We start from the raw sequence: 571,470 nt of genomic DNA, 5'->3' as shown, positions 1-571,470 counted from the left end.
TGCAACAACTCACACCACAGCCAAAACTCTCTTTTGTGAGGGATGGATCACAATTCGGTGTGCCAATACTTGTAACAACACATCTAAATTGGCAATTCTAGTTTCATCAGGTGACGGTACTAGGAACACTTAAGGAAATAACAGATTTTGGGCTTTGCCAACGATCTTTCAGCAAATAGACTAGTAGAGCACTTATATTTTCCGCTGAGGCCATCTCTCAGGTGCCGTGTATCTAAAATCTGTACAAAGACCGTACCAATTATCCTGCTTTCCATGCTGACCACCTTCAAAGACAATCAGAATGCAACAAACACAGAGTCTGTCTATGAACAAATGTCGAGTCTATCAGGAGAAGTTCTTAATATCATTCCCAGTATTGAAGAATCTGACTTTGTACAATGGTTAAATACACAAATCCACAGGTTTCAACCTTTAGGACCCAAGGAACAGGGTGCCAACTTGCCCACTTTTAGCTTATTTTCCAAGACTTGGAATCAAGTGAAGGTGTCACGATGTGATACAGAAATTATTACAGCCACAATATGCTTGCCTCTTTAAAGTCTTGCCTATCACAATCTCAATCAGCAGGTTAAAATCACTCTTCCCAATCACCAGTGGCTTCTCTGTTTTACCTAACACTGTGTCCACATAGCAGTATTGTGAGTCTTTCCTTGGGCATTGTCCCACCAGTGCACTTTTCTCCATGCTAGAGATTTTGTAGGCAGTGTGTGATAAAACAGTCCCATTTCATTGACTTTGAACACTTGTTTTGGGTCATGATTCCCAATTAGATTGCTAAACTTTCCTGCACATCCTTCACTTCCCCACACACTTCATTCCATACATTGTTGTGTCTACTTGTAAACTGTCCAGCCATCTTGTGAATGCCTTAAAACTCCAAATTTCCAAGCCCTTTAGCGGCTTTGAGTCTCACAGTGCAACATGGATTCAGACAAAGATAAGTCTTTTGCCCTCGCACTTATGAACCATTCCCCACTACGTAGTTAATGTCTTCATTTGTAATCTTCCTCGCCTTATCCCCTTATCTTATCCTTGTTTCTTAAAGTTTCTTAAATTTGTGCTTTACCATATTTGAAATGCAACGTTACTTAAAGCGCAGAGTGTTTGTCTTTCTCACGTGGCCTGTGGCGTGAGTGCCCTTTGTCCTGGCTGTACAGCTTATTAAAATTTACAGATGCACAGCCTCATTGCAGGCATGTTAGCATATTATTTTTGACCTAAAAATGACACATGCTCCATAAACTTAAAATTATGCAATAATGTGAATAAAAGTCTGATTTCAATAACCAACGTTAGTCTTTAAGAGGAGGATAAACCACAATATGTAGCTGAATAACTAAAAAAAGATGGCTTAACAAATTGTGGAGTAAATCTCTTAGCAAACTAAAAACAGAACAAAAAAATAAAAAATATATATATATAGCAAGAGGTAGACTCACATTAGGGAGAAGTAGGGCTCAAATCTCTCATAGATACACTGATTTATGATCTCCCTGAGTCATTTCAAATGATTGTTTCTCCAACAAGGTTGAGTTGATTTTCCTACTCTGCCCTGTCCAGTTAGGCTAAAACACTGTGTCTGATATTACACTCAATTCTACTCCATCTCCCATCTGCGCCAGTGTGGGCTCATGGCAGAAATGCAACAGACATTAACAATCTGCAAACAACCTGTGGAAAAGGACAGAACTGCCAGAGTATAGCAGAAGTACCTGTAGATGCTTTTCAGCTTTTAAGAGACTTAATATCAGGCTGGACTATGAAGTGTCCATGGGGAAATTATGTGTAAACTCATCTGTGGTGCACAAGGAAAGGGGCAGCAGCACACATTCACAGGGCTCAAGGAAAGATGCAACACCTCATGCTAACGTGTATACAGCAGTAAAGTAAACTTTAATATGAAGTTTGTTTCAAGGGCTAATCACTTCACATGATGTATATATGTCACTATCATGACACAATAAAAATACAAGAGTGTTTTGCTATACATACATTAGTTTATCATGACACAATAAAAATACAAGAGTATTTTGCTAAACATACATTAGTTGTCATATTTTGTATGTGTTGGTATAAAATTTTAATTGCCCTGGTCATAGAGTGGTGGAGAGGCACAGTCACAGTCCAAAATAAAATTAAGTTTGTTTCCTGCACAACATCAGAGTCCCCAATATGGCACTAAAATTTGAGTTTAAAGGAACAAAACACTGAGGATTTATGGATCATTGTCAAGGTAAGCAAGTACAACCTTATCCTCAGACGAGTCTATTGCTGAAAGCTCAACTTTGCATACAGCGTCACCTGGTGGCAGAATCATTGCAACATCACAAGCTCCTTTACCTCCCACAAGCTGTCCAGATCATTGTTGAATCATGTAACATGGTTATACATATTCTACAGAATTACAAATATATATTTTTGTCTAATTGAGTTTGCATTCCATGCATGTGTATCACTAATCCTGTGGGGCAGCTCAAATGTTGTGTATAATATCAGCTCACATACCTGCTTTTGTAATTTATCATAGGTTTTCTGCTGGGTAGATTACTTTTTTCTGTGGGAACATTTGGTAGAGTGACTTTGTCGTCTTCAGGTTGTTGTTGTTGTTGTTGTTGGTTGCTGTTGAATGATGCCAAAAGACAATGGCAGGCACTAGACTTGACTTGTGTAGAACCCCAAGGGATAATTGTGAACTACATCACTGACAGCTACCAGTAAGTTCTGAAATGATATTGTCAAACAAGCGTTTGAGTATCTCCACCAGTTTTTGGCTTTCACATAGCTGATTTTCTAAAGTGAAAAAAGAGAAAGTGTGAGAAGTGCATATGAAACAGTTGAATGAAGAGGTGACATAACAGTTTTCAACCTTATATCCGCTTTCAATATGTTCATTATGATGGTGGTCAGTTTACCATCCATAATATGCATCAACTAATTACACCCTCCTTTGAAAGATACAGCTGTAAAACATAACAACTGCAAAATGTTATTGTTATTAGATCTTACATCATCAACTATTAAGTGTTCTGTGAGATAAACAGAAATCCAGTGATATTCTTTGTTCTAAACCTAAGTTGTTTCAACTTTACAACAAAAACTTTCATTTATTGTAATATACATACAGATCATTATACTCATCTCCATATGAACATGGTGGAATGAGACACTTTAGTCTTAAGACTTCAGGTAACAGGTTGTCTGGTACACTAGGTGTACTTGTGTAGTTATCCAACCGAAACTTTAAGTTAGTATCAAATTATCAACCTTAATTCTCTTTAATATATTTGTTCAATAATCTCCATTCTTTCTTTTGAAGTTACTGTCCATCAATTTCACCAATGAGGGGTGTTCAAAAGAAAAGATATGAAACAACACTAGGTATAATTGAGTTATTTTTTCAAAAGTAATCACCAGAAACCTGAACACAACTATCCCACTGTTTCACAAGCTGAAGGACTCCCTGTTCTCCCAGAATTCCTGTGGTTGTGACAGGAGCCAGTCCTCCGCTGTGTCCAATTCATCATCAGAGTTAAAGCACTTACCTTTGAGACAAACAGTGGAAATACCAGGATGGAATGTAACAATATTCTGAGAAGGAATGTTGCTACTCACCATATAGTGGAGATGCCGAGTCACAGATAGGCACAACAAAAAGATTTTCACACTTAAAATGTGTGTGTGTGTGTGTGTGTGTGTATGTATGTGTGTGTGTGTGTGTGTGTGTGTGTGTGTTTGTGTGTGTGTTTGTTTGTGTGTGTGTGTGTGTGTGTGTGTGTGTGTGTGTGTGTGTGTGTGTGTGTGTGTGTGTTTATTGTTGACAAAGGCCATTGGCCGAAAGCTTTAAATGTGAAAACCTCTTTGTTGTGCCTATCTGCGACTCAGCATCTCTGCTATATGGGAGTAGCAGCTTTCCTTCTCAGAAGACAGTTTTTTAGTGGACCAAATACATGGAAGTTGCGGGGCAAGATGTCCAGGCTGTAGGGTGGATGCTCATATTACTTCCACTTGAACTTCGTCATTACAGTTTGCGTGGCCTTGGAGGCGTGGACGCACTTGATTATGAAGCAGAATCACTCCTTCAGTGATGGACTTTCATAGGCTATGGAGTGTTCCACAGTACACATCATTGTTAATGGTTTGTCTGTGCTTGAAGAATTTAATGTGTATCTTACCTCAGACGTCGAAAAAGACGGTGAGCATGTAGGGGGGTGACAATGCTACATTCACATCCCTGAATGTCTCATTATGTTATCTCAAGATGGCATATGCAAATTTCATCTGGTCTGGTTGTTATGATGTTTCACAGCTTTCCATTTGAACACTCCTTATTATGATACACTGACAAACTTGAGGATGTCTCTTAATAGGTCCATTTTATTTCTAAGGAACGTACTTACCTGCACCTTGATCAGGCTAACAGAGTGGTTGACAGATGAGCATGGACGAGGGAAACATTGTCAGTCCACAGTTTCCTGCATGCACAGAATGGTTGTGGCAGTGACAACAATGCTGTTCTTTTGTGAAAATGTTCATGTTTTCTGTTAGCATACAGTATTAAGTTCACTTTACAGTAGCATTGTCCTGCATAATTTCACTGCTAGAATGAACTATATTTTTGTATAAAATATACTCACTGCATACAGACGAAGCAACAAAAACTAAGAACATTACTGACCACAAGTGTTTACTGTGGTAATCAGCACATGATGTATTAGAGTGAGACCAAAATGGTGTACAAAATATAAGATGCAATCTAGCCCTTTCTGCGATTGAGTGTTGCTATGGTAGCTGGCTGGTAAACTGCTAGTTGTCAATCCCGTTCTTATTCTGATGCTGATATAAACTGTTTCCTCACAGGTTTCATCCTCTTTCAACTGTAGCAGTGATGAAGGTTGCAGATGTACACAATCCTTTCTACATTTGCAGTGAATAACTGCTTTCTCTGGTGTAGTTCACCTAATGGTAGCAGTCAAAATGATCACTGAAATATCATGGCACAGGAGTATCTAGTCGGCAGTGTTTCCATAAAGAATCTAAGTCATTAAACATTCTAGAAAATATCTGAAATCATTATATAAATTTGTGAGGATGTAAGAGTAATTACTATATTGAACTTTATTAAAAACTGTAGAGAAAGGAAGCCATTTTATTTGAGGATTTACAGAGATGTAAGAATCTTAAATTTTTTGCCTTATTTTCTTAATTTTTGCCTTTTATTGATGCTAAAATTGCCAAGAATGAGTTGCTTTCTGGTTTTCCTTTCATTAGAACGTATCTCCACTGCGTACCAGTATGAGACTTTTTGTTAAGACTCACTCACTGCATTGAACAGTGGATAGGCACATTTGGAAATAGGCTGTAGGGTATTGCCTGGCTGTTGCACAAAGGCATTCATCACATGGAGAAACACACATCAGATGGAGAAACACACACACAACTCTCTGACACTGTCACTGTTGTTTCCAGGCACTGTGGCTCTATTGTTGCGCCTGTCTGCTGCTCAGTGCCTCATGTATGTGGTGAGTGACTACCTTGGCTTAATTCATATTGCTGTTATTGCATCCCAGGTTTTCCATTATTTCATTTCAATTATCAGATCACGGACACTCAAGAGTTTTGTTTAGATGTTGATAACATGTCATTTAGATGGTGATAACAGCTGTTTCCAGTTCAGGCATATTGGTATAGTGATTTTCACTATCGTGATGTTTAATCATTGTGCATGTACCTTTATACCCTTCATATTACCATCCTAGGGGTGTTCTCACAACATCTGGTTTGCTCTCTTCCGACATTTTATCATGTAAGAGCCAATTAGCATAGTGATACACTGGACTCTACGTCAACCTTTGCAAGATCTTTGCTGCCAGGTCAGTGAAAACATATGTCTGAGATAACAAGAGAATTTTCTGTGTCTCTGCTTCTACCTTCTCTCTAGTGTTTCCAGTTGGCCTTCATAAACCTGAATCTCCTGCTGAAATGCACTTTGCCAGATCTCACAATAACATAGACAAAGCACATGGATCAGGCTTGAGAAACAGGTTTCCTCATCATCTCACATTTCAGTGCCATCTTAGAATCAGCAAAACTGATGTTGGAGTTATACTCATTACTATCTGATGCTGTCGAAGAAAGCCATGAATTAGCCTCAAATAAAGAGTATTGGCATGTGCCCCCAACACCATCATCCTCATATCTGATAGCTTGATGTGCTGCTATTACACTTGAAATCACTCACAACACCATATGCACACAATGGCTTACATTTGTAGGTTACTTGCTATAGTACTGTGATTCTTACGGTCTACAGCCTGATGTAACACAACAATCAAGGGGCTGAACAAGTTGAGCTCTTGCAGCATAAGATGGACCTTGTTCGTTCAACAAGTCTTATCTCTTTCTTTTGGAGATGTATCTACTTCAGTTGAGAGTGTTGTTATTGCTACCCTGTCCTATCTACAAATCATATTGTAGTCTCCAAGTGTAGGTGTAGGTAGAATGATTCCTCACGTGTGATTATGTATAATATCAAATTTTCATTCAAAAGACCTCTGTTAGCTTACAGCCTTACCTGATACTTCCAGTTGTGTCCAGTTCTTGTACCTCTTATGTAGATATGAATATAATCCTGAAGTCTTTAAAGAAGGACCCTGTGATAATCCCATATCACTAATAAACTGGTAAGCCTTTGAACAATGCTGCAACAGACAGAATCCCACTTTCAAAACATCAAATACATATGTTTGATGAATATTATGAGAAATGGGAAATGATTTTTTAAATTCTGCTTGTTGCTTTGTAAACAAATCTTCTGACAAACTGAGTGGAAAACTTTCTCACACCCAGAAATGAATGATTCAACCCCTCCAGTCATTGGGGAAAGTGTTCATTCATCTTCCTCTATTCTGTATGGTTTGTTCAGTTCATAAGGATGAGGCTACTTTTAGTAAGTAATACTGTTGCTCTGGCTCACACTTTAGCCTAATATATAATGAGGAGAAGTATGAACCCCACATTTTCAGTTTGATTTGCATATCTTCAATCTCTACATCCTAACCCTCACTTTTTTCTTCAGTTTTATCTAATGCAAGGCATTATGTATAACACGTTGTAATCATTTTGTGACTGTAGCTGTACAGGTTGCATGTCAGAAAATTTTCTGCCTGTCATGATATGTAGAGACTTGTTTGTAATGGCTACTGTAACATAAAACATTAAATTGCTGTTGCCCTGCTTTACTAGCTTAAAGCTGTATACAAAAACATTTATTATTAAAAGTGTAGGGAACACAAACTATATAGCAATAATACTGTCGAATACTTGACTCTAGTCTAGTCACCTTTCCTATCTATAATGCAGAAACTGCCTGTTTCTTTTTCTGAAACTGTCTTGCTGTTGGTTAAGTCTGGGAGTATTCAGTTGATCTAGCTCAGAATCATAAAGATAAAATTAGTCACAGGCAAAGGAAAAAAAGTAGTCTTTTCTTCACATACTCCATTCATTTAATTGGGGGGAGGGGAGCGAACAGTTCATCTGTGTTGTCTACAGCACAGTTACTTTCAGCAAAAGTTAAAAATAGATGTATATATTTACTGTGTCACACTGGAACTTGAATCCAGAACCTTGCCATTGCAGGCAAGCTCTCACTGACTGAGTTACTCGGGTAGGACCTGTGACTCATCTTTGCAGCTTCAGTTATGCCACGTTTTGAACTTCACCGAAGTGCTCTTTGATAAACTGCTAGAAGATAGGTGGCGACACATTAGTCCATTCAACAAAGGAACACTTGTTGAAGAAATTTGTGTAGTAGCAACTTTTTGTACAGTGGTAGGAGGGAGTGCCATGAACAACATACCAAAAATCCTGATTGGTGGGAGGGGGGTTAAAGGATATTTTTTATGTTTTTCTTGAACAACTCAAAAATCACAGTTTCTAGTGAAAATGTTTCTCAGCACAAAATTAAACTACATTATATTTCTTACAAAAGAGGTCCTATTCATTTTTTTCTCTAGAACTAATAGTTTCCACATTGAAGGGGGTGGAAAAATTGCAGATCCTGTCTTGAATGTGTACATTCCAAAAAGCAACGTTTGTATCATCTTGCATGTAAAGTAATGATGCGCCATTCATACGCACGCCATGCCATGTGCCGCAAAACCATGGAACATGAAATACCAGCTTTTTGGTATCCACATCATCCCCCACACCCAGCAGAACATAGACAAAAGATGTTGTTCAGTGTAACTTCAGGGGTTACTGGAGTTCTGGGCGTACCGAGTCAAGTGATCTATGATCCCCTTCGTTCCATTTCCGTTTGGCCGGTGGTAGGGGGTTCTTGAGCCATTGTTGTTCCCATAAATAACTCAACACCTGCAAGTTAAAAGAAATGGTGTTGTGAAAAGCATTATACATAAAAAGAGAAATAATATACATGTGAATGAACTCTAAAAAAAGGCTTTGATGTGCAGCTCACTGGAGGGAGTGAGGTAAGAAGCGGTTTACGCTTTTAAGAATGAAGAATACCTGGCTCTGTGGAGACCTTGGTGACATTCAGTCTCTTGGTACATTTCTAGACACCTTGTCACCAGCCTGTGCAACATTATCCGCTGGTGTGGAGAGGTTAGTGAAGATGTTGGATAATGTCCTCATTCTTGCTGAACAGCTTAACCACCTCCTCTGCTTTTGTTGTAAAAGGCAGGTGTCATGTCACACCTGCTAGAGATATGGCGGAGGAGGAGAAGGAGGAGGATTGTTTCAGCAAAGTGAAGTTGGTGGAGTTTTATTGTTGAAAGCAATTTGGATTCAACCTTTCCTTTACCAGGCTTCATGAAGTATATATTAATACCTAGTCATGCAAAAGCAATGACGAAAATAATCAGTGCTGCCTGTAGTAATCACTGTTTCTAATCCTCTTGCTGTCATTTTGCCCTGGAAGCTTCTTAAAAGCATGGTTTTATTCTTGTCGTTTGCAAGAAAATGCTCCTGTTGAATGGTGATAGCCTCACTTTCATTAAAATTAGTGTCATCAGAGCTTTTGTGACGATCAGAAGCTTTTTTGAGGGTCCTTGTCTTCTGCTCTACTCATTTTGTTGAAGTAACTGTAACCATTGAAAACAACAGTACAATGTTGACCATAATGTTTGAGTACATAGGCTGTGTATTGATTGCAAGGTACGGAAATTTTTGTGCCCACATTCCATTTTACGTGGTGGGGGAGGAAGCCTGCAGCTACTACACTGATGCTAACTCACAGATCACGAGTTGTATAGTGGTCCTTTGGAAAAATATCATAGAGAGAAGATTCCGTGTAGTGTTAATACATTTTGTGGAAAATGAACGTTTTCCGGGCACCTTTATGCACTGCATCACCAGTGATTCATAAGGCGCACTGTGGAATGGTCGATATAACCATGACTCACTCTGTAGTTGCTTTTTGTGACATAGCTCCTCAATTTATAGCCACATTTATGAAGGAAGGGACTGAACACATTCAAGCGACCTGTATTCCCTCACTCTTCTACCCTCCAACACTACCTCACACTGACAGCTGCCACATTGCCAGAACACAATTTATCTTTAAATACAGCTTTACTGTACTTAGATATGTTACAGAGATTTAATATTTGGTTATAATCCACTTTATTTAACAATAAACATTACATTATTTTTACACCATCAAAACACTATTTTTAAATAATCTGCCTTTCTCCATCCTGTGTGATGCAGAAACTATTATAATGTAGTTTAATTTTCTGCGGTTTTTGATACATTCAAGAAAAACAAACCAGAAGTGACCAAATGCACAATGCCTAATCAGTCAGGATTTTTAGTATGTTGTTCATGGCACTCCCTCCTACCACAGTACAAATATATGTAACTACACAAAATTGTCATTCATTCAACTATTTTTGACCTGTGTTGACAGAGCTACAGTGGGTGACTAAAGAATGATGTGTGGTTCAGGTGGATTACTAGAAAATTTCGATTTTCTTACAACCAATGTCGGTGGTTCATGAACAGTAAAATTGTAATCTGTATACTAAACTTGAGATCTCTGTTGTGATTTAGGTTTCTTCAGCTGTAATAATTGTAACTGAGCCATTCTGTATGCAGTGTATATAAACATATTGTGATGATAAATGAAAGTTTCCAGTGTCATTTGTCTTTTCATCCGGTGGAATCGTAGAGCTCACTTAACTCTTTAATCCATAGTGTAGCTGATCGATTACAGACTTCATTTCTTCAATGTACCTCGCACTGATCAACATTTTCTTACAAATTCGTTTTTTAGCTACTTGTGTTGCATCCACTAGTAGTACTTTCAGGCAGACATAGATGGCAGCATGCTACTGAAGCAGTTTGACCTTGATCTGGTGGGGACTTACTGCCACATGTATGTTTCCGCATCAGTTTATTCATTTGGAAATAACTTTTAATTTTAAAAATGTAAGCAGACAAGATCTGAACATTTAATTTGGGGTCCTTACCGTGTTTGTAGTTTATCACAGCATTTTGCATTTAGTACATTTCGATACTAACCTAAAAATGTCTCAAAAGATTCAAGGAGGACAGGTTATGAAGTGGTTAGAGATTCCACTAAGCAGTGAAGCTGATCTTGAGTGTTCCTCTAGTGACTCCATGCAAGATGAGACCTACATTGTTCCTGTAGGGTATTGCCAAGAAATATAAACTACAAATTGTACTATCACAATTGCTATACATCAGTGCCACAGCTTGTTTGTTTGCATAAACAAGGAATTTTTCTCTTAGGAATGTGAGAAGGAACAGAGTGCCAGACTGCAAGCTTCCTTTTGAGACTTACAAGTTAGCTGAATAAACCTGCACGAGCTGCATCAGTAGTGTTTCGCAACCACGGACGGTGTTGACATAACAAATGTGGTGTGTAAGAACAACAAAAGTGTGATGCTACCAATAACAGCTGCAAAGCAGAAGTATTCTAGTCTTTCCAGTGCTACAAGCAGTTCTACAGAGGTACTGATTTGCTGGACCTCTGCTTAAAGAAGATAATTAACAGGGACCAAGTTACATTAGAGGTAAATTAATAGATGATACATCGGGTGACAGATCAAATGTGAGTGTTGTGACTCAGCCACAAACACATAAGAAGAGATAGGGGAAAAAAGCCACTTCACAGGGCCGAGTGACAGATCAAATGTTGTGACTCAGCCACAAACATATAAGAAGAGAGCGGGGAAAAAACCACTTCACAGAGCAACTCAAATCTGCCAAGAGGCTGTGCAGTGGTACTCTCCTGCTTGAGGCCTTGAAGGCTCCCCAAGTAAACAAGCTGTTGACACCAAGCTACATGGAGAATTTCCCATTAATTGTGAGCTGCACATTGGGTTAAGTAATGTTACAGGAGTTGTTACATGTCAGGACATTATGGATATGGATACAAATGAATTGCAACAGCAACGGGAAAGTGCACAGGTGATTGAAGTCCAAATTGAAAAGAGTTACAGGTGAGCTTCAGAAGTCGGTGTTTTTATTGGATATTCAATCTGCTGAAGTTGCCTGAGTAAATTGCAGCAGGCTTTCTCTGACTTAGTGTTAGACCTTAAGACCCAAATCCAATGCACTGCTTCAGGTGTCAACGCTTCGGTCACACCACTCTGGGTTGTAATGGAGATGCTGCAGCTGAAGAACTGGGTCTTCAATGCACTACCCCAGCCATGTGTATTACTGGCTCCTAGGCCTATCCAGTTTGGAGCAGGGACTGTTCTGTATTGGCAAAAGAAAGGAAGATTCAGGACATCAAAGTCACCCAATGTGTCTCAAGCTCTGAGACGAATAGGAAGTTTAAGGCCACTCAGCCACCAAGTTTTGTGAAGTTTTTTGCCTCAGTATTGAAGCAACCTGTCCAGAAGATTAGTGTTAGCACTTTTAGTATGACAGTTTAGCTGGGTACATCTACCTGCACCTATAAATGCAGCTGCCAGCCTGCACTGTTGGTCCCACAGCCCAGCCCTCCTTTCTCTGAAACATTAATAGTTGCCAAACATAATGTCGACCATGATAGCAGACCCTCATGGCAGACATTGGAAGAGATCCAGCAGAATGTTTCTGTTATATTGGCCGTGCGATCATCCTCAAAATCCAAGCAGGGGAAGAAGACAAACAGGGCAAATTGATTCACTCTGAAGCCATCATACCATACGACCTTGGACCTGTCCGATGGATTTGATGATGACCATACCATTGAAGGTATGGACGTCAACGTTGACCTAAGAGAACAAGCAAGCCCCTTAAGTCACCCTCCTGCCCCCCCCCCCCCCCCCACCCTCTCCTCCATCGCATACTTCTCCCAATGGCAGAACAACAGGGGGAAGACGAGAAAACCTCACCATTAACATGACATATACATTTCAGTGAAACTTGCAGGGGTTCAGGTCACGTGTAGAACAACCATGTCTACTGGTTCAGGGTTGACCACTCATTATATGTCTTCAGGAGACTAATTCCAAATCGTCTGACATATCTGTGCTACATAGTGTGTTCTGCACAGAAAGAATGACCTTAGTGGGGAGAGAGAGCTAAAGGAAGAATGGCTATTTTCAGCAACAACACTTACTACTCCTTGCCTCTCTCCTTCACGACCAGCCTATATACAGTTGTGTCCATTACTGGTTGACAGTATGTTACCTCTACTGCCCCCACATTATGCATTTAAGGAAGTGGCTCTCCATGGCCTTCCCACCCCATCACTCTCTGTAGTGATTTGTGCTTTGCAACCACCTGCCCTCAGTGTAGAGCAATTGAAGGCTTCTCTTGTCTTCATGTGTGTAGTATTTACCAAATACGGGACTTCTGCACTGCAACAGAGTCATTCTGTGGTATCGATTTCTCCATTTGTGTTCATTCCTTTGCCACTCTGTTCAATGTGAAGTGATCAATGACTTACATGGCAGTGATCACTTCCCGATATGGATTCACCTGTGAGGTGGAGTGGTGCCCGGCAGAAAACCACCACAATGGGTGCTCTGTAGAGCAGGCTGGACACTTTACAGCCACCTTGCAGAGTCTGAAATCCATGGCAGCTTTAGGAATGGACGGATTATATGACCCAAATGATCCGCCTCACTACTGAAGTATCCCATCCCTTGGTGAAGCTACAACTGCCACTCTGCAATCAGGACCAGGCAGGTGGCTCTGCTTAGGTTCAAGTGCTGCTCAACTGCACAGAACCTCACTGTATTTCGGGTGGCAAGGACTAAATGTCACAGGATTATTTGAGAGAGCAAGAAGAGACTGCGACAACAGTTCCTGACCACCATTAACCATTCCACGAAGAGTACCATTGTATGGCAGACCATCAGAAGATTTCTGGGAGAGGACAGAGGTGCCCAGCGGCTGCTGTACTGGGGAATGGTACTCTACAAACCAGCCTGGAAGACATTGTCCTGACTATTGTGACCTACTTTGTCAGTCAGTTACAATTGAGTTTTCTGGCGCCACAGAGTGACTGCTGAGAGGGGCAGTTGAGACTTTCAGTCCACCACTGATGAAGAGTACAATTGTCTCTTTTCCATGTGGGAGCTGGATTCTGTGTTGTCTGCAACCTGTGACACATCTCTGGTCATTATCCTTTTTAATGTTATTTTGGCATGAGGTCACTTTTCCAGCTCATGGTGAGAGGCAATTTTAATTCTTCCTTTAAAACATGGGAAAGACTGCACGTGTCTGAGTAGTTATTATAGTGTTGTCATTACTAGCTGTGTGGGGAAGACCCTGTAGTGGATGGTCAACTGCCGCCTTGTCTGTTCTTAGGATTCAGGCAGCTCATTAGTCACTTCCATTGTGGGTTCAGGAGATATTGCTCATCCCTGATAACCTGGCCTTCCTGGAGGTAGCAATACAACAGGCTTTCCTACACTGGCATCACCTTCTGAGTATATTTTTTGACATTGATAAGGCCTAAGGTACTACTTGGAGACATCTCATCCTTAGGCAACTCCACGAATGGGGTTTTGTTGATGTCTTCCAATTTTTTTATTTGATCCTTCCTCTCACAGTGTTATTCTCCATATCAAGTCAGTGATTTCTCATACTTTGAGCAGGAGAAAAGTGTCCCTCGAAGGTAGTGTTTTAAGCATGACTGCCTTTGCCATAGCTATTAATAGTACTACATTAGTAATTAAATGTCCTGTCCAATGTTCCTTGTTTGTGGATTTTGTTGCCTTTTGTTCCTCTTCAAGCCTTGCAATGACAACTCATCAGTTGCAACTAACTCTTCAATGGTTGAATGAGTGGACGAAGAAGAGGGTTTTAAGTTTTCAACTGAGAATATTTGTGCATCCTTTTCAACTGTTCCTGTTCTGTTTTAAACTTTCCTGAGTTAAGGATTAGAGACACTGTTCTTAATTTTAAAGTCACAGTAAGGTTTCTGGGCCTTATATTTAATTCAAAACTTATATGGTTGCCAAACCTTAAGGACTGGAAGACAGTCCTTCAAAGTACTGGGTATTTTAAAATGTCTTAGACACAATTCATATGGGGCAGATAGGACTCGTCTGCTCCAGTTTTACAGAGCGTTTGTGTGATCTCAATTTTATTTTTTGTGCGCAGTGTATGTGTCTGCAAGACCATCTTATTTAAAGATGTCAGATGTGGTGCATCACGAAGGGATTTGGCTGGACACTAGGGCATTCTGAATGAGCCTCATACCAATCCACCATGGTAAGGCTACTTAGCTGCCACTTCACATCAGGCGATGGTTGCTCGGTGTCCAGTGGAAAGACTTTTTCATAATTGGCAATGAGCGACAAAGCGCTGTGGGATTCATACAATGGATTGCCTTTTAGAGATGTGTGTGACTGGTTATAATGTTTTATTTTAGGGTTGGTGGAAATTTCTATCTTGGATTCTCCAGAGGCCCAGACGTATTTTAGACTTGTCAAATTTTAAGAAAGATTGCCCCAGATTTTACATTTCAGTCTTTGTATTTTATCATTTTAGATAAGCATCACTTTTTTACTGTGGTATACACTAATGGCTTCAAACAAGGGGGTTTCCTTGGGTGTTATGTAGTGTTCCTCGACCATGTCTTCAGGATTCACTTTCTCCATACTTATACTAGTTTCTCAGCAGAACTCCACACAATCCTGAAGGCACTGAGCAGATGCGGTGTGTTGAAGGCCCACAGTTTCTCATCTGCTCCAATTCCCTTAGTGTGCTACAATTGTTGCAGAAGTTGCTTGCCACCAAGACCAAAGCAGGACTGCCAAGTGCATAGCAGCATCAGAGTGATGCTGACTCCTTTCTTTGACTCCCACACAGGGTCCAACAATCACCAAAGAGTACTACAGAGATGTCCTCCGTTGCCTACAGATGCTATGTGGCACAAGAGACCAGACATGTGGTCTACAGGAAATTGATGCCTTCATCACGTCAATGATACAGCACATTCCTTGTACTTGATTGTGTTGGGAGAAAAAAAAAAAATTCTGTGCTTCAACAGGCTCCTGATATTACCCTCTGTGACTTCTGGCTATTCCCCAAACTCAAGAGGCCAAATTGAAAGGAACGTGATTTAAAACAAGAGAGGATAGTATGGCAGCAACAACAGCCGTGCTAAACTCCATTCTAAAGAAGCTTTTTCGGCACGCTTCCAGCAACTTTTTCGGCATGCTTCCAACAATGGCAGCACCACTAGGAGAATTGTATAAAAACCCACAAAATTGCTAGTGCTCCTAATTTTGTCACTGAATAAGAATGCTTGGACTCAGCAGGTGATCTGCTTGCAAAACTAATCACTTTTACTTCATACTTCCCCTGTTAAATTTTGAAACAAACATTAGCCCAAACCTGTGTACAAGCCATCTGTAGTGACACAAAAATCTTGGCTCATGTCAGGATGACATAAGGTATTCGCATTAACTAATGCTTGTTTGACTCCATTAAACCCATTGGTGCAGATTTGTGTGGAAAGTCATAAAGAGTTGTTCTTCAGTAAACCTTGCTACTTAATAATTGGTCTGGAAAGAAATGTTGGAAGAAAGAGCAGAACCAAAAAATGGTTTTAAATGCTTCTTGGTGTTTGGATATGGAAAATTCTTGATTGCACTAATTTTACCAGATCTGGTCGTGTTCCTTATGAGGATATTATATGGTCTACAAGTTTGATCTCTTCTCTTGCAAACTTAGAATTTTGTAAATTTGCCATTACTCCTGCTTGTGAAAACATCTTTAGTGTTCTTTTTACAATGTGTAAGTGTTCTTCTCAAGTATTTGTTGTTATGAGGATGTTGTCAAATACTGTGTTACACATTCTAGCAATTCTGGACCTAGTAGTGTACCAAAAGGTGTGAAACATAGGAACAAAACTGATAACTCCTACCACCAAAAATAAAGGCTGTATGTTTTATAGATTCTAGTGTTGGTTTTACCTGCCAATATGAGACATTTAAATAAATACTTGTAAGGTATTTGCCACCATGGAATTTTTGTAATTGCTCATCAAGGTTTTTAGGTCTTCTACTTATAGCGGCAGTTATTTTATTTGTGGCTCATGCATCCAACACTAGACAAATACTTCCATTAGGTTTGGTTATCACTAGCAATGGACTAGAGTATAGTGATACAGATTGTTTAAGTATGTTGCATTCTAGCATTGTTGGCTCTCATCTTGCGTTGCTTTTTGCTTTGACCAGGGGATCATATTCGGGGACGAACTTCCTTATTGTAAATATAGGTTTTTTAATAAAATCTGTCACTCTGAACAGGGTATCATGTATGGGGGCAAACTTCCATATTGTAAATATAGGTTTTACTAAATCTGGTTTTCATTTAAATACTTGTAAATAGTGTTGTAATAAATCATATAACTTATCTTGTTATTCCTTCACACTTGTAAATTCAATCACTTTGTCACCTATGAGTTCCTTTAAGTCTGATATTTTTCTTTTGTTATGGGGTGGCTAACATTATGGCTGTCATCATTGCCTAAGAACTGTATACAATAGCACTGACAATATTTGCCATGTTTTGACTGTTGTCCCATCTACATCTACATTGACATACATTCTCCACAAGCCATCACATTGTGTGTGGGAGAGGGTATCCTGTACCACAACTAGTCATTTACCTTCCTGTTCCATTCTCAAATAGAGTGAAGGAAAAACGACAGCTACACATTTCTGTATGAGCCCTAATTAATCTAATCGTATCTTCATGGTCCTTACGTGAAATGTATGTTGGCAACAATCGAATTGTTCTGCAGTCAGCCTCAAATGACGGTTCTCTAAATTTTCTCTTTAGTGCTCCTTGGAGAGAACATTGCCTTCCTTCAGATGATTCCCATTTTAGTTCCCAAAGCATATCAGTTATACTTGCATGCTGTTCAAATCTATCAGTAACAAATTCAGCTGCCTGCCTGGATTGTGTTGATGTCTTCCTTTAATCTGATCTGGTGCGGATCCCAAACATGCAAACAGTACTCAACAATGGGTTGCACTAGTGTTCTAAGTGTGGTCTCCTTTACAGATGAATCACACTTGTCTAAAATTATATGCAAATTGAACGTGGAGAGGTGAAGAAAGGAAATGAAGAGTATCATAGTTGTCAGCTGCATTGGGACACACAATTTCCTAAAACTGTCCCAATAATCTGAAGTCGACAATTCGCTTTCCCTACTACAATCCTTAAATGCACATTGCATTTCATATGGCTTTCCAATTTTACGCCTAGATATTTAATCGCTGTGACTGTGATGCAGCACACTGCTAATGCTGTACTCGAACATTACGAGTCTTTTTCCTATTCATTTGGATTAACTAACATTTTTCTACATTTATTCATTGGGCTAACTAGAAATTTTGTTTAAGTGATCTTGCGTCCTCCTACAGTCACTCAATATTGACACCTTCCAATACACCACAGCTCATTAACTAACAAATGCAGATTGCTGTCTATGTCCATTTATGTATATAGAGGACAATATTGGCCCTATCACATTTCCCTGGGTCACTCTTGATGATATTCTTGTGTTTGATGAATACTCACCATTGAGGACAACGTACTGGTTTCTGTTATTTAAGAAGTCCTCAAGCCATTCACTTAACTGGGTACCTATTCAGTATATTTGTACCTTCGTTAAGAGTCAGGAGTGTGGTATCATGTAGGATGCTCTATGGAAATCTAGGAATATGAAATCCGCATGTTGACCTTCATCCATGGTTTCCACGACCTCATGTAAGAAAAAGGCAAGCTGAGTTTCGCAAGAGTGAAGCTTTCTAAAACAACCATGCTGATTTGTGAACACAAGCTCTTATTTCTCAAGGAAATATATTCGAATTGAGTACATTTTCAAGTTTTCTACGGCAAAAGATATTGATCTGTAATTTTGTGGGTCTGTTCCTTTACCCTTTTCAAAACAAGCGTCACCTGTGCTTTCTTCCAGTCACTTGGGACTTTACACTGGTCGAGAGATTTGCAATTAATGCAAGCTACGTAAAGGACCAAGTGGGGAGCCGGACTTGGGTATCATGGGGATGTCAACCTCGTCCCGTCTGTCCCCAGATTGGTCTGCCGCTGTGGTTGCCCCGATTGCTGCCCGCAGTGAGGCTGAGCCCACACCTGTGGTTGATTGGGAGGTCGTTCCAAGGCGTGGCAGGCAGCGAAAGATGTCCCCGGAGGCTGATCAGAAAGCCTCCCCAGTGCGTCTGACAAACAGGTTTCAGGTACTGTCTCTGGCTGAGCCAGATGCAGCTGCCTGCCCTGTTTCAGAGGATGATTCTCAGCCTTCAACGTCCTGGCAATTGCAGAGGGTGGGCTTATTGGTAATTGGGAGCTCCAATGTTAGGCACGTAATGGGGCCCCTTAGGGATATGGCGGCTAAGGAGGGGAAGAAATCCAGTATGCATTCCAGGTGGAGTCATTCCTGATGTGGACAGGGTCCTTCCGGATGCCATGAAGAGCACAGGGTGCAGCCAGCTGCAGGTGGTGGCACACGTCGGCACTAATGACGTGTGTTGCATTGGATCTGAGGAAATTCTCTCTGGATTCCAGCGGCTATCTGATTTGGGTCTTGCTTACGAGATGAAGGCAGAGCTCACCATCTGCAGCAACATTGACAGAACTGACTGCGGACCTTTGGTGCAGAGCCAGGTGGAGGGTCTGAATCAGAGGCTCAGACGGTTTTGCGACCATGTTGGCTGCAGATTCCTTGACTTGCGCCATAGGGTGGTGGGGTTTTGGGTTCTGCTGAATAGGTCAGGAGTTCACTACACTCAACTGTCAGCTACACAGGTAGCGGAGGCTGTGTGGCGTGTACTGGGCAGTTTTTTAGGTTAGAAGGCCTCGGGAAAGTGCGGGCGGTGGGCTGCAATCTCAAAGGGTGCATGGCAAATACAGGACGTGCTTGGATCAAGGAACAGTCGGAATTGTAGTTGTGCTGGGAAAGTCCCTGAGCTTCAAGCGATAATAGAAAGCACAGAAGCTGAAATCGTTATAGGTACAGAAAGCTGGATAAAGCCTGAAATAAGTTCTGCAGAAATTTTTACGAGGTCTCAGACGGTGCTCAGGAAAGGTAGATTAGGCATAATTGGTGGTGGAGTGTTTGTGTCTGTCAGTAGTGGTTTATCTTGTAGTGAAGTCGAAGTAGATACTCCATGCGAATTGGTATGGATGGAGGTTATACTTAACAGCCGAACTAAGTTAATAATTGGCTCCTTCTACCAACCCCCAGACTCCAATGATATAGTTGCTGAACAGTTCAGAGAAAATTTGAGTCTCGTAACAAATAAATACCCCACTCATACAATTATAGTTGGTGGGGACTTCAACCTTCCCTCGATATGTTGGCAAAAATACTTGTTCAAAACCAGTGCTAGGCAGAAAACATCTTCCGAGATTGTCCTAAATGCTTTCTCCGAAAATTATTTCGAGCAGTTAGTCCACGAACCCATGCGAATTGTAAATGGTTGCGAAAACACACTTGACCTCTTAGCCACAAACAATCCAGAGCTAATAGAGAGCATCATGACTGATACAGGGATTAGTGATCACAAGGTCGTTGTAGCTAGGCTCAATACCGTTACTTCAAAATCCACCAGGAACAAATACAAAATAATTTTATTTAAAAAAGCGGATAAAGTGTCACTAGAAGCCTTCCTAAGAGAGAATCTCCATTCCTTCCGAACTGACTATGCAAATGTAGACGAGATGTGGCTCAAATTCAAAGATATAGTAGCAACAGCAGTTGAGATGTTCATACCTCATAAATTGGTAAGAGATGGAACTTATCCCCCCATGGTACACAAAACAGGTCCGAACGCTGTTGCAGAGGCAACGGAAAAAGCATGTGAAGTTCAGAAGAACGCGAAATCCCAAAGATTGGCTAAAATTTGCAGACGCGCGAAATTTGGCACGGACTTCAATGCGAGATGCCTTTAATAGGTTCCACAACGAAACATGTCTCGAAATTTGGTAGAAAATCCGAAGAAATTTTGGTCGTATGTAAAGTACACAAGCGGCAAGGCGCAGTCAACACCTTCGCTGCGCAGTGCCGGTGGTACTGTTGCCGACGACTGTGCCGCTAAAGCGGAGTTATTGAACGCAGTTTTCCGAAATTCCTTCACCAGGGAAGACGAATGGAATATTCCAGAATTTGAAGCACGAACAGCTGCTAGCATGAGTTTCTTAGAAGTATATAACTTAGAGGTTGCGAAGCAACTCAAATCACGTGATACATGCAAGTCTTCAGGTCCAGATTCTATACCGGTTAGGTTCCTTTCAGATTTACAATAGCTCCCTACTTAGCAATCATATACAACCGCTTGCTCACCGATAGATCTGTACCTACAGATTGGAAAATTGCGCAGATCGCACCAGTGTTTAAGAAGGGTAGTAGGAGTAATCCATCGAACTGCAGACCTATATCATTGACGTCGGTTTGCAGTAGGATTTTGGAGCATATACTGTATTCAAACATTATGAATCACCTCGAAGGGAATGATCTATTGATACGTTATGAGCACGGTTTCAGAAAACATCGTTCTTGTGCAACGCAGCCAGCTCTTTATTCACACGAAGTAATGGCCGCTATCGACAGGGGATCTCAAGTTGATTCCGTATTTCTAGATTTTCAGAAAACTTTTGACACCGTTCCTCACAAGTGACCCCCCTCAGATTTAGTTATAATTTGCCACAGTGGATAGGCCTTGAAAAACGGAACACAGATCACTCGAGAAAACAGGAAGAAGTTGTTTGGAACTATGAAAAAATATACAAACTGAGTAGTCCATGGGCAACATAGGTAACATCAAGGATAATTTGCGCACATGAGCGATGTGGTACCGTGGTTAGCGTGAGCAGCTGCGGAGCGAGAGGTCGTTGGTTCAAGTCTACCCTCGAGCGAAAAGTTTACTTACTTCGTTTTTGCGAAGTTATGATCTGTCCGTTTGTTCATTGACGTCTCTGTTCACTGTAATAAGTTTATGTGTTTTGCGACCTCACCGCAAATGCGATTAGTAGACGAAAGGACGTGCAACTCCAATGGGAACGGAAAACATTTGATCCAGGAAAACACGTCTGATATATTCTATACGACACTGGTGACGACATGTGTGTCACATGACAGGAATATGTTGTCGACCCACCTAACTTGCACACTTGGCGAATGGGTAAAAAGATTCTTCTACCTTGCCCGATTTAGGTTTTCTTGTGGGTGTGATAATCACTCCCAAAAAAGGGTCGAAGACCTATGAGTTTGTCACATAAACTGCAACAAATGAATGCAACAGTCGCACAGTTTTCCAATTTCTCCGTGTGTAGACCGTCAAATCCTACATATGTCCAAGCAAATTTGAACATTTCCTGGAATTTTGAAGAGCGAAATTGATTATGGGTGAGTGCCTGAACTCTGATAATTGTCCGAAAATAAAAGTTATACTTTTTACTGGAGGGAGGACTTGAACCAAGGACCTCTTGTTCCACAGCTGCTCACGGTAACCACGGGTCCACGGCGTTCCTGTGCCCATATCATCCTTAATATCGCCTATGTTGCCCATGGACTACTCAGTTTGTATATTTTGCTTATTTTTTCATAGTTCCACATAACTTCTTCCTGTTTTCTCGATTGATCTGTGTTCAGTTTTTCAAGGCCTATCCACTGTGCCAAATTATAACTAAATCTTAGGGGGGAGCGATGGGTAGGTTCCCTTGTCAGTTGTGCAACTGGATTCGTGATTTCCTGTCAGGAAGGTCGCAGTTCGTAGTAATAGACGGCAAATCATCGAGTAAAACTGAAGTGATATCAGGTATTCCCCAGGGAAACGTCCTGGGACCTCTGCTGTTCCTGATCTATATAAATGACCTGGGTGACAATCTGAGCAGTTCTCTTAGGTTGTTCGCAGATGATGCTGTAATTTACTGTCTAGTAAGGTCATCCGAAGACCAGTATCAGTTGCAAAGCGATTTAGAAAAGATTGCTGTATGATGTGGCAGGTGGCAGTTGACGCTAAATAACAAAAAGTGTGAGGTGATCCACATGAGTTCCAAAAGAAATCCGTTGGAATTCGATTACTCGATAAATAGTACAATTCTCAAGGCTGTCAATTCAACTAAGTACCTGGGTGTTAAAATTACGAACAACTTCAGTTGGAAAGACCACATAGATAATATTGTGGGGAAGGCGAGCCAAAGGTTGTGTTTCATTGGCAGGACACTTAGAAGATGCAACAAGTCCACATAAGAGACAGCTTACACTACACTCGTTCGTCCTCTGTTAGAATATTGCTGCGCGGTGTGGGATCCTTACCTGGTGGGATTGACGGAGGACATCGAAAGGGTGCAAAAAAGGCAGCTCGTTTTGTATTATCACGTAATAGGGGAGAGAGTGTGGCAGATATGATACGCAATTTGGGATGGAAGTCATTAAAGCAAAGACGTTTTCGTCGCGGCGAGATCTATTTCCGAAATTTCAGTCACCAACTTTCTCCTACGAATGAGAAAATATTTTGTTGAGCCCAACCTACATAGGTAGGAATGATCATCAAAATAAAATAAGAGAAATCAGAGCTCGAAGAGAAAGGTTTAGGTGTTCGTTTTTCCCGCGCGTTGTTCGGGAGTGGAATGGTAGAGAGATAGTATGATTGTGGTTCGATGAACCCTCTGCCAAGCACTTAAATGTGAATTGCAGAGTAATCATGTAGATGTAGACTCTTCTTTAACACCACATTGCTCAAATATACAAGATCTCCGCCTCGATACTGTGGCACTGCCGCTTGGCGATCGTGTTGTCTTGGCTGCTGAAGAAAGGTTTGATGATTTCGCTGTTCCACTCCCCTCCATACTTCCTTGAGCTTGCGTGCTAGATCCCTTACGTGTTCATTGTTGATTCCAGCAGTCTATCGTGCAAAGTCGATGGATGAATGCATTCTTCTTCGTAGTGAGTGCAGTTGGTGTTAAGTCAGTTGGGGAGACAAGCTGGGAAACAGAATGATCGAATGCTGTTCCTAGTAACTGATCATTTAATTACTGGAAGACTCATACATGTGGATTTTCTGAGAGAGCAAGATGCAATAATTGATTTCTCCTTAGGAAAATATCCCTTGACCAACAATGGCGAAAAGATTGAAGTAGTTCTTGCAAGGATCTTACGGCCGTCTCGTACACACCTAGAAAGCATCAAGTTACACATTTAGCTGCTTCAACCTAGGAACTGACGGGTTACAAAGCCTCTTTCAGCACAGCAGTACCATGCCCACTATGGTCATCAGTCAAGACTGCAATGTGTCTGCAAGAGACACGGACGCCTGAAAAAGAGTTCACTTTCTGGGCAATAAGTTTATATCAATTCACTTACTGGCGTTTTACCATGTACAAAGAGGATTCAAAGTGTCCATGGATGTGAGCAGCAATCGAGAGCTGGTGCTTCAATCGTCATATAGACAAATTGTTTCCCATATTCTTCAAGAGGAGCACAGACAATGTATTTTAAATACTTAGCTGAAGCATGTGAGTGAGGAGGCGGAAAATGCAAAGTGAATGAATAAATAAAAAGATGTTTAAAGAAGCAGTTTATTTAACGGTAAACTAATCAGTAATAGTTGTAAATTTTGTGAAGCGTTCATAAGCTCATGTTGTCCACATCTCTTCTTTAGCTGCCTGAGGGCAGGATATCCTTGTGTTTCCAGATTCTAAATAGAGGCATTTTTATAAATTTCTTGAAACCAGAATATCTTCTTAAGATCTTTGATGTAAACATCCTGCCTCTATGAACATAACTTTGGGCTGACGACACTGCATCTTCATATGCATCTCCATCATCGTACCAGCATTGTGCATGGTAAAATTATGTCAACCACACCGCTGTTTTTCGAGTTTTAACACACTGCACTGAGCTGAATGGTTTGGATAAAACGATGATCGGGAATATCTCATTAATACTTCACTGACGTCAGAGAATATGATGAACACAACAGCTTTAAGCACACCTTGTCCAAACTCATAATAAAACCCATGTGTGTCTGCAATGATGTAGACACCTTCAGGCATCATTGTAAAATACTCCACATGTTTCATAATACCTCTTCGTTTATTCTACATGTTATACAATTCCTGTTAGTGGTGAGTAATTTACTAGATGGTCATATAGTAATGAAAAGTACGATGTGCTGCTTGCAGGGAAGTTTTGTGATGATTCGAATTCAATTTGTACTTCCAAAATTCCAGTCTTCACCACCTCAAGTTGCTTCGAACAATCTGTAACCACAGTGGGTGATGATTACTTAACTTCTGTTGGCTGAGTGTGCACCCAAAACTTTCATAATATGACGTTTAAAATCTTGACTACCTGTCATAAAATAGTCCACATAAGTTTTTGTCCCAGTCAGGCTACAAGTAATCATTAAAAAAAACTGGGAGTTTGATTAAACTCTGGCATTGGTTGGTTTACAGGTATCAAATATTCTCGAATCTTTTTTTCAGATTACACTTCCTACCTGTCTGGAGTGCTAGAATGATAAATTGAGGCATTTCTAGCTGAACAGAAACCTTAATCTTCCACACTTGCCGATATGGCTGCAGAAGGACTGACTAATCAGACAGCTCCTATAAACGGAAAGTTAATGGCAGCTGAACTCCAGAATTCAGTACACACAAAAATTACAGATTTTCTTCGTCTGACAAAGATATTTGCAGTACTTTCTTATCAATTTATCCAGCACAGTTTTATATACTTCTGTCCTCTAGAATGTATGAGTTATTATTAGTAGCACTTCGAATTTGAATCAGCTCCTGTTTAGTGTTCATAATAAAACGTTTATTGATTTCAAAGAAGCCTATTAACATTTTGAACAGGATATACAAAGCTAGAGGATTTATCTATCGATTTATCTATGAACTATCCAGCGTTTTGTAGCACTTTCAGATCTCACGGTGATGCAGAGACATATGTCTTGAGAGTGAATGTGATTCCAACATTTCTTGTGTTAATGAAACAACAAGATTATAGTTAACAGTCATCGTTTATTTATACTCATAATGCGTTGCAAAAGTTTAAACCTCCATCACCAGGCGGATTTGTATGTGTTAAAGCAAATGTGAGTTTTGTGTTATGACGTTGCAGTAACCTGTGTCACTGTGTCCAGTGGTCATAGGTTCCTTCTTCTGTTGTAACATACCACATATAAACTGTCACAGTGACAGTTTACATATGACATATTACAACAGAGAAAGGAGCTGATGAACACTGGAGACCAAGCCACAGGTTACCCCAAAGTCGTTACACAACACACAACGGTCGTTTTAACACATACAAATCTACCTGATGATGGGGGTTGAAATTTTGAAACAAATTGTGGATATAAATAAGTGATGACTAGTAACAGTAACCTTGTTGCTTCATTCGATATCAATAACAGTCATAGTAAATCCTAACCTAAAATGAGCACATTTAAATTACTTGTGCAGTGGAATTCAACAACATAACATTGTACCTTATTTCTTGAAACAGAAAGGCATGTGCATTACGCTTTATATGTGATGTTACTGTTGCTGCTGGAGTCTTCTTAGGTGTAAATAATTCTTCCAAAATACACAAAGTTTTTGCTTGGAATTGTTAAACTATCTTTGATGTTGAATTATAATTCATATCTCATCATTATTATTAAACGCTGCTGAACCAAAAAGTTTGCGAAAAAATATTCCTTTGCAATGACATGCTTCTGATGTTGAACTGGACTTTTTATATCGAGTGTCGTCATCGTGCCGTATCAGCAGTTGGTGACCCCTCTTCTGGGGTCGTCCACATTGCCACCTGCACTTACCCTGCCAGTCAGCCCACAGCTATTCGTTCGTTTCTTTCGTCAGTCGACTCGGTTGAATCGAGTTATCGAGTAGTTGTACTTCCCTATGTAGCACGCGCGTCCGCGTCATCGTATTTTATATGTTTCTGTCTGGCACATAGATAGCTAACACATTCATATGAGAAAAGTCGCGATTCTAGTGATCTCAGTACATTATTCTGTTCGGCATTTGTTCGAGAAAAGTCGCGAATATTCTACTGTTTTGTGATTTTAAAAAAACTAATGAGAGAGATTCTGCAATACAAGCAAACGAGCATAAACCCCCTTCAGGATCGTGATTCTGTTATGCAAGTGTTGTCCTTTGTCCTAGATCTGACTATCGTACTTTGCACACGCTGTACAAAATATCTGCTTGTCTACCTGCATCTATTGCTACAGTAAAAAGAAGTTTTTCAACATAGCGGCGCACAAAGACATGGCTGAGATCGACAATGAATGACTTAGCTCTCTTGAACAGTCACCCTTACATTGATTGTCCTATTCAAGATGTAATTAACCAATTTTCCAGGAAGAATAGGCGGATAGAAATCATCGTTTAAGGAAGAGAACTGCACTGTAACTTTTTAATATCATAAGATGGCATTGTCTCTTATATGTATATAATCAGTTTAAATAAAACTTTCTTAAACTTTGCATGTGACTTGATCATTTTTTATTACAGTAAGTAAAGGTATCTCAAGATATCCTTAGTGCCCCCTACTTGAGGTTTTTCCTTATCCGCCACCGGGTATCAGTCTTAGGTGGATTTAAAAATCTCATAATTCTCGCATGTTATTGTATTCTGCTTCCGCCGCAAAGTGGACTTCTGAAGGTTGTGTGACCTGTATTTAAATTTATACCCATAATGCTCATTCAAAAGAAGATTTACTCACCTCTGAAATCGACTATATTCGTGTTCAGCTCTATGATTTTCAGCTCAAGAAGTCCTAATGCCTGAACAGTCTCTGGGAGGTATACTAAATTGCTGGGATCATTCACAGTTTTATCATTGGATTCACTGTGGGGAAAAATCCATATAGAGTACTGATTAATCTGTCATTAATGTACGAATTCGTTGCGATATTACACTCAACATGCATCGTTCTGTTTACCATTATATCCACTTGCTGATTCAGTCCATAGATTTTCTCAGAATTATGCTCCAGCACTTGACCCCTTGAGAAAGCTACTAGTGATCCTAACAAAGCTTAGTGCCTAAATTCCACTGTCTCCTCTGTTGTCTTTATATCTGTTTTAAGCATATTAATGCTTGCACATAATTGAAACCGTTTTACACATCGTTTTCTATACACATTTAAATTATCAATGAAACAGAAGGCAGGAGGTATTACCAAAACTTCTCCACTTCCAAGGTATAGTTTATTGTTTACCTCAGTGACATTAATAGCTCATGTACACTACTGTATGTTTCCATACTGGTCAGTGCACTACTCCACTCCCCCTCGCTTCGATATGATATGAGGAAAGTAGTTCGCTTTTAATGTAGACCACCACCACCACCACCACCACATCTAGTACTCATGTGATGCAGTAAAATGAATACTGCTTGTTCTTTCTGTGATCATCAGGTGAAATATTAGACATATATAATCTCAGAGGTATGAAATGATGTCTTGACAACGTTAAAAATTGTAAAATATCTGGTTATTATCAGTGAAGTAATGAAACAATTATTCTGGTGGTCTCAAATCGCTCAATGAAACAAAGTAGTAGATGGTATTCAGTTTTTTTATCTTACACACAACTCGATGAGTCCCATATCCCCACCACAACATCTAAATTGACAATTTCACATTCTCTGGATTTCCACATCATCTTTGGCAATGTATCTGGCATAAACATCTCGCAAACTCTTGGGAATTTGATTATTCTGATGAGTTAAAGCAGATCTACATTTGTAAGCAGTCTGCCTGGTACTAACTGTATGAGCTTTTTCTATGAACAGCCCAAGCCCTTTGCTGTGTGGTTTTAAACATAGTCCTTTAGCGATATCAATGGCCTCCATTGCCATATTATGCCTTTTAGCGTATGCTTCTCTGCATTTCATGCATTCTTTATTTTTTTAGTGAAGCCAGTGAAATCGACTTCTAATGAAACAGTGACCAACTGCTCAGCAAATGCAGGGACTAGAAACAGGATTATTCCACAAGATGTCTTTGATGGTGGCGGAACGCTAGGCATTTTAACACGTCTTTTTCTTTCTCCTTCCTGTCTCAAGCCACCTTTCACCTCTGCCACTGCTGATTGGACGCTATTTTCTGAAACATCCTTTAAGCTTTTCTTCTTCTTTAGTACGCAATGAGCTGAGTTCGTAATTTGTGTGAAAGTTATTCCAGCACTCAATTTAAGTTTGGCACACATTGCCTAAACAACCACTAATGCTGCAGTATATTGCCGTATAGCAATATCCTTTCCTTGATGTAGATTTATCAGCTAATATTTGGCTCACAATGCCATAATCTTTATTTGTGCCATAAACGAAATTGTACTCCTTACATGCATTGTCTAATATATAAATTCCCTCACCACCACGACCTAGGCGCTTTTTCAATATTGTTTCAGGTCTACAGAAATTGCATCCAGGAATACGAAGTTCAACTGCTAGGTTACCAAGGATACCACATCCACGTCTACTGATGGATTTCCTAGCACTCATTTCCTGCTATTGTGCGGTGAGGATTGATGTCCTATCATACAGCAAAATAAGAGTGTTCGCCCAGTTGTTGTGTTTTGATGGGAAACTGAGCCATTTAAATAATACTTTGCTCCCTGTTCCTTGTAGAATGGGTCATAAGATATTGATATCTTATGACCCACTCTACAAGGAACATGTACGGTTCAGAGCTTTTCTATTATTCCTCTGTGTGAAAACTCCCTGCAATGGCTTCACCAACACAGTCGCGTTAGATGTAAGTTCCCAGATTTGTGTGCTGCACTTTGGAAACTGTAAATGTCTCCATTGGCCAGTTAAGTAGATAGGACTTATCAAACACAGTTTCATATTTCGAAATGAGTACCAAATCACCTGTGTTGAATTTTTGCTTGTTTGGATCCACCATCTTAATACAATTGCATACTGCATTTAGAAGCCCATTATCATAGATATCGATAGGTCTAATCTCAATTGTATGATGAATACCTAGTCCAACTATACTCATCAATGATTTATGGTAGAATGTCTCCATCCAAATCCGGTTTTCGATCATCCTGTTCAACCATTCAACAATACTAACTTTAAAATGAGGAACATTGAATAGCGGTATATTTCATAGCATTTCATTATTGTTTTTAAATGCCTATTGTAAAATTTATCTCCATGATCTATTTGTAGGTTGTCAGGACATCGATTCATTCCAGTCTGCACCTTCGCTACCTCTTTCCCTGATTTTACCTTCACAGGTAGAGTCTATGCTAATTTGGGATATATATCTATGACCATCGGAATATACTTGAAACCTTTATTCGATCATGAATATTCATGTATATCTATGAGAACAGTGTGCCATAAACCATCCTATTCCCATTTTATCACATGTCTGTAAGGGAATGCTGGCCTGTGGAGCTCATGAAAAACTGTCTCCATAATTGCTCAAGCATATGTCTTTCTCGAAGCTCTGTAAAGACTGATATCATTTTATTCGTGTGATCTGTATTCCTTGTGGTAGCTGGTACTGTAAGTAGTCGCAATTGTTCTACGATTTCATTTGGGACATAATAACATTTCTACTCCAGAGGTAGATTCTTCAGTCTTTCATGCTGAACTTCAACCATTTCGATTGCTCTATAGCTGCTAACGCCCTAATTATGTTTTTGATTTTGTCACTCTTTGAGGCAATCATTCATCCTTTTGCAAAGTTGCCCTTCCTATGCACTTTAGTCATAGGTAATGTTTCATCATAATCTTATCTCTTTGAGGAAATACTGTTTGACACCCAGAGCTTCTAAGTATATTGGCTTTAATAAACCAGGAGTTCTTTCAGATTCCTGGTTCCCAACTTGCATTGCATTCCCAGTTAAATGTATTGGGTAATTCTCTATGTGGTTTATTCCAGCCCATATTCTCTGTCTAACTCGCATTATTATGACAGTTAATGAAATCAGTAACAGAACATACTCCCTCTTCTATTCCTTTCTCTTTTCTTCTTCTTTTCAGCGTTCATTCATAATTTGTGACATAATTTTCAGACCTTCAGTTACTGGTTTAAATTTTTTCAAGAGAGATTGATCTCATTGAAACTTTAACAACCATAATTTCCATCGAAGAGCTTTCTTACTTCAGAAACTATACTTTGTTGACGACATGCTGAGGTATGCTAAACCATTTTTGATATCGCATACAACGTACATATACTCTGAGACTAATAGTGATGATGACAGTCAAGTGCTTCAGCTATCATCTTGATATACCTATGTATATTCATTAGTTTTGTGTTAACTTTTTCAATTTTCTCATTGACATGTAGTTCAGATTGCTGTTTTCTAGCATTCGACTGCTCCAACACCTCATCACATCTAGCAACTGCCTTGGTAAGGCTTTCCAGTAATTTAGTACTGATTGCCTCGATTTTGCTATCAACGTATAGGTGTATCTGCTTTGCACCATCTGCATGAATATGCAATACACATGACAACTTGTCAATAACACAGACAAGGCAATATCGTATTTATCTGCTGATACCAGGGACGACATGTGGAGTTTGGGTCTGGCTGTAAGTTGTGCATAGCTAGCTAAATGGTAAGACGACTGCTCGCGATAATCGGGAAATCCGGGTTTGAGTCCTGGTCTGGCACAGATTTTCACTGTCATCATTCCGTTCTACAGCTGATGGTAATACACATCATTTGATGTGTTTCGTAAATATCGTAAACTGTCCCTAGTGTACAGCATACTGATACAGTTACATTTTGGTATACTGCCTTTTATGCAAAATTTCATTGAAGTTTCACCTATACTGGCCCTTGTTGAGTTTTCTAGTTTTATCGATAACCAGAAAGCCAGCCATGGCGTGAGTTATCACAGTAACGTCCGCCCCCAGTAGTCAGACGACGGAACGTCAATCCTAAGGGCCTGGGCTCGATTCCCGGCTGAGTCGGACGCCAAAGTGGCGTCAAATCGACAGACTTGCACCCGGCGAACAGTCTACTTGACGGGAGGCTCTAATCACGCGACATTTACCATTCCATCCCAGTACTCCCCACCTGCAGTAATGAATTCATGGAATGACACGTCAGTTCCTACAGGTGCTTGGTTAATATGCCCGAAATTGAGATTGTCCTATTTGAAAGCGATAATAAGTTTCACATTACCCAGAACCAATTGTTTTTGAATAGTGTCTGGTTCAGATAAAATATATTGACTTGTATATGGCGACCAAAGCAAGAATATTTCTGGATCTCATTCTGGATTTCCACTGTGACGTCATCAAATATGAAAACGCTATTTTCCTTCACTTTTTCAGGTGGTGAAATATCATTGCTTTTGCTGAATTTCTGGAATGCTACTCCCTCAATGCCATGCAAAATCTCCTGCCATAGCTGACATTTTGGCTGGAAGGGGTTTTGAAAACATATTTACTTGTTCTAAGAGGACTTCCTCAGTAATTGTTAACAGTATGAGAACAAAATTAGTCTTCCCACAATCTGAAGATCCAATAATTAAAGCACTTATGTTATTGGGAAATAATGATCCATTCTTCTTCCTCTTCTTCCGGTTCCCAGCACCATAACTGCAGGACCAATAGCTTTCTACAAGACCCTTGTTATGAGATGGTTTCAACCACTCACTAGGTGGTTTGTGTGCGCTGTAGACACTGCTGCAGCTGTGATGACGTAAGTTGAGTACTGAACATCACGCTGTTCATTTACATTATAATGCAAGGGATTTTATACATCAACAGGCAAGACACGTACCACTCTTAAAATTTTATTTTAATTATAAATAATTACAATTACCTAGGTATATAAACAAAGATTAATAAGATAATAGTTTTGTGCCTGCATCTGACAAAGTTGAGTCTCTATCGATGCACAGCATGCATCATAGAGCTGTACTATGATTTTTTTCTGGTGGGTGGGGCGAGCTAATTTCTATGGATTACTCCACAATATCTCATAGAATCGGTGGACATATGGCTGCCACCTTAGTTAACACTCTTAGCTTATGGAATGCTGCATAGGTGGTACTTACTAAACTCTTAAAAGCCTGATACTGTAGATGTATGCGGTCTATGTTGTTAAATATTTTAACTGTTCAAGAGCAGACCTCTAAAGAGATGTATGATCGTTCAGTGTCACTGGGGAATAAGGCTGAAATCTGTATTGATATTGCATATCAATGCCATTTATCTATGGATAATATTACTTTGATGTCACTAAAGGGAGGATCTTCAAATACTGCCACCAGGTGCCTCTCCAATTCGATATCATACTGACACTGACACAGCCACTGGTGTTCAAACAGTATGTCTGAACAGCATTATTCCCACATCAGTTGGCTGTTGCTGCACTTCACCTACAAGGAAACGGAATTATTAGTTATGCTTTTTTTCGGCTACATTTCTCCTCATTACCGTTGGCGTTAATATTTCCACTGCCTCACACTAGGGAGTGTTGGTATGTGAGTGTTGGTACATGTCTCAAAGTCTTTACCCTTTGGTGGTTCTCTCACCGGCTGGTCCCGGCGGAGGTTCGAGTCCTACCTCGGGCATGGGTGTATGTGTTTGTCCTTACGATAATTTAGGTTAAGTAGTGTGTAAGCTTAGGGACTGATGACCTTAGCAGTTAAGTCCCATAAGATTTCACACACATTTGAGCATTTTTTGGTTCTCTCACAAGTGGATGAACTATTTCACTATCACTGTAAATGTATGTACTATTTACGATTGCTACTGCAAGTTCATCAAGGTTATTATTACCTTTGATATCAAATTCAGACCGATTGTGCTCCTTTTCAAATTATAAATCTTTGAAGACAGTTATCCACGTACATGCATGAGTGGTTGAAATATTTAGGAAAGTATACTAGGTCGTCTGTGCGCACTGTAGACATTGCTGCAGCTGTGATGACGTAAGTTGAGTACTGAACATCACGCTGTCTGGCTGAAAAGCGCCTCATAGTCAGAGACGATGCATTAACACAATGTGCCATACCTGGTGTTGTACATTTAGAGTCATAGTTACACTTTCACATGCATGGTCTATCAGTGAACACACTCTATATTAACGTTTTCCTTATCAAGGCTCTTTATAATCTGCAAGTGTATGTGACTGATTCGATTGATAAAAAATTAGGAGATGTTCATTTACATACCAATATTTTTTATAATATTCCTCCAGATTACGGAGCATCTTTGCTGTTGTGAGCACTCTCATTTCTTAGTCCAGTAGTAGCTCTGCTAGCGCTGTGATAGTAACAAAAATAACCGAAGCTTAATGTTATACAAATATAGTATTAATAATTATAGTTGGTTGAATACTTACTCCAATTGCTGGCGTGTTTTTCTTGGCGGGAAACTGAATAGGCATTTTAAGAAGTGTAAACAAATACAACATTTGCACCCCGTTGCATTGGTGGACTCAATCAGGTAAAGTGTCATCTTGCCATTGTAATTATTTGTTGAATAATATTTCTCCTATCTACAGTCACATGCTCCTCTATTATCATGCTTTCCCCTTCTTGATGCAGGAAGCAGTGAGTACTTTTCTCTGATAGATGTTTACATGAAATAGATTTTATAAATTCTTCTTTGCACATTGCAAGCGTACTGTCAATTGAACACATGAGATCTAGATATACATACAGATAGTGAAGAAATGATGTCACTTACGATGCCTTCACACATTTTACGTATTAAGCCATTCTTGTGATGACACAATTGCAGGCTTCACCAGATCACTGCTTCTCTACAATACAGCAGCAGGAAAACTGCACAGCATGCAAATTAAAACTGCTCAGCTGAACTTACATGTAACTGGCTGAGTGGTGGGACAGGGGGAGGAGGGGGGAGTGTGCTGCATAGGGGGGGGGGCTGCATGGGGGAAGGCAGGATGTCCATTGTATGGGTGGCCTCAATGATAAGAAAGTGATGTTATGATTCTCAGAATAGCCTTGGTGTACGTGACCAGATCCAATAGTAAAAAAGTGCTTGCACTTGCTCAGTCATCATTTTTGCCCAAAATTGCTAGTGAGAAACTACTCCTGGATTATCATGTGTGGCATCCTGTACGCTGTCCATGTTATTTCACACTGTGTAATCCACACTCAGGTTTTGCCACAATGTGCAATAACGCTGTTAATGTTTTTCACAAATATAATATTTACTTGATTTACAATTAGAGGCTCTATAGTCACTCTTCAGGCAATTTAAACACAAGATTTTGCGTATTACAAGATTCTTGCTCTCACTCACTGGAGCTTCTTTTATTCTGTATGTCTGCTTACAGTGTGTGATCGGCAGCACACAATAGGAACTGGTTTCTTAGCTGTGTAACTTTGTCAAGACTGCACAGATTACTTTCAGATGATTTGTCCTTGTTTTCAAGAAATGTGAAAGTTTCCTCAAAGCTTGGAAAACTGTTAGAATTTAAGCTTGACTCAAATTCTCTCCTTAGGAGTGTTCGAATTTCTCAAGAACAACCAATGACACAAGGTTGAATTTCTCAAGAACCTGTGAAATAACGATACCTTTCTTAGAAACATTTAGATGTGAGGTATGATGCCTATTCACATTAACTGCAACCTCACTGACAGCCTGTGCAGTCTGCTTCATCAAATGTGCATAAGCAATCAGCCAACGGTGATTATATGTGCTGCAGACAATTTTATATGCTATTACAAAAGTACTGTTAGTCACCAGATTATGAGGAATTGGCCTGGCGCTTTTTTCAATCAAAGGGCTGACCAAATGATTGATTCTTTGTAATTTCATCTAGTGCCTCTTTGTTTTCAACCAAACTTACAAATGTGTCATGAAAGAGCCTGAACTGCGCCGCATTACTGTTGGTGGATAGTAACTGCATGATCCATAGCATTTCCAGTTTTTGCTATACTTGATACAGATTAAGCCTATCCACGTGAATTGTGTTTCAAATTAACTGCTTGCATTTTTTTGCAGCTTTAAAGAACGTAACTTCAAAAGTAGCTCTGGCTTCAAACAATTCCAGCTGTTCCTTTGACCCATCAAATTTGTCAACGATTTTTGTCAATTGTCATAGCCTAGCAGCAATAGTCAATTTCTTTGTACTGCATGTGGCATCGCTCTCATTCACAAAATTTTATGGACGTCAAGCTAGCTTTCGTTACAGCAGACATAGAGAATTTTTTTTATCAAATCAAGGTCCATTTTGCAATATGAGCAATAGCAGACTACAACAGAAGCGGTAGTTTGAACACATGGGACCAACGAAAACGGGATATCCAGACAAGGTACAAAGTATGCTGAAACCTTCTGGCAGATTAAAAGTGTGTGTTGGACTGGAACTCAAACCTAGGGGCCTTTGCCTTTTGTGAGCATGTGCTCTACCAAGTGAACTATCCAAGCAAAACTCACAACTTGCTTCACACCTTTACTTTTATCAGTCCCAGGTTTGGGCTCTAGTCCAGCACAGACTTTTAATCTGCCTTGAACTTTCAAATCAGGGCACACTCTATTGCAGGGTGGAAATCCGCAGTGAGTACCTAGCCTGCTGTTGGTGCACTGTCCAACTCTGCTGCATTCTGCTCTATGCATATCTGTCAAGTTCCAGTGCTGTAGTTCTGCCCAAGGATTGCTTTCAATCCATGCTGCTTTGCTGAATCCATTACAATACGGCCCAGAAGGGCCAAAATTTTCTCATTGTAGACCAAAGTGGTAATGTTCACATGTTGCTAGCGAATCAGGAATTTAGATGGACTCACTGTTGGATGGATCCATTAAGACTGCAATAAATGATGAAACTTGTCGCTAAAATACTTAGTTTCCCAGATATGTTGTACATCACATACAATGCAGTTCTTCAGCCACAAGATAAAGTCTTTAGCCATAAGGTAACGTATGGATCACAGGCTTATGACAAAGTGACTAGCTGTAACAGTGTTCAACACGTTCTCGAAAGTATGTGAGAGTACTATTAAGTGTCCTTGTGTGGAATTACGTGCTTGTCATTGTCCATCAGGTACGCTTAAGTCCAGAGAGCCCAGCACTCTTTCGTGACTCCTCTTTTAAGAATATCTACAAAATATGTATTTAGGTCATCAGCAACATTGCCCTACAACATCACTGGTAGTTTATTTATGGATGCCATGCATTTTTACAACACAAGTACTGAGACTTCACCACATTTACATAATCTATATTCTGAGATTAGTTTCATTGTTGCAGTACAATCTATAAATGCAGAATTCTGTTTCTCGTTATGGATATAAGATTACAGTCATTGAATCAGGAAGTCACTCATCTTTAATTTGTCCTATCAGAATTTTGCGACCAGCTCAATGAAACAGAAACTGGGAGGATGACAAGGAAAACAAACATGAGGGGACACCACCACAAATAGGATCGCTGACCAACATCTCAAGTGGAAGAGCGGAACATCTGTGAGTGTCAGAGGCAGTTCACTCTAGAACATGTTACGAAGTGTTCGCTTTATATTCTGTAGTATATCCATATATCACATCCGTTGTCCTAATGGTACATTTCCCTTTCCAATAGAAGGGAAACTACCTCCACTGGTAGTCCTGACTAACGTGAATGCCGCGATAACCAGTGAGTGTGACACAATGAACATCAATGTATCCAGAATGAGATTTTCACTCTGCAGCGGATTGTGCGCTGATATGAAACTTCCTGGCAGATTAAAACTGTGTGCCCGACCGAGACTCGAACTCAGGACCTTTGCCTTTCACGGGCAAGTGCTCTACCATCTGAGCTACCGAAGCACGACTCACGCCCGGTACTCACAGCTTTACATCTGCCATCAATGTAGCTATTGTTAGTGATCTTGCACACTGAGCCTACTCTGGAAAGTTGCAGTGATACTCCACCTTCGGTATTCCTGCGGACAGATATTGTGCCAATAGCTTCTTCCATGCTGGGTCGCTCGCAGCCCGGAGCAACAGGTGTGCCAAGTGATAACTTGGTGGGGCTCTGCTTCCTAACTGTAGCACCGACTACATTACTTGGTTGACCCGACACTGATCCAGAACCCTACTCTCTGGATGCAATGGATCGTCAAACTTCTGCCTCAGGTACAACCAGGCATGATTGCACATGAGGTAGACCCACTGGGCAAGAAACTCCCCTTAACAGAGAGGTTGTTTACGTTTATAAAGCACAGGCAGCACATCGATATGGTTGAGCCTGCCCTCACAACCAAATCACCAGCACACACCCCAAACAAACCTAAGCTGTCCAACTCTGCGCGAAGTGCCATCATTGATCCCCTCCCAAGCACTGGACCACAGAATGCATATAGGACTACATCGCCAGCAGTCAATGCTGCACCAACTGATTCTGCTGCCTTGCAGCAGTTGGGCTCCACTGCTCACAACTCCTGACAATCCTGTTCTTTCACAGATGACAAAAATGGGCTACAGAAGGCGCACCAGCTTGTGGTGAAACATCAAGTTGCCTCTCTTCCACAACGTCGACAACCACTGAAGGATGTCCAAATATTCATGATGAATCTACAGTCATGTCATGTCATTGACACAGGTGCAGATGTTTGCATGGTTCTCTGCCAGATGTTTGAAATGTTTGAACCACACTCCGAAGCACTTGGGTTGCAGCTCCACGCAGCTAACGATGCTAGCATCCATGTGTACAACACTGCAGATCATACAACTCAGGGACAAGTTGTACTGCCTTTGGAGTCTGTACATCACTGAAGTTGTTGAATCTGTGCAAGCTTTCTCAGCAGTCCGCCATGGGCTGCAAAACCAAAGCTTGTGCCTGCCAGCGACTTATGTCCCTGCCAACACCAACCGTTCTTCAGTTCTTCATAAATGTGTTGTGACATTGGAAGTTGTCATCACAGTCCAAGACCTCATGACCTGTGATGACTCACGGTTGCTATGCTCCACCAACGACAATCTGTGTCAAAAGATACAAGAAAAATGTATGTGAGCAAGTCCGACACCTATCACTTACAGCAGTTACTCAGACAATGGGACCATGCTGTTGACATCTGAGCAAGCTCCCTCGCTGCAGCCTGATTAAGCTGCCCTGTAGGACCCACCACGATAACAAACACCACAGACCAGTACTACACTTTCCACTTCATCCCTCCCAGTTCAGCAAACGCATTCCAGTCTCCCACATGATATAATGTGGGTTACGCTCTGTCATTGCACTATTAGAAATGGTTCAACACCCTACATCAATATGACTCTGGGCATATCCATTCATCGCAAAGCACGGCGTCTCGTACCTGCTCTCCTACATGCAGCTAAGGCAGCAATGGATGAACTGTTGCACTGCATATTGATCGTCCTTCTGACAGCTGTGAGTGATTTGGCCATCAGGGTGGTCCTCCAGCAAGAAGTGGCAGGTGACACACAACCTCTCCATTTCTTCTCCAAGAAACTATCGGTCTCTCAAAGGAAATGGTCTGCATTAGATTACAAGTTGCTCGCCATACAGAAGGCTGTGTGCTGCTTTTGGGAAGATATCTAAAATCACCATGTCGTCTATACTGACCTCAAACCAATGGCGGCCGCCATACAACTGTCAACTCATGACAATTTCACCAGCTCGATCTCATTTCCCAGTACACCAATTACGTCTCATGTGAGCACATGATCTTCCTCTATCTCATTTGCAGCAGACAGGTTGAGGAACAAGAATGGGACCCAAAAATTTCTGCCTTACTTCACAACAATTCCTCCAATCGCAAAATTAGACACCGATCAATTCCTGCATTGGATGCTAGTATCCTCGGTGATGTGTCCCAGCATAGGCTTTGACAGCTCTTCACCACATCGACACAGGGACAGTCATCTGTTGTTTCCACAACTGCGCTGATTCAGGAGTTTGCCTAACAATCTTGCTTGTCAATGAGCACATCATTTGGCCAGGTCAGACACAAGCGCTGTACATGGATATGGGCATGCCTCAAGTGCCAGTGTAGTAGGATGGACCGCAATGCACAAACACTCCCTGGCAGCTTCAACATACAGTGTGAACTCTTCTGTCATGTCTACTTGGACCTCACTCGACTCTTGCCAGAGTTGGAGGACTATAGATATCTACCTTCCATGACTCATCACGTTTTGTGCTGGATGGGAGTTATGCCAGACACAGACATTATGGTGGCGTCCACAGCCCAGGTCTTTATGGCAGTTTGGATATCCTATTTCAGTTGTCTGGGTACCATCACCAATGACAAGTTTTGTCAGTTCGAGATTACGCTGTTCAGCGCCATCTGTACCACATGCAGGGCAATGGTCTCATGGAACGATGACACCACACTGTGAAGACAGTACTCATGTGCCAACAGGAATGCACGAAGCTAACCCCTTCTGTGGGTGTTTGTTGGTGCTCAGAGACCACATACACGCCTCACTCATACAAATTCTCTACAGCGAGACACTCATGCTGCTGGTGGAACCTTTCCTACTGACTCCTATATTCAACTTGAAAGAACTCCTTGTTTTGGTGCATTATGTCAAAAATCCTGTGTGTAATATACTAGTGCCTCCCTCATCTGCACACGTGGCCCTGACACCATTCATCCACAACAAGCCTGCAGTGATGACACCATATGGCTGTTCTTACAATCACCCTATACTGAGTCATTCTGGGTGTTGAATTGGGATAGTCACACCTTTGACACTGATACAAATGGTTCTACTATGATGGTCTTTATCAACAGACTGAAACCTGCATGGTGCTTCCATACTTTGGATGAACTAAGTGCTCTTCGGGATAACAGTGCTTGTGATGACTCAAACCACCAGGCTCATGAATCACTTAACCAGTGACTATTATAATTGACATCCCTGACTTTCAACGGACTGAAGTGCGGTCAAACTGGCCGACATGGAACTTTGATTGAAGCTAGTCATGTGGCTTTGGATTTCCGATCCACACCAGTTACCACCTGACTCACCCATACCTTCCACTTAACATCAACTATGGAATTTGCTGCTGTATCCTCCCGACATTCTCTAGCAGGTGAGCTCACCATCATCCTGCCAGCTAACTCTCCATGTGTGTTGCCACCCATAGCTACACCACACTTACTGTTACCGACCACACATGGTCCACTACCATCGATGGTAGGTGCGGAATCACCTCCAGCGCCCGCTACTTCATGCTACAGCCTGCCCTACATCCTCCCACCACAGCTCGTGCTGCACCATCTGTACTCGATACTCAGGTGACAGCCATCAACAAGTACCAGCGACATTCAGCACTCAATGATGTCGACTTCACATCACACTATCCACTGCTCCACACTCAGGGGGAAGGGGGCTCTGTGGGGACACCACCACAAATAGGATCGCTGACTACCATTCTTGCAGTGAAGATGGAATGTCTGTGGCTGTAAAAAGCATTACTTTCTAGATCATGTTACGAGGAGCACACATTGTATTGAGTCACGTGTGAATAAAATCTTTAGATACATACATTCTGTCTGGTTTACTAGTGGTATGTTCCCCTAACCTATTGGAGGAAACCACCTACAAACCTGACAATGCTTTTGTTTAACTTTATCATAGTTTTGTTTGCGACAGCAAATATTTTTTCAAGTATTGATTTTATTATAGAACACCAAATTAAAATAAACTGGTAATTGTGATTTTTCCATCTCATAACAGACATATGCAATCCATTTGGTTTGTGTGCATTCAATATGTCAGAAATTTACATTACAGTTGCAACAATTTTTATGCCAATAAAGAACAACGTAACATTAAAAATGACATTTCTGTGTACATCTATATTTACGTAACATGTTTATCCACTTCTGTATAAATTCATCCACTGTGTAATAGCATATTTCTACCAGTGCCTGGTATAGCTTTTTTCCCTGTGAACATAACATTGTCTACATTAACTAGTTCCCTTTGTTCATTACAAACATTTATTCCCATATTTTGAGTAGCCTGGGATGCAATTTGTCAATGTGTAAAGAGCATAAAGTTTTTCATTTTTTCTGGTGCTGTATGAACGAGTAAGATTATTTTCCCCAAATGACTGCTCTCTGGTGTACAATAAAAAAGATAATAAATTCATAAACACAAGAGCATGACAGAAAGTAATGCCCCTGAATTTCTTATTTTATTTTTAAAATTGGTTGAAATATTACATGTAATACATATTAATCAGTCGACTTTACTACTTCACTGACATAAGTTGCAACCATATGCTGCCAGAGAGGTCTTAATCCTAGCATGCAGCATGGTGGTTTGTGATGTAACTATGATACTGTGTGAGAAACAGCTATGCAAAAAAACTGCAAGCATGAATTCGTAGACTTCATATACACATGGAGCACTCTCACCTTCAGCATGACAGCGCCAAACCATAGATGAGCACTGTGATATCTGCAACTATCTGATGCCTTGGGTTCAATGTCATTGATCATCCTCCATATAGCCTCAATTTGGCCCTTTGTGGTTTTCATCTGTTTCCAAAACTTAAAGAACACTTTTGAGAACTTCACTTTGATGGAGATGAAATGTAGTAGCAGGCAGAGGTGAGGCTGTTGATCTGTCAACAAAGTTAAAAATTCTACAGTAAAGGTATCAACAAACTGGTCTCTCACTGTGATAAATAGCTTCATATGTTGAGAAATAAATATGTAGAAATGAAGACTAAAGGTGTAGAATGTTAATGAAGCTTGTTTTATTGAGAAAGTTTCAGGAGTTTTCACATAAAAAATTCGGAGGCTTTACTTTCCAGTACCCTTTTATTTAGGGATGGGAGAGTTAATAGTTTTAGATTTCTAAGCAATGGGCTACATGTTTCTTATGACATACCCTGCACATATTCCGAATGATTTTGTTCTGTATATTTACTTTTCACATGTGTTTCTTCAAAAACAATGTCATAGCTTATAACAGATTTGAATTAACTTCTATGTGCTATTTTCTTTGTGTTAATGTAAGCTGCAAATTGATTCGAAATGCGAATGCAAAGCTGCTTAATTCGTTTACTAAGTGCATTGTGTGTATGTGGCACCTCTAATTTTTGTGAGTCCAAAGCTACATAATTTGTATGCTAAGTGTTCTGCATGTATGTGCCAGCTCAAATTTTTGTTTAATTCCCTACTAAGAAATTGACAGAATGAAATTTTTATATATCTTGGTTGTGAATAATCTTAATTTGATCGCATTTTTACTAGTTGCTTCGGAGCTGCATCTTGTGACATTTTGACATATTTGGATTCAACTAATATTTCTGAAATCAAGTTTCTAAATTATTGAAAATACGAATCACTGATTCAGGAATTTCTTCTGTTCCCTGTTTCTCAGCTAATGGAGAAATATTATGGGAAACGAAACTGATGGAAAGCTGATATTTCTGGTACATCATTCACATAGAACTAAAAAGGACTGGGTTTAGTATGGAGCCTTGAGAGACACACTGAGATATATTATTGTCAGACCACAATTTTCTCTGTTTAAAGTAGTGATTACTTTTTTCTGTTCTTTAAGTTGGATTTAGGTCATGTTAAGCATAGTCCCTAATACCTTATCTATCAAGTCTGTAAATAAGCAAGGCATGGTTTTTACAGAAGATTCCTGTAACTGTAATGCTCACCTCCAGTAATGTGCTTATGATGCCCATAAAGCTATTTACCACATCTAATGTGCTTTCTCTCTGCTGAAAATAAAATCGCTTGCTCAAGACGATATCATGTTTTACAATGAAATGTAGATTTGGGTAACAGCAACTTCATGGCTCAGAGGACTGAGACAAGATAATATCTGGCGACCTCTCTCGGTTCTTTTATGAAAAGTGGTTTCACTTGAGCACCTCTGGGAAAAGCCCTCCTCTAAACATTTGTTACTTTCCTGAGCTAATGGGTTTGCAATTCACTATGAAGTGCTATGAAACAGAATTTTATAATGTTAAATTAATAAACAATTTATGGCAATTATTTGTTTATTGAAGTGTACTAGCTGCACATGTAACATTGTATTAATGTAGATATTTGTAGTCCGCAGCATTGTATTGATCTTATTATATATATATATATATATATATATATATCTGTGTGTGTGTGTGTGTGTGTGTAATTTTTAACTTTCTGTATAATTTATTGACCTGTCCTATATTTGTACAAGATGTAACAGGACCAAAACTAAATAAATAAATAAATGTTTTACCCCAACACAGAGAATTTTTATTTTTTAATGCTATGATTGCGTGTTTTACCTTCTTCACTGAAACTTCAGAATATTTTATAAGCCACTTAGAATTCTAGAATTCTCTTCAAGGCAAAAAAGATTTATACTTTAGATTTTGTTACATTTATAAAGAATTCATTGACACATTCAAGTGTTTGAGTTGGACTTACAATAATCTTTACTTCAAAATTAATTTTTTTCTTCATTATAGGCTTGCAATACAACGGCCAAACTCCCCCCGCATGGGGTTTCCCAGCCAACAATGCCATTGATCATTTCCATTTTTTTAACACACAATTCAGATTTAAGTCCGCTGTGCTAAATTTCTTTTTATATCTAATTTGCCTCATTTTAGTGTGTTAATAAATAAAACAGAATAATCTGAGGTACTTAAATACACACCCAATTTATACACATCTTCATACACATTCTTTTCTTTGCCTGACTACAAATACATGGTTGTAAATGAATTCTCCAGTCGGACAATATCAGTTGTTGATGATCTTAAAACACTACATGAAATACAATACCTGATCGTGAAGCACTCATGGGTTGAGAGGGTATTTGATGTTATTTCAGTGATTACAATATCGAGTTAAATTCACAAAGAACTTGGCAGTATGAGCCCACTCATAAGGCGTTGTACCTCTCCTGGCCAGGAACATGCACTGATTCATTTGGGAAGGGTATTGTATCCTCTTCTGAGGCCACCTGGCCCACAACTGTTGTAACTCGTTCTTAATATTATGGGTAGTGATACTGGTACTGTGCCAGAGTTGTCTTAATCGATTCCATACTCGTTTTGTTGGGGACAAACTGAGGATATTTTTGGCCACAGGAGTAACTCAAAATCACAAAGAGTTCATAGAGACATTTCCCACGTGGGGACGAGTATTATTCTGTCGAAAAATAACACCACTATACTGTTGTATGAGAGGTAACACATGAGGGTGCAAGATGACCATGTGCTGTCAAAACTCCCTTAACCATTGTGAGCCATGACCTGAAATTATACTCAATGGCTTCCCATACCATGACACTAGAGGTAACACCTCTGTGCCTCTCCAGAACATCTGAAGAATGAGATCTCTCCTGTGGTCGTCACCATACTCACCAATGGTGGTCATCCAAGGTAGTGCAGAACCATGGTTAATCACGGAACACTATGTGACACTATGCACCAGTAACCCATGCTTCCTGGTCAAAGCACAACCTTTAAATGAAACAGTTTCTGTTGTGGTGTTAATGGCAGTCTAAGCATGGGGTGGTAATTCCCTAGTGTGCTTGGTGCTAGATTCTGACTAATGGTGCAGGACCACACAGAATGTTGCAAGGAGCTCATTATTTATTCTTAGATGGCAGGTGCAAATTTAAAGAGGTAGCGATGTCTTTTGTGCACAATATGGCGAACCTTCCTTTTAGTGGTCATACATGGTCTACTAGAACCTTGGCAATGCATATGCCTCCCTCATGTACCCACGCCATCCAACTTTGGGCCACTGTCATATACAAATTCTCCATAAATCTGGATATTGCATGACTCAAACCTTGGCAATGAGAATTCCTGCCGTCACATTCCGATGCATTCTAACAGTTTACTACTGTCACGCACAAATACCCCAAATATTTGGATATTGCACTATTTGAACCTTGACAACTAGTATGCCTGCCCTCTCTTTCCCATTCAGCCCAACTTTGGGCTACTGTCACATGCAATTGCCCAACAAATCCGGATATTGCACCATTCAGTCTGTCTGCCAAATGAAGACCCTCAATGAGGTCCGTTTCAAACTCTGACAGGTGATGTCAATGCTGTCTCACAAGAGCGTGTAGTGCTTCAATTTCCTCCACTGTGATCTGATGCTATTTACATCCTTGTTTACCTTACCAGACCTGTCAACAACACTGAATACAAACAATACAAATACACTCTGGTGGTCGTTCTACTTGTGACAGAGAATAGTAACTCTATAATTTACTTAACTGCTGGTGGTCTGTGTGTACAAAATTGAATTGACATTTGACCATGTTTCACTTTTTTTCTCAAGCAGTATGTTTGCAACCTTACAGACACAGGTGCTGAGTGTGTCTATCCTATGGTAGGTTTAGAGAAACCATGTGTTTTTATGTGTAACATTGAATTGCAAAGCATAATTATTTTTACTTTTGTCTTCAATGACTTAGGCAGCAGATATTCTGACTTTTTCGTTATTTGGCGTCTAGCACTTACTGAAACTTGGGGAGTGTTGTGTTGTTGACCTGAATATCGAAATTACTAGAACATTTACTGTTAAGTCCATTAATGCAATGTAGCAGCCATCAAAAACACAGTATTTGTATAAATTCACTGATGGAAGGAAACTCACAACACCAAAAAATATTTAATTTAGAATAATGAAATTTTGGGAATACGTTTGTCTAGGTAACGTATTCAAGTGATTAACATTGCAAAGCACGGCTTAATGTAAGTGTGAGATAAGCCATTGCAAATGTGAAATGTTGTTACATTAATAATGAGTGTAATTACCAGAATATTGAATGCAGGCGTGGAAAAATGCTTGCATTGCGTTGTGTAGGCACCAGATGTCAGTTTGTGGGCTGAAGTTCCATTCGTATTGCTCTTGGTCAGTCAGTGTTTGTTATGGATGATGCAGTAGTTGTTGTTTGATGATGTCCCATATGTGCTCAATTAGAGACACATCTGGTGATCGAGCAGGCCAAGACAACATGTCGAAACTCTGTAGAGTATGTTGGGTTACAACAGCGGTATGTGGGCGAGACACATTAGTTGCAAGCCCTTAACTGACGTCCTTCTAACCAACATGTGGCCATCACTGGCACTGGGCAGGAACAGCTTTCATCAGAAAACACAACAGATCCTTACCCTACCCTCGAATGAGGTCTCGCTTGACACCACTGAAGTTGCAAACTGCAGCTGGTTTGGGGTCAGTGGAATGCGCACCACATAGCATCTGGGTCAGAGCTGTCCTTGAAATAACTAATTCGTACCAGTTCTTTGTGTCACTGTGGTGTGAACTGCTGCTCAAATTTCTGCTGTGGATGCAGTACGATGTACCAGAGCCATACTCCAAATATGATTGTCTTCTCTCTCAGTAGTTCTACATGGCAACCCTGAGCCCGGTCTTCTTGTGACTGTAAATTCTCGTGACCACTGCTGCCAGCCATCATGTACAATGACTGTATTCCTCCCAGATCTTTCTTCAATATCGCAGTAGGAACATTCTGCTCCTCATAGCCCTATTACATGTTTTTGTACAAACTCAGTGAGGTGTTGATAATGGCGTCTTTGTCGCCTTAAAGGGATTCGTGCCTAACATCAACCCCATCCTATCTCAAAGGTAACTAATGCTAACGACTATTACAGTGTTTATTTAAAGCAAACATGACTTACATCCTCATAGTAGCACTACAAGTGCAGACATCATCTTTAAGATGTAGAAATAAGCCTACCAACTTTCATTTATGTTGCGCAACTCATTCTTCGTGGTACAGAAGTTATGATCTATTCTTATTTAATAATTTGTACCACTATGGAGAAGTATTCATTAATATCTACAGTGACCTGCTTCCTTGATATTTTCAGATTTATGCAGAATTCTGAATCTTCAGTGAACCAGTGTTCAGTTTGGTTAATAACTCTAATATTTGACATTTTGAAAGAGTGATTTTGCAATTTGTCAATTTCATAACTTCCATTGTTTGAAGCACGAGTTTTAGATTGTTTACATTACAATGAATAATGTATTCACTCATACTTCTACTTATGGGCTTAAAGGTGTTTATTTCCATGTATGGTTCAGTCTTGCCTTTTTATTGCTACACACTTATTATCATCTCCCTGATTACTACTTATCCTTTTCGCTTGTTGTTTATATCTTGGCAAGTAGTTTTGGATATCTTACTAATGATTTTTGAGTTAACCTATTTAAATATCTTCTATCAGACACTTTGCACTTAAAATTTCTTGGAATCTATGAATACTACTCCAAGTTTATTGATTTTAGATTTATAGTATCTTAGACCAGGCACTTTAGACTTAATAATTTGTTGGAATCAATATCTATGAATTTGACTCCGAGTTTAGCACTGTTCCTTGTCACTGCCGTTTATTCTCTGTACATAGCTTTCACTCAAAGGTCTCATGCGTAGTAAGTTAAGCAGGCATAAACCATATCAGTTTTATACGTAATAAAATCAGTAGTTCACCAAATATAATTAGCAAGCTATCAAAAGTTGTTTTTGATGAGATATTAAAAACAACTTATTATGGGACAATTTTCGCACAAATTAGACTAATTGTGGGATAGAGATGTTGTTATGTGTTACTAAATTCAATAATGTGATAAACTAAAGATGAAATTTTAAAATCCCAATGCCGGCCATGGTTTGAATAAAAGATTAGTACAACTGAAGCGGATCTTTCTAAATTAATTTAAAACAACAGTCAGTCCGTTATGGTATAACAAGCTGCCAATCACTATAACGTGTCGGAATTGGAAGCAGTGGCAAGCATGTCAGTGGTGGAAAACGGCATACTATGCTCAGTACTTTAAAAGGTGTGTCAAAATAACGGTGTGGATTTCACTGGAGATTATGTTCTTTTTTTTTCTTTTTTTTCATATTTAGATTTTTCTGGAATATGGCTCACTCTGTTGACTGCAGGTGCATTTTGGAAAATATGTGCGTATACTGATTTATAAGCTGTCGTTTCGTTTCCTTAAATATATTTTTTATGCCAGCGCCATAAAGTAGAAACATATTTTAATGTCCAGAGCCAGCGATGACATAACAAAAGCAATAATGTGCGATCAATAAATGTACTGCACCAGAGATCTTCCTTCCAAGATTGCTGTAGTCACCATTAAAGCGACGTTGGGACTGTCATTGTCATACGACTTTGAGGTGTGGCGTAGCTGGTTGAAATTTTGACGGTAGTTCGCATTTGACAGTCGTTCTCTGTTTGTGGTAAGTAAACGGTGTAGTTGTTAGTGTTTTAATATGCTAGAATATAAAAGACGAAGAGTAGATGTAATAATTCCTGTGTGACGCAGTTCACTAGATTAAGAAATTCATTTTATTGCATCAGGTGAAGTTTGGCGGGATATGTTTCGTACATTTTGTTGTGGAAGTAAAACTTGTGGGTGGTTTAAAGGCGTTAAAAATATTGGCTTAGTAATGTGTAAGCCTAGAGACCAATGCCTTCAAAAATTGGATCCCATAGGAAGTTTACTACAAATTCGATGCGTCTCGGGGTTTCCTTGATCCATATGAATTGGTGACATGTCTACCGCTATTGCTTTACTTATCTGTTAACTTGCAAGCTTCGAATGTGAGGCGAAGTATATTCCTATTTAAGAACAGAAAACAGGAAACAACAATTTAGCAGTTGGTCTCATAATTTTTAAGCAAGTGTGCCTATTCACACATTTTACGTAAATTCTACACTTCACAGCGATAGTGTGGTTTCAGCTTAAGGTGTTGGACTTGCAAGTAGTTGTATAGGGCATTTGAGGAGTTTCTGAAGGTACATTTTTAAATCTTTGGTAATTAATATGAGAGGGTAAAATGGTATTCATTAATATGGTTCGGCCGTTATTATAGTTGTAGTTACAACATTGTAATTTATTTTTGCCAGTTGGGGTGTCTTTGTACCACTTTAATTTCAAATGGGTGCTGCTCCACCTAATTACATTAATTTGTAGTAGAAGTGAGTTTTCTTACCACTTAGATTTCTACAGGATATTTCAGTTGCCTTTGCAACTTCGTAAAGCTCTGTAAGCTTGTGGTTATTCTTTAATTGCTTGGGCATTGAAGAGTTTCTGATGACAATGATAGAAGTGGAACAATGCCAGGTTACTTAAAATATCTTGATATTTCCTAGTAAAACTGCAGTATTGAACTAAAACTATTTCTTATTACTGATAACACCGGACACAATCCAAATGTACTCAGAGGTTTTTTTTTTTTTCCCAGGGTGGGGGGGGGGGGGGGGTCGGGCGGGCTTTGGGTCTGTAGTTATACTGAACAAAAATGTAACTTTGTAGCCCAACTAGCATTAAAATTGAAAATTTACTCTAATAGGCACATTTTCTCTTATGTAGGTACTCTGTTACTGTAGATGTAAAATGTTGTCTGTTGCCATGTATAATTTAATTTTGGTCTAGTATTAAAAAAAATAGTGGTACAAAATTAACCCAGTTGACTGTAATGCGTTACAGCGTTCATGGAGGCTAGTTAATTTGAGTATAGGCCTAATGTTCAGCTACAGTAGTGAACAATGTAAATAATTAGAGAATTGTCCAAAACAGTCCAATTGGGTCTTTTGTGATTGTTAGTGTATGGTATGTTTTCTAAGTAGCTAAAGTATATCAGGTTTAGGCTACTGCTGCATTGTTTTGTGTTGCTGTTAATATTCTGCATTAATATTTGTGATGTGTGTGAAACTAAATGTATTTACAAAAAAAAAAAAAAAAAAAAAAAAAAAAAAAAAAAAAAAAAAAAAAGATGGAAACATCCGCTCTTTGTGCAGTTGGCACAAAATGGCATTACAGGCAGTGAAGGCAGTTACCAGTGCAAAGACAGATAAAAAAATTTGTTATATTTGTCACTGAGCCTGCATCGGACTTACTATGTATGATTTAGGATCGTGTAACTTTGAGTTTTACAAAGAGACTTTGTACTGCACAAATATTGTGGAGAAGATTATAGTCGGAACTATTGTCGGTGGCTTACAACTGGCTGAGAGATGAGTCATCCAACAATGACACAGTGACTTGTCATTGTAATAGGCATAGACTGTATAAGAATATTTTAGGAAAGGACAGGTTGTGGACTGTGGTATGGTTGAAAGAACCATCCTGGTATCTTCCTGCAGTGACTTAAGGAAAGAAAATATGAACTGGAATGTCTGGATAGAGCAAACTGAGGAATTGAGGTTACCTGTTGGTTTATAGATAAAATTTCAAATGTCATTTGTCCTTGACGAAACTACATGTGATGCTCTTTCATTCAGTGCCATAATTTGTTTAAAAAAATGTATTTTGTAGATTAGTCAGTGAAGGTGAAGGGACACAACTGCAAGCTTGTGTAGTAGTAGGTTGAGCTTCAAATGTGTGGAGCTGGTACAAAGATTTTTCATCAGCTTTGATGTTGAGAAAATGTAAGCTTACTTGCTTAGTAATATGGAAACTGTATCACATTAAATTTTGAGGGGCTGACTGGTATAATTATTTCAGGATCAAGAGAGATGCTTGTTTGAACCTTCCATTACTTAAAAGTTAAGTTGGATGCAGTCATGAGCGGAAGCTATTAAACCCCACTAAAAACTGACAGCAATATTGAGATTTCTTTGGTGCTGTAGGTGCTATGAAAACAAATACATGTTCATACAATGTTGTTGACTTTGCCAGTACTTTCTCTCTTCCTGCCTTAGAAATATATATTATTTCATAGAGGAGCATATACAATCTGGAGTGCTTGGACAAGCTTGTATTACTGAAAACCTAAGCTCTTTGGTCAGTTAGGCTGCATTTGCAACAGTATTTCTGGCTTCCATAATATTCTCATAACTTCACAATTATGAGCCATATGCTTCTAAACTTGTAAAATGCATTGCCAAAAATGCAGTATAATAAATTGAAGTGGACTCTTAAGGATCATGTTCTATTATCTTATTAATTGTATGATGTGATGACTTTGTCATGAAAGCATTTAGGTAACTCAGTTTTGGGTTGTGTTGGTGTTAGTCATCAAGCACAATAGGCATTGTAACCTTTTAAAATTGATCAGGATTTGGAGTTTCATGCAAACAGGTTTGTCCTGAAAGTTGTTCACTTGCCAACTTAAATCAATAACAAATTTCTATCAATGTCTTTCTTTAAACACTGCTACTAAAGTACGCAGAGGAGTTGGAAAATAACTTTCCCCTCCCTGTCGACTGTGGTCAGTTGAGTGTGAAAGGAAAAAAAGAGAATGAGACGTTAAAGATAAGATGTTTATTTTTCTGCATAATTTCAAAGTACAGTGACATTTGTCATATCACTTTATAAGCTTCAAAAAGCCTTCCAGGAAAAATCAGGGTGTTGCATACGGAAGAAGCATTGAACGGCTTGTTTGACGTCAGCATTCCTGCCAAAGTGCCTTCTGTCGAGTGTCTCTTTCAAAACAGGAAACAGGTGGAAGTCACTTGGTGCAAGATCCGGACTGTAGGGCACTTCCAACCAAGAGGTGCAGTATGGTTTTGCGTTGCCGTCACCATGTGTGGTCTTGCATTGTCATCCAATAGCAGAACACCAGATCAGAAGGCTAGGCCGCTTTTTCTGAATCACCTCTTTCAATTTTGACAGTGTGGCACAGTACCGCACAAACATTGATGGTTGCATCCTCCAGAAAGTCCAGCAGCAAAACTCCTTTGTCATCCCAGAAAACAGTGAGTAGCACTTTACCTGCAGACGGAGTGCTTTAGAACAGGTGATGGCTAATGTTTCCACTGTATGGACCTTTGATTCAGGTGTGTGATGGTGGAACCATGTTTCATCCCCCATCACAATCAGAAACAGAAGGTCATTGCCAGATTCAGGGTAACGCACGAGCTTTTCCAGGCTGAATGCCATGCATTGTTCCATGTGTGTCGGGGTCAGTTAGTGGTGCACCCATCGTGCTGACACCTTCCTGTATCAAAGAATGTCGTGGATGATCTTGTGAGCTTGCTCATGTCCGATTCCAAGTTCTGCCGCTACTCCATCGATGGTGATACACTGGTTTGCTTTAATCATGTCATCCAGCTTACTGACATTTGCATCTGTAGTGGCCGTGCACATCTGTCTAGGTCTCGGTATGTCCTGCACGTGCTGACGTCCATCACTGAATTGCTGACACCATCTCTCCACCATTTGCCTTGACATCACACCTGACCTCTAAACCTCAGCAAGGTGGTTATGAATTTCTGTGCCCATTCATAGTGGATAATGGCTCTCACTTCCACCTTTAACCACAACCCCAAAACGTACCTTCTCTCCATAGCTCTGGGAAAAGACTGAGTGGCTGGCCTCTGCTTTGCGCAGGTACTGGCAACATTGCCATCCGCTTGATCGCGGTCAACCTCTACCCACTGGTGTATCGGTATCTTGCAAATGCGCGTCACCTGCCGTGTGTGTGTGTGTGTGTGTGTGTGTGTGTGTGTGTGTGTGTGTGTGTGTGTTTCATCTTTTGCCCATATCACACAACTGTGCCCACAGTTGGCAGGGGAAACATATTTTCCAACTCCTCCTCATATAAATGTAATGTGGAGACAGTGGTTGAAACCATATAAACTATACAGGTCAGTACTTCCTTTTTGGGGAGTGCTCTCTCTCTCTCTCTCTCTCTCTCTCTCTCTCTCTCTCTCTCTCTCTCTCTCTCTCTCTCTCAAATGAATCAATTAAGGTGCCAAGAGTAAGAGTACAGATATCGAGTCATAAATAGAGCAAGTGGGTCTTCTTCACTTTAGTGTGTTGTACTCTATTGATACCTAAAGATTTCAATGACACTTTGTAACAAAACTCTTGATAAACTGTTCAGGATGTAATCTAAGACGTAATCTCCATGTCAACATTTGCTATTGTGAAAGTAATTTACTGCTGCGTGTGAGCTTGACAGTCAAATCGGCAAAGTTAAGGCATTATACTCCTATTAGGGAAGTTTCTTTATCCTGCCTTGTACTGGTTCCTTAATGATGGAAGTCTATGTGGAATGTAGAACACAGAACAGGATAACATTGCTATTGATGTAAGGGGAAGGGCTATAAATCATCAGTCACCAGTAGGTGTGTTGGAATAATTGTTTTTAAATCTAATTGAAAATAAGAGGACACGTGGTCAGAAACAAAAATAGTTACGTTGAAAAAGAAATTTAAATAATACTGTTATAAGTATTTCTAACTTTATTTAATATATAAACTCCATCAAAAGTGAGAGCTCATCTGTATTTGTATGGTCTTTCCAACAGAATACAAGAAAGTCTTTTTCATGAGTGTTGTCTTTTCTGAAGTACACAATGCATGACTAAGGGCTCCCTCCCTCCACAGAGATTGGAATTTCTTCTCTGTAAGAAAGGTGCTTGAGAGATCAACTACTGATCCATTTCACTATTGATGTTTTCCAAAATTTTTGAGAAAGTTGTGCATTCTAGAATTGTATCTGTCATAGCAACAGGTTATATTAAGGTACCCTTGTAAATGGTCAGAATGTAGCCATGGTTATATTCATGTAAGACGACTTGTTCCACATAATTGCAATCACACAAATAATCCATGGAAAATGATACTAACAAATGTCTACATGTGCTGGAAAGTTTATGCCAGATTTTTACCACTCCCCCCCCCCCCCCCCCCCCCCCCCTTTTGCTTTGATGTCAGCAATACCACAGTGCAGTCTCGTGTCTTGAATGAATGAGTGGCACTAAAATTTGTCATCGAAGAGGTATAGCATATGGGTTTTGAGGTCATAATATTGGTAGAAAACTTTTGCTAACATGAATATTTCAGGAATTTGTGTAATGTTTAGTGCATTTTCTATTTATTTTGAAAAGAAAGTGCTATTAAAATGGCAGTCTGATAATGAAATGTAATCATACCTGTAGTGTTTAATCTATTTTATTTTCAGATCCCACAAAGCAGATATGCAGATCTTTGTAAAGACATTAACAGGGAAGACAATAACACTTGAAGTTGAACCTTCAGATACAATAGAAAATGTTAAAGCAAAGATTCAAGACAAAGAAGGAATTCCACCTGATCAGCAACGTTTGATATTTGCTGGTAAACAGCTGGAAGATGGCCGCACTTTGTCAGATTACAACATACAAAAAGGTAATGTGCATGTTCATGTCCATTTGACATTGTTGCCACAAAATAGACATGTCTCCTATTTGTTGCATTTTGCAGCTTTTCTGATTTTAGTATACTACAATCCAGTTGACTGTTTTTCTGTTCAAACAGTCCTACAATATTTCCATTTTGTTTCTAGAATCAACACTTCACTTGGTTCTCCGTCTCAGGGGTGGGATGCAAATATTTGTCAAAACTTTGACTGGCAAAACAATAACATTGGAAGTTGAGCCTTCAGACACAATAGAAAATGTGAAGGCAAAAATTCAGGATAAAGAAGGCATTCCACCAGACCAGCAGAGGCTAATTTTTGCAGGAAAACAGTTGGAAGATGGACGAACACTGTCAGATTACAATATTCAAAAAGGTAAGTTTATATTCAAAAGTACGTGGTGAATACTCATAGTACATACTTTTTGTGCATGATCTCATAACTAGTCTGAAAAAGTATAAAATGTCATTATGGAAGCCAAATAGCACACATTTTGTCAGGTACTATTAAGATTCATCAAGTGCAAAGCTGCATGAAAACTAATAATGCTACTAACAATGGAGGAAACAAGAAATTTCTCCCAAAAATTGACTTAAAATCAATTGAAGTAGGAAGTGCTGCTACCAAACCTGCCAAGTTCATCAGAGTACATTTTAAGAGATCTTTGTAGATCAACCAATAGGATGCTTACTTGCTTTTGTCCTGAAGTTGACGTGGGCCATTAAAATTACATATTACAATAGTGCAACATTATGTCCAGATGAATTGCAACCACATGTACAAAACTACCGACCATTGTTGCTTGGTAATAAATTTCCAGGGCACGTTTCCATGAGGCCATAAAATTGGTGAATGTAAGCTAGTAAGAGTGCAGCTAGCAAGGAATGAAATGAGAAGAAATTGGGCTTCATGGATATATTTTTTAAGTTTGCAGAATGCTTATTGCTGCTGGATAAATAGGTTTTCCAGAATTTTACCAGAATGTTGAAATAAGATTTCAAATGCCTCTTAAGTGATTGTCCAAGAATTGCAAATGAATGTATACCAATTGAAACTAGTGATTACATTTTGGTTTTGTCACTGGTGATCCTTACAGAAGTTTAATACATATCTTTAAAGTTCACTATTCATCAACAAGCCTCTTGGTACTAGAAGTATGTAATCCATTCGTGGGAAATATTTTAATTTAGGTTTGAAATTATAGTTTTCATTTAAATTTTGTTGACTGGCACACTATTTAGCAATGAATTCCTGCTTCAGACATGTCCCAATATTATGAAGTACCTGGTATGAAATTTAAACTTCTTGGATGAAGAGCCACTTGCATGTAAACTCCTCCTATGCACTTTTCTTGCTTCGTATTTGGAATACATTCTAAGCTTTAGGAATTTTTAGGGTACGTAATTTTGCCAGTTGTCCTTTCAGATAGTGATCTTTTTATGCATTACTACTGTCTTGTAGATCTGGTCATGAATGAATCAAATTTATGAAATAGTTTTCTCATTTGTCCCCTTCCTTCTTGCTCTCCACATTAGCAACAAAAATCTAAACTAAGTGGTTATTTTACATGCAAAAATTTTTGAATAAGTGAATGTCATGTATTGCAACCCACTGTAAAAGTGATATAGTATTGTGTACCCCTTAAAGCAATATATAAAAAATTGTATATTTGATCTTTTGATTCATCTTGCACCTTTTAGGCTTAATCAAGAAAAGAGCACTTAATAGTTTTTAGATGACACACATATCACCAATGCAATTGCAAATAGTGTAAATGCAGTTAAAGGAAATTACAGGTAGGAATATCAGCAATGTAGGAAAAGAATCACTTTTAATACTAGAAGGTATGTCATGTATAAAGTTGCATTCTGGCCCAAGATGCTGGAGTTGGTCATGTGTGCATGAGGTGTGCTTGCTTGTGGTTTCTCTGCTGGTGAAGACTGACCAAAAGCGTTATGTAATTGTTTTAATTGTTCCTGTCTGCAACTAAAGTGTCTTCTTTACAGTAAGTAGCAATGTCTCCTTCATACATTGATATTTCTACCTGGATTTTCCATTGTTGGCTGTAAGATTAAGGAAGATAAAAAATTACCAGGTGGATGTTGATTATGCCGTTATCTATATTCTAATATTATCACATACAGGCCATTAAGTAATCTTCGTAAACTATATGTAGGTAAATAATTCAGTGATAGGGCACATTAAAGGTGATACTATTCTCCTTAGAATTATCACTGGGAAGAAAAAAGCCTATGTAATATTCATGCCCCCTCTTTTTGTTAATTATAATGGTGCTGACATGAGACATCAATAATAAACCTGTACTGTAAATGAATCTGAGCGGTACGGTCACCTGATTGTAAAAGAATGTGATTTTAAAGAAAATGGAAATGATGCTAAAATTGAATATATTGTCTAGATACAAAAAGTAAATAAAGTTTCAGTGATGCTGCAGAGGTTTTTGAGTAATTGGAAATACAATGTATTGTTATCAAGTAGACTGTTGCAAAGGAGCTTTCTTGATGGTAAGATTTGACTAAGCATTTGCAGTTGCAAGTGTGATTGTAAATAAGAATTTGGTAACTAACCATTATTGGTAGACAGAAAACTATGTTTAGGTGGTTAAGATTTAAAACCTTTAACGTGGTGTCAGTGAAGTGTGTGCAGTTGCAAATATGGACATTATTTGTTGTATAATAGAACGATGACACTGAAAATTTGGGCAGGACTAGGATTTGTCACAAGCTGTGGCCTTTGGCTGTCAGTACATGCTTAATGGCTAGGCTCAAACTTCAATGCATTGTCACCAAAGTGTTTACAACCTGCACTTGTACATTCTTTATGTATGTTCTGTACAGGGGAGACATTTGAGTCACTACTTCTGGACAAATAAAGTAAAAGGTTATTACAAATGACTGAAGCGATTTCACAGCTCTACAATAACTTTATTATTTGAGATATTTTCACAATTCTTTGCACACACATACAAAAACTCAGTTTTTTTAGGCATTCACAAATGTTCGATATGTGCCCCTTTAGTGATTCGGCAGACATCAAGCCGTTAATCAAGTTCCTTCCACACTCGACGCAGCATGTCCCCATCAATGAGTTCGAAAGCATCGTTGATGCGAGCTCGCAGTTCTGGCATGTTTCTTGGTAGAGGAGTTTTAAACACTGAATCTTTCACATAACCCCACAGAAAGAAATCGCATGGGGTTAAGTCGGGAGAGTGTGGAGGCCATAATATAAATTGCTGATCATGATCTCCACCACGACCAATCCATCGGTTTTCCAATCTCCTGTTTAAGAAATGCCGAACATCATGATGGAAGTGCGGTGGAGCACCATCCTGTTGAAAGATGAAGTCGGCGCTGTCGGTCTCCAGTTGTGGCATGAGCCAATTTTCCGCGGGCTACACGTGAAACTTGCCCGCACGCGTTCAACCGTTTCTTCGCTCACTGCAGGCCGACCCGTTGATTCCCACTTACAGAGGCATCCAGAAGCTTTAAACTGTGCATACCATCGCCGAATGGAGTTAGCAGTTGGTGGATATTTGTTAAACTTCGTCCTGAAGTGTCGTTGCACTGTTATGACTGACTGATGTGAGTGCATTTCGAGCACGACATACGCTTTCTCGGCTCCTGTCGCCATTTTGTCTCACTGTGCTCTAGAGCGCTCTGGCGGCAGAAACCTGGAGTGCGGCTTCAGCCGAACAAAACTTTGAGTTTTTCTACGTATCTGTAGTGTGTTGTGACCATATGTCAATGAATGGAGCTACAGTGAATTTATGAAATCGCTTCAATCATTTGTAATAGCCCTGTATTGCAGTGCATGCACGTCTGAAGTAATGGGCACTGCAGTGACTACAGCTTTTGTGATACGTGTGAAATGTTTTTTCAGCTGTAGTGGTCACCTTGCCAGTTTTGAGCACGTGTGCACTGCAATATGCTGATTGTACATAACACTTAAATTGCTTAGAATGATGTGCAACCAGACAACTATTTAGTGTTCTTAACTGTGCTGGTCATTCCCTGTCATTATATTAAATCAAGGAAAATCAAAATATTGATATACAGTAGTGTTGGCACAAATATGAATCTTTTTGAAAGTGAGCATGGTTATTTCAAATGTAGCAAGAAATTGTTACCTGTGGTTCAAAGGGAAAAAGGGTAATGTACCTGAAGGTTGATATTGTTTCTGGCTTCTCAACCCATTGCTGTTCTTCAAAATTTTAACTGATGAATGTCTTTCTACTTCAGAATCTACATTGCATCTAGTGTTACGTCTTAGAGGAGGCATGCAGATTTTTGTAAAAACTCTAACTGGGAAAACAATAACATTGGAAGTTGAACCATCAGACACAATTGAAAACGTAAAAGCAAAAATCCAAGACAAAGAAGGGATTCCACCAGACCAACAGAGATTGATCTTTGCTGGGAAACAGCTTGAAGATGGAAGAACTCTCTCAGATTACAACATACAAAAAGGTGAGGGCAGGGCTGCAGAAATAACAGGAAGTTTTGATTTCCTGAGTAATGTTTTGTTTTGGTAATGATAGCTTGTGATCATGACTTGTGTTGTGTGTGGGATTTAGTAGTTGCAGCAAATAGTGTGTTAAGTATTCTTCTGCACTGTAATCTAAAACAAAAATTTGTTGGAAAAAGTTGTCTAGGTATTAAAGAACAGTGAATCAAAAATTTGCTAAAGTGAAGTTGTTATACTCTTCATTAATTGGTTTGTAATAATGCAATACAATAAACTGAACAGGTGTCTCACTAGGAGAATTAAAATTGTAACTGATGTTGTGCAGAATTTGTCCATTACTAGAAAAGCGTCTAATACTAAGGTGTTAGTCTGTAGAGCTATATTAAAGTTTGAAGGTAGAAGCCAGATGCAGGAAGTCAAGAAATTTTATTAACTATGTTGTGAAGGTTTTTAGAGTATGTAAAAGTATAATTTAATGTGCATTGTGTTCTCATACAGATTGTTGAAAAGAATCTTTCTTGTTCTTGTTGTTGAAAGATTTCACTGAGCATGTGCAGTGAAAATGAAAGGTCATTGTTAATAAATAAAAATGATTTATGTAACTATACACGATTCAGAAAGAAAGAACAATTTTTAAATTGTTCGTTACACACACACACACACACACACACACACACACACACACACACACACACACACACACACACACACACAGAGTAAGAGGTAAAAAAATTGCATGTGTTACAGCATAAAGGATTAAGTTTTGACACAGCTGGACTGTTCGTAGCAACATAGTAACCACAAGAGGAAATATTTTTGTTTGAATTTGTGCAAAGTCGGTCCAGTGTTAAAGTGCATTCTACTGTTGATTCAGCAAGAAGCTGCTTTTGCACAACCAGATTTATAACTGGCTTGCAGAATTCATGTAAGTTGGCTGCATGTGAAAAGGAAAGAGCACTGCTCAGCCATACATGTCTGTCAATGTGGGGGGTGGGGGGGGGGGGTGTTATTAAAGATGCATTCACATGGATCCATTGGGAATCTCCAATACAAGCAGATGAACTTAAAATTCCTCAAACAATGCTGTGGCATGTCCTGAAACAGATGCCTGCATATGAAGCAGTAAGTTACTGCAGCAATTGATTCCCACTGACCATACCAGTAGACAGTAGGTACAAATTTTCGTTTCAGTTCTCCAGGTGTGGCAGAACACTTTTCAGAAAACTCATCTTTTCAGTCAAATCTAAATTCCATTGGTTGGGTAAAGTAAACCATCGTAATGTAAGATTTGTGAGGGGTCATAAAATCCTGATCTCGGAAACAGAATGTTCACAAAGTTTGTTTACCTTTCCTTCCTTGTGGAGGAAATGGACACGGATGCCGTACCTTGACATGTTGCAGAATGTTTTTAAACTTCATGACAATCCCAGTGATTAAATTTCTGTGCATGGTGGCACACAGGCTCACTTCCACATTCAGGTATGGCATTCTTACCAGTGCCCCGGAACACTGGATTGGAAGAGGTGTAAAAGGTCATGTTCATTGCTTTTGGCCTTCCAGATAACCAGATGTGATGCCCTGTGATTATTTTCTGAGGGAGTACATAAAATAAATCTTGCTTACCTCTGGCAGCTACTCTTAAAGAGCTGAGAAATCGAACTGTTGATGTTTATTTAATAAATGTGGACCTATTGATTTTTCATGCGAGATCAGACTAATCAGACATCTCGTGAGCAAGGCATGATATAGTGACAGTGTGAACATAAAACACTGAACCTTCCTCTGTCCATTGAGAGCACTGTATTTATATCTTGCATATTCTCTGTGACAGCCAATTGAAATATGGTCTGGGAAGTCTAGAACAGGGCCAGTGGCATACTACGGTGTTTCGTGCAAGAATGTTGTCAGCACTTGCTGTGAGGTATGATGGAACAAAAGTAAGGGGTCAGCTGTTTATCTTAAACACCCAATGAGGTAAATGAAGATCATAAATTTGATTGTTCCATAAGGAGATTTTCATTCTGCAGCGGAGCGTGTGCTGATATGAAACTTCCTGGCAGATTGAGACTGGTAGAGCACTTGCCCGTGAAAGGCAAAGGTCCTGAGTTTGTCTGTCTGGCACAGTTTTAATCTGCTAGGAAGTTTGATTGTTCAGTGTTTGTCACAGCTGTTTAAACTGTGTTGGTATCTGCAAACAAGGGACAGGGTCTCAGCCCACAATATATTTGAAAATAAAAAACAGTGAAATACTTCTCTGCTCTTTGTTGCCATGCAATCGATCTGTGTGACCACACTAAGTGGATCAATCTTCAATAATTAAATCAAGGGAGGAGGTATGTGGATCAATCTTTATTAATATATTAAACATGTGACCCATGAGTAAACAATGATCCACCTGCCTTCTTCCATGACTTAGGAAAAAAAAAACATTGATCCACTTACTCAGTGTGCTTGTGCAGATCAATTGTGTATTCACTTAATCATTGCACTTGATAAATTTTTGTGCCTCTGCAATTAATCAGTGAGATGCACACTAACATCAGTCCACTTTATAACACCAGCTGCCATAATCACAAAATATTTCTCTCGGAACTCACTACCAGACTAGAAAACAGCAAACAAGACGATGGTTTCAATTTTGGCACAAGAAATAAATTGGCTACTTAAAACTGACATGTTGACGGCCTCTGAGGAATAGGTAATCACAGCTGTGACTGCCACTGGCCCTGCTCTAGACTTCAACCATCTGTTCTTTTTGAATCACCCTGTACTATGGATGGGCAGGAAGCTGCATTTGCAGAGTGAAGATTCAAAACCTTTTATGCTGATTGCACACAATTACATTTAAGTTGAATGGAATGTGATGGTGTCCAAAGAGGAAACTATTAGTTATATTCTTAACTGTGATTGTCATTTTGACATTTCATTAAATTAATGAAAATGAAATAAAAATATTGATAGTGCTGGCACAAATATGAATCTTCCTAAAAGCAATCATGGTTATTTAAAATCTAAAAAGAAATTAAGGTTCCCAGTGGTAAAAGCTGCATTGGCTACTGTTGAGGTAAAGTTCTTCAAAGGGGAAAAGGGCAATGTGCCTGAATGTTATGTTGTTTCTGGCTTCTTAACCCATTGCAGTTCTTCAAAATTTTAACTAGTGAATCACTTGATTTCAGAATCTACATTGCATTTAGTGTTGCGTCTTAGAGGAGGCATGCAGATTTTTGTAAAAACTCTGACTGGGAAAACAATAACATTGGAAGTGGAGCCATCAGACACAATTGAAAATGTAAAAGCAAAAATTCAAGACAAGGAAGGGATTCCACCAGACCAACAGAGATTGATCTTTGCTGGGAAACAGCTTGAAGATGGAAGAACTCTCTCAGATTACAACATACAAAAAGGTGAGGGCGGAGCTGCAGAAATAAGTTTTAATTGTGTGTTTCTTTTGGTAATGATGGCTTGTGGCAGTGACTCATTCTTTGTTGAATGCACAGCATGTATTAGCTGCAGCAGATGGTATGTGTTGAATGTTCTTCTGCTGTGTATCTAATCTAAAACAAAAAATTATTGGATTGAGTTTGCTTAGTATTAAATATCAGTGAGTCAAGAAGCCTTGAAATAAAATTATTATACTGTTTATTAATTGGTTTGTAATAATGAAATATAGGAAACTGAATAGGTGTCTCAGTGGGCTAATTGTAATTGAAGTAGCACAGTTTGTCGTTCTAATAAGACCACCAAGAGAATTGATCTGTGAATCAAAGCGAAGTTAAAATAGTAGTGACATTTTTGTTTATTGGAGATTATGGGGGATAAACTGACAGTGTGCCTAAATGAGTACTTCCTCGCTCCTCATTAGTTTTCCCGATCCCAGGTATGAATTTGTAACTGTCAGATCTCTGCTCACTCGGAAATGGGCTATTGCCCCATCAGATAAACCCCGTGCAATCAAGCTAGCTACTGCAGTGTTGATATCTTCTTTCCACTTCTCCCAGAATGAATCCAGTCCTACGTCATCTCCACATCAGTAGTACCAGGTTAACCCATAGTTGGGTGTACTGAACCAACTCTACATTATGGTTATGGAACCTTACAGACAGCTCGTATCTTGGTGGAATGCTCCCTCCTTTTGGCCCTCAAACATTGTTGGACGATTCACGGATGGTTTACGTGGTTGTCAGTGTTCTCTGTAAAACTGGTTTTTATTTGCAATAATGTTTTATCTCAGGAGCAGGAGTAAGGTGGTTGGGGATGGGGCACCTGTCATTGTTGTAGGGGCTCCCCAACCTTATCACTTTCACTAGGCTACTCTCTCATCCCTTTTTTATTCTGTTTTAATTGCTTTTAGATTCAGTTTGTGTCCTTTCTGCCACACCCAGTTTTCTGTCCTAGATGTTGCATTCTGTTGAATAGTGTGCACTCAGATATATTTACAATATTAAATATTCCTGATATTAATATTGTGCTACACCAGGGTATTTGAACCCACACCTTTCTCTGTGCACACACATCAGATTGATAAATGTAAAACTATTTAATGGGTGAACTCAACTTCAACCTGTTGCTATTCACTATTGGCATAATAGATAATGGAAGGGCAGCACTAGTGACAGATCACAAGTCAGGAAGCACATGAGCTCAGCCAGTCTTAGAGTATGACCTACAAAAGGCAAGAGGTAGACTTTGGGTCAGTATGAAATCTATAATTTTGGTATAGTAAAATGGGTAATTAGACTGTCAAATAGCAATGTAAGTGTATTATGACTTACCAACCAATAGCATTATTGTGCTAAATATACTGATAAGGGTCACTTTGGGGATATGGTGTTGGTTTCATAATAGTATGAGCATGGTGAGACTATTTAATCACTGTAGTGTTAATTAGTAGGTGCAATAAAACAAATAAGATGATTAGACTAGCAAGTGTTTTCATAGTACGTAAATATTTCAAAAGAAGTCCCCAGGCAGTGCACAACCCAATGTTGCCAGTTGTTAGGAGAAAAAGTTTGAATGTGGGGTGGTATTGACATCTGATGTTGAAAAAATTCTCTGTAGGGAGCAGCCATACCACTATACTTCACTTCTTTCAATACCTTACAGAAATATTTGTGACAGTCTTCAAATGACACTGTGTGATGTGCAGAGAATTGTGTGTAAAGACAACTAAGTGTTAAAACAGATTTGAGTGGAACTTAGATATTACGAAAAGAGCATTCACAAAGCACTTTCTTTTTCTAGTTTGCCAATAATAACCTAAGGTTTCAGTCTGCGCCCAATGTTTACAAAATTTTTGAAGACTTTGACTGCATACACGGAGCATCCATTTTTAATTTTACCAAAAAATTCAATTTTTCTCATTTAATAAACCTTATGAAAGGTTACTGCTGTACATTGATTTGTGTGGGGTTAATACAATCTGCATATTTTTCACTTCAGAATCAACTTTACATCTGGTGTTGCGTCTGCGTGGTGGTATGCAAATTTTTGTAAAAACTCTTACTGGCAAAACAATAACTCTAGAAGTGGAGCCATCAGATACCATTGAAAATGTAAAGGCAAAAATTCAGGATAAAGAAGGGATCCCGCCAGATCAGCAAAGACTCATCTTCGCAGGGAAACAACTAGAAGATGGTCGTACCCTCTCAGATTACAACATCCAGAAAGGTGAGTAAAGAACCGTTTGTCATCCAGTGACCTCATTATACATGGCTGTTGGATATGTGACTTTTTACACCCTGGTAAATTATTTTCCAGAATCAACATTGCACTTGGTGCTCAGATTGCGTGGTGGTATGCAAATTTTTGTCAAGACATTAACAGGTAAGACAATAACATTGGAAGTGGAGCCATCAGATACTATTGAAAACGTGAAGGCCAAGATCCAAGACAAAGAAGGTATTCCACCAGACCAACAGAGGCTTATTTTTGCTGGTAAACAATTAGAAGATGGGCGTACTTTATCTGATTACAATATTCAGAAAGAGTCCACTCTACATTTGGTTCTGAGGCTTCGCGGTGGTTGCAGTGTCTGAATTTTATGGGCTTCAGATATGAGTGACATTTTTGTTCCGCTGTGAAATGTATAAAATGAGCATAATGAGTATTTTGTGAAAATTACTAGTCACTGTGATAGTTATTAGTTATTTAAGTTTGACATAATATAAAGCTTTGAATTGAAGTCTAGTCTGTGAAAAAACTCAATTGTTAGCTGTAAAAGTGTTAATTGTTCTGAATAAATGGTATATAAGTTTTAAGTGAGTGTTTTTGAAAATTGAAACACTGCTCTTTCCTTTGATGAAGACTTTCCATTATTTCTCGTAGTGTGTAAAGACAAATGTTTAATTTCTGAAACTGACTGCATGTTAGCCTCGCTGCAAATTGAATTTGGTGATGCAAAATTGTGTGGGGTCATTAATCAGTTTAGTGTAATTCTATTGTGATAGAGGCTATGTAGAACATAGAGAACTTTGAAGAGCATAGCACTCAACTTCAAAATAATTTTCTGTTAACATGACATAGGGCTACGAAGCCAAAAGACTGGCTTCTACCACAGCCTTAGACCATAAAATACATTCATGTCACTTAGTTCATTATTATTGTAATTACTGGCATAAAATTCAATCCAGAAATTATTGCAAACTAAAGCAGACTATTAATTTTTAAAACGTTTACTGAATTTTTGGCGAGACACTCATCATTTCTTATTCACTTGACATGTCACTAAAGTCTTCAACAATATTTAAAACATGTTCATGGACTATGCTCAGAAAATGAGGCAGAACAATGTAGAACATAACAAGTGATCCAAATAAAATGGAGCCTCAAGAAAATAGCTTTGACAAAAAAAGTGATACGGCAATAACTAGCCACAAAATTCAGTTATTTCCTCAGTGACATTGATCCCAGTAATAAACACAGATGCATTAGATGTACGTATACAGACTGCATGTTTCACCAACAATGTTAAATGAAAACTCTTACGTGGATTACGCAAGTCATCAGGTCACTACACAGTAATAATTCTTTTGGTTATGTTGCTTAGAATATCAATTTTGGGCTGGTTTTGTAGTATTCCCTTCAGATGTAATTTTAATCATTGGTCAAGGCATATTTCCTGGTTGACGTAAGTATGCTGTGCTAACAGATACATATAAAACTGGAGAGAAGCAAACCACCTCATATTACACATTTCACTCTTTCCAGTTACTGGGAAAATGGGCTGTGACACTAATAAATAAAAAAAATTGACTAATAGATCTTCCTTTATTAAATTTATCTGCCATAAGCATGAACAGGGACTGTTAAGCAGTATAATGCAATAAAATGTGCTGTTTGTCAATCCAGTGTTCACTGAAAGCTAAAACACGGGAGTAACAGTCTGCATTGCATAAGGCAGTGATTTAGGGAGTGTCTGACCTGTAAACACTAGGCACTTCAGTTACTGAACAGCTGTTGTGGGGATTTAAATGTCAGCCACAGCTGATTACTAGTTAAGGAGATGGACTGAGACTTGGGCACTTACTCTGAAGATAGAAGGAAAGGACATGCATTCCAAAACATCACATACTTACTGCATATGGACACAGCAAGAAACCAGAGGAAACATTTATTGCATTTACACACTGAGCTTTAATTTTCATAAGCAGTATTGTGCTAGTTTGTCGTTAATAAAATATTCTTTTCCTGGTATCCCTGAAGGTATTCTATGTTGAAGTGTTCAGATAACAATGTATGTCAGTTTGGTTTTTTAAAACTCTTTGAAAAGCCTAAGTTTTACCTCTGACAATAAAAAAGGCTATAGATCTTCACAATGTCTATATTTGTATGTGAGCAAGGCAGTTGGCGTTAAGAAAATTCACTTAAAAACTTCCACCCTGTTAACTTTGTACACACACTGCGGACTACCACTATCCACAGCCTCTACGACCAAATCCAAACCTCCCCCTTGTCCCCTCATAGCTGATAAATCCTTTGTTGTAGACCTGCTATATTTAACCCACTCTCAAAATCTCCCTCCCACCAAACAGAATCCTGAACCTAAACAGATCCGAAACAGTCGTGAACCTTTCCTCCAAAAGCCTTAGCCCAGCAGAAATCTCATTTCCTAAGGCCTCACCTTCTGCTTCTCTCAAATTCAGTCATGCAGGACTTAGTAAAGATCTTCTCTTCCTCTCCCGGTGGCTACAATGGAAACAGGTTTTTGCCACCAACCTTACCAATTGGACTCGGACCAACATTGAACCCTGCCTGTCTCAGGTCACTCTTTCATCCAAGTGTGATCCATCTCCACTGCCCCCAAATCACTCCCTGTTAACTTGCCAGAATGTCTTAACCTCGAACCTTTCCTCACCATTCCCCAAATCCCTCAGCATGCAAACTAACCTTACATCTGGAGAAAGAACTGCACCATCTAAAAACTGATTCAGACCTCGAGACCCTACATGGTGACAAAGGCTCCACCACTGTTTTGAACCACAAAGATTACTTGGCAGGACGACTCCTCCAGTTGTCAGATTCATCCACCAACAAACCCTGCCACAGTGGCCCTATTCCAGAAATCCAGCCTCTAGTCTCTCGAAGTCCTTCGGTCATCCCATAACTTCTCTCCGGAGTCCATCTCTCTCCTCACCCCTGCCACTCCCTGCACTCCTACATTGGACATGATTTTATGAAACCCAACCACCTAGGATGCTTCATTGTGCCCAGTTACTCTGCCCATAGTGAAAGAATCTTGACCATGACAAACTACTTCAGCCTGTTACACACAACGTGCCGTCCTGTATTACAGATACCATTTCCTGCACAGTTCCTGTTGCTTTACACAGTGCCCTGCTCGTCACTAATGCCATTTCCCTTTACACTAACATCCCTAATGCCCATGGCCTTACCTCTATTGGACATGTAAATTTCTCAATGCCCAATGGACTCCAAACCAAAAATCTCCTACCTAGTTGCCATAACAACCATAATCTCATCAGCAGTTACTTCTCCTTTGAAGGCATGATCTAAAAACAAATATGGGGTATAGCTATGGGCACCCTCACAGCACCATCCCATGTCAACCCATTTGTGGGCCAATTAGAGGAATCATTCCTAAACTCCCAGAAACCCAAACCTCTCAGCTGGTTCAGATTCTTTGACATCTTTATGAACTTGATCAAATGTGAAGACACACTTTCCTCCAGAGCCTCAACAAATTCTCCATCTGCTTCACTTAGTCCTACTCAAGCCAACTTCTTTGATGTTTACCTCCACCTCAGAGATGGCTACATCAGTACCTCTGTCCATATCAAACCTACCAACCACCAGCAGTACCTCCACTTAGACAGCTGCCACCTGTTCCATATCAAGAAGTCCATCCCATACAGCCTGGCCATCTGTGGCCATCACATCTGTAGTCATCACATCTGTAGTGATAAGCAGTTTCTCTGGAAATGAGGGTCTCACTGAGGCCTTCGCAGACTATAATTACTGTCCCAACCCTGTACAGAAATGGATCCCCTGTGCCTTATCTTCCATGTTTGCAAACTTTGTCAGCAAGGAAGTTGATGGCAACAGTGGTTTGGGATAGGCAAGGTGTGCTGCTTATTGATTTTCTCGAATGTGGAGCAACCATAAATTCTGGCAGTTAGTGTCAAACTTTGCAGAGCCTTTTCAAAACAAATGCCGAGGAAAGCTGACATCCAAAATTTTGATTTTGCATGACAATGCCTGACCTCACACAGCAAACTGCACTAAAGAAATCCTTAATTCATTCAAATGGAAAATTTTCTCTCATCTGCCCTACAGCCCCAATCTTACACCAAGGGACTTCCACTTGTTTCCCAAGGTGAAGAACTGTCTTGCAACGCAGCACTTTGTTGATGACACGGGACTCCAGGCAGGTGTGACTCACTGGCTGAAGTCTCAGGTGGGAGAATTTTACGACCAAGGTATTTCAAACCTTGTCCACCACTGTGATAAGTGCCTCAGTTTGTCTGGTGACTGTGGAAAAGTAGTATGTCAGTCACTCTTTCAGATGTGTATAATAAAATGTATTTCTTGTACTTAGTTTTTTTAATGCCAAAATGTTCCCTAGTTTCTGAACAGCCCTCGTATGTGTACAGGTTGTTAGAAGTCACAAAGTTCTCACAGTCTCAAATACTGGATGAATATAAGAGGGCAGATCAAATATCAACAGGAATTTATTTTTTTATTTAAATTCATTTGTTGAAAAATTCGAGGCAAGTATAATTTATTTTTCCAGTCTCCTGCTTTGGAAATGAATTTGTCCCAGCATTTGGGTAGCTTTTTGATGCACCCATCATAAAAAGAACTGGGTTGTCACCAGCCAGTTGCACATGAAGTTATCCTCAAATCATCGCTCTCTTAGAGCTTCTTTAAGCGATCCAAATAAATGGAAATTACAGGGCGATAAGTCCAGGCTGTAAGGAGGGTGATCAAGTGTAGTTCAGTGCATGTCCTGTAGCTTGGAGACAGAGCTGCAGTATGGGGTCGCGCGTTGTTGAGGACGACGATGACCTGTTGAATCGATTGGTCTCGTCTTTTGTGGCAATATGCAACTCTCGCCTTGTTCAACAGTTCACAGTAGTAAGCAGCATTGATTGTGTGTCACTCATGCAAAAAATTAATCAGCAAAATGCCTCGCTGATCGAAAAGAATTGTTCAAGGAACTCTGTCAGCTGGCAGTCGAGTCTTAGCTTTCAACGGTGCTGCCTCCACTTTCCTCTGCCACTCCTTACTGGCTTGTTTGGATTCTGGAGTGTAGTGATGAACCCATGTTTCATTGCAGGTGACAATCCAACTAAAAATGCATCACTTTCTTCCACAAACCTCGCTCTAAGCCTCTGATAGACTTCCAAACGTCTCACCTTCAGATTTTGGTCAAAAGTTTCGGGACCCATCTGGAACACACTTTACAGAACTGTAGGTTGTTTGTGATGATTGCTTGACAGCTCCCATAACTGAGTCCAACTTTTTTGCAATTTCTGATATTCTCGCCTGTTGATAGTCGTCATTAATGTCATTAACTGCATGAATGTTTTTGTGTGTAATGCTGGTCCGAGGACGGCAATCGTGCTGATTTTCCACTCATTCTTGTCCTTCCTTGAACTTTTTATGGCAGGCAAACACATACGTCCTTGGTAATGTTTTATCACCGAGTTGTGCAGTCAATCTTCGGCAAATTCGCGCCGGTGTAGCTCCTTTGTGAGCAAGAAATTTGATAATTATGCATTGCGCAATGGAAGGGTGCACTTGTTACTTCAGACATCTTGAGCGCTACTGACAAAATGGTGGGAAATATATAACAGCACACTCTCCTCGCTTCTAACGGTCCCGCCTAACCATAGCAGAAGCACAGGGCCAGTCCTACCAACTGTTGATGTTCAGGAACAAAAATCCCATTTATATTTGATCCCCCCTCGTAGTGTGGGTAATATGAGGTATACTGCCTCAAGGCACATACATTTCCTAACTGTAACACTTGGCTTACTGTGCTAAACCTTTAGTATAAGATTATATCACGAGTTGATTATGATGGCATTTTAAGTTCGGTCAGTTATGACAGTAAATACTTCTAATTGCAGTTTTTATTGGCGCTGGAAGCTATTTGGCAGGTAACCTATGAGGAGCATTAAATAAGTAATGCAATTTTTTTTCTCTGCCATTTTCAGCTGAAAAAATGTGGAATTTCTTGTGAGACATCATGAAATATTCCTGCTTCAGTCCCTATAGCTTCAAGAAGTTCCAATAGGTGTGGGCGCTATACCTAGCCTTCAAAATGATGTCTGTAATGGAGTTGCCATTACAAATAGAACAGACACTGAATTTCTTTTGGTGAAAAACAGTGCACTGCACACATCCGTATGTGCTTGCAGAACATCTATGAAGACCTGACAGTGAACAAAAGCACAGTGAGTCATTGGATAAGGTGTCTGTCATCATCGTAACAAGGTCATGCATATCTGTCCAGTCTCCCATGTGTCGACTGGCTGCACCCAGCTGTGATTCTTGCAATGTTGGAACATGTAGACATTCTCATCAAGGTAATCAACATATCACAATCAAACAACTCACTGCACAACTGGATGTCTGTTGGTAGCACCACAGTCTAATGCATAAAGTCGTGCCACACTCTGGTATGAAAGTTGTTACCTTTTGCAGCTGGAGTGACACTAGTGCTCCAAGCAATGAGGTGGTAGTCAGTCACATGTGTTGTAAGGATGATGTTCATTTTTAGTTCTTTTTTACTTAATTTATGAAATAGTTGTTATGTTTATGCATCTATCATTGGTAAATTCTTGAGAGATAGGAATTAACGTGGAATACATTAAAAAACAGCCAAGTCACACTGATTCAGTGACATAAGCTACATCTTATTCGTGAATAAATTCTTTCAAATATATGTATATTTGCAGCTTCTTTCGCTGACACAAATATGTATTTCATGCATGAGAAACATATATTTCTGTTGTTGGCTGTTATCATGGACACTTTCCTTGAGACTTAAAATTTTTATATACTGGGTGTTACAAAAAGGTACGCCCAAACTTTCAGGAAACATTCCTCGCACACAAATAAAGAAAAGATGTTATGTGGACATGTGTCCGGAAACGCTTAATTTCCATGTTAGAGCTCATTTTAGTTTCGTCAATATGTACTGTACTTCCTCGATTCACCACCAGTTGGTCCAATTGAAGGAAGGTAATGTTGATTTCGGTGCTTGTGTTGACATGCGACTCATTGCTCTGCAGTACTAGCATCAAGCACATCAGTACGTAGCATCAACAGGTTAGTGTTCATCACAAATTTGGTTTTGCAGTCAGTGCAATGTTTACAAATGCGGAGTTGGCAGATGCCCATTTGATGTATGGATTAGCACGGGGCAATAGCCGTGGCGCGGTACGTTTGTATCGAGACAGATTTCCAGAACGAAGGTGTCCCGACAGGTGTATGGTGTATTGGAACCCGGCGTGAAATCAACCTTCGTTGAGAAAAAAAAAAGTTTCGTATTATATACTGAATGCCCTCATGTGCAACTATGACCAGGTGACTGTGTGCCAGGGTAGCCATTTAGTAAGAGAGATATTTTTGGAAGGTGAGTAATAATAATAAAGTTCAAGATGTTGAACAAGATATTGTACTTATTTCTTATACACCGGTGTTGGCTCAATCAAGAAATTCAAATTAGCGCACTTCTTCACTATATGTTGTACTAAACAGAGTGGATCCGGTGGCCGCTGACATGCACACGGTATCAGGCGTGAAACCCTGCTGTGTCTGCTGGCAGCCCTGGGGCTATCAGTGTGTTAAATATTTAGGGTAATTTTACGAGAAACAAGATGAGATGTTACAAAGACACAAAATCAGTTGTAGGTGAGGCAGATGGAAGAATGCAAGAATTTCACTGCTTCTGTTGTGTGTCTCCTGACAAGATTGTGAGAATATGACAACTAAGGACTAAGTTGTATGTGTAGTGATGCATATCAACACTTATCTTTCACTTGCTCAGTATGCAAATGGGGTATGACAGATAATCATCAATACTGTGCAGGAAGTACCCGCTACTATATACAGTACAGTGGTTTGTGGAGTACACATGTGCAAATGTAGATAGGTTTTCCAAACCTCCTGACTTGTCTTAAGTGGAAAGTTTGCATATGAAAACTAATCCATGAATCTAGGAATAGGCCTAATGGTGACTGTAGTGGGTGTGGGCAAGGCGTGTAGCCAGCCAATTTTAGATGAACTTATTAAGTTCATTGCTGGATTCCAAGTGATAACGAAGGGATGAGAGAACAGCCTAATTCTGAGATTACAAAAATAATTGAAGGTGGGTATATATTATAAAACAAGCAGGAGCAAAATGGACATATATAGCTGATGGCTGTAATGCATGAAGTAGTCAGGAGGAAGCCTTTATTTAGCATAGTATATCAAATGGTTAAGGATGATTTAAAAATCTAAGTCAGAAGTTTGTACCATTGTGTTCACAAATAAATCATTTGAAATGATGTCACACCAAGGTAATAGAATGACAAGTATAGGATAAGCAGAATCTAAATACATCACGCAATTTGAGTTAAATCTAACATTTGCCATGATACATGTCTGTGAAAATACGTGGTTGAGAGCAAAACAATCCTGCCCATATATACATTTTGTGCAAAGGCATACTAGTTCATTACGGCCAATAGGAGATGTTCTGATTCCAGTCTTGTGATTGTCATTCCTGTTATGGAAAAACAACCCTCCTCAGAGCAGCTGTTAGCATCAGTTTGTGCTGCTGTGCTCCCTTGTAATAATATTGTATAGTACAACTATTAATAATTATTATTACAAGGACACATTTACTTGTCTGCTTACTGCATTTTTGGTAGAGGAGAGAAACTTGTACAAAAAAGGCCAACATTTGTAACAAAAGAGGAATATAATGTCTACCAGTCAGGGGGTGAAATAAGAAACTGGAGAGCGGTAGACGTGAAATCCCTATGTAAGGCCTACAAAATTTAGTGACATGAAACAGATTTTCATATACAGGTGCATAGAACACTATGGGAAATGGTCCTACTGATATGGGGATAACTGAATGCTAGAGGTCCAAGCAGGATCTACAAGAGCAGAAATCTCTTTAGAAAGTCATGTGAACCATTACAAAACTCTTTCCATAACTATGAGCTGAAGTGCTTCTCAGCCATCCGATTTCAGGCAAGATGAAGAAAGATGGTGGTTTACAGTAAACTATTTTCAGCGAAGACAGGCAAAATCCAGAGGAGTTGATTTGGTATACATCCATCATTTATGATATACCTATGTCGTTTTACACAAATGTGAATTGCTTGTGATTGTTTAGAAGATGCTTCTGGTTGATATGTGGCAATGCCATTGTTACATCATTGTTCTCTGATTTGAAATACTTGAAATAATTCTGAAGCAACAATAAAATCAGAAGTTATATAAAACACTGAATATGAATATTACAGTTGACAATTTATAATTTTTTCCCAATATCATACACTAAACTGTTAGAAATACCCAATATGATATAGTATAGCAAGAATTATACAAAAATATATAATTTATTTTCAAAAAAACAAGATATTTGCTTTTGAAAATCGTTCAAAGCCAAACATGTCCATATTTAAATGTACTTTTGAAATGACTATTTTCATTGTAAATTTGATTTGCATATATGAACTGCCTTTGCATTGCAATTTATTATTTTCACCCATATGTATATCTGCAGTAAATTTTGTGTTGATTGTGAAAAACTGCATGTAGTGGACATATCAGTCTTTGCATGTCACCACCTCATTTGTTTATGATACTGTTTATATCTGTTGTTAACAATTATTTATGATTTATTTTCCAATGCCTTTGGAAGAATCGGACCAGTTTGGATGCCTTACAAGGCACCTTATTTGATCTGTGAGAAAGTGATTAGTTTGGGGATAAAACCAAATAATAATGATAGCTTGCTGATCTTCTGGCAGTCAATGTGTAAGATATTTAGGGGTATCTGCCAGTCACACCAGTATCTCACATGAGCGGTCACATGTTGAACAAAGTACAACACATTGTTTTGCTTGAATTATTGGTCCTATTTTCAGTTAAACGTATTAAAAAACGTATTTTATGTTGAAAACAGAATGCGTTTTTGGGTATATAATTGTACTAAATTTTTTTTATGACAAAAAATTTAAAAGAAACTTTTATTGTTCTTCTTATTAAAACTGAATCTAATTATTATCATAATGATAAATTGCTGTTATTGACAATTATTTCAAACAATTTTTTTAAAGAGTGAGTTGCATGTACAAAGCGAGCACATATACTACGTCATTGTTGCAGAGCTGTTTTTTTATCTCCCGTAGCGCAATGCATAATCTACAGTACAACAGTTCAGACTTTCTGGTATCTAAATATTGAAGAACCTAACAGGTCTTGTCTTATTAGGCAAAGATTCTGGAGGAATTATGTCTTTGCTTTTTCTCATAGTTCCTAAAAGTGTAATACATTTTGATATAAGATATATTGCCAGAGACACAGGAATTATTGGCAATTAAATTTCTGTATTTGGTGACTATGTCCTCAACAAGACACTTTACAACTTCTTCTGGTGCATATGATACAGATATGGGCCTTGTAGTTGTTCATAAATATGTACCTCCAAATTTCCACAATAAAATATCTTTGCATCCTCCACTGCATACATTTTGATGCCACATTTGATAGGTTGTGATGGCATATAATGAAACCATGAACATTGTGCACCAAATAGATGCTGTAAGTTTTTTTTTGAACAAACCTGTGAAAAATATATCTTCTGGTAGTAAGTTTATCAAGCTTTCTTCATTCCTGACATGTTGTAATATCATCAGATCAAAGGCTCCTCAGAAATAGTAGAAACCTGCGAGAACTCGTGGTCACTCTCAGAAGTGTAATTCCCATCTCACCCTATGCTCACAGCTCTTCCACATTGACCATTCAACTTTTTGAAGCTCATTTGAATAATGATACTGATAGTGGCCAATGATTCTTCTCTGGTTAGATCAGTACAATATATGGGCTGTGCATACATTGAGCATAAATTTTCTATTTTTGAATGGAAAGTTTACATGTGAAAACATATGGGTCAGGGAATAGATCTAATGATGATAGTAGTGGAGGTGGACGGGGCACATAGCCAGCCAATTTAGATGGATCCATTTAGTTCTATGCTGTATTTTAAGCGATAAGGAAGGTGCAAGACACCAACCTAATTGAAGATGGGTACATCACATTAAAAAACAAACGAGCAACATGAATGTGTATAACAGAAGCCCATGTTAAATGGTTAATGATGATTTACAATGTATAGGCTAAGTTAGTTTTTTTGTATCTGTTATCACTGTGTCCATGAATAAATCATTTGTGTATGAAACTGTTAAGATCCGAGTTACTACCAACTGTTTAAGACTTATGTGTCCAATCTTTTGGAAAAACTAGACCAGTTGGTTGCCTTACAAGCCATCTTATTTGATGGATAGTCATATTATTTTACCTGTTACCTGTTCTTCCCCAGAGAGAGGGGGGGGGGAGAGGGAGAGAGAAGGAGAGAGGTAGAGGGGGGGGGGAGGGGGAGAGGGAGAGAGAGAGAGAGAGAGAGAGGTAGAGGGAGGGGGGGGAGAGGGAGGGGGGGGGGGAGAGGGAGAGAGAGAGAGAGAGAGAGAGAGAGAGAGAAATTGTAATAGCATTACTTAGGGATGATGGTTATTGCTGGAACAACTGGTTTTCAGTTAAACTGGTTCTTATCATCTCCAGTTTAACCTGACTGTTAAAACCACCCTGAGTAAGTGGTTTGTGAAGTAACAGATTTTCAACTTTTTACTGCCATTACCTCCAGCAATAAACAGAGACTTCGAACAAATGGTTCAAATGGCTCTGAGCACTATGGGACTTAACAGCTGTGGTCATCAGTCCCCTAGAACTTAGAACTACTTAAACCTAACTAACCTAAGGACATCACACACATATCCCCGAGGCAGGATTCGAACCTGCGACCGTAGTAGTTGCGCGGTTCCGAACTGCGCGCGTAGAACCGCGAGACCACCGCGGCCGGCTTTCGAACGAATATTGAAAAATTCTAATGATGCTGAATGAGTAGGAGATCATAACTGACATGGGATTGAAGTTGCAAATTGGTCTCATTGTCTCCAGCAAAGACAATGAACATGAAAGAGACAGGCTTGGTGACAGCAAGAGTGAAAGGTCACAAATCGATGGCTTCTCAATATTGTCACTTCTAGATGGTGTCAATGTATTACACTGAAGCAACTACAAAATTGAGGCTTTAATTATTATCCCAAGTTTATAGCACATCAATAAAATTGTGGGTATATCAATAAAATATACCTTCTCTTCCATAGAACATTGTGGGTATTTCTCCTTCTATGACATCGCAAATTTATTGTGACTTCTCCCGTTTTCAGTCTTTTACACCAAATGGAGCATAGTACTTCGTTGATACTGCACATCATAAAATACTTTCAAACTAGGGATGGTACCATTCTGCAATGCAACCGATGTCCAAGGACAACAGCAAGACACTACCCTGTAGCCCAGGAGGAAACAAATCTTGCATGTTGCATGCAGTCGCATACCATCTACGAGGGCAGTTCAATAAGTAATGCAACACATTTTTTTTCTCGGCCAATTTTGGTTGAAAAAACCGGAAATTTGTTGTGGAATATTTTCAAACATTCCCGCTTCGTCTCGTATAGTTTCATTGACTTCCGACAGGTGGGAGCGCTGTACGGAGCTGTTAAAATGCCGTCTGTAACGGACGTGCGTTACAAACAACGGGCAGTGATCGAGTTTCTTTTGGCGGAAAACCAGGGCATTTCAGTTATTCATGGCGCTTGCAGAATGTCTACAGTGATCTGGCAGTGGACAAAAGCAAGGTGAGTCGTTGGGCAAAGCGTGTGTCATCATCGCCGCAAGGTCAAGCAAGACTATCTGATCTCCTGCGTGCGGGCCGGCCGTGCACAGCTGTGACTCCTGCAATGGCGGAGCGTGCGAACACACTCGTTCGAGATGATCGACGGATCACCATCAAACAACTCGGTGCTCAACTTGACATCTCTGTTGGTAGTGCTGTCACAATTGTTCACCAGTTGGGATATTCAAAGGTTTGTTCCCGCTGGGTCCCTCGTTGTCTAACCAAACACCATAAAGAGCAAAGGAGAACCATCTGTGCGGAATTGCTTGCTCGTCATGTGGCTAAGGGTGACAATTTCTTGTCAAAGATTGTTACAGGCGATGAAATATGGGTTCATCACTTCGAACCTGAAACAAAACGGCAATCAATGGAGTGGCGCCACACCCACTCCCCTACCAAGAAAAAGTTTAAAGCCATTCCCTCAGCCGGTAAAGTCATGGTTACAGTCTTCTGGGACGCTGAAGGGGTTATTCTGTTCGATGTCCTTCCCCATGGTCAAACGATCAACTCTGAAGTGTATTGTGCTACTCTTCAGAAATTGAAGAAACGACTTCAGCGTGTTCGTAGGCACAAAAATCTGAACGAACTTCTCCTTCTTCATGACAACGCAAGACCTCACACAAGTCTTCGCACCCGAGAGGAGCTCACAAAACTTCAGTGGACTGTTCTTCCTCATGCACCCTACAGCCCCGATCTCGCACTGTCGGATTTCCATATGTTTGGCCCAATGAAGGACGCAATCCGTGGGAGGCACTATGCGGATGATGAAGAAGTTATTGATGCAGTATGACGTTGGCTCCGACATCGAGCAGTGGAATGGTACCGTGCAGGCATACAGGCCCTCATTTCAAGGTGGCGTAAGGCCGTAGCATTGAATGGAGATTACGTTGAAAAATAGTGTTGTGTAGCTGAAAGATTGGGGAATAACCTGGTGTATTTCAATGCAGAATAAAACAACCCCTGTTTCAGAAAAAAAATGTGTTGCATTACTTATTGAACTGCCCTCGTAATATACCATATTATGTGGAAAAACATAAATTCTTTGTCTCTTTAGTGATGTACCAATTCTTATTCCATGTTTCTTTCCAGTTTCTAAATGTAGGTGGTGGTTGGTTGGTTGGTTGTTTGGGGGAAGAGACCAAACCGCGAGGTCATCAGTCTCATTGGATTAGGGAAGGATGGGGAAGGAAGTCGGCCGTGCCCTTTCAAAGGAACCATCCCGGCATTTGCCTGGTGCGATTTAGGGAAATCACAGAAAACCTAAATCAGGATGGCCGGACGCGTGATTGAACCGTTGTCCTCCCGAACACGAGTCCAGTGTGCTAACCACTGCGCCACCTCGCTCGGTGTGTAGGTGGTGGTATTAACATCACCTTTCCCAATTTCTATAACAATCCAATATTTCAAAGTGTTGGAGATATTATAAATAAATGTCACTCATTTTTTAAAAAAAGTTTTGCTTTAAGAGCAAAAATTTTATCATTGTTACTATGGCAAATTGAGGTGCTGGTTTGTTTTTTTACCCAGTCATTTGTGAAAAAAATGAAAAACACCTGTTATAACCGAGATCAAACAAATACCGAAAAATACGAATTATTCAGAACTAAAATACCACTATCACTTGTAGCCATTAATCTTGTCCATCCCTAGCTAGACTTAAATTGAAGCTAACAGATGCTGTCAAAGTAACACAATAGAACCCAGTGGAAAGAAAATAATTATATTCTTAATGATTACTTTAGGGATAAAAATCAATATTTGTTCAGACAGTAGTGACTACTATTTTCCTGAGTTTTGTGTAAGATTTAAACTGAAGTGAAACCCCTATTTTACATTTTCATGTGGTCCAGGCTTAAAAAATACAAAACTGAGGAAAATGCAGAAGCGAGGGAAACATTAAAACCCTAAAATACAATAAAATACTTGTATGATTAAAAATCATAATCCTCTCCAATGCAATATATAAAATCTGTATAAATGAAGGAAATTAAATTTACGATACAATGTTAATACAGTAATTTGTGTAATGAATTTCATCAGTTCCTAAAAAAATCACGGGTGTGGAACAGCAGTTAAAAACACTTCAAAAAACTGAAATTGGTGTCTGGGTACTAGGGAATCGAGCTATTTTACAACATGCTATGACCACAAATTATTTGTCAAAACATGTATTTTTGAGAGATCTTTTGTTTGTGCTCACCCAGAAAAAAGCAAAAATTGATGAACGTGGTGAATTTAATGGAAAACTGTGAAGTACAGTGATAGGCATCGAAATCTAACATGTGGGAATGTGTGTTTTCCTTCTGTAGCCAATGGAAGTGCAGCATATGCTGATGATGCAAGAGCAGTGGCCTCTAATGTATTGCTTGTAATTTTTTCCTTGTTCACTGTGCTGAGGGGAAAGCTTGTTAGCACCTAAATGAGCTAAGGAAGTCACATCAAAATGGTGTAAGTGAGCGTTCACGGTGTATTTCGATACACTGATCGTCGAATACAAATTGAGTTGACATGAAAGTAGCAACAGCTTTCGACCTGGAACAGATCCTGCCCATTCACCCCCCCCCCCCCCCCCTAAAGCAACCGAGTGCTCATTCTTCCATCAAAAGGGTAACCAGTGCAATCCAGAGTATCGCGCATGTAAATTCTGTGGGCTATGCCGTACAGTCAACAGTGCATACATAGTCTTTGGGCCATACTTATCACTGTATAGTGCATGTGTTTTACCTAGTTTGCTTGTTTGTACTAGCAGTGTTTTGCAATTTAGAATAAAACTGAATGCTTCTAAATGTGAAGTTTACGGGTACGAGTACAGTAGTCACAAGACTCTAAGGCAGTGTATTTCCAAAGTCCATCCATAGCAGCTGAACGAAATCATACCTGTTATTAGAAATTGTGCACCACAATGTGCAATATCTTCAAAATTAAAATATTAGAGCACACCCTGCAAACAATACGCCTTGATTAGGTTGGAAGGTTATAATTTGGTGGACTCCATTTAAATAAAAGAATTGCTGGAAATGTGATGTGAAGAGGCAGACTTTGGTGAAATGGAATTGGTCCAGAGACAGAAATTTTAAGCAGCAACAAGCTAAAGTGTCTTCGTCAGTTTTGTAAAGTATATTAGGAGATACAGTATTTTTATTTTATGCGCTGTATATGATTGTAAAACAGGAAAGATGGAAAAATATAAAATATCACAGCAGCTAACTGGTTAAACCATAAGTATAAATGCAGGTATCTGCATAATGAGAAACTTTGTCACCATTGCTGTTATTGTTTAATGCATTTCTTACGAGCTGCACTTCATATGCTCACTGCACTTCATAAGCTTCACCATGTTGAAATGTTATTTTAGGCTTCATGAGAGAAACAGAGACACGAAAAAATGACTGTTTCCCCAACTGACGTTATAAGCTTATTAGAAGTTGGCTCAGTGAATTTCTGTACACTTTGTTAAATGTAAACTCAAAAGAAATCACAGGCACTATAGTTTTATGCCTTCTATCACGGCTGCCAATCCTTTTCAATTTACAGTGTGTCGTCCAAAGTAGGTACATGAGTAGTTTATGTAGTTGTTCAACTATATCATGTCAGATCTGAACATGGAAGTCTTTAAAATGTGCTATCGCAAAACCCTTGTTCTATTTTTGTATGAGATCTCTGCCATAGCACATGATCTGCACAAAAAGTATATTTTCAGTACTTAAAAAAACTTTCACCCCTGCCCACATTCCTGCCGTTGAAGGGCCGCTCTCCTTCTCCACACATCCGGCAGGCGAGCTCATTTTGTGTGTGTTATCGTGGTGTGGTGTCTGCACCAGCTTTCGGGTGACTTAACAAGTCACCAGCCATTAAGAGCTCATTAGCCAGAAATAGCCGATGTTTCATTGATTCTGTTTGAGAATATTCTTCAAGATTCAGCGTTTTAATTTAAAAGGTTGATAATCGATACTATTGCTGAATACAGTACATCAGAAATATGTGCAGAAAGATGAGACTGAGTTATAAATGGCACAATAAAACGTGGCAGCTAGACCCCTTTGTTGTGTATTGGCTCAGTCAGGAAATTTCTCATCGACTGTCCTGTTTTCGCATTGCTGCCACAACCCAGCAACAGTTGTAAGTTAACTGTGCGGTGAAGTTAAACACTACAAGCTGTATTGGCAATGCCAGTCATGGATTACATCAGGATTTCCTCTCTCACGTCTCCCAACTCCACAACAGCCTAAAATATTCCCTTAACACCACCATCGCCCACCATGCAAACCATCTCTCTTTTGTGCCACTTATAACTTGTTGTGTCACATCAAATGTCAATAGGAAGTAAACAGGAAAAAGTCAAGCAAGACGTCGAATAAGAATGTAGAATCAAGTTATACCTAACTAGAAAGAAACATAAAATTGAGGAATTCTTAGCATTGATTTTATGGGTTTTTCATAGGGCTATGAATTTATACAATAGAATCATGAAAAATGTAAAATCAGAGAATGTAAAATCGAAGCACCACTCTAATAATGTACACAATAACTATGTATCAATTATGTATGAAATGTGAGATAACAAAACATCTGAGGACAGTGCTCTACAGCCATTAAAAACAGGAATAATGACATGGAAATCCCCAAGTGGCTGTTTGCTACTTTTTCATAGAGTAGCTTATGGTGTTTCTATAATGTCATTCTTCGCATTAAATCTATCTAATTGTATACAAAGAAGCATGTAAATTCCCAGTTAAATAAATTCTTTCTTTTAAATATGAGTTTTAGTGGCAAAATAATCTGTGGGTGTACTTCCAGCGACTAGTGTCCAAATGGCATGATAACAACTGATTTGAACTAAGTTAGGAGAGTACAGAGTACAAAAAGCTTGAAGTGTGCATTTCATTGAGAGTTCTTTTAGTAGATACAAGAATGTCATGTCAGTGGGGGATGGTGGAAAAAAATGGGGGGGGGGAGGGAGGGAGGGAGGGGGAGAGAGTATTATGTATGATAAAGTGTCTTAGTAGTGGAGTACAAATGTAGATGGTGATGGTGGTGTAGTAGTAGTGAGGTATGATGCAGCTCTCCATGCTAGTCTATACTGTACAAGTCTCTTCATATCTGCGTGACTACTGCCAGCTATATCCCTATGAACCTGTTTGCTGTAGTTAGGCCTCCCACATTTTTTAGACAAAGCCTGAATCTCAAATCATCATGTTTTAATTTATTACATCTTTACTACTAACACTATTTGCATCAAATTTTGCAGAGAGTATCCAAATACACTACTGAATGTCCCTGCACAATCATATCATTGCACAAAACATAGCTCAGGAGATATGATGTCTATGGACCGTCACAAAAGTGTTAACTATCCTGTGATGTCTCAGGAATTGTATCTCTATAGTGCATCACTATTCTGCTGTCACGGCTCCTGTACCCCATTCCCACAGTGGTGACCTCGAATAACCATGTTGCGTAATAATTTTGCTGTTAAGTCGAAAATCTGCAGCTCTGGTTACACCACTGAGAATGCTGTCATTATAAATGGTACAACCTCACTATTTTTAAAGCAAAATCGACTACACCTCTCAACAAATGCTTGTGAATTCCACAAACGTTCCATGAGCCAAATTGTTAAATATCTGCCAAGCCTTGGAAAATATTACAAGCCAAACAACATAGCGACAATGCCTTCATTGTTCACCACATCTTCAGATCAACCTCCAATCACTGCCGATGTCAAGCAGTGAAATGTGCCTTGATGAGTGCCAAATTTACTGAGTGATTTCATGGTAATCATTCCTGATTTGACACCAAGTAAATCTATTCCTGGTACTTCAAAGAAAAGTGCTGCATCAAATCACAATAAACAATGGCCACCCACCTCTGTAACACACATTACTCTAAGTGCCTTTGAGCATCACACAGGACAAAACATCGCGTGCTCCAGTGCTGGTAATTATGAGCTTTATGACACTAGGTTTAATGAGCTGAACCATATGGATGCCGTCTCAAATGCCATTATGGTTGAACAACAATAGCCTGAGTCATGGCACTCCATCACTCTATGTCGTCACCCACCTGCAAGCAGACCATGGGATGACAGTTTACATCAGCTTTCAGTACCTGTGCATTCCAATTTTCCAAATCCATTTCTGACCATTGCGACTAAATGTGAGTTCCGCAAGATGAACTATGATGTTACTCATATCCCAGCCGTGCCAGGCATCTCAGCTGACTCGCTTCTGGTCCAGCACTGTGCTTTGCATGAGCATCACTCACACCCCACACCGAAACCAACCATGGACTCCGAGAATATGTTTTTTATATCCTCACTTTGGCAAGGTCAGATTCCGCTGCCTCCCACCTCAAGTCACACGACACCCATGCCGTGCCAGGCATCTCAGCTGACTCGCTTCTGGTCCAGCACTGTGCTTTGCATGAGCATCACTCACACCCCACACCGAAACCAACCATGGACTCCGAGAATATGTTTTTTATATCCTCACTTTGGCAAGGTCAGATTCCGCTGCCTCCCACCTCAAGTCACACGACACCCATGCCGTGCCAGGCATCTCAGCTGACTCGCTTCTGGTCCAGCACTGTGCTTTGCATGAGCATCACTCACACCCCACACCGAAACCAACCATGGACTCCGAGAATATGTTTTTTATATCCTCACTTTGGCAAGGTCAGATTCCGCTGCCTCCCACCTCAAGTCACACGACACCCATGTTGCGAATGACTGCACATCTGCATAAACTCCACAAAACACTGCCTCTGCTGCTGGATGATAAATGGATCATGCCCTCCTTATTTGCTGTGCCATGATCTCATGCACACTCTCACATATGTTTTCTGCGGTCTCATACATTTGACATTGGGAAAGTCGTACCTACTGCATCGGCCCCAGAACTTCACTCACACGTGTGGCTCTCCAGAATTTCACTCAGCCGTGGGGCTGTTCTTTGATCAGCCACCTAAGTTCTACACATACTGCCACATGACACTGATGTCACCCGTGCTGAACATGAATCAACTCACCACATGCCTCCATATGTTGAGCCACATTTCCTGCCCATCTTGGGCATCGACTGTCCTGTGCCTCCTGCACTGTGTCACGCCCACCTTGTGATGGTGCCTTACAATCAAACCAATGATGGTCATCATACCATCCACCATCATCTGAAACTATCGTTGTTCCGTGCGGATTCTCCCATGATGTGATTTGACCTCGGGAACTGTTTGAGCCAGTGGAATCTTTGGGAACTACGAGAAGTTTGCCACTTTTCTTAACCACCTTGCTGACAGTGTGGACCATATTAGGGACTTGCGTATGTGCATTCTGGCTTCTCACGAACACAAAACTTCCAAGACACTACTGCTACAATGACTAACGTGCACGTCTGAACGGCAGCTACCTCTCCTCGTCAATGGGACTACTTTGGGCAACGGCACACTGTCTTTGCTGTGGTGCCACCTACGAGCTCTAATTGATCCAATGCTTCTACCTGATAGTGCTATGGACACTTTGACTCCTAAAACTGCCAGGGAACATCCAGACAGTGATGCTAGCACCTTTGGAGTTTAAACTTTGCCTTGTTGACACAATGCAAGCACTATCACAACACCAAATTGTAATCAATAATCAACAGTGTTACACTGCAGTTGATGTCCAGTATGCCTGCACCAAAACCAATTTTGCACAATGCTGGGTGAGCTGCTCTAACATTCCATGCAGCCATGGACTGCCCAAAGACAGCTGAACCAGGCTGTGCCACCCTCTCTACTACCCCAAGCACCTTTCAAAGGTCCAGTGTACAACCGTCACCAACTGCTAGAGACAAGGTTGTTGCCCCCCCCCCCCCCCTCCAGCTGGCCACCATCCTGATTCTGTGTATAAACAAAAGCCGCACCAACCAAGTGCATCATCTGCCTCCGTGCCCAACATACAGCAATGCTACTGCTGATTTCACACCAGATTTTGGGTGGATGCACAGCGCTGCAGATAACCCTGTGCCTACCCAAACTAGAATGGTGACCTGATGTAGGTGCACCAGGCCGCTCTTCATTAACAAGATGCCTCTGCACACCATCATAAAACAGCACTGACACAGTGTTTTGATGGGCAGATGGTTGCCGACTATCTTTCCATGACAAGGGCCTGCACACATATTTCCTTGTTGATACTGGGGCTGATGTGAGCACTCTGCAGCCTGCCCTCTAACTTGCTTCACTGTTGCCACTGCTGCTGCAATTGTGTGTGGCCAATAACATTTTAATCACAGAAGCTCGAACTGCACACATCACACTTGATCTCATAACAGATATGCACATGCGGTGGACATTCTTAGTGGTGGAGACAGTTGAACCAGTCTTGAGAGATGACTTGCTCCAGCACTACCAACTATTGCTGGATTTAAATCATGCCCTCCTATTATGACGGGATGCTCAGCAGCCTGTTTGTGGTGTGGTCAGTGATACACTACCTGCCGGCCCAGTAACACCCATGGTTACGCTGCTGCAGCTTGACATGCCACTCAATCTGAAGCTACAAAGTGAAGCAGCTATGCTTAAAGGCAGCTGAGTACTCATCATTACATCATGACAATGAGGTCATGCAAATCAACAACAAACAACTACAGAGACGAATCGTGGATGCCACCACAGCACTACATGCAGCTCAAGAGTAACTTGATGACCTTCGTCACGTTGACACTGATCACTACCTTGGCACTGCTACTACAAACATTTCCCACATCCCTGGAGTGTCATAATCCCCATTCAAGTGCACTCTCAAGACAATCCTGTGTGATGTAACAGTGATGGCAAATCACATTGCATCCCATCTCCAGGACAACAAAATCAAGCTCCCTGTCATCTAGCCCCCCACAAACTTAGAGAGGCTAAAGCTGTGGTGGACGAACTTCAACAAGCTGGCATAGTCAGGCCATCAACCAGAGCCTCGGCCTCTCCACTTAAAACTAGAGCCTAAAAAGAACGGTACTTGTCATCTATGCAGTGACTACCACTACCTCAGTACCTGTACAGTCACTGACAGCTAACCTGTTCCAAAACTTGTACGATTTTTCCCACAACTTGGCTGGGGCAAAAATTTTCAGCGTTGTTGATTGCCAAACAGCATACCTGCAAATTCTGATGGCAGCTGAAGACGTACCAAAAACTGTAATAATCATTCCATTTGGTCTCTCTGAGTTCGCCTACATATTGTACGGACTAAACAAAGCAGCAGAGACACAGCAAAGATTTATTGACAGCATACTGTTCAATTTGTCTTTTTGTTATGCCTATTTAGATAATCTTTTTGCAAAATGAGTGAGACCTTGATGACCATCTGTGTATTGTCCTTGATAAGCTGGCCTCTCATGGGCTCATGACAAATGATGACAAGTGCCAACTTCGGCAATTCCATGTGACCTTTCTCGGACACCATGTCGAAGCATCTGGGGTGCATCCTACTCCTGAGAAAACTGAACAGATACACCTCCTCCCACCCTCCAACAACTACCAAGAGCTGCTTACGTTTTTGGGGCTCATAAATTTCTATGACCCAATTGCAACATGCAGCTGAGACTTTACTATCACTCACACAAGCATTGACCAGCAAGAACACATCTGATAGAGAACGCCTCGGCTGTACATTGCAATGTGGATTTTTTTTTTTTTATTTATTTATTTTTATTTTACAAGTCTAGTTCCGGAGGATCAAGTTGAGGAGCAAATCTCCAAGGTCATGGAACATGTCAGTACATGAAATTACAACATAAAAGTGATAACAGATAAAATGTTTATGAAGTTTATGAACCCAAAAAAGACAAGCCGTAAGTTTATGTAGACACAGTCAACAATGTAACACAAGGATCAGCTTAAATTTTCAATGAACTCCTCAGTAGAACAGAAGGAGTGACCCATGAGGAAATTCTTCAGTTTCAATTTGAAAGCACTTGGATTACTACTAAGATTTTTGAATTCTTGTGGTAGCCTATTGAAAATGGATGCAGTAGTATACTGCATGCCTTTCTCCACAAGAATCAAGGTAGTGCGATCCAAAAGCACAGTGGATTTCTGCCTAGTTTTAACTGAGTGAAAGCTGCTAATTCTTGGGCATAAGCTGATATTGTTAACAAGAAATGACAGTAAATAATATATATGTTGAGAGGCCAATGTCAGAATACCCAGATTAATGAACAAAGGTTGACAAGAGGTTCATGAACTTACACCAATTATTGCCCGAACCATCCACTTCTGAGCCAAAAATATCATTTGAGAATGGGGAAGGGTTACCCCAAAATATAATACTGTACCATATGTCATAAGCAAATGAAAATAAGCAAGGTAGACTACTTTTCATGTCAAGCTATAATTTACTTCAGGTACCATTCAAATAGTAAAAATGGCAGCATTAAGTCTTTGAACAAGATCCTGGATGTGGGCTTTCCACAACAGTTTACTATCTATCTGAACACCTAGAAATTTGAACTGTTCAGTTTCACTAATCCCATCCCATTCTGTTGAATTAAGATATCAGATTGTGTGGAATTGTGCCTTAGAAACTGTAAAAACTGAGTCTTACTATGATTTAGCATTAGTTTATTTTCTACAAGGCATGAACTTAAGTCTTTAACTGCGCTGTTTGAAACAGTGCCAATGTTGCACACAACATCCTTTACTACCAAGGTAGTGTCTTCAGCAAACAGAAATATCTTAGTCACCTGTAATATTAGAAGGCATATCATTTACATAAATAATGAATAGGAGTGGCTCCAGCACTGATCCCTTGGGCACCTCCTGTTTAACCATTCCCCACTCACACTCTACAACATAGCCATTCTCAACACTGTGGAGAATGACCTTTTGCCATCTGTTATTAAAATAAGAGGTGAACCAATTGTGATCTACTACATGTATTCCAAATGGTCCAACTTCTGGAGCAATACTTTGTGATTAACGCAATCAAACGTGTTAGTTAAATCAAAAAAAGATGCCTTTTGATTAATCCATCCAGAATCTCACAGAGAAACGAGAATATAGGATTTTCAGTTGTTAAACCACTTCTAAAACTGAACTGTATATTTGACGCCAAATTACGTGAAAGAAAATGATCAGTTATCCTTAATACTTTTCAATAACTTTAGCAAACACTGATGGCATAGCAATGGATCTAAAATTGTCTAAATTATCCCTCTCTCCCTTTTTATAAAGTGTCTTTTCTACTGAGTACTTTAACCATTCAGGAAACTGACCATTCTTAAAGGAAAAATTACAAATATGGCTAAGTACAGGGCTAACATGTGCAGCACAGTACTTTAATATTCTGCTAGCACTCCATTATCTCCATTAGAGTCCTTAGTCATCAGTGATTTAGTTATTGACTCAGTCTCCCATTTGTCAGTATCACAGAGGGGTACTTCAGACCTCAGTGTCAGAATGACATTTTCCCAGAGAGTTATATGATTCCCTGTAGAAATTACATTTATATTAAATTCACCAGCAATGCTCAGAAAGTGATTGTTAAATACTGTGTGTGTTATCAGTAACAGAAACATTTTTACTACAAACTGACTTTATATCGTCAACCTAGTGCCTCTGACCAGACGCTTCCTTTGTGACTGAACACATGGTTTTAATTTTATTCTGTGAATTAGTTATTCTATTTGCGACTGAAGACATGGTTTTAATTTTATTCTGTGAATTAGCTATTCTATTTGCAATTTGCGTACCACTTACTGTTTGCCTTCCTAATAAAATTTTTAAGCACTTTGCAGTACTGTTGTAATGGGCTGCTGTAGCTCAACTGTGACTACTTCTATCATTTTGATAAAATTCCCACTTTGTTCAACATGATATCCTTATCCCACTACACAGCCACCCAGGCTGCCTTTTACTGCTATTACCCTGTTTAGAACATTTTAATGGAAAGCGGCTTTCAAAGAGCATGAGAAATGTGTTAAGGAAAGCGTTATATTTGTCATATATGTTATCGACACTATAAATATCCCGCCACTCTTGTTCCTTGACGAGCTTAAAAAATTCACTATTGCTGTTGGATTAGCTTTTCTATATGGACTGTAATTACATATACCATTTGCACATTCTGCATTAGATCATATGAATTCAGGAGGTCTTCCAACATCTTTTTCTTGCACAGTCACCTACAAAATTAATATTCAAGGCACCTCATATAACTAATTTTTGATACTTCCTATAAAGTTTACCAAGAACCCTCTCTAGTTGAGCATAAATGCTCTGAAGTCAGAGTTAGGGAACCTATAAATAACAACAATTAGAAGTTTAGTTTACTAAATTCAACTGCCCCTGCACAACATTCAAATACTTGTTCAATGCTGTGCCCTGATACATCTATGGACTCAAACAGAATACTGTTTTTTTACAAACGTGGCCACTCCCCCATTCCACAAGGAACTACTGGAAAAACAGCTTGCTAATCTGTATCCTGGTAAAGGAAGCCTCTGAATTGAATTGTCAAGTTATTTAAGTGGTGCTCTGATATATCAATAATGTCAGAATCAACATCTATAACCAGTTATCTGACTTTATCTCTAATGCCTCTTATATTTTGATTAAATATGCTAAGTCCTTCACTACCTGGACACCTAACCTCCTTTGAAGGCGATTTCTTTGTTAGAGGGACTTCCTTTAAGTAGGGATACCTATCAGCTGAATAAAAGGTGCAGCTCTAACGCCAACTACTACAGGAACTTACCCATAAGTGATCCTATCACTGCCCACTACACTGTCACCTATAAGCTTTGCCAGTTTCCCCTTCCCATACCTATTGAGATGCAGCCATGCCTAGTGAAACCCAGCCAAATTGATAGACTCAACTGGCACCACTGCAATGTGAGCCAGGTCCTCTGCCATCAGTGCCTTCTCCAGCGCCATGTTAACACGCCTAACAGTAGCATTGAGATGAGGCCAGTCATGACGCTGAAACTGTTGCATGAAGTGCATATTAATGCCGCCGGTTTGAGTAGCTATCTTCACTAGGTCACCACTTACATCATACTCCCTGTCCCTATCAAGACTATTTCCAGCTCCACACACAATCACTACTTGATCCTCTTTTTGTAAAATTCCTACATAACACAGTCACCTGAGCCAGCCATGCACTGGGCTTCACAATACTTGTGACCTGGTACTCACTTCCCAACACTTCCTGCAACTGCCCACACCTCTACCACTAACTGCCCAGCAGCAGGACCTTCTTCTTTCTGTAAGAATTTGCGGCTGACTTAGGCTCCCTGACTGCTGATGACTGACTGCTGATGACTGCTGTATGCTTCCTACACCTACAGATACAAGACACTCCTCTCCACTAAACTCTGACAGTTGGTCAAATCTATTGGTAATACACAAAGTACAACTGTCTGAATATCTCCTCCTCTGAGCTGCCTTCTCACCAACTGCCAATTTCCATTCCCCATCACCCGGTCACCCTCCTCATCCTACTAGTTACTTCTTTGCATTTAGTAACTGTAGCTGAAGGGCACAGATCTTACACTCCTGCTCCTATATCAAATTATTTCTGCTACAAATCCTGCATTTCCAGGAGACGATCTCTTTAGAATGTCCACTGGCTTTCCCATTGCATTCCCCCAGATTAAAATACTTTGAACAAATCTCACACTGTAACCCATTACTCACAAAGCTACAACAAGCTCACACTTCTCACTCATGGTAAAATGTTAACAGTTATGGAAAAAACAAATATATATGTTACCTAAGTTCAGTTACTACAGTACACTATTTAAAGAACTAACAATAGTGATCTCAAATTTGGCTCTCTACTAAGAAAGCAACTACTTTTATTAATACTACTAAACCACAACTAATACCAATACCAAAAAAACTTCACACATAATTTCTTATCTAAAACCAAAAATTCAAGCGACCACTGGAACACCCAATGAAATTAAACATGATGCATGAAATATTTCACTACAAACAATAAGAAATGTCAGCTGAAGGTTACTGTACTAAATTTAATAAATGAATACAATGCACAAACAACTCTATAAAATACAATTGGTGAAAGTTTCCGAAAGTTCATTTAACTGTTATTTCACCAGAAACAGCATGAGACACTGTTGAAAATTACTAAATTTAATAGCAGAGTAACAGTGCACAAACACTTTGTCAGAACTTAAGAACTGCTACAGCTGCAACTGTACTCTGCGAAATGTAAACACACTGCTAATATTTAGATGAACGACTGAAAACTACTAAATTTAATATTCGAATACAGAGCAGAAAAAACTTTGTCAGTACCTGATACTAACAAACTACTGCAGAAAAAAGCATGTCATGTGGTGGGGTCTCAATCTACATTAAAAGCTATCTTGATTTACATTAATTAATCACAGACCTTATCAGAATATGCCTTGAAGGCGTATTTGAAGTAGCTGGTATGGTAACACAGACACAAAAAATTGTAATTGTCTCAGTTTATCGGACACCGGGCACTGATTAAATAGTATTTATAGAGAAAAATTAATACTTTAATATGGCAATTATCCAAATATAAACAGCATAAAATAATAATTGTAGGTGATATTAACATAGATATAAGGACAAAGAGAAGAAATGTAATTCATATGGTTAATTTCCTGAAGTCATTGGACTATTACTGTCTCAGTGAAAAGCCCACCAGGTTGAATTCACGTCTTGATAACATAATTAGTACTGTACATAGACACACTCAGAATATCAGATCATGCAGGGTTATGGATTCAATTTGAAAATTTAGCTCTTAATACTGGAGGAAGAGAAGTCACATATAGACTACTAGGAGAAGCCAAGGTAAACAAAATTATAGACCAGTTAAAGGAAATGGACTGGTTTCATATAATGGATAATAATAAAACTGTCGACAAATGCTTTTCCAGTTTCATGAGCACATAGTAGAAAAGACCCCACTGTAACCAAAAGATACTGTTTGGGCATCACACATAAGCAGCATCCTACAAACAAGTGGTATACTCCACAACTTAACAAACTCAGGATCCTACTATTAATTCTAAAATACAACTCTGAAAGAAGTGATTGGGACAAGAAAAATTACATAAACATGAGAAAACTCTTCAGATCCAAAATAAAAGATGCCAAGTGCAGTGCAAATGATGAGTATATTTTAAATTCCAAAAATAACAGTACAGCAGTGTGGAATGTTATCAAAAGGGAAATCAATAATATAAGTAAAGAAAACGGAATCCCTATTGCCTGTGATAAACTCTATGAACATTTTGTAAATGTTGCCAGCACTACCACTCTACTCAATAATTATACATTATCGGTAGAAGTCCTATAATTCATGCAAAACAAACACATGAGAAGTTTATGTAGACCCTAATCACTTGAAATGACATTCATAAATCGATCCACAAACTATACAGTTCCAAAACAGATGACTATTCTGAACTTTGTAAGTCCATCATAAAGTGTATAGCAAAGGCAATCAAAATGCCACTTCTTTCACTGTCTAACAGAGTACTTGATGAAGGAATTTTCCCAGAATTTCTTAAACTTACACTTACATTACTTATAAGCTCACAGTTACATCACCTATGTGAAAAAGTGGTGATAAAAACTTCCCAAATAACTACAGATCCATTTCAATAGTACCTATCACAATGAAGATAATAGACAATTGTATGCATAAGCAGAAATACAGCTACTTTGAAAGCAACAAAATTTTAAATGAGCAACACTTCGGATTCAGCAGTTGAAGCTTTGGTGAACAGTATTTATGAAGGGTATGAAAAAAGCCTTTCTATGTCTGGAACACTTATTGGTTTAAGCAAAGCATTTGACTCAGTGCCACATGACTTAATTCCCAAACGTTAGAATATTGTGGCATAGAAAGTAATCACACAGTTTATTCAAATATTGTTTAGGTAGTAGGTTACATCTTATGTATGTATATAAGCAGAGATCGGCACTGTATCCAATAAAAAGAGGAATACCCTAAGGCTCTGTTATTGGGCTTTTCCTGTTTACTGTCTACATTAATGCCTTTTCAAATTATATACCATGAAAGGATAGACAATATGCTGATGACATAACATTAAAAACCACAGACAAGAATTCACAAAGGTAGAAGCTAACAACAGAGAAATGATGCAAATGACTGATCATTGCTGTCATGCCAATCAGCTGTGCATAAACTAAACAAAAACAGAAGAAATAATTTCTAATCTAAAGGTAATTAAAAATGAAGACAAAACAGTAAAACAATTTGGACTGTTCATAGGCCAAAATCTCTCTTGGGAAGAACACACAAATTATCTGTGTAGCAAACTAGATCATGTACCTTTTTATTGTATAAACTAGCTGGGGTACCTGGCTTCGCTCAGGGACTTGATATGAGATTGAGTGGTAGCTGGAATAAAATGATAAACTTTAACGAATAAGACGTAATTTTTTAAATTGAAAACATGTTCGAACTATTTACAATACCTGTTTATAAACAATATTTTTCATTTTATTATCCGGGGTATATGCCTACAAATTTTTCGAATTTCCTACTCAAGATCAAGTTACATACAGTTGACTGTGAGAGCAGCAAGAGTCTTTGAGGTTGATGCTGCAATATTTTAAAGTTTGTCCTTGAGCTTTGTTAATTGTAAAACTGTAAGCTAATTTGATTGGAAACTGCAGTCTTTTAAATTGGAATGGCAGTTCAGTAGAGATCAGAGGTATTCTTGGGATAAATATTGTGTGTCCTTTGTACTTTCCTGTCGTAAGTTCGGCTTCGATGATGTTATTCGATGGCTGTTTGACTATCATCCTTGTTCCATTACATAGTTTTGGTGAATTGAAATTTCTGAGTAGTATGATTGGAGGTCCAATTCTAAGATGGAGGCAGTGTAATGGCATTCCTGGTATTGGCAAAATGGCTCTAAGCACTATGGGACTTAACATTTGAGGTAATCAGTCCCCTAGACTTAGAACTACTTTAACCTAACTAACTTAAGGACATCACACAAATCCATTGCCGAGGCAGGATTCGAACCTGTGACCGTAGCAGAAACGTGGTTCTGGACTGAAGTGCCTAGAACCGCTCGGCCACAGCAGCCGGTCTGGTACTGGAAAAGAGTTTAGAAATTCTGTAGGGAAGCTCATATTTTCTTCAATGTTTACCATTGTGTCGATCAATTTATATATTCTCTCTTCAATGGGAATTTTATTTTTAATATTAAAGTTGATATCGTTGAAAATATTGTTTTTAGTTGCCAAGATTGTCTTTTCAAGTAGCCAATCCAGATTGGTATAGTTGTCAACAATGTTTGGATAAATGTGGTTGATGAATACGTTTTCAGCAGTTGCTGTGTTGCAGAAGTCACTGTTGAGTTTAATGAGGTTGGTTGTCTGGTCAGTAGGATATGTGCCTTTACCTATTTGTAAAAGTTGTTGAGCAAAATGTGCTACTATTTCATGTTTCAATAGTTCAACTCTCTTTTTTTTTGTGATTTTCTTTTCAAGGATGAGTTGATCTTGTCTGCTGGTGTTGACTTGGGGATAACTGGAAGCGTTTGAGGAAAATCCCGTGAGAATATTAGTTGAGCTCCTCTCACCACTTCAGAATTTCCTTTCAAGTCTTGTAATGATATATCCATGGCTTCGAGTGACTTTTTTGTGAAATTGTGCATTCTACATCTACATTTACATTTATACTCCACAAGCCACCCAACGGTGTGTGGCGGAGGGCACTTTACGTGCCACTGTCATTACCTCCCTTTTCTGTTCCAGTCGCGTATGGTTCGTGGGAAGAACGACTGCCTGAAAGCCTCCGTGCGTGCTCGAATCTCTCTAATTTTACATTCGTGATCTCCTCGGGAGGTATAAGTAGGGGGAAGCAATATATTTGATACCTCATCCAAAAACGCACCCTCTCGAAACCTGGCGAGCAAGCTACATGGCGATGCAGAGCGCCTCTCTTGCAGAGTCTGCCACGTGAGTTTGTTAAACATCTCCGTAACGCTATCACGTTTACCAAATAACCCTGTGATGAAACCCGCCGCTCTTCTTTGGATCTTCTCTATCTCTTCTGTCAACCCGATCTGGTACGGATCCCACACTGATGAGCAGTACTCAAGTATAGGTCGAACGAGTGTTTTGTAAGCCACCTCCTTTGTTGATGGACTACATTTTCTAAGGACTCTTCCCAATGAATCTCAACTTGGTACCCGCCTTACCAACAATTAATTTTATATGATCATTCCTCTTCAAATCGTTCCGCACGCATACTCCCAGATATTTTACAGAAGTCACTGCTACCAGTGTTTGTTCTGCTATCATGTAATCATACAATAAAAGGATCCTTCTTTCTATGTATTCGCAATACATTACATTTGTCTATGTTAAGGGTCAGTTGCCACTCCCTGCACCAAGTGCCTATCCGCTGCAGATCTTCCTGCATTTCGCTACAATTTTCTAATGCTGCAACTTCTCTGTATACTACAGCATCATCCGCGAAAAGCCACATGGAACTTCCAACACTATCTACTAGGTCATTTATATATATTGTGAAAAGTAATTGTCCCATAACACTCCCCTGTGGCACGCCAGGTTACTTTAACGTCTATAGACGTCTCTCCATTGATAACAACATGCTGTGTTCTGTTTGCTAAAAATTCTTCAATCCAGCCACACAGCTGGTCTGACATTCCGTAGGCTCTTACTTTGTTTGTCAGGTGACAGTGCGGAACTGTATCGGACGCCTTCCGGAAGTCAAGGAAAATAGCATCTACCTGGGAGCCTGTATCTAATATTTTCTGGGTCTCATGAACAAATAAAGCGAGTTGGGTCTCACACGATCGCTGTTTCCGGAATCCATGTTGATTCCTACAGAGTAGATTCTGGGTTTCCAAAAACGACATGATACTTGAGCAAAAAACATGTTCTAAAATTCTACAACAGATCGACGTCAAGGATATAGGTCTATAGTTTTGCGCATCTGCTCGACAACCCTTCTTGAAGACTGGGACTACCTGTGCTCTTTTCCAATCATTTGGAACCTTCCATTCCTCTAGAGACTTGCAGTACACGGCTGTTAGAAGGGGGCAAGTTCTTTCGCGTACTCCGTGTAGAATCGAATTGGTATCCCGTCAGGTCTAGTGGACTTCCTTCTGTTGAGTGATTCCAGTTGCGTTTCTATTCCTTGAACACTTATTTCGATGTCAGCCATTTTTTCGTTTGTGCGAGGATTTAGAGAAGGAACTGCAGTGCGGTCTTCCTCTGTGAAACAGCTTTGGAAAAAGGTGTTTAGTATTTCAGCTTTACGCGTGTCATACTCTGTTTCATTGCCATCATCATCCCAGAGTGTCTGGGTATGCTGTTTCAAGCCACTTACTGATTTAACGTAAGACCAGAACTTCCTAGGATTTTCTGTCAAGTCGGTATATAGAATTTTACTTCCGAATTCACTGAACGCTTCATGCATAGGCCTCCGTATGCTAACTTTGACATCGTTTAGCTTCTGTTTGTCTGAGAGGTTTTGGCTGCGTTTAAACTTGCAGTGAAGCTCTCTTTGCTTTCACAGTAGTTTCCTAACTTTGTTGTTGAACCACGGTGGGTTCTTCCCGTCCCTCACAGTTTTACTCAGCACGTACCTGTCTAAAACGCATTTTACGATTGCCTTGAACTTTTTCCATAAACACTCAACATTGTCAGTGTCCGAACAGAAATTTTCGTTTTGATCTGTTAGGTAGTCTGAAATCTGCTTTCTATTACTCTTGCTAAACAGATAAACCTTCCTCCCTTTTTTTATATTCCTACTAACTTCCATATTCAGAGAAGCTGCAACGGCCTTATGATCACTGATTCCCTGTTCTGCACTTACAGAGTCGAAAAGTTCGGGTCTGTTTGTTATCAGTAGGTCCAAGATGTTATCTCCAAGAGTCGGTTCTCTGTTTAGTTGCTCGAGGTAATTTTCGGATAGTGCACTCAGTATAATGTCACTCGATACTCTGTCCCTACCACCCGTCCTAAAATATCTGATTGTCCCAGTCTATATCTGGTAAATTGAAATCTCCGCCTAAGACTATAACATGCTGAGAAAATTTGTGTGAAATGTATTCCAAATTTTCTCTCAGGTGTTCTGCCACTAATGCTGCTGAGTCGGGAGGTCAGTAAAAGGAGCCAATTATTAACCTAGCTCGGTTGTTGAGTGTAACCTCCACCCATAATAATGTTTATGGCTCTGAGCACTATGGGACTCAACTGCTGAGGGCATTAGTCCCCTAGAACTTAGAACTAGTTAAACCTAACTAACCTAAGGACATCACAAACATCCATGCCCGAGGCAGGATTCGAACCTGCGACCGTAGCGGTCTTGCGGTTCCAGACTGCAGCGCCTTTAACCGCTCGGCCACTTTGGCCGGCACCCATAATAATTCACAGGAACTATCCACTTCTACTTCACTACAGGATAAACTACTACTAACAGCAACAAACACGCCACCACCGGTCGCATGCAGTCTATCCTTTCTAAACACCGCCTGTGCCTTTGTAAAAATTTCGGCAGAATTTATCTCTGGCTTCAGCCAGCTTTCTGTACCTATAACGATTTCAGCTTCGGTGCTTTCTATCAGCGCTTGAAGTTCCAGTATTTTACCAATGCAGCTCCGACAGTTTAAAATTACAATACCGATTGCTGCTTGGTCCCCGCATATCCTGACTTCGCCCCGCACCCTTTGAGGCTGTTGCCCTTTCTGTACTTGCCCGAGGCCATCTAACCTAAAAAACCGCCCAGTCCATGCCACACAACCCCTGCTACCCGTGTAGCTGCTTGCTGCGTGTAGTGGACTCCTGACCTATCCAGCGGAACCCGAAACCCCACCAACCTATGGCGCAAGTCGAGGAATCTGCAGCCCACACGGTCGCAGAACCGTCTCAGTCTCTGATTCAGACCCTCCACTTGGCTCTGTACCAAAGGTCCGCAGTCAGTCCTGTCGAAGATGCTGCAGATGGTGAGCTCTGCTTTCATCCCGCTAGTGAGACTGGCAGTCTTCACCAAATCAGATAGCCGCCGGAAGCCAGAAAGGATTTCCTCCGATCCATAGCGACACACATCATTGGTGCCGACATGAGCGACCACCTGCAGATGGGTGCACCCTGTACCCTTCATGGTGTCTGGAAGGACCCTTTCCACATCTGGAATGACTCCCCCCGGTATGCACACGGAGATGATAATTTTAGCTTGCTTTAGAAGTTCACTCCACCCAGATGATTTTGAGAATTTGCTTACCAGAAATTGTTCTTCGGATATATTCAACAGTAGTTGGGCAGTTCCTCCTCCCTCACCGAGCGAGGTGGCGCAGTGGTTAGACACTGGACTCGCATTCGGGAGGACGACGGTTCAATCCCGCGTCCGGCCATCCAGATTTAGGTTTTCCGTGATTTCCCTAAATCACTCCAGGCAAATGCCGGGATGGTTCCTCTGAAAGGGCACGGCCGACTTCCTTCCCCATCCTTCCCAAATCCGATGAGACCGATGACCACTCTGTCTGGTCTCCTTCCCCAAACCAACCAACCAACCTCCTCCCTCCATAAGAGTGGCTGCAAGGCCAGATGATGCCAGTGCAGTGGGTTGTTTAGCACCACCAGCAATAGATTTACTAGAAATATTTTCCTGGTGCCAACTTGTGTGACCAAGCAAATAATTCCACCATTGTTGCTGTCGATCCGGTCCGTGATGATATTGAAAATTTTCTTTTGATTGTCACTGAGGAGTGGTTTATTGTTAGTAATGTACTGGAGCAGTTTGGTGATGATGTAGTTTTTTGTCTTTGCAATTTCAAAGTTTGGTACACTAATCACATTTTTTCATGGTATTTGCATCCCAAATTGTACTAAGGTCTAGTAGTTTATTGCTAAACCATTATCTTCTGACAGAATGAGTGTTTTGTTGAAGATGTAGTCACTGAGTTCAATAGTCAGTTCAGGATGAGCTTGTCAGATTTGGTACAGTATGTCATCATTCATACTCTCTTTGAAGGAGTCCCTTAGCAGTTTTGGATTCAATGGGTTACATGTTGTTATCATTATGGCAAATATGTCTCTCTTATGTTCAACTGAGGTTGTGAGTGAGGCTTCTTGTAGTGTTAGTTGCTTGTGGCTGTTGTTTTCTGGTAGTCCTAAGCATTGGCATGCTTCTCTGTACGTCTGGCATAGGTAGCCAACAGTCTTGAGATCTGTGAAAGTTGTTGGTCCCTGTATTCAGTGTAGCAACATCTAGAGATAGAAACATTCGGTGTTGTTCAGATATACAGTGTATACTCAGCCTAGTGCGCCAGTTTTCATGATTCCTGGATGACCTTCACTGGAATTCCTTGTTTTCATTGTGGGAAAATTTTTCTTGTTGTGTTCCACATATAATAGGTAGGAACATCAACACACAGTACTGTTTTTGCGAATGGATTCATTTGGCACAGTTGGTAAAAAGCTGTTAATATTGTGTTCTGAGGTGATTCACTTCCAGTTTTTCTGATGGTGTCTTTTGGGAAGTGAATTCTCCGTCCATCTCCAAATGTACTGCTAGATATTGCACAGCAGGTTTGCAATCATGTATGGGAAATTCAAAAATCCACCACACTGTTGATTTATCTCCCCATTTGGTACATGAGAATCTCGTCGTTTCTGTTTTGTTGTTCTCTGTTTTTGGCTACTTGAGATACTGTCATGTTACTGCCTTTGTTCACATACTTGCAGAAATATTTGATGGATTTCACCAAATCACAGTATTCTATGGTTATAAGTGCTTGGAACATTTTGGAAAGTAGTGTGTTATATGGTACTAACCACTGATTATCTATTTCCAGTTGCTGCCTCGTAGTCGTATTTTGCTGCGAAGTCACCAATTTTGGGTGATTGTCTTCTGTATTTGGGATAGTCATCAAACAGGGCTCTGGCTACTTCTTTTTTTTTTTTTTTTTTTTTTTTTACATTGCTCATGTGTGGCGAATTATGGTTTAAAAGCTCACATGGTCCATGAATCAGGTTTGTCACTACTGTGTTGTACAGTTCTTGATCTTCTTGCGGCTTGGGAAATACAGTTTGCATGATTTTGTCGATATCCATGGGATGAATTCTATCATGTAGACATATGAGAGTGTTTGAGTGAGGCAGTCCTCATTTTTGCCATTCAGTTGTGTACACACAGCATCTAATGGTTCCAAAGATGTGGTATTTTGTGATGACTTCAACAAATATCACTTGTTTTTGTTGGAAAATACAGGATATTATGTCATGTTGAAGCACAAGGGCTTGTCAGTATCTTAGTTGTCCTTCGATTTCTGGCCACAATGAGTTGCATGTGCAGGTTATGGAGATGCAGATCATCCATATTTTCTTATGTATATCATGCCATCTTGAGTGTATTCACGCATTTGTCTCTGACTTCCTACGTAAGATGAGGGTAAGATTATCATTGTTGCAATGTCGTTGATGTTTCCATCATTTATGATTGCAACTCGAAGGTGGATGTATTCCGTTGCGCGCAGTTTATTATGATTCAGTCTTATGTGAGGCACCCATTCTGCTTCTATTTTTTGCATGCATATCTACCAGGAATTGCTGGAATAAATGGCGAGTGTTGAGAATGTGATTGTATCTTTCATTGTCTCTGATCATTAAGTGGTAAGCATGAAAGTCCTGGGAAGTGACTTTTTTTTGTTTCTATGCCTATTTCAGGTTGGATTTGTTTCAGATTACAATGATATCCATCCTCTCTGTGCAGAAATATTAATGGATATTGGAGGGCATCATATGAAAGGGGTGTCTCTGCAATTCACTGTAGTTCTTCTCTTCTCTGTTGTACAATTAGGTCACAGCTTGTGTTTTCATTGTCCACAATTGCAATGGTGACTTTGTCTATTTGAGATGCATTAAATTGAGGTTTGTGTTCTCCACATGGTCTTTTGGTGGCTCAAATTACAACTTTATAGTCATCACGAGTCATTTGGTCTAGCGCTGTTTTGAATACATGATCAGTTGATTTTATTTGTGTAAGATCCTCTGTATATCTCATACTATTTCTCATCTCAATCAACTGACATTGGTGCATTGTTGATCAATTTCTGTTTCTTTATTTCCGATGAGGTATACTTGCAGATATTTATGGTCTTGAATGGGTATAAGTAGTAATGATTCCACGTGTGATAGATTTGTCCTTGGATGGAAAAAAACATAATCAATATCAACTCTGTTATTGTTGATTGAAGTGACACTGAAGAAAGTCATTTCGAAGCAGGCATTGTACGCTTTTATATTTTGAAGAAAGTGTTTTGATTCTGGAGTTTTCCCAGTCAAGCAATGTAAAAATTCCGGCAGAGGTGCTTCCAGTGGTGACAATCAAATTTTTCCATTCATGCAACAGAAACTGGTGTTCCTCTACTGAAATTTTTCTCATTGCAAAATTGGCAGATGGTATCCATTTTTCCGATTACAGTGTGTTTGTGTTTGTTATATTCTTTCGTCAGGTTGTAGTGAAATGCTTCATTTGTTTAGTTGTTCTGTTTACTTGTCCTTGTCCGCACTTCTCGTAGGGTGATATCTTCAGGGCTAGCTTGAGTTTGCAGTTTTTAATTAGAAGAACGTGTCACAATTCTTGCAACAGAAACCTGATGTTCCTCTACCAAAATTTTTCACATTGAAAAATTGGCAGATGGTATCCATTTTTCCGATTACAGCGTGTTTGTGTTTGTTATATTCTTTTGTCAGGTTGTAGTGAAATGCTTCATTTGTTAGGTTGTTCTGTTTACTTGTACTCATTCGCACTTCTCATAGGGTGATACCTTCAGGGCTGGCTTCAGTTTGCAGTTTTTTATTATAAGATTTTTCAGTCTGTTCATTTCGAAGTTCTTCAGTTTCTCTGCCCATCACGGAGCTCATCCTAATTTTTTGGGAGCTTAAACATGCTTCGCACTCTTTGTCTGTTTCATTTCTTTGCTGATCTTTTTGTTTTCCCCATTTTGCTTCAGAACTGGCAAGATCTCCTTCTCTTTCAGGTTTGAGCATTGTCTAAAATATAAATAAAATGTACTCTTTATTAACTTTACATACTTTATTTTTGATTTATATTCAGTCACTGTATTACTTTGACTACTCAAACTTCGCTGTTTGTTTTTATTCATTCACTGCACTAATTTTTCGATTCCTTCCTTTGTCACTGACAAAAAAATTGACATTCAAACCCACAACAGGTCTTGATTTATATATCTATACCAATGGGTAGCCCCACCAGTGCCGAAGTCCAGAATATACCAGAAAGGATTTGAATGGTCCATAATCTTCCAGAACATTCCACAACATTTGAGAGTGTTCTGGAATGTTTCACAATGATACACTAAGTTCTGGTATGTTCCCAAACATTCTGGAATCTTTCTGAATTTTCCAGACTATTGCCAAACATCCCGGATCATTGTGGGACTTACTGAAATGTTGTGCAACGCTCTCAAATGTTCTAGAAATTTCTAGAGGGTGAAACTTCCTAACCCTTATACATTCAAAAGCACACTCTTCAGGTAAAAATGGGAATCTTCTGCATGGATGGGAGACAGAAGTCTACCACACCATGTAACTCCTTTGATCATACTGGGACTCATCTCCGAGTTTTAGCGGCACACACACTATACACATACTTTTATAATGTATATTGATTAAGGAACAGTGTGAACAAACAGTTGTTGCTCCAGGTATATTTTGGTTTCTTCCATTCTTATTGGCAGTATAGAGTATTGCTCTGGGGCAATTCCTCAGGAGCTAAATGTATTTTCAGATGGCATAAGATGATATCAGATGTTAAGTATGATTACCACCCAGAGAGTCCTGCAGAAACCAGTTTAAATATCACAACATAATGACATTATCTCACCTGTGTGTGTGTGTGTGTGTGTGTGTGTGTGTGTGTGTGTGTGTGTGTGTGTGTTTTGAGGGCAGTCTATGGCAACTGAAGCCACACTGTGAGCAGCAGCACCAGTGCAGGATGGGAGTGATAACTGGATGGGGGTGAGGAGGACGCTGGGGTGGGGAGGGGGAGGGATAGGAGGATAGGGGTGGCGGACAGTTAAGTGCTGCAGGTTAGACAGAGGGCAGGGAAGAGGTGGGGAAGGGGCAGGGGTTAGCAGAAAAGGAGAGAAGTAAAAAAGACTGGGTGCAATGGTGGAATGAGGGCTGTGTAGTGCTGCAATGGGAACAGGGAAGGGGCTGGATGCGTGAGGACAATGACTAACGAAGGTTGAGGCCAGGAGGGTTAGGGGAACATAGGATACATTGCAGTGAAAGTTCCCACCTGCGTAATTCAGAAAAGCTCGTGTTGGTGGGAAGGATCCATTATGGCACAGGCTGTGAAGCAGTCATTGAAATGAAGGATGTCATGTTGGGCAGCATGCTCAGCAACAGGATGGTCCACTTGTTTCTTGGTCACAGACAGACAGCTTGCTGGTTGTCATGCCCACATAGAATGCAGCATGGTGGTTGCAGCTGCGCTTGTAAATCACTTGACTGGTTTCACAGGTAGACCTGCCTTTGATGGGATAGGTGATGTTTGTGACTGGACTGGAGTAGGTGGTGATGGGAGGATGTATCGGACAGGTCTTGTATCTAGGTTTATTACAGGGATATGAGCCATGAGGTAAGGGGTTGGGATGGACTAGTATATTGTGTAGGTTTGGTGGACAGAGAGATACCACTGTGGGAGGGGTGGGAAGGATAGTGGGCAGGAAATTTCTCATTTTAGAGCATGATGAGAAGTAGTCAAAACCCTGGCACAGAATGTAATTCGGTTGCTCCAGTCCAAGGTGGTACTGAGTTACAAGGGTAATGCTCCTCTATGAACATACAGTGAGACTTTGTAAGTTGGTGGGAGACTGGAAACATAAGGCACGGGAGATCTGTTTTCGTACAAGGTTGGGAGGATAATTATGGTCTGTGAAGGATTCAGTGAGATCATCAGTATATTTCGAGAGGTCACTGCAGATGTGACGACCATGGGTGGCTAGGCTGTATGGAAGGGACTTCTTGACATGGAACGAGTGGCAGCTGTGGAAGTGGAGGTATTGCTGGTGGTTAGTAAGTTTGATATGTAACCATCTTTGAGGTGAAGGTCAACATCTAGGAAGTGGTTTGTTGGGTTGGCTAGGACCAGGTGAAGGAAATGGGGGAAAAGCGTTGAGGCTCTGGAAGAATGTGGATAGGGTGTCCTCACCCTCAATCCAGATTGCAAAGATGTCATCAATGGATCTGAACCTGGTGAGGTTTTTAGGATTCTTGGTGTCCGGGAAGGATTTCTCTAGATGGACCATGATTAGGTCGGCATAGGATGGTGCCATGTGGGTGCCCATAGCTGTGATCCAGATTTATTTGTAGGTAATGCCTTCAAAGGAAAAGTAATTGTGAGTGAGGATATAACTGGTCATGATGACAAGGAAGGAGGTTTTTGGTTTGGAATCCATCGGCTGTTCGGAAAAGCAGTATTCAACAGTGGTAAGGACATGGGCATTAGGGATGTTAGTGTAAAGAGAAATTGCATCAGTGACGAGCAGGGCACCATGTGGTAAAGGGACAGGAACTGTGGAAAGTCGGTGGAGGAAATGGGTGATATCTTTTGAGGGGGGGTAGGACGTCAAACGGGCTGACTTGGAGCAGGAGAGTCACCACACGACATTTTAATTTCTACTGTCTATACTTTTACAAAAAAAATTCATAAAACTTTGTCACCATGACCAGGAAGGATTGAGGTCTCACACTCATCGCAGTGGAAGTTCAAAAACGTAGCAAAATACCTTTTTTTTACATGTGAAATTTCATCATTTTTTCATTTATTACTGGCTGCATTTGTTGCTATAGGTACACTTTTCTTTCTAAGTAAGAGAGATTCTTCGATGAATTTTTCATAGCATACAAACAGTAGTTACAGGTGTATGAAACTCTGGAATTTTCCAAATCTATTAAAAAACTATGGAAAAAAATTGAGATAATTAACTATAAAACTTGAATTATTTCTAAAGATGAAGTTTAAAATGTAACAGTTCATTCATTTGGTCATAAATCAAATAACTTCTAGAGTTTCATACACTTATAACTATGGTTTGTATGCTGTGCAAAAGTCATCGAAGAATCTCTCTTACTTAGGAAGAAAAGTGTACCTATACCAACAAATGCAGCCAATAGTAAGTGCAAAAATGATGAGATTTCACATGTAAAAAAAAATGTGTTTTGTTAAGTTTTTGAGCGTCCACTGCTATGAGTATGAATCCTGAATCCTTCCTGGTCATGCTGTTAAAGTTTTATGAATTTATTTGTAAAAGTATAGACAGTGTAAATTAAAATGTCCTGTGGTGCCTCTCCTGCTCCAAGTTGGCCCATTTGATGTCCTACCCCCCTTAAGACGGTAGGTTCCATGTAATAGGTTGAAGGTATTGGTCTACAAGAGCAGAGATTCTCTCAGTGGGGGCACAGTAACTGGCCACAATAGGGTGTCCTGGGTGGTCGGGTTTATGGACTTCAGCATGCATGTAGAAGATAGGAGTGTGGGGAGTGGTAGGGGTGAGCAGAGAGATGGACTCTGGGGAGAGTTTCTGGGATGGGCCTAAGGATATGAGGAGTGACTGGAGATCCAGCTGGATCTCTAGAGGGGTCACTGTGGCAAGGTTTGTAAGTGGATGTATCTGACAGCTGGTGAAGTACTACTGCCAGGTAATCCTTGTGGTTCAAAACAACAGTGGTTGAGGCTTTGTCTGCAGGTATGATAATAAGGTCGGGATCACTTTTTAGATGGTGGACATTTGTTCTTTTTGCAGATGTAAGGTTAGTCTGCATGTTGCGGGATTTGGGGAATGATGGTGACGCAAGGTTCAAGGTTAAGAAATTCTGGATAGCTAACAGGGGCTGATTTGGGGGCAGTGGAGGTGGATCACGGTTGGATGAAGGAGTGAACTGATTTAGTCTGGGTTCACCACTGGTCTTTGGTTGAGTCTGACTGGTACAGTTGGTGGCAAAAAAGTGTTTCCTCTTTAGGGACCAGGAGACGGATAGAAGGTCTTTAACAAGTCCTGCATGATTGAGTTTGGGAGCGGGGCAAAAAGTGAGATTTTTGGCAAGGACTGATATTTCTGTGGGGCTAAGGCTTCTGGAGGAAAGGTTCATGACTGTGTCTTGAGTTTGTTTTGGTTCTGGATTCTGTGTGGTGGTGGGAGTGAGTTTTGGGAGGTGGGGTAAATGTAGTAAGTCTGTGAGACAGGGTTTGTCAGCTGTGAGGGGATGTGGGGGAGGTTTGGAGGTTGTTTTAGAGGTGGTGGACACTGGTAATCCAATGCAGGAGCAGGAAGTGAGAAGGATGGAGAGCTTTCTGAGGTGGCGTTGTGCATGTTGCTCTAGTTCCTGGAAAGCAAGAGTTTCAGTGTGTGTTATGGGATTCACGAACTTGGGATTGCATAGCAGGAGAATTTTACGGATGAAGAGTAGGTAATGCAAGGAGGTTTGGGTTTGGTTGATATAGTTTTGCAGGACTACATTGATAAGGGCTAAGGATTGGCAGAATCTGAACAGATGGAAGTCATTGCGAAAGGAACGGTGGCACCCGGAGACGAGTAATTTGATAGTAAGACCATTTGGGGGGATTCCATGAGCCAAGCAACAACACAGAAACTGTACGTGGTACTGGGTTCTGGCTAGGGCTAAGGAAAATTTTCTGTACTGACGCAGATGGAAAGAGCAAGGATCCATGGTGGTGGAAAAAACACGAAAAATTACCTAAATAATGAAGAAAAATTCGCAAAAATACCACAAAAAAATCACAAGAAAGATGAAATGGATGCAAAAAGGGGAAACATGATGAAATCTGAGGGAGTTGACAATAGCAAAAGGCGAAAACTCACTAAAATTAGTGCGAAGTCACAATGAATCAAAGAAAAAATTATATAGGTAGCAGATCTGAGGGTGGACAAGCGCGAAGAAGGAGATATCAAATATAACTGGAAGAGGTGGAATTATTGGGTGCAAACTGGGATAGTACGGAGAAAGAGTGGGGGGTGGGGAGGGTTTTTTAGAATGAGATACAAGATCATGTAGTACCAGAAAGGTGCGGGAAATAACACATGAAAATATGGGACAGTGATGCAGGGGGACTTATCAGTTTGATGGTATAGGATTAAAGATATCCACAGATGGCTAGGCTGTATGGAAGGGACTTCTTGGATGGCAGCTGTCGAAGTGGAGGTATTGCTGGTGGTTAGTAGCTTTGATATGGACAGAGGTTGGTTGGTTTGTGGGGGTTGAAAGGACCAGACTACAAAGGCCATCAGTCCCTTTTTCCACGACCAAAAACACCCTTGAAGAAGAAAAAGAACAAGCAACACAGATGACAAGGGATGACACAGAACAAGAAGGACATAGACAAAGACCAGAAAAGGAGTTAAAAACACACACAGAGTGTTACAGTGGTTGGTCAACCATGGGAACAAAAAAAGGAAAAGCCAACCACCAAGAGACACACTAAAAACCCCAATCTAAAACTGTAGGCAAAAGGCCAGACTCAACAAAAAAAGGACACAAACCCTCAGATCAAGCACTAAAATCCCCTTTCGCGAATAAAACTCAAAACTAAGCTTGCCATGGCAGCGTCATACGTTAAAAGTGCAGGGAGTGTATCAGGCAGCGCAAACTGCTGCCTGAGCGCAGTTAAAAGTGGACAGTCCAACAAAATGTGGACCACTGTCAACACTGATCCACAGCAGCACAGAGACGGGTCCTCGCGGCGCAATAAATGCCCGTGTGTCAGCCAGGTATGGCCAATGTGTTGTTGGCAGAGAACAACTGAGTCCTTGCGAGAGGCTCGCATGGAGGAGCACCACACACCTGTAGTTTCCTTGATAACCCGAAGTTTGTTTGGTGAAAGCAGCATGCACCATTCATCACTCCAGGCACCAAGGACCTTGTGCTGCAAACTGACTGGAGATCACACTCCGAAAGGCCGATCTCCAGGGCCAGTGCATTAACAGCCTGTTTGGCCAGTGTGTCAACCCGTTCATTACTCGGGATGCCGACATGACCCGGGGTCCACACAAAGACCACGGAGCGGCAGCAACAGACAAGAGTATGGAGGGACTCCTTGATATTCATCAACAGATGAGAGCGAGAAAAACACAAGTTGATAGCTCATAAACCGCTGAGGCAGTCACTACAGATAATGAAGGACTCACCTGAACAGGAGCACGTATACTCTAGGGTACGAGAGATGGCGAGAGCTCTGCAGTGAAAACACTGCAGCCATCCAGCAATGAGTGTTGTTCAGATTGTTCCCCAAGAAGAAGAGCATACCCAACTTGACCAGCAAACATTGAACTGTTGGTGTAGACTATGGCAGAACCTTGAAACACGGCAAGGATGGAAAGAAAGCATCACCAGAGGGCCTCGGCTGGGACTGAGTCTTTTGGGCCTTGTGCCAAATTCAGCTAAAGGCATGGGTGGGGCACATACCACAGTGGTAGATGTAGATGGGCCCGGAAAAGAGGGGGGGGGAGGGGAAAACTCAAGCCCAGACAGAAGAGCCCGGATGCGAACCGCGATCATACACCCTGACCAGGGCCGCCATTCTAGAAGATGGGCGACCGAGTTAGGGAACAGGAGACAGTAATTTGGATGCCTGGGCAAACTACAAACATGTGCAGCATAAGCGGCCAGTAGTCGCTGGCACTGGATCCGCAATGGAGGGACACCAGCCTCCACAAGGATGCTGTTTACAGGGCTTTTGCAGAAAGTGCCAATTGCAACACGGATCCCGCAGTGAAGTATGGGGTCAAGCAACCGCAACGCGGAAGGTGATGCCGAACCGTAAGCCAGGCTCCCATAATCGAGATGGGACTGAATCAATGCCTGATAAAGTTGTAGAAGGGTAGACCGATCCGCACCCCAGTTGGTGTGATTCAAGCAACATACAGAGTGTTAATATGGCACCAGTATGTTTGTTTAAGCTGCCGAATATGAGGGAGCCAAGTCAACCGGCCATCAAAAAGCAATCCCAAATACCGATGCGTCTCCACCACAGCAAGAGGTTCACCGTAAAGATAAATCCGTGGCTCAGAGTGAACAGTGTGATGCCTGCAGAAATGCATGATGCAAGTCTTGACGGCCGAAAACTGGAAGCCACGCAATATAGCCCAAGACTGCACCTTGCGGATAGCGCCCTGCACCTACTGTTCAGCATCCACAATGGCAAAAGTCATCAGCATACAAAGAAACCGATACGGACATGCAGCAAGCCCATTGATAGCAACTAAAAAGAGGCAGACACTAAAGACAGAGCCTTGTGGAACCCCATTCTCCTGGACCCCCACCCATGAAGTGTGGTGAGGATGTGATGTCGCCATGTTGTATCATATGCCTTCCACATGTCAAAAAAGATGGCAACCAGATGCTGTCGGCAAATCTACATCTACATCTACATCAATACTCCGCAAGCCACCTGACAGTATGTGTCAGAGGGTACCTTGAGTATCTCTATCGGTTCTCCCTTCTATTCCAGTCTCGTATTGTTTGTGGAAAGAAGGATTGTTGGTATGCCTCTGTGTGGGCTCTAGTCTCTCTGATTTTATCCTCATAGTCTCTTCGCGAGATATACGTAGGAGGGAGCTATATACTGCTTGACTCCTTGGTGAAGGTATGTTCTCAAAACTTCAACAAAAGCCCGTACCGAGCATCTCTCCTGCAGAGTCTTCCACCGGAGTTTATCTATCATCTCTGTAACGCTTTCGCGATTACTAAATGATCATGTAACGAAGCGCGCAGCTCTCCGTTGGATCTTCTCTATCTCTTCTATCAATTCTGTCTGGTACGGATCCCACACTGCTGAGCAGTATTCAAGCAGTGGGCGAACAAGCGTACTGTAACTTACTTCCTTTGTTTTCGGATTGCATTTGCTTAGGATTCTTCCAATGAATCTCAGTCTGGCATCTGCTTTACTGACGATCAACTTTATATGATCATTCCATTTTAAATCACTCCTATTGCGTACTCCCAGATAATTTATGGAATTAACTGCTTCCAGTTGCTGACCAGCTATATTGTAGCTAAATGATAAGGGATCTTTCTTTCTATGTATTTGCAGCACATTACACTTGTCTACATTGAGATTCTATTGCAATTCCCTGCACCATGCGTCAACTCACTGCAGATCCTCCTGCATTCCAGTACAATTTTCCATTGTTACAACCTCTCGATATACCACAGCATCATCCGCAAAAAGCCTCAGTGAACTTCTGATGTCATCCACAAGGTCATTTATGTATATTGTGAATAGCAACGGTCCTATGACACTCCCCTGCGGCACACCTGAAATCACTCTTACTTTGGAAGACTTCTCTCCATTGAGAATGACATGCTGTGTTCTGTTATCTAGGAACTCTTCAATCCAATCACACAATTGGTCTGATAGTCCATATGCTCTTACTTTGTTCATTAAACGACTGCGGGGAACTGTATCGAACGCCTTGCGGAAGTCAAGAAACACAGCATCTACCTGGGAACCCGTGTCTATGACCCTCTGAGTCTCATGGACGAATAGCGTGAGCTGGGTGCCGTACGAATGGCAGACTGCATGCAGACCAAATTATCGGTGGCAGAGCAGCCCTTACGGAACCCACCCTGGGACAGAGCCAGAAGGCCCTGATACTCAAGTAGCCTACTCAACCTCCGGCTCACCATGCGTTCGAGCAACTTGCACGGAATATTGATGAGGCTAATAGGGCAGTAGCTCTCTACCTCCAGTGGGTTCTTGACAGGTTTCAACATGGGGATGATGATGCTTTCCCGTCATTGAGACGGGAACTCACCCTCAACCCAGATACGCTGGCAGTTCACCGAGAGGTGTTTGAGCATCTGATAGTGGATGCGGTCCGGCCCAGGAGCCATATCAGTGCAAGTGGCTAGGGCACTTTGGAATTTGTACTCACCGAATGGAGCATTGTACGATTCAGGGTGGCGCGTATGGAATGAAAGGCTCTGATGCTCCAACCACTCTTTCAGGGAGCGGAAGGCCAGCAGATAATTTGTAGAAGCAGAACTCTGAGCATAATGCTCTGCTAAGAGTTCTGCAATCATGTCGGAGTCAGTACAGACTGGTCCATTCAGGGAAAGCCCAGGTATGCCTACGACGGTCTGATAGCCATAGAGTTGCCTAATCTTGACCCAAACCTGCGATGGAGAGGTACAGATACCAAAGGTGGAGACATACCTTTCCCAGCACTCCTGCTTCCGTTGGCAAATAAGGCGTCGGGCTCGGCCAGGGAGCCACTCAAATTCAATTACGCGGTCCAGTGACGGGTGCTGTTTATGACGTTGGAGGGTCCACCTGTGATCGCAAATCGCCTCAACGATCTCTGGTGACCACCAAGGCACAGTCCTCTGCCGAGGGGACCCAGAAGAACAGGGAATTGCAGATTCCGCTGCAGAAACAATGGTGGTGGTGACCGTGTGAACCACCACATCAATGGTGTCATTAGAAAGAGGCTGAATAGTGGCTATGGAGGTGAACGAGTCCCAGTCACCCTTATTCAAAGCCCATCTGGGGAGGCGCCCAGGTGAGTGACACTGGGGCAGTGACAGAAAGATCAGAAAGTAGTCACTAGCACACAAGTTGTCATGCACACTCCTTAGGATAAATGGTAGAAGGGCAGGACTGCATACTGGAAGGTCAATGGCTGAGTACGTGCCATTTGCCACACTGAAAAGTGTGGAGGCACCATCATTTAACAGAGAAAGGTCGAGCTGTGCCAACACTTGCTCAATGACAGTGCCTCGGCCTGTTGCCACCAATCCACCCAACAAAGGGTTATGGACGTTGAAGTCGCCCAGTAACAGAAAAGGTGGTGGCAGTTGGGCTATCAGCGCAGTCAATACATGGTGTGAGACATCACCATCCGGTGGCAGATAGATACTGCAGACAGTAACAGCCTGTGGCGTCCACACCCTAACAGCGACAGCCTCTAAAGGTGTTTGAAGAGGGACGCACTTGCGGCAAAGAGAGTTAAGGATATAGACGCAGACTCCAACAGATACCCTCTCATAAGCTGCCCGGTTCTTATAATAATCCCGATAGCCGCAGAGGGCGGGGGTTCGCAACACCGGAAACCAAGTTTCCTGGAGAGCAATGCAAAAGAAAGGGTGAAGGCTGAGAAGTTGTCAGAACTCAGCAAGGTGCTGGAAAAAACCATTGCAATTCCACTGGAGAATGACATTGTCCTCGGTCGAAAAAGGCATTAAGGGACTGTGGAGGCAGGTTACACTGCTGGGTCATCTACCGCCAACGAAGGAGAGCCTGAATCGAGGACCATCATGTCTGAGGAAGAGGTGAGATTGAGGTCATCGGGGGATGCCAAAACCTGCAAATCATCCTTGTCCTTCTTCTTCTTCTTCTTCTCCCTCTCCTCCTCCCGCTGCTCCTTAGGAGCAATCTGGGAGGGAGTTTCAGAAGGAGGGCCAGGGACAGACAAAGAGCAGGAAGCTCTGCGATCTGCTGCTCCAAGCGCCTTGAGCCACTGACTGAGGTAAGCTGTCACGCTGGAGGATGCCATAGCGTGAGAGAAGCCGAAGGGGGGGGGGGGCAGGGTCTGTTATCCCTGACAGTTTGGGGGTTGGAGCACCAGAAGAAGCAGTTTCCCCCATCACAGACATGAGGGGAGAGCCAGGGCAGCCCTGAGGGCCCACTGGTGGCTTAACAAACGCAGGGACAGCCGTCGCCACCGGGGGCAACGAAGTTGCAGTCGCAGCATACAAGGCAGTCATCTGCACAGGATGAAGCTGTTCATATTTCCTCTTCGCATCCTGATAGGTGAGCCTGTCCAGGGTTTTTATTTCCATGATTCGTCGCTCGTTATGGAGAACAGGGCAGTCAGGTGAGCAGGGGGAGTGGTGCTTCCCACAGTTGATGCACGTGGGAGGAGGCACACATGGAGCACCCGGGTGCAGAGGATGACTGCAATCCCTGCATGTGGTGCTGGAGGTAAAGTGAGATGACATGTGGCCAAACCTCCAGCACTTGAAGCACCACATGGGAGGAAGGACATATGGTTTCACGTCACAAGAGTAAACCATCACCTTGACCTTTTCAGGCAACAAGTCACCCTCAAAAGCCAAGATGAAGGCATTGGTAGCTACCCTGTTTTCTTTGGGTCCCCTATGCACATGCCGGACAAAGTGGACACCCTGTCGCTCTAAGTTGGCGTGTAGCTCCTCATTTGACTGCGAAAGGAGGTCTCGATGAAAAATAATACCCTGGACCATGTTAAGGCTTTTATGGCACGTAATCGAGACAGGGATGTCACCCTTCTTGTCTCATGCGAGCAATGCCCACGACTGGGCTGGGGAGGCCACCTGGATCAAAATCACCCCGCTGCACATTTTAGACAATGCTGCCACTTCCCCAAACCTATCTTCAATGTGGTCTGTGAAAAACTAGGGCTTCGTTGCCTGAAAGGTCTCTGCATCAGTCCTGCAGCAAACTAGGTACCGAGGTGAATATGGCTCTTGAGACTGAGTCACCCTAAGGCCCTCCCAAGGCGTAGCCAGGTAGGGGAACGATCGGGAATCATAGGTCGCAGCATCGAATTAATTTCGTACAAGCTTAGAGTCTGCTGGGGCCGAGCAACCACAAGCTTGATTTGATTTAACCCATCTCATTGTGGGTCATCTGCCCAGATACCACCCACTCTGACCAGGGACTCTCCCCACAAGTGCCACCCAGCCTCAGCAAGAACCATCTGGCAGGATGGTCACTGCCAGGAGTCCTGGTGCCCCAGAAGGATGAGCACCTACTCCCTGGCATACGCGGGGAGGTCTCAGCTCTGGCGTCAGCAGTGTGATCCCTGTGTTGTCAGGGGGTTACCAGCAAGAGGGTACATGACAACCCCACCATGATGGACTGATTGCCAAAATGGTCCAGAATTGTCGTGGGCGCAAAGGATGGTATGACACAGGAGATAAGAAGAAGGCAACCCATAAGACATTGGGTGCAAAGCCCGCTACACAACAAGTAGCATGCAAGATCTTGGTGCATGATGGACAAACAAAAAACACCATGTAAGGCATCCTTCCCCAAATGACATGCACTAGCAACAGAAATTTGGAAAGGATAGAGGTCACACCCAAGAGCGGACCAACACATAAAGGCTGAAACGTATGGGACTCCTTTTAGTCGCCTCTTATGACAGGCAGGAATACTGCAGGCCTATTCTAACCCTCGGGGGTGGACAGAGGTACTGATGCAGCCACCGTTGAGGTGGAGGTCAATATCTAGTAGGACCAGGTGAAGCAAATGGGGGAGAAGCTGTTGAGGTTCTGGAGAAATGTGGATAGGGTCTCCTCACCCTTGATCCAGCTCGCAAAGACATCATCAGTGAATCTGAACCCAGTGATTAGTTTAGGATTCTGGGTGTTTAGGAAGGGTTCCTCTAGATGGCCCAAGAATAGGTTGGCATAGGATGGTGCCATGTGATTACCCACAGCCATACCCCAGATTTATTTGTACATAATGCCTTTAAAGGAGAAGTAATTGTGGGTGAGGATATGGTTGGTAATGATGACTAGGAAGGAGGTTGTTGGTTTGGAATCCGCCGGGTGTTGGGGGAAGGTAGTGTTCAATAGTGGGAAGGCCACGGGCATTAGGGATGTTAGTGTAAAGGGAGGTGGCATCAATAGTGATGAGCATGGCACTGTGTGGTAAAGGGACAGTAACTGCAGAGAGTCAGTCGAGGAAATGGTTGGTATCTTTTATATAGGAGGGTAGATTCTGGATAATAGGTTGAAGGTATTGGTCTATGAGAGCAGAGATTCTCTCAGTCGGGGCACAGTAACCAGCCACAATGGGGCATCCTGGGTGGTTGGGTTTATGGACTTAATGCAGCATGTAGAAGGTAGAAATGTGGGGAGTGGTAGGGATGAGAAGAGAGATGGACTCTGATGAGAGGTTCTTGGATGGGCCTAAGGATTTGAGGAGTGACTGCAAATCCTGCAAGATTTCTGGAATGGGGTCATTGTGGCAAGGTTTGTAAGTGGGTATATCTGATGGCTGGCTGAGTCCTTCTGTCAGGTAATCCTTGCGGTTCAGAACAGTGGTGGAGCCTTTGTCCATATGTAGGATTATAAGGTCAGGATCACTTTTTAGGTGGTGGACTGCGGTTCTTTCTAAGGATGTAATGTTAGTTTGCATGTTGAGGGATTTGGGGAACGATGGCAAAAATAGTCACTAACTGGAGTTGCCTTCCTCAAGACTTGCTATAATCCATAACAATTATAAATAACTGAATATAAAATTTTTCAGTAAGCTACGATACTCAGCTCGTACAGTACTGCTAAATAAATATAAGAGCATATTAGAAACTTGGCTAAAATACAGTTTCAACTGAAGAATATCTAGAAATGTATGTTTTTTCTCAGCCATAAAAAAAATTTTGAATCTTAAATAAGCTGTTTACTGTATAATTTGTTTTATTTATAATTAATTTTAGTCGATTATTGTATTAAACTTGACACCACTGTAAACTTTCATGAAGCCCACTGTATGAAAATACTGAAAGAGGAATAAAAATATTCTATTCTAAGTACAACCCTAACATTCCCCTCCCCCACCCATTGGTATTGCTGCAGTTAATGTAATCCCTAAAATCTCAATGAATGTACATGCTTTGTGGACATTGTCAAATATTACTCAATGGGAAACTACACGAAGAGTTTTCAGAACAAGCTGCCTATGAAGGACAAACAGATACCATAGTAAAAGAATACTGTAAACTTTACAATGAAAACCTTTATAGCAAGCACACTCTTCAAACAACACTTGTACTTCCTCCCATGTATCAGGTTCAGAAGGAGCAATGGATAAAGTTGATGAGTCGTTATTAGCAGGAGCAGCCACTTATTTCAGAAGGTGTCGGAAAACCTAAACAGTAGCCCCAACCAAGCAGGTACCTATTCTAATGTGAAAAGCAAATGAGATTGCTTATCAGCTATTATTAAATGGCAAAGCAGTTTCTTTGAACATCTAAGATAAGAAAAAGATAATCAGACACCTAAAGGCAGAAAAACACGTTTTTAAAAAACCTTTCACATTAAATAAATTGGGACTGACTATGGACAAATAGGTGGAGGAAACACATAAAGTGACATGTCATGGAAGTGCGTTAGTGCCATCTTTGACATCCTTATGAACAATCAACTCTTTCACAAGGCAAGAAATGTGAGACAATAGTGAAGCAACGGTTGACAGCCCTAGACACCATCTCTACATATTATGAAAGGAACTAATTCACTGAAAACTCAACTACGTCCTTCTCATCTGAGGATCAGAGAGCCACAAAGTAGTTTAAAGATCTCCCGGGGAAGAAAACAAGGGAAACATTGTGGAACTCCAAAATAGCTAGGGTTTAGACTGAACTGCACCTCATCTTTTAAGAAGCATTGTCTGAACAACAAGCTGAAAGTGGCTGCCAGAAATAATGATGTGCACGAACTGATACTGACAACTTGATGAGCCAACCAGCAGATGTGATGATATCTACACTAGTTTTGTGCAACTCTACAGCTGCATGTGTGTTGTGGCACTGGGTGCAAATATCAGAAGAATATATTGCTTTGATTTGCTCAGAATATAAACTTAGGGAACTCACCTTCTCTGCTAATTTAGAGCACAATATCTTTCTCCAATTATATTTGCAACTGAATAAGTTTTTTAGCAAATGACTTGATAGATTGCTTTTACAATAAAAAAGATTCTTCCATTAATGTATATTAAAAATGTCAGAATACTTTATCTGTCATCACCACAGTACTAAAGATTCTCCCTCACTCTGTTTTAGTTACTTATCAACTTTTTCAAAGACACTTTCAAATTTCATTATTTTTTTTAAACTAAATTTAGTGTCTGTATATATTCCTTTAATGCTTTAGGTATGTATTTTCCTCAATAAACAAATTTAAATTGTCAAATAAAAAGCAAATCCACTTACAGGTAAATATTCTCAACATTGTTTATTAATTTCCAATGTATAGAAAAATACATATTGCATGTAACAAATTCGTACATCTGTTCTTGACAAAGGCTTTCTAGAAAGTAAACAACATCACAATGACATACAGCATGGTACATATTACTCACTCAGTTTCCACTAGAGTGACAGCACATACACTCATTGCTATGCGATGGTGCTCATTGTTTGCCAGACACTCTAGATAAATTATCAGAAGATCACTTGAGCAATAATGATGCTGACAGTGAAGGCCAAGAATTTTATGGTGACGTAAGCAGTGACAGGAAAAGGAAGTCTAAACCACATCCTGAAGATTGGAAGAAAAATGCCAATAAAATTCTGAGAATGCGTGGACAGGCGTATATTGGATACAAAAGATGTCGAATTGGTAAAAACACTCATGATACTCCAAGAGAGGCACAAAAATTAGGTCCAACATGTACTTCGAAGATGTGCCAAAAATCCGTTCAAAGAAAGTGTCATCAGTTTTCTGCTGATGATAAGCAGGCAGTATTTAACACATTTTGGGAAATGATGTCATGGGATCAGAGGAAGGTTTGCGTTATCAACCTTGTGGACGTAATTCCAACCAAACATCCAGGGAAGAACACTGGCGAATCCAGGAAAAAAGGGATGCTCATTTATCATTTGAAATATGAGCTGGGGAACATAAAGTATGCAAAAAGATGTTTCTCAATACTCTTGGGATTAAAGAATGGACTGTCCAATAATGGCTGGGTAATTTCACACATAGGGTAAGTCCTGATACAGAATCGTCACGACCTCGAATCAAACAGATGAAGAAGAAAGATGAGAGAACCTTCATGAAAGAATTCCTGGACTCTCTTCCGAAACTTCCATCACATTACTGCAGGAAATCCTCCTCGAAGTTGTACCTTGAGCCTATTCTACAATCCAAACAATAGCTGTATGGACTCTATGTGGAAAAATGTCATGTGGAGAAGGTTTCACCATTAAGTCGGGCTACCTTTAACTTGATTTTAGAAGATGGTAATATTAGCTTATTTTCTCCCAAGAAAGACCAGTTGTGTTGTAGTTACAGGCTTGGTAACTTGAGTGAAGACGTGTGGAAGCAACACACAGAACGGAAAGAGCAGGCAAGGACGCAAAAAAATGCTGACAAGAAAGAAGCCCAGCAGAAGCTCTGCTCAGTGCACACCATGGACTTACAGGCCGTGAAAGAAGCTCCATTTTTAAGTGCAAGTGCAGTTTGTTATTAAATAAAGTTGGCTGTTCATAACTTTACAATGTATAATTTAGAAAGTCATGATGCAGTATTTACTGGTTCGATGAAACGCAAGGTGACGTGGTTGCATCGTGTTTTGCCTCGTGCATCGTGGACACCCTATCCAGAACGATTAAGGAAAATCCCGTTCAAGTCATTCTGTATTCTGACAGCTGCACATATCAGAACAGAAATGTGATATTATCTAATGCTCTTTTAAGATTAGTATTTGATGCTGGAGTATTGATTACACAAAAGTTTTTGGAGAAAGGCCATACTCAGATGGAATGTGCTTCAATTCACAGTTCCACTGAGTGCAAGCTTAAAGGACGCGAAGTTACACTTCCTAGCCAATACGCTATGATATCTAAAGAAGCAAGAAAAAAGCCACAGCCATATGAAGTCCATTACCTACATTATTCCTTCTTTATCAGAGAAAAGTTTGTGGCGGTACGACTCAATTAGGCCTGGAAGAGCCGTAAAAAATGAGCCTACAGTTACCGATCTGAGGGCACTACTGTACCGCCCAAATAGTATTATTTACTACAAGTTCTCTTTCAATGAGGTATGGCAAGAATTACCGAGGCATCCGAGGAAAATTCTTGGAGATGTTTGCTTCCCGAAACAATACAAGGAAAGACTGAAAATCAAGAAATCCAAATGGGATCATTTACAACAACTTAAATCTGTTCTTCCTAAAGATTGTCGTAGTTATTATGACAACATTCCTTATGAATGAAAATTATCGCTGAGATAACTGTATGACTAGTATCAGTGCAGTGTAATTCTCGGTTGCTGCTTTGAGTGACAAGGATTTTTCTTGAAGAAAAGTGCATACATTATCGGAACTATGTAAACAGTATATTTATTTCAAATGTTTCTATGAAGTCTTTCAATAAAAAAATGATTAATGCTCCAAAACGTGTTCCTACTAGCTTTCTCAGCACCAAATACCAACATAAATGTGTCAAGTCGTGCCGGGAAACTGACAAACAAATAACGCGTAAGTAACAGATCATGGCATAAATACCGAGACAATTCCGCGTATGTGCCATAATTAAGCTTTCTAAAGCGTATTTTTTTTGTTTCACATTTTTATTTGATCCAATATTTCCTTGTAGTCCTATGTCGCAAATTTAGCGCCGCTGTGAAATGTATTATGCAGTTTAGACAATTTTTTGTCTCTCGTGTAAAATTCTTATTTTGCTACTTATGCTGTATTGTTTCTTCGCCAACAATACGTAAAATTATGTTTGAAATATGGATATTCATGGTATACGTCCATGATTTGTTTTCTCTGTAATACATTCCTGTTCTCAAGATTCATCTATGGCTTTAGAATGCACCATATGTGGTAACTTGGAATTTCATTTTCCAAAGTTAACAGGTTGTATGCCGTTCTTCAGTATTCCCACACAGAATAATGTACTATCTAGAAGTCATTCAACTAACTGGTGTCACAAGAAGGAAAACTAATATCTAAAGGTGGGACCATTGTGTAGAATCTATATTCCGTGAATGTGGGGCAGAGCAGACCTTAGCCCAGTTCTTTTAATTTAATATACTTCCAGTCTAGTGCACCATAGACTCAGCTATGATCAATGGACTTGTTGGTTGTCAAGTTTTCATCTGCAATTGGTAATGGAAAGTTCTTGGTGGACACCAATGTACACCTCTGCCCCAAGACTGTAACTCCGCTTATACTACAATCACACTCTCCTTTCCACAGGCTCCCCCTCTCAATCCACTGCCCCACATCAGTGTAAGCTGTGCACAGCTACCCCTGTCTGTGGCCAGAATGCTCACTGGTGCCACATTCTATCTCCTGCACCTCTGTCAGCCACCATTCTCCCATCCTTTCCCTACTTCCTTGTCCACTTCACCTGGCACAACCTCTCAGCATAGTAAGGCTGCAGTGCTGGCGCAATGCATAGTCAGGGCAATGTAGCTATGTAGGGTATGTGTACTAAATAACTCTGAAGAAGGATTTGTTTGAAAGCTACCAAAGTTCTCAGTCTTGCTTATAAGCCAAACACCAGCTCACTACCTCAAATATTTGATGACTTGCTACTTTTACTCCTTCCATCATTTGTTGTTTAATGTTTGTAATGTTTATAGTTTTTTCTAGTTTGAGTTAGGTATGCAGGTTGTATGTGGATGCTTTTGACACAGAAAGTAAATGTGGTTCTTTTTGCTGTCTAGCTTACTGTGACTCTTGCACAATATTAATTTTTGTTTTATTTACTTCCTTTAACAGTTGATTTGATTTGGCCACAACTAACTTGTCCAGTTGATACCCCCACCCTCCCTTCCCTATTAATAAGTGAATAGTGTTTTATTCATCCCATAACATACAATTTCTAATCATATGATTAGTGTCCAGGAGACATGTCAAAACAATGGATAACATAACTTAGGCCTAATTGGTACACAGAATTTTAACATTAATATAAACTTTTATTTTTCTTTCCTCCCTTTTGTGAAGGACAGCTACATTTACACACAAGACTATATGTAAATTCATCCTGCTCAAATGTTCAGTTCATCCTTCATGAACTCCTCAACAGTGTAGTAGCAGTGTTTGACAAGTTCACACTATTTCATCTGGAAGATGTTCATCTCCAAAACTTAAAAGATCAGGGTCCGACTCATGAAATGAACACAAAATTCTTGCAATAAGCTTTTACTGTGTCTCATTTATTGAACTAATTTTATTTCACTATTTGTCATATCACATTTTGATTTAATATTCTGCATAAGGTACGGAATTTTCTCATAGTCAGGAATATCTGACCACAAAGACAAAGAGACAGGTACAACAGCATATCCCATCGCTTCAAGTCCTTTGCACATCATGTCAAAATGACCTCGCAGACGTTTGCAGTTTAGTGTATAACAACCTCGATGAAAAGCCAGTACAAGGATCCTGAAATAAATAACCATTATAATTGTTTCTGGTAGTTAAAATTTGACAGAAGTAGGTTTACTACATGAACACTGTAACTACATCATTGCACACACTTACACTTTGCTGTCAGGTGGTATAATTAGGTCTTCAATAAGTTGCTTCATGGGTTCCTGGTCTTTAGAATGATTCACAGCTACTGGGTAACCACCTTTCCTCATTACAATAACATGATCTAGAAATGTATGAGAATTATGTTAATTATAACAATTATACAAAAACAGAGCTTGGACAAGCTATGTTGTAGTCAGTACCTAAGGGAGAATGGATAAGTTTAAGAAAATATGCCCTTACAAAATTCACTCATATCTCTGCACAAGAATGTAATGCACTGCAAGTCTTTCAGTCTTTTTCCTTCAAGCACTATCTATGTCTCCTCTTCTAAATGATACTCTCGAATTTTTCTCCTGCCTCAACTTGCAGAATAAAATAAAGAATTAAAATTAAATTGTACATTTGAAGATTGATCACAACTCAGCAAACAAAAGACATAATAATCAGCTAACGAGCAAGCAGAAAGGATGATATAATGCTAAACTTTTGAAGAAGTAGTTGTGCAGATCTAACACATAGCAAAGCTGGTATATTACGATGTTATGAAAAACACATTGCAATGTGACACAGAAAATCTTTTTCCCTATTTCATAATTAATACTCAAACAACAACATGAAGTGAAAAATTTATTTCAATGTGGTACCTTGTTACAGTATAACTGTATTCTTTAAAAAATTAGTTCCTTTGAAGTTCACAACTCTATCAAGAGTAATCCACTTTCGTGGAAATGTCTGTCATCACTTAATTGCAAACCTTGTAACTTATCATTTCTGGGCTGATCCCGTCAACCAGTACTGGTTGCTCCTGTGAATGTCCACGACAGTTTTCTGGTTCCCATGAGACAGTAGCTATTCTCCAGCCTGGAGGTAAAGGGGAGGGTTTCACTAATCCAGTGAAAGTGAGATGGTCTGCCCTGACCTGGCTGTTTTGAAAGGTGAATGGCTTCCACCAGGTGGCTGGTGTTTCTTAATACCCTTCGGGTACAAACTACTGAAAGTCTTGGTAAACAGCAACACTTTGCAGTAGTACCATGAGCATTAACAGGAAACGACCAATAAAAGTGCCTACTTTCTGCAGTGGAGGCCGATTGTGACTGCATGTGAAAGTAATTCTGTGGAGCTGTGAGGAGCTCATGAAGCCAAGGAAGTGGGAGGCAGCACTATTGGTACGCAGTAGTAGTTTTGAGCCCTCTGGGGCAGAGGTAGGGTGCAGGTGTTCAGAAGTCTGTAGTCAGGGAACAGTCAAGTTATAATCTCTGTATGAGAAATGTTCAATATTTCTGGAGGTAGGTTACTGTGTGCGGGAGGGGGGAGTCTTGATTTGCTGCCTGTTTTCAAGATGGGTATTGCTGTTTAGCAAGTGTATATGGACTGTTTGGTAAGAGGCCACCTAACACAGTGTGGAGCTGCCGGCTAGTTGGAGGTGACGTGGGAGATCCTTAGTATGTTCTTATCCTGTTTCACTTAAGACTGTGGTCCTGTGTTGTTTACAGAGGAGATGGTAGAAAGCGAATGGTGACAGTGCAGTGACTGACTGCAGTGTTTGTTGTCCAATCCAATGGTCAGACTTGGGAGCTTCTGGAAAAGTAGCTACAGGGCAATGATTACTGGGATAGAGGAAATTCCTCTACGTTCATAGGTCAAAGTGAGGCTGATGACCCCTATTTAGTCTGATGGCATATATGTAACAGGGTACATGCCAATAAATTTTGGAGAAAGTCTAAGAACAAGATGTCGCAGGATATGTCTTGTGGTGGCCGCAAGTGAGACTCAGCCGAAGCTATGAGATGACAGACAAGAAGCACTTAGTGACCCTGTCTGGACTGAAACCACATGGAATTTCATCTTCATCAACCAGAAAAATTGACCATCAGCTGTACACAATGAAGAAAGCCAAGTCGGGTAAACCCTATGACCCAGCAAGGTGCTGTTTTTAGCAATCATTGGATACAGTTGTTTGCTTTTGTGGTTGTGCCGGCTGTTTCTATTTAGTGCTGTGGACCGCTGTAATTTGTTGTAAATGTGTACCATTTAAATCACAAATGTGTGAATAACTCTTTAGGAATATCTATTTGGATTCAGTTTGGAGAGAGTGAAATGAAGACTGAAGCTGAAAGTATTTAGTGCAGACAAAATGGATCTAATAGCAAAATTGTTGGCATGTATGGAGGCAGATAGGAAAGAGCAGGAGACAAAATGAAAAGAAAAAAATCTAGAAATGGTGTAACACAATATTCCTCACAACTGGAGGAAAGATGTTCATGTGAAAACAATTGTCCGATAGTTAGCATTTAGAGAAGTATCCACAGTGTGCCCACTGGCTTGATCTATGTACAGAGTCAGAGAGAGATGCACGAGCCCAGAACATTACAAAGGTGTAATGTAATTGGGCATCTCCACCTGCTGTGAAGGAATCGCTTATAATTTTGTGTCACAGCTTGATAGTGTTTTGGAAGGTAGAGAACAAAAGGCGCTGCTTACAATTACAAGATCCACAAACATTTGAAACAGGCTGAAAAGAAATGCCATTCTCTTCTGTTATGTTTTGTTTTGAGATTTGGTTTGGAGATGCTGTTCTAATGAATAAGAGATTTGTTACCTAATGCTGTAATTGTTACATTAGAGCAAAAAAATACAGAAAAGTTCTTTAAAAAGAATTTATGTCATTTCATAGCTTGAATACTACAATGCTCTCTTCCAGCCTTCGATTCTCTGCAGTTGGAGAAGAAGTCACAGGGCAAGAGTTGGTGGCACTGCATAGCAGGTCAACTGCGCCAATAAAATTCTGGAAAGGCGATTGTACAAGAAAATAGTTAAGGTGCAAGTATGATAGATAGCATCAAGGTGACAGATCGTTTGGGAAGTAACATGTAACACATCTTCTGGGCTCAGGCAGCCATAGAATGGCACCATTAAATGCCATTTTGGTGCCCTATGCGCACAACATGAAGAGAAGAGAGCTTTACCACAAATAAGAAGAATTTTCAAGAAATAACCAAAGAAAATATGATGCTGCCTAGAGCAACCGAAGTAAACAGCAAAGACGATACAGATGAGCTCACGATGTAATGTCACCAAATGTTATTACAGTTTTTAGAAAGAAGTAATTTTATGATTCAGTAAAAACCAAATAAGTTTGAATTACAGCAACAGAAGGGATAAACAAGATTAGCTAACTACAGCAACCAGGTCAAAAATGAAATGTTTTAGTGCTGAAATAACTGTTGACATGTGAGTCATAAATATTATGTTTACAAAATGCAAGATTTTGGCATGATGGTTCTGAGGCTACATGTGCAGCAGTGATCTCCGAGAGTGACTCTGCAGCAGCTTCACTACACTTTGCAGTGCAGCATCTGGTCAGCTAACTATGTGATTATTACACAGTGGCTGATGGCAACATCATTTCATCCATACACAATGCAGAGGCAGTATGCGGTATGCCTGACCCCCCCCCCCCCCTTTTTTTTTTTTTTTTTTTGCGGTGATCTGCTCATGAAGTGTTGTCAATGTACGTTCTACTGATTCTTGGTGTTGATAGTAAAACAGAATCCAAGGGTTTCAGGGTTCCTGAGTATATTATATATTGCTATAATTACAGTACACCACCTACCACCTGCAACATGTAAAGCAGTTTAGCTGAAATATGAGAAAAACTAAAAACATTCGACAAACTGTCAAAAAATGTTAAAGCCCTTCAAACACAAGGAGAGGAATTAATAGATAGTATGAAATCCACTAAAGATGAATTATCTGATAATATGAACCACTAAATAAGAGTTACCTAATAACATTAATTCCCATGGACAAGGATTAGAGGAGGTATCTACAAAAGTAGATAAGATTTCTTATACTGAAGCTACCTTAGTAAAGTTTCCCAAGGAGTTACAGATTGAAATAGAACAGCTACTTGATTTGTTCAGGATGGAAATTCTAGAACAGTTTTAAGAGGTAAATGGTCAGATGAAAAATATAGAGGAAATATCCACCTAGGAATTTGAAGACATAATCAAATCTCATAGACAGCAAAATGAGTATAAGTTTTAGAGCAGAGTAGAGATTTTGGTGAAGTAATTGGTGTCCCAAATACTTTGACTAGTTTGGATGAATGTTTACGGGAGATAGTTGAACAAAAGGTACAAGAGAAAGCTGAATCCACAAGTGCTACAATTAATTCTTTGTTCAATATTGTAGTACACCAAATGGAATTTCTGAAGTTCAAACCACATGTTTCTGAACTTCCAATTGCCTTTTTGAAGCAATCTAAAGAAATGTTACCCAAGGGTTGGGCTGATACCACTAAAATTAACTTTACTGTTAAACAATTACAACGGGAAGCAGTAAATTGGAGTTCCAAATGCAGAAATAAGTTTAAGACTTTGAGTCAATTTGAAGTGGCATTTAAATGAGAATGTGCATGTCCTAATGAGTAGACTAAAGTTTATGTTGTTCCTAAGCCTAATTTTGAAAAATATTCAATCTCAAATGAATATGATGTTGAATATTTGAGCTGTGTAAGCACCCTAAAGTATATGGACACCTGGCTGAAAATGATTTACAAGTTCGTGGCACCCTCCATTGGTAACGCTGGAATTCAATATGGTGTTGACCCACCCTTAGCCTTGATGACAGCTTCCACTCTCACAGGCATACGTCCAATCAGGTGCTGGAAGGTTTCAAGGAGTGCTGCACTGAGGAGAGGTAGCGATGTCGGTCAGTGAGGCCTGGCACGAAGGCAGCGTTCCCAAACACCCCAAAGGTATTCAATAGGATTCATGTCATGACTCTGCGCAGACCAGTCCATTACAGGGATGTTGTTATCATGTAATCACTCCACCATAGGCCGTGCATTATGAACACAAGCTCAATTGTGTTGAAAGATGCAATCACCATCCCCAAATTGCTCTTCAACAGTGGGAAGGAAGAAGGTGCTTAAAACATCAATGTAGGCCTGTGCTGTGATAGTGCCACGCAAAACAACAAGGGATGCAAGCTCCCTCCATGGAAAGCATGACCGCATTATAACACCACCACCTCCAAATTTTACTGTTGGCAATACACGCACTGGCAGATGAGTTCAGCGGGCATTCACTATACCCACAATCTGCCATCGGATTGCCATATCGTGTACTGTGATTCGTTACTCCACACATTGTTTTTCCACTGTTCAATCGTCCAATGTTTATGCTCCTTACAACAAGCGAGGCATTGTTTGGCATTTACTGGCATGATGCGTGGCTTATGAGCAACTGCTCGACCATGAAATCTAAGATTTCTCACCTCCCACTTAACTGTCATAGTAATTGCAGTGGATCCTGATGCAGTTTGAAATTCCTGTGTGATGGTCTGGATAGATACGTGCCTATTACACATTACGACGCTCTTCAACTGTCGGCGGTCTCTGTCTGTCAACAGACGAGCTCGGCCTGTACACTTTCGTGCTGTACATGTCCCTTCATGTCTCCACATCACTATCACTACGGAAACAATGGACCTAGGGATGTTTAAGAGTGTGGAAATCTCGTGTACAGACATATGACACAAATGACACAAATGACACCCAATCACCTGACCACATTTGAAGTCCATGAGTTCCGCAGAGTGCCCCATTCTGCTCTCTCACGATGTCTAATGATTACTGAGGTCGCTGATATGGAGTACCTGGCAGTAGGTGGCAGCGCAATGCACCTAATATGAAAGACATATGTTTTTGGGGGTGTCCGGATACTATTGATCACATAGTGTATGTGGAGGCAGTACTTATAGTGACATTAATGTGTGTCTGTATTTTAAGGTTTATGGCAGTAAGTATGTGTGCCTTATGGATTATCTGAGAGACATTTTACATCATAATTACATAGTATGTAAGCAGTGAAGTCTATGATGCATCAGACATCCTACTTACAGGAAGAAGTGTAATAATAAATAGAGACTTAGGTGGGAAAGATTTATGATGCATTTTCTCTCATGATCCAGGAGGAGTTTATAATAAGATAATCTAGAGGATGTTATGAATCTATGAATGTTGTATGCCTCATGTTACCAGTCAAAAATCTGAAAAAAGTATCTTTATTTATTTTAGTTACACAGTTATATTTAGCTTAATTACTTACTTGAGGCAAAGCTAGTGTTTATTGCTCACTGATTTGTAAATAAAACTGGATTTAATCAAAAAAGTTTACACATTTACATAATATAAAGAATGTTATTATATGTTCATCTGTTTTCATCCGCTGGGGCGAGAAAGTCTAGTGTTAAATATAATCACTGGTTCAGGAGCAGTGCATAAGTTTAAAGTTGAAGAGAATAATCAAAAGCACTAAAATGCTGCTTTGTAAAGAATCTGAAATTCAGTTTAGTGATAGAAATACATTTAGTTATACTTGTTACTTTATTGTACTATTAATTTGATTTTGTTATTACCTACCCGAGGCTCTATAGCCACATTACCTTTTATTTAATGTTTGGCTAAAGCTAAAGAAAATGTTTTACATTATGTTACAAGCCTAGGGAATCATGTGTTTAACTTTTACAAATCAGCTGTCAGAATAAGCGACTTAAACATTAGTGCTGGATCAGTTGCAGTAACACCGTAGTATTACTTAACCTGTAGTACATAAAGGAATAAAAGTTTTATTGGTGAACCACTGTTACTTGTTTAAGTGGCTGCCTACAATACCCATTAAACACAAAGAACAACATAATATAGTGAAGGAGAACTTGCAAGAATAAGCAGAAAGCTGATTAAGGAAATACGTTGCAAAAGCAATTACACTTGCATTCCAGGTTGATAACTTGGTATTAGTCCAGGAATTCCTCCCTAGTTCTAACCTAAAGTGAGGAACAAGTAATTTTTTTCAAAGACACACAGAACCTTTCAAGGTGCTGGATATACCGTATCCAAAGACAGTATTAGCAGACCCAGAGACTGCTCAGAAAAAGGGCTTGTACAACACTGCTGCATTAAAGAAATTCAAATCCCCAGGAGGATTTGCACCCTCTGCAAATTCAGTGGATTGTTAACAGTCTCAGTTAATTGCTTCATTGCTTCATATGTAGTTTTCCACAGAGCAATTTTTTCCTCTTCAACTATCCTACTGTCTATAATTTACATCCCGTTCTTACTATTCTATCTTGCAGCATGAAAATAACAGGAGAAGCCTGTTATCTGGGTGCAAAAAACATACATTACTACGGATTGTAAGCACTGTTTGAGTACAAGAAAGGTAATTTTGTATGTTTTGTACATGGGATTTTCTACCTTTCCTTTCCTCTTATGAGTAAAGTATGTGTTTCGAGTTTCTTTTATAGGGGACTTTGGGTAACATAGGATATTAAATAGGTACTGTAAACTGTTAAGTATGGAGATACTTATGTTTCACAGTGATGAAATACCATGAGAGACCACTGACTTACTGACAGATGATCAAAAGGCTAATTACTACTGATGACTGTCTTATTGTTACCCAATCTCTACTGGCTAGCCATAGGAGTGAAGTCAGAATCATTTTTGGGGTCTTTTTGGGTGAAACCAAGACCAGTCCATACTGTACGGCACGGCACATTGGCCAAACTTCGTTCTCCTGTGTCTCAGTGAAGAACCCATTATGCAGGGTATCTTGAGATGAGGGTTGGGATGGGAAGTTGTCTTTGGGGATCTGTATTCTTCATTTCTTCAGTACTAACACACTTATTCTTAATTTTTTTTTTTTCATTCTTCTCCAGCAGGAGTACTGGTTCTGTCTTCCCCCTGTCAAGATTCACATGTTTCTATTGCTGAAACCCTTCTCTTATCCATGACACATTATGGTAATTACAACTTGTTTACACAGGTAAAGCCAAGAGACAATTCAAGTAACCTAGGGTAACATACATATGACGTACTGGCATAGACAGTATCTTTTTGACACTGTGGTAAGTTACAAGACCACTGGTATTATGATCTTAAGTATATGATAGTAACGTGAAATAAATGGAGGGTTTAGGGGTAATGGAAGGAAGCTAATATCTGTCCTTAAACGAGACTGTGACATATCAGTGAAAAGAAAATAGTGGAACAAGAAAGACCTTGGGCTGTGATAAATTCATATGTTTGTTAATGATTGCAGCAGAGAGCTAATCACTTGTTTAACAAATGAGGAGCAAAACTAGTCTAAATGATTAATGTTATCTCCAATAAAGTTGCTTTAGTACATTAAAGGATACGAAAAATATGATATATATTAACATATATCTTTTTACATGAAGTCAAACAACTGATGTGTATTAGGCAGAGGTGTCTTGTCTTATAATTATGGAGAAGAGTACCTACAACTTAAGGACAAACTTAGAATCATTCTGAATAGAACTTGAGTGATTTACCTTTGAAAAAGATAACATGCATACAGGCTCTGTATTGCACAATTTGAAAGAATGTAAACAGAATTTTGATGCAGTCACTAGTGAGCTAGGGTGTGAATTGGACATTTAAAGAAGCTATGATCCCCCTTGAAAATGTTCTATGCTGAGGGGGCCGAAATGTTGGGTTTAAAAGTGAAATCCATTCGACCAAAACATACCAGCCCTGGAGATTTTCTTAAGTGTGGCATTTCCAGCTATGACAGTTATAAAACGAGTTAGGGAACGTATGTTTGAAACAGTGAGGTAAGGTCGTCAGGATACTGAGAAACTTTGTCACTGGAAGTTACAAGGGTAAGGCTTGTAAGCTGTGGATAAAATTTCAAATTGCTAAGAAGAGGTTGATCCAGTTTTATGCAGACATGGGAAAGAAGAAGGATAGATGAACTCACAGAAGGGATGGTCTAATCCTTGGTCAGATGAAACAATGGAAGGAATGGCCTGTACCATTTCTTTTGTGTAGAGGGGAAGGAGAGGGACATCTGCGTCACAAAGACGATATAGTATAAACACAGTATACATCTGAAGGAAAAGGTGTAAGCACAGTTCTTACAAAGGTAGGAAACTGTATTGCAATCATTTGTAACACAAATTAAGTATTCTCCAAAATAGTTGAAATCAAATAGACTTACCTGGGCAATGATCGGTTCTTTGAATATTTGTCTCTGTACATGTTGGCTTATCACAAATCTGGACTCTAAAATTGTGGGAAGATGTGTAGAGGAAAATGTCTCCTTGTATGGTAATTAAAGACATAAACCTTTCCAATCTCAATTAATTTGAGAACCTTGTAATATTGCAAACAATGATTTACGAACAGTGAGATGCAAATTACCTTTGAGTGAAATACTGAAAGAATGATTGAGCCTGGTCAAATAGGGCAAATCTCTTATGGGTTTTCTCCATGTACGAAAATCTAGCAATGTAATTAGAAAATGGCTGGATGACAATCGTAGTTTAAGAAAGTGAGAGAGGATAGACGTAACCACAATGGAAATGCAATTGCCGTTGAACCTAGTAATCGCAAATCGAAAAGACTGAACAAAGAAATATGCACACACAAATTTCGTATTGTGAAAGAACAAAACTGAATTTGAATTTGATTTTAATAAACTTTAAGTTTAATCACAACGATAAGTTAAAAAAGATGAAAGTTATAAATTGACTGTAATTAGTTAAATAAGTAGTTTTACATGACATATTTCATCTTAGTGCGAGGGGGGGGGGGAGGGGGGGGGATATGTGATGTAACATGATATTCTACCACTTCCTCACACTGAGATGAAAGATGTTCATGTGAAAACATTGCTTAGGTTAGTTAGCATGTAGATAACTTTCCATTGTGCATGCACTGGTTTGATGAACACACACAGCTGGAGTGAGACGTGTGAGCAAAAAACGATACCAAGGTATGATGGCAATTGAACATCTCCACCTGCTGTGAAGGGGTCTCTTACGCTTTGGCGTCATGGCTCGGTGGCATTTTGGAAGGCAGAGAACAGGAGGTGCTGCCTACAATGATAGCGCCCAGAAACAGCTGACAGATGATGGAGAGAAATGTCATTCTCTTCTGTTCTGTTGTAATTTGGCTTGAGATCTGTTCACCCAATGTTGTAACTGTTACAATAGAGAAAGAAAATATAGATGGGTTCTTTAAAAAGTAGTTAAGTCATTTCATAGCTTGAATACTACAAAGCTCTCTTTTGGTCATCAATCCTCCACAGATGGAGAAGAAATCACATGGCTAGAGATCGTGGCACTGCATAGCAGGTCCACTGTATTAAGAGAATTCTGTAAAGGCAGTTGTACAAGAAAATAGTTAAGGTTAAAGTATCATCAATAGTATCCACGTGACCACATTGTTTGGACAGTAATAGGCAACATGTCTTCTGGGCTCAGTACAGCTACAAAACGGCACTGTTACACACCAGAGGGCACAGGAGGAGGTCAAAAAGGAAAGAGATGAGAAGAGGGCCAAGAAAGAGCATAAGATTAAGGAATGGGAGGAAGAAAGAAACAAATGGCTTGAAGGTATGTCCGCACAGTTCAGATTAGTGCTGCAAGCATGTAAAAATGAACTAAAGGAACAAAGTGGGCATGAAACATAGAAGTTGAAAGACAGAAATTCTAGATTACTAGGTGAGAAGGTTTCTCGTTATTGTAACTCAAAAGGTTATGATCTTTCACAAAATAATCAGGAGAAGTATAATGTTTTATCCATGCAAGAAGTGGTTCGAGCCATGTCCTTTGCCTCTCATAGCAAAGCATTAGCAACTGGGGAAAAGAAAGATTCACACGAATTAGCAGATGTATATGAAGAGATGAACTCGCGTTTTAAAGTGTTGGGACATGGTCAGGTATTACTGAGGAGTTGGCAGTGATTATTAATAATGGTCTCTCAGAAATAATCTCTCTACAGAAGCTGGAATTGGAAGATGAATTACACATCTGGGGTGAAAAAACTGTTAAGTATTTATCAAATGTGGAAGGGTTTTACAGAAATATTCCACAGTGAAAGAGCAGGAAGAAGAAAAAAGATGGATGGACATCAAGAATTTTTTGGTAACTAATGTAGAGGCCAGAGGAAAGGGAAACTAAACTAAGTAATCAGTACACTGGCGTAACGCTACTGAGAGTGGCTGACAGCAAAGTCAGCAAAGTGCACAAGTGGGCACCATTGCGACTTGCTCAGTCTTTGGCATATCTACAAGGTAGACGACATACAGAACAGATATCACAGGTGAAGTCAGGGGCAGAGTGGTGACGAACATGGAGGAAGACCAGATTACCACTGGGGCATCATTAATCAATGAAATCAAAAGTGAAGAATCATACCATCCCTAATGGTTTTTGTGACTTCCTCTACGTCAAATGCTGCATCCTCCCAAAGAATCAGTGACTCCATGCACTGGTCTAAATATGCAATGAGTTTGCAATGATTATATCAGCTCACTCCAAACACAGAGGCACTTCATATTCAAAGTGTTAAGTGGAATTGCAGTTATATTGCCAATATCATGGGTGTTCAGGTAGCCTATGGCACCTATGTTTTTGAATCTTCTTGATACGTGGTTTCCAGTAATGAGCCTTTTTTCCTTTCTTTGTGGTACCAAAATGCTTAGATGTCACTAAATGGGTTGACAGCAACAGTATCCATTCTTGAATGGATATGAAGCCTTCACTTTAATGTAATTATTTGATACAATATTTTATTTGTATTTTAATCTGCTGATTTCATATGCATTTTGACTGCAGTAATGTGGTGACATGCAAACACCAAAATTATATGCTCTACTTATTCACTGTTTCTTTACAATGCTTCCATCTTGATAGTTTACTTTACAGTGATGCAAACTGAACCCATTATAGCTAACAATTTGAAAATGTAGTACAACTTCCTTTTGATTCTTTAGTTTGGTGACATTTGTTTAGTTCATTATTATGTTGTATTGATGGATACCAAGTTATTATGTCTGAAGTCATACTTTATATTCTTGTTATCTCAATAAATTATTTCTTGTGTCTTGGGAGAATTATACGCACTCTGTTTTTTATGTTTTTTTATTTTTCGTCTTTTTTGTTGAAATGGTATTTTTGGTGAAGAGCTGCAATGTTATATTCATGCCCTGTTAGTTGGAACTTTTTTTCCTTATTTGCTAATTTTATTTAGTCTACGAGTAATGACTGCATTTTTGAAGCAATTCATAGTAGACAGCAATTACACTGTGTTGATTTGCTGTTTTGTTTGTTACTTTTTCAACCCATGTTCCTTCACATTATGTTAATTTTTCAGCTACCAGTTCAATGTCCTAATTAGGACACTAAAAAAGGGGGGGGGGGGGCAGGACTATGTAACATATAACTTACAGGCTGCACTTGTCGGCTAGTGCTGGTTTCTCTTATAAATGGCCACACTGGCTTCCCAGTTTCTGTTGGGCTGTGGCGGAATTCCCCTAATCTGGCTGAAGTAAGTTAGTCTCAAAGTTAAGTGGTTTCCACAGGATGGCTGGTGTGTCTGAATACCCTTTGGGAAGTAACTACTGACAGTGGTGGCAGGCATCAGAAGTTTTCAGCAGTACTAATTATGTAAAGTTGTGAGCAACTCATGAAGTCGAGGACTCAGCCAGCAGCCCTGGTTGATGCAGGAGTTTTGAGCCCTCATGGAGGTGTATTTTGTAAGTCTGGAGTCAGGATTCAATAACATTGTTATCTATGTGTGTAAAGGATAGAAAGTTTCCAGCATTCTCATGAGCAGGTGTGGGTAATGTCTTAGTATGTTCTCCGTCCCCAAGGTGGTGTTGCTGTCTAACAAATGTACATAGGTGTTTAGGAACAGGCTGCCTAACCATGCATGGAGCAGCTGGCTAGCTGGAGGCATTCTCTAATGAATGAAGCTTATTCCACAAGGAATATTAGAGGATTATAAACAGTGTTTTTCTCCAATACAAATTTGAAGTGAGGAGTTCTTGTATACATATTTCTACTGTTTGACTTTCTAGTCCTGTGTTGATTGCAGAGGAGATGGTAGGAAGCAGCTGGTGACACTGTAGTGACTCAGTTATTAAAATCTTTAGATCTATTATGCTGTGGTCAAATGGATTTCACATTTAAACCCAACGTTTCATCTTCATCTGCAGAGGACATTTTCAACAGAGGTCATAGCTTCTTTGAGTGTCTGATTCACACCCTAGCTCATTACTGACTGCAGCAAAATTCTGTTTACACATGTTTCTGCTCACTGGCATGACATCACAAAGTTTGAGTGCCTGAGCACAAATGGTCGTTGTTGACCACGATTGTCCACTGTTGCTATCACCCCATGGTGGAAGACTGGTACACATCTTTTTCAGCACTTTGGATCTAAATGTAATTCAATTTCATGCACTTCTCCTTCCTATTGGAATTTCTGGAGTGTTTTACAATCTCTACGGCCTCTCTGTATAAATTTTCATGGTATCTCCTAGTGACTGCCAGGGCTAAAGTACCGGCAGCCAGTACTTTAGCCCTGGCAGTCACTAGGAGATACCATGAAAATCTATACAGAAAGGCCGTAGAGATTGTAAAACACTCCAGAAATTCCAATAGGAAGGAGAAGTGCATGAAATTGAATTACATTTGGATCCCAGTGCTGAAAAAGGAAAAAGAAGTGTACCAGTCTTCCACCATGGGGTGATAGCAACAGTTGACAATGGTGGTCGACAAAGGCTGATTGTGCCCAGTTTTCAAACCATGTGGTATCATGCCGGTGTGCAGGAGCATGTGTAAGCAGAATTTTTCTGCAGTCAGTAGTGACCAAGGGTATGAATTGGATGCTCAAAGAAGCTCTGATCCCCTTTGCAAATGTTCTCTGCAGAGGTGAACAAAACATTGTGTTTAAATGTGAAACCCATTCTACCACGGCATAATAGCCTACAAGATTTTATTAATTGTGACATTTCTGGCAGTGAAATATTTGGCTGTGTAGCTACTGACTGCAATGTTTGTTATCCAATCTAGTGGTTGGACTTGGGAACTTTTGAAAAGTAGTCAGATGGCTACAGGGCACTGAGAAATGGGATACGGGAAGTGGCTATTTTAAGCCTGCTGCAAAAGTCACAAGGCTGGTGACCCTTTTTTAGCTTGATAGCTTATGTGTAGCAGGGCATAGAAATTATCCATGTCCACCAGTAAACATACTGGAGGAAGTCTACAGAGCCACAAATTGTGTGATTTCTCTCATGTGCTTCAAGGCACTAAGAGCACGTGGACTCTGGCCACAGGCACTACTGGTTCACAACAGAAGCTCTGAAACAACAGATGAGTTGGAAAGTTTCAACCTGAATAGAGACTGTACCTTCATGAACAAAATGAGCCTGGCTTCTTCCATCTTCCGGCCTAATAGCAACCCACTTATTGTATTACAGCCATTCCTTCTTAGTAGAACAAAATATCTCTCTGCATAATTTGAACCAACAATCTCCTGATACACATAAACTTGTATTATTGTGGACATATCTTCACAAATATAAAGTAGTCCATTGTACTTTCACATTTGTGAGTTAACTGAACCCATTGAAAACCTGTTGGGGCAAGGGAAACAAAGAAATAAAGTTCTGGCTCTTTTTTTTGTTAATATTGTCATTTTCTTAGTAGAGTTGTAAACTGTCACCTCACTTCATGATATAAAATACAAGCTCTATAAACACATTAATAGGCTGCATGAACTGATTAACACAGCACTGTAAGCATCCAATTGGTTGGCTGCCAGTGATCTATATGATAGCATTTTGCAACTGAAGGCTGCAACATACTGTCAATAAATATGAAAAACTATACACAATTTGTGACAAATGTAAGGTTCTGTTGCTATACAGTGTAAACTTATTACAGGCATACATACAATTTATCACAAAAAAAAATGAAAAAGTTCCGTTTGCTGTAGTAAATGCAAGATGCCTTAAATAATTTAAAAGAAAATTCAAGGTTTTTCATTCTCTAGAGAAAGGATAATCATAAAACTGGAACCTCTGTTCAGTAATACGTCACTGAATGGAGCAGATAATTTACATCAGTGCAATGATAATGCAACAAAAATTCAGTAATTTTCCTTAAGTTATTTATTACAATTGTAAGTTTTGCACTACAGTTGCTATAAGCTACGTTGGGGGAGGGGCAGAGGTGGACAGAGGGAGGGAGGGAAGGAGAGAGGGAGGGAAGGAGAGAGGGAGGGATGGGGGAAAGGAAAGGGGGGAGAGAGGGAGGGGGGAGAGGGAAGGAGAGGGAGATGGAGGCAGAATAAATGAATATGCACATACAATGCATTAAAAAACACTGATGCTGACAAATGGTTGTGAAAAGGGTGTGTCATTTTCTTTCACCTGTCAAATTCATTTTAAAGGAATATTGATTTAGTCATAATCTAATAGCTCCAATTAATTGGAAATTTTGCAGTGATTTGGCAATTTTAGTTGTACCTGAATAAGAACAAACATACAACTGATCAAGGTGTTGGCATGGAGAATTTATAAAGGAAGCTACTTTCTGAATCAAGCTAGCAATTAAGCTGGGCATAGTGGTTGAGAGGATATAGAAACAGTTCACAATTATGAGAAAGCAATCTTCAATAAAGAATTTCAACAGGAATAGTTATAAATTACTGCAGAAGGTAGTTATAAGGCAACACACAGCTCGAAAAGGCTGAAAGAGCTGCACACTCCATGTAAGCAAATACGGAAGTAAACTAAAATGTTTTAAACACCAATGTTGGATTACAAATTTTTGGTATACATACAAAAGAAGTAGCTTAAGATAGTGTTGAATAATAGTTAATACTGCATGTCAGTGTAATACATTTCAGTGTAATACATTTCACTCAGGCCCAAGGAGACCATGTAGATCTACAAGGGTCTTCGACCACTGTATTTTATTTCTTTGTCTCATTCTGTATGTCAGTCTGCAGCGCACTTTTGCAAAATCCATCTCTCTATTTTTATTTTTGTCATCAGCATGTCGTGGCCTGGAGGACTAGACTTTTGACTTTTTGGTGTCACTTGCTCTGGAGGAGTTGTTTTCACTTCAGTTGCAAAATATGTTATGTGAAATATGGTATTAGAAAATCCTGGATAGAATATAAGCAATGGAATGAATAAAGACATCCACTTACAATGCAGAAGTGGCACTAGGCTATGAATTAAGACATGAACAAGAGGTTGAAAACTGCAGTCACATAAATAAAAAGCACTTACTTACAATTCTATGAAAATTTAGCAGTTGAAATGCAGCTGAAAGTAACAGTTACGTGTACTAGTGTAGATTATATGACTGTCATCACAGTAAAATGCACTTACAGTGTTGACAGTTTTTATGTGACATGCAACTGTTGCTAACGGTGCGATAAATCACAGGATATCCAGATGACCAATTGTGAATTAGATGTTGGTAGCCAATGAGAAAGCTGCTTTTCATTTGTTTCACTTTGTAAATAAAGTTAGCTGACATTTTCTTTCTCTCGTAGGGAGTTGATTTTTGATGTTATTAGCATGCATTTTATGAATAACCTCGTAAATTGTGACATTTGAAAATTACAGATAAATGTTTCTGAAAACAAACATTATAAATATTAGTGCAGATCATTTGTAGGTGCACTTTAGCACAATTCTAGTGTTGTGAAAGTGCTGCATTTCATAAAAGTACACTTTCAGTGTTGGCATATTTGCAGCATGCTCATGTTCAATAAGCAGCAGTCATATTTACAGCCATGCTAATCAAAAATACTTTGCTGTGTTTTATGAAAATGTCACAATTTTCAAATGTGTGGTTAGGCAGGAACCTAAGAAACAGCTTACGAGTAGCAATAGTTATGTAAAAGTGCACTTATGATGTCATACATCATGCGTCATGAAAAAGCTGGTCACATTCCGAGTGTTCTTTCACAATTGTCAAAAAATGAATCTTCATACATCAAATTAATTTGTTGGCTTTCACAAACCAATATTACCAAAACTTAAATTTTTATGGAGAAAGACAATATCAACTAATTTTACTTACGAAGCAAAATAAATGAAGAACAAGATCCTCATTGGCAATCAATTCTTACTCACGAAAGGTTGTTTTGATTTTGTGAGATTCATTATGCCGTTACAACAGCTGCATGTCATGTAAAAATTGCCAGCACTGTAAGTACACTTTATTGATATTACAAATAGCACTATGAAACCTGGAAAAAACCACCTCTTCTTTCTATATATAAATTGAAGTCGCCTGCTCTCTGTGCTGATCTCAGGAACTACGATATGTTTTTTGATCAGTTTTTAATTAATAGACACACTGATTCACAAGAAAGGTTTGTGTATATAATTTATTTGTTTCAATTACAGTGAAATGAAGTCGTCCACTGCTGTGGAAATGAGGTCATTGACATCTAGTGTTACACCTTCCACAACTTGAGAGAATAGCAAACCTTGACCAAATTCTGTATTGCGCCTAGTGATGTAGCAGTGAAGTGCATGCCTGAAAAGTGAAAGGTTGCAGGACTGAATCCTGGCTGGACCATTGTTTTTTCACACTAACCCAGAATTCACCTCTGAGTAATGTGGAGTTTTACCAGAAATGAAATGTGGTTTGGATTCCACGTTACAATATAGGTCCCCTCTCCCTGGTTGGATAACTTGTCAGAGACATGCAAATCATTTAAATGACATCCAACTGATTATTTTAGAACATTTGCATAGTGAAAAAAAAAGAAAAGCTATTCTAAAATCTGTGGTATTTAATTTTTTATATGCATAATGTAAAGCATTTCTGAAAAACTACTTCAACATAGGATGCACCTTTGCTTCGAATACATAAAGAAAGTTTTTCAGCAGCACAGCACATGACTCAACTTTCAGCTTTCTGCTTTCCTTGAATTAAATATACATGCAACTTGATTCTTTTGTGAGGTAGGGGACAAAGTCTGCAAGAAAGGTCTGTGACAAAGAACTGTGACAATGAGTCTCAACAATGGATCAAGATATACTAAGCTTTGCAAAGGCAGTGTTGTTACAGGATGCATACCTACATCAAGTGTTTGTTTTTCTTTTTTTTCTTTCTTTTTCATGTTTTTTTTCTTTACGGTATTCACACTTGATCCACTCAACCAACCTCCAATACATAATATGCTGCAAATTAAAGTATATATTGTGGTGTAACATGTTGTCCCACCCCTTTCTCCCGATCAGGGGAAAGATTCTCATGTAAAAATGTTGTTTAGGTAATTAGCCTGTGGAGAATTTTCCACTGTGTGCACTGGTTTGCTAAGTGTACAGAGATTGAGCAACACTGATTGAGTGTCTCCATCTGCTGTATTTTGGCATTGAGGCTTGGTCGTTGCTTTGAACGACAGAAAAGAAGAGGTGCTGCCTACAATGACAATGATCAGAAACAGCTGAAAGAAGCTGAAGACAAATGTCACTACATTCTCTTCTGCTCTGTTCTGAGATTCACTCTGGATATGTTTTTCTGATTAAAATGAGATAGTGTAATTCTTACATAGAACAACCACATACAGAAGAGTTCTTTAAAAAGTTTTCATATCATTTAGTAGCATAAATACCACAAACCTCTCTTCCAATCCTCGACCTTCTGCAAACAAAAACAGAAGTCACTTGGCAGGAGTTTGTGGTACTGCATAGCAGGTCACAGCACCAAGAAAATTCAAGAACCATGATGGTGTAAGAAGATAATCAATGTAAAAGTTATCAACAAGAGTACTAGGGTGACAAGATCGATGGTAAAGTAGTTGGTTCAGTTCCTTTAAGTGGAGCCTTTTTAACCCTTTTGCTACCACAGATGTACTCTTTGCATTCTGTGCTGAGGCGGCTTTTATTATGGCTGCACTGCTTACAAAATCCTGGTGCCTGTGCTGAAAGATGGCATTCTGGCAGATATGAAATAGTTATCATTAAATTTTTCAAAAACTATAAGTTGAAAAAAATTTATTTTTGCACGTCTTACAGTCTGATGCCTTCAAAACGGAAAATCCTGGATGGAATGTAACAATATTAGAGACTCAGCATTTCTGCTATATAATAGTCTGATATATTCACTTGATAAAGAACTGATTTTCTTTTTGTTATCTGTCATACTTACTGTGTTGCACCAAATTAAGTAAAACATTGCATGGAATTTTAAAGAGTTCACAGAGGTAGCAATGCATTGCGTTAACTTTGCGTATGGTTGATTTTCGCTTATATATCGCACTGAATAAAATGTAGGTAAGAAGTCAACATTTTATTTAGAATTGACAACAGATGGACATCTCATTTCATTGTTGAGCTAGAGTGTTTTATATCTGAAAGACAGTTGTGCGGGATTTGCCTGTTCACATCCTTGTGATTATGACTCACATCTCATAAATGGTTCAAGATATCTACATGAGGTTATTTGCAAAGGATAGTGTGCAGTGAGGGGCATACATTATATGATAAATACTCCACACTTTTCTATTCACCAAGATATGGAAGTAACCCACCCACAGCAGTGAGAGGTCAGCAGCACAGGATGCATTCAGACACCCATAGCATTGTAGGAAAACCAAAGCAATGAATGTATACAAATCCGCAACACTTGGGGAATGGCGTAGCAAGATGAGAATGTGCGTGCGTGATTCACATAGTATATTTACACTGGCAGTGAAACGATTAATTACATAATGATGTGCTCCCATAATTGCCATGAAATGTCACTCCAGATGCCATTTAAATACACAGGTAGGGCAAATAACATTCATGCCCCTTGAGAACATCCTTGGTATGTACTGCTTAAAATGATTTAAGTTACGTAAAATTGATGATGTTTAGTTACCTAATGTTGATCTCTGAATATTGTGCATAGCTCTACGTAGCATCCCGCAAACAAAATAACTGCCATGCCAGACAAGTCATCTGGCCATAGATACTTTGTGCTACTAATGCAAAACTGGGGTGGGTTGATAGTTACCTATAAAATGTCCCAGTTTTGTGGTAAATCTTGTCTGCAAATATGAAGCTCCACCAAGACCATGTTCCAGGGCACCTTTCAGTGGGAACTCATTAACATTGTCACCGTTTAGTCTTGATGCTTTTTGAATGATGTCATCTGGTGGTAGAGGCCCGCTGTATGAAGGAAATAATGTAATCACTGCTTGGAACAACATCAGTAACTGCAGATGGTCTAACAGATTATAATCTGAAAAACAGTAGACATGCACGTCTCAGTCATTATAATAGATATTTATATACTGTTACTGTGTAGTTGGTAGATTTAAGTAAGTGAACATACAGTGAATATATATAATTATACCTCTAGCAAGGAATTTTCTCAGGAATTGTTCCTCAAAAATACGCTGCAACAGTGGAGGGTGGAAACATCCCAGTGAAGCCACTTCAAGTGTGAATTTTATCCATGGAAGTTCAATTTTATCCTGAACATTGAAAATGATTTTATAATGACTATGTAGCAGGAAATTTGAATGTTGCACAGTGGACAAAATAAGATCATAGTCTGATTAAAACAAATTTAATTTTTATCTGGCACATTATAAAGGGATCTTTTGATGTCATTAGACCTACCTCTTCCATAATCTTATTTTTTAGAATGCTCTTCTCAATGACATTCCAATATTTGGTTCCGTAATTGGCACTTGACATTCCACTGGTAAGTGCAAAAATTGTGTTTGGCTCAGCTGACTCAAGAACATTTGGATCATTTGCAACTATGTTTGCAATATAATCCAAAAGCTTGATGCTAGAGTGACCCTACAGGAAGAAATGAGTTTGTATGAACTACTTTCCTACGAACAGTCACAACACATGTACTGCACAATGCAACAGGTATAAGGGGCAGTTAAATGAAAATGAGACAGACAATGAAGTAAGTAAACTTTATTATTTTAAATATGGTCACCATAAATTTTAATACGTTTATCCCACTGTGAGAAAAGAAAGTCAATTGCCTTCATGGAAAAATGTTTTGGGCTGCCTATGGAACAATGACTGTACCCAGACTTGCATCTCTTCATCCAAAGAGAAATGACAGCCACAAATGTTTTCCTTCAGAACTCCAAAACTAAAGAAATCACAAGGGAGAAGATGAGGACTGTATGTAGGATGCGTAAAGGCTTCCAAATGAAACTTCTGAAGAGTAGTCAAAACAACAGGCACGCCAGCTCCAGGAAAGTCATGACGACTTTCTCATTGACTTTCAGGAATATAGCACCAAAATTAATGCGCAACAGTATGTGACCACTTCACAAAACATGAAGCGTGCCATCAAGTCAAAACACACAGGAATGTTGATGGAGAGCATTATTCTGTTGCAGGATAATGTCCCCCCACAAGTTGCCGAGGTTATTTTGACTATGTTGCAGAAGTTTCACTGGGAGGCCCTTACACATCCTCCATACAGTCCTGATCTCTCTTCATGTGATTTTCATATTTTTGGAGCCCTGAAGAAGGACATTTGTAGCCGTCCATTTGCTTTGGACGAAGTCATACACACCTAGGTACAGTCGTGTTTCCATAGGCAACTGGGATTGACTGTCTTTGTCTCACAGTGGAATGAATGTATTAACAATTATGAAGCTACTTCAGAAATAATAAACAGTTTACTTGTCGTTTTTCCATCTGCCTTGTTTTTATGTGATTGACCCTTATATTCTTCACTAGTATCAGGTTTTTCCAAACAGTAAGATAAGATTTAATGACTACACAAATTTTCAAAAATGATCTCGAGGACAGAACTCATAATAATAATAATAATAAATAACATTAGTAATGAGAAATTCTGTGCTAAGTGACAATGAATAGTACAGATTTGGATAAAAGAAATTTAAGGGAACAATGAGCACATCCTACATTCTATGTAAAAATGGTCATCATTACAATAAAGCAAATGATGGCTCTCTAGCCTCCAGAATATGTGCCATCTTCAGGAAAATTCTCAAGACACAGAAGAATTGCAAGGATAATAGAGGTAAGATTAGTAAAATATAAGCATTTAGATTTTTGTAGCCCTTACATATTGTAAGGTAGAGATTGTGGCATGTGAACCAGAGCTGTCACTTATTTTGTTGGTTGACTATTTGTGGGAATAATCCATAATCACAAGCCATGTACATATACTATTGTGTAATTGTGTTGTCACATTGCAACTGGAGCAAGGATTTGGATTATTCTGCATTATATTATTTGACCCACTTGACAGATAAAATAGAACTAGAATCTCCACCATAATGTATTACATACTGACGAGCTAAAACATTGTGACAACCTGCTTAACAACTTGTTGTTCCATCTCTGGAATGCAATACAGCAGCAATTCTGTGTTGCATGGATATGCCAAGTCCTTGGTAGGTTTCTGGGTGTATAGGGCACCAGATGCCCATGCCGGTCACACAGTTCCTGTAAAATATAAACTGGTGGTTTGTGAGTGTGGAGCTGGTGCCCAATGGCATCTTAGATATCTTCTATCAGGTTCAGATAAGGCGAAACCAGTGGCCATGACATCAATATTAGTTCACCATCATGCTCTTCAAACCATTGTAGCACAATTCTAGCCTTGTGGCATGGGCAGTTATCCAGCTAGAAGATGCCATTGCTACTGGGAAAGGCATCAACCATGAAGGGATGCAGATGGTCTGCAACAGTGTTCACATAGTTAACAGTTGTCATGGTGCCTTTGATTACTATCACAGGTCCATGGACTCTGCTGTGTCCACTGTCACATACAGTACACTACTATGTACATAGAGGGCACCATACAGTAGGACCAGTCTCCACTGTTGTGCCATATAGTTATGATTGGTCACCGCAGAGGGTGTACCCAGCCAGGACCACAGTATGCTTCTCCATAAATCACATAGAAAGCCTCATACATCAGCCATTGTTATGCTCCGACACCATACAGGGTGCTGATAACAAGCACTAAATCCTGCTTTTGCCTGATGCCAGACAAATACTTTACAAATGAACAGTCATCCACAAATGAACAGTCATCCATGAACTGCAGATTTAAGCAGATGCACAGCTTCACTTGGTCAGCTTCATCAGTAGCCAGTGGTTATTGCAACATCATATGATGTTGCATTATATGCCAAGTGTCACAGTGTATGTTATTAACAGTCAAGAGACAGCAGAACCAGATAGGTACTACTTGTAGATTAGTGAGTCATCATTCACTGTGTTAGGATTATACACGTATTAGCGAACATGGCAATGGTTGCTAAATATGTATAGGAATTGGTTATACATCATAAACTCCAAACTCCCTCTTTCTGTGCATCTCCTCCCCCCCCCCCCCCCCCCCCCCTCTCTCTCTCTCTCTCTCTTTGTATCACCTCCTCCACCCCGTCTTTGTCCATCTCCTCTTCCCTCACCTTTCTGTCCATCTCCTCTTCCCTCACCTTTCTGTCCATCACCTCGTTCCCCTCTTTATGTCCATTCCGCCCCCTGCCTCTGTCCATCTTTTTTCCTCTCATCTCTCTGACCATGAGCCTCTTTTATTGTTCTTGCAAATGAAATCTTGTCTGGAAACTGAATTCACTTAAAATGAATAGGTAAATCGGTTAGGATGATTGGTAAATGGGATATGAGAGAGAATTTCCCAGTTGCTGGAATGTGAGGGTAGTAGCTTCATTGAAAGTATTTTGCATAGCTTTAATTTGCAAATGGGTAGGACTACAAATTTCTGGGCAATGCAGATTCTCTACCAATGTTCTCATCTTAAGCAGGTAAACCATAAATACAACTTTTCTGTTTTCTCTAAAACTGACAGCAAGGATAGAAACAGAACAGCACATTATTGTGCATACAATTTTTGTTTAAAATTATGTGTAAGGATGAAACAATTTGTCTAATGGCATATAAGACCTGGTATTGTAATTAAAACTGACTGCAACAAAAGGAAACAGAACTGCACATTTTCACAGCACAGCATTTTCTTTCTCAGTCAATTTTAACAGAAGACCTCCACATTGCCATTTTAAAAAAAAATTAGCCTATGTCTCTCTGAATGAATATTACAGTATCACATAAAAATCTGAACTAAATTGGTAAAGAACTTTTCAAGATTTTTGCTAACAATGTTTCATTCTTTATGTATTGTATATAGATTTATATATCATATATATGTTAAAAAATTTGAAGTAACTGGTCAAAACTTCAAGATTTTTGCTAACAATGTTCCCTTTATTATATTTGCATATTATATATGTGAGGTCTGTTAGAAAAGTATCCTACCTCTTTTTTTTTTTTTTTTTTTTTTTTTTTGCGAACAGCTGATGAATTAGAATCTAACATGCTGCATGACCTGACCTTGAACCTTCGTGCATATGTGTAAATTTTTTTCCGCCTGTCAACAGCATCAGTTGTTGGCAAGCAGCATTTGAATGAGGTAGTGGGTAGTGCTCGTGTTGTTGTTTCATTGCAAGGGAAATGACAGAACAACTGGAGCAGCACTACATCATCACATTTTGCAGAAACTTGGCAACTGTCAGGAGGAAACCGTTAGGAAGATTGAGATGGCTTTCGGTAATGATGCTATGGCCATCACTCAGATTAAGGCAGCTGCACACCAGGGAGAGTGAGCCATGCTCCAGTTGGCTATCAACATGCCAAAATAACCAAGTCATTGCCGAAGTGAACGCTGTGATGTGGGACCATTGTGTGCCTACCAGAGAAATTGCGGAAGAAGTGTAGGTGTTACCGGAAAGCAATCCCAGTTGCCACAGTGGAAGTGTTCCTTGTCACCAAGATCAAAGAAGGCCTGCCATGTGAGCAGCAATGTTAAAATGATGCTGACTGCTTTCTTTGAGTCCTGCAGTGTGGTACACCATGAGTATGCACCACTGAGTTAAACAATCACCAAAGAGTTCTACAGAGACGTCCTCCACTGACTATGTGATGCTGCGTAGGGCACGAGACTGGTCTTGCGTTCAACAGGAAATGGGCGCCTCCATCACAACAATACTCCAGTACATGCCTCGCACTTGATTCAGACTTTTTTGGTAAAAAAAAACGGTTTCCTGGGCTTCAACAGGCTCCTTACTCTCCTGATATGGCCCTCTTCAGCTTCTGGCTGTATCCAAAACTCAACAGACCATTGAAAGGAGTGCCATTTCAACAAGACAGGACATTATGTCAGCAATGACAGCCGAGCTAAACTCCCTTCAGAAAGCGGCTTTTTCGGCAGGCTTCCAACAATGGTGGCACCGCTGGGAGAAGTGTGTGTAGTCCCCAGGAAACTACTTTGATGGTGATGAGGTGTCCAACACTCCAGGTAAGCCAATTCCTCTCTCCCCCCCCCCCCCCCCCCCCCAGCCAAAGGTCAGATACTTTTCTAATAGACCCCTTATTTCAAAATATATAATCTATGTCTGCTGAAACATTTGTTAGAGTAGCATTTAAAAATTTGAAGTAAATTGCTCAAGTACTTTTCACGATTTTTGGCAACAATGTTAAACAATTACTTGTCTTTATATACTAGAATAGAAGCATAGGTTTAGAACTTTAAACTCAGTGCCACATCTACACAGCAGCACCAAACTAAAGCTGAATATTTGTATTAAGTTTTAAAAAAATGAAATGACAGTTAATTGTTATTCATTGTATTGTCAACATTATTTTGCTGTAGACTAATTTGCCCCATGAAAAGCCATTTGCTACATGTGAGCATGCCACCTTGATACATCAATTACTTTCTGTGGAAGGGATTATCTCCCTGCTACCTTTACATTAGGCACTGATGAAGATTAATGGGAATAAATTGGTGACGAGAATTAATGTCAGTACGTACACGGGCTAAGGAGACTTACCTGGAACAAAACATTTGCAGCGCAACATCAACTGCTGACAAAAACAAAAGCCAATATAACTGGCGAGTGCAAGTGAACATTTTTGTAGCAACACATTAGTTCGATGCATGGCATGCATATATTTTGGCTATGCTACAATTTTTTTTTCATATTATGGCTGCCATCCCTGTTTCCTTTTCAGGAAGACTACTGAGAATTTGTATTCTGTTCATACTTTCATTCTTCATACATCAAACTGAATTGCACCAACCGATGATAGTATTGCAGCAGCTATTCACCAGTCAGAATTACTTGAGGCATGTCTGGCCAAACCAGAAGCACAGAGCAACATGGCCATGAAAATTTTAAGATGCTAACACAACCTTGTTGCCTTTTGATCATAAAATAGAAGCCTGGATCAACATTTCATCATGAACAAACTATTGGTGATGTTGAGTACAAACCTTTTCTTCTTGCTAATGCTGGCACCAAATACTAGCATTCTTAATTTGACAAATCTGTCATTGCAAGACTGTCTAATTTTCATCTGGGCACAATAACAGATGCTAGTATCAGCTGACAGCTTCATTACAAAGATGCTAGTGTGTTTACAATGCGTCTAACACAACCCACAAGGCCAAGTCCCAAGTGCAATTGTCTATGACATAACAGGGCATGAAAACAACATAGAACCAGCAGATCATAAACAAATTGACTAGAGAAAAGTTATCTTCATGTGAACACTTTGGCATTAACCACAAAAGCGAAAACTGTTTCTTCTGAAACACGAAATGCACGTGTGGCAAAAAGACATGTCACAAATCTGAAGTACACAACATGAAGCAAATCAGGCAAAAAATAAAGTGAATGCTACCTTTTCAGTAAATAGCAAGGTTTCATCTGTGAAACTCAGATTAAATAAAGTCTCTATGAAATCTTAAACTGGATCTTCAGTTTCTTTAATTAATTAGCAAGCATACAAGCAATTAGGATCACCAAATTAAATTAATTTCAGAGTTTACCATTTAGCTACAGTGGGCAACAAAACACCAATCAAAGGCCAATTCATAATGGATGTTACATACAAGCAGTTTACTAAACAGGCCAGATGTATAGTAGTAAATTCAGACAAAGCAACAAATTTACTGGGCGTTGATTTATTCAATACCCTAGGCTTCACAATTCATGAAGGAGCAATTCCAGTCCATACTGGTGTTCCTAAGAGCAGCAAAAAGCTATTGCAAAAATGTGATACACTTTCTGATGTAACAAGCAGCATTAAAGACTACATGGTCTACATCATATTGAAGCCGAATACTGCATCACAATTATGTAACGCACGCTATTCCAATTGCATTAAAGGATAAAGTGAAACAGGAACTAGATTGCCTAGAACAGAATGGCATTGTTGAATCCACTAACAATCGCCAATGGACGATGCTAATTGTTGTACTATCAAAACGGAATGGCAGAATGAGGATGTGCGCTCACTTCAAAGCAACAGTTGATGCACAAGGCATAATACACTAATGGCCATTAAAATAGCTACACCAAGAAGAAATGCAGATGATAAACGGGTATTGATTGGACAAATATATTATACTAGAACTGACATGTGATTACATTTTCATGCAATTTGGGTGCATAGATCCTGAGAAATCAGCAACCAGAACAATCACTTCTGGCCGTAATAACGGCCTTGATACGCCTGGGCATTGAGTCAGACAGAGCCTGGATGGCGCGTACAGGTACAGCTGCCCATGCAGCCTCAACACGATACCACAGTTCATCAAGAGTAGTGACTGGTGTATTGTGACGAGCCAGTTGCTCGGCCACCATTGACCACACGTTTTCAATTGTTGAGAGATCTGGAGAATGTGCTGGCCAGGGCAGCAGCTGAACATTTTCTGTATCCAGAAAGGCCCATACAGGATCTGCAACATGCGGTCGTGCATTATCCTGCTGAAATGTAGGGTTTCACAGGGATCGAATGAAGGGTAGAGCCACGGGTCGTAACACATCTGAAATGTAATGTCCACTGATCAAAGTGCCGTCAATGCAAACAAGAGGTGACTGAGACGTGTAACCAATGGCACCCCATACCATCACGCCGGGTGATAGACCAGTATGGCGATGAGGAATACATGCTTCCATTGTGCATTCACCGCAATGTCGCCAAACATGGATGTGACCATCATGATGCTGTAAACAGAACCTGGATTCATCTGAAAAAATGACATTTTGCCATTCGTGCACCCAGGTTCATTGTTGAGTACACCATCACAGGCACTCCTGTCTGTGATGCAGTGTCAAGGGTAACTGCAGCCATGGTCTCCGAGCTGACAGTCCATGCTGCTGCAAACGTCGTCGAACTGTTTGTGCAGATGGTTGTTGTCTTGCAAACGTCCCCATCTGCTGACTCAGGGATTGAGACGTGGCTGCATGATCCATTACAGCCATGCGGATAAGATGCCTGTCATCTCGACTGCTAGTGATACGAGACAGTTGGGATCCAGCACGGCGATCCGTATTACCCTCCTGGATCCACTGATTCCATATTCTGCTAATAGTAATTGTATCTCGACCAACACGAGCAGCAATGTCGCTATATGACACAGCGCAATCGTGACAGGCTACAATCCGACCTTTATCAAAGTCGGTAATGTGATGGTACGCATTTCTCCTCCTTCTCGGTTGGAAACTTTCCTCATGTCAGCACATTGTAGGTGTTGCCACCGGCGCTAACCTTGTGTGAATGCTCTGAAAAGCTGATTTGCATATCACAGCACCTTCTTCCTGTCGGTTAAATTTCGCGTCTGTAGCACGTCATCTTCATGGTATAGCAATTTTAATGGCCAGTAGTGTAGTTTCCTATCCAATTCAAAAACTAGAAGTGCTGTAATAACGAATTTAGTGTAGGCACCACTTCATAGTTCACACATGATGTCCTCGATGCGTCCACTAGGGGCCACCCAGCCTGCTAATACGACGGCAGTTGCATGCACAGCCTGCTGGCTGTTAGAGCTAATGATTATATAGGCCAGAGTAAAAGGTTCCGCTGGCCACTTGTTTGCTGCTAATTGTGTTGTACCTTGCCTTCCATGTATGGATGTACCGTTCGAGCAATAAATTAAAGTGTTCTCGGGTTACAAAAATTTTTTTGGCAGTGAGTATGATATTCGACTCCACATGTTCCACTTCAGTCATTGGTCCTTTAGGTTTAATTTCCAGAGAGGCAGTGCTCTTCTTGAGCAACAGCAGGCACTGACTTTGCTATTTCCAGTTTGAAAACTACATTGGCACAACCTGCAGACCCACCAACAACATATCTGCCATTGTTCCCTGCATATGATGATGCAGTGGAAGACTAGAACATCTATGAAAAATGCCTGCAGCAACATTCCCAGACATTTGGGGTAACAGACAAACACTTGTGCAAGGCCCTTTTTTGGTCATGGATTTCACCATGCGTGTATCAGTTGTTGCGTTACCTGGACCCCTTGCAGAACCTTGAAGTCTTTCTTTTGGACAGATGTGTGACTTCCTTCTTACCTATCACTGTAAATGAACTCGAATTATCACTGCTCATGTGGAGTTTTACCACTGCCGAAAGCAGCCACACAGGGCATGGGCAGAAGAACTACGTGGACCTAGCCACATCATAATTTTGACAAATATTCATAAGGAACCCTATGCAGATCAAATGATTCATGATGCAATCATAGTTTTGCTTCTGATAGGGAAGACCAAAAGTGAGCTCTACACTGTGAAAATCCTATCCTTAATCAAGTACTGAAAATTTGAAGTTTCGCAGGCTGCAGGAAGTCATATAGAATCCTGGTCAGAAGTCTCAGAAATAAGTTTCTCTCTCCCCTTCCAGACTTCAGTCAGTTCACACAGGAACATGAATGCTATTGCAGCAGTAGAGCAGATGTCTCCACATTGTATAGATAATTGCCGTTCACGACACCAGTCCGCATCACAACAGCAACAGCCTTGTGCTCCACTGTCTTCATGCCTACACTGTCTTCATGCCTACACTGTTTCATTCAACATGAATGGACCGTGTATCCCAAGCACTGGGTAACGTGTAATAGGTGCCATAAGAAAGGATAAACTGCTTCTGTATGTAACTCCTTTCCGAATCTGAGTGAGGATGAAGTGAACATGGATGTGAACAATGTGTCAGCAGTGATGGTGCCTCAAAGCAGGTTATATACTGAAGTGCATGTGTTTGCAAACTATTGAGAATGCAGGTGGACATGGGTGCAGCAGCAGCGTTGGTGAATTCTCAGACTATACGATTTGGATTCTTCCCCTCTGACTCCAGTGTCACGGCAGCTGATGAGTAGTAACAAACAACAGATTCCCCTACTTGGACAGTTTTCTGCATCTATGACTTACAAGGCCAACACCTCCACAACTGCCGCCTTCATCACAGCCGCTGCTTTCTATTCCGCCACAGCCTCCTCCCTTGGGGCTGGACACATTTGTTTGCAAAAGAAGAGAAATGCTGCAACTACCAATTTAGTGTGTGTGCTGCTTCATAGTTCATGCAAGAAGTTTTTGCTTGATATGGCCATTAGAGGCCATCCGGCCTGCTAAAACAGCAGCAGTTGGGTGTGCAGCTTGCCAGTTGTGCCCCTGTTGGGACTAATGGTTATATAGGTCAGCACACAAGGCTCTGCCGGTCACTTGTGTGTTGTTAATTGCATTATATCTTGCCTTCCATGTGTGTATACTGTTCGAGCAAGATATTACAGTAGTCTTGGGTTACAACAAGAATAACTAATGTCTAAATTAAATGGCCGTATAAATATTGTGAAACTTGATTTGAGGGAGGCCTATTTACAAATACCTCAGGCTAAAGAAACATGTCACACACGGATCCCAAATGGCATTTTGGCTTATGGATGATTGGGCACTCCAGAAGTGGACAAGCAACAGTATGGTATGCAGGTGAAATTGGAGCTGCGAGGAACTTACATGCCTGCTGCACCATGAGGGTCTGCCACCAGATGATGAGCACCCATGGCCAGCCAAATCCCCTATGTTGGACAGCATCAATGATCTTCAAAAAAGAAGGCCTCACTGATCCATACCCATAGTCCAGCCATGAACACACAAAAGCCCTATAAAACTGGAGCAAACGTGTCCCGTCTGCTCCCCAAGGTTTGTGGCTAAGATAATTTAAGATATTCAGTGCCATCAGGGTTCAGGCTTTCAGCTACCTCAGGTATGGCAACAACAATTTGGAGTGAAAAATGAGGCCCAGAAACATCACTGTGTCTCAAAAATGTAGGATGATGTCCCTTATATGCAAGTCAGGTAAATTAAAAATATGATGAGAACAATTAAAATGAACACACACACACACACACACACACACACACACACACACACACGGCAGAAAACTGAAAACCTGTCTTTATGGTCCACTTCTCTAACCTCTGCACTGTAAGGAGCAACTGACAGCTAGCAGTTGCAACACTGGAAGAGGAACAGGAAACAGTATAATCGTCTACAGATAAGAAGCACTGTACAGGATTCCTTACTGTTGACATGATACTATTTATGGCTCTGGCAAAGAGGGTAACACTTAAAACACTGTCCTGAGGGACACCATTCTCCTGCTCAGAATGATCTGACAGCAAGTCACTAACTCGGGTCCTGTGGAAGTGGCAGTAGTTTTTGCAAAATGCTTTACCAGTGTCTGAGTGATACCTCCAGGTATTGTTTGGAGACACCTCTGTTTCAGTACTGCTTCTGTTGGTAAGCAACTATGTTTACCGAATATCCTCTGTGTGGTTTCTCATACTTTTGTAGAACAAGTGGAATCATTTATAGAGTTCAGGAATGCTTGCCATGACCTTTTCTTGCTCCCCTTAATTGTGTATCGAGCCTTGGTGTGACTCTCAAGGCTATGAGGTCTGTTGTAGGGCGACATCTAAATCATTAAAGAGCTGCATGCCTGTCCCAGATTACTGAAAGGGCACTCACCTTTCCACGAACGTTCAGGCTGCCTCCTAAGATAAACTGAGGACCTTGGGCAGCGGCATTACAGATCACTCATGTGATGGGGTCTACCTGTTCCTGGATGCTATCGGAATGTTCAAACACATCCAGCTGGCTGCACAGTGTCCAGTTATCCCTGCTGACTTTCCATTCTCATGCCTTCTGTTGGAGCAATTCTCCATCCACTTAGTGAATGTGGATTGGGAAGTGGTCACTGGAACAAAGGTCGTCAATGACCTCTCAGTAAACAGAGTCAGCGAAGGCTGGAGACCAGAGAGATAGGTCGATGGTCACAAATGACTCAGTAGCAGCACAGAAATGTGGGGGAGTACCAGTGTTTATGATGCACAGCTCATGAGACCTCATGAGTCTCTCCAAAACCCAACTCCACGGGCAAGTAGAGGTCAAGCCCTACAAGAAATGATGTGCATTGAAGTCTCCCAGGAGAAGAAATGGTTGGGGGAGTTGTTCACACTAGCAGCGGTACATGCAGCAAGCGAACTGTAACCCTCCAACATGCAGGAATTTCAAATGCAACTGCTTGCAGGTCAACAGTCGAGGGAGAGCATAATTGACAAACACAGCAATCCCTCTCTTGGTCCTTTCTCCAGCAAGTCATCCTTGCGATAGAATGTATAGCCCCATAGCAGACGGTTTAAAATGTGTTTCCTGCAAAGACACACACAGGGGGTGTTCTTGTGCCAGAAGCTTCAGTTCCTCCATGTGTGTCCTGAACCCATTAATGTTCCATTGGAGGATAGGAGCTAACTATCATGGGGGTGCACTTTCATCCTGACTTTCTGCCATGGAAGGCAACCCACAATGAGTGGAGGCTCAGTCTCGGGGCGAGACGATTGCCCTAGTCTGACAAGTTCCATCGCCTCCAAAGAAGAATCAAGAGAGGTTAATATTGACATCGTTGGGCTGTCTATTGCCCACTTACATCTGTGGTGGACGTTTTGCCTTTGTTTTTCCCCACTGTGTAGACTTTTCTGCCACAGCAGCATTGGATGAAATACCAGATGGAGCCTTTGGAAGGGCAGGGCGCTCCCTAATGTTGGCAACCATGGCTTTTTCTGAAGCTCTGGGGGGAGGGACAGACTTTGAAATGATTGCAGCACAAGTCCATGAACGAACCCAGGTAACAGTGCTGACACTAGCAACCTCCATTTGTGTAGCAGCACTGGCTATTTGCACTGGCTGTTTAACAACTGAAGAGAAGGTAGTAGCAAATGTTGGGGGAGCAGCATGGCTTTATATATGTTTTTGGCTTCATTATAAGGGATGTGCTCCATAATTTTAAGCTCTTGTATCTTTTGTTCTTCTAGATACATGTTGCAGTCCCGACTCCAAAGAGGGTGAGCTCCCGAGCAATCCACACACTTAAATGGAGACAAACATGGGACACCTTCCTGGGTGGCCTTACTGCACTTACCACAAGTAACTTCCCTGTGACACCCAAGAGTAATATTCCCAAAGTGCTGGCATTTGGAACGCCATATTAGGATGGGTACATAAGGCCACACACTTATGCAAAGGAAACATGCCTTAGCACACTCAGGAAGGTATTAAATGTCACGATAAAGGAGTGGGAATTCACAAGATCCCCAACTACCCTCTTCATGATATTTAACACCTCAACAATTCCTTCTGGAGGCCACTCATCTTTCAGTTCCTCCTTGGGAATGTTCATCAGACCCCTGCACATCACAACACCTTTGTTGTAATTCAAGGTGGTGTGCAGTTCAGTTTCGATGGCATATTCCCCAAGGCATTGCACATTCAGTATGTTCTTAACTTGTTGGGACCTTGCGGTTTCCACCAACAGTGTCCTGTTACGCAATCACTCAACAGGTTTTAAACTTCCAGCAATGTCTTCTAACCCTTTTTGAATATAGAAAGGTAAAACTTCCTTGAAGCTGGCTTCTTTCTTTTTCTCGGTTACAATTACATTCTGACTGCTAGCATGTGTTCAACTACTAGACCCAAAACTCTTAGATTTCACCCCTCAGGAGGATTGGCTACACGAGCCCTCTTATTACTTTGGGTGTTGGTACCTACCAGCGGCCCACTCTTTCTGCTGGAAGGAGGAAAAGAAAATTTAGAAGGATCCATTTCATTTCCACGAGCAGCTAGGGAAATAAGGGTCCACTCAGGCACAGCCCCGCCTGCCTGGTAAGCCTTACGCAAACGAGGTGTGGCAAGTTTCCCAGAGCTTGGCCACTAACAACTCTTCCACCTCAACAGTCATACATCTCACCACTGCGCAGCACACTTTGAGAGTGAGGGGTGTTTTACAGAGGTTTATGCCATCCTCGCGATACGGGCAGTCAAGCCAAGATCCCAGTTCCCTGAGACTCTCAACATTCCACAGCCACGCCACGTGATGGTTGCGGAAGCAGGCCCAGAGCTTACGGTGACAGAGGACTGGAAGCGCTTACCAGCCACCAGCTCAGGACCCCCAGTGTCGCCAAGTCCGTACTTAGCAAACAAATGCTGAGCACCTGAGGGCATACGAGGCCTGTCTAAAAAGTATCCGACCTTTGTTTTTCCTGCGCTAAAGAGAGATGATAGCATGGCGCCCCTGTACACAGTAAAGGAAGAGACCTTTATGTGCATGTGTGAATTTTGTCCCTGCTTTCCAGCACGTCAGTCGCTGCCTGTCGGTCGCTGAGTGAGGTGCTACACAATGTGTTTGTCGGATTACCGATTCTCTCAAGATGACTGAACGTTTTGAGCAAAGAAACTGCATCAAATTTTGTTAAAAGCTTGGTGATTCTAAAAGTGAAACAATTCGTATGATTCAGCAGGTGTTTGGAGAAGATGCAGTGGGTGTAACACAAATTAAGGAGTGGTTCAACCGATTCAAAAATGGCCGCACATCAGCGGAGAGCGACCAGCGTTCTGGCAGGACCCAAACTGCTCAGAGTGCAGCTGTCTTTGTGAGGATGCAAAATTTGGTGATAGCAGATCCTCGTTTGACCATGCAGGAGATTGCCCAAGAGGTCAGAGTGAGTACAAATTCTGTACATGCGCGATGATTTGAACATGCATGGAGTGGCTGTGAAATTCATGCCCAAGTTGTTGTCGGCGAAACAACAAGACCTCCATTTTGACATTGCACCGTTCTGGACACCACCAACACTGATCCTGGGTTTCTGGACACCTTGATAACTGGAGATGAGTCATGGGTGTATGGGTACAATCCAGAAACAAAAAGACAGTCGTCGCAATGGAAGCATCCCGAGCCTCCAAGACCGAAGAAAGTGTGGCAGGTGTGGAGCAAAATCAAGATGATGCTGACTGTTTTCTTTGATGTCCGTGGAATTGTGCACCACGAATACACACCGGAAGGACAAACAGTGACAAAGGAGTACTAAACAGCAACTCTGTGACGCAGTTCGGCGCAAAAGACAGACATGGACAGCGAAAAACTGGGAACTGCATTATGTCAACGCCCCCACACATTCATCCCACTTGATCCAAAATTTCTTGGCCAAACATGGAATTACAGTCTTTCGCCAACCTCCCTACTCTCCAGACATGGCTCCTTGCGACTTCTGGTTGTTTTCAAAATTGAAGACTCTCCTGAAAGAATTGCGTTTTGAGAGTAGAGAGGAGATAATGCAGAAGATGATGATGAAGCTGGTCATCATTCCAAAAGAAGACTTGCAGAGGTGTTTCTGGCAGTGGAAGGATTGGTGGGCTAAATGTGTGCAAGCACAAGGGGCTTACTTTGAAGGGGATTAGGGTCACAACCCCATCACGTACTCGAAATATTTTTTCTGGCCAAAGGTTGGATACTTTTTAGACAGGCCTCATACGCCTGGCTGAATTTTTATTTCAATTAATTCAATCACAAAGTCATTTAACTCTCCAAACATTGTGTAATATGCTATCCCATGAGTGACATACCTTTCCCACGGCTATATCAAGTACAAAAACTGAATAGTAGCTCAAAATTAAAATTTTCATCAGCGAATGGTGCCGCAGTCTCAAATACAGCTGGGCACCATCTCCCCTTCAGAAGTGCACAATATCTTCGTGCCTCACATCAAATACTCGGGAGCTATCTCACTTCTGATTGGCTACTGGAAACTAAACCAATCAACTTCTCTTACTTCTTGCACTTTAGCTTGCCTACCAATTAACAGATATCATTACTTTATATCAAAACTGAGAGAGCTGAAATCTGGAATCTTCTCAGAATGATATCTTACAAAAACTTAGAAAAATGGAAAACCAAAAGGCTCTTCCCCCAACTAGAATATACTAGCTGAATACAGAAATCAGACATCCTCTTTGTAAGTGACACACACACACACACACACACACACACACACACACACACACATTGTACAAGCAACCTAACCCCCCACCCCCACACACACACTAATTCATCATCACAGTTCCACATATTCTGATTCCACATTCATAGCCCTCTCGCATCTGTCATTCTTACAGTTTATGGAAAATAAATGAAACTGACTGCACTGTGATATATAGTATACAAAAAGGTAAATAATAACTCTTGTGAAATAAAATTTATACCAAAAATTATGTATCTGTGAGAAGTAACTTTCAGTAGTTTGTTTAAACTGATATACACTCAGCAAACTATTGATTGTTCTGTCAGTGAAAAGTTCAGAATAATTTCAAGTTCATAATTTAGAGTTTAAGGCAATTTTTTGTAACTCTGGAATGAAATTGGTTACAGAACTGAAATTCACACAAATTAAATAAATTATTAATACATGAGTTTGTACATAGTTTCATTTGGACAGGTCTGAAACCAGAACAGATATTAATTTGTGTAGTTCATAGTTATATTTTTTCCACTGCAAGTGTGCTTAACAAGGCTGGAAGCTAGGCTCTAATGATTCACACACATCACATTGTGGCTAAAAGAAATGACTCGCCATCCAGTGATACTTTCCTACATACTCCTTTGCGGCTGGACAGTGGGTATGTGGGGGATGGTAGACGACTGGGAAAGGAAGGCACAGGAGATCTGTTTTTGGCATATTTGCAGATGGACTTCTCACCACTATACCTGTGATGACCACAGGTGGTTAGGCTGTATAGTAAGCACTTCTCAGTGTCTTGGTGTGCCATGGGTGGTAGCTGGTAGTATGTAGGTTTGATATGGATGGAGCTGCTGATGTAGACATCCTTGAGGTGGAGGGTGACATTGAGGAAGGTGGCATGTTGGGCTCAGGAGAACCAGGTGAAGTGAATGGGGTAGAAAGTGTTGATGCTCTGGAGGAATGTGGACAGGGTGTCCTCAACTTCAGTCCAGATCATGAAGATGTTATTTATGAATCTGAATTATCCGAGTGGTTTGTGATTATGAGTGGTTACCAAGAATTCGTCTAGATGGTCCATGAACAGTTCAGCAGAGGATGGTGCCATGTGGGTGCATATTGCTATGCCACAGATTTGTTTGTAGATGATGCCTTCAAAGCAGAAGCAGTTGCAGGTGAGGATATAGTTGGCTATGGTGACCAGGGAGGAGGTTGGTACGTTTGGAGTCAATCAGGTGCCAGGACAGATAGTGGCCAGTAGCGTCAAGGGATTGCGGAAGTTGGTGGGTGGGGGGGAGAGCATTGAAAATGATGTGCTGTGGGTAGGCGGTAAAAGAACAGAAGCTGTGGAGAGTCAGTGGAGGAAATGGCTGGTGACTTTTGTACAGGACGGTGGGTTATGGGTAATAGGCTGAAGGCTTTGGTCCTCAAGGACATAGATTCTCTCTGTGGGGACACAGCAACCGGCACCAATAGGGGTCGTGGGTTGTTAGGGTTATGTACTTAAAGAAATGTGTAGAAGGTAGGAGTGCAGAGAGTGGTGAGGGTGAGGAGGGAGAGAGAAATTCAGGAAGTGGTTCTGGGATGAACATACGGATCTGAGGGAGGATTGGGGATATTGTCAGATTTCTGGAGAGGACTTGCATGTGGACATATCTGACAGCTGGCGCAGACAGTGGTGGAGCCTTTGCCGGCAGTTGGATTGAGTCTGATTGGTAGTGTTGATGCTGAAAAAGTGTTTCAATTGTAGGGACCAGGACAAGGACAGAAGGCCTTTAACAAGTCCAACATTATTGACTTTGGGAGTGGGGCAAAGATTGGAAAGAACTAATACTTTTGTGGGACTCAGGCTTTTGGAGGATAAGTTCATGACTGTGCCATTGCAGCAAGGCAGGGTTTGGTGGCTATGAAAGGTTGTGTCAGAAATTTGATGGAGGCACTTGTAGTCTTGGTGGGTAATGGTAGTCCAAGGCAAAGTGTGAGGAGAACAAATGGGACAGTTTCCTTTTGGAGTGGTGTTATGCACACTACCCTAGTTCCTGGAGGGCAAGGGTTTCAATCTGGGAGATGGGATGCAGGAATTTGGGATTGTAGAGCAGGAAAATTTTATGGATGGAAAGTAGGTAATGCAAGGGTGATTTGCAGGACTAGGTTGATGAGATCTATGGACTGATGGAACTTGAACAGGTAGAGGGCATTGTAGAAGGTGTTATAGCCAGAGGTGAGTTACATGCCTGCACAGATTGTACATTGCAACACTTCATGTCCCACATTCTACCTCCTGATATATTATCATTCATGGACCTTAAAATTGGTCCCACTACCTCCCTTCACCCTCGTGCATTTTCCTGCACCATTCCCACTTTGTTGTACCCACACCTAAACCCCCTCCCTTTCGTCTTATTCAATCATACAATTTTGTGACCTCATGTAATACAATTATGTCTGCTGCCCCCTTTCTTCACACATCTCCATCCACCTACCTGCACCCCACTCACTTCATTTTCACACCGTTATCAATTTTCACTGTAAGATCTACTTACTCATGTTACATCTTCACCCATTTCATACTTTTTGCTACCCCCCCCCCCCCCCCCCCCGCACCCACACACACATTTTTGTGTGTTTTTTTTATCCTCCACTATAGATTCTTGCATATCCATGTGTGCCAATGAAGAAATGTTTGGTCATCTTTGGCCAGAGCCCAATCTCATGTACTGCACCTGCATTCTTGCCAAGCTCATGGAATCCGTCCAAATGGCCTGATCACCAAATTAACCATCTCTGGCTGCAGCCCCTTGTTCCACAGTGATCTCTATCTGTACAAATTGTCAGTCCAATAGGCTTCAGGACACAGTCTTACAAACCCTCCTGTACTACCTTCTCTCCATCCACAAACTCTCCTGCTCTGCAATCCAAGTTCCTGCATCTCATATCCAAGATTGAAACTCTTGCCCTCCTGGTATTAGAGCAGCACCTAATATGTTACCTCAAAAAACTGTTCAATCTGTTCACCTCATACTTATGCCCTGGACTATTACTATCCACTGTGCTTACAAGTGCCTCCATGAAACTTCTCCCACCCTCACAGCTGCCAAACCCTGCTTTGCTGACATACCAAATCTACCGCACCTCTGAAACTTCTTCCCACTATGCTACATAACTCAGATCCTACACCAACCCATAGCACATTCATGAATCTGTCCTCCAAAAGCCTCAGCCCAACAGAAGTATAAGTCCTTCCCATAGGTCCAGCCTTTTGCCCCACTTCCAAATTCAATTATGCTGGGCTTATTAAAAAGACCTCCTCTCCTTCTCATGGTCCCTAAAGTTGAAGCGTGTTTTCACTACTAACACTACAAATCAGATTCCATTCAGAATTTACTCCTCCATCTAATCATAATCCACCCCCCTTGCCACAAATCATTCCCTGTTAACTTTCCAGAATTTCTTAACATCAAATCGTACCTCATCATCATTCCCCAGATCCCTCAAAATGGAAACCAACATCAAATCTGCAAGAAGAAACACAATTCACACCTAAAAACTGATCCTGACCTTATAATACTACCAGCTGACAAAGGCTCCACCACTGTGGTTATGAACTACAGGGATTACCTGATGAAGTATCACCACCAGCTGTCAAAAAAATGGTTCAAATGGCTCTGAGCACTATGGGACTTAACATCTTAGGTCATCAGTCTCCTAGAACTTAGAACTACTTAAACCTAACTAACCTAAGGACATCACACACATCCATACCCGAGGCACGATTCGAACCTGCGACCGTAGCAGTCCCGCGGTTCCGGACAGCAGCGCCTAGAACCACACGGCCACTGCGGCCGACCCACCAGCTGTCAGATATGTCCACATACAAGCCCTGTCACAGTGGTTCCATTCCTGAAATCCAGCAGATTCTCCAGTCCCTCCTCAAATCTTTACTCTCTCTGCTCGATCCCACCTCTCCTACCATCTGCATGTTTCCTGAAGCACATAAATCCAGCCACCCAGGACACTCACTGAAGCCCCCAGACAGAATCTCTGCCCTTATGGACCAACACCTTTAGCCCATAACCATAATCACTTCTCTTTTGAGGGCATCACCCACAAACAAATCTATCCTATGCTAACCTGTTCCTGGGCCATCTAGAGGAACCCCACCATCCCAAACCTCTCACCTCATTCAGATTCACTGATAACATCTACACAATCTGCACTGAGGGTGATGACACCCTATCCACATTTCTCCAGAATATCAACACCTTCTCCCACATTCGCTTCACCTGGTTTCTCCGCAGTCCAACAAGCCATCTTCCTCAATGTCAGTTTCCACCTCAAGGATGGCTATACCAGCAACTCCATCTATAACACGCCTACCAATCACCAACAATACTCCCACTATGACAGATTCTATTCATCCCACACTAGGAAGTGCCCTCCCAAAGCCTAGCCATATATGGTCACCACATCTGTAGTGGTCAGCCATTCCTCTGCAAATATGCAAAGGGTCTAAGTGAGAGACCTTCACAGACCAAAATTACTCTCCCAACACTGTTCAGAAACAGATCTCCCATACTGTATTTCCCTAGTCATTTACCATTCCTCACAAAGCCAATAGCCAGCTGGAGCACTCCTCTTGTGTCTCAGTACCACCTGGTACTGTAATAAACGAATAAAATTCCCTGCCAGTGTTTTGAATACCTCTCCTTATGCACTGAAATGAATAATATTCACCCCATCCCTCTCACAATGGTCTTCTTGCCCATCACTCAACCTATCCAATATCCTTGTCCGTCCCTCCTCCAATCCCAATCAAAACCATTTGCCTCATGGATCATACTCCTGCAATAGACCTGCATGCAGGACTTGTCCCACGCATCCTCCCACTGTCATTGACTCCTCATATATCCCCCCCCCCCCCCCCCCCCGTCCCCATCCCCCTTTCCATACTCCCACATTCCCACACATACCTCCTAAGCTAGACTGCTGACTGCTGCTTACCTCAGATGCCGCCGCAGTCCTAGGTTAGTGCCCAGAAACATGACAGTGGCAGTGTGTGTGTGTGTGTGTGTGTGTGTGTGTGTGTGTGTGTGTGTGTGTGTAAAGTCATTAATGTCAGTGGATTTCCCCATTTTTTCTGGTATTGTCATTACAATGATTCCCCATTCGTATGTGCTTTACTTATATATTTTTCCTTTCCTGTGCTGCATGCTCATAATTACACCAGCTAGCATTCCGTCTCATGCTGGGCAGTGGTTATAATGTTTTGGCACATCAGTGTATATACTAGCCAAATAAATAAAATGATATAATGCTGGATAATCAGGATTTTACCCTACATAAATATGGTGATTAACATAATTTGTGAAATTGGGTTACATTTGGAACTAGTCAGCCAACAAAATACATGGTGTCTCACAAAGCGGTTTATGCTTTTTGAACTTTAATAACAAAGCGGAATTAATGATGACCTCAATCCAATTGTAACCCTGTAGTGCACTCATGACTAGCGTGTGTAGTCACTTATTTGTTTTTTATTGTTTATTTCAAGTTGCTACTGACTATAAATAAATAACAAGATTGCTGGAGACTTGTCCATGGGGCAAAGAAAGTGGATTTTACAGTGTTACTGAAAATACGAAATCATGAAAGAAGTGCAGAGACAATGGCAGGCAGAGTATGACACTGCATCACCATCACGTGTAACAATAATGTAATTATGCGACAAATCTAAGAGGGAAGTTATCTGAAGAAGGGACAGTGTGTCAGGAACAAATCTGTGATGGACGAAAGAGGAGTACACACAGTGGTACAAGCTTTCACAACATCCAGAAAAGAAATCCAATATAACAAGCCGCACATGAATCAGGTGTCAGCAAATCAAGTATTCAACAAATTTTATAGCAAGCAAAGTGGAACCTTACATTCCCAGGTTTCTCCCCGCGACAAGTAAGGATGATGAATAAGTGCCTCGAATTTTGTCAATGCATTTGTGAAAATGAACAATTGACTGACACCATTGTTTGATCTGATGACATGACATTTGAAACTGAACGGAACCATCAATTGTGCGGGTCTAGGCGCTACAGTCTGGAACCGGGCGACCGCTACGCTCGCAGGTTCGAATCCTGCCTCGGGCATGGATGTGTGTGATGTCCTTAGGTTAGTTAGGTTTAATTAGTTCTAAGTTCTAGGTGACTGATGACCTCAGAAGTTAAGTCGCATAGTGCTCAGAGCCATTTTTGAACCATCAACTGCCATAACAGTATGTACTAGGCAAGAGTTTATTCCCTTGTTACAGAAAAATATGAGCTGTTAATCTTCCTGGATTACCAGTCTGGCATGGTATGCCTGTCAGAGGACTTGTGGGGCCATTCTTTTTTGAAGGAACAGGGTCAGCTCTGAAGTATCTTACCATATTGCATGAACAAATTGCACTAGCTGTTCACCAACTATACTGGGATGAAGATTGTTTTTTTCCAACAAGGCAGTGCACCATCACATTACAACAATGGTGTGCAGCAATTCTTGGATGAAACATTTTTTGAGAGGTGGAAACGCCAACAAGGAAGTGTTAAGTTTCCACCCAGGTCTCCCGATCTAATGCTGTTAAGACTTCTTTCTGTGATGAAATATAGAGGATACCACACATGCCACAAAGTTGCATCCACTGGATGACATGAGAGAGGTGATTATGATTGTCTCTGAATCCATTAAAATGGCAACCATAACATACATTTAATTATCCATTCTGCAGTGTTGCAGAGACTGTACTGCTGCTGATGATGGACATTTTGAACACATTCAACAGTAAATAACCATCAATAAAATCATACCACTATATATGATTAAAAAGTATGTAAGTTTTGTTTAAGTTATTAAAGTTCAATCAGTATAAACCCCTTTGTGTGGCACAATGTAAATAGCAGGTTTGGATCTCATATGAAAAATGTTTTCCTTCAAGATTAGTTCCTCCATCCAGAAAGAAGAGAGACAGCACTGATGATGAATACGAACATAAATGTTGTTAAATACAGGACTATTACAAATGATTGAAGCGATTTCATAAATTCACTGTAGCTCCATTCATTGACATATGGTCACGACACACTACAGATACGTAGAAAAACTCAAAGTTTTGTTTGGCTGAAGCCGCACTTCAGGTTTCTGCCGCCAGAGCGCTCGAGAGCACAGTGAGACAAAATGGCGACAGGAGTCGAGAAGCATATGTCGTGCTTGAAATGCACTCACATCAGTCAGTCATAACAGTGCAACGACACTTCAGGACGAAGTTCAACAAAGATCCACCAACTGCTAACTCCATTCGGCGATGGTATGCACAGTTTAAAGCTTCTGGATGCCTCTGTAAGGGGAAATCAACGGGTCGGCCTGCAGTGAGCGAAGAAACGGTTGAACGCGTGCGGGCAAGTTTCACGCGTAGCCCGCGGAAGTCGATGAATAAAGCAAGCAGGGAGCTAAACGTACCACAGCCGACGGTTTGGAAAATCTTACGGAAAAGGCTAAAGCAGAAGCCTTACCGTTTACAATGTTCGGCATTTCTCAAACAGGAGATTGGAAAACTGATGGTCATGGTGGAGATCATGATCAGCAATTCATGTCATGGCCTCCATGCTCTCCCGACTTAACCCCATGCGATTTCTTTCTGTGGGGTTATGTGAAAGATTCAGTGTTTAAACCTCCTCTACCAAGAAACGTGCCAGAACTACGAGCTCGCATCAACGATGATGGGGACATGCTGCGCCGAGTGTGGGAGGAACTTGATTAACGGCTTGATGTCTGCCGAATCACTAAAGGGGCACATATCGAACATTTGTGAATGCCTAAAAAAACTTTTTGAGTTTTTGTATGTGTGTGCAAAGCATTGTGAAAATATCTCAAATAATAAAGTTATTGTAGAGCTGTGAAATCGCTTCAATCATTTGTAATAACCCTGTACTGAGGATTAAGTCAATAAATGGGGGAGAAGCCAGTGAGATCCAAGCAGTACAGGCACAACTGATTGATATCACTGTAAGACAGGATGTATTATGAGTAAGGGGAAAGAAGGAGAAGCAGACCAATATCTTAACGAATAAATAAGAAAAATTCAAGTTACAAATTATATGGAAAATGGTGTAGGTTTTTGCAAGGACAGGGGTGCCACTTTGCAAATGCAAGCAGAACTGAAGCTGGAAACAACTGAACAAGGAAACCAATAAAATGCAGATGACATGGAATGGAACATGAGGAACAATAGGAAAAGATCTGGTAATGTAAAGACAATAACACAGACTATAAAGAAAAGTAGCACCTGAGTACAGGACAATATAATGACATCAGAAGAGCTGGATGATGTAATGGTTGTGGTAATAGGAAACAAAAGTTGAGAACATCTCACTGATGAGTAGAAAAACTGAGGATAGAAAATGGAAAGAACTAATAAGGAGCTGCTGCCTGGAAGGTGGCAGAAATGTAGCACATAATGGAGATCGTTCATATTTTGTAAAAGGATGACACTGGTTACTGTCTTTCAGCCATAGCTTATTTGTACTTTTGTGCTTCATGTTCTCTCTTTTACCATTTAGAATTCTTTTCTTCTTTCATTGTCTAATTGTAAGACCTTTTTGGATATCATCTGCTGCTAGTGTTAATCTCTATACTTTCCCATCTTTTTTCTCCAACTTAACCCCCTCATTCGGTTGACTGAACTTACGGTTTAACCAGTTTAATCCCTTAAAAATTTCTGCATCCCCACAAAAAAATCCGTTTTTTCCTAACTAAGGGACCACTGGTTCTGAGAGCGTTTGAATCCTTAAGATCATTTGATATTCTGCTGTTTAGTAATTAGATTTTCCTTCTTATCTGTATTTGGTTATTAATTGACACACTATCTGAATAACTGATTCACACTTGTACAGTGCAAAAGCTATTTTCTTACACATATCACAGCAAAAATAAAGAATGAAATATAAAAGAGCATATTATATTTAAACTTACTAGCCTTGTTAATTTCTTGAGGATCCAGCAAGTTTTCTCCAAGGTACACCGCTTTTCAATCACATATGACGCACAACTGTCCAAAAATTCTTCATGATAAAAATTACCACTTGTCTTCCGATACTTCTTCACAACTTTACTCACAAGTGCATGCACTTCATCAAATGAAAGACTGTTAATATTTTCTGAAACAATGTTCAATGTCTGACGTAAAAGAAATGGAATAGAAAGTACAGGTCGATCCACATCAAGCAAAACCCATGTAATATTCTCTGCTGTTTTTTTGTCCATTTTGTGACATGTTCCTGTAAGGCGGTCAATCAGCAATGAAACTATTGAGTCAGACAAACTGTTCCTCACAGCATACTGCAGCATTTCTGCCATATGTGATGGATTTTCTCTATCTAATTTGATGGGAAGCTGTATTTCAAAAACAATTGGTAGAGCAATATTCAGTGCATCTACTAAGGGGCAACTATCAAATTTCTTTAAGATGAACTCAAGGAATACAATATGTTGTAAACTCAATTCATTGACATTGTACCTGACTAGCTGTAAAAGGACTTGAATCAAAGGACTCGAACTTGGAAGACCTAAAAATGAAACAATTTTCAGTGCTTCAATAGTCTCATTTATTTCAAGTGATCTTGACTGTAACTTCAGTGTGTGGCACAGCTTGTGAAACTCAGCACTCTGTATGACAAACTGCTTAGCTTGATGTGAACTGCAAAAAAAAAAGCAAAACAATTTCTTATAAAATGAAGCACAATAAAAAAGTAAACTGCTTTTGACCAAACAAATACATATTACTGTAATAACTACAGTCAGTGCAGAGCATACACTGGCACTTCTTAACTTGTGGAGAACAGAAAAGGATTAGGGAAATTTAATTGAGTGTAGTCACCTAATACAGGAATACAGAGCAGAGAGAAAAGCAATGACCACTTCGTAGCCACTAATATGACAGGTCTGGAGATATGGGATAAAATAGTGACATGGGAGTGTAACAAAGTTGCAAGGTAGACTTTTCATTCATTCATTCATTATATTCTGTAGATCCCATCTGAAGGAAAACCTGCAGGGACATGGGATGAGTAAAGATATTCATTAATAAGACAAATCACAAAAACTTAGTTTTACACTGTGTATTGCTTAATGCTATTCACGCTATTTCAGCTAAATATAAAATAAAGAAATTCAGAAGAAAGAGCTGTTTTACTGAATAGCTGCTGTTTTAGCTTAATATTTACTTTATTACATTGGGCTTTAAAAAAGAAAATTGTTACCTATATTCAGAAACACTGAGTCCTGTTTATGATGTATTATTGCTTGTCATGCTTTACAGTGAAAACAGCTATTTGTCCTGAAGCTAACACAACTCTGTAATTCTCGAATCTAAACACTCAGATACTTTGCAGAAGAGTGTGCAATGAGTTACGTTTTTAATTTTCTTTTGGATCACATGGGATTCCCAATTCCTTGCTCAATGGTGGATGGGAGCATGTGAATACCCTTGTGCAATTAGATCCAATCTGAACCATAGACAAGGAGCCAAAGTAACACAAAAAATATTCTCGTGTCTTGTATTGTAATTGTGTAGCTCTCAGTTCAACCGAAACTGATTTTTATTATTGGAGGAAAAAAAAAAGTCATTCTGGAATAAATGTACTGCGAAGTGAATGTGACCGCATAAAAACCTCTATGAAATGTGTGGTTATACACTTAGTACAATATTCTTACTCACACTTCTGCTGAATAAACAGTATTTATTTTAGGTGAAATGCCCCAGATAATCCCATTAGATAACAAGGAGTGAAATTATACAATATAACTGGACACTCTTACCTTTAGGGAAACACAATGAGAGAGACTTCCAGAGGCAAAACAGCTGAGCAGAATTTCTCGAGTATAGCTTGAGCCCATGTGACTTTACACACAGTGTATGACTATTCCTATCTACTTCTGGTGCTAGCAGGTCACTTTGCTCATTTGGAACCATATAACACAAGTCTCGGCGATATTAAGATTGAAACTGTTTGTAGCAGACATGTTCAGCTGTCATCTGAGCTGTGTCTGTTAAGACAACCTGCCCCCTCTCTCTCACCCCACCATTCTGAGTGCAGTTTCACATCTGTAACACAGACTGTCAGTGACACCCCTCTGCTTCCCCTTACAAGGATGAGATTCCATTAATGCAAGAGGGATGCCATTAGCACCACATTTTACTTTGAAAAGTACAATTTTGTAAGCACACAAAGACCTTGACAATACCAACACAATAGTTCTTCTTGTTTATTACTGCCAGGACTTTATTTGTAACACCTTGTATTGCTTTCTCTGTGAAGAGTCCTATCTGAATTTGAAACTAAGATGCAGTTAACAAGTTCTTCTTGGTCAAATGTGATAGTGTTCTGTCATAGGCCATTTTCTCAAACATTTCTGAAAAGACTGGAAAGAGTGAAATAGATCAGTAATTAGAGGTGGTTTGCCTACCTCCAGTGGTATAAATAGCTGCTACAACATCATACTTTAGTGTTAGGAAATGTGCAGTGATTCACTGATTGCAAAGACAGCTGGAAGGTAGTCCTACCAAGTCTGCAACAGATGTTAATATTCTGCTGGGTACACTATAACCAAAAGATTTACTATTTTTTGTGATCTGACAAATTCTGTAATCTCCTTAGGAATTTCATTTTTAAAAATAATGTCTAATGGCAGTGAATGAAGTGACTGGAGAAGTAAGTGTAATGCACCCACGTCTAATTCTTTATTAGTAGGTGCGATGTTTGCACCCACTGTGAAAAAGTAATAACTGGATTTGGAGGTCAATGATTTCAATGCATCACCATTTTTGCTGGAGCTATTTTCTAGGAGCTAAATTGAATTTGGATCACTATTTTTGTTTATTTCTTGTAAATAATGTTCAAATTGTTTTTGCTTTGTTCTTTGAGTGTTTTATTTCTTGAATATATTGCTTGTTTTACACTTTCTCAAAAACTGTCTCAAGGATTTACTATACTGGCAGTAATGGAGTTTTTCCTTGGAATTAAGCACAGCTCTCATCCAAGCACAAGGTGCTTTAATCCCAGATGTTTATAAAGGACGGGAAGAAGAAGAAGAAGAAGAAGAAGAAGAAGAATATACCCAAACCACATAATTATAAGACTGATTCAAAAAATTAAGTTTCAATATGTGGTAAAAAATATAATATTAAGAACAATATACGTGGAACGCACAACTATTGGGCATGTCTTGATGAAAATTTAAAAAATCATATGATATTATTCGCTTGGGATGCCCTTAAGGATAGGTACAGCTGCAAAATAGGAAAAAGTTTTATTTGTTTGGCACAATGGTAACAAGTTTTCAAGATGGGGATGAGTAAAGAGTTAAATGAAATTGAACATCCAGTTTTTGTGAATTCTCATACGTATCAGGCATCAAAGGTAAAAAGAAATACAGCAGTAGTGCTCTGCAAAGTTCCAAGTCTTGTGCTACGTAAACTATGGTGAGAAACCATCCAGTACAAAGTGTGTAATGTGTGATGTGCACCCTGACAAATCCAAAGTCGCTGAAACTATTAACTAACAGCAAGAAATAGTGTGCAGATCAATTGAAGAGAACAGAGTGTTAACTGACAGGCTGAGAAATACTGAAAGTGAACATAATAAACTAAAGACTGGAAATCAGGCCAAAAGCGGGTGTAATAAAGAAGTAGTTTACACAACGGCCGAAGATAATGTTAATAATGCCATTACTCCAATGCATGCTGCTGGCTGCACAGATCATAGCGTACAAATTCTCATGTGCTGCATCAAAGTAATTTATCAGAAAAACCATCAAATCATAAGCCAAGAGAAAAAGGTTGCAAAAATTAAACAACCTGTGCTTCCCCTCCAGCCAAAATTGGCACTTGAAAATAAAAACAATATTTTTCTAATGCTAGAGAAGCTGGAAAATTTAACTAACACAACAAATGCCACTGGAAGAAAAGTGTTTTTACTGGATGATAGTCATCTTAGAGGTGTTTCCCATGAAATAAAAAATTCGAACAAGGAGGTAAGTGCCATAGGTTATATCAAAGCAGGTGCTCGCATTGACCAAGTACTATCAACAGTAACAGATACTTCTCAAAAGATAACCAAGTAAGACTACATTGTGATCTATGGTGAATCAAATGATGTTGCACACAAAGAAGGTTTGCATGCCACTAATGAGTTAAGAACAGCTCTAAACCTCCTGAAGCATTCTAATGTAATTGTGTTTGACATTCGACACAGGCATGACTTAATACAATCCTTGTGTGTAAACAAGGCAGTAATAGCTCCAAATATACATTATGCAGAAATCTGCAGCAGTTCTGTGAATATTCATAGGATTGAAGCTCACAAATTTGGTTGAGAACTTTACACCACTCATGGCCTTCACCTCAACTGGTATGGGAAAAACCATTTCGCCACTATAAGCTATGACATTATTGCAAATGCAAGGAACAATGTGAACCCAGGACACACTGCTTGAATGAAGAGTGTACCACTACACAAGATAATTGTAGGACTCGGTATAGGCACGCTACAGAGGACAACTGCCAGGTGAATAAACAAGGTAAAAGTGCTTCTTCTCAATCAATCAGTGTGTGGAAACAGACCAAACTGGAGAAATCGGTAGTCAAAAATACCATGTCCAGACCTTCAACTGAAACTACTACTTAATCAATATCCATGAGCCACGAGGTATAGATTATGCCGATGTTCTGTGCTTTAGTGAGCACCATACTGATTCTGGTACAGAAAAACTTGTGACAAATAATTATTACTTAGCTACATCATTTTGTAGAAAGTGTAAAGAAAGAGGTGGTACTGCCATTTATGATAAAAACAGTGTCACATGAAGAACAATTGATGTGGAGAATTATTGTTTAGAACATTTTGAAGCATGTGCCATAGAATTGTCTTTGAATAACTCTCATATATCGGTAGTTACAGTGTACAGAACACCTTCAGGGAAATTTAATCTCTTTTTGAACAATTTAGATGCTCTCGTAATATACTTATTCAAACACAAGAGAGATGCGATAGTGCTTGGGGAAATTTAAACTTTCTAACAAATTGCAGAGACAGACTAAACCTAGAAAATCTGATGACTACATATAATCTTGCTTCTGCAGTTAGCTTCCCTACTAGAATAACTTCATGTACAAGCACAATGATCGATAATATATATATAGACCAGACTAAAATAGATGAGACAACAACCAGGCAAGTCTTGAATGGTCTCTCTGACCACAATAGCCGAAGACTCACTATCAATAGTGCAAGTATCTGTGAGAATGACAGTGGCACCAATTAGAAAATAGCTAGGACAATTAATGTAGAAAATATCCAGACTTTTACATCACATATCCAAGCCAAAGACTGGAGACCTGTGACAATTTAGAAAATGCCAATTCCAAGTATAATCTTTTCAGTAATGAAGTGGCACTGATATTTAGTAGTAGTAGTAGTAGTAGTAGTAGTAGTAGTAGCAGCAGCAGCAGCTTTATTCATCCGTAGATATCTTTTTACAAGGGTATAGAACATGTCAAACTACTTAGAAGTTTAGACCAATTTAAAATAAGCTAATTCGTATACACGTATATTTACAGACTTCTAGTTAGAGACAATCATTAGATTCTACTCCCGGTATACAATACTATTTTTTACAAATAACTTATTAAATAATGTAATGCCACACTGTTCACCCATATCTCACTATCAGTCAATGCACACACTATACACACATCGTTTCATAATACTTCACTCACTTCAACCACTACACACACACACACACGCACACACACACACACACACACACACACACACACACACACTGGTGATCTCTGGACCATTTTCTGTACTGCAACTTCCCATTTGCTATACTGAAAAACTGAGTCAGCAACCCTCCAAAATGAGTGAGATGTTGAGCTCAGAAAGAGGAAGAGGTGTTAGTACTGTGCTATGCACAGCTTGAGAGGAGAGTGTTTCTAGAAAGGAAAAAAGAAGGAAAAAAACAAAGTGAAGGTGTTATGTGGAATGTTGGATGTTTTATAATCATTATTATTATTATTTATTTCTATAACATTTTTTTATCAAGCCCCTACTCTGTTTTATCTAAGTAATCCTTCAATGTATAAAACATATTGCATAACAGGTACTTTTTAGCTGCCTTTTTAAATAAGTGTATTTTTGCAATTTCTTTAATCTCTTTTGGTAATTTATTGTACAGTTTTATTCATTGGTAGAAAATGCTGTTTCGAGTTTTATGTTTATTTTTTTATTGGTAAACGTAAGTTGGGTCTATCTCTTGTTGCATGGTCATGGACAGAGCTGTTTGTGGAGAAATTACCAACGTTATTTTTGATGTGTACAACTGACTGGTAAATGTATTCACTGGACTAATATTTTTGGCTATTATTCTTATGGCTCTTTTCTGGAGTTTGAAAACTGTGTTCATATTTTGTGCATTTGATCCCCAAAAAAGAATGCCATAGCTAAGAATTGAGCGTACATATGAATAATATGTAACTAAAATACACTGCATATTACACACTGATGATAGGATTCTAGGGGCATAACATGCTGATGACATTCTGTTTGCAAGTACCTTTGTGTGTTCACACCACTTCAACTGAGAATCAATATTCATTCCTAGAAATTCTGCACTTGTTACACAATCTATAGAGGTGCCATCTACATTTAATTTAACATTGTCATTTTTCCTCTTCAAACTGAAATTCATGGCATTAGTTTTCTTTATATTCAATGTCACTTTATTGCTTACTGACCAATCATAAACTTCCTTCAGAGTTTCATTTGCTTTCTCAGCAAGAAGTTATCTTGTTTCCTCAGTGACTATAATATTGCTGTCAGCAGCAAAGAGAATTTTTTCACCATGAGTAACACCACTGGGAAAGTCATTGATGTATATCAGGAATAGTATTGGTCCTAACACGCTACCTTTCGGAACCCCTATATTAATTTATTTTGGTTCTGATAAGTGTTTTATTAAGTGTTTAGATCTACTTGAAGTATGCGTTCTCTCTACTCTTTCTACCCCATCTGCTAGGTATGATCGAAACCAGTCATTGGCTACCCCTCTTATTCCTAACACTTCTAATTTATATAATAGAATCTTGTGGTCGGTTGTATAAAATGCCATAGAAAGATCCAAAAATATGTCTCTGACACACTTATCTTTATCAAGAGCATCAAGTACAACTTTTGTGAATTCTACTATGGCTGACTCCATATTTTTGCCACTTCGAAAACCAAACTGTGATTCGCTTAAAAGATTGTATTTATTCACATAATTCATTAAACAGTCTTTCATAATTGCTTCTATTATTTTTGAGAATGCTGACAGCAGGGAAATGGGCCGGTAATTTTCTATGTCTTCTGCACTACCTTTCTTAAGCAAAGGTATAACTCTTGCCTGTTTCAGCTGCTCTGGAAAAGCCCCTGATGTGAAGGATTTATTTATTCTATTTGTTAAGGGGCCTTGTATAATCCCTATGCATTGTTTCAGTACACACAGTGGTACTTCATCTAAGCCTACTGACTTTTAATTTTTTAGTTTTTGAACAGTTTTATTGACTTCATTCTCTGTGGTTGGAAGTAACATCATTGTATTTAGTGCAACATTATTTACAGGTGTTATATTTGTTTTGGGGAATTTTTGCTGTAACTTCTCTGCAATACTTGAAAAATGCTCATTTACATAGTCTGCTAAGTGCTGTGGATCATTTATTACCTTATCCCTCTCCCTTAGCAGTATGTTATTCTGTGTTTGTTTGCCTCTCCCGGTTTCCTTTTTTATAACATCCCAGACTGTTTTGCTTCTATTCTCTGTATTATATATTATTTTGTCATTAAATGACTTTTTTGCAGCAGTCAGCACCTTCCTGTAGATCTTTTTGTATCTATGATAGAAATTTAAGAATTCTGGAGCATTGTGAATCTTTTTCATGGAACTGAGTTGTTTTAGTGTTTGGGAGGACTTCTTAATACCTGCTGTTATCCATCTGTGTTTGTGAGATGTTGAAACAGACATGCATAATTTTGGAAATGCCTTTTCCAAGTTCAGTTTAAACAACAGGGAGAAATTAGAAAATTTCATATTCGCATTGGTTTCCTTATACCTTCATCCCAGCTTTGTTTTTCTAGTTTTTTTGAAAAATCTTTTATTTTGATTTCTGATCGATGTCGTTTTTAGGCTTGTAGTTTAGGGAATGATTCAATGTCTGATTTTACTGTTGTTATTTGACAGAGATGGTCTGATAGTCCGAGATCTTTTACAGCTACATCACATTTTTCCCTGTCCATATTTGTGGCCACATGGTCAATTACTGATGCAGTCATTGTAGTAAACCTTGCTGCACTATTGATCAATAGGGACATGCCAAAACTTTGAAGGATGTTTATGAAGGTGATATTAGTGTTGATGTTAATGTCCCCACACAGAATTATGTTGACCTCTGTACTGGAGTCTTTATCTAGAACTTCTGTTAATTTATTGAAAAAAGTGTCCACACTACCACTGGGAGATCAATACACACACAAAATGATTAATTTCTTGGTGATATCAAGCCCTGTTAATTTAACAGCTGATATTTCAAAGTGTTTGTCTTCACTTACTGTACTGAGGTCATGTCTTGATTTGAACTGTGTTCCTTTTCTGATATAAATGCATGATCCTCTACCCTTTGCAGTGGAGTAGTTCTGCAGTAAAAGTTTGCGCTTTCATACAATGATAATACTACATGTTAGATTTCTGTGTCTCTACACCAATGCTCAGTAATACAAACTACTGAGCAGTTCAAATATTGGAGCTCAACTTCTAATAGTTGTATTTTATTTTTTATTGATTGCATGTTTTGATGGAGGATAGTTAAGTCTGAGAAATGCCCCATGTTTCTCTTTCCAATGTTTTTTTATTTCTTTGTGACATCTGGTATCTGTGATATTTGAAGTGTTAAAATCTATCTTGTGAGTGATTGTTTCAGTATTTTTTAAACTGCTGGAGATACTCTTTAGGCAGGGGAACCTGTTGGCTGGATTTATCCTAAAAAAGACCTACTTTTCCTACCTATGACAACAGGTATTTGACCATGTGTGGCCTGAGATCCACCCCCTATATTTTTATGAATCAGCTGTACCAATCTTCCCTTCCCAGTCCTGTATAGGTGTAGGCCACGCCTAGTGAAACCTCATCGGTTGATAGTCCCGACGGGCACCAGAGAAACATGAGCAAAGTTGGTTGTCCTCAGAGCCATCCCTAACACCACATTGATTCGCCTCGCAGCTCCATCAAGGTGTGGTCAATCATGATGCTGGAACAGTTCAACAAAGTGTATGTTGGTGCAATGAGTCAGGGAAGCTATCTTGTACAGGTCACCACCTATGTCATATGCCCCATCCCTGTCCAAACTGTTTCCTGCCTCACTCGCTATCACTACATGGTCCTCTTTTGTAAAGTCCTTACATAAAGACCCTAGATCCTCTATCGCATGACTCAGCCCTGCATTTGGCTTGAAGATACTAGTGGCCTGGTACGCTGCCCCTAAACTTTCCTGTAACTGAGGGCCTACACCTCATCCATGGCTACTACCTAACAGCAGCACTTTCTTCTTCCCAACACTTTGTACATTCCTAGGCTTCTTGGCCTTGGTTGAAGTGTGCTGCACATTCCATGCTCCTCGTTCTACCTGAGGCTCTCCTCCACTTAACTCTGGCAGTGGTAGATTCAGATCACGTTCTCTTTCTTCCTATCCTCCTACCAGCTGCCAGTTCCCAATCACCCTCCTCCCCCCTACCTCCCATGATCCTTATCAGTTCCTTCCTTGCTTCCTCCAACTGTGCCTGACATGCACAGATTTTTCTTTCCTGTTCCCTAATCAAAATGTTCCTACTGCATATTCTGCAGTTCCAGGAGAGAGCCTTTTCTGTTCTCCCAACGTTCCCCCACTGCATGCCGCCCCCCCCCAGTGAAAGTATTTCCTAGAAGATTGGCAACAAATCACTCTACTCAATATCCTATAACAGCTCCTACATTTCTCACTCATGGTCAGTTTCGAAAGACTAGTTAAGTTTAAAGAATGTTTTAAATTTGTCAAGGACACGAGATTGGCTGTGTGTAAGCAAAAAACGACACAAAGGTCTTATGTTTGGTGGTGGTTGTTTTTGTACTGAGACAAAGAATTTACGTTATAAGGCGTGTTTGGTCAGGTTTTTAAACGTTTATAGCTTGGAAAATTTAGGCCTAGATCATGCCTATCTAACTAGTAAACAGTACAAAATGTGTTAGTTAAATAAGGGTTAGAAACATTTAATTACACTTTTATTGTGACAATAGACACTGACGAAACTTGTAGCTGTCTTTTTGAATGAATTTTGCCCTATCAAGAAAAAGTGAATAGAATTTTTCATGTTTATGCCACGCAAAATTTTATTATCGGGACTTCAGCTGAAGAACAAGTTTTTTCAAGAACAATCTCCGCTGGGACACTAATATTCAGTTGTGTGACAAGAGCAGACACTACAGCAAGTGAACAACACAAAGAAAATTTAAACTTGACACAATTTCCTCTTAAAAAAGTTCTTTTGTAACACACTCAAAACAGTATGGGAAGTGATAAGAAGCGACAATGGTGCAAATTTCGCCAGTAGGTCCAAAAATATTGTTCTCAGTAATGAAGGTAGCAAGTACAAAATCAAGAGATTGTGACAAAAATGTATAATGAGAACTTTTTAAGTGTCCTTGAGAAAACAGGACACAATGACTCCTTTGAAGAGGCCTTAAAAATACTGAAAGGTCATTTTCTAGAGCAGATAGGTATAGCTCTTATAACAGTACAGGAAGTAAGAAAAACCACTATTTCTTTAAAAAGCAAAAATCCAACTGGTGTTGACAACATCTACAAGGTATCTTCCCTGACAGGATGAAATATGCTATTGTAAACCCCCAATACAAAAACACTGATGCCTCAGATGTTGCAAATCATTATCCTCTCTCTCTTTTGACTATATTTTCTACAGTCCTCAAAAAATTAATATATGCCAGGATAGTCAGTCATCTAAAAATCTTTGCAATAATTATTAAAAACCAGTTTGGATTTAGAGAAGGTATCTCCGCAGTCGAAAGCTATATTTTCATTTATCGGTAATGTTCTGGAATGCCTTGACAAGAAGATATTGCCTTTGGATATATTTTGCAATTTGTCTAAGACCTTTGACTGTGTCAATCGTAGAACACTTTTACAAAAGCACACCACTATGGAATCCGAGGACAAATGGGCAACTAGCTCAAATCCTATCTACAGGGCAGACAACTGAAAATAGTGTTGGATGGTAACAATACACTGGTAGGATGGGTAGAGTCCAACTGGGAAACAGTAAAGTATGGGGTTCCACAAGGGACAAGTATTGTGAGGCAGTAAGACATCCTCTATGTGGAATTAAATGCCAACCAATTACCTGAGGATGTTCTGAATTAGTTCACAGTAAATTCTCTATCAAAAACTCCAGCAAAATCAATTACATTCATTTCCGTTCTGGTCACAAAAGCCCACACGAGATAAACACTGCACATGGGAGCCAGCAGATGGAGAGAGTAGATTGTTTGAAATTCTTGGGCATACATACAGATAACCCTGAAAAGGCTTAGTTCAGCAACATTTGCCATCTACATAATTGCCAAAACTGGAAACATCAATGTCCTAAAATCTGCTTACTTTGGCTATTTTCATTCACTTATGTGTTATGGAATAATCTTCTGGGGCAATTCACCACTGTTGAAAAAGTTTTGACGAGTCAGAAAAAGGTTGTCCGAATTTTATGTGGAGTACCTCCAAGAATCTCATGTCACAACCTTTTTAAGCAAATAATAATACTAGCCATTACTTCACAATACCTGTTTCAATCATGACATTCATGCTTCACAATCCTCCTCAATATGAAACAAATGGCACATACCATCTTCATAACAAAAGAAGGAAATGTGATATACACTGTGACCTGAAAAATTTGTCTCCAGTGCAAAAAGGTGCAAAATACACAGGCACAAAAATCTTCAATCCACTCCCAAGTAATATTAAACATCTAAGAGGTAGTAATGTAATATTTAAAAGTAAATTAAAGGAGTTCTTGCTTGAAAAAAGTTTCTTTCTCTAGAAGAATCCTATAGCAGAGAGAGATAAGATTATTTCCCATGTATTGTTGTGTATTTCTGATTCAATATATCTTCTGCTTTAATTAGATTAATCGGTGATCTGTAAGTCAAGACGATGGTCACTTTTACTCTGTAAAAAACTTTTCAGATAAGATCTGAAAATTGTATCTTAATCTCTGTTTGAGAGTGTAATTAGAACTCACTGACTGTGTTACTTTATTATTATTTTCAATTTGTATTCATAATCTTTGTTTATTGTCCTGATGGAAACAAATGTAATAATGAAATAAATGTTTTGCCTCATTCCACATCCATTCGTTACAACACAAAAATGGATTTATGGAACACATATTGCAATAAACAAATTTTCTATGTGAAGTATGAGTGTCGTCTTATATGTGCACATGTTAAATAATAATTATTGTTGTCCACTATTAAAACAAATAACAGGAGGAAGGAAAAAGAAAAATGAGAAGAAGATATGACCAAAATCACAGAAAATCATAGGTCTGATAAGAAATGTAGTAAGCTTCTTAGAATCTATTTGTAAATAGAGTTTGCAAAATATTTCTCGTTTGTGTGACAAAACTGTCTCAGCTGAGACAAAAAGATAAAGCACACACCAAGTATCAGGAATGTATAAGAAGCTTCAACAGTAATTGTTGATTGGGGGTTAAGGGATTAAACAGTATGGTCTTGAAAGTCTCTTCGGGTTTGTTACTGGATCCTAAAATCAACTTGACTCGATATTTCGGCGATCCAATTGTTCGCCATCTTCAGGAAATGCTGCTTCTGCTGATGAGTCCCACTGAGAACAGTTCTCAGCGGGACTCATCAGCAGAAGCAGGATTTCCTGAAGGTGGCGAACAGTTGGATCGCCGAAATATCGAGTCAAGTTGATTTTAGGATCCGGCAGCAAACCCGAAGAGACTTCCAAGACTTATTACGCCGGGAAAGCCTACGTAGTCACAAACAGTATGGTCCTCAGCTCTTTGGTCAAGAGGGATATGGAGTTAGAAATTTGATCGGATTCTGAAAATATGTAGGAGTGATAAGACTGGGATATTAAATGTCATATCCATGCCAGAGCTGAGAAATAATGTAAGGATGTGTAAAATATATGGGTGAGATCAGTACATAGGGCAGAGCAGATGAGGGGACTCTTAGGTCTTATCTGTGGTGAGATCAATCACACCTACATCCAACTCACCACCAACCCAATTCAAGGCAAAGACAGTCATAAAGTAAAGAATCCCTTCTACACAGAAGATTTGTAAGAATAAAAGCAAGAAGGCTAAAAATGTAATAGCTATCAGCTGGACCAGCAATAATATAATAAGATGAGAGAAATAATCAGGCGAGTGTCCCCGTGTGATGGGGCCACCCCTCCCACAGTTGTCCCACCCCTGTCATATTTCAGTTATATTCAAATCATTAATGAGAGAAGACACCCATAATTTATTGAAGTGTTACCCCTAAACTGGAAAAAGGAGAGGGGGGGCACTAGTTCCATCTAAAAGCAATTAAAATACAGTAAAAGACAGACGACTAAGTTTCTGGCAAAGGAGGTAGGGTTGAGGGTCCCCCAGACCCAGACCCAGACCCAGACCAGCATACAACAGGAGGCACTGTATCCCACCAGATGTTCCATCTCCATGTGAGGAGAGATCTGCACCTGCAAATCTGCATCTAGCATCACCAAACAGTCAGCCAGCTCATTCCCTGAGATACCCCCATGACTTGGAACCCAATGAATGACAACTTAGCAAGCTATATGACTAAGATCAGAGAGAAAGTCATGAATAGCAGATATCTCAGAATGACAAGAGTACCATCAATCAACAGCCTGGAAACTGCTCACTTAGTCACTACAAATTAAAACATGGCTGAGGGAGGTCTGATACATAAAATGTACAATTCTGTCGATGGCTATCGGCTCTATTGTAAAAACACTGCACGTTCCCAACAACAAATGTTATTCCTGTCCTATCCATGGTTTTATAACCATTGGTGAAAATGATGGTAGCACCGATCGTGGGGGTGCCTGGAACTTTGGGTCCTTGAAATAGATTGGTCTCTATTCTTGATCTGCTTAGGTGTGGAAAAAACATGGGGAGTAATTCTAAGAAGGAGGTCACAGAAGAGGGCTTCAAGGTACATTCCAACTGATAATCTCACCTGAGAGCAAGGGTCAGGGGGTCACTGCACCTTGTGTACGAAAATAATTTGAGAAGTTGGACTGGTAAATTGTCATGTGGTGACTGCATAAGTGTGCATGAGTTTTTATCAAAGGGGAGCCCCAAAAAACCAGGACTTTGTAACAACATCCAAGTACTGGTTATGTATACAAGTAGTGTTCTGGGACAGGATGGACTGGGATACGACAACATAATTGCATGACTCATTTTTGAAGCCATGGGAAAAAGTCGAAGAGGAGGGTACCTTCGGATGGTACCAATAACTGGCATTCAGCCAAGGCTCCAGATTTGGAGCTATATCAAATGCAGAAGTTCTTGACATAAGGCATAGGGCTGGAACACAATCTGATGGAGATAATTAGCCTACTGATGGCAATGGGAAAAAGTGTAACACACAGAATGGAGACCTGAGAGAAGCCACTCTCTTGGAACCATGAGGAGCTGAACAATGTGCCTCCTCAAACCTGAAACAACCGCTGGGATAAAAACTGATGATTAAAAATCAGTAGGGAGTCTTGACAGTCCCTGTCATGGAAGATAAGTAAAATGTGACAGTGCCAAATGATGTTTTATGTAAGTCAAAACGAGTGTAATGAAATGTTGATGTTTAGAAAAAGTCTGTTGGATTGCTGCTTCCCAAATTGTCGCTTGTGGGTCGTCCCTCCCAGAAATTTCACTGGTGGGAAGGAAAGAAAAACCCAATGATTCAAGAACTCAGCATAATCAAAATGCTACCATCCTTTCACGCAGTTTGTAGAGGACATTGGAGAGACTAATTGGTCAGTAGCTGTCAATGGATGTTCTGGCTAAAGGACTGGGATGATGATACTATCTTGGCATTGTGAGGACAAAACACCTTCTAGCCTAATATGGTTGAAAACTCTGAGTAGATAGTGATTTTGAGGAACATTCAGATGTTGGATCATCTGATTATGAACTGACTCAGGGCCTGGGGCCATATCGTGTGACGAGTCAAGAGCCTCAAGCAGTTCCAATCAAAGGCTCATTGTAGTTTGGCATGGCACAGAGAGGGGGAGGGAGGTGTTAAGGGTAGGGAGATGTCTTGAATTGATCACTTATGTGTTCTGAAGGTAGCTGGAAAAGATGATGATGCCAGCACTGTCGCAAAGTGGATTTCATGGTACTCAGCAAAAATCAATTGTTGGTACAAATACAACCTGAAGGAAGAGATCCAGAACAGTTGCTTAATTTTAGCAGCCCAGAAGATTATGGAGTTTGGCCCACGCCTAGCATGAGGCAGCAAATGTTCGTAAGGAGGAAATGTAATACACCAGGAGCCCTCCTTACTTCATTTAAATAAATATGAGACCTCAAGTACAAAGCCACTTAAAAGTAAGGAGAGTAGTTTGTGAAAGGTGTTCTTGAGATGTTACGGGGTCCATCCACAATTCTAAACAGTTGCTGCAATGTCTCTGGTCCTCCACAGCAGCAAATGGTGTCCATGAAAAGGAAAATAGCAGTTCCAACTGAGTGGGTTGCCATGTTGGAGACATCTCCCAAAACCTCCTCGATGCAATCTGAAGAGGGGGAGTGACAATGGCAACAGAGGTATACAACTGTGAGTTGGCTCTTCAAAGAGCCCAAAGTGCTAATTGGTCCATTGGGTGGAGGTAAGAAAGTGGATCAGCAGAAAGTGGCCACTGTTACAAAGATCGTCATGTGGCGATCACTGTAGCGAAGCCACATTATTAAGAAACGAGGTCGTAAGGTTGATAGCCAAAAAATTGCCATGGGAGGCATTGAAGTGGGTGGGAGTATTGTCAAGGAGGTGGCAAGATTAGGAAGATGGATTACAAGGAAACTTGCCAATCAGAAGGCCGCTATCAGGCAAAGTATTACTTCTGCACAGCTGTTGGTGCACATTAAAGCCCTGAAGTACGAGAAGAGGTGGGGGGGGGGGGGGGGGGGCATGGGAGAGGTTATATTATGGTGGCCATCTCAAAGTAAGTACATGGCTTGCCTGGAGGTATATAAATGTTACAAATGGTGATAGCTGGGGTTGTTTGTGTTTCAGGGTGTATACATGGACAAGTAAAAAAAATTCCCGGATTTTTTATGGATATCTCGTTTAAAAAGTATACATTTTCCCGGCGAAAATACACTTTTCCGTGCTAAGTGACAGTAGTTTTCCATAGATTTTTCCTTTGGAACTGTAAAACTTATCACTCCTTTGAATGGTTAACATTTTATACACTAGCGTAGAACTTCCCGGAAAAAAATGGGGAAGAGAAGTTTTGGAAAGACCTTTGATGTGCAGCTACATATATGCTGCATATTTTTGTATTACGAAAGTATAAACTAGAACTGCACCAAACACAGCACGTTAGTTTCCGGAGCGTTGAAATTGAGATTGCGACATCCTTTCGTAAGCCAGTCATATCTCATGCAACGTGATCTCACCAGCCAATGACAGCAGATATTCAGAGCATAGGACACTTGCTATAGTCAGCCAATAGCAAGATCACTGTTACGTAGCACGAGCACACAAAGAGGAAAAGTTAATGGTTTACATTAATATACATAGTATAGCTACAAGAAAAGCTAAGCTTTCACATATAATATTGCACACAAATGTGCCAGTAAATTTAAAATAATGATATAAATGTCTGGTCTTCTGGGCTCGAAATTCTTGTAAGTGGCTGGTCCTCAAAGTGTTCAGTTTTAAATGCTCTTGATTCAAGAAATTAATCCCACTTTCTCACACGTAACATAATTCATCTTGAGTAAAAAGAAATTTACTTTGAAAGTAACGCTTTTTGAACCACCGTTCGCAATATAACCCCGAGACTGCTAGAAACAGATTTGATTTAGCAGTTGACAGAGAGTGCCAGAAAACAGGCATTATTGAGTGTGCGCAGCTGCAGTGGTGTAGGAAGCCTGCATGTTCTTATGTATAAAGCACTTAGAGAGGTTACATTATGACATAAAAGAAACAGGACATCAGAGGATACTCCAAAAGCATCAGAATTTCGTAAACCATACTAAAATGCATAATTCGGCTTGAAGTGCACATTGCTTTTTTCCAGTCCCATCTAATATTAAGCTTTTCAGTGTGGTTTTTGGGATGTAAATTTTCTTGGAGTACTAGTACTGTACTATCTCATAATTAGTTCTTTATTATGGCATAATGCCATACATGGCAGAAGATGAAAACGTGCACTTTAAATTCAGCGAACAATTGTAACTAGCAAATACTGTGGAACGAAACACTTCGTTTCAAATTAATTGATTGCCTCAGTGGAAAGATTAACAAAGCCAAATATCTTTAGCAAACTGACAAAAATAATTTCATTGTTCTGCAAGGTGATTAATGTTTGACTGCTAAAAATTTGGAAATAAAATAAAATCAGAAAAATGAAACTAATAATATATTTTTGGCCTCTGCAAAGATGTGGGAGCTGGCTGTAAACGAAGAGGAAACAGCGAAATCACTTACCGCAAACAGGGGTCAGGTGGAGACTAACACCCTTCCCACTACAACTCAAGAGAACTCTGCGCATGCACGAATCTGGAAGCTAGGGCGTGTGAGAAAAAATTTTCTCGTTAGCATTTGGCTGCTTGCTGCCTATACAACTAACAGCCACACTTCCAGGTAGCAGGAAGCAGGAGAAGGTACTGCTCATACGCGAGTCAACTACAGATGCACATGAGCCCGCTGGCAACTGGTCAAATGAACCTAATGTAAATAGTTGTGACATCACGCTCATAGAAAACAGTGTATTGTTACTAAGTATTACACAGTCTCTGCCCTAAGGCCTGTGACATATTTTTGCTGTTTGCAGACACTTGTGTGTGCACGGTGTTTTGTTGTTGTAAATGGTGCATGTCCTTTGGCACTAAAGTTTTAATTGTTTTTCCTCTCGTTTACATTTTATTGCTGGATTATCATTCTCCAGTAGCAGGATACAGTAACATTCTTTGCTAGAGAATAAATTCTTACCAGTCAAAATTACAAAAATTTAACTGAAAGATAAAACAAAGATAAATTCCCGAAATTCCGAAAAATTCCCAGGTTTTTCCCGGTTTTCTCCCGGATGAAAAAATTCCTGGGTTTTTCCCGGATTGTATACACGCTGTGTTTGTATTGCTACTGGTTCCAATATCATTCGGAGGGGAATCCACTCACAGCTGACATCTGTGTGAAGCAATGTACAGACTTCTCCAGATAATCTCTACGGGTCAGTACGGTTCAGACATAAAGCATGGTAAGCTTGAAGAGTTGGGGAATGATCGTAAGTGAAGTGTGTTTCTTGGAGAGCAACATAAATTGCAAAATGAGATGAAATTAGCTGTTGTAGTTCTGGTAGTTTCATTGTACCATCATGTTCAGAGTGTTCAAATCAGTATGCAGGAGCCAGGAAGACACTTCGCATCTCGGGATCGACTGTCTTATCACTGGCAGTGGTGGAAAAACATCAGTAAACAATGTGAAATCTGACGGCACAGCAGAATATGGCATTTCCATGGCCACTGGAGTAACGCTCTCCAGAGATTTCTTCTTTTTTTTTCTTCACTTTCACAACTTTTGGCACTGAAAATTCTGACCTATCCACTGTGGGTGTTGGAGTAGATGAAGAGCACATAGTCTGGCCATCAACAGTCTGCAGCTCCTGCGGCTCCTGGCTTGTGTAACATCTCTTATCTGTGGATTACCTGGAAAAGGGTTCCTGAGAGAGGGCCCTGTAACTGGTAGAAGCCAGAGGAAGAAGCTGCTTCTCCAGATGGGCGTGAAGTTAGTGTCATTACTGCATGTAACAAAGAACTGTGATAGCTCTGTGCATTCATAATTCCTTAAATGATGTATTATTTGATGTTCCAATTGTACTCTTGCTATTTCACGATTATTCTCTTGAAGATATACTAATCTACACCTTAGATAAATTGGGATAATGCTGACAAGAACAAATTTTGTTTTGGTATAACAATAGTTACTGCTGGTTTGAAGGTAATTTTCATAAATGAAAATCAACACTATTAACACATTTATGGAGGTTATTTTAAAAGAGGCACCAAAAGTTTATGGACTGAGTAAAAAAAAAAGGGGGGGGGGGGGGGACATACAAAATTTAACTGGTATCAGTGAGTTTAAATATAAACTCAGTGAAACTAGAGGATCAATTGTGAAGCTGTTATTTTTCAGTTGTGATCCACTTTTTTCCTTCTGGAAATATTAATAAGTGCATTCTTTTTGCAATGAATTTATCTTAAACAGACAATGATAATTTGTCCAGTACTATGCTATTGAAAATCTGTGCAACATGAGTCATTACACCTGACTGTCTGTTATATAATGAGGGTAATTTGGTTCCTGCAACCAAGCACATTTCCCTGAACTGTGAAGATGAGAATTTACTCTTGAATATATCCCCTTATCCCAACACCCTTCTACACTGAAGCAATGTTGGTCTTGCCAGTCACATTCCTTCCTCCATTTGAATTTTATCTTTTTATTTATTTATTCTTCTCATCTATAAATGCCTCTGCTCTCCATTGTGTTTGCCATTTCTTCTACTTCTTCTTCTTCTTCCTCCTCCTTCTCTAAAACAATTTTTCTTCTTCTTCTTCTTCTTCTTCCTCCTCCTCCTCCTCTATAACCATTTTACATCTCACTTTATCCCTTACATCTTTGTTTCTGAACTGAAGATATCAGAGTGATAATTAATGTGCTGAGCTCCTATTAGTCTGAAGTTTTATATCACATATTTCACTATATTTCTCTTCAAGCAAGATAGGTCTCTATCAGGCTAGGTTCTAACTACTCTCCCATCTCCCCCATCCAATATCTCTTACCTCTCTGAAAAAGGAACCACTGGTTCCAAAACCTTGGAGTGCTGTTATTTAATTTTACATTTTTCTACTGGATACTGGGTGTTTCACTTTTGAATGTTCCTGGCTAACCATCTGTTAATTTGTTTACTTCAAATAGATCAGTTTCAATGTGTGTGTGTGTGTGTGTGTGTGTGTGTGTGTGTGTAAAAGAAAGCTGCATCTGCATTCCCTCCAACCAGTTAGTCCTTTTCATACCAGTTTCTGTGGAAATGGTACAATTCCTTTTAGAATACAGACTGCCTATGCATGTTTGTTATTGCATGTTCAAATTCTATTAGGTAGGAAATCTAGTGCAAACCAAAGTTTGCTGCTGGGGGAAACTAGAATTCTGTATCTCAGCTGGTGATAGGACAAACAGTGATGAGAAATCTCCATGTGTATGTCAATCTTTGTATGCCATAAAACGGTGTACTGAAAATGTGAAAATGTATATAAAAAATGTAGCTTTTGATAAACCAAAACAATAAAAACAAACCTTTCAGATTTTGACAGTTCAAACAGTGACCTCAGAGCCTGCATGACGTGCTTATTGTTCATAATTGAATGATGCACTTTCACAACTTCCATCAGAGATTTGGGATCAGTAGTGCATTTCAGGTTCTGCATCAGCAAGTCTCTGGAAGTTTGCACACCATGGGAAGAAACATCTGAAACATAAAACGTGCTATTCCTTAAATTAAAAATAAATAAATAAATAAATAAATAAATAAAATAAAGAGAGAGAGAGAGAGAGAAGTGTTTTATGTGGAAGTGAGCCCAAGCTTAAGCCAGAGTGGAACATTACTCAAAAATGGCTCACTTATATTTCCTTTTTCATTAAAGAAAATGAAAGTAAAAGAGATTTAAGGAGAATTGTTTAGTGCATCCATATTTCTTTGCTAATTTCAGAGGGGAGCGCACAGAGCAAGGAAGCAAAATCCACTCAGCAATCAAACGGTGACAGGGAATGTAGCAGTGCAGTGCAGTGCAGGGGAGCAGCCCCCCCCCTTTCCCTTGCTTCCTTACTGAGGCTACACGGTCTGTGCCATTTGTGCATCAAGTGTCTAAAGAAGTAGGTCTCACTCAATGTATTGAGCCTTAAGTACTAAGAATGACTGAAACTGCTCCATCACTCATTATGCCATAATATTCGACAACGGCTACTAAACACACTGATATTTCATTGTTGTATGAAGCACCCATAATGGACTAAAACTGCTCCATCACCCATTAAGCCACAATATTCAACAATGGCTACTAAACACACTGATTGGACAGGAAACACTGGAATCCACCAACTTCCCTTGATTCAGAGTTAGGGAGCATAAAAGAGGAGTATGTGCTGGCAGTAATGGATGGAGAAGACTGGCTGGGATCAACTTCCTCTACAGCACAGTTTTAATCCATCATAAACTTTTATTCACAACTCAGTTTCTTGCCAAGTAAAACAATTAATCCACAATGCTAATTTACAGCCAATCATGAAATTGGTTTACAAATACAATAACACTACTAAAGGATTTAGAATAAAATGAAGTATTGGGTTAAACAGTTTGAAGTATACAAAATCATTGTACCAATTCAGAAACAAATTAAATCTAAATTTTAATACTATTCAAATCGCAAAAGATTATGCAGTAACTAGTTTAATGAATGAAATGTCCCACTTAATGCTCTGACACAAGAAAATTATTTCAAATATGAAACATTTGAATATAATACTCATTACCCAGATATTTTGTTAGGAGCTTGTCAAATTATGTGAATACATTACAGTAAGCTGGAACTGCTAATATTCACAGAATTAATACAATACATTCAAGATAAATTTTCAGAAAGAACAGGATGAATGAAATCCTTATCAACATAAGGTGCATAAGTTCTCCTGAACAAAGCCTATACCAGATTGGATAATTGGAGGGCTGCAGGGGAGGAGGGGTGGGGGGTGGGGGCAGGCTACAGACTCTAGAATAATTAAGTAATGAAGGTAAACAATACAAGTAAGATGCTAACAAAGAGAGAGGATTTAGCACACAGTACACAAGAAGTAAGGAGAAACAGAAGTGGGAAATGATGGGTCTGATGCGGGCGGGGTGGGGGGTGGGGGGGTTGCAGGGAAAGGGGGGGGGGAGGGAAGGGGCGGACACATAACAGGATGGAGAAAAGTTGGGCAACAATAGAAAACAGATGGTGTGCCTAGAAGTTTTTAATTTTTCCCACAAAATGGCATTCCTAAATCAGCCAAGAGTATCAAGTTTTCCAACGATGGACTTTTGTAATTGTTTTGCAAGTGATGTGTTTTTCTACATCTTGTCAAGATAAGTTACATACCTGAAATAGCAAATTCTAAATTGATGTAGGAAAAGCATGACCAAGGGTAAATTCTGTTTTTTTTTTTCTGAACCCAGTCTAGTCTAATAATTATTTTGTGCTGAGACTGGTCCATCTCGTTGCGTTTCAGAATTTGGCATTTTCAAAGTCAATATTTCAAACATCTTGTTACTGGTTTCTATACTTCAATATTGTGTTTTGGTACTATGGCATTATTACTTTATTTTTGTAAGTAACTTTTTATGCATAAATCTGATGCTTCTCAAAGTTCAATCTTTAACTAGGAAATCCCATAGACTACAAAGGAAGGAAGGAAGAAATGAAGAAAGGAGGGAAAGACAGGAAAATTAGGGTTTTGTACCTTGTCAATGATTAGGTTATTAGGGGTGGAGCAAATGCTCAGATAGGGCGATGGTAGGAAAGGGAATTTTCCATAGCCTTTTAAAAGGAATAATCTAGGCATTTTCATTGAGTGATTTATGGAAATCACATAAAACCCAAATCTGGATGACTGGATTGTGATTTGAATCTCTGTCCTCTCGAATGTCCAGCATGTTACCAACTTGCTCAGTTCAAAGAATAAAAATACTTTTATATTGGGGGCTTCAAGTTATTCCATTCCATTGTGAGACATCAAAGTATGACGGTCAAAGTCAGCACTTGGTGGATGGAGCTTCTGTTAAGTACAGGTCACTTGAGATTACGAGAAACTGTGGAGAAGCTTGTTGATAATGAGCACTGCAATAATATGACTACATTTTATCTTCTTACAAAAACTTGAAAATAGACACTGGAGTGAAAAGTCATACTTTTAAGTAAGGTAAGTAACAAATTTAATGTCTTGACAGTAGTGTTGTCATTATTAGATGAGATTAGATGTATGTTCCATAGAGCCAAAAATGAGATGATTCTCGTAGGTGTGGAACAAGTCCGAAAGTATAACATAAAACATTTGAATATAATACTCACTACCCATATCATTTGTTAGGAGATTGTCAAATTATGTGAATACATTACAGTAAGCTGGAACTGTTAATATTCACAGAATGTCAGAACAAAACATAGTTATGCACTTTTAATAACGTTATTACACACAAAATGCCTAATCTCGCCTGTTGTTACCAAATGCTGTCGAAACTGAAATCTAACAGACATTCTTACTTAAGCTGGTCTAACAGACCCTGTTAAGATATTCACCTATAGAGTAGAAGGAGTTGCCTATCAAAAAGTCTTTAAACCTCTGTTTGAACTGTGCTTTATCTAAAACCAAGTTTTTAATGGTTGCTGGCAATTTATTGAAAATGTGTATTCCTGAATATTGGACGTCTTTTGGGACCAATATAAGTGATTTTAGGTCTTCATATACATTCTTCCCCCCCACGAACCATGGACCTTGCCGTTGGTGGGGAGGCTTGCGTGCCTCAGCGATACAGATGGCCGTACCATAGGTGCAACCACAACGGAGGGGTATCTGTTGAGAGGCCAGACAAACATGTGGTTCCTGAAGAGGGGCAGCAGCCTTTTCAGTAGTTGCAGGGGCAACAGTCTGGATGATTGACTGATCTGGCCTTGTAACATTAACCAAAACGGCCTTGCTGTGCTGGTACTGCGAACGGCTGAAAGCAAGGGGAAACTACAGCCGTAATTTTTCCCGAGGACATGCAGCTTTACTGTATGATTAAATGATGATGGCGTCCTCTTGGGTAAAATATTCCGGAGGTAAAATAGTCCCTCATTCGGATCTCTGGGCGGGGACTACTCAAGAGGACGTCGTTATCAGGAGAAAGAAAACTGGCGTTCTACGGATCGGAGCGTGGAATGTCAGATCCCTTAATCAGGCAGGTAGGTTAGAAAATTTAAAAAGGGAAATGGATAAGTTAAAGTTAGATATAGTGGGAATTAGTGAAGTTTGGTGGCAGGAGGAACAAGACTTTTGGTCAGGTGATTACAGGGTTATAAATACAAAATCAAATAGGGGTAATGCAGGAGTAGGTTTAATAATGAATAAAAAAATAGGAGTGCGGGTTAGCTACTACAAACAGCATAGTGAACGCATTATTGTGGCCAAGATAGACACAAAGCCCATGCCTACTACAGTAGTACAAGTTTATATGCCAACTAACTCTGCAGATGATGAAGAAATAGATGAAATGTATGACGAGATAAAAGAAATTATTCAGGTAGTGAAGGGAGACGAAAATTTAATAGTCATGGGTGACTGGAATTCGTCAGTAGGAAAAGGGAGAGAAGGAAACATAGTAGGTGAATATTGGTTGGGGCGAAGAAATGAAAGAGGAAGACGCCTTGTAGAATTTTGCACAGAGCGTAACTTAATCATAGCTAACACTTGGTTCAAGAATCATAAAAGAAGGTTGTATACCTGGAAGAATCCTGGAGATACTAAAAGGTATCAGATAGATTATATAATGGTAAGACAGAGACTTAGGAACCAGGTTTTAAATTGTAAGACATTTCCAGGGGCAGATGTGGATTCTGACCACAATCTATTGGTTATGAACTGCAGATTGAAACTGAAGAAACTGCAAAAAGGTGGGAATCTAAGGAGATGGGACCTGGATAAACTGAAAGAACCAGAGGTTGTAGAGAGTTTCAGGGAGAGCATAAGAGAACAATTGACTGGAATGGGGGAAAGAAATACAGTAGAAGAAGAATGGGTAGCTCTGAGAGATGAAGTAGTGAAGGCAGCAGATGATCAAGTAGGTAAAAAGGCGAGGGCTAATAGAAATCCTTGGGTAACAGAAGAAATATTGAATTTAATTGATGAAAGGTGAAAATATAAAAATGCAGTAAATGAAGCAGGCAAAAAGGAATACAAACGTCTCAAAAATGAGATCAACAGGAAGTGCAAAATGGCTAAGCAGGGATGGCTAGAGGACAAATGTAAGGATGTAGAGGCTTGTCTCACTAGGGGTAAGATAGATACTGCCTACAGGAAAATTAAAGAGACCTTTGGAGTGAAGAAAACCACTTGTATGAATATCAAGAGCTCAGATGGCAACCCAGTTCTAAGCAAAGAAGGGAAGGCCGAAAGGTGGAAGGAGTATATAGAGGGTTTATACAAAGGCGATGTACTTGAGGACAATATTATGGAAATGGAAGAGGATGTAGATGAAGACGAAATGGGAGATAAGATACTGCGTGAAGAGTTTGACAGAGCACTGAAAGACCTGAGTCGAAACAAGGCCCCGGGAGTAGACAACATTCCATTAGAACTACTGATGGCCTTGGGAGAGCCAGTCATGACAGAACTCTACCATCTGGTGAGCAAGATGTATGAGACAGGCGAAATACCCTCAGACTTCAAGAAGAATATAATAATTCCAATCCCAAAGAAAGCAGGTGTTGACAGATGTGAAAATTACCGAACTATCAGTTTAATAAGTCACAGCTGCAAAATACTAACGCGAATTCCTTACAGACGAATGGAAAAACTGGTAGAAGCGGACCTCGGGGAAGATCAGTTTGGATTCCGTAGATATGTTGGAACACGTGAGGCAATACTAACCTTACGACTTATCTTAGAAGAAAGATTAAGAAAAGGCAAACCTACATTTCTAGCAGTTGTAGACTTAGAGAAAGCTTTTGACAATGTTAACTGGAATACTCTCTTTCAAATTCTGAAGGTGGCAGGTATAAAATACAGGGAGCAAAAGGCTATTTACAATTTGTACAGAAATCAGACGGCAGTTATAAGAGTCGAGGGGCATGAAAGGGAAGCAGTGGTTGGGAAAGGAGTGAGACAGGGTTGTAACCTCTCCCCGATGTTATTCAATCTGTATATTGAGCAAGCAGTAAAGGAAACAAAAGAAAAATTCGGAGTAGGTATTAAAATTCATGGAGAAGAAGTAAAAACTTTGAGGTTCGTCGATGACATTGTAATTCTGTCAGAGACAGCAAAGGACTTGGAAGAGCAGTTGAACGGAATGGACAGTGTCTTTAAGGGAGGATATAAGATGAACATCAACAAAAGCAAAACGAGGATAATGGAATGTAGTCAAATTAAATCGGGTGATGCTGAGGGAGTTAGATTAGGAAATGAGACACTTAAAGTAGTAAAGGAGTTTTGCTATTTAGGGAGTATTTAGGGAGTAAAATAACTGATGATGGTCGAAGTAGAGAGGATATAAAATGTAGACTGGCAATGCCAAGGAAATCGTTTCTGAAGAAGAGAAATTTGTTAACATCGAGTATAGATTTAAGTGTCAGGAAGTCGTTTCTGAAAGTATTTGTTGAGTGTAGCCATGTATGGAAGTGAAACATGGACGATAACTAGTTTGGACAAGAAGAGAATAGAAGCTTTCGAAATGTGGTGCTACAGAAGAATGCTGAAGATAAGGTGGGTAGATCACGTAACTAATGAGGAGGTATTGAATAGGATTGGGGAGAAGAGAAGTTTGTGGCACAACTTGACTAGAAGAAGGGATCGGTTGGTAGGACATGTTCTGAGGCATCAAGGGATCACCAATTTAGTATTGGAGGGCAGCGTGGAGGGTAAAAATCATAGAGGGAGACCGAGAGATGAATACACTAAACAGATTCAGAAGGATGTAGGTTGCAGTAGGTACTGGGAGATGAAGAAGCTTGCACAGGATAGAGTAGCATGGAGAGCTGCATCAAACCAGTCTCAGGACTGAAGACCACAGCAACAACAACATATACATTCTTCTTATTCCCAGTATTGAAACTATGTATTGAGATATTGGTTGGAAACAGAGACATATTAATTGAAAGGTTGTTTCACAAGGTTAGTGTCACAAGATTCGTGAAGGAAACTGCCTGTGACCTTTGTGAAGAAACTATTCCAGCATTCATCTGAAATGACTGAGGAAAAACTGAAATGAAACAAAATATGAAAGGTTGGGGATTTGAACACTATTCCTCCTAAATATGAGTGCATTGTCTTAATCACTGCACCATCGCAATGCTGTCAGCCTTCAGTTGGAAACCCCACAAACGACAGCCCAAACAATGCACTAAACTATCTCATGTTGCACATTTGTCCAAACAGCATGCTGCAGCCAACAAGCTAATAAAAGTTGCCACTGCTATTGTCAAAATGACAGCAACTCATTCCTACATATCATCATTTTGTCTTCTGTAGAGCATGAGAAGGTAACTGCTACAGTAGAAGGCCATAAATACTACAATACTAATAAATGTCATAAGAGCACACAAAATCTTACTATTTTTGGTAATATTTGTAAACAAAGACTACAACAAGAAGTTGTATCATATTAAATTTGTTACTGCATTTGATATCAGCATGAAAAAACTGTGTGTTGAATATAGCACCCCAAGATATTTCAATAGCCAAGTGACCAACCACTATGAAACTACAGTGTTTTATTGAAAAGACCAAACAATGAAAAATCCAGGATGGAATAACAACAATATTATAAAAAGAAAAGATTGCTGCTCACCATATAGAGGAGACAACAAATAGACTGCCATACATGTTGAGTTTTAGCTGAAAGGCCTTTTTCTAAAGTAAACCATTCTCTCAAAGAGTCATGCAAGCTCAACTCTCAAACACATGACCATTGTCTCTGGACAAACAGATATCTTGTGCCTTATCTCTCCAGTTGCCTACCACCTCTGTGAGTCCCAATGTCCGACCACAAAGGAGCATTCCCTCTTGACTCATTACCACCCACGGCTGGAGAAACTGAATCTCAGGATTTCGACTACCTATCATCTTACCCTGAAATGAGGAACTTCATACCCACTATCCTTCCCACGCTTCTCACTGTGGTATTCCACTGACCACCAAACCTACACAATATCCTTGTCCACCCCTACTCCAACCCTGCTTCCAACTCCTTGCCTCATGGCTCACTTCCCTACAACAGGCCCAGAGGCCGGACCTGCACCATACAAACTTCCAACCATGTGCTGCATTCTATGTGGGCATGACCACAAACAATATGTTTGTCCGCATGAGTGGCCTCTGGCAAACTCTGGCCAAGAGACAGCTGGACCACTCAGTTGCTGAGATTGCTGCCCAACACAGCATTATTCAGTCTGGTGACTGCTTCACTGCCTGTGTCATCTGGATCCTTCCTACCAACATCAGATTTTCTTAATAGCAGATGTGGGTACTTCCCCTGCAATATATCCTATGTTTCTGTAACTACCCTGGCCTATCCTTCACCCACCATCCTACTCCCTTCACCCACTCTAGCACTACACAGCTTTTTATTCCACCAGTGCACACACAATCTTTCTTCCCCTCCTCTACTTCTCTCCTTTTCTGCTCCTCTCCCTCCCCCCATCCCCCTCCGAGTCTCCTTCCCGACTGCACCCAGCTGCCCTACCCTGTCCACACGACATCCTTTCATGCTCTCAGAAGCAGCACTTTACCTTCCCCCATCCCTACCCTTCTATCCCTCCCCCAACCCACCCCAGCCTCCTCTTCACCCCCACCACCCAGACTGCTTCTCACATTAGGTGTGGTTGCTTGCAGTGTAGCCTCAGTGGTCAGAAAAAGTAGTCATGTGTGCATGTGTGAGTTGTTAGAAAAAGGCCTTTTAGCTGAACTCAACATGTATGGCAGCCCTTTTGTTGTGTCTGTCTGTGACTCAACATCTCCTCTATATAGTGAGTAGCAATCTTTCCTTTCCATTATACTGTTTTATGGCCACTTATTTATGAAGTATGAATGGTTTGGCCTTGAAGTGAGAAGGCTAATGTAGCATCCCTGCCAGCATGAATTATTTATGCTTCATAAACAGGTCATAACACTTTAGCTCCACTGGATTCCACTAAAGTCAACAGCTTCATTAACATGCTATTCAAGATGCTTATTTGCTAAAGAAATTGTAAGATGGATTAAAACACAACTGATTTCTGAACCATCCAAATTTTTGTTTGACCTTTGGAATGACAACTAATTCATACGTGTGTCACAGGTTTACTATTAGCCTGCTTGGGGTGCTTACTGTAGCCCAACTAATAAGAATGTATGAGAAGTTATTTATGTCAGTTCAGGTTTTAGATACGTACTATTTACACCAACACTCAAAGGAATTCTTGGTGGGGAACAAATGCACAAAATATAAACAAAGTCCTCAAGCCACAGAAACGGGCCTACAAATTATACGAGCTAAGAATGATAATCAAAAACAGTAACTGAGCTCACTGAAAAGATCTGCTCAAAACATTGGGGTTTCATCTACACCAGTCAGATATGTACATGAAAGTAGCCTTAATAATTACTATAACAAACCGCTCTGGCCTTGATCACGATCATCATCATCTATATTGAATTTACCATGAAAGAATAAACATAAAAATCAAAACATCATTTCTATCAAAGGATAAAATTTTACAACAAATAACTAAAGAGATTATTAAAAGAGACTTACTTAAAGACAGAATTAAAAAGTACCTGTAAAGCAATAGGTTATTTACAGTGAAGGATGACAACACAACACCCAGTCCCTGAGTGGAGAAAATTCCCTGACTCAGCCGGGAATCGAACCTGAGCCCAAGGGATTGACAATCCATCATGCTGACCATTCAGCTACTGGGGGTAGACAGTGAAGGATTAATTGGTCAACACAGATTGCGAGTTTGATATAAATGTAACTCAAGTAAATAATAACAAAACACATCTATCATTTTACAACACATAGTCAACTTCTTGTCCCATCGTTGTCATACTGAACCTGTAAATATGTACATACCAGTGTATACGAATTATATTTATGTAGGAAAGTTCTGGCAGAAAGAAAATATTTAAAAGTAAAGGAGGCTACTCACTGAATAGCAGAGGGGCTGAATGATCAAGAGACACATGCAGAAGAGAATGAAAACTTTGCTAGTTTATGAAAGAAATCCTTTGACACCCCCCCCCCCCCCCCCCCGCCCCCCACACACACACAAAATTCAAATTTTATTAGTCTTAAAATGTAGTACCACGAGTCCAATATCCTTGTAAAAGTTATCCACAGATGATAAATGTTTTCTTCTTATCGTACTACTACTACTACTATCAGTACATGAAGACATATTTCAAAAGGGAATTAATTAATGTAAGAGGACATGAAGTATGACTTATAAGACTCTAACAGGATTTACTACTTCCTTTATACCATAGCAAAATAACACAACAGGGAGAGGGGGAATGGGGTGGGAGGGAGGTTCCCACCCCATGTCCTCTCTCCCTTTTTGCTGCATTTAAGACATGAGGGTCGATCCTCTCAACACACACTGTCTAAATTTCTTGTGACACAGTAAAATTATGCACCAAACTGATTCAGTCTGGTTCAGGTTCATTGATTATATCTTCATGATCTGGATTCACGGCCAAGACACATCGTTTTTGTTCCCTCACAACATCAACACCACCTCTCTCATCTACTTCGCATGGTCCTCCTCAACCCAGCGTGCCACCTTTCTAGATGTTGACCTCCTCCTCACTGATGGCCATATTCACACCTCTGTCCACCAACCGTACCTGTATTTTGACAGCTGACACCCCTTCCACACCAAAAAATCCCTCCCATACAGCCTGGCCACCCAGGGACGATATTTCTGCAGTGACAAAAACTTCCTTGCTCAGTATGCAGAGGGTCTCACCACGGCCTTCAAAGACAGGCACTATCTCCCAGACCTACACCACAAGCAGATCTCCCCTGCCATTTCCCCTCACACCACCAATCCTCCCACCTCCCCCAAGACCCAGACAGACAGGTTTATGCCAGTCATCACCCTGTACCACCCTGGACTGGAACAACTCAACCACATCCTTCGACAGGACTTCGATTACCTATTGTCATGCCCTGAAGTAAGGGACATCCTACCCAAGATACTTCCCACCCCTCCTAAAGTGTTGTTCTGTTGCCCACTCAACCTTCACAACATCCTAGTCCACCCCTCTGCCACTCCCAATCCCAACCCCCTACCACAAGGATCATACTCCTATGGAGGACTCAGGTGCAAAACCAGGCCAATCTGCCCACCCAGCTCTTCCTACTCCAGTCCTGTCACAGGTTTATCCTACCCCACCAGGGGCTGGGCCACCTGTGAAACCAGTCATGTCATTTATCAGCTCTGCTGTAGTCATTGTACAGTTTTTCATGTTGATATGAATATCAAACTTCTGTTCAACAGGATTGGTTTTGTTTTGCCTTAGGGCACAAAAAACAACTGGGGTCATACACTCCTAAGTCAAAACTATATTACACAAAGACAGAGAGGAGTTAAAAAACGACTACACATCAGTCCCAAATAACATAATAGAAGACAGCTAAACACAGGCAAGTGGAAAAATGGCTAAAAAAAGACAGCATACAGAAACAGAGGTCCAAAACTAAAAATTAAATGGCCTTTGCCATATTGCTTTGGTGGATAAAAATTAAAACACAGTCGACAGCCCGCACATCATTTGCTAAACAAGCCGATAACTCAGACGGCAAACCCAAGCGGGAATGTAAGCAGTTAAAAAAATGGACAGTCCGTCAGGAAGTAGCGGACAGTTAAAACTTGGGGCGCAATGTGTACAAAGTGGTGAACTGGCGCCACTTATCAAATGACAATGGCTAAAAAGGCACTGCCCAATATGCGGCCTACTTAAAATAACCTCCTCCCGGCGGGAGGACTGGGAGGAGGTCGTTCAAGCAACTGAGAGAGGCTTAATAAGACTGAGCTTATTCCCGTGAAGCGAGGACCATTGGCGATGCCAAAGGGACACCACCTCCTGAAAGACGGCAACACAGAGATCATCGGAGGGAATATAGGAACTCGCGGGCTGAGGTACGAGGACCGCAGCCTTGGCAACACCGTCAGCAGCCTCGTTTCCTGGCAGACCGACATGACCAGGAACCCACAGAAACATCACACTGGCTCCACCAAGAGTGAGCAGTTGACAGTTTTCCCGCACATGCTACACTAAGGGATGGGCGGTGTACAGCGCACACAGACTTTGAAGGGCACTGAGTAAGTCTGAGCAGAGGACAGAATCGAAAAGGCTGTGTCGCTGGATGTAGTCCGTGGCCTGATACAGGCTGAAGAGCCTGGCTGTAAATACTGAGCAGTGTGCTGGAAGTTGATATCAAACGACACGGGTGCCAATGGCGAAGGCACACCCGACCCCACTATCAGTCTGAGAGCCATCAGTGTATACAAAGGTACTATCGCGAAGTTCCATGCAAAGGTCATGAAGCTGAAGGCGATTGACTGAGGCTGGAGTAGTTTCCTTAGGAAGTGAATGAAAGGCCAAGGTTAATATGGGCCGCTACAGAAAGCCAAGTTGGTGAAGAGTTCACGCCCACCGGGAAAGGTGCAGGTAGTGGACTCCAGGAGGTAACAGAGAAGAGGGATGTGCCTCATACTGGTGATCAAAGGAATCATCAAAGAAGAAGGCATAGGATGGGTGGTCACGCATGGAAGACAAATGGCATGCATACCTGCTGAGAAGAAAGTCAGGGCGGTAGGACAGTGGTAGTTCAGCAGCTTCAGCATACCGACTCTCAACTGGGCTAGTGTAAAAAGATGCCCGTGGCCAAATGGATGCCATGATTGTTGATAGTACTGAGACGGTGTAAGATTGATGGATGTGCAGGTGCATAAACAAAGCACCCATAGTCAAGTTTTGAACGGACTAGGGACTGGTACAAAAGGAGGAGGGTGGCTCGATTGCCACCCCAGGAAGTACCATTGAGGACACATGGGACACAGAGGAACCACGTACAGCGGGCTGCCAGGTAAGACACATGGGAGGGTCAAGAGTATTTCCTATCGAGCATGAGGCCCAGGAATTTTGTAGTTACAACGAACGGAAGGGCAACAGGCCCAAGATGTAAAGATGGTAGGAGAAACCAACTGCATTGCCAGAAATTTATACACATGGTTTTGTCCGTGGAAAAGCGAAAGCTATTGTCAATGCTCCAGTAATAAAGATAACCATGACATTGCTGAAGACACCGCTCAGTGAGACAGTCCATGGAGAACTGCAATAGAGGGCAAAATCGTCAATAAAAAAGGAGCCAGAGATGTCCGGTGGGAGACAGGCCATTATAGCGTTTATTGCAATAGCAAAGAGGACGACACTCAGGATGGAACACTGAGGCACACCATTTTCCTGGATAAAGGTGTCTGACGAGGCAGAACCCACACGCACCTTGAAAACTCGATTTTTTATAAATGCCTGGAGGAAACAGGGCAGGTGGTCACAGAAGCCCCACATGTAAAGAGTATGGAGAATACCAGTTCTCCAGCAGGTGTCGTAGACCTTCTCCAAATCGAAAAACACGGCCACAGTCTGGGATTTCCGCAGAAAACCATTCATGAATACGGTGGACAAAGTAACGAGATGGTGAACTGCAGAATGCCAACTGGAAATCCACACTGTGCATTTGTCAGTAAATTGCTAGACTTGAGCCACCATACCAGCCGGGCATGAATCATAAGTTCCATCACCTTGCAAATGCAGCTGGTAAGAGAGATGGGGCAGTAGCTAGAAGGAAGGTTTTTGTCCTTATCGGGCTTAGGTACGGGTATGACTGTGGCTTCACGCCAGCGTCCGGGAAATGGGCCCCCTGCCCAGATGCATTTGTATGTGTTAAGCAGAAAGTGCCTGCATGCAAGAGAAAGGTGCTGCAACATCTGAATGTGGATGGCGCCTGGCCCTGGGGCGGAGGTTCTGGATGAACTAGCTTCCTCATAGTAAAGGTGGCACTGTAGCACTCACGATTAGGAGAAGAGAAGGGTATTGCCTGAGTCTCCTCCGCTCGTTTCCGATGGATGAAGGCAGAGTGATAGTGGGAAGAGCTCGAAACTTCTGCAAAATGGCAGCCCCAGGTGTTGGAGATAGCAATAGGGTCCATGAGGACATCATCTACTATTGTCAGGCTGGAAATTGGGGAATGGATCTTGGTCCCAGAGAGCCGTCGGAGGTTGGCCCACACGACAGAGGACGGAGTGGAAGTGTTAAGAGAACCAGTGAATGAAATCCAGCTAGCTTTTTTGCTGTCCTGAAGAACGCGATGACTCTTTGCACTCATCTGTTTACAATGAATGCAGTTTGCCACCATAGGATCACAGTTAAAAATGCAGAGAGCATATCTCCGTGCGCAAATTGTGTCACAGCATGTTTCAATCCACCAAGGGACTGGGACACAATGTGGTAAAGAGGAAGTACGAGGAATGGAACGTTCTGCAGCAGGAAGGGTAACATTTGTGAGACATTCCACCTGGTCATCACAGCTGGGGAAATCACGTTCTTCGAAAGTCGCCAAGGAGGAGTAAAGCTGCTAGTCAGCCTTAGTAAGCTGTTTTTTTGGTGTGCACGTGGATGGGGTAGGAGTCAGCAAATGGATAGCACATGGGAAATGGCCGCTCAAGTAGGTGTCAGAAAGAACGGACCACTCAAGACGATGGGCAAGCTGGGCAGTGAAAAAGGATAGGTCCAAACGGGAATACGTGTTGAAGGAGTCGGAAAGGAAAGTGGGTGCTCCAGTGTTAAGGCAGAAGAGGTTAAGTTCGTTCAGAAGGTCAGACAAGAGGGCATTTCTCTGACAGGTCTTGGGAGAACGCCAAAGGGGATGATGTGCGTTAAAGTCACCAAGTAGCAAAAATGGGGGAGGTAGCTGCCCAATAAGCTGAAGGAAGTCTGCCCTGGTGACATCGAATGATGGAGGGACATAAATGGTACAGAGGGAAAAAGTCAGGTGGGGAAGAAAAAGGCGAACTACAACAACTTGAAGATGGGTAGTCAGGAAGATGGGTTGATTACGAATGTCTTCCCATATGAGCAGCATGACACCACCATGAGATGGAATGCCGACCTCAGGGGGAAGCTCAAAACGAATTGGTAGGAGAGCTCAAAGTGGTCGTGAGAGCGCAATTTCATTTCCTAAAGGCAGAGTACAAGGGGACGCTGGGATGCTAAAAGTAGCCGTAAATCCTCTTTGTGGGACCAAAGGCCATGATTGTTCCATTGGAGGAGAGTCATGATGAGGAAGAGTTGTAGGGGTGTAACCTCAGTGGCTGCCACTGAAGAGTCACTACTACAGGGCACAGAGGCAGGAGGATCCTGCTCCATGGGGCCCACAGAAGCATCGGCTTGCTTGTGCAGTCCAATGCTGAAAGACAGTTGGTGGTGTGCACCGGCAACATGGAGGCTAGCCGGGCTAGGTATCATGTGACATCACCGTCGAAGACGATCTTCGAGTTGGTGAAGAAGGAGACCGTTTGCCTTTGGTGGACTTCTTCGAGCCTTTCCGGTTAGAGGAAGACTGGGGTGTTGTTTGGCTGGAGGGACAAAGGAAGTCTTCACAGAAGTACTCCTCCCATCCTTTCTGGCCTACCAGTTGTGTATCTGGTGGCTTCGCCCCTTGAGCCAAGAGTCTGATGGCTTGTTGCCCACAATGGCGATGCTACCTTGACACTGGGCGATTTCACAACCTCAGAGCTGAATTTGAGGTTGCATGCCTGCGTGTCACTTTTTCTTTACCCGGATCTCTTGGACAGGACGCTCAGCAAGATACACAGGACAATCCTGAGATGAGGTGGCATGGTCTCCATTGCAGTTGATACAGCACAGAGAAGGAGGCGGACAACCGCCCTCGTGCGCATCCCTACCGCAGGTGACAATTGGCTGGGTTTTGACAAGACATTATAGTGTGGTTGAAACAAGGACACTGGTAGCAGCGCATCAGGTTTGGAATATATGGATGGATTGTGATGATTTCATAGGCTGCTTTGACTTTGGACAGGACGGAAGCACCAATCTATCAAAGATGAGAAGAAAAGTGCACTTGGGTACTAGGGAGGAATCTACCTTTTTCGTTACATGATGGATCGCAATGACGCTCTCATCAGAGAAATAAGATTGGATGTTGGTCTCAGTTAGATCGTTGAGAAGCCTGGTGTAAATTACACCATGGGTAAAGGGTAGCCACGGAGAAGCGAGGCAGCAAGCAGTTGTCGTGCTTGAGAATCAGAAGCAGTCTCCAAAAGCAAAGTGCCATTTGTAAACGAGAGAAGGATTTCATATGGCCGACAATTGCATCAATACCTTTCTGAATAATAAATGGATTTACCGTAGCATAGGACTGACCATCTTCAGTACGTGAGACCACGGGGAACTGTGGTGCACTGGGAAGGGTCTTTGAACCAGTAGCCTCATGATGTTGATTGTGAAGATGATTGACTCACTGCGAGGCAACCCCCGTGATTGCCAGCATATCTGACGACGCACTCCTTCCAACTGGGGGTCCCCTTCACAAGGGGGCACACCCGCCTTAGGTGATTTTTCACACCTCCTGAATACCTGATAGAGGGATCAATCGGCAATTCGGGAAGGTTGCAGTTCAGGGAATCACCCCTCCCTGGGCCTGGCCTATACCAGAGGGTATGTGAGAAACCTACCGGTCGACCCGGAGCTGGGAATTATGCGTTACCCAGTTACCTGTTATGCATCAGATGCGTGGATCGTCCTTCAGGAGCGCACAAGGAGGAAGAAGGAAAAAAGGAACCTCAAATGCCGAAGTGAAGGAACGAGAGGTGAAGGGAAACAAAGGAAGGAAATGGGAGTGAAAAACAAAGGTGAGACTGTTCTTGTTTCAGTGGCAGACAATGCAGAACATTCCCAATAACATCCCAAACATGTTCCTCGAGTGAGGGGAGAAAGAATAGCAAGAGGATAGACACACAGAACAGAAGGGATTAAATGCTGCAAAGGCTGGGGCCCTGTGGTAGCCAATAAAGAACCTGCCAAAGAGTGGTGAGCCCCCGGGGGTGGGGGGTGGGGCAAGGGGTAGGGCGGTGTCCACCAGGATAAATGGTCGCCGCCAAACTGAGGTGAAGAGCGCAGTAGACCACCTTGACGAACAACATGCAACTGAACGTAACACACCTGATTTAAATGTCTGCTTCACAACCCAAGCCATCTGAATCCTTCTCTCCACCACCAGCTTTCCTGAAACGCGCAGATGGGAGTTACCCTTGCAACATGTTCTTCGTTCCCGTAATTATCCTGGCCTCAAACTATGGTAACATACTGTTCCCACACCCTCCACCCAACAGTTTTGACATGTCTATCCTATCATCTTCTCCCCATTCTCATCTCCCACCCTGTTTATTTGCAGCCCTCTACCAACGCATCTGCCCATCTTACCCCACTCCTCTCCTTTATGCTACTTTTCTCATCACCTCCATTTCCCACAACCTCCTGATGCTGTACTTGTTGGTAGTCTAATCCCTTCACACTCCACCAGACAGTGTTCATCTCTCTCCCCACACGTACACTAATATGCTTCCCCCTCCCCAACCCCTCCAGATTGCTGCTTGCATCCCACATGATAGCTGCATTCCGGCCCAAAAATGTTGGCAGTCGTGTGCGCATGAGGTGTGTGTGTGTGTGTGTGTGTGTGTGTGTGTGTGTGTGCGTGTGCCTCCCTTTTACTGATGAAGGCTGTTGCCTACAGCTTTATGTAAGTATTTATTAATGGGGCCTGTCTGTTGCTTGACATGTCTTCTTTACAGTAAGTAGCAATGTGTCTTTTCCTACACTGTTCAAAAAAGAAGGAAAATGCATAAAAGAATTTCGGCAGCTGTCATCCTTTCCACACCAAAAAACTATCCCCCATACAGCTTGGCCAGCTGTGGATAGCTTATCTGCAATGATGACAACTCCCTTGTTCAATATGTTGAAGTACTCATGAGGGCTTTCGCTGAAACACACTACTCCCCAAACCCAGTCTGCAAACGGATTTCAATGCAATATCCTCACACACCCCTTATGCAGAAAAAGAGCAAGCAAGTCACAAAGGAGTGCCCTCGTCATCTCCAAATATCGCCCTGGATTGGAAAAACTGAATCATATCTTTTGCCAAGGCTTTAACTGTCATCTATCATCATGCCCTAAAATGAGGGAAATCCTACCTGAGATCCTTCCCACTCCTCCTAAAGTGGCATTTTGCCACCAATACAACCTACACAACGTCTTAGTCATCTCTGTGCCACTCTCACTCCCAAGGCTCAGGTGCAAGACCTGCCCAATCCACCCACCCACCACTTCCTACTCCAGTCCTGTCACATTCTTATCCTATCTCATCGGAAACAGGAAAAGCAGCCATTTCATACAACAACACTGCTGCAATAACTGCATGACTTCTTATGTCAGCATGACAACCAACTACCTGTCCATCAGAATGAATGCCCATTGCCAAACTGTGGCCAAGAACAAAGCTGACCACGCAAATGGCACAACATGCTCAGTTTCAACGGCTGTTTCACTAACAGGGCCATGTGGATCCTTTCCTCCATCACCAGCTTTTCTGAACTAAGCAGACAGAAGTTGTCCTTGCAACACACCCTTCGCACCCATAGTCCTCCTGGCCTCAGTCTCCATTAACCTACTACCTCCACACTTCTACCCATTAGTTTCCCCTTCCTCTGCCCCAAGCCGCTAGCTATCCCTCCCCAATCCCTGTAGGCCTAGCTGGTTCCTGCCTCTCTCCCCCTCTACCCACCCACAACTCCCATCCCACCTACTGAACTGCAATACTACCACTGTGTGTCCATCTGGCATCATGTAGGGGCACAGTGTGTTTATGCAGGTATGTTTGTGTGTGTATCTAACTCAAGGAAGGTTTCATTCTAAAAGCTAGGTCAACTACTCTGCTTTTTTCTGAGTAGTTCCCTTTACTCCTATTATAGTTTATATAGTTTTATAACGGCTGATTGTAAACATTCTTAGAGTACACTTTAAACAAGCAACATGCAGTTTTTAGTCTATTTTTCTTTAAGAGTACAAATAACAATACCAAATATAACAAACTACTTATCTCAACCTCTTACAAGCAAACTTCATGAATTGGCCCTCTTCGATTTTCTTCATATTTACAGGACTCGAATGTCAATGTAAAGACATCAGTTTCTCACAGCAGTATTATGTAGTTCTCAAAAAAATCCTAGAAGTAGTGTTTGAAAATATGAAAATTTTGAGCGCTGTTAAGTGTAAAGTTTTCAACAAACTGAGTTCTGTGGCTGAGTGGACAGCAGTTTGGACTCATAACCACGGGGTCACTGGTTTGTCTTTCTTTAAAACTTGAATTCATATTTAGAATGAAACTGAAATATTAACTTACAAATACTGACATGAACCATAATAAACCTTGATTCACAATAAATTAAATATATTTAGTAATACAATATTTGTGTTTTTTGTTACATTCATTAACCAGGCAGGAAGGTCAGAGAATTTAAAAAGGGAAACTGATAGGCTAAAGTTAGATATAGAGAGAATTAGTGAAGTGTGCTGGCAGGAAGAACATCATTTCTGGTAAGGTGTGTACATGATTATAAACCTAAAATCAAATATCGGTAATGCAGGTGTAGGCCCAACGATAGATAGGAAAATAGGAACATGGGTAAGCTACTACATACAGCATAGTGAATGTATTACTGTAGCTGTGATAGACATGAACCCAATACTCCCCACAGTAATATAAGTTTGTATGTCAACTAGCTCTGAAGACAATGAAGAGATTGAAAGAATGTACAATGAAATAAAAGAAATTATTCATAAAGTTAATGCAGAGGAAAATTTAATTCTGTTGTGGAATTGGAATTTGATGATAAGAAAAGGAAGAGAAGTAAAAATGGTAGGAGAATATGGACTGGTTAAAAGGAATGAAAGAGGAACCCACATGGTAGAATTTTGCACAGAGCATAAGTTAATAATTGCTGACACTTAGTTTGAGAATTGTGTAAAAATGTTGTATAGATGGAAGAGACCTGAAGACACTGGGAGGTATCAAACTGATTATATAAGGGTAAGGGGGTGGATTTAAAAAGCAGATTTTAAGCTGTAAGACATTTCCAGGTGTAGATGTGGACTGTGATCATAATTTACTGGTTACAAATTGCAAGTTAAAACTTGCAAAATTGCAAGAAGGTAGGATATCAAAGAAACAATTTTGGAGGAAGCATTAGGCAATAAGTGCCTGCACTGGAGAAAAAAAAATATAATGGATGGTGAATGGGTATCTTTGAAAGATGAAAAAGTGACAGCAGCAGAGGATCAGTAGGCAAAAAAACACGGCTTAGTAGAAATCTTTGGATAACACGAGACAGACTGAATAAGATGAATGGAGAAAATACAGAAATGAGGCAAATTCAGCAATGAAAGGAAATACAGACACCAAGAAACTGATACTGGCAGGAAGTGCAAAATGGCTAGAGGACAAATACAAGGTTGCAGAAGCATCTATCTATAAACAGAGGAAAATGCTCGACCACCAGATCTGTCTCCAATCAAGCAGATATGGGACATTACCGGATGACAACTCCAGTGTCATCCACAATCAGCATTAACCGTCTCTGTATTAACCAACCAAGTGCAACACGCATGGAACTCCATCCCACAAACTGACATCTGGCACCTGTACAACATAATGCAGGCAGGTATGCACATTTGCATTCAACATTCTGGCAGTTACACCACTTATCAATGGCCAACATTTCACATTTGCAATGGCTTACCTTGCACTTACATTAACTTGTTATCTTGCAATGTTTATCACTTAAATATATTGCCTAGGCAAGTATATTCCCTAAATATCATTGCTCTATGTTAATTATTTTTTGATGCTGTGTTTTTTTTCTGTTAATGTTGATACTGGCTATAGGAAGAGTAAACAGACCCTCAGAGAAAAGAGAAGTGACAGTATGTATATCAAGAGCTCAAATGGCAAGTGCCTACAGTACGCCATGAAGGAAAAGCTAAAAGGTGGAATGAATATACAGAGCAGATCTACAAGGGAAATAAACTTGAAGACAATATTATCGAAAGAGAAGAGAAATTAGATGAAGATGGAATAGAAGATACAATACTGTGAGAAATTATGACTTAGCACTGAAAGATTTCAGTTGTAACAAAAACCCTTAAGAAGATAATATTCTCTTGGAATTATTAAGTTCATTGTCAAGCTAGGAATGACAACGCTGTCCTTCCTTGTGTGCAAGATTTATGGAACAGGAGAAAGAGCTTCAGACTTTAAGACGATTGTAATAATTCAGTTCCAAAGAATGCAGGTGCCAACACGTGTGATAATTACCAAACTATCAGGTTAATAAGTCACGGTTGCAAAACAGTGACACAAATTATTTACAGGAGAATGGGAAAGCTGGTAGAAGCTGACCTTGGAGAAGATCAGTTTGGGTTTCAGAGAAATGTAGAAATACATGAAGCAATACTGACTATATGACTTAGCTTAGATAAAGGCAAATTTACATTTGTAGCATTTGTAGGCTTAGAGAAAGATCTTGACAATGATGACTGGAATGCAGTCTTTGAAATTTTGAAGCTAACAGTGATAAAATACAGTGAGTGAAATGCTATATACAGCTTGTACAAAAACCAGAAAGCAGTTACACATAAGAGTCAAAGGACATGAAAGCGAAGCAGCAGTTGAGAAGAAAATGAGGATATTGAAGCCTATTGCTGATGTTATTCAGTCTGTACATTGAGCAAGTAGTAAATGTAACCAAAGAAACAATTGGAGAAAGAACTGAAGTTCACTAAGAAGAAATGAAAACTGTGACACTGTAATTCTGTTTGAGACAGCAAATGACTTGGAAGAACACTTGAACAGAATATAGTGTCTCGGAAAGATGTTACCCTTATAATGTCAACAGAAGTAAAATAAGGATAACGGGATGCAGTCAAATTAAATAATGTGATGCTGAGGGAATTACACTAAGAAATGAGACGCTAAAAGTAATAGATGAGTTTTGCTATTTTGACAGTAAAATAAATGATGGTACAAGTAAAGGGATATAAAATAAACTGGCTGTAGCAAGGAAAGCATTCCTGACAAAGAGGCATCTGTTAGCACACAAGAAAGAAAAAAAATTGTAAATGTCAGGAACTATTTTCTGGCTGTATTTATCTGAAGTGTAACCTTGTCAGGAATTGAGAAGGTGGATGATAAGCACTTAAGACAAAAAGAAGAAGAATGCTGAACATTGGATGGGTTGATTGCGTAACTAATGAGGAAGTATTTAAATCAAACTGCGGTGAAAACAAATTTGTGGCAAAACTTGACTAAAAGAAGGGGTCAGCCATCAGGACACATTATAAGGCATCAAGGAATTATCAGTTTGGTGCTGGAGTGAAATGTGGGAGGTAAAAATCGCAGAAAGACACCAAGGGATGACTACAGTGAGCAGGTTCAAACTGATGTAGGATGCAGTAATTATTTGGGGGTGAAGAGGCCAGCACGGAACAGGCAAAGGTGGACAGCTGCACCAAATGAATCTTTGGACTGAAAATTACAATAATATTAATTAAATCAGAAAATGTCATTTTCATTAAAATTATGAATCCAATCAACATTTGTTAATTAACATTTCAGTTTATTAATGAATATTGAATTCAAATAAAAGCTTTAAAAATCAGCACCAAACCACTGACCTCACGGATATGAGACTAGAGGAGGATGAGGAGGAGGAGGAGATTATTATTTAACATCTCATAGACAACGAGCACATTAGAGATGGGGCACAAGCTCGGATTAGGGAAGAATTGAGAACGAAAGCAGCTGTGCCCTTTGAAGGAACCATCCTGGCATTTGCCTTAAGCAATTTAGAGAAATCACGGAAAATCTAATCAGGATGGCTGGACACGGGTTTGAACCGGTGTCCTCCTGAAGGCGAGTCTAGTGTGTCAACCACAGTGCTACTCTTCTCAGTATGAGACTAGACTGCCACACTCTAAGCTATGGGCAATATCAGTACTTCAGTTGAAATGTCTTGCATTTATTAGCACTTGGAAAAAATTGATGTCTGTGCACTGACGTTAAATTCTTACAAGTATGAAGAAGATCGAAGAGGGCCAGTCCATTAAGGTCCCCTTGTTAGTTCATTTATTTGCATGACAGTGGTTGCACTTATTCTCTGCAAGCATTGTGAGCCAATTTTATACAACAAATGTAATTTTCTCCAACTTACTTTGTTGCTCATTTAGGAACTTGAACTGAATTATAAAAAAATGTTTCTTACCTTGCGAAGAAAACATTCGCCTGTTACTACCAATGATGGCAGTATTTCCATGAAAAGAATAGTATTCTATTAAAGGAGATCCTGCGCAGTAAGATGAATGAGTCCGTTTTCGAAAATGAGCATTTGCTATTTTGCAGCTCAGACGGAAAAGCTCACTGTGAGCAGTCATTTGTACAAATCTGAAAAAATAAATAATTTCAAAAATCGTTTTTGTTTGCACCCAAAAGGAAATAAGCAAAATATGATGATAAAGAAAAGGACATGAGGTCGTGAAGTACTAAATAATACTTGGGGCAGAAGATATGGAAGTAGACAACTAGAGGCACAAACATTAACAGAAGTCACATCAAACTGAAAGATGCTGTAGATTTGACTTCCCACATGTTTCTAAAATGCATGTATTGGAAGCAAGGTTTGAGATGGTACATACAATGTAATCCAGTTTCTGTTAAGCAGAGATACCTCGCAGAAGATAATGTGTGTTATCAATACAGGACAACTATCTGCATCTACTGATTCTCACCATGGTTTTATTATCATTATGTTGAGAAGGAATAGTGAGCAGTATTTGCATATATACTAATGCAATACATATGCTACCAGTGGCTCACTGTGTCAATCACAGAACTGTTTGAAGCACAATAGTCTGGAGCAGGATGGATTCTATGATGACCTCAGACAGTTCTTAAGAGTTATATTGGCTGGAGAACTGTATGTACTCTAAATTAGCCAAACACAACATAAAGTACATGAAACAACTACTCATACAGTGGAGTACAGGTGATGGGCAAATGTGTGTGGTAAGCCCTAGAGAAACTAATTAAGCAGAAAATAAACATCCCAACAAATCAGGGTGGGGGGAATATGACTTTGGTATTAGTTTGGCAGACTTACTACATAAGCAGTAACTACTTACACAAGTCAAGCTGTATTGTTGGGAGGGAGAGGAGAGAGAGAGAGAAAGAGAGAAAGAGAGAGAGAGAGAGAGAGAGAGAGAGAGGAGGGGGAGGGGGGGGGGGGGGCAGGGAATCACTGACAATACATTATGAAGTACTTGTGGACTCAGAATGAGTGAGATAGTAAAAAGAGAGTACTGGCATTTTTTTTTTTTCCTCTTCCAATATCCTAATATCCTGGAGTTTTTGGTAAGGGCTAAGCAGATAGGCACTATGATACAGATTCAGTCCACATAAAATTCTCCAGCACCATTCCCTCTCACATTCTGTACATTCCACACAATACATCAATCATCCACCAAATATACTCACCCAGGCCACTATTCCAGTGTAACTATCTACAAATTAAATAATACTGCATACCCACTGAATAACTCAACAAGTACAAAGAGAAAATAGGAGTTCACTGTACCCGGTTACAACTGTGACTGAATACAGCAAAGTTGTAGTTTCCATTGGTAATCATAACAGTCAGAGTACAAAAAACATTTAAAATTTCACCACAATTGTTCTTACCCTCCCAAAATGGATTTCCAACACCTACTCTCCCCACAAAATTTCTTGTCTACTGCTGTACCACTCCAATGTCAAAATATCTTGCTCTGTGAATCATGTTCCCCTGCCACACCCCAGCTGAAAACCAGTTGCACTACCTCCTGCTCTAACCATCCAAGTAGAGGTTATTGTTGTTGTGGTCTTCAGTTCTGAGACTGGTTTGCTGCAGCTCTCCATGCTACTCTATCCTGTGCAAGCTTCTTCATCTCCCAGTACCTACTGCAGTATACATCCTTCTGAATCTGCTTAGTGTATTCATCTCTTGGTCTCCCTCTACGATTTTTACCCTCTGCACTGCCCTCCAATACTAAATTGGTGTACCCTCGATGTCTCAGAACATGTCCTACCAACCGATCCCTTCAGGTCAAGTTGTGCCACAAGCTCCTCTTCTCCCCAATTCTATTCAATACCTCCTCATTAGTTATGTGATCTACCCATCTAATCTTCAGCACTCTTCTGTAGCACCACATTTCGAAAGCTTCTATTCTCTTCTTGTCTAAACTATTTATCATCCACGTTTCACTTCCATACATGGTTACACTCCATACAAATACTTTCAGAAACGACTTCCTGACATTTAAATCTATACTCAATGTTAACAAATTTCTCCTCTTTAGAAATGCTTTCCTTGACATTGTCAGTCTACATTTTATATCCTCTCTACTTCGACCATTGTCAGTTATTTTGTTCCCCAAATAGCAAAATTCCTTTACTACTTTAAGTGTCTCATTTCCTAATCTGATTCCCTCGGCATCACCCGACTTAATCTGACGACATTCTATTATCCTCGTTTTGCTTTTGTTGATGTTCATCTTATACCCTTCTTTCAAGACACTGTCCATTCCGTTCAGCTGCTCTTCCAAGTCCTTTGCTGTCTCTGACAGAATTACAATGTCATCGCCGAACCTCAAAGTTTTTATTTCTTCTCCATGGATTTTAATACCTACTACAAACTTTTCTTTTGATTCCTTTATTACTTGATCAATATACAGATTGAATAACATCGGGGAGAGGCTACAACCCTGTCTCACTCCCTTCCCAACCACTGCTTCCCTTTCATACCCCTCGACTTTTATAACTGCCATCTGCTTTCTGTACAAATTGTAAATAGCCTTTCGCTCCCTGTATTTTACACCTGCCACCTTCAGAATTTGAAAGAGAGTATTCCAATCAACATTGTCAAAAGCTTTCTCTAAGTTTACAAATGCTAGAAACGTAGGTTTGCCTTTCCTTATTCTATTTTCTAAGATAAGTCGTAGGGTCAGTATTGCCTCACATGTTCCATCATTTCTACAGAATCCAAACTGATCTTCCCCGAGGTCGGTTTCTATCAGTTTTTCCATTCGTCTGTAAAGAATTCGCGTTAGTATTTTGCAGCTGTGACTTATTAAACTGATAGTTCGGTAATTTTCACATCTGCCAACACCTGCTTTCTAGAGTTTTGTCATGACTGGCTCTCCCAAGGCCATCAGTAGTTCTAATGGAATGTTGTCTACTCCCGGAGCTTTGTTGTGACTCAGGTCTTTCAGTGCTCTGTGAAACTCTTCACGCAGTATCATATCTCCGATTTCATCTTCATCTACATCCTCTTCCATTTCCATAATATTGTCCTCAAGAACATCGCCCTTGTATAGACCATCTATATACTCCTTCCACCTTTCTGCTTTCGCTTCTTTGCTTAGAACTGGGTTTCCATCAAAGCCCTTGATGTTCATGCAAGTGGTTCTCTTATCTCCAAAGGTCTCTTTAACTTTCCTGTAGGCAGTATCTATCTTACCCCTCGTGAGATAAGCCTCTACATCCTTACATTTGTCCTCTAGCCATGCCTGCTTAGCTGTTTTGCATTTCCCGTTGATCTCATTTTTGAGACGTTTGTATTCCTTTTTGCCTGCTTCATTTACTGCATTTTTATATATTCTCCTTTCATCAATTAAATTCAATATTTCTTCTGTTACCCAAGGGTTTCTACTAGCCCTCGTCTTTTTACCTACTTGATCCTCTGCTGCCTTCACTACTTCATCCCTCAGAGCTACCCACTCTTCTTCTACTGTATTTCTTTCCCCCATTCCTGTCAATTGTTCCCTTATGCTCTCCCTGAAACTCTGTACAACCTCTGATTTAGTCAGTTTATCCAGGTCCCATCTCCTTAAATTCCCACCTTTTTGCAGTTTCTTGTTTTAATCTACAGTTCATAACCAATAGATTGTGGCCAGAGTCCACATCTGCCCCTGACAATGTCTTCCAATTTAAAACCTGGTTCCTAAATCTCTGTCTTACCACTATATAATCTATCTGATACCTTTTAGTATCTCCAGGGTTCTTCCATGTATACAGCCTTCTTTCATGATTCTTGAACCAAGTGTTAGCTATGGTTAAGTTCTGCTCTGCACAAAATTCTACCAGGCGGCTTCCTCTTTCATTTCTTCCCCCCAATCCATATTCACCTACTATGTTTCCTTCTCCTACTATGTTTCCTTTTCCTACTCTCGAATTCCAGTCACCCATGACTATTAAATTTATGTCTCCCTTCACTACCTGAATAATTTCTTTCATCTCATTATACATTTCATCAATTTCTTCGTCATCTGCAGAGCTAGTTGCCATATAAACTTATACTACTGTAGTAGGCGTGGGCTTCGTGTCTATCTTGGCCACAATAATGCGTTCACTATGCTGTTTGTAGTAGCTTACCCGCACTCCTATTTTTTTATTCATTATTAAACCTACTCCTGCATTACCCCTATTTGATTTTGTATTTATAACCCTGTATTCACTTGACCAAAAGTCTTGTTCCTCCTGCCACCGAACTTCACTAATTCCCACTATATCTAACTTTAACCTAACCATTTCCCTTTTTAAATTTTCTAACCTACCTGACCGATTAAGGGATCTGACATTCCACGCTCCGATCCATAGAACGCCAGTTTCCTTTCTTCTGATAATGACATCCTCTTGAGTATGTCCCCGCCCGGAGATCCGAATGGGGGACTATTTTACATCCGGAATATTTTACCCAAGAGGACGCCATCATCACTTAATCATAGAGGTAGAATCACTTAAAAACAGCTATGCCATATACTACTTCACTCTGTGGTTTTGTGCATGGATAAGGTTGTGAAAATCTGTATATAGACATACACAAGAAAAATCACTTATGAAGCTCTGGATTAGTACAAGCTTAATCTCATTGTTGCACCCTTTGCAACTCACACTCTCTGGAAACTCGACATAACACTACTTTCTCTAAATTCCAAGTGAAACCAGTTCCTAAATAACATACTTTTAGACATGTAAAACACTTCTGATAGCGATCACAAAATTATTTTTACAGGGATTGAATGATGGATGGCTGATTAATGGATGGTTTTGATCAGTGCTTCATGCACGACCATAAGAACAGCAGACTCTGCTTTCTTTGTGTGTCCATAAGATTTGATTTAATTTCTTGCTGTAAGCTGTTGGACAAATATAGACTGATCATATTAGAAATGGTCTAGCAGAATGAGGTCTGGGTTGCAGCATTTTATGTATGAATTTACTAACTTTGGCAGACATTTGTAGTGAAGACAAATTCTCTCCAACTACGAAACTGTAGCTGGTTCAATCAGAGGAAGCTGATGACGATGATTTTGATTTCAAATTCATTGAATGCTTCTGTTATAAAATATCTTTATACACGTTTTGTGAATCTCCAGAATAATGAAGCCTCTGGCAAATATTTTAGTAACTCGTGTCGATCATAACTTGGCTCCTTTGTATGGATTTAGCATTACTGTTGATGTCATACATGCAACATAAATTATTCCCATTGCTGTACTTAACACTTATACTACAATACGATAAACAATGCTTACATTTATTGAACTGATGAATTTTATATCAAAACAGCATTGCTCGACAGCGCAACGTAACACAGAAGAGTGATATACTAAGTGCTAATACAAGACAAACATTCCTTGCCAAATTATTGACTAAAGTGCAGCACCTAACCTATAAAAACAAAATGACTCAAAGAATTTCAAATAGCTGTACAAGAACAAACTATTCACATTATCTGCGAGAGAAAAGATTAAGCTTTCTCTTGTGTTGACATAATATAAACAATACTGAAGCTGCACTTCACCCACTATCATCCGCACCCGAGCAGGCGAGCACCTGCTAAACACTCATGCGCGTCCACGACCTACCCTGTTACCCTTCGGCGATGGACATACAACCTGTAATGTTGGTGACAGTGTTGACAAACGAAAGTGTACTCGTGGACAAATGATATCCAATAATACAAAAGGAAAGATGGCTGCCAATGGATGACTGTTGGAATTGAGGAAGAAATAGCAAGTTGTGTGAACTGATGAAATGGAAGAGTACCGTTAGTCATTAGATGGAATACGCAAGACATTAAGTCGGGTGCAGCCACTGTGAAGAGGTAGTCAATCATGGATGGACCACAGGGAAGTATAGACACTGATGTTTGTTGTGAAGAAAGTGGATTCAAACCTCAAAAAGAAATAGTTTTCAACAAACTATTACCGTTTGCAAAGGAGCTAGAAGAAGATGCAACACGACTGCTATCAGATATTAAAGCGAACATTGGAAAATCAGTGTTGTTACGTGAACTGCGACCAGGTTGTGGAATTTGGACAGCAAGACTTTCCAAGTAAGTTTAGTAACTTAAATGTTAACCAGTGTTATATATGTACCCCTTTTTTCAAATCTCTAGGCTATGGTGAGCGACAAGTTTGTTCATTATGTAAACATACAACGTCATTGTCATCGCAGAGGTGAATAATATTGGCATATTTGCTTTCCGCTAAAGAAATTCGTATACATTACAATCAGATTGCTGTTACCTTTGTACGGAACAGCAATACATACAAAATTTGCCATTACAGAATCGCTCAGCTGTAAAATGACACACTTAAACACCAATTTTTATGGCTTTCGACTTAGAAATGTTGCATGATGTTACAGCATCTGTAAAGAGAATTGGAAAAAGAACATGTTTTTATCGATCTTACGTTTCTAATTGTTGGAAGTTATACGGTTTATTCACAAATTACTTTTTACATGAAGTTGACCTCCAGAAACTTAAGCTTTTACCTCTCAACTTTATAATGCACATTATGGTGGATAACAGTTCATTTTACACCAGTGGTTTGGTAATAATAAATACCATATAATATTGTAATGATATACTTGTGTATGCTACTTAAGAGAAGGTGTATACCAGTATCAAAGGATATGCATTCATTGTGAGTTTTGACATTACCCCCCCCCCCCCCCCCCCCGCCTCTCTCTCTCTCTCTCTCTCTCTCTCTCTCTCTCTCTCTCTCTCTCTCTCTCTCTCCAAGAGACTTTAGTTTATCTATTCCATTTAATTTTTTGCCGTGTTTCACAATTATTGAAAACAATAGAAAAGTAGAGATAACAACTCACCATGCAGAGTTTGTGGCGGTTGGTCATGGCATAAACAAATGAGAACTGAGAGTACACAGTGATAGAGGAGTGGGATGGGGGAACAAGCCCTCTTACAGTGCTGGCAGCCTGTGTCAGTGTTGTATGCTCCTGCAAAAACAAAACTGACGTAATGGTTATAGGGATTATCAGTTCCTTTTGGTGCTTTGGGGGTCATACTTGGTTGCTCTCTTGGTCTGGAATTAGTCTCTTCACTCAATTCAAAATACAAAACAAAAGCGAAGCACAATACAAAGCAGAGTACACAAAGCATTCGATAACTGCTACAGTGCAGTTGTTTACGGAGGTTAGCAGTGTTGTAAATGTGGTTGTTCAGGTCCAACCTCTATCAGTATCTTAAGATACTATAGATACAGGCCCAGTTAAAAAGTATTTTTCCACGTACATGACATCACTTGCGGTGTCCCTCCCCCTTCCATTCCCCTTGTACACTTGTCGCCCATGTCGGTTTTCGCTACTAATTGTGATAAGCAGTGTATGCAAATCTTCCACTTGGGGACACCTGTCACCCCTCTCGGCGTGGCACCCCAAGTGGCATCTGCAAACGACCTAAGATGGCTGCTCAGATTGTCTCCTAAATCGTTTTTATAGATAAGGAACAGCAAAAGGCCTATAACACTAACTTGGTGAATGTGAGAAATCACTTCTGTTTTACTCAGTTACTTTTTTGTCAATTACTATGAACTGTGACATCTCTGGCAGGAAATCATGAATCCAGTCACACAATTGAGGTGATATTCCATAAGCAATTTCACTACAAGTTACTTATGTGGTACCTTGTCAAAAGCCTTCTGGAAAATTAGATATACAGAATCAATTTGAAATCCCTTCTCAAAAACAATCAACACTTCGTATGAGTAAAGAGCTGCTTGTGTTTCACAAGAACGATGTTATTTCCATGTTGACTGTTTGTCAAAAGGCCATTCCCTTCAAGGTAATTCATAATGTTCAAACTCCACGTATGTTCCAAAATACTGCTGCATGTTGACGTTAATGACAAAGGCCTGTAATTTTGTGGATTACTCCAGCTACCTTCCTCAAATATTGGTGTGGCCTGTGCAACTTTTACAGTCTTTGGGTACGGATCTTTCGTCCAGTGAACGATTGTATACGATTGTTAAGTATGGAGCTATTGCATCAGCGTTCTCTGAAAGAAACCTAGCTGGTATACAATTTGGACTTGTGCACTTGCTTTTATTGAGTGATTTAAGTTGGTACACTATGAGGACATCTACTTATAAGTTACTCATATTGGCAACAGTTCTTGATTTAAATTCTGGAATATTTACTTCATCTTCTTTGGTGAAGGAATTTTGGAAGTCTGTGTTAATAAACTCTGCTATGGGAGCATGGTCATAGATAGTATTTCCATTTCTAAAGTGCAAAGAAGCCATGAGCGCCCATCTCAGCTCTGCGCCCCGATCGGTGACTTGTTTTGCTTGGGCCTTAAACAGCCCTGCAGGGTCATGGCCACAAAATCTCTGAGAGAGACAATGCATTACTGGTTTTGCACATTGATTAGAACAACAGGGAATAGAGAATAGTACTAGATTTCAGTATGAGGTCCTGGATTCGAGTTTTAGTTCGGCACACAGTTTTAATCTGCTGGAAGTTTTAATGCTCATAGATGTCTGCAAACATTCCATAAGGAGACAACAATTGAGGTAGATTCCTTCAACAGGCCACACAGATGAATAACACCAATGTTTTTTAATATTCTATGATATTGAAATCACTGCTTAAATTGTTTAATGAATGCAGTTTCATGTACTTGCTATGCATAGATATATTTATGTAACAGAATTGCATTTTATTTAGACATGTGGATTGTGTGACATTCAACTGACTAATTGTTTTGTTCAAACAAATTTTGGGCTTGCATTCAGACATTGTTAACTTCATCTCATAATATTTCGGCTGGGTGTCTGCCAGCCATCTTCAGGTGAGCCATTGAAGACTGATGAAGACTTGCACCATTCCACAATATATAGCACACTGCAAGTGTTCTGTGCAAGCATCTACATAAGGTCACACTTCTTTGTGTGGGCAACAGTTTGTTTAAAAGCTATCTAAGGTTGCAGGCCTTTTGGGATCAGTGAAAGACGTCTTGCTATTGCGGAAGACCGAAATTTACAAAGTACCTTGTCATTGTGGTGTAGCTCACGTAGGGCAGACCACACACACTTTCAAAGAACACTGCACTCAACATCAATATTACGAAACCAAGCAAGTCTGCTATTGCTGAACACTGCATTTCCAGTAGATATTGGCTCTGAGCACTATGGGACTTAACTTCTGTGGTCATCAGTCCCCTAGAACTTAGAACTACTTAAACCTAACTAACCTAAGAACATCACACACATCCATGCCCGAGGCAGGATTCGAACCTGCGACCGTAGCAGTCGCGCGGTTCCGGACTGAGCGCCTTAACCGCGAGACCACCGCGGCCGGCAGTAGATATTCAATGCAGTATGACAGAACTATGATTCTGACCACAGCAACATCTTTTTGGGACTTCATTATTAAAGAGTCCATGGGAATATGCCTGGTGGAAAAGTTAGTGAACTGTGATAATGGCTACCAGTTGAACAGTGCATGGAACCCCATTATCTCCTTGACTTGTTCTGATCAAAGACAACAGAGTGCGCCAACACCCATGGTGAGCACCATTGCAGAGGGTAGCAGAGTTCTGTGTTTCCACAAGCAAGAGCACTGCCACCAGGAAGTGTGGTACATCTGCCAATGTGATTTTAAAGCATGTGTGGAATACTTGCAGTGGACTATATTTTATGCAATGGAGCAAGTCTTCATCAGTATTTGATGGCTCACCTGAAGATGGCTGGCAGCTGCACAGTCGAAATATCATGGAATTAATTAGACAACGACCGACTGCAGGCCCAAGATTTGTTTGAACATTCAATTCGCCGGGAAAATTTTAAAATTCATAGTTGTTGCTTTTTCACATTTGAGAGTATACTTTCACTTCGCTGACGAGAGCAATGGGAGGAAGGAGTGTATTCCCAAAATAACTACTAAAGCCTTTTTATACCTTCAAAACTAACAGAAAATGCACTGTCTTGGGGTAAATGTACTGCAGTCCGTAAGGAGCAGATTCATGTGTGTCTAGAGTCTGGGTTGTATTACATAGGAAATTCAAGCTGCCATTTCAGGAATTTGGTTTGTTTAGTGTGTGAGACTAACTGGGAGGCCCTGTCAGGAAATATGTCTGTGGACCAGGCTGAGAATCACGAATATATTCCTAATAACTCTTAAATTTTTGAGTTTTCTAGATCCAGTGTGAGAAAATTGGTATTGAGGATATTGCTTTATTATTTACACAGGTGCAGTGTTTGATCTGAGGCAAGACTCATGGGTAAGACCAACATTTCTAATGGAACTGCATCCTTTCTTTTTGTGGCATTTGAAAGGATTTTTTAAGAGAATTTCAACCACATAATGTATGGGACTTGATCAAATAGCATCAAGATAACAGAAACACAAACCACTGCCCCACAGTCAGGAGAAGAGGTTGCACAAACATCTGTCCTTTTATACCAAATTAGTGAAGAAACATAACTTGGGTATGGTTCTTGTGTTATCTATGCACTCGGAGCCCATCAGTTTGTGTTCTGCTGTTGTAGCAGTCACGTAACTTACTTTTAAAGCTATCAAGGCATTCACAATGTAAAAGACAACTGAAAACGTTAATAATGTTTATGGTGAATGTCACAAAACTATTAGCGCAGTGGTGGAGTTGTATGCTGAAGAGTGCCAAACATCTTTGCAAACATTATAAAAAAAAGTTCTGGAAACTGGAAGTAAGGAGAATAAAATACAAGGAAAAAGAAGAGCAATTAGAGAAGAAAATGAAACTAACACTTTAGCAGCAGTTACACAATGCAAATGTCACTAAGTGGCATGTCAGAAGTGCTAGATGGATCAACCAAACTAGTGTTCTGTGACTACTACATTCCATCTGTGAATACTACATTCCATTGCATTTCGTAGTCTTCATATTTCGTTGCATCTACAGCTTTATGACAGTGGCTTTGGGAATTGGTTGCAGTTCACCGAATGTTATCTATGAAAAGTGCTTAGTGGTGTGGCATCTCTCTGCAAAAATTTTTTTTAAAGAAGAAGCATTGTTTATGAACCATGGGCAAGACAATCTTCAATGTGCACTAATCGTCAGTTGAAAATCGACACATGAAGATGTGGACCAAAACAATGCTCTGGGTCTGTCAGTGTTTAATGCATGTTTTGCAAGACCTGCATCATTGGTCCTTGTTTTATTGATGGGTATCTAAGTACACTCAAGTATCTCAAGCTCCTACAATGTGCTGTTGCCCTACTTATTGGAAGACATCCCACTGGACATAAGGCAGTCAGTGTGGTACTAACATAATGGATATCCCTCCTATTCAGCACTGCAGTGGCAGACCATCTTAAGAGAACATTTGGAAAGCACTGAAACGGTTGTTCAGGAAACACAAAATGGTCTGCACACTCACCAACCTTAAAAATACTATAGTTTTGTCTGTTGCAAAAATTAAACAGGAGACCTTTTGTGAAACACCGATGACTCACAAAAACGTGAAATGCCGTATAACACAAACGCGTGTTGCTGTTAACTCCAGAGGAAAATTATCATGCAGAAATGTTTCTCCAGAATCATTTTATAGTGTGTGGCAATGCTCAAGGTCAACATTTTGCGCACTTTGTATGGCAGCAGTGATAATGAACACACGAACCTTACCTGAGTTATGTGTTTAACTACATTTGATATAATATTGCAAACATTTGCGGAACCTCTTCTCCTGACAGCATGACGGTGGTTTATGGTGCTGTTATCCTGATACTACTGATGCAGTCCCATACATGTATGTCATTGAAATTCTCTGAGAAGCTTTTTTCAAATGCTACAGGAAAAAATGTATAGTTGTGTACAACAAAAGTATGTTGTTTAACTGTTAGACCACATTAAAGATCTGTACAAAAACACCATTTTTAGTGCACTTTGTCTTGCTAAAGGGTTAGGAAAAGTGACATTGATGGCTGGACGTAAACACTGTAGTTTTGGATTTTATAAAGAAAAGTATGACTATGCCATTCATGGGGATGTTGGAAGCACTCGCTGTCTGAAACCTGTTCCACATATTCAGAGTAACTGACATATTTCATCTTTTTGGAATGTGGTCCACTGTTACTTACACTTTCGAAAATAGTGTCTCAGTTTTTATGATGGTGTTCTTCATAGACATCGGTAACACCTAAACTCTGCGAGAACAACATTTTTCATTACGAACTTCAACTCTTTTGAGAATTTTTACTTGTTTTTTTCATCTAACAGTTTTTCCTCTCTCTTTTTGCACTGTTTTCCATCGGACAACTGTGACAGAAAACTGTAAGGTTCTACTTGAAAGAAAGTGAACAACATTACACGACACACAAAGTTAATCACTTGCACAGTGATTGATGAAAGAAGCCGTGTCGATTGATATTGAGTCACCTCAGTCTACAGCGACAACTTTGCTGGCACTGCCAATGCAGTCAGCATTAGCTAGTGGATGATACTGTGTTCAGTGCGCTTACAAACCATGAGCGAAATCATGTTTCTTGTCACATCGTGTCAGCGGTTGTGTCTGTTAACCATTTGAATGAGTGCTCAAAACATGCACTGTACTGTGGGTGCAGGCCAGTGGGGACAGCGTAATGCTATGGGGCATATTGATGTTCATTCCCATGGGACCTGTGTTGGTAAACGAAGGCACCATGACAACTGTGTAAACATTATTGTGGATCACCTGCATCCCTTCATGCTTGGACTCTTCCCTGACAGCGATGGGATCTTCCAAATGGATTATTGTACACGTAATAAGGCCAGAAACATGCCACTGTGGTTGGAGGGAATTGATAGTGAACTCATGTTGGTGTCTTAGCCACCAGATTTGCCTGATCTGAACTCGATGGAACACGTCTGTGACAATATCGTGTGCCAGTTCCACACACACAAACCACAGACCTGTAATTCATGGGAATTACATGATCAGTGTGTAGACATTGGTGCCACATACTGCCGGAAACCTACTAAGGACTGTTAGAACCCATGTTGTGCAGAATTACTGCTGTATTGCATTCCAAACCTAAGCCAACATGCAATTAAGCAGATGGTCATAGTGGTTTGACTCATTAATGTATATCAGAGTTCTGAATTTACTTACCACAGGTGCAACCTGCAATATAGCCAATAAGTAAACACAAAAGTAAAGAAAGAAAGCATTCATAGCTTTTTGGTATGGATGAAAGTAATGGTTACGCTCTTTTGGTTTCAAACATTTTTCTGTTGCATGCACTTAATTCTTATTGCTCACATTGACTGACTAGTAGTTGCACAGCACACACCGTTTGAAAATGAACTGTAACACTCCATGCATACAGTTTCTGATCACAATGTAAAATCAGCATCTCTCTCTCTCCCATGTGTGAGTTTGAAAAGTGTAATTTTTGGTAAGAGATGTACAGCATGATTTTTGGTTTTGGTAATATGAAAATTCTTTTTTTAATCACTGAATACCATATTTTCAGTAACTAGTTGTAAAATATTAACTTTAGTTGCAACAATCATGTTTAATGAATTACTTGTCTTTCTTCCCAGACGTACAGGATGAGGCATAATAAAGAGCAATTTTTAAAAGACCGTTAAGTAAAAACAATTCGTTAAATTTTTTATGTCATAATCTTAAAATACACGAAAAAGCATTTTCTGCAGTAGTAAAACGTAGGTTATTTTTTGAAGATATCTCCTGTACGATGGTGTCCATTTAGACGCACACATTCCTCCAACCGGACCTTGAAGTTATTCATCACATTGCGCAGCATTGCCAGTGGGATTTGAACAACTTCCTGTTGGGTCCACTCCTTCAGGGCTTCAATTATTTGAGGGGGGTTATTTTGGTAAAATTTACTTTTCAAATAGCCCCACAACAAAAAGTCACATGTTGTGAGGTCCAGTGAACAGAGGGCCATGCAATTCCCCACTTCGGGAGATCACATGATTTGGAAACAAATGATTGACAATGTTCATGTTTACTCGAGCAATGTGGAAGGTTGCCCTGTCCTGCTGGAAAAATTCGTATTGTTCACTTTGTAGTGTGCAAGTTGTGGCATAAAAAAGTTTTCCAACATGTCTGCGTATCTCTGTGAAATCACTGTTAAAGCATTGCCAAGACCACCTTCAGAAAAGTATGGCCCTGTGATCCCTAATGAAGACATGGCGCACCACACAGTAACTTTTGCACAGTGCAGTGGTTGCTGATGCAGTTCTCTTTCGTTAATGTCACTCCAGAACCGAAAGTTCTGGTTTTTCATGTAACTGGAGAGATGGAAGTGAGCTTAATCACTGATCCATAAATGGTTTACAATGTCCTTGTCTTGATTAATCATGTCCAAAAATTCTTAGCAGAACCAGCTTCGGCTCACATAATCTGTTTCCTTAAGGGGCTGAACCATTCGGATTTTGTAGGGGTGAAAGTGCAAATCTTGGTGTAAAATTCTTCTTACCGTTCTGTTCGGTGTGTTCCCAAGTGTAGTGCTGTGCCAGTGAGCTGAGTGACAAGAGCTTCTCTCAAAGGAAACTCTTACATGTTCGATTTTTTCAGGTGTGCACACCATTTTTGGTCTCCCAGGTTTTGTTTTTGTCATTGACACTGTCTCCTTGAAGTTCTCAACCCACTTTTTAATCACACAGGCAGACGGCACTAGCTGATTTCAATTAATGTTGAAATGCTTGCGGAATGCACAGCTTGCTAGCTGGTATGAACTATCGTTTTGATAAAATGCTTTGACAGCATACATATGATGCTGTGGAGTCCAGCACTCCATTATAACTAAATGTTATTTCTTGCCAAATGTAACTGACGCTATCCTATCTACCTCTCTCCGATGCAGCTTGAATCACGTGCTTTTTAAAATTGCTTGATATTATGCCTCACCCTGTATATGGACCCTCCACCACACACCGTCAGGTGGCTTGCGGAGTATGGCTGTAGATGTAGAAGGGTTGAAAACAGCTCACAATGTATTTTCATATGTGTAAATTTATGATTTCTTATACAGTGTATCTCCTTTCCAGATACATAAAAGTATATGGACTGAAATTTTCAAAAGAAGATCACATAGCATTCATTCATTTGATGTATGAACTAACGACCATTCCTAGCCTGGAACCATGGCTCGTCAGCAAGTTTGCAAATGTATCGATATGCCTCTTGAAGTAAGATTGTGTTAAATTTGTGGTAAATCTGTACAGTTATTTTAATTAACAAATCCATTATCTTCGTCTCCCTCATCCTCACAATCAATGGGTCTCTCTTAAACTTTGGTGCGAGGAATTCTGGACTCCCTTACAACTTTCTCAGTTGTACCCTTATTTCCTCCCTTAGGAATCTAGGATAGTTTTCTTTTCTAATTTTATATGCCTCTATTGGTAGTTATAAAATTTTGTGTTCTGAAGGTAAGTACTGGCAGCCATTCTGTCTACTATAGTTTTACAGTTATTTTAATCCCATAACCAAGGATTATTTCAATAATCCATCTGTGAAAACTGTTGTTCATGAAAACCCTATGCATTTAATAGGTATATTTAATTGATATAATATAGACAAGGATGGTAAATAAAGGGATTTCTGTAACTTCAAGGGCAAATCAAAAAGTAGCAGTAAACTGTCAGTATTAATGCAATTAACATGTCAGGCATTTGAAATGCCTTGGAAGTGAAAATGCATGCTATGAGAAAGTTTCGGTGTACACCGGCAGATATATTATGTTAGAAAGTAATAACTTAAGTCTGGAAATACATCGCAAGTAATGGGTTAGCCGTTCTTTCTGGCATCTGAGTCCAGCAAGCTATGCAGGAGAGCCTCTGTGGAGCTTGGTAAATACTGTGAGCTACTGGTAGAATTTAAACTCTGAAGGTGGGTCCCAAGTCATACATGGATAGCTTAGTTGATAAAAGCATTGCCTGTGAAAGGCAAATTTGAGGGTCTGAGTCACAGTTTAGCACATAGCTTTAATTTATCAGGGGGTTTCAAAGCAGCACGCTGTCCTCAAAAGGGTGACGGATTCATTTGGAAGGACAGTGTCAGCTTCATTACTTATTAATGTTTGAGTAAACTGAAAAATCTTTCCTTTATTTATATGTTATAAATTTACTGATTAGCTGGAGACAACAAGTATGGGAATTTATGGAGATTAAGTGACATTTGTGAGCGAAATTCATCTTTTCTGTGAACTGTAATCACAGAAGATAAGATCTGCTGCTACCAGTTTTATTTGGAGGCATGAGATTTACCAGTACCCACATCTCAAGAAGTGTAGTCTGTAAACATTTAATACCAAGGCACCCCTGTTGACTGCATTTTTGACAGAATTTCACTGAGATTTACAACCAAAGATAAAGTTGCCGGTGTTTAATTATAAAAAGCAATTCTGTAAAATTACCAGTGTGTTTGACCTGAGTTGTAAAAGCTTGTAAAGTGAGAGTCTGCTGCTTGACATTGCTTTTTTGCCAACTTTTTTGGACATCCACGCTCTTATCATATCCTGCGCTCGAAGATTCTTTTTCGTCTTCTGTCCCTAGGGAATTCTGAAAGACGAGTTTTTTGCAGATATCAAAGAGTGCTTCCACGTAACTTCTGTTATGTGATTGGTGTGTGTGTATGTGTTTAAATTTTGAATGTCACTTTCTTAAGCAAGACTAGTAGACGTCAAAGGATGAAAAGCACACAAGGCATCATTAGCCCAAAAAATAAAGAAGTTATTACATACTACAGTCAAGTTAGCAATGACATCTGTTTTGGAAAAAATAGCACCTTTCTGCCTCAACTGAATTTTTGTTTTAGATAATTTCTGTTTGGCCTTAAATGAACCATTATTATTCAATAGATACTGAGAGGAGAAAGCGAAAAGTACTGCAGTCTTGCAAGTGTAATGTTTAAACTTTGACCTGTATGAATTCTGTGTATTTCTGTTTTAAGTTGTGGAATACACTCGTTTCATTGTCTACAGTTTATTCAAAAATTGTGTGTAGGAAGAAGGAATTGCTGTCACCAGATGAATTACAGTTGCCATGGAAACCACTATTTGAGCTCTGCGAGAGGATAATGAACACAAGTCTCACTGCAATTGGAATGTATAGATACTTCTCGTAAGTATTTTTAGGTGTTAATGTATGGCAGTTTTATCTAATGTGTAAATATCTAATTCTCAGTTTCACTTTCCAGTTCACTAGAGAATACCTTGAAGAATTTAGTTCATGCTGCGCGTTTGTAAGTAGTCAAAAATATTATATTTCTTTGCTTTCTGCAAGGGAAAGAAAAAAATAAATAAATGTTTGTCTTTTTGATTAGCTACTTTCCTCCTGAGGCAACACAAGAAATGCTTGATGCCTGGCGACCACGCCTATGCCCTTTTGACGGAGTTAATATAGAAAATAACATCGAATTTCTAGAGTGGTTTCTTCCTATTGCACTCCCGCCTGAGAAAAGCCATCTAGGATACAAACTTTGGTTTGAAGAGCTAATGAACCTTTGGAAGGTTTGCCACAATGCTCCTATGTGGGAAAATGTGAGTATAACACTTAACATTCCTTTGTTTATTCAGTTGTAGCTGTTTAGGAGCAGCAGTATTAGTTGTATTTTATCATAATATTTATGCATTGTAAATAGCCATTTGCTAATTCACACTGTTCTCTAAAAGTTGCTGGAATACAGTACACCATTTGTTAAGTAGTGATCCCCCAGCACTTTGTGCTCATTGTCCTCAACATTTGACAGTTTGCCATTTTGTGAGGGAATGCCCTTCTTTTTTTTAAACACTTATGTTCTAATTTATGTTTGCTGTCTGAGTTATCGACTGTTTTAGTGAACGACGCTCGGGCTGTTGACTGTGTTTTACTTTTTATCCATTGTAGCAATAAGGTGAAGGACATTTAATTTTTATTTCAGGACCTTTGTTGTCTCTATGGCATATTTTATGAACCTTTCTTCAAGTCCCTGTTTTTAGCTGTCTTTCCTTCCGATTGGGCTTATTGTGTAGTCGCTTTTAACCCCTTTTTCGGCTTTGTGTTCTATGGTTCTAACATGGACATGTATGACCCTAGTTGTTTTTGTGCCCTAAACCAAAATGAACAGATCTACTACCAACTTGAAATACTGGCACGGGTCATCTACTTTGAAAGTTCTCAAGTCCAGGTTTCAAGATTTTTAGCATTATAACTGAGAGAATAGTTATTTTAATTAAATTATTATTTATACTTTTTTGCACCGTGTGTTGCAAAATAATTTTATCAGATTGGAGCAGTAAATAAATGAAAGATTATTGCTTTTATATTCACCACATATTTCTTAATATTCTCGTCATATGAAACAGTAAGATGTTAATGGATTATTCAATGATACTGTGATTCAGGGTGTAAAATTATTTTTCTTAAATCTAATCATGACCTTCATGTAAAGCTTGGTTTGCATGAGAGCGAACACAAGTGAATGAACATTGTTTCTAGTGTAAATGCGAGTGTATGGTTCACATTCATAGGTGCTCGCTTGTATACCTCTGGTTGTCGGTCTTTCAGTGAATGATCAAAGGAAGTTCACGTTCTCTTTGCTTTAGCAATTTGCATATTGTGAGCAGCATAGAGGGCATTTGTCATCTCAGTCTGCTTATTTTTCATGTACAAACTACTTCTGTTATTAAATGCGAGTTGTGTAAGCAATGGAGTGGATAGAAGGAAATTAATGCTGCTAATAGAGGGGAGAGAGCAAGAGAGAGAGAGAGAGAGAGAGAGAGAGAGAGAGAGATGTGTGTAGTTATCCAGATCTGTGATAATTACTTCAAATCCAGAATTTATATTTAATCTATGCCACACTTTTTATAAATAACTTTACCTACTATTCATTAATTAACCAGTTATTCAGGGTGTCCAAGGAGGAATGGTTGGTATTCAGAAATATTATAGGAACAATCATATGACACAATAAAGCCTAGTAAACATGGGCTCTAAAGTGCAAACCTTAGGAACTATGAGCACTTGTTCAGTAGAAGAGATGTGCTTCACAGTAGCGAAGTGTTCATAGCTCTTAAGGTATGCATTTTAGAGCCCATGTTTACTAGACTTTTTTGCTTCAAATGATCATTCCTGTCATGTTTTTGAATATTGACCAGTCCTCCATGGGAGTTAGAGGAAAAAACTGCTTTATTTTATGGACAAATTCGATGTTATTTTTTGCCAATTTTGATTTCACGTTTTGTCAATTTTTGTTTCACATTTTGCCAATTTTGGTGTCATGTCTTGCCAATTTTGGTGTCACGTCTTGCCAATTTTGGTGTCACGTCTTGCCAATTTTGGTGTCACGTCTTGCCAATTTTGGTGTCACGTCTTGCCAATTTTGGTGTCACGTCTTGCCAATTTTGGTGTCACGTCTTGCCAATTTTGGTGTCACGTCTTGCCAATTTTGGTGTCACGTCTTGCCAATTTTGGTGTCACGTCTTGCCAATTTTGGTGTCACGTCTTGCCAATTTTGGTGTCACGTCTTGCCAATTTTGGTGTCACGTCTTGCCAATTTTGGTGTCATTTTTAGTCAGTATAGGTGCTAATTGTTGCCAAATTCGGTCCTATTTTTTGAATACTGCTTTATTTTTTGTCAGATTTGGTGTAATTTTTTTTGCCAAATTTGTTTATTTTACCAGTTTTGGTGCGTTTCTTGCTAGGTTTGATGTTATTGCTTGCCAGATTCAATATTGCTTGCCCTTTGGCAATCAGCATTTAATTGCTAGGTAGGAGCATGGCGATTTCAGGTATCCTGGGAGCTGGTGACTGGCAAGGGCTCTTTTCTTCATAAGCTCTGCTGGATACGCTTCAGTGAGCACCGTGCGGCACGGCAGTGGAACATTGTGTGTCGTAGGGACTGGGTACGTGGGCTTAACGCTCAGATCGCGAGGATGGTGAAAACATGTATAAAAATCCGCTCAGTCTCAAAGCGTGTTGCGCCCTGATGAGATGCATGCATGTTGAGGAGGAACAGTTGCTAGCGGGCAGCTTCTGGAGAACCTGTCCCACTTCAGTTGTATATGGCTTACCCAGGCAGGTGGGGTTCTGTCTAGTTGGATGTCCTTCCCTAGCTGTTCATGAGAACTCCAGTAGATGTAGATCTAACAAACGAACTGCAACAGAAATGGGAAAGTGCACTGCTGACAGAAGTCCAGAATCTTATGGAAAGGGATGTTGGTGAGCTTCAGAAGTTGGCACCTTTTATCGTGACATACAATCTGCCGACGTTGCTGGAGTGTATTGCAGCAGGTTTTTCTGCTACAAGATTAGACGTTACGTCCCAAATCCGATGTTCTGCTTAAAGTGTCAGTGCTTTGATTGCAAAACTATGAGTTGTAACCGTCCTGCTACTTGTGGAAAATGTGACACTGTGGCTCACGAAATAGGTTTTCTGTGCACTGACCCACCAATGTGTCTTAGTTGCCCCAGGCTCATCTGGTTTGGAGCAGGGGCTGTCCTGTCTTCACTGAAGAAAAGAAGATTCAGAAGATAAATCACACAATGTGTCTCATGCTCTTGCTACAAAGAAGAAATTTAAGGCCACTCAGCCACCAAGTTTTGTGAAGTCTTTTGCCTTTCTGTTGAAGCAGCATGTCCAGAAGATCATTGTTAGCACTCGGACTATGTCGGTTGAGCAGGGCGCATCTGCTTACAACTGCAAATGCAGCTGTCATCCTGCCCCAATGGTTCTGCAGCTCAGCCTTTCTATTGATGAAACATTAATAGTTTCTAAACACAGTGTTGGCCAAGGTAAAGACAGACAGAGGAAGAGATCTGGCAAAGTGTTTGTTACATTGACCTTGCCACAAACCAAGCTGGGGACAAAGACCAACAGGCCAAAGCAATCCACTGTGAAGCCCTCAGACTATGCAACCTTGTCCTGTCCATTGCATCCGACAGTGACCACACAATTGATGGTATGGACATTGTTTGCCTGAGGTCACTGGTGAATCCTTCAAGTGACCACCCCCCCCCCCCCCCCCCCCCCCCAAAAAAAAAATCCTTCCTCCGCTGCTGCAGTCTCTCCACCATGGCGGAACGATAGGGGGTAAGACAGGGGCAGACCTACAACTGTTAAGAAGGCTTCCATACTTCAGTGGAACTTGTAGGGGTTCAGGTTGCACATGGAGGAACTATGTCCAAGTGTCGATCATTGTGTATTTGTCTTCAGGAGACTCGTTTCAAATCATCTGACGCCCCTGCACTACGTGGATATGTTCCCCACAAACAGGACAACCTCAGTGGAGACAGAGCTGAAGGAGGAGTGGCTATTTTTGTCAATTTATAGAAAAGCATCTTTATTTGGCATTAGATGTATATATTGCAGTTATTTGTGAATGGTTTTGGTTGTTTCAACCATCATTCAACTGGAAGAAAAGTTATAACATGGGTTGGTTTAAAAAGGCATGTTTGAACTGTCAGGAGCATATTTATAACTTACCTGAGTTTTTCAGTGTATTTTCAAAATTGGGTTATGCTGCATTCCACGTTTTGCCCTTGTTACATGTGGTATATGAAAGTGTCCTCTTTAAGAAATATGTATTTTTATATCATTTTGTTCCTGTTGATGATGGTTGAAATAACTGAAACTGGTCAAAAATAAATGATATATATACAGCTAATGACAAATAAAAGTGCTTTTCTGTAAGTATCTCATGGCTGTAGCTAGTTACCTACACAAATTTTTAATTTTATTTTTCACAACAGCACGTACCACTCCTTGCCTGTCTTCCTCATGACCAACCTACCAGCACTACAGTGTCCGTGCATGTTCGTCATTGGTTGACCATATGTTACCTCTACCTGCAACCACATGTCGTGCTTGATGAAGTGGATCTCTATAACCTTCTTACTTGACCCCCAACCTCTTCATCCTCTCTGGTGATTTTAATGCACAAAATATGCTTTGGGGCTCTGCAACTACCTGCTCCATGGGTAGAGCAACGGAAAGGTTTCTCATGTCTTCATTTGTGTATTTGGTAAATATGGGCTCAAGCACACACTTTTGCACTGCAACAGGGTTGTTTTCTGCTATTGCACTGCAACAGGGCTGTTTTCTGCTATCTATTTGCCACTTTGCTGTCCAGCCCTTGCCTACATTGCTCAATAGAAAGCGTCCACTGACTTAAATGGCAGTGATTACTTCTTGATCTGGATTCACCTGCCAGACAGAGTGATGCCTAACAGAAAACCCCTGTGATGGGTGCGCAGTAGAGACACTTTACAGCTACCATGCTGAGTATAAACATTGTATCAGCATCCAAGAATGGTTGGACCAATTGTGTAAATTATCCACCATGTCGCTGAAGTGTTACCTCTGCAGTTTTCTGGGCAACTGAAAAGGCTGTCTGTCCCTTGAGGAGTGACGGCTGCTGCTCTGCAATCAGGACCAGGTTGGCAGCTCTGCATTGGTTCAAGTGCTGGCCAATTGCAGAGAACCTCACTGTTTTTCTGTCGGCAAGGGCTAAATGTCGCTGGTTTATTCGACAGAGCAAGAAGAGATCGTGGCAACAATTCCTGATGACCATTAACTGCTCCATGAACAGTACAAGAGTACTGTTGTATGGGAGACCAACAGGAGGATTTCTGAGAGAGAAGGAAGGTGCCCAGTGGTCCAGTGGCTTCTCTGCTGGACATGGTGCACCATGAAGGGATTCAGCTGGCCACTGGGGCATTCTGTGCAAGCCTCTGTGCTGAGGCTGCAGAACCACTGATTCACACCAGACAATCGCTTCTCATGGTTCGTCAGGCATATAAAATGCTATCCACATCATACACGCATGCGCACTATACCATTGTTTACCCTCCAATGGCAAGGCTTTTTTGTAATTGGCAATAACCAACCAAGCCCTTTGGGATTTGTATGAAGGATTGCCTTTTAGAAGGTTGTGGGTAGTTTTAATGTTCCACATCAGGGTTGCCTTAGAGTATCACCTTGACTCCTCCAAAGGCCCAGACTTATTTTAGACTTTACAAATTTCGAGAGAGATTACACGAGACATTACATTTCACTCTCTGTTTTTTTACCATTGTAGATATGCGTCACTCTACTGTTAGTAGTGTTCCCAAGCCTTGCCATCAGGATCGCCTTCCCCATGCCTAGACCAGTTTTTTGGCAGAGCTCCATGTTATCCAGAGAGTGCTGGAGCAGGTGTGGCATGTTTGGGGCACATCAATTCGCTTAGTGCACTAAGATCATTGCACAACGTGTACCTAGCTAAGAAGTTGGCACAGCTGATACATGACCAACTGTACTTCCTCCAGCAGCAGGGGAACTATATCATTCTGCAGTGTGCCAGGGCCTGCAGGGAGTCAGGAAAATGAACGTGCTGGTCGGTCTGCCAAGGAGGCCTGCAGCAGACATGGTGTGACTCATTGCATGATTCCCTACAGGCTGTTATTTCTGTGTTCTGTCAGAGGTCCGTGCAGTTGTGGGAGGGGGAGTATGTGATTGGCAGAAACTAACAGTAAGTTGCATTTGATGCAGTCAAGTATCCAGCTGTGGCATTTCTCCTGCCGGTTGCTCAAGTGGCATGAAGTTATCCTTACATGCCTCTGTATCGGAGACAGTCCCCTAACATGTGGTTTTTTATTCCAGTGAGAGGATCACCCATCTTCCCTTCTGTGATGTCTGTGGTGTGCAGATCACTGTATTCGACATTATAACTGAGTATGGTTTCTATCATTATGAGAGGGCATAAGTGAATCTTGTTGTAGATCAGCCCTCTATTTTTGGCTTATAACGAGGCGAGTGTAGTGAAAGTTTTAAGGTTGCATGATGTTGCCGGACTCTGGCCTCAGCTTTTGGTGTGTAGGTTTTAGTGCGTTGTATTATAGGGATATGCATTGCTCCTCTGGAGTGATACATAACACCACACTCTGTCGACTTTTCTGTATAGAATATGTGTAATTTACGATGGTACAATTATGATCAACTGAAAGATGGTGTGGTCTGAAGTGTAACAGCTGATTTAAACCGTATCCAAAGTCACATATAGAATATTCATTTACTAAATACTGATGTCCAGATCTGAAATATGAATTTTCTAGCAAATACATGTAACTGTGGATGTAAACAATACCAAAAGACAATAATATGAAACTGCCAAACATGAATAAAAGTCACCTTAGGGAAATATTGTGGAAATAATAACTATGTGATAATATCCTATGTATTGAAATGTACTGCTGACACTGGTAGCAATGAATAAGATTATCTGACTGTTTCGTAATTTTCAGGAATATAATTACAAGCAATGTGTGATGCAGTGTAATTTATCAAGCATTACTACCATCATATTTCAGTGTAATATTAACAAAAATGTATTTCTCTTAAATGTTCTTATCACTTAGGCGCCCACGCCTGTAAAAATAAGGGCATGCGCGGCCTGCCCGGAAGTCCGGCGCCCGTAATTTTACGGGCGCATGTTCTCGTTCTTCCCCTTCCTTCCTTTGTGTGTTCTTACAGCTCCCGCTTGTCTGGGAGGCGCTGCATGGACTGTAATTCGAGTATTGGTCTCTAGATGGTGCGGGCATACTGTGGAAGGGTAGTTTCCTTTTTTATTTGTCGGGTTTTGTGAGCGGCGATTTTTTTCCCGCGCGGTCTCAGTAGCGTCGACATGATCACACAAAGTGCAGAATTGCATCCTAAAATAGTTACAGGAGGTTACTGTAGATAAGACATACTGTATCCATCATAATTACAATTTTTGTGTAAAATAAAAAAAAAAATTCCTTGTAGAAAATAAAGTGAATATACATTTGACCAATTTTTCCTTTTTTCAAAAACAATGTTATAATAATAACGCTTGTCAAATGTATGTATTAATTCAAGAGAAAGGTATTATATATGGTTTTAAACAAGAAAGTCTTAAGTTTTCAATAAGAGTACTTTTATTGCTATAACTGAAACCTTTCATGAGTTATAGTAGTTTAAAATATGTTAAAATCAGCCAGTCTTTATGGCAGACACTCGTGCACAATGTCTCAGGACCCAAAGTGTTAAACTTTTCATATGTTCAAAGTTATAGAAACAAGTAAATATGTTAAAACTGTACAATTCATGATGAGGACATTATTAGCAAATGCAAACAAATCTAACTTCCTGATAACCAAGTCAAATACATAAGTTTTGCCTATATCATGAAATTCTATATTTAATTTCATCTCTCAGTATATGGTAGGAACTATTTTTATTAACTAGTTTGGCCATAAGTAAAGAAATGAGTAACTGAATTGTTAAATTGAATATTTCGTATGTCACTACGAAAACATACTGATTACTGCGACCTTTGTATTTAAAAACATTAACTTGTAAATTAGAAGTATTGTACCATCTGAATTGTCAATTCAGTATAAAACTTTTAATTGTGACTCACTTAAAGTCTGTTTATAATAATTAATCTATTACGTGTTTGCTATAAATAATGGCAGAATTTTGAAGCCAGCAGGTCAGTTTTCCATCAGATTTTTACATGGAATTTATGTTTGTTGTTTGCCATGACAGTGTGATGAACAGTATTATTTAAAGTGGTGCCTGTGTAAATTTGATTATTACACAAATCACATGTAAAGTTTGCATATCGGAAGAATTCTAGATTATTTTCAGGAATCAGCTGTTGCAACAAAGAAGAAAATTATTTGTACTCCACTGAATTTATGCCCCTGTCTGATGAACTATTCACAATATTAGCTGTTGTCATGAACATGGACAAATTCTTTTACATTTCAGCAGATTTTGAACCAGCATAACATTACAGGCCAGCGCCTCACGCTTCTCGCTGTAGTTATATATGTTCCACCAATATACATCTCTACAGAAAATGGACATCTTGGTGAAGCCCAGTTCTAGATGACCCTCCCATTAAAATTACCTTTGAGTATCTTCTCCGTTAACTTCTCATGCAGATGGAAAAATACTGAGATACCATATGAAACTATTATAAATATTGTGTACAAATAGTGAGATGAATAAAGAGGGAGTCTTATTAAATACTAGATGTGAATGTTGTTAGAGTTAAGCTTGACACCCAATCTGGTGTTCTGTTTCAGAGTGTGTTACTCTTCCCTGACACTAACTATTATTTGGAATAAAGTTTTTTTGCAAAAATTTATTTCACTTCATACTGTTCTATATAATACCATATCTAAGTACATCTTACAGAGTTGCTTGTGGACTGTGGTCTATTGCAAGTAATGGTGAGGTTATTGCATAATTTAACTTATACTCTCATGTTTTGCAGGAAATCATGTGGTTGATGGCTCGTCTTGCCCATCACAATATTGGATATATTGATTGGGAACCATATATACCACTTATGTTCACAAGGTTCTTGCAGAGTCTTTATCTGCCAGTTTCTTATAAACAAGTCCAACAAACTAGGCTTCACAAAATAGAGGCTGCTCCAATGGCACTTTGGATTGTTGCTGTACTGGTAAGCAAATCTATTTCTGTTTTGCACTGCTCTCAGTATGTATATGAAAATGTTGTAGAGCTGTACAGTCTTTCAGTGTCTGAGCTGTACAGTCCCTCTCTCTTCGTCCCTCCCCCTCCCTCTCCTCCCTCCCCCCTCCCCCCTCCCCCTCTGGAAGTGCATTTTTGTCTGGAATTAAATTTTGTCAGCAGTTGTACGATAAAGAACAAAAAGGTGAACATTGAGGGCACATCGGAAGAATAAGTGCTTAAGGGATGACTTTCTGGAATAGCTTTGTTTGTGAAATCAGAGGTGTGCTTTATCACATAGTAACAATATTTATTACAGTCTTGTTGGTCACTTTCTTACTTTGTGCCTGTAAGGAGTCTCAGTAGTAACAGTCACCCCTTTGATTTCTTGCCTATTAAATGCAAGTGTTCCACAAAAGGTTAAATGGTCATAGTTCATCACATATTTCAGTCATCAAGACTTCTTGAATGTGGAAAACCATCCACAACAGAACGACCTTTCTTGAAACGAGAAAACCTTTTCCAATACAATTGGTCAAATAGCACTCTCCTCACATGACACAAATGTTTAAACCTGCCTCCATCCCTGTATTAAACCCAAAGGATACCAAATACAACAAATATTCAATATACTCCACTTGTGACAAAAATGGTTCAGATGGCTCTGAGCACTATGGGACTTAACATCTGAGGTCATCAGTCCCGTAGACTTAGAACTACTTAAACCTAAGGACATCACACACATCCATGCCAGAGGCAGGATTCGAACCTGCAACCGTAGAAGTCGCACGCTTCCGGACTGAAGCACCTACAACCGCCCGGCCACAGCGGCCAGCCTCCTTGCGACACTGTTTTGTAACACTTAAACAATGTATGTAATATTCCAGTAAGCAAAATTCAGTTTGTAACTTCAGGATAGATAGTAGAACTTTAAATAAGAAAATGATAGTTGATAAATACACTCTAGTAACTTAAGCATGTTCTGTAACTGCACGATGTTCACTCAGTTTATCAGAGTTATTTTGTCCAGAAAATCAGACTACAATAAGAAATAATTTTATGCTTAACAATGTGAGTGCAGAAACGTTCCCAAGATGCATTGTGCTGCATTCGCAGGGTCGGACGACGGCCGGTGGCCATCAGTGGATGGCCAATTACTGGTGGCCGCTGTAGTGTGAGGAAACTCTCGAGCATAAATGGTTTGTATCTTCAAGCAGCCATGAGCTTTCCCGTGAAAGGTTTTTCTATTGCTGGTGAATTATAAAGTGAAGAAGTTACCTTTGAGGTTCCATTAGACTGGTAACTTTAGCAGATGGCTCAAATGCAGTTAAAAAAAGAAAAATAAAGGAATGAATGGACTCAGAATTCTTGACTCTGCAGCTATATTATTTAATGTTTACCACTAAACCATGAGCGAATGCAGCAGTATAATAACTCAAACTGAAGACACTTCCTCCAGACACTTGCGCATCCTGCAGTGTTCCCACATCTTGCAGACGGCTAAACTTAAAATTCTTAGGGCAACCAGTTTTTGTGCTGCCTAGTGTACAGAAAACATATTGAATCTTTAATGTGACAGACTATTCTTATTTTTGTAAATTTTTAGACCCAGTTATGAAAAAAAAAAAAAAAAAAAAAAAAAAAAACACTTGCATACAGACAATTAGTTGCAAATAAAGTAGTTTCAATTTGTGTATTTCTGAGTGCCAGAGGTAACAGTAATACTGTCTCATTCATGTAGTAGGTATAATTCAGATGCTTTCTAGAAAAATGTTGTTGTAGTATTGTGCTACACTCAAGACTGTTGTCATATGGTGTATAATGAAGGGTGCTGGGTGATTGGTGGGTCCAGAGTCCCCTGTGGAAACACTGGTGACAATTCAGAATGACTTTTGTTGACTTCAGTACATGACGTGAGGTGATGACACCTTGTTGTCCATTGCTGGTGCTGACATATGGGCAGTGGCTCCTGTACTAGCTACTGAGCCGGTGCCCTGCTGTGCTGACAGCAAGCCCGTGGAAAGCCAGCAACCTTTGGAGTCCATGGTCATAGCTGTCAGTGGCGCACTACTTCCCTCAGCATCGTGGAGGCTGAGTGGTCCCTTGCCATGATGGCATGTGAAAATGATTGTGTGTTGGGTCAAACTCGCTGCTCTCTGGCAGGAGTTGGACAGCACCTGGCACTGTGGTGCTAAGTCTCACTAGTACCTAGTGTTGGCGGCAGCAAGCATGGATGGCAGTTCAGTGGAGCTGTGACACCAAGTCCCATTGTGGCACCAAGTCCTGTGAAGGGCATAGTGCTGACGGCAGTTGCAGCACAGTCTCGAACCCACGGGGGCTGCTGCTGGCGGTGCCCAGTCATCTTCCTGTCCAGCATAGTCCAGGGGCTGCTGGTTTCTGGAGATAAGTGATCCTTGCCTCAAAATCCAGAATTATTCATATGCCTCTGGCACACATTCATTTCATTGGAACTGTGCACGTAATCATGTTGCCCATAACAGGAGCCTGACATGGTGTGGTGACATCACCCCATTGGCTACACAGTTACCGATCTGTGATAGAGTTCACTGTTGTGCTCTGGTATCCTGGCTTTGCAATCCCCTTGCGTCTGTTATTGTGACCCACATGTCTCCACATTAATTGCCATAGGCTCGTGGCTGTTAATGCAACTATCCACAGTGGCATCCACACTGCTTCTCATTATTTTAGATAAAGACTAATAATTTTAATCAAAGATGGCTCCTCAGGTCTTGCCTAGCTCAGTTCTCTGTTTTAAATTGCTTCTACCGCTTAATCTGTAAAGCAAATATATAATACTAAATCAGTCACTCTTAACTACTACAAAAGTTACTATACTGATCTCATACTCCGTAAATCTGTCTTTTATCTCTTGCTACAGTCTACGGGAACTTGAATTACTCTTGGATTAGGTACTTATACTGGTTGTTGTTTCAGATACATAAGAGCTAGGGAGAGCAAAATCAGTCTCCATGGCAGTTGGATTTGCGGCACTCGAGATCAGTTAGGCTACCTGATTCTTGTTTCTCAGTACTGTTCCACAATTGCACTGCAGTAATCTGTACCAGCTGTGCAGCTACCCTCCAACTTAATGAATGGTCCAGGCTCAGTTCCTGGTTTGTCGGGCCAATACAGCTATGGCTACGTTACATTCAGCAGTGTAACTCCCCTCATAGAAAATGGTAAATGAAACATGGGTCCCATAATTTCACAGTCCCATTGGTTAATAGGCCACTACCTCACAGTTCTAAATACCTTGCCCTCATGAGTTTCACTTGCTGATAGCAACTAGCAGCCATCACTGCATTGTTGTAGACTCAGTATATCCATTTTACATCTGCTCTCTGAAAGTATGGTTCCTGTTCGACCAGCTTCTTCTGGCAAGGTCACTCCTCTGTTTTATCCTTGAATAGTTGTGTGATGGATGCACTCCAACTCATTGCTATCTTGTGAGTTGGGCATATGGTGACTAACCCACTCTGACATTGCTGGAGCTCACCCTTGGTCATCACCACGTGTCAGCCGCTGTCTTCTGTTAATTGTAGCACCTGTATGTCTCTCACTTGCACAAATCTTCCAACTGTTTACAACTTCACAGGATAAGTGTGCACTGTGCACCTAAAGACTGCTTGCTTGTCAGCCACCGATATCTTCACCAATACATTACAGCCACCATAACAACTTGATAGTAGGATGGCAAGTTCTGGCTGCTCAGCTCCACTGTTAGCTGTAATTTTGGTCTGCTCGGCTCCAATATTAGCTGTAATTCTAGTGGTAATTCTTCTTGCACCTTGCTCAGTCTTTTCAGGTAGTGCTAAAACGAGAAGAAGATGGGACTTAACTGTTCCTGCAGCGCTTGATGGACAACTTCATGCAAATTTGTTAATTCCATCCACGTGTCCCAGATAACATCCCCAATGACTGCAATACCCTCTTCATAGTTAAGTCTTGCATCTAGTACTTGCATCTGTGTTTGTATGACGTCCAGATCTTGGTTCAGATTGCTATCTGAGGGTAATCCACGATTTCCTTTGTCAGCTGTTGCAGCGGGCATGTGGTGTTTAACACACTACTCTCGGAAGTTCACATTCTGTGCGGAAAGCCACTCTACAGTTTGCCCCTGCTAACCCCCTTGTGGCTTCTGCCATTCTGTTCAGTTGGGTCACATCGGTTGTGTGTGCTATTCCGAATGTGGTTTTGAATAGTTTACTGCCAAAGCCTATCTTCATTCTCCAGGATTTGTGCAGCACCACTGTGCTCACCACCTGCATCTGCACCTTCAGGCACGCATACGCTCACGCAATTTCCTGTGCTCCTTTGAGACCTCTCTGAGCATTCCATAAGTATTTGCTAATTGCCGTAACCCTGAAATATATGCTCCAGTATCTTAATTTTATTGCACATTACCCATACATTAAATGCTAAACCTAACAACCGTCTGTGAGTGGATGGCACCACGTCTCGTTACCTGGACAATAAAACTTCTCTGGCCAGATGATGATCTTGGAGTGCCCTTGCTCCTGCCCCGTCGATGAGATACAGCACTGTCAAAACTAGCCTTCTTCTTTTCCGGCCTTTTGTTCCGTATGGCAAACTGAGGGCAGGAATCAATATCACCTCCCCTCTCTTTAGAAGCCTTCTGTCCCAGTACAGCATTAACACGTAAACAAGAAAACTTACCCTGAAACAAAAATCCCTCCCTCCATCCCCCGTCCATCGCCCGTCCCCCTCTGTCCCCCTCCCTCCCCCTCTGTCGCCCTCCTTCCTCCCTCGCTCCCTCCCTCCCCCCCCCCCCCCCCCCCCCCAGGGGGTCCACAACTCTTTCGTGGATACGTGCGTGGCGAGCACGGGGCCCCGAGCCATTGCAGCCTTCTTTCTCTCCCGGGCTGCATTTCCTTTCCCTTCCCCTCCTTTCCCCTCCATACCCCTTTCCCCTCGCCCTCTCCTCTCCCTCTATTGGTGTCCTTGCTTATGTTGGCCCCCGCTATCCTCCTGGTTCTGTTGGTTTTACACTCTGGCTTTGTTGCGTAATCATCTCCTCCTTTTGGCATTCCTTGGTCCCCCTCTGGGGTTTGACCTCCATTCCAAAATTTCTCTTCCGTAGTGTGAGCCATTTGGGGAAGAGCACCTTACCTAGTGTCTCCGACGTGTGCCCTCCTAGTATATTCCACCTTTTCCTCTACGTCGTTGTCTGATGCTAGGGTGCATAGCCAGCACGGTAGCCAGCCCGTGTGGTGGGGTCGCTATGTACCCTTTTGGTTGAGCCCCCTGAACACACAGGGATCACACTTCTGATACCTGAGCTGTGACCTCCTCATGCATGCCTTGGAGTGGTTGCTCGTCATCCTGGAGCATCGGAACTCCCGGCAATGGCCGCCGTGCCAGACGGCCCTTGCTGTGGCTGGGTGGCGCCCGTGAGGAGAGCCCCTGATCGGAGTGGGTGGTATCAGGGCGGACGCTATGCAGATGAAACGCATAAGGGTCCAAACCTCTGGCCGCTCTTCTGCGGCCGTCTCTCTGCGTGGTACTGATTCCTCAAGTGCTGCTTCTCTTGCCCCTTCGGCCTTCCCTTCCGTGGCTACCCCCTGGGAGGAGGGTCAGGCCCGTCGTCTAGGGGCAAAACCTTTCCCCCGTTATCTAGTTTGCACCAGGACTGATGGAGATACTTTCACCAGTGTCAAACCTTTATTCTTTGTGGAACACATTGAAGACAAGTTCGGCGAAGTGGACTCCCTGAGCAAGATGCGGTCGGGTTCATTACTGATAAAAACTGTTTCGGCTGCCCAATCTGCGGCCCTTCGTGCCTGTACCCATCTTGGCACAATTCCCGTGCCCATTACCCCTCACCAGTCTCTAAATATGGTACAAGGTGTGATTTTTCACAGAGACCTCATCCTTCAAACTGATGAGGAACTTCGGGACAATCTCGGACGGCGGGGTGTTCACTTTGTTCGGCGTGTTCAGAAGGGTCCTAAAGATAATCATATTGATACTGGTGCCTTTATCCTGGCCTTTGAAGGGGATACCCTTCCTGAGAAAGTTAAGATTATGGTCTATCGCTGTGATGTGAAGCCGTACATCCCACCTCCTATGCGGTGTTTTAAGTGCTTGCGTTTTGGCCACATGTCTTCTCGCTGTACCCAGGACCCTCTCTGTGGTGACTGTGGACGTCCACTCCATGAGGGGAGTCCCTGTGTTCCCCCTCCTGTATGTGTAAATTGTCATGGTAGTCATTCTCCACGTTCAGCAGATTGCCCAGTCTATAAGAAAGAAAAAAAGATACAGGAGTATAAGTCTCTTGATCGTTTAAGCTACACAGAGGCCCGTAAGAAATATGCACGATTGCACCCTGTGTCCATGACATCTAGTTACGCCTTGGTTACATCTTCATCCCTTCCTCCCCCTTCCTTACCCCCGTCCCGGACCCCTCTCCTTCCCCCCTCCCCTGCGGCTCCCACACCTTCTCCTCTGGGCGCCGCTCCCCCTCCCCAGCCGGAGAAGTATCCCACTCCTTCGGCGTCTGCCGGTCAAGGGCGCCTCTCCCGGGATGCCCCTTCCCGGCACCTTCCAGGTCAAAGGTCTGCTGCAGCGCGGCGACCGCGAGAGCCGCGGTCTATCGGCCCCCAGGTCGCCCGGTCTCTTTCTGTTCCTGATCTTGCTGCAGCTGGCTCCATTATGCCACACAGCCCTCCTCGATCTCAGCCTGAAAAGAAGAAGAAACATAAGTCCCGGGACAAAGAGCCTCTGGTGTCACCGGAGGTCCCTTCCCCGGCTTCACAACCGGATTCTGACCTGTCGTTTATGGATGTCGCCCCGTCCTTGTCGGTGACGGGTGGGGACCCGGCGGTATGACTGGATTTAGCGTGTTCAGCCCTCATTTAAACCATCGTTCTGTGGTTCTCCAATGGAATTGTAATGGCTACTATCGTCACCTTCCGGAATTGAAATCCCTTCTTTCGTCCTACTCAGCAGCTTGTGTGGTTCTCCAGGAATCTCATTTTACTGATGCTCACTCACCGACCCTCCGTGGGTTCCGTGTTTTCTGTCGAAATCGGGTCGGACCCTTGCGGGCTTCTGGTGGCGTTTGTACGTTGGTCCGTACAGACATTGCTAGCACGTGGATTCCTCTCCAAACTACATTGGAAGCAGTTGCTGTTAGGGTCCACTTAGACTCTGCAGTCACAGTATGCAATCTTTATCTCCCTCCTGACAGGACTCTTACACCTGCTGCCTTAACCACCCTTCTTCAGCAACTTCCTCCTCCCTTCCTCCTCCTTGGGGATTTTAATGCTCATCATCCTTTGTGGGGCAGTGCCTTTCCATCTAGACGAGGTCTTCTTATCGACCAATTTATTGCAGACCACGACCTGTGCCTTCTTAATGATGGCTCCCCTACTCATTTCAGTGCTGGTCATGGTACCTTTTCTGCCATTGATCTTTCTCTTTCTTCTCCCTCTCTCCTCCCTTCATTACACTGGTCGCCACACGACGACCTTTGTGATAGTGACCATTTCCCGTTGATTATCACGCTCCCTTCCCGCTCCCCGATGGAGAGGTTACCTCGTTGGTCTTTCCACCGTGCCGATTGGCCTCTATATACTGCACAGGTCGAGTTTTCTCCCTCTTTGTCGGGTTGTATTGATGACGTCCTACGTGACGTGTCTGACGCGATTGTTCGCGCTGCTAACCTTGCTGTCCCGCGCTCATCTGGACAATTTCGTCGTCGGCAAGTCCCGTGGTGGAGTACGGCCATTGCCATTGCCATCCGTGATCGCCGTCGAGCTTTGCAACACTTTAAGAGGCACCCATCTGTAGCCAGCCTTTCTACCTTTAAGCGCCTTCGCGCTAAAGCCCGTTATTTAATCAAACAGAGCAAGCGGATATGTTGGGAACGATTCGTTTCTTCCCTTGGTTCCACTGTCCCTCTGTCACGGGTATGGGCTACACTTCGCTCTCTCCAAGGTTGCCATCGGCAGTCCCCCCTCCCAGGCCTTCACCTCCCAGATGGCATTTGTACGGACCCATTAGTTCTCGCAGAACATCTTGCGACCCATTTTGCAGTGGCATCAGCGTCGGCCTCCTATCCAGCTGCTTTCCTTCATCAAAAACAGCAGGCTGAAGCTGTCACCTTATGTTTCACCACTTGTGAGTCAGAATCTTACAACGAACCTTTCACTGAATGGGAATTTCTTTCTGCTCTATCTGCTTCTCATGATACGGCTCCTGGCCCAGATACCATTCATAACCAGCTGCTTCAACATCTCAGTGCTCCACAACGGCACCATCTTCTTCGGGTGTTTAACCGTATCTGGCTCCAGGGTGACTTCCCTTCTCAGTGGAGGGATAGCATTGTGGTTCCTGTCCTTAAGCCTGGTCAGAACCCCCTATCTGTTGACAGCTATCGGCCAATTAGTTTGACCAATGTTGGTTGTAAGTTACTTGAACGGCTGGTAGCCCGTCGGCTCACTTGGGTCCTCGAATCTCGGGATCTATTGTCCCCTTACCAGTGTGGCTTTCGAGAGGGACGATCTCCAATCGATCATTTGCTTCGCTTGGAATCCGCAGTTCGGCAGGCTTTTTCCCAGCGCCGCCATTTGGTTGCAGTGTTTTTTGACCTTCGCAAGGCCTATGACACGGCCTGGCGCCATCACATCTTACTAACCCTTCATCAGTGGGGTCTTCGGGGCCCCCTCCCGATTTTTATCCGCCAGTTCCTGATCCATCGGTCATTCAGAGTTCGAGTTGGTACTGCTTTTAGTTCTCCACGGACCCAGGAGACGGGCATCCCACAGGGTTCTGTCTTGAGTGTCCTTCTTTTCCTCATTGCTATCGATGGACTTGTGGCCTCTGTCGGTCCCTTGGTCGCCCCTGCCCTGTATGTGGATGATTTCTGCATTTGGGTTAGTTCCTCCTCGATGCCATCTGCAGAACGGCAGCTCCAGGTGGCTATACGGCATGCCTCTGCATGGACCCTCTCCCACGGGTTTCAATTCTCTCCTTTAAAATCGCGGGTGGTCCACTTCTGTCGCCGTACTACGGTCCACCCTGATCCAGAGCTCTATCTCGCTGCACAAAGATTGCCTGTGGTTCCACAGTTTCGTTTCCTAGGTCTTCTTTTCGACAACAAGCTCACTTGGCTGCCCCATATCAGACTCCTGAAGGTAGGATGTTTCCGTAAACTCAATGTCCTTCGCTTCCTTGCCCACTCCTCCTGGGGTGCGGACCGTTCCCTCCTCCTCCGTCTTTATCGTGCTCTAGTTCTGTCACGTTTGGACTATGGTTGTCAAGTTTATGGTTCAGCTGCTCCTTCCACGCTGCACGTGCTGGATCCAGTCCACCATCGTGGTATCCGTTTGGCCACCGGTGCCTTCCCTACTAGCCCTGTTGATAGTCTCCTGGTTGAAGCTGGGATCCCCCCCCTTTCTGTTCGGCGGTCCCAGCTTCTGGTGTCTTATGCCCTTACTATCCGTTCTTCTCCCGCTCATCCTTCCTATTCTATCCTATTCCCAGACCATGGACGTCGCCCGCCTGACTCCCGCCCTCGGGCGGGTTTACCGGTTGGGCTGCGCCTTGCGTCTCTTACCCGTGATTTTCGGCTTCCTTCTTTGTCCTGTCTTCCTCGCTCCCTCCCTTCCACCCCTCCTTGGTTAGTTCCTCGGCCTCGAATTCGGATGGATCTCCGCCGTGGTCCGAAAGATTCCATCCCCCCGGTGGTGTTCCGTTCCTTTTTCCGCCAAATTTTATGGGAGTTTCGGGATGCTGTTGTTTTTTACACTGATGGCTCTAAATCTGCTGATCATGTTGGGTATGCCTTCACGTCCTTTGTTGGAACGGAAAATCATCTACTGCCACCCTCATGTGGGGTGTTTACTGCGGAATTGATGGCAATTTCCCGGGCCCTTACCTTTATTAAACAATCCCAACACAACCGCGTTTTGTTATGTACGGACTCGATGAGTGGCCTTCTTGCTATTGACCGGTGTTTTTCGCGCCATCCCTTGGTCTCTGCCATCCATGACCATCTCGCTGATCTTCACCGTGCTGCTTGTTCCATTGACTTCCTATGGGTCCCGGGCCATGTGGGTATCCCGGGTAATGAGCTCGCTGATCGTTTGGCTGGGGGAGCAGTTACTTACCCCCCGTTTTCTGTAACCCCTCCTGCAGCGGATTTACGGCTTCACATCAAATCCCACTTTGCACAGTCATGGGCCAATTCTTGGGAGGCTACTCCACTGTCTAATAAACTTCGTGCCATTAAGGTGAATACAGGCCCATGGCGTTCTTCCTTTAGCCTCTCCCGCAAGGACTCGACCACGCTGTGTCGTCTCCGCATTGGCCATACCAGGCTGACCCATGGTTTCCTTTTGCGTGATGAGCCACCCCCGCTATGTGGTTGTGGAGCCTTCCAGTCAGTGGCCCACATTTTGGTTGAATGCCCCCTTCTTTTGGCTCTGCGTGCTAAGTACAGACTCCCCCACACTTTACCTTTGATGTTGGCTGACGATTCCCGGATGGTCTCTCTGGTTCTAGGTTTCCTCCGGGAGAGTGGTTTTTATTCTCAGTTTTAAAGTTTTTAATCTCCCTCTGGTGTTGGGGCAGGGCGGTGAGTGTTTGGGTGTCTCCCACTGTAGGCAGTGTTCAGAGATTCCCGATTCACCTCCCTGACCGGAATCCTCTTTTCTTTCCCTTTTACTCTGTTTTTACCCCTTCTTTTTAAGGCTTGGTTAGTTTTTCTATTCCCATACGTACTTTCTGCATTATAGCAGTTGTACCTTTTAAGTCACAGGTGGTCTTGCCTATGCTGTTTCAGCATAGTGTTGGGTTCGTTCTCTTGCCAACTTCCCTCATTTGTTTTTACTAATGACAACGTGACTGCCCTTTTACGTTTCCCCTTTATCCGTTTTATTTTTCTGACTATACTGAGATGTCCCGTTAGCAGAATGGAGTCTATTTGAAACAAGGGACTGATGACCTTGCTGTTTGGTCCCTTTAACCTCAAACAACCAACCACCCAACCAACCCTCCCTCCCCCCTTGCCACCCTCCCCCCTTGCCACCCTCCCCCCTTGCCTCCCTCCCCCCTTGCCACCCTCCCCCCTTGCCTCCCTCCCCCCTTGCCTCCCTCCCCCCTTGCCTCCCTCCCCCCTTGCCTCCCTCCCCCTTGCCTCCCTCCCCCTTGCCTCCCTCCCCCTTGCCTCCCTCCCCCCTTGCCTCCCTCCCCCCTTGCCTCCCTCCCCCCTTGCCTCCCTCCCCCCTTGCCTCCCTCCCCCCTTGCCACCCTCCCCCCTTGCCACCCTCCCCCCTTGCCACCCTCCCCCCTTGCCACCCTCCCCCCTTGCCACCCTCCCCCCTTGCCACCCTCCCCCCTTGCCACCCTCCCCCCTTGCCACCCTCCCCCCTTGCCACCCTCCCCCCTTGCCACCCTCCCCCCTTGCCTCCCTCCCCCCTTGCCTCCCTCCCCCCTTGCCTCCCTCCCCCCTTGCCTCCCTCCCCCCTTGCCTCCCTCCCCCCTTGCCTCCCTCCCCCCTTGCCTCCCTCCCCCCTTGCCTCCCTCCCTCCCTCCCCTTCCTTCCCTCCCTCCCTCCTGTTGCTCATCCTTCTGCTTCATCCTTTCACCTCTTTCTTCACCTTCACTAATACCTCTCATGAAATTGCCTCCAGTGCACCCTTGAGTTGTAGCAGGTGCCCAATATCTCTCCCTCCTACCCTCCCTCCCTCTCCCTCCTTCCCTCCCTGCCTCCCTTCCTGTCCCCTCCCTCCCCCCTCCCTCCCTCCCTTCCTCCCTCCCTTCATGTCCCCTCCCTCCCTCCCTCCCTCCCTTCCTTCCTCCCTCCCTTCATGTCCCCTCCCTCCCTCCCTCCCTTCCTCCCTCCCTTCATGTCCCCTCCCTCCCTCCCTCCCTCCCTTCCTCCCTCCCTTCATGTCCCCTCCCTCCCTCCCTCCCTTCCTCCCTCCCTTCATGTCCCCTCCCTCCCTCCCTCCCTTCCTCCCTCCCTTCATGTCCCCTCCCTTCCTCCCTCCCTTCCACTGCTCATCCTTCTGCTTCATCCTTTCACCTTTTTCTTCACCTTCACTAATACCTCTCATGAAATTGCCTCCAGTGCACCCTTGAGTTGTAGTAGGTTCCCAATATGCACAGTTGTTGTCCTTGTTGGCAGCAGCATCTTCACATTTACTGTTGACGTAGTTTCAATTACTTGGTATGGGACCTCGTACCATGTTACAAGCTTCTTTCCCCTCAGAGTAAATGGGCTTGATAAAATTACCCACTGTCCTATTCTATACTGAGGTAATGTTCCTAACTGCTGCACTGCCTCCTACTTCTTCATTGCCTTTGTATTTGCTTGCTTGACGCTTCTCCACACTCACCTAACCATTCTTGCAAACTCTTGGACCGGCCCTCATTTCCATGTTGAATGGCAATTGCATCTTTTTTTCTGACCACCACCTCAAATGCTTATAACTCTGTGCTGGTGTGTACTTTGGGTTTGTAGGCACTCAGTATGAAGGATAGATACGTGTACTAATCCAAATGGTGTGAATTCACATAATAACTAAACATCTTTCTTATTGTCTGATGATCTCATTCCATCCTTCCATTAACTTTGGATTAAGTGGTCTGGTTTTCAAGACACACACATCTTTCTTCAGGTCTGACACGAATTTCGTCCCTTGGTCTGAAATTATTGGTACCCCAAACTTCATTAACCAGCTATTAACGGAGGCCTGCACGACTGTGATGGCCTGCTGATCGAGCATTGGCACCATCTCTGTGTAACAAGAAAAATGATCTTTTATGGTCAGCACAAAATATTACCTGCTGGTGTTCAGTTAAAAGGGCCCAGCCTGTCCACTCCAATGAAACTGGACAATTCTGTTGCTGCTGGCAATCCACCCACTGTGCACAATCCACACAACTTCTGACATATTGATCTAGATCATTATTCCTTTCCTTCCAACCAATACATTTTTGTCACTCCCTGATTCTTTGCCCAGCAATCCCCTTCCCCCATGACCCGATAACATATGTCTGTGCATTTCACGCAATACACCTAGTTTCAACATGGCACCATCACTTGAAGTCCTAATTTTACTCCTGTACATAATAATCAGTCATGCATGCTAAACTGCTGTTGCTTGCCATACTATCGACTCTCTTCATCTGTGCTCTGTGCCATTTCCCAATGTCCTGCCCTAGTGCTTGTGCTTCCTGTCCAACCCCTCTGCTTTTCCATCTTTCTTCCAAGGTTTCTGGATTACTTCATATTCAAATTCACCTAGTTTCAATGTCCATCTCATCAGTCTATTGGGTGGTTCCTTCAAACCTAGTAACCATTTCAAAGTGACATGGTCTATCACTACCCTGAATTTTCTACCATACAGGTGTCACCGGCAGTGTTTTACTCCATACGCCAAGCTAAGCATACATTGATCAGCCACAACATTGTGACCATGGTGCATTATCTTATTGAAAAATGCCACTGCCGTCGGGAAACATGATTGTCATGAAGGGGTGTAAGTGCTCTCCAACCAGTGTACGATACTCCACGGTTGTCATGGTGCCTTGAACGAGCTCCATTGGACGCATGGATGCCCACATGAATGTTCCCGAGACCATAATAGAGCCACAGCCAGCTTGTCTCTGTCTCGTGATTCAGATGTTGAGGAGCTGTTCCCATTGGCAAGCTTAAGAAGGTACCGGTATTCATCAGACCGTGCAGTGCTCTGACAATGCACCATTGTCAGTGCCAATGGCACTTGCCTATTTCATTCGTGATGTTAACATTGGCACATGCATTGGTCAACAGCTGCAGAGGCCCATTGTTAGGAGTGTTCGGTACACTTTGTGTTCAGACTCACTTTTACTCTGCCCATCATTAGTTCCTCCACAGTTCATTGTCTGTCCTGTTCTACCAGCTGCTCTATTTCTAAACTGAATCTTCATGAAGTTTTCTTTACTATGAAGCCATCCATTATCTAACTTAAAATTCAGAGCACTGAAATAATTAATGAAATACTTCATAAATAAAATATTTGTTCCTCATAACTAACAATATTATAATCAAAAGTAAAAGCTTCTCCTTCTATTATTTGCAAATCTCCAGATTCTGTTTTTCTGTCCTTTTAATTATGATGACAACTCTTAACACTGTCAGATATTTGATTGGAGTCACTAATCTGAAAGCATATGCTGGAGCACATCCTGTTACAACTGCTGATGTTTTTGACAACCCGAGGGTGTTTACCACAATAGTTTCCTACTGAATTTCAATTTTGAATGGCAATTAGTTCACATATTTAGGCTAAGTGCATCATGCCAAGAGCAAAAATGTGGCATTATTCCACATTCTGTACTGGATGATAATTATTCTTCCATTTGGTTGTCTCCTTGCCACTTGGCCTATTTACTTTATCAAAAGAGATGATGTGGCAAGAAAGATGTGTACAGAAAATTTCCGTAGGAAATAGTTTGTTGAATGAATGAATGAGTGAATGAATGAATAGCAAATGAATTGACCTACTTGAGACAGAGGAAATGTAGAAGCAGGAAAAACTGCATACTCTGTTTCTTGAAAGGGAAGATAAAAGAAAGAGGAAAATAATTCAGATTTATAGCTGTGTTGATGTCATGTTGAATTATTAAGAAATAGTCATATGATTACGACAGTTGTAGTTATTATTCACTTTTGGAGTAATATCCAAGTTGCTGCTGTTGTGGAATAAGTAGTATAAATGGAGCTTGTGTTGAAGCAGGACAGAGAGCTCTACTATAACAGACAGCCCATTTAATGAGAAATCCAATTTGAATTTGAAAATGTGTGCTTTGTTTCTTAGTTACTCATAATTAACAGTTGACTTAGTTCTTGTGCTCTTGTAGAAATTTCCTTTTTGTTGCTTGGGGTGGTTGTCTTTTGGATGAAACAAAGATTCCATCCACACACAATGTTTTCTGTTAAGTTTGGGTACACAAGGTGAGAAATTGATTTCAGAAAGTTATTTGTGAGGAAGAGAGAGAATCTGCAATAATGTCAAAAGATTTAGATAATTCTCTTTCTCTCAATGATAGTATGAAGAAAATTTTAATTCCTGCATTATACAGAGTGGCGCACGTAAAACAGGCTCCTGTGTTGAAAGGAATATGAATGAAGAAAATCAACATACATTATTGCTTTCTTACATTTTTATTGTACTGTTTCATTATGAACTATATAATTAACAGTTTAAGTAACATATTTACTTTTATTAGTTTAACAAGCATATTTTAGAAAGGAATTTAAAGTCTTGTGTTCAAAATGTTCTCCGCCAACATCCAAGCAAAGTTGTGCACGTCGAAGCATTGAGGAATGTTCAAAATTTCTTCACATATATTGTTTTTTAATGTGTCAAGTGTTCTGGGATTGTTGCGGTAGACTCTAGCCTTTACAAATCCCCAGAGGTAAAAGTCACATGGTGACAAGTCGGGAGAGCGGGGTGGCTACGAGCCCTCACTAATGGTCCTCTCTTCTGTAAAATCAGCATGTATACGAGCTAAGGACAAATCCGACGGATGAGAAGTTGCCCCATCTTGCTGGAAATATGCACAACATTTTTCATTTGGAGTTAAAAGAGCCAAAAATCCATTGTAGACTTGCAAGTAAACATGTGTGTTGACAGTTTCGATGAAAAACAGTGGCCCAATAATTCTGTTACCAGATAGAACACACCATACACCAATTTTTAAATCGTGTAATGGCTTTTGCAGTATGCCATGGGGATTCTCTATAGCCCAGTGTCTTGTGTTTTGTGAATTAATGTAACCCGAACGATGAAATCAAGCTTCATCTGTCAACAAAAAAGGAGGAACGGATCAAGATGTCCCACAGTGACATTTTCCAACAACCAATTACAGTAATGTGTACACTTACCCTTGTCCGCTTCTTTTATTTGCAGAACACCACTCACGTGGTAAGGTTTCATTTTTAAGCCGTGAAGGATGCATTGACATGGCCTGCGAGATATTGCACATTGCTGTGATAATCATCGTGTTGACTTGTAGGGACTTCTTTCAATGTGTGCCGTCATGTTTGCCACAACTTCATGTGTACGTACAGTCGGTGCCTTATTTCTCTTTGAATTAACAACACTGCCTGTTGAATGCCACTTTCTCACTGGATCCTGAATTGTTGATGTTGCAGGAATAATATTTTCATGAAACTTTTCTTGAAAAAGTGTCACGAACAACTTTAATGGATTCAGACTGCACATATTCTTCAACAATGAACACATGTTCTTCAATGGAGTAAGGCATGATAATGAAGTACATAGTTTATAACGACTACTTTCCGTATGAACTACTCACACGCTACTGTTGTTGGAAGGTGGCAAAGACTCTGACAAGCTAGTAATGCTTCACATGCGTGTTCGCTGTGCGGTTCTGGCCGGTTTTATGTGCACCACTCCGTATTAAGCAGATTTACCGTGCAGGAGTGAAGACATTTCTTTGATTATCCCCCCCTCTCCCCCCTCTCCCCCCTCTCCCCCCTCTCCCCCCTCTCCCCCCTCTCCCCCCTCTCCCCCCTCTCCCCCCTCTCCCCCCTCTCCCCCCTCTCCCCCCTCTCCCCCCTCTCCCCCCTCTCCCCCCTCTCCCCCCTCTCCCCCCTCTCCCCCCTCTCCCCCCCTCTCCCCCCTCTTCCCCCTCTTCCCCCCTCTTCCCCCCTCTCCCCCCTCTCCCCCCTCTCCCCCCTCTTCCCCCCTCTCCCCCTCTCTCCCCCACTCTCCCCCTCTTCCCCCTCTTCCCCCCTCTCACCCCTCTCACCGCTCTCCCCCTCCTCCCCCTCCCTCTGCCACCCTCTCCCCCTCCCTCTGCCCCTCCCCACCCCTCTCTGTTTCCCCTCCCTCTGTCCCACCTCCCCTCAAAAAGTAGTATCAGTAGCAATAACTTTTAATTTACGTATGAGAAATATTGTGAAATGGCTGTAGAGGGACGTAGTGCACTGTGTTTGTATGAACTTGTGTGTTAAATAGTATTATAATTGTTGAAATTGTGTATGTTTTAGGGAAGACACAGCAGCGCACAGAAACATTTAGATAGATTGATGAAGACATTGGAATCTTATTTCCATCCAGCAAATTTTGGAAGATGGTTCATAAAGCTGAAAGATTTCTTAAAGAAGCTTCCAATGTATTTTATACAACGGTTGCATTTGTAAGTAATTTAGTGACAGTTTATTTTGTGTCCATTAATAACACAGTGGTTATTTGCAAAGCAAGCAGAGGCATAGAAACTTGGGATTTTACTATCTATGATGCCTTTTGTGTCATCTTTGCTTCTTTCCTTCCACATACAAAGAGAGTCCTTGTTAGCCTAGGTTCTGAGTTACCTTGATCCCTCCTCCCCTCCTCCAAACCCAACATGCTCCAACCAATTCTCCCTTACTTCCTGACCAAGGAATTAGAGTTTCAGAAGCTGGGAGAGTTGTTATCTACATTTGTATGCTTCTTTTATTTGTACTGGGAGTAGCACTTCTAAAGGTGAGTGCTATCCAGTCCATATGTCAGTCTGTAAATTTCATAACATTTTGTATTGAACTTTCAATTTATAGAAAACAAAATGAATAGTTTTTAAGTGAATAATATAACTTGCATTTGCTGATAGAAAATCAGTAAAAACTGTAAAATGATGAAACATCTTTGATCCAGCCACTTGAATTTTTATGAGAAAGTGGTCATCTGGAGGAGTGGTCTTCCTAAAGGGTGATCAAGGTAAAATGTGGGGGCCAAACATCATCATTTAAACACAATGACGATAACTGCTAAAGTGAAAAACCAGCTCTTACAACATACTGATAACAGTAATAATTAATAAATACATACATACCTAATTGTTAATGTAATGAAATACATGGAAATTAGCATCTGCACACACTTTTTCATACATTTGTTTACAGTCACATTCTTGTATTCCTTTTCCACCTCAGATAGTAAGTACATCAGTTTCTAGTTGTAAAGCTCAGAAGCAAAGAACTTGTAATTAAGTAATACTATGTAAGGCAATTCCTAATAGGAATTCTCATTTTCACTATCAGTGTTTTAGTTGTCATTACACTGAGTATCTTGGTTCATGTCTGCAGTTACATCTTCCCAATTATCACCATCCGATTTCTTCATTCACTGTAGAAATATCCCATTCAGTATTGGCAGCATTGCACAGTCGACTGATTCATTGCCACCTTCTTCTCCAATGTCCACATTTTATGAAGATTGAGAACCAGAATTAATGTAGCATTTTCGAATTGTTTCATTTTTCACTTCATTCCACACACTTTTAATCCAGCTGCCAGCATCACCTATGGTCACAGCCCTAGCTAACTCGTACAAGGATGTGGTATTGTCCATTTTTGCAACTTGGTAACTTGGAAGCTTCTTTTGGTAATTAAATTTGAAAGACCGGATCACTCCTTCATCAAAAGGCTGAACACACAGTATCATGTTGGCAAGGAAAAAAAAAATTATTTCTATATTTGATAACTTTTTTGTTGCAATGACATGGTGCATTATCTACGACAAGCAGGATATTATGTTTCTGAATGCTCATTTTTTAATTCACATATCATCCACACACGTTTATTTGCAAACCAAGAGACAACAAGCAAGGAAATGTCATTGTTTTTGAAGCACCTTGGACACTTTGCTTTATGTATCACTACTGGTCTTTCTTTTTCACTGCAGAGGTTAGCATAGAGACCGATCAGTAATCTGTGTTTCGCCGTTTTGCCACCTTTGCACTGATCACTCTTCACAGTTAGTGTTTTGTCTGGAACAGGTTTAAAAATAGACTAGTTTCATCCATGTTGTAAATGTCACTATCACAACAGCCACTTGCAATTACACTGAGTCTCAACTTCAAGCTGTATACAACATCTTGAGTAATGTCCGCACTTTCTCCACAGACTGCTTGGAAAACAGTACGATGTTGAACACAAAATCGGTTCTGTCACCTGTTGCTTGCAATGAAATTAGGAATTCTGAGATCAGAGGCAAATTTAAGATTTTTTTCTTGTAGCATTGGTCCATTAATAATCAATCTTTGGCACATGCTCTATTAAACCACTCTAAAACAGCATTATTAATGTCTTTGAAAGGCTGCCACCATCTTTTCTTTGAATTTTTGTTGGTGTTTTCTTACCATTCCTTAACCTACCTGCCACATTTTGCAATTGGATTCTGCATTTGACTTTTTTCAAAATTAAACTCAATCGCTAACTGACACTGAGATTTTCCTTTCTCTCTCTCTCTCTCTCTCTCTCTCTCTCTCTAATTACAGAAATTTGATGTTCTAGTGAAAGAACAAGAAGTTTTCTTTTATTTGAAGCAGCCATAACTGTTCACTACAGAGGAAAAATCAGAACTGTTTGCTATTTGACAATGAAATTTTAGAGATTGTTGTATCACATTGTCAACGAGAAACCTTACAGTAATATGGTATTGTATCTCTCTCTTCTATGATTGGTTGTGGTCATCTTAAGGGGAGGACATAATTAGTTAAAGTGTGGTGGCTGTTTGGGTAAGGGGTGGTCGTCTTAAAGGAATAAAGATGCATTGATCTTATGGAAGTTTTTTTCCTGTTCCGTAAAAATATGGTTCTCGAGAAAAGGGATCAACCTCGAGGGCTGGTCGTCTTGAGAGGTTTCGTTATAGGTGTATCTTCCTCCATGCATTTAAGCACTTTGTCTCCAAATTTCCACAATGCCTCATGGGTTCAGGTGCAGGTATCTTTTACATTGAGCACAGTTCCCTAAGCATCAGTTATATCTGTACTGTGCAAGCCACCTTCTGGGGTTTGATAGAGGGTACTTCTAGTATCAATATCATTCGCCCACTATCCTGTTCCACTTGTACATTACGCATAGGAAAATGACTATCAGTAGGCTTCTACAGGAGCTCTAATTTGTCATATTTCCATTTCATATTTATATTTGTGAGATGTCTGTGAAAGGAAGTTCTTCAAACATCTGCTCTTGAATTTTAAGAGTAATTCTCTCCATGATGTACAACACCTCTCTGGTAGCATCTGTCAGTGGAGTTTGGTGAAAATCTCTGTCTAGCTTATTTTTAAAAAAAAGTCCTTGATGAAATGTGGCTCTTCTTTGAATGTTCTGTGTCTCCTAAAGTAATTGTACTTGGTAAGGATTCCAGACTGAAAGCAAAATTCTATACTAAGTTGGACGAGTAATTTTTAAGCCACATCTTTCATTGATAAGCTATATTTTCGTAGCAGTCTTTCAATGAATTTCAGCATGACACCTGCTTCTCCTATAGATAGTTTAAGTAATTGTTTCGCTTGAATTCAACCTGAATGGATACTTTGAGGCATTTTATGGTTCTTACTGTTTCCACATTTTTATCAACAATAACATAATTACTGTAATGAGTCTTCCTAGCTAGGTATGTGCAGTATGTTTGATTTATTTATTTTTATTTATTTTAAGGGTAAACCAACAAGCCTTGCTTTAAGTGTTAATCCTGACACACACACACACACACTACCAGCAAACTTGACAATGCTTCACAATTGCTAAATATATATGGAAATTGAATATATATTCTAACCTGTGGTACACATGGAAATCGTATTAGGTGCAAACTTCATCTCCTAATTGCAGTTTCACCCACTTTGGAGGTATACAGTTGACCATCGGAAAAACACTGATTATAAGTAAATTCCAATATATTTGAATTTCTGACCTTATGCTTTTTTCATTGTTACTGCAAGTGAAACCTTTACATTGAACCTGTAAATTGGTTGGGATCATTGGTATAAGAGGCGTGAGGGAGATCTCCCCAACTGATGGATCTGTGAGGATCGTGCCTTCAGTGACATTATTTTGCTTGGTTTTAATCTGTGAAAGGATAGCATTACAATGTTTTGAACTATTTACATTGTGTAGTAGTATTCTGATACAAGCCGGTAAAGCCATAAAGACAACTTCTGTAATTTACAGTTTTTCTGTTAAAACTAAACTGCACATTCTTGTGTCTACAACTTTTGGAAAGAAAGTGAAACCACACATTTTCACAGCTCAGCATACCATATTCTATCTTGCAGTTGGTTTTAACGGAAAACCTGTTTTGAACGTTTGTTAGAATATCGTGTAAAAATTTGAAGTAAATAGATAAAGAACTTTTCGACATTTTTGCTAACCACAGTTCCCCTCTATATATCAGTATAGATAAGTATAATTTCATCTTCTTATTTTCTTTGTCTAATACTCATTCAGAACAATAAAAAAAGAGGTGCTGCAATGGTTAAACACCGGGCTCTTATTGGAGAAGATGGTGTTTCAAATCCTAATCCGGCCATCCAGATTTAGATATTCTGCTGTTTCCCTAAACTTCTTAAGGCAAATGCTTTGATTGTTCCTCTGAAAATGACGTGACTAATTTCATTTCCCAACCTTCTTGAACCTGATCTTGTTCTCTGCAATGATATCATCGTCAGTGGGATGTTAACTACATTACTGCCTTTTTTCTGTTGGTAACAACACTAGCCCAACACTATAGTGCACATGTACTTATTGGTTTCCTATGATACAGATGCATATCTTAGTCAGTGAAATATAGAAAACAGAGAAAGGCAAAGGTAGATCACCTACTCTAGTCAGGCCTTGCCGAGAAAGCAGCACACGATTCCCCTTCCCAACAGTATTATAAATTGATTATTTTTACAGCTTTTGATTTTCTCAAATTGTTTTCATTTTCAGTGAAAGACACAAGCACTTGACATGGGAGACTCCAGTACCTGACAGTCATAAATTAACAGAAGATGACATTACAAACTTTGTAGAGAGTGTGAAACCTGTTGCACTTCAGGCAATGTTTTCCAAATTGGGACTTACAGAAATCAACCAAGCTATGCAACATTTGGCAACTTTGCGTCCTAATATAGTAATACCTCTTGTTGTTGATCGGTAAGTTGCATTAAATATTTTTATGTAAGGAAAGGAATGTTATCGTACTTACAACCTCATAATGTCATCCAAGTTGAAATGCTTTTTCATCATCATTACTACTACTACTTCTTTGTGAATTTTACTCAGGAAACTTCATTTTTCTGAAACAAAAAAAGCTAACCATTGTATTTGTATACATGCTCTCTTGGACACACATATTGGGAGGTACATTAGTTTTGTGTGAAGTTTGCAGAAGCCATGTAATTATTTTACTATTTAGCATTTCATTACTTTTACATACAATGTAATACTTCTTATTTTTTGTTAAAGTAGTGCCTGATTTTCTTTTTTTTTTCTTTTTGTTTCAGCATGTATGCAAATTTAGAGACAGTGACAGAACCTCATAAGCTCACTGCTGCAATGCAGTGTATGGTGGCAGTTGCGAGACCAATGGTCCAGGGTGCTCGGTTGGGTTACAAAGAAGGCCCTACACATGTCATCCCACTGCTGATGTCAGTACTTCCTGGAATTGATCCAAATGATGTCAGAAAATGTTTCGTGACATTTCAGTTTATTGCAACATTCTCAACATTGATTCCAATTGTGGACTCCTCACAAGCGTCAAATTACTGGAGTGATCTCACAGAGGTAATGTTGATTAATTAAAAGTGCCAAGAGAGTAACTGTAGCCTGATTACTTTAAAAAGTGGAAATTGTCAATTATAAATCTTTTTGTCCTAAAGCAAAATTGGTTGAAATGTTGTTTGTTAATTCATTCAGATTTATACTTCATACAACTCACTAACGTTTCCATCAACCAGCTGCTTACAGTCTGAAGGTAATACTGCTATTTTTGATAGTCGTTTACTGTGCTGACAATGAGACTGTTACTTTTGGAATACTAGCTACTGATGTACTCCACAGATGGTAATATAACAACCACAGATTCCTTCTACATGCCTCATAGTGTAATAATGCCACCACTGGCCTCCGTTTGCCATACAAATTTGAAGTAAGTGTTAGCTTGAGAATGGATTGTTGTGGCCCACCTTTGTAATTAATTGATTTTGATTGATTGATTCTATTGCTCATCAAGTTCTGTAAATCTCACTATGAAGGAGAGCATTCAGGGGTATGAAAAGAGACATATTATGCACTAACAGGCAGAAGCAATCACTGCAGGCTACTTCTGTAATGACATATTACAATAATCTACTCAAATTGGTAATTAGCTAATGAATAGGGAACTTTCATTTGTCACACCTAGTGACTCATTTTTATTGTTCTGTGAGGCTCTCATGATGTTAACACAGTAACCATGGGTAATGATATAATATGAACAGTAGCACACATGAATCTGCTGCATGAACTTCCAACTACAGCAATATGCAATGAACTGTGTGCTGTGAAACATATGCGCCTACCCAATATTGCCCTACACTGTCATTCATGCCATTGGTTGCTGTCTGTTCTGTTACACAAAGTGGACAAATCTTCAAGTCTTCAGTGTTCGTATTTGTAGATGAGGCATTGACATTGCAAAGTTCAATTGTGGCTTAAGGGGAGTTGGAATGCCCTATCCCAACAATGTTAAAATTTAGTGATTTGGCTTCCCTGTATTTCAGGAACCACTGTAGCCATTGACATGAAACTTCTACGGGACATTAAACTGTATGTTCTGAGTCTACTGAACTACAATAATTGCATTTCAGCCGCTGCTTTTGTAAATACAATTTTTTAATTATACGGTTAAAATTTTGTGTACATTTTTGTACATTGTTCTAAATAATTTTAATTATACATAACATTATGTTCTTCTTTTAGGTCACTAGACTCGGGATATGTATGTTATTACTCCCTGAAAATTTGAATACTCTACTCGAAGTGGTTTCTGAGATTTAGGGAAAAATGCAACAAAAAAATGTTAATTTTCAGGAACAACTTCTAAAGTTTCAAAAGACTGTAACTCACTCAATATATGCTTATTTTTTATTTTTAGTCACTCAAAAGCACCCTGCACCATACTATATATCATCCTCTTGATCTTTTTCCAAGTTTTTTTCTTCTTTTCTTCTTTCTGGACTCCTTAGTGGCCAACTGTAGTGCATACTTTGCTCTATCAATGTGAACCTTGTCCATCTGTTAAAGTCCTCTGATGCTGCTTGCTCCAGGATTAATTCCCATATGCTGTAGCACCTTCACCCTACCAATGTTGCCATCATTAAAAGCAATAACAGCATCACTGCCCCCCCCCCCCCCCCCACTTTAATGTCTTCATTCCAACAAAAACAGTTTTTGGTAAGTGAGTCCACGTAATATTATTGAATGAGACATTGGGATTTTGAATCTGACCATGCAGCCACTTCTTCTGTAATTCAGGATTTGCCAGGTCTCTGTAAATAGGTTTTATGATATCCATGACTGCTGCTGGGATGGAATGTTTATGGCTGTATGAACTGTTTGAGTACTGCACCATGAATCAGGTCCAGGAGGGCAAAGGTGGTGTACTGGTTTTTCATCAGTTGACAGCCTGTGAAAGAAGGTAGCTCATACTGCCTGCTTCACTTCCAACAAATCCTCAGTATTATTTCTAATGGCCATCCCATGATACTGCTGTAGTTCATCAGTCATTTTGTCTGTGAGCCTGCCTCTTATGGTTTTACCACCAGAGAGTTTCTTGTCTCTCAAACTTTGTTTCAGCTTCCTCAACCTGGTGCCCATCCTCTTCTGGACATGACCAACACTGTTAATCTTTATAATACAGCAATCCACAGCCTTCTATATAAAAAATTAACGATTTTATTAGATCTTGACGTAATGCACATAATAATTTTAACATTTTCAACCAGTGTAGACTATATTAAAAAAAATTTTTTCCCATGTGTGCTTATAAGTGTCTGTGTATGTGCGGATGGATGTGTGTGTGTGTGTGTGTGTGTGTGTGTGTGTGTGTGTGTGTGTGTGTGTGCGCGTGCGTGCGCGTGCGCGCATGAGTGTATACCCGTCCTTTTTTCCCCCGAAGGTAAGTCTTTCCGCTCCCGGGATTGGGATGACTCCTTCCCCTCTCCCTTAAAACCCACATCCTTTCGTCTTTCCCTCTCCTTCCCTCTTTCCTGACGAAGCAACCGTTGGTTGCGAAAGCTAGAATTTTGTGTGTATGTTTGTGTTTGTTTGTGTGTCTATCGACCTGCCAGCGCTTTCTTTTGGTAAGTCACATCATCTTTGTTTTTAGATATATTTTTCCCACGTGGAATGTTTCCCTCTATTATATATCATTTTATTTGGAGAATTACAAATTTTATAATGAGATAAAGATCCGAAAATGTGATTTTTTTTTTTTTCTGTTCTTATTCCCCTTAATTTACTAGTTCTGATAACTCATCATGTGTTGCAAGATGTCATTTGTGTTTTGTAATGAGAGATAAACTTTCAGAGTACAGTGTCTCTTCTACTGACTCATGTTGTGTGACAAACATCTTACACTTGTAACTTCAGCTATGTTAGTACTGTTACTTCCATCACTACTCTTACCTTCTCCCTCTCCGTCCTCCGGTCTCCCCCTATATATAGTAGAACTGCATACTTTTTAAATGTCAAAACAGTATGTTTCATACAAGAAAGTTGAGTGTGACTGGTGATTCACTAAACACTTCAGTTCACTGTGTAAAAAGTTGAGTTATGATAAAAAAAGTCACCATTGTTTTAATAATGTTCTGTGACAAACACACCGCTTAAAGAATTTCCCAACCTAGGCAGGCTACCTCACTGAGATAGATGTCACTTGCAGTGTGCGTTTACTTTTTATGAGTTCTTTTTTTATTTTTTTGAAAGAATTGTAGTATATGTTAACTCTTTGACTGCTGAGGAAGAGTTAATTGTCATGCTGCACTGCTCCACAGGTGCTGAGGTTGCATTTAAATGCAGCTGCAGGGTTTTTCTTTGAGTACTGTTTATGTGTATACATATTGAACAGTGATTTTGGGGGGGGGGGGGGGGGGGGATAAAAGCTGCTTAAATAATTAAAAAAATAAATTTTGTAAGAGTAATTGGAAAAAAGGAGGTAAATATATCCTGGGTGAACTTTAACTGGCATTAATATCAGCAGACCCTCAATATTCAATACATATATTCAACATTTAAATTTACGTACTTCTTTTTCTTGTTGCCGCCATTGTGCATAGAGCTTGGTATGACAATACTGGTTCCGGATCGCCCCCTTCTGCTCACGCAAATTATTCTTGTCTGCTTTGATCCTCTTGATGCAGGATTCTCGGCACGTTGCAGAATGATAAACAGACGGGTATGGTCATCGTGAATGTACGAATAAATTTTGCTATTGTGATAACTTTCTATAACACCTTTTAATGTACAAGAGGAACACACACATTTTAACAATATTAACTCAGCGGAACTTGTCATACGTCCACCTGCTACCACTTATAGTGACAAATGGATGAATATAAAGAAATTAAAAAATTGAAGAGCATATCTCTACATGTTTTGTTTGTGACCCAATAGTATCGCTGATACAAAATAAAATGATACCATACAATATCCTTTTCTGCTGATGTCTAACTGCTGCGGTCGTATTACTTCCATATCTTGGTGAATAAAAAAGTTTCATGTATTTATCATAAAACGAAATTGCCTCTTTGCTTGCTGTCATTTACAAAGAAACTCGTTTTCATCATGTCTTAAACCGCTTATGAATTATGATGATTGTTAAGACCACATGATTCCTGATGCACAGGGATGGAAATCGGCAAGTTGCGCATGATCGTTCTCTGGGTATAAAAAGCAATAACTCAGTGCTCTCAATTGTAAACAAAATTTTGATATCTTGTCTGCATTTCATACTTGGCAGTCATGAGCGGAAGTAAACCATACACAAAGTTTATGCAATGTAGTTTTACCTCTGCAAACTCTTTAAAATTTCTTGCAGTTTATCGCTTAAGATGATGCTTCACAATAACTGTGATGAAAAGAAATTCAGTCCTTTATTGAGTTAAGATATCAGACTGTAAGATGTGCAAAAATCAAATCTTCTTCACTGAAGTTTTCTTAAAATCAGATGATAAGTATTTCATAGTGGTCTGAATGCTATCTCTCTATACACATCACAGTATTTGGTGAACATTCCAGTAACAACAAAGCTGGTTCAGCACGGAATGCAGAGAGCACATGTGTAGGAGCAAAAGGGTTAATTCTCCATGATTCATTTTGTAGGTTTTCATTTGAGAAATGGTGTCAGAGATCACCTAAACTCTTATATTATCAATTATTGGCTCTTGCTTGTCCCAGTACCTTTTTGTCTCAAAAAGCTCTAAATTTTTGAATTATTTCTTTTCCTCATTGAGATGCCAGATTTAGCTATGTACATGACTATAGAACAAATCACAGTTTGAAGATGTCATGATTTTGCATTGGTTGGGATGTTTCTCTGATAACTAATGTGTAGTTTTTATTCCAACTTCCTCTTCTTTGTCATCCACCATACAGCATGTTGTGTATTTATTCCTCAACATATTTCTGCTTTCCAATTGTTTTCCTCTTTCACATTCATCAATGAAGGGGGTTGTTCCAATTCCCATTATAAACTGGTTTTAATGTGAGACTTGAAAACTTGTTTTACTAATCTCTATTTTGAGCTGAATAAGTTCCTCACACAACTTTTTCAATGATTCTGATAGGCGAAAATATTATCTGTAAAACCAAAACTATATTTCATGTAATTTTTGTTGCCATTCTCTGACATAGTCACAAAATACAGAGAGCAAGAGTTTCTTCCTGTTGTGTTCTTTTAAGGCTGTGATCTTCTAACTTTCAGTTCCAAGACTGATTGATGCTGATGGTTTACCATGTGCAAGGCTTTTCGTCTCGGCATAGCTACTGCAACCTACATCCATGAACCTGTTACTGTGTTCAAGCCTTGGTTTCCCTCTGGAAGTTTTTCCCCCCGTACCCTTCCCTCCATTACCAAATTGGCCATTCCTTGATGCTCCAGGATGTGTCTTTTCAACCTGTTCCTTCCTTTAGTATAATAGTTCCATACATACATTTCTGCACCCGTAACTTTTATTCAGTATCTCTTCATTAATTATGACATCTGCCCAGCTAATCCTCAGCACCGCATTTCAGAGGATTATATTCACTGCTTTTCTGTACTGTTTATTATCTGCATATCAGATGACAACTGAACCATGTTCTTCGTCATCAGTTTCTTTGATGTTCTATCATCTCCTGCTTAAATGAGGGACATCCAGCCTAAGACTCCTCCTAGCCCTCCTAAAGTGGCGTGCAGTCATCCACCCAACCTCCACAACAACATAGTCCATCCCTACATCTACATCTACATCCATACTCCGCAAGCCACCTTACGGTGTGTGGCGGAGGGTACTTTGAGAACCTCTATCGGTTCTCCCTTTTATTCCAGTCTTGTGTTGTTCATGGAAAGAAAGATTGTCGATATGCCTCTGTGTGGGCTCTAATCTCTTTGATTTTATCCCCATGGTCTCTTCGCGAGATATACGTAGGAGGGAGCAATATACTGCTTGACTCCTCGGACAAAAGCCCGTACCGAGCTACTGAGTGTCTCGCTAGCAGAGTCTTCCACTGGAGTTTATCTATCATCTCTGTAACGCTTTCACAATTACTAAATGATCCTGTAACGAAGCGCGCTGTTCTCTGTTGGATCTTCTCTATCACTTCTATCAACCCTATCTGGTATGGATCCCACACCGGTGAGCAGTACTGAAGCAGTGGGCGAAAAAGTGTAATGTAACCCACTTCCTTTGTTTTCGGATTGCATTTCCTTAGGATTCTTCCAATGAATCTGTCTGGCATCTGCTTTACCGACGATTAATTTTATATAGTCGTTCCATTTTGAATCACTCCTAATACCTGCTCCCAGATAATTTATGGAATTAACTGCTTCCAGTTGCTGACCTGCTATATTGTAGCTAAATGATAAAGGATCTTTCTTTCTATGTATTCGCAGCATATTACACTTGTCTACATTGAGATTCAATTGCCATTCCCTGCATCATGCGTCAATTCGTTGCAAATCCTTCTGCATTTCAGTACAATTTTCCATTGTTACAACCTCTCGATATACTACAGCATCATCTGCGAAAAGCCTCAGTGAACTTCTGATGTTATCCACAAGGTCATTTATGTATATTGTAAATAGCAACGGTCCTACGACACTCCCTGTGGCACACCTGAAATCACTCTTACTTCGGAAGGCTTATCTCCAGTGAGAATGACATGCTGCGTCCTATCATCTAGGAACTCTTCAATCCAATCACACAATTGGTCTGATAGTCCTTATGCTCTTACTATGTTCATTAAACGACTGTGGGGAACTGTATCAAACGTCTTGTGGAGTCAAGAAACATGGCATCTATCTGGGAACCTGTGTCTATGGCCCTTGTGGACGAATAGCGCGAGCTAGGTTTCACACGATTGTCTTTTTTGAAACCGATGCTGATTCCTACAGAGTAGATTTCTAGTCTCCAGAAAAGTCATTATACTCAAACATAATACGTGTCCCAAAATTCTACAACCGATCGACGTTAGAGATATAGGTCTATAGTTCTGCACATCTGTTCGACATCCCTTCTTGAAAATGGGGATGACCTGTGCCCTTTTCCAATCCTTTGGAACACTATGCTCTTCTAGAGACCTACGGTACAGCGCTGCAAGAAGGGGGGTAAGTTCCTTCGTGTACTCTGTTTAAAATCGAACTGGTATCCCATCAGGTCCAGCGGCCTTTTCTCTTTTGAGCAATTTTAATTGTTTTTCTATCCCACTGTCATCTATTTCGTTATCTACCATTTTGCCATCTGTGCGACAATCTAGAGAAGAAACTAAAGTGCAGTCTTCCTATGCCTGTGGCAGTCCCAAACCCTTGCTACCACCATTTCCTATTCCTACCACATCAGAGGACGGAGGCCAGGCCACCTGTGAAAGCAGTCATCATATACCAGCTCTGCTACAATCATTGTACAGCTTTTTATATTGACTACCAGCCAGCTGACTACCAGGATTAATGGCCACCACCAAACTGTGGCCGAGATCAAAGTGGACCACCGTGTGGCACAGTATGCAGCTGAAAATAACATGCTTGATTTCAATTGCTGCTTCACAACTGGGCCATCGGATTCTTCCCTCCAGCACCAGCTTTTCTGAACTACAAAATTAGGAGTTATCCATACAAAACATTCTCCACTTCTGAAATCATCCCAGTCTCAGCCTACAGTAACATACTGTCACCCCCCTCCCCACTTGACAGTTTCTGCCCCCTCTGTCCTGTTACCTCCCAATTCATGTCCCCTAACTCTCAATGTGCACCGCTCTCTGCCAACACACACACATTGGCCTTTTCCCATTCTCTGCTCGTCTCCTTTTCTGTCGCCCCTCCTTCATCCCCCGTAGCCTCTCGCTGCTGTGCCTGGCAGCCTTGTCCTGTCATCTGGTCTGTGTATGCTCTGCCAGACAGTGCTGATTCCTGTCCCTTCACCCGTATCTTGTGAACTGGGCTTGCTCGAAGGCAACAGTTTTTCAGTACCATCGGGCTCTTCACTCTTGATCTCTGTATATTTATTGAGAGTCTGAGTTTCAAGTATGAGGTATGTAGCTCCATCTGGTTTCCTTAACTAACATTGGATTATTGTACATACTTACGGTACACTCTATAATCCTATTTTCAACCATCTTTTGCACTTCCCTGTGCACCACTGATCATAAACTCATAGGAACAGGGTAAGGCTTACAAAAGAATGGTGTGGCATCCAGCATCTTAAATTTTGATATATACTCTCCTATAATTCCTGGTTTACTGGAAAATACTCCTTTGTATCTAAGTAAAATATAGGGTTATTTTTGTTTGGTTGTTTATTAGACCCTCATGTCTTCAAATTCATTTGTTTCATAAGATCATTGACCCCTCCTGTTGCATTATTGGCGGTCACTACCTTAGCTATAGTTAGTAAATAAGCAGAGTTGATTTCCAAATTGTGCTTGACTATTACTGAGTTAATTTTAAATGGTACTTCATATGTGCAGTCTTCATTTTTCCAGTTACTTCCTTGGTTCAAAAATCTAGCAGTACCGTATGAGCTTGTAATCAATCTGAAGCAAGCAGTACATCTAAGTTTATATTAGGTGCTACCAATAAAACCTGCATTAATGTAAAATTATTTATTATTATAGGTTACCCAGTTTCTTTCTTTAGAAGTTGCCTTTTCATATTTATTTTTTTTTAGATATTATTGAAATTTCACTACCTGAGTTGATGTGAACATCTTCTGTACCAAAGATCTTCCTGACTACCTTTGGTTTAATTTATTCTTCTAATAACCACTCACTTCTTGGAATGGTAAAGGCAATTATCTTTTCAACATACAGGTCTATAAATGCATTGTAATGTCCTGGATCCTGGCCCTTAGATGTAAATATTGGAGAGGGGTTATTCGATTGACTACTGCCAACCTTATTTAACTGACTATAATTCCGTTTGTTTCATAATATTTACTTTCATTTCTTCTCTGGAACTTGGATGAGTAACAGTTTCCATAATAATTTTCCACCTGTCAGTTTTTGCCCAATGTATAATCTTTGCAGTATTTATTTAACATATCCAAACCCTCCATAAACATTAACAGATTATTAATTGTTGCCTGTCCCTGGTGCCAAACCTCTTTTCTCACATGATGTGGTAATCTTCGTGCTAATACTGTAGCATAGTGAGGGTCATCTAAGCAATTAGATGATTACTTAGAGATTTCACCCGATACCATTCCTTATACTGCTGTTATAAAATTTGCGGTTAAGTAACTTGAAATCATCCAGGGATTTAAATTCTTCAGAATGTGCTATTCTCTACTTGGCTGCAGCCCCCTTCAAGGTAACTGTGTGCAAAATCTATTTTCTTTGAATCCTTTAGATAATGGTCTAGAAAATACTCTCAAAAAATATGTCACATGTAGCTCTACCTCTGGTTTAAATTTTGGTGACTGCTGAGACAAATTTTCCTAATTGCAGCTCTTTGATTAACTCTCTTGACAGTTTGATGTTTTCACCAAACTGCTTTTTTTGTTAATTCTTCTTTAGTTCTTTTTTAATCCTTCCCATAGTATTTGAAATACCTCTTTATTTTTAACAAAATCAACTGCAGAATTAGGTGTACTCAAGGTTGAGTCAGTTCTCTCTTGCGCCTTCTGCTCAAGTAGGTCATTTATTTCTTCCTACCCTCAGGGGCTCAGCATTCATTTGCTGAATACGGGCTTGGCGACCCCAGGGTTCTTGAGCTGGGGACTGGTAAGCGCCACCAGTCCTCTGTCACCGTAAGTTCAGGTCATACTTCAGCGACCACTGTGTGGCACAGCGGTGGCTGTTGTGTATTTCGGAGAATGGTGTTCTAGGCATCACCGCCTGGACTGCAAGGAAGGTAGCCTCTATAAAAAGAAACCTCTACCTCAAGGTGTGCTATGTGCTGAGGAGGTGAATAGCTGTTGAGGTAAAAACAATCTTTAGCGGGCAACCTCTGGGGCACCTGCTGCCCTCCAGTTGTATAAGGCTTGCTCAGGCATGCAGGGCTCTGCCTGGGTCGACAGTTGTTTCCCTAGCATCTCATGGGATCCCTTTGGAACTGTCTCATGAAACTACTACTCCTGATGGGACGGGTGTACCGCCAGGAAGCACCTACACCCACTCCTCAAAGAGAGCTTGGTTGGCGAGTCCTCCCGAAAAGAAATCTCAAGAGTAATAGTAACAGGGCATTAGTTTGCCATAACACTTTCATTGTAATCAATTGAAACGGGGGAAGCTTTGAGAAGATATTCCCTTTCTTTATTCACAAGGCATTGGAAGCTATTGCTGGGTCTGAAAAGTGTCAAACGACTTCGTAATGGAACGCTTTCAGTTGAAACCTGCTTATTCCAACCAAATATCTAAGCTTCTGGCATGTAAGGCCTTAGGTGACTACCCAGTCGAGGCTGAGTTGCATGACACCCTTAACTTTAGTAAGGGCATGATTACCTGCTCCGATATAATGGAGGTGGACCCCTCGGAGTTACGTGAAGAGTGGAAGAATGTGGGTCTCGCGGAGGTGCAGAATTATATGAAGACAGTCAATGGCAAATTGGAAAAATCAGCAATATTTATTCTAGAGTTTAGTACTACAGAATTACAGGAACATATCCTTGCAGACTATATCCACTTTAAGGTTCGCCCTTTTGTTCCTAACCCCATGCGATGCTGTAAATGTCAAAGATTTGGCCATACCAGTATGGGATGTAATGGGAAGGCTACATGTGGCAATTGTGGAGGCTCTGCTCGCAAGTCAGGAACTTCTTGTACACTTCCTCCAAAATGTGTAAACTGTTCTGGGGATCACCCATTGCGGAGCAGAAAGTGTGGGGTTTACGATGAGGAAAAGAAAATTCAAGAGTTAAAGCAATTATACACATACCTTATGGTGAAGCTAAAAAGGCTTTCAAAGCCATGCAACCGCCAGTTTTTGCTACTTCTTTTGCATCAGCCCTTAAGGCACCATTCGCTAAGTGTGATGCCTCCACACAAACTCAGACCACAGAGTCAAGTACGAGCACATGCACTTGTCGATGTATGTGTGGGAGAAACGCTCCACTTGCAACTGAGGTCATTCGGAAGCCGTCAGCAGTAGGCTTACCACTCTCCAACATCAGAAGGCAACTAAGTCATCCCCGCAACCCAAACAACTACCTCCTTCTGTCAGTAAAGAAAAATGTCCTTTGAAAAAGTAGTTCCAAGTCCAAGAAGGCAGCAGGTAAACCTTCGGATTGATGAGCTCTCTTTCTGATGGAGATTATGCTCTTGAGGTTAAGGACTTCCAATCGGAAGAACCAGAGAGCACAGAACCGGCTAATGTTCCCCCTGACCTCCCCGGTAAAACACCGCCTCCGAGGGAGAAAGAAAATAACCACCATCGCTAACCAATGGCTTCCACAGTGCCTCTGTGATGCAGTGAAATTTGAATGGATATCGCTTACATTAGGAAGAATTGCAGCTGCTGGTCCAGGATAAACCTATCTGCATCTGCTTTCTAGAAACTCATCTTAAAGTCACACACACGCACTTGCATTACGGGGCTACCACACATACAGGAAGGACGATAGTTCTGGAGACAGGGTTAAAGGTGGAGTGGCTATTTTCCTTGATGACAGATGCCACGCCTATCCTGTCTCTCTTAACCACAACCATGCAAGCAATTGCTGTGAAAGTTCTTTTTACCCTTTACTATCACAGTGTTCTTTGTGCCTGCCCCCCCAATGATGCTTTGGATGCAGACGCGCTGGCAGACCACCTCCAGGCACTCCCACGCCCATTCCTCCTTGTGGGGGACTTCAGTACCCACAGTGTGCTGTTGGGTTTGGCTACTACTTGCTCCAGGAGTCGGATGATCGGGTGACTTGTCCATTCTGAGAATATCTGCCTTCTGAATGCGGGTCAGATGACTCACTTTTCCACAGCTACAGTGTCTTTTTCAGCTAGTGACCTTATTTTTGTTCTCCAGCCATTGCAGACTCGGTTCAGTGGGAAGTGGCTCCAGATTTACGTTCTAGTGACCATTTCCCAGTGTGGATCTGTCTGCGGAGTAGGATGGTGGCCAGCAGGATACCACGCAGGTGGATGATACGATGGCAGGGTGTCTACAACCTGGGACAACCGGGAGATCCGGGAAAAACCTGGGAATTTTTTCATCCTGGAGAAAACTGGGAAAAACCCGGAAATTTTTTTGAATTCTGGGAATTTTTGATTGTTTTTGTTCTCATTTAAATTTTATAATTTTGACTGGTAAGAATCAGTACTCTAACAAAGGATATTACTGTATACTGCTACTGCAGAATAATACTGCAGCAATAAAACATGAATGAGAGAAAAAAACTGAAATAAAACTTAAATTGCAAAGGAAATGCGCCATATACAGCAACTAAACACAGTGCTCATACAAGCGTCTGCCAACAGCAAAATGTGTCAAAGGTTTTAGGAAGACTATTCAATGCTTTGTAACAACAAATTGCCTCCGATGAGTATGACGTCACAACTGTTAACATTAGATTTGTTTTAGCAGTTACGAGTGGGATCATGCGCATGCACAGTACCTTCTTCCGCATGTGGCTGTTGGCTGTGTAAGCAGTTACAGCAAAAAAAAAAAAAAAAAAAAAAAGTGGGAGTGCGGGGCAGCTAGGTGCTACCGGGAAAAATTTTACTGGCGCGCCCAAGCTGCCAGATTGCGCAGCAGCCCTGGATCTAGGAGTGTGTGTGTGAGTGTAGGGGGGGATTGATTCATATTCCTGAGGAGAAAACCTTGTTTCACAAAGCACCTAGCATCCAGTGCACGTTGGTCTATCAGGTATTCGTATGACTTTGAAATGTGTCCCTGTTGGCTTTTGAACATTCTTGAACACATTTTAAGTTGATTTCTGAATGAATCATAAGTTGATTTGTGAATGCGTGTGCATAGTGTACGTGATGTCTCTATCAGTGGAATACTCGTCGCATCTAGAAATAAAAAAGGGGCTATACGAGCTGAGCAGAGTATAGCCGAACGAAAGAAAGCCAACCACTGTCTGATTATGTGGTTGATTGGGTTTGCGAATGATGAGATTTGTTATGATTACCAGCGAAATCCATAGATTCAGACTACCAGAGTGCGAGTAAATGACTAACAGGAAGAACAGGTAAGAAAGATTATGTGTTATCTTCTCGGTGTGTCCAAGAAAATGAAATTTTGACAGAAAATTTTTGGCCAGATCAATTTACTAGCAAGGGCCAGTTGTACAGTCTCCGGCTAGCAGCCGCTTTAAGGTCTATTCTGGAAGTAGCGCGGAAAACGCGTTGTACGAACACGTGATAACGCCTAACCCGAGAATAATCGCAGGATAACTAAACTGCTGATTCTGGCAGAGTTGGTCACGTTAACCGGCAAATAAGCTTTGACACTGGCGGGAATAGATACAGAATTAGTGATGACAACATTGTTTGTTAGAACGAGGAAGGAGAAGAAACGGTGAAATCACTTAAATTATGGAAGAATGTGACGAATCCAAATTTATATAAATATTTCGCACTGCTACTTTTCGATCTCATGCTTGAGAAACTGGAGCGTATGAATGAAGTGTAAAACTATTTCCTAACGTAAAGCCTTTTGCATGTAGTAAACTTAATAGGCATTTGATATTGGTACTTTGTGAATTATATTCTGGCGTGCTATAAAAATGACCATTTCTGCCAAAACAGTCTCGTTTATTTGGCGTGTGTTACAATTGCTGCAGTATTATAAAGGCCTATTTTGTTTTATCTCGCAGATAGTGACAAAATACAGGTTAATCAGCTCGAGAAACCATACCAGTCTTGGGCCTATTTGTAATTACAGCTTTTTCAGTACTAGACAGCAACATTTCGATTTTTCATGTAGCAAAACGTTTGACGAACTTTGATGAGATAACAGATCCTTTCGCAGAAAGGAAAGCACGCCATGTAAAGCTGTAGCAAGATTAGAGAGAGAAAATTCTAGGAGCTAAGGATTGAAGAAATGTGTACGGTCTTGCTTGTCTCTTTTTCTTTACTGGGTTTATGTATCCTATAATTAATTTTATGTCACACAAAGCAGCAAATTGTTAGCTAATAACTGAAGAGTTATTTATTTATTTTTTTTTTTTTTTTTAAATAACAAAAGGGGGTGGGGGGGGGGGGGGGGCAGGATGTCAAACCGGCCCACTGGAAGCAGGAGAGGCATCATAGGACATTTTAAGTTCCACTGTCTTGAATATAGTTTGATGGCATCCAGAACAAAATATACACGTTTCAATTCCACAGACCGAAATACAGTGACGTGCGATAGAAGAATTCTGTGTGAAGAGGAGTGGCGCTGCACTTTGGCACACTTAAGATCAAATAACATATCTTACAATTCCTTTGACACGTATCTTTTATATATCTGACTCTTCAGAAAGATGTGCACTACAAAATGAACATATTTTTGAAAATTCGATTTTATATATATATATATATATATATATATATATATATATATATATATATATATATATATATATATATATATATATACACAAAGATGATGTGACTTACCATACGAAAGTGCTGGCAGGTCGATAGAAACACAAACAGACACATACATACACACAAAATTCAAGCTTTCGCAACAAACTTTTGCCTCATCAGGAAAGAGGGAAGGAGAGGGAGAGACAAAAGGAAGTGGGTCTTAAGGGGGAGGGTAAGGAGTCATTCCAATCCCGGGAGCGGAAAGACTTACCTTAGGGGGAAAAAAGGACGGGTATACACTCGCGTGCACACACACACACACACACACACACACACACACACACACACATATATCCATCCACACATATACAGACACAAGCAGACATATTTAAAGACAAAGAGTTTGGGCAGAGATGTCAGTCGAGGCGGAAGTGCAGAGGCAAAGATGATGTTGAATGACAGGTGGGGTATGAGTGTATATTACTATTTCTACTTGTACTCGGGTCTGCTTCTACTGTCACCTCCACATCAGTGATATTAGCATCACTTGAATTATGTGATTGCTGTCCTACATTTATTACGTTTGGGACTCTTTCACCAAAATTTTGCTCACTCAAAGTATGCGATTGCTGGTCCATAATTGGTTCCGTAGTTACCTCCTCATGAGGATTATATCCACTTTCACTTGCCTCATCTGTCACTTCCAAACTCTGGGTTGCATTGTTTCGCACTCTCCTCGTTCGGGTGTATATTTTTCACAATTAAAATATCAATATCAACACAACACACAACTATTTTCTTTTTACAACATATATGAACAACTGCGCTCTGTTCAAAGATGATTGTTTGTGATAAAATCAAAATATACTTTTACCAACCATAGAATTGTTCTTTTATACTATGTCTATCCTACTCATACCTGTGAGTATCTCATGATAGCTGTGAGTACTTATCCTTTCCAATGGGTCGATGTTCATGCCTTGGGCCTAAAGTTGTTAGTATATCCTTTTCATGCCCCAGTTTGCGGTGCAAAGTGTATATACTGATGCCTCTTCTTTAGTCTCCTCCTTGTTTCTTGTTTATCTCTGTTTCTTGAGATCTCTTGTGAAGAGACACGATACAACATGTTCAGTAGTGGCATGTGTCAATCAATGAAGTTACACAACAGTTAGCAATTTAACTTTTGAAACTGCAGGTTTATTGGCATTTCTGGAAATAAAATCACTTCTCATACTTTCATGCGGTCAGCAAATTTAGTGTAACAGTTTGTATGTGTAATGGGACTTAATATGTTGCAAATCGTTCTAATGAATTGATTAATCTGCATTACAGTGTTACTAAGCTACGTTATCAACTACGTGATATGTGTCTCAATCAGAACCTCAATATTTTGAATGAACTTTCAGTTCATTTTTGTCAAAATCAGCACTTGTCTCAAAATTAATTTCCAACTTCGTGCATTACGTCTAAGTGCGTTTGCAACTATTGTACACGATTCACTGGACAGCTTTATCTCTAAGTGATAACTCACCTCAGAGTAAAAGCCACACATAAATTCACACTTTTTCATGCACACAAAATTCAAAACACCTTTATATTAAACAGGTAAATTATCGCATGCAATTGCTAATTAACATTTTCCATTCTGAATAAACGTCAAGAACTTGTATTTCATAATAAATAAAATTTCATAACCTGAAAGAAACTATTAGTTTGCTAAAACGGATTCAGAATACAGCCTAGACGATGACGTCACGAATTGATACCTGCTTGGAATGAATGAAATACCTGTACTGAAAAATACTGTCCGTTGAGTAATTTACTGACTTTTATAACAAATTTGGTACCCCTGGCATCGCTATAGGAGAAAGTAACATATCACTTTTTTGAAATAATTTCTTTCATCTCAATGTGTACATGAGTGAAGTCACAGAGAAAAGGCTATATGTAAGGTATGAATGTAAGGCTCTCCTCCCAAATCCCAGGATCAATTGCATCCAAATTTTAAACAAAAACAACAAATTTCACAAGTATCAGCATTGTGGTGTTTATAATCTCCTGATTACAAGAAGAGCAGAGATATGGACACAAACTTTTTTTTAGCCCCTGCCATATAGGCTGCCCTGCATGCCTAAGATGTTGTGATAGTATTGGCCTGCTTTATCAACCTGCTTTGTTGTCCAGTCTACACAGCAGGGGGATAAAACAGTTTTGAAGTCCCTGACATGTAAGCTGTCATGGATGAGAGCTGTTATCAGCCTGCTTTATCAACCTGTTTTGCAGGGGCCATGTGTGTGGATGGGCAGGGCTGGGGGAAGGTTGAGATGGATAGAGTAGGAACTGGACAGAGAGTGGAGAGCAGGGAAAGGGGGGAAGAGCCTGAACTGCCTTAGTTGGCAGACTTGTGTGCATGAGGTTTGCTTGCTTTTGTGAGGAATGGTGTGTGTGTCTGTCTTTCTGATAAAGGCTGTGGCCAAACGCTTATGTGTAGATGTCTTTTAATTGTGCCTGTATGCAACTTAGTGTGTCGTCTTTATGATAAATAGCAATCTGTCTTTTCCTGCATTGTTAATATTCAAACCTTGAGTTTCCAGTGTTTGACAAATGTCATTGACTATTCCAGCATTACTTGATACATACACTTACAATCTCTTCTGGAAGCACAATGTTCAACATTTACAAAAGTATGTTGCTGTATGAGACTTGAGTAAATCTTCAATACTACTCGATGATGTTAACCTCTTCAGCTGTCAGGAACTGGGGCAGAGCTCTTCTATACTAGGCTCTAGATAGACCTCCTTTCTATGCAGCTGCTGTGTCGAGAGAGAGAGAGAGAGAGAGAGAGAGAGAGAGAGAGAGAGAGAGAGAGAGAGTAGGGGAGGGGGAGGGGGGGGGGGCATGTCCTCTTCAGAATTTCCCATTTGTCTTTACGAATTGCAGCAAGTCATCCTTAATGTCTGTGATTCAATGCACATTGCCGACTGTGATGTGGCACTGCAATTTTCGGGCAATACCACATACTCACCTTGACAATGGACAATGATTGGAAGATTTCCAGAAGAAAATTGAATATATCTCGACTACATGCCGAAAGAAGCCATTGTTATAATATGTAAATAACTATGTACATACGCATTTGTAGATGCATCTGATCAAAGAACACAGAAAGATGTAGAAATAATTCCATTGTTTGCATAATTTTTTTTTTTAACATGTTAACTAGAATGTCTCACTTAATGGTGATTGTAGTGTGTTGTTTATTTTTTATTATTTTCCACAGGAAGAAGAAACAGTTTGCTTAGCTACTGCAGACTTTGAAGACTTTGTGCTTCAGTTTCTGGATCGATGTTTCACGTTAATAGATAGCAGCTCTCTAGAGGTAACACGGTTAGAGAGAGAGAATGACAGACGGAGCAAACTTGAGAACATGGCAGAATGTGCTCTTGGATCAACAGTCACAGCTTTGCTGATGCAAACATCTCCCAGTATTTTTAAAGTACGATTGTTTTTCCTGAAATTTTGTTGTTTCATTTGTTTGTGATAATGTGTGAAACTCTTTCTACTAAAAGACACTTTTTGCAGTCGGCATTGCGGAAATTACATGCACTTGTCATTGGGAGGATAATGGAGACAAAAGTTGCTGGACAGTTTGTTGCTGCCATTGTTCGATCATTTTCTAAGGTCTGTATAGAAATGGTACATTCTTAAATTACAAAATGTGGAAAGGATAGATTGCTGGTGAGCACATAGAGGAGGCATTTAGTTGCAGACAGGCACATTGAAAAACACGGTATAATATTTTAAGCTTTTGGACAAAGTAATTCTTCCGAAGCAGAAAACACACATGGCAATGGGTGTGCAAGACATCCATGTGTGAATGTGTGTGTTTCCTATTTCAGAAAAAGGACTTTGTATTAAAGCTTAAAAATCTTAAGTGTCTTTTTCATCGTGCCTCTCTGAGACTACATGGCTCTTCTATGTGGTAAGTAGCAATCTATCCTTTCCATATTGTTATTACTCCGTCCTGGACTTTCCATTGTTTAGAGAGAGAGAGAGAGAGAGAGAGAGAGAGAGAGAGAGAGAGAGAGAATGGAAGTGGGAGAGGAGATAAGTTTTTTTTAGAAAATGTGTTACATAAGAGTAAGGATACATTTTACTTACCATATGAATAAATACTGTCAGAGCTGACAATAGCCTTTTTTCAATGGTTTTTCTGCTTGCTAACTACATAACAGGACTCAGAATAAAGACAGGTGTTATAGACATTGTGCTAGTAAGAGTGAAGAGCACAGAAAACAAGGAAAGAGTGGGAATTATAAGTATGTGTTTAGATAATCAAGGGAAGGGCCTGAAGTGCATAAGAGTCCTTGTTTGCATCTACATGAAAATATCTGTGTTTACGCTAGAGTGAGATGTGCTTCAGTTTTGTGTGTGGTGGGATATTAAGCATATTTCAGCAAAGATTATACATTAAATTTGGAGGTGTAAATTGTCACAGTAACTATTTAGACAAATCTGCATGTGACATTGTGTGTGTGATTGTGTAGATGTCATTTTTTATTTTTTTTATTTTTTATTTTATTTTTTATTTTATTTTTTTTAAAGATAGGATTTAAAGACTTTATGAAGTATATCAGAAATACATATGAAAAATCAATTTAGCCATAGATATTAATTGCAATTGTTTTTTTGAATATGATTGTTTCATTTGTTATGTTTACGTTACTGACTTCAGATTCAAAATAGTGAATGTGCATTTAATCTAAGCCGTTGGTGTTTTGCCATTGAAATGAATTGATGTTTTCTGTTTATCATGGCTGCTGATAACTTGCTGTTTACAGCATTTAAAAACTTGTATTACATAGATTTTATGTAAAATGTACTTTTTCAAATTGCAGGTGAATGCAGAAGAGACTCTGAAATCATTAGTACCTCAGTTTTGCAGCAGAATTCTTATCTTAACAGAGAATGATGAAATATTGAAGGATGAAACACTAGATGATGAACTGTTGTACAACTTATTGATACTTTCAGAGGTGTGTATGGTTGCTAGTGGAATATAAATAATGGAAACATTGAAGGTGACAACTCACCATATAGCTGAGGCATTGAATTGTTGATAGGTACATAAACACACACACACACACACACACACACACACACACACACAAATTTGCATGCATGCAGTGTTTCCTTGTAGCTGTGAAGAAAGTATAGTATGTTTCCTCAGTTATGTTATTGTGACTGACTCAACTACACAATGAGTTGTTACTTTTATTTCTTCCATTATTTGTCAAATAATCTCAGTTTGAAGCTCAGTCAGTTAATGTAAGTTACAGTGAAGTTCATATGAAGACACTGCTTAACCGATAAGCTTCTGGAACCTTAAATTCCTCGTTTTAAAGGAGGTTGTGATTGAATGACCTCTGTTCTTTATTTTTCTCAGACGCAAGGCATTTTAGTTAATTGTCTTGATCTTATCTGTGAAAAACATGAAAAAACTTACGTAATTTTCTTGTATCTTTCAGATCCCAATAATCTAGCACTTCTCCCTTAACCCTTACTGAGGATTTCTTGGTTTTGACCTGCGGCTACCATATTTTTACATTACTGTTGATTTATTATTACATGTTTTTTGAGCAAGTCTATCCACTTATTCTTTCATAGTGTTTTTTACTTCAATTGTAACATTTTTTAATTATGCCATAGTAATTAACACCGGTTTCTCTTTTCCAGATTGTTGACTGTGATGGGAAATGTCTTATTCCATACATCCCTTCAATACTAGAAGTTCTTGACCGTACATTACATTTAACTTGCCGCGATGGTTATGTTTTCTCCAGCAAAATTTTACGAAATGTTCTGTACAGCCTAAGTTTTATCATGCCATTGGAGTATAGAAGTTCAACAGAATCATATGACAGTCATGTGAAAGATTACTTGCCAATAAGAGTGAGTATGCTGGTTTTTTGCTTGCCAATAATAGGTAGCTGTGAAAAATATCATTGATAATAGAAACTTCAGGTAGGAATATCAACAGTACAGGAAAAGACAGATTACTACTTACCGTAAAGAAGACACATTAAGTTGCAGACAGGCACAATTAAAAGACACTTACATAAAGCTTTTGGCCACAGCCTTCAGCAAAAGAGAAACACACAGCATTCATACACACAAGGAAGCATACCTCACACACACATGACCACCAAGTCCAACAGGGGCCAGAATGCCTTCTGGGAGAAATGTCTTTTAATTGTGCCTCTCTGCAACTTAACATGTCTTCTTTATGGTAAGTAGTAATCTGTCTTTTCATACATTGTTTATTGATGATAGAGGTAGAGCATTTTAGTTTTGTCTTCCTTGTTAGTACAGTGTAACTATTATGCAGGCTCAGTGACCAAGCAGGAACAAAAAGTACAGTATTTTTTAGTAATAAGTTATTCGTGCCACAGTTAGGAGAGAATTAATGTGGCATTTATCAGAGGTAAAATTAAGATAATTATGTTAAAAGTGTGTTTTGTCAAGTAATGTTGGCAGATTTTCCCATTGAGATGTCGTCAAGGCTCTGTAAGTTGACAACTTGTCACTAGATTTTGAGTAGTTATTAAGAGAAGAATGTGTAGGCAATTTGTTTATATAGAAAAGTTCCACAAGGTTTCATAATTGTGCAATTTCTGTTATTCACATAACTGAATGACTTTAAACAGATGTTCAAAAACTGTAATGTTTTTGAATTACCCAAGAATACTATTCACGAGTCCAAGTGAAAGACAAAGCCCAGATGATTGCCAAACATGCTTACAAGTGGTTGACAGCAAACTGGTTAAATCTTAATGTCACAGTGAGATTATACAGGGTTTATATGCCCTGAGACAACCAAGAAATCTGGGAAAAACCTGGGAATTTTTTCATCTGAGGAAAAAACTGGGAAGGACCTGAGAGTTTTTTAGAACCCCATGAATTTTTCATTGTTAAGTTTTGAGTTAAATTTTTGTAATTTTGACTGGTAAGAACTGATATTCTAACAAAGACTTTTACCTTAGCCCACTACTGCAAAATAAAACTGCAGCAATAAAACATTAACGAGAGAAAACCGCCAATATAAAACTTATGTTGAAAATAAGATGTGCCATTTACAACAATAAAACTCAGTGTTCACACAAATGCCCGCCACCAGCAAAATGTGTCAAAGGCTTTAGGAAGAAGACTATGCAATACTTTTTAGCAGCGGACTGCTTTCGATGAGTATGGTGTCACAACAGTTTAAATTAGATTTGTTTGAGCAGTTGTTTTAAATTAGATTCATTTGAGTAGTTGCCATTTGGCTCAAATGCATGCGCAGAGCTGAAGTTGTCTATAAGCAGAATCTTTTCCTGCTTCTCACTATTTGAATTGTGGATGTGAGATGTATTAAGCAGTAGCTGCAAGCTGGCAGATTCATGCCTGCACAGAGCAGTTGGAGTTGTAGTGGGGAGGAGTCTCCATGTGACCTGCATTTACGTTTTGTGATTTAGTTGTTCTCTATTCGTTTACAACTCTCACGTCAAATGAAAACAAAATGGATGGATGTGCCTGGGAGGTATCAAATGAATTAAAATACATTTGCACCATTTCAGAGAAGTGAAATATGATATTAGTTTCAGTTTTCTGATATTATTTTATTTCCACACTATTGGCAATAAGGCACTAATCACTTTGCAGTTGTCGGTGTGCTAAAGAAATATGACTTTCATTAATATTTTCCACAGAGGCAGTCCGTTCATTTGAAATAAAGTGTTTAATTCCACACTATTATCTAGTTTCAACTGTTGCTGTATTTCAGCTTCTGGCATGTATGACATTATGCCATAATAAAGAAGCAAACATGAGATGATACAGTAACGGTATTCCAAGAAAACTGGATCTAAAAAAAACATCTTGAAAAGCTTTAGCAGAATTTTACATATCTGCCTATTGTGAAACACAGTGTTTTTCTATCACAAGACATGTTTCAACACTTGTCTGTAGCCTCCTTTAAACTGGATGTTATTTCTTAATTTGTGTTGTTTACAGAAAGCCGTTCTTCACCAAATTATAAACTGGCAGCCCACCATTTTGTATCATTGTAACTCCCCACAAGACTTTATATTTACTCCTGGAGTAGAATGTAAACTGCCAGTTATACATTTTCTTGCCTTCACAAGTAATTTTGTTAATTTTTATACAGTTTGAAAAATTTATGAAAAGCTTATTGTCATTAGTTCTGATACATATGAACAACTGTTTTTTATTATAATTTTTTATTTTTGCAGGAAATTTGTATTTCTTATTACCAGCATTTTGCAGTGCTGTGTGGATGTAAACTGTGCTGGAAATACTACATAACATTAGTGCAGAGTAAAAAATAAATAAAATAAAATCTATGTTGTTGTCACATCATCACAAAACATTAGTGTATTTTGAGTTGTAGAGTCTAGTTTTGAAATGAGTATTGTGCCAAAGACTGCTCTCTAATTTTGCCTTCCTTATCTAGATAGGATATGAGAAAATAATTGCCCTAAGTACAATAACTTTGTGTGTCCCCTCCGCACAACATGCTGCCCTGCTGTACATGGTCATGTGATGCCCCATTGCACATGAAATTCCAACCAGAAATAAAGACGAAAGGCGTATGAGCTGAGCAAACACTAAGCACTGGCTTCCTACGTCATTAAGGTTGCACATGTGCAGTAGTGCCTGTCTTCTGCCACTCTCTGGCAACTGCTCAAATGAACCTGTTTCTAATAGGTCGCAGGAAAATCTTGCGAATGGTGGTTTGAGAATAGTTACTTTGAAAGTAAATTTCTTTCTACACAGGATGGACTATCTTAGCTGTGAGAATGTGTGATGAATTTCTTAATTCAATGTTTGACTCTCATCCAGAACTTATTACTTTGAAGACCAGCCACATAGAAAAATTTCTGGCCCAGAAGGCCAGACATTTAAAGCTTAGATTTTCTTGCAACTATAGTATATGTATATTAATTTAAATTACGAACTTTTCCTGTTTGTGTGTTTGTGCAAAATGTGCTACGCTCTGAATATCTGCTGTTATTTGATGGTGACATAACATGGCGTTAGCTATGATTGGCAGACAAAAGTACATCACAATCTCAATTTCAGAGCTTCAGAAAATAATGAGCTGTGTTTAGTGGAATTCGTATTCATAATTTCATAAGACAAAAATATGCAGTGTACATGTTGCTGCACATCAAAAATCTTTCCAAAATGCATTATCTTTTTGTAGAGTTCAGTTTCCTAAAGTGCCGGGAAGTTCTACACCAGTGTGTGTAAAATCTTTACCATTCAAAGGATGATAAGCTTCATTGTTCAGAGGGAAAGTTCACTGTCGTCTAATGCAGAGAAAGTGTATTTTCAATTGGGAAAATGTGTGTTTTCACTTGGAAAAATCTGGGAATTTTTTTCTTTGTCTTATACTGTTTCAGACAAACGATAGTGACTTGATGACATAGGAAATATTCATTGAGGGAACATTATTTAATGTTACTAATGTACTGCTTCCAGGGTTCGACAAGGAACTATCTATTTTATTCTGTGAGTTAGAATACTTAATTTCTATTTTTCACATATGCCATGAATAAAGATCAAATCATCATTACATTTTGTGCAGCAGTCTGTGACTGTGCATGACATTCAAATGTCACATAGTGTCGACTTAGAATGAAAACATCATATCTCGAAAATAAAACAAAAGTGTTTTTATTTCTTGATTAGTTAGAAAACGTATCTCAGTCATTAGTAAGCCAGTGAGAAGTAATGACCTATGTGCTGCACTCATGTGAGAGAAAAAAGAAACCACATATACTTTTAGGCACCCATATCAAGTGAGAAAACCACGCATAGCTTTTCTGAGGTATGAGGATTTCATTATCAATGACAGCTCAGAATTTGATTCATTTAGAGTTTTTGAAAAAGAGTCCAAACTAATAGATAGATACAATTGGAAATAAAGAAACAACTTGGGGACAAGAGAGAGAAAAATAGAAGACCTGATCTGTGTCTACCCAGCACAGAGGAGAAACTTAACGTAGTCATTATATCCCTCAAAAACAGGAAAGCTGCTGGACTGGATGGATTTCTCACTTTCATTAAACACTAGCAGGGAAAGTGCGACAATACCTATTATAATTTCGCAATGAAATACTGGGCAGAGGAAAAACCTATCGGCAATTTATAATTGGAAAAACTGTTGCTATACTCAAATCAAGAAAACCTTAAGACAACCCAGCAAATTATTGTCCAGTTGTGCTACTAAGCCTCTGTTAACCCTCAAGCAGGCGTGTCTATGCATAAAGTGCACCAACCAAAAATAAAGCATACCCATTCCTACATTATTGGTTCGGGTGACACAGCGATAAATTGTATTGTCATATGTCCAAGTGAGCAATAGTAATATAAAATACAAAGTGAGCTAGGTGAGAAAAAAAGTACAATCCGTGAAAAAAAAATTATCCAATTACGAACTAGCAACATAATCTCACATTGAGGCAGTTGTCTACAAGTTAATTAGTGATCGAATAAGTAGCTGGCTGGGATCTGATGCAACTGCACTGCTTAATGCGTTGAGTGGGTTATTACTGTCTCTGTAACATTTGGCCTTGACAACAGAGTATTATAGTGAAAATTTATTTTCTTGTTGTTTAATAAAACAGTGGTTAAACTCATATTATGTAAGTTTATTTTCTTGTTGTTTAAATAAACTAAGAATAAATGTGATTTTGATCGTACATGACTTACCTTGATAATATAAAGAAAGCTGTTCTACACATGTGTACAAAGTGCGCTGCATGCCTACTCGTGTTATGAAAAACGGTGCACCCACTGGAGGGTTGAAAGTTGCTGGAAAGACTTCGGTACAGTAGAGTATATCCAATAATTGGTGCCATAACCACTGTACACCGAGCGGGATTTCATGCAAATTGTAGCTGCTGTGAGAAAGTTCTCACCCCATCATGATTTATAGAAGCAGTCTTCCAAAGGAAAGCTTGTGCCATTTATTGACCTCACAGCAGTGTACGACGCCACGTGGCTGGGTGGATTTATGGGTAAGCTAAATTAAACCGTTCCATACTCAAAAGATTATGATGCAAAAGATGCTCAAAAAGTGCTCCTTTAAAGTCAATGTTGGGGCAACTACAAGTAAGTGCCATACCATAAAGAACAGCCTCCCACAGGGCTCTGTTTTAGACCCACTTTCATTTCACTTGTACACCAGCTACATGGTGCGGTGCCCCGTTGTATCTTCTCTAAAACTTAGAGCTGCGCTCCTTGGACTATCAGTGTGAACTTACTTTAATGCCGGATACAGGCTCAGCTTCCCCGTAGCTCCGGCATCTCCTGCTTGCATCAAACTCTTCTCTGAGGATTCTATATTTTGAAGAAAGTGAAAATTCATCTACTATTCCAAAATCCTATTATCTAGTCCAAATAAAGACACTCTCAAAATTCAGTTACATTCAAAATTCAATACACCATTTCACTGTCACATTAAACAGTAAGCTCACACTTTCTTAGGGCATTTGCACACGACTGAATTCAACCAAATTAAATAACATTTTTTCTCAATGTTACAATTCTAATACACATGTCCGTCTACTTCAGACCAAGTCACTATTAATAATAATAATTTTTTTATCCGTTGTCTCTCCACAACACACAACAATCACCAGTGTTTTTCGTGCATGAAATCCGTCCACAGAATTCTGGGCCGGAAGTTTTTCTTTTCTCTTTGCTGCAACTGAGCGCGTCACTTTTTGGTCCGGTTTTGCTCTTCTTTCTCGGTTAGCCTGCACAAATAACATTCTGCGGCAGTGTGTATCTGTTTATGCTACAACCCACTACAAAATAACGTGTGTTCGAAGCAGCTGGAACGCAAGTGACTCCAGACTTTTGTAAAATTCTGGGGGCACTACAATAGTCAGCACTGATTCTGTACAGTTGAGCTATGCTGACGACCTAGTGATAGCACCTCTTTCAAATAAGGTGAATTATCACTTACTAAAAATTAAGAAAAGGTTGACCATTATTACACAAAGTGATGACTTTGCCTGATCCCCAATGAAACAGAAGTCAGCTCATTCCACCTAACCAACTGACTGGCAAACAAAGAATTGAATGTAATCTTTCACAAAAATATTACAATACATTTGACAACTCAGATATTTGGATGTTACTTTTGATAGACTCCTGGCGTTTAGGAATAACGAATAACGTAGAACTAGTAGGACAAAAGCTAAAAATCTGTAAATTATATGTTAATGAAACTGCTGCTGCTAAATGGGGATCTAATACAAACACCTTGAGAACTACAGTGCACCCACTTTGGTATCCTGTCATTGAATATTATTCTCCTTTTTATGGTAGAAGTAACCATGAGTTAACAAAATACATATCCATCTCAATGACAATGACATGTTCTCTTAGGTCGACACTAATACCATTTCTGACAGTACTCGCCAATATTGCTGCCCCAAGTCTCTGACAACAATAAGCAGTGACACATGAATGGACTAAACTCAAAAGATCTTGAGACTTACCATACAATTGTCTAAAATCTAGAGAACCAGTATAGGTAAACATTAGCCAGCTCTTCCCAGAAAGCTGTGATCTAAGTGAAGAATAGAGAAATCAGTGGTCATCCTTCCATACTCAAGAGAAGATAGATAAAACAGATCCAGTCATCCAACCCCCATGGGTGAACCAACCAAATAAAATATTGAGCTCCTCCAGCTGTGTCAGAACTGGCCTTGCCATGAGAAAACCAACACTACTATTTAAATGGGGAATGACCAACAGACTGTGGAACATTGGAACAAGTATTGGACCACATTTTCCATGACTGTCCAAAAACAAAATTCTTGGGTACCTGCACAGACTTTGCAGATGCAACTTCTGGCTGGAGTCTTTGTATATCCAACTTTGATCAGAAATGGCTGTCTCAATCTTTGTTAGCTACTGCCAGTTCTCCAGCTTTATAGATATGCTTTTACTGTTCCATATTATCATGTTTTGTCATGTATTAAACTAAATTAAGTATGTGTAAATCATAGATCTGTGAGCCACACACGAAATAAACTAATCAGTTGCACTGTGTAATGTGTAATAAAAAATGTAGGGCCAGTTTCATAATGCATAAACATTTGAGTACTTTGTTAATACAATTACCAATACTTCAAAGTCAGTTGCAGTTATTCGCCAAGTTTTTCGTGCCATTTAGCCACATCATAAAAGTTGGAATAAGAGAATATAACTACCACGTGTAAAGTTCTTTTGGGTCATGCTGGACAACCAGCTAAATTGGAGTGAATTCATAGATAAACATAATTTTGTGTGAAGTATATCACCACATATCTTACATATGTGTTTTCAAGTATCCTGAAATGCTTACACTCAGTTATTGCTGCACGTACCTCTTAATGATATTTGCTGTAAAATAATAATCAACTTAAGATGAACTGTTAACGTGACAATAATATGAGACGCACAAATTTTGCATATATATATTTTATCTCCTTGTCAGATTGCTGAAGGTCTTAAGGAAGTTCCCCTCACGTAAAACAAGCTCCCCTCACATATATGAAATTAAGAATAGTTATAAATTCAAAAGAAAATTACAAAAAATATTGAATAGGCTACCCCCTACAAATTATCTGATCTGATTATGTAGATGACTGAATTTAGCTGGGAGAAGCAAGGCACATTACAGATATATATAAGCCTTATCTTGTCATTTACCCATTGCTGCTGTTCTTTTAGGACTGGGGAAGACCAGGCAATGTCCATAATCTCCAAATGAAGTGGCATGTTCCAGATGAGGAGGAAATAAAACATGTTCAGCATATTGTCAACCGATATTTACCAGTGGAACTAGAACGTATCAGCAGTTACATCAATGACAAATCACAAATGACAAGGTATGTAGGAAGTACGTTTATGATACTAATTAATGCTTGTATTATCATTGCAAAAATGGAGTTTTTTTATAGGTTGTAACAGCCGAAGATAAATTGCGTCCATGAGATTATGATGTTGAGTTCTCTCACATTGATGTAATTTTTTTACAGTCATGTTTGTCAAATTAGTCAAAATTTCCATTGAAATTGTAAATATGTTATTTCTTAGGGAAGAACTCCAGTGCTCATTACACATCATAAATGGAATACTTGGATGCAGACCTCTTCTTCCACAATGGGATGAACCACCAGTTAAACTGTAAGTTAACAGGGATTGGTATTTTGGAATTAAAATAATATTTATAAAGTTACCAAGTTGTGCCCCACAATTTGCTTCCTAATTTCTCACCATGTGTTTTTTCAGTCTCTTCACCTTGTGCAGAGCAGGTAGGCATAGGTAATTGTATTACTGAGATAGGCTGTGGTTTTGTATCGATCTTGACTATTATAATCCCTTCCCTATGCTATTCATAGTAGCTCACCTGCATTCTTATTTTCTTGTTCATTATTAGACCTACTGCAGGATACTTCTGTCTCATTTTCTGTTCATAACCCTGTACTCAGGTGCCACTGCATTTCACTGTTTTTCATTCTCAACCTTTCCATTATTCTTTTCAATTTCTCTAACCTACCTACATGATTAAGGAGCTGAGCGAGATGGTGCAGTTGTTAGCACAATGTACTCACATTTGGGAGGACTAGTGCTTCCCTGAAACACTCCAGGCAAATGCCAGGATGGTACCTTTCGAAAGGGTATATCCAATTTCTTTCCGCATCCACTTGTAATCTGAGCATGTTCTCTGTCTCTGATGACCCCACTGTCAATTGGATGTTAAACTCTGGCTTCCTTTTGATTACAGTACCGTAATATTCTATTCCCTGACCCATAAAATACCAGTTAAAAAAACTTTCAGTAGCGTATATCTGTATATACAAATGGGGCCCATTTTCCCTCAGGAGTATTAAATGATATAGTAAATCTGGAGGTCAGTAGAAAATATGTCCTTGGTATCCCCGTGCACTGACATGCCACACTGTTTCCGCAGATACCACCTGATGTGGTCACACTTGAGTTCATTTGTCTGTATTGTGGTTTTGAATTGCAATGCTTTAAAATACTGAAGTTGGCTAGTATGAAAAAACAAACTTCATCTTTACCCACAAATACTTTTCCTTCAACGGCAACAAATCAGATGGGTAGCTTTGGAAACTGTAATGGACCTGTGTCAACCTTTTCATGGGCTGCATGGAAGAAAAGTTCTGACCAGTTGACATCACAGCAACTGAGAAGAGTGCTCCACCTAACATTTTCGAAGGATGCCATGGGTGTGATGATGGTCATGTTATATGACCGAAACCGGTCACCTATGTTCTTGTAGCATACATGGTGCGATCAAGACTAAATTTTAAAAAGAAAAATTTCACAGAATTATATTTTACAAGTGCATAAAATTAAGTTGACCCCATCATAGCTGGTTACCCAAAAGCTCAGTCCAGCCAGTGAATTGCTGCAGGGGGTGAATCTATGAAGTCTTTCTAGGTACTAATGAATTCTATTTTTAGGCAGTTGTGGAAAATGTGTGCCATTTTGTTGCAATGTCCTACAGTCACATAGGTCATCATTGGTAATTCCCTGCTCAGTAGCTTTGCTTTGGTCACAGCACGGCTAGTCCTGATACCATTGAGGGAGCTCCGTATTTTTCATGGTTGGTTAGTACCTGAGAGTTAGATGGTTGGATCTACATTATGTAACTTCTTATGACCATGGAGGGATGTCCACTAATTTTTCCAGTCATGTCTTAGATTATAGCTTGGTGGGGCAAGTTGGCCAGTGAATTACTGAACGATCCTCATAGTATCACTGAACCCCATAGATGGTAAATTGCTCTCCACCACTCTCCTTCATTTAAGCTGCATTAACAACTCTCCCCTCCCCCCATTTCTGTTTCACCCCTGTTCCTTTCTTCTGTTTTCATAATTTCATTGTTCATTCCATTTTTCATTTCTTCTCCAGTACTAATTTCTCTTTATTACTTTGGGCTTTATATTATCGCTGAACTAATGGTGACAGAGTGGTTATTTCATTCCGTGGAGATAAGTACTGGCCAACCATTCTGTCTTTTTTTATTAACAATAGTAGTACTTTCCTTACATAAGATTATTATGGTGAAACAACAATAAAATTTTCATACATGTGTCCATGAATTTTCCAGATTTGATAGCTGCTTGAAAACTTCACCTTTTAAACTGGCAGCAGAATGTAATAAAGGTTATGTTACAATGCCAGATGGAACCAATGTACGAAAAGTTCTTGCTGAAACCATGGTTCGATTACAACAGAAGATCCTTGCCTGCACCGAAGATGACACTAAATCACTGTTCTGTCTTATTACTGTAAGTATCCATACTAGTTTCTCATTGTAATCTTAGGACCATCCTGGTTAATTACAGTATTGTTAATGTCTTCCTTTATTGTGATTTTCATGTCATTGCACTACAATGACAGTCCTTATTTATACATATCAAAAAACGTTTTGCATCACCCCGGTTCCCAGAACTCCTGAAGATAGATGTTGACTGTGGATATTGTATCTCAGACACAGTCCCTTTGACTGTTTAGAGATGTCACTAAACCCGCCCAAAGATGTAAACAACCGTGCATGAGCAGCGCCTTTTAGATGGAGGGGGTTTGACAGCCGATCAGTTCTAGTCATTCCACCAGGAAGGACGTACATGGCTTGTGTTGTCTGTAGTTCAGCCATGCTTAAATGGTCAATATCATGGTTCGATCACATCCACATTCTTACTTTGTGCCAGGAAGGGCTCTCAGCAACGGAAGTGTCCAGGCATCTTGGAGTGAACCAAAGCGAAGCTGTCCGGACATGGAGAAGAGAACAGATAGACAGGAGCTGTCGATGACCTGCCTCGCTCAGGCCGCCCAAGGCCTACCACTGCAGTGGATGACTACTATCTATGGATTATGGTTCAGAGGAACCCTGACAGCAAAGCCACCATGTTGAACAATGCTTTTCGTGCGGCCACAGGACATTGTGTTAAGACTCAAACTGTGTGCAATAGGCTGCATGATGTGCAACTTCACTCCCGATGTCCATGGTGAGGTCCATCTCTGCAACCACAACATGCCAAATGGACCATGCTGGATTGGCATCACATTCTCTTCATCGATGAGTGTTGCATTTGCCTTCAACCAGACAATCGTTGGAGACATGTTTGGAGGCAATCTGGTCAGGCTGAACACCTTAGACACACTGTCCAGCGAGTGCAGCAAGGTGGAGTTTCCATACTGTTTTGGAGTGGCATTATGTGGGGTCGATGTACGCTGCTGGTGGTCATGGAATGCGCCATAACGGCTGTATGATACATGAATGCCATCCTCCGACTGATAGTGCAACCATATCAGTGATGCATTTGTCTTCATGGACAATTCGGACCCCTCTTGTGCAAATCTTGTGAATGACCTCCTTCAGGGTAACAAAATTGCTGGACTAGAGCGGCCAGCATGTTCTCCAGACGTGGACCCTTTTAAATATGCCTGTGATGGAGTGAAAAGGGCTGTTTATAGACGACATGACCCACCAACCAGTCTGAGGGAGCTACACCAAATCGCTGTTGAGGAGTGGGACAGTCTGGACCAACAGTGCCTTGATGAGCTTGTGGATAGTATGCCACCACGAACACAGGCATGCATCAATGCAAGAGGACGTGCTACTGGGTGTTACAGGTATCAGTGTGTACTGCAATCTGGACCATCACCTCCGAACGTCTCTCTGTATGGTGGTACAACAGGCAATGTGTGGTTTTCATGAGCAGTAAAAAGGGCGGAAATGCTTTTTATGTTGATCTTTATTCCAATTTTCTGTACAGGTTCCAGAACTCTCAGAACCAAGGTGATGCAAAGCTTCTTTTGATATGTGTATTATTTGTGTTTGTAGTAGCTAGGAGTTATTAACTTACGTGGCTTCCTTCTCTTAAAATAAGCCTGGGATAGTAGTATATCCACCAAGAGGTATTTTGTCGAACATAAACTGAAGATAATATGACACAATAGTTGTCTGTGAAGGCTTTCAAGGCATGTCAATGCAATAAAATCTTCATGGTTTTCTTGCCACTTGATGTCACATGTTTGCCATACTAATTGCCAGAAGATGGAAAGATAGCCTTTCCAAAATGTTGCACTCTTACTGTGACATAATGCAGCAAGAAATGTGAATGTATGGGTAAAAAAATCGACTCACCAAGTGGTGACAGGAGAACACATACATAAAAGTACTGAAATTTGCAAGGTTTTGGAGCCAGAGGCTCCTTCTGGCAAAAGAATTGAAGGGGATGGACGAGGTTTAAAGGAAAAAGATCGTGGAGGTTTAGGGAATGGGAGGGTTCAGAAAAGTCACCCCGAACATGGGTCAGGGGACACTTATCCGAGGGAATGAGAAGGAGAGACTTGATTGTTGGGGACTGCACCAAGCGAGATTTGAAAACCTCGGGAGCTTAAAGGTGGAACACAGGCTAATACAAATGACACTGATTACTGTCAGTAATCACAAGTTTCACCAGATTAATTTTTGTTTCACATAATTTCTGTTATCATACTTTTCAACATAAAGAATAAGAGGGATGTTTTTCCTGTTTCGTGATTTAAAACTGAAAGAACATATATGAAAATATATTTATTTCATTTTGAGACACTTAGCTGGTGTCAACAAATGATCTAAAAATGTTCATTCTTTTAAACAAATTATCACTGGAGATGGTTCATGGTGTGGGTTCCTGTAGTCATGTCCTAGTTCATGAATCACGGGCAACGTATGAGTGGCCAAGTAAGTGGTCCCGACAGTCGGGATACCAGCTACTTTGGAATAAGGCTGGGCATCTCGGACCTATTCTGAGTCGTGGTCACCTTTGTGCTCTTACGGCAAAGACTACCAAATCCACTGGTTAGTCCCTCAACCGTTAGGGGTAAAACTCAATGGGACTCGGGGCAAGCAAGGCTAGCAACCTGCTTCCCAGGTACTTTAAATATGATGCTGGCAACAATCAGAGCAAAATGCCTCGGACCTTTGGAGGTGACGGAGTCCCACCTCTAACTGACAAACCAGGGACTCCTAAGATACGACTTGGCAAACAAATGGTAATGAGATGGGGAGCCATTAATATCAATGGGAAGAAGGTAGAGCTGGCAGAGGCTGCAAGTAAGATGGGGCTGGACGTTTTAGCTGTTAGTGACATTCGGGTAAGGGGTGAGAAAGAAGAGGAAGTGGGAGAATACAAGGTCTACCTGTCAGGAGTCAAAGCAGGAATAGCACAATGGGGTGTAGGGCTTTACAGCAGGAAAGAAATGGAACCCAGCGTAGTTGCAATAAGGTATGTAAACGAACGACTGATGAGGATAGATTTGACAGTGTCTAGCAAGAAAATTAGGATTGTGTCAGTATATTCGCATTGTGAAGGGACAGATCAAGATAAGATGGATAGTTTTTTTAAGAGGCACTCAGTGATGTAGTTGTTAGAGTAAAGGACAAGGACAGTGTTCTGCTCATGGGTGATTTTAACGCCAGGATTGGAAATCGAACAGAAGGTTATGGGTTATGGGTAAATTTGGAGGGGATATGGAGGCCAACAGGAACGGGAAACAACTCTTGGATTTCTGTGCCAGTATGGGCTTAGTAATCACAAACTCCTTTTTTAAACATAAGAACATTCACCAGTATACTTGGGAAGGCAGGGGAACCAGATCTGTCATTGACTATATAATAACAGATCAGGAATTCAGGAAGGCTGTGAGGGACACACGTGTATTCAGGGGATTCTTCGATGACACTGATCATTATTTAATCTGCAGTGAAATTGGGATTGTGAGGCCAAAAGTGCAGGAGGTCAGGTCTATATGTAGGAGGATAAGAGTGGAGAAACTTCAGGATAAGGAAATCAGGCACAAGTACATAACAGCGATCTCAGAAAGGTACCAGTTAGTTGAATGTAGTCAATTACAGTCATTGGAAAAGGCATGGACAAAATACAGGGACACAGTACTAGAAGTGGCTAAAGAATGTCTTGGAACAGTAGTGTGTAAAAGTAGGATGAAGCAAACAGCTTGGTGGAATGATATAGTCAAGGCAGCCTGTAAAAGGAAAAAGAAGGCGTATCAAAAATGGCTACATACCAGAACCCAGGTAGACAGAGAAAGTTATGTTGAAGAAAGAAACCAAGCCAAACAGATAATTGCAGCATCCAAGAAGAAATCGTGGGAAGACTTTGGAAACAGGTTGGAGACTATGGGTCAAGCTGCTGGAAAACCATTCTGGAGTGTAATTAGCAGTCTTCGAAAGGGAGGTAAGAAGGAAATGACAAGTATTTTGGACAGGCCAGGAAAACTGCTGGTGAATCCTGTGGATGCCTTGGGCAGATGGAGGGAATATTTTGAAGAGTTGCTCAATGTAGGTGAAAATGCGATCAGTAATGTCTCAGATTTCGAGGTAGAATGGGATAGGAATGATGATGGAAATAGGATCACATTTGAGGAAGTGGAAAAAATGGTCAATAGATTGCAGTGCAATAAAGCGGCTGGGGTGGATGAAATGAAGTCGGAACTCATCAAATACAGTGGAATGTCGTGTCTTAAATGGCTACACAGGATAATTGAAATGGCCTGGGAGTTGGGACAGGTTCCATCAGACTGGACAAAAACAGTAATCACACCAATCTTTAAACATGGAAACAGAAAAGATTGTAACAGCTACAGAGGTATCTCTTTAATTAGCGTTGTGGGTGAAATCTTCTCAGGTATTGTTGAAAGGAAAGTGCGAGTATTAGTTGAGGACCAATTGGATGAAAATCAGTGTGGGTTTAGGCCTCTTAGAGGTTGTCAGGACCAGATCTTTAGCTTACGACAAATAATGGAGAAGTGTCATGAGTGGAACAGGGAATTGTATCTATGCTTTATAGATCTAGAAAAGGCATATGACCGGGTTCGTAGGAGGAAGTTATTGTCTGTTCTACAAGATTATGGAATAGGAGGCAAACTTTTGCAAGCAATTAAAGGTCTTTACATGGATAGTCAGGCAGCAGTTAGTTGACGGTAAATTGAGTTCATGGTTCAGAGTAGTTTCAGGGATAAGACAAGGCTGCAACCTGTCTCCACTGTTGTTCATATTATTTATGGATCATATGTTGAAAACAATAGACTGGCTGGGTGAGATCAAGATATGTGAACACAAAATAAGCAGTCTTGCATATGCGAATGACTTAGTTGTGATGGCAGATTCGATTGAAAGTTTGCAATGTAATATTTCAGAGCTAGATCAGAAATGTAAGGGCTATGGTATGAGGATTAGCATCTCCAAAACGAAAGTAATGTCAGTGGGAAAGAAATATAAACAGATTGAGTGCCAAATAGGAGGAACAAAGTTAGAACAGGTGGACGGTTTCAAGCACTTAGGATGCATATTCTCACAGGATGGCAACTTAGTGAAAGAACTGGAAGCGAGGTGTAGCAAAGCTAATGCAGTGAGCGCTCAGCTACGATCTACTCTCTTCTGCAAGAAGGAAGTCAGTACCAAGACTAAGTTATCTGTGCATCATTCAATCTTCCGACCAACTTTGTTGTATGGGAGCGAATGCTGGGTGGATTCAGGTTACCTTATCAACAAGGTTGAGGTTACGGATATGAAAGTAGCTAGGATGATTGCAGGTACTAGTAGATGGGAACAATGGCAGGAGGGTGTCCACAATGAGGAAATCAAAGAAAAACTGGGAATGAACTCTATAAATGTAGCAGTCAGGGTGAACAGGCTTAGATGGTGGGGTCATGTTACACGCATGGGAGAAGCAAGGTTACCCAAGAGACTCATGGGTTCAGAAGAAGAGGGTAGGAGGAGTTGGGGCAGACCAAGGAGAAGGTACCTGGATTCGGTTAAGAATGATTTTGAAGTAATAGGTTTAACATTAGATGAGGCACCAATGTTAGCACTGAATAGGGGATCATGGAGGAATTTTATAAGGGGGCTATGCTCCAGACTGAACACTGAAAGGCATAATCAGTCTTAGATGATGATGATGATGATCACTGGAGAATATTGTGTGATTCAAAAGTATATAAGTGACCTGTGTGTGTGAGAAGATGAGGCAGAGACATTTTAATGTTTTATAAGGGATCCAGCAAACAGCAACATGAAGTGAAGTGCCACGAATAAACTGAAGAACAACTCTTAGTTTCATGAATTCGACATTTGCCTCTCTAATCTTCACTGGTCTCAAGAAGTTTTCCAGACAAACATTTCTTCATTAATGGTGACAAAGGCTATGTCTTGAAACCCAAAATGAACTTATATGAATTTTGTAGATGATGAAACGCTCTTTTATCAGCAATGTGCTTTTATTCATTGATTTGAAAAAAATGATTGACTTTTATGCCAGGAATGGAAGAACCAGTCTCGTATCATTTTTGTAACTTATTTGTCAATTTTCTTGTCCTCTGGTAACATTTAGTTTGCATTTCTGGAACTTGTGTTGTGGCAAAAGTAAACAGTTCTTTTGGACTTAAAATGTGATTGTCACTTGGATGCTGTAAACATACTCTTTTTACTATACGTTTAATAGTACCGCTAATGCCATCACATGCATTTTTGTCATGACTCGCATGGAAAAAAATTCCATTCTGCAGTCACCCTTTGATCTTCTGCGATGGCAGAAATTTAAGAAGTTCTTAAAGTTTTTATATTGTGCAGGGCTGCCATCACTGAAGTAAACAATATCAGGGTGTATACACCCTAGGAAATCCAGGAAAAACCCAGGAACTTTTTCATCGGGGAGAAAACTGTGAAAAACCTGGTATTCTTTTTAGAATTCTGGGAATTTTTCTTTTTTTCCATCTAAATTTTTGTAATTCTGACTTGTAAGAACTGTTACCCTATCATAGAACTGTACTGTAACCTGCTACTAAAAAATAACACTTCAGCAATAAAATATAAATAAGAGGAAAAAAAATTAAACGGCAAAGGAACATTTACAACAACAAAACGCAGTGCGCACATAAGTGTGTGCCATCAGCAAAATGTATCAAACGCTTTAGGACAAAGATTATATAGCACTTCACAACAACGAACTGCTTATTATGAGCATGACATTACAACTGTTTACATGGTCCATTCGAGCAGTTGCAAGCAGGCTCATGCGCATGCTCAGTTGAGTCGCATGTGAGCAGTACCTTATTGGCTTCTGGCTACTTGAAGTGTAGTAGCAACAAGCAGCCAGATGCTACCTGGAAAAATTTTTCTGGTGCGCCCAAGCTGCCAGATTTGTGCCATTTCAGAGCAGTCTGAGTTCTAGTGGGGAGGGGAGGTAGTCTCCACATGACCCGTGTTTTCATTTATAGCTCTCACATCAAATGAAAACAAAGCTTATTTCTGTGCCTGGAAGCTATCAAGTGAATTAAAATACATTGACATAATTATGGAAGGCTAAAATATGTTATTAGTTTCAATTTTCTGATTTTATTTTATTCCACATATTTGGCAGTCAAGCATTAATCGCCTTGCAGAACAATGAAGTTATTTTTGACGATTTTCTAAAGAAATTTGGCTTTTATTAATCTTTTCCACAGAGGCAGTAAATTTATTTGTAACAAAGTGTTTCATTCCAGGCTATTGGCTAGTTTCAACTGTTTGCTGAATTTCAAGCGCACAGTTTCATCATCTGACATGTATGGCTTTATGCCATGATAAAGAATGAAACACGAGCTACTACAGTACGGGTACTCGAAGAAAATTTGGATCCCGAAAATTGCACTGAAAAGCTTAATACCATGTTGGGGCATACTACTTTGTGAATCTTGACGTACAAATGTGCACCTTAAGCCAAATTGTGCATTTTAGTATGGTTTACGAAATTCTGTTGCTCTTGGAGTATACTCTGGTATCCTGTTTTGTTTATGATATATTGTAAGATCTTTTAATGCTATATAATTACGAACATACGGGCTTCCTACGTCATCTTAGATGTGCACGTGCAGTAATGTTGTTCTCTGACCACTGTTGAAACAAATTCTAACAGGCCGTGGGAAAATATTGTGAACCATGGTTTCAGCAGCATTACTTAAAAAGTAAATTTCATTTTACGCAAGATGAATTATGTTAACGTGTGACAACGGCTCTTGAGTTTCTGAAATCAGAGAACGTTTGACTCTCATTTAAAGCTTAACACTTTGAGGGCTAGCCACTTAGAAGAATTTCAAGCCTAGAATGACAGAAATTTGTGTCATTATTTAAAATTTTACTGGTACTTTTGTGTGATGTATCTTAAAGTGAAACACATTCAAAAAAGACCAATATTGTATGTGAAAGCATAGCTTTTCTTGTAGCTACGCTATGTACATTAATTTAAACTATTAACTTTTTCTATTAGTGTGTTCACAGTAGTTAACAAGCAAACATTTATTGTTTCTTGCAAAATCAACTTTGAGAAAGCATGAAGTATCAGGGAGTGTTTTCTTGCTTGATTTTAGTAGTGACTCTGAGAAATTGAAATTTAGCAATGCTGTGCCAAGTTTCAAAGTTTTTGCACAAGATACTTAACAAAGTCTTCAATTGCCTTCATTAATATGTCCAATGTAGGTCAATAAGTTAGTATCCATTGCTTGAAAATAACATTTTCAGAGTATTGTAAGAATTCCTGCTCCAGTAAAAAATTATGCAGTTCATATCCTTCAGGACACTCAGAACAGCATGCACTCCTCATTTTCCAGATTGCAAACAAGTTTCTGTAAAATTTCAGTGTATGGTTCTTTACCCCGTGCAACATCTACAGTTTTACATTTTTGTCATGAATGCATACACATATGTTATGCAGTCCATGACTTTACAGTAACACATCTTTTGGGCAAAGTTTATAGAACTTCATAAAACCAGTTTTATCAGAAGGATATATGTCTATTTCTTTCAGATTATGCAAAATGAGACTTTTGAACTTACAGGACACACAGTCTCCTTTTATTAGCATATATAAGACTTAAATATCATCACAGTAAAAAGTCTGGACATGTGTTTCCACATCCTTACCTATTTGCCAATTTATAGCTTCCTTTTGACAAAATATGATCTTCTTTTAGTAATACCCCAGATTTCTTTACCATATATTCTGTAGTGTACAGAAACATTTTGCAGTTTTTCTGTTGCAGAACTTCTATTAAATTTCGCTTGAAAGTTGTCAATTTCAACTGTTACAATCTTTGCACTCAGAACTGCTGTGTTCTTCAGACAAACAATGGAAAGACCTGGTTGGAATATTAACAATTATGGAAAGGACAGATTGCTACCCACTGCAAAGGTGGCATGTTGAGTTCCATACAGACACAATGAGAAGACTGTTCACATTAAGCTTTTGTCCAAAGTCCTCATCAGAAAAGAGAAACACACATGCGGGCACTGATGACTATGCAGTTGAGTGCCCCACAAACCAATCATCGTCATAATTGCAGCACATACTTCTTTTTGGGTTTTTGAAGTCTTATCCGTATGGAATCGCATTGACAATATTGTTTAAGGTTTAAGGATCGCTTCGATATATTGAAGATGTGATTAACAATTTCTGTCAGTAAAATTGAAGATTTGCAGCCTGCTTGTATGGGTTAGGCCCTAAAGAATCGTTTTGTGATGTTTTTGTGCAGTTTTACAGTTATTCCACTACACATTGATGATTCTTTGTCTGCTAACAAACTGAAGCAATTAAATGTAGTGATACACGTGACTGCACCACCAGACCCAAACGCAACCGCTTTAGACACACAACAAAGTTAAAACTTACAGGTTTAAACCTAAACTTTAATGGGCTAATATAGTATGCTAAGTTGTGAGAATCTCTGAATACAGTCAACCAGAAATCATTCAGATTAAATAAAATAATTAATTAATTAAACACCAGATGTTTTGAGTTTGCTTATGTGCAACATAATGAACATGGATGCTGGACATACGATGTTTCATATATGTTTATAACTGAAAAACACATTTATAAAAATTAGAATTGATTAGAAGCTGTTCATCTATGAGATATTTTGTAACAATCATTTACGAATTATTAATGCTTGTAACTATCAACAGTTACACTTGTGTGAAACATGTGCAAAAGTTGTCATATTGATGACTGCACAAAAATTTTAAACAAGTAAGTAAAATAAGGTTTCATACATATCACAGTCTTAATGTGCCCTTCAATGGCCAAGTACGTGTACAAAGTGGATAGTCACAATATAATATCATCAAAATACACAGAGAGAAACTGAGAATATAGCAAATACATTTCTCGGAGATGCGGCATTGTCAGTGCTGTGAGTTGTGAGTTGCAGCAGTAACAAGAGCATCTACCACTGCCTGAAGATGTCAAAACAGTTGTATCGATGAAATATTGTGGGATTTGCACAACATTATGGGACATGAAACCCGAGAAGTGTGTTTGCACCAGATCCATCGGAAAAGACTGAAAAGTCACTTTCAGTTTGTGTTAGTAACTAAATATCATAATCTGTTCATTCTTGAACTTCACATGGATCATAAATTACTTCTTTAATAAATGTATAAATGTTTGAGTTTGACTTAGTATTTAAAATTTTATTGTGTTTCCAGTGTTTGTACTCCTTTTGGCTCTTTTTATTTTCAGATTTGGGATTCCATTATACGTGTTAGTAATACACGCAGCAATTTTGATGCACACTGGAAAAATTTTCATGTAGTGAAGAAACTTCTTGAAGACAAACTTGTTGGGCAAAAGAGACATATGCGTGCTGTTCTTGTCGACAGAGCATATCTTCAGTATGAGTCCTTACAAGAACGTAGCACAGTTTGCTTAACAGAAACACACAGTCTTATTATGCTTAGTCTTCTGACACTCAGTACTAGTCATTATAGTGAGGTGAGTTGATAGCACAGGTCACGATTCCATATCTCTCTCTCTCTCTCTCTCTCTCTCTCTCTCTCTCTTTTTTCTGGATCCTTCAGGCGATACTTTAGAGCCTATTGTAAGAGAAATGTCTGCAGTAGGCAAGTATTGTGGAATACCCATGATTTACTGCATTCTGATATTGTTTTAAAATAGAAATGTGGTGTGCCATTAGGTTCTAACCTGCATCCATTTGCTGTTCTGCTGCCCCCCCCCCCCCCCTCACTCCCACCCCCTGCCCTTCTTTTCGGCTCACTATAACAAACATAAATATTAAATGTCTCTTCATGATGTATAACTAGATATACAAATCTCATTACCTTTGTAGACAGAAATATGTGATGGAGGTGAAGCATGTAGCTTTCCCTCCCTATAGTTCTGTCATGCAGGATGTAATTTACTTTCTCTGTCCCCTGCTATAACCACTGAAAATGGCAAAGCAAAAAATTCTGATAGTGAAGGCTTATGTATGTGTGTGTGTACATATTCAAAAGGCAAATATATTTATCATATGTTATGTCTTCTCCTGTGTGCATGGTTTCAGTCGGCAATGTGACTCAAAATGTGAAATAAACATTGTGAATTTTTGCAGACTTCTGCATGTGGCTTTGGAAACTGTAAATCGGACATTTAATTATTGATATATGTCATTTAAGATTTGATTATTAATGATATTCACAACATTTGTATTGCAATTTTTTTCTATATTGGTTCAACTTTTGAAATTTCCAGGTTCGTTCACGAGCACAACAAACGTTGTTCACGGCACTTGACACTTTTTCTTATTCTTATCTTGTGCTTGTACCAAAATTATTGGAATATTTAAAGGAAGATTCCAAGGAGCATCATGACCAATTTAAGGTAGTTATTTATTTGTTATTGTGGTATCTTTTTCAATCTCCCTTTACTGCACCATCTGCTTTCTACTTAAGCTGAATCCGTCCATCAGCCAACTGCACACTGTATCCTCCTTAAACTTATAGAGTTAATTCAGCAGTGCTATTACACTTTGTTTCTTTGTGTTGACCCTAAGAATTATTTGTTGCCAGAAGGAATATTTTGCTTTGAAGTAGTGTGTGTATGTGTGTGTGTGTGTGTGTGTGTGTGTGTGTGTGCTGTTATGAAACTGCACAACAAACTGTATGCCAGACTGGGACTTGAACACAGATGTTTGTTTGGGAGAGTTGCTCTTGCTGACTGATTTATTTGTTGGCATTTTATGTGAAGATTGATTATCATAATTATTTGGAGAAATACTAAACAGCAGTATGTGTTTCCAGGATTTTTTGGAGTAATGGCTAATCTCCAAGTTTTCCCATGATATTTCAATAGCACCGTAACTTTTTTCTTCAGATATGCAGTAAGCAGTTCTTGAAATGAAATTCTGTCCTTAAAATGTTGATCTACAGAGAAGGCACACTTTTAGAAAAAATGGTCTTGTGAAAGAATTCTGACATCTGAGAGAGGTTTTTAAGCAGCACAGATACTTGTAATATTAAAAGGAAATATGTGCTGTGACATGTCAGTATGATATCCAAAGCATATTTACCCCTCCATCAAAACTTAAGTGTCTGGTATGCTGTGCTAAATATAATTTAGACCAAAAACAAATGTATGCTGCATAACATGTCGATGTGGTGTATCATATGTTGAGAAACCTACAGAACAGAGCTCTGAAGAACATTAACATTGCACTTAACTTGAGCATGCAGCTATATCAGCAGTTGTACAGCATTACTTCATTGCATTAGATTAGACTTGCTGTTCATTCTATAGGTTCATAGTGAGGAGGTTATCAAGGATTCAGAATATATCATGAAATGAAAAATATAATGCATGACTACAAAGGAAAGAAAATGTTCATGTATCTTCCACAGATCCAGAGTGAAATGGTTGTTATGGATGTGAAATGTCAAAAAATATCAAATATATATTAATTTGAAAGATAATAAGCTTGTCACAAAACATGCAAATGTACAGTACACTGAGGCGCATGTGATAATTCTCTGACTGTTGTAGCCACACATCAGAGGAAAATCAGTTTACAACACTTATTTACACTGATCACATTGCTGCAACAAGGATATACAGTGGGCAGATTTTATTTAGTAAATTATTTGGCATTAATAATTAGGGACTTGAAAATTTGCATTTGCAGTAAATGTGAATATAGATGCAAGTTATTCCTAAAAATGCGACAACTTGAAATTATCTAGCAAATGCTGTCTTGAGACAAATCGAATGCAGAGGAACTATTTTATCAGAGATAGTTTCGAACACTTTTTTATTCTGCATATAAATATTGAAAATGTAACTAATTTTTGATTACTGATATTGTACAATTTGGAAAGATAATGTGTGTAAGAATGTGTGTGAAAATAACAAGCACACCTGTGCATGAGCACAATGGCATATCAGTGTGCTTGATGCTCTGCTGTGCCAAGTCAACTGTGGGCAATTAAATGACCTCCAAAAGGGCTGGTCCACATCTAACGATCTGTCTGTGCATCTAATAAATCACTGCAAATCTGTTGCATCCTCAAGACACGGTTTCAGTCTACTGTGTGTGTGTGTGTGTGTGTGTGTGATCTATTTTTTGACAAAGGCCTTACAGGCTGAAGGCTTTATTTGTGACAGTCTTTTTGTTGTGCCTCTCTGTGACTCGGCATCTCTGTTAAATGGTGAGTGGCAACTTTCCTTTTCAGAATATTGTTACATTCCATCCTGGATTTTCCATTATTGTATTAGGGTATCCATACACATATGAGAAATTCTATTTCAATCCTAATCTCGTACAACAAAAGTTTTGAGTTGATAGAATTGAAGACTCTTTCCTCCTGTGTTTCACAAAGTTACTAAATTTTTAAGGAGAGCATTAGATTGTTGTAGTGCTTGCTTCATAATTTCTCACAAATCCATGTGTTGCATTAGTGTCAGGAGTCAAATGTCACGTGATGGAGCGATCAAGATCAGTACTGTATCGAGTGCTTCTGTGTATCAGGAAATCTCAAGCCTATTCGAACGAAAATATTGTTTGCTAAGCTCTATGCTTTGGAACTCTTAAACATAAATTTTTACGAAACCTCAGTAGCCAAAACTTTATCTATAAATGTTAGATGATCCCTGTATTAATCTATTAAGTGCTGTAAAAATGTTTACCTCAGCAGCAGCAGTTTAATATGTGAATAATGTAAGATGACCCTGTATTTTTCGAATGACGAATTTGGGGTGAGAAAACTCATCTTATGATCAGGTAAAAACAGTATAAGAGTTTGCGTTCTTGAAGACACTGCTGCAAGATGTTCTTTATGAACTTAACCCAGTGTTGTAATTGGCTCTTCCATAGAATAAATAGTTTATTTTATCTACAGTCTCTCAAAAGATTATTGCATAGTACAGTATTGAGTGAATGTTTGATAGCAGTCTCATATGCAGGTCAAGAGAGTGAGAGTGATTTCTAAGAGCAAACCAAGAGAAACTAATAATTGTGATCAAGCTTGAGCAGCATTTTTTAAAACTACAGTTTCTCCGTTTGCTGTAGGGTCAACTACTCACTGTAATCCTAAGTCTAAACTTTCGATAAATATGCTACATTTATGTATTTCAATAAATTCAGCAGTGATCTACCTAAAGCACTGGCACGTATCAGCCATTTTATAATTCACTGTGTAGAGAAAGGTAAGAAATACTAGACTGAAAAAAACATCTGACTAAAAACTGACAAAGTGCCAGGTTTGTGGTAATTTCCTGTCTCTGAGCTATGATTTGTCAGGAATGACGTGATTTGTGCCCATAGATATCAGCAGTTTTGTTCAAACTTCTAACTCCAACTTCCAGGTTTTTGCACATCTCATGTCTGTGCAAATCCCCTTTACATATGATGTGTTTGTGTGCACAAATGTGATGCATGCAAATATTTGCACAGACAGATGGTTGCATGCAGAGTGGTCTTACATGCTGTGTCTGTCAATGTAGGACTCAGCTGTAGGATGTAGCATCCTACAATAGAGAAATACACAAGTTTATCAGCTAACTGAAATTAAAAAGTTGGTATAATGTGAACCCTTTTAATGTGGCAGTTATAGTTGGTTGGTGTTTTGAATTATGGTTGCGTAAGTTATATGTAGAGGTTGGGACTGAACTACCTAATTTATGATACTGCCAACTTCGGCAAGTAAATGAGCTATAACCATTGTGACCCCCAGTGCTTAGTGTCCTTGGCTTTGCTATGTGTTATGCATTACATGATGCTTTCTTTTCTTGTTTTTAAATGAGTGAAGAGACTAATCGTGGTTTATTGTGGAGTTTAATTACAACTTGCACAGAACCGGATGGGGTTTTCTATCGCTATGACAGTATGCCAGCTCTGCTTTCTCAGAAGCACAGATCAGGGTTATAGGCTGGCTGCCCAATGAGACGGAGGCTGGGCTTGTTTCCTTGGAACTACTACTCTCTCATCAGGCAGTCTGTGTTCTTGTTTGTTTGTTTGTGCTCATTGTCAACTGCCGTGTTATAGTGTCATTGCTGGAGTGATTGGAAAACAAAATCTGTTGACACATTTTGACTGTACCAGAAGTCTTCCCCTAACGTGTGGATAAGTTTGAAATCAATATTCTGCATATTTTATAATTATTGAATTAGGTGGGAAAAGGGGAATAATGTTGAGAAGCACCTTAAATCAGACAATCAATCCATTCGCCGATGAGTAAACGCTGCTGCTTCTCAATAGAAACAATCATTTGTTGCAAGCTCAAATAGAGCCAAAGGAAGAAAGTAATCAAAGACCATATCTGCAAAAACTGTATAAATTTTTGCAAAACCAAACATTCCAGTCAAAACCTCTTATTATTGAACAATAAAAACTATTTCTTCCTATTTTATTCCCAAGCAAGCGTTATTTAGTTCTTTTTGTTTCAAAGTACGTTGACTTGGCCTACAGGAACATAGTGTAACATCTTTTTAAATGTGGGTGTATAATAATGTACATAAAGGATGCTAATTTTGCCAAAAGTATATGCTACAGGGGTTGTTTGAAAAGTTCTGGTAAATTTTTCAGTATAGTCTCCCTGTACATTAATGCCATTAGTCTAGCAATATTCCCAGTGCTTTGATCCCATCTCGAAAATTGGATTCCTCCAGGCCTCAACTTCAGCTGTCAGTTCTTCGTTTGAAGAGAATGTCTGTCCATCAAGGAAAATTTTGAGCTTGAGGAAGAGATTGAAGTCTGATGGAGCAAAATCAGGTGAATAAGGCAGACGTGACAACAATCTGTATCTTAGTTGATGTACTTTCCTCAAGGCAATGACACTTGAGTATACGCATGCATTGTCTTGGTGAAAGATGACTCTCATCATTGCCAAACCTTCCCTTTTTTTTGCATATCATTTGCTGAATTTGGTCGGGGTGCTTAACTTGATATTGTCCTGTAATCGCTTGACCAGTGAGAAGATAATCTGTCAGAAGAAACTACTTCAAGTAGCAGAAAACTGACGCCATGAGCTCTCCGGCCGACCTTATCGCCTTTGCCTACTTTGGTGGTGGTGAATCAACATGTTTCCACTGCTCTGACTATTATTTTGTCTCTGGGCTATAGCAGTGGAACAGAGATTCATCTGCGAGCACAAACTGACACTAAAAAAATCTTGTTGCTCTGGAAAGGGCTCAAACATTGTTCGGACATACCCATTGTGATGCATTTCTGATCCTGCTTTCAGAGTTGGGACAACCATCTGGCAGGTAATTTTCTCATACCCAATTCCACTGTTGAAATGTGTTATTCCTATCCAGACGACATTCGTATAGCTTTAGCAGTATCTCAGACTTTCAAGTAGTGATCCTCCTGGACAATTTTATGTACTTAATTGCTTTGGTAGTAGGATATCTTGACTGACTACTATGTGGATCATCTGAGCTGTCCCAAACAAATTTAAACTTGTAAGTAGTCTTCATGGATTTGCCACCGTATCACGTTGCGCAAATTCCGCAATATTTCCTCTCAGACATTTTCAACTCGTTCAACCTTGTTGGTGTCTAGGTACGACTGACTGTATCCGCACGTCAACGCCCCGTTTCTAAAGCATGCGTGTGAAGAATGCACAGGCGCAGAAATCGCGCATGCGCAATAATTTGCAGATAGATGTTGCCATATTCAAACTCCCTCTGTCAAAAATCGCAGAGCAGCTCTCCTGCGCGTGCGCTATACACTGTGTTTGCCAACAGTGTGGCCAGATTTTACTCACAAACGACCATACTAGACCAATGTTATGAAGGGTCTGTTATTGAAGAATCTTTCGTGTCGTGATTTAATAGCAGCCAATGCAGAGTTCCAGGCTGTGCTCAGTTGAAATCCCGCATCCTTGTTGATGAGATTATTTATTGTCCGGATATGTATTGCTTCCTTAATAATGCAATCCCAGAAAGATGATGCCAGGGATAAAACTTCCATCTTTTAATAAATAATCCAATGTCCTGTATTCAGACAGTGTTTCGCAATTGCCAACTTTTCCGGTTGACGAAGGAGTGCATGATGCTGATGTTCACCGCAGCGTTCTTGTACTGTGCGGCATGTCTGGCCTATATATACTGCCCCACATCAACAAGGACTCTTGTACACACCACATTTCCTCAGGCCAAGGTCATCCTTAACCGAACCCAATAGATTTCTCAGTTTTGGTGAATTCATTATACTGCTGTAATCCAAAGAATTTAACACTGTCAAACTCTTCTGTCTGCTTCTCATTGTATTTTGGATGTATCCTGATGGGTAAACTTTTTAAAAGCTGTGAAGTGCATTTAGTATGTTTTTTGAAGTTTATTGGTGGAAACCTAGGAATCATTTATTAACGTCCATGAAAATTTCTTTAACAAACTTTGTGAAACTTCTTGATTTGCTAATTATCAATAATATTTGTATCATCTCCAACAGCAGCAATCTAGCCTTTTTCATGTTAGAAAGACTTGCACCAGGCGACCGGTCTATCTGACGGGAGGCCTTAGCCACACGACATTTCGTATTATTTTTTGAAGTCAAATGATAAAGATGCTGATCGTATATTTTTCTAATATTTTCAGAAATGCTGGAAAAAGTGAAACTGAACAGAAATTTTGTCATTTCTTTTCTAAACAGAGATTTAACTTGAACATATTTCAACCATTCAGGAAATATACCACTGATAATTGAGTGGTTATATATTTAAACTGAGAACATAACTCTTAACTTTCATTCATGTGTTATCATAACCACCAGAATTTTTTAGGTTTAAATATTTTATATTGGAAATTATTTGTACTGGCATAGTGAGGGTCATATTCATGTTACTGAAGCGATTTATAATGGCTGGTTTGAGATGTTTCCTGGCAGTATCTAATGAATGTAAGAACCCCATCTTTTCAGTAACAATCATGAAATGTTTGTTAAAAATTTAGCACCACTGCACACCCCTTTTACCAATGTATCGCACACCCCTTTTACCAATGTATCTGTTGTTCTTAATGCTATCTGCACCTCTTAAGAACATGAAATGAAATTAGATACCAGTGTCATGATGCAAGTACCAAATAGCTGGGTCAGTGCAATAAATGAGCTGATTAAGATTAGATGTTATCAAATAATATACTTTACAGGTCTGGAGGCTTTAGTTTAACTAACAAATGTGATCCCGCACACAATTTACTCAGATTTCATTGGAAGTGATATTAGTCCTATATAGGGCACTGGTGATTTATAGAATTTCAGAGCTGTTTTTCTAATAAAACACTTAATACTTAAAATATTTGCTTTTCAAATAGTGATGGTGATGAACTTGTATGTCTTAGTATACAGAGATAACCAGGGTAATTTTTGGAACTGGCACCTCTTTTTTTTTTAATACTTCATGTGCTTGATAAATGTAAATACAAATATGTAAAATGGCTAGTACCGGTACTTAACTTCAGGATTCAAAACCACTAGTCGTATTGACAAAAATATGTAAGAAGAAAGCACTTCTATATTTGGGACAAAGCTTCTAATCAAGTAACCTGCTGTTCTGAGAACTAAGATTGCTCTTACCTTTTTTATGATTTTTTACTAGCAACGTTGTGTGTTGTACTCCTATTTCTCTCTTTGTGTATTTGAGTATTTCCTGAAGATAATTTTTCTTTTCATGGAATGTAAATATGTTTTCTTACAGGGTGCATTATATGTTTTATTGGGTCCGAAGCAGAACCCACTGGTAACTAGGCACGACTGGACAATGTTGAACTCATTGTGGCCAGCTATTGTTCTTGCTAAACCTTCAGAAAAAGCATCAGTCATCAACTTGCTGGACAATTTGGTGGAAACAGTACATAAACATTTTCCAACCATTACCATTAATCTAGAGGTAAGACTTTGCTTCCATTGAATAAAATTTAAGTGCTACATTTTTTGCTTCTTCACTGGCATATTCATAACAATACATTCTTGTATACAGCGGAAGTTGCTGTAGGGTTGGCAACAACTGTTTTAGGCAGAAACCTCTGTCGTTTGGTTTTGTTGAAGCTGCTTGTGCAATCGTCATATTGTGCTCTATATTATTAGCTATTTCTTGTTGCCAGTGGCTCTCTTTGCCGAGTTATGATTGTTTTTATAATCAGTAATAAACCTTTTATAATTGTAGATACTATTAGAAGCAGTAAGGAGATGAGGCTGTAAGCTCCCTTTCCTCCAGCATTCAACAGAAAATCAGGGTAGTAATTTAACAGATAAGTTTGGCTGTTTATTGTAAATAACAGCCTCGTGATGACTGGGTGATGTGTGATGTCCTTAGGTTAGTTAGGTTTAAGTAGTTCTAAGTTCTAGGGGACTGATGACCATAGATGTTAAGTCCCATAGTGCTCAGAGCCATGTGTGTGTAAATATAACTAATGTTGTGTGTCATCTCTAATAATTAAATTTTTTTAAAAAAGTTGCATCATTAAAAGTATACAAGCTCACATCGCTACATGCTGCAGAATTGTGAAGACATTGGGCAAGTGCATAGAAGTTGATAAAGTATTAGTGTTGGTAATTTATTTAACCAAGAATCCTTTTACAGTGATGTAAAATCTCTCTTTGTTCCTCTCTCTTTTGTTCTTAATTGTGCTATTCATTTCTGGTCCTCTTAATTTATTTTTTCGTCATCATCATCATCATCATCATCTCTGGCACAGTACTTAATCAGAGTACTGTCTTTGATTCCGCTTCATCTTTGTCTCCCGCTGTCCCCAAAATAGAAAGATTCCTCTCCAGGGACCTGAGTGACCTGTCCTCCCTTTTTAACCTTACCCAATCTATCCGTTCCTCCTCCCTCAAGAAAGAACTAACAGGTCTGAAAGTAAGGTTAGTATCATGTAGTTTTCTGTATGTTTCTGTCAGCTGTTCTGACATACCTACTTAAGGTAAGTTCTTGCCTGAAAGACTGTCACAATTTTATAATTTAATCTGTTATACTTTTTTAAAAGTTACATGCACTTTGATGTAATTTTTATAGCTTTGTATGTGGCATAATGATGTGTTGCAGATACCAGATACTTGCCTAGCATCAGCTCGTAAATTGTGGAACAGTTCACCTCTTCCATCAGTGGACCCCATTTCAGATACTGAGGTAGAACTTGGACTACAGAAATTACATGAGAACAGCAAATACAATCTGGAACAGTACCTCTCATTGCTGAATGCTTTAATGGATGCTCTTGAGCAAGGGAATCTGTGAGTAGGTGGGAGTTGTATTTCCTAAATCAGAGAGAGTGTGCCATCCAAAGCGGTCTTCAAAGTAGTGTGCATGAGTAATTGTTGGATGGTAGTAAATGTCAATCAGTGGTCTTAGCAATGTAGTTTTTTCTAAATTCTTTTAGTCTGATTTTCTTTTTTGTAATGGAATGTATTTGTTTAAAAAAGACTAATCCAAGTAAGCTATAAAACACTATGGAATAAAAAATCTTGGTGCCTGTGTGACTGTTGTATAGTTTAACAAAGCACAGTATTAATATTTTTAAAGTATGCCTGATGTTGATAATACTAACTTTTGCAATTAAAATAGTCTCGTTACTTCCAGTTGTGCATACATATTTCTATTGACACAGCTACAATTTACAGAAAAGAAGAATATCTCATTCTTTGGTGTAAGGGAAACAATTTTATCCACAGAGGTCCTTTCATTTTTCATGTTGTGTCCATTCTCTGCGAAGATACTCTGTTTCTAGTGCCATACTGATTGAAAGCTTTGATGTAAAGAAGTATTCCATATATTTCACATGCTTTCTTCATTTGAGCATGAAATTACATTGAGCTGATGTAAACACGCAGAACTGGTCATGTGGGAACAGTGTGATGATAGCTTACATTTTGTGATGCTGTAGCATTTGACACTTATGCTGTCATTCGTTTATCATTCAAGATATTCACTTTCATCAAATTATGCAAAGATAAATTAGAGAAATAACCAAAAACCTTAAAATAAGAATATTCTGCATACCAACCCTTTGAGAATAAATATTACTTATGGAAAGAAGGCTCACTGATGGGATCCCCCAATATTAGGAACACTGACGAACATTTTCACCAACCATATAGAAAATGTAATCTTTGACACAATAATTACAAAGAAAATATACAATATTGTTTAATGCTACAAATTTGTGGATGATGTAATGTGTATAGTAGATGAACAAACAGAAGAAATAAATAAACTTCATGCAAATATAAATACTACACATGAAAGTATTCTATTTGCTGTGTGTGTGTGTGTGTGTGTGTGTGTGTGTGGGGGGGGGGGGGGGGGGGGGGGGAAAGAAACAGAGAAACAAATATACTTACTGAGTACAACAAACTGTAAACGAATGGAAACTGAATTGTTGAAGAGGTAGGAGTACTGCGTAATTGTGATGGCAGTATCCAACAGATTCAAGGTACCAACAGTTTGTTTTAGAGGCACCAGGTACAAATTTCTAACCAACACTTGGTATGATAACAAAGAAAATAATGAGAAAGAAGAGTGACCCAGGATTGTCCAAAAATATGACGACATAATAAGACAAGACATTCAAAGTGAAATGTACAATTATAACACTTACCTGCCAAGAGATAACTTCTTGAAGGATGCAGCTTCTGTCCACCAATCCCTCCAAACATTTCTTGAGGAAGTTATGTTGGGGGGGGGGGGGGGAGGGGGGGGAGACTAAGGTATCAAGGAAGAAGTGTATTGCTATTGGACACACCATCACATCGGTTGTCAGACCTCATACCTTCTCATCAACAATACTGACAGGCATTTCCCTTCTGCTCCATGGGAAATACATCTCAAAGAAGTTGCTTGATTTTGTAGCAAGTTTGTGTTTGTTCCAAATATAACATTTTTTTATGCAGTGCACGGTTTGCAAGATACAAGTGGAAGAAAAAGGGATCTTTCCACTCCCTCCTGCCTTTAGGTCACAACCTAGAAGCACCATCTTTAGTACATTTACCTCTCAACTGTTGTTCTTGATAAAGTCCTGAAGTCAAAAATTGTTGCATATTCCATGCACTCTACACCCCTTGTTTGAGTACTTGATTGACAGGACTAGTATACCAGTGTGTCTGGAACTACAGGCAGAAATTTCAAAACTAGATACAGAGAACAAATAGGAATCTGTTAGTAAGAAAATAGCCATCTACCTCTGCCAACTGCCTGATAGAGCATTCATGTGAACCATCTAACATGGAACAGAATATGTAAAGTATTGGAATGAACAATCACAACAGAAAACTAACATTACAGCACTCATACTGCTGTTTGCGATTCCCTGCACTCATATTTCCCCCTTTTTTTCAGAGCATCCTCTACCACACAGAATTACACATGCCCCTGCATAACAAACATATAGTGTAAACACCTCAACACAAACAGATGACCAAAAAACACAAAATCTGTGGTGTCATCGCTATAAGTGTTTTTAGAAAAACACATGCTGAAAGTGAAGTGTACTTGCTAGCACTGAAAACTGGACATTGTAGTGTATGAAGGACAATGAGGTTGCAATTTTGAAGCTTTCACTCCAATATGTTGTTTCATTACCCCCACCCCACCCCCCTGGGGGGGGGGGGGGGGAGGGAATCATCACAAAATAAACTCCCGTTTATTCAAATCGTGTTTATCTGAAATCCACTGCATCCGCACAGATTTTTCCGATTTTTTGCGACTCACATTGGCACTGTCTGACGCATTGTGCAGCTAAGCTTTTGGCTATCTAGACTGACACTTAAAAAGTTTCAACTTGTCTGTGCCTGGAGCCATACATTTACTGGTGTTTTTTGGCAGTCTACTGCTAATCAGTGCAGTGGTATATACCAAAAGTTCGAGTGTCTTCAATCCGTGCATGTGTTGGTTGAAGTTTTAGCATGTTTCTTGTTTGTATTACGTGGTCTCATGCCATTGCTATCTATTGCCACAGCCTGGTTTCAAAAGTCAAAAGCTTTATCTAGTGTATCTCGAATGTTGTCAAGTCGTGCATCTGTGTGTTTTTGATTTAACGTTTTGTGCTTTAAAATGTCCAGAGATGAAAGCGTCCAAAACCAAAAAATAATCACTTGAGTATCGGTACAAAAAGCACTGAACGTGACTACGGGCACAAAATGAAAAAAGAATGTGATCTTGTTGGAACAAAAGCTTTGCACTTTGCAGAAAATTGATGCTGGTGAGCCCCCTTCAAAAGTTGCTGCGGATTTGAATGTCGGTAGGTGTACAATTTCTGATTAGAAGACAGAATCGATCAGAAATTGAAAAATTTTGCTCCATCTAAGCATCAGACAGCATAGTGAAATATCGAAAAACAATGAGAAAAGGTGCACATCCCCAGTTGCAGGAGGCCTTATTTTTGTAGCACGAGCAAATAAGAGCCACAGGTGTGCCAGTTTCAGGTCCTCTACTTTGTCAAAAACTGATGACTTTTTATGAGCTGATTGAAGGAAAGGAGCAAGAATTCATCAGAAGTGGTGGCTGGTTGGATCGGTTCAAGAAGCAGCATGGCATTCGCGAAATTTCCATCAGCGGCGAATCATTATCCGGGGATGAAGCCGCTATCGCTGATTTTAGGAAGAAACTGTACACAATCATTCACAAAGGACGTCATAGTGGTGATCAACTTAACAACTGTGATGAAACTGGGTTGAATTACAAAAAGTTGCCAACAAAAACCTTTACCTCTAAACAAGAAGAAATGGCACCTATATATAAAAAAAAGCAAAGAAAAAGTTACTGTGCTCGCATGCCACTGGCAGCCGTAAACTGTACCTTACTTTAATTGACAAATCCAGAACACCAAGAGCATTTAGATGGCAACCAGCTGATAAACCTTTGCCATTGTGGTACACGAATCAGTCTAAGCCATGGATGAATGGTGCCATCTTCAAAGAGTGATTCCAAGCAGAGTTTGTTCCAGCTGTTGAAAAATACATTGAGGAGAATGGACTTCCTCAAAAAGTGCTACTTTTTGTGGAAAATGCTCCTTCTCATCCAAATGATCTACAAGATGGGGATATCAAAATTGTGTTTCTCTCACCAAATGTCAAATCTTTATGACAACCAATGATCCAAGGTGTTCTTGAGGCAATGAAAAAAACATTACAGACACGAACTGCTGGAATAGTTAATTGGTGCGATTGATGCTGAAGAAGATTTTGTGCAAGCTCTTAAAAAAAATCGATGTTTTAAGTGTAATTCATTGGATTGCTGAAGCTTGGAATCTAATTCCTCCAATTTCTCTCGTTAGGTCTTGGAAAAAACTCTTGATCATAAGGCAACTCATCAATGGTGGGAAGAAGGAGGCAACACCAAACCTCAAGCTGACATGCCAGAAACAGATGAAAATGATGTAATTTTAGTGAGTTTACTGGAGGAGCTACTGGGTTGTGAAGAGGTGAACTTCGAAGATGGTGAAGAGTGGGTGAAAAATGATTTTTTCATTTGACTGAGGAAGAAATTGTCCAAATCGTGACCAATCAGAAAGCATCAGAAGAATATGTGTCAGATGATGAAGCAGAGAAAAAGATATGAAGTGATCCGAACCGCCCTGCAGTACATCAGCCAACAGGAGGAGGCGGCTTTTGCTGAAGTCATTTGTTTTCAACGTTGGAGATATATTGCCGCAACAAAAGTTTCTTGAGCCAAAAAACAAAAAACCATAAACCATTACATACTTTTTTACCAAAAAATAAGTTCTAATAAAGTGTCCTGGAACTTCAACAACCATAAGTTAAAAGTTTTTTGTTTCATAATTTTGTACAGTAGTTTATTTTTTATGCCAAATAGTAGGTAATAAAATTAAAACTCCTGTTTTTGCCTGCTGCCAAAAAAGGTGGATTTTTTTCTATAAGAACGCAAAATAAATGAGCTTTGTTATTCAACATTTAAAAACTTGAGTTTTTAATCATATTTTGGCATCTTTTTAACATGTCAACACAGTTTTTTCAGTCAAACACTTGCAAGCTTATTCACAACCATATCAGTAACATTCTGCATACCCAACACACATTTTATGATCATATTTCACGGTATTAACGCAATTCGGGGTGTTTCTGTGAGAAAACGGGGACTTCGGTTTATCCAAAATTTTCGTTATCCAAAGCAGCTGCTGTCTCGATCATTTCAGATAAACAGGAGTTTACTGTATAATAACATATCTGAAAACATTATATAACACCTTAATTATATATAACAATGAGAACAATCAATTTTTGCCAATATAATTGTATAGATAAAAAAAATCTACTCACTAAGTGGCAGGAGAACACACACATAAAAGGTTGTAATTACACAAGCTTTTGGAGCCATTGGCTCCTGCTTGAGGCAGATGGGTTAAAGGGGACTGGAGAGGTCTAGGAAAAGGGGTAGTTTTTGGAAAAGTCACACAGAATGGCGGATCAGGGGAGACTTAGCGTACGGGATGAGAACGAAAAAGTGTTGGGGACTGCACTGGTTGAGACTTGAAAGCTTAAAGGTGGAAGATGGGTAATATGCAAGACAGAGATTACAGCTAAACCAACATGTATGAGTTAATAAGAGTGGAAAGTTAAGTGTATTGCACGTGACAGAGCTTGGAGGGAGTCAACAAAAAATAAACAGATAAGAAAATGAAAGATGTAGAAAACTGAAATGGAATGAAGAAAGTTACTCTGAAGAAATGCTGAGATGGAAGAAATTAATGTAAATTAAGGCCACATGGATGGCGAGAACCAATGGTATGTTGTAGCACTACTTCCCACCTGCAAAGTTCTGAGAAAGTGGTACCTTGGGGAAGAACCCAGATGGCGCATGTGGTGAATCAGGCACTGAGGTCATGATTGTCATGTTGTAGAGCATTCTCTGCAACAGGATATTGTGTGTTGCCACTATACACCCTCTGCTTATGTCAATTCATCCGTAGTGATAATTTGGTAGTAACCCTGCTGATGTAAAAGGCCAAACAGTATTTACATAGCAGCTGGTATGACGTGTCATTTCACAGGTGGCTCTTCCTTTGATAGTATATGTTTTGCCAGTTGCAGGGCTGGCGTAGGTGGTGGTAGGAGGGTGCATACGGAAAGTTTTGCAGCAGGGATAGTCACAGGGGTAGGAGCCATAGGGTAGGGAGATGAGTGCAGAAGGAGCAACAGGTGTGACAAGAATATTGCAGAGATTGGGAGGGTGATGGAAAGCTATTCTGGATATGGTGGGCAAAATCTCAGACAGAATGGATATAATTTCAGGGCATGATTTTAGCAAGTCATGACGTTGTTGAAGCAGCTGATTCGTACTTTCTAGACCAGGATAATACTGAGTGACCACTGGTGTGCTCCAAAATTGTTTGTTGGAGGGATCAGCACTAATAGGATTGGATGTGATGGCTCAGGAAATCTGCTTTAGAATTAGGCTGGTGGGGTAATTACATCCGGTGAAGGCTGAGATGAGAATGGTGGTGTATTGCTGTAAAGAGTCTGTATCCGAACAAATATGTTTGCCTCGAATGCCAAGGCTGTATGGGAGGAACATTTGACATGGAAAGGATGGCAACAGTCAAAATGTAAATACTGTTGTTAGTTAGTAGGTTTGATGTGGATAGAAGTGTGTAGCTGACCTCTGATGAGGACAAGATCAATATTAAGGAAAGATTATATACGTACAGCAAACATTTAATAATGCAGGCCACTGAGGATGGTTCGTAAATAAAAGGAAACAAAATGTGCATGGTGTAAAAACAGACAGTCTTTTCTTTAGTTGCATAGAGGGACCATATCTCCAAGAAGATAATAGTAGAAGCAAATAACCAATGTTATGGCCTTATATAAGCTAAAGGAACATCACATTAGGTGAAAAAGTCACACTTGCCATACACGTGACACTAAAAAGAAATTGTGATGTTTCTCTTGAAGTGAACTTTTTGTATTAATCTTTATGGATAATGGAATGTAGTCGAATTAAGTCAGGTGATGCTGAGGGAATTAGATTAGGAAATGAAACACTTAAGGTAGTAAATGAGTTTTGCTATTTGGGGAGCAAAATAACTGATGATGGTCGAAGTAGAGAGGATATAAAATGTAGACTGGCAATGGCTAGGAAAGTGTTTCTGAAGAAGAGAAATTTGTTAACATCGAGTACAGATTTAAGTGTCAGGAAGTCGTTTCTGAAAGTATTTGTATGGAGTGTAGCCATGTATGGAAGTGAAACATGGACGATAAATAGTTTAGACAAGAAGAGAATAGAAGCTTTCGAAATGTGGTGCTACAGAAGAATGCTGAAGATTAGATGGGTAGATCACGTAACTAATAAGGAGATATTGAATAGAATAGGGGAGAAGAGGAGTCTGTGGCACAACTTGACAAGAAGAAGGGACCGGTTGGTAGGACACGTTCTGAGGTATCAAGGGATCACAAATTTAGCATTGGAGGGCAGCGTGGAGGGTAAAAATCGTAGAGGGAGACCAAGAGATGAATACACTAAGCAGATTCTGAAGGATGTAGGTTGCAGTAAGTACTGGGAGATGAAGAAGCTTGCACAGGATATTTCAGGGCACAATGACGGATAATCAAAGCTCTGGCAAAGAATATGGTTCAGTTGTTCCAGTCTGGGATGGTACTGGGTGATGAAGGGGACACTTCTTTGTGGCTGGTTTTTGCGTGTGGTTGGAGGATTGGGATCGTGAGGAGGAATGGCATAGGAGGTCTGTTTGTGGACTAGGTCTTGGGGATAATGCCTATCTCTGAAGGCCTTGGCGAGACTCTCAGCATACTGAGCAATGGGATTTTTGTCACTGCTGATACGCCGTCACTGGGTAGCTAGGCTATATGGGAGGGATTTTTTGGTATGCAAGGGATGACAGCTGTCAAAATGCATGTACTGTTGGTGGGTGGTGGGTTTAAGTTGGACAGAGGTGTGGATGGAGCCATCAGAGAGGAGTAGGTCAATGTCTAGGAAGGTGGCATGCTGGGTTGAGGAGGACCATGTGAAGCAGATGGGAGAGAAGGTGTTGAGGTTGTGAAGGCATGAAGATAGGATGTCTTGACCCTGGGTCCAGATCATGAAGATATCATCAATGAACCTGAGTCACCCTAGGGATTTGGTATTTTGGGAGGCTAGGAAGGTCTCTAGATGGCCCATAAAAAGGTTGAGAAACAGGATGTGGGACTGGATTTTAGTGAGGGAAAGGGATACTTTTCTGAACTGGTGCAGAAAGATGGAGCAAGTGTCCATTGTGTCAGGAATGGTGTAAAGGAAAAGGGAAATATGCAGAAATGTGCTAAACAGGTGTGGATGGTTGTGAGAGGAACTTGGTAAGTGAAAAGACGCGTAAAGATGCGTCAAAAATACCTAAAGACATGCAGAAACATGCACAGGTACATAAAAATATGCAGATATGTAAAAATATGCATAAATACATAACAGTGCAAACAAATACGTGAAAATATGAAAAAATACGTCAAACTGCGTAAAACTACACACAAATACGTTAAAAACGTACAGAAATGTGGGTGAAAAGGAACAATGAGGTATGGTCGTATGTGTGAGTTCTGCTTAAGCATGTGTCTGTCTGTCTGTCCTCTTTACTGACGAAGGCTGTAGCCAAAAGATATATGTGAGTGTCTATTAATTGTGCCTGTCTACAACTTGACGTGTCTTTTATATGTAAGTTTCCAATACTAAATTTATTACGTGCGTCAGATGGCACATATGGAGTGCTTTGCCAACAGGTGCGACATCAGCACAAATAGATGCTTTTCATGTGCTGGGCAAGCTCATTATGCAGTGAGTCGGATCATTGTCGAAACTCAAAGCAGAAGTCATGGTTTCGTGGTTGCCTGTGAGAATACGTGAGATATGTGGCACAAGCTATACACCATATTTGAACAGAAAACAAAACAAGCTATACATTCTTTTCATTTAAAACTTTGCAGTTTGCACAAGAGTTCAGGCGATAACATGGTCACGCATCTCGCTTCTTTAGAAAATTTAGTTCTTCGAATGCCACAACTCAGTGTGAAATCTGAAGAGTCATGGTTATTGATGTGACTACTTGACACACTGCCTGACAGTTATAAAAGTCTACGACTGTTGTGGTGGGCCAGCTCTGAAGATCAACAGACACTAAAACATTTAATGCATGTATGAACATTTGATGAAAGTATTTGTGCTTATTGGGGGGATAAACGAGATGAGTTAATTGTACTGTTTTTTACCAAAATAAACAAACACTGGCACAAATGTTATTTCATCAAATAAATATGAAAAGTCTTCAAACAAAAATAAGCTGAAATGTTTTGACTGTGATGGATTTGGCCATATTAAAACATGTGTACCAAACACAAAAAAAAAGTCCACAACTGAAATAAATGTGAACTGCCTGACCAGGCTTTCATTGGTCAAGTTATGAGTGCAAAATTAGACAAGCACTCGTGGACTGATTATTTTGGAGCAACTAATCACATGGTCAAGAAATTTGAGTGGTATACATCATTTACAAAGTTTTCAAAACCATTGCAGATATTTGTGGGTAATGATTACATTATGAACACACTAGGAAAAGGACTATTTATTTTGCAAATTTTGGCAATGCTGAATGGAAGTTATATGATATGGATAATGTTTTGTGTAGTCCAGGTGGCCAAAGAAATATCTTTTCTGTATCATTTGCTGTGGATAAGGGATTAGACCTTTATTCACTGACAGACAACTGTGAGTTCCGAAACAATGGCGTTGTAAAAGCATGTGGCTACATAGTACCAACTTATTGAAGATGATGATTTGAGTGATAAAACGGTCATCCTTGTAATCCTGAGGCAAATTTTGCGTTAAATGAATCCCTGCAAATGTGGCATGAACACTTGGGTCATCAGAACAAATGTCATGTCCAACAGTTTGTGAAGCAACGTGTTGTTGAAGTTGAAGGCTTTGGCACAGAATTTTATGAGGCTTGTGTTAAGGGGAGCAGCATAGGTGCAGTTTTCAGTTGCAACAGCAGCCAGCCACACAACTTAGAGAAGAGATTCATGCTGAACTGTGTGAGTCTGTCAGGGTGTAAATTGCTTAGAGGACCTCAATATTTTCTCTACTTCACTTAAGATTTTTCAAGATTATATTTTTTTCTAGCAAAAGTCTGAGATTGTGGAGAAGATTGCATAAATGGTTATCATTGTGAAGAATTTTTGTTATCAACTTCCAAAAGCATTTCATTGTGATGGCTGACAAGAATTTGATAATACTGAAGTTAAAGATTTGATGAAATTAAATGGTATACAACTCATCATCACAAATCCTTACACTCCAGAGCAGAATAGATGTGCTGAGCATATTGACAGAAGTGTTGTGGAACTAGCTCGTTGCTCGCTTAAGGTCTGCCAAAGTTTTGGGGCAGAAGCAGTAAGCAAGGCTGGTGTTAAAAGAATTGGTACAAGTTACGTGAATGTCAGAACACTTCATGAGGTATTCAGTGGAAAGATGATACAGCTAAATAAATGTAAAATTTTTGGGGTGAAATGTTTTGTTCATATTCTCAAGGAAAAGCGAAAGAAATGGGATCCAAGAGGAAACCCGGGAATCTTTGTTGGTTAATCTGATGGTACTGATAGCTTTTGGGTGTGGATTGAATCAGAAACATGGATTATTCTGAGTAAGGATGTTGTTTTTTAACCCAAGAAAACTCCCAATTGAAATAGGCAATGAAGAATTGAACAGTCATGATGAAGATGATGCAAGTTTATTTACAGAACCTGCAGAAATAAGTTGTAGTGAAAGAGAATTGAGGAATAGGCAACTATTGAAGAAACCAGTACATCTTATTGAAATGATGCTGGCTGAAGTAAATGAGCCTAAGAATTATACAGAGACAACTGTAGACAGAGCCTAAGCAGCAATGTTTTCAATGACACAGATATGTTATAAACTGAATAATTAAGATGATTGATTGTACTGACGAGTAGCTGTTCAGGGACTGTATAGCCTCTTTGCTAGCACTTGTACCTTCTGAGCAGAGTTGATGTTTGCCCCTCATACCTATAAGTTTTATTGATACAGGCACTGAACATTATTTTACAAGTTCTAAGTTTAGATGAGTGAACTTGTTAAAATTTTTAACTTAATTTTTTTCTTCTTTCATAGTCTGATAATGTATATCAAAAGCATCTTATTTGTATGTTCCTTAAATCTTAATTACATGTACATTGTTATTAATGAAGATATATATTAAACAGTCTATATGGCTTTATTCACAAAATAATCGCAGACTTGTTCAGGAAATTTCTTTTCCCATTTAAAAAATTCTGTTAACAATTCTACAAGCAGTGGCAGTCCCAAATACACAAATACAATGCCAGATTACTACATTAAATAAGCCAGCTATTTGTTCTATCCAGGACACAACTATTTCAGACATAAAGTATTTGGTCATAGAGGGGAAAAAAATTTTAGACCTGTAAAGGGAAAGGTGACATCAGTGTTGATGAAGTGCTTCTTGAAAGGTGTCAGTAAACTTCAGTAAAATCACCCAATCATATATTTCTAAAGATGAGCTGTTTACTTCAGTGATGCCACTGCTGCCATGAGAATGCCCATGAGAACACACATACATTTGGAGCCAGTGCCCCAGGAGAATTGCAGCTTGGTGGCTGCTTTTGTAACCTCCGGGCATCACTGTTGCTGGTGGAGTTCTTGCTGCTGGCAGACTCACACCCCCTTACATGGGATGTTCCTGACTAATAAGAGTATTGTAATATACGTCAAGACGCGCTCCCTCTGAAACAGCTTTAATAAGACCATCCTCCTAGCCTAATATGGGAGAGGACTGTGTACTGCCAGATCTTCTATGTGAAAAAGTGTTTTCCTTATTCAGTGGCTTATATAAGGATTTCTCCAACATTTATGCACTTGGAGTATAACAATGTAGTACGGCAGGTAATCAAGCTGTGATGTCAGTCATCCATTGCAACCTTATGTGGTGTGACAAATATGGTAAACTCCTGTGGAGAGTCAACATCTGAGAATTTGTCTGCAATTTCAGCAAGCTTATACAAATCTAATTTTCGTGATATTTGTTATATTAAGGATGAAACCAATATCAGTTCTGATAGTTGTCGTACCCAACAACAGATGGCAACACTTCTAAGTATTTACATTTGAGGGTTAGACTGTTTTTCACACCTGTTTTTAAATTTTTGCTGTAGTAGTGATTTGGTTTTTGTGATATCTGCTGCCTATCTTGAAATTGTCCTTTGGAACACAGTGACCTCCCAGTGTTGTCACGTTTGCCCCAAGAGCAAATGGTGCTGGTGCAACTGCTGCACTGAGAGTCAATGAACAACTCACGAGTGATGACAGTGGATCTTCAATACTCACATATCTTGAATGGTTGGCACTCACATACCGCTCTCTTTCATCATTCTTGTTGTGTACCTGTGAAGCTTCCATTTGTGTGTAAGGGTCACCACTTTGTAGGGAACAGACAGTACAATGGTATGGTAGGTGCTCCAGTTTATTTACGGAGTTATATGCAGACAAACAGTATTTGTGCATGCGTACACTGTGTTCCAACTGAGCCAGAGTGTAGGTGCACATTGCTGGTAATCCTCGTTGAATAATCTGAGCACTGTCTGTAAATTCTAACAACGGTGTTGCCAGGTCCACTGCATTGATGTAGTGTGGCACTGAAGCCTCCACAAGGACGATTACCATATTCACTGTTTGTCATTTATTTTTGTTATTCATTCTTAATAAGGATTGGTTCAGTGTTTCTATCACTACAACTTTCAGCATTGATTCTGTTAAATGTCCATTTCATTCACTCTTCTGGATATATTGATATAATTTTTCTATGATTTTTTAATTACTTTTCCAAATGCTATTGTAGCAGTTTAACAAAGGTATCAGGTGCTTTGATTTTTGTCAGATCTGACATTAAATTCTTTGCATCTAATGTATCTAGCAGAATGAAGGAAACTAGCCTGATTTAGTAATATAGATTTGATATTTATCTGAGTAAGTATTCGTTGAAGATAATTCTCTATTTTACTTTCTCTAGTCATTGGCGCTACCACATAATGGCATTAAGCTTTGTTCGGGATCTTGTGCATCCAGATTTGGCATACCCTCCCAGGGTGGTGAAATATTTCCTCAACACTTTGATCCATGATTCTTTGGAAGTGAGGAAGGTAAGTTAACACAATAGTAATTTGGGGTGTAGCTAATATATTATTGAGGAATTAATTCATCATTGATGTGTTGCTAAATTGTAATCTTTCTTCCTTTTTGATGTGCAGCAGTTCGTTACAGATACTTAATAATAAGCCTGTGTGTAACAATTAAACATACATGTAGCATTCAGCAAGTATCAAAACAAAAGTTATGACTTGACCTTAACAATATCTTGTGTATGTTCTTTTATCTTCTAACCAATTTCTCTCTTTCATCAGATTATGTAACTTTTGGCTCTTAAAGTTCCTGCTTATTCAACTTGCATGTGTCTGCTACCAGTTGGCAACTAAAAAAAAAAAAAACATTTTTATTGGAATTTTGTTGTTGATGGTACTTTTGTGGGTATGGACATTTAAATTACCTTTATAACTTTACCTCCACTGATTGTTTCATTGTTTTTAAAATATTTGTTTAAAACATGGAATTGTGACTTACTAGAATCAGCACTAGAAGTATTTATGAGAGAATTGCAGAAAAACGTGGAAGTGTGATAGAAACTTAGTAGTACTTTAGCTGCACCTGCTAAATATTCAGGGCCTTCTCTATGTCACATGTACTCACAATTCAAATGGACCATTTCTTCGTGGAAGGCACAAGTGTTCTACACACCCACTCAGCACATCACATTGCCCTCCGTATTCTCTTTAGTTTGCTGTACATGAATTTCTGTGTATTGTGTATTTTTGCTAAGTTGCTGAAGGCATATGAATGTTGTGGATATTTTTAATTCTTACACAACTTACTAATGTCTAAAAAATTTTATATAGCAGACAATGCTTTGAGTAGTTGTCACACCTTAATTGCATTGTATATTCTTGTGGTGTGCTTATGACTTTGACATCCGTTTGATAATGTCCAGCATGTTTGTCTTACAACAAACAGATTCATGATCTGTAGGCTCTAAACTACTGCAGTCCATACAGTGGTCATACCTTGTTTTATGAAGTGTCTTGTTTACAAAATGCATTTTCCAATGCTTGTTGTAGTAGAACTTTCAATGTTTTTGTCTGCTCTTGTAACAGACCTTCATTTTTGTTTGTTGTTGTTGCTTCTTTAGTTTCTGTTTTTATTTTGGTAAAACTCTGTGATATTTATTTGTGTAGATTGATTATAAGGTAACCACATAGAGAATGTTATTTTTGGCTGAAAAAAAAATTACCTACCACTATATAGTAGACAATTCAACTCTACTGTTAAGGAAATGGAAGCCATTGAATGTTATTGTGTGTGGTGAATTACAAGGTGCCTCTGGAAAGTTTGGTGAATTATCTAAAAACTTCTGGCATTAGTTGTAAAGGTGATGGAAATTGTGAGCAAACACTTCTTCTGATGGCATTGCCCAAAGCACTGTGGTCACGTGTTGTTGAATATCTGCATCATTACACAAGATGAGACCTGGTACTACCGATATGACACAGAGACCAACCGACTGTCAATGGCATGATGTTCATTGTCTTCCCCTCTTCTCATAAAGTCAACTGACAAATAGAAATTCATGCTGGATCATGCCCTTGCTGTCAAAAAAAGGCAATAAATGTAGTCATAATCTTGGATTTTGTAAGCTGACTTTTTTTGGGAGGCAGAGAATACAATGAACACCATGCCATAGGCTGTTACTTCATCTCTGTATCATACTGATAGCACCAAGTCATATTTCCTGTAATGATGCGGATATCCAACACCACATGACCAATGTGTTTCAAGCAGTTCTAGAAGAAGTGTTTGCTGACAGTTTCCAATGCTTTAAACTGATGTCAGAAGTGAGTTGTAGCTAATGATTGCTTTGAAGGCCAAGATAAGTATTTTGTTTGTAACTCCTGTTTCCTTTATTTCCTGAGACCATTCACTGAAACTTTCAGGTGAACTTTGTACGTTGAATAATCTAGTGAGATAGTTTAAGGAGCTCAAGTGCTATCCCATTGCACACTCTCTGTTTCCTTTACATGCACAACTGTCCTTCATATTTCTCAGTCATTCAAGTATGAGTGGCATCTATGTGTGCTCTGTACAAGGGAAACAGTGTTGGGAATATTTTAAGGTACTGCATCAGTTCTCATGTTCATCAGTTATGAAGTGCTGTCTGCAATCAACAATGAATTAAGTCAGTGACACCCAGTTTTACTGACATTATCTTGCATCTCTTACCAGCTACAGAAAGTTCAGCATTTCAAACCATATGGATAGTGACACACTCTATGGAAATAGTGTTGATGGATAGTAATTACCAAAATGTGTGGAGAATGTGCTTGTCATGTTTGAGAGGTATTCTCAGTGTTTCTTTAGTGTACAAGATGTAACCACTTGCAGATTTTGTACCTTATCACACCAAGTAATGCTTCTTGCATGGAGATTTCATATTTGATTTCTGTTTTAAAAGCTGGAGATTTCTAGTTTTTATCAGTGTTTTGAGAAAGTTTACTATCTACAACATTGTTCCTTAAGCTGACACAAGTTTTGAGCAAAAGATAAGATTTGATTAAGAGGCTTTGATAATTCTGTGTCTTCTAAAAATTACACAATAGATTCAGAACTTTGGGACGCAAGGTTTCTTTTGCTAATGTATCAAGAGCATGAATTAAATACACACTGCTTCTTTCACAACAACGAGAATGTTTATTTACACTTAAAAGAAGTGAACATGATATGAAGTGCAAAGATATTATAACATAAAATGCAGGTATGTACTGGAAAGTCCTCCCCATTGTTTCCAACCTCCTGTGATTTGATCAGTTGGATTGATATAATCTCTGTCAGCTCCAGAATAGTGAAGATGATGGTTGGATAAATTCTTCCAGAATAGCGAAGATGATGCTTTGAAAAAATCTGTCTTGGCTTCTTGGTATGTTCTTTACTTTTGTTGTAACCTGCAATTTAAGACTAACAATGTTTATTGAATGAAAAAACAACTTTAGTAACAAAAGTTACTGATGGAAATTAATATGACCCATAGCTCTAGATAGGGTAACATGCAAGAGTTCCTGGTTGAAACTGATGTAAGTGAAAGCACTATCACACATTGTAAATATGATAGTAAGCGAAGTCTCATCAAGTGTCATGTGGTGGCGGTGGTGGTGGAGGAAACCACATACTCGTCAGTCGAAGCACTAGACAAATCAACTCTAAATCAATCCATGACAACAGCAGTGGTGGTTACAGTTCACTTTTGGAGGTGAAGCTGGATAATAGCAGCTGCGGAAGGGACTGCAGTTGGATGGCCTTATATGTGCCCATTACGGAAGTTTAAGTGACTGCCCTTTGATAACAGCACTGTTCCCAATGCAGGTGCCCTCATCAGGTGTAGGCAATGTTACACATATCAATACATCCATATCTTCCAATTGCATGTCTGTGTCTTCCATTTGTTCACTCTTTCAATCATATGGTGAGGGATGGTAGGGCAATATCAGTTAATCTTTGTTGAGTTCTGGATGGGCTCCTCTTGAAATATTATTGGTTAAATTGCTACTATTTCCAGACATTAGTGTAACTTTCTTGGTGTGCACTAAATGTCAATTCATGAAAGGTGTATGTAAATGTTTTCATTCATTGTGCACAATGTCAGCATATTAAGTTCTTCGATATGTACTCGTCTCCTGTAAGACAACAACTGACCTACCAACACCAGAAACGGTTCCCCCCTCCCTCCCCCCCCTCCCCACCCAATGATGACAGGTCAGACATACACTCCTGGAAATTGAAATAAGAACACCGTGAATTCATTGTCCCAGGAAGGGGATACTTTATTGACACATTCCTGGGGTCAGATACATCACATGATCACACTGACAGAACCACAGGCACATAGTCACAGGCAACAGAGCATGTACAATGTCGGCACTAGTACAGTGTATATCCACCTTTCGCAGCAATGCAGGCTGCTATTCTCCCATGGAGACGATCGTAGAGATGCTGGATGTAGTCCTGTGGAACGGCTTGCCATGCCATTTCCACCTGGCGCCTCAGTTGGACCAGCGTTCGTGCTAGACATGCAGACCGCGTGAGACGACGCTTCATCCAGTCCCAAACATGCTCAATGGGGGACAGATCCGGAGATCTTGCTGGCCAGGGTAGTTGACTTACACCTTCTAGAGCACGTTGGGTGGCACGGGATACATGCGGACGTGCATTGTCCTGTTGGAACAGCAAGTTCCCTTGCCGGTCTAGGAATGGTAGAACGGTGGGTTCGATGACGGTTTGGATGTACCGTGCACTATTCAGTGTCCCCTCGACGATCACCAGTGGTGTACGGCCAGTGTAGGAGATCGCTCCCCACACCATGATGCCGGGTGTTGGCCCTGTGTGCCTCGGTCGTATGCAGTCCTGATTGTGGCGCTCACCTGCACGGCGCCAAACACGCATACGACCATCATTGGCACCAAGGCAGAAGCGACTCTCATCGCTGAAGACGACACGTCTCCATTCGTCCCTCCATTCACGCCTGTCGCGACACCACTGGAGGCGGGCTGCACGATGTTGGGGCGTGAGCGGAAGACGGACTAACGGTGTGCGGGACCGTAGCCCAGCTTCATGGAGACGGTTGCGAATGGTCCTCGCCGATACCCCAGGAGCAACAGTGTCCCTAATTTGCTGGGAAGTGGCGGTGCGGTCCCCTACGGCACTGCGTAGGATCCTACGGTCTTGGCGTGCATCCGTGCGTCGCTGCGGTCTGGTCCCAGGTCGACGGGCACGTGCACCTTCCGCCGACCACTGGCGACAACATCGATGTACTGTGGAGACCTCACGCCCCACGTGTTGAGCAATTCGGCGGTACGTCCACCCGGCCTCCCGCATGCCCACTATACGCCCTCGCTCAAAGTCCGTCAACTGCACATACGGTTCACGTCCACGCTGTCGCGGCATGCTACCAGTGTTAAAGACTGCGATGGAGCTCCGTATGCCACGGCAAACTGGCTGACACTGACGGCGGCGGTGCACAAATGCTGCGCAGCTAGCGCCATTCGACGGCCAACACCGCGGTTCCTGGTGTGTCCGCTGTGCCGTGCGTGTGATCATTGCTTGTACAGCCCTCTCGCAGTGTCCGGAGCAAGTATGGTGGGTCTGACACACCGGTGTCAATGTGTTCTTTTTTCCATTTCCAGGAGTGTATTTTGGCATTTCAATATGCACTTGAGAATGGACTGAGCAAGGTGGCGCAGTGGTTAGCACTCTGGACTCGCATTTGGGAGGACAATCTTTCAAACCCATATCCGGCCATTCTGATTTAGGTTTTCCGTGATTTCCCTAAATCACTTCAGGCAAACGCCAGGATCCTTCCTTTGAAAGGGCACGGCCGATTTCCCTCCCTGTCCTTCCCTAATCTGAGCTTGTGCTCTGTCTCTAATGACCTCATAGTCAACGGGACGTTGAACACTAATCTCCTCCTCCACTTGAGAATGGCTACAAAGCCAAAATCATCATTGTGTACAATACATAAACAGATAACACTCAAATGGCAAAGACTTCTTTAAAAAATTGTATGTGACAATGTTCCCCCATGAAGGTTCATTTGCTGGTTGGTTGGTTTATTTGGGGAGGGGACCTAACAGTAAGGACATTGGTCCTGTCACATTGGGAAAGGATAAGAAAGGAAGTCAGTTGTGCCCTTTCAAAAGAACCCCCAGCATTTGCCTGAAGCGATTTAGGGAAATCATGGAGAACCTAAATCAGGATGGCCAGATGCGGATTTGAACCATTGTCCTCCCAAATGGGAATCGTCGTAAAGGAAAGATTATTAACTAAACTAACCCAATCTGAACAGGCCTTGAAGGTCCAATAGTACCGACATTAGGCATCAGGGGCTGCAGAGATGGAGGGGCTTGTGGTCAGCACACCGGTATAAATATATCAAAATAGTCTGCCTATGATGACAACTACATGTTTTATATTGAGGAAAGTTAATGAGATGGCATTTCGTCCAATACCGTCCCACCATTCAAGGGCCTTGGAACAAAATCTTTCTGGTGACAGATACTGCCAATACTAATTGTTGTGTGTTATTGAAGCTTGCAGTAACCAACAGAAAATTTCATTTGGTTGCTATCAAGTCTAGTTATTTTTGTGGTCTTTGCTAAAGAAGTAATGTGATTTGATGTGTGCCATAATACTACCAGCACTACAGAATTTGCCCTCATTTCTTGTCTTGAGGTGTTCAATATTTTGTTAGGTGTGGTGAATTCATTGTCCCTTTTGATAATGACATTTATAATTGTTGCTTCAATGACAGCAAGCTACATACAGTTGACCAAGGGAGAAGCAGGAGTTTTTGAGGTTGATGCCACAACATTTTAAAGTTTGTCCTTGTGATTTGTTAATTGTAAAACTGTAGGTTAATTTGATTGGAAATTGCAGTCTCTTAGATTGGAGTGGCAGTTCAGTAAAGACCAGTGGTATTCTGGGGATAAATAGTGTGTGTCCTGTGTACTTCGCAGTCATAAGTTGGGTTTCGATGATGTTATTTGATAGCCGTTTGATGATCATCCTTGTTTCATTACATAGTTTTAGTGAGTTGATTTCTGAGTAGTATGATCGGAGGTACAATTTTATATTGCAGGCAGTTTAATGGAATTCCTGTTACTTGCAAACCGTTTAGGATTTCTGTAGGGAAGTTCACATTTTCTTCAATGCTTACAATCTTGTAGATCAATTTGTACATTCTCTCTCCACTGGGACTTTTCTTTTGAATATTAAAGTTGATACATCAACAATATTATTTTTAATTGCCAGAATTGCCCTTTCAAACAGCCAGTCCAGATTGGACTGGGTGTGAACAATGTCGGATAAATGTGGTCAATGAGTTTGTTTTCAGCAGTGGCTATGTTGCAGAAATCATTGTTGAGTATAGCAAGGCCAGTTGTCTGGTCAGTAGGATTTATATTCAGTCACTGTATCACTTTGACTACTCACACTTCACTGTTTGTTTTTATTCAATCACTGCACTACTTTTTCACTTCCTCCCTTCATCACTGATAAGAAACTGACCTTCAAGCTCACAACAGGTCTTGCTTTAGGTACACCTACCAGTGGAAAACCCCACTAGTGGCGAATTCCAGAACATATCAAAAGGCTTGAAGTGTTCCGCAATGTTCCAGAACATTCCATTATATTTGAGTGTGTTCTGGGACGCTCCACAATGATCTGGGATGTTCTGGAATGTTCCTGAACATTCTGGAATCTTCTGGAACATTCCAGACTATTCCCAAACATTCCATAATATTCCGGAACATACTGGAATGTTTGAAATGCTTTTGAATACCCTTGAATGTTCTGAAATGTTCCTGAATACTCCTCATTGTTCTAGAAATTTCTAGAGGGCGAACCTTTCCAGTCCTTTTATTTTCAAAAGCACGCTCTTCAGGTAAAAATGGGAACCTTCTTCATGGTTAGGGGATAGAGCGCTACCACACCATATAACTCCCTTGTACGCACTGGGACTCATTTCTGAGTTTTGGCAGCACACACACTGTACACTTACTTTTATAATATATATGGAAAAGTGATTATCTTTTCCTTTTGATTGTGTAATGTTATGAGTGAAAGGTCTCGGCATATCGATCAGGGGCAGATAAATCAACATATTTCCATCTGATGTATTTCAACATCTGAATTTAATAACCATTCCTTAGTTCATCACTTTTTACTAAATACCTTCCAAATTAGGAAGAAGTTTTTATTGTTTCATAAATTGCTGGGAAGAATGATTGTGGACATATACAGGAGATGAACTATCAGTTGCCAATATTGCATTCATCTCTGGCAGAATCACTGAGAATTTCACTCTTGACCAGAGCTGGTGATAATGTTGCAAAGTGGTTCACCAACAATTTGCCATTACAGGTTGGCACTTAGGAGAAGATTAGTAGCAAGTTCAGGACATTTGTCAGTTGGTTCGACCATTGACAGTTACATGTGTGTTGCATGATTGTAGCAAATTGTGGTAGAAAAGGGTGGCTGGTGAAGGATGGAAACTCGTTCATATTGTGATATTAACATGAGCGTTATTCTGTATACTTCTTAACCACAAATGGATGAGCCAGTCTGACTCAGTTGTGGCAACCACGTATCAAACACATCGACTGTAAGGAACAGAGTGGTAATCACTTTTAAATTCAGACTTTGATGAACCTGCGTTTTTTTTACTGTTTGATTGTCCGGAGCCCAGTAACTGTGTTGGGCACAGGGCACTCAACATAGTACTATACTCAGAACAACTTTGTTTGGACTGTAATAAGGATTGCAGCAAAGGGTAGTACGTTTGAAAATTTATTTACTTATCTGCATAACTTCTATCCGATGAGCATTTTTTTCTACTGCTTCCCCAAAAACTCCATTAATTTCAACATGAATCCTTCAGACAAAATGTGCCCTTTTTGTGGATAATCCTTTGATTACAGATTTTTGCAAGGAAGTCTTGCAGTACTTTTGGTTATATGACTGTAGACATTAACATATACCCAAATGATATTTTCTAGTTAATGTTATGAATTTTAAAGTGAGGATACCAGAGATACTAATTGAATAGATTTCATCTCTTTTGAATAATAAAGGTGCACCTTTATGATCATGTTGTGATCTCTATACCATTGTAAAACGATTGTAAGCAGAGGCAGTCATGTTGATGCTATCAACAAATATATTAGGTTCTCTTTTGAGGTAGCCTGAAATGAAGGCATACTTATTAACACAGAAGGGAATTATTCACAGAGCTTTCACATTGTTCCCAAATTCTTAGTCAGCTCTCAAAGTATCTTTAAAAGATTTCCTGTTGATATTCATTTCACTGTTGTAGTGGTGACTGGGAGAAGGGACAACATAGAACACTGAAGCTTTGTACCCAGTCCACACGCTGTTTGCTTGGCTGCAGTGTGTACGAGAGGCAGTGAGTAAATTTTGCACAGCTTGGCACAAGTTGCCAGAAATGATCAACACCTCCTAGCCAAATGACACAGCTACTCGAGTGGCTTGCATAGCCATGCTGGACTTAACAAGGATGCACACAGGCTGTGAATTTGCAGTGTGCACAGTCTCATCGCTTTTCCTACGTGCCTCTTGCTGCATTATGTCATAGATAACTGACATGTTTTCTTAGCTGTTTGTAAAGGGCATTGCATTTGTTGAATCAGAAGTGGAAAGTGCTCACACACATGAAAATGAGTGAGGCTCAGCAGTGTCGATAACGAGTGATGGGGAATGAAAGCCAGTCACTCAGCTTTGCCACGCAGATGCTATGTTCTAGTTCATATCTTTCTTGCATGTAGGTGACCCAGAAACAATGTTTCTTCTTGATACCGTCAAACCCACTGGAAAGGGCATGTTTGCCTTTTCGGTATATTCTTCATATATAGTGATACCATCATCACTTGAGAAAAGATTATGTATTTGGAGTTGGCCAAAAGCATGGAATCAGTATGCACTACTTCTTCTTCCACGAGAGCTGCGGAAATAGTGTGAAGTACACAGATATTATAATACAAAATTGTCAGTGTGCTCTGACAGGTGTTGTAAGGCAGCAGATTGTCAGATTAGTTGAAACTCTGCCTATCTGAATTGGCTTCAGGCTCCAAACAATTCTTATAAATTCCCCAACAAATACTCCTGTAGAAGGCATCAGTCACCAGTGGTGGAAACAATTGCAACAGGATGTGAGGATTAGAAACATTTCTCACTGTAGCGGGTCATACTCTGTACTGAATATTGAGTGGAGGTTGAAATTATTAGCGATGAGGTGTTTGGACTCACTATAAGTGCCTACAAAGAGGACATTTATGTTTTGACTACATGAGAAACTTAAAACCACTAATGTGAAAAATAGTCTGTATGTACTATCATTTAACTGAGATCAACTGACAATGGTACAGCTCAGTCTGGACCGTGTAGAGGAACTGGGTCAGTTTGCACAAATAGCAGTTAGATCTACAATAATATTTACTTACATAATGGTTAAAGATGACAAAGAGACTCGCCCCTTCTTCTTATCACCACCACCACCACCACCACCACCACCACCACAAAAACTTCCTCTTCCTATTCCTCCTCCTCCTCCTCTTCTTTTTAAAGAATTGAAGTGCAGACAGGTAGATGTTAAACTGTGAGGATATGAAATGTAACAGTCATTTAGGCTTACAAGGGAACCACACAGCAAACAGATTTTTGTGATTTTTTTTTTTTTTATGTTTATGGTACATGAAGATCAGAACTCAAATATCAGATTGCAAAAGCAGTTCAATGCAACTCTCAAAAATTATCTAGACATTGACTTCGAAAGTTTGCAACCATCTTTAATAGGCTAAAACAGGTCAATTTTTCTTGGCAGATCATGTGAGAATGTGGCAGAGGGGTTGTCAACCACGCGTGTGGCACTGGCTCAGTTCCCAGCCTTGCCAAAGTTGTAAAGAAAGCTGCAGGTTCCATGAATATTTCCAAGAAGTTTAAGATACATTTTTTAAAAATTTAAACAATCTTTTGTAAAAGATCAGTAATTAAGAATTCATATTTGCAATGAAAACTGGGCTTTTGTGGGCAATATGTAATTAGAAATAACAAGATGTGTTTTTTAAAATTAAAATAGCGTTTAGATACTCTTTAATTAGCACATATTTGATGTTTTTATTTTTAATTGATAAGGTATTTGAATTGAATAGAAAAAAAGGAAAGAAGAGATAATGACCGAAAGAAGACTCGAACCAGTGATAACAGTCTTGAGCATTAATGATTCTTTTCCATCTTTACCTATTTTAAAGTTCACAGAACTGCTACTAGAACATGTATCTCTGTTTAAAAATTTGCATCAACTTGGAGTAAAATCTGTTAAAACCCCTACATTGCAGGCGAGCATTCTACCATAGAGCAACACGGCGTGTTGAGCAAAATGAGCCTTGCATTAACTTACTAAAGATGGTTGAAAAACTTCAAAGTCAATTTTTTTGAGAAGTTTTGGGAGTTGCATTGAACTATTTTAGGGGGTTAGTATTTGAGTTTCATGTACCATAAACATAAAAAAATACAAAAATTCGTTTGCCATGTGGTCTCCATGTTAGACATAAACAAAGATAGCAGCAGACTTTGATTCATTAGTAGGATACTAGGAAACAGCAATTTTTCTATGAACTGGATTATTTATGAATCACTTTGTATGGTTTACAGTAGAATATTTTCAAAGTGTTTGTGTTTCATGTCAGGTTTGGTTAATGGGAGATGTTGAACATAAAATTTCAACACCCTTTTCTTTGTACTAAAGGAACAGTGAAGGATGATCAATTCCACCTCCCGTATGTACTTAGAGAGGAATGGAACTTCATCAAATAATTCGTCATTCATTCTTACACAATAAACTAGAACACAGCCAATAGAATAAATGAAGAACAGTGTTCACCAGTGGCTATTTCTGCACTTCAGTGCTACTTGACAGTATAGGTTATCTGACCTGGAGAATGTACAATATAACATCATTGTAGAATAGTTCAGTTTTTACTGATTTATGAGTAAGGACCTGTTGCAGTGAAAAATTGTGTAGGTAGTAGTAAGAATGGCAACATAAACTGCTGTAGACTTACCAGAGAGTGTATCACAAATACTTAAAAAACTAAACTGTGGGACACTTGATTCAAAACACATAAAAGATCACTAAACTGTCAGTTTCAGGATGGAATCTGTACATATTTTAAGTCCCCACTCATTGTTCATAATAAACAGGAAGTTAATTTAGTACTGTAGAGTGTGCAGTTGAAACAGGTTGGTTGAGAATCTGACTAAAAAGCAGCTTTTAAGTGAAATGTAAGGCCTTCATTTGCAGAGAGGGTAGGAACTGAATATCCAGTCAACAAGATATTCAAGTCAGGTACAGGTATTTAAACAGTTACAGATGATGTAGGACGTTCATGTGAGTTCATAAAAGAGGAAAAGATAGTACTGTAATATTAAATGGGATATACAGTAGCCTCGACAAGGACAAAATACGGAATATCCGGAGTTTGATGTATATAGTGATATGGTCACTTAGTGTCTTTGGTATGTGGCACCAAACTGTTCTTAGTTGTTCCAGTGTCATGCCCAACCATATGTTTATAGTGAAATTGAACACATTAATGCAGAGTTAGAAATGGCAGTGATCACTGAAGGATCTACATTTCTCTATTGCTAGGGCTATTTGTTGATGAAGTGTGATCAGGCACAGTCCACACAAGAAAACAGCATTTTCAAGGAAAATTAAGAGGTGACTAATGAGAGTACAGGAACAAGTCTCAACACAGTTACGTAGCTGTTGTTATGGATTGGAGAACTTGGAGTGTTTTCAGATGAAGTTTGGTGTCAACAGCATCTGACAGTGAATGTATGTACAGGGCAATGCTAATGCTCACAAACTTGACTTCGGTAAGCTCGTATAATATAATGAACAGGGGAGTGAACCATAGAGTAATCCTGGGTATCATACCTACTAAGTGAAATGGCCAATAGGCATAAGAAGGTTTTTGAGGTATCATATGTGACTATAGGGCAATCCAGGTTCCTCCTGTAATACCCAACTGTGATCCACACAACCATTAACTTGTCTACTGTTGTTTGCTTCATGACAGAGTTTCACAGAAATTCCAGGAAAAGTGAATTAACAGATTCAAAGAAACTTAAGATGGAATCCAGAAATGGTCTTAGGCTCACTGTATAATGTTTACATACAAAGAGTAATTCCATAATCATCCGCAGAGAACCACGCGATGCCGATTTCCTGCTGTATTGTCCTCTGCCCTGTGGTGTCATTTGAATGCAATGTGGAGGGGTAAGGGGCCAGCACACTACTCACCTGGCTGTTGTCAGCTTTTGAGACCTGGAGACCATTACTTCTCATTCAGGTAGCTCCTCAACTGACCTCGTGAGGCTCTGTACACTTCACCAAGGAAAAATCCCTGGTGTTGAATTGTACCCAGGTCCTCTGCAAGCAAGTAAGACGTACAGACTGCTCAGCTACGGAGCAGATACTGTTCACATAAGTACTGTAAAAAGTGGACCAATTAGCTTGTGAAAGAGGTTTGTAAGCTGTCACTTTTTAGGTTCTCTTGTAAGGAATCATTATATGATACTCTGTCAAGGAATGGAATGACAAAAAAAACTTTGTAAATTAAAATGTAAAAGGTGTCCTCTGTCGTGTAACTTAATGTAATACTCAGTGTGCATACTGATGTAGAAATCCACAAATATGATCACAGCTATTACGGGGAAGCTTCAGATTAAATTGTTTGTAGAAGTTTACATTCATTATGCAGTGAAAGAGAGTGGAAACGAACACACTTGGAGAATTTTCGTTGCTCGTGCTAATGAAAACATTATGAAATACTATAATTTATATTAGCCTAAGTTTTCAAAAAGCTAACTTTTTCTGTCAAAATGTGAAGATAGAAATTACAATTTTGATTTTATTACTATTTACTGCATCATAATTTGCCAAACAAACAGTGCAACTTTTGGTTACAGATTGCGATACGAGGCACAGTTTTTTTGTTGAAGCAGCAGAAGCGCCCACATAAAAAAATTGTTATTGATCCACGCTCCCTTTTGAAGGATGGTATTAAGTTGGAGAGTAAAATAATTCCAGGAGAACGGGATGACAATGCATGGGTTCAATATAATGGAAGTACGCGACCACTGACAGCTGAAGAATGGGATAAACCAAGATACGTTCATGATATGTATCATGGCTATTATTCTTGGCCAAAGTAAGTATTATGGATGTTATTGGTGATGTTGTTCTACTTAAATAAGATAAAAAATAAGAGTATGCGTATAGCCATCATAAAAATTGCCATCTAAGGTGGCCTTTAGATACTTTAGGTATCTAGCCTTATGTTTTTTAGTGTCATCTAGTGCCTGATGTAGAGTGGCTCTTAACGTAATTTTTGAAAGTGTTGTATTATTCCCATCTGGAATTTTCACTATGTCAAAACTGAATTTGGCAAATGGTGGGGTTATTTTGGAAATGAAATGGTTGATTTCCTTCTGTGATCTACAATCTGAGATCATTTTCTCATCTGATGATTGTAACATCAATGGCATGGCCCTTTGCTCTTTTAAAATTCATATAATATTCTTGTATGTAATCAGAACTTGTATTTCTGTTTTGTTTCACTTGGCTGTTTGATAAAGCAGGATGTCTGAAAGGGAAATTGTTTGCATTTAATGAGCATAGGCATTTTATGTGTGTGTTTTTCTTCAGATGTCTACTTCCATTACTCTTTATTGAGTAGTTCATTTCATATAATTTTGCGTTTTAGATGATACAAAGTGTAGGCCACTCAAATCCATTTCAGTCTCAGCCCTTACAGATAGAGATGATCACATGCATAGCATTACACAGCTCTTCCTTTTTCTTCTGAACCATTAGTGATTTATTAAGAGTTTTGTGATGAACTCAGTAGTAATCTTATGACATGGCAGTCGTGATTTCCCTTTGCACTTTCCTCAAATGCAATGTAAAATAAATTAACTACTTACATAAAACTTCCTCTGGCATTAAAACAGTGTCAAACGGAAATCCAAACTGCTAACTGAGTTACTCACACAAATGTTCTGACTTCACTGAAAGTCTTTGCACATTGTTATTCCCTACTTGCAAATGTTGTCAGACATAAGGGATATAAAAATGGAAAAAGCTGACATACTAAAATTACTTTCATTCCGTAATGTTGTATGGGATAATTTTTTGGGGTAACTCATCAAGCCAAGCCAAGTTTTCCAGATATAAAATTATAAGAATTATTTGTGGCATGAACTCGAGAACATCTTGCAGGGGCCTGTTCAGGGAACTAGTGATATTAACTACTGCTTCCCAATATATTTATTCCTTATTGAAATTTATCATTAAAAATACATCTCCTTTTTTTCAACCCAGCAGCTCTGTACAAGGAATCAGTACTAGAAATTAATAATTTGACAGCAGCTGCAAAAAGTTTCAACTGTCAATAAAGTTCAGTTTAAGAGGAGCATAAAGGGTTTATTGGTGGCTAACTTTTTCTACTACATTGATGAATTTCTTAGTAGAAACAACTGGGTGTATGTATTTTACTAATAATATAAAATAATGTGAATATTAGTACAATCTGATATCTGTACAAACTCAATGTAGTAATGAGATCATTGTAAATATGTGCTGTAAAATGAGTCTTCTGTTCATTGCTTATTACCTTTTAATTGAAAATATGTTTAAAAATTTGCTAACTCGCTCCTCATCCCTGACAATCATTCCATTTGGGCTCTGTGGAAGATATGTTAACATACTTATATTTGTTTTTCATTCTAAGTATTTACTGTGTGTTCTTGTTCTGCTGACATGTTGTACATCCTGGAGGATCTTCTCATTAGGAGTCAATTGGAACAAAAAGTAAATCTAAATCTTATCTACTATGTATCATTTCTCTACATCGGAGTGACAGTTCCATTCAAAAAGAAGCCCTTGTGACTGTCGTTCTCCATCACAGCCCCCCCTCTCCTTCCAGTAGCTGTACTGTAACATGGTTTGGGGGATATCCTGTGTGAAATGTTGAAACATGAAAGGGGAGACACAAACAAGATGATATTTTCAGTCAGGCAACAAGAAATGCTCAGTTGGATGAGTTTTTGGTGCAGAAGGTTACAATATACACTGAGATGAGATGACAAAAGTCACGGGATACCTCATAATATAGTGTTGAACCACTTTTTGCCTAACACAGTGCAGCAACTCAGTGTGGCATAAACTCACATAATTGGAAATCACCTGTAGGAATATTGAGCCATACTGCTCCTATAGCTGTCCATAACTGACAAAGTGTTGTCAATGCAATACTTTGTGCATAAACTGACCTTTCAGTTATGTCCCATAAATGTTCACTGGGATTCATGTTGGGCGATCTGGATGGCCAGATCACTCATTTGAATTGTCCAGAACGTTCCTCAAACCAATCGCAGATTGTTGTGGCCCAGTGACATGGTACATTGATGATGATGATGATGATGATGATGATGATGATGATGATGATTGGTCATCTGGTGCCATAGCCCATTAACACCAAATTTTGTCACACTGTCTTAACAGTTATATTCATCGTATGTCCTACATTGATTTCTGTGATTATTTCGTGCAGCGTTGCTTGCCTCCTAACACTGACAACTCTATGCAAACGCTGCTGCTCTTGGTCGTTAAATGGATTTAATGGCTGTGCATTATCTATGATGAGAGGTAATGTCTCTAATTTTCTGATACTGTGGATCTCAAAATTTGAACTTCCCAACAATTTCCGATATGGAATGTCCCATGCACCTAAGCTCTAACTGCCATTCCACATTCAAAGTTTATTAATTCCTGTCATGTGGCCACAATCACATCGGGAACTTTTCCACATGAATCACCTGAGTACAAATAACAGCTCTGCCAATGCTCTGTCACTTTTGTCACCTCAGTGTAATTTTAGATGCAGCGGGGTGCATTTACAAAAGAAATGATTTACAATGCAATGATTAGACTTCTGCATACAAATTTACTCTTCCTAACTGTTTTCTGCATTTAGCCACTGATGTGTCTTGGGTAGTGCTGACATTGTTATGTTTGATTTATGTGCTGGCCTGGAATTCTTCAAAGAAGACTGCACTAGCCAGATCATACTCCATGGAAGGCGAAGCCCAGAGCAGAGTGCACGATCTTAACCTTGATTTAATTAGTTATGGGCATTTATTTAAGCACATGATCCTCTGCAAAGTCAAGTACAAAAACCAGTGGTTAGCTGTAATTAAGCTGTTCACCATCATATCCTTTCTGGTGTCAGTGCTGATTTTGCATTGATATTAATTTGTTCATTCATTCATTCTGCCTCATAAGTCCCCTTAAAGAAAGGAGAATCTTCAGTGATGTGAAATGGAATTAATGTATAAATTAACAGAGTCTCTTGTCTAACTAGTACAAGCTATTTGTACTTACGCAGGATATCAGAAAAAAAATCTGTTGCTTGCTCAGTAACAGTGAAAGCTACTCTTTCTTCTTCTGTTTAATTATTGTTTAAATGATTATAATAATATTTATAATGAACAATCTCTCAGGGGCTCAACATTTGTTTGCTGAGTACGGGCTTGGCGACCCTGGGGTTTCTGAGCTGGGAACTTATAAGCACTGCCAGTTCTCTGTCGCCATAAGCTCTGGACATGCTTCAGCGACCACTGTGCAGCTTGGCGGCAGAATGTTGTGTGTCTGAGGGAATGGGGATCTTGGCTTGAGTGCCCAGATCACAAGGAAGGAATAAACCACTATTAAAAAAAGAAAAAGAAAAGAAAAGCCACTCAATCTCAAGGTGTGCTGCACACTGATGGGACGCATGGCTGTTGAGGTGGAACAGTCATTAGCAGGCAACCTCTGGGGAACTGGTCACACCTCAGTTGTATAAAGCTTACTCAGGTACGTGGGGCCCTGTCTGAGTGGACCCTTATATCCCTAGCTGTTTGTGGGACCAAAATTGATCCTCAGAAATTTCCTTTATCCCCTCCCAGAAGAAAGGGTGGCCCTCTGGAAGATACCAACACCCCAAGGACTCGTGTAGCCAGTCCTCCTGATTCAATCAGTAGTAACAGAATGCAATGCATTTTGCAGAATGGGAAAAGAAAAGAGAGTAATTTTGAAAAAGTTTTGTGATTTTACATATAGAAAGGCTTAGAAGGCATTGCTGGCATCTTAAAATCTGTTAAGTGCTTGTGCAATGGGTCCTTGTTAGTTGAAACATTTAGCTCCCAACAAGTCAAAAACCTTCAGAAAGCTCAATGCCTTGGGGAGTATGCAATAGAAACTGAATTGCACAACACCTTGAACTACAACAAAGGCGGTGTGACTTGCAGGGATCTAGCTGACATTCCCCGAAAAGAACTGAAAGCCGAATGGTGCCGGGAAGGCATTGTCAATGTGCAACACATCATGAAATGCGTGAATGGCCATCTCGTAAAATCAGACTTTTTACAGCAACAAACTACCAGAGTGCGTGAAGGCAGGTTTCCTATGCCTAAGTGTACGATCTTATTACCCAAATCCACTGCCGTGTTTCAAATGCCCGCACTTTGGCCACACTGCTCTTGGCTGTAAAGGAGAAGCCACTTGTGGGAAACGTGGTAAAGCCACCCATGATGGAGTTGGTTGCTCCTCTCCATCAAAAAGTATGTCAACTGCTCTGGGGATAACCCTGTATGGAGCAGGGACTGCAGAGTTTTTCCTTGAGGAACAGAAGATCCAAGGGATCAAAACTACAAAGTGCATCCCATATGGTGAAGCCAAGAAGTTTTACTAGTCCATGCAGCCACCCATGTTTGCTGCCTCCTTTTCTTCCATTTTGAAGCAGGTGGTCCTGAAAGTTGACACCACTACACAAACGGAGATTGCTACTGTCAGCACTAGCACCTGAATTTGTCAATGCACAGGTGGTGCTGCAGTTCCTTTGAAGCCCTCTTAGGAGGTGACCTGTACCTTGGGGGACAGAAGAGTGCCATTCCGCCATCCAGGACAGTGTCATCAAGGAGAGCAAAAAACGGTCATGGCAAGAGTTCCTGGACTCCCATCATTCGTTCCACTTGTTCTATAAAAGTGTGGGAAGCCCTTAGGAGGATATCCGGTAAACGCAGTGTAACGTAAAAATATAAAAACAGTGATATGTAAAAAATATACGGCAGTCTGCCAATGTATTCATATTCTTAATGACTCAATAGTAGCGGTTGAAAACACTTTTCTGCAAATGACTCACAAGAATGTTCTTACTAGTGAAATATCTTTTATGTTAGCCTGACACAGATCAGTAATTAATAAACTATCTCAGTTGTCAGGGTAGTTACGTAATCATCGATAGTTAATTGTCCTTTCCTTCTTTACCCAACGCCACTTATATTATTCCAGGCTCATGAGAAGTCGTGTGCTTATCGCACCAGAGAATATTTCACAAGTATGTTCGATGTAAACTGCTGCAATATGTAACTTAATATTGTGGTTTCATCTTGATTCCCCAATATAAGATAACAAGAGTAGCATCTACAAAAGAAATCCTATAATGGAACTGGAATCCTGTGACCAGACCTTTTCTGCATGGGATGTTATCTTGTTATATAAAGAAAAGCTGTGAGCAAAAATTGTTAAAATATTGTCAGTAGCCGCCGGGCTCATAGCATCTGAAAGAAAGTTAATTGTCCTAACCGCTGGCAGGTCTCGTAGATGAGCTAAAAGAAAAGATTTTCTAAGATGGCGCTTGACAATGAAAATTCTTTGTTAAGGCCCATATCTACTTAGGACAATCCAGGTAACAGATTACAAATTGATTGACCACATACACAAATTCTTTTGACAAAATAACTATTATATTTTTCTGGTTTTAAGTATAACTTACATTATTAGTTGGTACAGCAAGATGAGCTTTACACAAGAGTGTCCTCTTAGGTCCAAATCCAAGCAGATAAGATAAGCGAATGACAAATGAAAGATAGTTCATGCATAGAAGTGCAAGAGTCCTTGGAATAACTTGTCCATTGTAGTTCTCTCTCTTCTTCCTTGGCGTAACTTGTCAGTTCTTTACAAAATTTATTGTAATATTTAGCTTACATTATTTTAAACCCAAGACCACCCAGGAGAAACAGTACAGCAGTCATTTACCAATAGCAATAGTGCTGAAACAGGGGCATCTCCAAATGTCACCCAGAGACGTTGCACAGATGTTGGTCAAACATTTTGCAAGCCAGGGTCCAGCATTTAGTTGCTACCGTGCAACTGTCGAGAGGGCAAGTTGGACTTCAGATCCAACTGTTCTGAGGTCTACAACTCTCCTTTCTCCACGTGGGAACTCGAATCAGCATTGTCTGAGACTACTGATACTGCACCCAGTCAAGACTGAATCCAGTACTGCATGCTTCGCCATTTGCCAGCGGTGTCAAAGGAAACCCCCCTCAAATGTTTTAATCTTATTTGGCAGACAGGAAACTTCCCAAACTCATAGAGGGAGGTGGTTCTAATACACTTTCTGAAACCAAGAAAGGACCGTACTTCTCCCAGTAGTTACAGCGGTATCGCCTTTACAAGCTGCATAGGAAAGACTGTGGAACAAATGGTTAACTGTCATCTGGTCTGGTTGTGAGAGACCAGGCAACTCTGTAGCTGCCCTCAGTGTGGATTCTGAAGATTTCGGTCCACTGTCGACAACTTGACCCTCCTAGATGTGGCTGTATCGGTATATTCTTTGATATCAGTAAGACATATGACACTACTTGGAGACACTGTATTCTCACACAACTGCATCAATGGGGCTGTTGTGGGCACCTCCCCATCTTCATACGTTCTTTCCTGTCTCAGCCGTTTCTTGGGACCCGAGTTAGTGACACACTGTCTCATCAATTTGCACAGGAGAATGGTGTTCCTCAGGGCAGTGTTTTAAAGGTTATCCTCTCTGCCATAGCCATAAACACTATCACATCCACAGTAAGGAGTCCTTTACAGTGCTCCTTATTTGTGGACAATTTTGCTGTTTTCTGTTCCTCCTCCAATGTTGCAATGGAGAGCCGTCAGTAGCAACTTAAGGTGCAGAGGTTAGAGGAATGGGCTGCAGAGATGAGTTTTTGGTTTTCTGCGGTAAGTGTGTGTGTGTGTTCATTTTAATTGTTCTTGTCATCTGTTTAATTTACCGGCCTTGCATTGGAGGGCCACCATCCTACGTTTTGGAGACTCCGCGAGATTTCTGGGCCTCATTTTCGACTCAAAATTTTCATGGTTGCCACACCTGAGAGACCTGAAAGCCAGAAACCTGAAGGCACTGAACATCATCAAATGCCTTAGCCACAGGTCTTGGGGAGTGGACAGGGCGCGTCTCCTCCAGTTTTGTTGGGCTTTCACGTGTTCGTGGCTGGACTATGGGTGCACCATGTGTGGGTCAGCGAGGCCCTCTCTTAATTACGGATCATTGATGCTGTCCACGATGAGGGGATTCGGCTAGCCAAGCGTGCTTATCAGATGAGTCCCTTACCCAGCCTCTGTGCTGAGGCAGGGGAACTGCTACTTACCATCAGGATCAGGCGCCAGCTCCACATGGTGAGTCAAGTGTGTAAGTTCCTCGCAGCTCCAACTTCACCCGTGCACCATACTGCTGCTCATCCATCTCTGGAGCGCCTTTTTTCCAACCATCACGAGCCACAATGCCATTTGGGATTTGTATGCTGGAGTCACTCAGTGTGGAGCCAGAATGACTCCAAATCCAGGGTGTTAATAATGTAGCCCTGGTTACTGGAGAGGCCCAGAGTGATTTTAGATTTGGCGCAGTACAGGTGAGATAGCACTTCTGCTTCCATTTTTAATGTGATATTTTCTGACATTTTACCTGAGCACCGCAACCATGTAGCTGTTTTTGCGGATGGGTCTAAGCAGGGGGCTCTGTTGGTTGCACTGTCATTTTTCCCAGATCATGTCCTCAAGGTCAGACTGCCCCCCAGAAATTACTGTCTTTGACGCAGAATTATATGCGATCTTGCAGCACTGTAGCAGGTGGGATGTTCTCCCAGTGTTGGATTTCTTGTCTGCTCAGATTCTCTGAGTGCCCTTTACTCTCTCTAACATTTGTACCCAGCAGAGAAAGTAACCTAGAATATCCAGGATGCCCTCCTCCAACTACAACAACTGGGGAAGGAGGTTTCTTTCTGCTGGGTACCTGGGCACGTTGGAATTGCGGGGAGTGAAAGGGTGGATCAAGCAGCCAAGGAGGTGTGTCGTGATCCTCAGTTATTTTGGAGTGCTATCCCCCTGCATGCTATCACCTCACCGTTGAGGTACGAAGTCATGTGTCGAAGGGAAGACGAAATGCTGGCAGTGACCAATAACAAGCTCCGTGTCCTCCAGTTCACAACTCGGCCATGGGGTACTTCCTTTCAGCCATGTCAATGGAGACAAGGTCCTTCTTACTCATCTTCACATAGGCCACAGTCCTATGACACACGGATTCTTACTATGGTGAGGGAATCTTCCAATGTGTGGTGCCTGTGGCTAGTAGATCACGGTGCAACACATTTTATTGGACTGCATTTTATTTGCCGACCAGCGGAACTTGGTGGACTTGCCGTCGAATAGATAGCGAGAATGTGTGGTCATTCCGAGCACATGAGTGTATCACAATTTTAGTTCCTCTCCACATTGGTTTGTTTTAATAAGCACAAGGGCACTGATGACCTTGCCATTGGGCACCCAGAAAATTGTTTCTTGTCAAACAACTAAAGGAAAACTTTTCTTTCCCAATCTGTATAATCAGTTGATTTATAAGAATAGAATTTCTTTAATATGATGGCTTTCACAATTTTTTTTTTTTTTTTTTTTTTTTTTTTTGCATTATGTCTGTAAACTCTTGGAAAACCACAGCATCAATACAAGGAGCCAAAGTCAGCACGCAAAAATTTAACAGGAACATATAATTGTATAAATCTGAGACAGGAGGAACAATTTTTTATCATTAGTTACAAATATTACTAGGGAGTAAATATATTGGGAAGCAAGCTTAAAGGGTCTATGATCTTTGGAGATGCCTCTTGATTTGAAGAGATTTGCGGTTGTGTACTTTACTCAGTATTATTATTGCTCACTTTTTGATAAATAAGTAATTTATTTTCTTTAGTTGTATTGTCCCAGAAGATAATTGTGTAAAGCAACAGGTAAGAAAAGGCACAGTGCGGTGTCTAATCCCATTATGGATGCAAACTGTTCAGTGTTATAGGAGGTAAACACTGTCACATTATCAGAATAGAGGTGGTTTGGGTGATGTCAAGGGCAAAGATTTGTTTCAAAGTCTGTGATAATAGCAGCAATAGTCATTTGCGGTATGCGAAACATAAAAGGAAAATAAAAAAGAAATCAACCATGACCAAGGATAGCTACATCTGCATGGCGACTCTGCAAATCACACTTCAGAGCCTGGCAGAGGGTTCGTCAAATCACCTTCACAACAATCTCTATTATTCCACTCTCAAGCAGCGCATGGAAAAAACAAACACCCGTATCTTTCCATGCAAGTTCTAATTTCCCTTATTTTACTCTGATGATTGTTTTTACCTATGTAGGTCATCATCAACAAAATATTTTTGCATTCAGAGGATAAAGTGGGTGATTGAAATTTTGTGAGATGACCCCACCGTAACAAGAAATGCCTTTGTTTTAATGCTGTCCACCCCAACTCCTGTATCATGTCCGTCACACTCTGTCCCCCTATGTCTTGATGATACAGAACAAGCTGTCATTCTTTGATCTTTCTCAGTGTACTCTGTTAGTCCTATATGGTAAGGATCCCGCACTGCGCTGCAGTACTCCATAACAGAATGGACAAACATAGTCTAGGCAATCTCTTTAATAGGTCTGTTGCATCTTCTAAGTGTTCTTTCAATGAAATGCAGTCTTTGGTTTGCCTTTTCCACAAATTTTCTATGTGTTTTTTCCAATTTACATTGTTTGTTAATTGTAATTCCTAGGTACTTAATGGAATTTATGGCTTTTAAATTTGATTAATTTATCGTATAACCGAAGTTTAACGGATTCCTTGTAGCACTCATGTGGATGACCATACACTTTGCATTATTTAAAGACAATTGCCAATTTTCGCGCCATACGGATTTCTTATGTAAATTGTTTTGCAGTTGCTTTTGATCTTCTGATGACTTTTAGATTATAAACGACAGTCTCATCTGCAAAAACCTAAAATGGCTGCTCAGATTGACTCCCAAATTGTTTATATAAATAAGGCACAGCAGAGGGCATATAACACTACTTTGGGGGATGCCTGAAATAACTTCCGTTTTCCTTGATGACCTTCCGTCAGTTACTACAAACTTTGATCTCTCTGGCAGGAAATCATGAATACAGTCACATAACTGAGACAATATTCCATAAACACACAATTTGATTACAAGCTGCTTTTGAGGTACAGTGTCAAAAGCCTTCTGGAAATTTAGAAGTACAGAAACAATTTGAAATCCCTTGTCGATAGCACTCAACACTTCTTGTGAGTAAAGAACTAAATGTGTTTCACAAGACCGATGTTTCCTAAATCCCTGTTCACAAAATGTCAATAGGTCACTCTTTTCGAAGTAATTCATAATTTCAAATACAGTATATACATAACATTAAATATTACAGAATTTTCTTTTCTTAAATTAATAAGAAAGTCCCAGAATCTTTTAAAAAATGTGAAGGTGAGGCAATGAGAGAGCGGGACTCAAACCAACAACCTTTGACGCAACTGAGCAGGCTTCCGTAGCTGGCATTATTATGATTGAAATTCTTCTGGGCACTTTACCTAGTCATTGTATAAAATATTTTAATTATAAACTGTAAAACCGCCATTTCAACCACATTACAATGGCTGTCCTCAGGTCAAGTTTTACAGTTTATAATTAAAGTACTTTATACAATGACATGGTACAATACACTGAAGAATTTTAGCCATCACAAGAACATGTGACTTCACAGCTCCTCTCCTCTATCCAATACACCACATGAACTTGCATTACGTTCAACTATCTTACAATATCCAGAAGAATTTAACTGTTGATTCATCATTAACTGACATTTAATTATAACAAACCATACCAAGAATGATGCGTTTTTGATAAATCTTCAACGTGCCACTGCTTTGAAATGGCATACTTGGCTAGTAAGCAAGTTATAGTACGAAAACAACCAAATACAAAGATTCTTTAACCACCAATATGATGTTTTCTGTAATTTGGTTATGACAAATTGTACCAAAAATGATGCACTTTCTGTGAAGAACTGCTTACCTCTCAAAGGGATGGGTGGTGGTGGGGATGAAAAAGAAGCACGATGCGTCACAAGGAAATACACAGATATCTTCATCCATTATTTGAGAATGAGAGCACCTGTGATTTTGACAAACTGTGCACACAATTTCAAATCTTTGTAAAATATTTTCTCCCTGACACTCCCCACAAAATGATGAAATGATGAAAGGATAAAGGTTTATCGCTTACTGTATTTTCACTATTCATGCAGCAAAACTGCTGCATCAAACATGACATTTTAATTTATTTCTTCATTACTAATAACTCAGTTTGAAGCACATTTGCTGATAGTATCCATGTAAGTCGGAGCAGATTGCATGAAAGACGACTTGCGTAGGTTGCATTTAAACGCTCTTATTTCCAGTTTTTTGAACAGAAGCTCAGGGTTTTGAAAGTGATCGTCAGAGGTTGCAACATTAACCAAAATACAGTCATGTATGCGCCACATTTGGGAATACCTTGTACTCATTGATCCATAAATTATTAAAACATGGCAGAGGCAAAAGAGATTCTGAAATGTAATTAATGATAGCAGTAAAGCCGCTGTGGTGTATTTAGTGCTAGGTAAGCCTGTGATGTTGTTTAGAAAATATGCCTCTGTGACATTAATTTTATAAGGAGTTGTCTAATTTTGCAGAGTGTCATTAGAGGAAAGTTTTCACTTCAGCTTCTGCGTATATCGTTACTTTAAAATCACCACAAATACTGTAGGTGATTAAGTTAGAATGAACCATCAAGATCACAGTAATATTTGTTTATTGCATCAGGTCACTGTTCTCCATAGACTATGTTGTCTAAATTTATGAACTTTAGGTGCTGTTGAGTTTTTGTGCTGTTACCAGATGAGTGGCCCATTGACTATAGGCCTTCGTGAGTGAGCCTGTCTATATCTGTTTTGAAGTCATCTTTAAAGCCAAGGGCACTGGGCAATCTTTGAAGACATGTAGGACGGCCATTGCTTTACGAATTATGTGATCTTTGACATCAGTTGGTGTCCCTAAGCCAAGTGAGAAGTTTGAGCATTTCTATCACAGCGAATCCTAGAGATGGCACAAGGCCCTTTGAATTTCATTGTGTGCACTGTATTGTGAACCGTAAATCCAGAAGTGTGGAAAGAGTCTACTCCAAAAACACTGTCCACTTTTGGTTCAGCAGCCACCAGAAAATTTGCCGGACGAGTGATGTGGTTGGTAGTAAAACTGGAACCTTTCTTACCAGAGGCATTGAGAGGCATTGATGGCTTCTATGTGCCGAAAGATGTCTTCGCTGCCTGCAAATCCAATGGCCCAAAATTTAAGTAAGTGGATTGGTTTAAGCAAGGACACATAAGCACTCATGTCCAGTGGTAACTTCATAGGATGTTTGCCAATGAACAGATCTAAGTACATTTTCATGACTGCATTCTGACAAGTCTGTACTCATATGGTTCAGTTTTGTAGAGTAAGTTGTATTTGCATCAGAACTGCTAAAACATACCTCTCCAAATGTCTCTTTTTGCTGTACCTGTGATGTGTTGCCCATCAAATAGGGGCAATGGTACTGTTTTTGATGTGGCCAGTCACTGCCGGTGTGCACTACGGATCAGTGGGGGGTCCCACTGTAGATGTCGTGACAACCCGCACGATCTGTGTTGGTGAGCTTACTGCCACGTTTTCTTCAGTCATAAACAAAATTTGGGCTGTGTGAGTAGTTCTACGGGCTTGAGCTATTTGCTTTACTTCTTTCAGAGAAAGAAGTAAAGCAATTTCCTCAATATAAGGTTTCTCACTTGTGAGTCGGGTATAAGCCACACTGTAACTTCCCTGATTAAAGAGACTGTTTAGTTCTACCTGCAAAAACATTCGAAACTGCAGTTCCTACTTAACCCATGTTGGTAGGCAGCCAAATCTGTGTAAGATTGATTGGCCCTTGCAGCGGCACAGTTATGTTCATCCTTTATGTGCACCTACCTGTGAACTTGTTGCAGCAGATCGCCGGTAGGAAAACCGAGCAGAAACGTACCGTACTGCAACTCACACCAGGCTGCATACAATGGTACTATTCTAAAAATTGGGAAAAGGTCTTAATTTTGAATGAAAGGTAGAAATACTGGCAAAACTTTGGTATGAAAATGCTTGCCATGTTATTAAATTTATCGGTGTCTATTGCACTGTAGCTTTTAGTTGCAGATCTGTTCAACATGTCACATGGAATTACTATCTTTTCTCATACACAAAATTACTTAAAAAATCTGTACTTCCTAAAAAAACACACAGGAATACATATACCTTCACTTTAAAACACTTTTGAAACATGTAACACAACTAAGACTGGCAAATTGTAACTTCCTTTGGAGCACATACTACACACGACCATACCATTGAAAGGCTGGGCTCTGACTTCCTTAGACTGCTATAAGAATTCTATGCATCCAAGAGAGAATACACACGAAGAATACTCCATTCTGATTGGTCAGTTTTCTTTAAGTCCAATAGAAAAACTTTGTTCTCCCGCATTAGTCTGCACTTTTCATGACTAACCAATCAACAAATAGCGCACTTTCTAACTGTACTTTTCTCGAAATAAGTATTTAACAGTCTGATATTTTGTTTATACTTTATGTTATTAACTATTTTCATTTGCACTCCAATTAGCTTTCCTTGTACCGTAAACGTACTTAACATATTACAATACAAAATTCCCCTTCGTCTGCATTCACACTATCTTAAAACTTTCTCGCACTAGTTGGTACAGCGTTCATCGGTAAAACAATGATCTACATATTTACTTTAGACTACTTTCTTGCGTCATTCACACTGCTAAAATCATATACAGAAATGTACAAACATAAATAAACAAAAAAGCCTTCATGAAGTAAAGAGAACAATTCACAAAAACATTCTCTTGACCAGTTTCTTGAATGTGTCTCTGCACTACTGGACTCTGGTGGTCAAAATTCTTAACTACATTATAGTTCTTTCTGTTTAGTCCTGTCCACCGCTGTCCTTTGACAGATGAAAATTAGAACTACGTACTCAACTGAACTCACTTCAGGCCGTCTGTCACTGTGCACGCACAAGTCATTCTCCCAATACACAGGCTTAAGGCAGGAGCGATATAATTTTTTGGTGCCAGAATTCTAAACCTGCTGCAGTAACCAACTTGTTGTTGAAAAATGTTCTTGCAACAAAGAAAATATTCAAGACAACTGAAGTTCTGCTGGGTTCGTTAATGGCTACAATTTATGTATTAGGTGACAAGAGCATGACCTTTTCAGTGTCTCCGAATCAGAAATTTGAGAAGCTGAAAAATATAACTGAACTCATTGGCAGTGAGCATCTCACTCTTCATGTTGTTCATTAAATGGTGGAAAAGCCGAAACATGGGTGACATAGAAGGTGTTCTGGATACATTCACTAATGCTTGCACTGCCTGTAATATAGGGTCGTTAGTTCCTGATAACCCTGTGGAGTTCACCTTAGTAGTTGCTGTAAGTACTCCATGGTTAAAAACCTGCATTCTTGCTTAATTACAAAGATTTCCAAAGTCTGTTTTGCTTGTGTCATGGGTCCCGAGTCATTACTACTTTTTGGAAAAGCCAAGTTACACATGAAACTGGTGATGACTAACTGGGGTTTATTCACAACAAGAGATATACACCAGCTGCTCTGCAGAAACAGTGCAAACTGTTGTAAGTCCATTCTCCAAAGCAAAGCAAAGTCCACTCCAATGTCATGTCAAAGTTCTGCCTGCAATAATTAGAGTCCACAATATAAACACCTTACCCAAACTGATACCACATTCATGAATACACCTCAGATTGCATCACAAGGCAGACGGTCCCTCGGCCAGCTTATATGCTCAATTTTGGTGTGCTGTCGTCAGAGAGTGCTCACAATGATGAGCACGCTCTGGGTAATGGCATCACATTGGCTGACATGATGTCGTGCCAGATATTTGGTACCCCTAGTGATGTAGGGTCATACAACTACAGTTTTCAAGTTAGGACAGTTTTTATGAAGTGTGAAAAAAGAAAGGGGAAAGTTACAAGAACAGGAGAGAGTTTCATATTTACTCTTTACTTTTGACATTTGTTCCAGGGAACTGCAAGTATATGCTCCATCTTCAGATCAACCCAGTCTCAGTAGATCACATGAAGAATTAAGTGATGGAGAAAAAGAAGTTGACATTTTCTTTTCCTCACAAGGAAACATTGACAAGCTTGTTAAATATTTAGCACTTGAAGAAAAGAAAGGAAAGGACAAATTTAATGGCTACAGATTCATTATGTTCAAGGTAAAATAAGTCAGTTATTTCTTTCGTGAAAAATGTTGTTTTGCAATCAGTTGTGACAATAATTTTTATGTGATATAGTTTTCACGCAATTGTGGTGATTTTATTTGGTCGGAAGTTCAACATTGCTATACATTAACAAATTTTCTTTCCACTCCATTTCTTTCAGTATTCCACCTTATGAAACTTCTTTCCTCACTTATAGCTGCAGATGAAACATTACACTCAACTTAGTACAGTTCATTAGAAATGTTTAGATTTGTTTTGGGAAATAAGTGGAATGTAAAGTTCATAGGAGTGGTAGGAGAAATGGTTTTAAGGGCTCCGGCAAAAGGGAAAACTATTATTACTACACAAAGTAATTCAGTCTTCAGCCCCAAACTTTTTCTTCCTCACAGCAGATTTGTGAAGGACATAAAAATTCATAGAAGATTGGTTCATATGAATGTAGAAAATGAGTTGCTGCCCATATTAATTACTGGAAATTACTGTGAATGATCAAGATTTGTTTAGACACTGGAATCCTTAGAAAAACACAGTTCAGGGTAACACTGACCTGGAAATTTCTTAAATGGTAGTGTCTTGTTTCTTTTGTCTTCTTTATATTATCTGATCTTAAGGTTGTGTAACTGAAAGCCACACATAGCTCGCTGGACCACGACATACGATGCAGATATAGTGCTGCAGTCTGGTTAGTGTTAAAGTGGGCAGTGTTTTTCAGATTGTTACTTTTTTTTTTGTCAGTCAGTAATCTGTCTGTTGGTGAGATTAATCAGCACAGTATAGAAATTTTGAGAAATGAAAATCCATCTGCAACCAGCAAATATTCGACCACATTGATTTGTTGGAATTGTACCATTCTATTCATATGCAATTTTCATATTTGTTGGAGAGAACATCCTGCTTATTGTTAAGAGCTGAGGTATTAAGTACATTTGCAGTATGTCCAAATAAGAATTTCATTCCCATATTTTAAAATGAGAAGCCCCTGTATCCTTAGGTCAAAACAGTACATTGTTTCTTATGGGAAACATTCTACGTGGGAAAAATATATCTAAAAACACAGATGCTGTAACTTACCAAACGAAAGCGTTGGTATGTTGATAGAGACAATAAAAAACACACAAACACACACTTCAGGAAAGAGCGAAGAAGAGGGAAAGATGAAAGGATGTGGGTTTTAAGGGAGAGGGTAAGGAGTCATTCCAATCCCAGGAGTGGATTCCCTTAGGGGGAAAAAAAGACAGGTATACACACACACACACTCTCTCTCTCTCTCTCTCTCACACACACACACACACACACACACACACACACACACACACACATCCATCCTCACTTATACAGACACAGGCAGACATACGTAAATGCAAAGAGCATCATTTCGTCTTTCCCTCTCCTTCCCTCTTTCCTGATGAAGCAACCTTGGGTTTCAAAAGCTTGAAATTTGTGTGTGTGTGTGTGTGTGTGTGTGTGTGTGTGTGTGTTTTATTGTCTCTTATCAACATACCAGCACTTCCATTTGGTAAGTTACAGCATCTATATATATTGTGACTTACCAAACGGGAAAGCGCTGGTAGATAGATTTTTTTTGTTTCTACCAGTGCTTTCCCGCTTGATAAGTCACAGCATCTTTTTAATATATTTTTCCCATGTGGAATGTTTCTTTCTAGAGAGAGAGAGAGAGAGAGAGAGAGAGAGAGAGTGTGTGTGTGTGTGTGTGTGTGTTGCCTTGATTTGGTTTATGTGGGGAGGCAGAAACAACAATGGTCTTAGCCCACTATTTATTGTGCAGTTTCATTCGATATGATTCTAGTAAAGCCAGTTGGTTCCCTTCAGAAGTAGTAGTAGTAGTAATAGGAGGAGGAGGAGGAGGAGGAGGAAACCATTTATTAGTTCCTTATTAGACATAATTTCTTCGGGCTGTACCAACATGAATATTGTAACACAGTAGATACGACAATCAAAAATACACCACACTGTAGAGCATCTCAGAGAATTTATTTATTTATCATCAATACACCTCTACATGTGAACCATTTATAACATGAAGAATATTGAGTCTATATTCAATTTCTTGCCAAGTTCTTTGTAACATTTCCTCTGTTGTTGTTGCAATCACATTAGTGATACAATGCCTCAATGTAGGAATATCTTCCCTTTGGTCACATACACGCGGTCCTTCACAAATCCTCATGTGAAGAAATCAAGCAGTGTAATGTCAGGTGGACATGGTGACCAGGCAGTGGGTCCTCCGTGTCCGATTGAACGATTGGGAAATTTCCTATCCAGGAACTTGTGAACAGCCATTGACCAGTGCAGCAGAGCTCCGTCTTGTTGAAAAATGATGTTGGGTTGCAAGTCTTGTATCTGAGGGTACACAAACTGCTCCAACATGTCCAGATACACTGACCCATTCACTGTCTGTTCTGCATAGAAGAATGGTCCAACAATCTTGTCGTGCATTAGCCCGCACCAGACGTTTAGTTTAGGGCTATCACAAACATGTTCAACGACAACGTGCGGATTTTGTGAACCCCAAATCCAAACACTATGCCTATTAACGCTTCCTGATAGATGAAAAGTTGCCTCATGTGAGAATAAACATCTTTCCAGGAAGCTGGCATCCATGTCAATACGCTGCAGCATATCCGCAACAAATTGTTGTCAGTGTGGTTTGTCGTTCGGCGTCAGATGTTGCAGAATTTGCACTTTGTAAGCACACATACAAAGACGCTGGTGAACTACACGATGCAATGTTGATTGAGGTACATCAAGTTGCCTAGATGCTTGACGAATTGACTTACATAGGCTTCTGAGAAATGTTTGTCTGATGTCCTCCACTGTCTCTTCTGAAACTCCATAATGTGCACTGCCAGAATGTTTCAGAACACTTCTTGCTGCCAGAAACTTCCTATACCATTCCTTAATTGTTTTCGCATCAGGTAGATGACATTCATACACATAACGATAATTTCTTTGCACAGTAATTGGCAATTTTGTTTCTGCAAACCACACTACTGCTTGCGAGGGCTACTGTGGAGTTGCCATTTTCCCTTCATGTGACCGTGCTGCACTCTTGTGACGACACTTGGCACTTCTGAGGCAGGAATATAAATTCTTTGAGATCCTCCACAATGTGGTGCATTTTTCATTGTAGTATCTACTGTGTTTTTTCTCTCCTGGGTCCTTGAAATCATGGAGGTTTGAGTGGGACATCCTGTATTTAACTCTTCAGTGTGTTCATTCACCACAAGGCACAAGGTTTCCCAGTAGTGGTGACAAGACCCATCCTTGTGGACACCCCCCACCCCTCTGGTGGTGGTTGATCACCATTTTCTCATTCATCATGGAGGCTTCCATCTTTCTTCTACTTAGCATGGTCGTAATCCACTTTCATACGGTGGTATCAGTGCCATGCTCTTTTGCACCTCCAATCATGGATTCAAAGGTCATAATGCCAAAAGCCCCCCTTGATATCCAGGAAGATGCGGAGAGCTATTTCTTGAAAATGTAGAGCTTTTTCCACCTTCCGAACAAGTTGAGATGAAGTGCTGTTTCACATGATTTACTCAGTTAATATGCGTGTTGGTTTATATGTAGAGGAAACTTAGTTAATCTATTTTCCTTAACACACACATTAACCAGTTTCTCTAATGTCTTTCAGAGAAGGGAAACAGATTGATCGATGTCATATCCTAAGCCCTGGCATGATCAGTTCTCCCTGGCTTTGGAAAGACAACCACCTTAATTGTCCTCTAAGATTTAGTAATGATTCTTCCTGTTAGGCTGGCTGCTGTGGCCGAGTGGTTCTGGGCACTTCAGTCCGGAACCCCCCTGCTGCTATGGTCGCAGGTTCGAATCCTGCCTTGGGCATGGATGTGTATGCTTTAAGTTAGTTAGGTTTAAGTAGTTCTATGTCTGGGGGCTGATGACCTTTGAACCATCTTCCTGTTAGGTTGACACTAAAGAGTCTGTGTAGGAATCTAATTAAAGCCCCTTCAGCCTGTTGTTTTAGAGCTAGAAAAATTGTGTTTGGACCTGGTGACTTGAATGGTTGAAACATTCCCATTAGCCACTGGATGTTTTTTAAACCAACACTGTCTCTTTCAGGTTCCCAGTTTCTTATTGATTACCTGTAAACCAGTGTCTCTCAGGGACTGACTCCTGGTCTTTGTTGTCTGCCAGAGTGCATTGAGGGAAATGAGTCTTGAGGAGCATGTCCTGCATCTCACTCGCTGGTCTCATATACCAGGGTGTCTACGACCCGGGACATCCGGGAAAAACCCGGGAATTTTTCATTGCTTTTGTTCTCAGTTAAATTTTTGTAATTTTGACTGGTAAGAACCAATACTCTAAGAAAGGATATTACTGTATCCTGCTACTGCAGAATAATACTGCAGTAATAAAACGTGAACGAGAGAAAAAACTGAAATAAAACTTAAAATACGCCATATACAGCAACAAACACAGTGCTCATACAAGTGTCTGCTAACAGCAAAATGTGTCAAAGGCTTTAGGAAGACTATGCAATGCTTCGTAACAACAAATTGCCTCCGATGAGCATGACATCACAACTATTAACATTAGATTTGTTTTAGCAGTTACGAGTGGAATCGTGCGCATGCACAGTTGAGTAGTATCTTTTTCCGCTTGTGGCTACAGAAACATGGCTGTTGGCTGCAAAAAAAAAAAAAAAGGGGGGGAGGGTTGTTGGCATTGGCATCAGAACCAATAAATAGTTGTTCTTTGTGCTGTGAGCAGCTGTCTACCAGTCCTCCAGTTCCTGTGAAGGAGTAGTACCGTATTTACTTGAATCTAAGCCACACCTGAAAAATGAGACTCAAAATCAAGGAAAAAAAATTTTCCCGAATCTAAGCCGCACCTGAAATTTGAGACTCGAAATTTAAGGGGAGAGAGAAGTTTTAGGCCGCATCTCCAAATCGAAACAAAGTTGGTCCATTGTAATACGAGACACAATTTAGGTCGAATGAATGACGATACAGCTACAGTAGTTAGATTCGAGTCGTAACCTTAGCAGTTAAACTTTACCCGGTAGCCATTGCTATGCGTCAGGGGCTCTGTCCATATTTATAGGGTACCCTTCCTTTTTCATGTGCTTCGTCTGGTTTGAATTGATTGCTTATTTTTCTTTGATCTGATAAGTGCCGTTTTCTTTGTTATAGGTGTGTACGTCACCCTAAGCTGAGAATGCATTACTGTACTGTGTCATGCATTGTTTGTTACATTCTGACAGTGGATGTTTACGGCCTGTCACAGCTCGCGGCATGGCTTGCTTTTGTGCGCACTACCGCCGCTTACAATTTAAAAAAAAAAAGAGAGAGAAGAATCGTCTCATAAGCGAAACAATGGCAAGAGACTGCTATTTGTTGTTACTTACACTGCTGATTTCTTTGATAATGATCAACAAGAACCAAATAATAGACTGAGTATGATAGAAGATGTTCTGAACAAGAGTTTAGCGAAAATTTTTCTCCGTTTAAAAATCTTTGCAGGCGCCTCTTTAGTTCATTACACTCTGCACAGAAATTAGAGTCATCTTAGATTTAAAAATCTAGTCAATTGCTGTGCTTCATTTCTGACTGTATCACTATTAGGCATAAGAATGATAGGAATATAGACATGAAATGATATGTATATTCTTCCACGTTTGCTGTTGTCTCACTCTAGTTTCGTAGTTTATTAGGCAGACAGGATTTAAATGAGATAGCAGCAAACACATAACAATACATGGCAAAATGTTTATATTCATATTATTCTTATGGTGAAGAGAATACTGCATGTGATTCACATTTCATAGAAGTTCCTATTAGCAACCATCTCTTCTCACAGGTAGGAAAAAATTCAGAACATAGCGTTGGCCATATTGACAAACATCCCGAACAGTCTTGCCAGTCGAATTTTCGTCTTACATTGAAATGCTGCTACATTTGAAGATGAACAATACGGAATTAGTATTTACTTCGTTGGATAATATATGAAAATGCTGTGGTTGAAACTTGGGGCGGAGAAAAAAAAGCTCGTCTTCCACACCTTCTCTTCTTCTTCTTCTTCTTCTTCTTCTTCTTTTAATTTTTTTTTTTTTAATGACACAGAGGATTTGGGCCAGTAATTATCTTTGTGCCTACAAAGCATGCCTGTGTAGCGCTACATATATTCTACGGCAGAAGTTAGTTGTGGCGGCACCCACCAACATTTTTCAGAACTTCTGCTTGCTTTGCACTCGATTCTAAGCTGCAGGCGGTTTTTTGGATTGCAAAAACCCGAAAAAAAGTGCGGCTTAGGTTCGAGTAAATACGGTACTGTCCTCGTAAGGAAGACAAGCCTAGGCCTATTTCCTTCATGCTTCCTTCATCAAGCCATTTCGCCGTGAAGTATATATATATATATATATATATATATATATATATATATATATATATATATATATATATATATATATATATGAATATAATAGAGGGAAACATTCCGCGTGGGAAAAATATATCTAAAAAGAAAGATGATGAAACTTACCAAACAAAAGCGCTGGCAGGTCGATAGACACACAAACAAACACAAACATACACACAAAATTCTAGCTTTCGCAACCAATGGTTGCCTCGTCAGGAAAGAGGGAAGGAGAAGGAAAGACAAAAGGATATGGGTTTTAAGGGAGAGGGTAAGGAGTCATTCCAATCCCGGGAGCGGAAAGACTTACCTTAGGGGGAAAAAAGGACAGGTATACACTCGCACACACACACATATCCATCCACACATACACAGACACAAGCAGACATTTGTAAAGGCAAAGAGTTTGGGCAGAGATGTCAGTCGGGGCAGATGTACAGAGGCAAAGATGAAGTTGAAAGACAGGTGAGGTATGAGCGGCGGCAAATTGAAATTAGAAATTAGCGGAGATTGAGGCCTGGCGGATAGCGAGAAGAAAGGATATGCTGAAGGGCAAGTTCCCATCTCCGGAGTTCTGACAGGTTGGTGTTAGTGGGAAGTATCCAGATAACCCGGACGGTGTAACACTGTGCCAAGATGTGCTGGCCGTGCACCAAGGCATGTTTAGCCACAGGGTGATCCTCATTACCAACAAACACTGTCTGCCTGTGTCCATTCATGCGAATGGACAGTTTGTTGCTGGTCATTCCCACATAGAACGCTTCACAGTGTAGGCAGGTCAGTTGGTAAATCACGTGGGTGCTTTCACACGTGGCTCTGCCTTTGATCGTGTACACCTTCCGGGTTACAGGACTGGAATAGGTGGTGGTGGGAGGGTGCATGGGACAGGTTTTACACCGGGGGCGGTTACAGGGGTAGGAGCCAGAGGGTAGGGAAGGTGGTTTGGGGATTTCATAGGGATGAACTAAGAGGTTGCGAAGGTTAGGTGGACGGCGGAAAGACACTCTTGGTGGAGTGAGGAGGATTTCATGAAGGATGGATCTCATTTCAGGGCAGGATTTGAGGAAGTCGTATCCCTGCTGGAGAGCCACATTCAGAATCTGATCCAGTCCCGGAAAGTATCCCGTCACAAGTGGGGCACTTTTGGGGTTCTTCTGTGGAAGGTTCCGGGTTTGAGGAGATGAGGATGTGGCTCTGGTTATTTGCTTCTGTACCAGGTCGGGAGGGTAGTTACGGGATGCAAAAGCTGTTTTCAGGTTGTTGGTGTAATGGTTCAAGGATTCCGGACTGGAGCAGATTCGTTTGCCACGAAGACCAAGGCTGTAGGGAAGGGACCGTTTGATGTGGAATGGGTGGCAGCTGTCATAATGGAGGTACTGTTGCTTGTTGGTGGGTTTAATGTGGACGGACGTGTGAAGCTGGCCATTGGACAGGTGGAGGTCAACGTCAAGGAAAGTGGCATGGGATTTGGAGTAGGACCAGGTGAATCTGATGGAACCAAAGGAGTTAAGGTTGGAGAGGAAATTCTGGAGTTCTTCTTCACTGTGAGTCCAGATCACGAAAATGTCATCAATAAATCTGTACCAAACTTCGGGTTGGCAGGCCTGGGTAACCAGGAAGGCTTCCTCTAAGCGACCCATGAATAGGTTGGCATATGAGGGGGCCATCCTGGTACCCATGGCTGTTCTCTTTAATTGTTGGTATGTCTGGCCTTCAAAAGTGAAGAAGTTGTGGGTCAGGATGAAGCTGGCTAAGGTAATGAGGAAAGAGGTTTTAGGTAGGGCGGCAGGTGATCGGCGTGAAAGGAAGTGCTCCATCGCAGCGAGGCCCTGGACATGCGGAATATTTGTGTATAAGGAAGTGGCATCAATGGTTACAAGGATGGTTTCCGGGGGTAACAGACTGGGTAGGGATTCCAGGCGTTTGAGAAAGTGGTTGGTGTCTTTGATGAAGGATGGGAGACTGCATGTAATGGGTTGAAGGTGTTGATCTACGTAGGCAGAGATGCGTTCGGTGGGGGCTTGGTAACCAGCTACAATGGGACGGCCGGGATGATTGGGTTTGTGAATTTTGGGAAGAAGGTAGAAGGTAGGGGTGCGGGGTGTTGGTGGGGTCAGGAGGTTGATGGAGTCGGGTGAAAGGTTTTGTAGGGGGCCTAAGGTTCTGAGGATTCCTTGAAGCTCCGCCTGGACATCAGGAATGGGATTGCCTTGGCAAACTTTGTAAGTAGTGTTGTCTGAAAGCTGACGCAGTCCCTCAGCCACATACTCCCGACGATCAAGTACCACAGTTGTGGAACCCTTGTCCGCCGGAAGAATGACGATGGATCGGTCAGCCTTCAGATCACGGATAGCCCGGGCTTCAGCAGTGGTGATGTTGGGAGTAGGATTAAGGTTTTTTAAGAAGGATTGAGAGGCAAGGCTGGAAGTCAGAAATTCCTGGAAGGTTAGGAGAGGGTGATTTTGAGGAAGAGGAGGTGGGTCCCGCTGTGACGGAGGACGGAACTGTTCCAGGCATGGTTCAATTTGGATAGTGTCTTGGGGAATTGGATCATTAGGAGTAGGATTAGGATCATTTTTCTTCGTGGCAAAGTGATATTTCCAGCAGAGAGTACGGGTGTAGGACAGTAAATCTTTGACGAGGGCTGTTTGGTTAAATCTGGGAGTGGGGCTGAAGGTGAGGCCTTTGGATAGGACAGAGGTTTCGGATTGGGAGAGAGGTTTGGAGGAAAGGTTAACTACGGAATTGGGGTGTTGTGGTTCCAGATTGCGTTGATTGGAATTTTGAGGTTTTGGAGGGAGTGGAGCTGGAAGTGGGAGATTGAGTAGATGGGAGAGACTGGGTTTGTGTGCAATGAGAGGAGGTTGAGGTTTGCTGGAAAGGTTGTGAAGGGTGAGTGAGTTGCCTTTCCGGAGGTGGGAAACCAGGAGATTGGATAGTTTTTTAAGGTGGAGGGTGGCATGCTGTTCTAATTTGCGGTTGGCCTGTAGGAGGATGCTCTGAACAACAGGTGTGGATGTGGGAGAGGAAAGATTGAGGATTTTTATAAAGGATAGGAGTTGATGGGCGTGTTGATTGGCTGAGTGGATGTGTAGGTGAAGGATTAGGTGGGTGAGGGCAATGGATTGTTTGGTTTGGAACTGGTATAGGGACTGATGGAAAGAAGGGTTGCAGCCAGAGATGGGAACTTTAAGTGTGAGGCCTTTGGGGGTGATGCCAAATGTCAGACAAGCCTGAGAAAATAAAATATGGGAGTGTAATCTGGCTAGGGCGAAGGCATGTTTGCGGAGGGAATGTAAATAAAACTTAATGGGGTCGTTGTGAAGGTGTTGTGAGGGTGACATGGTACTAGAAGGTGGAAAGTGGAACACGAGGCTGAAATGAAAATGAAAATAAATATGAAAAAATATATGGGGAGAGATAAAGGTAAAATTAGAAAGTAAATGGAGATCTGGTGTGAAAAAAGGCGAAAAAGGGTTGGTTAGGGCTGGGCTATGTTGATCCTGTGGTGAACTTGTGTAGGTAGATAATGATGTGCATAAAGGTCAGGTGGTTGTGTTGCCGCCAAAACACGTTAAAGGGTGGAGAAATTCGGGAAAATTTCGAAAAATTACGTGAGGATGTATTAAAAGGAGTGGTTTGGTGGTGGCAGATTATGGAAATGAAGCTAACAATTGTTTGATGAAGAAATAATGACGTTAAAACCTGTGGGAAGCGGCTAAAAATGATCGGTGATGTGAGAAAAACGGAAGTGGAAATAAAGCAAAAGTTATTAAAACTGCCGAAAGGGTTGTTTAATAGCTAAAAGGGACTGTTTGTGGACTGGAAACGGTGGATTTTATAGCAGCAAAGCGGGAAAAAAAATTTTTAGGTTATGGTTATGGTTTCGAAGTGATTTACGTACTATTACGTATTATTGAGTGTATATCGACGGGATAAAATTGTATACTGGATTACGGTAAAAAAGGGAGAAGGTGAATAGAAAGTGAAACTGCTGGCAAAAACAGAAGGAGGAAATAAGACGACAGAAAAGACTTCGAAATGTAACAGTGACAATAACAATAACGATAACAATAACAAACGTGATTGTTGGCTTCAAATTAATGATATGAATATAATAGAGGGAAACATTCCACGTGGGAGAAATATATCTAAAAAGAAAGATGATGAAACTTACCAAACAAAAGCGCTGGCAGGTCGATAGACACACAAACAAACACAAACATACACACAAAATTCTAGCTTTCGCAACCAATGGTTGCCTCGTCAGGAAAGAGGGAAGGAGAAGGAAAGACAAAAGGATATGGGTTTTAAGGGAGAGGGTAAGGAGTCATTCCAATCCCGGGAGCGGAAAGACTTACCTTAGGGGGAAAAAAGGACAGGTATACACTCGCACACACACACATATCCATCCACACATACACAGACACAAGCAGACATTTGTAAAGGCAAAGAGTTTGGGCAGAGATGTCAGTCGGGGCAGATGTACAGAGGCAAAGATGAAGTTGAAAGACAGGTGAGGTATGAGCGGCGGCAAATTGAAATTAGAAATTAGCGGAGATTGAGGCCTGGCGGATAGCGAGAAGAAAGGATATGCTGAAGGGCAAGTTCCCATCTCCGGAGTTCTGACAGGTTGGTGTTAGTGGGAAGTATCCAGATAACCCGGACGGTGTAACACTGTGCCAAGATGTGCTGGCCGTGCACCAAGGCATGTTTAGCCACAGGGTGATCCTCATTACCAACAAACACTGTCTGCCTGTGTCCATTCATGCGAATGGACAGTTTGTTGCTGGTCATTCCCACATAGAACGCTTCACAGTGTAGGCAGGTCAGTTGGTAAATCACGTGGGTGCTTTCACACGTGGCTCTGCCTTTGATCGTGTACACCTTCCGGGTTACAGGACTGGAATAGGTGGTGGTGGGAGGGTGCATGGGACAGGTTTTACACCGGGGGCGGTTACAGGGGTAGGAGCCAGAGGGTAGGGAAGGTGGTTTGGGGATTTCATAGGGATGAACTAAGAGGTTGCGAAGGTTAGGTGGACGGCGGAAAGACACTCTTGGTGGAGTGAGGAGGATTTCATGAAGGATGGATCTCATTTCAGGGCAGGATTTGAGGAAGTCGTAAGAGTTTTCTTTGTCTTTAAATATGTCTGCTTGTGTCTGTATATGTGTGGATGGATATGTGTGTGTGTGCGAGTGTATACCCGTCCTTTTTTTTCCCCCTAAGGTAAGTCTTTCCGCTCCCGGGATTGGAATGACTCCTTACCCTCTCACTTAAAACCCACTTCCTTTCGTCTTTCCCTCTCCTTCCCTCTTTCCTGATGAGGCAACAGTTTGTTGCGAAAGCTTGAATTTTGTGTGTATGTTTGTGTTTGTTTGTGTGTCTGTCGACCTGCCAGCACTTTCATTTGGTAAGTCACATCATCTTTGTTTTTTTATATATATATATATATATATATATATATATATATATATATAAAATAAGGTTCCTGGATCAGGGCCATGTCCACTTCCTCTCTTCGTAGAAGATGACTAAAGGTGACAGGTGCCCCTTTCTGAGTAGCAGGTTTTTTGCAAAACTTTCAGCCTACAACTTGCTGCCATAGTCGCTTCAAATGTCTGTGATTACTCTGTCAGTAACCCGTGAGAACCTTAAGTTGAATTTCAGGTCCTGTCCTCACAGTGCCATCAGCGATTTTTCACCGAGTTCCACCGCATGGGTTTGTCCATCCGATATAACCTTTAGTTTGACTACCCTCTGGTCCTCTGTCAAGATCTTCTAGTTCTGTACCACTACTTTCCCAGACAGTGTCTGAGAAGGGTACCCTTAAGAACTTTCAGTACCCAAATTGGTATCTTTGTGGTCTTAGAAGAGCTCAGCTGCTTTATTGACCAACAGATCTGCCTCCTCCCACAGAGGGATCTTGGGCACCATCTTCAGGTGCCAATCCACTGTTCCCATCCCTTTGCAGTCAAAGATAAGAGCCCCCTTGTCTAAATAGACCCTCCTGAATTTGGGTCTGGACTTGCATCCTCCTCAGCCTTCTCAGAGAAAGCCATGTGAAGAAGTTCGACATGCTGGAATTTATGATGAGTGGATATCCTTGTTGGATAAATGCCATCCTAAATACCGAGACTGCAGTACTATAGGTCTGTTTCTCTCTTTCTTGCTTCACCTGTTTATCTTGAGAAGTGAAAGTGTCAGACTGTTTCCTTGTTCTCATGTTTTCTGTCTTATAGGTAGAAGAGTTTGATTAATCCCTTCACTCTGAGACAGTCTTTTAATCCCTTCCCCTTCCACCCCCCCCCCCCCCCCCCACCGCCCAATTAACATTTAGGAAGCCTTTCTTTATCTTCCTTTTCGTTCCTGGAGAAGTTCCCTTCTTTGAGCCCCAAACAAGGATTTGATCTTGACCTGGTCCAACTTCTCAGAGACAATTTCCCCTTTCGGACAGGTCTGTTGCTTGACCCAAGTGTGGAAACAGCATTCAGCGGTTCGAGCACCAATGCTTGGGAGTTTTTAGGCCTCATTGAGTCCCTCAGTTTCTGTTTTGTTTTGCTCTGTGTTCTCCATTTTGGTTCCATGAGAATTGTGGATTTATTCAGATGACACCAAAGAATCCCTGTTGTGCAAGCCTATTTGCTGAGGGAGATAGCTCAATATCCCTGAGGCTCTCTTAATGGCACACGTTCCCACGCGTTTTGCACTACTCAGCACACATTGCATCGCACCTTGGTTTGGGTATATTGGGAAATGGGAAAGGACTTCGGGAGTGGATGTGGGAGAGATGGAGCATTGTGGGACACTCTTCATCTGGTTCATATGTGAGATCTGCTCAACATGGGAAACCCTGTCAGTAGCTGTGCTATTACCAGAACAGCCATCAGAATCTTGCGAGCACATAAGCCTCTCTGCCTGTACCGACAGTTCTTCTACAAGGTGGTGTCCCCCAGAGAGGTTCAGACAGATTTAGTGACAACAGCTTAACGAGACTGCTTAAATCACTCATGCAATCCATCCTAAAATATTGCTCAAGTTTGTGAGACCCATATCAGATAAAACTAACAGCGGATATTGAATGTTTACAGAGAAGGGCAGCATGAATGGTCACAGGTTTGTTTAATCCAGGGGAGAGTGGCACAGAGATACAGAAAGAACTGAAGTGGCAGACACTCAAAGACAGTTGTGAACTATCCCAAGAAAGTCTATTAACAAAGTTTCAAGAAGCAGCTTTAGTTAGGGATATACAACAACCCCCTATGTATAGCTCACACAGGGATCTTGAAGATAAGATCAGAATAATTACTGCACACACAGAGGCATTCAGTCAGTCATTCTTCTTTCCCTGCAGGTCCGGGGGTTAGAATAGACCCAAGGTAACCTGCCTGTCGTAAGGGGCGACTAAAAGGAGTCTCTCACTTTTTGGCCCTGTGAGTTCAGGTCCCATTCTGTGGTTTGACCTGCCACTTTCAAAATTCTACAGAAGTGTGGGCCATATGGGGAAGGACGCCTTTTGTGGTGCACGAGTTATCCATAGTGTCCTTAGATTCAGTCTCTTGAATCTCTTGTCATGGCTTTGAATCTCCATCTGCGATTCAACTATTTGGGCGAGGACACTTTCCGGGGTATGTCATCTTCTTCCATTGTCTCCTGTCCTCTTTCACCCCCATGACAATAATGGATTTCTCTGCGCCCAATATCCAGCACGGTAGCCAGTCTGTTGTGGTGGGGCTGTCATGTACCCATTTGGTGATAGCCCCCTGACAGCAGAGGGATCGCACTGCTGATGCCTGAGCTGTGAACTCCCCACGTATGCCAAGGAGTAGATGCCTGTCTTCCTGGGGCATCCGGACTCCCGGCAACAGCCGTCATGCCAGTAGGCCTTTGCTGTGGCTGGGTGGCACCCATGGCGGGAGCCCCTGATCAGATTGGGTGGCATCATGGTGGATGACCCGCAATAAAGCACACTAAGTCATCTCTTGCTGGTGACTGTACAGCACCAGCAGTCTCTAAGAAGGGCAATATCGAATACAGTGCCGACAGTTATGACCCTAAATCGTTTCCCTCCCTCACTACACCATGGAAGGAACATAGGGCTACAAAATGGAGAAAGCCATATTCGCCTTGATTTTTAGTCTTTAGCAGAACTGATGGGAGGACTCCTTTCTACTTATAAAGCCTCAATTTTTCATCGAACACCTTGAGGATAAGTTGCGAGAAGTGACAGCGTTGTCCAAGATGCAAAATGGTGCAGTCTTGTTCCAGACAGCATCCCCAGTGCAATCCTGAGTGTTACTCGCCTGTGACAAGCTGTGTGATATTCCTGTTTCTGTAACTACCCATAAAAGCCTCAACGTGGTCCAGGGGATCATTTTCCACCGCGATCTCCTCTTGCAGTCTGACAATGAGCTCCACGCCGATTTAGAACGGCGGGGTGTTCTTTTCAGCTGGCGCGTTTACAGGAGACCCAACGACAACAGGGTTGAACTGGTGCCTTCATCTTGGCCTTTGAGGGTGATTCATTGCCTGAAAGGGTTAAGGTGATGGTTTACCACTGTGACATTAAACCATGTGTCCCTCCCCCTACACGGTGCATTAAGTGCTGGAAGTTAGAGCGCATGTCGTCCCACTGCACTTACAGCACCAGATGTCAAGACTGCAGACGTCCACTGCACCCTGATACTCCATGTGTGCCTCCTCCCACTTGCATCAACTGTGGAGAGCACCACTCCCCCTGCTCGCCAGACTGCCCAGTACTCCAAAAGGAGCAGAAAACCATGGAGTACAAGACCCTGGACCGGTTGACTTACACAGAGGCTAAACATAAATTTGAAACATTACCCCTATTTGGTTGACGCCAACATATGCTGCAGCTATGTCACCATTGCCATCCCAAGTGCCAGTGGTTCCTCACTCTGTGCCACGAACAGTGGGCGCTATGGGCGACCAGGATACATCCACCCCCTTGGTGGTTGGGGGCAAATCTTCCTCTGTTGCTCCCAGAGCACCTACTTCGAGAGCAAGGTCCGCCCCCCTCCCCCCTGCCGGAGAAGCAACAGCCTCCTCCTACTCCTCTCGTGCAGAAGGGGTCCTTTGGGGCCCTCTCTCTCTGAAGGTATCCACTAATGCAAGGTGGACACTCGCCAGTGGCTCAAGGAGCCAAAAGCTGCTGGATGAAGAGCTTCATGTCTTCCTCTGTGCCTGAAGCTACTTCAGAGAAGTCCTCCCAGCAAGCCCCTAGAGAGAAGCGAGAGGGCAAGCAAACATAGAAGTCTGGTAAGAAAAAGGATACTCAGGTGGCCCCAAAACCACCACTCCCTACCAATTCTGCACCTGAAGATGCGCCGAAGATCTTAGTGTCCCCTGGAGACCTGGATCTCACTGATGCCTCATCCACCATATAAATGGCTACAAATACTCAATCGGTGGCAGCAGGTGACCCTGAGGCATATCCTGCCTCCTTGCATATTTCATACCTTCCCAGCCTCACAATAATGTCATCCTCCGGTGGAATTGCAGCAGTTTTTTACACCACCTGGGTGACCTACAGCAACTCTTAAGCTTTACACCTGCTTTCTGCATTGCCCTCCAGGAAACCTGGTTCCCAACAATGCGGACACCTGTCCTCTGCGGCTATAGGAGACATTACAAGAACCGTAGTGACTATAATACAGTGTCAGGTGGAGTTTGTCTATGTCCTGAACCCAGTATGCAGTGAACCTGTGCCTCTTCAAACCCCACTTGCAGCTGTGGCTGTCAGGATAAGGACGACACATGAAATAACTGTCTGCAATGTATATCTTCCTCCAGATGGTGCAGTACCCCTGAACGCATTGGGTGCACTGTTGATCAGCTCCCTAAACCTCTCCTACTTTTGGGAGATTTTCATGCTCATAACCCCTTATGGGGTGGCATCGTGCTTACTGGCCGAGGCAGAGATGTCAAAAATTTACTGTCAAAATTAGACCTCTGCCTCTTAAATACAGGTGCCCCCACACATTTCAGTGTGGCGCATGCACATATTTGGCCATTGATCTTTCGGGCTGCAGTCCTGGCCTTCTCCCATCTATCTCCTGGAGAGCACGTGACGACCTGTGTGGTAGTGACCACTTCCCCATCTTCCCGTCACTGCCCCGGCGACAGGCCCACAGACGCCTGCCCAGGTGGGCTTTAAATAAGGCAGACTGGGATACTTTCACTTCTGCTGTCACCTTTGAATCTCCCCCACATGGTAACATCGATGTGGTGGTTGAGCAGCTAACTACAATGATCCCTTGTTCTTTAGGGTACCCTGGTGAAGGACAATCCCTTGGTGGTCGCCAGAAGTCGCTGAGGCAATTAAGGAGTGTCGGCGAGCTCTACAGCGGCATAAGCGGCACCCTTTCCTGGATCACCTCATAGCCTTTAAACGGCTCCGTGCCCGCATTCGTCCGCTTATCAGAAGATGGAAACAGGAGTGTTGGGAGAGATATGTCCTGACCATTGGGTGCCATATGTAACCTTCACAAGTCTGGGAAAGATGAAACAAGTCAAGTTTTTGGGTACCATACCCCAACAGGTGTTCCTGATGTTAACATAAATGGCGTATTATCTACCAAAGCAAACGCGATTGCCAAGCACTTTGCTGAGCACTGTGCACGCGCCTCTGCATTGGAGAATTACCCCCCAGCCGTTCGCACTCTCAAACGGCAGATGGAAGGGAAAGTCTTCTCATTCACTGCACACCACAGCGAATCCTATAATGCCCCATTTACAGAGTGGGAGTTCCTCAGTGCCTGTGCACATTGCCCTGACTCAGCTCCTGGGCCAGATCAGATCCAGTCAGATGATTAAACATCTCTTGTCTGACTACAAGCAACATCTCCTCATGATCTTCAACCGGGTCTGGTGCGATATTGTCTTTCCATCACACTAGCAGAAGATCACTATCATACCAGTGCTCAAACCCAGCAAAACCCACTTGATGTGGATAGCTATCAGCCCATCAGCCTCACCAACGTTCTTTGTAAGCTGCTGGAACTTACGGTGTGTCAGTGGTTGGGTTGGGTCCTGGAGCTCCATGCCAGGGCGGTTTCCGCCTGGGTCACTCTACCATTGATAATCTTGTGTCACCCAAGTCTGCCATCCAAACAGCCTTTTCCAGACACCAATACCTTGTTGCCATCTTCTTTGATTTACGAAAAGCATATGACTCCATCTGGCGACATCATATCCTTGCCACATTATACGAGTGGGGTCTCCAAGGCCTGCTCCTGATTTTTATCCAGAATTTCCTGTCGCTTTGTACTTTCTGTGTCCAAGTTGGTGCCTCCCATAGTTCCCCCCATATCCAGAAGAATGGGGTCCTGCAGAGCTCTGTATTGAGTATATCTCTGTTTTTAGTGGCCATTGACAGTCTAGCAACAGCTGTAGGGCCATCCATCTCACCCTGTCTGTATGCAGATGACTTCTGCATTTTTTACTGCTCCATTAGTACTGGTGTTGCTGAGCGGTGCCTACAGGGAGCTATCTACAAGGTGCAGTCATGGGCTCTAGCCCATGACTTCCAGTTTTTGGCCGCAAGGTCGTGTGTTATGCACTTCCGTCAGCATTGTACCATTCATCCGGAACCAGAACTTTACCTTACTGATGATCGCCTCACTGTAGTGGAGACATATTGATTCTTAGGACTGGTTTTTGACTCCTGATTGACTTGGCTTCCTCACATTCGTCAGCTTAAGCGGAAGTGCTGGCAGCATCTCAATGCCCTCTGCTGTCTGGGCTACACCAACTGGGGTGCAGATTGCTCTACGCTGCTGCAGCTCTACAGAGCCCTTGTTCAATCCTGCATTGACTATGGGAGTCTGGTTTATGGTTCAGTGGTACCCTCAGCGTTGCGTTTACTCGACCCAGTGCACCACTGTGGCGTTTGACTAGTGATGGGAGCTTTTAGGACGAGTCTGGTGGCCAGAGTCCTGGTGGAGGCTGGAGTCCCTCCATTGCAGGTCAGGCGTACGGAACTGCTCGCCAGTTACATTGCACACGTTCATAGTTCTGCGCATCCAAATTACCATCTCCTTTTCCCACCCACAGTGGTTCATGCCATGCATTGGTGGCCCAGGTCAGGGCTTACAATTGCAGCTTGTGTCCGATCCCTTCTATCCGAACTGGAGTCCTTGCCTTTACCACCTATACTCAAGGCCCATGGTGTACATCTAGGCCGCGGCTTCGCCTGGACCTTTCACAAGGCCCAATGGACTCAGTTCACCCCACGGCTCTCCGCTGTCACTTCCTCTCGATTCTTGACTTGCACTGAGGTCATGAAGTGGTTTACATCGATGGCTCTATGGCTGAGGGTCACATCGGCTTTGCGTATGTCCATGTAGGACATGTTGAACAGCATTCCTTGCCCGATGGCTGCAGTGTTTTCATTGTAGAGCTGGTGGCTGTACCTCATGCTCTTGAGCTCATCCGTTCATGCCCTGAGGATTCGTTTCTTCTGTGTACTGACTCTTTGAGCAGCCTACAAGCTATCAACCAGTCCTACCCTTGTCATCCTTTGGTAGCGACCATCCAGGAGTCCATCTATGCCCTGGAATGGTCTGGTCGTTCAGTGGTATTTGTCTGGACCCCAGGACACATCGGAATCCCAGGCAATGAACTTTGACAGGCTGGCCAAACAGGCTACACAGAAACAGTTTATAGAGATTGGAATTCCAATCACTGACCTACATTCGTTTTACACTGCCAGGTTTTTCGGCTTTGGGAGATGGAATGGCACAGTGTCAGTATGCACAACAAACTGCATGCCATTTAGGACACTACGAATGTGTGGCAGTCCTCCATATGGGCCTCTTGCAGGGACTCTGTGGTTCTCTGCCAGCTCCACATTGGCTATGCTTGGGCGACCCACAGCTGCCTCCTGCTCCATGAAGACCCGCCTTAGTGTCGATGTGGCACCCGGTCGACAGTGGCCCATATTCCGGTGCACAGTCCCACTTTGACTGCCGTGCGATGAAATCTTCGGTTACTGAACTTGTTGCCGCTAATTTTATCTTACAATGCCTCATTGGCTGATATAGTTTTATGTTCTATTAGCGAGGGTGGGTTTTATCATTTGATCTAAGTTTTAGCGCATGTCCTTTTGTCCCTCTGTGTCCTCCAACCCAGGGCTTTTAGGGTGGAGGTTGTAATGTGTTGCAGAGTGGCTGGCTTCACCTTTTTATTCTCACAGTCAGCCAACCATGGTAATCCGTTTTGTCATCTTAATCTCTTCTGCCTGTTTCTTGCGTTTCTGTGGTTTTCTTGTCCCCTTTTGTCCATTCAAGTGTTTGTTACCCTTCAGTCATTCTTGTGGTTTTTCGTTTCCCTCCGTTTCGTGTTGTCAGTTGCACTTGTTTTATTCTCACCCTTGTGGCATTGTTTTATTCGGAACAAGGGACCGATGACCTAGTAGTTTGGTCCCCCCCCCCCCCCCCCTTTTAAACCAACCAACCAGTCAACCATTCTTCCCACACTACATACATGAGTGGAACAGGAAGAAACCCCAATGAGTGGTTCAGCGGGACATACCCTCTGCTATGCACCTCATGATTGTTTGCAGAGTATATATGTAGATGTAGATATAACATGAGAAGGGTTACTTTCCAACTCTTGCACATAATGGGGATTTTCCGTAGACTTGGGGCAGGGGAAGGCTTCTGTGTGTGTTATGATATGTCGCACATTCATCAGAAAATACTGTTCTTAGTTGTGTTGTGAATGAGAGGCATGTCATATTGATACACTTGACAAGTAGCCAAAAATAGAAATTTACAGTGTATGAATTCTCATTGTATTATTCAGTGTACATTGCATATGAGAAACTGTTTTATACCTAGAAATTTACAGTGTATGACTTCTTATTGAATTATTCAATGTACATTGCATCTGAGAATCTCTCTTATCTCTAGGTCAAAACAGTACTTGGATATAAAAACTACATATCCATTGGATCTGTGTGTGAATCGTTGTGCCTTACACAGGAACTTACATATCTCTGTCCTAGACATCTTGTGGAGGTATCACAAGTTAACACTTTATGAGGCTTTCTCAACACTTTCATGCAGCGCTTAATTAGTACTGTATTGACATTGAACCACATAGGACATGATTATTCCTCCTGATAAATTTTCTGGCATGTTAATGTGTAGGTTTCATAGTCACCATTTCAGTGGGGCTGGAGATGTTGCTGAATCATGCCCAATCAAGCAGCCATGAAATTGTTCATTAAGAACAGCATTTTCAGTGTGCCAAATAATAATTTTCATTCACATACCCTTCAGAAAAATATGCTCTGAACAGGTACCAAGATAACTTTCCAGCGTATATCATAACATGAAGTGGATTTCTTTCTAACTTTTGCTCATAAAAGGGATTGGTCTTTGACCAGAAAACCACTTTTCTCATGAGTTAACTGTAATACATCACAAATTCATAAGATTTGAAAATTGTGCCAACAAAGCATGGCAGGCTGAAATTTTCTGCTGTAGGTTATTGGCAGTTAATTCATTCACAGGCATTGGTCTAAATCCTTTAATTTTCAGTTTAATGTGTTCATGCATTGTTGACTGTGGTTCCTAAGGTTTAGCTGCTGTGTTTTGAATAGAATTGTTGGAAACTTTTAGATTCATTGAGTGATGATGATACTTGCTCTTGCATTTTCTTATGTCCACGACATGGCCTCTCTTTGGCACTGCCTGGAACAAAAAGCATGTTTCTTCCAATCAGGCAGAATTGAGTTATGAGTTATTACCTCACCAGATTGATCTTTAGAGACACTCATTACCTGTGTCATCATTTGCCCTGTCTGTGGACGTTTATGCACCCACACACAGGCAACTAATTGCTCCTGAACAAAGTAAATGTGTCTGGTCACATCAGCCATGGTTTCACAGCTGAAACAATACAGTACAGACAATGTACTTTTCATGAGCTACAAAGCAGGTATGCCAATAAAACAATTACTAGTGTCACCAATTTTACAAAATAATGGGATGTGGGTATGCTTGGACACCATGTGTATCTGTATGGGATTTGTACCTGTAAGTTTCATTAGAGTGTATGAAATCTATGAAAATTCATCAAGTGATGTTTAAGTTTTATTTGGACTAAACTTGTATAAATGAAGTTTTTGAGTTGTCAAATGCGGTCTCATTTTGCTTGAGTAGTATGTTGTGTACTTTACAGGGTTTGTTTCGGAATCATGGAGATGCATATTTGAGGTATTTCTCCCATCATCTGGAGGAGCTGGTGGCTGATAAAAATGAAAGTAGTCAACGCTGTGCAGCAGAAATTATAGCAGGTAAGAGATTCATTCCAGTAAGAAATTTTTAGAAACTTATTTGCAGAGGCAGACAAAGAATTGACAGACTGCTATGATTCCAATTTTTCGTTTTTGAGTTTTAAATTTTTTATTAAAATAACATTTCTGCTGCTTTTGTGTCCAACTTTAGATGAAGCACATTATATTTTAAGCTTTTTATGTGCCTTAGGAATTATTCGAGGTTCGAAACATTGGCCTTTTGAGAAGGTATCTTCAATGTGGAAATTTTTGTCTCCGGTCATTGAAACTGCATTGTCAAACATGACGGAAGAAACTGTCGGAGACTGGGGTGTCTGTTTTGCCACTGCTTCTGTAAGTTGTGTAAAATTCTAATAGAGACTAATAAATTTTGTCATTTTCTAAATACTCCCACTATTATTTTGATTTTTTTCTTGTTCAGAGGTATTTTCTATTCTATTAAATTTTGATTTTATATGCAAGACCTGTACGGTTTGTAGAATGTGAAGGCAGTGTAGATGTTTTGCACTTACAAGCAAAGTTTGTAATAGAACAAACACCTCCCCACTAAAACAGTGCAGTCACAGCACTGTTCCAATTTTGTAGAAATCTTCAGTTACGAGCACAATTTATTTGGCTTATTACACTGACGCAATAGAAATACTCAGTAAAATCAGTAATGTATGAGTTTGATGTCACACAAATAAGCTGGCCAATGATAAAGTCCATATGTACTCCAAAATCAAAGTGGAAGTCATCAGCAGATAGTGACCGATACAGTGAATCTTCCATAAAGTGAGTACATAAGAGAATAAGTTATCTGTGCAGCAAGTGCATAGTTATAGCCAGTCGGTGGTCACGGGGTCCTGCCAGGTGACATGACATAAGCTCTGGGGATTTGCCCTCTTCCCAATGTGTTTCTTGCAGAGACAGTTCATAGGTTGCAGCACTACGATTGGTGAGGGCTGAAGGCAGGGATCGATGTTTGCCAGCGGTGACAGCTTTATGTTTCCATCAGAGTCTGCTATTACACTCCTATCCCATAGATGCCACATAGGTGCAGAAGTGGCCCAACTTGTGCTAGCTCTGCTTAGGGTGTGGGGTGCCACCGCTGGAGCTGTAGCCAGAAGGTCCTGGATCTCCACCACGATGACTTCCAGCTACGCAGGTGGTGCTGGAGTCCAGTCAATGGCGAAAAGGTCATCAGGGGCCCGGCATTGATTGCAAAGGAGAGGAGTTGCCTGTGGCTTACAAAGCTGCAGATGCAGGTTGTACTCACCAGTGAGGCACGCTCGCAGTATCCTGAGGTGCAGCTGGTTCTGGTGGTGCTCCAGAGGTGACTCTCTGCGGAAACCTCATACTTCTGGCGGCCTTGCGGAACCTGGGTGTTGGTTGGTACACATGTCGGATGGCATCCAAACAATTGGACTCACACCAGAGTGCCAGCCTAGTTTTGGGGATGGACTGGGTACCAGGAAAGATGAGGGTCTGATGGTAAGACCAGAGAGAGAGAGAGAGAGAGAGAGAGAGAGAGAGAGAGAGAGAGAGGAGGGGGTAGGTGCAAGGCTGCCATTGGGGGAGCAGTTCAACAGGGATCTTCCCTGCAATTCAGGTGGCCAAGAACAAGGTGAGGATATTGTCTGATGGTGTGAATTGTGCCAGGGTTCTCATCTTCTCTTTCGAAGTCCACACCATGTGTTCCACTTACCCATTGGACTGAGGTTGAAGTGTTACTGTTAGGTATCATATCCCACACTCTTCACAGGATCTGGAAAACTGAGCAGAGGAAAACTGGAGGGCCATAGTCTGAGTGACAGTTGGTGTTTGCCATTGTCATGGAGCCCTTGGGACAGATATACATAAATTTGGAGTACGAGTCTACCACAAACTACATCATCCAATGTAAGGAAGGACCAGCAAAGCTTTTGTGGAGGTACTCCCAAGGGCTCAATGGGGACAAGCATGAGAACACTTTGAGGGGTGCAGATTGCTATTGTGAACACTTTGTGCAAGACTTGACCTTGGCCTCGATGCTTGTGTTGATGGCTGTCCAGTATGCCTGGTGGCGTCTGTTGCATGTGGGATACACACCAGTAATCTACATATAGGAAGACATGAACCGGGGTGCAGAGCCCGGGACATAACGACCCAAGGCGGATCAAGTTCAATTTGCTGCAGAGAACACCATCACAGAGTAACAGCTGGTTTTTCAAGGAAAAGGAATGTTCCGAGCCAGTCACGTTCCTCCACTTAGATATGTGGTGGCCACCCACATTTAACTCATTTAGTTACTGTACCAAGATTAGGATCTGCTCTTGTCTGGGCTGCAATCAGTGTAGCATCAAGGGGAAAGTCATGCAGGCCCAGTGTAGAGTCTGAATCCAGGTGAAAGATGACAACTTGCTGAGTGTCAAATTCCAGATCAGGGCCAACTGGATGCTGGAACAAAGCATCAGAGTATGCGTGGTGTCTGGTTGGCTGAAAGATGATGTCATAGGTATTGGCCAGTAAGAGCAATACCTGATGCTGCAACCTTTGCGCTGTTCAGTCCAGGAGGCCAGAATGTGGCCCAAACTGTGTAAGCAATGGGTTGTTGTTATTCAGCAGCTACAATTTGACACCTTACAAATAGGTGTGAAATTTCTTACTATGTAAGTGGTGTCCAGTGATTCTTTTGCAGTCCGGAACTAATTGCATTGGACAGCATTGAGTGTTTTGGGCATGAATGCAATATGATGTTCACAGCCATCCGTCTCCTTGTGGGACTGCACTGCCATGACCCCATGCTGCGAGGCATCTGTGGCAAGGAGAGCCATTTATGGTGAAAATGGACAAGGCATGGTGCCAATTGGAGAGCCCATTGAAGTGTGGAAAAAGCTACGCCACAGTCCGGAGAGATAGCAAATTATGGAGGCGTTCATCAGTTTATGCCTGTGTTGCTATGATGTCATCTAAATAATTGCAACTTGGAGGAATATCCTGTATTAGCTGCTCCATTGGCATGTCGGGAATACCAAAGGGCAGTCTGTTATACCTGTAGAGGCCAAAGAGTATGTTGAACATCATCAGATTCCAAAATTCCGGGTGCAGTGGCAGCTGTAAGTATGCCTCTGACAAATCGACCTTAGTATAACAGATACAGCTTTGTAACTTGGAAAACAAGTCTTACGCACGGGGAATGTGAAAAGTATTGATGACGACTTGGGCGTTAACAGACTTAAAACCATCACACAGGTGGAGTGAGCCATCTGTCTTTTTCATGATTACAAGGGGCAAAGCCCACTGGCTCAATGATACAGGGATAATCAACTTGAGGGCCTCCAACCTGTCCAGTTTTGTCTTAACTATGTCCAGCAGGACGTGCGGAATCAGGTGAGCCTACACGAAGCGAGGCACGGGCCCTGGTTTTAAAGGAATTTCTATGGTTACATCCACAGCCCATCCTGAACTGAGGGTAAACAGATCCAAATAAGAGGCATTCAGATTGTCAATGGTGTGAACTGGAATCACCGTGCAAACCACACACACACACACACACACACACACACACACACACACACACACACTCTCTCTCTCTCTCTCTCTCTCTCTCTCTCTGAATTGGAAAACCCAAACTGTTTGAATACGTCTAACCAAAGATATTTTCCACAATAGCAGAATTAACAGTCAGAAAGGAAAGCTTTGTGAAATAGTTTTATTGGAGACTTCTATACCTAAAACACCATTCGCGCGCATGTCATGGCCACTCTCCAGTGAGAAGTCTTCAGCACAAGAGAATCTAATGCAGCATAGGTGGTAGTAGTTGTAAGAGAACTTGATCCACCTGAAAAGAAACTTCCAAACCACTCACTCGTAACATGATACCCAGTTTGACAGGTAGACCAGTAGCAGAACAGCTCAGTGTTTCAACAGAGTGCACTGCTTCAGGAGCAGAGCAGTGATGAAATCCTGTGAACAAGACTGAGAACCAGACTCCACATTGTACCCACGGTTCTGGGCGTTGGGCAACCTACACACTTTCAGAATGTTTTGTGGGAGACAGCTTACAGAGCAGACACAACACAGTGTGCGAAGACCACATAAGAAAAAATCACCATTGCCAATCTTATTCGGTTGCCTTGTAATGCTGAACAAAAAACAAGTAGCCAATTGATGTGGGCAGCAGGAACGAGGATGTTGGTGGAAACACCAAAGACAAGAAGGTAGAGGATGCAGATTGGAATTCTATTAAGACAAAGAACACAGAAAATATTATGAAAATTAGTTACAAGAGAGAGAGTGTTCAGAGACACGGGAAGCATTGCTGTCCTTTTCATGTGCCTGAAGGCGGTTGCACCAGCACAGCTTGACGTGTTTACTGGAGCCACTGACACAAGAAAGTGTCTTCCTATTGTGCCTATGGAAAGTGTTTACTGTCTTACTGCTGGGGATGGCAGATGCAGTGGACTGAATCTCCCACTGGCTTCTGGTTTCGAGTGTGAAAGCTTGAGAAATTTTAGGGACTTCATGTAAGGATGAATCCATAGGCCATGAAGGCTGGGAGTGAACTTCCGTGTCAGGTGAATGTTGGAGTAGGAAATCCCAAATGACGGAGCCAGCATATGATTGGTGACATTGCTAGATCTATCCCCCAACTAAGAATGTTTCAAGCATTATGAGCAGGGCCCACCAACCACCTTCAGATTTTGATGATCTAACACTCCAGTTAGACAGAATATGGCATGATATCCCGCAGGAAGACATGAACAATTCTGTCAATCAATGCCAAGCCGAATAACTGCCTGCTTAAGGGCCAGAGGTGGAGCAAAGTGTTATTGACTTGCCAAATTTGTGAAACTCTGTCTCTTGAATAAATCATCCAGCTTTTCTGAAATTATAATCATTTGATCATCTATATATGTATGTAACACCTACCACTTTCCATCCCATTTGGATAATTCATTCATGGTGAGTCATTTTTATTGTCTTAAAATGTATGCTGCTGTAGTAAGGCCAACTGCTGTTGCTGTTGTTTCAGTAATTGTCGATCAAGAAGCCACTGTTCTTGCTGTTGTTGGAGCCACTGCTTCATGAATTCTGTGTCCAATATATTGATGTTGGAGCCACTGCTTCATGAATTCTGTGTCCAATATATTGATGTTGGAGCCACTGCTTCATGAATTCTGTGTCCAATATATTGATGTACTGAGAATTCAAAAAGACTTATCACCACTTTAGAAGTTTACAGTTATGGGCACAATTTATTCGACTTATTAAACTGACACAGTAAAGTCAGTAACATATAAGTTCGATATCACACAAACAGGAGATAGCTGACCAGTATCAAAGTCCCGATCATACAGTGAACATTCCATCTAGTGAGAACACAAGAGAATAAGACACGCGCGCGCGCGTGCACACACACACACACACACACACACACACACACACACACACAAGGTGGAATTTTATTTTCTGTGTTTAATAATGGCTGTGAATATCTCCTAACATAGGTAAGCCTGTCTACCACTTGTATTCAGTGAGTGGTTTGTCTAACTCTAGACCATTACTTATATTCCACCCAGTATTTTCCATTCTGTTAACCTTTTTGCTGCTATCGATGTGCTGTTTGCAGTCCGTACTGGGTCAGCTTTTTTTATGGGTGTAATGCTCACCATATGATGGTGCCTGTGCTGAGAGATGGCTTTCCGGCTGACGTGAAACACTTATCATCCAATTTTTTTTGCAAACTATTAGGTGAAAAAAATTTGATTTTTGTACATCTTACAGTGTGACATCTTCACTCAAAAGAGTTTGCAGAAGTAAAAACACATTGCACAAACTTTGCGTGTGGTTGATTTCAGCTCGTACATTGCAGTGATTGAAATGTAGCTGAGAGATTGAAATTTTATTTAAAATTGAGAGCAGAACAATATCTCATTTCATTCTAAAGTTAGTGGGTTCTATATCTGATGGACAGTTGGGTGCGACACGTGCAGATTTGCTGACAGCTCTGAAATACTTATCATTAGTTTTTAAGAAAACAATTTGATGAGAAAAAAATGATTTTTTGCACATCTTACAGTCTGATGGTATCTTTGCATGATAGAGGGCTGAACTACTTTTTTTTTTTTTTTTTTTTTTACATGCCACAGTTACTGTGCTGTATCAAATAAAGTAAAACATTATGTGAAATTTTAAATATTTTGTAGAGATAAAAACACATTGCATAAACTTGAATGTGATTGATTTTACCTCATACATTGCAGTGAGTGAAATGTAGATAAGATCTCGAAATTTTATTTAAAATTGAGAGTAGAAGGAGATTTCATTTTGTTCATGAGTTATTATGTTTTATATCCAAAGAACTGTTGCTTGTGATGTACCCATTCCCATCCTTGTGCAGTGCAGATCTTGTGGTCATAACAGTAGTCATATCTCAGGAATGATTCAGGATATTGATATGAGATTTTTTGTAGATGATAGCATGCAATGTGGCACATATGTTGTATGATAAATACTTGAAACTTTTTCATTCACTGAGATATGGAAGTAACTTGTCTTCAGCAGTGAGAGGTTGGTGGCTCAGAATGAATTCAGACATCCATAGCACTGTAGAAAAATCCAAGCAGCGCATATATACATGCCCACAACAGCAAAAGGGTTAAAAGTTTTGAGAAAAGAAGGAAAATCAGTAAGAGAAAAATAAGAATAGGAAAAGAGAAAAAATAACTGACGAGACACTGGGATATCAAGTTAAGGGAAACTAAATAATAATAATAATAATAATAATAATAATGATAATAGCAAATGGTACATAGCTTTTCAGCTGGAAGATAATGTATTAATTGAAAGACATACATGTGCAGTTGTTAATGATATGAAGCTGACTACCATCTAGTATCAGCAACAAAGAAGTTGTTAAGTTGTTCGCACTCTCTTCTCTCTGGTAGCCCTGTGCCAGGCAATGTGAGTTCTTGTGCTCTCGTAAAGGTAAGTTATTTGTATTGTAATAACCGTTTAATACTCACTAAATATGTGTACTAGTATTTTTTAAGGTTACTATTAATGGTTCACTTTTCTTTACTTATTATTCCAGAAAATGCGAAAATATCATAGTCAGGTTGTGCAAAAAGATCGTGAAGCCAGGTGGTATCTGTATTTTTGTTTATGTTTTGGTGCAGGAAACTTAACGAATCCCATTTAATTGTTCTATTTTTCTTTCCAGCAGTTTCAGTAGAGTATGTCTATTCATTATTAGGTTAATATTTCTGGAAAGTAGCATAAATCTTAAGTTGTGTGCACGAATAGTTTATTTACATACCGTTTGCATACATTAAAGTTGCAGAACATTAAAAGTTACATTCTATTGTGAATAAGTTAATTAACAGATACTGTAGTTATGCGAGTCCTGTGTTCTTGTTTTATTCAGAAGTAATTAAGTTTGTATGTTTTTCTTGTTTTATTTGGTAATAATTAACTTTTTATGTTATTCATACATCTGAAGCACTAACCAGTAGGCCTAATTTTTCTGGCTCATAAATAACAAAAACTCGTGTAGTGTAGTGTGTTAAGTGATATAATTCTACTTTTAAGTGTTGAAACTGTGTGTCAATGTATGATAACTGGTAAGTGTGGATGTAGGATAGTCAGACAGGGAGTTAGTATTTGTGGATTGTGGGTTGGAGTTTCACTTGGGTGACTGTAGTAGAGAATGAAGCTCTCCCATGGAACTGTAGGCTCTGCAAAAAAAGACGAGAATCTATGAATGAGAGGAAAAGATTTGTACTCTTCAGGCTGAATTAAAACATATGTGAAATTTGAACTAGACAGGTCGAAGGGGAAAAAATATCACGGGACCTGGGTATAGATAACAAGCAATTGGGTGAATGGGGAACAGCTCTTAAATTACTTCTACATTTGAGCTTACAGTATCAAGTAAATTTGACTTGTTAAGTGAAATAGGAGAGGATGCAGTAGGATGCATCAGACTTTTAGCAAAGTAACAAAGTGTAGGTCGGGTTTGAAAGAGAGTAGGAAGTAAAGAGTGTTTGTTACTAGGTAGTTACCATGTCAGAGGTGAAGGCCAGATGGTCCATGACAAATTAGGAACAGAGTACCAGGTCACAATTATTGTGAAGCTAACTGCTAGCCTTAGCCAGCTGGCAGAGGACTTAAGGAAATTGTCCAAATATTTTTAACAAAGAGGATCAGGTTACCGTAGTAGGTGGAGCAAGGAACAATCTAACTAATGGCATTAATTACGCCATTGTGGATGACATGTATGAAATAGGATTAGCAACTCCACATGCAAATGTGAGTTACGTTGAGGTCCTACAGTGCCATGACCATACCTGGCTTAACACAGCTGTGAACTGTATGAACACGGAGTTGAGCAGGCTGCTGCTGACTGAAATGAAATCTCACATGAATGCAGTACCTGTTGTTACAATTGGGAGATGGGAATATAATAGACACAGCCTATACCCAAATAGGAGAGGGAAAGATAAGATGGCTGACCTTCTTGCAGAAAATGTTCGGGGGGTCTGCAGTCACGTAAAGCAAGATACGTGTGGCTACTAATGTCAGAGAGGTACCTTGTTTAGATTAAAATCAGTATTCAGACATCCTGCTTAAAATGGAAGATCTCCACAAAATACATAAGAATACACAGAAAAGTGAGGTAGCTTATTTCATCAAAATACTAGAAGATGTAGTAATGTGGTAGAAGAGCTTCTTGCCTGGTTGGAAAATTTAAAGAGCTCTGAGAAAATAGACATCCTGCACCTACCTGAGCACCACACGACCACAGGGTTAGATAGGTTACAAATAAAAGATAACAGTCTAGCATCTTACTCTTGCAGAACTAATACGGGAAAAGGAGGATTTGTTACATATATTTAGATGGAACCAAGTTCAAAAACATTGAGACAAGTAATTTTTGTAGTGACCAACACATAGAAGTGTGTGCTTGTGAACTAATACTGAAAAATAGCTATTTTTTATTGCAACTGTAGGAAATTTTGAAATGTGTAAGAGAAATTATGATTCTGTTGTATGCTGTCTGTCAGACAGCAACAAACAGTTAACTCTCTGTTGATTTCAATGTAGATATTCTAAAAGCTAATGATAGGAAAAATGATCAGGAAACTATGGTATAAAACTTGTGAATAGCTGATACAAAAGCTGTTTATATGCATTATATAGCTTGAGTGTGCCATCAGAACGATTTTAAATTGCTGTCTAATACCTCAAATCTCTATTCTTGATGACTTATTGTCTTGCTACTTTGTTTTGGTGGTCCATACGCTCTGTGCTAATGCATTCCTCAAACATCCAATTCTTCTGGACTACATTCTATCTTGCAAGGAATGCTAAATGAAAGATTGCATCTTCTCTGCTCCGAGCTACGAAATGACATCGAATGAACTCTTGTTTATTTTAAACTTAATTACTTGTCATTAACGAATACTACAGTAGCTGAAATAGGCTAGCTACATCAATGGTGACAGACATCGTTTGTTAAAATGCATCTGACTTAAAGGTTGTACAGACAGCCAGGCGGTATATTAGAAGGTAATTACATTGTCGCTGGGCTATGTATTCTGGCAGTCCATGACACCTTCAACTGAAGTCATCATGGTGTAAACATGCACACCCAGATAGTAGACACTGCACATTCATCACCAACATACCTCGGCCCTCACATAGAATCTGTGCCAAAACAAAATGGCATGAACCATCACTAATTTCGCCTTACACATTATTTCTACCTATTTCGCCCCATCACGATCATCTTCTAGTGGCACAATTCTTCGTAGTGGACCAATTCTTCGTAGTGGACCAGGATATTTGCCAAAACATCCTGATACACTACAAAAACTTATTTGGATCTTACAGTTTGATCTCAGTGATGTACCTTCTGACACAGGTGGATAAAGACCGCAGGACTCTACTTGATGATGTTTCCTTTGATGAAGCTCAAAGCAAGAAAATAACCATACACCTAGTAACAAATGCTCTCTTTGATCATGATGCACAATTATGAGTTAGGATAAATAAAACTGTGCCTTACAGTATTGATACCCCTCAGTGGAAATCAGTTAGACCAATTAATGACTCCCAGACAAATATTTTAAAGAATATTTTACAAGAGATAACCTGGGATGAAATTTATAATGAACTTATTCCATGATAAATTCATAACATGCTTTGAAAATAGCTCCCTATGTAAGCTAATGAGAAAGTGCTTAAACCATATGTCGCTAGAGAGAGTAAAGTATCTTATGAAAGAAAAAGGTAAATATATTTGTTGACAAGAACAATTAGAGATCCTGCAGTAGCTGCACACTACAAAAACTACTCAAAATTATGGAGAAAAATTATCAAAAATCAAGAAACATGCACATAACTTTCAGAAGTTAGTAATTCTGACAACAGACTTAAGGCCATATGGAATGTAGTGAAATGAACACAGGAAACTGGCCACAGAACGGTATAACATCAATATTGAACTGAATGGTATTAATGAAGAGTCATAGGTAGCAAATGTATTAAATAATCATATCTTAACTATAGTAGAAAGTATAGGGACAAACAGTTCAAGAGAAAAATTACAGCAGTAAGTTGAAAAAGTAACTCTCATAAAGTTCAGTCATATTGAATGTTTCACATACTTCACCATTTGAAATTAAGAAAATTATACATTCTTTAAAAAATATAAGCTCATGTGGATTTGGGGGTTGTATATTCAATATTTGTTCCCATGTAATAAGCCCTGTATTACCTGAAATATGTTATGTGTCACTAACTCCAGGCATTTTTCCAGATAGCCTGAAATAATGCTGTTGTCAAAACCCACTTTAGCAAACTGATAGTTGAGATGTCAGTAACTACTGACGTGTTGCACACTGACATCATTTATCAAAATTTTGGAGGAGAATAGTATCTCTCCTGAGCAGCAATAATATCCTCAGCACATATATATGAAGGTAGTATCTGTTCCCGAAAGAACAGATACCATTGATGATCGTGCAGCTTCCCTAGAATGAAATGATAATTACATCGAGCGTGCAAGGGATAAGTTCCTGCAGGTGCACTGTCCTTTGTTCCCTCAGTGGCTCAGATGCATTGAGCGTCTGTCATGTAAGCAGGAGATCCTGGGTTTGAGGCCTGGTCGGAGCATACATTTTCACCATGTCCCCAATGGTGTATATCAATGCCTGTTTGCAGCTAGGGGTGTTGATTTAATTATCATTTCATTCCAGGGAAGCTGGAACAGATACTACCTTCATATATAATTAAAATATGGCTACCCGGCCATTGACCTTCTTGTGCAAATGCACACGCTATGCTCCAGCTTGTACAGGATGTGGTAGATTAATCTGACACGAGTAATGAGTGTGATGGGCAAACATCTATTGGGCGCACTACAAATGTAGTGGTGTGGACATGTTGGGAATGTGGGTCTCACGGGGAGTGTGCAAGGGATAAGTCCCTGCAGGTGCACTATCCTCTGTGCCCTCGGTGGCTCATAAGGATAGAGCATCTGCCATGTAAGCATGAGATCCCGGGTTTGAGTGCCAGTCGGGGCACACATTTTCACCAAGTCCCCAGTGATGTATATCAACACCTGTTTGCATCTATGGTGTCGATTTAATTATCATTTCCTCAGCAAATCACAGTTTGTAGTTCAGAAGGGTTTTTATACTGAGAATGCCATTTCCATGTTCGCTCACCAAATTTTACATACATTAAATAATAATAATAATTAATAAATTTTACATACATTAAATAAGTCCAACCCCCCGTCCAAGTCGTGGGAGATGGGCAACGGCACAAAGTAGGGGATTGCCTTTAGGGGCGATGTACAGCGGGGACTTCGTGTGCCCCAGGACCGCTACGGTAGCTGAGAAGGCCCTATGGGAACCCTGAAACGTGACGGCTAACGGGGCTCTGGTGAAGCTGCGATAGGCCTAGCAAGCCAGTAGTGGATAAATCAACTGCTTTCAAAAAGGGAACATGCCTCGGATCACGGAACGGATTTAAAGGAAACCGACCAAGCAATGGAAAAGGATTACGAGATGGTTTACGGCTGGGCACCTTAAACGTAAGGACTCTAACTGGGAAGTTAGAAGAAATTGTAGAAATGATGGAAAGGAGGAAATTGGACATCTTGGGACTTGCTGAGACTAGGTGGAGAGGAGTTGGTGAAAAACCACTAAGTAAAGGATGTAAACTGTACTGGATAGGGAATGAGAGGGGAAGAAATGGAGTGGCAATAGTGGTCAGAGAGGGTCTGCAGGAGGAGGTGGAAGGTATCAATGATCGAATGATAAAAGCCAGAGTACGGGTGAAAGGAAAAAGCATTGAAATCATCCAAGCATATGCCCCACAGGTGGGGTGTACAAAAAAGGAGAAGGAGGAATTTGAAGATGACATGCAAATGCAGCTAAATGGAGGAAATCAGATTATAATAGGGGACCTCAATGCACATGTTGGCACAGACAGGAAAGGATTCGAGGAGATAATGGGACCAGAGGGCTGGGGGAACCGAAACAGAGAAGGAAAATTGTTGCTGGAATTCTGCAAGAGGAATGGGCTGGCGATCGCAAATTCGTGGTACAAGAAGAGGAGTAGTCACAAAATAACTTGGTACAGTGGGGACTGGTCCCAAACTTCAGTAGTAGACTATGTACTAGTGGATAGGCAGATGATGAGCAGCCTCACAGATGTTAAGGTCATACCATCTGAGGCCTTAGACAGCGACCATCGGCTGTTGGTAGCCACCCTGAGAGAGAAAAAAGATAGGAGGGCAACAGATATACAGGAGAAAAGGTTGAAGACATGGATGCTGAAAGAGGATGAACGGAGGACCCAGTACCAGACACTGATCAGGAAGAAGCTGCCAAAGGAAGATCAGAGAACAGTGGAAGAAGAATGGGGCGATTTTAAGAGGGCTCTAGTTGAGGCAGCTGAGACTGTGTGCGGAAGAACTAGCACAAAGAGGAGAAGTAGGGAAACCCCATGGTGGAACAACATATGTAAAGTGGCAGTACTTCGAAAGAACAAAGCCTTCAGAGAATGGTTCCAGACCCGAACAGAGGAAGCTAGGGTAAAATATAAGGAAAGCAAGAAAGCGGCACAGACCATAGTAAGGGCGGAGAAGAAGAAGTGGATGGAAAAATGGACAAGAATGTTAGAAGAGGACAGTGAAGGTAACAAAAAAGTACTTTACACCATGGTAAGAAATAAGAGGAACGACAGAAGTGAGTGCCTGAGGATCATGGATAATAATGGAAGAGTTGTGGAGGAAATGCATGAGCTCAAAAAGATTTGGAAGGAGTACTTTGAAGATCTGTTGAATGCTTCCAAGCAGGTAACTAACAGCGATGGAGAGCCTAAGGCAGCAGACGATTATAATAGTGGGGAAATTGATGATCTAACTTGGAATGAAGTGGAAGAAGCCATAAAGAGGATGAAAGGGGGCAAGGCACCAGGTTGGGACGAAGTAACAGTGGATATGATACGAGCAGCAGGAGAAGTAGGAACCCAGTGGCTATACAGAGTGCTGAGGGTGGTGTGGAAGGAGAACAGAATTCCTGAGGATTGGAAGAAAGGAATTATAGTCCCGATCTTCAAGAAAGGGGATAAAAGGAGATGTGAGAACTACAGAGGAATCACCCTGCTATGCCACTGTGGAAAAATCTATGAAAAGATGCTGGAGAAGAGAATAAGAAGCAGTATTGAAAGTAGACTGCAAGAGGAGCAGTACGGTTTCAGACCGGGAAGATCAACAACGGACCTCATATTTGCGGTAAGGCAACTGCAGGAAAGGCACTATGAGTACGGGAAGGACTTAATCATGGCCTTTTTGGATATTGAGAAGGCGTATGACAGTATCTGTAGGGACAAGCTCTGGGATGTGCTGAACGCAAAAGGGATAGATGAAGAGATTACACGAAAAGTCAGAAAAATGTATGAGGGAAGTGAGAGTTGTGTGAAAGTGGGGAGGGAACGTACTGCATGGTTCAAGCTGGAAAATGGGCTGCGACAGGGAAGTGCACTTTCGCCTTTATTGTTTATTATTGTTATGGATGAAATCCTACAGCAAGTATCAGATGCAATTGGAGATCATAAAATGAAAGCAGTGCTTTTTGCCGATGACCTGATGTTATGGGGAAATTGCGTGAAGGAGGTGCAAGAGCAGTTAGATGCATGGGAGGCAACGGCAGCACAATATGGAATGCATTTCTCTGCAAAGAAAAGTGAAATAATCGTCACAACAAGGAAGAAGAATAGGCCAAATGTGGATATAACTTGTGGAGGGGAAAAACTACAAGTGGTAGAGTACTTCAAGTACCTGGGAAGCGTGATTGAAAGTAAGGGGGGAAACGCAATGGAAATAAATGAAAGGTGCAGAAAAGCAGGGCAGTTCTACAAATGCATTAGGGGGCTTATTTGGAGCAAGGAGGTGCCACAGAAATCCAAGGGAATTATATACCGAACCTACTTTGTCCCCATATTGACATACGGAAGTGAGACATGGGTAATGCACAAAAGCGACAAAAGTAGAATACAGGCTAGTGAAATGAAGTTCCAGAGGAGCAGGTTGGGTGTAACAAGACGAGACAGATTGCGAAATTTGTATGTGAGGGAAAGACTAAAGGAGGAACCAGTACAGGACAGGATAGAAAAATCAAGACTGCAGTGGTATGGACACATGAAGAGAATGGATGAGGGAAGAATTCCGAAGAGGATGTTTGATCTGCAACTGGAGGGGAAGAGGCCCAGAGGAAGACCAAGAGATAGATGGGTGAAGGGAGTGAAGGAATGTGTGATGAGAAGAGGAGAGAACTGGACGAAGGTGGAAGAGGGGGAATGGTGGAAAGACAGAACACGATGGAGAGGCTTGTGTTCCCGACAGACCCAGCCAGTGGCTGGAAACTGTCCAAGATGATGATGATGATGAAATAACAAAATAGTGCTGGTTGGTATTTTATGCGACGTATCTAAGACATTTGACTGTGTGAAACACAGTATTCTCCAATATAAACTGATGTTTTGTGGGATTGATGGTTTAGCCAACCAATGGGTAATGTCATATCTAATTGAAAGAATGCAGAAAATTGTGCGTGGTAATTCAACCAATGCAATAAGAGGAGATTCGTCTGACTGGGGAGAAATACATCATAATGGGTTTCCCAAAGCTCAATCTTAAGTCCACTGTTGCTCCTCATATATGTAACATCTTCCGTCTAATATACAACAGGCAGAATTAGTTCTCAAAATGAATTTTTCATTCTGCAGCGGAGTGTGCACTGATATGTAACTTCCTGGCAGATAAAAACTGTGTGCCAGACAGAATCGAACTTGGGACATTTGCCTTTCATGGGCAAGTTCTGCACCAACTGAGTTACCAGAGCACGACTCTCGTGATAATGTTGGTTGAATTACTAAGTACAGTTTTCTGCATTCTTTTGGTTGCCTACATCATTAATCCTGTGAAACTTCAGTGTATCTAGGAGAATGTTGTGATTCACACAGTCAAATGCCTTGGAAAGGTGCATGATATGATAATACAATTGAACACAGAATCATGAACGATGATGATGATGATGATGATGATGATGATGGATATCATCATCAACATCATTCTCATACTTCGAAAACACTATTATCTACTACTGATTGTAAAATTAATACTTCACCTCATCCACGGTTTGGACAAGATTCACAATTACAAACTGCTCTAATGGCATCTCTTAACAATACAAATCATTTATCCTGAACACTCTGTAAGCAGAATTTTTTCTCTCTGTTAACATTCCAGGAGCAAACCCTCGTTGCAGTCCATAGAACATGTATAACATTGTTTTTCACTAGCAGTGGCCATTAAATGCACGCATTCGTAAATTATTCAAACCGTACATAATCTTTACGGGTATACTGTAGGGGTAACTCATCTCTAAGAAAGAAAATCTTCACTGTTTGAAAATGTACTGTAAGAAAAATATGTGGTGCTCACCCATAATCACCTTGTAGACATCTCCTTAAGGAGTTGGGTATTCTGACTACTGTTTCACAGTGTATATTTATTCCCTCATACCGAGCGAGGTGGCGCAGTGGTTAGACACTGGACTCGCATTCGGGAGGACGACGGTTCAATCCCGCGTCCGGCCATCCTGATTTAGGTTTTCCGTGATTTCCCTAAATCGGTCCCGGCAAATGCCGGGATGGTTCCTTTCAAAGGGCACGGCCGACTTCCTTCCCCGTCCTTCCCTAATCCGATGAGACCGATGACCTCGCTGTCTGGTCTCCTTCCCCGAAACAACCAACCAACCTTATTCCCTCATGAAGTTTGTTGTAAATAATCCACTGCACTTCAAAAGGAACTATGATGTACATAACTACAGTACGAAAAGGAAAAATGACATTCATTACTCTGCATTAAAGTTGTCTTTAGCACAAAAAGGGGTGCACAAAGATGCATAATTGATATAATATGTCTGACAGATAGCAAAGCAGAATTTGAAAACAAACTGAAAAAGTTTCTGCTTGACATATACTTCTATTCCTTGTATTATAGTAATGTGCAAAAGATCGTTGGTAGGAATTGCTAACTCTTATGTGTATATTTAATAATAATAATAATAATAATAATAATAATAATAATTATTATTATTATTATTATTATTATTATTATTATTATAAATACAAAAATAAACTTGTTAATGATCGGCATGATGGCATATTTACAGAATAATTTGTGATGTGAATGTAAAATGACTTGTTCCACAAAATTAAGATTTATTGTGCAGATGATCCATGGAACATAAGACAAACTAAATAAATGGGGGTGTAATACGTTTACAGCTAAATATATACTTTGCAAGCCACAGTATAGTGTGCAGCCGAGGCTACTTTGTATCATTATTAGCAATTTTCTGTTTTGTTGAACCCACATATTGAGTGAGGGGAAGAAATGACTGTCTATATGCTTCAGTGCATACCTTAGTCTCTCTTATTTAATTCTCTTCGTACAATAAAACAACAGAATTGTCACTTAGTCTTCCTCACATACCAGTTCTCTAAATTTATCCACCAGGGTTCTCTGAGAATGTCACTTTTCTCATGAAGCTTTCCAGTTAAGCTTAAGCCTATCTGTTACTTATTTATATGGGCTAAATGGATGTGTTAAAGCCACAGCAATCAGTTTCTGAGTAATTACTGCATTATCTTATAATGGTCCAAGGATGATTCTTCCTGTAGGCAGCAGCTACATCAGAAAACATTTTGTAAGTGCTGCTTACTCTGTTTGATAAATTCTTATTTATGTCAAGAACTTTTGCAATTCTATTACATTTTCTTGGGATATACTCAATGTTGTTTTCATTTCTGCTGAACATTCACCATCCCACGTACCATACTAAATATTTGTATAAAATACTTCGAGCCATTTGCATATATGTGTGGATACACCATAAGAATATAGATTGGTCATTAGTTGATAATGCTGTACAGCGTTGAGTGCCTTACAGAAATTTAAGAAGGCAAAATCTGTCTTTAACCTGCTTCTCTTATTTACAAGATCCTGTGCCTGAGTAATGAATGTCATGTTTAATGTTAGTAGTTTTTCCGGAACCTATACATAATCTCAGCTTCTAATTCTCCTGCAGTGATCAATATTGGTCTGTAATTCTGCGCATCTCTTCCTCTTTTTCTTTCTTTTTTCTTAGTTTGGTTATTGTGGAAGATATGCCCAGTTTTTTGGTTACTGTTGTAACAGTACTGATGACTTAAGATTCCTTTCTTACTGCTGAGTTTATCTGCCTCCATTGTGGGTGTGTGTGGGGGAGGGGGGGGCGACGCGCGCGCACACCAGCTTAAACTTATCAAGCTTTCAATGTATAGCGACGAATGTTTGTAAAGGAACACAGATGAGAGTGAATGGTTATTTGACAACAAAGTAAAGAAACATATTAACCATAGGAACTTCACATTTATGAGGGAAATGTAGTATATTAGTGCTCTGTGTGAAAAGAATTCAATTAACTTTTGCTGGTTAAAAACTGTGTGTGTATAAACATGCATAAAATAGAAGTTATTTTTGGTCTGTGACATATTACAGACAGGCAAATGTTTTACCTTGAGATGTTAGTACATGCCATATGAGTGAGTGAAATGACTGTTGATTTTTTTTATAATTACATTACTTATTGCAATTGGTATCCTAATCTCACAGATTTAACAACACACTTATGCTATATTGTGTAAGTGATGGAACCTTTTTAACCACCATAGGCTGTCAGTTTTATTCCTTTAACGTACCATGCATATAAATTACATTGAAGGAATAAAACTGATGGCATATGGTGGTTAACATAGTTCCTTCATTTAGATAACACATTCAGGTTGTGAATCCTTGCATAAAGAAATTACAGCTGTGCTGTGTTAATCAGTCTAACATTTGTGTTATTGTAGTTAAATGAGCTGCATGTAATTACTATTTCAGGAATGTCGTGACCCAAATAGACATCACTGGCTCCTAGAGCTTTTGATGAAGGATCCATTCAGAGATGAAGCGTCTTTCATTCAGTGCGGGTAAGATTTATGCAAATAACTTTTTTCAGAACTAGTGATATTTGTTGACATTTTGCACAGTGCTAGACAAATTTTGACTACAATCATTTCTGGATTGCACATTTCATTTATTTGTTTTCTGTTTTAAAATGGTAATGTCATAATTGTCCATGTATATTTCTTCCCTGTAGAAAGGCCATTAAAAATAAGACTGTCAGTTGGCCACTGTTTTTTACAATTATTCTGTTTTGGATTTTTGGGACATATACAAATGCTTGGATGAATAAGTCCAAATAGAATGAAAAAAAAATAGCCAAATTACATTTAACTTTTACTGTTACTATGTATTAGAGAGTACCCATTGTCATTATTTGCCTTAACATCAGTGGGAACATGAGAAGGCTTTTGCAGTTGTGTGATATTTTTCTGTGTTATAACAGCAAACATTTTGTAAACATCACAAAAAAGATGATGTACAGTAAAATTCCTGTGTAATGAATCTCTGGGAACTACCTATACATGTTAGGAATTCAGTCAGACTCACCAAAAGGAATCACTCCATTGATCACACAGCACCTTTGTGGACTTCAGCAATACAATCATATTCTGTCAGTGCATAATTTATCTTTTATTGTGCCCCAAATTGAAAAATATAAATCTCAAGCATCTTTGTACACTCCCAGATAGGAATTCCGCTTCCAATCCAATCTGGTACACACTTTTACCATTCCTGACACTAGTGGAGATATCAGTTGTACGAGAGAGTAAGCTTGAAAGGTGATCTGTTGGAGGTTAAGCAAAAACAGATTGCTTACACAAAATATTATATCTACTAACAATTAAACTCACCTTCATAACTCAAGTTACATGCTTCTAAGGAATAATTTCATCAGGGTGCTTGGGGACCAACAATGAGTACCGAGGAATGTAATATAAGCAATTAATTGACTGCCATAATTGGCTTGCTACAGTCTGCATCAACCCTTATATTAAGAATTTTTGATAGAAATTGTAAAGCAGCTGCCCTTTCTTGTGTTGTCCATTAAAAATACATAATATGGAGCTGAAATAAAAATAAAAACAGGAAATGTGTGTAGATTTACTGGTTTGTCCTTAGAAAAATACAGTGACTTAAAAGAATGGTGTTTAATTAATTCTCAAGGTTAATATGTATTTCTTTTAAATGATTCATAGGGGCTTTGCACCTACTGTTTATATATAGTACCATTATTTTGCTTTCAGACGATTATATGCTTTGCAAGGTGCCTTAAATCAGCAAGAATGGAGAGTATCTGAACTCTTCCATAGGTTGATGGAATACTTCAAACCATTCCTTACGCATCCATTCCAGAATGTAAGAGACCGGCTAGGAAGGTGAGTTCTCACAGTACATGAAGAGTGTTTTGTATATTCAAAAACAAAATCAACCACTACTAAAATTAGAGAATTATACCTGTCGAACCCTCTTTTTCTCTTAAATTATTTATAGAATTGGGAATAATGTTTCTTTGAATTTCACACACACACACACACACACACACACACACACACACACACACACACACACACAGATATTTATTTTAATTACAAGGACTACAAAAAAATATATCCTTTGGACTGGAAACGGAAAATTCTAATTTTATGTGATGTGTGGTATGGTATAAAATTGCCTTTCAATTTATTCCCCTTCATTTTGTGTGTATGGTTGAATGGTCTCTTAGTTAATGAAAGTAGTAATAAAATTTTCGTTTTAAGATGATACAGATTCTGTATTGTTTTCATTATGTCTGCAAAGATCTTATCCCAGGATTTTTTTCATCCTTTGGAACAGCTTGAAACAAAGAGCTATGCCAAGAGAATGTAGAGCTCTGACATCAGTAAGCAGTTCTCATCTCTCATCTTTAATGGAGATGTGCTGTATTATTCACTCATTGTTAGGATACAGCTTTGTTTGCACTTTCCTTTGCTGAACTGCCTCACAAATGTGACACAATAATTTTTCACTAGCACGCTTGATTGACAGTCTGGCCCCGTGATGCATATTTATGATGATTACTGATATAGTTCCGAAAATCAAAGTGTGTGCTTTCCTTTTTTTGTGATTTTTGTTTCCAAATTGCACAGAAACCTCTTCATCTTGTCTCAAGAGGCTATATTTTCAGGGACCTAGAATCATTTTTAATGTACAGCAATATGCTCCCTTCACCTTAAAATAGAGGCTTAAAATGGATAGTTTTTGTTGCCATAGGACCAGCGCCAGTACTAGCCTCTTCAGAAAATTTTGTTGCTCACAGGTCCGATCAGAGACAACACTTGTGTGATGGGTGATTTTGTCATGGATGCAACATACTCAATCGTTTTATAGTGTTCTGGAACACTGGTGACTCTTCTTTGATAAACATCCGTACTCGAATGTTGAAGCAATTGTTACATTAGCATAGCATTCGGCAAAACCCCAATTCTTTAATGAATTGAACTCCCATGTATAAAATAGCTTCAAATATCTGATTACTTTACGAATCAGTTAATGTGTTAAATATCTTATGTTCAGTGTGTGAGCTAGAAAAAGTTTGGAAAAAGTCTGAAATTACACTTAAAGTTTGTTGAAAGTTGCTACATCCTCTCATTATACAACACAGGGCAATTACAATGTGGGTAATTTGCAGTGCATTTTAAGCAGAAGCTAATTTCTCATGCAACTCAATGTTTATGACATAATATGTCCTAATATGTGTTGTACAGTCATATAATTTTGCAGCCACATTCATTCAAATTTGTGGATACGATGTGCGTAATATGTTAAGAGTAGAGTTAGTGCTGATGAAGTAATAAATTAAGTCATGTGTGATACTGAAGTTTTGCTGCAGGAACAGTGAAAATGTGGTAAGTGATGAAAACTTTGTTACAAGTCACTCAAATACTGGATAAATATCCTTCGCCATCTGCCTGCCGCTCTCTCACTAGCTGTGTAGAACAAGCAGCTGACACTCCTCCTTTCATTCCAGTCAAAAGTAATGGTGAGTGTCGACAGCATCGCAACACGAAACACTTAAGTATGCCACTGGCCCACATCTAGACTCTTACCACCTGCAGAAATGAGTTCTCTTGTTGAGAATTTGTCCAATTTTGTAGTCAGTTCAATTGCGACTACAAGTGGGTTTAGACAGACTGCAATTAAAGTGTGGTAGATGTTCCTAAAAAAGCCAAAGTACATAGTACAGATTCCCATTGTTGGCAACATGACATAATTTGTTGCCTGCTGACTACTCCCCTCCCCACACTCTAGTTCTCAGCCGAGCTGGTATTATTGTTCCCTCACCAACACTTCCGTAGTGCTGTGCTTGAGCAACTATTAAACACAGACTGCAACATCTTCTTGGGTGCAAGTCATAGTAACAACAGCAACTACACTCCTGGAAATTGAAATAAGAACACTGTGAATTCATTGTCCCAGGAAGGGGAAACTTTATTGACACATTCCTGGGGTCAGATACATCACATGATCACACTGACCGAACCACCGGCACATAGACACAGGCAACAGAGCATGCACAATGTCGGCACTAGTACAGTATATATCCACCTTTCGCAGCAATGCAGGCTGCTATTCTCCCATGGAGACGATCGTAGAGATGCTGGATGTAGTCCTGTGGAACGGCTTGCCATGCCATTTCCACCTGGCGCCTCAGTTGGACCAGCGTTGGTGCTGGACGTGCAGACCGCGTGAGACGACGCTTCATCCAGTCCCAAACATGCTCAATGGGGGACAGATCCGGAGATCTTACTGGCCAGGGTAGTTGACTTACACCTTCTAGAGCACGTTGGGTGGCACGGGATACATGCGGACGTGCATTGTCCTGTTGGAACAGCAAGTTCCCTTGCCGGTCTAGGAATGGTAGAACGATGGGTTCGATGACGGTTTGGATGTACCGTGCACTATTCAGTGTCCCCTCGACGATCACCAGTGGTGTACGGCCAGTGTAGGAGATCGCTCCCCACACCATGATGCCGGGTGTTGGCCCTGTGTGCCTCGGTCGTATGCAGTCCTGATTGTGGCGCTCACCTGCACGGCGCCAAACACGCATACGACCATCATTGGCACCAAGGCAGAAGCGACTCTCATCGCTGAAGACGACACGTCTCCATTCGTCCCTCCATTCACGCCTGTCGCGACACCACTGGAGGCGGGCTGCACGATGTTGGGGCGTGAGCGGAAGACGGCCTAACGGTGTGCGGGACCGTAGCCCAGCTTCATGGAGACAGTTGCGAATGGTCCTCGCCGATACCCCAGGAGCAACAGTGTCCCTAATTTGCTGGGAAGTGGCGGTGCGGTCCCCTACGGCACTGCATAGGATCCTACGGTCTTGGCGTGCATCCGTGCGTCGCTGCGGTCTGGTCCCAGGTCGACGGGCACGTGCACCTTCCGCCGACCACTGGCGACAACATCGATGTACTGTGGAGACCTCACGCCCCACGTGTTGAGCAATTCGGCGGTACGTCCACCCGGCCTCCCGCATGCCCACTATACGCCCTCGCTCAAAGTCCGTCAACTGCACATACGGTTCACGTCCACGCTGTCGCACCATGCTACCAGTGTTAAAGACTGCGATGGAGCTCCGTATGCCACGGCAAACTGGCTGACACTGACGGCGGCGGTGCACAAATGCTGCGCAGCTAGCGCCATTCGACGGCCAACACCGCGGTTCCTGGTGTGTCCGCTGTGCCGTGCGTGTGATCATTGCTTGTACAGCCCTCTCGCAGTGTCCGGAGCAAGTATGGTGGGTCTGACACACCGGTGTCAATGTGTTCTTTTTTCCATTTCCAGGAGTGTAATACATAAATAAAAGATCGCATTCATGGTTCAGCCCAGTTCCCAAACTTCCACTCATTCTACCATCTTCTGACATCTGTTGGTACTATCTCCACGAAGGGTCTTGGTACTGTAATTTATTCTCATGACAAAAATTACAGTCAATTTAATATGATTTATTTCGTTTGTTAGACTTTTCATTCTGGATAAATTTTCCGTCTTGTTTCATCTGAGTGTCAGCATCATGCTCTAAAGCTGTTTAAAAGCTGGTAACATTTTACCCAGTATTCTAATACATGAACGGTGACCAAATTTCTCATTTGCAGCCCACAGAGTAAATCATTACACTTTCTCATAATCAAATAAAATATTGATCGTTGCTCAGACTTAAGTAATGTTCTTGGAGGACGTTTCTGCTTTTGAATGTTACCTTCACTTGAAAAGCAGCATAGTGTTTGGCACTGTATCCATATGTGTATGAGAACTTATTGCAAACCTGTTCAAATACTTTAATTTACAGTCCAATGAGCAGCAATTTATATTTTGTTACATAATTGTTCTGTTCAAATACAACAAAAGTTTATAAGATGATGGAATTGGTGCCATTTTCTCCCGTGTTTCACAAAGTTGTCAAATTTCAAGCAGAGCAGAGTTACTTGTTTATCCCTTGCAGTAGTGCCACTCAAGTCAAATGTCACATGATTGTTTGAGCAACATTCATACTGTATCGAACGCTTTGGGCTGCAGGAAATCTTGAGCCCGTTCAAAGGCGAGTATCTATTGCTCAGTCCTGCCTCTCTGATTTCTTAAAAAAAATGTGCATGTGACCTCAGTAGCCAAATCTTCATCTAGAAATCTAAGACAATCCCTATGTATGAGGACTCTGTTAAACAATGTCGAAATGTTAAACTCAGCAGCAATAATTTAATCTGTGAACATAAGATGACCTGTCTTTTTCAAATGGTGAATTGGGAAAAAAAAAACTTTGTCTTGTAATCTGGTAAATGCAGTACACAGTTTCTAATTGAAGTACTTTTTACAGAGATTATACCTCTGAATTGGTAGATCATTGCAGCTTTTTAAATTTTTATATTCAGTCAATAACCATGAAATACTGAAAACCAAATTTTTGTTTTCTCTGGAAACTGTTACATTGGCAAGAACGTGAACCATCAACCAGGTTGGTTTGTTAGCAATATAGATAATTGCCATAGTGTCAGAAGCTGGCTGAATTTTTTGATGATTTGTGTGTGGGATGTATTGCATCAAGTCAATGTTTGGTAGTTCTTACATTACTGAGGAAGCTACACAGGAAAGGGGAAGTGTACTTCCATGTCACATTCCTTTCTAAATATACCGATTTTTAAATGTTTACATCACTATAATTAATTTGGTTGTTCTGTTGGGAGAGATGGGAGGAGGAGAGAGCAACAAGTTTTGTGAACGTATGTTTGTAATTAAACGTGTAGTGATAAGTCATTTTAACCTTATTAACCACACATATTATGCAATATACGATTATTCCACTGTTTAATTTTCTTTGAAATTTAGCCTTCATTTTTAGAACTCGTTAATTCAAAGATGGAGTGGATGCAGATTTCCATGCAGGCCTCTTCAGCTCTGCACGACTGCTGCGACATGACCAATTCGAACCTACTTCCAGTATTTGAGCCTTGGTTTCCCTCTGCTTACCTCCTCCCCCCCCCCCCCCCCCCCCCCCCAACCTGCCTCTCCCCAATTACCAAATTAACTAATCCTTGATGCCCCAGATGCATCTTATTAATCTAGCACTTACTTTGCTGTTTAACTTAATTTCTGCCTTATCTGATCTTCAGCATGCTTCTGTAATCTTGCTTTTCAAAATCTTCTGTTCTTTTCTTGTCTGTAATAGTTACCATCCATGTTTCACTTTCATATAAGGTTGTACTCCAGACACACACTTATAGAAAAGATATCATAATACATAAATTTATATATTATGTTACAGTTTTTAAGTACTTTTCATGCTATTGGTGGTTTTCATTTCATATCCATCATTTACCATCATATGTTATTTACCTGCACAAGTAGTAAAACGTGTCCATTGCTTCCCGCACCTTGTTTCGTAATATAATCTTCCCAATATCACTTGATTTAATTCAACTACATTTCATTACTATTAATTTTTAATTCAACTGTTCTTTGATGTCCTCAGCCATTTACGATATGATTACTGCGTCATCAGCAAATCATAGTTTTTATTTCATCTCCTTGAACTTTACTTTATTTTTAAAATTTTTCTTTAATTGACATAACCAGTTGCACTGTACAGGTTGAGTAACACATGGGCTAGGTTACAACTCTTTGTCTCACTCACTGTTCAACAAATGCTTCCCTTTCTTCCCTTTCATATCATTTGACTTTATAACTATAGTCTGTTTTTTATACAAGTTTCAGACGACTGTTCACTCTTTGTACTTTATCCCGTATAACTTCAGAATACCTAAGAATGTATTTCATTTCAGATTATCAATTTTTTTTTCTGAATTTACAAATGCTATAAATGTGGGCCATTCTTCAACATGCCTGCTAAGATAAATCATAGTGGTAATATTACTTAAGTTGGTTCTGTCTTCCTCTGGAACAGAAACAAACTGATCGATCTTCCCCAAGGTTTGCTTCAAACAAACATTCTTCTAAAGATAATTGGTGTTAATATTTTGCAATCGTGATTTATTAAAATGATGGTTCACTAATCCTCATACCTGTCGTAAATTAACCTCCTATTGAGATTATTGCATTCTTCTTAAATCCTGAGTTATTTTGCCAGTTTCATATATCCTCCATATCAGATGGAACAGTTTTGCTGTCATTGGTTCTGACAAGAATATCAGTTATTATGAAGGAATTTCGTGTACTTAAAGTGCTTTGATTAAATTTAGGTCTTTCAGTACTCTTGTACAATCCATTTTGCATTATGCATCACCCATCTCATCTTCATCCACTATTTCGTCCTGATATTGTCATCATATTTCTGTCCTTTGCATAATCCTACTATGTATTTCTTCTACATTTTAGCCTTCTTGTATTCACTTAAAGTGGACATTGTCTTCCTATCATCACTTGTTTCTTCCATATTTGTGGTATATGCAGGGCTTGGCCAAAAATGAAAGTGTTAGAAGTAGAAGCTCCAGATGGCCAAGAGTTTAGAAAAATAGCATTTTTGACACGGGTCAGGTGGAGCACAAGCTTTTTATGTTAGTGTACTTTCCAGGCAGCTGTTTTCGCAGCGGACAGAGTGCAAAATGGTAATCTGAGGCTCGGGATTCGAGATCATATGTGGAAATTTTTTTTATTTATGTTTTTGTGTTACTTACACTGCAGGTAAACCAAAATAATGCTCAATATGTTGTACTTATTAATATTTTGTAAAAGGTATGAAAATAAAAGGCAAAGGAAAATTTTTGATCGCAAATAAATTTCCGGGAAGTGATTGTATGTAATGCATCCATGAGAACTCTGCAAGTAACTTTCTAAGAAGGTATTGTAATTAAAACATACAGGACTTTGTGTTCCACTAGTTTAATTTTGCCTTTGAGCAGCCCTCAGCAACTAATGAAACACTTCGATGTTTGTTTCAATAATTTAAGCAAGAAGCTTCAAAACTACTCTTATCTCATGGAGAGAGAAAAAGAAATCACATCTCAGGAACACTACATTAGAATACATTCCATTGTAAATCATCAGCTATCCTCTCCATTATTTGCTGAAATGATGCATTATGCATGGTTTACTGCCAAACTGTGCTGTGAGAGAGAATTTGTAATTATAAAAATGCAGCATTTGTAACAAGTGTGAGATGCTGAAATAATTCCGACTTTCTCTGTATTTGCAGTGAATAACATCCAAGCACTTTTAAATCAGCAACTGTAAAATAACAAAAGTACATGCAAAGTTCTTGTGTGTGCGTTACAGTCCCTTCATGGAAATTTATTTGCAATACCAAATTTCCTTTGCTTGTCCTTCTCATGCCTTTCATGAAAATTTTAATAAATGCAATATAATGAGTGTTATTTTGGTTTATTTGCAGTGTAAGTAACATAAAAACAGAAAATAAAAAAAAGTTGGTGCATCAGGATTGAGCCTCGCTCCTCAGATTGCCTATGTGCAAACTATGCTCACATAAATGACTCCTGCTGTACCTGATGCGCGTAAAAAATGCTATATTTTTCTTAACATATGGCCATCTGGAACTCCCACTTCTGTCACTTACATTTCTGGCCAAACCCTACATATACCATAAATTTGGAAGAAATCGGTGATGACGAGTTGGCGATGTCCCCTTTTTAGTGCAGCCCACTTATCTTCAATTTTACCATTTGCCAAATTACACTTCCTGTCTGTCTCATTTTTTGTGTGCGTCTTTATTCCCTTTGTCCATTTTCTTTTATACATTTTTATGATTTCTTTTTACATCAGCATATTTTCATATACTGTGAGTAATCTAAGGACATGTGTTAGGTCTGTGTCTCATTGCCAAGTTTTTCTTTGCTGTTTTTGCTATTTCACTTGGTACACATCTCCTTTACTATGAGGCACCTATTGCTGTAGGGCTAACATAGTTCAGGAGATATTATGTCATAAACACTGAGATGTGTGAAAAACTGCCACCTTATGCATGGATTTTAAATTTATTACTCCTTTTCTACCAACTCTCACAGTCAGTATCCACATGCCACTGAATGTACTTACACAGATAAATCATTGTGCAACACACAGTTACAGAAATGTGAGTTCAAAAACACTGAGGCATGTGAAAAATTGCCACATCACGCATGAAATTTCAATACATTTATTCTTTAGTACTAAGACACTCTCACAAGTGGAGTAGAATTTAGGAAATCCTAGACATGTGGCAGTGCTTTTGACAGCTTTCAACTTCCAAAGGCAAATAGCTATAGGTGAAAACAGTAGCCGTTTACAGAGATATGATGAGACGTTGCCAAGAGACGTTTACAAAATCACATTGTAGACACGTGAAGTAGCTGCACCCAGCCTACAGAAACTCTCTGGGATTGTCTCTTAATTTCAATACCATACTTATACGTTTGGAAATATGTGTATTTTTTTGTACAACTGTTTCGTAATTTATAAGCCGTTTTCACGAATACATGGAAATGAAATCGTTTTGATACTTCAATATGAACACTATTCATTTGTTGTTTCCATTTCTGATATAATATTGGCATAATGAATATCCAGGCAATGCTGGGTTTTTCACCTAATAACTAATAAATCATCTGCTCCTGGAAATGTTTTGCAGATTAAAACCTTGTTTCTAAATGTGTGTATTACCTTTGTGTTTTCTATCTTTAATCTTCTGGAGTCCCTGCAAGTTTCTTCCATGTATGCTGTCTTGATTCATGATTCTTAGTGATGGTTGCAGGATTCTAAAATTCGTCATCTGTCATTTTTCCCCTACTGTGTGTACTCCTGCTATTTTTCCTTCAGTTTCTTTTCACACTATCAGATTCCAGAATGAAATTTTCACTCTACAGCAGAGTGTGCGCTGATATGAAACTTCCTGGCAGATTAAAACTGTGTGCCGGCCCAAGACTCGAACTCGGGTCCTTTGCCTTTCGCGCGCAAGTGTTCTACCAACTGAGCTACCCAAGCACGACTCGCGCGCCGCCCTCACAACTTTAATTCCGCCACTACCTCGTCTCCTACCTTCCAAACTTCACAGAAGCTCGCCTGCGGATCTTGCAGAACTAGCACTCCTGGAAGAAAGGATGTTATGTTACCACCTTGAGCTGCTGATAAAATTCTTCACATACATAACAAATTTTGGTTGCTTGACCACCATCAGGTTCATAAAAGTATTCACAGCATCACAGCATCACGTTAGGTGAAATATATAATCATTAACCTCAGATCATGAATTAGACGCAGCTGTCATATCATTAAATTAATTACACCAACAGTGTAAAAACAATGGTAGGTATTGCACTCATTCAGATTATAACTGCAGTCTGCATTAATCCTTTTTAACAGATTCATATCACATACAAATTGGCCTTTGCAGGCTCATGTAAGTACGAGCAGTTCTCAGTGAATATTTAAAAGGTCGTAATTTGAAGCCTTCTCATGTGACAGTTGTGCAGAAATTATGGAAAGATGACAGTCAGAAATGTGTAGATTACTGCACGTGGCTTTTGAATGACTTCAATGATGGTTTGTTAGACCCTATCCATTACATGATGAGTGATGAAGCATGGTTCCATCTTTCCAGTCATTTGAATTCACGAAACATGAAGTACTGGGCAATGGAGAACCCTAACATTGTGTTCCAGCAACCAGCCCTTGATGAAAAAATTGTTGTTTGGTGCGATGTAGCAGAAACGCCTATCATTGGACTGACATTTTTTGACACTACTCTCAACATGGTTGCACATATGGAAGTTTTTGATACATTTTGTGCTCAGCACGCTGTCTATGAAAGACAGTAGCGCTTATTCCAGCAAGACGGGCCAGCATGTCTCACGTCTAAGTTATCCCTGAAACAGGTCCATGATGTGGTCTTTGTGGAACGAACTGTCAGTAAACATTTATGGCCACCACATTTACTGGATCTAATTACGTGATTTTTGCCTGTGGGGACACTTGAAAAGTAAGACCTATGAAACAAATCCACACACAATACAGGAACTGAACTGTCATGAAAACATCATCAGCCACTAAGTTGCCACCATAGATATCCTAACTTTATGCTAGGATGTACTTAGACATGCACAGCTGTGTATTGATGTTGCAGTGGGTCATTTTCAACATCTTCTATAAATGTATTTTTCACTGTATTTTTTGTTGTCAATAAAAGGCAAGCCTATTTCAGCTCTTCGTTTCTGTAATTTCAGTGCATTTTGTTAATACTTACACAGACTACTTTTATCTGCCCCACCCTGTGATACCATATGATAACAGTGCCTAATTAATGATTTTATCATTTGATGTTAATGATTTTATATTTTGCTTAATATGATGCTGTGAATACTTTTATGAACCTGATGATGGTCAGTCGACTGAAACTAGTTGTGTAAATAAAGAATTTTATCAGCAGCTCAAGACAGTAATATTACATTTTTCAAGTGTAAACATTTTGTTTGTATTCTGAAAATGGTAATGTATTACTGGACTTAAAAGCTTTTTCTAGTTTTAGGTATATTTGTGCTGAATAGAAACATGCCAGTAGTATTATAATAAAATGCAATGATTTTCCAGGTTGTTTTTCATTATTATTGTACGTAATTTTGTAATAGCTAAATAAGTTGGTAGGAATGGTTGCCAGATTGAAGAAAATGCTTTTGATGCTTCTTTCCTAATAAGAAATTTGAGTCAGTATTTAGTCTGCAGGTGTTCTTTTGTCTGAATCCGTAGTCAGTTTTTGCAATCAAAACGGTCAGTAAGTCAGTAATTTTAGCTGTTGGCAGTTTACATACCTAATTATAATTTTTTTTATTTAAATTGCTCTAGTGCAGGAATCATTCGTCTGAAATTGATGAAACTTTCCGGAATAGTTAACAGTAGACTTTTTTTATATTTAGAACATTCATGATCACATCAAAGGCGCTTATAGTGTGGTATACTTGAATAAATGTTCAAAATGAGAATCCTGCACCATGTTGTCTCCTTGTGAGGTTTCAGCAGTTCCTGTATATGACAGTAATCTGGAACAGTATGTGCTGCTATATCTTCTCACCGGCTTCAGAATCAATAAATACATTTGCACTGAAACAGTCTTAAATATTCGAAGTTCATTCATATACCACTTTACACTTTCTCCTTTCGATGACAGAAGATAGTAATTTCTGATTTCTACTGATTGAGCTCATTTTCAGAAGTGAGCTGAAAGCGCATCAGCAGAGATGTCCCTATGTTTCAGCTGATAAAGGAGTATCACCTGTGATCAACAGCTGGCAGACTAATACAATTTTACCTGTGAGAATTCAGCTGGCAACTTTGTGGTTGAGTTACTGTCTGTGCAGCTGACAAGGATGTATTTGAGTTTAACTGCTTGAGGGATCAAACTTTCCATTACATCCTTTCTCTCAGGGTATTCACTCTTGCAGCACAGTGGGAGAGCCTCTTTGGAGATTAGGAGGTAGAGGAACCAGTGATAAGTTGAGCCTTTGAGTTGTTCTCCAAGACACAATTGGATGATGTATTGCTTGCAAACAGCAAGGATGCAGATTTGTGTCATGCTCCTAAGCCGAGACAGAATTTATCTTATCACAAACATTTATCACACAGTATACTCATGTAAAGAGTTGTGTTGTTAAGTTTGAATTGTTAAGAGGTTCTGGCATGTAGCTTGTAATCTGAAAATACATCAGTTTGGCAGTTGCGATTAAAATTTTATCACTTACCAAATGAATGAATTTAGTTTGTCTGTTGTGACTTTCTTTCAGAAGACTAGTATGAACCTGACAGTCATATGTGGTGTGTGTTGATATTTTCCACCCTGTTGGTAAAAATTATTTCTAACATGAAGATTTTAATTTCATTCTAAATCAGTATCTACACATACGTACTCCTCAAGTCACCATGGTACCTTTTACCACTACTAGTCGTTTCTTTTCATATTTCACTTGCAAATAGAGCGAGGAAAGAATGACTGCCTATATGCCTCCGTATGAGCCCTAATTTTTCATATCTTATCTTCATGGTCCGTACGCAAAATTTCTGTTGGTGGGGTAGAATTGTTCTGCAGTCAGCTTCAAACAACGCTTCACTAAATTCTCTCAAGAGTGTTCCTTGAAAAGAGTGTTGATTTCTTTCCAGGGACTCCCATTTGAGTTCCCAAATCATTTCCGTAATACTATCTTGTTGTTTGACCCTACGAGTAACAAATCTAGCATCCCTCCACTGAATTGCTTCGATGCCTTCCATTGTGATGAGATCACTAAACGATGACTATTTTCACCTTCCTCCTTTTTTGTACTCCCCCATCATTACTTGTTTAGTAATCTGTCTGGGCATTACTTTTTTAGTAGTCTATCTGTGAAATGAATATGTTTCTGGAATTATTGTTTCACTTGTTTTTTCATTTCCAGTGTCATAAGCAATATTTTAGAAACTGACATTGTGTTTCCTGATGGACCACGGACAAAATCACCACACATTTCAGATTTTGTTGATAGTATTCTACCCCAACTGGAGATCTTACATCAGACAAGTGAAAAAACAAATAGTCCAACAAAAAATCATGTTGTACAGAAAGGTAAGATAAATAATTGATGTAGTTTATTTTTAATTTTACAAGAAAATATTTTTTTAAAAATGTATGTAAGTGTGTTAGTGTGTTAGTGTGTGTGTGTGTGTGTGTGTGTGTGTGTGTGTGTGAGAGAGAGAGAGAGAGAGAGAGAGAGAGAGAGAGAGAGAGAGAGACATTTTATAAATAGCAGCAGTAATGTGAACCAAAGATTGTTGTTAGAATAATGTAAATACAGGAAAAAACATGGTTAATATTTTACCATGTTAGCTTTGGCGCTACTGAACAAAGGCATACAACTCCTGAGTATCATAAATTTTTCTGTCATATTTTGGTTTGATGTTAAATCCCAGCTTTTTTTGAAAGCTGTTTGTTCTCAATTTTAAAGCAAGTGCAAGTGTGTACCTATGAACCTAGCAGTTTCAATATGAACACAGCACTAACAGCGAGTACATTGTTACCACTCTCATGCCATATTATTAAACACATAATTAAAAAGCTGCTTATAAAGAATGCCAATTAGGGACACTTACAGGCAAATGCGAGAGACAGGTCTCCTGGACATGTAGGTATGTCCATGGTGGGAATTAATAAATCCTCAAAAATGAAATATAGCCATTTGGGATGCCTCTACATCTTCAAAAAAGTAAACTGTGTATTTCGTGTCACGAGTGCACTTAAGTAAATTGGTAAAAACAAGTGGAAAAATTGATGAACAGAGTCACGTACAAATCAGGTAGTTGATAAAGCCAAACATTTACTTAAAAATTTGGAAAATTGCAATATCATTTTTCTAAGCAAGTTAAAAGGCCAAAGTTCAAAAGGTGCTAACTGACAGTTATGACAGGCTTATAAATACTGAATATAAACATAATGTAATAGACATAAATAATATAGAAAAACTAAAAAATACACTTATGGCCATTAAAATTGTGACACCTAGAAGACAGCATGCAACAAATGTCAAATAGACATGAAGTTTACTACATGCTTGGATATCCAAATGATTTAACATTTCAGTACAACCACACAAAGTTGGTGGGTGGAATGCCATCTACATTCTGCACCATATTTGCATGAGTTTAGACCCCCCTGCGGGTTCGGGGATAAGAGTAGGCCCGCGGTATTCCTGCCTGTCGTAAGAGGCGACTAAAAGGAGTTTCAATTGTTTCGGCCTTTCATGTGTTGGTCCCCATTAGGGTTTGACCTCCATTCTTCCAAATTCCACAGACGTACGAGCCTTTTGGGGAAGGACACCTTATGTGGTGCACCATAAGTCCTCTGTGCCCTAAGACCTTGGTGCTCTTCATCGTCTTGGCGTCGTAACTGCTCCCACCATCCATTATTTTGGGCATACACACCTGGTGGATTGCATAAGTTACACCCTTAGTGCGTCACCATCTGCACCCACGATAATTATGGACTTCCCATGGCACCCAACATCCAGCACGGTAGCCAGCCCGTTGTGGTGGGGTCGCCATTTACCCTCTAGGTTGTAGCCTCCTGACAACATAGGGATCGCACTGCCGATGCCTGAGCTGCCACCTCCCCACGTAAGCCAAGGAGTAGCTGCCTGTCTCTCTGGGGCATCGGGACTCCCGGCAACGGCCATACTGCCAGGTGGCCTTTGCTGCGGCTGGGTGGCGCCCGTGGGGAGAGCCCCTGGTCGGAGTGGGTGGCATCGGGGTGGATGATCCGCTCTGAAGCGGATGAAGTCTCAATCTGCTGGTTGAACGACCACCAACGTCTCTAAGCGCGGTAAAGTAGACTTTAACGCTGTGGCATATAACCCCAAATTTTTCCCTTCCCTAGCCACGCCCTGGGAGGGACGTAGGGCTGCGGACAGACAGGAGCCGTATTCACCGCAATACCTTGTGGGCAGTGGAACTGATGGGGACTAAGCCTCTCTTCTTTGTGACCCATCTTGAAGATAAGTTCGGAGAAGTGGCATCTCTTTCCAAAATGCGGAGCGGGGCCATTTTGATACAAGCAGCTTCATCTGCACAGTCAAGGGCATTACTCGCCTGTGAGAAGCTTGGTGACATAACCGTTAATGTCACTCCCCATAAGTCCCTAAATTTTGTCCAGGGGATTATCTTTCATAAAGATCTTCTGCTACAGTCTGATGACGAGCTACGGGAGAATCTGGCACAACGAAGTGTACACTTTGTTCGTCGTGTCTTTAGGGGACCCAAGGATAATAGGATTGCTACCAGTGCTTTCATCCTGGCCTTTGAGGGCGACTGCTTGCCTGAGAAGGTCAAGGTCATGCTCTACCAGTGCGATGTCAAGCCCTATGTCCCGCCCCCTATGCGATGCTTCCAGTGCTGGAAATTCGGACACATGTCCTCCAGATGCACTGCCAGCCCCACGTGTCGAGATTGTGGACGACCTTCGCATCCCAATGCTCCGTGTGCTCCGCCTCCCACCTGCGTTAACTGTGGGGAGCATCATTCTCCCTGCTCGCCAGACTGTGCAGTCTACCAACGAGAGCGGAAGATACAAGAAATTAAGACCCTGGGCCGTTTAACTTACCAAGAGGCGAGGAAGAAATTAGAACAGCTCAACCCCACACCTATGTTGAGGAGTTATGCTGCTGTAACACTGCCGTCACCAGTTCCTGCAAAGACTCCTTTCACAGTTGGCCCACAGAACAGTCATGTTACGCCTGCCACACCACTGGAAGGGGCCACTCTCTCTTCCACTACTCCCAAAACACCCAGTTTGGGAACAGTGTGCCCCGAACAAGTGGGGACGTCAGTCTCCACCTCTCAGCCGGAGAGGCGACAGCCTCCTCCGGCCTCACTTGTTCGGAAGGGATCCCTTGGGGGAGTCCCTTCCAAGGACTTTCCCAGTGTCTCACAAGTCACTAGCCAGTGGCTGAAGAAGCCACCAGCTGCTGGTCAAAGGGCTTCACGCTCTTCCGCTCTTCCTCTGTTACTGATAATGCGTCAGGAAAGCCCTCCCAGCATGCAAACCCTCCTCCCAAAGACAAGAGAGAGAAGAGAAAGCTCTCTAAGAAGAATAAGGACCCAGTGGTTCCCGCGCCATAGCTTCCTGTGAGCTCAGCCTCTGAGGATGAGGTCGAGCTCTTTACGTCCCCTGATGACCTGGATATCGCCGTCTCCTCAGAAACGATGGAAGTTGCGACGTCAGTCACTCAGTCGGTGGCAGCATGTGACTCTGTGAAGTAATTTGCTTTTTCCGTGCCTTCATGCCCCTACAGGACACGCTTTGTACAATCCTCCAGTGGAACTGTGGCAGTTATTTCAGCCATCTCCCTGAGCTACGACAGCTTCTAAGCATGACACCTGCTTTCTGCATTGCCCTCCAGGAAACCTGGTTCCCGGCAATGCGGACCCCTGTCCTTCGTGGTTACAGGGACTATTACTGTAACTGTAGTGTTTACAATAGTGTGTCAGGTGGAGCCTGCGTGTATGTCCTTACCTCTGTATGTAGTGCTCCCGTGTCCCTTCACACATTGTTGGAAGCTGTGGCTGTCAGAGTAAGGACTACCCAGGACATAACCGTCTGCAGTGTCTATCTCCCTCCAGGAGGTACAGTCCCCCTGGCCGAATTGGCTGCACTTGTCCCTCAACTCCCCACACCTTTTCTTCTCCTGGGGGATTTTAACGCCCACAATCCCCTGTGGGGTGGAACGAAGATTACTGGCTGAGGCAGGGCTGTCGAGAATCTCATCTCCCAACTCGACCTCTGCCTCTTAAACACTGGCGCCGCCACACATTTCAGTGTGGCACATGGCACGTTCTCGGCCATAGATCTGTCGTTGTGCAGCCCAGGGCTTGTACCATCAGTCCACTGGAGAGTCCATGACGACTTGTGTGGTAGTGACCATTTTCCCATCTTCCTTTCACTACCCCAGCGTCGCTCCCATGAATGCTTGCCCAGATGGGCATTTAGTAAGGCAGACTGGGAAGTGTTCTCCTCTGCTGCCACTGTTGAATCTCTTCCCCCACGGTACCGTCGATGTGGCTGTTGAGACACTGACTGCAGCGATTGTTTCCGCTGCGGAACGTACCTTTCCTCGTTCGTTAGGGTGTCCCCGGCGAAAGTCAGTGCCTTGGTGGTCTCCGGAGGTCGCTGAAGCCATTAAAGAGTGTCGGCGGGCTCTTCAGCGACATAAGCAGCACCCGTCTTTGGAGAACCTCATTTTATTCAAACGTCTCTGTGCTCAGGTCCGGCGGCTCATCAAAAGGCGGAAACAGGAGTGCTGGGAGAGGTACGTTTCCACCATTGGTTCCCGTACTTCACCCTTCCAGATGTGGATGAAGATTCGGCGCATCTTTGGATTGCAGCACTCTACAGGTGTCCCAGGGCTTACCATCAACATGGCACTATGCACCGATGCCGCTGCAGTCGCCGAGCATTTCGCTCAGCACTATGTTCGGGCCTCTGCGTCAGGGAATTATCCGCCCGCGTTTCGTGCGCTGAAATGCCGGGAGAAAGGCAAACGACTTTCTTTTTCTTCTCGCCACCCTAAGGCATATAACGCCCCATTTAGTTCGTGGGAACTCCAAAGTGCCCTGGCACAGTGCCCCGATACAGCCTCTGGGCCAGATGGCATCCACAATCAGATGCTCAAACACCTGTCCCCAGACTGTCAGCGATGTGTTCTTGCCATCTTCAACCGCATATGGGACGATGGTGTCTTTCCATCGCAGTGGCGAGAAAGTACCATCATTCTGGTGCTGAAGCCTGGTAAGGACCCGCTTAATGTGGATAGCTATCGGCCCATCAGCTTAACAAACACTCTGTGCAAGCTACCGGAACGTATGGTGAGCCGATGGCTGTGTTGGTTGCTCGAGTCTCAGGGTCTTCTGGCTCTGTGCCAGAGCGGCTTCCGTCAGGGCCGTTCCACTGCCGATACTTTGGTCTTCCTTGAGTCTGCAATCCGCACTGCTTTCTCCAGGCACCAACACCTCGTCTCCGTCTTTTTCGACCTCTCCAGAGCATATGACGCGACGTGGCGGCACCATATTCTCGCCACGTTGCACGGGTGGGGTCTCCGGGGCTCTCTCCCCATTTTTATTCAGAATTTTTTATCTGTTCGGACATTCCGCGTTTTACTTGGCACATCCCATAGTTCACTTCATGTCCAGGAGAACGGCGTTCCACAGGGCTCTGTATTGAGTGTGCCACTTTTCCTTGTGACCATTAATGGCCTTGCAGCAGCAGTGGGATCGTCTGTCTCACCCACGTTATATGCTGACGATTTCTGCATGTTTTTCAGCTCCTCCACCATTAGTGTTGCAGAATGTAAGTTGCAGGGAGCAATACGCAAGGCGCGGGCGTAGGCCCTAGCCCATGGGTTTCACTTTTCTCCTGCGAAGACTTGTGTTATGCACATTTGTCAGCGTCGAACTGTCCATCCCCACCCTGAGCTCTATCTTCAGGATGCCATGCTCAGGGTTGTTGACACTTACCATTTTCTGGGATTGCTGTTCGATGCCCGGCTTATTTGGCTTCCACATATTCGTCAGCTCAAGCGTCAGTGCTGGCAGCATCTGAATGCCCTCCGCTGCCTCAGCAACACAACTTGGGGTGCAGATCGTAATACGCTGCTGCAGCTCTACAAAGCCCTCGTGCTGTCCCGACTGGACAATGGGAGTGTGGCGTATGGCTCAGCGTCGGCCTCAGCATTGCAACTGCTGGACCCCGTTCACCACTGTGGGGTTCGACAGGCAACAGGAGCATTCTGCACCAGCCCTGTTAATAGCCTACTTGCTGAGGTTGGGGTTTCTCCACTTCGCGTTCGGCGTCAACAACTCTTAACCGACTATACGGCCCACGTCCGTTGTTGGCCCCGTCACCCTAACTACCGTCTCCTTTACGCTAATGTGGCAGTCCATATCCCACACCGGCGGCTGCGATCAGGCCATACAATTGGGATCCATGTTTGGTCACTCCTTAGTGAACTCGAGTCTTTGCCTCTTCCATCTGCTTTTCAGGTCCACCCACATACACCACCTTGGAGTATTTGTCGGCCGCAGCTTCGGCTGGACCTCTCACAATGGCAAAATGATTACGTTCCTCCTGCAGTCTTGTGTCGCCAATTTCTTGCTCTCCTCGACGCATCCCGTGACTTGGAGGTTATCTATACAGATGGCTCGATGGTTGATGGCCGTGTGGGGTACGCTTATGCTCATGCGGACTATTTAGACCAGCGCTCCTTGCCAGAAGGCTGCAGTGTTTACACTGCAGAGCTAACAGCTATTTTTCGTGCCCTTGAGCGTATTCGTACCAGCACTGAAGAGTCCTTTGTCATTTGCAGTGACTCTCTCAGTAGTCTGCAGGCTCTTGACCAGTGCTACCCATGCCATCCCATTGTTGTTGCCATCCAGGAGTCAGTTCATGCTCTTGAACAGCGTGGACATTCAGTGGTGTTCGTATGGACCTTGGGACACATTGGGATAGTGGGAAACAAACTCGCCGACAAGTTAGCCAAAGAAGCTACCCGCAAACTGATGTTGGGGATCGGCCTCCTGGCAACCGATCTCCGATTGGTGTTGCGCCGTCGGGTCTTTGGGATGTGGGGAGACGAATGGCGCACTCTGTCTGCATCCAACAAGTTGCGGCGAGTAAAGGAGACCACGACTGTGTGGGGTTCCTCCATGCGGGCCTCTCGCAGGGATTCTGTTGTTCTCTGTAGGCTCTGCGTTGGTCACTCTTGGCTGACGCACGGTCATCTGCTGTGTCGAGAGGACCCCCCTCATTGTCGCTGTGGTGCAATCATGACGGTGGCCCATATGTTGTTGGAATGTCCTCGTTTAACCGCTCTCAGGCGAACTTTTAATCTCCAGGGTGATTTATCATCTCTTTTAGGTGACAATGTCTCTGTGGCAGATCGGGTTTTAAGTTTTATTCGCGCAAGCGCCTTTCTTAGGTCCATTTAATTTTATTACATCACCCTCTTTTGAGCTGTATATTTTAATTAGTTTTGTGTTGTAATTCGACTCCACCCTAATCTTTTAGGCTGGAGGTTTTAACGTGTTGCAGAGTGGCTGGCTCATCCTTTTATTTTCGTGATCAGCCAGCCACGATCCTCTGCTGTACAGTTTTAATTCCTTCTGCCTTTCTTCTCTATGTTGTTTTTGTTGTTGTGCTCCGTTTTCCATGTTGCTTTATTATTGACCTTGGAGCTTTTCTTCCCCCGGAGCTTTTCTTTTAGTGCTTAGAATGACTAATGGATGGTTTCACTGTGCTCTGTGTGTTTCTGAAACAAGGGACCGATGACCATTGCAGTTTGGTCCCTTTAATCTTTAAAGCAACCAACCAACCATGAATTTAGACTGCAGGTTACCGTAGTCTGCACCTAAACGTTTGATAAGAGATTATAGGAAAAAGTAAATCTTGAATATAGGCCACACTAATGAATTTATCTTTAGTTACAAAGAACATCTTCTTCTACTTCTAATACTGCGTACATGATGCATACACTAAATTATTTTGGGAATGCAACATAACAGTTGATAAACATCAGGTTATCAGCTAGACATTATGCAAAGGAGTACAGAAAGTGGGAAGATGGATGTAGATTTCACGTAGATAAAAAAAAAGTAAGACTCTTTTTAATAGTTAAAAAAGTCAGTGTTCATTTTGATAGTGAAAGTGAAAATATCCAGATGTGCAAAAAGACTTGGTTGAAGAAATGACTCCAATTGTGAAGGCTGCAAAATAATAAGTAAAAGAAACATTTAGGCAATGGAATTTAATAGTTTCATATGGGTGAGTTCACTGATTTATGCAATTGAATAAACTATCTGTTTGTCACAAAACTACAATTGGGAAAATACTGCCTCAAGATTTGAAAACAGTTTGATATTTTTCAAGTGTTACATGATCCACCTCATGCAAAAATTTTTATTTACATTCCCAAACAGGGAACACAGACCAAACACCACTCTATTTTGGTGTGTCGAACAGTACTAATTAAATAATGTAAATGAACGTAGTGTGCTAAAACATACATTTGGTGCTGAACAGCAGTGGTGCAGTTGTTTCTTTCTGGAAGAACAGCTACTGTATTCAAAGACAAGGTATAAGTTTTTCTGCTATTTTCCTCTTAAATCTGTAATGGCTTACAGAAGTTACTGCAGTAACTTGTAATGGTATTAATTTGAACTTACAAAAACATATAAGTGACATTCTGAAATGATGAATTATGATCTGAGAGAGGAAAATGTTAATTAAACTCACACCATGACTTTTCAAGCTAGAATTTAGGAAAAAGGGCTGGTCTATATTCACACAAATATTGTGTACACAATTAAGGAAAGATTATACAGTGAGAGTTTCTCATTCAGAAATTTCATTTGAGTGTTGGTTGTGTGTGCAAAGATTGTTTTACATTTTGTCTAAGAAGGAGAAACATCTGTCAGCATCCATTGTAATTGGACAATGTCAGGATTGTGGCCTATAAAGACTGCAGTTTACATTTGTGTGTTATTATTACTTGTGTTAGTCAACTAGTTGAGAAACCATGCCCGCCATGTGAATATTGAATTAAGAGTTTGGGAAGGCTACACCCAATGTCGTGCAAGATCCGAGTGGCTCCACACAAATAGTACCCAAGAGGATAGACATATTGTTTGCTCACTCATGCGGGATTATTCAGCCACATCACATACTGTGAATGATGAAATGGGATTGTTTACAGCAAGACAAGTATCTACATACTCAGCACAACAATGTCTAGAACACAACTGGGAGTGAGCATAGCAATCATTGTTGGCACTTCCTTTGATAAGGCAGCAGAGATAGGTATGCCAAACAACAGGACTGAAGACACGAGTGACACCACATTGTCTTTTAAGATGACTCATAGTTCTGTATAAGACCATACTGGACATGTCTGTGTGAAGGGTTCAAGGAAAATTAATATCTCTAGATTTTATTTGTTATTGTTTGTGGCCAGCACCTGGCAGGATGGTATTTGCTGCCATTGTGTACACAGCAATTTCAACTCTGGTTTGCATAATAGTAATTTAGAAAACAGTTGATGCATTTCTTGCATGTTAAGGCTGGTGGCTGTGCCCTATCTTCATCAAGGTCTCTGTGATGTTACTCTTTAGTAGGGTAAAGCAAGACCGCTTGTTGCCTGTGCTGTCTTGACCTTCCTCAATACATAGTGTGTTTGACTATTGTCCTGAACATCATGTTCTCCAAATAATTGTAACCCTATAATGGCCTGTCTCCCGCCAGGCATCTCCGGCTCCCTTTTTGTTGATGATTTTGTCCCTATTGCAGTTCTCCACGGACCTGTCTCACTGACCGGCATCTTCAGCGATGTCTTGGTCATCTTTACTCATGGAGCATCGACAGTGGCTTTCACTTTTCCACTGACAAAACCATCTGTATGAATTTCTGGAGACGCAAGTGGTTTGTCGCACCATCTTTACATTGTGGGCCTGTTGCCCTTCCATTCGTTGAAACTACGAAATTCCTGGGGCTCATGCTTGATAGGAAACTTTCTTGGTCGTCCCATGTGTCTTACCTGCCAGCCTGCTGTACATGGTTCCTCAATGTCTTACGTGTCATCAATGGTACTTTGTGGGGTGCTGATCGAACCGTCCTCTTCCCGTTTGTACCAGTCCCTTGTCCGTTTGAAACTCGCGCTCTATTTATGTGTCTGCATGCCCATCCCTGTTACACTGTCTCAACACTATCCACCATCGTGGCATCCATTTGACCATGGACGCCTTTTACACTAGCCTAGTTGAGAGTCTGTATGCTGAAGCTGCTGAACTACCACTTCTCTACTGCTGTGACTTTCTTCTCAGCAGTTATGCATGCCATTTGTCTGCCACGTGTGGCCACCCATCCAATGTCTCCTCCTTTGATGATTCCTTTGACCATCAGTATGGGGTGCGTCATTCTTCTCTGTTACCTCCTGGAGTCCGCTTTCGGCACTTGCTACGGTGGCTTAACTTCACGCCACCTGCGCCTTTACCGGTGGGTGTGAACCCTTTACCACCTTGGCTTCATGAAGTGGCCCATGTTAACCTTGGCCTTTGTCTCTCACCTTCAGTTTCACAACCTTCGCGTGGAACTTCACGATAGTACCTTTGTATACACTGATGGCTCTTGGACTGACCTTGCGATCGGGTGTGCCTTTGTCATTGGCACCCATGTCTTTCAATATTGGTTTCCAGTACACTGCTCAATATTTACAGACGAGCTCTTTGCCTTGTATCAGGCCACAGAGCACATCCAGCGACACAACCTTTTCAATTGTGTCCTCTGCTCAGACTCGGTCAGCACCTTTCAAAGTCTATGTGCGCTTTACACCGCCCATCTCTTAGTGCGGTGGGTCCAGGAAAACTGTCATTTGCTCATTATTGGTGATGTTTCTTTGGGTTCCTGGTCATGTCAGTCTGCCAGGAAACTAGGCTGCAGTCCTCGTACCTCAGCCCGCGACTATCTATATTCCCTCCCACCGGGAGGAGGTCATTTTAATTAGGCTGCGTATTGGGCACTACCTCTTAAGCCATCGTCATTTGTTAAGTGGCGCTACCCCACCACTTTGTACACATTGCGCCCACGTTTTTACTGTCCACCGCTTCCTGATGGAATGCCCATTTTTTAACCATTTACATTCCTGCTTGGATTTGCTGTTTAATATATAGACCATTTTAGCAAATGATGCGCGGGCTTTCGACCGTGTTTTACTTTTTATCCGCCAAAGCAATATGGCGAAGGCCATTTAATTTTTAGTTTTGGACCTCTGCTTCTATATGATGTCTTTTTTAGCACTTTTTCCAAATGCTTGTTTTTAGCTGTCTTCTATTCTGTCAATTGGGACTGATGTATAGTTGTTTAACTCCTCTCTGTGTTTGTGTGCTATAGTTTTGACTTGGGCAAGTATGACCCCTGTTGTTTTTTGCACCCTAAAGCAAAGCAAAACAAAACAAAACCAAAGCCAAACCAAATCATTCAGCCATTCAAAACAGTTAATCTTGTTGATGAACTCCTGCGTAGGGTTTAAGCAGTGTGGAGTGACGTATCCTTATCAGTTGTCCAAACTCAGTTCAGCTTAAATTAAAAGAAAGGTCAGCATTGGCCATAATATTGATGGTTTATTGATAGCAAAATCGATTTTCAATCACATAGCGATCATCTTCAGTGCTGTGGTGTACAAATTAAACTCATAGGCACTGGTATGAAGTTATTATCAGTAACCAAAACTGAGAAACGATCACAACAAGGAATTATTGTGATTGTTTCTCAGTTTTGGTTACTGATAATAACTTGATACCAGTGCCTATGAGTTTAATTTCTACACCACAGCACTGAAGATGATTGCTATGTGATTGAAAATCAATTTTGCTATCAATAAACCACCAATATTACGGCCAACACTGACCTTACTTTTAATTTAACATATGTGGTTGTTGGGCGCACAGCACTCCATGGAGTCACCAATCACTTCAGCTTGATGCATAGGTAGGGTAGAGCCTCTGTTCATTAAACTGTGTACTCTGTACATCCCCATATCACCTACACATTTACTCATCTATTTTATTATGGTACTATCAATGCACAATAAGTAAAATTTTGCTATATTGTATCCTGCCTGCCTTATAATTCTAATGGCCAGCAGTGTAGTCTAGGAATGTCAGCTAAAACTGAGTGGTGGTGGTAGCACACATGATTGTGATATTAATGATCTATTGCTATTGCATACTTTCAGTACAGAAACTAAAACTGTACAGCTATAGTTCTGCAAATTGTTTGTCACATTCTATTTTTTCTTCCCTCTTCCCTCCCTCCTTACCTTCTACTAGAGAAGAGCAGTTGATATCAGCAACAAACATTTCACTTTTTCAGGCGTAGCAAAGTCCATAGATAACATAAAGAGTGAAGCTGCTATAGAAGAAGCAATGAAATTGTTGAAAAGTATTGATGTGAGCAGTGATGAAAAAGATGTTGCCATACGATTGCTGAAAACAGGTTTGCATATTCCAGTTACTTTCTTTGATTGAAGTACATGATCAAAATGTTAGAGTACTTGAACACTTAAACTGAAATTGAGTGTTACTTATTCCAGATACACATACTGGATCTCTCTCTGTATTTTTGTGCATGTTTCAATTGTTTCCATTTCTATTCACGTGAATGTCTGTTTAGTTTGCAGATGGCTGACAGGCAGCTTGACACGGGCTGTTTATGGAGGAGTGCCAGAGTTTTTTAAATTTTTCCATATTGTGTGCTTGATGGAGAATTACGATGTTGATGAGGAGCTTTGTAAATGTTGTACTAGTCTGTTGGGTATGCTAGCCCAAACTACTACATTGCCAGAATATATTCCACCTGCCATGGAATCAATCAGCATGGTAAGAGAATAATGACAGTATACCATTCATAATGGACTAAATTCTAGTTTGTGTTCAGCAGTACACTGTCCTATGATACAAAATTATGATTGAGAGTTAAATTCTACTGGTGATTCACAATTAATAAGGTTCTTGCTTCCCACTAATTGTTATATTATGAAATTTGAGGTTTCATACTTTTGTCCTACATGATCAGTTGTACATGCATAGTATCAGAGAGATGGAGACAATTTCTCCATAGCCATTTAACATCTGTTGTTTGCCAAATAGTTATTTAATCTGTATTGTTTGTGATTGTATATTTTTATTTATATAGCCCGTATTTGTCTGTTGACTTTCATTGTATATGACACAGAACTAAATTTAGTTTCTTTAGGGGAAAAAAGTGATGAAACTTACATTCAATTGCAAAAGTACGGAGTTTAAATAATTCAGTTGTTTTTATGTTATTTACCATGTACAGTGGAATAGATTTCATCATTAAACAAGCATTATTATTTTTTTTACAACATTATCCTTTGAAGTGATAAGACAACTTTTACACAAATACACTTTGAACTACCGCCAGTGTTTTCGTATGTAGAGGGTGAGGGCCAAGCAGAATATGAAGAAAAAGAGTGTAACCTGTATGTTTTTGGAGAGTAACCTGCCTTCGATAGTCTGTACCCCAAATTGTCTAGATATATGTTGCATCTGCTGGTGGATGTCCTCTCAGTTGTTAAAACCGAGCAAGATGGCGCAATGGTTAGCACACTGGACTCGCATTTGGGAGGACGGCGGTTTAAACCTGCGTCTGGCCATCCAAATTTAGATTTTCTGCGATTTCCCTAGGCAAATGCCTGGGAGCTTGTTCACCATCTGTAAAGACCTCTATGTCAATGGGACGTTAACCCAGTCTTTCTTCCTTACATTGTTACAACTGTTTTACCTCTTCATTCAGATATTCAGAACAAATGCAGTGATTTGCTGACCATTGTTATGTAATATTAGCTGTTTATTTTATTAGTGTTTATCCACTGTTTGAGCACAGCTGCCAGTATTTTTGACAATTGGTTATATTCATGAATTTTGTACAGAAAAAACATCAGCAGCAAATGGTATGACATGCAGTATTGCTCCATTTATTTTAATTATATATTTTTTAAGACTGTTCTTACACTTCATTAACACTAATTAGGATGAATTTGTTCTCATGTAGTTTCCACAATAGTTGCCTATCTTTTTAGGTGATACTCGCTATTCACATACAACACAAAACAAATTTCCAGTTTACTGTGTCAAGAGCATATTGCAGATCAGAATTAGTTACAAAAGTCTCCTTATTCATCTGGAGTCTTCTTTTCAGGATCACACATAATGATAAAGGTGTTTCCCTAGTTTGCATATAAAAAACATAAAGGTAGGTTTACACAGACACTAAAACTTCCACATTGCTAACAATATATCCCAGCAGTGTTGTCTGACAGCATTGTGGCCACATGAATTGCAGCCACATGTATGAAAACATTACTGGCTACTGCTGCACAGAAATGTTTGTAGCAATACATTTACAGGCCAGAACTATGTATTGGGCCACACTGTTGTCATAAAGTGGACAAACCTTACCTAGTGAAAGTGAGTGTGGCTCTCATACTTTTGCTTTGCACAAGAAATTAAGTTAGAAAACGCACCTTGTGTATACATCCTTTGTGAAGCAAGTGGAATGCTTCAAAACATTCAGCTCATGAACTATTGTTGGATACGTACCTTTTCCATAATTTTACTGGAATGTCGAAATATGATTTTGGATATCTTGTACAAGAATTCATCTGATATTGTGAAAATCAGTACAAATATGAAACAGTATATAGCAGTTACAAACAGATTGGCAATCACCACTCTTCAGTTTTCAGCTACTGTTGATTCTTACAGAAATTTAATGTATTTCTTTAAAGTGCACTTTTCATCAGTAATCCTCTTGGCACTGGAAGTGTACAATGCTCTGGTAAATGGACTGAACAATTATTGAGGCAGGTTTGAAATAAGAATGCAGTTTTTATGTATATTTTATTTTGGTTCATCAGTACATGAAAACACATTTGTGTTTACACTATCAATTCCTGCTGCAGGCAGACAGTATGAAACTCAAAGCATCAAATGCAAACTGAGTGGACAGGAAACCTGTCTCTATCTTGCAACATTGGATTCAGCTGGCAGCAGCAGTGCACTGATGCAATGAACACGAGTCGTGAGAATTCACAAGCTTGCTAGCACCGTCTCCCTCCCACCCTGCCGTCACAAACCCAAACACTGTCTATCCTATGATGCATCATTGCAATCTACAGTGCCAGTGAACATGAATTTAAAGTGATTTGTGTTATCTGTTGTTGTACAACATTTTTTTAGTAGCTAGTTTTTTAACGGATAAAAAAGTATTCATGTCATGTGGGCTATAAATTGAAAGTAATAGCATATACAGAGCAACTTGGAAACAGAGCAGCTGAGCAGCATTTTGGCCAGGTGGCTAACAAAGAAGAACCGAAAAAAATGAGGAAGACTAAATGTAGAAAATGAGGACTGAATACAAAATGACCAAAACTAAGTGATGTGTTGAAATGAATTCAAGTACACTGTAAAAAAGGGCATTGAAGTTGATAGAAAAGTGATTCAAATACACACTCATAAGCTTTTGCTACAGTGCAACTTAACAGACTTTAAGAATGGAGTTGGTTGGTGCTACAGGTTTATGAAGTGTCGTGGCATCCACAAGAGTATGAAGAGAAAACATTATCTTTCTATCACTTTATTATTCAACATCAAAAGAAAACCAATGTGGAACTAAGCCAAATAGTGAATGTGGACGACACTCCTGTGACATTTGATGCACCGATTAACAGAACTTTTACCATGAAAGGCGCTAAAGCTATAACTATATAAACTATATAAGCTATAACTATATAAACAAACTCTTTGCCTTTACAAATGTCTGCTTGTGTTTGTGTATGTGCGGATGGATATGCGTGTGTGTGTGTGTGTGTGTGTGTGTGTGTGTGTGTGTGTGTGTGTGTGTGTGTGTGTGGGTGTGTGCACGCGCGTGCGAGTGTATACCTGTCCTTTTCCCCCTAAGGTAAGTCTTTCCGCTCCCGGGATTGGAATGACTCCTTACCCTCTCCCTTAAAACCCACATCCTTTCGTCTTTCCCTCTCCTTCCCTCTTTCCTGACGAAGCAACCGTTTGTTGCGAAAGCTTGAATTTTGTGTGTATGTTTGTGTTTGTGTGTGTGTCTATCGACCGGCCAGTGCTTTTGTTTGGTAAGTCTCATCATCTTTGTTTTTAGATATATAACTATATAAACATATCTAAAAACAAAGATGATGTGAATTACCAAATGAAAGTGCTGGCAGGTCGACAGACACACAAATAAAAACAAACATACACACAAAATTCAAGCTTTCGCAACAAACTGTTGCCTCATCAGGAAAGAGGGAAGGAGAGGGAAAGACGAAAGGATGTAGGTTTTAAGGGAGAGGGTAAGGAGTCATTCCGATCCCGGGAGCGGAAAGACTTACCTTAGGGGGAAAAAAAGGACGGGTATACACTCGCACACACACACATATCCATCCACACATATACAGACACAAGCAGACATATTTAAAGACAAAGAGTTTGGGCAGAGATGTCAGTCGAGGCAGAAGTGCAGAGGCAAAGATGTTGTTGAATGACAGGTGAGGTATGAGTGGCGGCAACTTGAAATTAGCGGAGATTGAGGCCTGGTGGATAACGGGAAGAGAGGATATATTGAAGAGCAAGTTCCCATCTCCGGAGTTCTGACAGGTTGGTGTTAGTGGGAAGTATCCAGATAACCCGGACGGTGTAACACTGTGCCAAGATGTGCTGGCCGTGAACCATGGCATGTTTAGCCACAGGGTGATCCTCATTACCAACAAACACTGTCTGCCTGTGTCCATTCATGCAAATGGACAGTTTGTTGCTGGTCATTCCCACATAGAATGCGTCACAGTGTAGGCAGGTCAGTTGGTAGATCACGTGGGTGCTTTCACACGTGGCTCTGCCTTTGATCGTGTACACCTTCCGGGTTACAGGACTGGAGTAGGTGGTGGTGGGAGGGTGCATGGGACAGGTTTTACACCGGGGGCGGTTACAAGGGTAGGAGCCAGAGGGTAGGGAAGGTGGTTTGGGTATTTCATAGGGATGAACTAAGAGGTTACGAAGGTTAGGTGGACGGCGGAAAGACACTCTTGGTGGAGTGGGGAGGATTTCATGAAGGATGGATCTCATTTCAGGGCAGGATTTGAGGAAGTCGTATCCCTGCTGGAGAGCCACATTCAGAATCTGATCCAGTCCCGGAAAGTATCCTGTCACAAGTGGGGCACTTTTGTGGTTCTTCTGTGGGAGGTTCTGGGTTTGAGAGGATGAGGAAGTGGCTCTGGTTATTTGCTTCTGTACCAGGTCGGGAGGTTAGTTGCGGGATGCAAAAGCTGTTGACAGGTTGTTGGTGTAATGCTTCAGGGATTCCGGACTGGAGCAAATTCGTTTGCCACGAAGACCTAGGCTGTAGGGAAGGGACCGTTTGATGTGGAATGGGTGGCAGCTGTCGTAATGGAGGTACTGTTGCTTGTTGGTGGGTTTGATGTGGACGGACGTGTGAAGCTGGCCATTGGACAGGTGGAGGTCAACATCAAGGAAAGTGGCATGGGATTTGGAGTAGGACCAGGTGAATCTGATGGAACCAAAGGAGTTGAGGTTGGAGAGGAAATTCTGGAGTTCTTCTTCACTGTGAGTCCAGATCATGAAGATGTCATCAATAAATCTGTACCAAACTTTGGGTTGGCAGGCCTGGGTAACTAAGAAGGCTTCCTCTAAGCGACCCATGAATAGGTTGGCGTACGAAGGGGCCATCCTGGTACCCATGGCTGTTCCCTTTAATTGTTGGTATGTCTGGCCTTCAAAAGTGAAGAAGTTGTGGGTCAGGATGAAGCTGGCTAAGGTAATGAGGAAAGAGGTTTTAGGTAGGGTGGCAGGTGATCGGCGTGAAAGGAAGTGCTCCATCGCAGTGAGGCCCTGGACGTGCGGGATATTTGTGTATAAGGAAGTGGCATCAATGGTTACAAGGATGGTTTCTGGGGGTAACAGATTGGGTAAGGATTCCAGGCGTTCAAGAAAGTGGTTGGTGTCTTTGATGAAGGATGGGAGACTGCACGTAATGGGTTGAAGGTGTTGATCTACGTAGGCAGAGATATGTTCTGTGGGGGCTTGGTAACCAGCTACAATGGGGCGGCCGGGATGATTGGGTTTGTGAATTTTAGGAAGAAGGTAGAAGGTAGGGGTGCGGGGTGTCGGTGGGGTCAGGAGGTTGATGGAGTCAGATGAAAGGTTTTGTAGGGGGCCTAAGGTTCTGAGGATTCCTTGAAGCTCCGCCTGGACATCAGAAATGGGATTACCTTGGCAAACTTTGTATGTGGTGTTGTCTGAAAGCTGACGCAGTCCCTCAGCCACATACTCCCGACGATCAAGTACCACGGTCGTGGAACCCTTGTCTGCCGGAAGAATGACGATGGATTGGTCAGCCTTCAGATCACGGATAGCCTGGGCTTCAGCAGTGTTGATGTTGGGAGTAGGATTAAGGTTTTTTAAGAAGGATTGAGAGGCAAGGCTGGAAGTCAGAAATTCCTGGAAGGTTTGGAGAGGGTGATTTTGAGGAAGAGGAGGTGGGTCCCGCTGTGACGGAGGACGGAACTGTTCCAGGCAGGGTTCAATTTGGATAGTGTCTTGGGGAGTTGGATCATTAGGGGTAAGATTAGGATCATTTTTCTTCGTGGCAAAGTGATACTTCCAGCAGAGAGTACGAGTGTAGGACAGTAAATCTTTGACGAGGGCTGTTTGGTTGAATCTGGGAGTGGGGCTGAAGGTGAGGCCTTTAGATAGGACAGAGGTTTCGGATTGGGAGAGAGGTTTGGAGGAAAGGTTAACTACTGAATTAGGGTGTTGTGGTGCCAGATTGTGTTGATTGTAATTTTGAGGTTTTGGAGGGAGTGGAGCTGGAAGTGGGAGACTAAGTAGATGGGAGAGACTGGGTTTGTGTGCAATGAGAGGTGGTTGAGGTTTGCTGGAAAGGTTGTGAAGGGTGAGTGAGTTGCCTTTCCGGAGGTGGGAAACCAGGAGATTGGATGTTTTTTGAGGTGAAGGGTGGCATGCTGTTCTAATTTGTGGTTGGCCTGTAGGAGGATGCTCTGGATAGCCGGTGTGGATGTGGGAGAGGAAAGGTTGAGGACTTTTATTAAGCATAGGAGTTGACGGGTGTGTTCATTGGCTGAGTTGATGTGTAGGTGAAGGATTAGGTGGGTGAGGGCAGTGGATTGTTCAGTTTGGAACTGGTATAGGGACTGATGGAAAGAAGGGTTGCAGCCAGAGATGGGACATGAACAGGTGGACATGAAAACATACACTACACTGTTGTCCTTTCATGTTGTGCTGACAGTACTAAACTTAAACCAGTGATCATTTTCAAGCACAAAACAATGCCAAAACCTAAAATACCTTTGGTGGTGGTGTTCACATACATGACAAGGGTTGGATGGATGACGCTGGTATGAAGTTATGGATTAAGGGAAAGATGCTTTGTTGAAGAAGAGTTCTCCTCTTGGGCTAGATCAGTTTATTAGTCATTTGAAAAATTCTGTGAAAGAGAACTTGAGACAGGAAATACAGAGCTTGCTGTTACTCCAGGAGGCGTTACTTGACAATTGCAACCTCTTGATGTCTCGATAAATAAACCATTTAAAATATATATGAGAGAGAAATGGAGCAAATGGGTGCTGGATGAAACCTTACATGAATTCATGCCAAAGGGAGCTTTAAAATGACCTGCAATCAAACAAGTATGTCATTGGATAAAACAGCTGTGGTCTAGAGTGAAAGATGGCATAACTAATGCTCTTGATGACGGTGAAGGCCATCTTATATTTGTTGAGGACAACAGTCATGATGATGATGATGATGATGATGATGATGATGATTGATGATGATGGATGATGAGGAGGAGGAGGAGGAGGGGGGGGGGGAGTTCAGATGACGATTTTCAGGGGTTTTAGAGGTCAGTTCGCTTTTGTAAACTAAGAATTTTTTTTAGTCTGGCTTTGCAATCTAATAATGGAAATGTCATTTTTTTAAACAAATTGATTAAAAATTAAGGTACATTTTATAGTCTTTAGTATCTTATAGCCCGTAAAATACAGTAGGGTTGAAGACTTTGAACTTTTTGTTTACTTAATCAAGTGTGATTTTGAGCTCATCAGCAGTTGCTTGCCAACTGTTGTTTTATCAGACACTCTTTGTAGATGATACTTTTGATGTCTCCTAGATCTGTTCATAGTTAAATCACTTTAAGAAATTCATACTTCTCATGTTTTTCCACTGCTGCATTGCTGCTCACAATTAAAAACCAGGTATATGTACACGCAACCTATCGACAAAAGAAAAACAATACTGTTTTCATTCAGACACACAACTTCAGCATTGTCGGTGAGAGAAGTAGGAAACAAAGAAGAGAGGGAGAGGGAAGCATTTCCAGATGGGGACAGAAATAGATATTGTCCTGCAATACGAAATATTCTCCACCCTTGATGGACAACACCCACAATTCCACAGCAATGCATGGGCTAGTATCTGCAACATCGGCAGTTTTGCCTGCAACAGTGAAATGTTGCAACGTGTTGCAGCCACACTGCTGCAATGTTAATGGCAATGCTATTGCAGCCAAATGTTGCTGTAAAATGTGGCCCACATTAAGAAACATATCCATCCTCTAGCATTATATACAGGGGGTTCCCGTAAGAGCGTGCAAAAATGTAACAGGACACAGAGAGTGCTCCACTGAACAATTTGAGATAGGGAACCAGGGGTCAGAGAAGCCAGCTTAAAGAGATGTGAAAGTAAACTTGTCTGCCCCATTGTCTAGTGTTGCTGTTTTCTAGCTTATTTACAGCCAACATACATACAAGTTTACATGTACTGTACTGTTTGTTTACATGTACATTCTTTATTTCCTGCAAGGAAACAGGGAGGATGAGCCTGATTACTAGGAAGTCATGTGCTGGTTTTGTTCAGTTTACTTGTCCATAAAGAGGCTCTATTGTATCGTATTTATATTGTCCCATGACAGAATGTACTATGAATCAATGACAGACCCATTCATTACTTTGTGCTATTCAGATACGTACAGTACAATATGATGGAGCAGTGCTGGTACAGTTTCGCAGAGCTCACTGACTACATGCGCCTCGTGTATGGGGAAGTACGTTGCAATGCTCTTGCTGCTGAAAGGCTGTAGAGGGAACGATTTATCAGACGTCATCCTTCATGATGACTTTATTTCTCTTGATCGATGAATGCGGGTGACTGGTTCATTGGAAAGAAGAAATGAGGGACCAGGGAACATGAGGACTACTCGCACACCCGATTTTGAAGAGGAGGCCTGTGAGGTCACCTGACCTGGCTCCCCCTGACTATTTTCTACGGGGATATCTAAAATCACTTCCTATCACACCATACATTCCGGGTTCTAGTTGATGCTTTCCACAGTAACTCCTCCCCCACATCCAAGAGAATGGGGTCGCCCCACAGCTCTGTACTGAGTGCTGAGTGTCCCTCTCTTTCCAGCAGCCATCAGTGGTCTAACAGCAGTTATGGGGTCCTCAGTATAACCCTCCTTGTATGCTGACAACTTTCACCTCTACTATTCCTCATCTAGTGTGGGTGTCACCGAACGTTGACTACAAGGAGCCATATAGACGGTGTAGGCTTTTGATTTTCTGCCGCCAAGACTCGCATTATGCACTTCTTCAATATTGTACCATTCACTCATGACCAGAACTTTACCTCGACTACTCAATGTGCTGGAGACTTATCACTTTTTAGGACTGGTCTTCGATACTTGGTTGACATGGCTTCCCCAACTCAACCAGCTTAAGTGAAAGTGCTGGTTACACCTTAATACACTTTGCTGCCTGAGCAACACAAGCTGGGGCACAGAGCACTATCCCTCTGCAGCTTTGCAAAGCACTGATACAATCCCGTCTCGATCATGGGAGTCCGGCATATGGTTCAGCATCACCCTCAGCATTGCGGATACTGGATCTAATATACCACTGTGGGGCTCGACTTGTGATAGGAGCCTTTTAAGCAAGCCCTGTGAACAGATTATTCGTGGAGGCTGGGGTCCCTGCATTGTGGGCTCAGCACTGACAGCAGCTTGTCAGTTACACTACCCACATTCACAGCTCCTCCTAAGCATCCAAACTACCATCTCCTCTTTCCTAATACAGTGATTCATCATCTGCAACGGTGACCCCGACAAGAGAATAAGATTGCACTCTGCATCCGGTCTATCCTCTCTGAACTATAGTTGTTTTATCTCCCACCTCTCCTCTGGACCCACCCCTGTACACCTCCATGGTGCACACCTTGGCCACAGCTTCATCTCTATCTATCACAGGGTCCAAAAGAGTCGATTCATCTTGAGGCCTCCCGTCACCAATTTTGCTCCATCATTGGTGCATCCCATGGTTCAGAAGTCGTCTACACTGATGACTTGTTGGTTACTGGTCACATAGGCTTTGCTTATAGTCAAGTGGGACATACTGAACTACTCTCCTTGCCGAATGGCTGTATTGTTTTCACTGCGGAGTTGGTAGCCATCTCTTGTGCTCTTGAACATACCCGTTCCTGCGCTGATGGATCCGTTCTCATGTGCAACGACTCCTTGAGCAGTTTGCAAGCTATTGACCAGTTATTCCCTCGCCATCCCTTGGTCATTGCTATCCTGTATGTCCTTGAACAGCATGGGCACTCAGTGCTCTTTGTCTGTAGTAGGTCTGTTGATAAAATATCAGTATTTTTTTCAAAAAATATCGATATATGTATATATATTGGCAAAATTTTTTTCACCAGTATATCAATATCGAAATGTTGATATCAAGTGCTGATATTAACATTTCATATTATATATTTTTCACAATTTTTGATAAATATTTCAAGCTGTTCTTTTGAAATTGTTGTAGCATAATTTTACTTTCTCTATGTGAAAGAGTCTTACTACTTTTTGAGCTTTCATCACCTCCAGTCTTTCTCTTTGACTATATGAAGCGGGGTGGTGGCGTGAATGGAATAACAAGATATCCGATGTGAAGAAATAGCACACCAGTTGTGTTAAAAAACATTGGCATTTTTCAAAAGCAGTTGCTGAAACTGATGGACAAAAATCTAAGTGACTATATAGGTCTTTGCAGTGGGCAGAGATGTGTGAGAGGAATGCTGACATAATCGGCCAACTGAAACTACAGCGTTTAACTTCACCATGCAGTTTTGACACAACTGCTAGTTCACTGGTGTCTGCAGAAACAAAAGAACAGGGAAGTCAACGTGAAGTGTTCCATTCAAATCCAATATGTGATGAAATGGAACAGTGGACCCATAAGACACTTTTTATTGTGCCACTTATCTGCAGTTACAACAATTTTTAGCAAAGTGGTTATCGCCAAGTGTGAGCACGCATCAGTTTCCTTTTCAATTTTTGCCTCTAAGAGGGATAAGCAGGCTGCTAGCTTCTTGATGTGTACAGAATATCTAATAATAAATCAATACTTACAGACACAGCCCTAAAACTGGCTGGATATTTATGATGTGCAGCCAATATTTCTTTTGGCCAGTACATCAATATTATTTTTTTTCTGTCAGTATATCAATAATTTTTCTCAATATATTGAGGGCTAATAATGATACTTTTTTAAAAAATATTTATATATCGGATTACCAACATTTTTAAAAATATCAACAGTCCTAGTATGGACCCTGGGTCACATTGGGATCCTGGGAAACGAACTGACTGGTAGCCTGGCCAAACAGGCCACTAGTAAACTGACTCTTTATATCAGTATTCCCGAAACATACCTCCAGTTGGTATTACGCTGTCAAGTTTCAGGTCCCTGGAATACTGGATGGCTCGCTCAAACTACGGGTGATATAAAGGAGACCATGAATCTGTGGAGGTCCTCTGTGCAGGCATTTTGCAAGGACTCGTCCTTTGCCATCTCCGCTTCAGTCATATTTGGCTGACTCATGGTCATAACTAGAACCCACCCCACTGTCAATGTGGCATCTGTTTGATGGTGATCTACATTTTGCTGGACTGTCCCCAACCCAGCTGCCCTGTGGTGAACTTGTAGTCTCCCTGGTTTGTGAACCCTCGTTGTGGGAGGAGACGATTCCCCAGCAGCTGACTTAGTTTTACGTTTTATTTGTGAAGCAGGCTTTTACCACCCCCTTTAAGGGAGGGCCACTTAACCTTATTTGCCTTTATTGTGTTAATTACACCTAGCTTTCCAGGATTTGCCTTTCACTTTCTTCCTCTGATGACTACTACTGATTTACCACTTCATGGATGTAGGGACTGATGACCTTGCGGTTTAGTCCCTTTCACTACAAGCCAACCAACATTTGTTTGCAGCGGCATTGCTGTCAATGCTAGCTGTGAGGTATGATGGGGACAGAAGGGGGTGTGGTCACCTGCTGGTTCTACACAGTTGGTGAGAGAGCAACAGCAGACGACATTTTTGACAGCAAGAGATGAAAGAATGTTGCCACATTATCACATCAATTTAGATGCAAAATGTGCAGAGTATTTGGAAAAATACAATTGTGTTCTCAGGACCCACTGTTACCACAACCTCAGAAATTGCAATATATTCAGAGGAAACAGCCAAATATTTGTGGTAACAAAGATGACAAATTTAATTGCTACTTATTTCACTTGCAGCAGTGCAAGCTGTTCTATTATGTCCCAACCTAAATACAATCTCATAATTCATGAGGGGAAAAAAGTAACCAGTCAAATATTTGTGACAACAGCAAAGAGGAGAAGGGTTTCAATTTCGGCACTACGAATTCGTGTGCCCCCCCCCCCCCCCCCCCCCCACACACACACACTTTTCATTGGCTACACGAAACTGACACCTTGCTAACCTGTGAGCAATAGATAAACACTGTCACGGCTGGCACTGGGTCTGATAAAGACCTTACCAAAAATAGTGTGGTAACACAGAAGATCGATGTAGATAGTAAGCATGAAGGGATGTGAAGATAAACAAAAAGAAATCTTTTATATAATTTTTATTTCATTTCTCCTTTGTTTTATAAAAATGTAGACAGTCAATGACGTAAGTTTAGAATTAGTAGTAGCAGCAGCAGCAGCTACTACTACTATCCTTTTACAAGGATATAGGACATGTCAAAGTATTTACAAATTTAGATCAATTTAAAATAAGCTAATTCATATACACATATATTTACAGACCTCTAGTTAGAGACAGTCATTAGATTTACTCCTGCTATACAATACTACTTTTTTTTTTTTTTTACAAATAACTTATTATATAATGTAATGCCACATTGTTCACACATATCTATCAGTCACTGCACACACTATACACACATTGTTTCATAACACATAACGCGCGCGCACACACACTGGTGATCTCCGGGCAATTTTCTGTACTGCATCTTCCAATTTTCTATCCTGAAAAACTGAGTTGGCATCCCTCCATAATGAGTGAGATGTTGAGCTCAGAAAGAGGAAGAGGTATTAGTATTGTGCCATGCATAGCTTGGAGGTAAGTATTTTTAGAAAGGAAAAAAACCATAAAGTGAAGGTGTTATGTGGAATGTTAGATATTTTATAATCATTATTGTTATTATTTATTTGTATAACTTTTTTTTATCAAACCCTTTCGCTGTTTTAGCTAAGTAATCCTTCAATGAATGAAATGTATTGCATAACAGGTACTTTTTAGGTACCTTTTTAAATAAGTGTATTTTTGCAATTTCTTTAATCTATTTTGGTAATTTATTGTACAGTTTTATTCCTTGGTAGAAAATGCTGTACAGTGTTAACTTTTTTAGCAGATACTTTATATCAATAAAACAGTTTGTAATTTTAATTAGTCAGAGTATGTTAAGAATAAAATTTTCTCAAGGCGCTCTTAAAGAAGGGAGTCATAGTGTGCTGTGGTAAATATGATATATCTATTCTTCAATGCTTCCTCTTCATGAGGAACAGTTGTATTAACTCATTAATTGTTTTTTAAAAAATGTAGTTATACTATTGCAGTTATTTTAGTGCAAAATGATAATTAGTCATTTAGTCCTATTTAATATTAGGTACTCTGCATGGAGAGATAGTATGTAAAATGTAATGTTTTGTCCAATCTGGGCAAGTTACTTTTTGTCTAAAAAGCAGCTAAAAAGAAAACTTAAGTTTAAATATTTGTTTTAGGCTTCAAAGAGTAATTCCTGGCAAGTGAGATCGACATGCGTGGAATTCATGCAAGTCTTTGTTTTTCACAACATGCCAACAATACTCGGAAATAAGTGCTGGGCAGATAACGTATGTATATTTAAATGATCATTGATAGTATTAACAATTGTTTGTTCTAATGTGCTGAAATGAATTTAAACTTTATTGTTTCAAAGGTTAAAGAAATTGTGTTGCGATTGTTGGAAGATGAATGGTTAGATGTAAGGGTAAAAGCATCTCAAGTATTAAGTGGCCTACTTCATTGTGATTTCATAGACTCTACAATGGAATTAATGGTAAGTAGCATGTAGTAATTGTCAGTTAATGATATCCATGAAACTGCTTGGAAACATTCGTAAGATTTTGATGTATAATGTCTACAGGATATGTTCAAATTGAAGGCAAAAACAAACTTGCCAAGGAAGAAGAAAAACTTAGCACCAGACAGCAAGTCTCAAGAGTTACTAAGATTACGGCATTCAGGAATTCTTGGCCTGTGTGCATTTGTCAGTGCATATCCATATGACGTGCCCGATTTTGTTCCAGATGTGTTCCTAATCCTTGGAGAACACCTCAATGACCCACAGCCAATTCCAGTAAGTTTGTTTTAAATTTCTAATGCCATAAAATGAAATCGCTACTAAATACAATCGCCTGTAAACCTTAACTTGGTCGTTGGAGATACAGAAGGGTAGCTGTATAAATCACACACACACACACACACACACACACGGGTCTCTCCCACAAATGGCTTGACTGATGTGTAAATTGTTGCCCAGTGCAGGTAGTGGGATGAATGTGTGTGTGTGTGTGTGTGTGTGTGTGTGTGTGTGTGTGTGTGGGAGGGGGGGAAGCTTTCATAACTAATAGGGTGGAGAGAGGGATAGGCTTGAGGAAGGTTAAAATGGAAGGATGTGTCACTCAGACATCAGGATGAGGAGGACACACTTGTACTGACAAGGGAACCTCCCCATCGCACCCCCCTCAGATTTAGTTATAAGTTGGCATAGTGGATACGCCTTGAAAAACTGAACACAGATCAATCGAAAAAACGGGAAGAAGTTGTGTGGAACTATAAAAAAATAAGCAAAATATACAAACTGAGTAGTCCATGCGATCATAGGCAACATCAAAGATAATCTTAAATCAGGAGCGCCGTGGTCCCGTCGTTAGCGTGAGCACCTTTTTTCTTTATTTTCGCAAAGTTATGATCTGTCCATTCGTTCATTGACGTCTCTGTTCACTGTAATAAGTTTAGTGTCTGTGTTTTGCGACCGCACCGCAAAACTGTGCGATCTAGACGAAAGGACGTGCCTCTCCAATGGGAACCGAAAACATTTGATCGCAAGGTGATAGGTCAACCGATTCCTCCACTGGAAAACATGTCTGATATATTCTATACGACACTGGTAACGGCATGTGCGTCACATGACAGGAATATGTTGTCGACCCACCTAACTTGTACACTTGGCGAATGGGTAAAAAGAATCTTCTACCTTGCCCGATTTAGGTTTTCTTGTGGATGTGATAATCACTACCAAAAAAGTGATGAAAACATAAGAGTTTGTCACATAAACTGCAACAAATGAATCCAAAAGTCTCACAGTCGCACACTTTTCCCTGTGCTGTGTCAAAACATATGTTTTTAACGTTTTCAAATTTTTCCGTGTGTAGACCGTCAAATCCTGCATATGTCCAAGCCAATCTGAACATGTCCTGGAATTTTGGAGAGCGAAGTTGATTTAGTGTGAGTGCCTGAACTTTGATAATTGTCTGAAAATAAAAAATTAAAATTTTTGCTCGAAGGAAGACTTGAACCAAGGACCTCTCGTTCCGCAGCTGCTCACGCTAACCACAGGACCACGGCGCTTATGAGGTCTGTCTATGCTTAAAACTGCTTATCTTGCACATGGACTACTCAGTTGGTATATTTTGTTTATTTTTTCATAGTTCCACACAACTTCTGCCTGTTTTCTTGATTGATCTGTGTTCAGTTTTTCAGGGTCTATCCACCGTGGCAACTTATAACTAAATCTGAGGGGGGTGCGATGGGGAGGTTCCCTTGTGAGGAAATGGTAGATAAAAGATGAGAAGGGGGAGGGGGGGTTGTCAGTATCTACAAACAGTATGTGAAAATATATGAGGCCAACAAATGCACATGAAAAAAGTGCTGTTGCAAACAAGAACACAAGATCATACTTGAACACTACGTAATAAAATAAAATTTTTAAACTTGATAGTATTAGTTAACCAAAATATATATTGTTGCCAGGGCAGCTATTGTCAGTCAGTGAATGTTTGGTTACAGGCCTTATTTAACTCCCTACCCCCAGTGGGGAAAATGGAAAGTTCATGAAAGATCCTTGGCATATGAACAACTTGTAAATATTTTGTGTACGATATGTTCTTCATGTGAGGTTCCCTAAGTCAGAGTGTATATGTCCTGGGACAACTGGGAAATCTGGTAAGAACCAGGGAATTTTTTCATCCGGGAAAAATGCGGGAACCTTGTAGACTTCTGGGAATTTTTTATTATTTTAGTTTTCAGTTGAATTTTTCTAATTTTTACTGGTAAGAACAGACGACTCTTACAAAGAAGTTTACTTTAGCTTGCTATAGAGAATAATACTGCTGTCATGAAACGTAAACAATGGAATAACACCAAAATAAAACTTTAGTTGCTGAGAAAATGTGCCATTTACAACAAAAAGCACAGTCCACACACAGTGCCTGCCGACAGCAAAATGTCGAAGACTATGCAATACTTCATGACAACAGACTGCTTTGAACGCATCTTTTCATGGGCCTTGTTTAGCTGAGCATGGCGTCACAACTATTTACATTTGTAATAGGTCATAGGAAAATATTAAAAATGGTGCTTTGAGAAGTGTTACTTTCAAAGTAAATTTTCTATTACGCAAGGTGAATTATGTTACATGTGAGCATGTGTGATGAATTTTGTAAACCATGGAGCATTAGACTCTCATTCAAAACTTAACACTGAGGACCAGCCACCTAGAAAAATTGCGGGCCCAGGAGACCAGGGATTCATGCCATTACTTAATATTTTACTGGTGTGTTCATGTTTGATATATCTTAAAGGGTAACACTCACTAAAAAAAAAAAAGACCAAGTTTCGAGATCAGTTTTTGATATTTATTTTAGTTCTTTCATAGATTACAAATTGTGCAATAGCAATGACAAAAAGTGTTATTATCCGTAAAACAAAGTGCGAAGGGAGTTCTTGAGCAATTGCACACGTAATTGGCTTTTCTATGGAACGGTCAAAGTGCTCGATGGAACATGTATTCAGCCAACTAACCCACGAAACATGTATATATGTTAATTTAAACCATTAACTTTTCCTATTTGTGTGTTCGCACTGCTTAACATTGATGTTGCTATTGGCTGACTACATCACGTGAATATTTGCTCTGAATATCTGCTGTCATTGTCTGGTGAGATAACGTGACATGAGATATGATTAACTGTCAATCTCGATTTCAATGCTTCAGAAGCTCCCGTGCTGTATTTGGTGGAATTCCTGCCTATACATCCATAATGTGAAAATATGCAGTCCAAATGTTGCCGTGCATTAAAGATTTTTGCAAAGCGTGTTGTTTTTGGCTGGGTTTTGTTTCTTAAGTGCCAGAAAGTTCTATGCCGATTTATAAAACCTTCACCATTAATAGATTCATAAGTTTTACAGCTCCGAGGGAAAGTATATTGTCACTTAATGTGGAAAAAATGTACTTTCACCAGGGCTGTAGTGTATTTGCACCTGGGAAAAAGTGTGTTTTTAACTGGGAAATTCAGGAATTTCTTTTTTCTGTTCACATATTCATGGTGTAAGTGGAAAGTGACTATAAGCTACATCATATATAAGCTTGTGATCCATGTGGGATTAGTAAAGATAGAAGAGGTGTGAATGATTACACTTATTACTACAAATTTACCGCCCTGGGGGCTCACCACTCTTTGTCAAGTTCGTGCTTTGCCACCACTGGGCCCCAGCGTTTGCAGCGTCTTTTCCTTTCCATGCCACATGTCTACCCTCTTGCTATTCTTTTTTTCCTCCCTTGGGGAACATATCTGGGGTGTTTTTGGGAGTGTGTTCTGCATTTTCAGTAACCTGACATCAGAACAGTCCCTCCACTGTTTTTTCTTTCCATTTTATTTCTCTGTTCCCCTTCTCCTATCCTTTTTCCATTTTGGCATTTGAGGTCCCTCTGTTTCTTCTTCTTCCTCCTCCATGTGCACTCCGTAAGGCCGGCCCAGGCGTTTGATGTGTAACTGGGTAATGTGTAATTCCCAGCCCTGGGTCTACAAGTAAGGGTTCGCAAGTACTCCATGGCACAGGCCAGGCCCAGGGAGGGGGATTGCCTGAGCTGCTACCTTCCCAAATTGCCAGTTGGACCCCTCTGATGGGGCCCCACCCAGCTGGAAGTAGCGTGCCTTGGAGATGCTAACAATTGTGGAGGATTTTCTCGCAATGACCCAAACTACTACTTGTCAGTCTATGTCTACTAAATGTAAATGGAATGAGGCTAATGAATCAAAGGCCTTCCCAGCTGCACCTTTGTCCCTTGTGTTCTTGCATACTGAAGACGGTCAGGCCTTTGCCGTGGTTAATCCGTTTATTACTCGTAAAGGTGTTAATGCAGTTGCCAGCCCTGTGAAATCCTGCTCTCGCTTATGCAGTTGGCACTTTACTTTTGGAGACTACTTTTGATTCTTAAGCACAACAACTGCTTGCAACTTCACTCCTCTGTGGCAGTCCTGTTTGTGTCAAGGCCGATCCAACGCAAATTCTTCACATGGCATTATTTACACTAGGTTGCTCGTTGGTCTGACTGATGCTGAAATCCAAACTTACTTCTCTGATCAGGGCATCATTGCAGTCCATTGGGTGATGATAAAGGTAGATGAATCCTTAGTGCCCACATGCACTCTTTTTCTGACGATTGACAGAGTAGTGCTTCTATCCAAGATCAAAGGAGGGTATGAAGTTATCATGGGCTGATCATAGATTACGAACCTGGTGCACTGCTACCAGTGTTGTCATTACAACCACACTTGACCGTCCTGTCGACACCCGGCCCTACCTGTGATAGGGAAGCGCATGAGGATGATTGTCCGTTTCCTTCTCCTCGCTGTATCAATTGCAATGACGACTGTGTAGCCTCGCTCTGAGACTGTCCTGTGTATCTCGATGAGTCCATGAGATCTGGGTGAAAGAAAAGGCACTGTACCATGTTGCTCACAAGTTGTTGGCTAGTTGGAAACCCTTCATTTTAACACCCGGCACTTACAGTACCATCCTTGCCGCATCTCGCTCCACAAGGGCATGTCCATGCAGGCATGGGACCTCAAAATTGGCATTGCAGTTGTAATATCACCCAATGTCACAGTAGCATCCTCGTCTCCTTCTTCTCAATCTGTGCAACAATCCACTCAATTTTCATGTCGCACAGTGAAATCACTTGCTACACAACCAGTAGGTTGGAAAGGGCGGAAGGAAAATTCCTGGGAAGACTTTTTATATCCCTTCGGCCAACAAACATCAGAATCGTCATCTGCCAACTGCAAAGGCTCCAAGAAATCAAACAAAGGTAAACAGTGTTGTCCTTTGCCGACTTGGAGATCCCCTTCAACGGTGTCGCTGCGTGGTACTTTCACCCAGCCTACCTCCATGTCCCTGGTGTGCATCGTCAACTGCTTTTCTGCCCTGGACTCCACACACTAACCAAGGGAGAATGCTGACACCTCTGTAGATCTCATGGACAAGGATCCTCCAGCATCTGCACCCTGTAGCAGACTGTCCTGAAAGGTTGGCACTCAGCTGCTGCCAAGGTGACACACTTGATTTTCTTCCTCCTCACCTTTCCTCGTCATGACACTCTTCCAATGGAACATTTGCAGCCTTAGATCCAACTAGGAGGATTTACGGTTGTTCTTTGGATTACAGCGTCCTCCTGTTCTCTGCCACCAAAACACAAAATTGTGTCCTCAAGACCTCTTTGATCTTTTACATTTGTGTCTGGTCCATTTGACCTTCCCCTGAGGGTGGCAATTCCCTTTCATGGGGGAGTTGTGCTGCTCATCCGGGGTGATGTTCATACTGACACTGGCTCCCTGAACACCCAGCTGCAAGCTGTTGCAGTCCACATTTTCCTTCTTCACTTCACCTTTTCTCTTGTATTGTTTGCATCCCTCTGTCATTTGGTGTCACTAGGGCAGACTTCATCCAGCTTATTGGGCTAATCTGTCATTCCTTTATGCTGCTCTGTGACTTTAATATGTACCATCTGATTTGGGGCTCTCCCAGAACCTGTTAGAGAGGTGACCTCATGGCTAACCTTCTCAAGCAGTTTGACCTCATCTGCCTTAACACTGAAGCACCCAATTTCATTTCAGACTCCATGCACACCTATTCCCATTTGGACCTCTCATTCTGCACCACCCAGCTTGCCCGAGTGACCATTTCCCGTGTGCTGACTCCTACCCCACCTACAGGACCTTTGATGAATGACTTTTCCCCAGTTGTGGTGACCAGGTAGAATACTTTACCAATGGTTGTCCTTGCCACTGCTGAACTTTCCATTCCTTTCACTTCATCCTTACCGTGCCGTGTTCCGGTCTCTTGGAGGACTGAGGCATGCCATGACGCAGTTCGCATGCGAAGATGTGCTCGCTGCATTTTGAACCATCATCCTACGATGACAAACTGCATTCGTTATAAACGGTTGCATGCGCAGTATCGTCGCATTCTTCAGGATAGCAAAAAACGCTTGCTGGATTTATTTACTAGTTCTTTTAATGGTTCCGCTCCCTCTTTAGTCATGTGGGCCAACTTCCAATGGCTCTCTGGGACCGAGGTTCATTTCCCAATTTCTGGCCTGACCATTGCAAATGATGTCATAGTGGACCCTGTTGCTATCTCAAACTCCTTGGGTCGCCTTTTTGTGGAGATTTAGAACCCCACCCACCATCACCCTCCCTTCCTCCATCAGAAATGAGTGGAGAAGGCTTGGGCGATTCCCTTCTATTCTCAGAATTGTGAGTGCTACAATGCTGCATTTACTATGAGGGAGCTAGATCATGCCTCACTTCATCCTGATTCTCCGCCCCAGGGGCGGACGATGTTCACACTCAGATGTTGCAGAACCTTTCTCTTGCAGGCAAGCACTTTCTCCTTCATACATACATACATACACATCTGGGCAGAGGACACGTTTCCCAGACGCTGGCGAGGAGCCAGTGTCAGACCCATACTTAAGCCCGGTAAGGACAAACACCTTCTTTCTAGCTATCACCCCATTTCTCTCATCATTTGTGTTTGCAAGGTGAGGGAACGTATGATTCATGCCTGGCTGGTGTGGTGGCTTGAGTCTTGAAATTTACTAACCACTGCACAGTGTTAATTTCGAGTGCACTGTTCTGCAGTTGACCATCTCTTCACTATGACAACCCATTTAATGAATCTTTGTGCACCCATATTTAAATTGGGTGATGGTGGGCATCAGCTGACGTAATTTTTTTTTTAAATTGAAAATGAAATTCCTCCAACTGTATTTAAGATTTCATATTTATTTGGCTACTAGTTTCAACGTTGTGTTAACGTCATCTTCAATTAGGTGATATCAATTGTGTGTGGCTTAGTACTAGAGTAGTCTGTGATGAGACCAATACGTGCTCCACATGGATGGCGAGCAGTAGCTACACTCATGCTCATAAATTAAGGCTAATTGCAGAATGTGGTGCCACACAATGTGGCACTACACAGAACTGGTGCTAATAGCTTAGGTACACAGGGAACACACATGACACAGATCTGTAAGTCCATGGTATTGGTGATAAGTTGAGAAAACCGTCCCAAAACACATGTGCTACAGAATGCCACTGTTCCCTGCACATGTACCCTGACATCAATACGAGATATGATCACCATGCACAGGTACACAGGCCGCACAACCGGTTGGCATACTCTGGATCAGGTGATTGAGCAGCTACTGGGGTATAGCCTCCCATTCTTGCACCAGTGCGTGTCAGAGCTCCTGAAGTGTCCTAGGGGCTTGAAGACATGCAGCGATATATTGACTGAGAGCATCCCAGACATGCTCGATGGGGTTTAGGTCTGGACAACAGGCAGGCCACTCCGTTCACCTGTTATCTTCTGTTTCAAGGTACACCTTCATGATGGCAGCTCAGTGGGGTCGTGCATTATCATCCATCAGGAGGAAGGTAGGACCCACTGCACCCTTGAAAAGGCGGACATACTGGTGCAAAATGACTTCCCGATACGCCTGATCTGTTACAGTTCCTCTGTCAAAGACATGCAGGGTTGTACGGGCAACAATCATAATCCCACCCCACACCGTCAAACCACGACCTCCATACAGGTCCCTTTCAAGGACATGAAGGGGTTGGTATTTGGTTCCTGGTTCACGCCAGATGAAAACCCAACGAGAATCACTGTTCAGACTATACCTGGACTCGTCCGTGAACATAACCTGGGACCACTGTTCCAATGACCATGTACTGTGTTCTTGACACCAAGCTTTATGGGCTCTCCTGTGACCAGGGGTCAGTGGAATGCACCTTGCAGGTCTGCGGGCAAATAAACCATGTTTGTTCAGTCGTCTGTAGACTGTTTGTCTGGAGACAGCTGTTCCAGTAACTGTGGTAAGGTCTTGAGCAAGGCAACCTGCAGTACTCCATGGCCGTCTGCGGGCACTGATGGTGAGATATCGCTCGTCTTGTGGTGTTGCACACTGTGGACGTAGTGCCTGGACATGTTTCCTGTCTGCTGGAATCGTTGCCATAATCTTGAGATCACACTTTGTGGCACACAGAGGGCACGTGCTTCGACCTGCTGTGTTTGACCAACCACCAGTCACCATAGTATTCTACCCCTCATAACGTCATCAGTATGTGTTCTTTGAGCCATTTTCAACACCCAGTCACCATTAGCATGTCTGAAAACGTCTGCACACTTACTTGCTGTACCATACTCTGACATGCACTAACGCATCTCTGTGTATGTGGACTGCTGCCAGAGCCACCGTGCAACGACTGCAGGTCAAATGCATTGCATGGTCCTACCCCGAGGTGATTTAAACCCGCAAGCCTCCCACTAGAGTGTTGTTTCGCCATGTATCAGGATTATCCTTAATTTATGAGCATGAGTGTAGTTACTGCCTGCCATCCATGTGGAGCATGTATTGGTCTCTCTGTGGACTTCTAGTACTCAAGACACACACAATTGATATTATCAAAGTGTACGGGCCTGAAGATGATGTTGACGCAATGCCGAAACTAATAGCCAAATAAATATGAAATCTTAAATGCAGGTGGAGGATTTTCATTTTCATTAAAAAATAGATAAATAAAAATAAATTTCATGAATGGTTTTCTGCATAAATACCAGACTGCAGCAGTGTTTTTTGGCATGGAGAAAGCCTACGACACCTGCTGGAGGACTGGTATCCTACGTACACTCTACATGTGGGGCTCCCCCAAGTTTTCAAGGTACATGTGGGTTCTACCTTGTCGGAAACCTTTATCAGAAAAATTATGTGCCTTATGGTTCCATCCTGAGCGTTGTTCTCTTTGCTATTGTCATTAACCCTATTATAGCCTGTTCCCCACTGGGCATCACTGGCTCCTGCCGATTTTGCTATCTATTACAATTCTCTGAGGACTCATCTCCTTGAGCGACACATTCAGTATTTTCTTGATTGCGTTTACTCATGGAGCATCGGCAGCAGCTTTTGCTTTTACACTGCCAAAACTGTTTGTATGAATTACTTGTGGTGCAGTTGGTTTCTTCCACCGTCTTTACATCTTGGGCCTGTTGCTCTTCCGTTTGTTGAAACTATGGAATTCTTGGGGCTCATGCTCAATGCGAAACTTTCTTGGTCCTTCCACGCGTCTTACCTGGCCGCCCACTGTATGTGGTCCCTGAGTGTCCTACGTATTGTTAGCACTACTTCCTGGGGAGCAGATTGGACCATCTCCTCCATTTATTCTGGTCCCTTGTCCATTCAAAACTAGACTAAGAGTGTTTCATTTATGGATCTGCATGACTGTCCATCTTATGCCATCTCAATAAAATTCCCCACCATCGTGGGGTCTGTTCTGTTGGCAAGTGGCGCCTTTTACGCCAGCCCAGTTGAGATTCTGTGTGCAGAAGCTGCCAAATTACCGCTGTCATACTGCCGTGATTTTTTTCCTGAGCAGATACGCATGCTGATTGTCTGCCATGGCTGGCCTCCCATACTATGCCTCCTCCTTCTATGACTTCTTTGATCGCCAGTATGGGTGCATCCGTCTCCCTGTTACCTCCTGGAGTTCGCTTTTGGCTATTGCTTCGGCAGCTTAACTCCATGCTACCTGCCATTTCCCCAATGGGTGTGAACCATTCACCACCTTGGCTAGTGGTGAACTTCATTCGCTTCCCAAGACCACTACTCCGAACTCAATCTATTGCTGTAAGTCTCTCGATCTCTCCCAGCAGACTGGCCAACCTCCTCTTGGCCCTTTCACCGTGAGGAGATCATTTTAGCTAGGTTGCGTATTGGGCTGCATCCTTGTAGCTATTACCGTTTGTTAAGTGGTGATCCCCCACCACTTTGTGCTCATTGTCCTCAACCCTTGACTTCTCACCATTTCCTGTTTGCCGTCTGAGTTAACGGTCATTTCAATGAGTGATGTGCGAGCTGTCGACCTCGTTTTACTTTTTATTCCTTGTAGGAATATGGCGGAGGACATTTAATCTGTAAGTCAGTACCTCCGTTGTCTTTATTACATATTTTAAGGCCCTTTCTCCAAGAGAAAGTCCTGGTTTTTAGCTGTCTTTCCTGCCATCTATTGGGCTTAATGTGTAGTTGCTTTTAACTCTTCATGTTGGATATTTCTGACATGAACATGTATGACCTTTATTGTTTTGCACTCTAAAACAAAACAAAACAATTTCAAATGTATCTATACAACTCTACTGCTGTTGAAATCGGATAATGATATGGTTGCATTCATAAATAGATTCTCATTCAGAATTCAATGTATAATCCAGTCCAAGTACAAAAATTTCATTTGAAAACATTTGCAACACCGGGTTTCTTCGTCATACTAGAGTCACCCGTCACTGTTTAATGTGTTGGAATATTCAATATAAAAAAGTTAAACTTCAAAAACACTCAGAATAATCAATGTTGTTACAGCAAGGAGTATTTTACTCCTCTGGGCGATTTGATACAAATGACCATCTTAACAGTTTGATTTCATTTTACCGATAAGTGAGTTATTAGGCAAGATCTGCTGTTCTGCATTAAAAGTGTAAAAATGAATCATTGAATTCACTATGCTCCTCATTATTTTGAACTCAACAATAAACCTAATATTATCAGTATTACCAAGGAATCATTTAAAGAGTGTTGCAAAATCAACAAAAATGTATGTTTTCCGGATATCAAAACACCTAATTACTGAGTGTTTTAACAGCATGCTTCCTGTTTACACTGTATTGTGAAATGAGCATCCCAAACTATTTTTAATGATGTGACTGATGCAGAAAATGGGTGTGTGGTTCTAAAGTTTCATATCCATTACAAAATTTATTTCTAAATATATTAATGCTACTAGTAACATGAAGAATATGGAATTTGTTACAAATATTTAAATACTTTATTAACAGAAGTATCCACCCCACTCACTTGTCTAGCGTTTTAGGTTTCCACTCTTATTGACTCTTGCACAATGTTCTTTTCAGTAATCATTGTCTTGCTTATTACCATATCTTACACCTTGGAAGTTCTCAATTTTTCAAATTTTGTCCTGCACAAGCACCAACAATCATTCCTTCTTATCCTGTCCAGTAAGTCTCCCTTTGCATGGGGTTCTGGTCAACTTTCCATAACTCTTCCCATTTCATAAACATAGCCAGTCCTTTTCCTTCAACTGTTCTGCCAGAAGAAGGAGCCAATGGCTTGAAAAGCTTGTGCAATCCATATCTTCTATATGTATTTTTTCCTGCCAGTACTTCGTGAGTAGATCTTTTTTTTTTAAATCTATTTACATTATATTATAAATATTTTCTGAGGTAGTTTCATATACAGTACTACCATTGTTAAAATTTTAGCAATGCATTTATAACAAAAGCATGGCAAGTGTTCTTTTCCCTATGCGGTATACTAATCTTAATTCAGTGTTATGTACATACTTTATACTGCAATATCCACAAACCCACCTGAATATCTAACATACACTGAGGTGACAAAAGTCATGGGATACCTCCTAATATTGTGTTGAATTCCCTTGCCTGGCATAGTGCAGCAACTCGACATGGCATGGACTTAACAAGTCGTTGGAAGCCCCCTTCAGAAATATTGAGCCAGGCTGCCTCTATAGTTGTCCATAGTTGTGGAAGTGTTGCCATTCCAGGATTTTGTGCACAAACTGACCTCTTGATTATGTCCCATAAATGTTTAATGAGATTCATGTCAGGCGATATGGGTGGCCAAACCATTCACTCGAATAGTCCAGAATGTTCTTCAAACCAGTCACGAAGAATTGTGGCCGTCTGACATGGCACACTATCGTCCATAAAAATCCATCATTGTTTGGGAACATGAAGCCCAGGAATGGCTGCGAATAGTCTCCAAGTAGCAGAACATAACTATTTCAAGTTAATCATCTGTTCAGTTAGACCAAAGGACCCAGCCTATTCCATGTAAACACAGCCCACACCATTATTGAGCCACCAGCAGCAGCATGCACAGTGCCTTGTTGACAGCTTGGATCTGTGATTTTTGCATAGGATTCAACCAATATGGTCCCGAGCTCAGGAGAGGTGCTGCAGACGATTTTGTGCCGTTAGAAGAGGCACTAGCACCTGTCATGTGCTGCAGTAGCCTATTAACGCCAAATTTCACCACACTGTCCTAACAGATGCATTCATCGTACGCCCCACATTGATTTTTGCAGTTATTTCTTGCAGTATTGCTTGTCTGTTAGCACTGACAACTCTACACAAATGATGCTGCTCTCAGTTAAGCGAAGGCCGTCGGCCACTGCGTTCCCTGTGGTGAGAGGTAACTCCTAAAATTTGGTATTCTCGGCATGCTCATGACACTGTGGATCTTGAAGTACTGAATTCCATATCGATTTCTGAAATGTAATGTCATGTGCATCTAGCTCCAACTACCATTCGGCGTTGATAGTCTGTTAATCTCTGTCATGTGACCATAATCACATCAGAAACCTTTTCAAATTAATACAAATGACAGCTGCCAATGCACTGCCCTTTTATACCTTGTGTATCCGATACTACCGCCATCTGCATATGTACATATTGCTGTCCCATGACTTATATCACCTTGGTGTATTTCTCTAATCCAGGCAGAAATTACTATTTGTTAAAGCCCTCTTTATTGCAGCAGTTCTTAGTAAGAGGTGTATTTTTGTGCACACTGCAACTCACAGTTTTTTCTGTATTATCTTCTGTGATATTTTTAATTAATACTATCCCCAACTGTATTGAGCATGTTAAGTAATAATGATAATCTTTCATTCCAGGCGACAATAAGGAAAACTCTGGGAGATTTCAAGAGAACACATCATGATAACTGGCAGATACACAGTCTCAAATTTTCAGAGGAACAGCTGGAAGTTTTGGGTGATTTGACTGTACCCCCGTCTTACTATGCATGAGGTCCCTTTATTTATCCGTCTTGTGGTGTTGGACTGAAGATTGTGGATGTACAGATTTGTGATGTGTAATATTTTGTCCCTTGAAGCAATTTTATCTGATTAGGGTTGAAATTAAAGCTACAGCAGAGAAGCACATTTATTTGCACAAACAAAACAGAAAGATATGCAGAGTTTCAGCACGGCACGCTTGACATTATTGTGTGCAAATGCCACTAGTTGTTAATCTCTCTCTCTCTCTCTCTCTCTCTCTCCCCCCCTCTCCCCCTCCCCCCTTCTCCCTCACCCCTCTCTCCCTCCCTCCCCCTTCCTCCTCCTACTCCCCCTCCCCACCCTCCATCTCCCCCCCTCTCCTTTTCCTTCCCCAAAATATAATTGTCTGATGCAAAACTGTTTATGTTCTTAGTGTAATGTTTTGTGTGTGTTTCCAAGGAAGGGCTGTATTTGTAATGAATGTCTTGTGAAATTTACAAAGAAAAGAAATATAGTCATGTTTTTGTATCAGGAGAAGGTCTGCTTATGCATGTAATAATAGTTTCAAACAGTTTTTTATGTGTAAATAAATCTTTGACTGTGTTGGAGATTAAAGGAAGAAGAATGAACTTACTAGTTCAAGTTTTAAAGTGGAGCCTACTGGTCACATCAGGAAATTGTAGAGTAGGGAAAATATTGTTACCCATCCACCCAGACATTTTTAGTTGATATGATTGTACTACTTTCCTTTGTTTGAAATCATCTATGCTTGCCTCTTTCTCAAATTGTTTGTGTACTTATGTTCTGCTACCTCTGGACAATTGCTCAAATGATGTTTGTATTGCATGGATGGAATCTTTTCCATTAAATACAGAACAGCACTGCTGTAGCTAAGTCCTGTATGCATGTGTTGATGATACAATGTTGTTATGTTATACTATATGTATATAGTATCTTTTGTATGTAATATAAGCTGAGATGTATTAAGACATTTATAAATTATACAACACAATAAAATATTATTGTTAATTTCATTTTACGTACGTACCTTGACTGATGGGGAGGGTTGGACAAAAATGGTGTGACATGCGGGGCAGTAAAAAGTGATAAAAATGCATGAGGCCAATAATCAAACAGCAAAAAAGAGAAAGAAATCCCATATTAATTACAGAAGCCTTCTGTGGTACAAAATGCTGCTTTTACTGTAGTTAAGATTGAGAAGAAAAAAGGTTGGGAATATAAGAACACACATTGTCTAGTCTTTTTGCAGTAATTGTATACTTTACCTCCTTGTATTTTATAACTGGAGGTATCATGATAGTATTTTCAATTCAGATAAATGTTCCCTTTTCCTGTAGAAGACTGGAGCAGCTTAGAGATTGAAAAATGATACTGGTCTAAATGATCATCTGTATTATAATATGTATTTCCCACTTGTAGCTTCAAAATTTACTCATGATAATTACCATTAAAAACTAATTAGAGAGAAAATTATTGAGCTGTACTACTATTGCCTAAAGTCTTGCAACATCAATTACACTCAGACTGACAGTTGCATGTGTCAGTTTTATAATGTTATTTACTCATTGACACATGTAAATCCATTTAAAATTTTTGTACATAGAGCCACGTTGTTGGAACATGAACTTTGGTTCACTTGCAGTGAAATGTGGACACACAGGTGTTACAGACAAGAATATTTTTAATGAGTCCTTCACACAAATATTACATACTTCCTGTCCCATTACCATGTGGAGTGTGGGGGGAAATGCTTTGGTACATGCCTTAATTTTTGTTAAATTATTCACATTTCACTTACAGAAGATGCACAATAGGATATTTGACTGCTTTCTAGAAATCATCGTAAACGGTTGATTATGTCATTGTAAACGCTTTTCCCCTCTCGTGAATTTCAGTATTAAAATGAAATTAAAATAATTTGAAAGCCCATTAAAATGTTCCATTTGAGACATGTGATGCCTATGACATCATTGGCTAGCATACTGTTCATGCTGTCATGAAGCTCATTCACAGTGACACCTTGTTTTGGAGTTTAGGTTTCAGAAAATAGGGTTACAAATGGGTTGTAGTATCAAATGTACAAATACATCCATAAAAGCTCCTGAAAAATTGTCTTTAGTTTTCCAAAGAATGAGAAGATGCTTAAAACATGGTTGCAATTCGCCTTTAAAGATGCAAATGAGATACTGGTCACTGTGTGTATTCATTTCTGTGAGAACCATTTTGATGTAAATAAGTAAACTGTTTGCAGGTATTGAAAAGCACTAGTAACTTCAGCTAACACTCTTATAACATGAGTATGGCTTCATCTTACTCCTAGCCTGTGAAGTCTCCAGAGCTTCAGCCAGTTACAGAATGTTTTCGATGACATGACCAAATCTTTTAAATTTAATTATTTTTAAACTTTAATTAGATAATAATTAGTTATTTTGTGAAAATATTGACGGAAATGCTGTTTGAATGTTACATAATTCAGATTAACAACATTTTTAACCATATTTTTAATGTAGGGAAATAGCCTACTGGGGCATTCTCAAGCAATGTGTCTCTAAATTTGTCCATTGGAATTTCATAAAAAGGTCAGCATAATTTCCATTTGATTTCAATGAGCATTTGTGTTATCCTCTTACATGGACCATACTGATATGTTATGATCCTAGTAGTGTGCATATGAAAATTAAGTTTCTCCCATCAGGACTGATGCAAAAAGTCTTCAGGATACTCTAGGATGGGTCCCACTAGTGTCTTGTATTCAGGTTTCTATACAGATGTATTGCACTTTCCCACAACCTTCCTAACAAGTCTGAGTTATTCATCCACATTCTGTACTGGGAAACCCCCAGTGGGCTCACAGCCCTTTTTCAAGGCCATGCTGGGCCACCGTGGGGCCTCAGTCCTTGGGCACTACTACATTTTCCGTGGTGCACAGGTCCATCCTTCTACTATTCTTTTCTCGTCTTTGCCTTTCCATTGAATTGTCTTCTTGGTGCCGATCATGCTTGGATCTTGTTTGTGATTTTGAACACTCATTTTCTTCCCTCGCAACATTCTATAACTTTTCATTCTTAACTGTGCGGTACCTTTGTTGGCTTGCTACTAGTTTCCAAACCTAACACAACTGCGGATCGTGTATGGAAGGTCACCCAGTGCACCGTATATTCTACTTCTTGTGCCTTTCTTCTTTGCACCCTTCCTTTCTTGCAAAGATACTACACCCAAACCCCAGCACAGTAGCCATTGCATTGTGGGGGAGGGAGGATTGTCAAGTACCTGCATGGCAGTAGCCCCCTGACCACACAGGAATCAAAAGTTTGGTGTCTTAGCTGGGAACTCCCCACACAAGCCAAGCTTTGTGTGTCCAGTGTGGTTGGGGCATAGCGACTCTGGGCAATGCTGTACTGGCAAAGTAACCATTGTTGTGGCTGTGTGGTGCTTGCTGAAGAGTCCCCTTTTGGAGAGGGTGGTACCACAGCAGAAGGTTTGCTCATGGAGTGAATTAAAACTCTTCTGCTGTTGGCTCCCAATGCCTCAGCAGTCTCTTCAGATGGGGAAGATTATTATAATGCAGGGACATACAACCCCATGACTTTCCCCTCCCTGGCTACACTGTGGGAAGAGGTACAAGCCAAATTTCTGTGTGAAATACACAAATACTCGGACTAAGGGGGATATTTCTACTGCAACGAAACCATTACTTTTTGTTGAAAACATTGAAGAAAATTTGGGAAATTGAGTCTCTGGGAAGAATGTGAAATGGTTTGTTAGTTAATTAAAACTTCCTCTGCTACCCGGTCTACAGTTATTCAGACATGTGATTGTCTAGGTGACAAACCTGTGACCATGTTAAAGTTTGAACATCGTCCAAAGAATTGTCTTCCACAGAGATCATGCACTCCAAATGGATGAGGAGCTCCAGAGAATCTCCAGCGGTGGGGTGTATATTTGATCACATGTATAAAAAGGGCTCAAGGACAATCATACAAATAAAGAGGCATTTATCTTAGCCTTCGAAGCCTCCTGGAAAAAGCTGAGGTCATGGTCTACAGATATGAAGTGAAACTGTATGTCTGACCGCCTTTGAGGTGCTTCAGATGTTTACGCTTTGGGCATATATCATTCCACTATGTGGCAGGCCCAAAATGTGGCAACTGTGGATGATCTCTCCATGAAGGTAGTCCATCTGGACATCCACCTTTGTGTCAGCTGCACCTAACATCTCCCTCCACAGTCACCAGTTTGCCCAGTTTTCAAGAAAGAACAGAAGGTCCAGGCATGCAAATCTATTGACTGCCTGTCGTATATTGAAGCACAAAAGAAAATTGGACACCTGCATACTGTGGATATGGTGATCAATTATGCTAACATCAGGACCAAGGCAAGCCCTCCCCACTAGATTCCCAGCAACCTCTCCTCCTGTGGTTACCACGATACTTTCTTCGGGAAACATTTCCTGCACCAGGCCGGGGAAGCATTCTCCTACTTTGACATCTACCAGTGTGGGGGCTTCCTCTCAGGACCCCTCTCCCCAGCCACCTCAGGACTGAGACTCACACCAAATAGTAGCTGAAGAAGCTGCATCCTGTGTGTCCCAGAGTGGTCTGCTCTTCATATGCCCCCAAACTCAGTGTAGGTAGCCTCTTGAACAAACCTTGCCTACCAAAAGTTATGAAGAAAAAGAAGAAGAATCGGGAAAAGGCTCCTCTGGTGCCCCTGAGGGCCTTATCCCCCCCATGCAGTCAGATTCTGAGCTGACATTTGTGGATGTTATTCCATCCCACTGATGACAGGCGCAGATCCTGCAACATGACCAGTCCTCCTGGCCCTTTCACACCTAACCGACCATCAATCATGGGATCATTCAGTGTAATTGTGCATTGCTCTCAAAGAAACACATTTAATTGATGACCATTCTCCAACACTCCACGGTTATTGTGTGATCTGTCGGAACCGTGCAAGTCCTGAGAAGGTATCTGGAGGGGTCTGTACTTTGGTTCATGCAGATATTGTCAATGAATGGATTTCCCTTCATACGCCATTGGAGGCAATAGTGGTGCAGGTCAAATGGTATCAGTAATTAACCATTTGTAACATTTCCATACCTCCAGATAGGCCACTTCTGTTAAAGAGACTGCACTAATCCAACAACTCCCAGCCCCACCCTCTCTCCTGCTTGGGGGCTTCAGCGTGCACCACTTCCTTGTGGGGAGTATCACTTTGTCTGGTAGGGAACTTCTAATTGACCAGCTCGTCGCAGATCATGATCTGTGCCTTCTCAAAGGTGTTCTCATACCCACTTCAGTGCTGCCCATGGCACCTTTTCAGCTATCTATCTAACAGTCTCTTTCCATAATCCTGTGGCTTCACTTCATTGTTCACTACATGGCAACCCTGTTGTTAACTTGCCACCCCAAGACAGACCAACTACTGTTTTTGCCACTTAACAGAGCCAGCTGGCCTTTGTATGCCTCTGCTATCACATTCACCAACTCTGTCAAACTGTATTGATCAGATTGTGCAAGACATCTCAGACATTATCATCCAAGTCTAGAGGTACCCCACTCTCAGCCGGTGCCCTGGTGGAGTGCTGACAAGCCCTGCAACAATTCAAATTGCATTCTTAACAGACCAGTTTCATTACTTTTAAGCAGCTTTGTACTAAGGCTTGCTGTTTAATCAGACACAGTGAGAAGGAAAGCTGGGAGTACAATGTTTCCTCCATGGAGACGTATGCCTCTACATCTCAGGTGTGAGCCAAGCTCTGTGGTCTTGTGGGGTGCCAATGATCAATGCCTGTTCCAGGTCTTGTCCTATAGGATGACCTTTGTGCTTTTAAATTATATTAGATTTACTTTCATTCCAATTGATCTATAGTGAGGAGGTCCTCCAGGATGTATAACTTGTCAGAAAAACAATAATACATGACAAATATTTACAACTGAAACAAATAAGGTAATGTGCCTTCCACAGGTCCCAAGTGGAATGATCGCCATTTTTTTTAATGAACTCTATATGAAAGAATCATTTTACAAACACTATTGCACTGAATTTAAAATAAAAAAGTTTTTATTTATTTATAAGGTAATAAACATGTAATAGAACTACTATAATACTTACTTACAGTGAACACATTACTGCACTGAAATGGTGCAGAAGTTAGATTGTACTTACACACACACACACACACACACACACACACACACACACACACAAAAAAAAAAAATCAGTTGGTTCTACTGAGAAAATCATCAATGGAGTAGAAGGAGCTGGCCACCAATAGATCCTTTAGGCTTCTCTTAAACTGAATTTCATTGGTTTTTAAGGCTGCTGGTAAGTTATTGAAAGTGTGTGTTCCTGAATAATGCACACCTTTTTGTACAGGAGTAAGTGACTTTAAATCCTTGTGAAGATTATTCTTATTTCTAGTATTGATTCTATGAGTTGAGCTGTTGGTTTGAAAAAGTGATATATTTTTAATGACAAATTTCATTAAGGAATAAATATATTGGGAAGCAGTAGTTAGTATCCCTAGTTCCCTAAACAGGCTTCTGTAGGATGTTCTTGAGTTCACACCACATATAACTCTTACTGCACGTTTTTGTGGCCGGAAAACTTTAGCTCGGCTTGATGAATTACCCAAAAAAAAAAAAGAAAAAAGAAAAATATCCCATATGACATTATGGAATGAAAGTAAGCATAGTATGCCAGCTTTTTCATTTTTATATCCCATATGTCTCACTCAATTTGCATTGCAAATAGAGATTTGTTAAGACGCTTCAGCAGTTCTGTGGTGTGCTCCTCCCAGTTGAATTTATTATCAAGCTGTAATCCCAAGAATTTAACACTGTTTACTTCTTCTATCTGCTTGTCATCGTATGTTAGGCATATACTCGTGGGACACCCCTTACAAGTTCTGAAATGCATGTAGTGTGTTTTTTCAAAGTTTAGTGACAAAGAATTGGCTAGGAACCAGTGATTAATATCCACAAATATTTTATTAGCCTATCTTTCTAAGACTACACTTGATTTGCTATTTATTGCAATGTTTGTATCATCGGAAAGCAAAACAAAGTTGGCATCTGGTAATGTTACTGGTGAAAGGTCATTGATATACACAAGAAAAAGTAAGGACCCTACAATGGAAACATGTGAGATCTCACATGTAATTAGTTCCCAGTTGGATGATGCCTTAATACATGTCTCTTTCCTAATAACACCCTTTGTTTGCTGCCATAGATATAAGATTTGAACCATTTTGCAGCATTTCCTGTTACAGCATAATATTCTAATTTACTTAAAAGGATACTGTGATTTACACAGTCAAATGCCTTTGACAAATCACAAGATATACCAGTTGCCTGCAATTTTTTGTCTAATGGATTAAGCACATTTTCACTGTAAGTGTAGATAGCCTTTTCAATGTCAGAACCCTTTAGAAATCTGAACTGCAACTTTCACAGTATGTTATTTGAGATAAGATGGTTATAAAGCTGATTGCACATTACTTTTCCTATAATTTTTAAGAATGCTGGCAAAAGTGAAACTGGATGGAAATTTGATGATATTTCTTTATCTCCCTTCTTAAACAGTGGCTTCTTCAGCATATTTCAACCTTTCAGGAATATTCCACTGATAAATGACTGGTTACACAGATAGCTTAATATGTTACTTAGTTCACAATCACATTTTTTAATTAACTTTGTTGATATTTCATCATACCCACTAGATGGATTTGATTTTAAAGATATTATGATGGAAATTATTTCCACTGGGGTAGTGAGGGCCAAATTCATATTATGGAAGTTACTTGAAATGTCTGGTCTGAAGTATTCCATAGCAGCAGCTACAGAACCTGACAACCCCATCTTATCAGTACCAATTATAAAATGTTTGTTAAAAAGTTCTGCAACACTATTCACATCTGTCACCAATATATCATTTACTCTTAATGCTATTTGTCCCTCTTCATGTCTGGTTCTACCAGTCTCTTCCTTCACGATATCCCATATTGTCTTTATTTTGTTATCTGATATGACTATCTTTTCCTTGTAATATATTTACTTTGATGTCTGTATTACCGTCTTTAATATTTTGCAGTATTTCTTGTAATGTGCTGTAGCATCAACATCAGAACTGTTTCAAATTGACAGATACAGTTTTCTTTTTTTCTTCGGTTCTTCCAGAACACCTTGTGACTCACTTTGCACCAACACCAGTGTCCTCTTCCTATCCGGCTACCTTTCTACTGCAGAAGCAACAAGTTGAAGGCATCCATGTATGTTTCACTCCCCACAAAGCTGAATCTTATAAAGAATCATTCACTGACTGGAAACTGGTTCAGGCTCTTACTTCATACCACAACAGAGCCCCAAACTCTGATACAATTCACAGTCAGATTCAACACCTGAATGTTCTCCAAAGGCAGCATCTCCTCAGGGTCTTCAATAGTATTTGGCTCACCAGTTCTTCTGGATTAGAGTTGGCACCTCACTCAGCTCCCCACAGGTCCAAGAGAACACCGTCCCACATGGCTCTATGTTGACTTTACTCTCTTCCTCATGGCCACCAGTCTAATGACCACTGTGTTGTATCTCAATGATTTTTGCATTTGGTACAGCTATCTGCTGAATGCCAGCTCCAAGGTGCCTTCTGCTGGGCCTCTGCATGGGCTCTTTCCCATGGTTTACAATTATCTCCTGCAAAAAAGTAGACCTTACTTTCGGGGTTACCCTCGTACCTTCTACAAACTGAGGTGGAGCTCCTAAAAGTAGTAACTTATCTAATAGTATACTTGCCTGAATATTATCAGATGCTTTTCCAGTATCCGGAAATAGTGCTGCTGTATATTTGTTCCCACCAAAGCCAGCTAACACGGAAAAGACTAATATTGAACTGTTGTCCATGCAGTTTCTACCTTTACGGAACCCGATTTGTGATTCAGTTAGTAAGGATGAAAGTTCTACCCCCCATTCCAATCGCCTTTTTATTATTTTTCCAATATTTTAGGAATACATGATGACAATTCAATCGGTCAGTAGGAAATGGCTAAGAATGGATCTTTCCCTTTTTTATATACAGTATATGATCTGTCTTCCATTCTGTGACCAATTCTTGATGCCATTCGAATTCCATTATAGGTTTGAAGAACTAATTCTACAGCATTGTCAGCCATGTTTTGTATCATGGGATATATGATCTAATCCATTCCTGGAGCAGTGTCGACACCCTCTTTCATGACTGATGTCAACTGGTAAATACTGAACTGTTTAGTTAGCACATGTTGAGTTGCAGGAGTTTCCCTTTGTCTTCTGGTTAGCTTACTGCGAACACTTGGTGGGGAAAGAGGGTCACAAAATTATTCTATCCACTCATATGATCGCATTTTATTGACTGCAGTGGCGATATTCCTAAATCTGTTAACCTTCTGCCATATCTCTGATTATTTAGTATTCTTGGTCAAATTACTACAATATCTTATCCAATGGATTTCAGTGTTTTCTTGGTTCTAGTTGCCATTTGTTTATAGAGCAAAAAGCTGTTCATATTAGGTGTTTAACATATTCACATAACGTTGCCCTTCTGTCTTATATTATTTTATTGCAATCTTCATTCCACCATGGATTATCCAGTCACCTTGCTTTCCTTGATAAAGGTCATTTTGAGATAGATTCATCTGCTGCATGATATATGCTAATCTGTAGCTGCATATAGGACCTGTGTGGAGGTAGGCTTTTTCATATTGATTTTACTTCTAATTCAAGAATTTGGTGATATAATCCACTTTGTTCATGTTCCAAGTCAGTTCGTTGGCAATATGTACTCGGTTACTTTTCTCGCAGTGTATACTCATGGTTACAGGGAAATGATCTGATTCCATGGTATCCTGCAGAACCGACCATATTTGATCTACATCTACATCGATACTCCGCAAGCCACCCAACGGTGATTTGCTTCACACAGGGAGAAGCTGATGTTATATCCACTGCAGTTGGTCTCATCCATGGCCCTTAGTTTAATTTTGCAGATCCATCATTGCAGATAATTATATTATAATCGTCAGTGCAAGATATTATGTACTCCCCTACCTCTTCCGTTGTCGAATGAGCCACTGTCCATATTTATAATTTTGGTCTCGCTATATTTATTTAACACACTCGACGTGTGTGTGTTCTAGTAACTTTCTCCTGCTTTTATTGGAAAAAAATTGGGATATTAACTTTTGAAATCCTATTTACTCGATTGCAAACCAAAGATGACGAACAGTGTTATTAACCACTTAATAGAAGAAATCTATGGCGCGTGTTCAAAGTATTCAAAAGCTCATAGGATAAAGTGCTAGTCTATAGCCAACTTCTTGAAGAGGCTCTTTGCTTATTAATGTTAAATATAGGATGAAAGTGGTGGTAGCGATTTTTTTTGTAGAAAATAATCATTTCACTGCGTAAAATATTTAAAGAACAATTTCACGATATATTATTGAATATCCATGCAAGCAGTGAAAAGAGATCATAAAAGATAAATAAAAGAAATATAATTAAAAGTATATATTTTGTAATAGCCTCAACTGCTGTTAATAAGAAAGCAATACTATTAATCTTTATAGTGAGAATAAGTTCAAAATAACGGGAAAATAGTATTCCTGCGAAAGTTTTGAACTCTATTGTTGATTAATTTGTTTTGCCTAAGAATGACTCTGATTGATTTAACGGAAAGAGCTCGACAGGGTAGCGTAATAGCAATTCCAGTTACAAGAAATGAGTGTATAAGTGACACACTAGAGACCAATCAGATAGAGTCTGCCGAAAGAAATATTATTTCACAGCTAACTGTAACAAAATGTCAAAAGAAGCGTAAATATTATATCGCTGGCTATGAGGTAAAAAACATATCTTTGTTTTATTTGTTGAGAACGTTAAGGGACGAAAGGCAGGGTAAATCAATGCAGATTTGCGGAAACGGGAATAAGCAAGAAAACAGGCAACTTCAAAATTTAGTTAACGCTTTTTATATTATGGTACGCTGAAAACCATACATTTCAAGATTCTCAGCGCGGAGGTTATTGTGCTCGGTTTATATTCTGAGTCAGGGATACAAATATTAGCTCACAGTTATGAAGCGTATACACGATTTGGTCTCGCTATTAACATAATTCATTTTGTGCTACAGTTATCTTAAGAATTCTTTACAAGGACTAACGAGCATTAATAAATGATGAGTAATGAGATTTACTTAAGAGAAAATAAAACTAAATATATATTCTGTGGCCCATAGTCACGTACTCAAAGTTACGTAGTTGCAAAGGTCAACGGCGTAAAAAAAACTAGTTGATATTTACTGAGTACACTGATTCGCAATCAACGATTTTTTTGTCTTGTTAGATTGTGTATTGATGGTGAAAAACGTAACTCACTCTGTAACACTCGATTTTGTACGTTACTGTCCAAAGCAGGGATTCCTATCCACCAATGTAGGAAGTGTCGACCACTGAAAAAAAATTGCAAAGTGCACCATTACAAATCTTCTCGTGTCTCCGAGTCTTTTCCAAGCATACACCTCTCCTTGTGATTTTTTTAACAGAGTTACCGCAATTACCATCTGAAATAAACTGCACGACTAAATGACTCTTTCTCCTCTCTCATTCCTACTGCCAAGCCCATATTGGCCAGTACCCCTTTCTTCTATTCCTTGCCCTACAACCGCGTTCGAGTTCTCCACGTTTATTAGATTTTCATATCCCTTTAAATACTGAATAACCCATTCGATATCCTCACGTACTGCCTCCATCTTTCCGTTTTGTTCTTGTGACGTTGGCATGTTTATCAGAACTATCGTTGTCAGCGATGATTTGCTGTCGAATCTGATGAGAAAAACTCTATTACTTAGCTGTTCTCAGCAGCTTACTCTCTCGTCAACTTTCGTATTCACAAGGCTTCCTACTCCTGTTATACCACTTTCTACTGTTGTTGATATTACCCTACATTCATCTGACCAAAAATCCTTATCTTGTTTCCACTGACCCCACTATATCTAGACTGAGCCTTAACATTTTCCTTTTCAGATTTTATAGCTTCTGTATCACATTCAAATTTCTGACTTCCCATGCCCCGATCGTAGAACTTTATCCTTTCGTTGGTTATTGAATCTTTTTCTCGTTGCCATCTCTGCCTCGGCAGTCCCCTCTCGGAGATCTGAATGGAGTACTAATAGTCCGGAATTTTTTGCTCATGGAGAGACCATCATGACCATTTATCAATTACAGGCCACATCTCCTGTGGACGCTAATCATGTGTCTTTAATACAGTGGTTTCCATTGCTTTCTGCATCCTCATGCTGTTGATCATTGCTATGTCTTCCGCATTTTAGGGTCAGTTTCCAATTCCAAGAGTAAGAGAGTGCCCTGAACCTCTATCCAGTCCTCTGCCCTCTTTGACATGGCCTTTAATAGGACGTGGGTGACTTTTTATGCTGGAAATCTTTGGCCGTCATTGCTAATGATTTTAATTCAAAATTTAAGTAGTAGCTAGATTCGAAGCCGGGGAACAGCAGTGTTAGTCAAAGACGCTACTCCTAGACCACGGGTCATTGCTATGCTAAGGGAGTCGACTTGAAATTGTTATCGGCAATACGGCACATTGCGTGTATGACATCCCTTTTCTAATGACGCATCACCTGGGGGTAAAACATTGTCGTCTAACGTGCGTCGTATTTCGTTTTTCTTTCCCTGTGCCGTCGTCCAGTGGTCTTAAATATGGGGAACTCTTCCCTTGATAGTGACCCAACGAATGTAGCTCCAACTGGACAGAGGAATGTGTAAGCAACGCATGACATCATTCCTGTTCTGTCATTTAATCGTCTAAATACACCACCAGAACGACAAAATGAATACTATCCGTTTCCATAGATTGACGCGCCTGTCGCGCATTCATCCTCGATATATCTCCATTTTCGCACTTGCCTATGCGGCCAGGTTCCAATGTGTCGCCAGGAGCATGGTGCAGAAATATCTGTATGTACTACCCTCTCAAATCGTCAAATCAAACCAGACAACTAATTCCTGATCAAGCGCCTTCTGCGTAACAAGCAACGCATTGCACACTGTCACCTTTTTCGCACGCAGATACGCCTATAAATTGCTTAAGCACGCTTTCGGGTGGCAGCGGTACGTTCATATCCTGCATCGGGAAGACGGCGTGGAAGCTCGTTGGTGTGACCTGTTTCGTGAGAACACATCCTAGCCGCATTACAGACATCTCCTGCTCGAGAGCGGACAGTGTTCCTTGTGTGTTCCTTAACTGCCGACTACTTTCTTGCTGTGCATGATGGACGACTCCTTCCAACAATCCATGTGTGTGGCGATCTCCACTATTCTCGTGGTAACTTCGTTTTCCACGTTGGTAACTCTCTCATTATGTGCGGTTTTCACCTAGCCTTGGCTGCCGGCGACCTCCTCCGGTATCTTTGCAGTATCTCTCTCCAAGTCACGCCCACTTTCTGCGACCTGACAGTAAATAAATCTTTTGACTGCAAAGTTTCACTTCTGCTCCTAGTCTCCCAAATTGTGCTGGTCCTTGTGGCTCATATGAGAGAATTGTTCTGTGCTCTCAGCATTGTCCTGTTTTATTTCGGCCAGCTGTTCAGTGGGCCTAACTGAATTGTAGTGTTTTCTAGCATCGTGAGTATCTTATCGAGTGGACTCAGGACTTGTGCGCCCTCCACAGAAGTGCTTTGTGCTTCCCTTTCGAACTCTCCTCAATTGACGTGTCGACTTCCTTGTTTCTCAACTTTCCCTGGAATGCTTACGAGTTCAAATGGCTCTGAGCACTATGGGACTTAACATCTGTGGTCATCAGTCCCCTAGAACTTAGAACTACTTAAACCTAACTAACCTAAGGACATCACACACATCCATGCCCGAGGCAGGATTCGAACCTGCGACCGTAGCAGTCCCGCGGTTCCGGACTGAGCGCCTAGAACCGCTAGACCACCGCGGCCGGCAATGCTTACGAGTCTTCGCTCAAGTGCCCCCAAGTACTCGGGGCTCGTTGGTGTCTCTCTTCTGCCAGTTGTCCCCTAAAGGGGACAGTCCTTTCAAAGCAAAGCAAACGCTCGCTTCGTTTAACCCATACCTCTGTGGCTTCCGGAAAAGTCTCACATTGTCCATGTGCAGCTTAAGTGAAGCCCTTTCCTCTTGAGCGTCCGGCGGCCAAGTATTACAAGATTGTTTTATTAGAGAAGCTACGCCATATAAAACTGAGAAATCTCTACAGATTCATTTAAGGACTCACGTCTCCTCTACGGGAAAGAATAGAATATATATATATATATATATATATATATATATATATATATAGGCAGAAAACTCATTAATTGGTTCACTTATCAGTTACAAGTACATCCTACAAAGCACTGGACATAGTCTACTATTTATCAGGGATGGAGTGGGTGCAGCTCCACCATTAAAGATTCTGCAGTTCGCACGTGAATGATATCATTTCAATTTGAATTGTACCACAAAAGCTCGGAACAGAAGTTAGGTAAAAATAGTTCAGTTATTTCACCGGAAAAATTAACTTTAATTGTATTTCCCAAAAGCCTGATGGATTTCTGTACAGGTATGACGTCATTAGAGGGCAGAAAAATACCATTGAAATAGCACATCTACTGCTTGGGCATGATCTTTGATTGCTGAATGAACCTGACGTTGTATATCAACGTTCTGAAAGCTTGGTGTGATCAGGCACTGAACATCATTAGGAAGCGTAACAATATTTTGGTGGGAGGCTCTTCTCTAAACATTATAGGGTTTCTGTGCAGATGCGTAACTAGATCGAGGCTAGATTGTGGATGCTCTTGATACTCTAACGCCATAGCCAGATAGTTCGACAAGGTAGAAAGGCACAGTACTGTCCTTTCAGGATGGGCTTGGGCGCAATGAAAGCAACGCCCATCAAAGCTCTGTTGACTGAAGCTAACGAGAAGCCCCTGTATCTGTGGAAAAAATGTTTAACAGCCCTTTATGTAACAGAAAGTCTAGCACACACAAATCACCCAATTCACAAACTGCTCCATGAGTACTACGAGGTGCATTCAAGTTCTAAGGCCTCCGATTTTTTTTCTGATTAACTACTCACCCGAAATCGATGAAACTGGCGTTACTTCTCGACGTAATCGCCCTGCAGACGTACACATTTTTCACAACACTGACGCCATGATTTGCTTGTAAAGGAAAGAGAACGAGTGAGAAACACGTATTTCAGGCTGGGCGCTTTACAATTACAGTATAATGTTCTAGGTTCACGTTTCCAAAAGAACTTTGTAATCGAGGAGAATATAGGAGTTCATAACCGAATATGTGACGATTTAGTATGTTCCTGACAGGTAATTTGTACGGTAAAGTATCTCGTTACGTGAAAAGGCCTCTTGGCAACTGAGTTTCAGACAAAATATGTTTCTTAGTAGATTTCTGTCAAATAATAATTTTAATAAATCTTTTTTAACAAAATACCTGATGTATTTAACAATATATAAATGCATGTGAATGATTAACAGACGTACCTCTTAAGGTTATAAAAGTATTTCTGGTCATATTTGTTTATGATTAAACACTTTGATGAAGAATACTTGTAAAAGCAGCGAAAATATTTGCATTCTCAACCACGTTATGCCGTTGTCGAACACCTAATGGAATTTTATTGAAATAGGAGACCAGTCGACCTTTCAAGATTAGAAATCGTTATTTTGTGATATAAGTTACCTTTTGTTGAAATAAAAAAAGAACATTTTTTCGGTACAACATGAAAATTTTTAAACAATGTGTCAGAGGAAGCAATGACTGTCCGATCAATCATTATTGAAGTGGAGTCTGTTGTAAGCTTAACGCCTATAAGAGAAGTATGTATATCATACTGTCCCGGAGCTGAATGGCTCGCGAGGATGCACAGTGGATCTGTGTATAGTTTTCTCCCCATGGACTGTGTCTACGGACCTGACCTTGCTGAGTTGAGATGGCGTGCGTGCCTCAACGATATAGACACCGTAACGTAGGTCGAAACAATGGAGTGCCTGTTCAGAGGCCAGAAATACGAGTGGTTCCTGGAGAAGGGTAGAAACCTTTTCATTGGTAGCAGTCTGGATGTTACATCAACCAAGAAGGCCTTGTTATTTGATCGCTTTCGACAGGAAGTCTCCAAGGAGACCTCCGGCCATATTGGCACTAAATGATAACACTCTTTTCCTGATCGCCAGAATAATTTTATTTTTCATCTTATGACCCGTTTCTGGAGAACCCTATCACCAGATCAATAGCGAGAAATATAGTATGTAAGACACCATATTAAAAAGAGTAAATTGAAACAACGTAGTAACAGCCGAGAACATACTTCCTGAAATAAATGCAGAGTATTTTGTCATTTGCTACTCGATAACGCCATCAATGCCCTTATTAAAAACTACACGTGTCACGTGTAATTTAGATTCTATACACAAGAAAACTTAATTTTTAACAAAACAGATCAAATTTATAATAACAAGGAGGTAACTCCAGAGCTCCAAGCTGTTGGAATTTGAACACAGGAAAGTGACACATACGGAAATAATTCAGTTTGTTAATTTCAACCAAAGTATTTAAAAACGTGGTAAAATGAAAATTATAAAAAGTTTAAGAAATATGAAACTTTAATAATATGTTAGAAAGGTGGATTCAGCGACATTTATTGTGATTAAGAGGAACCCTTACATTTATGGCCAATTAGCACGTTACATTTAAATGAGAGTGTGGCATCCTGTTGGTGGTGTATAACAGAATAGCAGTGACAGATGATCTCGATGTTTAACAAAAACCTACTATTAAGTATATGTCTGGCATGTATCCTTGTATGGAAGTGAAACGTCGACAATAAACAGTACGTATAAGAAAAGAATAGAAGTGCTTGAAATGTGATGCTGAAGATTAGGCGCGTAGTTCGAACGACTACACTGAGGTGCTAAACGTCATGGGGTAGCGATATGCATGTATACAGATGGCGCTAGTATCGTGTACACAACGTATCAAGGGACAGCGCATTGGCGGAGCTGTCATTTGTACTCGGGCGATTCATGTGAAAATGTTTCCGACGTAATTATGGCCGCACGATGGAAATTAATATACTTTGAATGCGAAATGGTAGTTGGAGGTAGACGCACGGGACATTTCATTTCGTAAATAATTAATAAATTCAATTCTCCGAGATCCAAAGAGTCAAGAGTGTGTCGAGAGTACCAGAGTTCAGCCATTACCTCTCACCAAGGACGACGCAGTGGCGGATGGCCTTCACTTAACGACCGAGAGCAGCGGCGTATGTGTAGAGGTGTCAGTGCTAAAAGACAAGCAACACTGCGTGAAATAACCACAGAAATCAATGTGGAACGTACGACGAACGAATCCGTAAGGATAGCGCGGCGAAGTTTGCCGTTAATGGGCTATGGCGGCAGACGACCGACGCGAGTGCTTCTGCTAACAGCACGACGTCTTCTGCAATGCCTCTCCTATGTCAGTTGTACCCTAGACGACTGTAAAACCGTGTCCTGTTCAGATGATTGCCGATTTCAGCTGGTAACAGCTGATGGTCGGGTTTGAACACACATAGCCACGGAACCAAGTTGTCAACAAGGCACTATGCAAGCTAGTGGTGGCTTCATAATCGTGTGGGCTATATTTACATGGAATGAAATGGGTCCTCTGGTCCAAGTGAACCGACAATTGACTGGAAAAAGTTATCAGAATGAGATTTTCACTCTGCAGCGGAGTATGGGCTGATATGAAACTTGCTGGCAGATTAAAACTGTGTGCCGGACCGAGACTCGAACTCGGGACCTTTGCCTTTCGCGGGCAAGTGCTCTACCATCTGAGCTACCGAAGCACGACTCACGCCCGGTACTCACAGCCTTAACCTGGTTCGCAGGAGAGCTTCTGTAAAGATTGGAAGATAGGAGACGAGATACTGGCAGAAGTAAGGCTGTGAGGACGGGCCGTGATTCGTGCTTGGGTAGCTCGGTTGGTAGAGCACTTGCCCGCGAAAGGCAAAGGTCCCGAGTTCGAGTCTCGGTCCGGCACACAGTTTTAATCTGCCAGGAAGTTTCATATCGGAAAAAGTTATGTTCGGCTACTTGGAGACAGTTTGCGGCTATATATGGACTTCATGTTCCCAAACAACGATGAGATTTTTATAGATGACAATGTGCCATGTTACCAGGCCAGAACTGTTAGCGATTGGTTTGAAGAACATTCTGGACAATTCGAACAAATGATGTGGCCATCTAGATCGCGCGACATGAATCCTGTTGAACATTTACGGGAGGTAATCGAGAGGTTAGTTCGTGCGCAAAATCCTGCACCGGCAACATCTTCGCAATTATGGGCGGCTATAGAGGCAGCACGACTCAACATTCCTGCAGGGGACTTCCAACGGGTTGTTGAGTCCATGTCACGTCGGGTTGCTGCAGTACACTGGGCAAAAGGAGTTCCGACATGATATTACGAGGTATCCCATGTCTTTTGTCATGTCAGTGTAATGATGCGTTTCTGAATAGATCAGAGGAAAAAAGAAATTTATGGTAGAACTTCATTTAAAGAAGGAATCGGTTGACAGGACATATCCTGACGCGTAAATGAATCACCAGTTTGGTAATTAAGGTGGGGGGGAGGGGGGGGACGTGGAGAGTAAAAATTGTAGATGGAGACCAAGGCTTGACTACAGTTACCAGGTTCGAATAAATGCAGATTCCAGTAGCTATGCTGGGATGAAGTAGGTTGAACAGAAAAGACCAGCACGGAAAGCTGCAAAAAATCATTCTTCGGACCGAAGACCACAACAACCTGTAGTTATTTGTTCCAAGTGTGGTGGCTAAGAATTAGAATTTTAAATTTGAATGAAATGCAATAATAACAAAAGAAATTAGAAAATTTATATTTCCATTTAATCACACATTTTCAGATCACTAGGAAACTTTCTTTTTCTGTTAAACAATTTAAATTTTGTTCTTATATATGACAAAAAGCATTGAACATTTATTGAGCAGTTTTGTAAGGGAATAGGTAATCGACTTTCAAATTTACAATGATGTATCACTAGTGGGGGTAACTTCGAAAGCGGTTTTTTCACACAGTGAGAGAAACTGGCTGCCAGAGAGAGAAGACGCGCTAGCAAGAAGCAGGCGAAAGCGTAGTGCCGGTTTGTAGTGTAGCTACACGAAACTAGGACGAAGAAATGTCTTTTGACGCTGCTCCATTCTGACATCGGCGTCTGACCTCAAACCGGAAGATCTGAAGAAAATACTCTCGCACGCATATTGACGCATGTTGGAGTGGCCATCGTTTTCCACCTTCAGGTGGTCACACACGTAACTGCGTGCTTGAGAAACTTGCGCACGTAAGCATTTTCTGTAAGAACGCCCATCTTCCTTTCACCTAGACACATGCACTGCTGTGCAAGGATCAGTTTGTGCTTAGAATACGTGGAGATCCGAAAAAGGATTTTGTGCACGAACTAACCTCTCTATTATCTCCCTCAAATGTTCGATGATATTAATGTCGGATGATCTGAGTGCTCGAACTGCCCAAAATGTTCTTCAAACCAATTGAGAACAGTTGTGGCCCGGCGACACGGCGCTTAGTCATCCATATAAATCCCATCGTTGTTTGGAAACACGACGTTCAAATGTGTGTGAAATCCTAAGGGATCAAACTGCTGAGGTCATCGGTTCCTAGACTTACACACTACTTAAACTAGCTTATGCTAAGAAAAACACACACACACCCATGCCCGAGGGAGGACTCGAACCTCCGGCAGGAGGGGCCACGCAATTCGTGACATGGCGCTGCAAACCGCGCGGCCTCTCCGCGCGTTGGGATTACGACGCCCATGAATGGCTGCAAATGGTCTCAAAATATCCGAAAATAACCACATCCACTCAGTTGGATCAGAGGACCTAATCTCTTCCATGTAAACACAGTATACCATTATGGAGGCACTACCAGCTTGCACAGGGCGTTGTTGACAACCTGAGTACATACCTTAGTGGGGTCTGCGCCACACGCATATCCTACCTTCAGTTCTAACCAACTGAAATCGGGACTCATCTGACCAGGCCACGGTTTTCCAGTCGTCTAGGGTCCAACTGACACGATCAATAGCCCAGTTGAGGCGCTGTTAGCAAAGGCACTCGCGTCGGTCGTCTTCTGCCGTAGCCCACATACGCAAAAATTCGCCTAACTGTCCCAATGGATACGTTCGCCGAACATTCCACATTGATTTCGGCGGTTATTTCGCGCAGTGTTGCTTGTCTGTTAGCACTGACAACTCTACGCAAACGCTGCTGCTCTCCGTTTTAAAGCGAAGGGCGTCCATCACTGCGTTGTTCGTGGTGAGAGGTAACGCCTGAAATTTGGTACTCTCGACACACTCTTGACTCTGTGGATCTCGGAAAATTGAATTTATTAACGATTCCCGAAATGGGGTTTCCCACGCGTCTAACTCCAACTGCTATTCCGTGTTTAGAGTCTGTTAATTCCCGACGTGCGGCCATAATCACGTCGGAAACCTTTTCACATGAATCACCACAGTGCAAATGATAGTTAGCCGGCCGCGGTGGCCGAATGGTTCTAGGCGCTACAGCCTGGAACCACGCAACCGCTACGGTCGCCGGTTCGAATCCTGCCTCGGGCATGGATGTGTGTGATGTCCTTAGGTTAGTTAGGTTTAAGTAGTTCTAAGTTCTAGGGGAGTGATGACCTTAGAAGTTAAGTCCCATAGTGCTCAGAGCCATTTGAACCATTTTTGATAGTTCTGCCAATTCGCTGCCTTGTGGAATACTACCGTCATCTGTATACATGCATATCGCTATCCCATGACTTTTATCACCGCAGTGTATGATATAAAGACTGATAACGAAACTAAAAGAAATATGTTTTAAATGTATCGTCTTGTTTTCAGCTGTTAGTGTTTTATTGTAAGACTACAGTTTCGGCATTATGCCATTTTCAAACATAAGTTTTTGACATATGGTTTTACGTTTGGAAGAGACAACAACCTAGTATCGTAATGTGTAAAAGTATGAAAGTTTTACTGTTAAAAATTATTCTTATGGCAACAGACGTACGGAAATGTGTAAAGCCCTCTCTCTGACAATATTATCGTCATCTGTTCTTTTTCTCTAAAAATTGCTAGGCTATGTAGTGAAACTATATTATCGTTATCATAAAATCTGATATGTAGTCCGCCCCTGGTAGCTGAGTGGTCAACGCGATGGTATGTATGATATAAACGGCTCGGGTTCGATTTCCGGCTGGGTAGGAGATTTTCTCCGCCCGGGGACTGGGTGTTGTGTTGTCCTTACCATCATCATTTCATCCTCATCGACACGCAAGTCGCCGAAGTGGCGTCAACTCGAAAGACTTGCACCAGGCGAACGGTCTGCCCGGCAGGAGGCCCTAGCCACACGGCATTTCCATTTCCATCTATGTAGCCGCACACCTTGTGTTATGAAAACTATTTTTCCGACATTTCAGTATTCTAACATTTTCTGGAACTCCTAATGTCGGACATGTCAGTATTCTGATAGAGAACAAAAAAAAAAAAAAAAAAAAAAAAAAAAAAAAAAAAAAAAACAGAAATTAATTACTCTTCCTATAAATCAGGAAAAATCAATTCTCTTGTATCTGACTGCGATTTTTAATATATTCTCTAACATCTCCTAACAATTATACTGTAATGCACCTGCATACAACAGACAACTTACCTCGTCGCTGCAACTGCATGAATATTCTGCATCCTGCAACAGGCGAAAATAATTCAAAAGAAATACTGCGATCCTTGCAGAGTGTAATGCTGATGAAGCTACTCGACTTATTCTTCTTGTATAGAAATTAAATGATCAGGAGGGAGTTAGTCAACAAGCCATAAGTGATGTAAAAAAAGCAAGGAATCAATAAAAACTTTAACTTTATTATATTCTGCAAGTTGACGATTCACACACTGAGAAACTTTACTCAGACCTTTCCATGGACAGTCTGAGTAGCAAAAACTTAAATTATTCCAAAACGTCTTTAATCAATAATCACGAATGTGGTCACTACAAAGACACGAATATTACGAGTACTTTCAATGAATGCATGCACAAATCTGACAAAATCCCACCAGCGCGCAAGCAAGCAGCAACTACGCGCAACGTAAATCCAAATTACCAAAAATCCTCGATTAATACAAAAATCTCCTCTGGTGCCACTAGCAAAGGCAGAGCAGGCTGCGACCTTCCCTGACGTGTGGCTTCTCTCCACGCCAGGCTGCGTCCGACTACTGTTAACAACTGTTCGCTCGCTACCACTCACGATAACAATGTCCCAAACTCAGACTTCGTGTATGCACGCAACAGCAGAATAAATAGCCACCTTTCACAAAAAAAAGAAAAAAAATATGAACGTCCAACTTTCAACTATATGTGAACTTCTTGCGCTTGAAAATGGTATAATGCTGAAACTGCAATCCTAAAATGATACACTAACAGCTGTTTGCAAGATGATATCACTTAAAAAACTTGTAGGAGCTGTAGACCCATATTACAAGAAAGTAGAAAAAATTACTCTGCAAAGAGCTATTCTATGAGTTGAAGATATATCCTCGTGATTGACATAATTGTTTCAGTATCTACAAATATATTTCAACCTCCTATCGCTTACCATTGTTTTTAAAGTAGGATACGTACTTGAGAAGCACTACAGCACCAGACAACGGTTGATTGCGATTACTTTGCTAGCTGAAGGGGCTATGAAACTGCAAATACTCGTCTGTACACATCTGTAATACGCGAATGTGGACTTATCCAGGCCTCACTTCATCTCTTCCTGCCGTAGATTAACATATATTTTCCTTCTTCCTCTCCTGTAGTTGGTCCTGGGACAATTTATCTATTTCATAATGCCATGTCTGTTTGCGACAGCTCTGTATTTTCTAAAGAGTATAATGCACTTAACATCCCTCTTAGACGAAGAGATATTGGTACTTTATTTCTTTACTATTAGTTTTAAAGTTGTAGGCTTTCGATGTAATGCTCCAGATTTCAGATGCTCGAATAAACATTTGCAGTAATTTGCAGTTGGTTTCTTTCACAATGCTCGAAGGCAGGAAGGTTGTCTGGCAATTGATGGTTACTTGTAAGGGCCTGCGTAATGTTGGTCTAGCATGTGTAATGGTATGCTTGCACGATCTTGCATGACCGAAAATCGAATAACCCTCCAGCGGCTTGAACAACCCAAATGCTTTCGCAAAATTGCATTACAAACGGTCAAGAGCGACATAATTTTTTTATAGTTAATTAATTTGTCCTAGATATTGTTGAAAGTATCTGCCGGAGCCCGAGAACTGCAGCACATGATGTTCCTGCAACGTCTGGAAAGAGGAGTCAACATAATATACAGGATGTTTGGGTGGAATAGTAAACATTTTAGGAGATGGTACTAAAGACTAATTCAGATAAAACATTCTGTGTAACATGTATCCAGCTTTTGTTGGTTACAGAAACATAGTTGTTAGAATGTAATTAGTACTCATAAAAGGTGTTAAGCATAGGGAAATAATTAAATTCAGAGCGTTTCCGAATTCTCTTGACAACACCTCTTGTGAATCATCTGAGATTGTCTTGGCGTTCTCTTATGTCGCGAACACTATTCTTAATCCGAATGATTAATTTGTCTCTTGTGTCTACTTTATAGATTTCACCTTTCAACCATCCGCAAAGGCGAGAATGGGAAGGGGTTAGGTACGGGGACCTTGGTGACCAAGAAGCGTGACTAATTCATCCGGGAAGTGTTAGTGTTAAAAAAAAATTGTCCCCTGACGACAAAAATGTGGATGGGCCTCCGCATGCAGGAAGAACATGTCCATCGTTGCAGGGAAAAGAACCTCTTCCAATAATGCTGGAAGCTTATTTTGAAGACAGTCCAGATAGCTACACTCTTTACGACTATGCGGCAACACAACAGGCCGACAAATCACAGTCACAGTTAAAAAATGTTGTTGTAAATCAAGCACAACTTACAACTTGAATTTCAAAACAAAAGTGGTAATTGATAAATAACCCCATAGCAAGCGGAGTAACAAGCTGCAGCACTGTAACCAGTCCGCCTGCTTAGCTCGCCTCACATGCCAGCGGGCCCGGGTTCAATTCCCGGCCGGGTTGGAGATTTTATCCTCTCGGGGATCGGGTGTTGTGTTGTAATCATCGTCATTTCATCCCCATCATCGGCGTGCAAGTCGCCCAATGTGACGTCAATTGAAATAAGACTTGCACTAGGCGCCCGAACTTCCCCAGATGGGGCCTCTCGGCCAATGATGTCATACGCTCATTTTAAGCAATAAAAACTGGACACATATTATATGAAATGTTTTATTCGAATTAATCTATACTGTCACCTCCTAAAATTCCGCATTTACAACGGGCGTTCAATAAGTAACGCAACACACTTTTTTTCCGGAAGCCGACTGGTTTCAAAAAATGTTCAAATGCGTGTGAAATCTTATGGGACTTAACTACTAAGGTCATCAGTCCCTAAGCTTACACGCTACTTAACCTAAATTATCCTAAGGACAAACACACAGGCCCATGTCCGAGGGAGGACTCGAACCTCCGCCGGGACCATCCGCACCATCAATGTTTACAGCGCCTTAGACCGCTCGGCTAATCCCGCGCGAAGACTGGTTTCATTCAGCATTACGATGCACCACATGGTTTCCCACTCTTTTGGCTACCAGAACTTACGTATTCAATTTAATCTCCGTTCAGTGCGACGGCCTGCATGCCCGAATGGTACCATCTACTTTTCGACGTCGGAGCCAACGTCTGGCTGCATCAATGACCTCCCTAATATCCACTTACTGCATCCTGCAGAGTGTATCCTTCATTGGACCAAACAGATGAAAGTCAGAAGGTGCTAGTCCAGGCTGTGGGGTGGATGAGAAGGAACACTCCAAAGAAGTTTTGTGAGCTTCTCTCGGGTGCGCAGCTTGTGTAGGTCTTGCGTTGTTATGGATAAGAAGTAGTTCGTTTGCATATTTGTGGCGATGAACACGCTGAAGTAGTTTCTGCTGTTTCCTGAGGGTAGCGAAATACACTTCAGACTTGATTGTTGCACCATGACGAAGGACATCAAACAGCGTAATCCCTCCAGAGTCCCAGAAGACCGTCGCCATGACTCTAGTGGCTGAGGGTGCGGCTTCGGTGGAGAGGTGGTGTGGGGCCACTCCATGTACTGCAGTTTTGTTTCCGATTTGGAGGGATGAACCTATGTTTCGTCGCTTGTGACGATGTTTGACAAAATAATTTTCACTGTCAGCCCTGCAACGTGCAAGCAATTCCGCAAAGACGATCCTTTGTTGCCCTTTGTGAGCTTCCGTTAAGTGGCGAGGAAGCCATCGGGCTCACATCTTTGAGCGCCCCAACTGGTGGACGAGTGTGTCATCGCTACCAACAGAGACGTCCGGTTGAGCAGCGAGGTGTTTGATTGTGATCTGTCGATCACCCCGAGTGAGAGTGTCCACACATTCCAACATTGCAGGAGTCGCAGCTGTGTGCAGACAGATGGCATGCAGGAGATCGGGCGGGTTTGCGTGACGTAATTGTGTTGATGACAACGACTCGCAAAGCTTTTGTTCACCGCCAGGTCTCCACAGACATTCTGCAAGCGCCTATGAATGTCTGCGACGCTCTGGTTTTCCGCCAAAAGAAACTCGATAACAGCTCTCTGTAAAGCACCTGCATACAGATGCCATTTTGAAGGCTACGTACAGCACCGCTACCTATCGGAACGTCATGAAGCTATAATGGTTGAAACGGCAATACTCCACGATGTCCCACAACAAATACCGCATGACGCGTTACTTATTGGACTCCCCCTAGTAAACTTGTTTATAACCTGAAAAGCTATCTATATGTAATGGAACTTCGAAATACAGCATTCAAACTGGAGGCTATTAGTCACGTGTGTGCATGGGGAGCGTGAGGTTTTCAAAACAGCTGCCTCATCATCATCCACTGTTGTGTTGCTTCAAGAAATCACATGTGAAGGAAATAATGAGCTATTTTTCCCCTTCAGTACCGCCCATATAAGACAACAAGATGTTGAAACTTAGTTGTTAGCGGTAGTCGCGCCGGGTTAAGTGGCGCAGTAGACGAGATTGCCCCCGAAACAATCTGTACTTCGGATTGGTGTCATACATTATGTATCACGAGTATGAGCAATATTTTGTCATGCGAAAGGACTGACTTTCAATCACGTGTTGACTAGAGAAGTAATTGTCTACAGTAACGCAGAAAAGCACAAGTCAGAACACGCTACCCTCACCAGTCTTTAAATTTACTGTGACAAATGCCGTTAAGCGTCAGTCAGCTGTCAGTAAATTTGAATTATACGTTGTTCAGTCAAAGTGAAAAGCATTTTCATTCCACGTGAGGGGTTCCCGTTTTAATAGCATAAAAAAGTAGAAGTCAATATTGGCTGATTTTTGTAGTGAATTTATCTACTACAGCTCTTAATTAGGCTGACGACAGTTACTGAATATTATACTGTAATTACACTTGTAATTTTTATGAATCCTATCTTTTTCTTCGTCGACTAGAGTGAAGCTGAAAGAGCGTCTCGGAAGTAATGATGAATTTGGTTATCTGATTGCTTACATAACATCCCTGTCAATTATGAAGCCCATCTGAAGCTCTATCATTGCAAATGCTCTTCTCAAAACTTTGGAAGCAGTGGCTCGCTGACTGTCGTGGAAATATGTTCAACATTGCTCTTGATCTCAGGATTTTTTGTGTGTTCGGTTTCTTTTAGGCTAAGGATAGAAATAGAGCAGCAGAAAGGTAGAATTGATGGACAGGTTCAAAAAAAGTACACACAGGAAGCGTATTATTCTTAGCCTTAAATTTTATAAGAAAACATTAGAAAGAAATAAGCAAAATACAGTTTCTAATTGTATAAAAATTATTTTTATTGCTCTACACTGTATGTTAAGGACAAATATAATCACAGTTAGGAACTTTGAACCGGCAAATGGAACACCACGCACTGTGTCCTTGAAAATGCCAATACTGGTCACGGAGGAACCACTGTTGTTTAAAGTTATTTAAATACAGGAATGAATATAATGAAAACATTTATTTCATACTTCACTGTAATATCTCAAATAATCTTATTCGCTCACATGAAACATGAAACTCACTGTGAAGAAATGTTTGATGCATCAGACAAAATATATAGTTACCTCTTGGCACTAACACTTAATTTCTAGTAAATTTTGTTTTTAGTGGCAGTATTATCTGGAATGCACAAAATTACTTTAAGTGATAGGAGCAAAGATAGGAGTAAAGTATTTCAGCGAAACTGTAAGCAACACATGATTCCTTACAAAATTCTGAATCACTCCTGTTGTTTCACAGTGAGAATGACTGTGTTTACCTACTGACTTATCTTTGCTTTTGACAGTCGATTATTGCATCTGAAAACTATATTAACCACTAGAGGAGATCTGTGCCTACTTGCTATCTACTCTATCCATCTGCCTTTATATTTCTTCTTTAGCATTATTACATGGTTACAATGGAAGAACATATGAGGTACAGTTACGCTGCACATTCGATTATCTATGTGTTTTTTTACTTACGTTGGATTAGACTCTTTTGTTTATAATTATATAGTTTCCATAAAATTGGTGATATAGTGCAGAAATAACATTACATTATAGGGATAGCAGACCATAAATTAGTAAATTTAATCTGATTTTCATGGAGTCTGACTTTTTGTATTGGAATCTATTTTATGAGCTACACATTTCTGTATTTGAAACTACTTGTTTCACATTTTTGGTGTTATACATTTGCATAAATAGATACAGTGACTTTCTATTAACACCATTGCCAGCACTTTCCCCTTTTTACGACAATTTGTTCACAAATAGCATATCTCGTTTCCACTATGGCATTTCTTTTTCTGAACCTTTAATTTAGTATCTGCGATGTGATGATTTGCTTTGTCTGTTCATTTGTGTACATACACCACCAGCCTCACCGTCATCTTGTGCTTTTTACCACAAACCTATCAACTGAAAATGTTCTCAATAAATAGCTTTTTTTCAATTGTATTTGATTTCATCCAAAATAAATTCGTTAAGTCTTGTAGCGATTTGTAGTTTCGGTGACATTTCTCTTAATAAATTATTAGCACCTTCTTAGTTAAAGGGTAGTTTTGCCTCTAATTATTAATTAACTGTGGAAAGTTCATTATAAATGACTTCATGACTTAACATTTACGTTTGCGTTACAGATTTTGAGTAACTTTGGTAATATTTATTTTAATAATCTCATATTCAGTAGATAGTAAAATCAAAATTGTAAGCGGCTGTAGAGCCTTTCAAGTACGTATTTTAGAAGACAGACTCAATCTTATCGGCCCACAGCATTTCCATATTTATAGTTTATGTTATTTTCCGGAGGTGGATAACATTGTAATCGCTCTCCATCAGCTCGAAGTGTGAAAGAAGTTCCGTCAAAGCCGTCCTCACTTGAAGAAGTCCCAAGCGATAGCCTGTAACAGATAATTTTATTAATATTGTGGACAAGGGAACATAGAATTAGCAAAAGAAAGTCCATACAAATATCTACTTATAGAGGGATGAGAGTTAGGTTCGCCAACTGGATTTACAATGAATTTGAAGTACTAAATATTATTTCTTACTCATGTTTATGTTTCAAGCTGTAAGGAGAAAAGCACGTGCTTATTATCACGTCCAAATATTGTAATAATTGTGACTATTTTTAATGAGATGACGAACAGTTTATGTTTATTACTTGAGCTGCAAATATAAAAATTAACTTTAATTCTTTTGTTGGATGGCTTGGGGTAGTAAACATGTTTTCTAAAGAAGCGGACAACAATTTTTGTTGTTCAGTTGTTACCTAGAACTTTCATGGCATGAAGTAATGAGTTATCACAATTTGTGCAGCTCCCTTATGTCGTAGATGTAAATGTATCCGGAGCCTAGGATAGATCCTTTACATTAATTATTAGAATTCTGTTTGAGATATGAACTGAAGCTCATAGGGACTTTTTCATCGAATTTGTCAGTGCTATTTTATGTAATAAGATCGTATGACTGTCTGCTACACATCTTCTTACATTTACCATTCTTGTATTCCAAGAAGTCTAATTTACTCTATAGATAAAACTCTATTAAGAAGATTAAAAAATTAATTTCCTGTAGGGTTTTAGGTGCTCTACTATGGATCAAACGCCACTATATTAGAATTAGTTGGTAGTCCTGACCACATGGGATGTTTGAATTCTGTATCGTTCAGTAACTCAATAAATTTTTTTTAGACGTCATGGGTAGTGTTAGAGACATGATGCAACTTGCAGTGTAGTGAAAGACAGCCATGTAAGTTCGAAAATGGCTATTGCTTTTAAGTGTGACATATTTTTTCTTTTATGACAAAAATGTTGTGCAAGTTCATTTGCTAGTATTGAAAGGGTAGCATAGCTATTTTTATGGAGCTATCACAGGTAGTTCCCCAAAGTTTAATTTTTTGGGCTCTGGTTTTAAACATTACATTAAACCATAACAATCATTGACTGGCGCGGTGTGTATAAGTGTGACGTATGATGAAAGTTAGATAACTCGTATGCTTACAGTGACGTAGCTAAAATGTAGTCAGCTTCACTTTCTCTCGTTTAATAGCTATTCTGACGCATAAAACTTAATGAATTACAGTCTTTTTTTAATGAAGGAAGGTCTTAAAGGAATAGTGTGCTCTTGCCAAAGAAGTGTAAGTCAAACTAATTGGTGCACATTTAGGATACAATACCAAGGCCTGTCGTGATCCATTGGTTCAGTGAAATAGACAGAGGCCTACAGCAGGTAAGCAACTACAAAGATATTCAGAAGCACGGTTCAAGTAAGAAGAAACTGTAACAATGTTAGTGTTTCAAAGGAAAGTCTAAACTTAAAACAGGTGAAATCCGCAAAAAGAAAGGAAAGAAAAATATCCGGCATTAATTCAGCAGTCTTTAGCGTACGCGAGATCCCGAGGTGAGGGGAGAAGGACAGAAGAGAGATGAGCATAATCTGAGATTAGGGAAGCAAAGGAAAAAAAAAATTGAGCGGGTAGTTTTCAAAGGAACTATCGCGCAGCCGGCCGGTGTGGCTGAGCGGCTCTAGGAGCGTCTGGGACCGCGCGACCGCTACTGTCACAGGTTCGAATCCTGCCTCGGGCATGGATGTGTGTGATGTCCTTAGGTTAGTTAGGTTTAAATAGTTCTAAGTTCTAGGGGACTGATGACCTCAGATGTCAAGTCCCATAGTGCTCAGAGACATTTTTGAACTATCATGCAATTCAAGGACAGCACAGAAAACCTAATTCAGAATGCCCAGATTGGGACTTGAATTCCATCCCTCCTGGATGTTAGTTCGATATTTCACCACTGCTTTCCTTCGCTTGCTGATCCCGAAGGAAGGAACGACTCGCAATATATGATGATCGGCCAACGTAAACGAGTAACGATATAGGTGGATACTGTGTCCAGCTAAAATAGGAAAAAAATATTTGTATTAGATTCGTATAACAAAGAACATAATAATGATGAAAAAGTGGCGTGTGGTACGATAAGTTGTGCTGTATTCAGAGCATCGACTCCGGGTGCAGGGGTTCGACAATCAGCATGCAGCTGACGTCTCTGAGTACTAATGAGAACTAAAAAACCGAGTTGTCTGTCTGTTTCTCTGTTTGAACACGCTGATCTGCAAAAGCATTAGATGAATTTTCATGGGGTTTTCACAGTTCATTTGATCGTATCTTGGGGCAACATCTAGGCTTAATATCATCATAATCGGAAAACAAAAACAAGAGATATCGAAATTTAAACATATGTAAAATCGTTTGCTCAGCTTAGCACCTCAGATGTTTAATCATCACGGTGTAGTACACCAAAGAACCCATAGATGGCGCTGTTAGTTTCGAATTACACCAGAGAACCAATAGATGGCTTCTAGGCTAGAAGAGAGTGAAATTTTATAGGCTTCCTGCTGAAGAGTAGGTATGCCGTAAAATTAATCACTCAGGATTTAAGACTCAACGAAATAAAAGTATATACTTTTAACTTGAACACATTTGTGGCCACAGTTTGTGTGTAACGACCTGAGGTTAAGTTCTTGTCACATCGATGTTTTTTATTTGTCTGCATATGACTGAAACTCTGAAATAAAGATGGCATGCAACTGAAGCACCACTTTTGATTACTGTTGATTTTGTTTCGTGTTTAGTAATAAAATCGTGAAGACTGTTGCATGCTTCTCTCATTCGTTTACTAACGTTTAGTGTATTGTTACAGCAAAAAAGAAATCAAAGAGGACAAAGACATGAAACACGCACAAATGTAATCTAAACATTGTAGTCGATATTTTAATCCGCGGCGTTTTACAGTTATTTCTAAGCTAGACTAAGATATTTGAATTGCAAATTCTCGCTACAGTGTATTGTATGCATCAAACAATATTTGTCGTATATTTTTTCAGAGAGTTCATAAACGAAATACACAACTTATACGTCAATTACACTGTTATCGAGATGTGAATGTATGGGCTGTTAGTTATCAAAGAAGGATATTATAAGGTTGTCATGTCTGGGTGACACATCTGTGCGGAGCATGCTGTTCATTGCATGACAATTGAAGGGCTTATTTCAATAGTGGTACAAGTCCATTACCTCCACTTCTCTCCTGTAATGCTTCTGATATTAATGATACAAACAAACAGAAAAAAAGGTTCATCTCTAGCAAGAAGCCATATGCTTGAATATTTCTGGTATCTCAACTGCAGATTTTACAGTATTCATTTAACTTTAGGACTCTGTATCTCAAAATGAACAAAAATGGACTTGTACCACTATTGAAATGAGCCCTTCAATTATCCCCCAGAGATTTATGTTTTGACAGTACTTCGCTTCAGTAAAAGTTCCTGGACAAAAATACGACAACGTTAACGCTCACATGGACCGTCTTCACGGATAAGGGTTAAAATCCCTTATCCGTGAAGATGGTCCATGACTGAAACCGGTTGATATTTTGGTTAAAAATAAAAGCAGCTGATGGTAAAACATGCATTTTATACATTACTTGGCGGCTGTTAATAATCACCATCCAAAAACCTTGAATAAACCATGTTGCTGAGGAGCACGATTTCTGAATTAGCACGTAGTTTGGTACAGCTAGTTTCATTTAAATGTTTTTAAGGAAAACTGATCCAGAATTTTGGTATTTGTACTAAAGCTTTCATGTGTTTTTGTAAACGGATGTTTTCGACTCTAATATCGGTTATCCGTTCCTGTTGTTGTTATCAAGGATTCGAGATGATCACTTTTAAAGCTACTTACGAAAACTCTAAGCATTTGAGCCCGATATCGTGACAGGAACTGCGAAATTTATCTCTGCTGCTGTTAATAAATGACAGCAGCATAAAAATTGGGTTTATGCTTGTCATAAAAGGTATTTTACGACGCGGCTTACTTACTGTTTTAGTATCGGAGGGTTCGAGAGGTTCGGTTTGAAGCTAGCGCTCTGCCTTAGCAATGGTAGTTGAGATCGATTTTTTATGGAAACAGCGGAATATGGTGCAGCGTTTAATATACGAACAGCAGTGCGATGCGACCAATATGGCGGCTGCCAGCGGGATGGCCATACCTTCCCTATAAATAACTTAAGTCGGCCGTGGTTGCTAGTGGCAGTCCTATGGAATCCGGAAGTAGGGACGTAGAAACGCGGGAAGAGTCAACTGGGAGTAGAGTCAAGAGTTTTCTGTGACATAACTTCAAGACAGAACTTACCGACACACATTCTTGGTCCGGCACTGAAGTGGAGCTGCACCGCTTGTTTTCTACCAAGCTGGAAGTTGTGCCCTCGCTGCAGATCGGCGTCATCGGAGAGTGAGAGGCGGGTATCGCGATGCAGCGACCACACGGGGACGATCACATTGTCTCCGGGCTGCAGCAGTTCCGCGCCCAGCTTGCAGGCGCTCTGACACTCTCGAATAAGTACTGGCTCGGCGGGGTGTAAGCGCAGGACTTCTGAGGGGGAAACATACAAGTTGCCCTATTAAAATACGCAAGATTTGTTCTGTATAAGGTTTCTTAAAACATTTGCTAATATATCCTGCAGTCGAGGCACAAAATTTATATAAAAAAAGCACGAAGTATTACTGGTTTATATGCTAATGTCAAAAAATGTTATACTGTTGGTTAATTTTCGAGATAACTAGAAAACATAAGCAAAATAATAATTATTTTTCTGATTTATTTGCAACATTAACTTTATTTTTAACAAAATAAGTTAGTGTTACAAATGATTAATTTCAAAGCAGAATCATCAAAACATCTGAAAAGTTTGGAGTATAGAAATAATTTGTCCAATATTAAATTTCTTCAGCATGTGCTTTGGAATATGCACTGTGTGACTGTGTTAAAATAACATAAATCAAATGCTTGCCCGGTGGGATTGGGTTGGGTTGTTTGGGGGAGCAGACCAGACAGCGAGATCATCAGTCTCATCGGATTAGGGAAAGACGGGGAAGGAAGTCGGCCGAGCCCTTTTAAAGGAACCATCCCGGCATTTGCCTGGAGCGATTTAGGGAAATCACGGAAAACCTAAACCAGGATGGTCGGACGCGGGATTGAACCGTCGTCCTCCCGAATGCGAGTCCAGTGTGCTAGCCACTGCGCCACCTCGCTCCGTTTACCCGGTGGGATGTAAGGTCTCATCGACTACGTATTACGTTATTCCAGTGTAGCAATGTTCCTTTCCACCTACACCTACGTGTATACTTTGCAATCCACCTGACGATGTATGGCGGAGGGTACTTTTGGTACCAATTTCTGGTCCCTCCTTCCATGTTCCATTCGCGAATGGCGCGTAGGAAGAATTATTGTTGGTAAATCTCTATATTCGCTTTAATTTCTCAAACTTTCTCGTAATGGTCATTTCACGAGACACACCTGATCAGTAGCATCCGGAGACCTACTAGTGATCATTAATACGTGGCGCGCCCACCCTTAAACCATGTGACACTGGGGACACTTCCAAAGATGGGACAATGTCTGTGGAGGAATGGCAGCCCATTCTTTCTCAAGGGCCGAAACCGGAGAAGGTACGCTGGGGTCTGGAGCGACGTCGACATTCTAATTTTTCCCAAAATGTTCCATTGCGCCCCGGTCGGGATTTTGGGCAAGCATTTCCGGACTGTTAGTGTTCACAAACCAATGCCTCACAGATGCTGCTTTATGACAACATGCATTTTCATGCTGATACAATCAGCATCTCCGAGTTGTTCCTCTACTGTACGCAGTACACAGTGCTGTAAAATGTGTTCCTATACTTCCGATTTTAGCGTCTTTTTAAGATCAAGAAGCGTACCACACCCTAACCACGAAAAGCACCCCTGTACTGTAACACCAACTCCTCCGTACTTCACTGCTGTTACTACATACGACGAGAGATAACGGTCTCCAGGGATTCGTCAAACTCAAACTATTCCACTGTACTGCCACAGGATATTGCGCGATTCATCACTCCAAATAACTCGATTTCAGTCACCCAATGTCTAGTGGGGTCCCTCAATCTCAACGTCGCGTAGCATTATCTACAGAAATGTGTGGCTCATGAGGAGCTGCTAGACCATAGTACCCCATTATTTTTACTTTTTATGCACAATCACTGTGCTGGCTGGACTACTGGTAGTATTTTGGAACACACGAGCAATTCGTTCCGCTGATTTCATGCGATTTTTTATAGTCACCCTCTACAGTATTCGACATTACCTGACTGTCAGTACATGACATCAGCCGGGCCTTGGCTTAGCTGTGATTGTTACTCCGAATTTCCATTTCACTGTCACATCACCAACAGTCGACACAGGCAGCTTGAGAAGGACTGAATCGTCCTTGATAGATTTGTTATTCGGGTGACATTCAATGAGTAGTCCAAATTCGAAGTCACAGAGCTCCCCTGACCGACTCATTTTGCTATTACTGCTTCTCCGCTGACAACACAATACGGCCGGTGTCCTTTTACACTGGAGGGTGTGCTTCTCCTGACATCTTATGGCCAATTCCACATTACATAGAGGTGTCCGGTTACTTTTGATCAGGCACTGTGCGGTCGTGCGTTGCCAGGAGACTCGTGCATCACTCGCTGTCCCCTTTGATTTATGAGCTCTGGCAGGGAGCTGAAGCAGTATGGAACGATATAACCGTGTCTGTTATCCAAGATCTGTTCGACTAGATGTCCAGCTCCGGTTAGACCAGGGGCTGTTGCCAGAGATGCATTAAATTTTGCACCTACACCACAGATCACTTAAAATTTAATCTTCTATTGTTCCTACTATATAGTATATTCAGAATAAGTAAAAATATTATTGTTTAATATCCTTCTTGGTGTTGTAATTTTAGTGAACAGCGGTATATTATGAGGCGCTTCCAATAAATAATGCCACCTATTTCTGTTCCGAAACCAGGTTGATTTTATTCGGGATTTCAATACACCACATTATTCCCCATTCTTTTGGCCACGCAACCCAAGTTTTCAATCGATCAATGCCACGGCCTGACGCCACTTTACTGAGAGGGCCTTCAGGCATGTATGGTACCAGTCTACTGGTTGACGTCGGAGCCAACGTCTTGCTGCAACAAGAACATCCCCATCATCCACGTACTGCTTCCCGCGGAGTGCATCCTTCATTGGACCGAACAGATGGAAGTCGGATGGCGCGAGACCGGGCTGTAGTGTGGATGAGGAAGAACAGTCGCATGAAATTTTTTGAGCTCTTCTCGGGTTCGCAGACTTGTATGAGGCCTTGCGTTGTCATGGAGAAGGAGAAAATGGTTCAAATGGCTCTGAGCACTATGGAACTTAACTGTTGAGATCATCAGTCCCCTTGAACTTAGAGCTACTTAAACCTAACTAACCTAAGGACGTCACACACCTCCATGTCCGAGGCAGGATTCGAACCTGCGGTTCCAGACTGTAGCGCCTAGAACCGCTCGGCCACCCCGGCGAGAAGGAGAAGTTCGTTTGCATATTTGCGTCAACGAACGCGCTGAAGTCGTTTCTTCAGTTTTCTGAGGGTACCACAATACACTTCCGAGTTGATCGTTGCACCATGAGGGAGGACATCAAACAGAATAAACCCCTTCACAGATCCAAAAGACTGTTGCCATGACCTTACTGGATGAGGGTGCGACTTTGAACTTTTTCTTCGGAGGAGAGGTGGTGTGGCGCCGCTACATGGATTGTTGTTTTGTTTAAGGTTCGAATTGATGAGCCCATGTTTCATCGTCTGTAACGATGTTCGATAAAAAAAAAATTGTCACGGTCAGCCTCGTAACGCGCAAGCAATTCCGTACAGATGGTCTTTCGTCGCTGGCGCTTCAGTCTGGAACCGCGCTGCTGCTGCGGTCGCAGGTTCGAATCCTGCCTCGGGCTTGGATGTGTGTGATGTCCTTAGGTTAGTTAGGTTTAAGTAGTTCTAAGTTCTAGGGGACTGATGACCTCAGATGTTAAATCCCATAGTGCTCAGTGCCATTTTTGTGTCAGCACTATCAACGGAGACATCCAGTTGAACAACCAGGTGTTTGATTGTAATCTCTCTATCTCTTTGAATGAGGGTGTCCGCACGTTCCAACAATGGAGGAATCACAGCGGTGTGTGGTGGGAGATCGGACAAGTTTGCGCGACCTTGTTGCGATGATGACAGACGCCTCGCCCAACGACTCGCCGTGCTTTTGTTCACTGCCAGGTCTCCCTAGACATTCTACAAGCGCTTATGAATATCTGCAATACTCTGTTTCTCCTCCAAAAGAAACTCAATGACAGCTCTCTGCTTACAAAGCACCTCCTTTATATACACCATTTTGAAAGCTACGTATTGCGCCGCTGTGTATCGGGATTCATGAAACTGTAGGGGCTGAGGCGGGAATATCCCCCGATGACCCACAACAAATACCGCATTCTCTCAATCGAAACTGGCCAAGGAAAAAAGTGTGTTGTATTACTTATTCAACGCCCTTCGTATTATGCACCTGAATACAAGGCACAGTAACAACACTTGTGCCTGCATACAGTTTACTCCTCTAGCATAGGACCGAATGGAGGCAGAGCATAACTTCTCCTGCAGTGGGTGGTTCACCATCAACAATGTTACAACGAATCGTAGCGAAGGAATTTCAACATAACTGAACATGTAACAGAACAACAGAGTCAGCGAGGGTACAGCACCACACCCACTTCCGTTGCCGGGGAAATGTTAACTACGAAAATTGCTTTTGCCATCAAGGCACATACTAACGTGCGAGAGTGACTACAGCACTGACGATACATTTTTCTAAAACGTAACAAAGGCTGCTGCTTGTGGTAAGTACAAAATTAACAAGTGGATAGAAGGAACTTCTAATTTTCCATCAGCAGTGTACGAGGGTCACTCCAAAAGAAATGCACACTATTTTTTTTAAATCCATCTTTTATTCTACATGTTTGAAAGTTTTACAGTGTGTAGATGCATCCTTTAGGAACAATATTTTCATTTCTAATTCTGGACCAACCTGTTGGAGCCACTGTTTGGCAGCGTGCACAAGGGAGTCATCATCTTCAAACCTTGTTCCACTAAGAAAGTCTTTCAGTTTCCCAAAGAGATGATAGTCACATGGAGCCAGGTCAGGACTGTAAGGCGGGTGTTTCAGTGTTGTCCATCCGGGTTTTGTGATCGCTTTCATGGTTTTTTTGACCGACATGTGGCCGTGCGTTGTCGTGGAACAGCAAAACATCCTGCTTTTGCCGATGTGGTCGAACACAACTCAGGCGAGCTTGAAGTTTCTTCAGTGTCATCACAAATGCATCAGAATTTATGGTGGTTCCACTTGGCATGATGCCCACAAGCAAGAGTCCTTCGGAATCGAAAAACACCGTAGCCATAACTTTTCCAGCAGAAGGTGTGGTTTTGAATTTTTTTTTTTCTTGGGTGAACTTGCATGATGCCACTCCATTGATTGCCTCTTCGTCTCTGGTGAAAAATGATGGAGCCGTGTTTCGTCACCTGTCACAGTTCTTCCAAGATATTCATCCACACCTTTCTCGTACTGTTCCAAAAGTTCGCTGCATACCGTTTTTCTTGTTTCTTTGTGAGCCACTGTCAACATCCTGGGAACCCACCTGGCACAAACCTTTTTTAACGCCAACACTTTCAGTATTCTGCAAACACTTCCTTCCCCTATCCCAACGTAGCGTGACAATTCGTTCACTGTGATGCGTCTGTCAGCAGTCACCAATTCGTTAACCCTCTGCACATTGTCTGGAGTGTGTGCAGTACGAGGCCTGCTGCTGCGAGGACAATCCTCAATATTGCCGTGCCCGCTTTCATCACGTAACCTACTTGCCCACAGACTAACTGCACTGCGATCGACAGCAGCATCTCCACACACCTTTTTCAACCTCTTGTGGATGTTTCCCACTGTCTCGTTTTCACAGCACACGAATTGTATGACAGCACGTTGCTTCTGACGAACGTCACGTGTAGCAGCCATCTTGAAGACGTGCTGTGACGGCGCCACTCATGGGAACGGGTTGAACTAAGTTTGAAAACAAGCGGGAAGGATGTATCTACACACTATAAAACTTTCACACATGCAGAATGAAAACTGTATTTTTTTTTTACAATAATAGTGTGCGTTACTTTAGGAGTGACCCCCGTATTTCTGTAATTGATTTTTTCACTGAAATGATCTCACGTGTTCTGCTTCTCACATATTGTCTGTAATAACGTGTATCATTAGGTGACAAAGGTCATATACTAATGAATTTAAGGTCGGTGTATGCACTGTCTTAATCCAAAGACAGAGCAATGTAGTGTAACAGTATTTATCTGTATCACTAGTGCCAGGCAGAGGAACTCAAAACAAAACTAAATAATCACTGATGTAAAGCTCTCTTACCAGCGATGAATTCATCGAGTAGCGGTGGAGCGTCGTTCCCGGCGCAGATCTGCGCTCGCAGCTGTGACTGGATGTCGGGCAGGGCTGCCAGTTCTGCCAGGCAGTGGCGCAGCACGTGGCACGTGTCGCTGGAGCCCGCAGACAACACTGCTACCGTCTGCTCGGAAACTGCACACAAATGAGTGACACTGCAAAATTACGGCCGATTTAACCTTCTAAGAGTTTGGGGTGGCGGGTTAAAAGTTTTGTTTCTGCTTCATGAAATACTGTTTGTTTTTGGAGAATTTTAATATGTGTTTGTGCGATTTTCTGTGCGGAAGATCAGTTAATAATCAAGAAACATGCTGCCCATTATCTCCAGTCCATAAGTTTACAATCCATCTCGTCAAACTGGAACACATTGCTGTAACTCAATAATTATAGTCAAAAGGAGTTGGGAACGACGGCGATAAATGAAAGTTTACTGTCCGGTCAAATCCGTATTTTCAAGAAAAGTTCTAATCAGTGCTCGATACAGCTCAGGGATGATCTCTATTCGAAGTTTCAAGTATTGCTAATTTTTGCTCTATATGTTAATTAAGTACAGGTAATTGCTCACATGGAAAGCGGTGAATCACCTACGCCACCTGCCACGCTGTTTTCTAGAACACTACAGGCAGCACATGAAATAAAAACATTGAAACTAAAACACAGGCTTCCAGTAAATTATCAGACCACGAAATTTCACTTCTATACACTTACAAAAAATAGCGCGATAACTAACTCGATCGGTAAACATATAAGTCAGACGTCTTCAGTGCCATCCGAGGCTTAGCATATGTGGTCGCGGACGGACATATGGCATATACTGAGGCATAGCGAGATACATCACGGGCGACTGACAACGATCGAGTAAAGACCATATAGCATTACGGTGGTCCTTTTATAATGTTTGTGTGGACTCGCATTCGGGAGGACGACGGTTCGATCCCGCGTCCGGCCATCCTGATTTAGGTTTTCCGTGATTTCCCTAAATCGCTCCAGGCAAATGCTGGGATGGTTCCTTTGAAAGGGCGCGGCCGACTTCCTTCCCTAATCCGATGAGACCGATGACCTCGCTGTTTGGTCTCTTCCCCCAAACAATCCAATCCAATCCAATATAATGTTTGTGCGATTTCATACTCGATGGCAAACAGAACATCTGTACTTACAATGCCTTATGCACTTGCAGCAGTGCTCAAATGGCACCCTTTCTGACAACAAGATCTTACATACCGCTGTTATGAGAATGAAAACATGGCCTGTGTAGCCTGAAGTCTGATTATTATCCGTGCAATTAGCCAATTTCAACCGTGGGTCATTTAAGGGCTCATCTACACGCGAAAGCGATTATATAATGTTTTCGCGCTGTCAAAGAGATGATATGAAGCGCTATCGATAAACAATACGTAGTTGTGGTGAAAAAACAGCAAATGTTTTAATATTGTACTTCATCTTTTTCTCCTCTACTTAGAGTGGTGAGATAATCTGTTTCTGTACGGACGCATTTTGTCATTGCTGCGTAACTCCAGACATTTTGCTACATACTGCATACTGTACATAGGCAGATTTAAAGAGGCGCATCGACGTACTCGTTTATATTAATATACTGCCATGCAACAATTGTTATGTATATGTAAATGTCTGTTCATAATTTATGTGATTTCTTGAATGTATATTTTATTAATCTCGATGTCTTTCTTTCATTTTAGTGGTTTTAACAATGATAGAAGCTGCTGCGACATGGCAAAGGTTTGTGTGCAGTCTGATGGAAAATTATAAAGTCCTAGCATAAAAGAACTATAAGCATCACAGCAATTTTACTGCAAGAAGTCCGATATTTCACACGGCAACGCAAATATACTTAGTACACGCACGACCTCAGCCACCATTGCCATTGTTCGCACGCCAGACAATGTGTGGAAAAAATATTGTTTAATCTTAATGCTTTGAAATATTATTATTTATCTGATCTGTATGCTCATCCAGCTACGACAAGTGGTTAGATATACACATTCTTTCGGACGAGTATCCTCAACCAATGTCAAGAGCTACTACCGTCCTTACAGAACCATTCTACCAACTGTGTCGTCACAGCACACATAACGCGGCTATATAACGGCAGGAGCACCAACCACAGGACTGTCACCACTTGACAATGGCCGAGCACCACACGGTCGAACACTGATGGCTATTTAACTTCTTAATACAGCTGGAAGTTCGAGAAAATTTTGTGTGTTCTCTGTCCTTCACGTTCTGCTCAAGACAGTATTCAAATCACCACAGCTGTTCTTTATACAAAAATCCCTCCCAACCTCCGCACACCCAGTCTCCAATAATATACGCTGCTCATTCTAAATTATTTCTGTGTAGTATGTGCCTGGAAAAAAACTTTTTATTTTAAATCGACAGTGCACTTTAATTTTGTGAATTTATCCGTCACCACTCTGGCGATACCTTCTCTCCCTGACTTCGTGTTCACTTCATATTCCAGCACTCCAGCCCTATTATTGCCCCTTCAAGAGCTCCTACAGTCTTCAATACAAATAAGATATCTGCATCGTACAAAAGATGCAGAACAACAAAAAGTGTGGGCTCTACCACATAAGTACTAAAAAGACACCGTTAAAATTCGGTTACACGATAAATCACACAAATTTAAAAGTAATCTGTTAAACTAAATACGCAGGGATTACAATTAAAAGCAACTTGACTTGGTACCGTGACAGAGGACATAGAAAAATTTCAAAAAAGCGCGGCTCATTTTGTATAAGGGGCGTTCATAAAGAAACGAGCCTGAGGCATAATTACAGAAACTAGTACCTGTATGTTGAGACACTTGTCCCACTGTGACACAAGGCAGTGAATGGCTGTCTCATAAAATTCCCGGGGCTCCGATGTTAACCAGTCCCTCACGTACAGCTGGACGCCGTTGTCCGAGATGAATCGTTTTCTCGTCAGAGACTTCTTAAGGGGACCAAAAATGGCGTAATAACATGGAGAGAGGTCCGGTCTGTATGGAGGGTGGCCGAGAACCTCCCATTTGAATTTCTGCAGGAGTGCCGCGACTGTGTTGGCCGTATGAGGCTTTGCATTGTCGTGGAGCAGAATGACCCCACGGGTGACACTGCCTGGTCGTTTTCATTTGATCGCTTGGCAAAGGCTGGTCAAGGTTTGCGATTAACGCTGAGCATTCACTGTTGTCCCGTGCTGCAAGAAGTGAATCAGAAGGGGGCCATCTTGGTCAGAGAAGAACGTCAGCATAAGCTTTCCTGCACCTTTCCTCCTCCGCCAAGAGACTATAGACTTTAATATGTGACATGAATTTGAACTTGATACTTCTACCCGTTCCTGAGAAAAATGGTTCTTAACAAATGGACAGACAGACGGTTAAACAAAACGAGTAAAATTTTTTTTTTACGTTCTGTAATTAAAAGTTGACCATTTTAGGATTTTTTCCTTTACTTGTGCTATAAAACCTTGCTTCTTGCCAAATTTTATGATTCTAGGTCAACCGGAAGCACCCTATAGGTTTTGATGACTGAGTTTAAGAGTATCAAAATCTGTCATATAAACAGCCGTATCTTTCGATTGCATAGACTTAAGAACTTGAAACTTTAACACCGCCAAAGGATGATAGACCTTAATAGGTGACACGAATTTCATCTTGACACGTCTACTCATTCATGAGAAAAAAGGGTTCTTAACAGACTGACAGAGAGAAGAACAATAAAGCGATCCAATAAGGGTTCCATTTTTACAGATTGGAGCACGGAGCCCTAAAAAGGGGAGTAGGAGAACAGACAAAGGAAGAGTTAAAATAGTGGACAGTGTAATGAATCAAACATAAAAATAGCATTGCAGTGGCACATGCAGAACTTTTGGTTCGGGTATACGAGGAAAAGGCATAATCATGTTAGGCTTTAGTATACACTACTGGCCATTAAAATTGCTACACCAAGAAGAAATGCAGATGATAAACGAGTATTCATTGGACAAATATATTATACTAGAACTGACATGTGATTACATTTTCACGCAATTTGGGTGCATAGATGCTGAGAAATCAGTACCCAGAACAACCACCTCTGGCCGTAATAACGGCCTTGATACGCCTGGCCATTGAGTCAAACAGAGCTTAGACGGCGTGTACAGGTACATCTGCTCATACAGCTTCAACACGATACCACAGTTCATCAAGAGTAGTGACTGGCGTATTGTGACGAGCCAGTTACTCGGCCACCATTGACCAGACGTTTTCAGTTGGTGAGAGATCCGGAGAATGTGCTGGCCAGGGCAGCAGTCGAACATTTTCTGTATCCAGAAAGGCCCGTACAGGACCTGCAACATGCGGTCGTGCATTATCCTGCTGAAATGTAGAGTTTCGCAGGGATCGAATGAAGGGTAGAGCCACGGGTCGTAACACATCTGAAATGTAACGTCCACTGTTCAAAGTGCCGTCAATGCGAACAAGAGGTGACAGAGACGTGTAACCAATGGCACCCCATACCATCAAGAAGGGTGATACGCCAGTATGGCGATGACGAATACACGCTTCCAATGTGCGTTCACCGCGATGTCGCCAAACATGGATGCGACCATCATGATGCTGTAAAAAGAACCTGGATTCATCCGGAAAAATGACGTTTTGCCATTCGTGTACCCAGGTTCGCCGTTGAGTACACCATCGCAGGCGCTCCTGTCTGTGATGCAGCGCCAAGGGTAACCGTAGCCACGGTCTCCGAGCTGATAGTCCATGCTGCTGCAAACGACGTCGAACTGTTCGTGCAGATGGTTGTTGTCTTGCAAACGTCCCCATCTGTTGACTCAGGGATCGAGACGTGGCTGTACGATCCGTTAGAGCCATGCAGATAATATGCCTGTCATCTCGACTGCTAGTGATACGAGGCCGCTGGGATCCAGGACGGCGTTCCGTATTATCCTCCTGAACCCACCGATTCCATATTCTGCTAACAGACATTGGATCTCGACCAACGCGAGTAGCAATGTCGCGATACGATAAACCGCAATCGCGATAGGCTACAATCCAACCTTTATCAAAGTCGGAAACGGTATGGTACGCGTTTCTCCTCCTTACACGAGGCATCACAACAACGTTTCACCAGGAAACGCCGGTCAACTGCTGTTTGTGTATGAGAAATCTGTTGGAAACTTTCCTCATGTCAAATGGGACTTTTTCCTCATGTCAGCACGTTGTAGGTTTTGCCACCGGCGCCAACCTTGTGTGAATGCTCTGAAAAGCTAATCATTTACGTATCACAGCGTCTTCTTCCTGTCAGTTAAATTTCGCGTCTGTAGCACGTCATCTCCGTGGTGTAGCAATTTTAATGGCCAGTAGTGTATTTCATACACAGTTATTCTCGTTTGGGTAAGTACATTATTACTTTCAACAATACAGATTGAGTGTCAAGGACAACGGGACACTGAAGCGCTAAAAATTGTGCATGGTGTTCAGAAATGGTAACTAGTTATGGTTCTGATCTTACCTTCCTCGCAAATTTCGTCTTCTGTTTTCTGTTCCTGCTGCATTTTCTTCATCAGCGACTTGATGAAATCGTGGGCAGATACTTTATTGTGTTGTCGGAAGGAGAAGCTGTCTTGGCCAACAGTGCTGAAGAAGCTCGTCACTGATGTCGGCAGCTGCGCCAGTTTGAGGGCGTGGAACAGCGAGCGGCCCAGCAACTCCATCACCACTCGGCCACCGTCCGACCTCTTCACCTGTTACGACGCGTAGTCACAAGGTTAAGCGTGCTTTCGTTTAGTCTCCACTACCGTGCAGTTTGGTAATACATATGGGAAAGTCAAATGAAAACTTAACACGGGACAATGAAATGGTTCTATTAAGAAATAATCACCACATTCGTTAAGACATTTATTCCACTGGGAGATGGGACGATTAATTCCCATTCCGTGTCAGCCGCCGACGGATCCGCAACCGCAGTCTCTCTTGCACTTCCTCGTCTGACTGAAACCGAACCGGCCGGAGTGACCGAGCGGTTCTAGGCGCTACAGTCTGGAACCGCGCGACCGCTACGGTCGCAGGTTCGAATCCTGCCTCCGGCATGGATGTGTGTGATGTCCTTAGGTTAGTTAGTTTTAAGTGGTTCTAAGTTCAAGGGGACTGATGACCTCAGAAGTTAAGTCCCACAGTGTTCAGAGCCATTTGAACCAATTTGAACTGGAACCGAAGTCCACGCACGCCTGTCCTCCGGTCGCCTAAGATGTGAATATCGCACAGTGAAAGATCCAGGCTGTACGGAGAATGCTGCAGTGTTTCCCGACCAAGTCGCCGAAGAGTAGCCTCCGTCCGATTAGCAGGCTGAGGGCGAACGCTATTGTGTGACAGCATGCTTCCTCTGCTCGTAGAGTTCCTCGAGCGTGGAACCACTATCAATGTGCAACGCTATAAAGACTTCGCAGAAACTGCGGCACTGTACAAAGTCAAAATGCGCAGGAGTGCTGTGGGACGGACTCATCCTGTTGCACCATAACGTCCGCCCTTATGCAGCCACTAGGACAAAAGCTACGCTTCGGCGATTTGGTTGGGAAACACTGCAACAACCTCCGTACAGAATGAAATTTTCTCTCTGCAGCGGAGTGTGGGTGCTGTTAGGGACCTTTGCCTTTTGGGGGCAACTGCTCTACCAACTGAGCTATCCAAGCAAGATTCACGACCCGTCTTCACAGCTTTTCGTAACAGCGCACACTCCGCTACAGAGTGAAAATTTCATTCTGGAAACATCCCCCAGGCTGTGGACATGTCTCCGCAATGTCCTTTCTTCCAGGAGTGCTCGTTCTGCAAGTGTCGTAGGAGAGCTTCTGTGAAGTTTGGAAGGTAGTAAACAAGGTACTGGCGGCAGTAAAGCTGTGAGGACGGGTCGTGAGTCGTGCCTGGGTAGCTCAGTTGGTAGAGCACTTGTCCGCGAAAGGCGAAGGTCCCGATTTCGAGTCTCGGTCCGGCAGGCAGTTCTAATCTTCCAAGTTTCATCCTCCGTACAGTCCGGATCCTTCGCTGTGTGATTTTCACTTTTTGGGTGACCTGCAGTAAGACATGCTTGGACGTCGGTTTTAGTAGGATGGGGAAGTGCAGGAGTGGGTGCAGTGGTGGTCCGTCAGCGGCTGACCACGTTCTACAAAACAGGAATTGATAGTTTCGTCTCCCAGCGGGATAAATATCTTATCGCATGTGATGATCATTTTTGAATGAAACCATCCATTGTCCCACTGTGGAGGATGATAGGTTTTCGTTTGACGGTCCCATAAGACTGTATGTTTGTACTGTAAGGAATTATTTGTTTTCGCGCAGATGTTTCTCAGCTATAGACTGTGCAATTATGCTATTACAAGTTTCCTAAATATCTATCAGCTCAGAGGCAGTAGGCGACTAGATTAGTACGCGTGTATTCTTGCATTTCTGTGTCGCCTTTTGGCAAACGAACTTCAGCAATGTTCTGAGCTAAGAAAGAAACGAATTCACACATAGAGCCTTCTTGGGAGCGACCACTAGTAACAACATATTTGGAGCATCTCACTCGCTTCTTTGGTGTCAAACTCTGTATACGGCATTTTCCGGCAAAGCCCAAGAACTCGTTGGCAGCTAACTGCTCCTCCTCTGCTACAGAGATGCACGAATTTGGGAAAACTTGTTACTCCATAAAGCTATTCACCACACATAAAAACAGTCGCTCACTAATGCACCACTGAAAATAATTCTACAGCAGCGCGAGAAATCTCGTTCCTTTCGTGGCTAAGCATAACAAGCTATTCGTGACTGGAGCAAGATGCATTTCCAGACACATCAGAGTTGAGGCTTTTATTGCATGATACAAGAAATGAGGAAGTTTTATTGTGATTTTCGATGGACTAACGGAGACATGCTCCATAATGATTGAAAAACTAATGAAACTGCTGAGTTTTTTAATCAAGAAATCGAGGTTACTCAAAAGCACGTATTTAGTGATCTCGATCAAGAGTAAAGAAGTGGTAATGAAAAAAAGTAAAGCTGTCAAAGTTTGTAGAACACTACAGTAGTTCACTAGGCATTTTCCTACTGGTGGTCTTATGCTCGTGCACTTCTGACCTCTGAATTTGTCTACCCAGGTGCTTATAAGTTGTCCTGCAGGTTATCGTGAACTCTGAACCATGGTGCAACTCGCATTTTTCAAGTTAAGAAACAGTATCAGAGGTGAAAGAAGTGATACGTGAGAGATAAAAAGCCAAGAACTGGATAAGTATCAAGTCCTAGGACTTTAGATTCGAAGTGGTTAACACTGACCCACAGTTGTTCCAAAACGATCATTATCTGATGTAGAAACTGGCAGCTGGCCCTTGACATAAGCAATGTAGTGTAAAGAATCAAATTGGCGATATAGTATAAGTGCATCTTCAGCGATCGACCTTACGAGATTCAAATTCTCTGGAAAAATTCTAAGGAAGTGCAAGATTACTTGAAAAATGTCGCTTGCAAATACATTAGTTAAATGTTCCTTAAGTACAACTTCTCACTACGGGATTCTTTACTAAATCGAATTAACGGGCATTTTCACTCACCTACAGAACATTTCTGAAACCCTCATCTATTTGCAATCGAACACTCTACAGCAAACGGTTGGTGCAGTGGGGAAAGACTTTCCATTAGAATTTCGAGACTGACACTTCCATAGCGAGTCAATAAACACAAAAGTTAATCATAAATACTCCCCACTAAAGGTCATAACGATAAAATTAGACAATTTTAAGCATTGCTGACAGCAGAAATCGTAAATAAACTTTAAGTAAATTATGTATACAGCCAACTGGTTGCGTAAAGTTTATTGTAATAAGCCTCGACCAGTTTTCAATACCATTAGGGGTCTCTTCTTCAGAAGTAGTAAAGTCACCTAAAATGTTTCAAACATATTAAAATATTAACATCTAAAATACTAAACCACTACTACAGTGGTTGGTTTGGTACTGTAGATATTTATTTTTTGATATGTTTAAAACATTATGGGTGACTGTATTCCTTCTGAAGAAGAAACCCTGGTGGTACTGAAAACTGGCCAAGGGTTACTGCAATAAACTTAAAACAACCAATTGGCTGTGCACATCATTTACTGGAAGATAAAATTAGAGGAATTCTGATGTTTATTTATTTACTTACATACGCATTCATTTCATCTGACAGGATTAGGGCCTTCAAACCATCTTTTACATTTAATCAGATGTCTTTAGCGAGTGAACATTACAACTTGTATAGCGCGTGAGCAATAGGTAGACATGAAGATAACGATAATAATAATAATAGTAATAATTATGAAAACATGTACAGTAATGAGTAGGTGGACTTTAAGGAATGTCACTCTTATTAACATTAAGAAATATCCTAATTAAGTTCCTGTCGGATGTGAGCAGTGTCATCTAATAGCAATGTGTGACAACAGTGCTGAAATAAACAGTACACAGAACAAGTTGTCTGGAAAAAGAAGTATAACTAACACTCGAATGGGGACCTTCTACAAACGATGGTGACTTGCAGTGCATACTCGTATGTATACGAGGTGCGACAATAAAGTAATGAGACTGATTTTCTTTGAAAGATGTGGCAACCCTGCAGGCTGGGGTAGGCACAATATCTTTGACCATAGTCTATAAGCTGCTTCTAGTCCAAGCGGCACATCGATACAACTGCTCAGTCGTGAGTTGTGCTGTAATACTTTAACACATGTTTGTGTCTCTCGTCACGGAAATGGAACCGCATAATATTGCGCAACGGTATACCATTTCTTTTTGCGTTAAATTGGGTGAAAACGCGACGACAGCTCACGGTAAGCTTCAGAAGGCTTTTGGAGTGGAGGTTATGTGAAGAGCTCAAGTTTTTCGTTGGCATAAAATGTTTAGTGAAGGCAGAACGAATACTGAAGATGAAGACCACAGTGGACGACCATCAACCTCACAGACGGATGTCAATTTGGCCAGGGTGCGTGAACTCGTACGATCTGATCGAAGATTATCCGTGAAAACGATTGCAGAAGAACTGAACATCAATCGAGAAACGGTTTGTCTAATCATAACTGAAGATCTTGGCATGAGAAAGATTTGTGCAAAAAATGGTCCCCAAAAATCTCACACCACAACAGCGAGAAACACGGAAAAATGTGGCAGCCGATCTGTTAGAGCAAATGGCAATCAGTCCAGAATTGTTGAGCCGTGTTATCACTGATGATGAAAGTTGGTTTTTTCAGTACGATCCAGAGACAAAACGCCAAAGTGCGCAATTGTGTTCAAAGGGATCACCCAGACCAAAAAAAGCTCGTTTGTCAAAGTCAAAAGTGAAATGCAAGCTTGTATGCTTCTTTGATTCCAAGGGAATTGTTCATAAAGAGTGGGTGCTGTGATAAACCTTTTGCATTTCTTTTATGTTTTCGTCTTCTTTAAAGGCAAAGAGAAAAGATGAAGCGGTAGCCCATCATAGAGCCTATGCCTACCGTCAGGTATTTTTGATTTTCAGTTGTTAAAAACAGAGGAGATTTTCTTGTACCAGTATGAGGAAGGGAGGATTCGTGTTCAGCTAGTGAACGAGTGAGAAGCACGCCATTTTTAGCGAGTAATTGTAGACCGCCATTTTGGGGTCGCTATGAATAAGTGAGGAGTATGTATTTGATATGTGCACCGTTTAGAAAATACAGTATTGTTTTATTAACAGAAAGGTCGTGTGCGTTGTTATTTCAAATAGTACGATAATTACAAAAACTGAACCCCACCTGTGTACTTTGGAAAATTACGAAGATTCGATAAGCTTAATGGGAACACGGTCAAGACTTTAAAGGTGAGCACGGCGACCAAACGTAGCATTATAAAGAATGGTAAGCACAAATCTACAGTGGAGAAAGAAACTACTTCGCCCTGCAACATAATATGAACTAATACGAACTTATTTCCAGCTCAGCTTATTGTACTTGTCATTCATGCCGAAAAATTAATCTCATTAATTCAATACATTTTAAAAAGCCACGCATTTCAACATTTTATTATCATCTATTCCATTATTTTATTATATTATAGTGCCTCCTGGACGAACAGTTAACCAATATTATTACAAAGAAATTTTAGAAAGACTTCGTAAAATAGTTCTTCATATCCGTGCCAATATTACTGATAATTGGATTGTGCATCACGACAATGCGCCATCCCATACTGCTCTGTCAGTACAACAAATTTTTAATCTCAAAACAAATTTCAGTACCACCACAGCACCTTATTCACCAGATATCGCTCCGTGCGACTTTTTTCTATTTCCAAGAATCAAAACGGTGGTCAAGGGACACCATTTTCAAACAGCACGAGATGTCCAAAAAGCTGTGACGAGGGTCTTGGAGGATATTACAGAAGATGAGTTTCAGAAATGTTACCATCAATGGCAGAAGCGCTGGAAAAAGTGTGTGCAATCAAAAGGGAACTACTTTGAAGGAGACAACACTAAACTTGACTAAAACGGTAAGCAACATTTTTTTTTCACATCAGTCTCATTACTTCACTGTCGTACCTCGTATATTGTAGGAGATTATCAGATTACTCGGTACATGAAATTCTGTGTGAGTCTTTCTCTAGAGAAAAGTCTGTAAATCAGTCACTCGCTTGCTATTAGGTTTAGAATTCGCATTTGAGGACCAACGGTGATGACGACAGCCTAGGATGGATGCCCTGAGGTGGGTATTTCGTACCTGATCGATGTGAGCGACAGCGTCGAGGAAGGGAGAAGTGGTCGGCGCCTGGGAGGTAGGCAACGCCTCGGCGCTCAACGCGAACACGGAGGAGGCGATGCAGTCGACGCAGTAGGCCAGCAGGTGGCGCCGCGTCAGGCAGAGCGTGCAGGCGGCCACGTCTCGCAGGCGGCGCGCGTGCGCCTTGACGTGAGCAGCAGCCGCGCGCAGGGCCGCCGGCGTGAACGACGGCGTGAGGCTGCTGCGGGCGCGCCGCCACTCGGAACCTGTCACAGGCAGAGTAGTGGCACGAGTCAGTCACCAGGTGGGCGTTACACTTTCCTCAGTCGCATTTCATTTTTCAACAGCGCTCATGCAGCTGTACCACACCGTAAAAAGTTTGATCATCCCATTCAAAGAGCACACTGGATGGTAAAGACAGCTGTAGATGGAGTACAGGTGGTTATAATTAAACTTATGCTAGTTGAGGGGAGGGTCCCATAAAAAACGAGTGGTTGCAGGACAATGAAACATTCTGGAAACTTTGTAAGGAAGGAGAAATATCGAATGAACCTTCGAAAAAAATTTTTCTACATAACAGTATAACTTTCGTTAGTTGCATACAGTGGTTAGGTGTCAGGTTACAAACGTTGAAATTACAATGAAATGAACACCCTTAGCTGCTTACAGGCGTTGACATACATCAACGGGAACATGTTGAAAATGTGTGCCCCGACCGGGACTCGAACCCGGGATCTCCTGCTTACATGGCAGACGCTCTATCCATCTGAGTCCATCCATCGGACATGTACGAAAGAACAGATACCATCTTCGTATATACAGTGGCGGTCGAAATAATAGAGCCACCTCTATTGACGAGATTAAGAACTAGGATATCTATTAGTTCGCGAAATCGCCACGAGTGCCGTGTTGTCAGTCCCTTGTAGACAACATCAGGGAAGACGTTGCTGTTATCTTTAGTCGTCCGAAAGGAAGCGTTTGAGCTAGACGTGTGAAAAGAGGCATAAAGGTAAGAATCTTATGGGTCAAAATAATAGAGCCGCTTTACACATGTGCCTTTAAATTGATTGTTATGCAGTTGTTTTGTATGTAAATTGACGTGTGGTTTTGTTTACATTCGTCTAGATGGGCAGAGCAAAGCATACCAGTGAAGATGAGCGTATAGTAATGTTCCGGATGTTCAAAAGTGGGATGTCCATGAATAAAATAGCCAATGTCTTGCACGTTTCGCGAAAACGAGTCCAGAACGCCATGAGACGGTCAAAACAAACAAAGCCGCAGGTGGAGAACAGGGGGCGACCTCGTGTAACTACTCCTCGCGTAGACAGACTCATCACTAGGGAAGTGAAGAAAGACCCATTTTTGTCAACACCACGACTGAAAGCCATTTTGTTTAGCGACGAACATGATGTTCAACCATCAACCTCAACGATTCAAAGACGACTGAGATCTGCAAAATTGAATGGGCGCATTGCAAGAAAGAAGCCACATGTTTCACAAGCTAATGTTCGGAAAAGGTTAGCCTTTGCCCGGAGAAATGAACAAAAACCTAATACTTGGTGGAGGAACATCCTTTGGTCCGATGAATCCAAGTTTAATAGGTTTGCCTCAGACGGAAAAGTCTATGTGCGCCGCCCACCAAACCAGGAATTTAATCCCAAGTACACTTTAAAAACTGTGAAATACGGTGGCGGAAGTGTTATGGTATGGGGATGTTTTTCGTGGTACGGCATTGGTCCAATACACCGTATCAACGGCATAATGAACGCAGAAATGTACAAAGACATCTTGGCAAATGTGATGCTGCCTTATGCTGAAGAGGAAATGCCGCTGAAATGGAAATTTCAGCACGATAACGATCCAAAGCATACTGCAAGGATCATAAGGCTGTTTGTTCAAGAGCACAATATCGAAGTATTAGAGCGGCCACCTCAGTCCCCTGACGCATCACCCATTGAGAACTTATGGGAGATCTTAGACAAGAGAATTGACCGCTCAAAAGCTACATCGCCAGAAAAACTGTGGGAAGAAATCCAGAGAGCCTGGTATGCGATCAGTAGTGACGAATGCAGGCGTTTAGTAGACTCTATGGGTAAGAGGTGCAGGGCAATCCTCAAAAATAAGGGTTACCCCACGAAGTACTAATGCAGTCCTATGCAAAAAAGACTGTTCCTGTACGTTTCATAAGACTGAGATCAAGTACAATATATTTGTTTCAATTGGCTCTATTTTTTTGACCCTGTGGTCTGGTATTCTTTTGAATATTATCGATTATTACTGATTATTTTGTGTTGTGTTATCGATATAACTGACTATAGTACAATGTGACTCGGTTGTAATGGTTTCCATCATAGTTCAAACATGTCAAGTAATAAATGTGCACTTTATTCCAAACCTTTGCCAGGTGGCTCTATTATTTTGACCGCCACTGTATATAGTTAAGGTTCACCGGCCACTTGACCATCTTCTTCTTCTGTGCGAATGCTCAAACAGTGCCCGAACTCTTACGGGAATAGCCGTGCGGTTAAAGGCGCTTCAGTCTGGAACCGCGTGACCGCTACGGTCGCAGGTTCGAATCCTGCCTCGGGCATGGATGTGTGTGATGTCCTTAGGTTAGTTAGGTTTAATTAGTTCTAAGTTCTAGGCGACTGATGACCTCAGCAGTTGAGTCGCATAGTGCTCAGAGCCATTTCTTACGGGAATCGGCAACGCGCCGCGAGTAATGGGTATAATGGGCGGGGGCACTACGAATGTAGTGCGGGACAATACGTTGAGAATGTGGGTTTCGCAGGAGGCGTGCCAGAGATAACTCCCTGCAGTCGCGCTATCCTTTGTGTCCTCGGTCACTCAGATGGATAGAGCGTCTGCCATGTAAGCAGGAGATCCTGGGTTCGAGTCCCGGTCGAGGCACACATTTTCATCTGTCCCCGTTGACGTATGTCAACGCCTGTAAGCAGCTAAGGGTGTTCATTTCATTGTAATTTCATTCTAACGAGCTGCATGGTCACCGATGGTATCTGTTCTTTCAGACATGTCCGAAAGAACAGATACCATCTTCGTATATATATATATACAAACGTTGCTCAATGTGAGGACCATCTGCATCCACGATAGCCTGGAATGGCGCTATGTACGCTATATGTTGTTGTTGTGGTCTTCAGTCCTGAGACTGGTTTGATGCAGCTCTCCATGCTACTCTATCCTGTGCAAGCTTTTTCATCTCCCAGTACCTACTGCAACCTACATCCTTCTGAATCTGCTTAGTGTATTCATCTCTTGGTCTCCCTCTACGATTTTTACCCTCCACGCTGCCCTCCAATACTAAATTGGTGATCCCTTGATGCCTCAGAACATGTCCTACCAACCGATCCCTTCTTCTGGTCAAGTTGTGCCACAAACTTCTCTTCTCCCCAATCCTATTCAATACTTCCTCATTAGTTATGTGATCTACCCATCTAATCTTCAGCATTCTTCTGTAGCACCACATTTCGAAAGCTTCTATTCTCTTCTTGTCCAAACTATTTATCGTCCATGTTTCACTTCCATACATGGCTACACTCCATACGAATACTTTCAGAAATGACTTCCTGACACTTAAATCAATACTGGATGTTAACAAATTTCTCTTCTTCAGAAACGCTTTCCTTGCCATTGCCAGCCTACATTTTATATCCTCTCTACTTCGACCATCATCAGTTATTTTGCTCCCCAAATAGCAAAACTCCTTTACTACTTTAAGTGCCTTATTTCCTAATCTAATTCCCTCAGCATCACCCGACTTAATTAGACTACATTCCATTATCCTTGTTTTGCTTTTGTTGATGTTCATCTTATATCCTCCTTTCAAGACACTATATATGGTGTTATAAAGTAGTCACATACTGAAAGAATAATAGTGGTAGCGTGTGTACTGTATGTTCTACGAGGGTTGGAACTTAAATACTGGCAACTATTTATTCACAACCGATACAAAAGAGTTACATGTTAGTACCTGTTACTGTCCTTCAAAGTAGCCACCAGCGTTGTGCAGAACCCAGATATGGAAGGCGTAGTACACCGTTAGCAGAGCCTGTTCTGTTGATGGTGCGAATAGAGCGATCTACTGCCAGTCGAATCTCTGGAACAGTTCTGAAACGAATGCCACGAAGTGGCTCCTTCATCTTTGGAATCGAATCAAAGTCTCAAGGACTTAAGTTCGGCGAGTATGGAGGATGGAACAGTACTTCCCAGTCCCATTGAGCGAACAGAGCAGCCACAGCTTTCGCTGTATGCGCCCGCGCATTGTCGTGCAAAATGATGGGTGGGTTGCGCAGAAAGTGTCGCCGCTTCTTTCGCAAAGCTGGTCGCAGGTAATGCTCCAGAAAACGAACAGTAATACTGTGCATTGACGGTCTGCCGTGGAGGAACGTAATGCGTTAGGATAACACCATCATAGTCGTACACGAGAATCACCATAACTTTAGACCGCTCCATTCGCACCATCAACAGAACAGGCTCTGCTAACGGTATATTACGCCTTCCACATCGCTGGCAACGGGTTCTACACAACGCTGGTGACTACTTTGAAGCACAGTAACAGGTGCAAACATTTAACTCTTTTGTATCGGTTGTGAGTATATAGTTGCCACTATTTAAGTTCCAACCCTCGTATAATACTATATGACACTATGTAAAAAAAGTTGTTCATTATCTTTTACAGTTAACGTTTTGCAGTACTCACCGTCCTGGCCAAATAGTCCCAAGAGGTAATCGTGCATTTGGGTTCGCTTGGAGAAGGCAGGAAAGTCCGTCGACAACACTTGGGCGACGAGATCCTTGTCCCGCACAAGAAGGAACTTCTCTCTGCCCAGACTCACCCACGAACACGGGTCGTGCGGTGCAGCTTCGTAATGCGCGTGCAGAATTTCGTGTAGAGGCTTGGGACGCACCAGTTTCGTAATGAAGTCCTCAGCATACCTGCACACAAAAAATAGCTTGCAGTGCTACTTACGAAACCAAGGCTGCATAATATCTTGAAGATGTCACTGAAGTTTGCACAAGCAGCATTTCTTATCAGAGTTATAATTTGACAAGGAGCAGGTGAAATGATTGGTCGAGTTTTCCTGGAACTCAGCACTCATGTCACTCCACTGGAACAAAGCAGGATGGCTGCAGTGCAATCGGAAATACGGTCCTGTAGTTACCTCATACTACCTTCTAATGCTCAGTCATCTTCCTCAATAAAATTTTAGTTACAACTGGTGAAAAACAGCGTGTGGGTACATTACGCATGAATCTGTTTAGGCATTAAGGGACAGTGTCTCAGATTTGTCAATGGGATAGCTGTTCCTTACTATTTAGATGCGCAAGTATATTTTACAGCTATTATTGCAAACGTGTTGTAAGATTGGCTCAAAACATTGTAATGTAGCAAATTATAGCCTCTTTCACTCATAGGAGGCTAGGGTGAAGATTTTCTATTGATGAAAAATCGGAGTAATAGAAATTAATAATATTAGCGTCGGACAAACACATTTCCACTATGAAATCTTCACGGGTTATTAGCCGAATTGCGTTGTCTTACAGTCGCAACGTTTCACTGGATTGCGTATCCATCATCTTCAGGCGAAGACGACGCCACTCGGCTGATAACCTGTGAAGATTCATAGCTGAAATACGCCGAGAAAGCCTGCAATCACATTTCCACTAGCTTTCTCTTTCTTAAGACTACTCTCTTAATGAGAATAATCTAATCTTCTTACTAGAAAATTTTAATTGCCCAGATCCCAATAAAAATGTGTATAGGCAGCCAGGTTCGGCAAAATGAACTGCTATCTTCAGATCATCTATATACGTAGACCATTGTGTCACTCTATGTAGTGTACTGTCGTTTAGTCATGGACATATTTGGGAACAACTTGTTGAAGAAAACGCTGCAGTGTAACATAATACAACTAAATCAGCTGTTAACACCGACACAGCTGCCAATAGCCTACGAGCCAAATGTTTTTGATCAAAGTCTTTTGTGCGGATTTGGCACAATCATGGTCTTATTGTATGACGTATAAAGTTACACGGAATTGTTATCTTCTCTAGTAAGAAGATTACATTATTATAATTCAGAGATAGCTCTTCTGCTGACAATGTCAGGAAACTATATTATGTTAATACTTTTATTAGAAGTCCCAGTACATAAAGCGAATGCTCCCATCTCTGCTTGATGCTATTACAGCAGAACATTCGTTGATTGTGTTTTTCATTCACAATTGCAATCTCTAATTAATTGAAGTTTCCTGATTATCAACTGTGTGAGGTCATCGAAAAGATGCCACGTTTCGGTGACCGTCACTGTCATCATTTTCCGGCGAGGACATGTTGACGAGCTCACCTCAGGACATAACAACGCTACACACACTTTATAAGCAGCATTATCTATACTTGTTAATGATATTTTACGTAAACATTTTTATGTGAGTGTGTACAGTACATTATGTGCAGTACTACGTGAGTTAATTGCGTATGTAATGCTTGTTTCTATACTGTAAAATAAGTATTGTGAATTTCCTGTTGGCTTTTTCTAGAGATCTTCGAACAACGTTTTTTTAACTTTTTTTCTGACGGCACCAGCAAAGGCGGATAAACCTCTCAAAATGCCAGCTATTAGTGCTGGCGAAATGTTAGAAAAATCATTAAGTAATCGTCGGCCGAATCCCTGGACAAAAACCAACATAAAATACGTCAACAAATCGAACGAAAGACTCAACAATTTTGTATTGTGAATACTTTTTAATGAAACTTCAGTGACCATAAAATTATATCTTAGCTGTGTAAATCTCTGTAAACGATGGTCTGTCCCTATAGGAAAATGCCCGTTGTATTTTGAACGTAGTCTTCAACTAAGAGATAAGGGAAATACTATCGCTTTCGGCGTGTGGAGCCTAGGCGCACGTTGTAAGAGCATAGCCATTCTCAGTTTAACCGTCATCAGTGTCAGTCAGCTCTAAACAATTGCAGTGTTGCAAAATAATAAAACCCCGTTACAACCACACCAGAACTACGAACACTCAACTGTCTCGGACCGGAGAATGTGGAGGCAAATAAACCATACTGAAGCTGTTCCTGCAGCTGTGATAATGAAAGGCCTTATACAACTGAAAAACCACAGAATAGTCGAATTGAGTTGGTACATTGTTTTGGACAATTTAAAGACGTCCATTATTTTTCTTCGGTCAGGTACCACCGTGATATGAAACTTTCGAAACGACAACAAAATTCCATCCACAACTGTAAATTTTATTTGTGGTTTGCTGTTCGTCGGCTCTTAGGCAATTATCAATTAGTAAATGTTATGCATGCCACTTGTCGCAAGATTTACAGCTGTTACGATCTGCTGTCTGGGAGCTCTGAACCATTTTTTAAAGCGTAATAAGAGAAGATTATTCATCATCGTTTTAGGTTTGTAAATAGAGATCGGATTACTTTTTTTCACTTCTCATTTGTGAAAAAGACAATACCTCTACTTTTTACTAAGTACTTCTCTTTCTTCGATGTTGGTAAGTGCTCTGTCTATCGAATACTTTATTTGTCATAGTATCGCTTTAACTAACGTAATTTTAACTTGGCGTCTAAAGTAAAACTTGGGGTTTGCTAGTTCGTGTATAGTTACAACTACGAGAGCAACAAACTGCAGTAATATGCTATTAAATGCCTTAGTTGTAGGAGTGCTGTTAGCTGTTGCTACTTCAGGAACGATCTGTATAGATATTATGAAATGATCCAGTCATTCTAGTAGTGCATTGGAGCATAGCTAAGGTTTCCTAATAAGGAGAAATTTCTGGTACCAGTATACGGATAGGGAGCTACTGCGTGTTTGGCCATCTTGGGTTTCACTAAAGTATAAAAGCTGTACGGAAGAAAATAGTGATAACCAAATGACTAAGACAGAAAACAAACAACTGTCCTGCTGGAACTTATGACAGATTTAAATTGCAACAGATTCACAGGGGAATTTCCCAAGGTTAACTGTACTAATCCCTGCCTCAGTTATAGGTATAGTCACTGCAGTTCGGGTAAGAAAAGTATTCAGTTGAAGTATTAAATGGATAAGCAATGTGGTAAGTGATTCAGAGACAGACCCCTAATTGCGTATTAGCTTCTTCAGAATTACTATAACCTTGAAAGTGTCGAGTATAGTTTTTCATGCCACGGCCACTTAATTTAAAGCTTTAAAGAAAACATTGTTTTGTAATTGCCTTTTAGAAGTAACTACAATGAGCTCAGCTGTATCGCGTTAGAAGATGATGTGTGTTTATTCAGTTGCTGTCCACTGATACTGTAACATTCAGACTGCTTGTTCTGTTGAACGGTACGGTACTTTGAATTATGTAATTGACTTTAGGTAGTAGCTATGTCGTAATTTTTACTATTACTCTAGATCAGGTTATAAATTCTGATTTAAGAGAAAAAACACGTTCGGACAATGGAATTTGAAGCATACGAGACTGTAGAACTTATTTCGCTTCGCTTAAACTCTAGGTTACTCCTCGATTGTAAGAAATGTCTTGGACCGTTACTCTGATGTAAATTAAGAATTTATTTATCCGAGGTTCCTAGATATCATTTTCACCCATTTCAGGCACGGTAGACACGGTAGAGCCATAATATGACCATCTGAAATACTACGTAATACAAACCAAGGCACTGTGCAGAAAAATGCATATATTTCTACTTCACAGTCTGTAAAATCTCATCAAATGTCAAAATATTAACAACGTTAGGAACTGGAGTATCCTTTACTTCTCTATTTCAATTAAATTCTTGAATTTCCGTATATCTGGCACTCAACGAAGCCTTAGTGAACGAATCAAATTTTTGTATCATATCCTTCCGTTCGAACTGGCCGATTTTTATCTTCCATGTAAGTTATCCGGTAACAGAGACTATAAAACCTGGGCACAGCACTTGTTTCTCCAATTTAAGTGTCTTTGATACAGAGCCAATGATCATAACCCAATTGCAATGAAGAAAGAAATAATTTATGTTTACATTGACATGATGTCCGTGAAAAGCCGTGGTTTACTATTACGAAAATATATCCGATTAAAGCTTTGTTTCTTTTACGGAATGAAATATTTCTCATTGCTACGAAGTTATCAAATAATTAATTTGCGATATTTCTTACATATGATGCCTTCACTGCATTCATTAATCCCAGATTGTGTTACACGCGGGTAAATTCATGTGTCAAATAAATTACTCGTATTTCTAAATTTTCTTAGGAATCGGTGTTAATTTAAACTCACTCTTGAATCGAGGTAACACTGTAAATAAACTGAACACGCGAATATTGTTATCTAACGAAATTATTAAAATCGGATCGATTATGTGTTGTAGGTTGTAGCGTCCTTATGTTCTTATGGAAACACCTAAATTTTACATACAATGTTAGTAGAAGCAGAGCGACATGACTGAACGTCGAGGCTCGGAGGTAGATTCCTATAGGATTAAAGAAATGTTGTGTATTTAGGTATCCTCTGTAACTGCCGGTGAACGCTATATGCCGGAGAACGAGGGCAATTACTGTAATTTTTTGTGAAACGTACCACTGGCCGGAAACTAAGTACGAAAAAAAAAAAATTGTCCGAGAACAAGAGGTGCAAAATCGAGTATAGGGAGATCACAAGTTTTTCAGAGAGTCAACACTGTAACTTGTCTTCGAAAGAGAGAAGGAGTGCAGTTTTTTCTCAATGGTCAATCAATTATTCGAAAATTAAAATGTATATGTCATAGCAGGCAGGTCTTCATACTACTAGCTCTACATTTATCTACAGTAAGACTGAACGGCGTTCCTGTATTGATGTATTCCACATTCACACGTAATAAATAAATCACTATAAGAGTTACTGGTCTCGTAGGACGTACCTTCTGAGTGATGTAACCGCAATGATGGCCAGAAATGTCGCAGCCACCGCCAGCCACCACCAGCGGCTGTGGTCGCCGGCGAAGACGTCTGCGGAAGTGAGCGAGAGGAGTAAGTGGCTCAGAATGGCCATGGCGAATGGTGGCAGCCGGCGGTTGTCCCCACTCTCATATACCATCTGGGCGGCGCCACGGGCCTCGCTACGTCACTCTTGCTTCTCACTCTATCTGCTTCTCTTTGTCTCGCTTCCCCACCGACGATGACTCGGTACTTGGTGCTGCAAAGCGCTGACTACTGGCTATCGGCTCTGCACAGGCGGGTGTAGGTAGCGGACTTAGCAATCTCATTGCAGCTGTGGACAGCATAGTGGGGGGCTTCGTCTTCATTCCTGTGTCCCTACATCTATTTCCCGCAATGCGTAGATGGTTACTAAGATCCTTTTAAGGACGAGTATTTGATCACGTTATTTTCTCCGCAAACAACCGTAACATGTGTGACGGAACCTTATTATGTAAACCTATATCTTTATTTCCTGCTTTCTACTACATTCGTGGATTTTGAGCAGGAAGAATGCCTGTCAGTATTCCTTTGTATGAGCCAGGATTCTGTGTTTTTACCACAGTAATCACTAACTGATATATATGTGGGAGGTAGTAAAATGTGGCTTCACTCCCGTCAGTAAACTGAACAATGCCTTTGTTCTGATGTCTCCGATTTGAAACCATTGCTCTGACTAAATAAACTCACAACGAATCACTGTTTACTGCTAGTCGACACATAACAAACATTTATGTGCTCATAGCATTTTACAAACTCTATGCGATCCCATATTTCTTTTTGTCAATAGCTTTACCTTCCGATAAAAACGACAGCTAGCGTTCTGTACTGACAGGATTACAAAATTATGCTATTTTTATTTTCCAAACTTCCTCTTGCACTTTCATTTATCCATTGCCTTATTATCTAATGGGTAAGTTATCCTCTGGCTTTCTATCTGTCCGTCGTTTTGATAAAAACATTCGTAGACTTGTCTTATTCGCCTATTATAAACAATGTATTTCCCTATGCTTTTGTATTATTCCTTGCTGTGGCCGAACGGTACTAGGCGTTTCAGTCCGGAACCGCGTGACTGCTACGGTCGCAAGTTCGAATCCTGCCTCGGGCATGGATGTGTGTGATGTCCTTAGATAAGTTAGGTTTAAGTAGTTCTAAGTTCTAGGGGACTTATGACCTCAGATGTTAAGTCTCATAGTGCTCAGAGCCATTTGGACCTTTTTTTGTATTATTCCTTCGAGGAGTCACGTTTGAGGCGTTTTATATTATTTATTTTCTAGCTTTCCCATAGCAAACGTTTCACTTCAGGTCACATATACGATACTAAAGTTTCAAGAAATGTCATTGTCAGTTCTAAGCGCTGATTTCTTTCAGCAGCTTTTATTGGAATTGAATATTACATTGATCTGGGAGTTTAGAGATAAGGAATTTTAATGCTGTGTGTTGTCGTACCGCACAATTCATCGTGGATTTAATCTTAAGTGTTTCAGCGAAACCAAAGTAAACGTGGCTTGGTGATACGAAAATATAAAGTGTAGCACAGTGCAAATTCTTGATTTCATCAGCCATTATAAACCACAAAAAACTGGATTCTTGGAATGTTTGCGATGAAACGTAAGTCATGTTACTGTTCAAGATAGCTATCGCTCGTACCTCAGGATGTTACACGAATAACTTGTTACTGTAGTGACTGGTGCCTTGTTGGGTTAAATGTTTATATAATGGTGAGAATCCTGCTATTCCGATAACAAGGAAAGCTCGTTTTTAACGTCTCGTGGGCATCTAGTTCATCAGACGAAGAATTAGTTCACGCAGAGAAAAAAAACTGAATACAAGATCAAACGTTTTGTAAAATGATTTGTCTGGAAGTATGAAATAAAATAGTTTAGAGAAGCATTTACGCGCCTTTGAATGATGTGCTGCAAATGATAATGCACGGGCTACATGATCCGCCAGTTATATATCCTCTTGTACTCTTTAAAATTACAAGATTCTAAATTAAATATTGAATTTTAAACTCTCGGTCGCCACCTCATTTGCTGTACATGATTTCAAGGATCATTCGAAGTTGCGTCAAATGTTTCTCTAACCTATTTTATTTAATAGTTCCAGACACATCATTACACAGAATATTCAGCCACTTCTTTTTCATTTTTTTATTTCAAAACTTTTATTGAAAGCTAAATACTATATCAACGCAATTTTTTTACGCGATATAGCTAGGCCTTAAAAAGACGAACTTTTGGATACTATATTTACATAGCTCGCAAAAGTTATTCGAGAAATATTTCAATTTTCCTTCAAATTACAGATTAAGTTTATCTTTATTACCATGATATTTTATTTTTTTATTTTTTGCAAAACTACACCTCACGTTGGTCCATTTGATAACCCATTCGTTACTTTCCACCATTCGTTTGGCTATAAAAATTCGGAAAACATCCTTGTGCAAATTTCCCTGAAACCATTAATTAAGTTTTTCTTAGTTACCCTGATAACTTTCGAGCAAATAAATCATTCTTTCCAACGCTAGACGTCATGTTACTCAATTTGATACTCCATTTGCCCATTTCGCACTCTTTCTTGGGCTATGCATATGCGGACAAAAGTCCACTGTTTAATTTCACTGCGCTCAACCATTTGACGAAGAAACAATTTAGGGAAACAATGGAAAAACTAAACTAGTATGACCTAAAAAAGTAAATGAGTCAAATTGTTGCAGTAGCTCGTTGCCTTGGCGCGCTCTCCTTTAGCACAAACCATCACCTTTGTGACAGGTTCATTTATTTTCATGTTATATTCTTTTCTCATAACATCACCTATGTAATACTGAATTAAGTTTTTTCAGCTAAAACAGCTATGTCGTCAGCATATCTCAGGACATCTATTATTTTGTCGCGCATTAGTACACTTATATCTAACTGCTCACTGCTTTTTTTAAATCTCTCTTTTATAAAGTAAAAAAAAAAAAAAAAAACTGGTGATAGTGCACATACTTGCTGGTCATTTTTCTAAATATGGGATTTTACATGGATTGAGCGTAAAGGGCTCATATCAGCTGTCTATCTTTGTAGTCTATTTCTACTTCCTTTATCGCTTCAACATTTCTTTCCATTTTATATTACCAAGTGCTTTCTGCATGTATACAAAATCTGTGTATGTTGTCATATTCCATTCCTTTCGTTTCTCTGCATCTTGTTTTAAAGCTAATATCATGTCTCTGGTTGCTTGTCTTTTTTCAGAAGCGAAATTGATGTTCTTCGAGTGTATCTCCAGTTTTCATAGAATGTGATTGAGGACGAAGTTGCGAATTTTATGCCATTCGCCTTTTTAGGGAATTATAAGTTTTCTCTCAAAATCAGTGGGCAGTTTTCCCTGTTGTCATATGTTTCACATAAGATTATATAACCTGTCTTTCCCTTCATTTGCTCTCTGTTTGAGAAGTTTGGCAGGAAGATTGTGATTACTTGAGACTCTACTGTTTCTTCAGAGCTAGTTTCAAGGTAAGACATATGATTTTCCATGTTTCTTCTCGGAGTAAGGAAACTGTTTGCTTTTTTACGTAGAGTTGTATTCAAGTCTTTATTGTAGGTCTACAAGGGAATTTCATAAAAACAATTCTAAGATACAAAAATTTGTTACCTAGAACTGTTTTCGGATATTCAGAAGTTTCAGCCATGTGGCGCAGGTAGGAGTTCAAGATCACCATAAGCCGAGACAGTCTAAAAATAAAATTTTGATGTACGTTAGTGTGTGTAATTTGTAAGTCGTCTTGGGGTATGGCCTAGGGAGCTTCCGGTATAATTGTTTCCGTCTTCTCTGCTGTTGTTGTTATTTTGGTATTCAGTCCGAAGACTGGCTTGATACAGCTCTACATGCTGCTCTTTCCTGGCAAGTCACTTCATCCCAGAATGGCTACAGCAACCCACAATCTTCTGAATCTTTTTGCTGTATTCATCTCTTGGTCTCCCTCTACGAGGTTACCGCCCACATTTCCCTTAAATACTGAATGAGTGACCCCTTGATGTCTCAGAATGTGTTCTATCAACTGATCCCTTCTTTTGGTCAAGTAGTGACATATTCAGTACTTCCTCATTAGTTACGCAATCTAATCTTCAGCATTCATCTGTAGTACCACATTTCAAAAGCCTCTATTCTCTTCTTCTCCAAACAGTTTTTCATCCATGTATCACTTCCATGCATGGCTACATTCCACACAAACACTTTCAGAAAATACTTCTTAACACTTAGATATATATTCGATGTTAACAAATTTCTCTTCTTCAGAAACGCTTTTCTTGCCATTGGCAGTATGCGTTTTATATCCTCTCTACTTTGGCCTACATCAATTATTTTGCTGCCCAAATAGCAGAACTCATATACTACTTTAAGTGTCTCACGTCCTAATATAATTTCCTCAGCTTTACCTGATTTAATTCTACTACATACCATTATCCATGTTTTGCTTTTGTTGACGTTCATCTCATATCCTCCTTTCAAGAAACTGTCCATTCCATTCAACTGCTCTTCCGATTCCTTTGCTGTCTCTGACAGAAGAATAATGTCATCAGCAAACCTCAAAGTTTTTCAAGTTTGTTATCACAGCAAATCATCCCATTGATGATGCCTTAGAACAAGAAAAGGCGAAATGCGTCTGGGAAAAATAAATTAAGTGGCAGCACGAAAAGGCGGTTTGATTTACAAAACAAGTACTCAAAGTTTTTATACTTCTCTCTAACCTTTAATTTCCACTCCAAATTTTTCTTTGGCTTCCTTTACTGCTTGCTAAATGTACAGATTGAATAACATAAGGGCTAGGCTATAACCCTGTCTCACCCCCTTCTCAACCACTGCTTCTCTTTCATGCCTCTCGACCATTATAACTGCCGTCTCGTTTTTGTACTTTGTAAAAAGCGTTTCGCTCCCTGTATTTTACCCTTGACACATTCATAACGTCAGAGTATTCCAGTCATCATTGTCAAAAGCCTTCTTTCAATCGACAAAGGCTGTAAACATAGCTTTGCTTTCCTTCAGCTATATCCCAAGAGAAGTCGTAGGAGCAGTATTGCCTCGCGTGTTCCTACACATCTCCAGAATCAAAACTGATATTCCCCGAGGTCGGCTTTTATCTGTATTTCCATTCTTCTGAAAAGAATTTGTGTTAGTTTTTGTAACCATGAGTTGTGAAACTGATAGTTCGGTAATAGTCACACCAGTGAGCACATGAGTCCTTTGGAATTGAAATTATTACATTTTTGAAGTCTGAGGGTATTTCGCCAGTCTCATACATCTTACAGAACAGATGGAATGATTTTGCCACGTTCGACTCTTCCAAGGCTACATTCCCGAATAGTGCATGGGTCGAATGACTTCCGGTAAGCCTCTGTAAGAGATGGAATTTCCCTGATTTCCTAGTCATAGTCATTTTATGTGAGATATGTGGGACGACGGAGTTTATTGGCCAGCTTTTCATGGTACGTATGCAACTAGAATTTCAAAACAGGCAGCCTTCAGCTATGCACATCACCTCTCTTGTAGTGCCTACTAATAAGTTTGGTGTTCATCTCCATAACACTCTCCCACTTACCAAACGAACAAGTGGGGAAGCGTAACGCTCTTAATTGGATCTTCTCTATCTTCTTTTTAACCCAAACGTATAAGACTTCCAGACTGAGACAATAATCAAGGATCAGTCGAACAGGTGTTTTGTGAGCCATTTCTTTCATAGATGAATCACATTTCATTATATTCTCCCAATGAATTTTAGCCTGACTTTATGTCTTACTGCAACTGCGGCTTCCAGTGCTTTATTGTCAGTAGTGTTACTGAACAGCAATGGGTGTCTTGGCCTATTTATGTGCAATACGTTAAACTTCTCTGTATTCAGGGGTAACTACCAGTCACTTCAGAAATTGTCGATCCTCTGCTTGTCTTCTTGCAGCAAACAGCCTCACACAGCTTCCAATTTTATTTACTAAACTAGCCTTTTTCCAAATACTACATAGTATTTAGAAAAAGGCCAGTTTAGTAAATAAAGTTGGAAGCTGTGTGAGGCTGTAGACGATTCCATTGTGCATAGGAAGGCTTCAACACCAGAATACTGTAGGGAAGTGCAAGCAGATATGCAGAGGATCGACAATTTGTGAAGTGACACATGTATTGAAAACACATCCTTATCTCTCTGTGTCAACCTCTTCCTTCCCCCAACTGTCCACCTCTTACTCCTAAAGCTATCTATCTTCTGCTCCCCATTCTCTCCTTCACTGCATTTCCTTCTTCCCCTCTCTTTGTCAATTTCCGCCACCCCTCTCTCTCTGACCGTATCTTACTCCCCCATTCCTCTGACCAAAACGTCCTCCCTCTCTCTCTTCCAATCTCTCCCTCTTCCTTTTCCACCTGCCTCATCCATTGTCTGTCTATGTCCTCATCCATCTCATTCAGTCCATCCCTTCCACTATCTCAAACTGTCCCCAGCCATGATCACTGGCATGTGCAGCTCATGCAACAGAGTTCAATAAACCAGGTCCAGCGTGCATGGCAGGCTACACATCAAAGGCTTGAAAAATCATTTATTTGTCCTGATGTACAGGCTGCCAAGCAAAGCAGGTTGGTAAAGCAGGCTGATACTACTCCAACACAACATGCCTGTCATGGAGGACAGCCTGCATGTCAGGACTTGAAAATCGTTTCTTGCTCCTGACATGTAGGCTACCCTCCAAAGCAGGTTGATTTGGCACGCCAATACTGTTCCCATACAACATGTCCAACATTTAGGGCAGCCTTTATGCCAGGGACCGTAAAACACATTTTTGACCATATCGCTGTTCCTATTGGACCTAGGAGGTTATAAATCCCACACTACTAATAATCGTGAAGCCTGCTGTTTCTGTGCCAGAACTGGTTGACATCGATTCGAAGGTTTTGGAGGAGATCCTAGACATAAACACATCACCCATCCACTTCACTTTATATAAATGGGGTATTAGAGGTATAAATGTGGATATTTCTACTGATGTCTGAGGACAGTGGACTGAACAACATTACATCAGCATTTACTTCATTTACAGACTAATAATTACACCTACAATGAGTAGTATGTTTGACGTTGGGTAGTAGTTCCAAGTATATGTGGCACAGGCAGGCCATTAATACCTATTTCCCCCTGGTCAGGTACTGAAGTGTGGATGTGTGGATGCAAAAAGGGTAGTTTATACTGACTAGAATAGCCCATTTCACAGAGCAATTACAACTGTGCAGATAATATCAGGTAGTAAATTGTGTGGTGTGTTTGCATAGAGACTGTTAGATACCAGAAAACGCCGACTACCACATTGGAGTGGGCTTATATTAATGTACCAGTGATCACAGTATCTGTACCTATACTCCCAACTCCCTGTATAAAAGAAGAGTTATGTATTTTTAAACAGCAAGAGTCACATAACATTCTCAAAATTACTTTTTCCCTAGTCCCTATCTTCCTGTTAAGAACAACTAGTTGGGTTATTTCTGTTAGGAAGTCCTGAATCTAGCCACAAACCTGATCTGATATCCAGTAATATCGTTTTTAATTCACTAAAGAACAGCGTGTAACTGTAATGAACACCTTCCGCAAGTGAAGGAACACAGCATCAATTTCAGTGCGGTTGTCTGCAGCACTCTTGGTGTCATGGGTGAACGGAGCGAGCTGAACTGCACAAGATCTTTGTCTGCTGTGTCCATGTCAGTCTTTATAGAGAAAATTTGTTTCTATCAGAAAGGTCCATAGTGCGTTAGCGTGGAAAGTGTTCCCTAGTTCTACAACGGATTGACGTCAACAATATAGGCCTAGAGATGTGTTCATGTGTCAATACCCATAACGACAACGGAAATTACCATTGATTTCCCCTATCATTCGGTACCCTTCATTGTTCCAGTGTACGATATGCTGATGACGGAAAAGGAACAAGTTCTTTCGTATAACCAGAACGGAACGCACAGGTGTCTCATCTGGTCCAGATGTCTTTCCCTATTTACACTTGTTGTCTATTCTACGAACACATATCTCAGTATCTCGTTTTGGCGTTCGTGCGATGCTTAAAAGGATAAACCATCGTCATTGATTACGATCTTCAATGTTAGTGGTGGTGATTATTATTTTGAGATTACATTGCTTCCAGACTAAGGGAGGAATCTGAATAGTAGTTTTATTTCGTTGCATATTGGCTTGGCCCACACATGAAACTAGATATGTAATCTAAGTGCACGTGTTTTGTCTTACAGAATACCTGATGCTGTGTATAAAAATAATGTGTGAATCAAAAATGTTTTATGAAAGTATTTTAGCAAATCGTGAGACAGAAATTCAACAGAGTGGTAGTTCAGTTCCCCTTGTATGAAATGAATTGAAAATCCTTAATATATTGATTCGAAGTCGAAACGTTTATTTTCTAGAAAAACAAAAATAATGGCTGCACCGACTGCTGCATAAACTTGTGAGGGGATTTCTTGGTTCTCCAGCGCAAAAATAGTGGAAAATGAGCCTTTTGGGGATGGAAAACCTTGGAAATACGGAAAGTTTTTGATTCGTGTAATAATGCAAACTGCGAAAGTATCATGGTTTTGTAATTGTCGAATTGTCTTGCCTGAAAGCTCACGTTGATTACACCAGCTACCAGGAGCGAGGATCTCGTGTTTCACTGGTTGCCTATAATGCGCAAGGTACTAGACTCGTCAGATAAATGTACAGGATCTCTTCTCTCGGTTATTTAAAGGAGGATGAGTGACGTAATTCATGCCTCGCCTACCGTAGTCTGAATCGTGATGTATAAGCCTATGTTGTTTGCACATTCGGTATTCCACACCAGACAACAAAGGAACAACGTATGTACACTCACGAGAAACTAAATTAGGGACACATGCCAAGCAGAAGGGATTTTTCTCTGGTGATGGTGGCGTAGAGGAGTGGCATTGATCCCAGTGACAGTTAAATCTATGCAGAGCTATCCTGATCCACGACTGCTCAACCGCAGCCAACTCAGGGAGATTGGTTGGAGATGGATCTACGAGGAGCGCATCTGGTTCCTTGTCGTCCTACGTCTGCTGAATAGGTTTCGAGTTGGTCTCTGGAACAACACTAACAGCGTCAGACCTGTAGACATTTCCTCAAGTCAATTACAGTTCGGGAGCTGTGTGGGAGTGTAGTGTTTTGTTGAAGATGTGAACGTATAACTTGCTTGTGGAGTCTGCATGCTATCAGATGGATGCATACGCCCGTCAGTGAGTTGTCTATCGATCGCTGGGGAGAGACGATGGCGGTCGTACCAGGCGCCCTGCTTTCTTCCAAGTTAAACTACTTCCCCCCCCCCCCCCCCCCCCCCCCCCCCTTACTCTGCCCCTACGAGCATACCTCCAGAACTGTTATTGGTGAGATTTGGCAAGCGACTTGCTGTAACTTCAAAATGGCTCTAAGCGCTATGGGACTTAGAACTACTTAAACCTAACTAACCTAAGGACATCACACATATCCATGCCGGAGGCAGGATTCGAACCTGTGACCGTAGCAGCAGCGCGTTTCCGGACTGAAGCACCTAGAACCGCTCGACAACAGCGGCCGGCCTTGCTGTAGCAATCCATGGTTGTAAACGGCGAGTCTTACTATAATTACGTTGTTGCCGGCCACTGTGGCCGAGCGATTCTAGGCGTTACAGTCTGGAACCGCGCTGCTGCTACGGTCACAGGTTCGAATTCTGCCTCGGGCACGGATGTGTGTGATGTGCTTAGTTTAGTTAGGTTTAATTAGTTCTAAGTCTAGGGGACTGATGACCTCAGATGTTATGTCCCATAGTGCTTAGAGCCATTTGAACCATTTGAATTACGTTGTTGCCCATGTCTGCTGAACTGTTCTATTCTCTGTGATAACAGGAGCGAAAAGTCTATAAGAAAGTAGCTGTAGGTAATTCAGACGCTCATTAGCTTAGGGAAGACTATTGTACTTTAGAGCATTTTTCAGACTAACACCTTTCAGTCTGTAATAAAAGTTTGATGTATTTTGTTATTCTGTTTTGAAATGATAGCTGTAGTCTTCTTCTGAAGTTACAAAAATTACTTCTGAAAAATAAGGTTTTTCCAATTGTGAGAAACTGTTCCAGGGTATAACATGGTCATGTAACGAGCTCCTTGTACACACTGTGATGGCCCAAGGAATGTACCTAGAGACAAATATTCTATTCAGATTTGAGAATGTGGCAATCCAGAATATCTGATTAGTATTGTATTTAATAGTCTGTGTGTTGCATTATAGCTCTACTACACATCAGTAATTAGTAAGAGAAATCAAATTAAGAAGAAGTACCATAAAAGACCAGTCAAAAGTAAAAAGCATCATGAAATTGGCACTATTGCCAACAAATAGAAATTTCCATTTTCAAGGCGGGGAAAATTGTTGAGACATTAAAGAAACGCAGTTCATTAGGTAAATATTACGTGTCCTGTAGTAGAAAACCTTCAGTTCAGAGGCACAAGATGATGCAAGACTGACGATGTATTGCTTAACTGTCCACATGTTACATAATTGGTTTTAAAAAATATACAGAATTTTACTCACCATAAAGCTTTGTAACTGAAGAATTAGCAATATTCACCAAACAGCTTTAATACATTATTCAGCACTTAAATATGTAGAACTCGTAATATTTACAAATGTTGCACGAAGCACAACCCCATGACTCACAAAAATAAAAACTGTAGGAAATGCGAGAAACTCCTTATGGCTGTCTCTAGTGAGTATTTCATCATGTGACTCTAAAATCGGTCACTAGATTGCAACACTGAGGAGGAATCATTATGTGTTCCTAGGAACACTGTCCCCCAGGTACAACTCTCTCTCCCATGTATTAGCCTTGAGCTGTACAGAAGCTGTTAATGAATTTGTTAATTTTTAGCTTGTCATCATAAGTATTTGAAGAAGGTTTTATTATTAATCGTCAGGTACGGCGATTGACATATATATAGTACTGCTACTAGTCGCATTATTACATTGTTTTCATTTATCACATCGTTTCGCGTTTCGCTCATGTTTTGCCCATCATCAGCCTACTGAAAAGGTCTACTGTTATCTATTTGATAGTTTAGTAACTATGTCTAGTGTGATCTTGATGCAGTCGCTTCTTGTGAGAAAATGAGATGGGATGGGGAAGGGGTAGCGAACTCGAGATAGTAACGTCTATTGATGTTAGCTGTTTTTGTTGTTATTTCTATGATAGGCTGTATCTCACTGAATGCGGAATTAAACAATATAGCGTTCTAGGCTTCGCAACAATTCCCTCGAGGAAGGTAATTAGAAAATCTGTGAGTTTTGCACTTGTAGGGATAAGCAGTTGGAAATATTAAATACAGTCGCATATTGTACTTATTCATTGATGAAACATGTTTCCAACAATATATTTGAGACTGAGAATAACAGTGATATTCACAAAACTGTAATAGCACGAAAAATGATTTTGGACTACATTACAATTGATGTATTCCATGGATTTCAGGGAGGGTGACATGTGCGATGTAAATAGAAGTCAACAATATGTACTTGATTTAATTTGAGACCAATACACTGAAATGTCATTACATTACCGGGGGGACAGTGTACCTAGGAAAACATAATGTTTCCTCGTCATTGTTCCAATTTAGTGACCGATTTTAAAGTCACGTGAAGGATTCCTCACTAGAGACTGCCATAAGGAGTTTCCGGCATTTCCTACTGTTTTCCTTGTTGTGAGACATTAGATTGTGTTTCGTGCAACGTTTGCAAAAATTACGAGCTCTACATATTCAAGTGCTGAATAATGTATTAAAGCTGTTTGGTGGATATTGGTAATTCTTCAGTTACACAATGTTATGGTAAGTAAAATTCTGTATATTTTTAAAACTAGTTACATAACATACGGACAGTTAATCCATACTTCGGCAGTCGTGCATCAACTTGTACCATGAACTTGAAGGTTTTCTGCTACAGGGAACGTGATATTTAACTAATGAACTGCGTTTCTTTAATGTCTTAACAATTTTCCCCGTCTTGAAAATTGAAATTTCTATCTATTAATTAATTCTAAACACACATTGACATAAAATATTAAACTTCTGTGAAGACTCTATTAAATGGACTAGAAATAGTTGTCCAATAGAATATTCTTTAATTCAGTGTCAAACTCTACTACATTACCTACTCTTCGCAAAATAATTAAGGGATCAATTTTTTTAAACCTCTCACTCATTATCCTCCATTGCGACACAGAGGTGTGAAATTTGGCTCGAAAATATCTGCAACTTTTCTCTATAATCTTGCAAAAGCGTAACACCCTGTGATATCACGCTCGGGTTCGGCCGCTCTTCAGACAGCAAGGTGTCGCCACATGCGAAAGGTCAGAGCTCATAAGTTCGTATGAAGTTATTAATGTCACATTGGCACCAAATTTCACCACAGTTTTGCCCAACGCCACCGTGGACGTGTTACGTGAAGGAATAGAACATCGCATTCCCTTTTAACCACATCTCACCCTTTCTCTCGACGCCTCTGTGATGGAGGTCAGAACCACGACGTCCAGTGTTGAAATCTCGTAATTTTCTTATGAATGGCCGAGGAAAACATTTCAGACTCGCCACCACTCAGAGTCGACCCCAAAAGGTCAGAGGAAGTGGCATAAAAGGCTTCAGTGAGAACATTCCTTCCCTTGGGACATTATTTACACCGATTTCGCAGTCAAAAACGACAGTTCTCAGTGTTGTGAGCAATTGAGCGACGTTCTTGACTATCGTTGACACGGCTGACACCGTCCAGACGATTCAGCCATTCTCTAAGGGTATCGTGTGGTTGCAGTCCTATTGAACGTGATATGACTCCTTTGGCGAGCAGCGCGACCGCAATTTTTGCTCTGGTATACAGGCACTGCTCAAAACCATTCGACGAAATTTGAACGTGATCTGTAGCGGCAAAAGATGTTTATGTTTTCTTTCTCACTCCTCCTGTTTTCTGCGCTCTTCTGGTGTGACCATAAGGGGGGGGGGGGGGAGGGGAGGGAAGGACGAGGGGCTGGGACATTGACACATGCATGAATAAAATGGCAGAGGGTCCCTCTAAGACACCCAGTTCAGCAACACCCTTGGTGCTACCCGTGTTCCTTTGTTGAGCACTTTAAAAATGTACGTGTACAAAGACAACCCTTGGCCGATCGATAAGACGTGCAGATAGGCAACTCCTTCGACACCCCTCAGATTCCACATGAGTGCAAGCAGGCGTTAGAACAGCATTGTAGCCCCACTTAGCTGTAGGGTGTCCAAGGGGTTGCCTGCCTGCAGGCGCCTAGGACTCGGTCAAGGATTGTTTGAGCAGTTACAGTTTTAATGTGCTCGGGTTGCACCGAGAGTGTTGCGAACTGAGGGGTCTTAGAGGGACCTTTTGCCATTTTATTCACGTATGTGTTAATGTCGCAGCCTTCTCCCTTCCCCTGTGATCACGCCACAGGATGGCGCGAAAGAGAAGGGCTGAAAAACCATTAACACTCCCTGCTGCTTCAGATCGCGTTCAAATTTCGTCGAACGGTTTTTAACGGTTCGTAGTAGTTCCACCTTGTATACCTGAGCAAAAATTGCAGTCACACTACGCTACAAATCTTTCAAATCACGTTCAATGTGCTGCCAGTCCCACGATACCGTTAGAGAAGAGTTTGATCGTCTGGAGGTGTCAGCAGTGTTAAAGGTTATCAAGAACGTCGTTCTGTTGCACAGCGCACTGCACACTGTCGTTTTCGACCACAAAATGTGTTTAACTGAACGCCCGAAAGGAAAGAGTAGTTTCGTTGACGCCTTTTATGCCACCTCCTGAGGCCTCTTGGTGTCAATTCTGAGCAGCAGCATATCTGAAATGCTTTCTTCGACTAACAGTAACAGCACTGCGTGATTTCAACGCTGTAGGTCGCGGTTCTGGTCTCCATCGCAGAGGCGTCAAGACAAGGGGTGAGGCGTGGTTTAGGGGAAGCGTGACGACCATCCCCTTCCTCTGACACGTGCACGGTAGCAATGGTCAGAATTGTGGTGAAATTTGGTACCAATGTGACATCATTAACCCTCCTTACACTTCACATGAACTTCTGAGCTCTGGCCTTTCTTTCGCTTGTGTCGACACCTTTCTGTTTGAAGCGCCACTGAGACCGAGGGTGATGTCCCGGATAGCCACGCTTTTGCCAATTACAGATGAAGGTTGTAGGCAACTTTGAGCCAAATTCCAGACTTCTGAATCGCAATGTGGGAACATGACGGGTTTCCACTGAAGTGACCCTCTAAATCCTTTTGCGGTATCGTGGCATAATGTGCTCTGGCAGGCTGTTCAATACGCATGCACCCATGTCTCCGACTCCTTTCTGTGCTAATGTTAACTGTTTGAGCTTTTTATAGATGACGTTTCTGGCGCTAGTGTTATATTCACACTTTACATTATTTTCTTGTGAAGAGATAATAAGGACAAGGGACATTAACACACACACACACACACACACACATATATATATATATATATATATATATATATATATATATATATATATATATATATATATATACACTCCTGGAAATGGAAAAAAGAACACATTGACACCGGTGTGTCAGACCCACCATACTTGCTCCGGACACTGCGAGAGGGCTGTACAAGCAATGATCACACGCACGGCACAGCGGACACACCAGGAACCGCGGTGTTGGCCGTCGAATGGCGCTAGCTGCGCAGCATTTGTGCACCGCCGCCGTCAGTGTCAGCCAGTTTGCCGTGGCATACGGAGCTCCATCGCGGTCTTTAACACTGGTAGCATGCCGCGACAGCGTGGACGTGAACCGTATGTGCAGTTGACGGACTTTGAGCGAGGGCGTATAGTGGGCATGCGGGAGGCCGGGTGGACGTACCGCCGAATTGCTCAACACGTGGGGCGTGAGGTCTCCACAGTACATCGATGTTGTCGCCAGTGGTCGGCGGAAGGTGCACGTTCCCGTCGACCTGGGACCGGACCGCAGCGACGCACGGATGCACGCCAAGACCGTAGGATCCTACGCAGTGCCGTAGGGGACCGCACCGCCACTTCCCAGCAAATTAGGGACACTGTTCCTCCTGGGGTATCGGCGAGGACCATTCGCAACCGTCTCCATGAAGCTGGGCTACGGTCCCGCACACCGTTAGGCCGTCTTCCGCTCACGCCCCAACATCGTGCAGCCCGCCTCCAGTGGTGTCGCGACAGGCGTGAATGGAGGGACGAAAGGAGACGTGTCGTCTTCAGCGATGAGAGTCGCTTCTGCCTTGGTGCCAATGATGGTCGTATGCGTGTTTGGCGCCGTGCAGGTGAGCGCCACAATCAGGACTGCATACGACCGAGGCACACAGGGCCAACACCCGGCATCATGGTGTGGGGAGCGATCTCCTACACTGGCCGTACACCACTGGTGATCGTCGAGGGGACACTGAATAGTGCACGGTACATCCAAACCGTCATCGAACCCATCGTTCTACCATTCCTAGACCGGCAAGGGAACTTGCTGTTCCAACAGGACAATGCACGTCCGCATGTATCCCGTGCCACCCAACGTGCTCTAGAAGGTGTAAGTCAACTACCCTGGCCAGCAAGATCTCCGGATCTGTCCCCCATTGAGCATGTTTGGGACTGGATGAAGCGTAGTCTCACGCGGTCTGCACGTCCAGCACGAACGCTGGTCCAACTGAGGCGCCAGGTGGAAATGGCATGGCAAGCCGTTCCACAGGACTACATCCAGCATCTCTACGATCGTCTCCACGGGAGAATAGCAGCCTGCATTGCTGCGAAAGGTGGATATACACTGTACTAGTGCCGACATTGTGCATGCTCTGTTGCCTGTGTCTATGTGCCTGTGGTTCTGTCAGTGTGATCATGTGATGTATCTGACCCCAGGAATGTGTCAATAAAGTTTCCCCTTCCTGGGACAATGAATTCACGGTGTTCTTATTTCAATTTCCAGGAGTGTATATATATATATATATATATATATATATATATATATATATATATCAAGAAATAGAAAGTACACAGGTTTTTGATAAAGTCTCTGCAGAAAGCTTCTGTATTCTGAAAACACTATTCCTATAGCTTGACTTTCCCAAAAACTTGTTACATAACTTACTAGTAAATGGAAATTTTCTGAATAAACTAGTTTCCTCAGTATTAAATCCCTATACTAGTAAAGCGTATTGCAAACATAGCTGGACCAAAGTAATTCATTAATCTGGGCAATGGGTTTTCCATTTGAGGTTGTGATGATGTACTTGTCGTCCAAAAAACATAACACTTTCTACTTTTTGTGTATCATATTTGAGAAACTAATTTTTGAAGCTTGTGGAGCTCTGTGTGTACCGAGTCTTCTTTAAATTCAATGATACTTGCCTTGGACCTATTTGCCTCAGATCTGTTTGCCTTAAGGCAAGTGGATATGCGTATGTTTTTGAAAATTTCATTATCCGCGAGGCCCAGCATTGAAATTACACGGTTACCTTAAGAGTGGTCGAGGAAAACATTTCAGACTCACCGGCGCTCAGAACCGACACGGAAAGCCTCAGGCAGTGGCATGAAGGGGGTCAATGATACCACCCCCTTCCATGGGGCATTGATTCCCACACATTTCCCGGTCGAAAACGACTATTCGCAATGTAATTGGCAACAGGATGACATTGTTGGAAACCATGGGCTCTACTGACACCCTCGGACGTTTCAACCTTCACTAAGAGGCTGCATTCCCAGTGAATGTGACTGCGTTTCTTTGGAGTGCAGTGCGACTGTAATTATTGCTTTCGTGTATTGGTTGGAGTTCTGGAGTTACTAGAGATCGTTCAAAACCACTCGACGCAGTCTGATGCGATCTGAAGCAGCAAAGGTGTTTATGCTTTTCCAAATCTCCTATTTCACGTCCTCCTATGGCGTGATCGCGCGGGGGTACGAATAAAACGGAAAAGGGTCCCGCTGAGACCCCCAGTTCGGCAAAACCCTCGTTGGCACACGCCACTTTTATTGAGAATTTTAAAAATAAACATGTGCAGAGACAACCTGGGAAGTGGTCCTAGGCCCCTGCATGCAGGCAAATGGATTCAGACGGGTGTCAGGATTTGTCAGCGTACCGGTTCATTTTTAAAATTCTCAATAAAGATCTCTTTGTGTCGATTCTGAGCCGCGGTGAATCTGAAATGTTTCCCTCGGCCAATCATAATAAAATCACGTAAATTCAACACTGGACATCGTACTTCTTACCTTCATCGCAGAGACGTCAAAAGAGGGGGTGAAATGTGGGTAAGAAGGGTTGTGAAGAGCTACCCATCGGGTGGCATATACACGGTGGCATTGTGCAGAATTATGGTGAAATTTGGTGCCAGTCTGATACCATTAACCCATCTTACATGTCCACAGGGTCTTCTGAGCTTTGGCCTCTCCCCCTCCCCCCACACGCTTTTTTTTTTTTTTTTTTTTTTTTTTTTTTTTTTTTTTTTTTTTTTTTTTTTTGCATGTGTGGACACTGTGGCACCGTCGAATCCAAGGGTGTGATAGCAAGGTGCACCATTACAGAGGAAGGTGCCTTTCGCTACAGTCTGGAGTCTCACCAGATAGGATCAAGCGAGAATAAAGAATTTAGATATGTAGAATTATTACCTGTCGAATCATATTAGCCGGCCGCTGTGGCCGAGTGGTTCTAGGCGCTTCAGTCCGGAACCAAGCGGCTGCTACGGTCGTAGGTTCGAATCCTGCCTCGGGCATGGATGTGTGTGATGTCCTTAGGTTAGTTAGGTTTACTTAGCTCTAAGTTCTAGGCGACTGATGTCCTCAGAAGTTAAGTCATATAGTGCTCAGAGCCATTTGAATCATTTTCAAGGTGCCTTTGAGGCAAGTTAAAAACTTCCGCATCACAGCGGGAGACAATTAAAGCGGTTTCGAAACAGTGCTCCTTTAATCGTGTTGCGCAGCGAATGAAAGTATTTGTCGATTTGTTCGGAGGTCATGTTACATGTCGTAGCGTTCATTTCTAATATGATCTCTGAAACATGTAAATAATTCACATGGGAAAGGCATTGGTTTCTTCGCTACTGTGTTCCTTTCCATTTGATTGTAATACAACTTAATACTTCATTTACGCTGGTCCGCGGTGATTCAACTGGCCGCTGCGTCCTTGAATTGTCACTGTGCAGCTGGGCGCGCCACGATTTGCGATGCTGTGCGAGTAGATGCGTCACGTGCGGGCTCTGGCAGAGCGGCTGGGGCGAGCTCGTGGCTCTAGCGTTACGTAAGGCAGCTCGCCTGTGCGGGCAGTCAGCTGGATGACTGTGCAGACACACTGCTGGGTGCGACAGAGAGCGGCGTATAGCTCCGTCTCTCTCTGCCGACTAGTGCGATATGCGCTGCGTCAGGGGCCCCAGTCCGACCTTGCTGCTCGCAGCTGACTTGCACAGTCACCAGGGCGCGGCGTGCGGCGTGCTGTGGAGGAGGGGCCAGGCATAGGGACAGCCAATACGGCTGCGTCAGGGCGTAGCTCGAGCGTGGGAACGCTGTCCTGATTTGATACCTCATGCGTTTAACAACGCCCATCGCCCTAGCTACGCTTCGGGGAAGACAGAAAAAACATTACTGTGACAAACCGTCAAGTAGGAGAGGTAGGAAAGACGATGTGACGACCTTCACACAGCGATTTGGGCCCGTTACCCACGTTCTGTGAACTCGATAAACGAGGGTCGTTAAAGTGCTTTTCCTTGCTAAGCATGTAACGTCCTTTCTATCGAACAACTGTACCCTTGTCAGTACACCGAAATATATTTCGGTCAAGTAGTAACCGTATTTCAGCTTTAATTGTACATTTGTAAGCCAGTCAACAGTAATACGGCAGTGCATTCCTGAGTGACATTACAATGAAGGACGATAAGTTCACCGGATAAAAAAAATTGTCCCCCCCCCCCCCCCCCAGTGGGCACGCACAGATGAATGGGTAAGCCTTTATAGATAGCGCAGTGATCGAGAAAAAGTGCTCTACTTGAGCAAAATGCAGTAGCGATCAATGAGACATTTATGTTTCAAGCGGACATTATACGTAAACATGGGTAAATATAAGGGCGTGACAGAGTGGCAAAAGGGAGCAATCGTGTTTGGCCGTTCCTATGGCCATACGGTGTGTGAAGTTGGTGGCTTTGTTGGTATTTTGCAGCGGAATGTGCAACGGGTCTAGAACAACTGTACTCTTATCAGTACACTGAAATATATTTCGGTCACGTAGTAACCGTATTTCAGCTTTAATTGTACATTTGTAAGCCAGTCAACGGTAACACGGTAGTGCATTCCTGAGTGACATTACAATGAAGGACGATAAGTTCACCGGATAAAAAAATTTGTCCCCCCCCCCCCCCCAGTGGGCACGCACAGATGAATGGGTAAGCCTTTATAGATAGCGTATAGATGGTGTAACACTCGTCGCCACGAAACACGACGTCAGAATTGAAGTCGGAAAAAGATGCTGACTGAGAGGGACCGATACGCTTTTCACGGCTTGTGGATCAAAATCCCTTCCAAACTCGACAGGAATAAAGGTTCATCCCAAACTGATAGCGAGAGAACACTATGACGGGAAATGGATGCCATGAACATTTGGAGTCGATCACTTCGCAAGAGACCACTGCTCACATGGGCTCATTAAGACGGCAGCGGCAAAGTTCATCAGGCTGGGAGAATATATGACTGAGTTTCTGAACACTCCCCCGCCCATCACATCTCGACTGGGCTGCATAATCACCTGACCTCAACCCATAGAAAATCTGTGGGACATGTTGGAACAGTGTGTATAACACAGACATGCCTGTAATTTGGTGGAAATGCGCGACCAAATTCTCAGCGAGTGGCTTAACCTGGATGCTGCGAAGTATCGGCACAATCTTGTGGTCTCACATCCTAACCTAATCTAGGCGGTTATCTAGTCCAGGGGCGGAATTACACGGTATTAAAGAATGTTTGTAATGATTTCCCGAGGGATGACAGATTTTTTGTCCGGTGAACTTATATACTTACGGAAAAAGTGTTGTGCTTTGAGCAAACACAAATTCTTCTTTTTCAGCATCCAAACATGTTTCGGTGAAATTTCACCACCATCACGTGTTTCACTTATTTTTTGTCAAATAACGTGTAAAGAAATTTTACTTGATAATGTATACAGTTATGAGATTGTGGTATTTACATTCATAACATATAAAGTATCATGTAATGATGTTTATGTGGTTGTCTGACATTTGTAGTACAGCTGATATGCTGTAGTTTGTCATCTACAAGGACGGTTTTTGCATGGTTTAGTGGATCATGGAAACTAGTCACTACATGCATGCATAGCCGGCCGGTGTGGCCGTGCGGTTCTAAGCGCGTCAGTTTGGAACCGCGTGACCGCTACGGTCACAGGTTCGAATCCTGCCTCGGGCATGGATGTGTGTGATGTCCTTAGGTTAGTTAGGTTTAAGTAGTTCTAAGTTCTAGGGGACTAATGACCTCAGTAGTTAAGTCCCGTAGTCCTCAGAGCCATTTGAACCATGCATGCATAGTATCATGTAAATACTGTACCTCTAAGATTAACTAAATGTTTAGAGACACCGAAACGTGATTTGAGACATTTGATTGTGCGCAAAGAGCAATTACTTTGATATATAGCAATTAGCAGTAAGATCTTTTATCTATGGAGTTAATAAACAACCATTGTTTTTAAATGAGAAGTTACATTTATTTGACAGTCTAATTTACCGCAGAGCGAGTACTCCGCTGCAACAGAACGTCAATTTATGTGTGGTATGCACATAATACCGAAACAAGGAACTTAAGGATATATAGGATAACCATTTCAAACCTCGTACATATGAAAGGCCGAGAAAAAAATCTACAGTAGATATGAAAATAAAATTGCACAATGTACTAGAGTATCTCAAAGAATTTATTTAATAATCTCTGCAAGTGAACTATTTGTAATACGAAGAATATCGAGTCTGTGTTCAGTTTATTGCCAAGTTCTTCGTGCCATGTCCTCTGCCATTTTTTCGGGAAACTTTGTTGTTGTCGACGTTTGGTGAACACATTATGGAAATCTCACGAATATACCATATTTCCATCTACTCCAAACCGGAATTCTGTCAGAGATTTCTAACACGAAATAATTTTGGTTAAATATGATGCGTAATAGTCCTCTTTTTTTTTTTTTTTTTTTTTTTTTTTTTTTTTTTTTTTTTTTTTTTTTTTTTTTTTTTTTTTTTTAGGACTTGTAGTCCGGGGTGATATGTTACACTACAGCATCACCGATCTATTGCGGTCTAGCTGTGTTGGTGAGGCAGTAAATTTCCACAGGGCAGTGACTGCGTCACTGCAATTCACTTTGGAGGTGTGGCGGTGGGACTTGTAGTCCCGTACCACCCTCTGACGGTGATAGTACGTAATAGTCCTCTCTGACGCGTCAAGTACTTAAGCGATCGCCCAAGCTGTTTCGTTGCGAGAAACAGGTCGCTAGCTTTGTAATAAATTAGTGATAAATGTTTCTGATACACCTACGAATTTCTAACATAACAACATATAAGATCTGTGCTATGAGAAAACATGATGGAGAACATCTGAATATGTCAATGACACCGTTGTCTGGTATACTAATAAATGTTCTCCTACACCAGTGTGAAAACCTGAGTCTGCACTATAGCACAAAAATGTTTTAGTTTTCGCTTCATTTGAAAGATCGCCCCCTCTTCTTTCATGATTTTCGGGAAGCAAGTTCACCAGCGAAATAATGTGTTAAACCTGTATGAACTTCTACGGTTTCTCTTTTTAATGTACGTATAGCCTCCTTTTTTTGTTTCCCGAGCAACAAAAATTCAGCCATTTTTACTATCAAAACTCGATAAAGCTTAACCTCCAAAGAACTTAACTCAGCTTAAAGTATGCTAGAAAAAATGTGGAAATTTGTGCTAAGCACTATCGGACCAAACTGTTGAGGTCATCGGTCCCTAGGTTTACGCACTACTTGAGCAAAATGCAAACTTAAACTAACTTATGCTAAGGACGACACACACACACACACACACACACACACACACACACACATGCCCGAGGGAGGACTCGAACCTCTGACGTGGGGAGCCGTGCGAACCGTGGCAAGGCGCCCAAGACCCCACGGCTACCCCGTGCGACAAGTATGCTAGAGCTCACTAAAAAAAATTAAATAAATAAATAAATAAAAAAAATCCAGGTGAAATTTATGGTGGTTATAATGATAGGCATTTACCCACGGAGGTCCAGTGTGAGCTATAATTATAGTGTGGCAGCGAAACTTGCTAGATATGCTAATAGGTTAATGCAGAACCTATTTACGCTGGAAAAAAATTTGTTGCAATTTTGCTACTCGATGCAAAACTAGCGCTACACAGCCTCTAGTCAACATGTCCGGTACTCATATTCAACAAATTTTGTAAGCGATGGTTAATAATAAAATCAACATTATGCCTTTCTCACTTGTTTGATTTTTTCTGAATGCATCCCATTCCTAACGCACTGCATATGGAAACATTTATATACGTTTTTCTTGCATTCAGAGTGCCATATTTGCACCAGGCACCCAAAATTGTTTTCCAGCATAAATTGGATCCACATTAACGCATTAGAATATCGACCAAGTTTCGCTGCCATACTATAATTACAGCCGACAATGGACCTCTGTGAACAGCTGAAATTTAATTACAAACCCTCGGTATATTCTCGGACTCGTTTTATTCCTGCGAACCTAAGTCATATGACCCACCGTCCTTTAAAGGCATTCGAGAGCTCCAGTAAACAAAAGTACAGTGAAATAAAGCTTGTTAATATTTTCAGTACATCTTTTCTGTAAAACAACTAGTTAAGATCACGGTGCGACATTATTTGCCCGACATGTCTATCAGATATGAACGAGCATCGTATAAATGCACTCACGATTACGACCAGCCTGGAAGCGTGTAGGCTGTCTAACAGCTGCGTCATATGATCGTGCATTGGTGCATTGCTGCAGTCACGAACCCAACACGGACTGTTACCGCAAAAAACTAATTATAGCTCGATACGCCACCTTAGCAATGGGCTCCACCATTTTATTTTCTCCGCCCTAAAGGCCTGGTACGGCTCTGTGTCCCGGATGTTTGAATGTGTACGAGTTTTGCGAACCTGTACCTGAAAAACAAGAAAAAAAGTAATACTTAACTTTAATATCACGAGGTGACAATTAAAAATTTATGACTAACCCTCTTAGGTTGGAGGCGAATGGAACCACGCATCAAAAGGTTGCGCTGAAAGAAATGTGTTACAGAATGAAATCCATTTGGGAGGTGAATAAGCGGATATGGTACCGTTTCATAATAATTGCCGATGAAAGCTGATGTTGTGACTCGTTTACTCAGTTAAAAAAACGATGACATATCCATATTTGCCGTGACATCTTTCTTTTACCCCTGGTCTCCGCATATTATAGTGTCAATGAGATCCTTTTATGCGTGTTATATCGCACTTATTTCATTTGCATAGAACTTACTCTCCTGCTTGTGATATACTCCATACTCATGGAAATGAGTCAGTATTGGTTCTGATAAGGACGCAGATGAAGTTTCCGGTGTGACAGGTTTAAATGACATTCCTGTCTCACCCAGGGTACGGCCGACGTTATATCGATTGAGGTAATCAAATGAGCAACAACCTAGTTGAGGCGTCTTGCTTGTCCCTTTCAGTAGCACCACATGACTTTAATTCCCTTCTTTCAGCGAAGAGGTATATTCTTCTTTGGCGCACATGAATCTAGGTCGTTACAGTTGATATATGTCCAATATGGAATGGTAAGAGAGGCTCAGAGGTCATAAGATGTTACTCTTTTGCTTTGTTCATTTTCAGTCTACTATCTCGTATGGAGTTATGTTTTGGGACAACGTTGTCCTCTCGCCAAGAATATACTGAACCCAAAAAAAGGGCAGTCAGTTCGCAACTTTGTTCAAGGTCGTTATTCAAGTGCCTCGGAATTCTTACTCCGGCATCTGTGAACATCATAATATATTATTCCATCAGGGGATTTCTTATGAATACTGACTCATCCAGAAGAAACTGCAATATTCAATCAGTGAGCCCTAGACAAAGAAACGATGTGCATTTGGGTAGAACTTCCATAAGTAGTGTACAGAAACACGTCCATTTTTTGTAGGGTTTCAGTAGCCATGAAAATGTTAAGCGATAAACTACGAGTATTCAAATTCAAGTACAAAGATTTCCTTACGCCACACTCCTACTATTCTTTACAGGAGTTCTTAGCAGTAGTTGAGAACTTTTCTCTGTAATGTGTTGTTTATTCGTATACTCTCTCACAGTTCTTCCGTGTTTTAGTAATTCAGTTCTTTTGTTTATAAACTTCCTGATCAGTACGTTGTAAACTATGTACCGTCTAGTTCCACGACCAATAAATAAAATGTAGACTTTTTGTATTATTTGCTGTTAGCTCTGAGACTTCACATCCTCTATTTCATTCTAACAGCCGCTTCGTGGCAACACAGAAGCGTTATATTGAAACTGGGGAACGCATTTGGGCACAAAACGTGATTCATTGTCATGTTACTATAGTGAACTGGCAGTGTTCCAATCTACCGTTACTACTGTCTTGTTTTTCGGATTATTAAAACAGATTATAAAACATCCAGAACAATAATAAACTACTGTGTAAGGAGAAATTCACCCTGAAATAAAAAACAACTAATTACCATTACAGCTGCACAAAAAAGACGAAGCATAACGAGAAGCAGAAGCGAATATAACGATCTGCTAATCACAAAAATTGGAGAACCACAACAGAAGAATACAAACAATTCGCCTATTTTAGATGCAATTTGATGCACAATCTTCCAAATAAGGAAGGCGTTAGGAACTGATTGGTGTGGACGGAGAAAGCTGTTAACAAACTCTACTGATTTTCAACCTATAGGTGAGAAAAAAATGTTTTTGAAACGGAAGTCTGTAGCACACCGTTAAGCAGAAATTAAACAGATACAGCGGAAATCCGGAGATACGGCTGTGTTTGAAATGTAAGGCTGTTGACGGTTGTTAAAATTTAAGGGGTCAATGAAGATCTAAGAGGCATTAGCGGAAACAGACGAGGAAATCATTCTAAGGGGGGAGAGTCATGGTGTCGGGCATAGAGTGACTCATTTAGGAAGAAAATCTCAGATGTAGACAAATATTGGAAAACATATACGGACTCCCTCGGAAGATGGGAACAGTAGGTGTGAAGAGACGTAAGAATGGAAAGGAATAGGAATTCTGCAGCAAAGCTGGTGGAATACATGTGCTCTTTGAAGATAACCAAGCAACTCATGTTCAATGACATACTGTACATCTGATTAACGGGCGTTTTCAGTATTGGGTATGCATATTCAGTATAGAAGTGGTTGGTCTTTGACAGGCGCTCTTTTTATGTACGGGGTAAAGATTAAGATAACAGACAAACAGCAGGGACGCATTCCTGACTGGAAATGAAGGAAAAAAGGTCCTACGAACATGTGTCTGGAAATGCATCGTTGCCAGGGCAGATGGCGCTGGCGAATGACAGTTCCTCTGACCACGTGCTGTGTGTTCCTTGTATGTTGCAGGTGACAGGGATGGTAGCGGTTGTCATGCAGTAGGATACACATAGTCGTATTTTACCGTGTTATACCATGTTGGTGGGCCATTTTCTTGGAGCTCGTTTCAATATTCTATAGAACCCGGTCCTTGAAAACTGGTATACGCACAGTTCGCCGCCGACTCTCTCCACATTCGGCTGTCTGAAAGGACCCATAATCTCACGAAGGTCCAACAAGGGCTTTAAATGTTGTGTGACGTGGTTGCTGTCTGTGAAGGTGTTTTGGTATAGCCGTGCTGCCTCTCGACCGTTTCCGTATGTTTTGCTGCACACAGACACCATTCGGCTTGTTCCCGACATGAATAACGAACCATTCCATTGGTTACTGTACGCTGCGTCAACCACGCAGCCTTCAACACACAAGGAACACACGGCACGTACTCAGAGGCACTGTCATTCATCAGCGCCATCTACCGTGGCAACGATACATTTCCAGACGCACGCCCATAGGACCTTTTTTCGTCCATTTCCAGTCTGTAATCCGTCCCGTCAGTTTGTCGTTTTACTAATGCTCACCCTGTATAAAAGGGCAATTTTTTCACTGACTGGCTTATCATCGCCCAGCCCAAACCGCTAAGGATAGAAACTTGAACTTTGGAGAGGTTGATGATGTTATACTGTAGGCATCGCTTAAGAAGGGGTTTTTCGAAATCTCATCCTTAAGAGCGTGAAACATCTACATCTACATCTACATACATACTCCGCAATCCACCATACGGTGCGTGGTGGAGGGTACCTCGTTCCACAACTAGCATCTTATCTCTCTGTTCCACTCCCAAACAGAACGAGGGAAAAATGACTGCCTATATGCCTCTGTACGAGCCCTAATCTCTCTTATCTTATCTTTGTGGTCTTTCGCGAAATGTAAGTTGGCGGCAGTAAAATTGTACTGCAGTCAGCCTCAAATGCTGGTTCTCTAAATTTCCTCAGTAGTGATTCACGAAAAGAACTGCTCCTTTCTTCTAGAGACTCCAGCCCGAGTTCCTGAAGCATTTCCGTAACACTCGCGTGATGATCAAACGTACCAGTAACAAATATAGCAGCCCGCCTCTGAATTGCTCTATGTCCTCCCTCAATCCGACCTGATAGGGACCCCAAACGCTCGAGCAGTACTCACGAATAGGTCGTATTAGTGTTTTATAAGCGGTCTCTTTTTTGAAAATATGTCGCTGTTAATGCAGTTTTGAGGCTAGAACTAAGAAAATTTGTTTTTGGTTTGTCGGTCAGAAGTGAAGAAATAAATGCTGCTGCATTTTTGGAAATTTAGCTCCTACGGGAGTGAAATACTTGGTAAATTTTTTTGAAAGCTAATCATTATTAAAGAACAATTAAATCATTTTTAAAGCTATGTCTATGAAAATTGGTATTTGACCAATCGGCTAGAAATTTAAAAAAATACGTGTTTCAGTGTCTTTGGAAATTCAGCTCCAAAGGGGGTGGATAGAGAATGAAAATGTTTATGGGAAATTTCATTATGAAAGCATTTTCGAAGCTAAAGCTACGAAAATTTGGATTTGGCTTCTCGGTTGGAAATAAAAAATAGCGTGTTTCATAGTTTTTGGAAATTCAACCCCTTAAAGGGGTTAAAATAGGCGATGAAGATTTTTATGAAAATGTTTCGTTATGCCAAAACATTTTTAAAGCTAAATCTATGAAACTTTGTATTTAGCATCTAAAGATATATGTATTAGGGGATAAATGTTTCTACGGAAATATCACCGTAAGAACTTAAAGGAAATCTGAGCAGACCATACCGTCAACGCAAACGAAGCAGCGAGCGCTATGCTAGTCTGTTTACAGTTTGGGAAAGACTCAAAAGGCGAAGCGCAGCAGCTAGCTTCTCACTTCGCACAGAGCAGAGGGACGACCTTGAACGAGTAAGCGACAGGAGACTCAGAGAGAGAGAGAGAGAGTGTGTGTGTGTGTGTGTGTGTGTGAGAGAGAGAGAGAAAGAGAGATAGCTCTGTCTCTCCCACGCAGCCAGTCTCTTTCTGCGCATCCTCGTATCTCGCTCTGCCTGCCGCGTTGCTAAGTGACTCGCAGGAATCTGCAGTCACTGCGAGGCAACAACGGAACTGTTGACTGTCTCTCTCTCTCTCTCTCTCTCTCTGTCTCTCTCTCTCTCTCTCTACTGCGTGTCACTGACCTACATCCATAGCTTGTTAAGGGTATCTAGTTCAGAGTGGTCTACGGCCTCGAGCACAAAACAGCTATGTAGTTTCATGATATCAAAATTGCCGTGAAAATCGATCCTCGTCCTGGAATACGGTAGTTTTACACAAACTTCCGGTATATTTTCTAGATAGCAGTTTCCAGTATCAATATCCGCATTTATCTCTGTTATCGACTTCTCTAAGTCATAACAACTGGATCGTTAACTGCTGACAACTTAATTTTTAATTAAACTTGAAAATTTTCCGAGTGGAGCCATCAGAAACACCTGATGGCATTCTGTAATGCTCTGAACGCTGTACAATTGTTGGAAAAATGTGAGAATATCACAGCAATGACAGAAGAAATTTACTATATGTTCCGCTCAATTTTTTTCAATGAAAGTTGTTATAGATCCATGGTTAATAACATTTCAGGGAATTATCATCCAGTAGGTATGGTGACAAATCGACGAATAATATTCTTAACACTGAAAAACCAATACTAATTACGTATTAGTCAGCTAAACAGTGGACAAAAAAATGGCTCTGAGCACTATGGGACTTCTTCTGAGGTCATCAGTCCCCTAGAACTTAGAACCACTTAAACCTAACTAACCTAAGGACATCACACACATCCATGCCCGATGCAGGATTGGAACCTGCGACCGTAGCAGTCGCGCGGTTCCAGACTGCAGCGCCTAGAACCGCTCGGCCACTCCGGCCGGCAAGACTGTGGAGAACATATCCCACAAATTACAGCAACAGTGATAAATTTTAGAGCTCGGAAACCACATAGTATCAGGTAAACCTAACTATAAATTTTCTTCCATAGCTACATATCTTTTTGCTCTATGTGCTTAGTCGGTACTATAGCATCATTATCAAACGCCCATGCTCGTTACAACCAGACCATCAAGCGATGGACCCACAACAATTTTCTCTGAAATTACAAATATCGCGAAGACTGTACCGTAATAGCGACTAAATAAATACACAAGTCAAAAATGAAGCTGAAGAAGGTTTATTTACCGAATTATAATTTTATTTGTTATTTAGCACCCTAGACTTTCCAGAATGGTCATCCAGAAAGTATTGTGACACATCGATGAATAATATTCTTGCGACTGAGAAAGCAGGGCTAATTACATGTTAGACAGTTGAACAGTGGAAAATATATCGGACAGACGACAGCAACAGTAAAAACTGTTAGCGCTCGAAACCACACAGTATCAAGCAAATAAGTGCGAGGACGTGTTGAAAAGCAATCCTATATTTGATTCTGTTCTCAGTATCGGTTGAGGTATTATGTGTTATGCATGTTAGTCCGCGATTTCCCCGCTCTCTTCATGCAACTTGCATCCCGCTCCCTCTAGGAGGCTCCGAAGCCGGCCGATGTGACCGAGCGGTTCTAGGCGCTTCAGTCTCGAACAGCGTGACCACTACGGTCGCAGGTTCGAATCCTGCCTCTGGCAAGGACTTGTGTGATGTCCTTAGGTTAGTTAAGTTTAAGTAGTTCTAAGTTCTAGGGGACTGATGACCTCAGATGTTAAGTCCCATAGTGCTCAGAGCCATTTGAACCATTTTTTGAGGCTCCGAACTGTAACGTGTAACATGGCGGTATCTAAAGTAAATACGTTGGTGCGTAACTAACAGCTCAAAAAAGAGAGTTCGTCCACACATTGAGCACTTTCTCTTTCAGCATGACAATGCTAGACCACACACGAGTGCTACGACATTTGCGACAATCAGATTCCTACGGCTGACTGTCATCGATCATCTCCCATACAATCCCGACTTGACCTCATCCAATTTTGACGTTTTCAAAACTCAAACAACGTCTGCGAGAACTTCACTTTGATAGTGATGAAGCGGTACAAGCAGAAATGAGTCTGTGGCTTCATCAACAAAGTCAAACATTTTACAGTGACGATATCAACGAACTGGTCCCTCATTGAGAGAAACGTGTTCGTCTCCATGGTGACTGTTGAGAAATACATATGTAGACTTGAAGAATGAAGGTGTAGAATGTTAATAGAATTTGTTCTGTTTGAAGACTTTTAAGAGATTTCACACAAAAAATTCTGAGGCATTACTTGTCTGAACACCCTCGTATACTTTTTAACTATAGGGCGTAGTTGTAGGCATATTTGTGAACACCAGAAACGACTAGCGTAAGAAATATGAATGAAAATTACGACGAGACTGTTCGCCGTTTCATTAAAAATAATATCTACAATGTTTATGGCACATTTGCTATTATGGTAATTCCGACAGGACAAGCGTGATAAATGCGAAAAATTGTCTACAAACTTATTACATGATAAAAGCAGCAAGATCTATAACCCAGATTAACGAGAACTCTTGATTGGACAGATAATGGAAAAATATACGTGTTTTACCGGGAACTGCTTTGTGTTTGGAGCTTACAGGCTCTCAACGGCGATGTTATCAGCGCCCCGGAAACAGCTATTTGCGTCACTTGGGCATTACTCGCCAGAAATCGGCAACTTACGTGTAAAATTACATGGGACTTAACATCTGTCATTAGTCCCCTAGAACTTAGAACTACTTAAACTTAACTAACGTAAGGACAGCATACACATCCATGCCCGAGACAGGATTCGAACCTGCGACCGTAGCGGTCGCGCGGTTCCAGACTGAAGCGCCTAAAACCGCTCGGCCACAGCGGCCGGCATAAATTTACAAGAGACTATTTCGTATCAATTGCTTTCAATTTACTTTCGGGGAGTAAACGTACATTTTTTTCTGTTTCTGCTTATCATTCACTTTTTTCCTGACGACAATTCTCATTTTTCGGCCAGTCAGACCGTCGGTATAGTCGAAGGAATTGTGTTCTGCGTACTCACACCTGTCCAGACAGCCGAGCGCGCTAATGCGCCGCTTTTGGGGTACGGGGAGGCGATCCTGTCTTGGATCAAAATCTGCATTGCGGATTAAGGGCGAGGGATGGTGACGTGGCCAACATGGATGTGGTTTTTAGTCGGTTTTGCACGTCAAAATAAGTAAAAATACGGACTGGCAACCATGTACTGCCTCAGATACAGGATACACAAACATTTAGAAAATGTTTTCACACTTGAACGTAAACAAACATTGTGGTTATAATTAAACTTCGTTATTTGTGTGGGCCCCCGTGAAAAACTAGCGATCGTAGAAAAATATAACTTTGTGGAAACTTTTTTAAGGACATTTGGAAGAGAAATAACGAGTAAACCACTGAAAGAAACATATTTTGATCTATACAGGAGAGGGTAACATTAGTTAATTGCGTACCGTGTTCACGTTCCAGGTAACAAACGTTGCTCACTGTGACGACCATCTGCTCGCACGAGGGCCCGGAACTGCACTAGACATTCCGTTTCACTAATGTTCGCAGCATTTTTCGAACGGTGAACCAAGTTCAACTGCCGTGCACAGCTCGTGCACTGCTTGAAGATCGCAGGTTGAGTACAGCATTCTCATCTATGGCAACAGTAACTTCTTCGACAGTTTGTGACGGAGTTGGCTGTCGGCCTCTCCAGGGAGTAATTCCGAAATCGCCCGTTAATTCGAACTTTCGAAACATGTTATTTATCCCCGATGCGGAAAGAGGAACTCTCTGTATTCCTTCAGTGTGTCGATACTTGCGAAGAATAGCAACACTATTGCCGTTGTTTTGATAAAACAGCTTCGCGAGTGAAGTCCTGCTCACCTTGTCCAGACCCACGTTGACAGTCTGCAGCTGTAATCCACACCGATGTTTGTGCTTCAGCGCTACGTCGCCGTGCCAATACCGGCTGCTAACGGAAAGTTAGAACGCTAGCACTACTAACAACGCAAATCCTGCAGCCCACAGTCTGGAGACTATTATTATAAAATTTGGTACTTACAGAGTAAATAGTTTTTAATTCTACATTAAAGTGTCGAAAGTTTAATATTAACCGGCGTGTCTCTAGACGCAAATGGAGCACACCAATTCCGTCCCAGAGTGGGCTGGCGTCAGGAAAAGCATGCGGCCGCCAGATACCTCTAATATTATCTCAACCCAAATAACAATGCCGACCCTGTAGAAGAAATGGGAAAAGGCAAAAGAAGAAGACTCTTGGACAGATCAGTGAATTTCAGTGCCCCTATGTGCGTGAGAAAATAGGAGTCACGTACGTAATAGTGTATTCAGAACGAAAATACTCGTTCTGATTAAAATAAAAGAAATCACCATCGTTTTCTTTTAACTGATAAATCGACAGAATATTCGCAAACTGAGTAGTCCCCACCTGGAGAATCGAGAGGTTTTGTGTGCCTGCGTTCGCTGTAAGATGTTCCAGAGCATCAACATTTTGTGTTTAAATGAAAACCAACTTTAAATCACTTTCCATATTTGGCTCGCTTCAACGGACTATCGACAGCAAGCTGTCCCGCTCGCCGCAGTGCGTCAAGTTGACATTATGTGGTCCCCTGCATAATAAAACATTATCACGGCCGCGCCCGATGACAGGATCGCCGAGAGAGAGTGAGTTCAAGGTTGAGAGTACTACGTTTGAATGAGCGCCAGTACTCGCAGAGATAGACGATTGTCATGTTGGATGCGGGATGACGGAGCGTTTCAGCTTCGTCACGCCCGCCTCAGACAGAGAGCGTCGCGGCGAGTGAGACGGCGCTAGGCGAGAGGCTGGTGGTGGGGGAAGCGCGCTGATACTTAAGGCAGAGGCCGGCCCGTGCCGGCACCACAACACTCCCACTCGCCGTGCTGTGCTATCTGGAAGTCATGAGTGTTTCGAGCAGACTGCTGCTGCTGGGCGTCGGCTGCGTTCCCAGCCTCTCCGTCTGGGCCCTGCCGGCTGCTGCCTTCGTCGCTATCATCGCCGCCTGCATTTCTCTGCGGTACAGGTACGACACAAAGCAAATAGTTACGGCTTGGACTTTCTTCCTTAAGTATCACTCTACTAGGACTTCCGAGAACGAAAGAGAGTCTTAGTCAGGGTAGCGTTAAATGGGCAGTGGTGAATCTTACAGCGCTTACAGTAATTGAAATGGTTAGTAAACTGTAATACAGTGTATAACCGGAATCATGAATGAGGTAATAGCAGCATAGTACAGTAACAACAATATTGTGTAATACGTGTTTAAATATGCATCTGAGTGTTTCTTATACGTGATAACAATACCTGCAGGCGGTGTGCAGCAAAGACAGAATTAGCTACTCTTCCACAGCGCTTTTCTGTCGGAAACATGCCCGCTAAGTTAAAAATTTTCCTTTATTTTTGTGGGCTGTTGTATTGTGATTTCGATGCCACATATTTACTGTTTACATCTAACCTTGTTTTTATTCACTCGGCAATACTTCTGACGAGATATTCGATATTATAATCTGGACACAAGTTTAAATTCCCTTAGTTTTCACTAAGTATTGGTTTCCATTATAAAATCATCTGATGATTATATGAAGCACATGCAGTAAATCGTCTTTGTTTTCTTGACACATCAATTTGCAGTGTGTCAGTGATTCTTCAGGAGGATTAGACGCTCCATACATCTTACAGATATAGAGATGTGTCTTCCTCAACGATGTGGAAACACTACAAATTGACGAGACAACAAACCCTAAAACATTTTATAGCAGTGACTCCTGTAAAAACCAACAGTTCCATACTTTAGCAGACAAATTTAGTTGCAGCCACTGCAATTAGACCTAAGCTATGCTCTCAGAAAATGAGCAATGAAAATAATTCATTGGAACTTTCCAAAGACGAATTAAGCTGAATTCGCCCTATTAAATAATTTGCTGAATAACTTGCACACTTTGGTACTACAGCCCAGATTTTTTTGAACCAGTTTGCCTGAAAATTTATAAAAGTTCCACTCGAAGTAATTAACTTTCTATCATTATTTGTTGTTTCATATATTTGGACCAACAAATAGCGTATACCATACACATACAAACAAGATTTACTTAATGTACAGGAGAGTATCACAGATACATATAGAAACAAGATTTACTTAACGTACAGGAGAGTATCACAGAAATATAAAAAAACTCAACTAGCATAATCAAGGAGAAAAGAATTTCAGCACAGCAGTTTTCAATTACAGTGAGGAATCTACAGTTTATCTAGGACCGTGTGTAAGCAGTAGGGCATGAACGGCTGAAGAATATAAGTAGTCGTTTGTGCCATGCTCAATACATAATGACCTTCTGTGAATTGCGAAGTACGGATTTAGATGAAATCAGCATACTACAGCGTCATGCTTTTGTTTGGGGTGCAACAGCAACAGTTGCTTATGAATCTTGCCAGTTGTATGGCTCTGGTGCATTAAACTTTTTTGTTGCTGACATTTCGTCCTGACCTGCAATACATATCTTCAGATGTACTTCTCACTAGACAAGACCCAGCAGAGACAGGCGTATCTCTCAAGATACTCAACGCAGCCCTGGACGAAAGTCATGAAAAAAATAATATCATGGTCGATGAGAGCCCGGAAGCTTTACCAGTAACAAAGACAAGGAATAGTGGAAGGCCTGGTTCAACAGGCGTGTTCTCTGTTGCGTTGCAGAGTGGTGCAGTGGCTGCTGTCCCTGGTGGTGGAGACGCGCCCCCTACACGAGGTGCTGCACGGCCACTACGTGTCGCGGCCGCAGGAGTCCGCCTCGTGGGTGCGGCTGGGCCGGCAGCGGCTGCTGCTGCTGAGGGACCCACAGCTCGCCTGGCAGCTGCTGTCCGCGCACTTCCCCAGCTTCCCCGCCAGGGCGCGCACCCAGGCCTACGACGACGGGCTGTTCGCTCAGGAAGGTGAGACACACGTGATGCCACATAGCCAGTCTCTCTAATACGCAGGTTATATGGCTCAGTTCCCACTGAGTACCGTAGCGATACTCAGGCAGGCCCTTGCCGGTGTTGCAGGAGAGCAGTGGAAGCGGGCCCGCGGCTGTCTGACACCGTCGTTTACGCCGTCGGCCCTGCGCTCCGCTGAGCCGCAGCTGCGCGCGCACGCCCGCCGCCTGGCCGCGCTGGCTGGCGGCTCTGCAGCCGCTGTGTCGCCGCGGCAGCTGCTGGCCTACTGCACCGACTGCGTCGCCTCGGCGCTGCTCGGTCTGCAGACGCGGACCCTCGAGGACGCGGAGGGCTGCTCGCCGTTCCTGGAGGCCGTGCAGCGCGCGCACGACGCTAAGACGGAGTTCGGCCGCCGCTTCGTGTTCGAATACCTGGGTCGAGCCGCATTCGACGCTCTGGGGCTGGGACAACTACCCGACAAGATTGCCAACTTCTTCAGATCGGTGGCTGCCGTCAGTATCGACCATCGTAACAGCAACCCTGTGTCTTCTCACGACTTTGTACACCTGCTTACGAAGAGGATGAAGCTGGAGGGCGCAGATGATAAGGCTGTCCTACATGAAGGTAACTACAGGAACCCACTTGCTGACAACATCAGATGTGTGCACACTACCATATCACATTATTATGACCACCACACACGTCACACAATATATGTCACATAATATGCCCTGGCAATATAGATGTTCAAAAAGACAGATAAGACTGTAGGGTTTTTTTTTTTTTTTCAAGTGAAAGAAAGGATTAATCGTATTGTGAAATGGACTTCCATTGCTTTTCTGGTAAAACGTAAATTCTTTGTGTAGCTCTGTCGTGAAAATGTGTTACTGGCGAAAGGGTTAATAACACTGTCGTTATTGTTGAGGTGATCGTTCCACTCTGGGTGAAGACAAGTCGACTTATAATAGCAGCACCGTTACTTTCCAAATAAACTGGGCAGTAGCGTTCTGTGTCTATGAAAGCACCCCAGTGAACCAAGCTGCGAACAGAGCTCTGAAGTAGACAGGTGGCTTAAAGATGATACATTGATGGGAAAAACTAATTTCCTCGCCGCTGGTGACAAGCAGCAATATGCAATGGATCGCGGCTCCTGCATGACGGGACATCTGGGCATCAAGAGACTCCAGTGAGAGATTTCGGAGAGCGAAGGCTTTTCTGTTACGCTGGTAGAAGGCGTGGGTGACGTAGTGGTAGCGGGGAAGCATCAGTACTGTGGTCTAAGAAAAGTTTTTGGGTTAGGTTTCTACTGTCATTAATCTTGCGGAAATTACTTTCCACTGATTTCGTAATTTCTTTGTCCGTACTTTCACATGGACACAAAGATTGTTTTCCATAGTATGGGAGTAATCCTACTAGAAACTGCATGTCACGTGGTTATGGTTGTAGGGAAATGCCTGAAATAGCACCACTAAGTTCTCAAAATATTCCCTGGTTGAATTCTTCACCATGACCCTTTCAGTAGCTCACAGAAGTGCTTTAGATATCATTTACAACTCTGTACAACTGCTGTGAGTGCTGCAAACTTCCGGTGATACATGTGCGACTAGGTGGTCGTAATAAAGTGACTAGACAGTGTTTCCTTTGGATTCAGTGGCATTTCTCAACAGTCAATCGTTTCCATCGTTGCAGTTTCGAGTCAGACCGCCGCCATCCTGTCAGCTGGCGCTGGAGAGACCAGCCACGTCCTGCAGCACTGCCTCCTGGAGCTGGCCGCGCAGCCACAGCTGCAGCAGCGACTGCGCTCTGACATCGCCTCTGCTCAAGATCCAACTGCGCTGCCTCTGCTGGAAACCGTTGTTAATGGTGAACACAACGCCTTTGCAATCTGTATAGTAAAGATAATTTATTCAGACAGAATGTCCTACTTCAAGAGAAGTTATGTTGTACAGAAAAGTTTAATCTGTGAGTGTAACGAGATTCAGAACGGCGTAGGTGAAGAACCCTCTAATGCGAAGAATGTCAGTACCCTTAAACTCGAAAAAAACTTAACGAAAACGCGGGAATTTCGAAGAAAAAGTTTGTAGTATGTCAATGAACTCAGGCGACTCACTGCCACTTTATCTATTACGTAAAATTGATGAACACAGAGAGTATAGACTTGTGACGAGAACCGAGGGAACATATTTTTGAGTTTGATTATCTAAGAACCACACCATATAGGATCAAGCGAGAATAAAGAATTCAGATATGTAGAGTTATTGACTGTCGAATTATATTAGCCGGCCGGAGTGGCCGAGCGGTTCTAGGCGCTTCAGTCCGGCACCACGCGGCTGCTACGGTAGCCGGTTCGAATCCTGCCTTGGGCATGGATGTGTGTGTTGTCCTTAAGTTAGCCAGGTTTAAGTAGTTCTAAGTCTAGGGGACTGATGACCTCAGATGATAAGTCCCATAGTACTCAGAGCCATTGGAACCATTTTTGAACCATACGAGGGCGTGCTGAAAAGTAATTTTTTTATACGAAAAATCTTAAAGCTCTTGAAATAAGACAATCGTTATTAAGATTCTACATCTTTATCTACTGTGGAACAATCCTACTGTCTCCCTCATATATCTCGATTAAGCAATATAAGCTCATGAAGTTTCAGTCACTCGGGAAAATTCACTAAACATATTCTTCGCGGGAAGGTAAATGATTCATTTCGGAAACAAACCCTAGGTTGTGGCTAAGCTTCGCGATTCTGTTGATCGAAGAAGGCCATTCCAACTACATGGGCGAAAGAGCTGTGCATTTTGGGACACGGATAGAAGAACTGGCATACTGAGGCGCCATTAAAATTGCTACACCACGAAGATGATGTGCTACAGACGCAAAATTTAACCGACAGGAAGAAGATGCTGTGATATGCAAATGATTAGCTTTTGAGAGCATTCACACAAGGTTGGCGCCGGTGGCGACACCTACAACGTGCTGACATGAGGAAAAAGTCCCATTTGACATGAGGAAAGTTTCCAACCGATTTCTCATACACAAACAGCAGTTGACCGGCGTTGCCTGGTGAAACGTTGTTGTGATGCCTCGTGTAAGGAGGAGAAATGCGTACCATCACTTTTGCGACTTTGATAAAGGTGGGATTGTAGCCTCCCACGATTGCGGTTTATCGTATCGCGACATTGCTGCTCGCGTTGGTCGAGATCCAATGACTGTTACCAGAATATGGAATCGGTGGGTTCAGGAGGGTGATACGGAATGCCGTGCTGGATCCCAACGGCCTCGTATCACTAGCAGGCATCTTATCCGCATGGCTGTAACGGATCATCCAGCCTCGTCTCGATTCCTGAGTCAACAGATGGGGACGTTTGCAAGACAACCACCATCTGCACGAACAGTTCGACGACGTTTGCAGCAGCATGGACTATCAGTTCGGAGACCATGGCTGTGGTTACCCTTGACCTTACATCACAGACAGGAGCGCCTGCGACGGTGTACTCAACGACGAACCTGGGTGCACAAATGGTAAAACGTCATTTTTTCGGATGAATCTAGATTCTGATTACAGCATCATGATGGTCGCATCCATGTTTGGCGACATCGCGGTGAACGCACATTGGAAGCGTGTATTCGTCATCGCCATACTGGCGTATCACCCTTCTTGATGGTATGGGGTGTTATTGGTTACACGTCTGGGTCACCTCTTGTTCGCATTGACGGCCCTTTGAACAGTGGACGTTACATTCCAGGTGTGTTACGACCCGTGGCTCTACCCTTCATTCGATCCCTGCGAAATCCTACATTTCAGCAGGATAATGCACGACCGCATGTTGCAGGTCCTGTGCGGGCCTTGCTGTGTACCGAAAATGTTCGACTGCTGCCCTGGCCAGCACATTCTCCGGATCCCTCACTAATTGAAAACGTCTGGTCAATGGTGGCGGAGCAACTGACTTGTCACAATACGCCAGTCACTACTCTTGATGAACTGTGGTATCGTGTTGAAGCTGCATGGGCTGCTGTACCTGTACACGCCATCCCAGCTCTGTTTGAATCAATGCCCAGGCGTATCAAGGCCGTTATTATTCTGAGTACTGATTTCTCAGGATCTATGCACCCAAATTGCGTGTAAATGTAATCACATGTCAGTTCTAGTACAATATATTTGTCCAATGAATACCCGTTTACCATCTGCATTTCTTCTTGGTGTAGCAATTTTAATGGCCATATGGAGGTGTGGGACACTACAGAGGGGCGGGCACACATTGTCATGTTTCACATATTCCATTCACCAGAGAAAAGTGGAAAGGGCAAACAAATAACGCCAAGAATATCTTGCACCTCACACTGGAAGATGGAGAGTGTGTATAGATGATGATTAATAAAAAAGAGATGTGTAAATAGGGACGAAAAGAAGTAAAGATAATGGTGGTGGAGAAAGAAGTAACTGTTTGAGTCTGTTCTCCAAACCTCTGCGGCACGTTACTGTGAGCGGTGTCTGCTGTGTTGAAAAGGACTCCGATTTACATTCGTAGTCTGTGTTCATCTTATTTCCCTTATAAAGTGACGTGTTTCAAAAATAACTTTAGTACGAGTAGGGTACTCACCCTTGTTTCTCACTTGTAGTGTACTGTTTGTCGTACGAAGCTGGATCCTCGTTACCTGTGGCTGAGTGTTGTATTTCCGCTGCAGAGACGCTGCGGCTGCACCCCTCGGAGCCAGTGCTGAGCCGCGAGTGCCGGCAGGCGTGTTCGCTGGGAGGCGAGCGGCTGCAGCCGGGGGACCGCGTCCTGGTGCCCGTCTGGTCGCTCAGCAGGGACTGCGGGCCACACGGCTTCCAGCCAGACACAGGCGTGGAGGCGCCACAGCTCGTCTTCGGCGGGGGACCGCGAAAGTGTGTCGGTAAGTACAGCATCTTATTCATCCCACCTGCGATCTTTATTTTGAATGCACACGTACCTTAATTGACTTGACTTACTCAGTGCGTAACCTAATGTGGTCTTTCTGTTTCAGGTTACAGGCTGGGTCTGTTGGCTGTGAAGACCGCCGTTGTCGAACTCTTATCGCAGTACGAGCTGTCCACTAAGGACGGAAAGACGCTCCACACCAGGAGAGTCGACAATCTCTAGCGATCTGAAATTAGAATAGTGGCTTGACGTCCACACTGCTGCATTCCTTGTAGTCTAGTACAAGTAATTTACTTTCATCGCCGATATTATCCAAAGAATACACTGCATGAGACTGAGACACATGCTGCTATACGTTACCATGTAACAGAGCTCAGAATTTTACTACTGTGTAGTAGTTCAATAATTTATTTCATACTGAAATATTGTTCATATACTTAAAAACGCTGAATAGATGTTGTCAGCATTTTTTATGATAATTACTTGTAAAGACCCTAAAGAACATTTCGTCTTAAATTGTTGGGCAAAACAAGTAATAAGACTGAATAAGCTAATCATAATGTTAATAAAAGCCAATAAATTATTTTATTTTGTACATATTGTCTTTAGACATCTTTTTCTTAGCAGATAGCTCCTACTTTCTTCCTATGTCCTACTGACTCCTGATTACACTACAGTATTGTTGACGCCAAATGGTTGGTTCAAATGGCTCTGAGCACTATGGGACTCAACTGCTGAGGTCATTAGTCCCCTAGAACTTAGAACTAGTTAAACCTAACTAACCTAAGGACATCACAAATATCCATGCCCGAGGCAGGATTCGAACCTGCGACCGTAGCGGTCTTGCGGTTCCAGACTGCAGCGCCTTTAACCGCACGGCCACTTCGGCCGGCGGTTGACGCCAAAGTTTTATGTGGTATGGTGATTACTGTTTTGAGCATTCTCACTTGTAACAGCTCTTACCGACACAGGCTCTCTGGCCATATTGTTCGACTGCCTGCTTCTTCCAAATCAATTGTCTCAACATCATCTTGTGCTTTCCACTTTAGAAAAATGTTTCAAATGCCTCTGAGCACTATGGGACTTAACTGCTGAGGTCATCAGTCCCATAGAACTTAGAACTACTTAAACCTAACTAACCTAAGGACATCACACACATTCATGCCCGAGGCAGGATTCGAACCTGCGACCGTAGTGGTCGCGCGGTTCCAGACTGTAGCGCCTAGAACCGCTCGGCCACTCCGGCCAGCTTTGCACTTTAGATCGGCTGTATAATAGTCCACGGTTCGACCTCATGATACTCTAAGGTCTTCAACAAAAATTCGCGTATCAGTATCGCGAATGTAACGCACCAGTAACCAAACATGTGACATTTTCGCCACAACCTGTTTCGAGGTTACATTACCATTTTATCAAGCGCTATAAAACAAGGCAACAAATCAATATATTGCTACACTACACACACTCATAGCTATAAAATATTGATACTGTCCCGTAGTATAATGTTCCGTTAAAACTCGTATGCCATACGGCACTGTCGAAAGTAAAAATCCAGCAGAAAACATGCTTTGTTAAACATAAAACTATTCTTAGGGTATCTCATGTTGGTATCTCTTCAAGGGTCAGTGGTAAAGTCAAGGAAGCCGCTTTCACGTAACAAACACAGCATATTCCTGCAACGCATGTGTCACAGCCCTCCACGAAGCTACGATCAGCCATAAAATCTATGAACATTGTATGGCAAGTGCTAGTAAATTCTAAAACTACACCCATGTTACAATGCGTGCATCTATAAAGGAATTACCAACAGAAAACATTGCGCCTAAAGCCTCAATTCGAATAAGTTGGCTGCTGCTTCCCAAAAAGGGCATGGCTAAAGTGGGCCAAGGGACATTTCTGTCTTTTCGCTTAACACGCTGACGCATTCCTTTCTTAAAGCGCAAAAGATATCCACTTCTTCCAAATTTGACAACAATCAATTTTTATCCTCAAAGTACAAAACCCTCAAGGTGTCTGCGATGTTATGCAAAGATGCTGTTCGTTCTTGAGGTGCTTCGTCGCTGCCGATGAGCCGTTCTCTTGTTATTATATTCTTTAAACATTACACTGAAGTTTCTTCCTGTTTGTTGCATGTACTTAATTTCTCAATTCTGAAAGTTTATTGCATAAACTGCCACTCTCCCCATACATTTCTCTTCTTGTGACGATCTTATGCTTCAGCCTCTGTTGCACTTTGTTGTCCGACCTGAACGCAATTTTCACCGCTTTGCAGGAGTTTATGTTGTGGTGAAAATATCACACATTTGAATACCGGTGCGTGACATTCGCAGCACTGATTCATGAGACAGTTGTAGGATGACTTCACAACTCGTGAAAATTCCCATGCTTCGGAAGAAGAAGGCTATCAGAACAAGAAGTGTCCTTCATTCTTCCGTTAGTCGTTTTGAAAGCAGCAGTGAAGAGTCGTTCAGGGCACGTATTTGACATCACGACAGAAAATATACGCAAAGGCCGAAGACACAGCAATGATAAATTCCCTGGGAATGCAAAACGTGGCGGAAACCAGGCCACTGAAGACGTTGAAGTATGTCCAGCAAGGGGAAGAAAGAAGAGCGAAAATTTACTGTAGATCGGAGTAGAGAATGTTAAAGGTTTGAATTACATAGGAAAACTGGGAAATTTTAAAAGAGAGATACATTGTCAGAATTTCAAATAATAGAACTTAATGAACTGAAATTGGAAGAACAAAGGCCAAGTCAGTGACGACAGAGTATCAACTGTATCTTCTACGACTTACAGGTTCACAGACAAAAAATGGTTCAAATGGCTCTGAGCACTATTGGACTTAACTTCTCAGGTCATCAGTCCCCTAGAACTTAGAACTACTCAAACCTAACTAACCTAAGGACATCACCCACATCCATGCCCGAGGCAGGATTCGAAGCTGCGGCCGTAGCGGTCGCACGGTTTCGGACTGTAGCGCATAGAACGGCTTGGCCGCCGCAGGTGGTTAATACACCCACGTCTCCTAGTAGTAAAACCAAATAGAGAAAATATATCAGGATATTACGGAATTCATAAAGCACTTGAAAAGCGTTACGGATTTGATAGCATATGGAAAGTGTAAAAACAGATTTAAGGCCTGAATCAGCACGACACTGTACACCACAATCGCACCTGAACTGGACGGTAGCATGAGTGATTAAGTAAACCATGCAAAATGTTAGTCACTCTGTTAAAAGAACACACTGGTCGCCATGGAGGGCTGTAGAAGCGGTCCAGGCGGTCTTATACCCCTCGGTTGACGTCAAGACAGTGAAGCGGTGTGTACGTGCCAGTCGGTTGAATGGAGTCAGTGCAGTAAAATGGGTCGACATGGAAACGTGACAGATTGACGGAAAGGAGCTATCGTGTTTGGACGTGCCCATGAGCACGCCGTGAATGAAGTTTCCTGTTCTGTTGCTGTGTTAACAAGGACTGTCCAAAGTGTCTACAAAAAATGGTGTACCAGTCACAGCTTTGTAACACGGCCGAAGGAAAGTGATCGTAAAAATATTCCAACCGACACGAACTGAAAACCGGTTTCAATCTCTAGAGGAATTGCTATTGTTAATGAATGCAGGTCCATGTCAAAAGTGCCCTAATGATCATTGTGAAGAAAAGTGGATACAAGGATCATTTGTAGGTGGATGGCTAAAGCTTATTGCTCACAGTGGCACATAAATCTTCAGTGGACCAAACAACACAGAAAATGGACAATAGCTGACTGGTTGCATGTAGTGTGGCCCGAAGTGTCGCGATTTTTCGGTTTTTCAAATGATGCGACGTGTCGATTGCACCGACGGTGGAAGGTCACTTCAGGCCAGAGGTGGGTCTATGGTGTTTTGAGTATGTTTTTAATAACCACGATTTGGGTCCACTCATTCACGTAACTCTGGACATAAATCAGGGTATTTATTTTAAGACTTTTGGTGACAAGCAGTGTTGGCCCTTCTACCGTATCTCCTTGATGAGAATGCTGTGTTTGTGTCCCCAGATCTTGGTCTAATGGCTAGCGTTGCTGCCTTTGGATCACAGTCCCAGGTTCGATTCGCGGCTGGGATGGGGATTTTCTCTGTCATGGGACTGGGTGTATGTTTTGTCCTCATCATTTCATCATCATCATCATCAGTCGTCACAGTAGCTAGATTGGACTGCGTAAAAATTGAGACTTTATGCAGGCGCTGCTGACTGCGCTGTTGAGCGCCCCACAAACCAAACATCATCATCGTGAGAATGCTGTGGACACTCCGTCTTCGGAGATGACAACAGCCTTGTTCACGCATACATTCCTGGTTTGACGAAAGCTGAATCGTTCTAAAGCATCTCGACTTGTCCGCTGAATCACACGGGCTCAGTGGCATAGACAACGTAAGGAACTACTTGGAACAGCAGACGATACGTAGAAATCAATATCCACGCTATTTGGTAGCTCTAAGGGATTTAATCATTTTCAGCTGGATATGGCGTATCGGAAGAAGCTTGTGGACTCTCTTTAGAGTCGGTGCCATGCTGTAGGAGCGTGAAGACTCGTGGGTGTAGCAAATATTTAGCTGTGTTCTTAGCTGTACTTACAGGAATTTCGTATTGGCCTCGACGAAAAGGAATTTTACGACGATAAAAAAGCTATTACTACACCGATGGCTGTCAATATTTTCTGCTGCCACTATAGTTTGCAAGTGAGAATTATAGAATGTATTTGATCTGATCAGTCATTAGCGAGAACTCAAATATTTGGCTACATGATGTCCAGCAATGGATCACGTATCGATACCACCCCGTGGGCCTCAGCATTACCAAGGGAGTTGCAAGTGTCCGTCAGACGCCGATAGCGGTCGTGCGGAACCTGGCGCACCCAATGGAGTGCGCCTGGTGAGCCACACCTCCAGCGGCTCTGGACTACCCTGTGCACTGCCAAGCGAGACATTTTCTTCCACTCATGTTCCGATCGCGAATGAAGCAAGAGAGACGTGACGCGAGACATGACGTCTGCGTCATTTGTACGTGAGCTAATCAATTTTATCTTGACCATAATACTAGGACTATTCAGAAATTAACCTCCTATTAGCCCTTTCTTTTAATCATCAGTCTTGTGACTGTCGTGACTGGTTCGATCGGTCTGCCATGAATTCCAATCTCTTCATATCAGGGTAGCATTTGCACCCCACGTCCTGAGTTATTTTCTGGATTCATTGCAATCACTATCTTCCTCTACAGTTTTTACCACCTACAGCTGCCTGCAGTACCATGAAAGCTACTCCCTGTTGTCTTAACACGTTCTATCATGCTGTCCCTTTCTCGTATCAGTCTTTTCCATATGTTCCTATCTTCGCCGGTTCTGTGGAGAACCATTCGCAATCCATGCTCCACTTCCAGTATAACACTGCATACGTACATGTGCCCTTACCATCTTCTGGATTATGCGGATGATATACCCAAAACTCCGATGGTATATCTCCAGTCTCACAGGCTCTGCACACTGACTTGAATAGTCGATTGGCTGCCGCTTCCTCAATGATTGTAGAAGTTCTGATGGAATGTTATCCATCCCTTTCGCCTTATTTGATCGACCGTCTTCCATACCTGTGATAAACTCCGCATATTGGGTCCCATTTCTTCTTCTATCACGTTATCAGAAGAGTCCTGCCCTTGTAGATGTGTTCAGTGTATCCTGACGCCTATCCGCTTTCTCCTCCGCGGTTGATACTAGAGTTCCCATCGAACTGTTAATGTTGTCATCCTTGCTTTTTTATGTCACCCTAGGTAGTTTTAACTTTTTTAAATACTGAATCAGTCCTTTTGATGGCCACTTTTTTCTATTTCTTCACAATTCCCTGCAGCTATTCGCTTTTGCCTTGCTGCACTTCCTATGTGTTTAATTATTAAAACCTATTACAAATAAATACTTGTAGTTAGATGGTGCTTGCATGATTGGAAAAGGAGACAACTGACTAACATATTGTACATGCATTTGAGAAAATTATCTGTGATTTCCCTAAACTCCTTGAGCCGAATGCCGTGATGATTGCTTTGAATGGGACATTGCCATCGACCGTCCCAGTCTCTGTTCGATAAAAGATTGTGCTACACTGAGAGAGAACAAGTTACTCTTTCACCTATTTTTCGTATATGGAAAATTACTAAAGATTATGTTACAACCTTATGCACCTTGAGTGAGATTCTAGAAAGTTAACGGTCTGAGCAGATGTTGATGCAGTCTGGTAGGGCGTTAAAAGCATGAGCTATTTGTATGGTTCTAAGTTCATAGAAAGGGCATGTTGGAAGTTGAAAGCAATTGGTGGCGAACCCATCCCTCAGTAAACCTTGCCAGACAGGCTCACAGCTGTACAGGGCAGACAGAGCAGCGTCTAGTTGAGATGGGTCTCCAACAGGACAATGCCGCTATACCTGCATTGGCGCCAGCCAAAGGCTGGGCTGGGTGCGACGGACTGAAGGGATGCGCCTGCACAGTGGAGTCATAAACCAGGCACTGTGTGCAGAGACATGCATAATAAAAATTCACAAGTTTTCTTGTTCACCAATACTGCAAATGGGCCTGTGACTCACTTCCATTGGCCGCCTCGGTTGTATAAGAAACTCCAGCTTCTGAGAAACGTTTAGAGATAGAATCTTTATTACACCTCATAGCTAGGACTAACATGCTCCAAGGCACAGGTAATTTAGATAAGGATCTTTAAGATTGTATCTGTTCGCTTGTTGCTGCGGGAGAAAAACATCTTCTCCCTCCATGAAAACTTAAGGAAGCCAGTAATTGGCTGTTTCTTTTTTTTTTTCCAGAGACGCAGGTTTCTAACTCTTGCACTTGTTCGACATGAGTTTGTGCTATCGTGTAGGAGGGGAGACTTAGCGCCTCTAAAGCCCTGTGATTGGCTCAAGATGGGGTGAAAGCGCTGTCGTTCGTGCACTTTGCGGAATAACGGATTTTTTTTTAGTCTGGAGACGGGTTCTGGACTTCGGTGTGGAAGGATCTTCTGGTCGAAGCTCTGACGTGTGTGGTTGGTGCTTGGGACCTGTCCTGAGACTGACTTCACTTGCAAGTAGTAAGACTGGAGAGCCTGTGGTGAAGTTCTTGCTGTACCAACAGTGTGACTTCAAATGTCTCGGATTACTTATTTGCCGATGGTTTTTGGTTTACCAGTCTTGACGTTTGGTATCTTTGTGTGCTCTATCGTATAAGTGAGCCAAATTGGTCCTTGGTATAACCAGCGAACGGGTGTGTCACACACCGAAATCTATCGTGATTTCAAGGCTCTGCTAGGGAGTAAATTGCGATCCGTCTGCCTGTTCGCTAGAAAGCGAGACTTCTGCATTTCTTTCGTGGCCTCGGTTGATTCACAGGTGCCGCCTCCACGTCTCGCCACCGCCGAGCACTTCTCGCCAGCTGCAATTTACATCGCCGCACGAAGCAAACAGGGTAATTTATTGCTGTACCGACATCAATCTTCACTTGCTCTAACCTGCACCTATATAAACTTCAGTAGATTTGATCAATCAAAGTCTGCTCAGCGTAATATCAGTTCAGAATGCGTTATCCACTTTTTAGACCCATAGTACTTGACTCACTTCTGCCACCCAGGATCCTTGTCCATTGTTCTCTTAACCTTACTATTAGTTGTTTACAGTATTCAATCAATAACTATACTTTATGTCTGTGTTTTCTTTTAAAAAATAAATGTTGTTAGTAAATTCTACTACATTCTCAATCATTTTATATAGTCAGCACCACAGGTTAACTTTCATTGTTGTGTGCCATGCCAGGACAACTTTCAACACCTCTACTGAATTAGTTATCGACAGGACGTTGATCTAATCTTCATTCGTTCGTCTTACGGTTAAATATCCCATGGTGTAGTTACACACGCATCTTGAAAGGTGAAATAAAAGTTGGTTCTATGACTTTCGGAAAATTTTGGTCATCAGAGAGAGCTTGAATTACCATTCTGCAAAAAGCGAGAGATCGGTGTAATGGTTATCACAATGTCATTTGTATTGAATACATGAAAATTAACTGAAACAACTGGTGTCCTTGAATAATTCACGTTGTAAGGCCTGTTTTCCCACACCTCTCAATGTCAGCAGTTTTAAAGCTCTGACTAAAAAAATGGTTCAAATGGCTCTGAGCACTATGGGACTTAACTTCTGAGGTCACCAGTCCCCTAGAACTTAGAACTACTTAAACCTAACTAACCTAAGGACATCATCACACATCCATGCCCGAGGCAGGATTCGAACCTGCGACCGTAGCGGTCGCGCGGTTCCAGACTATAGCGCCTAGAACCGCTCCGCCACTCCGGCCGGCGCTCTGACTAAGCGGCTTGCCAGTTACAGAAGTGGCTGGAAACACGAAGAACTAAAACATTGGATAGACGGTTCGCTATATCACTCCACCGGCAAAAGAGCAGTAATTCGGCTGCAGGAAGAAATTTTGAAAGACAAATAAGCTTGCAAGAGAGAGAGAGTAAGAGAGAGACAGAGAGATGGGGACGCTTGTTTTGGCATTGTTCTCGCTGAATCTTATTGAGATCTGGCAGTTTTCCCAAGGATCGTGCGCCAAGTATTTTTCTTTCAGCTTGGCCGAGACAATCTCATTGCTAGTCTTTTCCACTGTCGTTTTCTGCGAACGATTTGTGAGTAACTGTTACTCCGATAAAAATTAATTTGTGTGAGCTAGGAAAACTGATTCTGTCTGCCACGAGGAAATGCCATCTGTTATCACGGCCCAGGCGAAATTAATTCCAATGGTAAGAGCTGCCTCACGTTTGTGGAACAACTACATACGACAAGCAACATGCTATTTTACTGATTTTTAAAACACAAAAGGAACAAAGCAACACACAGTAATAATACCGAGTGGTTGTAATTAAAATGTAGCTACTCACAAAGGTCCAGTGTCAGCTGCAATTATTGTATGGCAGCGAAACTTGGATAGAGATGCTAACGCGTTAATACGGACCGATTTACGCTGGAAAGAAATTAGTTCTAATTTTGGCCACCAGGTGCACATCTGGCGTTGTGATTGCGAGAAAGAAGTATGGAAATGTTTCCATCTGTAATGGAATAGGAACGGGACATGGGCAGAGAAGGTCTAAGAAGAGAGAAAGGTGTAATGTTGATTTTATTATTAATAGACACTTACACAATTCGTTCAGTATAAGCACGTTGATAGAAATTTACATTCATAAATCAAAACGCACATGTAGTTATTTATCCTGTAGTTTCTGCTGTTGCTTTAGCACACATACACACGAAACACACGCACATACCCACACACATACATACATAAAAACACATACAGGCAGACAGAAAACAAGTAAAAACAAAACATCGGTAAGGTTGGCATCACTTACACAAACAAATGCCACTCTAGAAACACACCAGAAATTGAAAATAACAGTTGAAATAATGTTCTGTTGCGAAATAACAGTGACTCTACTCGAAGAAATGCGACTTTCAGACAATTTCCCACATGACCTTCTGGAAATGAATTGTTCGCACCTATTCATTATGTTATATGTAAGAACCGTATTACTATTTTAAATCTGAAACAGAATGTGCGAATCATGTAATATTCGAGAACGGTCACTGAGGATGTCTTGTTAAAAAAGCAAAACGAGTCCAGATGCACGAATAAAATTCATGTCCTGCCTGCAAAAGGACATTTTCATGATAACTATTATAACTGGTCCAAATCATTTAACGGAAACAGAAAATCTGAAGTAAATTGCTTTAGCTGAATTTGTACCTAGTTTCTACTGAAGAAGAGGATGAAAGTTGCCGGTTCATTCGGAAATTTCATTTTTACCCCCTGCTAGATCGCGACACTTAGCTTTGCAATACTTAGCGTGTCTTTACTACACTCAGCTTCGACTGGTAGAAATAAGCTTTTTGAACAATTCTTTACGTGTCCACTGAGACACTTTCACATCCTTGGATGGCTGGGTTGTCTGTTAGACAATAGGAAGCTTTCGCAGTTTGAAAATCACAAAGTCTTCCTTGTTGGAACGGACTTCGCCATTCTGGTTCTGTTCCTTGTACTGTTCCGTGTTCTGCGCTGACTGGAGAGAATTCTGCTCTGCGAGGAAGACTGACTTTGTTTCGTGTCGATCTGATTTAATATGATCTGAGGACGGCGCAATAATGAAGAAACTGGGAGACGTTATTCTGTTGCTTGCCGTGGCGAAGCTTAGATGAAGTGGTTAGATTGTCTCGGAACTACTTGCTAACGTAATGGACAGTATACTCATAGAATGAGATTTCCACTCTGCAGTGGAGTGCGCGCTGATATGAAACTTCCTGGCAGATTAAAACTGTGTACCGGACCGAGACTCGAACTCGGGTCCCGAGTTCGAGTCTCGGTCCGGTACACAGTTTTAATCTTAATCTGCCAGGAAGTTTCAGTATACTCATAATTACTCTGCGGACAGGCGTGCGGCAGTATTGTTCGAAGGGCGTTACGGAACCTTACAGGTTGCTGTTTTGACTAAATGGGTGCGGTGTGGCAGAGCGGTTCTAGGCGCTTAAGTCTGGAACCGCGCTACCGCTACGGTCGCAGATTGGAATCCTGCCTCGGGCATGGATGTGTGTGATGTCCTTAGGTTTGTTATGTTTAAGTAGTTCTAAGTTATAGGGGACTGATGACTGCAGACGTTAAGTTCCATAGTGCTTAGAGCCATTTGAACTGCTTTGAACTAAATGGAACTGATTATAGTGACGAATATTATCTTTTAGTCCGTCGTTCTGTGGACTAAATGATTCACCCTCTCCTGAATCGTAAAAGAGCTGCCGTCTACTAAACGTTGTGTACTGAGAACTTGTATTCGGTTGTCAGGTATTAAATTCACACATGTTTGCCTTGCCTTGGGAACCCATGTGGATTTGCAAATTAATTCCATAGTTCCTTGACGATATATCTACATATTTATGAATTCTTTCTGAATTATCCCTGATTAAACCCAAACACTTCCTGTCGCCTGTATGAAGTACTGTGCCATGCTACCATGCAGCCATGTTGAAGTTAACTTTTTCATTCTGCTGGCAGGCCCATGAATATTCTGATACATCAGAGGCCACTCACTGAATTAAGGTTGCAAATGCACAACATCAGAAATAATTATTTTCTATTAGCACGAAATTAGGTTGGATATGATTATAGGTAGGTTGATGACTGCATTTAAAGCAATCGATGCTTACTAAATTTCTGCGTAATAATCTGGCACCTTACTCACACCTTAGTTGTAAATAAATTATGTGTTGATTTTGACGGTTCTGTTACTACTATTTCGAGTCTATGATTATATGTTTAAAGAGACAACCTCACTGAACTGCTAGACACTCACTGTAAGCTGAAAACTAGCACTTATTTAGTTCTTGGTCAGTTTCTTGATGAATCATGAGAGAAGTTCATAACACATACCTTACAAGGACACCACATAGCACTGCAGTGCCTGAAAAATAAGTGGACGCCACATTCCCCCCACCTAGCCGTGTCAGCTTGCTGCTTCATTTCGGCGACAAATGTGAACAATTAGTCAGAAAATGGCTAACATTAATGGACAATTACAAGGTAGTTGCGCGTTTAGTAATCAGAGACAAAACAAATTGTGATCTCATTCGTGACAACCGTTGAACATTTAACGACTTCGCTTGAAGAGGCGAACAGCCTAAAAATTCGTATCCAAATATTTAAAACTTCTATTATGATACCCATTACCAGAGAAAGGAAGACAAATACGAACAGTTAATCATCGAGGAGCGAAATCATCATTTATTATGAACAACAATTCCAGTCTGCGATCTGATATTTTCCGGGCAAATTTGTAACTAGTGGAATTCTATCCTCACTTTGAATATTTAGGTGCCACTAACGTAGGATTCTGAAGTACTTCTCTACAATGCTGCTGGCCCAAATCGTCTACTGATCTGCGTGACACTTTCCCTAGTAGAACTGACACAGTAAGTTGTTTTCTCATTTCGATACTGCGCTTTTACTATCAACTACCAACAGAGCAAATTTCATCCAATACAGTGAGTATCGTTGTGCCTTTCTCGGCCATATTGTGATTCATGCTTGCCGCTTTGTTTCTCGGCATGTGTTATCAATGCTGGTAATGCAATGCAGATTTAGATTTTAGACTGGGGCATGATGCGTCTGCAGAATGTTGAAACTGTTTTCATTTGACGTGGACAGCACTAATAAGTAACGTAATAAACTATAATAGGAAAAAATTAAATAAGTGCGAGAATTTTATTGTAAGAACGCCCTAGAGAATTTTGTCGAAGGTGCTACACCCATTCAAATTCAGATTACTTTCTATTTCGGAATCAAACACAGACAATTTAGAAGACGAATTTTCTTCAAGTGAGTTAACAGATGTAATTCTGGCTAACGTGTTTGTTTTCCTTTTCTTTTTTATGTTGTTGTGGTTTTAGGACAAAACAGAATACATCATAAGAGCTCAAATCGTGACTATATATGGGCCTTTTCCTAGGGAACGCAATTCATTTTTTTGAGATTAGTTAACGCAGAGGTGCCTAAGCGGAACAAAACTGTAATAAATAGCAATAGTGAATCTGGAACGCTAATTAAGAAGCAACGTAGTGAAAAAATGAACAACTGGAACAATTTTCTTTTATTTTTAAGTGGCCATTCGGTAAGAGTTTCGAAACAACCGTTTGCGACACTAGAAAATCAAATCTTCTTTTTTTTTTTTTTGGTCATCAGTCTTCTGATTGGTTTGTGCGGCCCGCCACGAACTCCTCTCCTATGCCAACCTCTTCACCTCAGAGTAGCACTTGCAACCTACGTCCTCAATGATTTGCTCGATGTATTCCAATCTCTGTCTTCCTCTGCAGTTTTTGCTCTCTACAGCTTCCTCTAGTACCATGGAAGTCATTCCCACATGTCTTAACAAATGTAATGTCCTATGATACTGTCCCTTCTTCTTATCAGCGTTTTCCACATATTCCTTTCCTCTCCGATTCTGCGCGGAACCTCCTCATTCCTTACCTTAACAGTCCACCTAATTTTCCACATTCGTCTGTAGAACCATGTCTCAAATGCTTCGATTCTCCTCTGTTCTGTTTTCCCCATATTCCATGTTTCACTAACATACAATGTGGTGCTCCAAATGTAAATTCTCAAAAATTTCATCCTCAAATTAAGGCCTATGTTTGATACTAGCAGACTTCGCTTGGCCAGGTTCAAATGGCTCTGAGTTATTTTGCAACCTAGGCAGTAGAATTCCTTAACTTCATCTACATCTTCTTCATGACCATCAGTCCTGATGTTAAGTTTCTCGCTGTTCTCATTGATGCTACTTCTCACTACTTTGTTCTTTCTTCAATTTACTCTCAATCAACGTTCTGTTCTCATTAGACTGTTAATTCCATTGAACGTCATGTAATTCTTCACTTCCACTCAGGACAGCAATGTTATCAGCAAATCGTATCATTGATATCCTTTCACCTTCAATTTTAATCCCACTCCTTAATCTTTCTTTTATTTCCATCACTGCTTCTTCGATGTACAGATTGAACAGTAGGGGAGAAAGACTACACCCTGTCTTACACCTTTTTTAATCCGAGGAGTTCGTTCCTGGTCTCCACTCTTATTATTGCCTCTTGGCTCTTGTACATATTGTACACTCCTGGAAATGGAAAAAAGAACACATTGACACCGGTGTGTCAGACCCACCATACTTGCTCCGGACACTGCAAGAGGGCTGTACAAGCAATGATCACACGCACGGCACAGCGGACACACCAGGAACCGCGGTGTTGGCCGTCGAATGGCGCTAGCTGCGCAGCATTTGTGCACCGCCGCCGTCAGTGTCAGCCAGTTTGCCGTGGCATACGGAGCTCCATCGCAGTCTTTAACACTGGTAGCATGCCGCGACAGCGTGGACGTGAACCGTATGTGCAGTTGACGGACTTTGAGCGAGGGCGTATAGTGGGCATGCGGGAGGCTGGGTGGACGTACCGCCGAATTGCTCAACACGTGGGGCGTGAGGTCTCCACAGTACATCGATGTTGTTGCCAGTGGTCGGCGGAAGGTGCACGTGCCCGTCGACCAGGGACCGGACCGCAGCGACGCACGGATGCACGCCAAGACCGTAGGATCCTACGCAGTGCCGTAGGGGACCGCACCGCCACTTCCCAGCAAATTAGGGACACTGTTGCTCCTGGGGTATCGGCGAGGACCATTCGCAACCGTCTCCATGAAGCACACCGTTAGGCCGTCTTCCGTTCACGCCCCAACATCGTGCAGCCCGCCTCCAGTGGTGTCGCGACAGGCGTGAATGGAGGGACGAATGGAGACGTGTCGTCTTCAGCGATGAGAGTCGCTTCTGCCTTGGTGCCAATGATGGTCGTATGCGTGTTTGGCGCCGTGCAGGTGAGCGCCACAATCAGGACTGCATACGACCGAGGCACACAGGGCCAACACCCAGCATCATGGTGTGGGAAGCGATCTCCTACACTGGCCGTACACCACTGGTGATCGTCGAGGGGACACTGAATAGTGCACGGTACATCCAAACCGTCATCGAACCCATCGTTCTACCATTCCTAGACCGGCAAGGGAACTTGCTGTTCCAACAGGACAATGCACGTCCGCATGTATCCCGTGCCACCCAACGTGCTCTAGAAGGTGTAAGTCAACTACCCTGGCCAGCAAGATCTCCGGATCTGTCCCCCATTGAGCATGTTTGGGACTGGATGAAGCGTCGTCTCACGCGGTCTGCACGTCCAGCACGAACGCTGATCCAACTGAGGCGCCAGGTGGAAATGGCATGGCAAGCCGTTCCACAGGACTACATCCAACATCTCTACGATCGTCTCCATGGGAGAATAGCAGCCTGCATTGCTGCGAAAGGTGGATATACACTGTACTAGTGCCGACATTGTGCATGCTCTGTTGCCTGTGTCTATGTGCCTGTGGTTCTGTCAGTGTGATCATGTGATGTATCTGACCCCAGGAATGTGTCAATAAAGTTTCCCCTTCCTGGGACAATGAATTCACGGTGTTCTTATTTCAGTTTCCAGGAGTGTATATTACCCGTCTCCCTCTACAGCTTACCCCTACTTTTCTCAGAATTTCGAACATCTTGCACCATTTGGCATTGTCGAACGCTTTTTCCAGGTCGACAAATCCTATGAACGCCACTCGATTTTTCTTTAGCGTTGCCTCCATTATCAAACGCAAAGTCAGAACTGCCTTTCTTGTGCCTTAACCTTTCCTAAAGCCAAACTGGTCGTCATCTAACACAGCCTTAATTTTCTTTTCATTCTTCTGTGCCTTATTCTTGTCAGAAACTTGGGTGTATGAGCTTTTAAGAAGATTGTGCGTAAATCCTCACACTTTCAGCTCTTGTAGTCTTCAGAGTTGTGTGGGTGATATTTTTCCGAAATTTAGATGGTATGTCGCCAGACTCACACATTCTACAAACCAGCGTGAATAGTCGTTTTGTTGCCACTTCCCCAATGATTTTAGAAATTCTGATGGAATGTTATCCACCTCTTCTGCCTTATTTGAGCTTAAGTCCTCCAAAGCTCTCTTAAATTCTGATTCTAATACTAGATCCCCTATCTCTCCTAAATCGACTCCTGTTTCTTCTTCTATCACATCAGACAAGTTTTCTCCTCGTAGAGGCCTTCAACGTGCTCTTTCAAACCTATCCACTCTCTCCTCTGCATCTAACAATGGAATTCCTGTTTCACTCTTAATTTACCACCCTTGCTTTTAATTTCACCGAAGGCTGTTTTGACTTTCCTATATGCTGAGTCAGTCCTTCCGATTATCATTTTTTTTTCAATTTCCTCACATGTTTCCTACGCAATTTCGTCTTAGCTTCCCTGCACTTCCTATTTATTCTATTCCTCAGCGAGTTGTATTTCTGCATTCCTGAATTTCCCTAAACATTTTTGTACTTCCTTCTTTCAGCGATCAACTGATGTATTTGTCCTGTTACCCGTGGTTACATTCTTTGTGCCTATGTTTTCTTTCCAACTTCCGTGAGTGCCCTTTTTAGAGACGTCCATTCCTCTTCAACTGTACTGCCTACTGAACTATTTCTTATTGCTGTATCTACAGCCTTAGAGAACTTCAAGCGTATTTCGTCATTCCCTAGTGTTTCCATATCCAATTCCTTTAGGTATTGATTCTTCCAGTCTAATGTCTTAAACTTCAGCCTGCTCTTCATCACTACTAAATTGTGATCTGAGTCTATATCTGCTTCTGAGTACGCCTTATAATCCGGTATCTGATTTCGGAATCTCTCTCTTACCATGATGTAATCTAAATGAAATCTTCCCGTATCTTCCGGCCCTTTCCAAGTATACCCACATCTCTTGTGGTTCTTCAACAGAGTATTCGCTATTACTAGCTGAAATTTATTACAGAACTCAATTAGTCTATTTCGTCTCTCTCTCTCCTTCTCCCAAGCCCACATTCTTCTGTAACCATTTCTCCTACTCCTTCCTCTACAACTTAGTTCCAGTTCCCCATGACTAACAGATTTTCATCTCCCTTTACGCACTATGTTGTCCTTTCAACAGTCTCATATATTTTCCCTATCAATTCTTCTTCAGCTTGCGACGTCGGTATGTATACCTGAAGTACTGTTGTCGGTGTTGGTTTGCTGTCGATTCTGATAAGAACAACCCCATCACTGAATTGTTCACAGTAACACATTCTCTGCCCTACCTTCGTATTCATAACGAATCCTACACCTGTTGTACCATTTTCTGTAGCTTCTGACATTATCCTATACTCTTTCGACCAGAAAACCTTGTCTTCTTTCCATTTCGCTTCACTGACCCCTACTATACCTTGATTGAGCCTTTTCATTTCCTTTTTGAGATTTTCTGGTTTCCCTACCACGTTCAAGTTTCTGACATTCCACGACCCGCCTCGTAAAACGTTATTCTTTCGTTGGTTATTCAGTCTTTTCCTCGCGGTTAGCTCCTACTTGGCAGTCCCCTCCGGAGATCCTTATTTGGGACTATTCCGGAATTTTTTGCCAATAGAGAGACCATAATGACATTTTTTCAATTACAGGTCATGTGCCCTGTGGATGCACGTTATGTGTCTTTAATGCAAAGGGTTCCATTGCCTTTTGCATCCTCATGCCGTTGATCATTGCTCATTCATCGACCTTTAGGGGCAGTTTCCCACCTCTGGGACAAGAGAGTGCCCTGGAACTCTGTCTGCTCCTCCGCCATCTTTGACAAGGCCGTTGGCAGAATGAAGGTGACTTCTTACGACGGAATTCTTCGGCCGCCAATGCTGATTATTAATCAAAATTTATTAGTGGAAGTGCAGATGAATATACGATGCACCTATTGTCCATCTTCGACCGGTCTCAGGAACGATAGAAGCGAAGGACAGTCCGGTTCGCTCTCCGTGAGGTGTTGCTTAGAACGTGCAGCACTTCTACATCTCTATCTACATTTATACTCCGCAAGCCACCCAGCGGTGTGTGGCGGAGGGCACTTTACGTGCCACTACCGTTAGGTCCCTTTCCTGTTCCAGTCACGTATGGTTCGCGGGAAGAACGACTGCCGGAAAGCCTCCGTGAACGCTCGAATCTCTCTAATTTTACATTCGTGATCTCCTCGGGAGGTATAAGTAGGAGGAAGCAATATATTCGATACCTCAATCAGAAACGCACCCTCTCGAAACCTGGACAGCAAGCTACACCGCGATACAGAGCGCCTCTCTTGCAGAGTCTGTCATTTGAGTTTGCTAAACATCTCCGTAACGCTGTCACGCTTACCAAATAACCCTGTGACGAAACGCGCCGCTCTTCTTTGAATCTTCTCTACCTCCTCTGTCAACCGGACCTGGCATGGATCCCACACTGATGAGCAAGTATAAGTTCGAACGAGTGTTTTGTAAGCCACCTCCCTTTGTTGATGGACTACATTTTCTAAGGACTCTCCCAATGAATCTCATCCTGGCACCCGCCCTACCAACAATTAATTTTATATGATCATTCCACATCAAATCGTTCCGTACGCATACTCTCAAATATTTTACAGAAGTAACTGCTACCAGTGTTTGTTCCGCTATCATATAATCATACAATAAAGGATCTTTCTGTCTATGTATTCGCAATACATTACATTTGTCTATGTTAAGGGTCAGTTGCCACTCCCTGCACCAAGTGCCTATTCGCTGCAAACCTTACTGCATTTCGCTGAAATTTTCTAATGCTGCAACTTCTCTGTATACTACAGCATCACCCGCGAAAAGCCGAATGGAACTTCCGACACTATCCGCTACGTCATTTATATATATTGTGAAAAGCAATGGTCCCATAACACTCCCTTGTGGCACGCCAGACGTTACTCTCCATTGAGAACAACATACTGTGTTCTGTTTGATGAAAACTCTTCAATCCAGCCACACAGCTGGTCTGATATTCCGTAGGCTCTTACTTTGTTTATCAGGCGACAGTGCGGAACTGTACCGAACGCCTTCCGGAAGTCAAGGAAAATGGCATCTACCTAGGAGCCTGTATCTAATATTTTCTGGGTCTCATGAACAAATAAAGCGAGTTGGGTCTCACACGATCGCTGTTTCCAGAATCCATGTTGATTCCTACAGAGTAGATTCTGGGTTTCCAGAAATGACATGATACGTGAGAAAAATCATGTTTTAAAATTATACAACAAATCGATGTCAGAGATATAGGCCTATAGTTTTGCGCATCTGCTCGACGACCCTTCTTGAAAACTGTAACTACCTGGGCTTTTTTCCATTCGTTTGGAACCTTCCGTTCCTCTAGAGCAGGGGTCTCCAACCTTTTTAGTCCGCGGGCCACATTGGCTCCTCTACGAAGTCATAAGGGCCAAGATCTACCTAGTGGGATTAAAGCACCCTATCACTCCATGATCACCGTAATGTAAGGCTAAAGGAAAGATGAAATCGCAAAAATCTAAGGTTGTGGGAATAGCTAACACTGAAACGAACTACGATTTTTATTTAATTACAAAACTTTGATTGGTGGACGTACCTGACCGAAATTATGGCGTATTTTATTCTGGCGAATTTCACCGACAAAAAAGTATGTCACTGCACATTCTTCACGAAAGCGTCCTGCAAAGTTAACGAAATCTCAAAATCATTGTTAGAAACACTATTACTGCAAGACGTAGAGGTAGAGAATGTCAACCCATTGTTATTTCAAGCGGCGCAACAATAAGTTTAGTTATGTAGTCTTGTAGCGAGCAGAGCCAGAGCATATCGCGGTGTATTGGTCGCGATCGGCCTCAAAACTCAATTGTTGGCAGTATAGGTACCACCTGAAATATTTGGCGCGGATACCGGGGATGTCCGGCCAGCTAACGCGGGCCGGTTTGCCGGACCTTGCGGGCGGGTTTCGGCCCGCGGGCCGTAGTTTGGAGACCCCTGCTCTAGAGACTTGCGGTACACTGCTGTTGAGTGATTTCAGTTGCTTTTCTATTCCTTGGATACTTATTTCGATGTCAGCCATTTTTTCGTTTGTGCGAGGATTTAGAGAAGGAACTGCAGTGCGGTCTTCCTCTGTGAAACAGCTTTAGAAAAAGGTGTTTAGTATTTCAGCTTTACGCGTGTCATGCTCTGTTTCAATGCTATTATCATCCCAGAGTGTCTGGATATGCTGTTTCGATCCACTTTCTGATTTAACGTAAGACCAGAACTTCCTAAGATTTTCTGTCAAGTCGGTACATAGAATTTTACTTTCGAATTCAGTGACCGCTTCATGCATAGCCTTCCTTACGCTAACTTTGTCATCGTTTAGCTTCTGTCTGTCTGAGAGGTTTTGGCTGCGTTTAAATTTGCAGTGAAGCTCTCTTTGATTTCGCAGTAGTTTCCTAACTTTGTTGTTGAACCACGGTGGGTTTTTCCCGTCCCTCACAATTTTTCTCAGCAAGTACCTGTCTAAAACGCATTTTACGATTGCCTTGAACTTTTTCCATAAACACTCAACATTGTCAGTGTCGGAACAGAAGTTTTCGTTTTGATCTGTTAGGTAGTCTGAAATCTGCCTTCTATTACTCTTGGTAAACAGATAAACCTTCCTCCCTGTTTTTTTATTCCTATTTACTTCCATATTCAGGGATGCTGCAACGGCCTTATGATCACTGATACCCTGTTCTGTACTTACAGACTCGAAAAGTTCGGGTCTGTTTGTTATAAGTAGGTCCAAGATGTTATCTCCAAGAGTCGATTCTCTGTTTAATTGCTCGTGATAATTTTCGGTTAGTGCACACAGTATAATGTCACTCGATGCTCTGTCCCTACCACCGGTTCGATTCGGGGATCGGACACAGCGAGCTGGCAAATAGAATGTGTGGAAGCACTAACGTAGTTTTCTATGGATCGTTAACTCAAGAATTTCGTGGTTTCGACGAACGAAGACGAACGGGACCGAGATGTAGAGTTCGAGTTTGGTGTGCATCCGCACGGAAGCGATCATTGACCGTCTTCGCCTTAATTACATATCTGTGGTGTCTGTTCTTTTCGAAGTGTCCGAAGGAACAGGTACCACATGTATAATTAAAGCGATGATGGCCTATGATTCCTTCAGTGCAGTTGCATACCAAGCTCGAACTCTTAAGAGAATCGGCGAGATGCCGATAGAAATGAGGGTGATGAGCAGGGGCATTAAATCAGTAGTGTGTGGTATGAGTTGAGAATTTGGGTCTGACGGGAGGTCAGTAGTCTAAGCAGTTGTTATGACCACTCTGTGTAGATGACGTAGTTGTCAGTGCATGTCCTAGTAAGCAGGAGATTCGGGTTCGAATCCCCGTCCGTGACAAATTTCCAACTTGCCCTATTGATATAAATCAATGCTCACTGGCAGCTAATGTATTTTATTCCTTTGTGTCTTGATTCATAGTGGCTGTTCTGTGTAAACAGAAATATATGTACTTCATATAAACAGAAGTGGAAGACACCTTCTGAACCTCGGCCACTCTGTTCCTGCGTAGGAAAGCGGGATGGTCATGGGTGGAGCTTGAGATCACTGTCAAATGCCAGCAAAAGATGTTGGAGATATCAAGAGGATACACTTTAATACCGTTTGCAACCGTCAGACCTGATACTGTAAGAAAGAGCTTTTTGCCGGCAACATAACGTAGTTTATGCCAAATGACAGAATTGGGTAACATGGTTAAGAGAACTAAGAAAGGAGATCCAAGAGAATTCTTTGCTGTCTCTGATAATTCGGCAGCTCTCGGAGCGCATAACTCTATATTACAGTTCCCCATCGGTGAGGGAGGGGGGGGGGGGTGGCGTTCAAAACAAAGAATCGTGATCCGACTTTCCTCTCTTTACCCGAAGTCTGGTGTTCGCCGTGGAGGGAAGACGTTCAGGGTATTGAATCTTCAGTGGCAGGGAGAGTGATGGTCGATACTGCTGTGGAATTTTGGTTTGCAAAAGTTTGTCAATAAACAGTAAAACTTTCTGTCAGCTTTAGAAATCCGTCAAATCGTCTTGCGCATGGATTGTACGTTGTTAAGCATGCACAGGAAATGGTCACTCGGATGTGTGTCTGAGACGATGAGCCATTCTAGACGGTGAGCTACAGCAGGTGAGCTCTAGGAGTGAGAGTGAATATATAGAATCTGCAATAAATGTAGGTTCGCCTGCGTTGAGGGAGTTTATGTTAAGATGGCCCAGAATATCTCCCAGGAGCGCGCCCTTCGCACAGCCTCTGGGTGAGCTCCAAATGGGATGGTTCGCCATGACGTAGATACGGGTACGAAAAAAGCAGACAGAGCTGTTCACGTTCCACACAAATGAGTTAACGTTACATGGAGAATTCAGTCTGTTGCGTGCTTCCAAACAAAACCGCTTCTTTCGCTAATCAAGTAGCGAGCGATTGAGTTTTCTTACAATCCTTCACCACTCTTTTATTGGAATGCAACAGTACATAACGGTGCAACATTTTGCAAGCATGAAGAACTGTTGCTCTTCCATTAGGCTGTACATTCGAATAACATTTCACCTCTTTGGAACGAGGTAATTTGTGAGGTCCATACGTCCTTTCCGTAGGCAGGACCTTTCCTTCTACAGGATTTTATTCAACTGATTAACTACAATACTGCACAGAATTTAATCAGTGGTTAGAGTGGTTACAAGATTCTGTGTTATAGGTCAGATTGTCACTTCCTGGGAGCAGAGTTAAGATCTGTACTCGGGGGCTGTAGTTTAAGCCATGTGATTGAGATATTTGTCAGACGATTTAAGGGTAGTAAGTGTCACTACCGAACAAAATTTGTTAACCTGGCGATACTACGGTAATTAAACATTGGAATCGGGAGGAAAGAGTGCACTAGTATTCAATATTGACTTATTTGACTTAATTCCTTTGGCCCCTATGGGGGCATAAGCATCCAGGAGAACTCGTCATCTGTCTCTGTCTTTGGCCATTTTCCTCAATTCTGCCCAGGTCTTGCCAATTCTTTTTTCTTCCCTTTACACTGTCCTCTTCCATGTGCCCCTTGGTCTTCCTCTCTTCCTTGTTCCCTGGGGATTCCATTCCAATGCTTTTTTCTCGTTGGCTCCATCTGGTTTTCTCAAGGTGTGCCCCAACCAGCCCCACTTTCTCTCTCGTATCTGGTCTTCTATAGGTATCTGGTTTGTTATTCGCCAGAGCTCCTCATTACATATTTTTTCTGGCCACCAGATATTCATGATGTGTCGAAGACATCTGTTTATGAAGCTTTGCGACTGGGATGTTATCTTTATATCCATTTTCCAGCTTTCACTGGCGTACAAAAGGACAGCCTTCACATTTGTATTAAAAATACGGATTTTTGTTTTGTGCGTGGTATTTCTATTTTTCCATATTGGGTACAATTGTATGAAAGCAGCATTTGCCTTTTTAATGCGGTTTTTCACATCATCCCCAGCTCCACCATCTTCCGCCACTATACTACCCAGATACAGGAATGAGTTGACAGTCTCCACCCGCTGCTCACCTATTAACAATGGCACCTCCATGTTCCCTGAATTTACTCTTATTTCCTTTGTTTTGCCTATATTTATCTTGAGGCCAGCAGTCTCTGCTTCTTCTTTCAGCAAGTTTAATTTAGCTTGCATATCAGTCAGTCTTGGAGCTAATTAAACTATGTCGTCTGCAAAATCCAAATCCTCCAGACGTTCGTGGATCCCCCACTGGATTCCTCGTCTCCTGCCTACTGTGACTCTTCTCATAATAGAGGTTAGAACGAGTAGAAAAAGTGTTGGTGACAAAATGCAACCCTGCCGGACTCCAGTTGTTACTTTTATGGGCTCTGTAATATTTCCCTTGTGGAGTACGCAGCATTTGTAGTCATCATATAGATCTTTTATGATGTTTAAGATCTTCTGTGGTATGCCATACTTCCGCAACACCTGCCAGAGCACTTTATGTTTCACGGAATCGAAGGCCTTTAGAAAATCAATAAATGCCAGGTACATGGTTGCTTGGAATTCTTTGCTTTGCTCTAAAATGATCCTAAGAGTGTTAATAAGATCAACACAACTGCGTTGTGCCCTAAAACCGGCCTGTTCTTTACGCAGTCGGTTTTCAAGGGATTCTTTAATTCTGTTTAAAATAATTCTGGTGAGGACCTTACTGGGCACTGACAACAATTTAATACCACGCCAGTTGTTACAATCTGACAAATTTCCCTTTTTTGGGAACTTTACCACCAAACTATTTTTCCACTCCTTTGGAGATTTCTATTCAAGCCAAATATGCTTCAGCAAAGGATGGAGCATTTTAACAGTACTTTCAATATCGGATTTTAAGAGCTCTGGTGCTATGTTGTCTAGGCCTGGAGCCTTTGTGTTTTTTAGTGTTTTCAAGGCAATCCTAATTTCGTCCATTGTGGGGAAGTGCAAATTTATATCTTGATCTTCTTCGACTTCCTCTGGAACATCTCTTACTTGTTCCTCTTGGTTGTCTTCACAATTTAACAATTCCTTGAAGTGCTCCTCCCATCTCTGTAGCTGTGCCTGTTGAGTTGTAAGTATCACCCCATCCTTGTTCTTAACTGGTCCTTCATGTCTGAAGTTCTTCATTGACAACCGTTTGATAATATTGTAGAGCTCTTTCATATTTCCTTGTCTTGCTGCCTCTTCTGCTAATTTTGCTTGCTCATCTATCCATTTCCTTTTATCTTGGCGTAGTAATGTTTTCACTTTTTTGTTCGCCTCCATGTATTCTTTACGCGCTTCGCTCTTCTGCACTATTGTCTTACAAATATTTAACTTAAGTTTTAGTTCCTTCCTGTGGTTGATTTCATTCCACGTAGCATCGGAGATCCATTCCTCCCTTTGATGTGCCTTAAATCCTAAGATTTTTTCTCCCACATCTAAATAACTGTCTTTGATTTTTTGCCAGCATGTTTCAATTCCCTTTTCCATAAAGTTTTCTTCAGAGAGGACCTGGAATCTGTTTTGTAATTCAAGGGCAAATGTTTCTTTGATCTGTTGGTCTTTTAATCTTGCCAAATCTATTTTCTTGCACCTGTGATTGAGCTTGGTTCTATTTGCCACTATCTTCAGTCTGAATTCTGCCAAAACTAGTTGGTGGTCACTTCCAACGTCTGCCCCTCTTCTATTTCTGACATCTAACAGAGAGTGTCGGAACTTGCGGCTTATGACTATGTGGTCAACTTGATTTTCGGTAACATGGTCTGGAGAAACCCACGTTATCTTATGGCAGTTACGATGTGGAAACAATGTGCCTCCAATGACTAGGTCATGTTCAGCGCATGTATCTATCAA

General features: G+C 41.0%; 5 protein-coding genes across 7 annotated transcripts; 3 read left to right on the top strand and 2 right to left on the bottom strand.

The window, feature by feature from the left end:
• The first annotated feature begins 48,518 nt into the window (after nucleotides 1-48,518).
• LOC124613080 (polyubiquitin-C) lies at nucleotides 48,519-65,302 on the top strand. Its single transcript, XM_047141665.1, has 7 exons — nucleotides 48,519-48,669; nucleotides 54,345-54,550; nucleotides 54,708-54,935; nucleotides 58,820-59,047; nucleotides 62,222-62,449; nucleotides 64,485-64,712; nucleotides 64,803-65,302. Exons 2-7 carry the CDS (start codon nucleotides 54,361-54,363, stop codon nucleotides 65,078-65,080), a joined length of 1,380 nt encoding a protein of 459 aa, XP_046997621.1. The 5' UTR covers nucleotides 48,519-48,669; nucleotides 54,345-54,360; the 3' UTR covers nucleotides 65,081-65,302.
• Nucleotides 65,303-121,491: 56,189 nt separating this feature from the next.
• LOC124612893 lies at nucleotides 121,492-216,138 on the bottom strand. 3 transcript variants are annotated; one of them, XM_047141354.1, is made up of 9 exons: nucleotides 215,795-216,138; nucleotides 210,430-210,608; nucleotides 187,562-187,750; nucleotides 166,835-167,558; nucleotides 142,300-142,485; nucleotides 142,031-142,151; nucleotides 141,689-141,916; nucleotides 121,841-121,955; nucleotides 121,492-121,741 (listed from the first exon to the last, which is right to left on the bottom strand). In XM_047141354.1, exons 3-9 carry the CDS (start codon nucleotides 187,690-187,692, stop codon nucleotides 121,513-121,515), a joined length of 1,734 nt encoding a protein of 577 aa, XP_046997310.1. In that variant the 5' UTR covers nucleotides 187,693-187,750; nucleotides 210,430-210,608; nucleotides 215,795-216,138; the 3' UTR covers nucleotides 121,492-121,512. The 3 variants fall into 3 exon arrangements, with proteins under 3 accessions (XP_046997310.1, XP_046997309.1, XP_046997311.1); XM_047141353.1 differs by having other exon boundaries at nucleotides 187,562-187,733; XM_047141355.1 differs by lacking the exon at nucleotides 210,430-210,608 and having other exon boundaries at nucleotides 187,562-187,733.
• A 100-nt stretch (nucleotides 216,139-216,238) lies between these two features.
• LOC124612259 (proteasome activator complex subunit 4-like) lies at nucleotides 216,239-447,399 on the top strand. The gene is made up of 34 exons (XM_047140346.1): nucleotides 216,239-216,597; nucleotides 225,547-225,687; nucleotides 227,503-227,619; nucleotides 227,696-227,740; nucleotides 227,822-228,038; nucleotides 236,763-236,954; nucleotides 254,016-254,164; nucleotides 258,720-258,926; nucleotides 259,277-259,556; nucleotides 277,237-277,452; nucleotides 277,539-277,637; nucleotides 278,855-278,992; nucleotides 279,693-279,908; nucleotides 287,751-287,908; nucleotides 288,117-288,206; nucleotides 290,161-290,341; nucleotides 300,617-300,868; nucleotides 301,628-301,756; nucleotides 309,067-309,258; nucleotides 310,417-310,604; nucleotides 323,414-323,543; nucleotides 337,048-337,289; nucleotides 352,464-352,659; nucleotides 374,273-374,387; nucleotides 374,578-374,720; nucleotides 392,860-392,948; nucleotides 394,170-394,301; nucleotides 406,827-406,993; nucleotides 418,832-418,954; nucleotides 419,132-419,337; nucleotides 432,665-432,775; nucleotides 432,862-432,981; nucleotides 433,069-433,281; nucleotides 446,261-447,399. Exons 1-34 carry the CDS (start codon nucleotides 216,377-216,379, stop codon nucleotides 446,393-446,395), a joined length of 5,550 nt encoding a protein of 1,849 aa, XP_046996302.1. The 5' UTR covers nucleotides 216,239-216,376; the 3' UTR covers nucleotides 446,396-447,399.
• Nucleotides 447,400-474,879: 27,480 nt separating this feature from the next.
• On the bottom strand, nucleotides 474,880-507,245 carry LOC124613398 (probable cytochrome P450 6a13). The gene is made up of 7 exons (XM_047142101.1): nucleotides 507,070-507,245; nucleotides 501,890-502,125; nucleotides 497,170-497,435; nucleotides 490,954-491,185; nucleotides 485,429-485,596; nucleotides 479,279-479,518; nucleotides 474,880-474,989 (listed from the first exon to the last, which is right to left on the bottom strand). The coding sequence occupies exons 1-7, from the start codon at nucleotides 507,243-507,245 to the stop codon at nucleotides 474,880-474,882; spliced, it is 1,428 nt and encodes a 475-aa protein (XP_046998057.1).
• A 32,501-nt stretch (nucleotides 507,246-539,746) lies between these two features.
• LOC124613397 (cytochrome P450 6k1-like) lies at nucleotides 539,747-546,866 on the top strand. The gene is made up of 6 exons (XM_047142100.1): nucleotides 539,747-539,868; nucleotides 541,534-541,769; nucleotides 541,881-542,375; nucleotides 543,441-543,614; nucleotides 546,430-546,639; nucleotides 546,751-546,866. Exons 1-6 carry the CDS (start codon nucleotides 539,747-539,749, stop codon nucleotides 546,864-546,866), a joined length of 1,353 nt encoding a protein of 450 aa, XP_046998056.1.
• The last annotated feature ends 24,604 nt before the right edge of the window (nucleotides 546,867-571,470 follow it).

Source organism: Schistocerca americana, chromosome 4, assembly GCF_021461395.2.
Source record: "Schistocerca americana isolate TAMUIC-IGC-003095 chromosome 4, iqSchAmer2.1, whole genome shotgun sequence".
In the NCBI taxonomy this organism is placed as follows: Eukaryota; Metazoa; Arthropoda; class Insecta; order Orthoptera; family Acrididae; genus Schistocerca; species Schistocerca americana.
The sequence above is the reverse complement of the archived record's forward strand: the minus strand, read 5'-3'. Positions and strand labels throughout refer to the sequence as shown.

What these genes read in the sequence shown, in the direction of transcription:
- LOC124613080 (XM_047141665.1), top strand. Translation starts at nt 54,361, where the DNA reads ATGCAGATCTTTGTAAAGACATTAACAGGGAAGACAATAACACTTGAA. An exon ending in AGATTACAACATACAAAAAG is followed by an intron (nt 54,551 to 54,707) that starts GTAATGTGCATG and finishes TTTTGTTTCTAG; the next exon opens with AATCAACACTTCACTTGGTT. An exon ending in AGATTACAACATCCAGAAAG is followed by an intron (nt 64,713 to 64,802) that starts GTGAGTAAAGAA and finishes ATTATTTTCCAG; the next exon opens with AATCAACATTGCACTTGGTG.
- LOC124612893 (XM_047141353.1), bottom strand. Translation starts at nt 210,598, where the DNA reads ATGACTGCTCACAGTGAGCTTTTCCGTCTGAGCTGCAAAATAGCAAAT. An exon ending in GCGAATGTTTTCTTCGCAAG is followed by an intron (nt 187,734 to 210,429) that starts GTAAGAAACATT and finishes TTTATGTTTCAG; the next exon opens with ATGTTTCTTCCCATGGTGTG. An exon ending in AAAATAAGATTATGGAAGAG is followed by an intron (nt 142,152 to 142,299) that starts GTAGGTCTAATG and finishes TTCAATGTTCAG; the next exon opens with GATAAAATTGAACTTCCATG.
- LOC124612259 (XM_047140346.1), top strand. Translation starts at nt 216,377, where the DNA reads ATGGATGGACCACAGGGAAGTATAGACACTGATGTTTGTTGTGAAGAA. An exon ending in GTATCGATATGCCTCTTGAA is followed by an intron (nt 225,688 to 227,502) that starts GTAAGATTGTGT and finishes AATTGTGTGTAG; the next exon opens with GAAGAAGGAATTGCTGTCAC. An exon ending in CACTGTTCTGTCTTATTACT is followed by an intron (nt 290,342 to 300,616) that starts GTAAGTATCCAT and finishes TTTTATTTTCAG; the next exon opens with ATTTGGGATTCCATTATACG.
- LOC124613398 (XM_047142101.1), bottom strand. Translation starts at nt 507,245, where the DNA reads ATGGTATATGAGAGTGGGGACAACCGCCGGCTGCCACCATTCGCCATG. An exon ending in GCGGTTACATCACTCAGAAG is followed by an intron (nt 502,126 to 507,069) that starts GTACGTCCTACG and finishes TTTTGTGTGCAG; the next exon opens with GTATGCTGAGGACTTCATTA. An exon ending in GGGACTATTTGGCCAGGACG is followed by an intron (nt 497,436 to 501,889) that starts GTGAGTACTGCA and finishes TGCCTGTGACAG; the next exon opens with GTTCCGAGTGGCGGCGCGCC.
- LOC124613397 (XM_047142100.1), top strand. Translation starts at nt 539,747, where the DNA reads ATGAGTGTTTCGAGCAGACTGCTGCTGCTGGGCGTCGGCTGCGTTCCC. An exon ending in CGGGCTGTTCGCTCAGGAAG is followed by an intron (nt 541,770 to 541,880) that starts GTGAGACACACG and finishes CCGGTGTTGCAG; the next exon opens with GAGAGCAGTGGAAGCGGGCC. An exon ending in GCTGGAAACCGTTGTTAATG is followed by an intron (nt 543,615 to 546,429) that starts GTGAACACAACG and finishes TTTCCGCTGCAG; the next exon opens with AGACGCTGCGGCTGCACCCC.